This window comes from Brachycentrus maculatus, unplaced genomic scaffold, assembly GCF_059751285.1.
Source record: "Brachycentrus maculatus isolate JH-2025_06_01 unplaced genomic scaffold, ASM5975128v1 h1tg000244l, whole genome shotgun sequence".
NCBI lineage: Eukaryota > Metazoa > Arthropoda > Insecta > Trichoptera > Brachycentridae > Brachycentrus > Brachycentrus maculatus.
Genome location: NW_028280995.1, coordinates 584,077 through 1,160,792, shown reverse-complemented (window position 1 = coordinate 1,160,792; position 576,716 = coordinate 584,077). Strand labels below are relative to the sequence as shown.

At 31.6% G+C, this 576,716-nt stretch overlaps 5 protein-coding genes, 1 long non-coding RNA gene and 1 other non-coding gene across 18 annotated transcripts in view; 3 read left to right on the top strand and 4 right to left on the bottom strand.

The window, feature by feature from the left end:
* Window positions 1-24,213: 24,213 nt before the first annotated feature.
* On the bottom strand, window positions 24,214-65,081 carry prage (RNA exonuclease prage). Of its 5 annotated transcripts, XM_088265339.1 has the most exons (4): window positions 49,885-50,200; window positions 44,648-48,807; window positions 41,144-41,353; window positions 24,214-25,902 (listed from the first exon to the last, which is right to left on the bottom strand). In XM_088265339.1, the coding sequence occupies exons 2-4, from the start codon at window positions 44,787-44,789 to the stop codon at window positions 24,485-24,487; spliced, it is 1,770 nt and encodes a 589-aa protein (XP_088121465.1). In that variant the 5' UTR covers window positions 44,790-48,807; window positions 49,885-50,200; the 3' UTR covers window positions 24,214-24,484. The 5 variants fall into 5 exon arrangements, with proteins under 5 accessions (XP_088121465.1, XP_088121466.1, XP_088121467.1 ...); XM_088265340.1 differs by lacking the exons at window positions 44,648-48,807; window positions 49,885-50,200 and adding an exon at window positions 64,580-65,081; XM_088265341.1 differs by lacking the exon at window positions 44,648-48,807.
* A 31,583-nt stretch (window positions 65,082-96,664) lies between these two features.
* Chchd2 (Coiled-coil-helix-coiled-coil-helix domain containing 2) lies at window positions 96,665-102,166 on the top strand. The gene is made up of 4 exons (XM_088265335.1): window positions 96,665-96,815; window positions 96,898-97,042; window positions 99,547-99,781; window positions 101,932-102,166. Exons 1-4 carry the CDS (start codon window positions 96,769-96,771, stop codon window positions 101,940-101,942), a joined length of 438 nt encoding a protein of 145 aa, XP_088121461.1. The 5' UTR covers window positions 96,665-96,768; the 3' UTR covers window positions 101,943-102,166.
* A 4,053-nt stretch (window positions 102,167-106,219) lies between these two features.
* On the bottom strand, window positions 106,220-118,799 carry LOC148306283 (uncharacterized). The gene is made up of 9 exons (XM_088265333.1): window positions 118,432-118,799; window positions 118,139-118,348; window positions 117,038-117,156; window positions 116,025-116,127; window positions 115,145-115,367; window positions 113,596-113,781; window positions 112,554-112,641; window positions 111,451-111,698; window positions 106,220-109,861 (listed from the first exon to the last, which is right to left on the bottom strand). The coding sequence occupies exons 1-9, from the start codon at window positions 118,506-118,508 to the stop codon at window positions 106,349-106,351; spliced, it is 4,767 nt and encodes a 1,588-aa protein (XP_088121459.1). The 5' UTR covers window positions 118,509-118,799; the 3' UTR covers window positions 106,220-106,348.
* A 1,759-nt stretch (window positions 118,800-120,558) lies between these two features.
* LOC148306280 (rho guanine nucleotide exchange factor 10-like protein) lies at window positions 120,559-530,710 on the bottom strand. Of its 7 annotated transcripts, none has more exons than XM_088265303.1 (13): window positions 530,280-530,710; window positions 524,104-525,217; window positions 195,273-195,453; window positions 137,401-137,647; window positions 135,870-136,076; window positions 134,828-134,987; window positions 131,373-131,602; window positions 130,193-130,420; window positions 129,112-129,322; window positions 128,149-128,369; window positions 126,592-126,861; window positions 125,723-125,941; window positions 120,559-124,912 (listed from the first exon to the last, which is right to left on the bottom strand). In XM_088265303.1, the coding sequence occupies exons 2-13, from the start codon at window positions 524,153-524,155 to the stop codon at window positions 123,050-123,052; spliced, it is 4,089 nt and encodes a 1,362-aa protein (XP_088121429.1). In that variant the 5' UTR covers window positions 524,156-525,217; window positions 530,280-530,710; the 3' UTR covers window positions 120,559-123,049. The 7 variants fall into 7 exon arrangements, with proteins under 7 accessions (XP_088121429.1, XP_088121430.1, XP_088121431.1 ...); XM_088265304.1 differs by having other exon boundaries at window positions 524,104-525,141; window positions 530,280-530,707; XM_088265305.1 differs by lacking the exons at window positions 524,104-525,217; window positions 530,280-530,710 and adding exons at window positions 319,541-319,772; window positions 350,941-351,239.
* Window positions 240,067-246,552, top strand: LOC148306282 (uncharacterized). The gene is made up of 3 exons (XR_015838026.1): window positions 240,067-240,809; window positions 245,821-245,872; window positions 245,954-246,552. It is a non-coding gene; the product is annotated as an uncharacterized LOC148306282 (long non-coding RNA).
* On the top strand, window positions 465,512-465,639 carry LOC148306281 (U11 spliceosomal RNA). The gene has a single exon (XR_015838030.1). It is a non-coding gene; the product is annotated as a U11 spliceosomal RNA (small nuclear RNA).
* A 31,175-nt stretch (window positions 530,711-561,885) lies between the features above and the next one.
* Window positions 561,886-576,716, bottom strand: part of LOC148306279 (uncharacterized) — a 441,109-nt gene continuing 426,278 nt past the window's right edge. For both annotated transcript variants that reach the window (XM_088265309.1, XM_088265310.1), the window contains one exon: window positions 561,886-562,286. Coding sequence is in view for 1 of the 2 variants with exons in the window: in XM_088265310.1 (XP_088121436.1) it covers window positions 562,246-562,286 (41 nt within the window). In the remaining variant the exon portion in view is untranslated. The remainder of the gene's footprint in view (window positions 562,287-576,716) is intronic.

Genomic DNA, 576,716 nt, shown 5'->3' with positions numbered 1-576,716 from the left:
TCATCTTTGATGAGATGTAAAAAAATAATATGAAAATAACTCCTGTAATCGGAGATAATCCAGATTTTGTGAACAAGTATTTGGACACACTCAAAATGTTCTTATGATTTTAGTTGCGTTGAGCTTCTCTAAAAAAGAGACTGAGCTCTTGTGCTAGGAGAGGGAAATATTTTTTTTAATGTCAATTTGTAATTTATGTTTTTATTTAAATGTTCAAGTACTATCTACCCTCTGATTGCAAACAGCCATATATGGTATCAAACGTTTTGAACAATATCACTAGGCTGTTATTGGTTGGTTAGAAGATAACGCTTTTAAGCAATAAGCCCGCCAATGTACATATTTATTTTCTGCACATAAAGTTGAAATAAATAAATAAAATATTATTTTGAAGTCGAAGGGTAGACCCACGTTATTTCTGTTAAGTACCTATAAATTGCCAAAAACAATCAATCGCAAATTGATATATTGTCATATTTTTAGCGTATTTAGAAATGCTGAGTTTGCTCCACTTAAGATAAGAAGTGATTTATATCAAGATTTATTGAAATATCAATACAGATGATTCATTTATCGAATATTGTTGGAAAACGTATTAGTGTAGTAAAATATAGAAGTAGTGAAACACCTCCGTACGGCATTACAGTTCGCGATAATATCGCAAAAACATTAACTAACTAACTAACCAACACGCCACTTTCCCGCAGAGGTACCCAGAGAGAATAGAACGCAACATTCTTTGCCTCTCCCACGTTCAAGCATCTCCACATAAATCCGCCAATAATTTCTAATAAGTTCTAATCTGACTTCTTTCAAGTATTTGAAGTAGCGTGCCAAGTTTTCCTCGGTTTTACTCTGTTTCTATTTCCAACCTCATTCGCCTCATACATTTGTTTTGAGTACTATTCTTTCTTCACTCACTCGATTCACATGCCCAAACCATCTCAACACACCTTTTTTCATTTCATTGATTATGCTTATTTCAGCCTGACCAGGCCACTTTCAAGTACTCGTACATATTTAAAGTATCATGTCAAGTTTTCCTCGGTCTTACTATGCTTATATTACCAACTAAATTCGCCTCATAAATTTGTTTCACTTTTCATTATTCACTCGTTTATTTCTTCACTCATTACCAACATTAAGATTTTGGATATTTACAACGAAGTGTCATGAAATTATATTTAAGTAGCTGTTATTTTCCAATAAACATCATAATTGCACGGCTGTCTAAACTCAAAACGCAGTGAGGGATATTTTTTAGCAGTACGTTTTTTTTTTGCATTTTTGGACTAAGTAGATCCTTCTTAGTACAAAAATGCAAAAAAAAAACTAATGCAAAAAAAATTCCATTACTGTGTTTTAAGTTTGGACAGCCGTGCAACGCCTAAGCACTACGCGCTAGCAAATAAATGTCGGCGACAGTCGACCCATAGTTAGCGTCCTTATTTCCCAACACTCGACACTCGAAGATGTTCTGCGGGACAGCTGCGAAGTTGAAAAAATGATAAGGTCTGTTCGCAGTTGCCTCGTTGCGCAACCGGCCGTTCTCGCAGTGTGCAACACACGTGTCAACATGGCCGCCGATTCCGTATTCCGCGCGCGGAGGCGCCGCCGTATGAGGCTCGACCCTTCATAACTTTCCAATACATCGAGCCGTGATACTTCCAATTCTATAAACACACTATCTGCGCGCGGATTCGCGCTCATAATAGAGATAAACGTCTCTGAAAAGAAGTGATAACATCTAACCATACTGTATACATCGATATGAGATCAAAAGATGCCGCAAAAGTTATGCATAAAAATAACTTACACGCAATCTACGAAGAGTCGAGTGAAAAGGTAAAATTACCCTTCCCGCCCAACACCATCAGTAGAGTGAAACGATAAAATTTAAAATTATCGTCTTTTGACCTATTGTGTCACTTTGAATTGGAGGATTTGCTTGAAAGGAGGAGGCAGACTTTTGCATCTCCCGAAGGCCTGAAATCATCTATTACGAAGGAATTTTATGAATATTTGTACTTTTTTTATTTAAAAAAATAATTAATCAAGAAAATGCAGTTCAAGGTGTGTTGAGATGGTTTGGACATGCAGAACGAATGAGTGAGGAAAGAACGGTAAAACGAATTTATGAGGCGAATGTAATTGGAAAAAGGAGCAGAGGAAGACCGAGAAAAACTTGGTACGATCAAGTATGCCAAATACTTGAAAGTGGTCAGGTAAGAGTCGAAACAATCGGCGGGTATGTATGAGGAGATGCATGAACGTGGAAGAGGCGAAGAATGTTTGCAAGGACAGAGTGGTGTGGCGTTCTTTCCTCTCTGCCTACCCCTGCGGGGAAGCGGCATGATGGTTAGTTAGTTAAATGCAGTTCCTAAAATCAGTGCTCCGTAACCGGTGTGCCGTGGCACACAAGTGTGCCGTGAGCCGGATACAGGTGTGCCGCGATCAAATTCAATGAACATATATGACATTTTATAATTTTTCATTATGTATTTAATACTGTCTGTTTTTCAAAATGTAGGATATAATAATTTCTCTCTCTCTCTCAACCCTTATCCGCACCCCAATGGTGCATAGGGCGCTGCATCATATAACCGCAGTGTTATCTTGATGGTTAACACGTGAAAGAAAGGTGATTAGCCCGCCGCTTCGGTAGTATTGAATAAACATTAGATTGAAAAAATCATTTTATTGAAAGCTGTCCCACCGCATGCCCAGATCTGATACAGAAGCATCTAGACTTCCTGACAGATCTGCTCTTGCAAAGCAATTTACAAAAAAACTAAGTTGCGAAATTTACTGAAAATGTGAATTTCGCAACATTCGCAACATGAAAAAATAATTTATATATTATTTATTTAACCCCCCAAATCGAATCCAGGACCTCCGGAACGGTAGCTGTTGTTGAGATGTCTAAAATGCAAACCCATTATGTTATTTCAAATGGCTAATGGGATGTTAATGGTGATGGTTCGAAGGTCCTCGCGTTTTAATCTAAAAATAACTACAAATAATAGCTGGCCAACTAAAAAGGACTGGATGTTGTATTGTTTCCGCTATAATGACACCATTGTTTTATTGAGGCCATTCCTCACTTCCTTGATTGACATGTTATTCTGTACCTGTGGTAAATTGTCGCCAACCATTTATAAATATAAAACACATACGTATATATAGTACGTTGTCATTAGTCGCCCTGTTTTATAAATCAATATAATGTACGTTTTTAATTTAAGTTTTACTTAGTAAATAGCACTATTTCTTAAAATCTATTGTGACACGTGTTTCGATGCTTCCGCATCATTTTCAAACACCGTATATGAAGCTAATTCTAAATTTTAGAGTTGGGTCCTTGGGACTTTGAAGGTTGAAGAGGGGGTAGGAGCTGTTTCTTATTTTTATTATTTAATTTATTATTATTATTTTTATTTTTATTTCTTATCAGTGGGAACATAGACAATAATGTACATTTTTGACATCCCAACATAGATAAAGAAGAATATGGAAGTCTGAGCATTTACAGGTCGTATGACCGCCATAGGCTAGGTTAAGTGATAACTTTACACATGTGTAAAGTTATCACTTGGAAAGACGATAAGTTGGGATGGAGCCAAGAAGAGATATATATATATATATATATATATATATATATATATATATATATATATATATATATATATATAGTGTATATATATATATATATATACATATATATATATATATATATATATATATATATATATATATTTATATATATATATATATATATATATATATATATATATATATATATATATATATATATATATATATATATATATATATATATATATATATATATATATATATATATATATATATGTACAGAAGTGGATATTTTGTTTTTAATTTTGTGTTACGTCAACATTGCTTAACTTGCGTTTAATGTTCAAGTGATTTGGAGAGCGCGAGTGAAAGATCGAGAAGCGATCCAATGTAATCGATACAGCCGAGTATGTAGTTTTACTTGAAAGTGAAAAAAAACTCTTGCAGAATATTAATATATTATTTTACGTGCTGTATTTTGATGTAATTGAAAACGTAATAAAAAAAATCGACTAGTGTTAGGCAAAAAAAAAATCTAATACTCGTTTATGTACTCGTATTTAAAAATCGATTATTGGATATGAGGAAAAAACATGTAAAAAGTGAATATTAGTGCTATTTCCAATTCCAAACTGACTGAATCTTGAATTATTTTGTTAGTTGTTTATTTTAAGAATAAATTACTTGCAGCGTATATTTAAAGGCTTGTTTGCAGATATGAAAGTAAGGAAAGGAAAGGTAGATATGAAAAATGTATAACTAACACCCTGATTATAAATAAATATTGTATATTCCTTTATTTTCACAAAAAAATGGTAATGTTAGTATATAAACTTACCGAGATTTTAGTCTACTGGTTTCGAGACGTACCTGTCTCTTCGTCAGGATAATCACTACACCAGCATTCAAACAATAATAAGCGTAACTACCATAGCACTATTTGCATGTTGGTGTAGTGATTGTCCTGAAGAAGTAACAGGAACATCTCAAATCTCGGTAAGTGGTTATGTACTAACATTACTAACAATTTTGTAAAAAATAGTAAAAAAATAAAAACGACATACCACAAAGTAAATGCTATAAATATAAATACTAAAATATTTTCAATTTTTTGCAGAAGCTTGCGGGATTCGTACCCGGGACCCCAGTTTCTCATTTAAGCGTCTACGTTAATTCCCTACGACGCTTTTTGTAATTTTATTTATTTATTTTATTCGCAGAAGTTATTATTCTTAATACGATTGTATACACATGTAGTTATTTTTTGTGTTTTATATATTCCAGAAATAATTTTAGCTTTTTCATAGAAATATACCGTTGTTCTCCATAAATATATAACGTCTATAAAAATACACAAATATATTTAGTAACTAACTTATTATTTTTATTTGGCATTTCGATTTCCGGGTACCTTTGCAGGAAGGCATCTCTTCCGTAATGCGGGGTATGTGCATTCAATCCGGAAAAACAAAATTGGTTTAAATTTTCACATATGTACTTACACGATTAGCGTGGGTACATACTCGGCAAATGCTCATGTGAGAGAAAATTACACACACGATATAATGCAGGCTTATATATCGTAGTCATACAGGAGAAAGTGATCAAGTGCAGTTTTTTACAAAATCGTGTTTATTGACTATTTGATATCTGGCTAGCTTAATATTGCCCTAAAAAAATCCAAAGGATTTTAAAATTGGAAGTATAATATATTGTACTTGTTAAAAATGACTAACATCATTGATATTTATTTTCTTGCCAAGCAAAAGAGTGACTTAAATGGCCCTCTTGAACATTTTACGTTTTAGTAGTTGGTCACTTTCTCCTGTACGACTACGATATATTAAGTATTTACGATACTTTTTGAAGTTACATCATAACAATACGGCTGTCCAAACTTAAAACACAGTAAGGGACATTTTTTTTAAAGATGATTTTTTGCATTTTTGGACTAAGCAGAATCTACTTAGTCCAAAAATACAAAAAAAGTGTATTTAAAAAAAAATGTCCCTTACTGTGTTGTAAGTTTGGACAGCCGAATATTTACTGACAATGTTCGAGTGGCCTTGGCGTAGACCAACTGCCAAACGAATATTGACGGTTTAAGGTGCATATAATACAAACTAAGAAACAAAGATAACAGTCGCAGTTGTTAATTTTTAGAAAAAAAGAATACAAAAAAATAAACAATCTCTAAGATATTTTATTTTGGAATAATGCAGGTTTTCTAGTTCCATTCCTTGCAATGTATATCATAATACTGAAGAACTTTATATAATTATAACATATTTTCTTTTTTTCTATAATTTTTTTATCATATTAAGGGGATATTTTCACAGACAGGACTCATTCGACGGCTAACGGCCGAAGAACTAACACGTCTTTCCTCGCCCGATTTTTTTTAAAGATGTACCATGTATTGTATATTTTTTTGTTTTTTTAGAATACGAGTACATTATATGGAAAAAATATTTTTATACATTTATTAACTCCTTACTTTTCAAAAATTCTTTTTTTTCATAACCATATAATTATTTCGAAGAAAAACTTATTTTTCAATGCAAAAACGGTGTTATAAGAAAAAAAACATTACGTGACATTTTACCTGTATGTAGAGAAAATTAAGTTGCGAATTAAGGAATACTGGACCTTAAACCCTTAACACTGTGGTACATCGTCGGACGACACCACAAGACGTTTGTGAATCAGTAATATCGTGGGTGTAATGACAAAAAACGTTAGCTCAAAAATATGCAATTTCGACTTAATGGTGCAGTATAATAAAGTTTTCAATGTTCTATAAACTGGCAAATACACTAAGTATTTATTTTATTTGTTCGGGAATTGTACAACTTTACATTTTAAAAAGTATATAATAAAAAAATTGTTACATTAACAATAATTAACCATTCTAACCCTTATCCGCACATAATGGTGCATAGGGCACTGCATCGTATTGACGCAGTGTTATCTTGATCGTTTCCTTCATGGAGGCAAGGTGATCACTTCTGCGCCTCAAAGTAATAAACAATACATAACATTAACAAAAATAGTTACATTAATAAAATAAAGCCAATCAAACAATTCCACATTTATGTTATAATAACTATTAAAACATCAAGAGGTAAAAAAAAATATAAAAAAAAGTTGTCATAATTATGTGGTTTTAAAATTAAATTCAAATTTCAAGTTCAAGTTCAAAGTGGGATTTTTTTTCAGGCTGAAAGATTTCAAATAACCGGGATTATTAAAACAGGGATTTTAGAGTGAACGTTTTTTGCCAGTATACCCACGATATGCTGTCGGTCAAATGACAATACATATATAGGTACCGGTAAAAACAATTCACGATAAATTTTCGCTCAGCTCTCAGCCGAAGTGTTCTGCAGATACGAGTGTGTTTACAAAAACGTTGAAAGCTACCAACTGAGACGACAAATCTTTGGAGGAGGTTGCACAAACGGCCGTGACACATTTGGCTGAGACCTTCGAATTAATAAATGCTAATTAGAATGACAATTATTATTTTACACAATAAAAGATGTTTAATGGTTACGCATCGATCGGCGATTAAACGGATGTTTGGGTTGGATTCGTATTGGAGATACCACGTGGAGAGTGGAAATAATCGAGTCGAAGATCGTGATTACAGTTAAGCCGTGATTCGATACGTTAAGCTAAAATTTCTACAATAAGTGAAAAGCGACACAATACATCAGCTGTCCAAAATTAAAACACAGTAAGGGACATCTTTTTTTGCATTTTTGGACTAAGTAGAATCTACTTAGTCCAAAAATGCAAAAAAAACGTACTACAAAAAAAATGTCCCTTACTGTGTTTTGAGTTTGGACAGCCGACATGTGATCGTAGAGATCGATAAACCAATACATACGGCATTGACCTTCATTAAATTTATTTTAAAAAAATTTATAAAAATGATATTTTTAATAAATAATACCCTTTTTTAATGTGAAAAGTGTGTTTTAAGGTGGTGATTGACCGTAGCATTTCGTCTTTACGTAACACGTTACGATGCGAGCATTTAGGCAGTCAGTACAGCGAGCCGAGCGCTCCATCCATAGTTTCGGATGCTCGCTGATGCTCGCCGCGAGCGATGTTACGACGTTATGTCACGACGAAATTCTCCGGTCAGTCTCCACCTTAAGGATTATATACAGCGTGGCGAAAAATTAATTACCCTATCGAAGATGATTTTTGCAAATGGCGTCGTAAATCATCAATCACATTTAAAAATTATAAACTAGACAGGTGCAGTATATAAACAAATTAAGGTGGCACAAAATTAATGATCAAATTTTGTTTTTGAATAACTTTTTTAAAAAATTAAAAAATAAAAAGATTTTGAGGGATGAAAATCTTTATTTGATATATAAAGACGAGAGAATTGATTAAATATAGGCAAATTGTTATCCTCCGAACATTGAAATAAAAAATAATATAATCAATCAAATTGTAAAGGAATACTTCTTCTTCTTCTTTTTAATGGCTTTTCACCCATCTTGGGTGTTAAAGCCAGTGTCGAGTTATTAAAGGAATACTTAAATCAAGGCATCCAACATGGCACTACAACATCACGCTACAAAAGTGTCAAAATAAATCAATACTTCAAAATCGCTGTCAATCATCGTCAATCAATCGTTTCAAATAATTTTCAACTGTTGAAACTGTATTGGGTATCGAATAATACCGAGAAATCTTTATCCAAAACATATTTAGTCAATATTATGACAGCTGTTTAGTATTTTTTTTATGCGACATTATGCGAAGAATTCTCGAGCTTGGTTTTTGAATGGCTGCCAATGTGTATGTAATAACCCAATCGTACGATGATTATTTAAAAATATACATATTTATGTCATTCACTAATCAAAGGTTACCGAGAAAATGAATCAATGTTATAAAAAATTCGATTGAACAATATCTTATCAGCATCGTAAGGATTGCGAATTTTATAGATACATATATGGAAATACGAAAAAGTAATTTATGTGACGTCATGATTCCAATTATTTTCCGATGATCAAGGGAAATCGTCAAAAGAAAATCACACGTTGATAAGTAACACCATATATGATTTATGATTTTTTTGCCTCTGTGGTGTAATGGTTAGCGTGTTTAGTGATAGAGGTCCCGGGTTCGATTCCCAGGGGGTTGAAAATAAATATTACTGGTTTTATGCTCTAATATTAATTCCTGAAGCGCAGGAGTGGTCACCTTGCCGTCATGTAATTAACGATCAAGATAACACTGCGTTAATACGATGAAATGCCCCATGCACCATTGGGTGTGGATTAAGGTTAGAAGAAGAAGACGATATGATTTAACCACCGGTTGGTGCCGTCTCCCCTACATGTGACACCATATTTCCAACTTTTTGCAATTAATAAAAACCTTAACTAAGAAAGATGTGTTGAGATGGTCAAGACACGTAGAATGAAAGAGTGAGGAAATAACGGTAAAACAAATTTATGAAGCAAATGTACTTGGAAAAGGGAGTAGAAGAAGACTGAGAAAAACTTGGGATGATGAGTGGTGTGGCGTTCTATTCTCTCAGTCTATCTCTGCGGGGAAGCGGCGGGATGATTAATTAGTTAGTTTAACACAGCGATCCATGGAAAGATCTATGCTTGGTTTTAGCCTAAGGCATGGGTTCCCAATCTTTTTCAGCCCGCGGCGCACTTACAAGTTTAGTATTTTGTCACGGCGCCCTACTTTAGTAAGCTAATTGGAAAAGACAATGTGACTATATGAAAGATATGTGTGTTTATATGATACATATATTATAGTCGGAAAAAATAGGTAGGTACCTACAATAATAGAAGTTGGGTAGAAAGATGCTAGCTCTCAAAATAGAAATTGTTGCTTTATAGGTACCCGAAAATATTTGTGGTTTCGGATAATGACAGAGAATCGACTCACGGCTCCCCTCATTACTTTCTACGGCGCACCAGGGCGCCGCGGCGCACACTTTGGGAACCCCTGGTCTATGGGAATAGTCAAAAGAAAATCACATGTTGATAGTAACACCATATCTGATTTGACCACCGGTTAGTGCCATCTTCTATACATACTTGGGCATTGGGCTTTCTGAATGGGGTCAACGGTGTCAACGCCGTTCAAAGATGAGAGACGCGATTGCAAAATTGTATATAATTCTTTGAATCTATAAAATACGCCTTTAATGTTAACATCAGTCTATTAAAATACTGCAATAGTTTTAAAGCCTATTTCGGTTTATTGGCAGCCTTATAGGTATATTCTATAACTGCTATTAACTGAGTATTTTTAAGTAAAAAAAAACAGTAAAAAAATTGCAAACATATTATGTCACTCTTCTTCAATCTATCATCGTAATGTCAATTTTAAAGATAGGTATCATGGTAAAGGTATCGTGTGTTTGACATTTTAGCGAGTAAAACGATGTATTTTCAGTAATTGATTCGGCAGTCACTTTGTGGTAAAATCAGTCCATTTTAAATTTATGTTTTACTTAGTAAATACTACTATTTCTTAAAATCTACGTGCCACAATAGAGAAATAGTGGTATTTATAAAAAAAACTTTAATTGATAATCTTTTTTTTTTTCATTTTATATAGGTCAGGAAATGAAAGAAAAATGCGCTCATATAAAAAAAACTGTCAAACTGACGATTTTTGAAAGAATACAGAAAAATGTGCAAGATGTACCTAAAGTTATTCAAATTTTTTTACGTAAAGTAGTAAAGTAGAAATTTCGTTAAACTCAACGATACAGGGTTAGGTGTACATTAATTTTGACAACATAGGATACAAAGCGATGGTAATTCACTCATTAAGTTATCGTTATACCTGAATGAGGGTAGGAGGTCGTGGCTCGACCTAAAGACTTTTTTTTATGGGAAAATAAGAATACTTGTATCAGAAATTGTAAACGTAAAAACGTATTTTTTTTCGATACAATTTAACAGTGGGCTCGTAAGACAAAATAGCTGTATAGGTCGAATAAAAAATCGCGATTTATTTAAAATTATTGATTCATACATAACATAATGAAAATTTACAAAGTTAACTTAAAAGTTCAATATATAACCTATTGATGTTATTTTAGACATATTTTACGTAATTGATTACGTAGAAATATGATGAAACCGATTTGATATCGCAAAATTAAAATCATTTTCGAACGTCATTGTTCAGTATGTACTTTAAACCGATTAAATGATTCGTTCTTTTAAGTCCAATTCTTGATAATTAGTCGAACCGTATAAGGACATTCTGGTAGCTTAATTTATCAATAATAGATTGATTTATTGATAAATAATGAAATATTGTGTACATAATTGCAGGAAGACGACACACCTAAATGATAAGATAATAATAATAATTAGACGTACGAATACTTTAAAGAGGTATTTTAAAAGTAAATTAAAAAGTATTATAATTTATCCTGCTAATTAAATTCATAATAATAACGGTTATTTGATTACAACAATAAAAATATAATTCGATTATACTTTGAATTAAATATTCTGGATTACAAACGTTTGGTGAACTGAATAAAAAACATATAATTTTGTAGAGAGCACGTACAATGTGTTATTACGTATCTAGAAAAAATAATTTGTAAATTTTCAATCAATATTTTATTAAGAAGACATAAAAGAAATCTCAAGAGAAACGACGAAGGTATTTTTTGAGAGCATATGGAAGTCAAGGCAATTTTAGAGCATACCATCAGTCATAAAAAAGTGTGTAAAATTTACAATTTCGTCCAAGATCCATTTTATATTGATTTTTAGGAACTTGTATACATGCGATTTCAAGTTACAATTCACGCAGAGTTTGAAGCACCATCTATATAGATTTTCGAAGTAAAAAGGTGAAACTTTTATAAATTTTTGTGACATTCTTGCGAGTAATTTCTTTTCATAATGTCACCTTTCAACGGTGCCCTTCTCACATCAGCCCAAAAGCCTTGTTCTAGATTTTAAGAAGAAATGATATTATTCAATATTCTTGTTAAATGCCAACGACTGCGGAATGCACGCACAAAAACACAAAATCAATATGCATTAATCAGATCTTCACAAGCATCGAAATTCGCACATTAATTGAAATTGAAATATTCGACAGAATAAACCATTCAATGAAACCGAATAATGCCGGCGATCAAACTATAAATCATGAAAGCCTCAATGGTTTTCCAATATGCGGTATATTTTGAATTAAATCATGTTTTTAAACCAATGCCAAGTACAGTACGCGTCAATATCAAAGGATAGCACAATGTACTATCATAATTCATACAATAAAGGTTAAAATAATTTATTTTAATTGATAAAATAAAATCAAATAATTAGTCAATTTTGATAAATATAAATAATATTGATTACCGTTTATAAATACATATATATCTAAATAAAAAATTTAAATGAAAAGTATTTCAAATAATTAAAGATAATAATCAATAAGATAAGAATTATCAAGGAGATTGTTATTTCAAAATAATTATCAGACTTCTAATAAGGATATAATTAAAAGTTATCATACTGCGATTTTTGTCAACTTTTAAAGTGTATTATACCATCGTTACAAACACAAAGAAAAAATACAACAATTAGTTAAAAATTACTGCAACTTTAATCAAATAATTAATTAATTTTCATATTATTTTTTGACATCTTATAAAATATGAAGAAGAATATAATTTAATAATAAGTCTGGGCATTTACGGGGCTGACGACCGTCAATGCCCAGACTTCCGTATTCTTCTTCATCTTTAAAAAGATATAAAAAATAATATGAAAAAAACTCCTATAATTAGAGATAATCCAGAGTTGTGAAGAAGTATTTGGACAAACTCAAAATTTTGTATGAATTGATTATTTAAACGATTATTTAAATTTATTTATTGATTTGGCGTTTAATTTGTAGAACTCCGTTTTAATTTATTTATTAATTTTTCAATCAAACACAGATTTCAAAAACAATTGTCACATTATTAATTTTTATGTATTTTTGTTAATAAAATAAAACTTTGTAGACTCAAAAAAATTGTGTTTGATTTAAAAATTAATACGTAAATTATTTTAATATTACACATGACTAATAAAAAACCGTCAAGTCAGAACATAAAACGGTACGTACCCATCATATAATTGTAAGATTTTCTTTTTATACGTACTAAGAAATTAATGAAATACTATGAATCATATCGTCATTTCCTTTTGTTTTCGTACAAAACGCATTATATGAGTCAGAAGTCAAAAAATATGTCCAAAATTACTTGAAAGATTTTTACCTGGTTAGAGGAATAAAGAAACTTTTTTTATAAAACACACAGAAATCACAAAATGAGTAACCCGGAATTGTATACAATTATATACGGAAAAATACATATACATATGTTAAAATAAAAATAAATCTGTTAATTATGTACGTAGTCATTGGAAAATAATAATAAAAAGTAGTATGATGATACACATCCTTAGTAAATAAACCAGTTAATCAAAAAAATAAGGTAAGTGTGAATCACTATTGCAATGAATTATTCAGCAATTTATTAAAATTAAGAATTCAATTCGGAGATGAAAAATTTGATGGATAACGAGAGAATGACTAAGAAAATATATGTGGCAAATATAAGCGGGAGAACAGAACGAGGACGATCGAAAAAGACTTGGCACGATCAGATCAATCACATCCTAAAATCTGGTAGTTTCAAAAGTCTATATAATCGGAGGGCATGTATGGATGTGAAGGAAGCTAGGAGTGTTTGCCAGGACAGAAAAGTGTGGCGTTCTATCCTCTCTGCCTACCCCTGCGGAGAAACGGCATGACAGTAGAAATATAAGTAGTAGAAGTAGTAAGAATTCAATTAAATAAGCAGGCTCATGTAGAGTTAGAAATATCGTCTATCTGTTTATTTGTATAATATTTTGATAAATAAAAATACAAAAATAAAATTGATTTTTAGATCCACTCACATTTTTTTAACCAACTAGTTTCGGCAACAACCTGTTGCCCTCTTCAGGGTTTAATTTATGACTAATCATTTATATATATATATATATATATATATATATATATATATATATATATATATATATATATATATATATATATATATATATATATATATATATATATATATATATATATATATATATACATATATATATATGTATATATATATATATATATATATATATATATATATATATATATATATATATATATATACATATATATTTTTTTTTATTTTTTTATTTAAACATACATATAAAAAAATATAAAAAAATAATATATATGTTTAGTCATAAATTAAACCCTGAAGAGGGCAACAGGTTGTTGCCGAAACTAGTTGGTTAATAAAAATGTGAGTGGATCAAAAAACAAAGTCTTTTTATTTCTCAAAATAATAAATCAATACGATCCACAAAGTTAATGCTTTCAATATTCAAAACACTATTTATTTGTGTTTGTAAATACGAATGTAAAAAAAACCAGCTCTGTAAGATCTCAGACTTCCATATTCTTCTTCATCTATGCTGAGATGTCAGAATGTTTTAGCGACGCGTTTTAAAGTCGACATGGGCCGACCGAGAGATCGCTTTCAGCACCCACCCGGCTGAAATAAACTCGTGTAGGTGTCGCGTTCACGAGGTAAAGTAGCAATACCCACATCAGTTGTTCCGCACTTCCATTACGAACAACAAAGTAGACCTGCGGATATATTTTATTTGAAAACACATGTTCCGTACCAGTCAGCATAATTATTCTGGTCGCTTTGAAATATTCTCAAGGATTACTGCAAGCTTAACGCTTTGGCTACCGAACGACGATTACCGCCATCCGGCTAACTAATATTTATAAACTACGGTTAAGAATTCGGGATTTACTTTTCCGAAATATCAAAAATTTCTTCGTTCTTAACTTCTCAAAATTCAAATATAATCGACGGACAGGTTAAGACGTCAAAAGACCGCGAAAACGATCCTAGTTTAAGCAATTATGTACATTTTTTTGACATCTCATCAAAGAAGAAGAAGAATATGGAAGTCTGGGCATTTACGGGGCTGACGACCGTCATAGGCTGGTTTATGTAATCACTTTGCACACATGTAACATTTACCAATTCTACCCATTATTGACAACCACACTACTCAAATTCTTGGAAGTTCTATATATATGAACCAATTTTGAAACATTGTTCTTGAATCACTAGAACTTCACTAGAGACGTCTATTGGTGAGATGAAAAGAAGCTTTTTAATTAGCAGAAACTCTTTTATTAGTATGTGAGGTCCGAATCCTGGATTATAATCACACTATATCATTTTCATTTTTATTATTAATAATAATAATAATTTGACTAGATAATTTAGATAATTTTTGTTTGTGAACAAGTATTTGGACACACTCAAAATGTTGTAAATTGAGTACATATTTGTAATCCTTAACTTAACGTAAAAGATAGTAAAGACCGAGGGATTTACTTCTGCAAAAATGATCGAAACACAAAAATCTCTTCGTTCTTAACTTCTCTCAAATTCAAGTAAAACCGACACATCGATTAACACGACAAAAGACAGCGAAAACGATATTTGCTTAAGCAATTACATATTCGAATTTGAGAAGTTAAGGAGTAGATTTTTGTTTCGATATATTTCGCAGCTGAATCCTGCGGATTCTTAAGACCCAGTATTCGATAAATCGCAATTTTATTTTCTTTAAACCCAGGTAACATTTGACGTAATTGATTCTTCATTATAAAAAACCGTTTTTGCATTGAAAAAATATTTTCTCCAAAGTAAACACGAGTATATGATTTTGAAAAGAAATGAGTTAGAAAGGTAAGGAGTTAAAAAATGATAAGCATATTTTTACAATGTATTTTCTAAAAAAAAGTCTAATTCAATATTTTTTAAAATATGGTGTTATATGGTTATATGTACAATAAAAAAAAATTGTTTATTGGGGAAAAAATACCATATTATTAGGAATTTTAAGTAAATATACGTGTTTTTTTCATTTACATAAATGTTTTAATTTCATATTATTTTTGTGAGCCTAGTTATTATTGTTATTATTAAAATTTGTGCCAAATTGTGGAAGTCACACATAACCGTCACAATATTTATATAAATACGTAAAACAAAAGTCAAAATACTGATAATCTTTATATAATACTTTATTTATCTAAAACAAACCGCAAAATTCTAAAAATAATAAACAACATCTATTAGGTTTGTATTCTACGCGTTTTTAGTGGATTTTTTTCAAGGTTGTACTATATACACTGAAAAAAATACTATTTTGTCTCACTACCAACTCAATTCTTGTTAGGCATGTGTAAAAATAACCAGATAATGATATTTGATATAAAGTGGATTTTATTTCCTACGTGCAACTGTCGGGCACACTGTACGTGACCAGTCCATATTTAGGACATTTTTTAAAAATATGACCCTCCTCGGACGTGTGCGGCAAAACGAGGTGACTCGGATCAGACGGATATATTTATCTGGTGCTTCTGTGGAGGAAAAAAATATCCTCTTAGTACTGGCGCGCTCGTCCGTTTATTTAGACAAATGCGCTGCAAGTGCAAAGCAATTACGTCATAGGGATATGTAGAAACAACGCGTGGTCCAGCAATATCGACACAGGTACGTGTGGACTGCCACATATCGCTCACTCCTTTCAAGAACGTCATAAATCAAAAATCGACAATTTTCAGTTGTGTATGTTTTCGGAATGCCCAGCAAATGTACTATATCCCAGCAAGAGAGGCATATTTTCAACTCAATATTTACCTGCTACAGGGCAGAAAGTGTTGTTTTTGCATTTTGAAGAAAATGTATTTTATAATTATTTTTTGAAATATACTAAATATTTTTCAAATGGAGAAAAAACCTTCAGGTTTTACCTAAAAAGTTCTGTTCCGCAGTAAAAAGTTCGATAAGTGGCTTGATATTTATTTAATACATTGTATTATATTTTTAAACCTTAAAAATGTTCTCCTCAAAAATCAAGTTATTTGATTTATGACGTTCTTGAAAGGAGTGAGCGATATGTCCCTAAATATAATTGCGTTGGATTTGCTTAAATAAACAGATGTGTGAATCGAGGGTTAGTTAATTTTCCATCGAGACATTATCGATTAGAGAAACAAAATAAACCGTTACAAAATGAATAAAGTGACACACTATCGATAATTCCTGGCTTTTCTATCTATCTTAAATATTAAAAATGTCTATTCGTTTTTAATTTTTATTATACTTAGTAAATACCAATATTTCTTAAAATCTATCGTGACAAGTGTCACGTTTCACAATAGTCCACGTTTTGCTTCCAATTAATTTTGTAATTAGGTAAACATATAATTAATTCCTCGATATATTTATTCTCGCACAATTTATCTTTTCCAAATTAAAATGTTACGTAGCAGCCAGTTACTTATTTTAAGATATAATAACATTATAGTATTATAATTATTTATTTTATAAAAAAAGACATGAGAAATAAGTAAAATCAATAAAATTATCTTATTTTGAGGAAATTTATCAAGTTCGACGCATGGAAAGGATTAATTTCATAAAGAAAACTTAAACATGCTCCTAAAATGAGGGCGTCGTTATGTCGACTCACCCCATTTGACGGAAGATATTCAATCCAATTTTAAGAAAACCGGTTCATAAAGTAGTTACTATTATAAATGGTTTAACCCTGAATATTTTTTGTGTTATAAACCCATCCAAATTATAAGATCGCCTTGCATAAAAGTAAAAAAATTCTAAATTATATATTCATCCCATACATTTTTTTGCAGTTGTGTAATATTAATACAAAGGCACTAGCAAAAATGAGTAATTTTTCTGTGTAAACGTCATCGAATATCTTCGAAAACATCCTTCGCGAACGATTCGCAAAATAAAAGATAAAATCTGACGACATTTGAGTCAGCGTTTGGTATATTTATTTTTATTTATTCCATCTGAGTTGAAGAGTAAAAGTCTCTAAGGCTCATATGGCAAGTTCTTTTTACCCTAATCTGCAACCGATGGTGTATATGGCACTCCATCAAATTCATGCAGCGTTGAGATGACCGTTTAAGACAATATGACAAGGTGATTTCAGTCTTAGGCCTTAGGTACCAGTCCAGAGTAATATTATATTGATATAATAGTCAATAAGCAGTTATTATTATTTTCTATCCTGAGAAAAGAGCCCATGACCTCTAGCGTGGTAGCCAAACCCAGTCATCATAAAAATTGAATATATATATATGTATATATATATATATATATATATATATATATATATATATATACATATATATATATATATATATATATATGTATATATATATATATATATATATATATATATATATATATATATATATATATATATATATATATATATATATATATATATATATATATATATATATGCACGTACGCATAAATATGCATATAAAAATAAAAACAACAAAACGCTTGTCCTTTGTCAAATTAAAAATTAAATCGCTAAACAGATTTCAGGAATACGGAAACAAAAGTGGTTTTTGCGCTAGCACTACGAGTATTTTGATCAAACGTGACAACTTTTAAACATACAAAATTACACGTAAAATGTAAACCGCAGTTTCGTTTTTCGCACTTTTATTTTCTTTACGGAATCACGTTTACGGTGAATTAAAGCGACCCAAACAGAATGCACTTATTATTTTATCGTTATCTAGATTCTCGATGTGTAATCTACATTCTCTCGTATCCACGTAGAAGTTGGAAAGAGAAAGAGAGAAAGTGGTATTTGCTTTATGACATTTTGTTCACGCGGGATAACTTAATGATGCCTACAAGAAAATATCGCGTTTAGCTGAATATTATTGTAATAATTATATACACAGACATTTGAAAGTGTTCAACGTTTCGGCCATATTCAACCACGAATATACTTGTAAGTTTGTGTTAAGATTATGAGTTTTTTGGCTTAAAAAAAAACAATTACTTAAGTAAGTTTTACTGCATTTATATGGATACGCTAGAAATATAGATTACAGAAATTTATCGTATTTTTTTCTAATTTAAATAATCAGACACGTCAGTTTTTTTGTTGCATTACCGAACAACACTTTTCTTCAATATTTAACATATGAATATGTTTATCTGTGAATCAAACAATATTTTTTTTTTTTTTTAATATTAAACATTTCACGTACTTTGACAAATTAATGGTATACGAAATGATTACAACAATAAGAAATAATTTTATCTTTAATACTTATATCGATAAAAGTAACTGACTGCTCTGAGACTAGAACGCCGGACCTTCGAGATTAAAGTAAGCATTTTGAGCTAAGTCTAGTCTCACCTAGGTCAGCAAATTAAAAAAAAATCCAACGAATTCGATCGCTCCGCGACCCTCCACTTTATTTTGGAGTTTTTTTCTTCTTCCGATAAATATTTATTTTATATTTACCCTATTAACACTTTTAATATTCATACTAGTGTGTCTAATAAACTAAGGGATGAGAGGTTGGATGCATTTTGTTGTGATCAGTATCGCAGAGCGATGAAAAGTAAGAGAGAAGTCCCCTATCTAGTCAATCACCAAAAATACCCCAAAATACGAGGGACTCCAAGTCCTCGATAACGAACCCTTCATGAACGCTATACTGAAAAAATCCTTTAAGCCCACATTTTAATACCGTTCAGATTAGCGGGGTAATTTGCAATAAGTTTGGCTTGATATTCGTTTTCAAGATTGATTTCGTTTCATTTTAGGTTAAACAAGTGACAGAATTTCTCTCAATGATAGGTTAAGATTTAAGGAATTATTTTAAACGTGCAATTTTTGTTGTTAATTTTCTAAATATTTTCATCTTCGCACATACATTTTAATGTTTAATTTCAGCCATTTAATTTCGTTAAGTATGAGTTTAGATAAACTGGGTTTATTTGCATGATTTAGGGTAATTTCTCGTTTTAAATGCATTTTTGGTGCAAATAAATGACATTTAATTGTGATATTAAACGTTCAAAATTTTAGTTTTTTTTTAAACCACGAGTTTTTGGTTAATTTTTACCTATTTTCGATCTCCATTCACGCGTGTTATATGGTTAATTAAAAAAAAAAGTTAGATAACCTCGAAAATATGAATCGAGTTTAAAATCTACAGGTTTTAGCATCCAAAAGTCGTAAAAACCGAAAAATCGGAAGGAAGTTAAATAACATATACGCTGCGCAGATAACTCGTTGGTAATACCAAAAGAGCCGAAAATAAAGAATGAGGAATTCCCATTGCATTTCAGTCTATATTTATAAATATTAGAATCGCACTGAGATAATTCGTAAAACCTGGAATTACGTAATAACTGAGGACTTTTTTCCTCGTTGATTGAGAAGAATTAATATTTACATACACAATATTCCATGATTATATAACAATTCACACAGGACTAAAAAAACAAAATGGCCTGGAAATAACCAGTGTTTTTCTATGATTTCAGAAAAAAAGACATTGAGAATATAAGAATGATAACATTACATATATTTACAACATTTTGAGTGTGTCCAAATACTTGTTCACAAAATCTGGATTATCTCCAATTACAGGAGTTATTTTCATATTATTTTTTGACATCTCATCAAAGATGAAGAATAATATGGAAGTATGACGGTCGTCAGCCCCGTAAATGCCCAGACTTCCATATTCTTCTTCATCTTTGATGAGATGTCAAAAAAATTACATATATTTATTATGTAAAATAGCCAAAATGTTGATCATTTCGGTTATTAGCGTTTGGAGTTCTAATTTTCTTCTGATCGTGATTATTTTTTAAGTGAAAGAGAAAAATTGTTTTGAGCTTTCAAAACAACGTGGTTATTAACCCTTGACCACGAAACTTGTTTTAGTGTACCTTAATGCCATATAAAATACAAAATGGGCTATCGTAAAATGTGCGACGATAATAAAAAACTCACCTTTTTCCAAAAATGTTTACTAAAAATATTTTCAAATGAGTGCAACATGTTTTTGAGAACCTCATATAAAAAATCATGCGAACATGAAATATCGGTAAAAAAAGACTGAGATAAATGCTAGTTGTCACTACATTCTTTACACATGTTGGTTCGGTGATCCCCACAGATTGGATGTCCGTCGTAAATTTTACTTATTTAACTAAATTTTACTAACTTTACACGGCAGGTGCCGTGGCGTAGTTGGGTAGACGCTTAACTGCGGAACTGGTGTCGTGGGTTCGATTCCCGCCAATTACAAAATAAATTCAAGAAAGATTTATTTTCAATTCGTCTGGGTGTTTGTGGTGTATTTTTCACATTTACCTTCCCTATTCTTACTATCCTACCTGCAGACAAGACTCTAATAGAGGCTTTGCGGGTTATTCCTAAAGAATAAAAAAGAAAAAAGAAAAAAATATATATCTAGGGTTAATTGAAGAAGTCTTAGGAACAACAGGAAAAAATCTTAGTCTTTGTCATCATAATAGTAAAATCATTTCATCACGTAAAAATACCACTTTCGGGAAATAAAACGCTAAAATTAGGAAATAAAAGACGTACATTTTAAGAAATTATAACAATATTGCTCAATTCGCAGAAGTGTTTTAAAATTTGAATAAGAAAGCACGAATTGCGACATCTGAACCGCACGTTTGAGTTTCTACAAGTGCTGGCTTGCTCCGATGTCACGGCTAGAGTATTAACGCTGGAGTTACTACCGAAACGTAAAGAAACTCCGTGTCGCGGTTGGAGTCGGTGAATTACCACGGCGTCGGAATAATGCACTCAGGTTCAATTGGTTCACTTTCTATTACATACAAGACTGTATAAACACAGTTATAGAGGCAACTGCGGTCTGCAAAATGTTCGTGTTACGTGATTGAAGTGACGTTATGGATTTGTACGCACACCGCGTAAACCTTAGCCTACGAAATATTAGCCTGGAAAGGCTCATTTATATATCGCTCACTCCTTTTAAGAGCGTCATAAATAAAAAAAACTTGATTTTTCAGGAGAACGTTTTTAAAGTTTAAAAATATAATACAATTTATTAAAAATAAATATCAAGCCACTTTTGAACTTTTTACTGTGCAATAGATCTTTTTAGGTAAAACCTGAAGGTTTTTTCTCCATTTCAAAGATATTTAATATTTAAAAAATAATTAAACAATACCTTTTCTTCAAAATGCAAAAACAACATTTTCTGCCCTGTAGCGGGTAAATATTAAGTTTAAAATATGCCTCTTTTGCTGGGATATAGTACATTTTCTGGGCATTCCAAAAACATGCACAACTGAAAATTGACGATTTTGATTTATGACGTTCTTAAAAGGAGTGAGCGATATGTATATACACACACGTATATATGGTGTACTGGTTAGCGTGTTAAGCTACCGTGCTGTAGGTCCCGGTTCGATTCCCAGGGGGTGGTGGTGATTTTAAAATCTAATATTTATTTAATTTTACGCAGGACTAGTCCCTGAAGCGCAGGAGTGATGACCTTGTCTTCATGTAAGTAACGATCAAGATAATACTGCGTCAATACCATGCAGATCCCTAAGCACCATTGGATGCGGATAAGGGTTAGATAATTATATATATATATATATATATATATATATATATATATATATATATATATATATATATATATATATATATATATATATATATATATATATATATATATATATTACGTTTCAAGATGTTTTTATAGATTTTTTTCTTCTTATCTAATTCTTGTACATGGAATGATACAATTTTTCTCCATTCTCTAAAATTCAGTTTATTGGAAAAAAAATTATTTTATTTTCAATAATATTCATTCGTAAATTACCTACCCTTCTCTCGTATTTTATTTATCACTTTGCTTATTGCACTTGAGCAATCTTTATTTAATTAAAACTAACCATCACGTCGCTTCCGCAGGGGCAGGCAGAAATAATAGAACACTACACCAATTTGGCTTTGAAAATAATCTTCGCCCCTTCCACATACAAGCATCTCCCCATACATACCTAAACTAACCATTTATTTTTGTCCTCAGAACGGGACATCTACCAATTTTTACGTAATAGTACGTATATTCAAGAAAGCACGTATTTTTTCATAGTTTTTTATGTATTAATGAAATGAAAGGGAATGTTGAAAATATTATGTTGTTCAAGCTATCTAAAAACGGGACGGTCCCCTTCAAAACGGGACGTATGGTTACTTTATACGTACCCGCTCATTATTCCTACTTTTGTCCTGACCACACTGAAATACTTGATCATGCCAAGTTTTCCTCGGTCCTCTTCTTCTTCCATTTCCAACTACAATTTATTTTACCGTTCTTTCTTCACTCATTCGATTCACATGCCCATACCATCTCACCACACTTTTCTTAATTTGATGGTTGATGCTTATCTCAGCCTTGCATTCTTTCCTTATTAAACCATTCGAATATCGTCTGAGGGATGGCATTTCAAGTGCATTCAGTCTACTTTCATCCTTCTTTTGCCAACTCCATGCCTCACTTCCATACATTTGTGTTGGAACCAGGACTCCGTCGTGTACTGCCAGTATACTATATTTTCAATAATAATAATGAATTACCCACTCTTCTCTTGTATTTTATTTCTTAAATTGCTATTTATATTTCTTGAGCAATGATTTTTAATTTAAGTAAAATATTTTCTCTTCGTGTCCATTTTCCAATAATCGGTATCCACTTTTATAATCGTCAACCTAAAAATGATGAAAATTGGCGCATGCAGCAAAACTGCATTCTCTGCGGTATCTAACGATTTTTTAAATTCCTTACCTTTTAATAACTCTTCTTTTTAAAACCATATGCTTATTTCGAACCTAACCTAACCTAATCTAACCTTTAGTAATGATAATTTTGGATCATTTTTATTGATCCATTTTTTATAAGATAGTACCTCAAGGGCGCTTTAGTTACTGGGATAAAAATATGAAATATAATGGAACGGAAGATAGAGTAATTTTATTTTATTTTTGCTTTTCCAACAGTAACGATATCAGGTTCTTTTCTTTACTTCGGAAATTGAAAAAAATAGGGAAAGTACGATTGTCTTCGTTATTCTATCGTCAATGGAATTTCGTAATGCAAGTTCATTTAATAAATATTTGTTTCTTTTGACGGACGATGCTAGTGAATCCAAATTAATTCAACGGCAACACGGTGTGATAAAAAATATCTTCGTTTTCTGCCCATGAATACCTTGGATCAATATAAATGTTTCCTATTGTTATTTCAATCCTGTTAAGTAAAAATGCAAGAATCTGAGTTGATATTCGCCAGCGCTAAAGAATATAAACGTCAGAATCACACAATTTCCCCAACAGGTGCAATTTAAAGTTTTTTTTTTTCACCATTTATCTTTTAAATTGGCGTAAAATCAATAATTTTTTTCATGGTTTAATTTAAAAAAAAAAAAGTTTTTTTCCTTAAAAACTTTTTTTATTCGAATTTTAAAATTGTTAACTTTTGCATACAATAATGTATCGAGCTAGATATGAGGCTATGGAGGTTTTATGGTGTGTATATAATTGGGTAAATAAGAAATAAAAGGCGGGAAAATTACATCAATTTTTATATTCGAAAATATTCATTTTACAAAAAAAAACGAAGAACGAAGTAAATGAAAAAAAAACCTAAACGAATGGACATCACAATTTGAATCTTTCAGTCGTAACACTCCGCATTGTCTTTTCGGGGAGATCGTTCTTTCTTTCTAATTTCACACGCTTTGAGATTTCTCATAAATTTGTACAACGAGCAATATACTACTAAGACACTTCGGTCACATTGTTTCCGGGTCACTCGAGGAACGTCGATTACTAAGTCTAGATCACACTGAGTCAGTCGGGGGCGCGCGGTGCGCGAAGCGGTCCATCTGCACGCGGAACAGCATGAGGTCGAGCGAGGCGCGCGCATCCTCCAGCGGGCAGTGGCGCGCCTCCTGCACCGAGCGGCGCAGCGTGTCCTCCACCACGGCGCGCAGCGAGCTGCGGTACGGCAGCCCGAACGGGTGCGGGAACACCACGGACGTGTCCACCACGCGCTCGTGCAGCAGCCGCAGCGCGCGCAGGTCGTTCTCCACGCCGTGCCCCACCAGCACGGTGTCCGCGTCCACCAGCGCTAGCACGTCGCGCTGCACCTCGCGGAAGCTCTTGGTGGCGGCGCGCAGGTCCTGCGCGCGGATGCCCGAGAAGCGCGTGTTGTAGTCCACCACGGGCTCCTCGGGCCGCACGAACGCGCCGTACAGCGGCCGCCCGTCCGCCGCCACCACCGCCACGCGCGCCATCTGCAGCCCGCGCGCCGTGTAGCACATCTCGCAGTCCAGCGCCAGCACGCGCCGCCGCGGCGCGCCCGGCGCGCGCGCCGCCGTGCGCACGAACCCGCGCAGCGGCCCGTTCATGCCCGCGCTCGTGCCGCTCCACACGTGTACGGGCGCGCGAACGCACCCCTGCGAGCGCCGCGTCGAGCCGCAGCACACGAACATCTTCACCGGGCTGTCGGAGGGGCCGCCGCAGCGCACCTGCTTGCCCCAGTGGTATCGGCAACTCTCTTTCGTGAGATACTCTCCGGACGGGCTCAGGTGGAAATGGTGCGAGCAGCGGACGCAACGCCGCTCTATCGCGGCCGAAGCGCGCTCCTCTTCGCTGTCGGGATCGCTCTCCCCGGAACGCGGGCTGGAGCTGTCCGAGCCGCGACCGCTGTCGTCCTCGGGCGACCAACTGTCGAACGTCGCGCCGGGCATCGCGTCCCACGATCCGCTACCGGGCACGAACTCCCGGGCGTTCACGTCGAAGGTGCGAGGAGGTTTCGAGAAATCTACCGAGAACACGTGTACCCTCTGCGGGTTCGTAGAACTCTCTCTGGGGTAGCCGAGGGCGCCCATCTGCTCCTTGGTGAGCAAGTAGTGCGCGAGCATGCGCGCCAAGTCCTTGTCCGTCAGCCGGAGGTCGATGTACCGCTGCAGCGGCGCCGGGAAGCTGGAGGCGACGGCCGGGACGGGCACGGGGAGGGGCGCGGAGGCCGGCGCGGGGTCCCGGGCGGGTCTGGGCGGCTTGGGCCGGCGCCGCTTGGTGCGGGGCGCCCGGCGCACCCTGCGAGGGCTCCCGGGCTCGCTGTCCCCGAACGGGGAGCCGCCCCGGGCCGCCTCGGAGCCGCCCTCGGAACCGCCTTCGGAGCCGCCTTCGGAGCCGCCGTCGGATCCGCTGAAGCTGGCGCCGCCGCTGTCGCCAGGGTCGGGAGGAGGTTCGTCTTTGCAAAATAAACGATCACTCGATTAGGCATGTGGTAATATTATCGCTACCGCCACCGCACCCGCTGACCCAATATCCTCCGCGCGGGACTCCCGCACTCCCGCACTCCCGCACTCCGGACATCACTTCGCGCGAGGCGAACGAGTAAAGATCAATGTCCAAAGTGAAAGAAAGATATTGTATCAGAACGGATAACTAATTTATTTTTACCATAATTATATAATTATATTTTATGTACACATTTTAAATTATTCATAATATTGGATTTAAAAAATAAAAATTAAAGTTGGTTAATTATTACACAAAAATTCATAAATTAAAAACAATGAGTGAAAGACACAGACAATGTCAACTAATTTAAAGTAGAAATATGGCTTTGGGTTAAATGGGATGTTATTTAATAAACCTTTTTTGTATTTAAAAAAAAAACAATTTTGCAAAAATGCACACAGATTCTTTTTTATTCAAAACAAATAAACCAAATTCATAAATATACTACCGCGTTAAATTATAGTCAAAGCCGCGGCATTGGTGATAAATTCGTATGAAGTACGAAGCATATGGATGCTTAGAAATGAGTAATAAAATGTATGAAGTGTTCGGATTTCCGAATAAACAGAGTGACGGTGTAGCGTATAGGAGGAAAACGTCAGCGTGACTCGTCAAGTTCCGGTAGGGAGATGGCCACCCGCCAAGGCGGGTCGGCCGCCAGCTCTGGGGCTCGATGAATGGGATGGCCCAACTATTTGGGAATCTTGTTCAAAGCCAAAAAGACAAGGAATAGTAATAACGTGTAGCGAACGTGTATGTACTGAACCGCCGCGTTATCAATGAACAAATCGACCGACAGACAATCCTACGCAAAAAAATCAAGGTTCAATATAAGTGGTATTAATTTCGGCTCCGACACCGACCACGGTTGTATTATTATATTTTGTACCTACATATTTTATTATTATTCATATGGTTATTGTACGAAAAGTATAATATATGGTAAACATCTGACACCTTAGCACATCCTACGAGTAGAACAAAATCTAAACAAAGCTCGTATATTTCTCTATCATCAAAATTGGTTAGCGATGAATATGAAGATTTTGATATGTTCTACTCGACATTGTCAGCGCTGAGTTCACTAACATTGTAAGTCGACATTGAAATCGTGGTGTGTCCCTCGTTTTGTACAATTTGTCTTTGATTTGAGCTTTGATCATTCCCTTTTCTCTTTTTCCTCCCTCTTATCCCTCTTCCAGGTATTTTTCAAATTTACAAACGTGAAATTTTGTAATGGGCATAGTTTAAGTACTTATAATCAGTCTTGATAAAGAAGCTGTTAGCTTCGAAACCGGTAGACATTATAATTAAGTTATAATAAAATATTTATAGTGATTTTCAAACAAAGTTACATTTTAATTATATATTAATTATACTTATTTTGTAATACTGGTTTATGTGGATGACTTGATGTAACTGTTCTGTAAATTCACAAATAAATAAATAAAAAAAGTCTTATTTTACTTTGGTGAAATAGCGATCATTCCATTAGTCATATGATTAATCACCGGTGTAGTAAAAAAAAATTGAACTGCTAAATCGATGAGAATTCAAGTTGAAATGATATCACCAATGATGATTCATTTTCCAACGAAATCGCTCGCCACGAGGGATTGCAGCGCGTAAACCAGTGGTTTAAAAACTGGATCCCTTTTCATGGTCAAATCTTGCCTACGGACCCTGGAGTAAAAAACTACGCAAATGCATAATAGAAGTTTTACAGAACAGTTACATGAATACATTTGCATTAATGAGTAAAAAAAACAGGTATTTTTAACATTCTAGTAACAAAATTTCATATATGTAATTTAATATAAATACCTTGAAGAGGGGCGGGAGGGAGGAAAAGGGGAAAAGGGAAAGATCAAAGCTCAAGTCCGAGACGAATTATGTGAAAATTGGGACACACCACGATATGAATATCGACTTACTATGTACGCGATCTCAGTGCTGACAATGTCGAGTAGAACCAATTTTGATGAACGATAAATATAGGAACCTTGTGTAGAGCTTGTTCTACTCTTTTTTATTTATTTTGCGAACCGCTGGTGTAAACAAACAGTAACGGATAGTTGGAAATTGGAATTTTCAGCCGAGATAAAGTTGCGGAAGAGGGGAGAGAGTGATAACCGAGTCCGGATATCACCTCGGATATATTTTTTTTCGCCTACTCCGCCATACTCGTTCGGCCGGCGCAATTTGAGAGTGGCCTAAACGGTTTGTCGGCCATGGAGCCAGGCTACTTACTATCTCGGAAGTTGATAGCCGGCGTATCGCGCAGTGTGTAATTTTCTGACTGGACATAACAGTTTCTCGGACGAACCGGCCTAACGGAGGTGGAGAATATACCGGTGAACTTGGAATAACGATAGAATACAAAAGCTGAAATTCGTTTGTCTGTTAATCGCGACCGCAATTTCCCAGAAATAACTAGCGACTAGATCCAACGGGAAGATATATTAAAGCCAGGATGTATACACACATAACTGTTCAAGAGAGGTAAGAAAATGAATGATCAGTGCCAGCCCGCTATTCCGAACGTGCATCGTGCCGTGGGTCGTTTAGATTACTGAATGTTTTGAGAAACATGAGAAAAAAAGGAAATTTTGAATTATTTTAATTATTTTATTTGGAAATTTAACAGAACAGTTACATATATTCGTTTACTTTAACGAGTAACACAAAACAGGTATTTGTACAATTCAAGTTACAAAATCTCAAATTTGTAATATGATATACATACCTGGAAGAGCGACGGGAGGGAGGAAAAGGGAAATATCAAACATCAAGTCAAAGATAAATTATGTGAAAATAAGAACACACCACGAAATGAATATCGACTAACTGTGAAAATATGTATATGCTACTGATGTTTTATTTATTTATTCTTATTTTAACAACGCCTTTAGATTTATTTATCATTTATCGACCGAAAAGTAAAGTAATATTATTGAAATCGTTTAGCTTCCAGGTCAGTCACACAGGCTTGTTATTAATGCGGTGGGGAAATAGGAAATATGTATTATCTTTTCTTTGAATTAACGCGATAGTGCTTCGAACAATGCAACCGATAGTGTGGCAATTACGTGCAACGCTATCTCGCGTGAATGACCCATCTGCCGAGATGTCTGGCATCGCAATATTCGCACGAGGCGGTTGTGTGTTGTGAGACTGCCGACCAAAAAAACCCGAGGATAATGATCTTGGAGCGAAGTCTAACCACGAATAATGCCGGGGTGTATGATTATCCTAGCGGTACACGAACCGAACATGAATCTGGTTTTTTCATCTCTCGTAATATATATTCGATATACTTTTTTGGTAGTCTAAGATTGAAGCTTAAAAAAATTGATCTTATGAGAGAAAATCTTCGAAACGCCTACGTTATAACCAATATTCGTATCAGTTGCTGGAACGTATTTGTTTTAGAGTTTCCAGTCGAAACACCAGGGTAACTGGCCACCTTAGCTCTTTTCACGAGAAAAACAAACTAAAAACAGTATTCCTATATTTATCGTTCATCAAAATTGGTAAAATTATGAATATGGAGATTTTGACATGCTCAATTCCTTATTGTAAACGCTGAGATCACTAACATTGTAAGTCGACATTGATAACGTGGTGTGTCCATCGTTTCATACAATTTGTCTTTGACTAAGGATTTGATCTTTCCCTTTTCCCCTTTTTCTCCAATTTTCTAGTTGGAATAGTAGGTACAAGTAATTATTTTGTAATACTCATATATGTGTGGATGTAACTATTTCGTAAATTCCCAAATAAAATAAAATAAATTATCTTACGAGGTCTAGTGACAAGGTAAAAAAATGCACATACCACGCAATTCTAGTGCATTTTTCGAGTCTTTGGCTATCAAGAACAGTAGGAAAATCCTAAGTTACTAAACATGTCAACGAAGGTTTTCTCATCAGAACAACCGCATGTTCAAAAGAAGAAAAAAAAGCAGAACACTTCCTTATGGCGATAAATGAGATGGTTTCCTTGTCGCTAAAATATCGATCTTATTGATCAAAACAGTCGCTTCGCCTCGCAAAATTTTAAAAGGTCGTTTGATCAATAATATTGTCGTGAGAATCTATCATTTACGGTAATAAAATATTCTTATTAAATGTAAATCGGTACCTTGAAAACAGGTGTCACCAAATTAATTTATATAACGTTCATCAATATATTAAAATCGGTAAGAAATATGTTAATTAAATACAACCTTTCAACACCGGAGAAAAAGTGGTGTTCAAAACTTGACAGTGCGATTCTGAATGCGTCAAGTTGGTAGCGATTTAACGTTAATGGTGGTGGGGGATGCCATATTCAGAGGTAAAATTCACTTCGGACGACACGGTGTTCCGAAAGGAATGGAAACTTCGAGGCCGCGAGTTATTTGCGACAAAATATCTCCGGCGCAAAAAAGGCGATTCAACAATGGAGATGGTCCACTTTATAAGCGATTCGTATTACAAGCCGCTACCACACTGGCGTGTCCGCGGACCAGGGTTGCCAATCTGTGGGGAATTCCCCAAACTGCGGGAGATCTCAACTCGATAGGGGAATTTGTGGGGATTGGCACTATGTGGGGAAAATGCGGGGATTTGACTATTTATTAATATAATAATGTTTTGAAAGTATATTTTGTGTGTGTTCTCCTTTTAATTATGTGTTCTACATAATTGTTTATGCTACACAATAATAATTAAAATGTAAAAATTATTCTGTTTGTATACTATCGAACTAAATATATATGTTAGCTATTTTTTTAGGCTGTACTTTCTTATATATTTTATTACGTATCAAATGTATTTTCAATTACTATGTTTTTTATGTTAAGGCCCAATTAGAGCGTAACTATTTAATTAAAAATATATAAGTAGAACATTTTTATGAAAACTTGTTTATTTCCACGGGATAAGTATGTGGAGAATTTGTGGGGAATCGGGACTTTGTTTTTCCCCGATTTGGGGAAATCGACCTAGATTTTTGGGGAGTTCCGAAAATTGGTATTGGCAACGCTGCCGCGGACACTCGGTGGCGCCTCAGGTATGGCGGGAAAACAGATCAATTTGACTCGGATTAAACACACACTTAAAAGTTGAAAGAAACAAAATATTGCGTGACGAAAAATTTGCTATAGGACGGAAGACAAGTAAAAATAGAGCTGGGAACACCTTACATCAGTGTTCTGCAAAGTGTGTGCCGCGGCACACTGGTGTACCGTGGTGATTACTTGGCGTGCAGATTAAGATAAAACTTTATAAAAATTGCTCCTAATTTTGATCGCCTGCGCTCAGTTAAACAGGCTACCATTTCGCATCAAACATTATAAGTTCACAGCATTCCTCAGTAATTCCTTTACTGTCCAAGCGGCTAGACTCTGGAATGAACTACCCCTACACGTAAAAAATGCACCTTCTATTTTAACCTTCAAAAAACGCCTGAAACATCATTATCTTACCTTAGAACCCTAACTGTCCATCTCCTCCTCCCCTGACCCCTCCTCTCTTCCTTAAACTTTCTACCTGATTCCCTTTTCCCATGCCTTCTTACTCTATCGTCATTTTGTTTTTCTATTCATGTTACCCTGTTTAAATTCATAATTTGTAATTATGCTCTCTTATGTTTCTTTGTTTTACTTTTTTCTTATCCTTGCCTTAACCTGTTCAAGCATTATCTCCCCACTAATTTCTAACAGACATCAAAAGGTACAAGCCTAGATCTTTCACACAAGTCTGGTTTTTGGTTGGTTGGAAGATATTGCTTTATAGCAATAAGCCCGCCAATGTACACACATATTGTACAAAAATTTCAAATAATAAATAAGTATATGTTTTTGCTTTATACACATTTTTATAATAAATCAATTATATGTAAATTTTATATTTTCTTTGGTGAACCTCAAAAAATTCTTGATTTGGACCTTGAACAGAAAAAGTTAGCGGAACACTGCCTTACATAATATCGAAGCGTACTATTTGACATTGATATTTAAAGATACACGACGCTTACTTATGCTAATCTGCAATCTTTAAGAAATCAAAAGAAATATTTATCAAACGTCAGAAAAAGGGATAGTCTGATGCCTCGAGTAAACAATTAGCGGTTATCGATTGAAAAATCCAGTGCTAATTGAGGCGTCAAAATTTGACGCAGGTATTTCGAAATTGGTATAAATTCTCCGGTGTGTGCAGGTACTTAGTATCGTGTCGCCTGCCGAATGACGGAATACCAGTAGCGTTCCACATCACGGTGTTATGATGCATGAATTTTGAATATATTAACTTCAATGTACAATAAAGATGACCCACTTCTGAAATGATTTATTTCACAATGCGAATACCTGCCGTGAATATGTGACATGTATTCTTAATAGGCAGTGGCGGTACTTGAGGATTCCATAACTTATCAGCGCAACTTCTTAATATCTTAGTACATGTCTTTTTTTCAACGCAAACGCACCGCAGACGCAACGCAAGTGTCGTAGGATAAATGAAAAAGTGCGGTTAATCAATGTCGACGCAGATACTGGTGCATTGCCCCGTTTGGCTCATCTACTTCAAGATGTAATTGCGTTTGATCTGCGGTGCGTTATTTTAGTAAAAAGAACAGACGTATACAGCTGCATTTATTGAATTCATACAGTTAGTGAGTTACTGCGACAAAAAACAAAAACAATATAGTAAAATAATTTAAAATACTGGAAAAAAGGAAAATTTAAGATAAAACAAAATGCAAAGATTTTAAATACTATGCTACTGGGTGCGTATTGAAGCTATGTGTTTTTTCAGCGATCATAAGTTTTTATCTCTTTAACTGTTAAAAGTATGTTAAATACTTGATAGTGGTCAGGTCAGGAGTCGGAATAATCGGCGGGTATGTATGTATGCATGAATGCGGAAGAGGCGAAGATGGTAATCAAATATAGATTGGTGTAGCGTTCTATTCTCTCTGCCCTACCTCTGTAGTTAAGCGGCGTGATGGTTAGTAAATAAGCCAGCTTTTAAAAGCAAGATTTGGCATCAAAAATCGATGAAAGTAAAGTTTAATTTGTCATTTATCGAGTTTAATTATATTGCAATTTGCGAAATACGCGCGTTTTCAAATTCCATTTTTATTTGCACATCACCAGACCTCAAAATGGAGTGGCAGCTAGTTAAAATGCGTAATAATTAGTTAAACGATTGTGTAATGTATTAAATAATTTTAATTACTAAATAATTACACAGTTGCATAAGTGTCGGTGGTTAATAACAATTACCCGGATCGCATAAGCCGTTATTTCGAAAGAGCGCGTCGAAATAGTTACTATTATACAAGCCGTGATGAGCCTACAACGGATCTCTGGATTATCAACCTTGCCACTTCAGTAACCGGTCGACATTGAAAGAGAATACGCTTTGAGAGTGATGAGAAATGCGAAGATGGCTGTAGGTGTGTTCCCAGCGTAAAAATTACGATTATTTATTTATAACTAGCTGGATAAGTACGGGAATTTTTTCCAATGTATAAAAAGCAGTCATAATTCCCGCGAATAGATTTACACATCGTGTTTTATAATGTATAAATATTACAGACCAGAATATCATAAAAAACATGGACATTAATTATTTAAATTTTAAAATTACCAATATCATTATTTACCAATTCTTAAGTCAAAGCATACAAGAACCTTCATTTCCTAACTATAATGCTAAAAATATGAACTCCGGATTTAAAAAAAAAATAGATATTTAAAAAAATATTAGTTATACAGTTATAATGTTTAACAAGAAAAACACCTTTTTTTGTTTATTTCCATTAATATACATATTTAAAATGGTATACTTTTTCGTAAACAATATTAGTGGGAGTTATACGTAATAATTAATAATATAGTAATAGATTTACGCCATAAGAAGAAAAAACATTTATTTTCCTCCTACACGGAAAAAAATAATGAAATACAACAAAAGGTTGTGTTCATGGCACTTTTTATCATTTGTAATATTTTATTCATACCAGCATTATTAAAAGAGATACAATACGGAAGTTTATGTAAGTTTGGTATCGTAAAACATGTGCGTAAATAATTTTCTACCGGGTGTCGATTACCCTTAATCAAAAATTGTAAATTTGAGAAATAAAATGTCTTTGTTAAATATTTACAATAAGTCAAGCCGTTTATTTGAGATCACAGAACGCGGGAAATAGTTGATGCGTAAAAACCTAAAAAAAAATCACTCACCAAGCGAAGAGTTACAAAGTATGGAATAATGAGGTCGCGAATTATGTATGAATAATTAATAGACCGACCGAAGTCGATATGAAGATAATAAATCAAGTTCAATTAAATAAACAAACAAATAAATAAATCAATTTTACGTACGTAGAGTATTTCAAATCAACAACGATGGGTGAAAAACACAGATGCAATTTTGATTGCACATATAAACACATATGTAGTTAACTTCTACAGAAACAGAATTTATCTAAGTATAGCATCGACATTGAACCCTTATCCGCACTCAATGGTGCATAGGGTACAGCCTCGAATTGACGCTGGGTTATCACGATCGTTATTTACATGAAGGCAAGGTTATCATCATTCCTGTGCTTCAAAGACAAATCCATTGTAATATTAAATATTTATTAGAGCTTAAAATCACAATTTTCATTTTCATCCCTCCCTGGGAATCGAACCCGTGACCTCAAGCACGGTAGTTAAATACGCTGATCACTGGAGGCGGACAAAGTACAAGAAAAGTTATTGATAAGTCCACTATTGTCTAAATCCAGTAATGAAACAATAATGTTTTGAAAACAGATCACCAAATTATGCCGCTAATATCATACATTGATGCTATTGATATACGTTACCACACAAATATAAACTGAGAAAAACTCATACACTGAATTAGATACTTAAAACACGTTATAATGACCGTTTTCAACATATTTTAATTCATCAAACATACTCGTGGATTATCGTTCAAAATAGATCATCGTTGACAATATAATTTAATTTATGTCTTCGATATCGCAATTTAAAGTACCTGACGTATGTATGTACATATCGCTCAATCCTTTCAACAACGTCATATATCAAAAATCGTAAATTTACAGTGCATGTTTTCGGAATGCCCAGAAAATGTACTATATCCCATCAAAAGCGGCATATTTTTAACTTAATATTTACCAGCTACAGGGGCAGAAAGTGTTGTTTTTGCATTTTGAAGAAAAGGTATTTTTTATACATTTTATTATATTCTTAAATTTTAAAAACGTTCTCCTGAAAAATCAAGTTTTTTTTTTATATATGACATTGTTGAAAAGAGTGAGCGATATATATACACAGGTGTTTCGCTATATTGACTTACGGTAGCTTACTTCGCAGCGTGCCCTTTCGCATGTCGTTTTTATTTTATTAAACTGCGTGTATTTTTAATGTTTTTATTTATTTGAGTATGCACGATTTTCTTTCCATTCACACCTGAAAATGTGCAATATTTTCAATAATATTGATATAGAAGCATCATTTATCACATGCTGTAAAAATTTGCATTGGGACAAACCAGATTTAACAAAAAATTACTAAACCTTGTTTTAAATAAAATTAAATCGGATTGCGAACAGACTTGTGAAAATTTGCTTCTATAATGTAGAACATCACACGTAATAAAATATTTACTATAATATGCAACAATGAATTAAAACTTAAAAAATCATTTAAATGGAAATTTGTCCTATTTAAAAAAATTAAGACATGAAAAAATGACTTTCTTTCTCTTAATTTAATTTAGTTTAGTTTAAAAATATCGATCTGAGAATAACGATTTGAGAATACATTTTTCTAAGTCTTTTTATTTCCAGTTTCAGGCTTGAGGTGATAACAGACAATTCAAGGTAGCGAAGTAGGAGAAAAAAAATCCTAGAAGGATTTTAATTATTAATGATACGCTCCTACCTGACGATTAAAAAAAACTGCTCCATTTAACGATGTAATTTCTAATGCACATAGCGACTGGCCTATATAATATTCAGTTAAAAATTAAATCATATCTGAAGATTTAAAAAAAAGCCAAGGGACTTTGATTATCCGAAATAATTTATCAGTTAGTCATCCTTTCCAATCATCAATTCAAAAATAGTAACATGCGTAAAAAAATATATTCTGTAATATAAATAAAGTAGTTTTTTATTAATATCACAGTTCATGAAGTAAGAAATCAAGATATAATAAAATCACGATTTATGATTTCACTATTGAATCATATTAACTTTTTTTTCAATCAATTAAAAACATGCCCATTGTTGCTTTTGACAGAAAAAAAACCTTCGATAATTTTATAACATATACTTCGCATAAGTAGCCAAGAAAAAATCAGGAAGTTTTTTTCCTACGCTATTCAGCTGTTATTATTATAGTAATAGTGCTGACGGCACACTAAATTTCAATATCAAAAATAAGCCATGCGTGCATTAAATAATTGGTGCACAAGGAAATCATTACAACGTCGAATTAATAAAGAAATTAACGGTATTAGAATCCCGACCTTAAATAAATATCGGTCACTGAACTAAAATTAATTCGTAATATGAAATCAAGGGCGCCGAGGAAGCTAGGAGTGTATGTGAAGACAGACGAGTATGGCGTTTCATCCTCTCTGCCTAGCTTTACAGAAATACGGCGTGATGGAAGTAGTAGTAGTAAAATAATAGTAAAATAATGCTTTGGAAGCAAATGACGTAAAAAATCTAAATTAACATAAGTAAATTCAAGGCAACATTGTTTACTACGCGATATTGATTTTTTTTATTAATGACAAAAACATATATATTTTTCACGTTATAATGTTTTCGTGTATCACCGTATACGACAATCGTGCAGATAGCGGTTTTAATGATATTATTAAAATTAAAAGAAGATAATAAAAAAGGTGTAAAAACATGTTTTCTCGTAAACAATGAATTAAACGAACATATTATGTATTATTTATTTACTTATTTAGAGATATGTGCGGAATGAGGTCACTGCCAATGGTGCCTCTACACTCTTATTGATAAGCTATCAATTTAACCTACATTCGAAATAGATATACAGACGAGATGGAGAGAGTTGTTCCACCGAAAAGGTCAAACTTTGATAGTGACGCAACGTCAGATGGGCAAATCTTATTTCCTGAAACACATCCTGAAAGGATTAAAGTAGCCGAGTGAAAGAGGGAAATAACAATTGGGACAATCTATATATTCAACAAACGGAGAGAGAATCTATATATGTATATCGCTATAAATATATGGAATCGAAAATCGCTTTGGAATTGTTCAGTATTAGATTCGAACCCGGTTTCCTTAATATCATTTCAGGTGCTTTCACCCCTAAGCGATAGACACTTGTCACAGCCAGTCAAAACATTATTTATTATTACAATAATTGATTCAGCAGTCACTTTGTGCTAACATCTATCCATTTAAGTTTTATTTGATAAATACCGCTATATCTTAAAATCTATTGTGACACGTATTTCGATGCATCCCGCATCATTTTCAAACACCGTATCGTTTAAACATGATCCGGGCTGCATCGAAACACGTGTCACAATAGATTTGATGAAAAAGTGGTGTATGCCAAGTAAAACTTTAAATGAAATTTAAAATGATTTACGATTCCTATTGAATTTATTTATTTCTAAGACAGCTTTTTCGCCTTGCATTTATCAAACTGTGACAAAAACATTTTTTTAAATGAAATAGAAAAATTGTCAATTAATAATCAGGATTTCAGACTGTTGACTATACAAATAACATTATGTGTTTTCCTCATGTTTATCTCCTTCGAAAACAGTAAAATCCTCGACGTTTTAAATAAACATTGCGAAAAAAAACCAAACGCGTTTGAAATGAGCGAATAATTATGCATACTGTTCGCAAAGTTAGTACCCAAACTGGTCATGTAAAACACGTATCTATTCCTTAAGTGGGTAGGTGCATTTATAAATAATACAGTATCTACTCAATGAATTAGGGCCACCCATTATTTTTTTGAATACTCTGAAATCTTTTGGATTATTATATTTATTTTACATAAATACTTTAAGTTTTCTATTGACATCTAATATCATGTATATTACCTTCAATAATATGTAAAATATACCTGGATAATTTAAGCCTTTATAAAATTTCAAACCCTTTTTCTGAGAAAGGTCCCTAATTAGCACAGGTAGACAGATAGTTGAAAGTTCAAAAAATAGTCCTATCTCATTTATTAGTGAAGTTTCTTCAGTTCTGGTTGTTGCTTTGTTTAGAGAGGTTATATAGTTATCGTGTCTTGTGAAAAAAACTTAATTTTTAATTTTAGTTCATAAATTATAATTTTTTTTTGTAAACACAAGTGTTTTTTTTGAAAAGGACAAAATGGGAAAAAGTAAAGACATTTCTGAGGAAAAAAAGTCTAGTGTTATAGTGCTACTGAAATTAAGAATACTATCTAATAGAGAAATTTCAAAAAAAGAAAACGTTTCTCGTCAAACAGTGGACAGAATTTCAAAATCAATAAAAAATCAGTCACCCGCCACCAGCAATCGGCGAAAGAACTGTCGTAGGATTAGAAAAACAACACCGAGGACTGATCGAAAAATCGTTCAAAGTGCCTTAGAAAACCGTAGTGCATCAGCAAAAACATTAAAAATAAAATTGGAAGAAGAGGGTATAAATATATCGGTATCAACACTGAGGCGACGTCTTTACGAAGTAAATCTGAAATGCAGGCGCCCTGTAAAAGTACCAAAATTGACACCACGAATGAAAGCGGATCGATTAAAATGGGCCAGGCTACATCGAAATTACTCGGTAGATGATTGGAAAAAGGTATTTATTTAAATGTAATTTTCAACATATCATTTTAGTAAATAAACTTATATATTTTAATTAAACTTAAATTTTCATTATTTTTCAGGTCATCTTTAGTGATGAGTGCCGGTTAGAAGCCGTGACAGAGAGCCGTCGATTCGTCAGGAGAACACCAATGGAACGTTACAATGAGGCCTGTGTGGTAAAAGTTATCAAACACCCCCTGCAACAATGATATGGCCATGTATTATTAACAATTTACCTGGGCCGTTGTTTTTCGTGGAAGGAACAATGAACCAAAATTCCTATAAGCAGGTCCTCGAACGAATTTTATTGCCCTTCTACCATACACTCGACCCAACAGAAGGTCCATACACCTTCATGCAGGATGGGGCACCTTGCCACCGGGCTAAATCAATAATAATTTTTTTTCTAACAAAAATCTGCCTTTGCTCCCCTGGCCTGGAAATTCTCCGGACCTTAATCCTATAGAAAACGTATGGAGCATGTTAAAAAATAAGGTATACTCATTTCCAAATCTGACAGTAGACTGTCTAAAAAAAAATATTCAAAAAATTTGGTCAGAAGACGAAGAAATAAAAAACATGATAAAACAGTGCATTTTAAGTATTCCAAAAAGAATTGAGGCAGTTATTTCTGCCAAAGGTGGAAATACTAAATACTAACTATATTTATATGAAAGTGTATGCATAATTTAAGCGTAATAAAGTGTTCATGTGTAAATAAAATTCAAGGTTGTTTTATTCAAGGTTTTCTCTGAGTTATTCCTGTTTGAATTGAGAAATTGCGCGAAATTCTGCGTGGCCCTAATTCATTGAGTAGATACTGTATTATGAACGGTCAAACGAGTTCAGAAGTCAAATGAATCTCCCTTTCAGGCATAGACAGTAAATTTATCAATTTGGGTTATCCTTACTGACACACTGGCGTAGTTAAGTTCATAAAACTAATAGAAAAAATATTTAAAATATGCAAAAAAAACAGACGTTATTTCCCCATACTATCATCTATTGACGCAGCGACATTTTTTACTCGAATAGTAAATATTGATGCTATTTTCCACACATTTTTCCAGAAATTGTCTCCACAGGTAAACATTTTGGGAATTTTCTGAATAAAAACATACTTAATGTATACTGTATGCATCCGTGAGGTATACAGCGGCTAGAACGCGCAAGGTGATGGTTCGATTCCGAACAGACTTAACTTAAAAACAATTATAACAATACCAGAGACCTATAAAGCCCTCCTGGATACTTTCAATAAATCTGTGATTGTATCCGTCAATCAGAATTAATAATTTTTCTGTCATTGAAAATAATTGCGAACGCGATGTAAACTTTAGCAATTTTATTGACCGTGTCCTAAAGGGGCTAAATATTAATCGAATCGACTAGCCTTGTAATTTAATTTGCAACTCTGTACCAATTCACTGAAATGTCACTGGACCATTGGTAAAGTAAAAAAATACCTATTTTCAGTTTCTTAAATTTTATATAAGTATATATATATATATATATATATATATATATATATATATATATATATATATATATATATATATATATATATATATATATATATATATATATATATATATATATATATATATATATATATATTTCTATATGTATATATATATATATATATTTACAACTTCATCCTTCGTTCATACAGAGGTTAATTATAGTCTCGAGGAACATATTGAATATATGAGCAGGAAAAAAGTGTTTTTGCTGACCATTTCGGGAATTGAACCCGAATAATGATTTACAAGTAAAACGCAGTAAAATAGAAATCAAGTTGTCGCGAGTGGGGAATCCAACCCTGCACACCAACAAACATTTTGATTTTAATGTATGTTTTTTTCAAAAAATTAAAAAATTAAAAATTGTTTTAATTTAATTTCAGCTTACTTTTGTTATTTATATATTACATATATTATTCGCCAAATTTGTTAATGACGTTATCGACAAGATTGTTACGCAAATCATAGACCACATAAAATATATATAATTATTAAGAATAATACGTATTTGTTATTTCCATATTATTTCTAAGTACATACGTAGTTACTGCCTTATTGTTAATTATGTGAATTAAGCGAACATTGTAGGTTATATTTATTACATTATAACTATATTGAATAGTGAACTTAATATTACATTTAAAACTAGTATTTATCGTGGTGAAAAGCTAACTATTATTAAATTCAGTAAAATGTTAATGTTAATTAAAGGCATGTAAAGAAAACATTTGCATATATTTTTATTAGTCGGGTTTTCACCACGATAAGCGTGTGTTTTAGTGGCATTTCATGAACATACCTTCAGCACAGCTGACTAGATATTTCCCGTCGCTGGAGCAGTCCATGTTGAGGATGTTGCTGGTGTGGCCCATGAGGTTGGTGGCCAGGAAGGGGTGGTTGAACGCGCCCTTGTTCTTCCAGTTGGCCGGCTGCTGCTTCTTCTTACTTGGCTTGCCACCCTGGGGGACGAATGAAGTTTTCTCTTTCACTGCGTTAAAAGAAGCTTCATCTGTAAACACATACATAGGAACTATTACCAAAACGAGGAAATGTGTATAAAAAAAATTACAAAAAAAATATCACGATTCTATTCTCGCACTTAAGTCGGAAATAGACTAGCAGATCCAATAATTAACAAAAAAATATGGGAGTCGAACACTGCAATTTATGTTTTGAATATTGAAAGCATTAACTTTGTGGATCATATTGATATATTATTTCGAGAAATAAAAAGACTTTGTGTTTTGATCCACTCACATTTTTATTAACCAACTAGTTTCGGAAACAACCTGTTGCCCTCTTCAGGATTTAATTTATGACTAGTCATTTCTCGAAATAATACTGCAATATATCGTTCCGAACATTTTCAATTTGTTGCCGACGGATGTTAGAGGTCAAAATAAAATACGGAACAAAGGCAAAATAAAGGAATGGGTAAATGATCAAGAGTTGATTTTATGAAAATTGTAAAATGTTTATATTCTTATTTTTTTCTCTTTTTTGTGTCTATATTAGGTTAAAAAAACAATAAAAATGTATTAAAAAAGAAATCCACCGATAAGACACATAATGTGGCTTGTGGGTCTCTGCAAAAAAAAGTTCTAAATTTGTATAAATTGTGATTTAAATAAATGTATACAAATAAAAAAAATTATAAAAAAAACAGACGGGTCAACTGCTTCAAGCTGTCGCGATTGGAAATTCATTATATTCAATACAAACACCTCATTCTGCACTCAATCGAACCCAAATCAAATGGATCTGTCGATTACCATACACCAGCTCAAAACTTCAATATGCGCGGAATGAAATTTACAATTAAAGTTGAAATGCGACAGATTCAAATTGAAACAGTTGTCACAGCGTCTGCTTTAGGCTGCTAGTCTGTTTCCGCACTTAAAAGTTCCAAATTCTCACATATCGGAATTAGCAATTTTGTACTAGCAACAAGTCACATATCGCTCACTCCTTTCAAGAACGTCATAAATCAAAATACTTGATTTTTCAAGAGAACGATTTTAAAGTTTAAAAATATAACACAATGTATTAAAAATAAATATCAAGCCACTTATTGAACTTTTTACTGTGCAACAGATCTTTTTAGGTAAAACCTGAAGGTTCTTTCTACATTTGAAAATTTTTAAATTTATTTATAAAAATAATTAAACAATACATTTTCTTCAAAATGCAAAAACAACATTTTCTGCCCTGTAGCGGGTAAATATTACGTTAAAAATATGCCTCTCTTGCTGGGATATTGTACATTTTCTGGGCATTCCGAAAACATGCAAAACTGAAAATTGACGATTTTTGATTTATGACGTTCTTGAAAGGAGTGAGCGATATGTAATGTCGACAAGTTTGAATGAAAATGTAACTTATTACTTGAGTGCTTCAATTCATATGTGGTCTCTAAGCGCCAATGAACATTTTATGAAAAAAATAATGTCAAATTTTTCACATAAAAAATATTCAAAACCTCATCCTTTCACAAAACCTACATTGATATAAACGAAAATAGACCATATTGGTAAAAATTACAATTATATTTTAAATATTAAAATCAAATACTGATATTAAGAGTCTACCAATTGTTTCGCCTTTTTTTATCAAACTACTACCCTAACGAGGCAAAACAATCGTCACGAATTTTATATTTTTATTTTTGCCTTTAAAAATAAAATATTTAACATAGATATACAACCCTAAAAATCGGTGTTTGATTTTACTATTTAAAATATAAATTATGGAGTTATTACAAATTGAACGCCAAATCAATAAATAAAATTAAAAATTTAGCAATATAAAGACAAGTTCAATTTTATGAATAAACAATACAATATTTTCACCAGTAAACAGGTTTTGCTGTTAGCGATATCGTCAGATTTATTATTCCCAATACAGTCTGCCGATATTCGTCAGCAACCCAGACCACTAGTCAAAACGAAAAGTTGTAAAAAAGCATATTTAATTTCAATATCACGAGTTCCGATAAAAACGTTTCAGAAAATATCGGTATTTTCAGATTTAGTTAAAATAAAGTCGCACATTTTGATGAAGAAATTACTAGTATGAGACAACACAAGTCAAAATTTTATACCTAAGTAATTGTATTTTTTTCTATGTTTAATAAGGACGTCGAAACATTAAATAAATTCTCATCTCAATTACACGATTAAAAGTATTTTTTTTGTCATTATGGCAACATGAAGAAATTGATTATTTAAAATTAAAACATAAACTCACGTTTATTGTTTTCTTTTAAATGAAAATATTAATACCGTAATAATTTACTGATTTGAAAAAAAAACACTTTTCGAATTCCCACACTATTACTTGATGTTACTGGATTTATAGAAACAATGCTACACATGAAAACGGTTTTACGATTATATTTACCATAATGAGACGTAAAACGGAGTAGGTATTAAAATAACGCCTCTCATAGACAATAACATTAGATCTGATATTGTTTAAACCCTTGTCAAGTAAATATTCACATAAACGTATGCACACAGGGAAATTCGTACTATTTATTCGTTCTACATCATTGAATTTTCGAGCAATGTTTATTTTTTTTATCTCGCACAAGACACCAATACTGAAATTGATTATATTTCACTATAGTTTTGTGATTTTTAATAACTTTCTTCTTATAACACAGTGAATCGCATTATTTTCGAGAAAAATACTGAAAATTGTTGCACTCGGGAACCCTCCTTTCCCTTTGAACCGCGAATGAACGCTGTAAACGATGACATTACTCTTCTGTACCGTAAAAAATGCCGTTAGAACTTTCACAACGCGCTGCAAACACTTCGTCACATCTATTCCTCATTTTGAGGCTTCCATATTCCTTAGTAATAATATATTTACACTCACTCGATGAACTATAACACTCGAAATAGATAAACAAACGCTGCGGGGGCCATTTGTTGGACGCTCCGCGTTGGTATTGGGGTAACGTAAACACGTGTTCGCAGTCATGTGCGCCAAAGTGTCAAAATTTTATTTGTATTATGACGATATGTTTATCTAATTATAATTATGATTTTTTTGGGAGAATTTATAGGAAGTGTGCACGAGACTCGCGACTGCCGCGGACGAACAGAGAAATCTAACGAAATGACCGGTCGCTAACATAACCCGATAGTAGGTCAGAGAGACATGTAACGGCGCATCTGGTTTATTCCCAGAGGTGACAGATCGAATAGAAACGCGCCGGATTTGAAGCGAGAACTTTTAAAACAAAACAGCGTGGTTGCTTAGAACCTAAATAAACAAATTATTGTTGACATCTTACTTTTGACGGTGGCGTCCTTTTGCGGCTCTTTAACTTTGAGTAAATCCATAATGTATAAAGCCACCCGAACTAACACCGCCACTACGATAGTCACCGCGATATAGTAAGTCCATGATACGTTCCCGACACCGGTGTTTTCCATCTTTAGCGATCTGACACGAGCTCCGACGGGACGGATTCGCGAAGCGCACTGCACCGGACTCGCGACTGCGCGCTGACTCACTCGCTCGAGATTGGCCGACTGCAGCGACCGCAGCGGCCGGGGCGCGAAGCTGTCGGTAACGGCGGGAACGGCAAAACGAGGTAGCGAGCGGAGGCGCGGCTTCGGCTAGCCTTCATTCTGTCCTGCTGCGGGCTGCGACGTCCGTGCACTGCCTTGCGCCTGCTGGGTTCGCTGCTCGACTACTGAACCGCTAGACGCTAGACGAGACTCTGGCGACTGGCGCGAGCGGAACGAAGTGATCTCTCGGCAGCCCCACCACGCCCCACGCCCGCCGCGGGAGAGGGCACTAATAGTAAACATACGTACCGCTGGGCGCCGCCGCCGCTTTTCCGACCTACGAGCACACCGCGATCAAAGGTACGAGGATGATAAGCATGTAAACGCCACCCGCCAACGTATGCCCGCGTGCGACTGTTCAAAATTTAGCCGCTAATACACAACATATGTTACCTTTATTATACACAACATATGTTACTTTTATTATACACAACAAACTTTTTTTGTTTGTTTAATCAATGAATTAAGCTTTGACAAAATAATATCATGCCTTTAGACAAATTACATCGACAAAAGTTATTGTCACGTTATTGAAATTAAACATATACATATACAACAATTTAAATAATAATGAAGAAAACAAAACTATACATACAAACCCACATACACACGCGTACGTACATACCCATACGAGTATATATACAATGCCAAAACACGTGATATAAGTAGATAATATAAATCGATATTTACTTGTTACACCATCTTGGAACCAGACTGTTACCATGAGAAATTGCGCGGGAGTTGCGGCGAACGCGCAAAAACAAAACATGGCGTTTTTCCTCATTGTCATACGCGTCAAGTAATAAACACTGCTCAAATCAATCAAAACACAACATTGTAGCGAGTTGATAATGAGTTGATAACTGTTGGCTCGCGATTGATCGCCGGGTAGCGAGTCCCCGGTTATCAACGTTCTAAGAACAAAGTGAAAAGATTATGACTAATATAAGCGAACGGGAATTGCAGCACACGTCAGCGTTCGCAGTCCGTGTAGTAAGTTAGCGGTTTCTCGTTATTTCACGAAGTGACATCATCTCGGATTACTTTTAATGTACTCCGCACAATTTGTGTTCATACATTATACGCACAATGATTGATTGTAATTGGAGCACGCGCACTGCTGGGAACAGACGATGAGTAGACGGGCTGATACATTATCTACCTTTATTTAATACTTGTATTTCCCGTCGCGCTGTTGGATATTCTGACGTCACGCGTGGGCCGAGGTTATTCCGAAAATTTTGTTCTTCGGCGATTCTGCGTAAAAGTTTACGGTGTTTCCCGAACGCAAGCTTCAAACGAATTGTTCCGAACGCGTTATTTTTCCAATAAAATGCGAACACATCAAAGAATATGTCGTAATTTTTATTTAACCTCGCCTTTATGAAAAAATATTTTATTACACCGTTTTTATTAGTATGGCGTAGATATTTGTAATTTCGTGTAAAATATTGTAATTTAATACGTTTTTAGTCAACGGATTCTTTTTTCCGTAAATTATTTGTATGGTTTTTCAATAGTTGGGTACATAATTATTTAAAAAATATATTTTTAACAACGTTTTTAACTCAATAGGTCTCAATGAGATGTAGAAGTCTAATGAGTTTTTTTTTATTGATTTGACGTTTAAAAAGAAGAACTCCATAATTTGTATTTTGAATATTGAAATCAAACACTGCACTGATTTCATTGAACTTCGTATTTTCAACTTAGTTAACCATAAAAATATGTGTTTGATTCCATTATTTAAAATATAAGTCTATTGAGGACGGAATAAGAGAGTTTTTGTATTAAGGATTCACGACCTGTCATTGACTGGTTTAAGTGATAAACACTCTGTTACACTTGTCATTCTACCCATCATTAACAATAAACATTGACTTTGGTTAATTTAATTTATGTAATGAGGAACAATCCCGATGCAAATAATGCTGTGTTGAAATTCTTGTAAATATCGATGTGAAACCTTTATTAACTCAAAGGGTTTTTTTTATATACTTGAAAAATTTAATTCTAATATACTTCATGTGCATATCTTCTAATATACTTTAAAGTATTCAAATTATTCTTGAAAATTTTAAAGAAATACTTGCATTTGCATCAATATTTGAATGTCATGACGATAAGAAAACTGCCGGAATTTTTTTATGTTTCAGAGAACACAGGACTTCCCATGCTAATGAACAGTAGAAGAGATTGTCAACTGCCAACCAACGGTTCCAGATTCATCAATATATTATTTAAATTTACATACAAATTAGCAAAACAACAAGTACATGTTTTTATCAGCTAAGGCAAATTAAAAGCATTCGCAAGAATCTGCCAGTTGATGCTGCCCGTCAATTAATAAATGCGTTTGTAATATCGAGAGTAGATTATTGTAACGGTATATACACGGGTCTACCAAACAATAAAATGACTCGACTGCAATCAGTGTTAAACGCAGCAGCGAGACTAATTTTTGGAATTTCTAAATTCAGTCACATCACCCCACTACTTCACAAACTCCACTGGTTACGCTTTCCAGAAAGGGTTGAGTATAAACTCTGCCTACTCATGTATAAATCAATACACAATATGGCTCCAGAGTATCTTAAGGAGCTGTGTATTCCAGATGAATTGGTTGATAGACGTCTCACGCTTCGATCGGCTACAACATCTGCAATGGGCAAAGTTATCTTACCAGCTCGCAAGCAACGCACTAAATTTGGCGAGCGTGCCTTTGCTGTTGCAGGACCGACGGCGTGGAATGCTCTTCCACCAATGGTTAGAAATAGTGAGAGTGAGATGATCTTTAGAAAAAGACTAAAAACACATTTGTTTTCTAAATCATTTCCACCATAATATTTTCCCCAATTCATTCACCGTGAAGCGCCCTTGAGGTATTTTTTTACGAAAATGGCGCTATATAAGTTATCCAATTTTATTATTATTATTATACAAATACCCATTTCGCTCACTCCTTTCAACAACCTCATATATAAAAAAACTTGATTTTTCAGGAGATAGTTTTTAAAGTTTAAGGATATAATGAAATGTATAAAAAATAAATATCAAGCCACTTATTGAGGTTTTTACTGTGCACCTAAGGTAAAACCTGAATGTTTTTTCTGATTTTTGATAAATCATGTTGTTGAAAGGAGTGAGCGATTTCTTAAATAAAATTATACATATATTTGATATCTTTACCACATCTATGTGATTATTATTATAATACAATACTTAAATTCAATCGATTCAAATTAGTTTTGTCAGAAAAAAAAACATAATCACAGTTTTCAACCCCTGCCCTGTTGTGTACATAATTTTTTGTCTAGCCTCACACTAGTCTGATGATGTCGGTAACGACGAAACCCGGTCAAAATAAAACATATGTGGAAATAACTATATGGTTGTTAATTTAAAAATTTTACAAATTATTTTCAATATTTACAGTCTACCTCTGTCTACAATGATTAGCGCGTTTGGATACAATGTGTGAGGTCTCAGATTCGAATCTCTGCAGGGTCACTATAAATATTAAGCATAATATGTCACATCTTACTCTGAACGCCGGACTAACACCAGAAACACAAAATCGATATTCCTAACATTACGATTAAGATAACGCCTCTTTTCTTACATTCATCCATAGCCAATGGTGCATAGGTCACTGCGTCAAATTGATGAAATGTTAAGTTGATCGATGATTATTTGAAGCTAAGGTGATCAGTATCACGCTTCAGGTACCAGTTAAGGGTTTTATTAAATAAACATCACAGTGAAAAATTCTAACCCTTATCCGCATCCAATGCTGCACAGGGCACTGCATCGTATTGATGTAGTGTTTGTTATCTCGGATGATCGTTACTCTCATGAAGGCAAGGTGATCACTCATGCGCTTCAGGGACCAGTCCAGAGCAATATTAAATAAATATTAGAACATAATATCACTATATTTCCCACCTTATTTAGCTAAACACGCTAACCATTACACCACGGAGGCTGGCAAAAAATAAAGATAGAGTGACAAAAATATTTATATTTTCATGACGCCCCTGGGAATTTAACTCGGGATCTCCAGCATAGTAATTAAACGCGGTTACCACTACACTACGGAGACGAACGACACTGCACCGAGTAAATGCAGTTCCCTATGCACATGCAGTATTGGGTGCACACCATAACGGTAGTGCGAAAAAGGGGAAATGGAGAGTTACTACATATAACCTATGACGTATTTACGTTATTACGTATGACGCATATAAGATTATGCAAATATTTAAGCTAAAATTCCACTTCCGAACCGTGGAACTGGAACCTATCTCTATCTAGTTCTTCCATGTCGTAGTTTGATTCTCAAAATAAATATGTATATGATTTTTTAGTCACCATGTCGTAGTTTAATTCTAAAAATAAATATATGATTTTTTAGTCACCATGTCGTAGTTTGATTCATAAAATAAATATATGATTTTTTCTTGCCTTCTTGAAATTAGCTATGAAGTTATGTTATATGTATTATGTGTCCTATGCATCACTGAGATAGAAGTCAAGAAAGAAGAAAATGATAAAGTATCACGAGTTGGCAGTACCAATAAGAAAAAAAAGTAAATAAAAACTATTAAAATCAGTAAAAGGCACAACGGAATGTAAGCAAGTTCAAATTCCTTTTATATATATAAACTTCTTTAGCTGTCCAAAATCAAAATTATCAAATTATTAAATGCTTTAACATTGAATTCATTATATAGAAATGACAAAAATATACATACTTATTTGTATTTTTCCAATGTAAAAACGTTGTAACAATTTTCTAATCTCTCTAAATGATTTCATAACTACGAAATTATTCATTGCGTGTGACGAAATATTGTAGAAAAAATACAATAAATTTAATCAGAAGAATGTATTTTTAAATTCATTGAGAAATATATTAAATAAACAATTGATAATCATAATCAAATATAATATATACCTTACTTATTTCGAAGCTGCGTTGTAAATTACAGCATAAGGTCAGATCGAGTTCCGTGTCACAAGAATGAAAAAAACTTTCACTTCACTAAATGTACACTCTTTCTTCAACCTTGGATCCTGGTCGTGTCTTCTCTTCCTGACCGTTCCACTAACACTGTTAGGAGACAGCCCACTACCAACCCCTATTTAACCGAATCACAGTTACAATTACAGCAAACAATCCCTTGGTAACACGTCACGAGAGGGGTGAGTAATCAGCAAGTAATCGGTGATAATAATTGACACCCGCTCTTATCGCCGCCAAGACACACAATGAACAAGTCCGAGCGATGTTTACTCACTACTAACAAACAGCTCATTTTGCAACTATATTCATTTCATAGGTTAAACAGTAATACTCATCAATTTGGTTTTACAACTAGACAATCTGACGGAAGCAAAAATTGCACGTTTCAATGACAGAATGACGTGCTAATGTTGTTTTTTTTTTGCAATGTTTTCCGCGAATTCGCACAGATAAAATTGGAACATTTTGCGCCCTACATAGGTGGCCGGTTTTTCGCGTAAAATAACTGGAGCACGGGTCGGTTAGTCAACACTTGCGGTTATTGAGTAATTAATTTTATAGTAAATCAAACGTTGCTGTAAATAATGAATTATACGCTAGGCTAATTATTATATTGCATGCTGATATTTTACATATTTTGTACATAACGTATGTCTAACTAACTAACTAACTAACCATCACGCCGCTTCCTCGCAGGGGTAGGCAGAGAGAATAGAACGCCACACCACTCTGTCTTTGTAAACATTCTTCGCCTCTTCCACGATCATGCATCTCCTCATACATACGCGCCGATTATTACGACTCCTAACCTGACCACTTTCAAGTATTTGGCATACCTGATCATGCCATGTTTTTCTCGTTCTTCCTCTGCTCCTTTTCCCAAGTACATTCGCCTCATATTTTTGTTTTACCGTTCTTTCCTCACTCATTCGTTCTACATGTCCAAACCATCTCAACACACCTTTCTTAATTTTATCGATAATGCTTTTCTCAGGTTTGCATTCTTTCCTTATTTCACTATTCGATCATCTATCATGCATCGTTTTGTCGCACATTCTTCTGAGAGATCGCATTTCGTATGTCATAACGTATGTCCATTAATTAATTTACTAGTAAATCCACCATTTTAATTTATGGATAATGGTGTTTTATAATTTGTTTACCATACATAACCGAGTGACAAAATTTATTTTAGTTGTTTAAAAAATATTATTGTAAAAATGCTAGGCCAACACGACATTTATTTCTAATATGAAAACAAATTAATTAAAAGTGAATAAATTTTTAATATTTACTTTTTAAATCTGGGTATTTACAGGGTTTACGATCTATCGTTGGCTGGTCTGCTAAGATATCTATAAAAAATATTCGGAGTGTATGCAGGATGTACAAGGATTGTATAATTTATTTTTATTTTTTCAGTAATCCTATTTTTTAATACACACTATTATTTACTTTTAATTTACACCATCTTACAGCTCACAAAACATTTCTTTTAAATTCTTTCAGACTCTTTTCATTCTTCATACATTCAGGTATTTCAACATACATTTTTAAACCCTTATACGTAATCAATAAAAATCTGGACGTACCTTAAATATTGCCCCCCCAGGCAATAATCCCCAGGAAAGAACGGTAAAACAAATTTATGAGGCGAATGTTAGTGGGAAAAGAAGCAGAGGAAGACCGAGAAAAACATGGCACGATCAGGTATGCCAAATACTTGAAAGTGGTCAGGTTAGGAGTCGTAACAATCGGCGGGTATGTATGAGGAGATGCATGAACGTGGAAGAGGCGAAGAATGTTTGCAAGGACAGAGTGGTGTGGCGCTCTATTCTCTCTGCCTACCCCTGCGGGGAAGCGGCGTGATGGTTAGTTAGTTAGTTTTTTAAATATTGCGATGAAATTTCATTATTTATTAATCTAACACGTTTGTCAATGCCTCCATCTACCGAATAAACTAATATTTTGAATAATGTTAATAAAACGGGCATGAAGATTGGTTATAAATGAATTTTTAATATTCGAGTTTTGGTAATAATGAAATATTTTATTTTATTTTATTTATTATTGCAATATTTTATTAATTTATTATAATCTAGGTGGCATTGGTAAAGGTTGTACTTATCAGTCAAACAATCAGTGAGAATGGGCTAATTTGCACTTTTGCGGAACTGTTCGGATAGTAGATAGTGATAATAATATGAGTACAAAATATATTGAATATTATCGTCTTCTTATTATTATACGCCCTTAAGGAGGTGAATAACATTAATACAATTATAAACAATATATATATATATATATATATATATATATATATATATATATATATATATATATATATATATATATATATATATATATTTATATAAAACTAGGAAAAGAGGTTGTGGATTTCAATACATTTCGTGGAAATCTAGAAACCGATTTAAAATAATCTACTTGATTATTGTTATACTTATAAAAATATATTTGTCGTATTTATACGATCCTTTTTTTTAACAGAAGAATTTATAAAAAAAAAACATAAAAACATGTAATTTGGAATACACTTTAAAAAAACTCTGTTATTTTACCTATACTGTGAATAATGAATAAATATATTGTCTTGCTACAGGTTATAGATCATGGTTTTTCTTGTTCGCACTTGTGTATATCGACCCCTATCAATTTGAAACCCTTCTTTCTTGGAACGTCAATTAAATACAGAAATGAATGTTTTAACTTTGTACTGATGATGACTTTGGTCAAAATAAAGGATCATTACTCTTTTCGGTAACTTTAACTTGCAGACAATACGGATCAACAATTGGTTTAATAATTATGAATAAATGTTCGGAAGTAAATATAGTTAAAATCATCCACATGATGTAAACCCTAGACTACGAGACTTGTTTCACCTTAATACGGGACTATCTTAAAATATACGACGATTATAAAAACTCAAATTTTACCAAAAACGTTTACTCATAACATTTTGACATAAGTGCAACATGTTTTTTGAAAACTTTATATAAAATGGGAACATAAAATATCGGTAAAAAACTAAAAAAACATGCTAGTTGTTACTACATTCTTTATATATGTAGCCTCGGTGGTCCCACAGATTGGATATCCGCCGTGAATTTTGCGATTGTCCAGGGTAAAAAACTATTTAATCGATGCCCTGGAGATCATTTAAAATCCATAGATAATTAATTTTCTCTCTGATACTAAATACAGCCATATCTTTGTCGTCTCTGACGTTGTATTCCAATAACGTCCAGTTTCTTTGGACATCCAGGCATTTTGGGATTCGTCATCACTCATTATGGCCATATCACGACCTGCCCACATCATTATACATACTATTGTAATAACTTCGCATCAGGTTCTTTGTACAAGGAGTAAAGCTCACTGTACAAACTAAACAAAAAACATTTGCGTATTAGTCACGTATTATTTACGACTCTAATCGTTTACCTGGTTATTAATTGAACAACGGATGTCATCATCAACAACTCAGGAAAGTAGGTAGTGGAAAATGTGTAACAATAATAATTATTACACATTTTACTGCGCACAGAGAGAAAACTGTCGTGATAACGAAACAAAGAGATTATGAGTCAACATTTTGTATTGTGATAAAGGAAAAAAGGCATCGGCTTTGTAAAGCATATGCACCTTTTTGCAACAAGAAAATTATATTATTTTTCTATATACAGTGTCAAACAGTCTCGTTCATTTTTATTATTATTAATTTGGCGTTTAATTTGACAATATTAATGGTCTCATTAAACTATGTCAATAGTCGCTTCCTTCATTATAAATTTCCCCGAAAATGAATATAAATACTTACATTCCCCATTACCTACTAAACACTTGGCCTTACCCTTGACTATTGGTTTTTCCCATAGTTACTATAATAGATGTAATGCGTGATAGGATTAATTATTGCTTAAGTGCCTAGAATTGTAAAGCTCTTCATGAACCCTCTGACCATTTAATATTAGTAGACGCAAATCAGTGTTTGTATTGATTGAATATTTAAAATATTTATAAACCAATAAAATTCGCGGTGTGATTAAGTCATACAATATTATATCTATATATATATATATATATATATATATATATATATATATATATATATATATATATATATATATATATATATATATATATATACATATATATATATACATATATATATATATATATATATATATATATATATATATATATATATATATATATATATATATATATATATATATATATAATATTTTTAAACGAACGTCAATTCCAGAGTTCCACGACAAATTCACGTTGAAATTAAGATCACAGCTTCTTTATATTTGACCACCATTCCTTACATTTCATCATCATTCTTTACATTTCATCATTTTTCTACCCTTGTATGATTCAGGAAAATGGTTATAAGTTGATTTTTAATTTAAGATTTACTTAGTACATAATTACCACTCTCTCTTGTCACATATGTTTCAAAGTATTTACCGAGTTAAACTTAAATTAAAAATGGGTAGATATTACCACAAAGTCACTTCCAAATCAATTAACGAGGTTATAAATTGGTTTACCAATTGAATTGTACTGTCTTTGAGCTAAAGACGCGTTGACTCTTGTTGATAAAATTCTCATCCTTTTTTGTTGTTGAGAAATTTGATGATATCAAGATGCCAATAAGTCCCTTAAAATCTTAATACTCTTTAAAACATCTATGCATTCTAGGTGCTTGTTTTTGTATGCAATTGTTTGCCACCCCTGGATAAGTATCATATGATATACAATATTTGTTATTTCGTACTTAAACAATAGTAAGATTATTCTGTTAACTGATAAGAATCCTAACCTCGGTTAATTTTTATTTGTAGTCAAGATATAGGATTTATATTTTTGGGGTATTTCCGTCATTGAGTAAATATGTATAAAGTCAGTAGATATATTATAAATATGAAATGGTAAATAGTAGTGTCAGATTACTATTTATGGAACTAATATGCAATGAACATATCGCTCACTCTTTCAAGAACGTCATAAATCAAAAAACTTGATTTTTCAGGAGAGCGTTTTTAAAGTTTAAAAATATAATACAATGTATTAAAAATAAATATCAAGCCACTTACTGAACTTTTTACTATGCATCATATCTTTTTAGGTAAAACGTGAAGGTTTTTTCTCCATTTGAAAAATATTAAGTATATTTAAAAAAAAAATTAAACAATACCTTTTCTTCAAAATCCAAAAACAACACTTTCTGCCCTGTAGCGGGTAAATATTAAGTTAAAAATATGCCGCTTTTGCTGGGATATAGAACATTTTCTAAACATTTCGAAAATATGCACAATTGAAAATTGACGATTTTTGATTTATGACGTTCTTGAAAGGAGTGAGCGATATGGATGCAACTTTAATATTTAATGCTTGTGAGAAATTTGTTAATACTGTTCGAGACACAGTATTTATAAACTGATATTTTGTAATGCTCGTGAGGTATTTATAAACTGACATTTACTACCGCTCGTGAAATATTTATAAATTGATATTTATTAATGCTTTCGAGGTATTTATAAACTGATATGCTTGTGGGATATTTATAAACTGATATTTTATATTTAGGTTTCAAAATGAATCATTAGTGACGTACATTTAATGAAGTTTTGAATATAAATGAAATAAATATTTTTTAAGTGCATCTAATATTCATCCACAATCGAAGATAATTTATTTACGTTTCATGTTTAATCTAACAAAACTTTAAACATATTCGTAGAACAGAACCATATGACTGCCATATGATTTTGTAATATATATACGTAAATAAATATATGTATATATATATATATATATATATATATATATATATATATATATATATATATATATATATATATATATATATATATATATATATATATATATATATATATATATATATATATATATATATATATATATATATATATATATATATGTAATAAAATACCTAGGTACCTACCTATACATTTTATTAAGTACTTACAAATAGTACCTACATAAAACAGTTCTACCACCAGATGTCGCATGCGTCGCACAGAATAAAACAAAAGACATCCGATAGAAAAAATATAATATTCTGAACTGACAGAATCAGATAGATAGATATAACAAAATATTATAAAGATAAATTAAGAATAAACTTTAATTATAAACTTTAATTACAAAGCAACACATTGTTTATTTTATTATTATACACCCACTTTACATATTATTTACACCATTTTTACAAAGAAAAATATTACCACGTTATATATATTTATATATAAATATATATATCTAAAATATTATTAAACATATATTTATTTTACTATCTAAATTGAATGACCAAAGCATTTGCTCTCAGATATTAACCAACCCTTGCACACAAACAATACATATTTGTAAGTTTAGTCTCAACTATAGTTTGCTCTTTAGATACTCAATTTTTATGTACGTCTCACTCGAACGGTTGAAATTTTAACTAGTTCATAAATCATGAATACAATCCCTTGACTAATTATTTTTACGATAACGATCACCTTAATATCTAGGAATAAAAGAGTTGGGAAAAAATTATCATTAGTCATAACCGATATCTAAAGTAATTATTTTATCGTCCTAAAACATTTTTTGAGTGCGTCCAAATCTTTGTTGAAAAAATTCGGTTTGTCCACTTAGGTATATTGATATTTTATGAAGGTCTTCGCTAGTTAAAATACTGAACTCAACCATATATAGTGTCGACATCTAGAATGTGAAATATGGTGTCGATTGACGCATTTGAGTATTGTGATGATAAATGATCACTTAAATCAGCCCATGGTAGTTCATAAGCCCTGTTCATAACCCAAACTTCCATATTTTTCTTCACCTAGGTTGAGATATCAAGTTTTAAAACATCATTATTATTATGTATTATAACCGAAATATTTAGCGGCCAAAATAATTTTAGCTAGCTAGCTAACCATCACGCCGCTTCCCCGCAGGGGTAGGCAGAGAGAATAGAACGCCACACCACTCTGTCTTTGCAAACATTCTTCGCCTCTTCCACGTTCATGCATATCCTCATACATGCCGATTGTTACGACTCCTAACCTGACCACTTTCAAGTATATGACATACCTGATCGTGCCATGTTTTTCTCGGTCTTCCTCTGCTTCTTATCCCAATTACATTCGCCTCATAAATTTGTTAAACAAACACATCTATCATACATCGTTTTATCGCACATTCTTCTGAGAGATCGCATTTCGACTGCATTCAGTCCTTCTTTTGCCAACTCCATGTTTCACTTTCATACATTAGAGTTGGAACCAGGACTCCGTTGTGCACTGCTCGTTTAGCTTCCGCTGATAGGTTTTTATTTGCTATAACTGATTTTAGTGCACCATTCACTTTGTTCCCAGCATTCACTCTCCTTTCTATGTCTTTATCAATCTTTCCATCCCTAGAAACATACTACCCAAATACACGAAATCATCTACCTGATCCAAAATCTCTCCGTTTACCAATATTTCACACTTAGATCTACATTCTTCTCTTTCAATAACCATAATTTTGGATATAAAATAATTTTTTTCGTTTTTTTTCTAGAGTCATGAGTGTTTACATAGTGTTTTTTAATTACCTAACCTACAAGTGACTCTGAATTCTAGCTACGACTTATGCAACATCATGCCGCCCCCCCCAAAGCTTTCAACTTTATAAGTTTTTATAGGCTAAACTTACTCGTGAGTGGATTTACTCTTTATGTTAAAATATTACTATAATTGCATGGAATTCATAAGTGAAAATTCTAGGCAAAGATAATCTCTAGTATCTACATACTGTGTACCTACTTATATTTATACCTGAATGTTTACATCAGTATTTTTGTGACCATTCAAATGTAAGGGTTTTTGAAATTCAGGTACTCCGTAGGAAAACAATACAACATCTTTTTTTGTTTACATTATATTTGCTCTAGGAAAACCCATGGACATTTTTAAAGAGCATTGAAATATTAAACGTAAGTATACGTGTTTATAGACCCGTATATTGTAAACACAGATACATAATATACGTATATAATATTACATTTATGCATACATTTACCATTTACTTCATGTTATTAGGCTGACTAAGACACCAACTCTTTTCCAAGAATTTTTTATGGCCCAAGGCTTTTCGTATTTTTGACCCACACTGGGATACGTGTTTGTAAGATTGTAGCAAATCGATTTAGTTTACACACTTTTCACAGAATAAGGATAATGAATATCATAGAATAATGATAATGAATAATAACGCCTTCAGGTTGTTTATTCTGCACAGAAGTTAACATTTTAGCAGTCCATTTGCAAACTAAAAAAATAAGTTTTTTGGCCAATTTTTTTATTATTTGAATTATTTTGCATCATACAACATAATATAAAATACAAAAAAAAATACAAAAAAGTGGGAAAAGAAGCAGAGAAAAACATGGCACGATCAGGTATGCCAAATACTTGAAAGTGGTCAGGTTAGGAGTCGTAACAATCGGCGGGTATGTATGAGGAGATGCATGAACGTGGAAGAGGCGAAGAATGTTTGCAAGGACAGAGTGGTGTGGCGCTCTATTCTCTCTGCCTACCCCTGCGGGGAAGCGGCGTGATGGTTAGTTAGTTAGTTAGTTTATATACATATATAATCAGGTACTAGCAATCAAAGGAGTTTATCTTCATGTGATCATTATCTCTATATTCCACTCCCAAAGCAGATCAAATTGATTCTTATTTTCATGCACAAATAGGTCCCACCCAATAATGGCTTTGGTTTGAGATATTTATGCGTACCATAAGTACCCGAATTTTTATTTTTCCAAAATAAGAACAGACAAACAAATAAAAAGACGATGATATGACGTCTTACGACTGGAGACATTCCATTAAAAAAATAGATTACAAACAATTAGAGAAATAATTGCATTTTTATACGAAAAATAAAATTGTCATTAGTGTAAATTTTATACAGAGGTATCTTATTTATACATATAAAACAGACATGTGGAAATGTACCATGTATTTATCATCTGAGTTCAACGTATTCTCGAATGAACTCTTAATCAAAACAAATGCACGTAATAATACGTATAAATTACAATAATGTGTAAACGATAATATTTTATTGCTTTTAAACAATTACGCCGTAATTTTTCAATGTAAATAGCTGATATTAGCGCAGTTAATAATATAATCGTTAATTGCCTGTAAAAAATATTACTCCGCCAAAATCAGTAGATAAAAACATATCTGAGGAATACAGTTATTTTTAAATATCATTTTATATATCACCCCCTAATGTGTGTACCCTTATTAGCATAAATACATAAGAGGGTGACAAATGGGTGACTGTTACTTTTAAAGTTACCCGATCTAGGTGGTATTCGTTAATTTTTCTTGGTTTATTTTTCTTTCCAGTTCAAGTTTTTGATGCCAAATATGTATATTAGGAGCCAATCCCAGCCAAATTTGTGAAATCTTTGGTGTGATTAGCATTAATTGATAAATTTTTTCTTCAAAACAAGTCGTATTCTAATATACTAACAATTTACGACCACGCCGCTTCTCCGCAGGGGTAGACAGAGAGAACAGAATTACGCACAACTCTACCTCTGCAAATATTTTCGCCTCATGCATTTCCTTATATTTTATTAAATTTAAACTCTTGAATATACCACTTTAATGAGTTTTATTTATATATACGACTAATTTCGAAAACGATAGATGTTTTCATCTTCTGGTACAAATTAAAACGTATTTTTATAATGTTTTAATTTGTAACAGAAGATGAAAACATCTGTCGTTTTCGAAACTTGTCGTATATATATATAAATAAAACTCATTAAAGTGGTATATTCAAGTGTTTAATTTTAATAAAATAATCATGTCATTCACAAAATTAATGTCGAATTAATAAATAATACATTTCCTTATACATATCCGCCGATTATTTCGACTCCTGGCGTGACCGCTTTCAAGCATTTGACATGCCTAATCATGCCAAGTTTTCTACTCCCTTTTCCAACTACATACGCCACATAAATTTATTTAACCGTTATTTTATCACTCATTTCCACACATCCAAACCATATCAACACACCTTTCGATAATGTTTATCTTCTCAATTCGATCGCTCAACCTACATGTTGAATTTATGCGTACGCGTCGACAAATAAGAAAATCGACCCATTTAAGCTTTATGTAATCCTGGCAGTCCATAGTATAAGTCAATCTATAAACCTTGTTCATAATAAGCATTGTTAATTATAGATGCAACTCCCATATTTAAAAAAATCTGGTAGTCCAAAGATCTTTGTCCAGGAAGAATGAAAAATGATGAAAAAATAGAAACACTGTATATCTTTTTCGAACTTGGATTGTCAGTTAAAATTTTAATAAAATTAAAACAATATTTAGATTCTCAGTCTGCTTACTTTTATTCGTATCAATTGACCCCACTTAGCAAATGACATCTTAATCGATGCAATTCCATTCGATAATTCGGACATAGGTTATCGCAATAAATTCGTAAATCATTTCCAAATACAAGAATAAAAATTGAAGAAAAAGATTATTATTATAAAGAATATTATATATGAAAATATATACATATATATATATATATATATATATATATATATATATATATATATATATATATATATATATATATATATATATATATATATATATATATATATATATATATATATATATATATATATATATATATATATATATATATATATATATATATATATATATATAAATATATATTTTATATATCACCCTCTATATGTATATATATATATATATATATACATATATAATATTGTATGACTTAAGCAAATAAAATGCTTGAACAATACACACTTTACTCGCTTGTGTAACATTTACCATTCTGCCCATAATTAAACGTTTATGCTGCTTTGTTTTTATGATTACCAAACGCCCAAATGACTCTAAATCTCTGAAATCTAACTACGGCTTCTCATTATGTTCCTACTAAGGCTCCAACGTTGTAAGTTTTATGTTAAAGATACTACAATTTTCTAAAGTTAATATTTATATATACATATATATATATATATATATATATATATATATATATATATATATATATATATATATATATATATATATATATATATATATATACATATATATATATATAAATATATATATATATATATATATATATATATATATATATATATATATATATATATATATATATATATAAATATATATATATATATAAATATATATATATACATATATACTGTGTACAAACACCACTGTGTATGCTAGTTGTAACGCCATCACTTTGTGTGAAGTAAATATTGCTAAATTATTCTTCTATATATCTTATGCGCATATCTTGTTGACAATAAATACATCACAAAACACTTTGAATACGTTTGAGTGTTTTCGGTTTACGCGTTGAATAATACATACATCCTTATTATTTTACATAGAAAACCCACCAACACTGAAATCATTGTCAACAACGAATAAAGTAACACATTTCTGCATGTCGACACGTTCGTTTCCCGCCAATTGACGCAGTCCTCATGTCAGATTCATGTATCAATCGAATAACGAACTCGGATCACCTTGTGGGACACGAGAAGTTTTATTGAACTCGGCAAAGGATTCTGACCGGTTTGGACGGTGACAAAACCACGTGACACAGGCGTCACCCGTACAAAGAGTGCTTTCAATAACACTACGCAAAAATAACACCAGTCAAACAGTGTATACTTTTTGCCTCTGCCGTTGAATTTAGTACCCGGTTTTTCCGGCAATTTTCAGACGAGTTTGATCTCTATTTGGCCGGTACAAGAAGACGAGCTATTTTTTTTGCGATTCTGTTTGATTATACGCTATGAAATTATGATCAGGAATGTTGCAGGGAGCATTATTATTAGAGTTCAAACACCATATATTATTTTTTGTTACATAATAAAATTTAATGATTTATTACGCGGCATTTCGGTAATACAAATTATTGTATTTTCAGTTTGGAAGATTTTGTTTTTATTTAAAATATAACTGTTTATTATTTTAAATTAAAACAAAAGAAAAAAAAGGGTGGAAAAGTGCATTTTTACAACGAAAAACAGTAAGAGAAAGAATTTGAGATTACTTAAATATACTTAATATAAATTCACATAATGGAATCTATTTTGTAAATATTCATATAATCTCAGAACGTATATTTATATTTACTTCAAAGTTTTTGAAGTATCACAAATAAATAATATAAACTAATTTAAGAGGCAAATGCAGTTGGAAACAGGAGCAGAGGAAGACAGAGGAAAACTTGGCATGTTCAAATACTTAAAAGGGGTCAGGTGAGGAGTCGAAATAATCGGCGGATATGAGGAAATGCATCAATCATCAGAGACGAAGATTATTTGTTTGTACGTATGTGTGTAAATATGATTATATGTATTTATATATATATATATATATATATATATATATATATATATATATATATATATATATATATATATATATATATATATATATATATATTATTATATATGTCCGCCTCCGTAGTGTAATGGTCAGCACGCTCGGCTACCGTTCTGGAGGTCTCGGGTTCGATTCCCAAGGGGGGTAAAATAAATATAAGTGATTTTTTCACTGTAATATTTATTCAATATTACCATGGACTGGTACCTGAAGCGGAGGGCTGATCACCTTTCCTTCATGTGTAAACGATCAAGATAACACTGCGTTTATATGACACAGTGCCCTATGCACCATTGGGGTGCGGATAAGGGTTTTATTATTATTATTATTATATATATATATATATATATATATATATATATATATATATATATATATATATATATATATATATATATATATATACATATATATATATACACACACACACACATACAAAAAAAACTCTGAAACTGGTTTTGAAGCTAACTAGTTCTTACATCAGGGTCTGTACTATTTTATTGATGGATAATATATGTTATAAATATTTTAAATTATTAAAAAGCAACATTTTCAACTAAGGTAATGACGATATTTTTTTGTTAAATCACGAGAACACAAGGAACTATAAACATATGTAGAATCATATGCGAGTTTTATGCTTATTTAAATATTTATTTGCAAACTACGGTATTAAATGGTATTTTACGTTGGACGTTTTAAAAATATTCTTATGAACTAAAAATGAAATGTTTTCATGGCCTACTTTGATTAGTTTCTTTACTAACCTCATTACCTCTTGATTAAATTTGCCTCTGTGTAAATATCTCACACAAAGACACAGAACATCAAATATAAAATTATTATGTTAATATACCTTATAATTATTACTATTAATTAGGCTGACGGAGATATTATGTTACTTATCACCTGTCAAAAGGTTTATAATAACTAATTATTTATATCAAAAGAGGGTCACTGCACTTGTCGTGTGACCTTTTAAATGATAACTTTACATTACACAAGATTTCAGACATCTTTTCTTAGTCAGGTGGTAATTAGATGGGTCATAATCGATTATAATAACAATAACCGATAATAATAATAATCGAAAAATTAAATAGATCTAGGAGAATCTTCATATGTAATTAATTTGTGTAAACTTCATGTGGAAAGTAAATATAACAAGTTTTATTATCTACTACTCTTAAGTGTAGTACTACGAGTGTATATAATAAGTAAGTGCTTGTGGTATATCGCTCACTCCTTTCAACAATGTCATAAATTAAAAATCGTCAATTTTCAGTTGTGTTTGTTTTCTGAATGCCCATAAAATGTACTATATTCCAGCAAAGCGGCATATTTTAAACTTAATATTTACCCTCTACAGGGCTGAAAGTGTTGTTTTTGCATTTTGAAGAAAAGGTATTGTTTAATTATTTTTTTAAATGCACTAAATATTTTTCAAATGGAGAAAAAACATTCAGGTTTTACCTAAAAAGATCTGTTGCACAGTAAAAAGTTTAACAAGTGGCTTGATATTTATTTTTAATACATTTCATTATATTTTCAAACTTTAAAACGATCTCCTGAAAAATTGAGTTTTTTTTTATATATGACGTTGTTTAAAGGAGTGAGCGATATGTGTACCAAGTATGTATGGATAATACAAGCAGTAGGTACATAATGTGCACATGTACCTATAGCTTTTGTACAGTAATAGTGACCTAGAATTGGAACAATACTATTTTAAGAAAGTATTTCTTTGTTACTTCAACTCAAATAACATTATTCAGTTCTCGGTTCTCGATATCGCGAGAAAAAATAAGTATCGCATTGTTGTTTAAAATAATTGTATCGATGAGTCGGCGTGTAAGCTGAATATTATACAAATAACTGGCTTTTCGCGATAAGAATAACAATTAGTATGCAGGAAAAAGCGAATCGATTAACTAAATGCTTGACGCGGAAGCGATGTGATCGCAGTATTGAGACGATATCACTCGAACCGGGAAGTGACAATTCTCGACAATGCGCAGAGTAGTATAAACAATACGCAACGCGTGACCTTTTAACTAAATATTCAGGTAAGTAGTAAGACAATGATAGTAGTTTAGCTGTACCTCTTTGCAGAAGCTTTGTATTCTTTCCATGAAGTCCCTGTGCATGGGTGGCAGATGGCTTCTTCGGTCGGCAGACTTCCTACTCGCTGTTGTACCTCCAGGACCAAATTATATAAGGACGATGGATCCTATTTGTATCCAACAATGTTTGGTTATCAGACACTGATTCGCGTAACACTCAATTAGCTTAGATTTGTTTACACTCAACTGAATATTCTACAAAAACATGGGTACTCGTACAAGATTTGCTGCTAAGCCGCCACACAAAGAACCTCGCTTCCTGACGAACAAACTCGAATGGAATCACTCGTCGATAAAGCGCTCGGGGTATTCAAATTAGTTTGTTATGGATTGGCGCGAGTTTGTTTATGCCGCACACATACTCTCACAATGCTGCCGGTCGTGTATATTATTATAATAAAAACAATCACACATGTGTTGGTAATCACGGTGGCCTATCTCCCTCGCTGACGCTCCCAGGAGTGGAGGAAAATGGACTGCCAAGATCCGAAGCGAGGCGTCCGCTTTATACGTTGCACTTGATGCCGAGTGCGTCAGGAACAAAGCGCGACGGAGTTAGATTAGCGTATCTGCATGTGCATGTGGGACTTTGTTATTGCACTAGAGCGGTGATGTTGATACGTGCTCGCTTCGGGAAATGGACAAGACGCCTCTCCCCTCGTCGCCCGCACTCTCTCGCCTGCGTTGGCCCGAAATAGACGCAAATTACAGTAAGTCCTCTACTTACGCGATTAGTTCGTTTCAAAGTTTTCGTGTAAGTCGAAAAATCGAAAAAAAAAGTATTTATTTCATATATATTCTTAAAATCCCTTATCTTCACTATATGGTGCATAGGGCACTGCATCATATAAACGCAGTGTTATCTTGATCGTTAACACATGAAGGAAAGGTGATCAGCTCTCCGCTTCAGGCACCAGTCCAGGGTTATATTGAATAAATATTATACTGAAAAATCACTAATATTTATTTGACCGTCCCCTGGGAATCGAACCCGGGACCTCCAGAACGGTAGCCGAGCGTGATGACCATGTTCTGAAAGTCCCGAATTCGATTCTCAGAGGGGAGGGGGAATCAAATAAATAGAAGTGATTTTTCACTTCTATTTATTTGATTTGATGTTACGCTAGACTGGTACCTAAAGCGGAGGGCTGATCACCTTTCCTTCATGTGTAAACGATCAAGATAACACTGTTTATATGATGCAGTGCCCTATACACCATCAGGGTGCGGACAAGGGTTTGAAGAAGAAGAAGTAGTTTAAAGGATAAAGTTCATTTGTGAAAACACAATGTCTATCTACATGGATATATTTAATAAAACATTTTTTTAGGTTTTTATGTAATCAGATAAAAGTACCTACATAATTATTTCTGTGTACATATACAATGTTACATTTAAGTACAAACTACTTATTGATTATTTATATTTCTGTATTTTTAATAATCATCGTAGATTGCGTTGGTACTGATTTTTTTAAGAATTCATAATTCGAATTAATAATTATTATAATCGTAATCGTAACGAGACATTTTATAAGCGCGTGCAATATCAGTCACTTTTTTTTGTTTCATAATTTTAACGTTGGTCGTTGGTATGTCTTCTTATGTTATCATTTTAAGAATCAAATTTACTTTTTTTGACTCCTCAGGGGTAGAATAAACGACTTGCGAATAAAACATTTAAAAAATCGTGTAAGTACGAATTCACGTATGTCGAAATCACGTATGTGGAGGACTAACTGTATTTCAAATTGTCGGTACCATGGACCATTGGTCGAGTGCATTAGCGAGGATCCCACACTCGACACATACCTATATGAACCGCATATTTATAAAGGATCAAAAGCACTTATATAAAGGTTATATTGTATACTACGCGATTTACCCTCTAATTTGGGAATGTTTTGTTATTTATTAAATATTAGGCATTTTTCCTAAAGAAAAATACAACGAACAGACGTCATTCATTTAAAAAAACAATAACAACAATATTCTTCCTTAAAGTTTTATATCTGTTCATTTAATAACAATGCTTGTATTTATATATATATATATATATATATATATATATATATATATATATATATATATATATATATATATATATATATATATATATATATATATATATATATATATATATATATATATATATATATATATATATATATATATATATATATATATATATATATATATATATATATATATATATATATATATATATATATATATATATATATATATATATATATATATGTCTGTGTGTATGTGTAGAATTATATATATATACACACTGTGTCAACAATATTTTACACATCGACATATTGGAGAAACAAAGATAAGATAAAACAATGCATCGTAAAAGCCGATATAAAAATGATGCGTTTTCCAATTGCTTGTGTAAACTTTATCACCTTTTTTAATTGAAAACAATTGATAATTAAATTACTTTGTATGGTTTGATCTGTTAAAATGCATGCATTTTATTCCTTAAGAGATATTAAGGGCATACTCGCAATAGTAAAATTCAGTTTGCTTCCGGTAATGCATAGAGCCGGACGTCAAGTCACGCAATTTTTTTTAGTTTACATATTGGATTTTTGTTTGTTTTTTTTTTTAAATATGTTTTGAAAAAATATGTTTATAAATTTATTTTTACTCCTTACCTTTCAATAAGTCTTTTCTTTTAAGTAGAGTGGGTTCGAACCGAGAAACTCAAGACTTAAGAGTCCGTGACACTATCCATGGAACCACAACCCGACAATCATTATTTTTATTATTATTGTGGATATTTTTGACCCTTGATAAAACAATCAATTTAAAACAGCGTCGATCTGATACAGTGCCTTACGCACCAAGGTTCAGAGGTATTTCATAATCAAAAAATTGTTTTTAACAACATCAGCATAACATTTATTCTAGGTTTAAATAATATAATTTTAAAAAAGTTAGTAAGCACCTTGATTTTTCACAATGCTGTTTTCCGCAGTACGTGATATTCTCAATGACTTGTATAAAAAATAATGTGTAATAAGAAGCTAGTCCTTGCATAATAATATTATAGCATTGCGACATTTTTATCATCATCTTTTACATAAAACAAACCATTGAAAATACGTGGTTATTTTGCGAAATCAGTGTTTACATATTTTATATCCTCATAGTGTATAATGGGTTAAAGCGATAGCTACAAAGACCCAAGTATTGTAATCGTCTGTACTGCAATTATTTAAGGCATAGGCTCCTAAAGTGGGCCCCTTGACCCCTCAGAGGGTCCTGGAAGGATCTGAGGGGGTATTTCGACGAGGGGGTCAGCCCTGAGCGAGTAGGGGAGCCCTGAAAAGTAATCAGGGAATAATAAGATGACAAGATTTCTGGTTACAAATGCAGATACCCACACTTTATTTTGAACCGTAAGATGTGGTTAGAAAAAAATTGGTTGCATGTCCGTTATCATATTTAGTAGAACGTGGATTTAGTGCAGTCGTAAGACTTTTAACTAAAAAAAGGAACCGACTGGGAACAGTGTATAAAGCCATAACCAGCCTATGGCAGGTAATAACCCCTGTAAATGCCCAAACTTCCATATTCTTCTTCATATTTGTTGAGATGTTAAAATACAAAAACAACTCCCGTGGAGAAACCTAGATTTTGGATTTGAGATTTGAGATTTGAGATTTGAGAATGCAATCTCTCAAAAGAATGTGCGACAAAACGATGTATGATATATGTTTGAATAGTGAAATAAGGAAGCTATGCAAAGCTGAGACAAGCATTATCGATAAAATTAAGAAAGGTGTGTTGAGATGGTTTGGACATGCAGAACGAATGAGCGAGGAAAGAACGGTAAAACAGATTTATGAGGCGAATGGAATTGGAAAAAGGAGCAGAGGAAGACCGAGAAAAACTTGGTACGATCAGGTATACCAAATAATTGAAAGTGGTCAGGTTAGGAGATGAAACAATCGGCGGGTTTGTATGAAGAGATGCATGAACGTGGAAGAGGCGAAGAATGTTTACAAGGACAGAGTGGTGTGGCGGTCTATTCTCTCTGCCTACCCCTGCGAGGAAGCGGCGTGATGGTTAGTTAGTTAGATTTGAGAATTTGAACACTTAAAATGTTATCTAATTTTTTATTTAAAAAATCATACTATCTATATAAACCGACTTGACTAATCACATCAAAAATGCTAGAGCGATATCCCATCATAACTAAAGAAGAGTTACAGGACACCTCGAAGATAAAAACGTTATTTTTTTAAAAATCACAATTTCAAGTTACCTTGTTTTAGTATTGAACCGTCGATATCACATTTAAAAACCTAAATCTATCATAAAGAATCATAAAACATAAATCTGTTGATTTAAAAACCTACGTGATGGCTCCTTAAACCGACGCGTGTCGAAGGTTAGTTGAAATTGTTGAACTTTGTCTTCTAGTTTTTTTTTGCGTCGCAAAAGCAGCGTCCTCAGAAAATAGAAAAATAAACATATTTTCATGTTACTGTCGCATTCAGTTGACATTTAATAAATGTAAATTTTAATTAGATGGTTGGCCCAATCAGGAGATTACCATAAATTGGTATTATTTCTATATCAGGGTTAATATTCATAGGCGTTTTCGAAATAATCTGAGATTTATTGTTTATTTACATTCATGAAGGACATCGATGTATTGCAATAATTTGTTTTTTTTTTGTTTCAATTTTTGTTTCAATTTAAGGGGTTCTTTTTTTAATTTTTTTTATTTTCGGTTCACAATTACAATAAACGAAATACAGTGCAATACAAATTATACATATTACGTCAATATATTCCCAGACTTCTTCTTCATCTTTGATGAGATACATACCCATACATACCCGCCGATTGTTTCGACTCCTAACCTGACCGCTTTCAAGTATTTGGCATACCTGATCGTGCCAGTTTTTTGTATGGATTTTTCATTTTAATGTAAAAAATAGCAGGTTTTGTGAGTTCTAATTTTTTTACAACATTTGGAGTGTGTCCAAATCAATTCATTTAATTTTTTCATTCAAACCCTTATCCACACCCAAATGGTGCATAGGCCATTGCATCATAAAAACGCAGTGTTATCTTGATCGTAAACAAATGAAGGAAAGGTGATCAGCCCCCCGCTTCAGGTACCAGTCCAGGGTAATATTGAATAAATATTAGAGTGAAAAAATCACTTATATTTATTTGAACCCCCTTGGGAATCGAACCCGGGACCTCCAGAACGGTAGTCGAGCGTGCTGACCATTACACTACGGAGGCGAACAAAATTGTCCGAATCAATACTTGTTCATAAATCTGGATTATCTCCAATTATGAGTTATTTTTCATGTTTTTTTTTGACATCTCATCAAAAATGAAGAATATTATGGAAGTCTGGGTGTTTACGGGGCTTACGACTGTCATAGGCTGTTTTAAGTGATCACTTGACACACTTGTATTATTTACCAATTCTACCTATGATTGACATCCACACTACTCAAACCTATTGCGGTCGTAAGACCCGTAAATGCTCAGACTTCCATATTCTTCTTCATCTATGTCGGGACGTCAAAAAATAATAATTCTAAAATTCATAGGAAAAAAATATGATATAAGTATGTACCTACGCAGCAAAACTTTCGATAAAATCAATAGAATTATGAGCAATAAATATGATTGAAGAAAACAAGTTTAATTAGAATAATTTAAAAAAAATATGTATGTGATAAGTAAGTATTGTAGAATATTAATAAATGGAATAAGGAGCGTAATAAATCGTTGTCGTTAACTTTTTTTTACATATCTAATGTGTTTTTAATCAATATAAAGTTTTCTTAACGTATCACAGAGATTTATATTTATTTGAATGCTCAGCGGAATGCCGATTATTACGTTGAAATTAATTAAAACGCTACTGGTGATCCATATAATTAAAAAATCAGTTTAAACTTGTTTTGTAAAGTCAAAATGCTTAGCACTGCGTGTAAATAAAAACCACTCATTACAACAAAGAACATACATTGACATATCACATAATGTGTTATTTTAATAATCTTCTATGTATTCTTGATTGGTTGTTCTAACCCTTTTTTTTTAAATCTGAATTGATACATTCATTCAAATCCTTATCCGCACCTCAATGGTGCATAGGGCACTGCATTATATAAACGCAGTGTTATCTTGATCGTTAACACACGAAGGAAAGGTGATCAGCCCTCCGCTTCAGGTACCAGTCCAGGGTAATATTGAATAAATATTAGAGTGAAAAAATCATTTTTATTTATTTGACCCTCCTGGGAATCGAACCCAGGACCTACAGACCATTACACTACTGGAGGTCCTGGGATCGATTCCCAGGGGGGGTCAAATAAATAAAAATATAACACTGCGTTTATATAATGCAGTGCCCTATGCACCATTGAGGTGCAGATAAGGATTTGAATGAATGCATCAATTCAGATTTTAAAAAAAAATAGGAGGCGGACTTGATCTGAATTCATACATTTTTACTTGATACTAATATTTTTAATTGATTAACAAAAATATTAGTATTTTAAAAACTACTTCTACTACTATCATTATGCCATTTCCCTGTAGGCAGAGAGGATGGAACGCCACACTCGTCAGCACGGTAGTTAATCACGCTAACCATTGCACGACGGAGGCGGACATATAATAATAAAATGTATGTATAAATATTTGAGGATTCATTGTATATTTGTTCTCACATTTAGAGTTACTTTGTAGCAGCCCTTGAATGTTAATATAAATATATTTGTTTAAATCATTTGTGCTGATGCTACCAAGTCGCGTTCACAAATATTGAGATTCAATTTACGTGCACTTTAGCCCTGAGAATGCAAATGTGGCCCGTTTGTCTGTCTGAGAGTAATAAACGCACTTGCAAGTCTCGTGCATCATCTCAAATACAAGGTCGCTACCATACTTTATTTGATAGTTAATAAAATTCAATTATTATATTATGTGAAAATACGTGACCACATTTTTATACGCACAATATTAATATACCAGTTTGTTCAACCCAAGACGAGAATTTGTATTATTGATATCTAAGCATAGATGAACAAGCCTATTGATATGGGAATATGGATGTATGGAAATTTGCAGGGATTACGACCTGTAATTGGCTGATTTAAGTGGTGAAAAAACATGATCATAATTACTCCAAATTAGAACAATTCTATAATTTTTTTTTCACTGTGAAGACAAATTATTGTAATTTGTTTTTTGTAATTATGTTATTAAGTTATATTATATGTATTATATTATATGTATATTATATGTATATATAAGAAATATATATATATATATATATATATATATATATATATATATATATATATATATATATATATATTTATATATTTATATATATATATATATATATATATATATATATATATATATATATATATATATATATATATATATATATATATATATATATATATATATATATATAAAACTAACTAACTAACAAACCTTCACGCCGCTTCACTGCAGGGGTAGGCAGAGAGAATAGAGCGCCACACCACTCTGTCCTTGCAAACATTCTTCGCCTCTTCCACGTTCATGCATCTCCTCACACATACCCGCCGATTGTTACGACTCCTAACCTGACCACTTTCAAGTATTTGGCATACCTGATCGTGCCATGTTTTTCTCAGTCTTCCTCTGCTTCTAAATATAAATATATATATATATATATATATATATATATATATATATATATACATATATATATATATATATATATATATATATATTTATATATTTATATATATATATATATATATATATATATATATATATATATATATATATATATATATATATATATATATATATATATATATATATATATATATATATATATATATATATATATATATATTTAGAAGCAGAGGAAGACTGAGAAAAACATGGCACGATCAGGTATGCCAAATACTTGAAAGTGGTCAGGTTAGGAGTCGTAACAATCGGCGGGTATGTGTGAGGAGATGCATGAACGTGGAAGAGGCGAAGAATGTTTGCAAGGACAGAGTGGTGTGGCGCTCTATTCTCTCTGCCTACCCCTGCAGTGAAGCGGCGTGAAGGTTTGTTAGTTAGTTAGTTTTATATATATATATATATATATATTTATATATGTATATATATATATATATATATATATATATATATATATATATATATATATATATATATATATATATATATATATATGTATATATATGTATATATATATATTTATATATATAAATATATATATATACATATATTTATATATATATATATATATATATATATATATATATATATATATATATATATATATATATATATATATATATATATGTATATATATATATAAATATTTATATATATTTATATGTGTGTATGTGTGTGTGTGTTTATTATGTATTATACATATGTACAGACATATAAATATAAACCTATTAATGACTAGTTTAGTTTTTAAAACTCCGTATAAATTACCTACTTATATTGCTAAATTATTATTTATAGGTAATTATTGCGAGAAATACTGGCAAATATGAAATAAATATTGAAATAATTTCAGGCGTCCTCGGTTATGTGTTTATAATTCGGAAGAATATTGTATGTAATAAAAATGGTCTTTGCTATTTACTTCACAAAAACCTACCTTGATGTCGCCTCTAATTCGCAATATCAATAGTCACTTTGTTATTGACTGGATATAAATTTCAAAAATCAATTGGAATGTATTGTTATCCTTACACAAATCGCTAACTCCTTTCAAGAACGTCATAAATCAAAATTCGTCAATTTTCAGTTGTGCACGTTTTCGGAATGCCCAGAAAATATACTATATCCTAGCAAAAGTGGCATATTTTTAAATTAATATTTACCCGCTACAGGGCAGAAAGTGTTGTTTTTGCATTTTGAAGAAAAGGTATTGTTTAATTATTTTTTTAAACATACTAAATATTTTTCAAATGGAGAAAAAACCTTCAAGTTTAACCTAAAAACACGTGTTGCATAGTAAAAAGTTCAATGAGTGGCTTGATATTTATTTTTAATACTTTGTATTATATTTTTAAACTTTAAAAACGCTCTCCTGAAAAATCAAGTTTTTTGATTTATGACGTTCTTGAAAGGAGTGAGCGAAATGTAAATGATACACAAGCCAGCCGATGATTGGTTATAACTCCCTTAAATGTCCTAGACTTCCATATTTTCTTTCTATAAACTGTTTCGTATTTCTAAGACCTCTTAAATTCCTGCAAATTCTATTCTTTTTCTTCCTACAAATTCTATTTTTTATACCATACCCTTACCCTTTTACTCCCTTCCTCACACATACACTTCCACTGGTTTTTTTTTATTTTTTTTTATCTCTTAATGTTTTAATAGTTATTATAACATAAATGTGGAATTGTTTAATTGGCTTTATTTTTATGAATGTAACTATTTTTTATTATATATATACATATATATATATATATATATATATATATATATATATATATATATATATATATATATATATATATATATATATATATATATATATATATATATATATATATATATATATATATATATATATATATATATATATATATATACATATATATATTTATATATATATATATATATATATATATATTTATATATATATATATATATATATATATATATATATATATATATATATATATATATATATATATATATATATATATATATATATATATATATATATATATATATATAAATATATTATAATAAGCTATACAATTCCCGATCAAATAAAAACTACATAAATAAAAATAAAATAAATACAATGTATGAAATTTAAAAATATACCACTGTATGTGTAAAGTTCTTCAAAATAATATTATATTGAAGATCTTTTCATATAGTCCACATAGAGTGGTATATTTTATTATTCTTCTAATATATGTTGCTCAACTATAAACAAATTCAAACACCTAACTTTATATAAAAACATCTTATATTATCTCTCCGAATACGACATGTTAAATGTACATTTGTATCTTAATTTATACATTGACTGAATAATATAATTTGAAGAGTTATATGATTATGATCCGATGTATTATTAATTAATATGGACGTTTAGCAAAACTAATGATGAATTAGTAGATGCTTACATAATACATGTAATAGTTGATCAGTAAACCTTGACAGAAACCTAGATAACAAGGCACGAAGAATATCGCTACAGCCTTGGCAGAATTATAATCAACACTTCACAGGCCACGTGTAATGTTTTGTCTCGACGATTTTTATCTAAACATCAAATAAGTAGAGAAAATTTAGTTTAAATCTAGTTGAATTTTATCGCCAGTTCATTTTTTTAAATATTTTTTTCTGCTCTAGGCGTAATTTAATTGATATATCATACAAAATCACGCACAGAACCTCGAAATATTCGGGGTGAAATTACAATTTTAAAACCTTTTAAGCCTCCTTACTTCCAGCAATTAATTTTTGGAATGGAATAAATCTAACACTCTCCTTATCACTCATAGTTCAGTTTGTGTAATACCACTTAAAAAAAAACTACTTCTTGACGAATGTTATTTCGTTTGAAAATGCCATAATTGCGACACAATTGTCACAATATTAACTTTTATGTGTTTTTTAAACAATAAAATATAACTTAGTAGACTCAAAAAATCTGTGTTCGATTTAACAATTAATACATGATTGAAAAAGGAGTTCCACAAATCAAACGCCATATCAATAAATAATGATTTTATATCTTAATTATAATTAGCAATTAGCAAAGAATATTTCCTGTGTAGCTAATTAGCTATGTACATAAGGCATTGTGCGGTGGGCATTGTAAAGATTATAGCAAGGTATTATTGTTTATTTCACGTGCTTAATGATAATTATGAACATGGATACATGGCACACGCATGATGTGAAGCTGATTCTCGGAATGGAGTTTATTTAACATATCATATTCACACATGTAGGGAAGAAGAAACTACCATTGTTACAGATCCAAGAAGAAAGTATCAGATTCCCATAGCAAACGTTTATCTTTTGTTAAATAAAGAAATTAGATATTTACAAACCATTCAATTTAAAAATTATCCACTATGTGTAACAGTAATTTATCCATTTTAATTCATATCATCTTCCTATGGGACTTTTATTTGGACAATTTAGATAATTTGTGTCATCGAATGGCAACGCGCTCACTCTTTTCAACAACGACATATATCAAAATCGTCAATTTTCAGTTGTGCATGTTTTCGGAATGCCCAGAAAATGTACTATATCCAAGCAAAAGCGGCATATTTTTAACTTAATATTTACCCGCTACAGGGCAGATAGTGTTTTAATTTTTTTAAATATACTAAATACTTTTCAAATTGAGAAAAATCATTCAAGTTTTACTTAAAAAGATCTGTTACACAGTAAAAAGTTCAATAAGTGGCTTGATATTTATTTTCAATACATTTCAATATCCTTAAACTTTAAAAACGATCTCCTGTAAAATCAAGTTTTTGATATTTGACGTTGTTGAAAGGAGTGAGCGATATGTATGTGTTGATAGTTAAAAAACAAGTATTTTTAATTTATTTTAAAATAATTCTTATTGAAATTATGCAATCATATGATTTATCCTCAAAATGGTAGTGCATTCAAATCAACAGTCGCACGTAAACAGTAAATACCCTGATGATAACGGTTGACGTATATTTGTTTACGTGTGGTGCGTAGTTATAATGAAATAATAACGCAGTATGGAAATTGTACGCAATTTTATACGTACTTATTATAATAGAAAACAAAGATAAAGTTCATTAAAAAAGACACAGGACACGAAGGGTTAATCTCCCAGTAAGAAAAAAGCCGTATTCTAAAATAACCCATAAAAAATAAATGATTCCCACAAATATCATATTATGGCCATGTGAATACTTGCATACCGATACGTTTTGAATAGAATGAGTAAAATTGTAGAAATGATTGATAATAATAATAAAAAATATCGTCAATTTATATGGGGCCGTATTCGTAAAAATCACCTCAAGGGCCCTTTACATTCTACAATTAACGAATTTTACGTTTTTACTTATATACTCACATGTTATATGGTGTATAGTTACGTAGCGCAATCAATATCTACGGGTAATAGTGAAAGTGAAAATTTAGATTTAGGGTTTTTAACCTTTCCTTCATATGTTAACGATCAAGATAACACTGCGTTTATTTGATGCAATGCCCTATGCACCATTAAGGTGCGGATAAGGGTTTGATTGATTGAAATCGTGTAAAAATGGTTTAACGAAGTCTTTAATAAACGAGAGTGTCGATGATCGCCATTTTTATAGATAAACTAAAAACACATCCGATGAATATCCAATTATTTAAACTTAATATCAAAATAGCTAGTGTAAATTTTGTGTAAATAATAAAGAAAATTAACAATTCAGAAAAATATACATACATATATCGTCTGTATTGATTTACTTATGTAGACACAGACACAACATATCAAATGCTAGACATCGGTATTTCTTGTTTGTATGTGACATATATGAGATATACATACAACACATATACTTATGTAAAAATAAATAATCTAATTGGGAGTAAATATTATAGTACATTCTTTGAATTTCTTGTATTGAATTGAGAACATAAAATATGTGTAGAGTAGAAACAGTTTTAAAGAATGTGAATATGATATTATTAAACACGTTTATATTTAAGTATACTTAATTATTACTAATAATCGATTTTAACCCTACGGCAATCTTATCAAATAGGTAAGTTTTTCATAACAGCTTATTACAGTGGTTTTTAAAAGATATAAGTCCGTCTTCTCCTGTTGTTTTGTTTTTCTCATCACTAAGGGACATACGGAGAAGTTTCCGTGAAAAGACCGCAGCCGTCCATGCTACCCAATCCTCACACAAAGTTATCAAAATTTAGATATAGTAAAAATCCATCCAGCTCAATAAAAAACTTCTTTTCGTCTCACCAATAGATGTCTCTAGTGAAGTTCTAGTGATTCAAGAACAATGTTTCAAAATTGGTTCATATATATAGAACTTCCAAGAATTTGAGTAGTGTGGTTGTCAATAATGGGTAGAATTGGTGAATGAGATGAAAAGAAGCTTTTTATTGAGCAAAAACTGTTTTATTAATATGTGAGGTCCGAATCCTGGATTATAATCACATACGTGAGAAACGTCAGAAAATATAATTTTTATTTTTATTATTTTAGCTTATAATTTGACCAGATAATTTATTTACAACATTTTGAGTGTGTCCAAATACTTTTTCACAAATCTGGATTATCTCCAATTATAGGAGTTAGTTTTCATATTATTTTTGACATCTCATCAACGATGAAGAAGACTCATATAATTGGAGATAATCCAGATTTGTGAGCATGTATTTGGACACACTCAAAATGGTATAAATTCTGTCTTGACAGTTAAAAATGATTGTTTTCTTAAAGAAACTAGAGAATAATAATTTTTTTCCGAATTATCTATCATTACTCTTACAAATATTGACGCCTCCTTTAAATATTGACGTTATCACTTCATCAGCACGTGTTTATATTTTTACATTTATTAAAATACATTTCCTTGAACTTCGTTGGCAGACTTCTCGACTCCGCCTATTTCTGTCAGCTTTTATTGGATAACGCAATCCCGAAACTATTTTTCGCTTTAGCGTATGTTTACTTAGAAAATTGGCAACTTTCTAGACCATGTTTACCTTCTGTTATTTCTACTTATCGTAAGAAATATATAATTATTTCGCTACAATGGTTAAATTGTATATACTTACTCAAGGACCATCTGTCATTCAATTATCGGAAACTAACATTTTTTACCAAATAAATTACCAGACTTGTAAATACCTACAATTGAAGGTCTGTGTGCATTTTCGTTCAAATAGGAATTAAATATATATGTTTTATAAAATAAAAGAACTTTGTTTTAACCACTTTTTATTGGTACACTTTTTCCAACCGGTTTCGAAAAGAACCTTGTCATCATCAGGGTTTATGTACTAATTCTAAAACATAGAAATATTTATATTTAAGTTATAGATAAGTACCCTTCCCTAACAATACCAAAAACTTCCACGCACTCCGTACACCATATGAAAATGTGATTTATAAAACGGGAAAAACTCCTAAATGTTGCTTTTAAATGTTGTTGGAAAAACCGGTTGGAAAAAGTGTACCAATAAAAAGTGTTCAAAACAAAGTTGTTTTATTTAATGAAGTTTATAAAAATGTGCCACAAAGTATCAGAGAAAAACATTCAAGAAATAAATATCTATCAATTTGAAATTATTAGAAGTCAATGTATGACAATATTTAGATATTCTAAGGCACAAAAATTAGCAAGTATGACGATTAGGACTTTTTTAATACACTCGGGATACAAAAGATATTCATCTTTGAAATTTAACTACTAGTTAGGAGAGGATTTCTCTTTATGTCCGAAAGTATTAGATTTTTTCGTCTTCTTCTTTATTTGTTATTTATTATTTTATAATATATTTTATTAGGTACATATTAAGTATGGATTTGACTCCACAAGCTGTCATTTATTTATTATGTTAATTGGTATCTCAACAGAGACAATAAATTTATTGCAATGGGAATATAGAAGTCCGGACATTTATGGAGTTATGACGTGTTTATAACCTGTGTATAAATTTATCGCTTAAACCAGTAAATAATGGATCACCTGTAAAAAAAACAGTCTTCCATATTTCCATATTTATAACGCCTGTGTTGATATATCGAAAATTATATTGTACTAAAAAAAGGGATTTTTAAAGGACATAATATTTTCACACATAAAATTTACTAACCTTTACTCACGAATGATACGTTCATAAGATTAGATCTAAAAATGTAAAAAAATACGGTGAGTATAATTTATGCATATTTAAATTACTAATTTTTTTTCGAAATTAGTAATAATATAAAAATGGATACTACATACCCGTATACAGCGTTTTTTGGTAATACACTATTATTAATATTTACAGTATAAATAACATAATGTATAGTTGTATGTATAATAGTATGAAAATATCAGATTATATATAAAATGTACAAATTTTTTGTACATTTTTAAACATCTAATTCAACAAATATATCTTGTAAGTAAAGCGTTTATGGTTAGAAAAATAAATGTTTTTGAAAAAAATATCCAATAGTTTGCCTTGTAATTCGGAACTATAATGAAACGTTTCATATATAATGCTAACTTAGCCATTTTTTTTAAAATAATAGTTATCACGAATTAGTTCTAAAATATTAATTTAAACTTATTTTCGTCGATTTACGTGTAAATCGTGAGGTAATTAACTATATTTAAATCGAGATACAAATAAAAATTATCAAATTCGAGAAAAACGATCAATCTGTCGTAGAAAATCGTGGAACAGGATAATTATCAATTTCTTAACATATCCTCAAGTTATTTATTAAATACGCTAATATACATATGGTAAAACCGTAACTTAAGTGGACATCCAAGTATAATCCATGACCGATCATAAATCCAATAAAACAATATGGGTTTACCCTTTTGTGTTCATTTTAACGAAAACCCCAGAAAATAGTAGTTTGGTGTACAGGGAAAATCGTTCATTTATGTCTACAAAATTCCGATGATCAATTAAATGGTTTGTGAATTACCTGCTATAACCCTTAAAATCAAGGTATGAATAAATTCTAAACATGAAATATGTACCTATGTCTACCCTTCTTTATAAACGTATCTAGGTACCTAACTACTTATAATAGTAAGTCGTTAACATAAATTTGCAGTACCTACTTGGAATTAGTTATATTTTGAGTTCTCTGAATCTTCTTTTGCTGGGTAGGTTATTATATTGTTGAGTCTTCCTTAAAACGTTCCAGGAAAATTATACGATTTCTATCTACCTGTTGATTTTTTCAGTCTTCCCCTCAGACGCATTCTTTCTTGTATTTATTAGCACAATAGGTATATATATATTCTTAACAGATGTGCTTCGGCTCTCAGCTAAGGTGTTGTGAAAAGTTATACTTTTACAGTTGCGTTTTTTTTTCAAATGTATACCAATAGACTTAATGCAGTCAAAATGCGATCTGTCAGACGAATGTGCGGCAAACCGATGTATGATGTTCGAATGGTGAAATGAGGAAGGAATGCAAAGCTGAGATGATGTATTATCGATAAAATTAAGAAAAGAGTGTTGAAATGGTTTGGACATGTGATACGAATGAGTGAGGAAAGAACGGTAAAACAAATTTATGAAGCAAATTTAGTTGGAAAAAAGGAACAGAAGAAGACCGAGAATAAGTAGGCACGATCAGGTATGTCAAATACTTGAAAGCGGTCAGTTCAGGAATTGTAATAATCGTGGGTAGGTACGTATGAGGAGATGCATGAATGTGGAAGAAGCGAAGAGTGTTTGCAATGACAGTGTGGTGTGGCGTTCTATTTTTTATGCCTACCCTTGCGGGGAAGCGGCGTGATGGTTACTCAGTTAGTAAAAGTAATATTTTGATGACAGACACCCGGAAACGTTTTAATCCGTGTTTTTACTTATAATTGCGCATTCAATAATAATGAATTTTCAGTGAATCACATATGATTTCGCAATTCGCTCGTTTCTACAGTTATTTAGTTCACTGCGCGTTATTTTCTCTGAAGCTACCCATGACACGATTAGCAATTTTATCGTATTTATCGTATTTTCTTTTCTCTTCCTCGCAGGTCAAGGATTTCTGATATGAATCATTCACATAACTAGATATTAATAAAATAAAATAAAAACATATGACATTTATACAATAAAATAATACACAATGAAACTAGGAACCTGTTTTTGTTGAGAAATTTTGCATTTGTAATTAACGGAGAGAGCTACATATGATACAAAAATTAAATTTCACAAAATTGTTTCCTCGAATCCTATACAAACGCATTTATAATGATTCATGAAGCCTTAAATTTTTTTTCTGCCTCCGTGCTGGCTTTTCCGGGTTCGATTCCCAGTGAGGATGATTTTTTTTATTTTTAAAACCCTTATCCGCACCCCAATGGTGCATAGGGCACTGTGTCTTATAAACGCAGTGTTATCATGATCGTTTTACACATGAAGGAAAGGTGATCAGCCCTCCGCTTCAGGTACCAGTCCATGGTAACATTGAATAAATATTACAGTGAAAAAATTACTTATATTTATTTTACCCCCCTTGGGAATCGAACCCGGGACCTCCAGAACGGTAGCCGAGCGTGCTGACCATTACACTACGGAGGCGGAGGATGAATGGTATCCTTCTTCTTCTTCTTTAGCCCTCTGTCCTCCACTGCTAGATATAGGCTTCTTTTACATCCTTCCGTTTTTGCAGCCAGTTTCTACCCCTCACAGTGGTCATGTCATTAGACCATATTTTTTGAGGTCTTCCGACGCGTCTTTTATTCTCCGAAGGTCTCTAGTGCATATGTATTCAATGGTATCCAAACTGAATCAATTTTATAATAGGATAATGGAATTCGTTTCAAATCATCTATATTTTTTATTATATAAGGGTAAAGTAAGGATTACATTTTACGTTTTAGGATATTTCTTTATAAATTCGTTGATTCAATTATTATGGAAATATTATTTTAATATTCATTATACCTATCAATTTTTATTGAAATTTTCCTTGGTATTTCCTTGGTATCTTCTTCTTCTACTTCTTCTTCTTATTATAGGCCTTGCGGCCTGTTTTTAAGAGGGATTAGCCTCCTGCGACGTCGATTCCCAGCTATCGACCCATCTCTTTGGTGGTCTGCCCGGGAGTCGTCTACCATGGGGTTGGCCGGTTGGTAAATATCACTATTTAAAAAAAATCTATTGTGACAAGTATTTCGATGCATTTCACATTATTTTCAGACACCGTATCGGTGTTTAATAGATAAAAAGAAATAGTGGTTCTAAAGTAAAATTAAAAGTAAAAATTCATTTAATAATTAAGAGGGAAAATAAACTGCACGCTCGCTGTAGAACTTAAACCTCGGTCGAACTGGTGTTCGACTTTCCAATAAATTTGTTATCAGAGTTGTAAAGAAGCCAGCTTCGAATCCCAGAGCAGATAGTGTTCTTTTTACTTGGTATAATAAATTAATTATTTTTAACATTTTGCCAATTTTTAACTATTATTTAACTTGGTACCATGTGGGGCAAGTTTCTAGATTCAATAACCAGCTAATGACAATATTGTTAGTTTATCATATTTCGAGTAATCTAATCGTAAGGAACCAGTTTATACTGGTTCCGAATGTTGATCAAGTCTTGAAATAGCCAATTTGTTATTAAACGTGCTTTTTATTATTCCAACTGCTCGTAATAAAGTCAAGCCGAAGGCCAAAACACCGTAACTGCGTTAACTTTGCGTTAAATTACTTTATTTAAATTTATTATTTTACTTGCACTTTTCCGTTAAATTATTTCCTTTAAGTTATTTTATTTGATGTAATAAATTGCTGAATCTTAACTAACTAATTATCACGCCGATTCTTCGCAAGGGTATGCAGAGAGAATAGAACGCCACACTACTCTGTTTTTGCAAACATTCGTCTTCTCTTCCTCATACATACCCGCCGATTATTTCGTTTCCTGACCTGACCCCTTACAAGTATTTGACATACCTGATCATGGCAAGTTTTCCTTAGTCTTCATCTGCACCTATTTCCAACAACGCTCGCCTCGTAAATTCGTTTTACCGTTCTTTCCTCGCTCTTTCGTTCCACGTGTCAAAAGCATATATTTTTGTTTGTTTTTTTAAATCTAATGTAAAGGTAGGATATAAAGTACAAGCAATATTACAATTGACATAATATTTTTTTTAAATACATATTATAATTTTATCCAATTTTCTTTGATGACACACGTCTTATTAGTTACAAACACCATCAGATTTATAATTAAAATGTTACTTCGTTTTAAAATCACTATGATTATTTTACTATAACTTAATTATAATGTCTACCGGTTTCGAAGCTAACCGCTTCTTTATCAAGACTGATTAATACTCGTGTTAATCAGTCTTGATAAAGAAGCGGTTAGCCTCGAAACCGGTAGATATTAATTAAGTTATAATAAGATATTTATAGTGATTTTAAAACAGTTACATTTTAATTATGAAATAGAAAATCACAAACTTAGTGCTTCAAATATAAATTATACCATCAGATTTTTCTGAAGCAATTGCAGACTTGCGCAGATTCAAGACTCACGGGAAACATTGGTCTTATTTACCTCGCTTGTACTGGAAAAATATTGAAGATTTTTAACCGTATATATGTACATACAATAGTTATCGACACGGTAGGAGTCAGTGCTTCTTGGAAGGATCCGGTTTATAATAATCCTTTGCGATAAAAAAAACGCTTGAGACATATTGAAAAAACGGCTATATCAATTATTTATACGATACTTTTTTTTCCGTCAATATATAATATTTTGCAATACAACAAACTGGTCTAGTTGCAATGTTTGAACGGACATTGACCTGACTTCTATCGTGGCTAATATTATGTATCTCTAGATGTTCTCTGTATAGTTCAATTTCAATTTCAAATTTAATATAGTTATTTTCAATTAATATATAAATTACAAACTAAAAAAAAAATCGTAAACACTAAAATACATACAAAAATCTAAAATATGCAAGAACTATTGCTAAAGGTGTAGAAGAATCCTACCTCGGAAAACTCCCTCAGACACATGGAACAGATCAATATCCAATGAGATATTGTTCAACAAAGTGATAGCTCTTCCTACAGGCATAACCATCGGCAGGTTGGTCCTGCGTATAGGAATGTGAAACAATCTATGCCGACGCTGTCTTAGGTAACTATCGGGCACATGCAGACCAATGTTCCGGTTAATTTCAGGATTATCGATCATACCGCGCAACAATCGATAAAAATGCGTAACCAAATTCACATTCCTTCTAGTCTAACATAGCTTACTTTACTCTTATCCTCTAAGGGTGGGTTTTACTAAGCTTTTAACCTTAGACCACGGGACTTGCTTCAATGCACCACTATTGTAGAATATACGACGATAAGAAAAACTCACATTTTACCAAAAACGTCTACTAAAAACATTTAAAAAAAAGTGCAACATGTTTTTTGAGAACTTTATGCAAAATACGAATAAAATATCGGTAAAAAAAATAAGATACACGCTAGTTGTCACTACATTCTTTACATGTATTGCCTCGGTGCTCCCTACAGATTAGATTTCCATCGTAAATTTTACGAATGTCCCGTAATCTAGGGTTAAAGGTTCATTAGGACTCGGTACCATTTTTATAAAATATTTGGAATTTTACATTAATTATTATAATAATTGACCGGTTATATATCGCTATTCGTCAAATAGTCGGATTAAAGTGGTGTAATATAGATAACCGTTAATTTTCGCTGTGACTATTGTAAATAATTACGGGAATTTACGCCATTTTCTAAATAGCAGTAGGCAACTTTTGATTTTATTATTATTATTATAAATGTCATCCATATATTTACCATAAGAACACATTGAAATAAAATCGCGTATTATTCAATGATTTACGCCGTATACTATAAATAAAATAATGTACTTAAATACTTCAATTAACAAAACAGTAAAAATTTTAAATTTACTGTAAAAAACAAACCGACACGTGTTTTATATTTCTCAAATGGTCTCTTATATAGTACTATAGTTTACCATAGAAAAATATATTATCATAGATTATTATGTAATTTTTGACAAGAAGTTTGTTTATAACCATTTAACTTTTAAATGATGTGTCACTAAAAAAATGAAAAGGTCCCTCTTCAAGCTCAATAGCTCAAGCTCTTTTTTGGAGAGGCTCAACGTAACTAAAATTATAAGATTGTTTTAATTAGAAATGTATAGAAATTGTATTAAATTGTATTTAATAAAATTTAACCATGTTAAATAAACGAAAATTAAAAATAATAAAACTGCCGATAGGTTTCGTAAAATGCGCGACGGGATGTTATTTATTGCTTACGGTTAAAACGTAGTTACGTTAATGAAAGATTTGTAAAACCACTTAAAATTAGCTCTAACAGGGTTTATCACAAATTTGTTGGCATACGAGTCTTAAATTATCCGTACGGAAAGTAAAACCTAAGAACGTACAATGTTTCGACGTCGATATAAAATACTTTTTACTTTTTCACATACTGTGTTTTCTTTTTTAATGATATTTAATGATTAAAAAATACATTAATATGTATAAAGGTACTCCAATTAAACATATCAAATAAAACTATAAATTCTTAATACTTGCGGAATTGTGATAGAAATTGAAGCTAATTGATAAGATATGATTTATTGACTTGGGATTAAATTTATATGCGTAGTAATAATTGTATTCAAGAAACAAGAATATTCAACATCATATTTATCTGCAATTTGAATGAATTACGTAATCTCGTTTGTGGTTTAATATTTTTGTGCTCCATAAATGGATGGATAACCTTTAATTGGAAAAAGCCCTTTGATCAAGACGGAAATTGTTGTATTTATTACGTAAAGACGAATCTCTAAGTATTAATGATATTAAAAGACGTAAATAAATCGTGAATGATTCTAAGTCAATCTTATTCAAATCATTATTATCTTTAGTACACAATAAGATTAAAAAACCAGTTTTAGTAGCTTGAAAACAAACTTGTTTTAAGAAATAGTTATTTTTTTCAATCACATTATTTTTCATTGAATCTCCATTTTAATCCCCTTGCACATACACATTCGTACTTTACTAAGTATTTGGTTTTCTAAATTGAACATAATACACAGTACATATGGATACAAGTCTCTTAAGCACGAAACGTAACACTGACCTCTTACATCTTTAGATATCTAAAGCGAATACGGTTGTAAGTAGAATCCGACGAAGACCAAAAGAACTTGGTGTGGTCAAGTACATAACAATCCTGAAAGTGGATAGATCGGAATAGAGTCGGAAAACGTCAGTATGTATGAGGAGATGCATGCATGTGAGGAGGCGAAGAATGAATGTTAAGACAAAGCGGTGTGGAGTTATATCCTCTCTCCCTACCCACACGTAAAATTGGCATGATAATTAGTTATCCAGCTAGACTTTAAACTTCTTAAAAATAGATTCCGCATATATAATATTGAGTAAATTGTTATTTTGAAAGTTAGAACCATTTTAAAGTAGGTAACCTGACGAAATGTCGAGGTTCGAGATTATCGCAGGTATATTTAAGACCTATTGTTTTGGCGCATTTAAAAGTAACTAAAGGTGCAATTACCATTAGTATTTTACTAGGTGCGGGTATGGTATCTGATTCGTTTCGCTGTTGTTTATTTGTATTTAAAATTGTATTTAAAATTTATGTTTTACTTGGTATATACCACTATTTCTTCAAATTTATTGTGATATGTGTTTCGGTGCATTCCGTATCATTGTCAAACACAAAGAAATAGTGGTATTTAGCAAGTAAAACCTCAATAAAAATGGATAGATTTTACTAAAAAGTGACTCCTGAATCAATTACTAAAATTAAATTGAAGTTGTTTATAATACAATACATATTTCAACATATTGATACTTAAAATTTTTGATATAGGGTCTACTTTTACGAAGGTCTTAATTTATCTGCTTGTTAAATCGATATTGTTGGTTTATGAGTATTTGTTGCAACATATATTTTTGATCACGTTGTATGTTTATTGATATCTCAACATAGATGAAGAAGAGGTTTGGGTATTTACAGAGATTATGAACACAGTGTGCTGGTTTCAGCGATCGCTTTTTACGCGTGTAACATTCACCATTCTACCCATGATTGACAACCACACTACTCAAATTTCAATTTCACTATTCAAGTATATTCATCCTTCAATTGATACCTACTTTCACTTGAGAGTTCTCGGCACCGTCTATGGTTGAGTTGCGTACGTTTTTATTTATTTATCATAGAGCTTCATGATATTACTAGGAGACGCTTTTGAAATCAAGATTTTCAATTTTTCATTAAAATCATAATTTGATCAGCCATTTTATTCACATCATGTATTGCATATCTCACTTGAATAATATTTTATTTTCAGTATTAGTGATATTGAAAAATATGTAAAATCGTTGACTTCTAAAACAATCACGAAATAAAGTAAATATTTAATGTAAATTAATTACACAATGGAAATCTTTAAATATACCTAACGTGTATACATTTTATAATCTTCGGATTGCATATAAGGATTAAGGTACAATGATTAAAGAAAACACTTCGTTTTTTACCACTTGAGTTTTATTATAGACTACATGTTTCAGAAGTTAAACTTCCATCATTCAGGTCTGTATAATAACTAAAATATAAAATATAAAATTGTTCTATAAATAAGGAGAGGGGAAAGTAAGGAGAAGGGGTTAGTCAAGGGCCGGAGTTTGAAAACAAAGGAAAAATGGAAAGCAATGGTAAAGAATTTTGAAACAATATATTATTTAATAAATTAATATTAGAATTCAGTTTTTTTTGGATTTCTAAATTTTCAAGATAATTCATAATTTGGCCTTTATATGGAACAAGGTGTAATAATTTTAATTTATGAGAGTGAAACGAAGTGTTTTCTTTAATCATTGTAACATGTCTTATACCACAAAGTTAATGCCGAAACAATAAATAAAATATAGGATTAAGATATATTTTTCATATATATATATATTTTAATATCAATAATAACTGGTGGTACAATATTATCATGATAATATCAAAGTCTATGACCTCCTGACAAAGAATGCTACAATAGTGCAAGTTAAATGCAAGAAATACAATCAATCATTTTTTGTTGTTATCTGAACAAGCTCTTGAATTAAAACAGCCGTCACAGTTTTATTAAATAAGCAACATTTAACAAAAATGAAGAAACCTACATATTGTCAATAAATAATATTTACATATTATAATATTATATTCGCTATACGTAGGGGTCTGTATTCCATATAAGTACAAATCCAGTGCCTACCCTAGGGATCAAAGATTAATAGATTTAACCCTCTCTTACATTGAGCCCTACCCTAACCTAATATGAGGTTTTAAAAGTAGCTAAGTTAAAAATCGTTAAAAGGGACTTCGTCAAAATTCGTTTACAGTTAATAATCTTAAACAATTATAATTCTTATTATTATTATTTACATCACTTTAAGACTTGCTTCATCAAAAATGATATCATAGTGGCTGTAGGAGGAACCGCGTTACGTTTTCAAACGATGTAACGAGGACCCATTGTGCTCAATGTTTAAAAGATTTCCATTGTCGCATACAAAATCTGTTTATTTCTAATAATATATCGTTTGTTTAGTAAATTGTAGCATTATTTATATTCATTGCACTGTTTAGTCATATAGGAATAAAGAAATACACTCAATTTTATTTAAACATGTAATTTATTATCATTTATTTACATTATCATAAAATTCTTTCAATCCCATATGCTCTCAAATATAAAAAAGTAATGCCTTTTTGAAATCCTTAAATATTGGAAACGTATTTTTTTTGTCTGTATTTAATTTCCTACATAAATTCCACATAAACTATTTTTTCATTTAAAAAAATGTACGGGAGGGTTTAATGATATTTGATAGATTTATATTATCCACTGACACTTCGTGATGGAATTGCATTTTTAATATATTATTAGATTAAAACCAATATTTTTAGCTTTTCCACTTTATTTTTATTTGACCAGCGACCGGGTTTCGTCGTTACCAACATCATCAGACTGGGTCAGTCCAGTCTGATGATGTCGGTAACGACGAAACCCGGTCGCTGGTCAAATAAAAATAAAGTGGAAAAGCTAAAAATATTGGTTTTAATCTAATAATATATTAATGATATTTGGTTTATTTTTATACAAAAAATAAAAGTTTGAGCCGTAAGTGTAGAATGGAGAAAATAAAAATTGCTTACAGCCCGAGATATTAATATTGGTCATAAACCAAATTTTTCTATAACAATCGTGCTAATCTCTTCTTCTTCCTGGCTTCATCCCAAATCGTCTTTGTAGACTGTTCAAGTCAGCTCTCCTCGTCCTCAGGTTGTAGGTCCTTCTATTATATGCAACGACGCCTAGGCCATGTCTTCAAATCATGTTATCTTTCTGTGGCATCCATGATTTTTTTTTGTCTTCAACAATAATTTAATTCACCAAAAAACACACAAAAAGTTATCAACTTACTAAATAAACCGTTTTGATTGGTATAATTAAAATGTAACTTTGTTTTAAAATCACTATAAATATATAATTATAGTGATTTAAAAAAAAGTTACATTTAATTATAAAATGGAAAATCACAATGTTAGTGCTTCAAATATTAATTATACTATTAATTGATTTGGCGTTTAATTTGTAGAACTCCATTTCAATTTATGTATTAATTTTTAAATCATACACAGATTTTTTGAGTCTACTAAGTTAACTTAATTACTTAAGTCTACACTTAGTAGACTCAAAAAATCTGTGTTTGATTTCAAAATGAATTCATAAATATTATTTTTTGACATCTCATCAAAGATGAAGAAGAATATGGAAGTCTGGGCAAATGCCCGTCAGCCCCGTAAATACGGGGCTGACGACCGTCATAGGCTGGTTTAAGTGATCACTTTACACAGGTGTAACATTCACCAATTCTATTCACTATTGACAACCACACTACTCAAATTCTTGGAAGTTCCATATATGTGAACCAATTTAGAAACCTTGTTCTTGAATTACTAGAACTTACTAATAATATAAGAGTTTCTGCTTAGTAAAAAGCTTCTTTACATCTCACCAATAGATGTCTCTAGTGAAGTTCTAGTGATTCAAGAACAAGGTTTCTAAGTTGGTTCATATATATGGAACTTCCAAGAATTTGAGTAGTGTGGTTGTCAATAGTGGGTAGAATTGGTGAATGTTACACGTGTGTAAAGTGATCACTTAAACCAGCCTATGACGGTCGTCAGCCCCGTAAATGCCCAGACTTCCATATTCTTCTTCATCTTTGATGAGATGTCAAAAAATAATATGAAAATAACTCCTGTAATTGGAGATAATCCAGATTTTGTGAACAAGTATTTGGACACACTCAAAATGTTGTAAATTCATAAATATAAATTATATGTTTTGATTTATTTAATCGTTTACATTCCATGCATATAAAAACATGTCCCGATCTATATCATTGTATAAAATCAATAGATTTAATGAACAGATTATCATATTGATTTGAAAAATACTCATTATTTGCACTTGTGCATAGTGAAGATTCATAACAACTTACTTATATCGGGTATTGACTTCTCATAGGTAACTGACATTGACCGGCTGGAACATCGGGTCAAATAATAATCCCAAGTTATTGCTCCGTGATTTTTTGCGTAATGTGTTTTGTTTTTATTAAGCATATTTAAATATTCTCGTAGATAAGAAAATATTTTTGAATAATTATAATCTCTCAGACATATACGTACCCATTGTTCGTACAAAATATCAGAAATAACATTATCTTCTGACAATAACTCTGTGACCATTAACATGCGGAAATATTATGAAGATAATCGTTCGTTACACGTGTAAGGTGTACATATATAAATGGTCCATTACTTTATTTGTGTGAGCGTAAAATCATAGAACTGAAAAAATATAACATAGGTACGTTTATTTCAGAAAAATATATTTTGTGCAGTACTTAAATTTCGGTAACAACCCAACAAACAAGTGTACACTCTATGTAGCCATAATCCTCCGTACCCTATGCACCATCGGGTGCGGATGAGGGTTTGAAGAAGAAGAAGATACATATAGGTTATAAAAAAGAATAAATACTTTCCAGTTATTATCAGGTTTGTGGTCTTGAAGATAAATAGGATGTTAGTAGACTAAGTGCTTTGCCTTTCTCACTTGTAGTAAAGCCCTTCAGCCTGAGATCTTTTACTTGTCTTTCCTGTATGGATTACACATACATATACTGTGCTAGCTCTCTAATCCGAACGTAAATCGGATTAGGGAATCGTTCTGATTTCTGAATGTTTTGAGAAAAATATGATTAAAAAAGGAAAATTTGGTTTATGAAAAATCTCTTCATTGATTAATTTTTTTTTTAAGCTTCCACTTGCTTACGAGAGATTTTAGCTCTAACAAACAAAATACATTTAATAACAATAAATAAAGGATATAGAGGAGACAGAAGCAACAAAAAAGACATAAAAATAAAAATAATTCAGTGTCATTGAGGAAAACATAAAATAAAGTATTCGGTCTACATTAATTAAATCATATAAAAATGTTGACAAAAAAATTATTTTTTAAAATTTTATTTAGGTAGGTACTGAAGGAATAGTTAAAAAATATTTTAGCTTGAAAAAATCAGATATTTTCTATTGAATCATCGTAGGTTCGTACCTAACTGGTGTTCAAGGGGTAAATCACGGATTCGTCTAAAACCCATCAATTCCTCAGTTTCTGAACGACTTCTTCAGCCCAGTTGATGGCTGCGTTGAAAGCTTTCACAGCCTCAGAAGGTGGAATTTTTAAAACTGGCATAAGCTGATTCGCAAAATTGTTCTGATTACAGCGAGTTTCGGATTACGAAGCGTTCGGATTAGCAAGCTGGCACTCAATAAAATATCCTGAATATAAAATTCGAAGCGCAGAACTAACCACCTTGCCTTACAACGATCAAGTTAACACCGCGTAAATTTGATGAGTTGCTTTATAGGAATAAAGAGATAAATTTTCGAAGTTTAGCTTTTACGCGATTTCCCTTCACGCATTTCGCATTTACGCTTTTTTCCGGCAATCATTGTAGTATGGCGGTTCGTGTTTTGATATAAACATCGTGTATTTGATAAAGCCTGATAAAGTTACAAATTATTGTCTTCCTTAATGGCTTTGGGATATAGTAAATCTATTAAACATACATTATCTACAAACCATTGACATGAGCAAGCACCAAACGCTTACTTAATTGTTATTGATAAATAATCACCTGAGTTACAAGGTGTATCTCGATATCTATAAAACTTAATACGCATTAAACGTGTTCCAAGTCAGAGTACATAAACACACAAAGGGTATACCTAACTGTAACCTTGCAGACATTGTAAATAAATTTTAAATTGTAGACGTGTCGCGAAAACTAGTTCGCGATTGTGCTTGGAACCGTTCCCTGCAATTTAATGCTGTTTTCGCCACTTAGGAACACAAGCTACGAGTACAAAATTTAGGTACCGTAGAACGGGGCTACTTGAACTTTGATGAGTTTCTTGAGCCCAGTACAAAAAAAGTCTCTTTAACGCCTGCATCCTAACAGTGTTGCTGCACGGATGTGAGTCGTGGCACCTCACCAAAGCTCAAAGCAAGAAACTAGCAAGTTTTTAAAATAGGTGCCTGAGGCGAATACTGGGTATAAAGTGGTATGACTTCGTCAGGAATGACGATGTGAGGAGAAGAACTCAACAGCCCCTCATACTGGAAGTCCTGAAGAGGAGAAGGTGGACATGGTTGGGACATGTCCTTAGAATGCCACCTGAGGGCATCAACCCCTCATGTCTCTTCTTCCAACCCCGAGGATTCCGGCGCCCCGGAAGGCCGCTGACGACCATTCACCGACTATACTCAGCGGAACTCCGAGACGCCGGACTGACCTGGGAGGAAGCCAAGGAGATGGCGCGTGACAGAGTAACATGGAGACGTCTCGTGTTGGCCATATGCTCCACCTAGGGAGTGAACATGAAAAAAGAAGAAGAAGATTTGGTCTACAATAATGAACGTATCGTGACAATAAGTGTCATCTGCCAGGGAAACAATGAATCATGTCGATACGTTCATTATTGTAGACCAAATACAGATCTAAATATTTTTTTTGTACTGGGCTCAAGTAACACATCAAAGTTCAAGTAGCCCTGTACTACGGTAATGTTAATATGTATGTACAAGAACATTAAAATACTCGTTCCTTCTTATATTTAAATAAAATTAATCGTATAATATTGAATTTTATTTCAAAATAATGCAAATTCATGTAACTGGGAACCACGCCACAGTCCCGAACTTCCTTGGCCATGAAGTTCACCCTCTCATCACCGGAAATTCCTGTCGAGAAGTGTTAGGGCGCTTGTCCACTACCCGGAATAACACGGAATTTTACCGTCCGGCACGTCAGTTAGCGTTTTAAAACGATGATTGACTTGGATTGGCTTGTGCTTTTGTCCATATTTGTTCGGATCGGTGATCTTGATCGGTGCGTGAACACGTTGCACGTAAATTCGATCACGCTAAACTGTCGTAGTAGTTTTCATTTTTCAAAACCGGACTGCCGGACGGTGAAATCCCGTGTAGTGGACAATCGCCCTTAGGTCTACAATGGGTCGTAGAGTCTTCATTTCGTTAGTTCTAAGAAGAATTTTTCGTTCTCGTGGTGTCAGCTCTTGTTTCTATGCCGTATTATTGTCATTTATTGTTATTCGATAGCAACATGTTCGAGAAAATTTCTATTATGGGTTTCATTTGGGATCCCTTTCATAGAAAATGGTGGCAGAGACCGCACGCCACCTACGGAGAAAGTAGTTCGATCACAGTCTGAGAATGTCTATTAGTTGATGTTATAAAAATCATATCAACACACGGTTTCAATGCGATATGCGCACTCATTGCAAACTGGTTTAGAGATACTGGTGCAAGTTGCAAGTGCAAGCAAATATCTAAATGTTAGAGCCATAAAGCGATAATTGCACAATACAGATTGTTCAAGAGACGCATTAGGAGTATGTATTTATATAATACATATATACACTACTACTATCATGCCGTTTCTCCGCAGGAGTAGGGAGAAAGGATGGAACGTCGCACTCTTCTGTCCGACACACTTCTAGCTTCCTTCACATCCATACATCTAGTCATACATGCCCTCAGATGTAATCTGAGACTTTTTGCGCTAGACTTTTGACACTATCATATTTTAGATTCTGATTGATGTGATTATGCCAAGTCTTTTCTGCCATCCTCGTTTTATTCTCCCGCTCACGTTTGCCAAATATACTTTCTTAGTCATTTTTTCGTTATCTATTCGCTCCACATGTCCGTATCACTTTCAAGTACTGTTTTTTTAATCTTTTCAATTATCCCTAGTTCAGCATTACATTCCTTTCTTATATATTCGTTGCAATGCTTTTCCAAACACTCGTATGTATATTATTTTTCTTTGGAATACGATGTTATGCATACATACTTTACAGTTTTAATTGATGTATTATTTATATAAATTTAAACACCATTTATGGTTATATTCATTGTCGTGATAGCTATATCGCCCAGTGATAGCATTCTATCAAAACAATGGTTTCGACTTAAAAAAACACATGGACGTATGTTTCCAGAATTAAATTACTTTAAGTAATTATTGTACAGCTTGGAGTGACGTGTAAACACTAAGTTTATTTATTTATTACACCGGAGAGAGTTATAGTTTATTACGCTAATCCTTGCTGTTTATAGGTACTTACTAGTTGTCTCGGTGTACTGAATCAGACGCTTAGGAATTTTAACATTTTGGATATATATTTTTTTTGTTTTAGTGCGCAAATTTAGACTAAACGCATTTCCCAGTCTTAAGTATTTTTTCTAGGCATTCATTTTACCACATATCGGCGATTCTGAAATGAAATTTATTACAATGTCTACAGAAACATACGTTTTTCCATAAGAATCTGATGATGCATATTATTTATTGACCCTGAAGATCATTAGGTGTCTAATTTGACATAGTATGAATATGTGTTCATATACAAAACATTTTTTAAGAGATTTATTAATTAATAATCGTAAATACATTATAACCGTAAAATATATAATAACGTAAATATATTATAAACCATGCATAAAAAAATATATATATACTTATTTATTTTAAAAACTATTTTTTCCCGTCATATTAAATTATTTCAGTATAATTTATGTATTAAATGTTAAATCAAACACTGATATTTTGAGTCTACAAAGTTGTATTTTTTGTTAAACATTTGTTTGAAAATGCCATAACTGGTCGAAACAACTGTCACAAAATTGATTACGTGTTTTTTAAACAATAAACTACAACTTAGTAGACTCAAAAATCAGTGTTTGATTTAACATTTAATACATAAATTAAAATGGAGTTCTACAAATTAAACGCCAAATCTATAAATAAATATTTCAGTATGTACACATGTCATAAAATTACAAGTCATAAAAAAATCTGTGTGGAAGAAGAGAAAAAGATTTCGACAGGAACATTTTATGTTTTCGATTGGCTCTGAGTTTTCGTCGAATGAGCATGCTGTATTTGATAATGGAGCTCATTGGTTTTTCCTGTTGGCACACTACATATACTAGCGACATCTCGACTCTCTTTACTATTGTAATAGCTACCTAATTGTTGTATGACATCTAGCGGTGTAGTGTGATACTGTTATATGAAAATATAAAAAAATACGTGGTCTGCTCATTTATTTATCACATAACTATTGGGCAAGGTGTCATTAAATTTACTGTTTTGGCGTTTAATTAATGTACATAACTATTAGTAGAATATGTGTAATAATTGAATTTCATTAATAAATAAATAAAATAAACATTTTTGTGAGGATTTGAAACAAAGTATCAATTGGTCGTCATAAACCAAGTAGTCACTAGATGTCACATTAGCATGATCTAAGTATGATCAGACTCCTATTTTTCTATCATAAAACACCCTCGTGTTTTTAAGTTGGCATTCTGTCAAAAATAATCGAATGATGTTCACGTCGTATTCGTCATTAGAAAATTTTCTATGAAATTCGACAGACGTTTCACGTGAAAATTCTAGTTGGATAACGAGACAAATGAGATAGAAGATATATTTGGAAACGAATTTTCCGAGAAAATTTTCTAGAACATACTACGTGAAGTCAGCTGCTTGTATTGCGCGCTGCGTCTCGTTAGATAACAAATTAAATTTCAGTGATCGGCGCAAAAGCTTTGAATCGCTCTGAGAGAGCCATCGTTTCGTAATATTTTTGCGAGAAAAGTACAATATAATTCAAAATGCCTCGTCGTGGAAGGTCCGCAAGCCCGCCGCCAGCTCCTAGGAGGTAAATATTGCCCTCGAGTGCGGTTTCATGGTGTTTATAGTTGTGATAATGTGTCGTGTTAAACGTGGTTTTGGATTTTCAGGGCTGCCCCTCCTCCGTCAGTTCCCGCTAGGGCTCCGACCCCCGCGAGCACTCCCATGGTGGCCCCTGGGGCGCAGCCCCAGCAGCCGAGCATGTTCGCCCAAATGGCTGCCACAGCTGGAGGTGTCGCTGTGGGATCCGCTGTCGTAAGTGGACCTTCAATACTCAATCTTTAACATATAATTTATGCCCTTCATTCAGGTTCAAGATAATTTTATTTCTGTTGTGAAAATTTCATCATTCATGGCCATGAATATTGAACGTCATTTGATAATTTTGAGGTTAGGTATGAGTTTTCACGTCAGTTTTGACGTAAGTGTTATCAATGTTTACTTCCCAACATGCTTAAGTTATTTTTAACCATTTGCGTACTAAGAAATTTAAAACAATACTTAAATTGTTTTGAACAAAAGTCTAAAGTCCAACTTTTATGACCATAACCTGTGCATCATTGCTGTTACATAATCATATTAATTGAAATATTTTCTGATAATGTTTACACGATTTACAATCCGATATGGCGCCTTATGCCCCCTTTGGGTGAGGAATGGATCAGAAGAAATATAATAATACTAGTGAAAACTGCAAAGAAAAAAACATGACGAAATTGCAAGAAATAATTTAAGAATTTGAATTTATCGACTGAGGATTGTTTTATCAAATAGCGATTTTCATCAGGAATGTCCCTACATATTGCCTGAATGAGTAAAATGTCTCTTTTTGACCGGTTATCACGCTATTTAAAAAAAAAACTTCTACCAGGAAATTAGGAAGGATTAAGGTTAAGACAATGGGCATCTTGCCAAATTTTGTGAGAAAAATAGCTTTTTGCTCTTATTAGAGTAATGCTGAGTCATATTGACCCCGTGCTTAAGATCACAAAGGTAAAAATCATATTTTGCTGATGTTTTATTTTTAACATTCAAGTCATGCTAGATTTTTTTATTTAACCGCCCTACATATACGAACGTACGTGATACGCACGGTTTTTCTTCACCATTCCGCGCTTGTATGACCTACGCACACGAGAAATGATGTCTGTTCCAAAAATATTTAATGCGTACCGGATACACTGACAAATTTTTTTGACAGCAAATGTGAATTTTTTGTTTGTTTATAAAAAATATGCCTGAAAATAACCCGAAAGTAGGGTGGTTAAATAAAATTATCGTCTCATAATTATCTGTGTTCTACAAGTTCTGAAAAAAATGTTGCTGTCAGCAATAATAAAATTCAATACTCATTGGATTCTTCTCTCTTCACAATCCCTTTACTGGCCATTTATTTAAAGCGCGTTCAGTAAATAGTTTAGATAAATTTTACTTTATCTTTGCGAGATTAAAAACAAATACCTGCTCCTTTTTTCATTGGTAACATTTACTTCTTAACAAGACTGTAAAGTCTTTAAGGTATAAACCTTAACAACCGACCCAGGTCATTAATGCTGATAATTTTAACAGTGGATTTTGTTTAAATTATGGTTTTTACATAAAACAAAAATATTTGAATATAAAATAAATAAATTAATAAAGTAAATGTGGTTAAAGCTTTTTAATAAATACTTGGAATTGGACTATAGTACAAATAATGCAAGGTACCAAGGACATGATTTGAAGGTGATCATTACAAATTGACAATTCAGGGGGCTGTCAATACATTATTTGCCGGCAGTTTTTTCATCAACCCTGACCCTAATTGTTATACTAATTAGGGTCGTATTCTATTCACAAGTAACTACAAACCCTATTCCGATCTGTACAGTGTTTTTTGGCGTCTCGTGCTCTACCAAAAGCAAGCAAATAGAATGCATATAAGCATCTTCCGCTCTGCACCAACAGTATGTAAAAGATACTTTTAAGCCTTTCTTCAAACAATGTGTTAATGTCGGTTAATATTGGTTAATCCCAAGGACAGGATTTGAACGTGATCATTACAAATTGATGAGTCAGGGGGCTATTCATTCGCCTCATTAAGTGAAACAGACTGTAGAAAGGCAGCTTTTGCTGGGTTTATAATTGTTGTTTTATTAAATTTATAAAATTTGTCTTATTTATATTGACATTTTTCATATAAAAAATAACTTATGCTATTGTACATACTAACCAAACTGTGCCGAAATATGTAACACATATCGCTCACTCCTTTCAAGAACGTCATAAATAAAAAAACTTGATTTTTCGGGAGAACGTTTTTAAAGTTTAAAAATATAATACAATGTATTAAAAATAAATATGAAGCCACATACTGAACTTTTTTCTGTGCAATAGATCTTTTTTGGTAAAACCTGAAGGTTTTTTCTCCATTTGAAAAATATTTAGTATATTTAAAAAAATAATTTAACAATACCTTTTCCTCAATATTCAAAAACAACACTTTCTGCCCTGTAGCAGGTAAATATTAAGTTAAAAATATACCGCTTTTGCTGGGATATAGTACATTTTCTGGGCATTCCGAAAACATGCACAACTAAAAATTGACGATTTTTTATATATGACATTCTTGAAAGGAGTGAGCGATATGTACACCGATGTAATACTTCGTTCCGCAAATTTTTTATTTACATAAAATAGGTTGATGGAAGAAGACTTCGTTAAAGGATTGGAAATAAGAGTTTTTTAGGGTGTTGTTTAGAAATTGTTTTAATTTTCAGGGTCATGTTGCTGGGCACGCCCTGACCGGCATGTTTTCCGGTGGCTCTGACAGCCAGCCCGAGCAGCAGGCCGCAGCCCCCGCGCAGGCCTACCAGCCTCCGGCGGGATCTACGGAGCCCACAGGAGCATGCGCCTGGGAGATCAAGCAGTTCCTGCAGTGCGCGCAGGGCCAGTCCGACCTCAGCCTCTGCGAGGGTTTCAACGAGGCGCTGCGTCAGTGCAAGCAGGCCAACCGTATGTTCTAATTAGATGCCCAATCGACTCTTTGCATCTCTCCATCGTCTAGTTGTATTTGTGCATATTTACACTACAGAATGGTGCGAGCAACTCAATTAGAATCATTCTTTCAGTACAGTAAAACCCCCTGTAACATTAAGATAGGTACCGCATTATCAGAGGGAATGTTATAAGTGGTTAATTTTTTTAATTGTATTTTTACATTTTAACCAGCAGAAAACACTGAAATGCATCATTTAAAATTAAAATACAATTTTAAAACACTAACCCCCTACAGTTCCCATTGATAAACGTGGTACCTATCTCAATGTTATAAAGGAGTTTACTGTATTCAGTTAATGTTAACCCATTGTTTTCGAACCTAATTATACTCAGACAGTTTGCCGCCCGACCCTTGTTATACTAATCATAAGTAACTGCAAACCCTGTTCTGATCTGTACAGTATTTTTTGGCATCTATCGCGCTCTACCAAAAGTAAGCAAATAGAACACTTATAAGCGTCTCCGTTCTCTACAAATAGTATGCAAAAGACATTTTTAAGTGTTTCCCGCAAACAATGTGTTAATATTATAATGGATGCACATATGAAAATGAAATTCAATGGATTTAACCACATTATTCTTTAAGACTAGCGTCATTTGTGAAATAAAAATGCACATGAAACTCCGCAATTTAGTGTAATTTTCATAGGTTTTACACCTTTCAAAAAATTATGTCTACGTTGATACTATTTATTATTACTTTTGATAGGGAGAAATAATAAATAATCAATGAGAATTTTGTAAAAGTTATATTGCTCTACCATTTATTTATTTATTTATGGTCAGTTAGTTTTACATTTTTCAACATCATACCACATGCATACTTAAGTCACCTTTAACATACTTTTGATTAGATTAAGACATGACTTACGTTTAAACTCTTTACCATGAATATGTTAAAAAGTTCAATCAAAAGTTGTGTATTTTTAACATGAATATATGAACAGTATCGCATCCATAAAAAATGTTTTTTTCCGTGGTGACATCGTATAGTAGTCAACAGACTTGGTACTTCGTTATGAAGTGGACTACAGATGTCACATCTTGACAATGTTTTAGTTGCTTTATTTAGGCTTTCGAATTGGTCAATAGTAATATGCCAGCTACCCGTATGTTATATTATATGTACTTACATCCTGGAAATATGTGTATCAGCATTTTTCACCATTAGACCATGATCCACCATTTTGCAGTGTAAATAAATACTTAGTATATTTAAAAATTAGGACTCATTATACATCAATGTTCTATAATTGAGTTATAACTTGGACTTGTTATATCTATACCTTTTCTGCCGCTGCATTGTTTTTATAAGTTCAAATTCATTATAAAATCCTGTTTAATTGTTTAATATCAACAAAAAATTCAATATAGAGTTTTATAACTTCTTTGAATTACTAAAATCTCTAATATTTTATGTTAACTACACAATGATGAAATGAATTGATTTATTAGTATATTAACATGTTGAACGCCATGTGAGTTATTATTTAACTTGCAATATATTTGGTCAAGAGGTCGCGTGAGTTTAATATAACTCCAATCATGGATTGGATTTAACGTTATATAAATACGATACGCTTCACGTTTGCCATATAATGTAAATTAATGCACTTTCTATGTGGTCCCCCTGGACAAATTACCGAAGTTGGCCCAGATTTTTCTCTGAAAACTAATACATACTTGGCATTGCATTAAAATAAAGACTGAATGTAGTCTGTTTACAGTTGTGGCCCCAAAGATTGTTTTTTTCTCTAATTTGGCAGTCAATGTGTTAATAAAAAAATACTCTATTTTAAGGGGCAGAAAATGTTCTTATTTTATATTCTTAAACGAGGATATAAAAAGTGCAAGCTGATATGTAGTTATTTTATAATTATGTATTATTTCATTGAATGTTTCATAAAGCATGGCACATATGCGTTTCAAAAATGCTCATGTTAGTTTTCAATCATGAATTATTTTTAACAAACATCTTGGAAACCTTTTCATCATGTGACAAAGCATTTTATTTATGTTAATTTAATTTTAATCTTAAAATATTAATTATTTTATTTTTTATTTGTCTTTTTATGATTGTAAAATTTCTTTTTTTTTTGTTTCAGATATGTTGTAAACCAGATTCATTTCCTAATTATGTCAATATATTTTTGAGCTCTTATATTTTTCGCTGCTATTTTTTAGAATAATTTAGCCGATAAGTATTATATTGTTTTGCAATCGATGACTCATTTAATTGAAATCCTTCGAAGAATAGTTGGAATAACAAAATACCAGAGTAGAACAATTACAAATTTGTGTAGAAAGTGCATTGGACAAATAAAAATGTTTCATTGTTAATCATTTGTTTTATTTCACCATTTCCGGTCCTTTTAAATAAAACAAGTAACATTTTTATTAAAAAAAAATTTATTGCAATACAAAAAGAATAAAGTAATATTCCTATAAGTATAAAGTAGCAAACATATCAACACTATAACTTGCGCAAGCTCTCTACAAGTGGGGACTGACCGGAGTCATTTCCTCATAACATAACACATTACGATGCGAGCATTCTGTACGTCAGTACAGCGAGCCGAGCTGCTCGCTGCTCGTTCCGAGTGCTCCATCCGAAGTCGGATGCTCGCCGCGAATGTTACGTTACGACAAAATGCTCCGGTCAGTCCCCACCTTACAACAAACATGTTACTAGCATAACAGTTTTTTACTAGTAAATATTTTATTAAATTTTTTAACAAACAAAAATATGTCACAAATCCATTCTTTTTAATAGGGAAGTGTCACTTTCACTCTATATTTGTTATTCTAAGATTATGAACACAATAATGAAAAATAAACCGATAGTAAGGGCAATTGTCCACTACCCGGAATTTGACCGTCCGGCAGTCCGGTTTTGAAAAATGAAGCGACTACGACCATTTAGCGTGGTTGAATTTACGCGCAACGTGTTCACGCACCGATCTCTTGATCGGTGCGGGATCGGATTTGGAGCGAACAGATCGGTGCGTGCGTTTTCGGATCGGTGCTCTTGCACCGTTATGAAAAAAGATGGACAAAAGCACAAGCCAATCGTCGTTTTAAAACGCTAACTGACGTGCAGGACGGTAAAATTTTGTGTCATTCCGTGTAGTGGACGCCCTAATGATTCAGGTTTGAACATGTATATTATCAGGGCCTCGTAGCATTTTAAAGAAATCATTACTGCGTTTGTACCTAATTTATTGAGAAAATTAAGTGAGAAAGCCATCATACTTGAATTACTCAAATCCAGGTACATTTGACAAACTTATTTTATACACATGTGTTGCTTGAGGCCGTCACTTTACAGTGTCAATATAAATGCTACGTAATTATTAACATTTTAATGAAATTTATAATTAAATTGTATTATATTTGCAATTGAATGATTTGGATCTTAATACAATTGATAAAATAATAATAGTAGAGTTACATGCTATATACACTAAAGAAATGCTATAATAATTAAGGATGAAGGAAATTGGTTAGTCTGAACTAAAGTGTTACAGGTACAATTAAGTTTAAAAAAATATATACATATAGTTATCAATGAATGTTAGCAAAAAAACATGTAAAATTTTAACTCTGCTTAAACTTTCCGTATAAACCAAATTAAAGCAACCAAGTTAAACGGAAATAGAAAAAAAAGGAATTACAATTATGGTTTGAAAAATGACAAATATATTCATTTCTTGAATGTTTTTTCCAGATACTTTATTTTATTTTATAAAATATATTTATGTTTACAGTATTAAGGCCCAGCATTCGTTAAGTTGCATTCATTACACCGTAGACCACTGGAGAGGTCACATGTCTCTCAACGCCTGATTTTTTAAAAATATATATATATTTTTTTTAATATATATGTAGAAATTTTTTTTTAATAATTTTCGTTTAATTCTTAACCCTTCAACTTTTTTCTTTTCAAAACCATATAATTTTTTACGATTTTTAATGAATAATTTGATTTTTAATTTTTTTATGATTTTTTTAAAAAACTTATTTTTTCAATGCAAAAATGGTGCTGTAAGAAAAAAAAAATTGTACATAAAATGTTACCTGGATTTAGAGAAAATTAAGTTGCGACTTAACGAATGCTGAGCCTTAATGAAAACTTATTCACGGTTATAAAGTTTTTTAAAAATATATTTTTAGCTCTTATTGTAAATAGTTAATTATTAAAAAAATATTGTGTTACAATGCCTTTTACAATTTTTCTAAAAATAAAACAATATTGTTGGTAATGAGATCAAAATTTCTACATAGAAAAAAATATAAGTACATATTTCAATTACTCAATGAAGAATTTAAATGTATGCTCATAATAACAATTAGTGATCTTGGGAAACATTCAGTTTTGCGATCTGATATGACGTAAACATATATTTTTTAAACATTTTGACATCTCAACATAGATAAAGAATAATATAGAAGTCTGGCTTATGACCTGTCAAAATGTAAAAATAACTCCTAAGTGGAAAAACCCAGATTTGTAAACAAGGATTCGGACACACTCTAAATGTTGTGAATTTTTTTTCATATATTTTCATGCGTAACTAACATTTTCATTTACTGCACTTTACCCTTTTCCACTCTGACCATTTTTTCTCACAACTGATCAGCTACTCTGATCAAAAAAATGCGACATTTTTCTACCATTAAAATAAATATTTTGGTTCCATAATTTTGGGCATCTGTCTGGCAATTCGTATGACCATGTTAAGATGAACTGTATTTATCTGAAATATTTTTTGGTAGAATATACAATGCTCGGGTGATAGAGAAATCAGTGATTAAAGTTATACCTGCGTCGGGCCAGACATTGTGGCCCACGGAGCTGCCTACTAGAATCATACGGGCCAGAATGTCTGGCCTACAGAGTGGTAAGAGTTAAAAAAATGGATTTATAGTTTTAAAATAAAATAAGACATTTATAACATTACATAATTGATAACTCAGGAAATAAATAATTACTTTAAAAAATATAATGTTATGTATGTACCATGAATTACAAATGAGTAATATAAATACTTGATAAATACAAACTTTACATATGTATACACAAATCCTTCTATAAATTAGATTATTAAAAAAGTTATACAGGCCTGCAGGAAAGTACACGGGTTTTTCAAATAAAAATTCAATTGTTTTTTATTGTTAATAATGTTTTCAAATATGTTATTTATGAAATGAAACCCCCTCTATCTTCCAATATTAAATGATCATGTGATTATTCACTCAGGTACTTTCCGGTACTGCTAATACAAAATGATTTACAGTGGAACCCCTCATAATGAGCATAATTCGTTCCAGAATCTTACTCTATAAGTGAACATGTTTTGTTTGACTGACACGGAAGTCCCGGCTTACAAGTGAATGTCGTGAAAAAGGGACTCGCCTTTTCTCTGTAACTCGTTTTGCGAATTGTCACTCATTAAGAGAGCAACTTTATCAGTTTTTTTAGCTAGTTATGTGAATTACTCGTTATGAGAGATTCCACTGTATATTCAAATGGGTACACCAATGGTATACTTGATGTGATGCTCCCAAATGTCCCTATTTTGGTACTTATTTTTATGGGTACCGAATTGTTTGACTTTCAGATCATTGTTAGGAATGACTGAATTAGCATATGGCTTTGCTCCTCTACCAAACTGTTTTGGCACAATTGTTTTCTATGCTTTTGTACCAAGTCATTTTCTGTAATATAACCACTCAAAACATAACTTTAGTGCTAATAATATGTAGCTAACATATCGCACACTCCTTTAAAAAACATCATAAATCGAAAAACTTAATTTTTCAGGAGAACGTTTTTAAAGTTTTAAAATATAATACAATGTATTAAAAATTAATATCAAGTCACTTATTGAACTTTTTACTGTGCAACAGATCTTTTTAGGTAAAACCTGAAAGTTTTTTCTCCATTTGAAAAATATTTAGTATATTTAAAAAAATAATTAAACAAAAACTCTTCTTCAAAATGCAAAAACAACCCTTTCTGCCCTGTAGCGGGTAAATATTAAGTTAAAAATATGCCACCTTTGCTGGGATATAGTACATTTTCTGGGCATTCCGAAAACATGCATGACTTAAAATTGTCAATTTTTGATTTATGACGTTCTTGAAAGGAGTGGGCGATATGCAAAACTATGTATCATAACGGAGAGGGTATTTCATATCGCGGGTGTACTGGCAAAAAATGTTAAATTGAAAATATGCAATTATGACTAAATGATGCATTATTATAGTTTTCAGCATTTTATAAACTGGCAAAATACACTAAGTAGTTTGAAATGTCATATTTATGTGGTTTTACGAGTAAATTCAACTTTAAGTTCCATAGCGGGTATTTTTTCAGGCTAAAAGCTTTCAATAACAGGGATTTTGCAGTTAACATTTTTTGCCAGTATTATACCCACGATATATACTTTTATGCAAACAATACATGAATTAATACATTCCCAATGAATATAATGACAATACAATAAAAACAAGATTCTGCTATAACTTCATACTTTTATCAGGGTCCCAGTCATCTCTTAGAGCCGACTGCAGGAACTCTTCAAACTCCATTTGCTTTTGTTTCTCTAATTCCAGAGTTTTTTCTAAATCTGTAAATATTTTATGGCATTGACTAGTTTTTTTTATCGTCTCTTCCATATCTGTTAATACTGAGCTTATCCATGCATCATCCAGTGATTCACTATCGTCGGAAGAGTCCATCTTCCTTCTTTTAGGATTACTAGTATCTAACTCACTCATATCATCCGGAAAATCTTCGACAACGGGAGAGATGTCTCGAGTAAGGGTCGACTTGTACCACCACGGACTGGTACGGTAATTATTTAGGTCTCTCGGCTTATAAACTACAACAAAATCATTCGAGTATAAATCGGGTTGATACGATGAGTCAGGCAATTTTTCATTTAAACATTTGATTGTTTCCGCAATTTTTTCAGACACGAGAATGTTCATGATTTCAATCCAAGAGTATGTTGATACATTATCCTCATCTTCAGGATCATCTTTAATATTACCGAGTATTCGTAAAACCACTTTTTCAGAGTTAGAGAACCAATTCAACTTGGAAACAAATTTTCTAAGAGATTCTTGAAAATTTTGGTAACTAATCGGTGGCCATTCTGCCGTATATTGCGGCATCTTGAAAGAGCCGATTGTTTCCTTGACAGCGGGTATGTTAGATTTCCAATTTCCGCAAATGTATTCATACTCTTTAGGATAGGCAGGAGTGAAGGTTAAATATTCTTGAAATTCACAGGGAAACACCGGATATTTGCATAAGTCCGGAATAGAAACAATTTCTGCGGCTTTATCTACGGCCTCATTGTAAAGGTTGGTCAGAATGTCAATATTATCAAAAGCATGCTTTAAAGAAGAATTTAAGGACAATTTGAATCGATACCATAGTTCACTTCCGACGCATTGATCCAAGTAACTGGATAAGAGTTGAGACTCAATGGTGGGACTTTTAGTAAATCTTTTAGCCAACCATTTGAGGGCTTCTTTAGTCGATATAGACATATTCTCATAATCGAACTTAGCGGGTCGAATAACGTTGAAATCTGATATGAATTTGTGAGTTTTGTACTGATCTAAATATGATTCAACAGTGGTTACTTCGTCTTTTCTATGCGAAACTAAAAGTAAAACAATCGGTATGCATTCGTAATCACATTTGGTCACTATGGCATAGTTTATCCGCCTCATCAAGTCGGCTATACTTTCGTATTCCGTGTTACAGAAAATCATCAGTCCATTTAATCCACTCATCTCCTTGGTATCAGATTTGTTTGCGTCGCAACAGGAAATTTCCGTAATGGAAATGGCAAACTTTTTGTACCAATAATTTTCACTGAGATATATCTGATTATTAAGCACATCAATTTGATTGTCCGTAAAGAGGTCCTTGAACCAATTGCGAAAGAATGACGAGTATTTTTTGGACTTGGTTTGATCAGGAACTGAAAAAACTATCTTCCAGTAGACATTCAGGGACACCGATTTGCTTTTTAGTGTTTGGGATGTTTTGAGGAGAGATTTTTTCACCGTTTCAAATAGATTTATCGTATAATTCCTGTACGGGCTGGGTAATTTAAAGTTAGGCAGCTTTCCGCGGTGGAAATCTCTCATTCTCTGTATGGCGTGAGACTGTGTTAGGGGGGGAGTCGGGGGCGGGCGGGTGGGAATCCAGGCGGGGGTGATGTGGAGCAAGGATCGTCGCCTTTTAGACTTTATCGTTTGAGACCTCCACAATCTGCCTGCGGCCCGACAGACTATTCTCTGCCGTATTTCGTTCAGTCTTCTCGCTGCGCATATTCCGGATTTGCATTCTTCAACGCATACTTCAGAGACTAATTCTTCCATCGTGTTATGCGCGCATTTCATTAAAGCATCATATTTATCCATCTCTTCTTCCATAATTTCGAAACAAAGCTGTTCTACAACTTCGTTAGAAATTTCTGGAATTATTTCTTGCAATTGTTTATCTATCCGCATTTCTAAGTCTCGTTTCTCTTTTTCCTGTCTCTCCAATTCCGCTTTTTTCTTCGCTAATTCGGCCTGTTTCTTTTCTAATTCAATTTTTTGTTTGGCTAATTCCAAAACTCTTTTTTCTTCATTTTTACGTTTCAGCTCTTCCTGTTTACGAATTTCTTCTTTGATTTTCTCTTGCGCTCTTCTGTCTTCTTCCTGTTTCTTTTTGGCTGCCATTGCAGATTTTTGCCTCATTTCTTCCTCAATGGCTTTACTGTTATCAATCTGAGTTATACTAGCTACTGCATTGCTGAATAGAGCTGTGGCTGGATTGAAAATATTACTTTGCAAAGGTGCCGATGTAGTGTCGGCCGCTAATTTGAAAATATTGGTAGTATTGACTTCGCCGACCGAGCTAGGTTTGTTTCCAAAAAGAGGTTGAGCGGACGCAAACATGTTTCCCGCTGCCTTAGTGCTAGTATTAGAAAACAGTGTTGTACTCGCATTTTGATCAAGTTTATTTCCAAATAGATTTTTTGGAGTGGAATCGATTTCAGCGACTCCCTTACTAAATACGTTAGCGGAATTATTCTGCCAAAGTGATTTTGACGGTTCGGCTTCTGTGGGCTTTGAAAAAACAAATTTGTTGGCCGCATTGGAAAATACGCTAGTGGGTTTTTTTAATAAATGACTATCCGCGTCCCCGCTGCCTTTTCTGAATAGGTTGTTATCTGCACCTTCACTATTTTTGTTTTCCGAAGTGTCAATATTAAATGCATTTTGGGAAAACACACCCTTGGGTATTTCTGGTTTGGCAAAAGTGAAATCAGTATTTTTAGGTCGGCTCGGGAACACGTTGGAAGTCTTAACAGGCGGGTGACTGAATGCTTCCTGAGATGTAGCCTGGGAGGATCGTACCGGTAGTGACGATGCTTTGAGCATACTCGCTATCTCTTGGGACCTCTCCTTAGGAACTCGATAGCCCTGATCTTCAGCTAAGATAGCCGATTTCTTTATAAAACCGGAAGCCTCGAAACTGGAATGAGGCGTGTAGTCTTCAAACGGGGGTAGGACGTCGCCGTAGACCACCTCACCGAGTGACGTTTTCAGTTTGGATTCCACAAGGCTGATAGCTCTTTCGGGCGAATACGGCGAACTATTATCGCGAAAAGCATTTTTGTCTAATATTATGTAGGTGGCGTCTTGATCCGTCGTCATTTGTAGGCCATAGTGATCGAGGAAAAGTTCCATACTATCTAAACTCTCAAAGGCGAGTAGTTCCATCAATTCGTTGGCCGGAAACTGAGATATGCCGCGAGGCGAGTATGATTTTATCATTCTTGTTAAAGCGCGTGCCCGCACGTCGTTAAAGTAGCGGAGTAGTATGCAAGCATTTATGTAGGTCGTATCTCTGACCAGTTTAAAAAACTGAACATAATTGTTGTTATCCAGGGCGGTGAACACTTTGATGGCAAAACGTATTTCTGGAGAACTTTGGACTTGTGGATCCAGACGTTGAACCTAGAAAAAAAACAAACCATTCAAAATTTTTAAACATTGAACATAGTTTTAGAGAAAATCAACACTGTGTCGGAAAAAAAAACTGGACTAGGTTCTCCTAATAAAAGTTAGATGCTGTCTAAAGAGTATTATTTTATTATTCAAACCCTTATCCGCACCCGATCATATAAACGCAGTGTTATTTTGATTGTTAACACATGAAGAAAAGGAAAGAATCAGCCCTCTGCATCAGCTACCAGAGTGATATTAAATATTAGTGAAAAACATCACTTTTATTGCCCCCCCCCCCTGGGAATCGAACCAGGACATCAAGTACGGTAGCCGAACGTGCTGACCACTAGGCTATGGAGGCGAACAAATAGCCTACAATGAATATTTGAGCACTAACTATACAAAATAACTTTGTTTAAAAATCAATATATTTTATTTTTTTATATCTCATCAAAGATGAAGAAGAATATGGAAGTCTGGGCATTTACGGGGCTTATTTTTTTAGGCTTATTTTATTACAACTTAATTATAACGTGGACTAGTTTTGAAGCAGACACTTCTTTCTTACGATTAATAAATCAAGATTAATCTCTTGATTAATAAACGAACTTACACTTAGGTTGACTACTGGTAGGTATTAATAAATGCCCGTTTTGGCGCTCATTTTGTCTCTTCAATCTCACCTCCCACATGAAGTTGGAGTCGTTACATTTAACATTTAGGGATATTCACATTTCACCCGTTTTTAAACCACATTTTCTTACGGTGTACAAAATACATATCACCGGTGCATGCGGAAGTATTCAGCACCAGGAAGGATTTTTTTTTAATTTTTTTTTAGATGGGAATTGCATTTATTATTTACCTTGCTTATTATGTGTAAGGTTTATAAATCATTAAGTGGATTTTCGTTTCTTCTAGCTAATTAAATATGTTTTTATTTGAGTCTGTGTTGGAAACAGGAGGGATAATCTAGTGTGGGCCAATCAGGAACTTCTCAGCATTTGCTCATTGCTGGGAGGAAACCACGTAAAACTCCTCAGGAGAAGGCGGACTGTTAATCTCTCCTCCCACATGAAGTTGGAGTCGTTACATTTATATTAGGAATATTCACATTTTACCCGTTTTCAAACCACATTTTCATACGGTGTACAAAACACATATCGCTAACTCCTTTCAAGAACGTCATAAATCAAAAAACTTTATTTTCAGGAGAACTTTTTAAAGTTTAAAAATATAATACAATGTATTAAAAATAAATATCAAGCAACTTATTGAACTTTTTACTGTGTAACAGATCTTTTAAGGTAAAACCTGAAGGTTTTTTCTCCATTTGAAAAATATTTAGTATATTTAAAAAATAATTAAACAATACATTTTCTTCAAAATGCAAAAACAACACTTTCTGCCTGTAGCGGGTAAATAATAAGTTAAAAATATGCCTCTTTTGCTGGGATATAGTACATTTTCTGGGCATTTCGAAAACATGCACAACTGAAAATTAACGATTTTTGATTTATGACGTTCTTGAAAGGAGTGAGCGATATCACCGGTGCACGCGGAAGTATTCAGCACCGTAAGGGAAGGGTTAATCTCACCTCCCACATGAAGTTGGAGTCGTGCATGTTGAGCAGCACGACGTAGGCGCGGAACTCGGCCTCGCGCGGGCAGGCGTGTGCGCGGGCTCGCGCGCGCAGGTCCCCATACATGTACTTGAGGCTCTGCAGGCACTTGGACAGGTTCTCTGTGTTGAGGCGCTGGTCGAACGAGGACGGCGGCTCCTCCACCAGCCGCGCGGCGCAGTGCGCGTGGAAGCGGGCGCACGCCTCTACCAGGGACACGGAACCTATGGAAAGTCAATCATTGTTGTTGTTTTTTTTTTTAAAGGTATTAGGAGTATGCATTAATTCGTGCGGTTAAAAGAGGGCGTTACTAGTATTATTTTTCATCGTGTTCATCCATGACTATATTCATTTGAAAGCTACTGTCATTGCGCGTCTTTTTCAGTATTCCCCACGGCCCGCATAACCGTTTTCACAAAACAAGCCCTATACGCGGCTCGCATAAACGTATATATTTTTACTTTGCTCCAAGTTTCGAACCTCAATTCAACTCGGAGGGAATTGTTTGTAGTGTGGAACTTTGGATAAAACAATATATGTCAATCCTTGGTCTTATGACATCTGTTGAAATATCTGACTAAACTTTTTAATAAATAAAATAACAGGTTCCTGATTTTTCATGAGGTCGATAATTTATCAACGCCTTATATGTGTTTGGCCCGCCTCCGTAGTGTAATGGTGGTCAGCACGCTCTGGACTAGTACCTGAAGCGGAGGGCTGAACACCTTTTCTTTATGTGTTAACGATCAAGATAACTCTGCATTTATATGATGTAGCGCCCTATGCACCATCAGGTGTGGATGAGAGTTTTGAAGAAGATTATAGGAAGGTATGAAAGAATTTAATAATGGCAAATCAAAAACTGAATATGACATTTTTCAAGAACAACCCTCAAATTTAGAGGGTTGTCTGCAGGTAGGAAAAAAAGGATGGGAAAGTAAGAAAAATATCCCAACATCTAAATCATTCTCAAATTCATTTTACAACTAGCGGGAATTAAACTTGACTTCAAACGTAAACACCTACCCAACCATGGCCATGGTCCCTATCAATATTAACATTTAATAAAAAAGACTCACCTTTGCAACACAGAGCTTGCTGTGTAATATCCTTTCTGATAGATCGAAGCCGATCCCATAAGAAATGGAACCAATCCTCCAGGGAACTCTGAAAATATACAAAACTGTAATAATTATTTCATTAATTAATTCGGCAGTCACTTTGCAGTAACATCTATCCATTTTTAATTTAAATTTCACTTGTAAATACTACTATTTCTTAAAATCTATTATGATATGTGTTTCAATCCAATTTAAAAAAATTGTTTTTAACATGGTGTTTGAAAATAATGAAGAATGCATCGAAATACATGTCACAATAGATTTTAATAAACAGTCGTAATTACGAAGAGAAATTTAAATTTTAAATGTAATAATTGTTGCTTTAGAAAACAGTCTAAAGCAGAAGTGTCAAACTCAAAAGGCACCAAGGGCCGCATAAAGTATTTTGGGTACGCCGGCGGGCCACATAAAAAAAACTCAAAAATCTTACTTTCATTTTTATCTAACTTAATATCAAAGACAGTCACATGAGGTACAGTAGATCCAACTTAATGATTTTGTGAAAGAATATCATATGTTCCCGTACAAAAAATGATTTCAATGAAGAATTAAAATAAATTAAATATATAACTGCAGGTATCCGCGGGCCGCAAAAAAATACTCGAGGGTCACATGCCGCCCGCGGGCCGCGAGTATGACATGCCTGGTCTAAAGGGCATTGCAATGAAAAAATATAATCCATGATAATATATGTGGAAATAATCTAATAAAACATGAGCTTCGCAGCCCAAAGAGAAGAATCAGTATGTTTCAAACCATACTATGATTTAAAGTTGACAGCCTAGATTTACCATAGGCTTTCTACATTTTCAATGAGTACAACTTAAGTTTTTGACTGCTGACAACTAACTAAATGACAAATCCCACTCAAACTTAGTGTCAATATAGAACACAGTTGTGCCAACTTAGTGGGAAAAAATTCTGTTTATTTTTACATAGTCCCGGTATTTATTTGACAGAATGTAAAGTAGAATCAGTTAGTATAAATAAAACTAGGAACCTCTTCTCCTGTGTCCATGATATGATGCAGCAGGTACAAAAGGGTAGTCTGGAGGACGGGTACGGGGCGCAGATCATGGCAGAGCGGTTCCTCCTGGTTAGCGGAGCTCCGACTGTACTGCTTTACAGCGCGTTGAGGGTCTAAACGCCCTGAGTTTTCAGCTGGATCCATTTCATACGAAGATACCTGAATTGAATATCAAAAATCTTATAGCATATGAATTGGAAGGATCAAAATAATACAGCATTATTTGATGATTTTTATTATCTATTCGAGGAGAATTTTGAATGAAGCATATACATATGTATGTAGTTTGGAACAGCTGACTATTACACTCGTCTCTATTCTATTTTGAAAAAAACCATTAGTAAAAAAGAAATACTGTACAGTAAGGTTACATTTTGAAATAACTAAAAAAAGAATGAATTTATCAGTAAGATATAAGATGAATTTATCAGTAAGATATCAATTAATTTTTACTTGCATTTTAAGCAGTTTTAAATTTTTAATTCACAATTTAGAATGAGTAAAAAGGTGACAACATCAATAGTGGACAATTTGGACAGGATGAATACATTTAAACCCTTCATCCATTGGATACATTTCCGCTACGTTTGAGGAACAATATTAAACAATTTCATGACGTTGGAAGAAAAATATCATGGATTTTTTGTTGATTGATTTTGCCAAGCAGAGAATAATAAAACCACGTTTTGAACTTTCGTAGCAGTGAAAGATCATGTAAGGCACACATTGAGGAACATTTTTTCCGGCCAGATTAACAAGGTGTAAAATAGGCATTTTTATTATAAAAGTTATGAGATATGTATAAAATTATTTCATAATAAAGTTATTTTGTAAGTTCAAAAAATATATTTGTTGGGCAACATTCAGAAACTGTTGTTTTGTATTGTGGCAATAAGACAAATATAGGGTCCGCCAAATAACTTTTTTTTTTTGAAAAAAGGGCGCAAAACATCGAGTGTAGCTTCAGCTGTGTGGCACGTAGCGCCGTCCTGTTGAAACCAAATGTTGCCAATATCCTCCTCTTCAATTTTTGTGAACAAAAATCCGTTCAAATTGTTGAGAACGACGGTGAATTGATGTTGATGGCGCTTCACGCACACTTTCTGCCACAACATCGATATTCTCGGGTGTACGCACTGTTTTTGGCTTTTCACGCTTTGGTTTATCGATGAGGATGCCAGTTTCTTTCACTTTTTTCACAAGATAACGAACATACGGAGCTGACGGTGCTTCTCTTCTTCCAAAAACCGTACGCAATTTTCGCACACATTCTGCAACATTACCATGATTTTCAAAGTAATGTCGCAATATTTCCCAGCGTTGTTCAAGCGTATACACATAACCATATTCGCTCAGCGGAAGGATAAAACTAATTATCTGTCAAATCAGACATGAGCTAAGTGTTACCATTCACGAAATAAGCACTAGTTGAAAAAAAAAACTTTAGATGGCGGACCCTTTACTTGATTCCACTTAGTACATGCTACATATTTTCGTAAGTTTGAATAGATTCACTTGTTACCTGTCTTTGAAACTCCCTGACAAGCCGTTCTCTCTCGGGACACATGTCCGGACAGCATCCCTGGATAGCATCTTTTCTTACGGACAAACCAGCCCGGATGATGCGGTCTCTTATTTCCAAGGCTTTGAGTTTGTCCTCCGTAGTATTCCACGCTCGGCTAACCAACAGCTTCAGTTCTTCTCTGTCTATCGTCTGGGTCAGTTGTGTTGCTGGCAGAGGTACACTGGAATGCCGACGAGATAAGCGATTTGGTTAATATAAAATACATATCAGATCAATCGATTGGGATGTTATGGATAAAAATTATATCCGGAAAGAATGTAGGGGTACATCTCAATCAGTGATTTTGAAAGGGGTGGATCATCCTTTTGGGGGCTCTGGTGGATTGCAAGAGGCAATAGGGAAGCGCTGAAGAAAACATGAGACAATCAGATATAGGGCGCCTGTCCACTAAACGGAATTACACGGAATGTTACCGTTCAGCAGGTCAGTTAGCATTTTAAAACAACAATTGGCTTTTGTCAATATTTTTTCGGATTGGTGCTCTTGATCGGTGCGTGAACACATTGCGCGTAAATTCGATCACGCTAAACTGTCGTAGTCGCTTACATTTTTCAAAACCGGACTGCCGGGCTGCAAAATTCCGGGTAGTGGACAAGCCCATAGCTGTGCAAAAAAAGGAATCTAGAGTTTCAAAGAGAGTACATACCAATATTTTTATTCAAAGTATTTTTTTTTATGTGCCTAGTTGCCTCTCAATTCTTGAGACTATAAATGGGCTGAGTTTATTGGGATCAAACAGGGTTATAGGAGGAAGGCTTTGGAATATTATGCAGTGAATGTTTGAATAAAAAAATACATATAAAAAAAATGGTTTTACCTTTGAACATTCTCAACAGGTATGACTTTTTTCTTGACAGCAATTTTTTTAACAGGTGGTCGTTTTGAGTACAAAACAGGTGATGGTTTTTCAACCTCCATTTCTAGAACAAACACAAACATATTGTATATACAATGAAGAGCTAACAATAGAAATATAACTAGCATTGATAAATATATCTATCTAAAATATCGATAAATATATCTGGTGCTGCAAAAATTAAAAACATTTTATGGAAAATTTCGGAATCAATGTACAATGGTTAAAATATTGATCTATGCTCGATTTTTACTTCTTCAGTGGCCTAAAATGAGTTAGGAGTAAAAAAAATGGTGGATTTAACATCCGAGGGATTGTCAACTATTTAACAATTTTACAACTTGATACCAACATTTTCTTAGATATCTGAGCATAGATGAGAAGGGAATGATTTGTTTCTTGTCATGAAAAATATGTATACAAATTTTGAAAAAAATCTAAATAATTTATATTATTAAACATTTATATGTTCAATCACGGGCAAAAAGGCGAAGGGTGAACCAGATAATGATGAGGATAGTTTTTTTGAAAATCTTCATATCCTTCTCTATCCTATCTCTATCCTCACCTCAGTGGTGTATATGGCACTGCATCAAATCAACAGGTTGTTACTTTGATTGCACATTACATCAAGGCAAGATATTCACTCCTGTGCTCCAGATTCTTGGATCTATGAGAGGAATATTGAAGGGATAGATTTGACATAACTAAAGGATTCAGGATGAACGAAATTATTGCTCTATGGGGAAGAAAATGGAGGAAGTATAATGGCAAGGGCACTTGGGGTTGCTCACTCGTACCCGTATAAGCTTGTATAAGACAAGCTATATTTAAGATGTACAAATCCTTTGAGATTTTTGAATGCCTAGACTTCCATATTCTCTTCTCGAAAACCTTCTATTGAGATATCTACAAGAAAGTAATAGCCCAAATTACATTACTTGACATTATCCTAAAAAACAAAAATTGCATACTTTGTTGTCTATGGAGGCGTGGAGGCATTTTTTGTACACCACCGGACATGGCCGCAAGTTCTGCCGCCACATCGGCATCAGGTAACCAATCAGGGTCGTCATTCACTTTAGGCCGCTTCCTGGCATCACCAACAAAATCACATGATCAGGTTGTATAGAATTTCACTATATGCATTATAACCATTTGCTTTTGAATGAGTCCAACTAATGCAGAAAATATGTTCCAATTTTAAATAAAATTGGAACACAATTTTGAAAATAAATTACAAGGCAAGATGGCAGCGCCAAGCTTGCTATCTTGTCTTGTATTATATTTTTGCATGTCAGTTCACACATATTTACAATAACCCCCTGTGCATATGACAAGCAACTATCGACTCCAGTGAATACATAATGGACGTTTTGTGTAGAAGGTTCCAGTAATTGTAAACGCGCAACTAAAACAAAGCTATATGTCTTATTTTGTGCATATTTGTTTGCAGTAATGATTGGACATGTTTTGTTTATTGCCTTTCACTTATTGTAAATTTACATTTTTAAAAAATCTGTTCTTAATTTAAAAGATGTTTAAACTATCATGTAAAATAGTTTAATAAAATATTTTTTCAAGCATTAATATATTTTTTTAAAGTACTTAATTATGCGATAATTAGGTACTTTTCCATACAAATTAGCACTCACATCCAATCATGGCAATAAATTATATTGTAAAAATACTTTCATATAGTTCAAGAACATACTAATTACTAAAATAATGAATCCACGTTGTTGTTTTGGTAAAAAATTATTTCTATTTAACAAATTTCAAACGGGTGTTTTTTTACGCGATTTAATAATTATGTACATATAGTTAAGACCTTAACAAAGTGATTGGTGCATAATATTCATATTAAATATGTAATTCCTTCTTTTTTAGAAAAGAAGGCCTCATTTCAAAGTCAGCTTTGAAATGAGGCTTGCATCAATTTCAAAGCTGATGAAAATTGCATCAATCGACCAAACGGATAGAAATACCTTTCCCGTCCATAGTGTGTTAATATAAGCACATAGAAATTGATAAAATTAGTTAATCTTCAAAACATTAGTAACCAAAATTAATACCTCTCTTTGCTCCACGTAACATCGAACATGAAGCCATCGTACGCGCCAGCATTGAGAATAGCCCTCTCTGCATTTTCTCTGTTTTTATATTCGACAATACAAGATTTCTTTGCTGGTCTCAAAAGGATTTTAATAACTGCACCAAACTTTTCAAAATGCTTGGCAGCGGCGGTTTCATCGTCAAATAGAGATTCCGGCACATTTGAACAGCTTAAAAGTAAAATAAAACCTCATAAATCGTTTTTGTTTATTTATATAGGTTATGTTTCATAAGAGCGAATGTCAGAAATTACCTTATTGGATATGTAATAGGAGGTTCGTCTTGAGAAAGTTCATCATCACACAACCCTTCGTCTTTGATATCATCCATAACAATTATTGCGCTAAAGAATCCAGATTAAACAAATAATGTTTGGACAATTCGGCGTGATGACTGATGACGGTTAAAACAGTTAAAAAATACAAAATAAAATGTCGATTAAAAATGGGCAATTCTTTAAAGTTTCGATTTGTAAGAAAAATATAAAATATTTGATGTCACAACATAAATAAAATAAATAATAATAAAACACTAGTTAAACTTTAAGCGCTTGTTTAAAAATATTGAAAATCGAAAATTATTTTAACAACTTTTTGACAGGACAAGTCCAGAGACAACTCTATTTACCATAGAAAAAATCTTTGGTTTAGTTTTGTTTAGGCACCTACTTTAGATCCTATTGGTTTTTCAAAATAATTTTCACCTTTAAATTCAGTAATGGCGTTAATATTTAGCCCCTTCGTAATCCTACCCTCATCCTCATCCAGTCCACAATAGTGATGGCAAGGGCACTCAGGGTTGCTCACTCGTACCCGTATGAGACCGTATAACTATATTCAAGATGTACGAATCCTTTAAGCTTTGCGAATTCATTGACTTCCATATTCTCATTCTTTACTTTTTATGAAAGAAGATGAAAGTTTGAGCATCCCAGGGCTTACGACCTGACGTTTGTGATCACTTTTTACACTTGTGTAACGTTCACCATTCTGCCCAATGTTGAACATTCATATTTCATTAATTCTGCCACCACACCAACTTTAGTTCTTATTGGTTTTTGAAAAGAATTTTCACCTCTTTTACACATTTTCAGTAATCCCGTTAATATTTCGCCCCCTCCCTTAATCCCAACCTCATCATCATCCAGTACAATAATTTATTTAGTAAATTATGCCCAGAAAATGTATTATATCCCAGCAAAAGAGGCATATTTTTAACATAATATTTATCGGCTACAGGACAGAAAGTGTTGTTTTTGCATTATGAAGAAAAAGTATTGTTTAATTATTTTTTTTTAATATACTAAATATTTTTCAAATGGGGCAAAAACCCTCAGGTTTTACCTTAAAAGATCTGTTGCACAGTAAAAAGTTCAGTAAGTAGCTTGATATTAATTTTTAATAAATTGTGTTATATTTTTAAACTTGTTTTTTGATTTATTACATTCTTGAAAGGAGTGAGCGATATGTGCTAAAAATAAATGACTGACTGACCAGAGCATTTCGTTGTAACGTAACATTTGCAGCGAGCATCCGACATCGGATGAATCACTCGGAACGAGCGGCGAGCAGCTCGGCTCGCTGTACTGACTATACGAATGCTCGCCTAGTAATGTGTTACGTTACGACAAAATGACTCCAGTCAGTCCCCATATTTAGATAACCGAAATTTCTAATGACATAAATGTACAGTATTTCAACATTATATTTCTTTCACTTTATTTTTCCATATATCACATAGGCAGCTAAGTTGATTGAAGATTTTTTTAATCTTAATTTTTGGGCGAAAAGTAATATTTTTTTTTTATTTATGCTGTTTTTGTTGATGTTGCAGACTAAAAATATTATGTGAGACCCCAAAATTGCATTGTGTCTGGTGTCTCTCAACTACAATATTACAAATGGATTATGGCACCAACCATGCAATCAGACATATAATATGGCGCCGTTAGTTCCAATATTTCTAATTTGTACATGTAAATTTACAACACTCAGCACCGATTAAAAGATTTAAGAAAAAAATTATAAATCAATTCTACCGCCATTGGATACGACAAAGGATCAGCAGCATTCATAATTTTTCTTAATGGGGAAATATAAGAAGCTATAAATGCGCATTACCCCTTTGCGTAGCACTTGCTTGCGTAACATCGCCATTGTGTAACACCTTGTTTATATTATGGTTTGCTTGGCTACACCACAAATTAACAAAAATCAAATAATAAAAAGTTACCAAAACTCTATTTGTCTCATACAACAGCGAACTGACAATCAAAGTGAAATGGGTTTTTGTTTAGGACATACTTTATTAGTTGTCTTTTTTGTTTAAAATTTTCAATTCATAGTAATATAAATAATGGATGTAGAAAATAAAACAAGTATTTCGATTTATAAACAACGTTTATTAATTACAACATAATATGATACAACTAAACATATGAAATAAAATATTCTTAAATAGATAAATGCTTTGACTACAATACACTGGTTTCTATGATAAAGTTACTATGGCCAAAGTGTAGCTTCCAACAAAAATTCATTAAAGGTACATAGTTATAATATAATCAGTAGAAGTGATAATGACAAGAGATTTCAGGTAAATTTACACTAGCAGTAAGAATCTATAAGACATAAGCTAACCTATGAGTATAAGTAGATATTATTACCTAGGGTCATAATCCTTAAACTGGCACAGCTCACAGAACTACTACTTATCCAGTTGTTTTCTAAAATTCATAAATTTTATAAGATGTGACCAAACTTTACAAATCTTGGATATTAAATTTTAGGTATAAAAATGAATGAATTAATAATTTTGATCAAAAAATTAAAAAAAATCAAATTAAACTTCATTTAGTTACGCAAGCATACACTACAGTTAACTGATTACTAATAGTCAACTATGCAATAACAAAGCACTCAATCGCCCCATGCATATTGATGTTTTGTATATCGGTTGATCTACCGCTATTTTTCGGTAGCTGAGCAAGTAAGCTAAACAGGTGACAGTGATTTTGCGTGAGTAAATGAAGGTTAACAAAAAAGTTAAAAAATTTAATTTTTAATTAGATACTTATAAAATACAACGCACATGCAATTTATATTTATGCTTAAACATTTACAGACATATGTTTAAAATAAATGCAAACATAAAATATTACATAAGCGCGATAACTAAGTCAAAAATGAATGAATTGGAAAGTCACAGTGGTTATTATTATGTGGTAACTGTAGTACGGCCATTATTTGCACTAAAATGGACTTCATAGAAAGCTACGCATATTTTCATATGAAATTTGTTCTGAAAAGAAACTTTATAATTTTTCTAAAGATCATGGGTCAATTCGAATTAACAGAAAAATATAAATATAATTACTTTAACCTTAAAATTAAATAAGCATTTCTATACATATTTTTATATTTTTAGGAAACATAAAATCAACCTACAAAACGTATAATATAGAACAACGGAAAGTTTCACAAAGACTTACATGAGAATATAATTTACATCATTTACACTTTTAATATAATATAAAACATCGAACATAAGTGATAATATTTTGCAAGCCATTTACATTGAGAAGTGATCATGTCCATGACTGGACTTCATCAGTTACTCTGAATAAGCATTTAATCAGATATTCTATATAAATATTCATTACATAAGCACCATAACATACATATAAACATTGCAATTTTATTTCTATACAAGAGTATGTTGACTAAGTATGGAAAAAAATAATTTTGCGGTTGTTCTATAATATATAAAACAATATATTCTATTAGATACGACTGAGTGTACATATATGTATTGAAGTTATCAAGAACGGATACACTTTTTCTTTTTAAATTGAAACATTATGAAGTTTTGCGATTTTAATTTTGGCACTAGCAAAATTGGGAAAGACTCGAAACATTCTAACAACCTTTAGGAAGACAGAATAAACAAACAAATTAACTTTGGTAGAATAAACTGTAAAAATGTCACAAATTAACGTCTTTTGAAGGAATTCTTCTTTTTATGATTTGACTATGTCAAAGTTGTTGAAAAACCAAGCAAGCCGCTCTACGTTAAACAATTTGTATTGGCATGTCTGGTACACACATTTATGTATATATGTATTCATAAATGTAAATATTTTATTATATACAACACATTGAGACAGCCATATAATACAACAAAGAATTTATAATTTGAAAATACATCATGTCATGAGTAAATTAACGCTATATGACTAAACTAAAATTTTTGTATTTTTTTTTCCATAAAGCTAAATACATACTGTAGTCATGCAACACTTGAATATAAATATTTTAAAATACATTTCACCTAAAACAAATAAGAATGTTTAATATCGTTCTAGATAATGTAATGTAGAATATTTGTATGTTATTTACAACATCAAAACGTCATATGTAAATTTAAATACTTACGAAAATACACATACATAACCATAACTATGTATTTCTCTTCAATAATAAATTAGATTTCATATTTCCTCATAGTGGCTTAAATAAACATTTAGCAAAATATGGTGTTACAAACGTAATATAATTAGTACCCTTTTTACAGGCTTTCTACAGATCAAAACACAGCTGTACTCTTTTATCTAGCACCAAAATAAATATGTGGTATATCTTTTTTAAAACCGAATTCCATGTAAGAAATCATCAGATTATAATTTCACATAATCCTCAGGTATTACGGAAGTATTGCAGAATTAAATGTTAAACCTTAGTTTCCTTACATGTGATTTAAAGCCAGTCTAAAGAAAACAGCTGCATTTACAGGCCTCTATATTTTTAAATATGCATATAAATATACAAAATGTACAAAATAAAATATGAATAGTAAATTACACATTTTTATATTTATAATTTAGTTTCCCAGACAACGACGTGTGCATCCATCTTGTTGGGATCCTTGGCAGTGGCCGGAATTGATCCTCTCTGTTTATCTAAAGAGCAAGAAGACTGCCTCCAATTAACATACCCTCTTCCCCCCATTAGGGTTATCACAGTCTTCTTGGTGCTGTCATTTAATGCATTACCTTTTCCGTTGATATTCTTTTTGTTCTTGTTGTTCCCCTTTTCAGTAACTTCTTGAGCTACTGAATTACTCCTAGATACGGACCGACTGTTAGGTGTTATATTTAAAGAATTCCCATTGTTAAAGCTGGAATTGAGCGAGGAGGTAATGTTTCCTACGTTGACTGTAATGTTCACTACGTCAGACGTTCCATTGCTCAACTGAATTGTTCGGCTGGCATTGCTGTTATTACGAGATATGCTTCTGCCGATGCCGCCACGGAGAGCCATACTCTCTTCGCTTCCAGATGAAGTATAGAGACTGGAAGAGCGAGAATCCACGGACCAGTTGGAAAGGTCTAACGAGCGAGGTCTGGACACTTTCATTCGCAGCTTGCGATCGAGTGTGCTTACTTTGGCTGGGATAGTGGCTAGTTCAGGGTCACTGCGACGCAACGCTTCGTATGTGGGTTCAACCATTGTACCGGGTTCTCCCTCACAATCCTTGACATACATTAGTTCCCCGTACAATCCGTATACATCACAAGCGTCTCCGGAACCTTGAGATGATGATGTAGAGCAAAACAATGCCCCTCCTGCTCCCGCACCGAGACCTCTCGGAAGAGTCTTGGAAAGACGAGACATTTCATTATCTTTAGAACGTCGGCGCCTGAGAACAACCGGACTACTGGTCAGCTGATGTTTCAGTTTGGCAGAGATGGTTTGCATCGAATTATCCGAAAGCTGTTTCTCCAGTTTCTGCCTGTCAGTTTCCTTTTTGTCTACTACATCAACCGATTTTTCTTCGCTCAAACTTTTTTCTTGCATCGGTTCAACTTCCTTGATATCAGCCTCCTTTGGCATCACAGCGGGAATCTCTTTATTGGGTTGGGTATTGTAATACGGGTTGACATTGTAAGTCTTGGGTTGCAGAGATATAAGGAAAGTGATGGGTCCGAAATGAGAATGGTATGAAATGTTGACACGGCCGCTTATTATGGGAACTCCTTCTAATCTCGGGAGAGGAATAGTCAAACTGATTCCTGCGCTGGTTCCGACCCACAGTAATCCCCGGCAAGCCAGGAGGGCCGACACGGTGACGGAGTTACGACCTCCGGTCACGGAGCAATCTCTTCCGCTGGAATTACCATTGCCCATCACTCTCAGGACATTAGATGCCAGATTGATATCTTGGAGATGTTTAAAGGTTTCAGTGTGATACAAGCAAATTGTGCTAGAATTTTTTAGGGAAATCCAAAGCCCGACTCCAGAGTGAGCCATGAGATTAACGTTACCAACATGTTCATGTTGGACACTGAAACTCTTCTGGATGTCTCCTGTCAGCCCGTTTACAACCCACACTTTCTTGCCGCAAGCTGCATACACACTCATGTTGATAGGGAGTAAGTAGGACACCGGATCAGTTCCCAGATTGATAGTAACAGGGTCTTTGAGTGACCAAGCGCCGGACATATCTCGGTGGAAAATTAGAATATTTCCATTTCCGAGAGCTACAAACACACAATCGCAGTGATACTTGATTTGTGTTATTACTCCGGGGACAGTTGTCTGTGAGATCAAGTCCTGCTTCTCCGGTTCCATAGCTGCATACAGGAATATCTTACGGGTATCAGTTCCCAGCCACACGGAATCACTGGTTGCGATATTCTCTTCAGATACTCCTTTCACAAACTCCATCGCTGTCACCTAAAAAAAAAATATGGAAATTAATTAAATATACAGAGAGTAAATAAAGTAACTGAGTATTTTTATAAAACAAAAAATAATATGACAATGACTAAAGTCTATTGTCTATTTTCCTACTGATAAAAAAAAGAAATAAGAAACAGGTCCTACCCCCTATTTATCTTTCAACGTCCCAAGGACCCAACTCTAATATTTAGACTAGGCTTGACAAACAGCAGTTACTTTGGGGTAATCTTTATTTCAAGTTTTACTTGGTAAATACCACTATTTCTTCAAATCTATTGTGACACGTTTTTATATGCATCTGGTTTTTGAATATGATGCAGAATGCATCAAAACACACATTACATTTTAAGAAATATTGATATTTACCAAGGAAAACTTAAATTAAAAATAGATAGATCACCACAAAGTGACTACCGAATCAATTAATGAAAAAAAAACTAATAGGCTTGGTTTATAATACACAGTTCCACTCCCCACCCAAGTATCCACCATTCTTTCTGAACCTAATTCTAGAATTTTAGTCATAATTTCTAAAATGATAAAGCTTAACACATTTCAACTATGAATTTTTTATTGACTGTTATCATTATTATTTTTTAAATAAAAACATCTGACTTTACACTGGCAGAAATATCCTCTTACTGGGTGACTTAAATAAAAAATAAACATATGTTAATTTAAAAAAAAACTATCACACATAGTTTTTTCCTTTGTGTAAGTGTGTTCACATAAAAGCTTCTTTACAATTTTACAAGCGCTCTCTTTGAATTAGTTCTCAAATGAGTGGAAACTTTATTTCCATACCTGTGTCTCAACGAGATCGAAGGCCCCCACGTCGCGGAGCTGCGCGGCGTGCTGGTTGTGCTGCGCCAGCACGGCGATGTGGCTGCTCGCCCCGTCCGTGGTGCACACCCACAGGTACCCCCGGGGGCCCTTCCTGCGACGGGAACGCGCCGCCGCGCCCCCCGCCCCCACCACGCTGCACGCCGGAGGGCTCACACTGTAGTAACATCCACAGCGCACCTGGAACAACACCAGTCATGTATTTAGACCATTATTAAAACAGACAAAGTTGACAACCCTAACCGGGTCATCTGGATTGATGATGTACTATAATGAAATGTAAGATATTGACATAAAGTTCTAATGATAACCATGCTAACATACATTATTATAATGATAATTGTTGTGATGTGGGGTGGTGGGAGATAGGGTGTAAAAACTCGATAGTACTTTGACAAATGATTTATTACTGATAAGTAGTAACTAGGTGTTTTGAGCCACATGTGGCTCAAAGAATCGCGGAACAAAAGTGGAACTGAGCAGGTCAAGTGGCACATATGTTTGAGGATAGATGGACGAAAAAAGGTGCTTGAGTGTAGGCGCAGAAGTGTGTGTAGGCGCCAGACAAGATAGTCCAATGACATTTAAAAAGTGGCAGGCCTGCGCTGGAAGAGAATCGCGTCCAACAGAGAACTGTGGAAGTCCAAGAGGGAGGTCTTTGTTCAATACTGGACACAAGTAGAAGGCTGAAGATCTGAGCGAGTGACTGTTTTATAGGAGACAGATCTAGAATGACGGTTGCCAGACTTTGCGGGTATGCCCACTATTGCGGCTATGTTGCTGTGTCACCAACATACTCACATTCCATACAATAATAAATAAGGACTTACTTCAGTTTGATGCTGTGACTTGTAGACAGGTTGAGCCTTTACGAATAGCGGCATTTTGGTGGAGGGTCTCTGTTCTTGCTCCAGGACTTCCCAGGCCGGGGAGTTGTTGGAATCCAGGGCCAGCTGCGCCAGCCGGAGCTCCGTCACCCAGTCCTTCTTCACACTCGGACTCTCCGTCTGGAATGTGTATGTCTCCTCCTTGCCCGATTTGTTCCGGGCCACGATCTGCAGGCAGCACGAATCTACCCACGCCATCTCCTCATCTTTCCTCTGTGAAAATACAAAAATAAACATTTAGGTTTCAAAATATACTTAAAACATATCGCTGGGTGATAACAGTGCAGGATATATGTGCTGTATTGTATTACATACATTCACTTATGCCGAAAAATGCAGAAAATAGTATAATAATATGATTTGCGCCAAGGTGGATAAGTACAGGTCAACATGACCTCACAGGACTTTATTTAAATAACATTTTCTCAAGATTATTCAATTCTAATTAGTCTTGAATTGAATTATTTTTATACTTATTCTAGCTAACAATCAGTACAATGTTATCCTCCTGACATTACTGCAAGCCGAATAGATCTATTGTGACATTGTAAATCTTGTCTTCTCGCCTTAATGAACTGAGTGTTAACACATTATAGATGGGTACTTTTTACGCCTGCGGACCGCTGGCGATTGGATTTGATAATTATGTGCATTTAGTAAAGGCCTCCACAAAGAGATTTGTATATTCATATAAAACATTACATAATTTCTTCTTGGGTGCTTTGAAATGAGGCCAGTGCAGAAGGTAAAAATACCCTTCCCACCCTTAAGCATCAATCGACCGAATGGGTAGTAATACCTTTACCTATTTATTGATTTGGCGTTTAATTTGTAGAACTCCATTTTAATTTATGTATTAATTTTAAATCAAACACAGAGTTTTTGAGTCTACTAAGTTGTATTTTATTAACAAAAACACATAAAAATTATATTGTGACAATTGTTTCGCCTTGTTAGGGCATTCGTTTGATAATGCCCTAACAAGGCGAAACAATTGTCACAATATAATTTTTTTGTGTTTTTGTTAATAAAATACAACTTAGTAGACTCAAAAAATCTGTGTTTGATTTAAAATTAATACATAAATACCTTTACCGTCCGAAATGTGTTAAGTGGGGTAAGTGCTCTCACTTCTTCAGGCCAAACTATGTGTCTCCTGTGAAAGCGGCTCCTTTTGTAATAAATTATCACCAACATACACATACAATGTGAATAGGCATCTAATCTTTAATGACATTTTACTTGAAATAACAAAATCCATACAATCGTTATGATTTGTTTCCAAAATTTCGGAGCTTTTTTTATAAATTTAAATTTGAGTTTTTTCACAACAGTTCTGTAACACCGTTTAAATGTAATATTTTTGTAGTATTTTAAAACATTAAAATGAGTAAAAATGCTCAGAAATTTCTTCATACAATTTCAATACAAGTTCTTAACAGTATTCTTCGAAATTTGTGGATGATTCTGATGTATAAATTGTATTAATATGCAACTCACCTGAATGCTCTTTTGAATTTGTTGCAATATTCTTTTGGTGACGTCTTGACCAATCTCATTGTACTGCGCGCGTAGTGTTCCGGCCAGGTCGGCTATACGGGACACCACCTCGTAGTCATGCATCAGGGCGGACATCTCCCCGCACAGGGAGTCCGCCCCCACTACTCCGCCGCCCCCCTCACCAGATCCTGTGGACTTCAGGCTTCCACCTCGGTGAAGACCTAGGTATAAATGTAATAAAGTATTAAACATCAGTGGTTTTCAACCTTATTTCGTCTATCGATTGACTGTCAGCGTTTTTTTTGTTGCTTTACCACATCTTAAAAACCACAATGACATTCATTACTTTAATTCTAAACGTAATTTTTTTAGCAGTGGAAGAAATTAAAACGCAACTTTATAATATTAAGAGTATCTTTCATTCAAATTAAAACAAACCAAATCAAATTTAATTTAAAACTGACCTGATGTGTAAGATAAATCAGATGATTTTTTTAGCAAGTTTTTCAGCTCAAAAACAGCGGCAATTCAGCAATAGCAAACCAAACCAAACAAAACCAACCATTCAGCCAAACTACTTCATTTTTTTCTGATCCAATTTTGAAACATTGTACAAGATTAACTAGAATTTTCACTTGTGACATCTATTGGTGAGACGAAGAAGCTTTTTTATTGAGCAGAAACTTTTATATTTGTATGTGAGATCCGAATACTTGATTACAATATTTATTGACAACATTGTAAATACCCAGACTTCCTTATTCTTCTTCATTTATGTTAAGATGTCAAAAAATAATTTGTAAAATAATTTCTATAATTGGAGATAATTCCGATTTGTGAACAAGTATTTGGACACACTCAAGATGTTGTTAGTTAATTTGTTAGGTAAGTACTAATTTATGAAAGCCATAGATAAAGTAATTCATAGTGTCACTGTTTTACTAATCAGAAGTGTCAACTCACCCGCTGTAAGTATCCTACTCAGAGTAGGTGAAGCGCTGCTGTCCACAATCTCTAGGTCTGCGACGGGATGCATCCACTTGAGGCTAAGCCTCTCGCTGGCTCCGAACTCCTCGGACTGCCGAGGAGCCACGGATACACACACCACCAGGTCGTTCAGCAGCAGCAAGCGACGCGACTTGCTCTTGGTAATCATACCAGCTTGATTGAATTCCTGGATAAATTTGTGTCATTTAAGAATAAAAATAATAATTTGGTATTTAAACTCATGACCATGATAGGGATTAATTAATTTCATAGTTAGAATATCAAAGTATTTGGCTCAACGGAAAAAGCATTTGATCGTATATCAGAAGGAGCCAACTACAAATTCTAAAATAGGTAGAAAGATTTTTTTTTTTTTTGAGTTAAAATATTTTTTGGTGAAATTTTCGATGTGCATTTTTTTTTAAATATCAGGAACATTACAACAGATTGTTGAAAGGCAGTATTTTAATCACAAGTAACTGCAAACCTAATTCCGATCTATACAATGTTTTTTAGCGTTTCATGCTGTATCAAAAATAAACAAATAGAACGCTTATAAGCGTTTTCCGCTCTCTACCAACAGTATGTAAAAGACGCATTTAAGCATTTCCCGCAAACATTGTGCTAATATTCTCCTTGAAAAAATCCAGAACTAAAACATTATTTGGCACATTTCACATAGAACAGAATAGAATAGAAATCTTCTGTAATTTAAATGCAATTATGACAGAAATCTTTCTTTATTAAAATATATTTGTAAGACGAAAAAATAACTATTTTGTTTTGAATATTGAAAGCATTAACTTTGTGGATCATATTGACATATTATTTTGAGAAATAAAAAAATAAGTCATAAGTTAAACCCTGAAGAGGGCAACAGGTTGTTGCCAAAACTAGTAGGTTAGTAAAAATGTGAGTGGATCAAAAAAAAGTGTATTTATTTGTTTATTTCTACCAAATCTTGAATTCGTCAGTATAAGCTCCAGTCTTTATAAGAGGATATCATCAAATTATTAACTGAGGAACAATAGCAAAGAGAATGCAGTGGTTTACTTACAAGTTGGGTGACGTTGTCTTCGCGAAGAAGATGCCGATTGCCATCAGTGAGTGGTTTTGCCGATGAAAACTTTCCACTGATGTGTCGGAGCATCTCCCGGAAGGCTTGCGTCTGTTCCGCCTCTCGCTTCCTCTCGTTGAGCATCTCCGCCAGACTCTCCAGCTGCGTCAGGGCCAGCTGCAGAGACATGCGGTCGTGGTGACCTTGGGGAGTGTGCTTGAGTAGGTCCTGAAAGAGTACAATACAATAAAAAATTAACTTTATCTTAAATCAAAAATGAAAAGTGTATTCCTAACTAAATAACAAACACGCCGCTCTCCGGAGGGGTAGGCAGACGCAGAGAGACAGCAGAGAGACGAAAATGCCACACCACTCTATTTTTGCAAACATTCTTCGCCTTTTCTGAATTCTTGCATCTCCTCATACATACCTGCCGATTATTTCAACTCCTGACATGGCCGCTTTCAAGTATTAAACATACCTGAGCATGCCAAGTTTTTCTCTGTCTTCCTCTGCACTTTTTTCCAACTGCATTCGCTTCATATATTTGTTTTATTGTTCTTTCCTCACTCATTTGTACTACATGTCCAAAACATTGCAACACGCCTTTCTTAATTTTGTCGATAATGCTCATCTCAGCTTTGCATTCTTTCCTTATTTCACCATTGGAACATCTATTGTACATTGTTTTGCCGTACATTCGGCTGAGGGATCGCATTTCAACCACATTCAGTGTAATTTCATATTTCTTTTGCCAACTCCATACTTCACTTCCATACATTAGGGTGGAAGGTGTAGACCTCTTGTTTGAATTATAGTTGAAAGAGAATTAATTTTATAAATTATTATTGAAGCACTAACTTTGTGATTTTCCAATTTAAAATTAAAATATAACTTTGTTTTAAAATCACTATAAATCTTTTATCATAACTTAATTATAATGTCTATCAGTTTCGAAGTTAATCGCTTCTTTTTCAAGACTTATTAATACTAAAACACTCTCTACTTATCTTCAATGTTGTTAAGTAGATAGTGTTTTAGTGTTAATCAGTCTTGCAAAAGAAGCGGTTAGCTTCGAAATCGGTAGACATTATAATTAAGTTAAAAGAAAACATTTATAGTGATTTGAAAACTAAGTTATATTTCAATCATAAAATAAATATTGTTGAAAGGTACAAACCTGAAGGAACAGAATGAACTGTGGAAACCTCTGGACCGGTTTCACCATCAGGCCAAAGAAAGAGAGCCGATCATGTGCGCTGATCTGCTTCACCTTGAGGAAGTCGGCAAGAGCCGACTTGCGCTTGGCCTCCATCTTGGCGAGGTCCATGGCCACCGAGAAGTTGTTTATAAAACCAGAGTATATGTCCAGGACAATGGCTTTGGAAAACGAAGCCACGAAGACATCACCTGGAATTAAAATGATTTGTTTTATTAATTGATTCACTTTGTGGTAATATCTACTGTTTTTAAATATAAACATTTGCTTGCAGTGTTGCCATATCGCTCACTCCTTTCAAGAACGTCATAAATCAAAAATCGTCAATTTTCAGTTGCGCATGTTTTCAGAATGCCCAAAAAATGTACTATATCCCAGCAAAAGCGACATATTTTTAACTCAATATTTACCGGCTTCAGGGCAGAAAGTCTTGTTTTTGCATTTTGAAGAAAAGGTATTGTTTAATTATTTTTTTAAATATACTATATATTTTTCAAATGGAGAAAAAACCTTCAAGTTTTACCTTAAAAGATATGTTGCACAGTTTAAAGTTTAATAAGTGGCTTGATATTTATTTTTAATACATTGTTTTATATTTTTAAACTTTAAAAACATTCTCCTGAAAAATCAAGTTTTTTTATTTATGACGTTCTTGAAAGGAGTGAGCGATATGCCAAACCAAAAATTTGATTCAAACAGTTTAGAAATCTGTATAGAATCAATAACCCAAAATCTGTATAGGTGTCTATTTGCCATTGCTTTGAAATTTTTATACAAATAGCACGATATGTTAAACAGATGCATATTCTTCACCCTTTTCACTTGTTTCTAGACAAGTCTTCAAATAATTATCTTCCAGCCAGCACTGATTAAAATGTTGCGTATTACGCGACAAGGAAAAAAAATTAACACTCGGTAGCATGAACAAAAAAGACATGTTTTGGGGAATCCTGCAGTACGCTGTGTAAATTGCGCAATGTTCCATGACAAGATAAAAAAATACCCTACCCAATAATAAATAACACACACCAATATAAAACAAATTCTCACCTACTTATTATCAAATGTTAATCATGCACGAATCTATACATATTTTCATTCTTCTGTTTAATCATGTACTACGTCCAATTCCAAAAATCTGTATAAAACTAAAAGTACTACCTAAGAGTAAAATCTGTCATCTGTAACGGCAGCCTACAATCTGTATCAATACAGATAAATCTGTATATATGGCAACACTGTTTGCTTGGAAAATATAACAAATTATTAAACTTTATTGTGACACGCATTTCGTTCGTACTTAACATATACGGTGTTTGATAATGATGTAGAGTTGGAACACGGGTCTCTATATATTTTAATGATTATTGGTATATCAGAAGTAATTATAAACAAAAAATATTTGAATTAAATGAACCAGAAAACAATATTACTCTTTATTGGACAATCCAAAATATGTAATTATGTGAAAGCTCATTTCTGTACAGATAAAACAAAATCTACTATAATCATAATTAATAATTAATGTATGATTAAAACCTAACCTAAGAAATATTTTTATCATCACAAGTTGATCAAATATTGAACATTAACTACTTTACTATTAAACAATCGCAAGGGAAAGAAATGTCTTCCATTGTAATGTTACCATCATATGATCTAAAATTCTAATTTGAACTAACTGAAGAAAAAAATTCAGTCTGATGATAATGCAAAAGTGATAAAACTGGTAACTGATTAACAAAAACATTGTGAATAAAATTAGTAATAATAATAATAATAATAAAATTGGATAACTTATATAGCGCCATTTTCGTAAAAAAATACCTCAAGGGCGCTTCACGGTGAATGAATTGGGGAAAATATTATGGTGGAAATGATTTAGCAAACAAATGTGTTTTTAGTCTTTTTCTAAAGATCATCTCACTCTCACTATTTCTAACCATTGGTGGAAGAGCATTCCACGCCGTCGGTCCTGCAACAGCAAAGGCACGCTCGCCAAATTTAGTGCGTTGGTTGCGAGCTGGTAAGATAACTTTGCCCATTGCAGATGTTGTAGCCGATCGAAGCGTGAGACGTCTATCAACCAATTCATCTGGAATACACAGCTCCTTAAGATACTCTGGAGCCATATTGTGTATTGATTTATACATGAGTAGGCAGAGTTTATACTCAACCCTTTCGGGAAAGCGTAACCAGTGGAATTTGTGAAGTAGTGGGGTGATGTGACTGAATTTAGAAATTCCAAAAATTAGTCTCGCTGCTGCGTTTAACACTGATTGCAGTCGAGTCATTTTATTGTTTGGTAGACCCGTGTATATAGTAATCTATGATTAAATTTCCATTAAAATAAATAAACATATACATTAAAAAATATTCACATTTTCAAATGATACAAAAGAATGGCCTCGAAGTAGGTAATAAAAAAATAAATGAAGTTTTAAAAGTTATTCATGTATTAGAATAATTATATTGCATAGGTAATTGAGTGCATAATTACAGACTAACTAACTAGTTACAATCCCACTTGCTACAAACATTAATCCATTAGAGTAATTGCCACGAGCCAAGGTAATTGATTTAAAATGCAATTATTATTGCTAGCTGAAGACTGCGATGATGTTAGTTAATACAGTATCTTGTGATTAAGATTTATGAAATAAACTGGTTCCAAAGGCAAGAGAATCATAATTGAGTTTGAAGAACTAATCTGGTGTGCATTTTCATTTTCTTAAATATTAAATTTAAAACGATCCAGATACATATTTGTTTAATATGCTATACATATCATAACATAACCTCTATCACACATTACAACAGAAATGCACTAATGCCCCTTTTTTTAAATGATTTCAGAGTACAGTAAAACCTCCTTATAATGGACTAATTTTGGGGGATCTGTTAGTTTGTTATAAAAAATGGGTTTAAAAAAAAAACAAAAAACATTTTTCGAAAATATGAATACTGTATTTAAACAAAACACTAACAAAATTCTATTTACTGTCTTCGCACACTCGTTGAGAAGCTTTTTTATATCAACACGCTTGCTTTTGGTCATCCTATTTTTAAAAAAAATGAATCATGTTTTGTATACGCTTTTAAATTTTGCTGTTTTTTTATAATCAACACTCTACAATTACAAAAACGCGTATAATATAGTTTAATATATATGGACGTATGACACGATTAACATGGCCGATAAAAATTGTTTACATGCGACGATACGTAAATTTAAACATGTTTTTTTATAAAGAGGATGCTATTAACTTTTTACATTTGACAGCATTTTTTGTCTCTTATATCTGAAGTTTGTTAAATAGAGGTCCGTTATATTGAGGTTTTTCTCTAACATTTATTAAACAATGCGTAACAGTAATTTCTATTTAAACTATAAGATAAATAAATAAATAAAATACCTAGTTTTTCATCTCTGTCCCAAGCTCTGACACAATCAGCGAGGGCGATCCGGAATAAAGTATGGCACTGGAGAATATCGGGAAGGCGGTGAAACAGTGTAGAAATCTTGGATGAACTCAAGATGGCTGGACTGCTTTCTTCCAATGGCTTTTTGTAGTCCTGTCACAAAAAGAAAAATAAATATTATATAGCCAGATAGTCACGAAGGTAAAGAAAATTAAAAGCAAAAAAATTAAGTAAATGTTGTAGAATATAATAATGTAAATTGAGGGAGTTGTGGTTTTTCCTTATATGTGTGCTAAAATTGCTGAAGACTTTTTTACAAAAATTATCCTTTTATTAGTTATATATAAAATCAACAATATTATTTTCAAATATTGACCAACTTTAGTATTTCTTTCTGGTATCATAGTGGAAAATATACTAATATTCTCAAATAAAACAGAATTTTTTAATAAAAATACTCATATATATTTGAAAATAAATGCAATTTGAGAAAAAAATATTTAAATTATCATTCTCAAGAAATTGTTAGGGTTGTATAAAATTGGTGTTTTCACTATCGGTGTGCCATTCTACAATTGGTAAACATTTTAATTTCATCGTTACTATCACTACTTTGAGTGTAACAAAAAAAATTCGAGATGTTTGACAATCCCTTTCCACATCACTATTGGTCGAATACGACATTTACGGGTGACAACAATAGGTTTTGACAAAAAATATATATTGGTATTTCTATTTTTCACTAAAAACTAGTATAATTTGTTTTTTTTTTGCTGTGAATATGAGTATTATTGAAACGCGTACACTGCAACACAAGCTCCCAGCGTACAGTGGTCATAGTCGGTATATCAACGGGCCGTTCTTTTATCAAAGTATACCACAGTCTATATATTGATTCTCATCACTTTAACGGTTAATAAATATAGTGTAAAAGAATTCTTTCTCTTCTCTGTCTTAGTCCTCATTACTGAGGGTTGTGACCCTTGTCAAAGCAGTACCAGAATAGAGCCATTGTATTAACGCGGGTGTTCTTACATTGACCAGGCGCTGCAGAGTGGCCACGTATGAGTTCTCGCTATGCACGATGGCGGCCACGATGTGCCGCCTCTTGAGCTGCTGCGGAGACAGGCCCGGTGGGGGTGCGGGCAGCGCGGGCGGGGCCTGGCGGCGCTCCCAGCGTCCCAGGGCCGTGAGCCCCGCAAGGCCCACCAGCCCAGGGCCGCACACTGTGTCCTCGTCCACCTGGACAAAACATTTTATAATATGATATAAAGTGATCATGGGACCTTCATAAAATATATCGCTCTTTTCTTTCAAGAACGTCATAAATCAAAAATCGTCAATTTTGAGTTATGCATGTTTTCAGAATCCCTAGAAAATGTACTATACCCCAGAAAAAGAATCATATTTTTAACTTAATATTTACCCGCTACAGGGCAGAAAATGTTGTTTTTTCATTTTGAAGAAAAGGTATTGTTTAATTACTTTTTTAAATAAACTAAATATTTTTCAAATGGAGAAAAAACCTTCAGGTTTTACCTAAAAATATCTGTTGCTGAGAAAAAAGTTCAATAAGTGACTTGATATTTATTTTTAATACATTGTGTTATATTTTTAAACTTTAAAAACGTTCTCCTGAAAAATCAAGTTTTTTGATTTATGACGTTCTCGAAAGGAGTGAGCGATATATTAAATTTTTATTGAATATAAGTAGTATGTGTTATAAAATAAACACTATAATAAAATAACTCGGTAAGAATCTTACATACATTTCATGATGTCTATGCTAAATAAAAAACTTCAACCCAACTACAGATGGTAAAGAGAACTTACACGTGAAAGAAGGTGTATTCCATTATTATATTATTAAAGAATATATGTATACAACTTTGACAAATTAAAAAAAATATATGGGTCTGCCAAATAAAAAGCTTACTCAAATCAACTATAGATGCTGCTGAGAATTCACACATGAAAGGACGTGTGAATTCTATGATATATCGCTCACTTCTTTCAAGAACGTCATGATGATTTTTTATATATAGGACGTTCTTGAAAGGAGTGAGCGATATATACAACTTCGGGAATTTGAATAATGTGGTTGGCAATCATGTGTAGAATGGTAAATTTTGCACGTATATAAAATGTTTACATAAACCTAATAAACAACAAATAAAAATAATATTATTTTTTGACATCTCATCAAAGATGAAGAAGAATATGGAAGTCTGGGCATTTACGGGGCTGACGACCGTCATAGGCTGGTTTAAGTGATCACTTTACACACGTGTAACATTCACCAATTCTACCCGTTATTGACAACCACACTACACAAATTCTTAAATTCTTGATGAGATCTTTGAAGAGATGTCAAAAAAAAAATTATGAAAATAACTCCTGTAATTGGAGATAATCCAGATTTTGTGAACAAGTATTTGGGCACACTCAAAATGTTGCAAATAAAAATAAAATAATATAAAATAAACCAGCATATGCCGGCCATGTAAAAATCCAGACTTCCATATTCTTCTTCATGTATAATATGGTATATTGATAACGTAATTACCTCGGGAAGTTGCGGCATCTTGGCCGGCGAGGGCTCGGCCGCCACGTCGTACTGGTGGCCGGAGCCGCGCCGCACGCTGAACCAGCGGCTGAGCCGGCCGCCGGGGCTCAGGTCGCCGGGCAGCGAGGCGCAGTCGGGCGCCGCCGGAGCCGCGGGCCCCAGCCCGGCCGCCGAGCCGCCGCCGGAGCGCCAGCGGTCGCACAGCGTGCGCGCCTTGTTCAGCGTGTTGCGCAGGTTGCCGTTGGACCTGCAAACACGATACAATCATTTCATTAGTAAAATACGACATGAAGCTCACTCCTTTCAAGAACGTCATAAATAAAAAAACATGATTTTTCAGGAGAACGTTTTTAAAGTTAGGTTAAGTTAAGTTTTTAAAAATGTAATACAATGTATTAAAAATAAATATCTAGCCGTTTATTGAACTTTTTACTGTGCAACAGATCTTTTTAGGTAAAACCTAAATGTTTTTTCTCCATTTGAAACATATTTATTATATTTAAAAAAATAATTACACAAAACCTTTTCTTCAAAATGCAAAAACAACACTTTCTGCCCTATAGCGGGTAAATATTAAGTTAAAAATATGCCGCTTTTGCTGGGATGTAGTACATTTTCTGAGCATTCCGAAAATACGCACAACTGAAAATTGACGATTTTTTTATTTCTGACGTTCTTGAAAGGAGTGAGCGATGTGTGTAACGGGTAAATTGTGTAATTTTATTTGAATTGCGACTTATTCTGTTCTGCGACCATTCCAGATATTTTATGTCATAGGTATGTTTAAAAAAATACTCATTCTCGGATATAACGAGTAACGCTTATAACGAGCAAATTCAGTCGGTCCCGTATTCCTCGTTATAACCGAGTTCGACTGTATTTTTTTTTAAATAATATTTTTTTATAAAATACAAATTATTGTAATTGTATTGTAACGTCCAAAATATAGTGAAAAACCTTTGCACTTTTTTTGCGGAGCCACCTCATCGGTGGAGTTCTTTTACATTTTTGTTTGTTTGTTTATTTTCTAATTTCTATTTTATCATAACATTTTTTTAAAACATTTTTTTAATACGTATTAACTCTTCATCATTTACCCATTCCATTATTTTACCATTGGAATAAAACTTAAATATGTATATCATTGCTTAATGAAGTGTTGTGGTGACCCTGAACCGAATAATCCGATTATTCAACCGACAAACGGAACTGTAGAAAAGTCGGGTTCGCCCGAGACATGAAAAGCATCATTATGTAATGAGTAATGAATGATGGGCCACACGGAAATCCCGCGAGTACACTTTCTCGGCTTTCTTTTCAACCGAATACCACCCAAGAAAAGGGCGAAGCATTATCTCTAGAGGGCTGCGCTATTGTGTGCCATGTAACATTGTAAACATATATGGATTGTATTATGCAGAAGTCAACCAAACCTGTCCATTAAATAAATTAATAAATGTCTATATCGTATTTCGGACAACGAACACTGAAGGAAAATATGTAGTCAGTAAAATGAAATTTAAAAATAAAAACGAAGAAAATATGGTTGTCTATATTGTTGTTTAGATAATGGACAAAGAAAAATGGAATTTACATAAAATTATTTTTAAAAAAAAACAAAAATAAATATACGGACGCCTGAATTGTTATTCGGACAATAGTGTTAGTAACATGCTTTTTTTATTGATTTATTTTTAAAGAAGATATTATGGACGTTTATAATGCTGTTCGGAGAGCGGATAAAAAAGGAAAATTGTTTTTTTTTGTGAAGTCTACACAAAATTTTAAAAACATTTAAATTTTTTTTAATAAAATACGGAGGTCTGCATTGTTGTTCGTACAACAGACAAAGAAAGAAAATTGATTTAACAATGTGAAATGAAAAAATACGGACGTCTATATTGTTGTTTGGACAACGGACAAAGAATGAAAATTTAATTAACCTGAAATTAAAAATAAATTAAAAAAGATACGGACGTCTGTATTGTTTTTAGGATAACGGAAAAGAAAGAAAATTGAGTTAACAACATGAAATTTAAATAAAAAAAAGAATAAAATATGGACTTGTGTTTTGTTGTTCGAACAACGGACGAAGTAGGAAAATTGTGTTAAAAACATGATTTTTTTAAGAGAGAAGTAAATACGGACGTTTGTATTGTTGTTCGGACAACATACAAAGAAGGAAAACATAATTAACAACATGAAATAATGACAAAATTAAAAATAAATACGGTTGACTTTCAAGAAGTGTTTATATTTTAAAAATAAGTTTTAAAAAAATCTTAAAATATATCAGTATAAACAATAAAGCTCACAATTTGAATCTTGGCAGCTTTTTTTAGCTTCAATGTGGATTGGTTTCTTTCCGCGTAATAACAGTCATAATACGTATTCTGACAATGCGATGCTGATTAAAGATGCACCCATCTATCAATCCTCCATTACAAAACTGGACATGTAACACTACAATCAAAAGGCCTTCACGGCCAACCGAATTCTGCTGCACATCCCGGCATTGGCAATGGGATGTAATAAAGTAGAAAGTTTCAATGCCAAGGTGAGGAGAAAATGTTCAATGGAAGGCAACGTCGTGACTCCTTAATGCGAGTGCTACCATTTCAATAATGAAAGAAACGTATTCAACCCATTCACGAAAATATATATGGCACGTATAAGTAGATAACCATATAATTAGTGTATAATAATAAATAGAAATACTTTTCACAAAAAATATATAATCGTTGATACGTGAGATACCTTTTTCCATAATTGGAAGATGATTAATTGGTCGGATGGTATTGATACGATTGGCTTATAATTCTCTCGTCGATAAGACATATTTATCATATAATTTATATTTGAAGCACTAACGTTGTGATTTACCATTTTATAATTAAAATGTAACTTTGTTTTAAAATCACTTTAAATATTTTATTATAACTTAATTATAATGTCTACCGGTTTCGAAGCTAACCGGTAGACATTATAATTAAGTTATAGTAAAATATTAATAGTGATTTTAAAACAAAGTAACATTTTAATTATATATTTATCAATACTAATAACCGTTTTAAATTTATTACGTTCTAACAAAGGGGTGTGGAGCCTTTTCATTACGTATGGCCAAATTCATTTATCTAGTCTGATTCAACATGAAGCCGCAACCCTGACAACCTCCATAAATCAAATATTATTAATTCATAATGTAAATTAGTCAAAATGCGTGTTGTTTTTTAAATATATATTTGCAAATCAAACTTAATATTTAATATAAAAAAATCTATATACATCCACTATTTTTTTAGTATTACGGACTCTAACATACGGAAGCTGAGTATTTATATTTAAAGATATTTTAATTTATTATTTGTTTTGTATTGATGGTGAAATATTAAGTTAAAACGTCTTCTGGATATATGACCTGCATTTTGCATTCCAGCTATGGCTGCCCTTGCGTGATAAAAGCTAATTTTCACCGACTAAGGGGAACATTGAGAATGAATACTTATAAACAGTGAATAATGTTATTTTGTATGTTGCAATTATACGGTAAAATTACCGGTCAATTATAATCACTTACCGATCTACGCCGATTAAGATAAACATAACTGGGTATGAACGGTAAATTAATAAAACATACTACTATGTACCCATGACAGCCATAAAATTTATGTTATTTTATGATATATATTAAAAAATTTAATCAGCGGGTGGGACCACATACTATTCACATACTGAAATGTGCAAATAGTTTTACTGACATAATTTATATTTAAAGCACTAAGCTTGTGATTTTACATTTTATGATTAAAATGTAACTTTGTTTTAAAATCACTATAAATATTTTATTATAACTTAATTATAATGTCTACCGGTTTCGAAGCCAACAGCTTCTTTATCAAGACTGATTAATACATTAAGTTTTGAGATTTGAACTTTTTCCTTTCTTTTTACTTTCCCCTTTCCTCCTATAATAGGCGCAGGTAAAATTAAAAATTACCAATCCTTTTTTTTCATCAAACATTTGTATAAACTTCAATATATATAAATCTATAACACGTAACGGGTGTCAGTAAAACGAAGTTCATTATGCGCAGTCATCAAACGTCAGTATCGGGTTGTGGTCCCGTGGTTAGTGTCGCAGACTCTCAAATCAGAGTTTATGGGTTCAAACCCAATCTACTACAATTTGATACGTATTTTAATGAGCTGCTTAGGCTCACAAAAATAGTATAAAATCGAATTCAATATTTTCGTAAATAATAAAAACACAAATATTTATCCTTAAAAAAATGTTCTCAACTATCTTTTCCTCACTCATTCGATTCTTATTTTAAACCTATTTTTATATAACAGCTTTAATAGAAACCCTCTCCCCCCAACAAGTCATTTATATCGAGGTTTTACTGTACTCGTTTTTTAGATACTCGTACAAGTGTAACTGTTATGTTAACTTCCCAAATAAAAAAAAAAAAAAAAATAAGCAGAAAAGCTGCTGCCTGGATAGGGAAATAGTACAATGTAAAGCGTGGGCGACGCACTAACAATGGGGGGGGCGAGGTGCTCCCGGTCAAACGAGAGCCGACACCGGCGCCCGGACTGCATAGCCAATGCACAGCCCAGAGTTGAGGCCATAGATGGCGCGCGGTTAGCGGCTGACGCTGGGATAGGAGCTGATTAGAGGGGAATTAGATTGGCGAAGTGTAAAGACAAAGCGCCATTGTCTTGGCGCATTAATTTAGTCGGAAGCGAATGCTAATCAGTCTTGTTAATGCCGTGCGGCGCGCGATAAATAGGCAGGTTTATCGTACAGTACTAGTATACGTACATTTGAGGGGGGTCGAGGATCGCATAGACGCCGCAAATATAATAGTTTTCTAACACAGTTCCTATTGGGGAAAAATGGTAAAATATCAATCACAACAGCGAGCCAAATGGATAACCCATGGATATAACGATTTGTATTACGGTACCGTAGAACGTGGCTACTTGAACTTTGATGTGTTACTTGAGCCCTGTAAAAAATAATATTAAGATCGTGGTATCGATCGAAGTATTGTGACAATAAGTGTCACCTATCAGGGTGATGTCTGCCTCCGTAGTGTAATGGTCAGCACGCTCGGCTACCGTTCTGGAGGTCCCGGGTTCGATTCCCAAGGGGGTATAATAAATATAAGTGATTTTTTCACTCTAATATTTATTCAATATTACACTGGACTGGTACCTGAAGTGGAGGGCTGATCACCTTTCCTTCATGTGTAATCGATCGAGATAACACAGCGTTTATATGAAGCAGTGCCCTATGCACCATTGGGGTGCGGTAAGGGTTTTATTATTTTATTATTATCAGGGTGATGACTGAATTCAGTGCATCATTTACTCTGTTCCCAGCATTCACTCTCCTTTCTATATTTTTATGAATAAACTCCTTACCTTTCAATAACTCTTTTCTTTTAAACCACATATTAATTTCGAAGGAGAACTTATTACACGAAAACGGTACTTTAAGCAAAAATAATGCAATTACCGTAGAACGGAGTTACTTTGATGTGTTACTTGAGCCCAGTACAATTTTTTTTATTTAGATCTGTATTTGGTCTGCAATAATGAACGTATCGACATGATTCATAGTTTTCCTGACAGGTGACACTTATTGTCACGATACGTTCATTGCTGTAGACCAAATACAGATTCTTTTATTTTTTTTGTACTGGGTTCAAGTAACACAACAAAGTTCAAGTAGCCCCGTTCTACGGTATTTCATTTCATGTTATGTGTTTTTCATTGTTTGTGAACCATAAATAAATAAAATACTCAAGATCTTACATTCGAAAAAACTAAGTTTTATCAATGCATAAAAGGACATGCGATGTATTTTTGGCTAAGCGAAAATGGCCACAACATTGTCACGGATGTTTTCAATTGATTGGAACAATGTCATAACACACCAACGAACAATTATTAAAATAATAATAGGCAAAGCAGTAGGTTGAAAAAATACACATGTTTATAAAGTAACAACGATATGTGAAATATCAAACAAAATAAGTAAAATAAAATTGATATCATGAAATGAAGTGTGATCGGCATGCTTCATTGAGTATTGAGTAACATCGTTATCGAAAAAAATAATTGGACAAAAACAAATGGAGTTCAATTTATCGGGAAGCTACGATCCTATTGGTGAGTCGAATAAAAAGAAGACAATGAAAATATAGGGTGACCACAAGAAAAAGGGCGATTTAAAAAAACAATAAAACGTTGAAGTGAAAAATTATTTATTGACAAAAATATAGTAAAATGTGTGCCAATTCAAAACTAATAGCTACTAAACTAACCATCGCACAGCTTTCTCGCAGGAGTAGGCAGAGAGAAACGAACGCCACACCACTCTGTCTTTGCAAACATTCTTCGTCTCTTCTACATTCATGCATCTCCTCATACATACCCGACGATTATTACGACTCCTGACCCGGCCACTTTCAAGTATTTGACATATTTGACATATTTACAGTATTTGACATGCCAATTCAAATGTGTCGAAACTTGATATGAAACTTCCCTTTATATGAAAGAAGAAGAGGTCTGAACATCTCAGGGATTACGCCCTGGCATTATTGGCTGGCTTAAGCAATCTCTTTTTACAATCGTGTAACGTTCACAATAATTAAACAGCTGTATTGCATTAATGCTTGAAACCTGCATATATGCAATGGTTTTAGAACTTTTTGCATACGGGTAAGGTTTTCAATTCATTCAATCTATTTGTGAAGTATGGCTGACTGTAAAGCCATCAGTTGAGTAATTGTTGATATCTTAATTAAGCTTGTTTCGTTTGAACATTTGTTTTGATCGCTTAAGTGAGCCAAATGCCAGGTCGTAAGCCCAGGGATGTTCAGACTTCCGTCTTCTTTCATATAAAGGGAAGAATTATACATGTTTCATAGCAAGTAGCGACACCTTTAAATTGACATCTCATCCGTAGGGTAAATAATCTAGTGACTGATATAATAAAAATAATATTAATATTGTTAAAATATATTGTAAATGTATTTTTGTCCGCCTCCGTAGTGTAATGGTCAGCACGCTTGGCTACCGTTCTGGAGGTCCTGGGTTCGATTCCCAAGGGGGGTAAAATAAATAAGTGATTTTTTCACTGTCATATTTATTCAATATTACCCTGGACTGGTACCTGAAGCGGAGGGCTGATCACCTTTCCTTTATGTGTAAACGATCAAGATAACACTGCGTTTATATGACGCAGTACCCTATGCACCATTGGGGTGTGGATAAGGGTTTTATTATTTTATTATTATTTCAATGTATTGACTGAGTTAGCTAGTTTAATTAATATTTTTAATGGTTTATATATACAATACATCGTAGTTTGTTCTCACTTGCAAAAAAGTACTTTTTCCCATTTTTTAAAAACCATTTCTGTACGGAATATCTTCTTCTTGGTGTAGGCCTTGTGGCCTGTATTTAAGAGGGATGCCATTTTTCATTTTAATGAATTATTTTAGAGTTTATGTCAACAGAAATATGATGGCTGGCAACCCTGCCAGGATGTACTGCGGTCAGTAAGTATATGGTATTTCGGAAAAGGATTGTGATTGACAGGTCAGCCTCGAATCCAATTAACGCGATGTTCGGTAGTGCGTTATAGCGACGACAGATGTCACCAGCGGCGAGAAAAAGGAAAACGCGGAGAGGCACCTCAGCCTTAATGTGTTATTTCGTTTGACAGCTACTGTGATTTATACAAGAAAGTTACAATAAGCGAGAGAAAATTATCTAGGATCTAGCACAAAGGGAAGAAATGTAACATATATTATCCGGTGGCGTAATGCACGTTACGATCAGTGTGAATTATACTCATTATATCATCAGTTTGCGTTATTCAATCACCATTTTAGCGTAATGTTTGTTCTCACTCTCCATTATCTTATCGCACACCTAGATCAAAACTGTATAAACTAAAAAATTATGATTTTTTTAGATATTCGCTTATTTGGCTTCTACAAACGAAGACGCATAATATTGCAATTTATCCGATTTGTCCATATCTTAAATATTCTTCAAAATGATGCACTATATGTTCCTTTTGGTGAATTAAAGAGTTCGATTCTCTCTGTCTATCCCTTTGGCGCGGCGTGATGGTTAGTTAGTTAGTTAGTTTGTATGAAAAGTTTTGATGTTCAATTCTTATCCAAATAAAAAGTTAATTTACTCGTGAAATGTTAAAATATTTATTTGGCCAAAAACCGAATTAACTCATTTGTATATTTATGTGGTGGAGTAATAAATGATTAAGTTTATTTTATGTTGGATAATTTATGTTGAGTGTACGGCCGACGTTGTTTATTGATCTTATATAGAATATACAAGTACAGTAGACTGAATGCAGTCGAAATGCGATCTCTCAGAAGAATGTGCGACAAAACGATGTATGATAGATGTACGAATAGTGAAATAAGGAAGGAATGCAAAGCTGAGATAAGCATTATCGATAAAATTAAGAAAGGTGTGTTGAGATGGTTTGGACATGTAGAACGGATGAGTGAGGAAAGAACGGTAAAACAAATTTATGAGGCGAATGTTAGCGGGAAAAGAAGCAGAGGAAGACTGAGAAAAACATGGCACGATCAGGTATGCCAAATACTTGAAAGTGGTCAGTAGACTGAATGCAGTCGAAATGCGATCTCTCAGAAGAATGTGCGACAAAACGATGTATGATAGATGTACGAATAGTGAAATAAGGAAGGAATGCAAAGCTGAGATAAGCATTATCGATAAAATTAAGAAAGGTGTGTTGAGACGGTTTGGACATGTAGAACGAATGAGTGAGGAAAGAACGGTAAAACAAATTTATGAGGCGAATGTTAGCGGGAAAAGAAGCAGAGGAAGACTGAGAAAAACATGGCACGATCAGGTATGCCAAATACTTGAAAGTGGTCAGGTTAGGAGTCGTAACAATCGGCGGGTATGTATGAGGAGATGCATGAACGTGGAAGAGGCGAAGAATGTTTGCAAGGACAGAGTGGTGTGGCGCTCTATTCTCTCTGCCTACCCCTGCGGGGAAGCGGCGTGATGGTTAGTTAGTTAGTTTTAGTTTTTACAAGTACAGTTAGAGTATTTGAATTCTTAAATAAACATATGCAATACAGGGAAATGTCATTAAAATTATTATAAATAGTATTCTACCCACTGCCCTCAAGTGCCTACAGGTTATATACAAATAAAATAATGAGTTTCCGCGCGATTCGACATAGAGTAAAAAAATATTTTCCGAGTATGTAGTTAAAACGCCCTCTAGTAAGTACGTAAGCTCAATTGGACGCATTGTTACAGTATTAAACGGCCTCTAAATGACAGACTTGATGTGTTTAATATGCGTTATATTGTATGATTTAGAGTGGGCACATCATGGAAGCATTTTACACACATAACACATATTACTTATTATAATACTTCCGGATAAGCCGTATCATTACCAAACGACTGAGATTAATAATGACGAATCTGTTCAATCGTGGAGGAAAAATAAAGTTAAAGTACAGTAAAACCTCGATATAACGGATTTATTGGGGAGAAGGGGTGTCTGTTAAAGCCGATAGTTTGTTATAAAAAATCTTTGAACTCTTATCCGCACCCCAATGGTGCATAGGGCACTGCATCGTATAAACGCAGTGCTATCTTGATCGTTAATAATACACGAAGGAAAGGTGATCAGCCCTACGCTTCAGTTACCTGTCCAGGGTAATATAGAATAAATATTAGAGTGAAAAATCACTTATATTCATTTTCTGGAGGTCCTGGGTTCGATTCCCAGAGAGGGATCATATAAATAAATACATGAAATAAAATAGGTGTCAAATAAATCAAAAAACTTTTTTCAATAATAATATTAACAGGACGTTTAATTTTTAACGTTTGACCGGATTTTTGACCGTTGTAAATATATATAAGTCCATTAAATAGAGGTCCGTTATATCGAGGTTTTACTGTACCCTATATTTATTACCTATCTCCTTACGTAACTTTTCAATGAGAATTTTACGCGCGAGTAATCCGAAAGACGGATAAGAAAAGTTATTTGACAAGTCAATCAATTTTTCAAATAAAACCGTGATTCAATTTGCATGTTATGAAAGATCTAATTTTGGGTTAACCGTAAATATGAAATCGTGTTTTTCATTTCATAAAATACCTTATAACCATGTTAAAAATTAATTGAATGAATACGTAAACGACTTTCATTAAAATAATAATTGAGCTTTGATAATATGTATTGGTTTTTTAATACTTTTCTTAATGCGGGATAATTAATGGCCCGCAACTTAATTTTCTTTAAACCTAGGTAACAAACCGTACCGTAGAACGGGGCCACTTGAACTTTGTGTTACTTGATCCCAGTACAAAAAAAATCTGTATTTGGTCTACAATAATGAACGTTTAAGTGTCACCTGTCAGGGAAACAATGAATCATGTCTATTTTATTAAAATTAAACACTTGAATAATCCACTTAATCGAGTTTTATTTTTATTTACGACTAGTTTCGAAAACGACAATTGTTTTCATCTTCTGGTACAAATTAAAACTAACGAATAAAAATATATTTAGGTGTATATATAGGTTAATAAATACAGGTAGGGGGGTTAAGGAACTCGATTAAGTGGATTATTCAAGTGTTTAATTTTAATAAAATAATCATGTCATTCCACAAAGTTAATGCCGAATCAAAAAATAATATGAATCATGTCGATATGTTCATTATTGTAGACCAAATACAGATCTAAATATTTTTTTGTACTGGGCTCAAGTAACATATTAAAGTTAAAGTAACCCCGTTCTGCGGTAATTGCATTATTTTTTATTAAACTACCGTTTTCGTATTAAAAAATAAATTTTCCTTCGAAATTAATATGTGGTTTTGAAAATAAAAGAGTTATTGAAAGGTTAGGAGTTAATTGATAAAAATATAGAGAGGAGAGTGAATGCTGGGAACAGGGTGAATGATGCACTAAATTCAGTTAAAGCAAATAAAACCCTATCAGCGAAAGCTTAACAGGCAGTATACAATGTGGCCCTAATTCCAATCCCGATGTTTGGAAGTGAAGCATGGAGATGGCAACACAATAATGAAAGTAGACTGAATGCAGTCGAAATGCGATCTCTCAGACGCATGTGCGAAAAAACGATGTAAAATAGATGTTCGTATAGGCAAATAAAGAAAGAATGTACTAATTTATTTTTTTACAAAAATGTTAACAACATTAGTATATAACCATTCACCGAAATTTTTATGTATACCGGTATTGAGACGTACCCGTCTCTTCGTCAGGACAATCACTACCACAGCATGCAAACAATACTACCCTTCACTACCATAGCACTATTTGCACATTTAAAACTGCACAAAATGTTTAACACATGCGATTTTTGGTCGACCCGGAGACCAACCTGCACTAAAGGTTTCCGCACAAACATGTGTTACGAGCCGAGGTTAAACATGTTTTAATAAATGACTAACCATAAAGTAAATGCTTTAAATATTAATAATATTGAGAATAAAGAATGAATGCATTATCGATAAAATTAAGAAAGACAGATTGCCACTGAGTTATATTCTTTCTGCCTACCCCTGCGGTGAAGCGGCGTAATAGTTAAAAAGTTTAGCTGGTTTAGTTTATTTTTAAATGTAGGAACATCCGTTCACATTCTGACCCATCAATTCGATTGAATTATCTTTTTAAAAATATACAATGATGAGGTTTATACATCAGAAATTCGTTTAGGCGAAATTATGAAAGGTTTGTAATGGCGTTGCTTCCTGCAAAATGATTTTAATTAATGTTTTTCAGCGTTTTAAAAACAAATATTTTCTTTTCCTGTTAAATGTTAAAACAAACAGGCTTACCGGAAAACGGACACAACGGAAGGTACTTACCACATTCCTAAATTATCCGTAAAATTTTATATGACAAATATTAACTTTTTATTGAAAACGCTTTATTTAGATTTCCACTCATTTCTCACAACAGAAAATAAGCCTATCAAGATGGGAATATGGAAGTCTTAAGCATTTGCAGGGTTTACGGGCTGCTACTGGGTGGATTAGTTGATAATCATATATATATATATATATATATATATATATATATATATATATATATATATATATATATATATATATATATATATATATATATATATATATATATATATATATATGTATACAAACATATATAATACATATATAACTAACCTTCAGAGAGAATAGAACGTCAAACCAATCTGTCTTGGCAAACAATTTTTGCCTCTTGCCCATTCATGCATCTCCTCATAGATACCCGACGATTATTCCGACTCTTGACCTGAGCACATTTAAGTATTTGAATCTTGATCTTGATCATGCCAATTTTTTCCTCGGTCCTCTTTTGCTTCTATTACCAACTACATATGCCTCATAAATTCGTTTTACTATTCTTTCTTTACTCACATGTCAAAACCATTTCAACATATATTTCTTGATTTTATCAAATCTCAGCCTTGCATTCTTTTCTTATATCATCATTCAAACATCTGTCATACGTCGTTTTGACGAAAATTAGTCTGAGAGATCGCATTTCGACTGCATTCAGCCTACCTTCATCCTATATATAATATGTTGCGTATATTCTTTCTCATAAATTCAATAATAGTCCAGAAGTAACGATAAAATTGTTAATATGATACTTCTTGATGGTCGATTTAGTATTCATAATTATAGTCCCGCTAAAGATCCATAGATGAAGCATAGATAACGCAATATCTTTTGTTTTTCTGAGGTTTGCAGCGTGACAATATTTATGACTTGTGTTAACATTACGTAAAATGGCAGTAAACCGTATTTGAAACGTCGAATGTCAAATATCGCTCACTCCTTTCAAGAACGTCATAAATCAAAACACTTGATTTTTCAGGAGAACGTTTTTAAAGTATGAAAATATAACACAATGTATTGAAAATAAATACTAAGCCACTTATTGAACGTTTTACTGCGCAACAGATTTTTTAGGTAAAACTTGAAGGATTTTTCTCCATTTGAAAAATATTTAGTTTATTTAAAAAAATAATTAAACAATACATTTTCTTAAAAATGCAGAAACAACATTTTTTGCCCTGTAGCGGGTAAATATTAAGTTAAAAATATGCCTCTTTTGCTGGGATATAGTACATTTTCTGGGCATTCCGAAAACACGCACAACTGAAAATTGACGAATTTTGATTTATGACGTTCTTGAAAGGAGTGAGCGATATGTGTATCGTTTGTTTGGCGAATTCAAAATGGCCGTTTTGCAGTCTGTCAAACGCAAATTATCCGCTGGAAATTCGCCAGAGATGTCGGCGGCAGATACGAAATGTCAGTATCTGGTCAACAAAATGGCGGCGCGCAGATTAATTGCCGCGCCGACGAATTTAAATGTCTAATTTACGCATCCGTTTTCGCCCGAAAAACAATGTCGACGGAACAGGTCTCGTTGAGAAATGGGCCCGAAAAGATGAGGTACTGCTGAACTGAAGTTATTTCGACGAAGATGTAAGGATGTGTTATTCAAATTATGCGCAGTGTTCCAGGAAGGGTATATGGCGTGTTTCCTGTTACGCTCATCGATATTACGCATTCCACTTTTCCACTTAAAAAAACCCGGTAAATTAATTGTGCCAATGTTTGAGGAAAACCGGATTTATTCATTTAAATATTAGTTTTTTATATCTGTCGAAAGTGGTTTTCATAAGCTGATGTGGTGTTCTGTGTTGTTGAAAAATAATTATATTAAAATGTATCAAAGCAATTTTGTAAAATAAATAAATGTATGTAGGTAGGTATAGACGAAAAATATTTTAATTGCCCGCATTTCAGTGGCAGAATCCAATATGGTGTAAGTAGGTACGATGATAAACTGATAAAGAAATTGTTAATCTATAAAGGTACCTACTATTTTTCTTCTATATTGGGTTCGACAGATGTTTCCTGCTAACCAAGTAATTTGTCGATAAAATTATAGCGTTATGAATTGTATAAACATACTTAATAAATATTTAAATAGATAGTGACATAAGTATAAATCCTTTTTGTAACGAAAATGTAATGAATTCACAAAATGTTATATGTGATCTAAATGTGTGACGATATTCTTTACCATTTTTCGGTCTATAATTCTCTTCATCCAATTTTTTTTTGTCGAATTGTTAAATATATTAGCAGCTAGAAATCCACAAGACATAACTAAATTTGTGCACCGATTGCAGTGGTCGACTTAATATGATCGAATAAAAAAATGTAAATAAGTAAGGAGTTATTTCAAAGACTTTATTTATCTTATTTCATCGCTAATGCCTATCGTGAGGAAATGCTGTCTGTTCGAAATAAAATTCAAGAAAGATTTATTTTCAATTGGTCTGGGTGTTTGTGATGTATTTTTCACATTTACCTTCCCTATCCTTACTGTTATACCTGCAGACAAGCCTCTAATAGAGGCTTTGCGAATTATTCCTTTTAAAAAAATGAAAGAAGAGCGTAGGTACTACAGATGATTTTATATTTTTATAAACTTGACCGCTATGTCCGGCATAAAACGATTGCAGTTTAGAAAGATTATAATTAGGCAACATGAATAATATCACTGGCAGAATATCATGACTAATTTTGCAAAATAGTCATAAATTCGATGATCTAAGGCAGGATAACGATATGCACTTCCAAAGCATCCATTCGATAAAATAAGTCATATTCAGTATTATTAGTCATAACATATTCATATCACGTATATTTTAGTGCGGGACCAACATTTACGAAAAGTTTATATAAAAAAATACGGATATGACTAAGAAAATCAGCGTGTGTGGTTAATTTATTGATGCAAATTTGAATATTTTTGTGTGTATTGGATGGAAAGTCTGGGAGTTCGATAGCCGTAATCACAAAACTTTACACACCATAAAAGAAAATAATACTTAGATAAAAAAATGGGTTTATTGAGTTTGTATTTCGACAGGAGATTTTAAGGCTAAGAATTGTATTTAATTTGATTTATATACTAAGCCACCTTCATTTAGGTTGTTTAAAATTAATGAAGAAACAAATAAAAATAGATAAAAACATATGTATTTAAATCTTTAATATTTAGCTTGAACATTTTTGACTTCATTCATCACGTTGTTAATGTAATAAAATGGATAATATTAGAAAATATGAATTCGCAATGTTGGCATTGCCATAAAGATATGTAACATATAACATAGTCCCTGTAACTAATATGAACCGTAAAGATTTGTAACATTAATCGAGATATATTATTTAAAGCAGCAATAACCGATTTCCTATTAAATTGCTTAAAATCTCCGGAATTATTTCTTAAAACTACCAAGTTGATCGACTGAAAACTTTATCAGTATTAAACAAGACACTGCCAATAAAACAATCATTAATCCTACTAAACCGTGTTAGATCTTTAAACACTGAAATACTCGATCGGAAAAGTGCTAATTTAAATTTATTACCGATTTAGGAGCATTTTAAACGTGTGGCGCGGTAAAGACATAAAAGACGCTAAGAACATAAACATCAGGTCTCGTTCAATTGTCTTTTAATAGGGCACGCGCTTGGTAATTTACCCGCTAAAGGAATGATAATACCCGGTAAAGGTAACGAACGTGCCGGTTTAATTTATAACGGACATCTTGTTGGTAATCACCGATTGTGCGCTTAAAACACTGCAATTAAACGTAAAAGATATATTATCACAGTGCGTTCGTAGCTCGGGTGCATGTATGGGAATGAAATTATTATAATCGTTATTCAATCTTCGATCTATACGCGCAGAACTAGATCGTCAAGTTGGTATCAAGGATTAACGAGTAATCATACATTGCGAGATTGTGAGAAGCATTGTTAAAAAACATATAATTATATCGCGCGTGAGAAACGCATACTTCTTATATAATATGTGGGTATACGTGAAAATAATATGTACTTATCAAGAAAATAATTGTATTTACCGGTGAGATGAAGGCATTTTCTCTAGTTAATGTCCACGCGCCCAATTAAGAATACGTGTTTTTCCCGTGATTTTGTTTAAAACATTGAAGTTTTGTTTATGCGTATACTCATAAATATATTATACTTTTTCTACTTAAATAAAAATGTACATAAGAGATACAACGCACTTATTTCATAAAAAAAATGACTCCAAAATTCAAGTACATCTTATACTTGAAATCAACACCATAGTCCAGTGTTTGATTCAAAATTCCCGACAGTATTAAAAATGGCCATATATTTGATGCCGCAGGAAACTTATCTCTATCTGGCAACATTGTAGTGGTGAGAATCATATTTTTTTAGTCTGGCTTTGTAATGAACAATGAAAAATGTTTTATTTAATTGCTTATAAAATTAAGGTGCGTCAAATACGTAAATACGGTAAATATAAGTTTCTTCAAAACCTTAAATCTCCTAAATTATTCAGTGATTTTTATGAAATTTTGCCACAATATTGCATTCGTATACGCGCGTGTTTTTGTGTGCTCATTTCTTTCTTTTCCAATAAATCAAACTGAGCCACATCAACGCATGATTGGGTATAGCCAGTATATTATAAATCACTTTCATTACATTTTAATCAATGGAGGAATCGATTCAAAGCCTTTTTTTTGGTCGAAATAGAAACCCATTTAAATCGAGTCTCATCGAAAGTGAGTCATATGGACGGACGCCTAATCATTCGACATTTTTGATTGACACTTCATAATGGGTCCGCGTACGTATAGAGTACAGGTTGACATCTGCTCTAACTGCGCATTGCCAACAGTGGGAAAATTAGTAAACAAGTTCGCATACAGAGCATCACAGAGCAACGAAGATATGAAATACTTAACCTGATTAATATCGATGGCACACATTTTTTACCGGTTAATCCAGCCCTTCGAGGCCGAAAGTGGTTGCTTTTTAGATCACACGTTGTAAAATTCATAAATTCATGCCAATTTATTAAACGAGAGAAAATTTTAACGCGCCCAAAGTACGGCACATGACATTTTGAAATATTTTTCACTCCATCTTGTAGTGCCATCCTACATGTATGCGTTCATAACTCATCCTTTTAGATTTGAGTGCGCGGATTTATGGGATTCATGAATGAATGGTCAACACGTGACTGTAATAATATTGGATATATAATTTGACGGTCGTAAAAAGCAGTGGCGTAAGACGACCATTCATTAAAATCTATCCATGTATTTTTTGAAATCATTATATCAAATTAGTTAGTTGCAGGGAAATAACATCTTAAATTATTTAATAAATTGATTTATAAACAACATTTTGAGTGTGCCCAAATACTTGTTCACAAATCTGGATTATCTCCAATTAGGAGTTATTTTTTACATAGTGTGTCTGTCAATCATGGGATGAATTCAGTTAAATTGGTTTTCAATTTATATTTATTTATTAAAAAGTATTGAAAATATCTAGGATTCAAGATTTTAAGAGGGCGCATTAAACCGGTACAGAACATTTAGATGCCAGATGCCAGAATCCCGAGTGTATATCACAGATAGATTCCCATAATGAGACAATAACCGAATGAATAAACTCCTGTTTTAAGCGTCTCATTAACACGGAATACCTCATTAAAGCAAGAGGCGTCAAAAGCCTTAATGCACCGTTAATTTCCCACCAGAAACTCACGTAGAAGATTACGGTTTTACCATACGTTTTAATTGCCTATATTCGGCGTTCTTCCTAAAACGCGGTCCCGTTAGTTTCGGCATTTCTGTGCCGTGTGACATTATCGATAAGCCAACACGCTTGTTCCAGGTTCAGTCCTCATTGTCCGGTACATTGAAATCCTATTGACAGCCGATCCATAATTCCGCTCAGAGGGTCTCACAGCCGGTCCATAATGGGGTATTATCACCCGGGAGGAATATCTAATTTAACATACTCAACCTATAAAGGATTGTGTACGACTCTTTTTGTGTTTATAACAGCCGATATAATCAATATTTCATTCTTAAATTTCCTTTTGCGAAATTGGCCTTCGTAAAATGGCTGTTTTCGTGAGTTGGCAATGAATGACGTCACAGATGGACTTATTTTAATATTGGTGACATTGCTAAATTATTGGCGGCTCGATTTGTTGATATCCATGGTCCCCCCTCCCGTTCATATTTGTATAACACAAATGTTATTGTAGTGGTAAACAAACAATCCACACTATTATAGCTCTACTACTGCTACTATTATAGCTCTGTAAAGCAGACATTTTGGGATATGCCGCATAACACACTCGATGGCGTAAAATTTGATGACGTACACGGACGTCCGTTTTTAGTTTTATTCAAATATCTAATGTTTAAACCTTAATATCTCCCTTAGTTCTCTACAGATTTTAATAAGAATGTTACTGATAGTCTTGTGATTTTTCATATTAATTTATTAACCAATAATAACACGTCATGAGAATGGTCCATTCCGCTCAGAGGGTCTCCATAAAGCGGTTCGGGATCACAGAGCACACACACACGATAAACCGACACGATCACGCGTGTACACTTAGTACAAAATATCTTCGGCTGACATTATCGCCCGGTTTTTAGGCCACTGTGAAAGGACTCACTAGGTCAGATGATAACTTATCTGGACCCTAACAGATCGATAAGAAACTTTTAAAGGAACCGTGGAAAGAGAAATCAATCGGTAAAAAAGTGTAAGAGAAGATGTCACTAGTAATTAATGCAAGATAAGGGTTATTCGGTCAAGGCAAAGAAAGGCAGGGGAATTTACTTTTATACAAGGAACGGAACGAGCCATCTATTAAAACTTTGGCTAAAAAAATGTATGAAGCGCCCATGAGGTACTATTTTAAGAAAATGGCGCTTTATAAATTACAAGAATATATATAATTATGTAGCGAACCCATTAATTTACAATTTATTTAGTGAAATTATAATGATTCAAGCACTATGTTTCAATTTATGTATTGATTGTTATATCAAACACAGATTTTTTGAGAAATTAAATTTTATTTTATTGTTGCAAAAACACACATAAAATGTACGACATTCGTTTGAAAATGCCTTAAATAGGCGAAACTATTGGCACACTATTAATTTTTTTGTGTTTTTTATGAATAAAATACAACTTAGTAGACTCAAAAAATCTGTGTTTGTTATAACAATTAATACATAAATTAAAATGGAGTTCTACAAATTAAACGCCAGATCAATAAATAAATACTATGTTTCGAATTTGAACAATATGTTTAGAAGTTCCAAGAATTTGAGTAGTGTGGTTTTCAATCATGGGTAGAATTAAGGAATGTTACACGTGTGTAAAGTGATCACTTAAACCAGCATATGACGGTCGTAAGCCCCGTAAAGCCCAGACTTCTATATTCTTCATATATGAAGAGATGTCAACAATAAAAAAATTCATCAAAATATACCAATAGTCGTGTTACAGGATGAAACATAAAAATGATATATTTTTAGGTATAGGTGCTATCTCTTGCTGAGAATTTTCAGTCAGATGGCATGCTTCTTTCATTTGAATAGAAAATAAGCATAGATTAATCATATTTGAGAGTATTTTTTCTTTAAAATATTAGCTGAGAATGACAAAGATCTAATTGACTTCACATCAGTCTCTTTGAAGAAAAATACATTTAAAATGCACACCCAGTCCTACCAAAATTCATTTTTAAATCGAGCCTGCGAAATGTGCAATGTAATGCTTAATGCAAAAGACGTCAATAATGTTTCTTTTCATACGTTTAAGAGAAATATTGTTGATGTCTATTTGACTAGTTAGTGATAAAGAAAATATATATTATTTGATAAAAACATGAAATGTAAGTTTATTTTCCTTCTCCTTCCTGCAAAATCAATTTTTTTATACCACACCCTTTTTTTATCGCTGAGTGTTTTTAATAGTTATTATATAACATAAATGTGGAATTGTTTCATTGACTATATTTTTTTTATTAATGTAACTATTTTTGTTGTTTTGTAATGTAAAATTGTACTATTCCCGAACAAATAAAAATATATATTTTTTTATATAGTTATACTTTTATGTACATGACAGTTTATTTTTATTTTTAGATTACTTAAGTGAAAATCTCTAATTGGAATGTTATTTTTAAATTATATTATATTTTGTTATTTTTGTTAAATATTCTGTTAGTTTTCCAATAAAAAAAAAGAATCTATGACTTCAGTGCATTTTCTCTTCTATATAATTATTCACAGATATCTCTATGAGACCATTCACGTCAGTAGAAGACGTGGAAATAAACGTAAACGCAAAGCGTTGAATAAAATTAATACGTTACAATAAGTAATTATTACGATTGTGACAACTTATTCTCGGCTCACGGCAGTTTCACAATGAAAGAAGGAAACAGGAAGTGTGTGAGCGAATATGTTACGCCGCATTTTGCCGCCTGTGCAGAAATCCGCAATGGCAAGCACTAAATTATTCATCCGGTTCACTTGAATTTCAGTTTCGCAGTTCAAATTCTGCTCTATTGCACACCGTGCGTTAGATTTACGGCCTCTTCGCGGTCATTTAGACATTTAGCGGTGAAGAGAAATGCAGAATGTGAAGCGAGTACACGTGCTAGAGTTGTGTACCTACCAAATACAGAGATATTCCTACAAAATACTAGGGGTTCGGCTTGGAACATGTCGCTCACTCCTTTCAAGAACGTCATAAATCAAAAATCTTAAATTTTAAGTTGTGCATGTTTTCGGAATGCCCAAAAAATGTACTATATCCCAGTAAAAGAGGCATATTTTTAACTTAATATTTACCCGCTACAGGGCAGAAAGTGTTGTTTATGCATTTTGAAGAAAAGGTATTTTTTATAATTTTTTTAAATTTACTAAATATTTTTGAAATGGAGAAAAAATCTTCAGGTTTTACCTAAAAAGATCTTTTGCACAGTAAAAAGTTCAATAAGTGGGTTGATATTTATTTTGAATACATTGTATTATGTTTTTAAACTTTAAAAACGTTCTCCTGAAAAATCAAGTATTTTGATTTATGACGTTCTTGAAAGGAGTGAGCGATGTGACGTTACAAACGGATATCAAGGCGAGATAATCAATAGCCCGCAACATTATTTTCATTGAACCTGGGTAACATTTAACGTTATTGCATTTTTTAGCTCAAAACATCTTTTTTGTATTAAACTAAGTAAGTTTTTCTTCGAAATAAATATATGGTTTTGAAAAGAAAAGAGTTAATGATAGGTAGAGTTTAAAAAAAAAAGTTTGATCGACAAATTCCAATATATATATATATATATATATATATATATATATATATATATATATGTCCGCTTCCCTAATGCAATGGTCAGCACGCTCGGGAACCGTTCTGGAGGTCCCGGGTTCGATTCCCAGGGGGGTCAAATAAATAAATTACGGTGATTTTTTCACTGTATTATTTATTCAATATTACCCTGGACTGGTACCTGAAGCGGAGGGCTGATCACCTTTCCTTCATGTGTAAACGATCAAGATAACACTGTGTTTATATGAAGCAGTGCTCTATGCACAATTCGGGTGCAGATAAGGATATATATATATATATATAATATATATATATATATATATATATATATATATATATATATATATATATATATATATATATATATATATATATATATATATATATAAATGTATATAATTTAAAAATAATCCTTCTACGAACTCCAATAAGTATTATTTGATATTCATAGGGTTGAGTATTATTCGCAAAAGGTTGAAAGTTCAAGTGAAAACGTTAAAATGAATGAAGGAGTTTTTACTTCAAAAGTTGAATTTAAAGCAAACTTGTAGATGTATTTTTGGTAAGGGTAATATAACGTACAGTAATTTAATATTTTAATACATTTCTTTTACCATAAACTTTTTACCTATGAATGAAATTTTTATATATTTTTTAAGTATAGAACAAAATATTAACATGGATAAAAATATATCCCTGTTGAAGGTAATAATACTATAAAAAAAACTCATTCATATATAAATGTACAAAAGTAATAATTTAATCAAAATAATTGTAGCGTGGAAGAGAGATTAATATAAACTTTTTTCTACAATCTCAATTTTCCCAGAATGCTTGCCCGAACGACTGAATGCGTTCTGCCAGTATGCCCTCGATATGTTTTGTACATCAAAAACATTTATTCTATACTTTCCTGTTTTGCATTCTTTAGACACGCGTAAAAAAGTACATAAACAAAAAAAGAAAACACGGAAATTTTAACTGAATAATATTTTATTAAAATGTTCATATATTCAAAAGAATCCCAATACAGGACAGTAGTTCATTAATGTCATGAAATCTATCGAACAAATTAAGGACGCAACGAAATGTCAACGTGCTTTCTCATGGTAACCATTCGTAATTAATTGGATAAATCAACATACAATTAAAAATGATTGAGTCCATTCGTTTGTCATTAGAAACGTATGTAGATAAATGATAGACGAGTATGTGATGGAGGTAATAATTAATTTGTACAGAATAATGATGGACGAAGAAACAAAGAAGAATGTCAGAAATAATACACTAAAACATATACTTTTAATTTCTTGATAAATTAGAAATAAAACAACAACTTAGTAGTTTTATTTCTAATTTATGTGGAAAAAATTTTAAAGTTGTTATTTTATTAAATAAGATATATGTGTCGTCTATTTTCAAAATCCGCCAGATCCATATAAGTCGATTTCACAAAAAATGCAAAATTCTCCGGGTAACATTTATGTATCAAAGATTTATCTATCTTTAGATAAAATATTATAAAAAAGAGAATTTTCCCATTTTTTTGGAAAGTTTTTCATTATCAAAAAAAAAACACGAGACACAAACCGATAATAACGTTATCTTAATTTTTGACCTATCCCCGCTCTCTGATTGGCCCATAATGGTCAGACAGCAAGTTTCATTAATATATCGGAATTTGAAATATAACGCTGTTTTTAAGTATTCTTAAGCAGAGGTTTCAAATATATAAATATTTTAAACAACAAAACCCACAATTGGCATTCGGATATTTATTTTTAAATCTTATAAGATCTGGCGGATTTTGAAAGTATGTAGGTGACACATATATCTTACGATATTATGAATATTTTTTTAAAGCAATTTATCATGGCACAAATCATCGTCGTTCTACGTTAAGAATATAAAGTCGTTTAAATATTTTCCAGCTTTAAAACTGCCCCTGGGATGAAATTAATACCTATGATTGATAAAATATTTGCTAAAAAATATAAGTTCACAATATTCACAATACTTATTCAGAAATCTGGGTTTTCTCTACTTACGTTTTTACCTTTTTTTGACATTTTTGATTTTACCACACTACTCAAAAATTGTGTTGGAAACACAGAATCATAATAAACATAAAGAAGTTTTACGAAGAAGAACAAAAAGGACGATTTATATAAGGAACGTTGTTAGGGATTTCTTGTTTTAAAGTATATTTTAAATTATTGTGAATGTGTGTGCGTGATAAATGGTAAAATCGCATGAAGGCAACAATACGTCGTTCATAGTTCGAACCCACAAAAGTTTGGTTAAGCCCCTTTATCCTTCGTTTGTACGTCACAGAGGGATAAATTTAATCTTATATACAAGGATTGCTCGACTGTCCATTAAATAATAAAAATCCTGTGTACTCGTAATCCAAGTTGATAAAGTGTTATCGGTCGGTGGCAAGCAGTATAAATCCCGAGAGATAAATCAGTGGAGAGCAGTATGGTCCAGTATTGCTGCATCCCACGCATGTCCAGCTATAATGTCATGATCAGCTCATAATGTCACTCGGTTATGTGCTATAGGAGGGCACAGTGGGCGAGCCGTGAGAACTCCTCCTCCAAGTACTCGTGAACACATAACATAGTCCTGTCTAAACGCAATGAAAGGCTGACCATCTTGATGGATTAATTTCCTAGAAATATTAATTGGTTACGTTTCTATCGTCAAAATAGTAACAAAGTGACGAATTAAAACCGGACGTTAAATTAATAGGCTTGTCCATGGGTCGGTAAAGTGTGGCTCTTTGACCTTTTAAGTGCGGCTCCGGTACAAATATCCTCGAGAAGGATCTTCGACTCTTATGTATTCATGCGAACGATCTTTTTGAAGCATGAACCTTATTAAATGCAAACTGAGAAATCGTCTTATTGGTGAAAACATGAAGATGTGATAAAAATAACGACATACAAACCTGACTTCCAAAGGAAATGCAAAGGGGTTCTTATGGATATCTTACTTTCAAAAGATATTGTGTCAATTAATGAAATTCATATTAAGAGCTCTTGTAATTAAATAAAGGTTTTTAATTATAATAAACGGAGTAATGAACATATTTGGCTCTTTGACTAATAAATTTATTAAAAACGATTTGTTTTCAATTGAAGGACTTATTATAAATGAGTATAAAAAATATAGCATTTGAACAAAAGGTATGTTATTGAATTACATTGTTAGTGATTTTTCATACATATTTTCTAGGTTCAAAGATGATCAAAAATTTAATTGTTAATAATAATTTATCATATCGTCATCGAGTCAAAACGAATTAAAAAAAATATATGTGGTGAAAGATATTTTAAAAATAACATGCCTTACACATAAACGGTTTTAATGAAACATTTTTAGGGTTTAATAAAGTAATTACTTAACTCACCCTTAATGAATATTTGAAGATACATAATTTGTGCACTATTGTATACGATGTATGCGTTAAAAACGTAATAACTAAAAACCAGAGTAGTCGAATGAGTTGAGCAAATGCTGAGAAGTTCCTATTTGACCCACACTAGATTATCCCTCCAGTTCCCAACACAGATTCAAATAAAAACATATTTAATTAGCTAGAAGAAACAAAAATCCACTAAATGATCTATAAACCTTGTACATAAAAAGCAAGGTAAATAATAAATGCAATTCCCATCTAAAAAAAAAAGTCGAATGAGTTGAAAAGAAAAACCGAACTCGTTAAAAAAATCTCCAGGCACAATTCTGCTTGAAAATAACGAACGAGTTGATTACTAATAGTGTTGTTAATGCTCAAACACGACACACTGATAGATTACTTCTAAAATGTATAAACCTTCGATAAACTTACGTATTTCTCTATTAAATATACATGGCTATTACGAAAAGCGTTTGAGAAGGCAATTAATCTTATTCGAAGCACAATAATTAGTAATGCAATTTCAATATCCATCATTGAACTATGCGCAACGAGACAACGACTTTAGTTAAGCGAAGCTATAGATCAACAATTAACATCCTACGCACTCAATTTATCTTACCTTACTATAAGATGTATATGATATGCATTTGAAAAGTTTCCGGCGCCCAAAGATAGATCATAAATAAATTAATATCTTAATAAGCTAATTCTCTTGAAAGCGGTCAGGTCAGGAGTCGAAATAATCGGCGTTTATGTATGACTCCGCCTCCGTAGTGTAACGTTCTGGAGGTCCCGGGTTCGATTCCCAAGGGGGGTAAAATAAATATAAGTGATTTTTTCACTGTAACATTTATTCAATGTTACCCTGTACTGGCACCTGAAGCGGAGGGCTGATCACCTTTCCTTCGTGTGTAAACGATTAATATAACAGTTCGTTTATATGACGCAGTGCCCTATGCACCACTGGGGTGCGGGTAAGGGTTTTATTATTATTATTATGTATGAGGAGATGTATGGAGAGGAGAGTATGAAAGAGGCGAGATGGTTAGTTAGTTAATAAGTTACCCAACTCCCAGACTCCGGAATAGGTAATGGAGGATATTCGACAAAAAATCGATATAACGCCAGACATGTTGAAAAAAAAACAGACAGCTTTAAACTAATGATTATTAAACTATTATATGTGATAGACATTTCTATATATGCAGTGAATAATTGACAAGGAATATATTAATATATACCACAAAATTATTATTGATGTTTGGTTTCATCAAGAGTTAGTTACTTAGTAAAAAAGGAGTAAAAAAGATAAATCTGTGGTACCTATATTAATTTATTTTTTAAAACTATTTTAATTAGAAAAATTACGCAATTGTCAGCATGAAACAAAAAAAAGACGTCCTTTGATTAACTAATTTAGCAATTTTATATCCAAAGTATTTAAATATTAAATATCAATCTCATTTAAATTTCAACTAAATTACAATTAAATAAAGTCCATCAAATTAAGGAATACAATAACCAAGTTGAAACGTTTTAAAAAATTATACAAATAAAATAAAAATTGAGAAAATAAGAGATGAATAGATTGTATGTATCAAAGTAAATCTAAAATAACGTAAAAGAACTCCATAATTTAATAAATAAATAAATAAGTTGAAAAACCAGATACGTGGCGGTTTAAACATTATGTATAACGCAATTCTGGAATAAATATACCTCAAAATATAATATTTCATCCACAAGATGTTTGAGGGGAATATAAATAAAACCCAGAGGTTTATTTTATCATGAATGGCTGTAGGTACTCGTCGGCAAATTGAAATCAGCAAAAAATTGTATAACCTTTCTTCCCTGTAGCGTGAATTCAAAAGGTCTACCTACATATTTACAAGGCTTCAATAATGCGAATAGAATTTGTATAAATATATATATACACATATATATATATATATATATATATATATATATATATATATATATATATATATATATATATATATATATATATATATATAAATATATAGAATGCGATTTTTTGTTGAAATCTTGTGAGAACAAAAACGTAAAATAATTCATTCATTGTATTTAAGATTATTCCGACCTGATCCTTTAAGCTTTCCTTAAGTGCCAAGTTTTTTCTCGGTCTGCTATTGCCGACCACATTCGTTACCTAAATTTGTTTTAATGTCTTTCTCCACTCATTCGATTCACATGCCAAAACCATCTCAACACACCTTTCTTAATTTTATCGATAATGCTTATCTCAGCCTTGTATTATTTCCTCATTTCACCATACGAACATCTATCGTATTATACATCGTGTCATATATCCAGTTTAACATTATATCATTCGTAGGTAAGGATTTCAAAGCAAAAGATAAAAAAACAGGGCAGTGGAGACGGAAAAAAATTCTACTCCGACTTCACGGCTCCAAGACTCCACGACTCCGACTCAAAAAATTCAATTTTATAAGGTTATTTCCTGCCTTTGCATATGGCAATTATTTTTTATTATAAAGGAAATGTATAGAATTTTGTTTATGTAACGCAATGATATCAACACGTGGACGTGACCAATGCAGAACGATGCGAACAAAAGGAGAAACAAATGCTCATTTTCTTTCGACGCGAGAAAGAAGGAGACAAACACATTTTCGTAGACTTAATGCACTGAATGGGTTTCGGTGATACACCATATTGGCGCGATTTGCGTTTTCAAGTTTAATATTCGTGTACAATACACAGTCATTATAACAATCGGAAAAAAACATATATTTTACATTTTAACGAAAAAGTGGCTCGTTTTTTACGACTCTTATTCTGACTCCGCCTCAAACACCGCGACTCCGACTCCAACTTCACAGCCGTGATAAAAAATATATGAGAATAATATTATACATTGCGATGAGCTTCATAAGCTTGGACTGTACGCGAATGTACGGCTAAAAAGGTTCACAGCCGTTGGTAACTAAATGTGTATTTGCATAATGTGAGTTATGATATTATGGTTTTATTATGCCGGTTCAAGAATGCAGGTCGCAAAGATCACAGGTACGAGTAACCGAGAGTCATAAAAGTTCTACGACTGAATTTTCAAACAGTATATGCAAATTTAATTTGTTTGCGCATCAAGCAGAAATTGTTATGCAACACGCGAAGCCATAAATATTCCGTCGAATTGCAAGATAAATCGTTGAATATTTTTGAGAAAATAAATAAAAAATCATAAAAGTGTCAATTAAAGTATCGAGTGTGACTAACACTTAATTAACCTAGTAGATAGGCGTAAATAAGATCACTCAGACGAATATATGGCAAAATGATGTATGATAGATGTTCGAATGGAAATAATGCAGGGTAATAATAAAATAAGCATTATCGATCAAATTAAGAGAGATGTGTTGAGATGGTTTGGAAATGTGGAACGAATGAGTAAGGAAAGAATGTTAAAAGAAATAAAGAAGCAAAAGAAGGCAGTTGATTATACAGTTCTTACGAGGAAAAATAAGGCATCTAAAAAAAACTTTTTTTTTGGGTATTTCTGAATTGAGTATCGAATTTTAAATAATTTGTAAAAAACAGGAGTGTAGTATCTCCATTTTTACAATGAAATTCAATTTGTAAGACTGCGGTTTGTTTGCCGATTTATCTAATATATTCCGAGTAAAATCCCTTTTTTTTAAACAAATAAAAAACGGATGAAAGTATGCAATTTGTGACATAATGAACGCATTGTTTTGTCGATTTTCTGTGTGAATCGATTAGAAACATGCGTTGAAAATAGCTATCATTTCTCATGCAGTTAAACCAGAAATTGTGCATAACCAATATGCAGTCTGGGGATATTGCAATCATTCTTCATTTCTCTATAAAGTAAATATAAACAAACAGGGTAATAAGAACAAAGTAAGACTCGGTAGCCATTCAGAGACGTTACGTGATAAACAATAATTGGATATATTATTCCTTCTGACTTATGATTGTAATTACAATAGAATTTATGGCAAGTCGTAAGGAAATGGAATAGTACAAAGGAAGGTATTATACAAGACAACGGTTAAATAGGACAATAATTAAAGACCTAACCTAACAAAGTATTGAGAGCATGTAACCTAACCTCACCTAGCAAACCATTGAGTAGATAAACTCCAAAGGGATGTTGATAGCATGGATATTACCTAACCTAGCCTGACAACGTATGGAGTCAATAACCTATCCTAATCAAGTATTAAAGTACATAACTTAATCTAACCTTTATTTATTATTTCGGCATTAACTTTGTGGTAAGACATGTTACAATGATTAAAGAAAACACTTGTTTTTTACCACTTGAGTTTTATTATCAAATTGGAATTTGCAAATCACATAATAGATAATAATCACTCATTTCACTCTCATAAATTAAAATTATTACACCTTGTTATATTATAAAGGCAAAATTATGAATTATCTTGAAAATTAAGAAATCCAAAAAAAAACTAAATTCTAATAATAATCTATTAAATAATATGTTAATTTATTATTAGATTAAAACCAATATTTTTAGCTTTTCCACTTTTTTATTTGACCAGCGACCGGGTTTCGTCGTTACCGACATCATCAGACCAGTCTGATGATGTCGGTAACGACGAAACCCGGTCGCTGGTCAAATAAAAAAGTGGAAAAGCTAAAAATATTGGTTTTAATCTAATAATAAATTAAAAATGCAATTCCATAACGAAGTGTCAGTGGATAATATAAATCTATTAAATAATATGTTGTTTCAAAATTCTTCACCTTTGCTTTCCATTTTTCCTTTGTTTTCAAACTCCGCCCCTTGACTAACACCCTCCTCCTAACTTTCCCTCTCCTTATTTATAGAACAATTTTATATTTTATATTTTAGTTATCATACAGACCTGAATGGTGGAAGTTTAACTTCTGAAACATGTAGTCCATAATAAAACTCAAGTGGTAAAAAACAAGTGAAACCAAGTTTGAACCTAACCTTAACCTAATTAAGCATTAGAAATACATAACCTAAGCTAACTAAACAAAGTATTGAAATAAAATAACCTAACCTAATCAAAAAATGCATTGAAAGCACATAATCTAACCTAACCCAATAAAGTATTCAGAGTATTCGTGCTAGTTTACTCCGAGAATGATTTAACGTTCAAAATATCCAAAATACACAAAAACTACAAATTGTTTCTAGATAGATGTTTTATAACTTTTTTCTTTTTATAAATTCATACCAGACATGTAAGGTAACACCCTCCTCCTAACTTTCCCTCTCCTTATTTATAGAACAATTTTATATTTTATATTTTAGTTATCATACAGACCTGAATGGTGGAAGTTTAACTTCTGAAACATGTAGTCCATAATAAAACTCAAGTGGTAAAAAACAAGTGAAACCAAGTTTGAACCTAACCTTAACCTAATTAAGCATTAGAAATACATAACCTAAGCTAACTAAACAAAGTATTGAAATAAAATAACCTAACCTAATCAAAAAATGCATTGAAAGCACATAATCTAACCTAACCCAATAAAGTATTCAGAGTATTCGTGCTAGTTTACTCCGAGAATGATTTAACGTTCAAAATATCCAAAATACACAAAAACTACAAATTGTTTCTAGATAGATGTTTTATAACTTTTTTCTTTTTATAAATTCATACCAGACATGTAAGGTCCTACATTTAAGATTTTATTTTAAATAGTTAAAAAAAATTACTTCTGTATATTTTATAATACTATTATTTTTTGATATCTCATCAAAGATGAAGAAGAATATGGGTATAATATAGTCTGGGCATTTACGGGGCTTACGACCGTCATAGGCTGGTTTAAGTGATCACTTTACACACGTGTAACATTCACCAATTCTACCCATTATTGACAACCACACTACTCAAATTCTTGGAAGTTCTATATATATGAACCAATTTAGAAACCTTGTTCATGAATCACTAGAACTTCACTAGAGACATCTATTGGTGAGATGTAAAGAAGCTTTTTATTAAGCAGAAACTCTTATATTAGTATGTGAGATCCGAATCCTGGATTATAATCACACACATGAGAAACGCCAGAAAATACCATTTTCATTTTTATTATTAAGCTTATAATTTGACCAGATAATTTATTTACAACATTTTGAGTGTGTCCAAATACTTGTTCACAAAATCTGGATTATCTCCAATTATAGGAGTTATTTTCATATTATTTTTGATATCTCATCAAAGATGAAGAAGAATATGGAATTTGAGTAGTGTGGTTGTCAATAATGGGTAGAATTGGTGAATGTTACACGTGTGTAAAGTGATCACTTAAACCAGCCTATGACGGTCGTAAGCCCCGTAAATGGCCAGACTTCCATATTCTTCTTCATCTTTGATGAGATATCAAAAAATAATATGAAAATAACTCCTATAATTGGAGATAATCCAGATTTTGTGAACAAGTATTTGGACACACTCAAAATGTTTTATAATACTCTTAATCTTTATATCTTACTATTTGAAAACACGATTTTTCAAAGATTTTTGGTATTTTTGCAATCATCCAGTAAAATTAGTATTTTACGATTAAAAAAATTGTTATTTTAAAATTGAGCAATTGAATAATGCCACTTATTCAGTATTATTTCATTACACGCGACTAGTTTCGAAAACTACAGATGTTTCCACCAACAGGTGATTACAAAAATTTCAATATATATTTGTTCCTCTGTAATGGAAATATGTTTTGCTTAAAATAAATAACTACAACAAAAACCATGCGTTTGTCGAAAAGTCAGTTAAAATATATATATATGGTACAACAAACATAGATATATAACAATACATATGCTTAAAATAAATAGCAAAAAAGAAATATTCATTTGTCGAAAAGTCAGTTTAGAAATATGGTAAAACAAACATAAATATACCTATAACAATACATGGTTCTGGAAAAGGACCCTACAAATTTGAAGGTACGGGAATCGAAATAGTGTCGAATGCATGCGCTTGCAGTGCTTTGATTAGATTGATACGCCGATTTTATAGTTTCCTCTCGTCTAAGGACATATCAGAGAAGATTGCAAATTTGATTTGCGGTTTTGCGATCTTACGTGTCAGCAATAAAGAACGCAACGCTCGCCAATCCAATCCAATAAATACCAACTCGGCTAATCTATGCGCAAAACTGAGCAAGGATCGCCATCTAAGCCATAAAATACACCAACGATACTTGCTTGTTCAACTGAAGTTTAACATGAAACTAGAAAGGAAACTATTGAATTCATATAGCTTGAATCATCGGTTAAGATTTGACGGACATATTAAGAATTAAATTTGTCGAATACCACTTTTTGCTCTTACGACTTTACGATTGCATAGAGTAACAATTGTTCACAAAACAATGGCATAAATGACGCATGTACATATCACTGACTCCTTTCAACAGCGTCATATATATTTAAAAAAAAAAAAGATTTTTCAGGAGATCGTTTTTAATGTTTAAAAATATAATACAATGTTTCAAATATAAATATCAAGCCACTTATTGAACTTTTTACTATGCAACAGATCTTTTTAGGTAAAACCTGGGTTTTTTTCTCCATTTGAAAAATATTTAGTATATTTAAAAAAATTGTTAAACAAAACCTTTTCTTCAAAATGCAAAAACAACACTTTCTGCCCTGTAGCGGGTAAATATTAAGTTAAAAATATGCCACTTTTGCTGGGATATGGTAAATTTTCCGAAAACACGTACAACTGAAAATTGACGATTTTTGATTTATGACGTTGTTGAAAGGAGTAAGTGATATGCAGTTATTTCTGTAGCTCAGAAATATACTATTGCAAATCTAACTAAAGCAATTTTGCATTTGAAATTCATATTTGCAAAATGAAGTAATATTCCAAGTCAAATAATGATTAGAGAAGTAGCATTAAGTAGTATTGAAAAAAGGTGTAGCTTTTGTTTTTCAGTTTCCCTCAAGAAAGTTCTATTCACATTTTTACTACCCTTGACCTTTAGGTAAATAAGATTATACTTGAGAAAAAAAATATTACGACTAACTAAAATGTTTCAATGTTCCGTATATTAATTTGATATTACATAAATAAAAAAAAACAGTGTGAAGGATGGAAAAAAGCAAAATATAAAATGATTAAAATTAACGTACATTGGATCAAAATTAATGAAAACGTAATTTAACACTACTCGCAATACTAAAACAGCAATAAACAGTAACGAAGTAAAATAATTGTGTTATTATTATAGAAAGGATCTAGAAAACTCCTGAATGATGAAAAGCCATCAAATATGAAGAGAAAGAACAAGATTTGTCGTGATTTTTGTACGTACCGCTAGGATTGTTAGCACAACTAATTTAAACAACGATGATTTAAAAATTTCGTTACAAAAGATAAACCATCAATTAAATTAATTATAACGAATTTTTAAAAGAAAAGTAAATTGCAAACAATTTTTTAATTAATAAGATTTAATAAACTGATTAAGAATTCAACATGGGAAAGTGGAAAAAACATAATAATTACGTGGCTGATCCAGAAGAAAAACTACACAATTCAAAAACACAAAAAACCACCTCTCCAAAAGAAATGATCAAAGATAGGAAAATCATAAAAATTTACAAAAAATCGTGATAAAAAATTGGGATGCACATAATTTAAAATAGGTCCTATGTATCTTAGAGAGCTAAAATAAGATACAGTTGAAAAAGGCATTAATTGGGTGTCCAAAAAAATTTACATAGGGATACATATTCCATTTTGACAACGCCATGGTTCATTGTGAAAAGGTAAAGATACATGCTAACACGACTGAAACGCTCCTAATTTATATGCTCGTATCACATTTTATGTACCTTCCATCCAATTCAATTATCTGGAAGTGTAAGCGAGCTCGAAATTATCCAATCTCCGGAGAGGAGAGTTAGTACTACTAAATGTCACACCCATTAAAACTTTACATGGTACTGTTCGATGTTCACTATCTCGTTACACTTGCAAGAAGTGTGGAGTGCCGAGTGTCGTGCGGAGTCACGCAAAGCCTCGGTATAGGGTCGAATGATAACATTTAATGGGGTTTAATTGTATTCAACAAATTGTTTTAATGGCATTGCTATGTTTGCTCATCAATGATTAATTCTATATATTTATACGTAAGGTTGACGTGTTAATACTTATGGTAATTAATGTTTTGAATGTAATAATTTCAATAAAACTACATAGAGTATTTATTTATTGACTAATTTATTTCACCATATACATAATAACATATAACAAATTACAAAAATATGCCCTCACTGAGTTTTCACGTGCCAAGGGGACATTTATAGAATTTATCAATAAAATTATAATAAAATATAATTGTTATTGTAATCAAATACGGCATGGCCGAAAAATCAAGTACACTCGGATAAAATTGAAAGAATCCAAAAACTGTTGGTAAAAAAAATAAATCGTAGATCTCACCTAAATTTTCAGGATTACCGTGAACCAGGCGCTTCTTATAACTTGCAAACTCTTTCAGATAGACGAACCGTGGTAGACTTGATGCTGCTCACCAAGATCCTTTCCAACAAAATTGATTCCTCCGACCAAGTGGCCCGTATTAATTTGAGGGTACCTACCTCAAAGACGTACGCGTTCTACTCACCTACGTTAAACTCACGATATTCCGTGTTACTAAAAAACGAATAAAACTATTTTTTCCATCTCACAGTTAGACAATAATAATATAAAATATTCTATATGTATACATGAAATCGCTTAGTTTCTTAGCAGGGGATTCTTCTATCATAGTGTTAATATTAAACATAGACCCCTTATTTGTGTTTCGTCAATGCAAATATGTACGTAAGTATGTGCATTTTAATCAGCCGTTTTCGTATGGCAGAAGACTTTACCTTCGTTGTTGATAATAAAAGATCACCGGACTGCATGCAGCGTATGGAACTGAGCGCAATGAATAGTGACTATATTTAAGGGGTATTAAATGGTTAGCATAATGAAATAGCATTAGTTTCCAGGTCCAGGGATGTAGCGCTGTCGTGTCGTAAGGAAGTAGAACGTGGGACGCGCTGCGAACTCTACACTTTCCTGCGCTTTGCATTTAACCTCCTTACCTTACTGCGTTGTTTGGAAATCTATCTGCGACGTCACCTCGCTTTGTGATCGGGATGAGATCCGCAAAAACTGACCGTTAATTGAAGATTCGTATACTGAATTATGTGTTCTTATCGTGGATTTTTTCAAAGAATACTATGGAACAACGTTATTGCATCTCGGCTGTCCAAACTTAAAACACAGTAAGGGACATTTTTTCGTAGTACGTTTTTTTTGCATTTTTGGACTAAGTAGAATCTACTTAGTCCAAAAATGCAAAAAATATGTACTACAAAAAATATGTCCCTTACTATGTTTTGAGTATGGACAGCCGATCTCTCCCCCTGATTTATTATACATTTTTAAAAGAAAAAAACAATTTAGCAAAAAAGCGTCTTCTTCGCTATACAAATGTATGTATTGATAACGGATCAGATACTGTATTGAAAATTGTATTAAATCAATGTATGTGTGTACATGATTTTTAAATAAAAATCATAAGATATTCGTATCTTTAAAATCGTATTTTTTTTCCCAGACTTGGTATAATTGTCCAACCAGTGATTTTTGCACAAATGATAGCCATTCACTCTGTTGAAGCATTTTAAAAATTAAATTATTCGCTTCTCTAATAAATGAGCCTTCAATAAAGGTAACAATGAAGGGATTGAAAAATCTTATTACATTAAAATGTAATAATTTTGAATGTTGATTTTCATTTGAATGGGCGTCCTGGGAAACTTGAAAACATTTCAAAGTATTGTAATTATTATGAAAAATTATCTTAAAACTTGAAATTTTTTGTTATTAAACTAAGCAAGACAGTATTATTTATGTTCACAGACTTGAAATAAACACTACAACATGATTATGTACTGATGCTACTGATTTTTTGCAATATGGCCTACGTAATTTTCAGAGATGTCATGTACGTAGTTTGACGGTAAATATATTCATAAATCACAGTTTTAATCAATCTCAAATGAATCGATACATCGAGATGAAAGGGTTAATCGGTCTACATGTAGTCTAATGCTAACTACGGCCCATTATAGTCTAGCAAACTCATGTTTACCGAGCCGATAAACGACAAACGGCAAAGGAAGAAAAGCCAGAGACCACTGGCTTTGTAAACACCCTGTAACCAAAGGTCAAACACTGGGCCCGATCGTTCGGGCTTTGGTAAACCTTAACTCTCGGCTAGAGCCAAAGGAAACGTACAAGATCTCTGCCGGATTACGGTTAAACGAACATAACTCGAACAACACGAGATGAATAAATAATTACGTGTAGAGTCAACTCTCACTTATCTGATAATGATTTAAGCGGATTTTGCACTAACCGGGCTAAATTTCTAAGAGATGGAGGACAAAATTGTTAGAACAAAGATAATATCCTCTGAATGCATATAAAATACAAAGCAAGGAATGTCTAAAAAACAAGAAAAGTATTTAAAATTTGTAACAGTTACAAGTCTTCTAACACCAGCTAAAGTTTGGTTTTCAAACTAGGTAAGCCACTAACAAAGAACGTTTAGGTGTTGTGTTCGGTCAGTACTTCAATATGGAGTTGAATCGTGGACCCTTAAGATGATCAACACCATTACCCGATTAGAGGCAATCGAAATATGGCTACATCGTTGAATGCTACGCATTCCATGGACCGATATGGTCAGCGACGCAAATGTGCTCCAAAGTGAAAGAGCAGGGAGACGGTTGCTGACTGATATCAAGGTCCGGAAGGTATCCTATCTGGGGCATGTGCTGATAGGAGAGAAGTACAAGCTATTGCACCTCAAAACAAAGGAAAATAAAGGGTTGACGAGGTGTGGGCAGAAGACAGACTCCTGGCTCCGGAATATATGAGATTGGACAAGGATTAAGACCGTCGAGGTCCTGTTTAGAGGTGCCTAAGACAAGGACAATTACTCTAAAGTGATAGTCGACGTCAAGGCGACCTGAAATGACCTGACACAGAAAAGAAAGAAACATAAAAAGACTATTATACCATTAATTATATAAAACATTAACCCTTGAGTGTAAGTTCCTCTCCAAGCACAAGAGCTCAGTCTCTTTTTTGGAGAGGCACAGCGAATCTAAAACTATAAGTTTGCCATATCGCTCACTCCTTTCAAGAACGTCATAAATAAAAAATCGTCAATTTTCAGTTGTACATGTTTTCGGAATGCCCAGAAAATGTACTATATCCCAGCAAAAGCGGCATATTTTTAACTTAATATTTACCCGCTACAGGGCAGAAAGTGTTATTTTTGCATTTTGAAGAAAAGGTATGTTTTAATTATTTTTTTAAATATATTTAATATTTTTCAAATGGAGAAAAAACCTTCAGGTTTTACCCAAAAAGATCTGTTGCACAGTAAAAAGTTCAATAAGTGGCTTGATATTTATTTTTAATAGATTGTATTATATTTTTAAACTTTAAAAACGTTCTCCTGAAAAATCAAGTATTTTGATTTATGACGTTCTTGAAAGGAGTGAACGTTATGTATAAATGTATAGAAATTGTATGATGTTGTACTTAAAAACGTAACTATATTAAATAAATAAAATAAAAAAAAACATTTTTCACCTTTGAAAAAAGCCGCACTTTGCATAGGCAAATTATTTCTGTTGAAGAAGAGTAAGAGGTGTACATTTTAAGAATCTAATTAAGACTTTTTCCAGTGTTTTATGTTAAATATACTATTAGTATTCGTATAACTCCCGAGGAACACCCATTAGACATAACATATATTTGTCTCATGTAATTAATTTAATGTCAAACCATGTTTTCTTGATCATTATAAAACAGGTTACGGCACATAGAACATAACGTGAAATTGGTAACATAAACTAAACGGCATGCGGCTGAAATATTTTATTCTGTTTTACGGTAGTTATAGTTAATGATATCAGCATTTTCGAAACGCCATAATAACTCATCTGTAAGGCGTGCAAATACGTGAAACGAAATATAAACATACAAACGTTTCTTGAGCAAATAAATGCCTTATAATATAAAACATTGGTTTCGAATTCAATTCGGCTTAGCGGAGTAGTTCTACTAATACGTATACTAAACACATGGCAAATGTTTTTGTACGATTTCGATATTTGGTGTATATGTTTTTTTAAATGTAAAAGCGTAAAAGGTTGTAAATATATCGCCCACTCCTTTCAAGAACGTCATAAATCAACATACTTGATTTTTCAGGACAACGTTTTTAAAGTTTAAAAATATAATGCAATGTATTATAAATAAATATCGAGCCACTTATTAAACTTTTTACTATGCAACATATCTTTTTAAGTAAAACCTGAAGGTTTTTTCTCCATTTGAAAAATATCAAGTATATTAAAAAAAAAAATTAAACAATACCTTTTCTTCAAAATGCAAAAACAACACTTTCTGCCCTGTAGCGGGTAAATATTAAGTTAAAAATATGTCTCTTTTGCTGGGATATAGTACATTTTCTGGGCATTCCGAAAACATGCACAACTGAAAATTGACGATTTTTGATTTATGACGTTCTTGAAAGGAGTGAGCGACATGGCAAATGTTTTTGTACGATTTCGATATTTTAAGTATATGTTTATTTTAATGATTTTATCAACACGGATCGCACTAAAGGTTGTAAAAATATATTGACAACATTATGAGCGTGTCCGAAAGCTTATCGAAAAATCTTGGTTTTCTCCACATTGGAATTATTTTTGCAATATTCTTTTAAAAATAGATGAAGAAGAATATGGAAATCTGGGTATTTACGGGGCTCTTATCCTTTGATAGGCTGGTTAAGTGGTCACTTTACAATCGTGCAACATTCACCATTTTACCCATGATTGACAATCACATTACATTTTTGAAACTCCTAGATATATATATATATATATATATATATATATATATATATATATATATATATATATATATATATATATATATATATATATATATATATATATATATATATATATATATATATATATATATATATATATATATATATCTATGTTAGCCTATGAAACGTCATAAGGCCTGTAAATACCCATCCATATTCTTCTTCATTTATTTTATTTATTGTTTGGACATTTATTTTGTGGTATGATATGATGAAATTCTAAAAGAAAAACACTTGTTTTTTACCACTTGAGTTAATAAATCAGTAGTGTAAAGGCAAAGGGGTATATCTGTCTTAGATTAAATTTTACAGGAGAGCAAAACAAACTTGTGAAATTAAATAACTCATTTGTTTTATGTATTTTTATATGTACATATCTTAATCAAACTAAATAAGTATAGCACTACAGCTATATCCTTTTGCCAGAATATGGAATACACTATTGTAGACATTTTGTGGAAGAAACTTAGAAAATGAAAAATTTGACAGATATACCCCTTTGCCATTACACTAACGAAATGGTGTGAATATAGTTTACATTTAGACCCGAATATGGAAACATCTATAGCTTCCGAAACTAGCCGTTAAAAATAAAATAAATATAACTCTAGTGGTAAAAACCAAGTGTTTTATTTACTTTTAAAAGTTCTTCATTTATGTTAAGAAAAAAATAGTTTAATATAATCGCTAATTAACTGCAGCAATAACATAATTTTAAAAAAATAAGTACTTTTTTAATAGGTGTTTTTTTGTTGTTACATACTATGTAAAGGTGCATATTTTGAAAGGAAAAGTGACAAATTGTTGCGTCCAAAGCCGCGAGGGAGCGTTAGTATCATTATAACTGAGTATTTCGTACCATAATATTATTTCAAATTATTATTAAATTTGAATTGGCCTTCACCACCTTCAGTACGGCCGAATACCCATATGAAACGCAGATACAGCATGAATTTGTCACCTTATATAGACAGGACAACAGGATAATCAGAAGAAAAATCTATTCCAGTTAACCGTGAACCCAACGCGATGAATATAAGGATCAAGTTGTATCTGATACAGGACTTACTTTGTGATTAATGTCGTAGGTTCAAGGGTGAAGGATTTTCAATGATGGCCAACAACCTTCTAGAAGAAAACTATTTTGCGTTGATTACAAAAGCTTCAGAAGACTTGACATTTAATTTATTTAATATGTGTACGAAAATCAACAACATTAATAATTTAAAAATAAAATCATTTAATAGTATTTTATTTAAGTAAGTACTAGATTTATTTAAGTACTTGATTTAACCCCTAAAGGATTGTTATCAAAGTGTTTTAAGATATCTTTCTGCTGAAAGCATATGATGTACAAAAATTTAGATATACTCTGTAAAACACTATGTAAAAAATAGGTACAAGTAACAATGAAAAACAGTTTTAAAATATTGTCTTCAACACGCAAAATTTTAACAAATAATAGTGCATATTTTTTTTGGTTCCTAGTAGACATCCTTTTTAAAATAAAAGTTAAAATTTGAAATTGATACTTTAATATACAAACTTGTGAATTTTTTTTTTCTAGTAGGTAGGGTAGAAAAACCTACTTATCGGTGTTAGGTCGTTTACGGTTAGTAGCGAAAAGCCGACTAGTCGGCTTTTGGTAGATAATATAATAAAAATCATAAATAAACAAACGATTGGTACAGAAATAATGAATGTATTTGATAATTGGTTGTATTTTTTGCTATAAGTACAAATTTGCTTGATTTTTAAGGTAAGTCTTACAAAAATTCGTTGGTAAATAAACTGTTAAGTATTATACTTATGTACAAAAAATTTCCAAATATAACTTCGAATAAACAATCAGGGTATGTACCGTAGAACGGGGCTACTTGAACATTCATGTGTTATTTATTGATTTGGCGTTTAATTTGTAGAACTCCATTTGAATTTATGTATTAATTTTAAATCAAACACAGATTTTTTGAGTCTACTAAGTTGTATTTTATCAACAAAAACACATAAAAATTTATATTGTGACAATTGTTTCGCCTTGTTAGGGCATTATCAAACGAACATTCGTTTGATAATGCCCTAACAAGGAGAAACAAATGTCACAATATAATTTTTTATGTGTTTTTGTTAATAAAATACAACTTAGTAGACTCAAAAAATCTGTGTTTGATTTAAAATTAATACTTAAATTCATGTGTTACTTGAGCCCAGTACAAAAAATATTTAAATCTGTATTTGGTTTACAATAATGAACGTATCGTGACAATAAGTGTCACCTATCAGGAAAACAATGAATCATGTCGATGCGTTCGTTATTGTGGACCAAATACAGATCTAAATTTAAAAAAATGTACTGGGCTCAAGTAACACACCAAAGTTCAAGTAGCCCCGGTCTACGGTATCCCAAAGCTTTAGAAAGGGTTGCGTGCTATTTTTACGTTAATTCTCCGTCAAAACGTTCCTGCAAAACTTGCGTGAGTTAATAAGCAGCAATTTATGTCAGAAGTAAAATATTTGAGATTTCGAAAGAAAAACTTTGAGACAATAATGAAGTAGAGGCATTGTAACACGAAGCCATTAGGGGTAAATGAGAAAAGTTAACAATAAAATGCGGTAAAGTTAAGCTTTACAAGTTGCAAGTGAGACAGATGTTGTCCTGACACGAGTTATAGTTATGCGACGGAAGAAAAGGATGCAAGGAGAGGAGATAACGAGAACCATTAAAGAAACGTGCTTGGAAATTCGAAGGTCGCCTGAGCAGTAAAACAATACGAGAGAAAATATTACAATACATAAATAAAAGAATATCATAGTACGTAATAATATTAACACTTCATACCTTCATAGCATGACTTTTTTATGCAAACTAATAAAAAAACCTTTGTATCTTACTCTAAAAATAAGAGGAAAAATAAATTTAAAAGAATGAAAAACTTTTAACACGGAACGATAAAGAAAATACTTATGTATCAAATTTGCAACAACATGCAATGGTTATCCTTATGAGATATTGATATATGTTTTATCATTAGCTTTTGGTCATGTAACAAATTTGATACACGATGCAGCGAAGGGTTAAGTGTATGTATTTAATGTAAAAACAAAGCTTTGAGTTTTATTTTATAAAGTTTATAAAATGTGCCACAAAGTAGTAGCAAAAGATATGAAATAAATCGTGAAATAGATTTTGATTTATTCTATCATTTCTTTAATATTACCCTGGACTGATCCCTGAAGCGCAGGTGTGATCGCCTTGCCGTCATGAAAGTAACGACAGAGATAACACATAAATACGACGCAGTGCCCTATGCACCATTGGGTGCGTATTAGGGTAAGAAGGAGGAGAGTTTGATTTTGTATACTATCATTCTTCTTCTTCTTAAGCCTTCTGTCCTCCACTGCAGAATAAAGGCCTCTTCCGCACTCTTCCATTTTTTCGGTCTGTTGCTGCATGCAGTTTTTACCCTTCACAACGGAAATATCGTCGGACTATATTATTTGAAGTTTTCCGAAGCCTCTTTCATTCTCTTCAGGTCTCCATCTTAAAATTTGAGGGGTCCATCTTGTGGGGTATTGTCTTGCAAGACAAGTATATTATCATATGCAGTGGTGTGAGTTATTAATCAGTGTAGCAGTAGGGTTGGGTAAGGATGAAGCATAGTAGGCACTGGTCGTGTTTCTATATAGAACACGAGTAATCTAGAGTTTGCGCTGCTTTTCTGCCTATATAGAATGCACGCCTCTGATCATATGTAGGTATATACAAATGATTAGAAATTTAAAAACTTATAAATAATAATAAAAACAACTGTGGAGTGCTACAATTCACGGTAGCGAAACGTGGACAATGAATAGGTGGGATAGGCGAAAAATGTTAATCAGAAACTCACCAAAATAAGGTTCGTAAGCAAAAGAGACCTAAAAAAAGACTGCCTATTGTATTTTTCCTAGTGGTTGCTGAATGATTTCGGAAGGTGGATAGAACTCGAGATAAAATATCCCGTCTAAGGATCCAATTAGTGTTCAAGTAGCTTCAGCCTTCGGATGAAAGAATAGCGTAAAGGTTAAAGGACGACCCGAATTTGAAAACATAACAAAAAAAGTAAAGATATCGAGATTAGATGAGTTTTCGCAATCATTCTACAATTTTGCAAACAAAACGATTTTGTTGAAAAGAGTTTCAACGTAGTAAGTTTGCGAGCTTATCATGAGAAAGAAATTCGATATTGGAAAGACAAGTTTACGAAAAGTATCGAGAAAAGATTCAACATTAATTTGTATTTATAATGTAAGTGGAGTTTGATATTCAACAAATAATTCGTCTGACGTTTTTTACGCAGAATTTTATCTTGTTTTATATAATCTTATAAACCGTATTTCTGAATAGAATAATCCCTTTGTTTAAGGGTTTTAAAAAACTCACTTCCAGATAGGTACTTACATAAAATATTTTAATATTTCTTTAATGTGCTTAAAGGTCTCCAAAACATTGTCTAAAACATTTTCACAAAGAGTTTCATGATATCTGGATATTTCCATTTTCCAAATGATTTTTAAAACTGTAATTACGATGTTTTGATTTAAAACCACGTATTAGCTTTAAATGATCGAATCTTAAAACCGAATAAAAAAGAACGATTTTATTCAAATAAGTGATTATTAACAACATTTTTGGATGAGTTCAAATCTTTGTTCCCAAATCTGAGTTACTCCTAAAAAGGTCAAAAAATTAATAGGGTCTGCTAAATAAAAGCTTTCTCATACAAATCGTAGATGGCTCTCGTGAACTCAAACATAAAGCGTCTTGAGATTTATGATATACATATCGCTCACTCCTTTCAACAACGTCATATATCAAAATACTTGATTTTTCAGGAGATCGTTTTTTAAGTTTAAAAATAAAATCAAATGTATTCAAAATAAATACTAAGCCACTTATTGAACTTTTGACTGTGCAACAGATCTTTTTAGGTAAAACCAGAATGTTTTTTCTCTATTTGATAAATATTAAGTATATTTAAAAAAAATAATTAAACAATACATTTTCTTCAAAATACAAAAACAACACTTTCTGCCCTGTAGCGGGTAAATATAAGTTTTTGACGCTTATAGTACATTTTATGGGCATTCCAAAAACATGCACCATTGAAAATTGACGATTTTTGATATATGACGTTCTTGAAAGGAGTGAGCGATATGTATGAGTCCCAAATTTTTTAGTAGTGTGGTAGTCAATCATAGGTAGAATGGTGAATTTTACACGTGCGTAAAGTAATCACTTAACCAGCCTCCCAATAGTACCCAGGTACCCAGTACCCAGACCTCCATATTTTTCTTCATCTACATATGTTGAGATTTCAAAAATAATGTGAAAACGAATTTGTTACATTAAAATACGCTTACGTTCCCGTTTATTTGATCGCATGTACTTGTGGTAGTTTAAATTCGATAAATAAAAGAGCGCGATCTTCAATCAACCGTTACAAACTGACAAGCATCATATTAAAGTGTCTCGCATAAATCATTAATTGAAGAAAACACCAGTTATGCTTTTATTACATAAACGATCCTCGCCCACACCCAGTCCAATTGAATCTGCCGAACCGTACATTGAGGAACTAAAGTGTTTAATGAGATTATTTCGACAACAAAACTCATTTGAGTTTTAAACAACGCCAATTAAAAAAAAAACAGACATAAATCCTTTTTTTTAAACGAGCAGATTTAAATATTGAATTGGCACACATTAACAAACAAATACCTTCTTCTTCCTGGCTCCATCCCAACTTATCGTATTTGTAAACCGTTGGGGTCAGCTCTCCTCGTCCTCAGGTTGTAGGTCCTTCTATCATGGACAACGTCACCTAGGCCATATCTTGGAATCATTGTTATCTTTGTGTATCATCCATGATTTTTTTTATCTTCCTTTAGATGCTTTTCGAGGAAGATCCATGGCGATTGCCTGGTTCACAATGTGATCAGGTTATCTGCGTCCTATGTGCCCATACCATCTCAATTGCCTTTATTCTACCTTACTATTGATGTCTTTTACACCCAAGCTTGCACGAATACGTGAAATCTTTGTTTTATTTCTTAGGGCCATTCTAGCTGACCATCTACGGATTCGTATTTCATTAGTTTCTAGTTGCCTAGAGTAGGTACTATAGGTACATCTTCCAGCATTCGGAGCAATAGACAAAGAAATGTATCTATATATTAACATAGAAATGCATCTACTGAGAAATCGGAAATGGATAATTCATTCGCGCCTCTCGCTTTATCACATTGTATGTCCAAAATAAATTAACACAATTATAATTATAACACATGTGTGTAAATGACTACGCTGTCTCTTAAAAAATAACAAATTACACTAGAGAAACGACAGATGAAATCGAAACGTCATTTTACGGTAAATTATTTCGGTCAACTTTTAAAAGAAATAATTGATGTTGCGTTGTGATTAATACGGATATAAAAAGGTATTTGAAAAATGCATTGTGTTAATGTTTAACTGTATTCAATGAGTATGTAGTTAGGTAAGTACATGTATCATTTATAAAAAAAATATATAAATTTATACCCAGAGGTATACAAATATTTACAAGCGCCTGAAAATAAATAAGCCATTATCTGTTTTAATTACAAGCGAATTGCTTTGTTTAATACTCGTAATAGTAGGGATTATGTTTCCCATCAAACGAAAGCTTATTATATATTATACATAATAAGAATGAGAGAATCCCATAAAGCACAAAATATACGTTAGTGTCCCTCAACTTTCAACTCAAGGTTGAGAAATGCAGGTTTAACGACTACATTCAGAATTATCGTCCAGATTAAAAGGACAGTAAAGAGAATTATGTTTTTTTATGTGCGCAATTATTATGAAGTCGAGGGAAGTTAAATTAAATTAATTTCATGCAAAGTGATCAAAGGAGATTTAAATTTAATAAGAAAGACAAATGAAATAATTGAGAGTTTTTATTGAAAGCTTTCAACAAAAAATAATTTAATTACTCAGAGATCTGAGATAGCTTATTCTTTAAAGATTTTTAGATTTTTATTAAAAGTTGATTAAATCGTGTTCATATATTTGAATGTGTAATTTATTATATTCTAGAGAGTCAAATAAATTAACGCTTCTGTTTCTCATTTTAAAAATATTATCTCAACTAAAAAACAAAAGTTTAACTTTGTTTTAAGTTATTGATTATTTGTGAAATTTATCTTCAACCCCGATGACGGATTTGTACTGAAAAATTATGATCTTTAGTTTTTGGGTGTCGGGAAACGATTAAGGTAGGTAGCTTTAAAAAATCCAAATTGTCAGATGAAATAACTAAGCAATGTGATCAGTTATACATGTTTTTAAACAGATATATAGTTTTTTCAACATAAATTTTATTCGACCAGTGATTGGTTTCGTCGTTACCGATATCAGCACTAGCCTGATGATGACGAAACCTGGTCACTGGATAAAATATATGTAGAAAAAGCTAAAAAATTGTTATATTATAATATAAAATTCAGTTTACTAACATATGCCATCAAAAACCTTAAGTTTATACACCTGTTATACTTACTATATAATACTATGAGTATTTTTTAATGTTGTATTACTTTGAAATCTTTACAACACCAACAAAAAGTTACATAAAACACTTAAGTAATAATCTTCTTATTAAAAAATATGTAGACAAATTTTATTTTGCAACCTTTTTACCTAATATCGTCTCAAGGTGCTTGATTTTTAATATATATATATATATATATATATATAAATATATATATATATATATATATTTATATATATATATATATATATATATATATATATATATATATATATATATATATATATATATATATATATATATATATATAATATATATATATATATATATATATATATATATATATATATATATATATATATGTGTATATATATATATATATATATATATATATATATATATATATATATATATATATATATATATATATATATATATATATATATGTATATATATATATATATATATATATATATATATATATATATATATATATATATATATATATATATATATATATATATATATATATATATATATATATATTTACACACATATGTAGTAAAACAAAGACGGTATCGGTGATATTCTCATTTCTTCACATAGCTAGATTGTATTGAGGGCTATTGGGAACATGACGCATTTGAGAGTACACAAGTGATGGGTACCTACCGTAATTTGTGTCAAATGTTAATTAGGCAGAAGGTGTTAACGTTAACCAAATAATAACTGGAAATGGTCACACTTGACCGTGATGTTGCAAAGGGATACGAGTCGAGATTAATTTCACGTGTATAATAAATAGACATATTATCGAGTATTATACACAATATGCGCTCGGGGCTAGATTTCTCGGATATTTCATGCGACAACGGGCATACATATGATAATGAAGAAAATAGCTTTGTGAAAATTAACATATTTTTATTTTTATTGGTGACAAAACCATTATTAGTTAACCCAAGATTTTTTTTTAAATGTGTTTATTTAAAAGTGAAATCGAAACATGTTTTGGGTTGTAAACGTGACATCTTTCGACCAACCCATTTTTTAAAGGTGTCTCAACTTGATATGAAACATGTATCGTTCCTCATTACATCTCAGAATATCCCAGGCTTTACGACCTGGCATTTGGCTGGCTTAAGCAATCACTTTATACAGTTCTGTAACGTTCACCATTCTGCCCATTAGTGAACATCCAAATTGCATTAATTCTTGAAATGTGTTTATATGCAATGTTCTAGGAACCATTCATACGTGGGTATGATTTTCGATACGTTATTAAAGCTAAATAAAAACTTCACAAAATTCTATGTTACAATCTATATTACAATAAATATTAATACATATTATAATCAGCCATACTTCTGAATGATTCAGATGATTCGATGATTCAAATGACGTAAGAAAAAGAGCATAAGATAAAGGACATTACTGCTTTAAGAGAAAGGGAACGAATGAGGAGAATAGAATTAGAGCTCGTACAAGCTTGTGAAAGAGAGATACTGCTAATGTGTGCAAGTGCCATGAGGAAGATACCAAACAAAGAAAATGTTTACATGTAAAAAAAAAATTTGACACGTATTTCGATGCATTCAGCATCGTTTTCAAACACCGTATGTCTCGATGCGGATAAATGATGCGGATGCATCGAAACACTTGTCACAATAGGTTTTAAGAAATACTAGTATTTACTAAGTAAAACTTAAATTAAAAATGGATAGGTTTTACCACAGAGTGACTGCCGAATAAATTAATGAAATATAAAACTTACGAAATGTGCAACAAAGAAAGTTTTCAGTATCTATATCGATCTATATTATATTTCAATTTGATAATATAAGATTTATGTTGTTGCATTTTACGAAGGTATGCATTTCACGTTACAATAAACGCAGTTCAAGTATATTATACGTGCGCCCAAATGTTTTTTAAATTCATTTACTGAAAGTTTGTAATATGTAAGCATCTTCGTGCGGCGGGATGTATTTTTTTATCTTCTTTCGTGACGTGTCAGTCAGCAGATAATTGAAAGTTTAATTTATTGGTCGACTTTTATTGCGAAAAATATGTCCAAAAGCACAAAGAGTGGAATTAAAGTCAATTAAAGTTTAACAAGGCTACGGAAGAACGCGAGAACTTATAATGATGAATATCTTATGTAAAATCGCTACTTTGAGATTAATTACACCGGCTTTATTTATATTCGCGTAATTCGAATCAGAGTCAGAGATAAGCGCTAAAATCAGCGATTAAATGATCCAGAAGAAAGCTTTTCACTTTTAATTACTGTGCTTTAATGTAACTCGTAAAATAAATAGCATTTAGTAAAGTAGCGATCGCTTTCTTTGTAATATTGCAGTATTTTAGGCAGGGTCTTTTTTTTCATGTAACGCGGTGGAACGGCGTTCCGGCACCTTTATTCACTGATATATTTTTATAATTCGTCTTCTTAAACAATCTGTATTTTTATAATTCGTCAAAATGATAGAATATTTATTCATTTATTCCGATTTATCATTACGATTCATTGCGATTTTTCAAGTAAAAAGCTTGATATAAAGTGTGTTCCGGGACCTTTTTTGTTTTTAACCCTTCCCTTAGGGCGCTTGTCTACTACTCGGAATTTGTATGTAGATGGAAACATCTGTGTGTATATATATATATATATATATATATATATATATATATATATATATATATATATATATATATATATATATATATATATATATATATATATATATATATATATATATATATATATATATATATATTTATATATACATATATATATATATATATATTTATATATATATATATATATATATATATATATATATATATATATAGACATTTATACTTATATAATTATTTAACATATTTTGATACTAGTTATGATGTTCCTCTCCAAAAAAGAGACTAAGCTCATGTGCTCGGAGAGGGACTTAAATTCAATGTTTATACATATCGGCTGTCCAAACTCAAAACACAGTAAAGGACATTTTTTTGTAGTACGTTTTTTTGCATTTTTGGACTAAGTAGATTCTACTTGGACCAAAAATGCAAAAAAAACGTACTACAAAAAATAATATCCCTTACTGTGTTTTAAGTTTGGACAGCCGATATATGTAAACAACAAACTATGAGTAATACAATTAACTGTTCGTTATCAAATGGAATATATTTTATTAGATGAAATGTTATGATTCCCGAAAGACTATGGCTATATAGAGAAGTCAAAAATAATAAACTGACCAACAGGCTCTAGAAAAAGGTCACGACTTAGAAACGTAAGAAAATCGGGTGTTTTAACGTATTTATGCATCGCACAAGCGCTGCTAAACCCAAACAAACGATAAATGTACAATCCACTACGTCACGGCCCAAATAGCGTTAAGTTATGGATTTATGGAAAACACGACATAAATCTTTACAATTTATTATGCACGTGTACTTGCATGAATATAACACGCTTAAAGCATTACTTGACTGATGTATTACGCCGTTTTCAAATCAGTTTAGCTTACTAGAAACGAATATTAAGTAAGTCAAGAAGAATGACGTACCTGCTGGATTAGCGTTAAATATTGGTGTGGAATGCAAAAAAAGTAAAGAGATACTTCTTAAGGGCGAGAACTCTAACGTATAAATAGACTATGCGACCGGCTGTGCGAGAAGCCAGGCGTGTTTTCTGCGCACATTTTTTGGAAATATATTGAAAAAAATATTTAAAACTCCTCACCTTTCATAAGTCTTTTCTTTTCCAAATCATATATTTATTTATAATAAAAGCATATTTTTTCGATACAAAAACGGCGTTTTAAGCAACAACAACAAAAATAATTTCGTCCAATGGTACCGGAGTACAAAGAAAATTATGTTGCGGGCTATCGAATATCCTGATCAGTTTACGAATATAATATTTTTCTTAAAATACCGTTTTTGCATATTAAATTTTTCTTAAAAATATTTATGTGATTTTGAAAAGAAAAGAGTATCGAAAGTAAAGAAGTTAAAAAATATATCAAAATATTTTTCTGCATACTTATATAGTAAAAAAAAAACAATACACACTATTTAAAAAAATCGTGTGTGAGGAGACGTGCAACCTCTCCGGTGGTCGGTAGGTGATTGAATTGTGTGTTTGCGAATACCCCCTTAAGCAGTAAAATTGAACATTTCTCGAGTTTCAATCGAACTGTGAGAAACAGTATCGCAATATCAGTAACCACATATTCGATGCAAAGTGTCGCCTAGTGCATTGTAATCTCACTGTGCCATCGCCGTTTAACAATTTACCAAACTCTATTTGTTCGATAAACTCAGACTCTCGGTTAATCTGTGCAAATCGTGAGTTTAAACTGGGATTAGAAAACAAATAAACATTAAACAAACGGGGATAAGCGCATTGAACAATAGTGCATTACAAAACATGGGGCGAAGAGAGCTATGCACAGGGCCGTGTTGAGACATTTGTTTGACCAAACAAATGATAATTATGTATATTTTATTTGACATTTTATTTGGGAATGTTACAGATAAGTAACTTTAAGTTATACGGATGTACGAGTATTTCAAAACAAGTACTTGTACTGCTCCAGTTACAAAATTCTACATTTGTAAAATTACTTAGAAGAAGGTCGGGAGGGAGGAAAAGGGAAAAGAATAAAGATCGAATAAAGAATAAAGAATAAAAACGATAAAATAAAAAAAAATACCAATAAATAAAAAAATAGTAATTTAGGTATTTTTTTAATATTTAAAAGCCTATTTGAAACCTTAATCACATATTTTTCAACATTATGAGTGTGTCCAAATACTTGTTCACAAATCTGGATTATCTCCAATTATAGGAGTAATTTTCATATAATTTTTTGACATCTCATCAAGGATGAAGAAGAATATGGAAGATATAGTGATTCAAGAACAATGTTTCAAAATTGGTTCATATATAAATAGAAATTCCAAGAATATGAGTAGTGTGGTTGTCAATAATGGATAGAATTGGTGAATGTTACACGTGTGTAAAGTGATCACTTAAAACAGCCTATGACGGTCGTCAGCCCCGTAAATGCCCAGACTTCCATATTCTTCTTCATCTTTAATGAGATGTCAAAAAATTATACATCTTTTTCAATTTACATCATTATTACGATGAACGACGAACTGTAAGCACATCTGAAATTTCCCCTTAACTTTTTTACATTCAGACCTATTCTCTTCCAAATGAGTGGGAAAGGAAAAGTTTACTTTGTATAGAACTTTAAAAAAATGTGTTTTAAAAGTCGCATCCAATCAAACAGAAAAATGTAGTGGAACAGAGCAAGATACGTTAATTGGATGTCAGGTATTAAGGGGTCCAGAAGACTAGATATCGAAGACAGGTCGCAGGAACACTGTTTGACCTAAAACTCATTGGTTGGGTGATATACACAGACACAGACTCAAACCGGCTTTGGACTTCTGAGAACATGAGGATTGAGGACTAAAGAGTGATTTCTATGTCCAAACCAAAGGTGTTGACGAAGGAACTGAAAGTGTGATTCTCTACTGCGTCAAATCTGAGTCTGAACTGAATGTCTGATTCTCCATTAAGTCAAATTAGAGTCGAATGTCTGATTCTTAACTGAGTCAACTCTGGGTCTTTCAATATGAACTTTGTTATGGGTGCAGTACTGTCTACTCTGACCATTGAACACCATAAGGCGGCCCTGGCTCTATATATGTTGTCGGTTGCCACATTCGTAGGTATGAATTGTCCTGTGTTTGATACGCACTCTTACAAATAATGTCAGATGTCACAGCCATTGTCACATGCGATATGGTAGACTGCCGTACTCGTCTAGAAGTCGCCTTTATGTCTCGGAAAGCAAACTTTGAAATCAGTCTGATGTATCCGAAGATAAATAGCGCGGACGGTTATCGCTTTATGATAAAATACAGGTTCCAAACAATGGAAATAAGAAAACGCGATTATTATTATAAGATTTGTAGAAACTAAGGCACGTGGTAAGGCAAGGGTAGACGGAGAGGCTCCTCTCGAGGCGTATAATTAGTCCATAACTCAACGTTCGACTGGCACAGATGGAAACTTGTCAAATTTGATGCTTTGAAAGGTCATAAATAAATCACAAAAACCGAGATTAAACTATACACCGCCGAACATAACATACTCGTATAATAAAAACCGACTTCAAGCGGTCAACTTTTGGTGAAACGAGATAATAAAAACCAAAAATCAAATTAATGGCTAGATATAATATTTTACTCCAATTTATTTATACGTGTTTAAACTTATCGGTCCATCTGTGGCCGATAAATTCGATAGTTTTTACTACAAGGGAAAAGCCAAGATCGAGCGACGAAAATATCGATTAGCGACATAATTTCAATTCGATATGGAAATAATAAGAAACCGATAGCCATATTGAATGCTAATTGCAAATTACGCAAATATTTTTATGCTCAGTTTTAAAATTAAGGTTATAATTTGAGAACCTTTACAGGTAAAGCTAAAAATCATTTGACTCGTGTGTTTTCCACCATTATCCGGAATCTTTATTTGATACTGATGCAAAAGTACAAATGCAGGATGCAGTTTATATAATTACAGTGGGATGCCATCAAGAAATGTCAGTAAAAATAATATCTAATAACAAAAATTAAATATAACTTTGCGTGTAATATAATTAGTTGCGGTCATTGTTTGTGTATTTAGTGACCAGTCAGAGTTGTATGACGTCAGAGGCAATGAAGCTATTACGTTTTAAATCAGGGTAGCAAGTGGTGATGGGTTATAATAACAATATTATAATTTATTTAGCGTAATTTTCGTAAAATATCTCAATGGTGAAGTCAAAAGCAGATCTACATTACGGATCAATTAAACGATGAGTCTTTTGAGGGAAAAATCGCACCATGTCAGAGATTTTGCTCTTTTTGTTGTCATAAGACATTATTTTTACTCCTAAAAATCGAGTAGGCACTGCCTTTGTGTCTAGATGGAACGCACGCTCCTACTTGACTTATAATACAGTATTATTAACACTAGCACTTTCTAGAAAGACTAGCAATCAAAAGAAATTTACAATGTTGCTATCATTCTTTAGCTAAATAATTTATTGGTTTTTAAACACAATCCCAATTACCCATTACAATAAAAGATAATTAAAACACAATGCATTATATTTAGCCTTTCTAAACTGCCGCTAGTGGTATGAAGTAAAAAAAATATGAACAGCTAAATAGCATAAGCTGCCATTGTAAATATTTATTTAAAAAATAGACAAATAAATTATAGTATTCAAAGATCTAAGTTATTATGATAATTGTATAATATTGCTACCGGTGGTAAGTGGAAAAGTTGAAAATTATAGTACGTCCATATAATCATCGTTTCTGTTTGTGTGTATACTGAACAGCGTACATGAACCGAAAGTGGTCCACCCATACGATGGGCGGCCGTAGAATTTAAATGATACTCTGTCGAGTTTCTTGCAATTAATCCATTAGAGTTATGAACAAGACGACCGTATAATAATGAGATATTTCTGTGATTGCGTTGGGCAGCAACCGGTAACTGGCCATCGAAGCCGCGAAGGAAATGTGTTTGCTTTATCTCAGTGTGCCATCGTGATCCTCGTGGCATTTAGAGAGATAATAAACTACGAAAGATTATACAGACGGAGGTATGAAAAAGAAAAATTGACTAGTATTTATATGAAACAAAGTGCTGGTCAAATATTTTTTCTATAACGGAGAAAGTGTCTAATAGCATCTACTAATCTTTCCATTTTATTTTACTGGCACAAAAAATATAAACTCGTATATTTCGATATTAATATCATGTCAAATAAGTATATTAATTCCTTTTTAGGCGATCAGTCAAAGGTTTACAATTTAATTATTATGATAAACAAACATGGAAAATTTAAAAAAAATATCGATGTTATTTCCTAAACCTACTTGTATATTAAAACATGAAAACAATTGTTTTATGTTCTTAGTGGTCTCGACAAAAATTCGTGTCAAAAATGAGCAAAAATGCGAACTCATTATAGGAAATAAAGTTATAGTAATAGAAGTGACACGTATCTTAGTGTACATACTGAATGTTATATTCTGTAATAGTGCATTTGACTGAGAAAACTACTTCGAAAACATCACTAAAGCTTAGCTACTATATGAATTCGCCATTTTTGGAAGAAAAACTACAGATAAACGACGAAATAATGACATTTTAAGTGTTTAGTAGTAATTTTTAATAGATATAAACAATGTTAAATAAAAAATATAATCGTGATTTTTACTAGTATTAATTAATTCAATATTCGGGGGTCTGAAAACGACCTTAAACGAATGGCGTGGATCGATTTGTATTATATAGTCCTTAAAATGTTAAATATTACTTTTACTCATATTTTCTTTCAAAAATGTTAGTAATATTAGTATATAACCACTCAACGAGATTTTGATGTCTACCGGTTTCGAGACATGCCCGCCTCTTCGTCAGGACAACCAGTGTCGAAGCCGATAGACATAAAAATTTCGGTGAGTGGTTATATGGTCTACTAATATTACTAACATGCCTAACCACAAAGTAAATGGTTTAAATATTAATAATATTGAGAGAAAATGTTACTTTAATTCTAGTCTTGGACTTGTCTTTGCGAAAGGTTGGCGAAACAGCAACGCGGTGCAAAAGCATCATGGAAAACAATAGTCTTGCTTCTTGTGCGTTGAAAATAAATAACTCTAACGCGACACACTTAGTGGGTGAGCCGTTGCAACAGGCTGCAGTATAACGTATGGCTTGTAGGACGCAGGTGCATTTTTCCTCCTCTGAATGAAAAACAATCCGATTGTTACGAACTTTACGACACGCCGTGCGTGATGTTTCGTGAAATAGCCATGACTGCAAACGATCAGGATTTATGGGCATTTCCATTTGCATATTTAGTTCATTCTTTACTTGGCGCATAACGCCATAATGAGGACACATGGCAGGGACTGAACTAGATTTTCGCATTAGGAATTTGAGTGTTAGGGAAGGCGAATGAATCCAAAAACCGAATAAAGGAACGATTTATAGACTACATGTTTCAGAAGTTAAACTTCCATCATCCAGGTCTGTATAATGTTATTATACAGACCTGAATGATGGAAGTTTAACTTCTGAAACATGTAGTCTATAATAAAACTCAAGTGGTAAAAAACAAGTGTTTTCTTTAATCAAGGAACGATTTAATAAATAGCTCTTAAATTATATTTTGGACACGATTAGGACTAATAAGTTTAATTCTATTCAGTGCACAAAATTTCGCTTTTTGACAGTTGACAATTGGGCACATCTATAAACTTATACTTGATATAATTTTTCTATGTTTATAAACTATGACTGCTTTTACAATTATTTTAAGCAACAATACTTTAAGCGTGTCTAAATTTTCGTTTATAGCGCTGGGTTTGTTCACACAGGAGGTATTTATGTATTGATGCTACGTATCAATATATGAATAGCTACGTATCTGTTGCGTATGTTTTCTGTTTTATGTGTGTAACGTTTTTTTTACTTATTACATAGCACTTATTTTTACTTTATTTCTCTTCTAAACTTGTACATCTTTTAAGTGTTAAAGTTTTTTTCATTTTTTATTATTATTTTTTTTACTTTAGCTCTAAACTAAGTATACCTATTAATCTTCTTAACTTCTGCTATGTTTTATTCTTGCTGTTTACTTTTAACTCATTTATGTAAAATTTTGTAGTTGGAATGTTACAATTACCTGTTTTATTGTAAATGTATTTAAGTTAATGTTCTGTAAATTTTCTAAAAAAATAAATGAACAGTATATTTACAACATTTTGAGTGTGTCCAAATACTTGTTCACAAAATCTGGATTATCTCCAATTACAGGAGTTATTTTTATATTATTTTTTGACATCTCATCAAAGATGAAGAAGAATATGGAAGTCTGGAATATGGAAGAATATAAGAAGAATATGGAAGTCAGCCTATGACGGTCGTAAGCCCCGTAAATGCCCAGACTTCCATATTCTTCTTCATCTTTGATGAGATATCAAAAAAAAAAAAAAAAGAACAGTATATTGATAAAAAAAAAGAATACCGATACGATTTTTACAGTCTGAGAAAGGTTCAAAATCGTAATTAATTGCTGAAATCGACACACTTGAAGTTTTTGTACAAGCTGATATTTGTAGTTTTTCAAACGTTTTAACACTTAACATTATTCCTCACATTTTTACTAATATGAAATGAACCTATGCCCAAGTTTTAGAACAAGTACTGATAAAGAAGTGAGTGTGTGTGTGTGTGTGTGTGTGTGTGTGTGTGTGTGTGTGTGTGTGTGTGTGTGTGTGTGTGTGTGTGTGTGTGTGTGTGTGTATTTTTCTGATCATCAAATCAAATGACAAACATAATTAAATAAGTAAATAAACGTAAAAAAAAGTAAAGAGATAAAAAGTGGTCAGGTTTTATTGGTAATCATTTTAATTTATTTTTTTTTGTTGAAAAAATGTTTTTTCGTAGATACTTTGTATCTTAGTATGTTATATTAAAATACACCAAACCATTCTCAGACAGGTGTATTTTCATAATCTAATCTAATCCGTGAAAACTCAAAGTAACTCTTTGGGTAGATAAGAGAACAATAAACATTTAAGCGCAAAAGTTTCCTGGAAATAATATGGTAATACGCATTTGAAATTCCGGAAGCTGTACGCGACGGTAATCCCACGCAAAGATTGGAGCTTACGTCAAAAGCTTTTCAATTAACACCTTTCCCCTGCTGAAAAATCGGGTCAAGGTAGGCGGTAATATAATAATAAATATTTAGGTTTGCTGAAAACTGAAAGTACAAACTGTTTTGACTTTTCGCGATAAACAAAGTGAAATATTTCAGCATCGGTTTGCGGTAGTAAGCTACAAAAGATAATATTACGATGAATTACGAGTTTCCTTGTTGTTTGGGTGTTTTGCTCTAACAGATTTATGAACATAAATCCTTTAAACATTTTGAATAATATAGACGTGGATCACCATCATTTAAAAACATTATATAGGAGATTTGTCATCTATGGTATATGTACTGTAATCCTGAAAGTGTGTAGGTAGATCGTTGGGGAGGTTTGTAAATATATTTGTAATATTTTGTCCGCCTCCGTAGTGTAATGGGCACACTTGGCTACCGTTATGAAGGTCCCGGGTTCGATTCCCAGGGGGGTCAAATAAATTAAAGTGATTTTTTCACTCTAATATGTACCCATACTACCATGCACTGGTACCTGAGGCGGAGGGCTGATCACCTTGCCTTCATGTGTTGGTGATAAAAATAACACTGCTTCAATACGACGCAGTGCCTTATGCACCATTGGGTGCGGATAAGGGTTAAAAGAAGAATAAAAATGTTTCGAAGTGCCTAGGCCCTTAAATGCAAATAGTGGTGACCGTTGCTTTAAATGAGGTGAATACACGTTCAAACTCACCGGAATCCAATGGATTTGTCGTTCTCATCGTCGGACGAGGCGTCCCGGTCGCTGGCAGAGCCCCAGGACTCCTCGCGGGGCGGGGGCTCGCGGCGGGGCGCGCGCAGGGAGCGCCGCCCCTCCGCGCCCCTCTCCCCGCCCCAGCCCGCCGTGCCGCCGCCGCCCTGCAGACGGGGCTCATCTGAGGAGAAAGAAGAAGAAAATTAACCTCGATGCACAACATTGTCGGCTGAAACACGGTACAAAAAAAAAAACTTTAAAAACTTAATAAAGTAAAACGACTTTGTTTTCAAACACTTTTTATTGTTACTTTTCTCCAAGCGGTTTTGAAAAGAACCTTGTCATCATCAGGTGAAACATACATAGTACATATTTAACCCTGATAATGACAAGGTTCTTATCGAAACCGGTTGGAGAAAAGTACCAATAAAAAGTGGTTAAAACAAAGTAGTTTTATTTATAAAGTTTATAAAATGTGCCACAAAGTATCTGCGAAAATCATTCAAGAAAAAACAATTAATTAAAAAAATACATATTTATTGTTGGTGTTACAAAGGCTTCCAGTCCTTAAAATTTATAATAATAAATCAGATGAAGTGTAAGAAAATGCATCGATAAATTTTCCGGTCATTTAACAATTACATTGAAAGCTGCCAAACGCATTTCCGGATCAGATACAGAAGCTCTAGGCTCCCTGACATATCACTCTTGCAAAGCAATTTTAATGAAATAAGTAGCGAAAATTATAAGAAAATGTGAAAGAAAATTACATCCCAACAGTCATTTAACAATTGTCATTTTTAAATGAATACCGATTTTAAATTCGGAAAGGCTGAGCACCACCATATTACACTGACATAGAATTTCGTTCAGAAATCATTTATATTTTAGATTTATTTGGTCCATTTAAGTTGGGTCAGTAATAACTGAAAATACGAGTGTAAATAAGCACACTGCAGTATTCGGTACCTACCTTCCAGAGCTCCCACTCACATTTAGAGTTATTGAGTGAGAAGAAAATTTTAGAAACCAACGCGTTTGTTAATTTTTATTGATCAATAAATCATCGATCATTAGCTATACGAAACAATAGCTAGCCCTGTTACAAGTGGGAACAGTGACCCGTTAAATAGGGCCCATTGGTATTTTACGTGTTATGTTTGGTCAGTACTTCTTTACGGAGTTGAATCGTGGACCATTAAGATCAGCACTATGAACAAATTAGAGGGATCCGAAAAATGGCTACATCGTAGAATGCTACGCATTCCATGGACCAACATGATCAGCAACCTAAATTTGGTAAAAATAGCAAGAGCAGGGACACAATGCTGACTGATATCAAAGTCCACAAGGTTTCCTATCTGGGGCATGTGCTGAGATGAGAGAATTACGAGCAATTGCGCCTTGTTATAAAAGGCGAAATAGAGGGTCAGCGAGGTGTGAGCAGAAGACAGATTTCTTGGCTCCGGAATATACGAGATTGCATGAAGCTCAGAACCATTGAAGAGCTGTTTAGAGCTACCCAAGACAAGGTTAGTAATTACTTTTAAGTGATAGTCGACGTCAAAGGGATCTGACATGATTACGCAAAAAAGAAGTTATTTTACGTAAAAAATATTGGATTGAATGATATTATTTGTTAATTTTTGCTGCTTGGTGATCTGATGAGTGAAACAAAGATAAGAAGAGAATATAAATTAACATACGATTGTTTTTTGAATGTTTTTAATAGGTTGAGAACAACGTCACAGTAGTGTTCGCTGTTCGGTGACTATTTTTTAGGAAGGATGTTGTTTTTACGATTACCACGCGATACGATTGTAATAGAGCCTCGGGTATTCTCGCCATACTCGCTTTTGAATGCAAAACGAGTAAAGCAAAGAATACATCCAAACCATTAATCTTTTTGTATCTTGTATCATTCGGTATCTCACGACCAAAGCTGCAGTCGATAAATTAATAGGTTAGCTATAACTCCAGTGCAGTTATTTAAGCACAACCGGTGTAAATCAATAAATTGGCGATAATAAACACCGCGAAGGTATTATGCAATGAGAAAATAGCACACTTTGTGGATCGATTAATGTGAACTCGAATCCCATAAAAATGATTATGCAAGTTGGGTTTGTTATTTTCCCTTTATGAAGTGAAATTTCTTAGGCGGCGTTTCGATAGTCGATAATTGGAAGAGAATCGGGAGTAAAACTTCAGAAATTGACTTGTATGCGATAGTTCTTCGTTTAGGAGACATATTCGATGTCTACTGTAAAATAATGGCATAACGATATCACATTATCATAGAAAAATTACAATGAAAACTGATAATTTGACGGGGTCAGCATAGACTTCGTATCACATCATTATTAAGTATGATTCTAATAATTTAAAACTTGAAAATCAAGTAAAAAATACCACATAATTTCAAATAAGTTAATTAAAGTTATAATTTATATTTCGAGCACTAACTTTGTGATTTTCCATTTTATAATTTAAATGTAACCTTGTTTAAAAATCACTATAAATATTTTTTTATAACTTAACTATAATGTCTACCGGTTTCAAAGCTAACCGCTTCTTTATTAAGACTGATTAATACTATTTTACTTGAAATAATCAGTCTTGATAAAGAAGCGGTTAGCTTCGAAACCTATAGACATTATAATTAGGTTATAAAAAATATATATAATGATTTTAAAACAAAGTTACATTTTAATTATAGTTAAAGTTGATTGTAAAGCTTCATATGGTTGTACGACTAAGATTTTAGTACGAGTACTACGCATAAAATTCAGATTTGTTTATCTAAGAACGCAATATAGAGATCTTGTGTAAAGCTTCGAATGACAAATGAAAGGCAGTACGGGATCTATGTACATTGTCAGTAATTAAGTATCTTATCCCCTTGAGTGGGGTGTGTGGTTTAGTTATTAGTTTAGGACACTCTATACAATACATGAGCGTTAATACAGAACACAGATAGCTGAAACGTGGATATTATTATGTAGAAAGGTAGCAGAGGAAGCCATACGAAACGTGAGACGAAGATCCACATTCTACGCTCGCAATTATGCCGCTAGAGTCAAGAGAGATTTTATTAGATATATATACATTTAAGTACAATGAAATTATGATGCTACCCTACTCCCGATGAAAGATAATTAGAAGTGGAAGTGTCAAGAAATACGTTTTTAATTTAATTAATTTTCATGTTCCTTCACATCAGCTTTCTATTAGCAAAATACAATGAACATTCTATATTCTGCTATTAATAAATACTCCTTATACTCCTGGCAAAGAAACTTCAGTGGAACCTCTCATAACGAGTATAATTCGTTCCAGAATCTTACTCGTTAAGCGAAACAATAATTTTTGTTTTGACTAGCTCGGAAGTCCCGGCTCACAAGTGAATGTCGTGAAAAAGGGTCTTGCCTTCTCTCTGTAACTAGTCATGTGAAATATGGCTCGTCAAGGGAGGATTTTTTTTAACATTTTTCTGCTTGTTATGGGAAATACTTTTTATGAGAGGTTTTACTGTATGCTGTGTTGGAAAAAATGTGTTTTTGGATATTTTTTGTTAATTTGGAAACGAAACTACTCGCTACGATATGTACAGTGATCGCTGCTGTCTGACAATTAAGTTGCAACTAGTTTTATGTTGTAATTGGCCTGAAAACGAAAGATAAACGAAATCAAAAGTATATCGGACTATCGATCCGCGCTAATCCAACAAACTTGCTCAGGAGACTTGTGTGTGACTCATAAAAAACGTAGTATAAAAGTAGAATAAAAAATGTAACGAAATTACAATTAAAAAAAAAAAATTTTTATGTGATGACCCTAAACTGTGTCATGTGATTCTGCCGAGTTGTGGTACGCTTTGTGGGCAAAGAAGAAATTTAATGTTCTTTAATTTAACATAAATGTCATTTACGGCGAAGATTTAAAGCAATCATATTTTTATATTAATGGCACGCCAACGTATAACACGAAGAAAAATGTCCGAACATTGCAGATAGATCATAGGAAATTCGGATATGCGATACACTGTTCGGTGAAATATCATATTTTATGTAAATATACGTACTCGAGTCTATAGTGTATAGACATGATTGAAGATGCACTAAACTATTGAGAATGAGAAAGTAAAACCGCTTTATATGGGTCTCATTAATCCCACGTGGACCGTTTATTCATATGAGGCAATATAAAACTCTCTAATATTATCGATTACATTAAGAGAAATGGATGAATATGTTCGAATGTGGAGCAATCCCTACCGAACCTGGGGCCAAGTTTTCCCCAATAAATAAAGGCGGTTCGTACGCGGTATATTTTTACGAACCGGCAAGTTTGAGTTCGGTTCGATTACGAAACAGTGTCGCTGTAAATCTAAATTCTTATCGGCCAACAGACGGACCTAATGAATACGGGAACAACGCCCCTCGAATGCGATTGCGCGGCTCGGCTAAAAGCCTCAACTCAAGGCACAGCCACATGCTATAATGCACCGAATGCCACACGCTCCGGGGCGATGCGAGATTGCATTATTGCTTTCGGTATCTCGAGCCTTTTACGAGATATGATACTTGCGTGTCCGGCTGTTCAAAACGGAACGCGAATTGAATTAATCAGAGGAACGCATTTTGGAAATTACACACAGAGATATCAACTGACAATAATGACTTATCGAGCGCTTCGAAGAAGCTTCAAGGAAGAACGAGAAGCGAAATAATAAAGAAGATTTTCAACATTTTGAGTGTGTCCAGCACAAATGTTGTAAATAAATAATCTGGTCAAATTATAAGCTTAAATAATAAAAATGAAAATGATATTTTCTGGCGTTTCTCATGTGAATGATTGTAATCCAGGATTCGGACCTCACATACTAAAAGAGTTTCTGCTCAATAAAAAAGCTTATTTTCATCTCACCAATAGATGTCTCTAGTGAAGTTCTAGTGATTCAAAGAATAATGTTTCAAAATTGGTTCATATTTGAGATTTGGATTTGAGTAGTGTGCTTGTCAATAATGGGTAGAATTGGTGAATGTTACACGTGTGTAAAGTGATCACTTAAACCAGCCTATGACGGTCGTCAGCCCCGTAAATACCCAGACTTCCATATTCTTCCTCATCTTTGATGAGATGTAAAAAAAATAAAGAAGATATTGCAAAACTAAAAGAATATTCCCGAATAATGGAACCCCGTTAAAATGGTTCCGGAAAGGAAAACAATTTGAAATTCTTTCAAGTCAAACATTATTGCAAAAAACGGAAGAAGGAACAAGAAGTACAAAAAGTACAATCTCTGTTCATGGCAAAAAATAAGGTGTAGTATAAAAATAGAACTGAGATAAGAGAGTGGGAATCGTACCCCGGAGCTTAATAAAGGAAAATCACACGGAGAAGGCTAAAAGGGTGAATGCTGTACAAATCTAAGGGATGTAGAAACATATTGAAAAAGAGGAACAAAAAACTTGCTCCATTACGGGAAAGAAAATTCGACCGGCATTTCGACAGATTTTTCTAATGATATTTAGAGAAATCTGGCGGTGTCAAAAGTCTGCGTAATCGGAGGGCATGTATGACTAGATGTATGGATGTGAAGGAGGCGAGGAGTGTATGTCAGGACAGAAAAGAGTGGCGTTCCATCCTCTCTGCCTACCCCTTCGGGGAAACGGCGAGATGGTAGTAGTATGCAGAGATTTCTAGCTAAAATGACGATGTTATGTGATTCGTGATTAGAGACCACTTACGAAAGTAACTATAGCGGCTGATCTGCCCGAGAAAAAGAAATAATTTTGATGGGTAATTTCACAACTTGAGTAAAACTTCTTCAAACCCTACTCCACACACGATGGTGCATAGGGCACTGCATCATATAAACGCAGTGTTTTTATTATTAACTTGAGCGTTAACACACACGACAACGTGATCAGCCCTCCACTTCTGGTACGAGTCCAGGGAATATTGAACAAATAATAGAGTGAAAAAATCACTTATATTTATTTGACCCACAACTCCCTGGGAATTGAACCCGGGATCTCCACTACGGTAGCTGAGCGTGCTGATCATTACACTACAGAGACCAACTTAATGTACTCGTAGCGAGTGTTTTTGCCTAGAATTTTCACTCATGAATTACATGAAATTATAGTGACTTTAAACATAAAGAGTAAATCCACTCACGAGTAGGCATAGGCTATGAAACTTAAAATGTTGAAGCCTGAGTAGGGTCGTGATAAGCGGTGTTGCATAAGTCGTAGCTAGATTTTAGAGTCACTTGGACGTTAGGTAATTTTAAAAAAAGTACTCGTATATAACTAATACGTATAACTGATAAAGTTTAAATTTTGCCATTCAAGGCGCAGGTAAACGTAGATGGCAAAACCGCTTCGATCGTAAAAGCAATTAGCAAATATAGCAGATCGATACTGCAGGCGTCAAAGGGTACGATCCATTTAATCACAATTTGAAAACGCAATTAATTGGGCGGTCCGATTTATTATTACGGCTTCGTCGGAGCGTGAGCTTCACGCCGGTAATAATATCGCCGTCAGTGTGCGGCCGGACGAACGGAACACTCTTCACGATGCGAGATTGGCAATACAGTGAAACCTCTATCTATCCTTTTTTAAAGGGACCTATTAAAATAAACTATGAATGCCGGAAAACAATGAATGCGGGATTAAGAGGTCAATACGCAAGTAGATACGACCGAGTAAAGATACCGTCCTCCCAATCTGCATAACCATTCGTAGGGTAAAATTCTAAGAAGAATGCATGTTTCAGGTGCAAATGAATTTATTTAAAAAAAAAACAAACCTGGATAGAATTAAAAAAAATACTCAATTTTATTGAAAAAAAAAATTGTTTTATTTTCGTAAGTCAATAGTATATTTTCGGCTTTGCAAATTATATTTTTTCAGCATCGGTTATTGAATGTGCGTTGTAGAAAGTTTTCTTTCAAAGAGTGTGCATGCTTCTGGAAATGCAGGTACAGGCAGCGGCTTCTTTTCATCAATATCGACCTCTCCTGCTATCGGTACACAAGCTTACGATAGTTTCTATCCCAAACGTTGCTGTTGAATGTAAGAAAATTGAAAAGAATGTAAAAAAACAGACAAAATGTATCAAATATGCAGCTTCATTCGAATGATAAATTCGGTGAATGGTGATAGAGAAACGATCGATGCGGTTTAGTTTAGTATGAAATTAATTTGGGATAGAAGAAAGAAACGACACATCCAGGAAAACGATTATTCGAGGAACGATAGATAGAGGTTTCACTGTAGTTGAATCGTTGAACGTTAGAACGCCCACGCGCGGGCAGCTGTTACGATTTATTGGCCGGTGAAAGAATCGGTGTGACCGCGGCTTTACAACACAAAACAGAGCCGCGGCCATTCGTGATTTAAGGATGAAGATTGTGATTGGATAATTACTTTCGCGGACGACTGAATAATCGAGAATAAGTTTTTTTAAATCGGATTTTCTAAATTTGAAAAGTTTTCTTGAAAGGAAAGAGATGGTTCCTAATTTCAACATTCAGATTAAAGAATATTGAGGTTTTAATTAGGTACTTCGTAAAATGCTTCAAGTTATAAAGATATCAAAATTATATAGAGGTCACCTTACTTAAATTTTTTCTCGACACGCTATATTTTGTACTACTACTACTACCATCACGACGATTCCCCGCAGGGGTTGCCAGAGAGGATGGAACGCCATACTCTTCTGTCTTGACATACACTCCTCCCTTCCTTCTCAACCATACATCTAGTCATACATACCTTCCGATTACGTAGACTTTTGACACCACCAGATTTTAGGTTCTGATTGATCGTGCCGAATTTCTGCCACATATATGTACTTTTAGTCATTCTCTCGTTATCCATTCGCTCCACATGTCCATACCCCCTGAAAGAGCTCTTCTTAATCTTTTCAATAATCCTTAGTTCAACCTAACATTCCTTTCTTATGTCTTCGTTTTTAATTTGATCATAAAATGATTTTGTTTTCTTCCATAATACAGTAGTTGAATAGTTGATGAATTGAGTTTGATTTCATAAAGGGTTTTTAGACACATATTATATGGCAAATACTGGAAGTACCTTACTACTTTTATGTGTGGCAGTACATACGTATTCACCAGCAGTGTATCATCTATAAAAGCAATTACGTGTGGCTTCACACACAATTCAGTTAGATTTAATCGCTTTGCGACGAAAGAAAAACACAGATAAATCAATAGACTTACGTTTATCGAGAGATAATATCGTGGGTATATTAGCAAAAAACGTTAATTCTAAAATCCCTATTAGAAGAATACCTGTTCTTGGAAGCTTTTAGCCTGCATAAAATACCCGCTATTAAACTTTAGGTTGAATTTACTTTAAAACATTTCCAACCTCTTAGTGTATTTTAAATTAAATAAAAATAAAATAAATCCATAATTAAACACGGTTATTGGATTGAATTCTACTTTATTTACACATGTCTTATTAAGACAGTATCAAACACGTTTTAATAAGACGAAACGCATCACATATTAAAGTATACAAGTTCATGTAAATAGAAGTAGAATTCAATCCAATAACCGTGTTTAATTTTGGATATATTACCCAACAATTCAAAATGGAACTCTACCAACTGTCTGCAGTTACAATAAATGATTGTATTTGGCCAGTTTAAAGAACGATGAAAACTTTATAATATGCATCATAAGGTCAAAATTTCACATTTTCGAGTTGAAGTTTTCTGCCAGTACCCATGATACATGTATGTAGCTTCAACTTTAAAAAAAACTCAGCTCGCCACTGGCATTTCGACTCGTAATAATAATTACATGTACCCCCAAGGAAATCGCACCGAGGAGGCCAATACGATAGTCACTAACTTGCCACGACGTGTGTAATTAGTGAACAGCTAATTAAAGCCGTTCTGCAGAATAACATATCGATTAAGCGTTATCAAGATATGATGACGTAGCACATTCGGACTGGCCAATTCGATACTTGTAATGATGGCAAAACAAAATGGCGCCACGGGTGGTATACCCGGAGGTGCAAGTATCACGCTGTAGAAAAAATCCAATTCACACTTTTTTTGTTTCAAGGAGATGATGACCTAGTACCAAGCGTTGAATGGGCAAGATATTGAAGTATGACAGAAAAAAATAAGGTAAATTTTTTTCGTAGTTGTAAAAAACACAACACAAAGTAATCTCACCAGTAATTTAAAAAAAATCTGCTTCATAAAAAAAGGTTCCCTCATCCCACCATAGGTGTCTAGTGAACTCTCGCACGCTGTTTCGAGTTTGATCAATATATCTAGCAAATAAGGAAAGAATGCAAGGCTGAGATAAGCGTTATCGATAAAATTAAGAAAGGTGTATTGAGATGGTTTTGACATGTGGGACGTATGAGTGAGGAAAGAACGGTTAAACTAATTTTTGAGGCGAATATAGTTGGAAAAATAAGTAGAAGAAGACCAAGGAAAACTTGGCACAATCAGGTATGTAAAATACTTGAAAGAGGCCATTATTAGAATCATAAAAAACATTATTTGGAAAGGTGATTTCGATATTCAATCATTTCCGGGAACCCAAACTATTCGTAAATGAAGAGATTGAGGCATATTGCTAACTTAGGCTGAGTAACTTCCAGAAGAATTTTCCACTTTCTAAGTACAAGGTAGAAGCATTCTCGGAATTTGCATAATTACGCATAATCTCTTCATTGTCGACCAGTCAAGGGTTTTTTTTTACAGCGTCAACCTTCCCATTAATTACAATAAAGATTCTATAAATATTCATGGGGGTTTTTAAACCTTTTGTGAGTTAGTTCCGCTGCGGGACACCATAAGTTTTCATCGCATTTGATTTATGAATCTGTCAATGCAATTTCTAGTCACATTAAAATAAAATTGAAAACGAACGTACTAATGAATTGAAATATGAACGTACGATGTTTTGTTTGTTATTAGTCGCTCGGGGAGAAAAGATGGGAAAATATAATATTTGAGTAGTTAAAAAATATATTTAAGTATATACAGAAAGTGGTAATAAATAATATTATATATGCCTTGACTTGTTGACGATTTGACGATTTAAAAAAAAAGGTGGGTAAAAAGAAGATGTAATCTTTTTTTTAAATTGGTGCAAAAAAAAGTATATAAAATACAGTGTAAAACATAAAACGTCATAAAACAAGGAGTATTTTTTCAATGTATTTTAAAAAGAAAATATTGTAATGGTTTTAAAAGCACACTGGTTTTTAGTAATTAATGCAAGCAAAGTTTTTAAAAGTGCTCTTAATGTCAATAAAGCGTCAATTCACTTTTTTTTATAAAAACTAAACCATATCTTTAGATATTGGCGCATAGGATTAGTATTGAATTTGTAAGAGCAATGATGGATATAACCTTAAATAATGGCGCATCGTATTGTATTTGTAAGAGCTATGTTGGTTTTATCCTTAGATCATGGCGCACTGTATTGGATTTGTAAGAGTTGTTGAATTTATCCTTAAATAATGACGCACTGTATTGGATTTGTAAGAGCCATGTTGGATTTATCATTAAGTATCGCACTATATTAGATGTGTAAGAGTTATGTTGAATTTATCGTTAAATAATGACGCACTGTATTGGATTTGTAAGAGCCATGTTGGATTTACCTTAGATAATAGCGCACTTTATTGGATTTGTAAGAGCTATGTTGGATATTAAGATAATGATATACACAGCAAGGCATCGAACATGATAGTCTCAAACCTTTATATTCGATAAATTTATCAACGCAAATCGTTTATATGGTTGATATTAATATATTACATGTTATTTGAAGTGAAAAAGTGATGTATTCTAGTAGTCATGTCACTTTTTACCACACATATGAGTTTGTATTGCATATACAACAAGACGATCGAATCAATCTCAATCTTGTAAAGCTTCGTCCTCGAAATGTCAAGTGATAAAATCTAAAGTGAATCAGATCTACTTGATTTGTAGTTGTACTAAATTGCGTACACGTTCACATATTGCAACCTACATACTCACTCCTATACAATGTATCGATTCCGAGTCTGAGAAACATCTTCTAGCGCGAGAGACATCGTCATTCGTTCGACAGTCGACTATCTCCCCGTTTAGGCGAAAATACAAAACTTTTGTTAAGACATGTTTATTACATATTATAGATTTGATTTTAGAAATCAAATATTTACTTCTTTAATATTTAAGTGACTTCTAAAAGTTAAAATTGGTAAAAAATAAAAAAAAGGTATTATATTTTTTTAAACGTTCCATAATTTTTTGATTGGCTGGGCTAGGAGTCGAAATAATCGGTGGGTATGTATGAGAACATGATTGAATGTGGAAGAGGCGAAGAATGTTTGCAAATACTGGGTGGTATAGCGTTCTATTCTCTCTGCCTACACCTGATGGTAAGTAAGTTAGTTAAATCTTTTTTTCTGAATTCAAGAGTAATTTTAGTATTTAGTGGGCCTATTTTTCATTGTATCATATAAAACTATTTTTGAACCGTTAATAAATAATATAACGGAGCTTAAAAGAGTTGCGCATATATTGAAATAGATAGTTACTAGTATGTGGTGAACGTAAACGTTCGACTGTCGAAGACAATACGTGCTAGGAGCCTAGAAAATCAAAAAGGAAAAGAAACACATCTTATTTCATTCAATTTGTCTCATACGCTAATTCGATATATTCCATTTTCTGAGACATTTTTTTATAAAAGAATCCATTGATCGAATCAAACGTGAATGCCTTTGAATGAATAGATTCATTTTTCATTATAAAAGAAAAATAAATCAAACGAATATTTCATGTAACATTTTCCCTTTTCGTTGAAAATTGTTTTCACAAGGAAAAATGGCATTTTTAGATAAATAAATTTACAGATTCTTTGATATAAATTGAAAAATATTTAAGTTTATTTGTTCAAACAATAAAATTTTCCTTGTACAGTAGACATTATCGAATTTGATAGTTTATCAAAAGTGATTTAAATATCCACATTTTTTTACTAAATCAAATACAGAATTTTCTTTAACCCATTTTTTTTAGATGAGAAGTTGCATTATTATTCACCTTGCTTATTATGAACATAAAGTGGATTTTTGTTTCTTCTAACTTAAAATATGTTTTATTTTAATCTGTGTTGGGAACAGGACCCGGACTGCTGACTATCGTCAGCAGATCTTCCGTTCCACTAGAAGATGGTTAGGTTGGTGTCCCCTTTTCTCCATTTTGATAACAGTGAGTATCCTTAAGGTAGTATTTACGAGAGTTGTACTATTATATATAATAAGAATAAATAATAAAACCCTTATCTCCACCCCAATGGTGCATAGGGCACTGCGTCATATAAACGCAGTGTTATCTTGATCGTTTACACATGAAGGAAAGATGATCAGCCCTCCGCTTCAGGTACCAGTCCAGGGTAATATTGAATAAATATGACAGTGAAAAAATCACTTATTTTTATTTTACCCCCCTTGGGAATCGAACCCGGGACCTCCAGAACGGTAGCCGAGCGTGCTGACCATTACACTACGGAGGCGGACAAGACTATTATATATAAACTTTATGAAATTATTAAATTAGTAGCGATGATACTGATCTTTAATAAAACACATAAGTTTAGCACATTTCTTATCATGTCTTCTATTTATTTGTCTATATTTGCTGCAATGCAGAATCTACGTATATGATATGGTATAGAAAACACAAATTGCCTACAGGAATAATATCTATCCAAGGTTTCATTATTGTTTGTGGAAAATATATTATGCATTACTAGAATTGCCTGAAAAAAAACTGTCTTCTTTCTGCAATCAAGAAAAAACATCACTGTTAATTTATTTGAATTATAACTTATTAAAACTTATTGAAGTAATTTAATAAATGCATACACGATGTAAGCGATTAATCAGTCTTAATAAAGAAGCGGTTAGCTTCGAAACCGGTAGACATTAAAATTAAGTTATAATAAAATATCTATAGTGATTTAAAAACAAAGTTACATTTTAATTATAAAATGGAGAGTCAAAAAGTTAGCCCTTAAATTTAAATTATCTAATATTTTTATTTTACTAGTTATTTTTTGTCCGTAATGGTCAGCGTGTTAAGCTACCATGCTGGAGGTCCCAGGTTCGATTCCCAGGGGGGATGCGAATAAATATTAGAGATTTTACACTCCAATATTTATTTAATATTACTCTGGACTGGTCCCTGAAGCGAAGGAGTGATCACCTTGCCTTCATATAATTAACGTTTAAGATAGCATTGCGTCAATACGATGCAGTGCCCTATGCACCATTGGGTGCTGATAAGGGTTAGAAAGAATTAGTTAACGAAGTTTTTGCAGGGTATACAAGTTTGATGAAAAAGTATAAGTAATTTTCTTGTAAATTTATAAATAAATATTAACATTACAAGAAATCCACATTTATCTGATGTATATTTTAAAATCTGTTGTATAAACAATAGGTTCGTTACCATTTCCATTTATAGGCAATTAATTGACAGGCGTATTTAATGTAAATCTCATGAGAAGAGATGAAAAAAACAGATGATAAAAAACAGAACTTAATAAAAAGATCGGCATACTTGAAGAAGGCTTCAAGTCTAAAATGGTAAAGCAAAAGCGATGCATTAATTCAATAAGCAAAGAGTGACATGACAGGATCTTAAAATGAACAAATTAAGGGAATAAAATAAGAAATGGAAGATTGATTAAGTGAAGAAAAACACTTTTTATGGCTGCACTGGATGAGAAGAAGACATATTTTATATTCCAGAATGTCGTTATGCTGATGGTAAATTATAATATTCATTAAAATGTCGCACACAGAGCTTCAAGTGGTTGAAAAAGTTTTACAAATTGCATTGTTGTAATATACATGATTCTTTATTTCATTATTCAATTAGTAATATAATAATAAATTATGAAAATAAATTTTAATAATTCATATAGCGCCATTTTTTTAAAATACTACCTCAAGGACACTTTGCTGTGACTAAATTTAGGAAAAGGAGATAGTGAAAATGATTTAACTAACAAAGATCATCCCACTCTCATTATTTCAAACTAACTAACTAACAGGGAGGCAGAGAGAATAAAACGCCACACCACTCTGTCTTTGCAAACAATCTTCGCCTCTTCCAAATTCATGCAATTCCTCATTTATTCAATATTTCACAGAGAACTGTGGAAGTCCAAGAGGGAGGCCTTTGTTCAATTCTGGATACAAGAAGAAGGCTGAAGTAATTAAGTAGTAATTCACTATTCTTAACTGCTGGTGAAAGAGCATTCCACGCCATCCGTCCCGCAACAGCAAAGGCACTCTCGCCAAATTTAGTAGTAAAATTTAGGTAATAAATTTAGGTTGCGACCTAGTAGAATCAAAATATTTGAAGATAATTCACAATATTTAGAGGGTCCACACTTTTGTTCACGAATTTTGGATATCGCTCCACACGATTTTTGGGTAGAATGTTAAACGTATATATAATATATACATATATAGTGATTACTTAAAACAACCAATGACTGGTCGTAAGCCCTTAAAATGCCCAGACCTCCATACACGTATGTTTAAATATCAATAAAAAACCTCGACAATATGATAATTAACGATACGTTTCTAACTTACGTACAACCCGATTTACGACCACAAGTACGGATGAAACACGATCGTATTGCGAAGGAGTGAGTGTGTTTCACTTGCAGTAATATGGACACATGTAAATTCCGTCGCAGTTGTCGGTATTTTACTGTTTACGAAGAGCGCTGGAGAAAGATGAATCGAGTAACTGTAACGTAATATTTATTACCGGAGCCTATTCTGGGAAACTCGTGTTTACTTTAACACCTAATAGGATTGAACAGTAAATAAAACGGCGACAAATAAGACAACCACATAAATACTCGCGTGAGTAGAAATAACGCACCGAAATGGAAAAACTGACTTGTAAAAGTTGCGCCCAGACTTATTCCATAAATTTGACTTAACCTTTCCCTCCCGGTGATATGTATTTACTACAACTCGACTTTAAAAATGAGAAAATCAATATAAAATATAACAGATACGAGCTCACATTGTTTGTATTCCTCTGTAATACAATTACGTATTACTACAACTCGCTTTAAAAATGAGAAAATCAATATAAAATATAACAGATACGGGCTGAGAATTTTTGTATTCCTCCTAATATATTACATAAAAGTATAATAATATTAAGTAATTCATTTGCAACGACGGATATAAAAAAAGTGGATAAATCGAGGATAAAATCACCAATACTCAAAAGTTTCTCAGTGTGTGCGTCCTGTGCTTTGCGTATACGCGCATGTCGTAGGTCGTGGCGTGTTTAGTAGCGCTAGTAGTGCGCAGATCGTCCTACGCGACGGTCGTGTCGCTACGCTAACTATTGCGGCTACTTGCAATGTATTTTTTTTCTGTGTAATTGGAGGACATGTATGACTGTAGATGTATGGATGTGAAAGAGGCGAGGAGTGTATTTCAGGACAGAAGAGTGTGGCGTTCCATCCTTTCTGTAAACCCCTGCGGGGAAACGGCGTGATGGTAGTAGTAGTAGTAGTAGTACATACTTGCTAAAGCTAAAATTACGAAATTGTTACATTTTAACTTCAATTATGGTCAATAAAAGCAACATTTAGGAATATTTAATTTTTTCCCGCTTTTAAATCACATTTTCATATGGTGTACAAAATACATATCACCGATCCACGCGGAACACCGTAACGGAAAGGTTAACGTCGAACGACAGAATTATTTACGCAATAAACTGAGATTAAATGAATGTTAATTCAATACCAAGCGTTCAATTTATCGTTTAACTGTTTTATGACGATGAAGTAATTACAGCCATCTAAAAGAAATTTCACTCGACTAATTTATATGTCTAATCAATTCGACTTATGCTAAGTTGACAAATGTAATACTACTAAAATTATTGCGTAAAACGGTTTGAGTATATCTTTATTAAAAAAAACGATATAGAAGCTTATTTACATATTATACCCCGTTACAATGTAGTTTCGGGAGTTCGACATTAAGGCGGGATAATCGATAGCCCGCAAGTTAATTTTCTTTAAAACCAGGCAACATTTAACGTTTTGCTTAAATCGCCGTTTTTGTATTTTAAAAATCAGTTAATATATGGTTTTGAAAAGAAAGAGCTGTTGAAAGAAAATAATTAATAGTAAAAAAAAAACAAATTCCAATATATATTCTAAAAACTCTGAACTGTATAGCTATATAAAGACTGATGGTCCTTATAAAGCTATACAATTCTATAATTAAAATGTAACTTTGTTTTAAAATCACGATTAATATTTTATATCAAGTATTAATCAGTCTCGATAAAGAAGCGGTTAGCTTCGAAACCGGTAGACATTATAATTAAGTTATATTAAAATATTTATAGTGATTTGAAAACAAAGTTACATTTTAATTATAAATGGAAAATCACAAAGTTAGTTCTTCAAATATAAATTATACATAGAATTCTATTCATAACAAGGTGAAACAATTGTCACAAATTCAAGTTTTACGTTTTTTTAACAATAAAATACAATTTAGTAGACTCCTAAAATCAGTGTTTGATTTTAACATTTAATATATAAATTTATATGGAAATCTACAAATTAAACGCCAAAATAAGGAAATAAAATAAAATTAAATCTTCTTCATCCATTTAGTCTTTTGTACTCAGAGCGATTAAAATATCTAGGGGCCCGTTTCGTGGTCGACTGTGAATGTGAAAGTATTCAGTTTGTCGGGTCAATGTCAACACCGACTGCTCGCTTCCGAGTCTATAGCTATAGAAGGTCGGCGCTGATTGTGCGATGATGCAATGTTGGAAAAGAGTGCTAACGAAAATACACAATTCACAGCAGGGGTTACTGGAATACGTCGACTTTTTATCATCGCACTCGGCGCGTATCGACAAAGTGCCGTAAACGTGAATAAAGTATGCGACAATACGCGCGAAGGAAGGGTGATGAAGGGTGAGAAGAGCAAATAGTTCGGTTGAGAGAAAAATCTCGTTGAACATGTATAAAAGGGTTTACATGATAATGGTGGGAATCGATACATAAAACTGGCGTTGGACAGATCGCTCACTCCTTTCAACAACGTCATAAATCAAAAAACTTGATTTTTCAGGAAATCGTTTTTAGAGTTGAAAAATATATTCAAATGTATTAAAAATAAATATCAAACCACTTATTGAACTTTTTGCTGTGCAATAGATCTTTTAAGATAAAACCTGCATGTTTTTTCTCCGTTTGAAAAATATTTAGTATATTTAAAAAAATAATTAAACAATGACTTTTCTTCAAAATGCAAAAACAACACTTTCTGCCCCGTAGCGAGTAAATATTAAGTTAAAAATATGCCGCTTTTGCTGAGATATAGTTTATTTTTTGGGGATTCCGAAAACATGTAAAACTGAAAATTGACGATTTTTGGTATATGTCGTTGTTGAAAGGAGTGAGCGAGATGGAAATAAAACGAATGCTGAACACCCTACCAAGGGAGGTGGATCTATTTCATCTCAGCACAACTAGATTTAGGCAATTCTTCTCGGATTATATAACAAGATGTATATTGGTGATTTTATATTGTCTAGTATTTTTTTTTGGTACATAATATAATTTTGTGTATGCTTTATTTAAAACTTTCTGTTATTTCCTTTTGTAGGTACATTTAAAAAAATTATATATGACTGTTTGTACATTGCAATTGGCTTTGTTGTCATGTACATGTATCAAAAAGACTTTCAAAAGTTTTTTAAAAGATGTAGAAATTGAACCGGATGAAAAGATCGCGAGATTGGATTTTGGACATATCCAGAAGAATCTTTCCAAAAAATGTCTCTAGGAATGTTTGAGAATGATTCTGGGAATATGGTACACATTATAAAAGAAAGCACAAAATTATTTCATCAATCGATTCGGCAATCACTTTGTGGTAATTAATATCTATGTATTTTTATTTCACGTTTTACTTGGTAAATACCACTTTTTCTTGAAAATCTATTGTGACACTTATTTCAATGCATCCCGCATCATTTTCAAACGCGTATAAATAATGCAGAGTGAAATTACTTTGTGGTAATATCTATGCATTTTTAATTTCAGTTTTACTGGGTGAATACCACTATTATCTGAAATCTATTGTGACAAGTGTTTCGATGCACTCTGCATCATTTTCAGTCACCCTTTAAATGATACAGAATGCAAAGAAATACGTGTCACAATAGATTTTGAGAAAAAATCAAATTTACCAAGTAAAACGTAAATTGAAAATACATGAAATTTTTATCAAAACTGCATTGTATACTTTTAAATATATAATAATAATAATAATAAAAACCTTATCCGCACCCCAATGGTGCATAGGGCACTGCGTCATATAAACGCAGTGTTATCTTGATCATTTACACATGAAGGAAAGGTGATCAGCCCTCCGCTTCAGGTACCAGTCCAGGGTAATATTGAATAAATATGACAGTGAAAAATCACTTATATTTATTTTACCCCCCTTGGGAATCGAACCCGGGACCTCCAGAACGGTAGCCGAGCGTGCTGACCATTATACTACGGAGGCGGACAAAATGTATATTCAGGCTAAGTTTAAAACCAGTAATATTACAAAATACTTCAAAGTATTGGGTAAAAATAATTAAACAATACTTTGTGTGGCTTTTTTATTATGTAATTTTACTTAGACTTATAAATAGACGATGTCTCATTTTTTACGAGCAGGACATTTGTGACAAAAATCATTGCTAACGGAAGGCCATCAAGCTATTTAGAGTAAAATAATAATAAAAAATTACCACCGAGATTCACTTAGATAATTCGGTTTATCGAACCATTGAAAAAACGTAAAGTTCGAACATAGCGACATTACAACGACTAAGCGGTGCCCGCATGAATCACCAAAAGATCATTGACTCGAAATCTCGTTTGAACCTTCGGCAAAAAAATGGCGACTGGAAACCTATGGCGGGCCGCAGCTGTTTCGCAAAGATTTCATGTACATTTATTAGCTTCAATGGTATTTCTGTTCAAGAAGTTAAGGCCACCGCGTGGTTCAACTCCGCATACTAAAACATGTGTTTTCGTAAAGATGAAGTCATTGATTCATGCGCCGAATCAAATACATAATCCGAATAGCTGCCCATACACGCACGTCTTTTTGAATATTGCACTGCGGATAGCATAGTCTGCAAAATCGTTACCACGCGTCACGATTTGCGAAAGTAGACGGATTAGACGGATTCGTAGCACACCTCTCGGGAATAAAGCATACATTTGTTTTTACAACTGAAAAAAAAATAATCGGACAACTATAGAAGTAATGAAAATTTGTACATTTTAAAACACCATCCAGATGATTTTTGTTACGTCATATGATTCTTTTTGGTCATATCTATGCACTAATTTTATCTTTCAAAATTGCGAGCGAAATCATCTGGTCAATTTTTTTTTAAGATGTCATAATTTTTATTGCAAAGTAGTTTTTATCTTATATGCGTCTCAATTTGAGATGAAACATATGTCGCTTTTATGTGAAAGGAGATGGGACTCTGAGCATCCTAGGGCTTACGACCTAGCAATTAACCGGCATAAGTGATTATTTTATACACTTTATTTTATAACACGTTCACGAATCTATCCATGATCGGACATTCATATTGCATTAAGTATTGCAATTTGTTTATATCAAATGGTCATTATTTAATGCAATATGAGTGTTCAATAATAGGCAGAATGGTGAACATTTTAAATTCAAGTTTTACCTGGTAAATACCACTATGTATTTCTTAAAATCTATCGTGACACTTGTTTCGATGCATTCCACATAATTTTCTAACACCATTGCATTGAAAAACGTGTCACAATAGATTTTAAGAATAGCGGTATTAATCAAGTAAAACTTAAAATAATAAATGGTTAGGTATTACCACATAGTGACTGCCGAATCAATTAATGAAAGAGTGGTGAACGTTACACAACTGTTTACAGATCTTTCTTCAAATAAAAAAACATTGATGTTTTATCTTATCCGAAGGGGGAATAATCCTATGTCTGATAAATAGGAATAAATAGGAATGTTATTTCCCGAGGAGTAACCGTGCCATTCCAAGCACGCGATTCCAAAGAGAAAAGAACGTATGTGTACGGCCAGCCAAGATCACAGCGGGTCGCGGGATGGCATGGATCACCTTGCAGTCGCAATGTCAGCGGACCCAAAATGAAAGAATCCTTGGCACTTAGAAGAGTGCCGCTTGGATCGTGATACGAAAGTGATATTAGTAGTGGAATGGCTACTTTATTTTGGATAACAATATAATTAATGGATTTCCCGTTTGGGCGATTAATCCTTGACCTGGTAAATTGCGAATTTTGTTCACATTTTTTGTATGTTTGTTTTCTTTGCGTGGGTAATAAATGGGTTTCCAGTGTCTTGTGTTACATGGTGATTTATACAGCATTGTACAAATGACAAAAACACCAAAATTGTTCAATTAAACAAAAGAGTATTAATTCAATTCAACAGCAAATAAATTTGAAAATAAGGTACATAAATAACATAGACAACACATTTAGAATTATTTGTTATTAATGCGAGCAATATTGCTTCGATTTTGATCTAGAATATATGAACATACAACGCAAACCAAAGTAATTTTTAAATTAATCATTACATCTTATTTCAAAATCATACATAGTAAGTAATTAAGAATTAAGCATATAAGAAATAAAGAAACGGTAAAAACGAAGAAAACAATCACAATAAAATAACATCTAATAATTTCGTAGTATGGGTAAATAAGACAATAAAATGGTGTAGCATTACGATTTTTTATACGGAAATTGAAATGAAGATAAAATGCAAAAAGCGAGTTTACGTATATAAGTACGAGAAGATACAAAGACTATGGCTTTGACAAAAATAAACGATCACACAGTGATCCATGGAAAAATCCATGCTTGGTTTAAGTCTGATGGATAAAGTACGTAATGAAGAAATCAGAAACCAAAATAGAGGATTTCGTGGATCGCGAGGCAAGACTCAAGTGGCAATGGGCGGAACATATTGCAAGACAAGATGGACCCCAAACATAAGATGGAGACTTTGAAAGAGTAAAATACGCGTCGGAAGACCCCAGAAAAGATGGTCCGACGACATAGCCGCTGTGGGGGGTAGAAACTGGCTGCAAACAGCAACCGACAGAAGGAAATGGAAGGCTAGGGAAGAGGCCTATAATCCAGCAGTGGAGAACAGAAGGCTACAGAAGAGGAAGAAAGAGATACAAAGACGCTCGTAACATTACAAAGTTGTAATATGCGGTATTTAAACTTATAGCAAAAATAACGCTTTGATGTGTCAGATATGGAAGAAAATTTGTTGATAATAAATCAAATTTCATAGCTCGGAATCGCATAAACACGAGGCGGAATCTGGATTTCGCGTTGATCGAAGATAAATAATTGATCGGAAATTTCCAGGGAGTCATTAAATCAGACCAGCCGACTGCATCGCGGGCGCTTCGGCAGATGTTATTTATAAACTGCTTAAAATGTATCGAGATACGCAATATATTCCTGTTAAAGTCATCTCCAGCAGGTTCCGGTTTTATTTCGGGAACCAGGAATGCAGAATACGTCGGGCGGGACACCCGAGACATGATCCTTAAAAATGCACAATGAAAAAATGGCAAAAGTGTTTTTGGTAAAGGAAAAATAATACTTACTTTCGAAGTAAGACTATTAATAAATATAACTGCGATGAAGGATATTTTGAATTCCAAACTGGGTCAGTGATAAAAACAATGTTTGGATGAGATATCTAGCCCCGAAAACACCTAACGGTCAAAACATACAAAAGTTTATGAATTCAATTTTCCGACAATACTGATCGACAATCGGTTTAAACAATTATCTACACTGCGTAGATAAATTGTTAACATCTGTATGGAATCGCAAATGTGGAAGTATTACGTTTGTACTCGTAAAAACCAATATTTGTAGAATTTTGTTAAACAATACATTCCCATGGATTGACGCTTTGATTGAGTAGAAAGAATGATCATCAGAGTCAGATTTTTTTATGAGATCATGGTTTTAAACCCCTTCCTCGTTGTGTATATAACATATGTAGCCTCCCACCAGCTTGACAATATCCATAAAGACGAAACTCGAATATCGGTCAAATAAAATAAAGTGGAAAAAAATAGTTGTCATTTTATTATACATAAAACTTTAATTAAGTATTTTAAGTTAATAAACCGTGTACCTTCTTTCGTAGTTTTAAACAAAAGAAACCTCAATCGTTGTACTGCGGATATTTGGTTCTGTCGAACAATGAGTTTTCCGACTGCTAGCATAGGGTAACATCGTTCTCTCAATCGATTCAATTCAATTCAATTCAAACCCTTATTCGCACCCCAATGGTGCATAGGGCACTGCATTATACAAAAACAGTGTTATCTTGATCGTTAACACACGAAGAAAAGGTGATGAGCCCTCCACTTCAGGCACCAGTCCAGAGTAATATTGAATAAAAATTAGAGTGAAAAAATCACTTATATTTATTTCACCCCCCCTGGGAATCGAACCCGGGACCTCCAGAACGGTAGCCGAGCGTGCTGACCATTACACTACGGAGGCGGACTTCAATCGTTAAAGTATCTATTACGATGGTAAATGTGAAACAGATAAGTTAATCATGTATTATTTGCTCGTCAAACGTCAGTTAAGCACAATCATTTGAAATGCATTGATAGACGTGTGTATTATTTATAATAAGTGCAATAAACTATAAGAACAGCCGTAATAGAGATGATTGCCGTAATCAAAGTAATTTTCAAGTACAACGCGTGCACAAGTGGGATTTCTATAAAAGGTTTATCGACCTAGACAGCTACTGGATGAAATCTTATCACTCTGACTCACGATGTGACGAATGGAGGATAAAATAAATATTGATTTTGTGCCGACTCTTTCGATAATGCGGAGTGAAGAGACGACTTGCCACCAGGGTAGGGATTCCACTCAGAAGTTAATGCTTTAACTAATTAGTGAGGTTTAAAATTTTATGCTGATAATTCTTCGTAAAACTGAATTTAATATAATAAAACAACTTTGTAGTATATATTAATGGATTTGGCTTTAATTTGTAGAACTCCTAGAACTGTATAGCTGTATTATAATTTTATGCTGATAATTATTGTTCGTAAACTGAGTTAAATATAAGAGTTTGATATAATAAAACAACTAAGTAGTATATATTTATAGATTTGGCGTTTAATTTGTAGAACTCCTGGAATTATACAGCTATATTTTAAATTTTACGCTGATAATTATTGTTCGTAAAACTGAGTTTAATATAATAAAACAACTATGTAGACTATAGATATTTATAGATTTGGAGTTTAATTTGAAGAACTCCTAGAATTTTAAAGCTATATAAGGACCCTCAGTTCATTTAATCTTAACATTAGTTTCAAAATGCCATGACAATTGTCACAAATTTTATTTTAATGTGTTTCTAATAATAAAATACAATTTAGTAGTCTCTAAAACCAGTGTTTGATTTTAATATTTGATGTATAAACTAGTATGTATGTAGTTTTTTATTTTATTTGACCAGTAACAGGGTTTTATCGTTATCCACATTATCAGACTTGCAGAGTAGAGTATTACATTTATATAATCTATTTTTGTGGTCGTATCCCCACCCAAATAAAGTTTTGTAATTCTAGAGGTCTAATGTAAATTTTGGCAATATTTTCATGCAATATTTCAGTAATTTACTGTAAAATATATTTTTCTTTTTTATTTCTTTATTGGAAAACCAACAAAATATTTTCAAAAATTAACAAAATATACTTTATTTTTAAAAATTCCAATAACAGATTTTTACTTAATATTATTTTTTTTATCTTTGACAGAAAAAAGCTGTCATGTACATAAGTATAAGTATATAATATTTTAACTTGCATTTCATTAAAATCAAAAATATTTCAATTAAACGTTTGAAAATAAATATTATTACTGATGTCCATTTGATTAAGCATTTTATTGCACATATCGCAGGCTTTATTTAAAAATGAATTTTGGTAGGACTTGTTATTAAATTGTGTAAATAACAGTTTTCTCGTTTTTAAACCAAATAATATTGCTGCCGTAGTACGTAATTTTGCCGGATGGTATTTCTCCTGACAAAGCTGTATTCCTTTATTTCAATTTTGTAAATTTTAGCATCATTTGTTTTAGATATGTTTCTACGAGTATAAGCCGATGAAAGTGCTAAAGACTAGCAATTTCTCAATAATGGAGAATACTTGTAAGACGATAAGAATAAGGATAATTGCCGTGGGTGGCGTTCTTATATTCTATCCCTGTTTGTGTAATTCCTGAACCGCAATCGCGTTACGAAAGGCATGAAAGAAACATCAGGTAGGATTCCTGTTACGCCGACTGCAGCCAAGGCCACGTGTACTTGCAATGTGTGTAGTTGTGTAGCATCGCCGTAAGTAATTGCGAAGTATTGTACTAAAGAGGAGCGGTGCCATATTTGGCGCGTGGGCAGCCAGGCGCCTGCGCAGAAGGCTGCCCGCGCCGGACCATTGCTTGCGCCATTCATCCAGAATCAAAATGGCGACCGTGAAAAAAGTTGGCGGGAAACGATTTGGTAACTTATCGAAAGGATTGATTAATAGCCGATTTTTACCAAGCGATACGATTCTACGAACGGGTTCAATATTTTATGGGCTTGACAGTCGAACAACCTCGTGTTACCTGGAAATTTAGAGTAGTCTATTCTATCTACGTTTTTTTTAAACGAATGCAAATCCCTGTGCTGATTTGCATAAACCCCTTGAGGTCTTAGCGGATGGGCAGGGCCATATTGAATCATTAATATAAAACCGGTAACTACGAATTCAGCACTCAAAGTACACCTTATATCTGTATACACAGGGGCGAGCATTCCATATAGGCAGAAAAACAGTGCCTATCATAACTTACTTATCCTAACTGTGAATGCCCAGACCTCCATATTCCCTTGCTTCGTCTCTATCAAGACAACTAATATATCTTGAAACCATTTTTATACATTCGCATCAAATCCCGTCAAATAATCCCTGCCCTCAGTATGTTAAACGTTAAATTTTGCAATGTATCGAAGAAAGCGTTATATTGTATGTACATGCTATATACGATGAAGAAAAGAGCAAACGTAGTATTAAATAAGTGCATTTTATGCATACGATTTTTCTGAGAATACGACTTATCACTTGCCAATTCAGTATGAACTCTGTTATTGTTATGTAGATGAACAATCATACAAAAAGCATGCATTCACAGTGACAATGCATAATTTGCTACCGAGAGAAGTTATGTTCGGAGCTGGAAAACACGAGGAAAAGGAAAGGAAAGGGAAACTTGTAGCGAAACAAATTAACAGAAGCACGACACGAAATGTTATGTAGTACTTAGTTCTTAGATAATAGTGTGCCATTACCCATATGGCAGAGAAGAAATCTGCCGTGCCATCGCCAGAGAAATTACTATTACATGAAAAATTGTTCCTGTCGTGGGTAATGAAACAGAGATTGCGTACAGAACGGATAGAAATTTGAGAGTAAACAAATCTAATTAAAAACTTGCGTTTATTCGTAAGATCTAATTATAGGCTACGTTCGTTTATTTGCTTGCTGCATATTGTTTAAGAGCGATCATGATCCGTCTATTAGAAAAGATTTACAAAAACATCGTGGGAGACTTTCCGAATAGTCCATTTGATACTCACTCTTTGATTAATCGTCAAAGATAGGTACTTAACGAGCTCATTGTAATATAAGAGAAGATTATTCAATTTAAAGGTATCTAAACATGATATGAAACATCAAACTTTCCTCTTCATATGAATGAAGATAAAAATCTGTGTATCCCAGATATTACGACCTAGAATTTGGCTAGCTTAAACTGTCACTTTGTACACTTCGCTCACTCCTTTCAAGAACGTCATAAATCAAAAAACTTGATTTTTCAGGAGAACGTTTTTAAAGTTTAAAAATATAATACAATATATTAAACATAAATATCAAGCTACTTATTGAACTTTTTACTGTGCAACAGATCTTTTTAGGTAAAACCTGAAGGTTTTTTCTCCATTTGAAAAATATATTGTAAATTTTAAAAAAATAATTGAACAATACATTTTCTTCAAAATGCAAAAATAATACTTTCTGCCCTGTAGCGGGTAAATATTAATTAAAAAATATGCCTCTTTTGCTGGGATATAGTACATTTTCTGGGCATTCCGAAAACATGCATAACTGAAAATTGGCAATTTTTGATTTATGGCGTTCTTGAAAGGAGTGAGCGACTTGTGTAACGTTCAACATTCTACTCATTATTGAACATCCATATTGCATTAATTATTATTTTTTTGTTTCGTTTTTTTTTTAAAGGAATAGCCCACAAAGCGTCTATTTTATATGCTTGTCTGCAGGTAGGATAGTAAGCAAGGTTAATGTGAAAAATACATCACAAACACCAAGACTAATTTAAAGTAAAACTTTCTTGATTTCATTTTGCAATTGGCCGTAATCGAACCCGCGACGCCAGTTTCGCAGTCGACCGTCTACCCAACTACGCCACGGCGCCTGTCAAATGTATATATGCAATGGTCTTTGGTGGCGCTACATTCAGCCATACTTCCAAATGTATCAAAGATCGTACCCACATGTGGAATCGTAACCACAGGTTTCAAGAATTAATGCGATTTGGATGTCCAATAATGGAGAGAACGGTGAGAGTTGCACAAGTGTATAAAGTGATCGCTTGAGACAGCCAAATGCAAGGTCGCAAGCCCTGGGATGCTTAGACTTCCATCTTCTTTCATATAAAGAGGAACGATAGATATTATTTATTGATTCGGCATTAACTTTGTCAAATGACATATTGATTATTTTTTAAAAATTAAACACTTGAATATACCACTTGAGTTTTACAACATTTTGAGTGTGTCCAAATACTTGTTCACAAAATCTGGATTATCTCCAATTACAGGAGTTATTTTCATATTATTTTTTGACATCTCATCAAAGATGAAGAAGAATATGGAAGTCTGGGCATTTACGGGGCTTACGACCGTCATAGGCTGGTTTGAGTGATCACTTTACACACGTGTAACATTCACCAATTCTACCCATTATTGACAACCACACTACTCAAATTCTTGGAAGTTCTAAATATATGAACCAATTTAGAAACCTTGTTCATGAATCACTAGGACTTCACTAGAGACATCTATTGGTGAGATGTAAAGAAGCTTTTTATTAAGCAGAAACTCTTATATTAGTATGTGAGATCCGAATCCTGGATTATAATCACACACATGAGAAACGCCAGAAAATACCATTTTCATTTTTATTATTAAGCTTATAATTTGACCAGATAATTTATTTACAACATTTTGAGTGTGTCCAAATACTTGTTCACAAAATCTGGATTATCTCCAATTACAGGAGTTATTTTAATTTTTTTTTTTTTGACATCTCATCAAAGATGAAGAAGAATATGGAAGTCTGGGCATTTAAAGTGATCACTCAAACCAGCCTATGACGGTCGTAAGCCCCGTAAATGCCCAGACTTCCATATTCTTCTTCATCTTTGATGAGATGTCAAAAAATAATACACTTGAGTTTTAATTATATACTTATACGAATGGTTTCGAAAACTTACAGATGTTTTCATCTTCTGGTAAAAATTAAAACTAATGTTTTTTGGCATCGCAAGGGAAGGGAAAGAATTAACTATAACCTAACTATGAGTATTTCAACGTTTTAGAATGATGACAAGGTTCTTGTCGAAACCGGCTGCAAAAGTGTACCAATAAAAAGTGGTTAAAAACAAAGTTGTTTTATTTCATAAAACTATAAATGCACACAGATTTCCGCTTTATACAAACTGATTGAAGGCGCAGGTAATGGTTTATTATAAAGTAGAACAATGTTCATTTTGTAAGCAAACATTACGTTTACTGTTTATGTCAGCCTCGAGGTCTCGTTATTTGATTTTAAACTTTAATAACACGGACACGACAATAATACGCGGCTCCAGAAAGCAAATATAAATGCATTCAGAATGCAACTGAATGCAAATATAAATGCATACTACCACGGGCGTCAAAGTATAATTGATTTCGGCTAAATGCAGCCATTTGAACTAACGTTCGCTCTACGCTGTATACGACAGCGACATATTATTTCATTGTTTTATATTTTCTATTCGTTTACGAATGCCAATATTAATGTAGGTATCATATTTTATTTAATTTATTTTACTAACAAAAATGTGTACAATGAAAATTAAAAATAAGTATACTCTTATAAAAATCATCACTTACAATAATCATCACAATCGAACAATTGATTTAATACAATACAATAGATTTTTAAATCAATTCGTCACATAAACGACAGTTACCTACTAGAAAGAAATCTGAAAATTCTCGACTGCGAATTCTCTCTTAGCTAAGCGGACAAAACCGTATGTTCTGAACAACACGGATTCGCTAGTGGAAGGTCAACACAATCCAATCATTTGATCTATCAGAAATACATATCAGATTCACTAGAAAATAAACATTTTTTTTTTTCTTTCTAATATTAAAGTCCAAATACATTGATAATATCGCATAAACTTATATACATTAAATTATAAGATGGATAAAGCGATTATTTTCGATAGAAAAAAAGCAAAACAAACCAATCTATTCGAGAGATTGCACGCGAATTGAAAAATGTACTAAATTAAACAAAATCGAAAGTATCTAGCCAAAGTTTTAGTAAATAAAGTCACGGGATTGTTTTTAGAAACAATGCACGCTTTAGAATTTTAAAAGATAAAGCCGAGTCGTGAATGAACACAATTATTATAGAAAAATATCATTAATCAACGCTACCGTTGAAGGCAAATAGAGAAAATATAACAAAGAACTTTTGTATAAATATGGATGATAAGATCGGAGTAAAAAGGAGAGGTTTTAAGGTATCATTATAAATAATGACTGTAGAAAAATTGATAAAAAACATTTCTATCGTTAACATGCTAGTAACTATCTTCTAGTTCAAGTGCTAGTGATTGCCATTCATGGAAATCAAAGTATTCTTCTTAAAATCCACATTTCGTGTGGAAATCTTTGCATTAAAACAATAATTGAATGAAGTTAGCCAGATGATACAGATTTTCACTTCAAATATGACGTTTTACAATTTTAAATGTAATTGGGACGGTTTACGAAACAAATCGGACATTATATTGTATTTAATAAAAAAAGGAGGAACTATTTAAAATATGTTCAAAGTAGTACTCACGATTCAAAGTAGGAGTAGTACTGAAAAATCTTGTCTGAAAACTTCAAAGACTATGACAGCGCGCCGGGCAGGCTTGCCAACTTGACGACTAACGCACTTGCTAGTCTTAAGAATAAAATATGGGGGCATGTATTCACACTGACGGTATAATATATAGTACTACTACTGTAATATGACTATTACTACTACTAACATTTTATAAAATACAATATTACCTTTAATTTGATTCGTAAAATGTCCAATTCGATTTATAAAATGTCCAATTTGCAAAAAACCTGTATTATATTAATCAATTTTGAATATTTCTCATATAAGTATTAAATAAGAAAGCTTGTTTGAAAACGCATAAGAAAAACATCAGTATTTATCCCGTCAAATGATTTTATACTCGCTAGCTTCATTAAGAACTTCTAATGAAATAAGGTTAATATAATAATTACAAGTTAAATTTTCATTGTATTATTTTCAAAAAAAAACACACATCGAAACACTGGAACCATAACGCAGTTTAAAATTTACAATTATTTATCGATCATTGTGAAATTGATTTGATATCCCTGTACCATGATTGTTATTCTGTATGTAAAATGAAATTAATTTCTTTTAGACAAATTAACATGCAAATTATAATAATTCTTACAACCCTGTTGATTTTATAATACAATTCTACTTCAAAAGCTCGTTGGTTTGAATTTAAAGTAGTTTTTTTAGTCATTTCTTTTTAAAACCCCAAGGGCTTAATGTCCGCTCGTTCTAAGAAACGGGCTGTCAACGTCGGCGGCCAATACAGAGCTTAAAAGTTATGTATATGATATGCATGTAAATCGTCCACTCTTAGCACCTAGACACGATTTTTCACGGTACTTCTAAAGAACTCGAGCGGAAGCAAAGTGAAGGACTTGTAGAACAAACTCGAGCGACGTGTTGCGATAGTAAAAATTACAAAAAAGGACAAGTCCTCGCTTAAGCTTCGTTAAGTACTCCTAATGAAATAAGAATTACATAATAATTAGAAGTTAAATTACAATTTTATTATTTTGTAAAAATAACATCGAAACACAGGTACTACTGTTAAATTTAAAGATACTTTTAACAGTTAAAAGATTAGCCATTTTATTAATGATTGAGGTACAAAAGTGAACAAGTGTCACCATCAATAACTAGGTAATATCAATGTCAGTAAAACAACATCGTAAAAAAGTAGTTATTATCATAATTTATAATGTTGAATGATCATTTTATAATACGTCCGCAAAGGCAGCAATGGGCTGACTTATTGCATCACTATAAGCCATTTGTTATTATTATGCCAAGGAAAAAAACGATTAGTCTGAAGTGAAGCTCGCTCGAATGATTTTCGTGAGCCTTGTTACAAACACGAATGAATAATGGAAGGAATTAGGTTTGTATGATTAACGAGAATGATAGAAATTGACCGAGTGTGGTTGTATCAACACGGGTCGAAGCTTTTGAAATTGTTTAGGACATGCTCCGAAACGTTTGCAAGCATTTGGTGCCGAAGCCAGATGAATATCGTACCAGGTTCGGTTGGTGAGAATTTCAGTAAAGTCTGGATTTTAAGAACGGCTTTCCTCATATTTTGCTGTGATGTGCCATGTTTGTGACGTTCTCTAAAGGATCGCCCGCCATTTTCGGGCTCGTCCTCGGCAAAATGGTGGCGATCGGGAGAGACGTCCCTTAGAGGACCCTGTGAAATCCTAGGAAAGGGAAAAACAAGCATAAATACAAAGGAAAAACCGGGAGGGTAAGTATTAATCTAGGTAAATTACACCCCATCCCCTAGAAAAGAGTAACAAATGTAGGGAAAATATTTCTCTCCACCTACACCCTAAATAAGTTGAACCGAGTAGAGTGGAAAGGTATTTGTTTACATACTGAACACATTTTAAAGGGAATGTAATATAACAATAATAGAGTAGAGGATTAAATAAAAATATGTGATGTTAGAAAATTAAAATGTTTACTTCTATATAAAAAAAAGTTAAGAACGTTAGATGAATTTCAAATCTGTCTTGCAACTAAAAAGCGTTTAATCACGAAAATATTCCCTAAAACACAACAACCAGCTTAAGGAATTTGTAAATTTATATCCTAAAAATTGATGCATATCCGATTTGTTCAAGCAAAAATAAAAATTTATTGTAACTGCAGACAGTTGGTAGAATTCGATATTGAATTGTTGGGAAATATATCTAAATTAAAGAAGGTTTATTGGATTGAATTCCACATTTATTTATGTATGTGTTAATACGTGACGCGTTTCGTCTTTTTAAGACATTTTCAAACACTCAAAAAATTGTGTAATAACTCAAAAAATTGCTTGATAATGTCTTAAAAAGACGAAACGCGTCACGTATTAACATATCCATAAATAAATGTAGAATTCAATCCAATAAACCTTGTTTAATTTTGGATATATTACCCAAAAAAAAATGTTATTAATTACTCATTTAGTTCCTAAATAAAAAAGTTAAATGAAAAAACATTTTATCTACCCAAAATTTCCTTTTTCCTTCCCAATTTTTCTCCCATCACTCTGAAAGTAATCTGAACGATTCCCTAATCTGAACGACCCACTGCACAATTAACGTTCGGATTATCGAGCTGGCACTGTATTGAAAAAAAAAAACAAATTGAACCCTGTTGAATCTCCTCTCTCTTCTAATATTCTGTATAAGAAGAGAATTGAGATTCAACAGGGTTTGACGAAACTTGATGGCAATTACATAACAGTTTCCTACAGTACTTGATGAGTATGAGAATCTGCCTGCGGTGGGCATAGTGGTATATTGTAGTACTACGCAGTATGCCACGCCTATTCTATACCTGCGGGAGATCATAGTACTCCCAGTGTAATAAAGATCACGAGTACTGTTTATGGTTGATATAATTTAATAATATGTATAATATTTTTCCGAGTCAGGAGGCGAAATAATCGGCGGGTATGTATGAGGAGATGCATGAATGCGGAAGAGGCGAATAACGTTTGCAAAGACAGGGTGGTCTGGCGTTCTATTCTCCCTGCCTACCCCTGCCGGAAGAGGCGTGGTGGTTAGTTGATTAGTTTTTATAATTTTTCTAAAGACAGCTCAAACTAAACACCAACAAAACAGATGTTATACTTAAGAAATATTTTTTACGATACTAAAGAAAGTCACTTTACGGAAGAACCTTATTCATTTTTTAATTAAATTTTACTTGGTAATTACCACTTTTTCTCAAAACCTATTGTCACACGAGTTTCGATGCATTCCGCATCTTTTTTTTTATAATCATCAAACGGTGTTAGAAAATGATGCGGAATGCATCGAAACATGTGCACAATAGATTTTATGTGATAGTGGTATATACTAAGTAAAACTTAAATTATAATTTTTTTCCTCAAGGACAATGCCTGTTGCTTTAGTACTCTTCCCAGCAAAATGTATCTTATTTCAAAGTTCAACATATTTCAAGAATCGCAAGAGTACAAATCCTAAATACACTTCAAGTTCCTTCGCATTTGAAATTTCACGGATGGAGAAGCTCCTTATTTTATCACTGCAATCGTTCTAGCTTTGGTTAAACATACGTTGGGAATATCTTGGGAGTATTTCTTTACATATAACTTCTACCTTAAATTCTTTTCTAATAAATACAATATTTATAACACTTACAAAAAATAAAGTTATCTATATTACGGAACTACTAAAATCATCACTTTTCTTTGCCAAATTAATTGTAATTAAGAAGTTATCTTTATAATTCGTAAGTAAAGAATGTAGTTGGAAATAGAAGCCGAGGAAGAACGACGTGATGGTTGATTAGTTAGTATAGGAAAAATCGTTGGAGAAATCCATATTTGCGATTAGGGATTTGAACACACTCAAAATGTTGTGGAGAAGAAAGTCCGTTCAGATTAGGAAGACTTGAGTGGCCCCAGAGCCAGTTCCTCTAGCTGAGTGCGGAAACAATCAGCATTCAAATACTTATGATTATTCCTTTCAATAGACAACTTCCGACAATCGCGTATAAATTGAATGCATTACCATTGTGGATTTATGCCTGTCTCTGAAAGCCTCCTAATTTGACGGTGCACACTTGCCATGTAAATCACATAGAGAAAGGAAAAACTTTCATAACATTATACTCGGTACTTTCTCACCAACAATCAAAGTGACTGCACAATGCAACTTTGGGGCTAATGCTGCAACAGCGTGGAGAAACACGATCGAAATATCTAATTGTCGACAATTTCAAATATCCGATACTAATCGTTTCATGCAGTACGTAGTGGATAAATAATATATGTGACTAACTAAATAACCATCACGCCGCTTAACGCAGGGATAAGCAGATAGAGTAGAAGCCACACCACCATGTCTTAGCAGAAAATCTTTGCCTATTCTACATTCATGCATCTCAATACTTTGAGTGTGTCCAAATACTTACGAATCTGGTTTAAGTGATCACTTTAAACACATGTAACATTCACCAATTCTACCCATTATTGGCAACCATACTACTCAAATTCTTGGAAGTTAAAATTAAAAAGCTTCTTTTCATCTCACCAATAGATGAGTCTAGTGAAGTTCTAGTGATTCAAGAACAATGTTTCAAAATTGGTTCATATATATACAGAACTTCATTAAAATGAAAAAAATAATAGTATTTTATTATATCGACTAGTTTCGGAGGCCATGCTTCCTTCTTCAGGTCTAAATATAAACTTTTTATATTTAGACTTGAAGATAGAAGCATAGCTTCTGAAACCAGTCGTCATAATAAAATAAACTCCAGTGGTAAAAAATATTTGTTTTTCTTTTACAATATTTGTGAGGATATCACGAGAATAGTCGTAACCAAATATGTACGAGGTTTGATGACAAGCGATATTTCTAAAATGCAAGTCAATCATTGTTCACGCACTTTCTCGCTACAGTGACGTAAACAATGTTGGTCGTGATTTACCTAAAGCAGGTACTAAACTTCGTGTTTTGGAATAAATTTTCATTATTTACTAACAATATTGTAACATATCTAGATATTTATATATTTATATTTATCCTAGAGACAGTAAAATGACATCATCTGACATCAGGCGGTATTATTGCGGATAGTAGATGGATAGGTTAAGTGCCAAGGCAACCATTAAAAGTAACATATTACATGGATATTTAACCTTTCCTAATACTAACAAAGAAACCAATTAAAATTTATAAAAACGAAACCGTATTAATTAAATAAACTAAGCAAATTTAAAATACTAATAATGTTTATTTTCGATTTGATTTTACTCGGTAATTACAACCATTTCGTGATCAATGTGTTTGAAAATGATGCGGAATGTATTGAAACACGTATCACAAAAGATTTTAGTAAAAATGGTATTTATCAAGTAAAACAAATTAAAAATGGATGTATTTTAACCACAATATGACAGCAGAACCAATAAATGAAACTGGTCGGGTTTATTTTTAGACAAGTGATAATGCATTAAAACATCTGTCACAATAGATTTCAATAAATAGTGGTATTTACCAAGTAACACCTTAATAAAAAAAAAACAGATTTTACCACAAGATGACTGCCGAAATGATTAATAAAATTAAAAATACATAAATTTGATTTTACACCGATTTTTTACACATATTTATTGTGTGCAGATAATAAATATGTCTGAGTAAGATTGCGGCCCCTGTAAGGACTCTGTAGGCAGAGGCTGTAGGTCTCTCATTAAAAACACAAGACGCTTACACCTGAAAACAGTGTTAAAGAGAAATATTTTTTGTGTAACATAAGAATATAAATATTTCATTGAAAAAGTAATACGGGCCAAATTATGAAAAATATGGTATTGAATTTATAATTATAGCACAATATTTTAATATAAAGAGTACCTACCTAATAATAATAATAATAATAATAAAACCCTTATCCGCACCCCAATGGTGCATAGGGCACTGTGTCTTATAAACGCAGTGTTATCATGATCGTTTTACACATGAAGGAAAGGTGATCAGCCCTCCGCTTCAGGTACCAGTCCATGGTAATATTGAATAAATATTACAGTGAAAAATTCACTTATATTTATTTTTACCCCCTAAATGATAAAAAATAAAAATAATTATTGTTGTGAGATTTTTATGAGAATTGAATATTGTCATCGGTCCTATTTTGTAGTATGTTTATATGTTTGGTTCATTCGACCAAATGTAATACCTCATCATTAATCTACAATTCAATCAAAATGTTCCACTCAGATGACAACTCTAAGTGTGAACACTTTAATACCTAACATAAGCTGACGTATAAAAATATTATACAGGCGTGTAATTTGATACATTAGATCGAAAATAATCAGCGAAAAATGAAAAAATAAGGTAGAACCAAACTCATTTCGCATTTCTGATGAGAATTTTGATAAAAATTCGAGAAGATAATTCAAGAATTCTGTGAATTTTAATTTGTTGATTCTAGTATTCATGGAATAATCCAATTAATTCATAGGATTACTGTCAGAAACATCTTAAAAGAATGTACTTGAATTTCAAATTAAAGAAATATACCTACCCTTTTATACAATACGATAATCTTCGAAAGAGCATAATTTTTTTTGAAGATATTGTGAGCTGAGTAAATACAAGTACGGTATATTTTTGACATTTTAACATAGACGAAAACAAATATGGATTTGTGGATATTTACTGGGCTTATGACTTGTCATAGGCTGGTTAAGTTACAACTTTAAACACGTGTAATATTCGCCATGATTGACAACCACACTACTCAAATTTTGGAATCATACATGTATGATCAATCTCATGACGTTCCGCGATTGAGTTGACAACAATCAATTGTGTGCAGAGTGATCGATTAACCAGCATACGACAGGTAAAAAGCCCTGTAAATTCTTAGATTACCATATTCGAACAAGTATTTGGACATACTCAAAATGTGATGGACATCTATACTATTTTAAACGTTGAAATTTTATATTATTTCTAGAAATAAAAATACTTTGTGTTCTGATCCACTCACATTTTTATTTAACCAACTAGTTTCGGCAACAACCTGTTGCCCTCTTCAGGGTTACATTTATTACTATAACCCTGAATAACTGTAATAAATGTAACCCTGAAGAGGGCAACAGGTTGTTGCCGAAACTAGTTGGTTAAATAAAAATGTGAGTGGATCAGAACACAAAGTATTTTTATTTCTAGAAATAATATATCAATATGATCCACAAAGTTAATGCTTTCAATATTCAAAACAGTTGAAATTTTAACTAGAATGATTTAAATACAGCTTGAATCTCAATTATTATTTTGGGATGTAGCTAATTTTGCAAACCTTATTTTGGCATATCATAAAAGTATTAATTTTAATTTTAGTGGATAATTATATGTAAAGCAAGTCAGAACCTACTTTCCGTTAGACAAAATAAATATATTTCATGGGCAATGAATCGATTAAAACAGTTTAAAAAACCCTCTAAAATAAAAATTACATGTAATATTATTTTGAATGATTCCTATTTCAAAACAACGTAAAATTAAAAGATGCTTAAAAATAAGCTTCTAAAAGCTAAACATAATACAAAAAAGAGGCGATGATTGAAAGAAAGAGTATAAAGATTTCAAATTTCAATTCGGAATTGTAAAGAGGAAAATCTGTTCGGAAAATTTCTACGTGAATTATTTTCGTATTAAAAAAAAAAACGGGAAAAAATAATGAAAAAAATACACGTTTTCATTAAAATCTCGATACACTGCCTTGTCGCAATATAATAACTGTCACACGAGACGTTTCAGAAGGTTTTCGTAGAACTTCGCTGCTTGGCGGGAAATCTGATATTCCTATATTACAAACCAAAGTTTAATCAGAAAAAGGTGCTTCATTTTTAACAAAAAGAAACGAAAAAGCGTCAAGAAAAATATAGAGGCGATTTTCGCGAAAGAGCCACAGTAACAATTTGTACATTTTTGTACTGTTAACCAATGAAGCAGACCTTATTGCGTACACAAAATTCCAGTGAAAAAATGGTTTAAGTTTTGTACTGACATCTATTGGTGGAACTACATTTTAAAGATTTTTTTTGACATCTCATCAAAGATGAAAAAGAATATGTATATTCATATTCTTCTTAATGAGATGTCAATCTTTGATGAGATGTCAATTTTTTTATGAAAAATAACTCCTATAATTGGAAATAATCCAGATTTGTGAACAAGTATTCGGACACACTAAAAATGTTGTATATACTTAGTTGTTATTTTATCCTAGAAAAATAGTTTTAAATAGTTCTAAAAATAGTTTTAAATAGTTCTCATTGGTTGGAAAGTATTCAAGATTATTTTGCTGCATAGTTTTTATTATAAAAGCATTTATAAATATCCATATTACAATAATTTTTTATATTTTTGTGACAGAAAAGGATATTTCTAATATGTATAATAATAAACAAATGCGATGGCTGCAATATTAACATTTTTGGTCAAATACTAACTCACTAACAACTAACGGTCTTAACTAACTAACTAACCATCACGCCGCTTCTGCGCAGGGCTGGCAGAGAGAATAGAACGCCACACCACTCTGTCTTTGCAAACATTCTTCGCCTCTTCCACGTTCATGCATCTCCTCAGTGGCGTGCACAGAGAATTAATTAGGGTAGGAAGTAGAGGTAGGTAGTAAGGTAAGCCGGTAGTACATACTTACTAGGGTATGGAGAAGAGGTATGTAGTAAGGTAAGCTAGGTACTGCATAGTAAGGTAAGGTAGGTACTGGATGCGATTTTATATGTCACGCGGATAAGCCTGTATTTCCTCAAACATACCTACCCGCCAATTATTTTGACTCATGTATAAAACAATTTAAAAAAAATATATTGTACAATATGTACTGTCCATCATATCATTCTTCCTTGACTTTCCTGGAAATTGAAACATATTCTTGACATCCATATTCTTCTTCATCTATGTTGAGATGACAAAAAAGGTAAAATATCAGCACTTGAACGAGTGGTAGATTTGTTATTGTCGTATTGCTTCCTACCATAACTTTAAATGGCTAAAATTCCCGAGGGCATTGGAAAAAAAAAACTTATAGAATAATTATTACCAGATATTATTTTACGACTTGACTAGAGTTCACCAGTTATTACTTGGCGCGCTAGATAACCGGTTGAGAACATAATATTTAAAGTTAATCAAATGAAAAAAATATATTTTATGCGGTACAAAGCGATATTATTATGAATCGTAATAAATTAAGCACATAAAATTAAGTACTATATTTTTTGATGTAGCGCCTAAGTGCGATCGCTTTTTTTTAAGAATATCAAGTTACACGAATGAATTGACCGCATATTTTTGTGGTAATTTCACAATCGATTTTAATTGATTACGGTTCTTTGATTTTTAAAACGGGCGTGTAAAATTGATTGAAAGGTTTTAAAAGTACACACCGTAAAGAATAAATTATAAAAATGTACAATTTTAAATCATATTTAATGCTTAGTAAAGGTAATTCTTACGCTTAAGGTACCTATTAGGTTATTATAAAATAAATATTTCGGTGACAAAATTATTTTTGAGAATTTTTTTTTAAATAAAATAATAAAACCCTTATCCGCACCCCAATGGTGCATAGGGCACTGCTTCATATGAACGCAGTGTTATCTTGATCGTTTTCACGTGAAGGAAATGTGATCAGCCCTCCGCTTCAGGTACCATTCCAGGGTAATATTGAATAAATATTACAGTGAAAAAATCACTTATATTTATTTTACCCCCTTGGGAACCGAACCTCCAGAACGGTAGCTGAGCGTGCTGACCATTACACTACGGAGGCGGACCTACTAGGTTAATATAAAATATATATTTCAGTAACAAAATAAGTTTATTTATTGATTTGGCGTTTAATTTGTAGAACTCCATTTTAATTTATGTATTAATTTTAAATCAAACACAGATTTTTTGAGTCTACTTTGTTGTATTTTATTAACAAAAACTCATAAAAATTATATTGTGACAATTGCTTCGCATTGCTAGGTCATTATCAAACATTCGTTTGATAATGTCATAACAAGGCGAACAATTGTCACAATAGAATTTTTAATGTGTTTTTGTTAATAAAATACAACTTAGTAGACTCAAAAAATCTGTGTTTGATTTAAAATTAAAACAAAAAAAAAACAAATTAGTTTTGAAGAAGAAATGTAAAGGTTTAATAAGTAGGTTATTGGGATAGGTTTAGAAAAATATGCAACATTTATTGGCTTATGCTCTACACAATAAAACTTGGAATATGTAAATTAAAAGTTCTTGAACGTAGGAAGAAACTGGTTTTATAAAATATTTTAAAAAATTAACACTTGTATAGGACCACTTGTTTGAGATTATTTATGTAAACACGACAAGTTTCGGAACTACAGATGTTCTCGTGAACAGGTGAAAATAAAAACACCCGTATTTAAAATGATCAAAAATCAAAACAAATCATCATTCCACAAAGTTAATGCTAAATAAAAAAAAATAATGGTATTTTAAACGTTAAATTCAAAATTAACTTGGTAAATACCAATATTTCTTAAAATCTATTGTGACGCGTGTTTCGATGCATTCCGCATCACATTCAAACACCGTATGTGAAGCTACGTCCAAATTTTAGAGTCGTGTCCTTGGGACGTTGAAGGATGAAGAAGGCGTAAAAAATTAAATTGAAATTTAATTGGTACGAAGTCAAATTTAAATTAAATATGGATAGATGTTAGCCACAAAGTGACTGCAGAATCAATTAATAAACGTATTTTTAATATTCTCAATTTTATTAATATTCAAAGTATTTACTTCGTGGTTAGTCATTTTTACTTTTTATAACATGCAATTGCATGTTTAACTTCGGCTCGTAGCGCATGTCTGTGGTAAAAACTTTAGTGCATGTTGGTCTTCGGGTCGACCAAAATTCGCATATGTTAAACATTTTATGTAGTTTTAAGTGTGTAAATGGTGCTATGGTGGTGTAGGGTAGTATTTTTTGCATGCTGTAGTAGTGATTGTCCTGACGAAGAGACGGGTACGTCTCGAAACCGGTAGACATAAAAATATCGAGTTATGTACTAATATTATTAACATTTTTGTAAAAAATTAATAAGTATTTTTAATGATTACTTCTTCTCCGTCTTAATCCACATTGCTGAGGGTTGTGACCCTTGCAGAAGCAATGACTCTTCTCCAGTTATCCCTTGACTGCGCTGCACGTAGCGCTCCAACCACTGAGGTGCCTGCTGCTGCCTTAATTTGATCGGTCCATCGTGTGGGGATCTTCCTCTCCCTCTCTTTCCCTCCAGGCTACCGATCACAACTAGTCATTCCAGGCTATCCTCGTTGCCACGCGCAACGTGTCCAAAGAACTGGAGAATCCGTCGGGTACAGATATTGGCCAGAGACAAGCCATCCAAGCGTAGTTCCTGGCGAATGGACTCATTGGTGCGTCTAGCTGTCCATGGAATTCGGAGCATGCGCCTCCAACACCACGTTTCGAAGGCATCAATTTTTCTCCTTTCTGCTGCTTTTATAGTCCATGTTTCAGCAGCATAGAGAAAAATGGAGTGGACCAAGCTCCTGACAAGCTCATTTTGCTTTGAAACCCTTAGCCAAATGTACAAAGGATATTATTTAGTACAGTCGGTAGCGGAAACATTTATTTTCAAGAGAGATGCGTAGTGAAATTGACGTGTGAAGTACATAGAATTGCACTAAAGATTTCATAAACAAACCGCTGTCCGTTTGATCTTATTGATTCAGAATTTAGAATACAGAATTAAGGAACCTTGAAGTATATTAATGAAGGGTAAACGATAAACACATTTACACTTTGCGCGTCTTATCCGCGTTTAAAAGGCACCGATTTAACTCGAAATTATTTTCCGAGTATTCGTGTTTAGTCGTTTGGAAAGGTTAACAGATAAACATTGCGAAATTCATGATTCAGAAAATACGATTTGCTGAAGCGTAAAGGATGTTGATAATTGGTATGAACGAAATTTACTTTGTATTATATTTGAATGTAAATATGAATTAATGTAGGTAAACAAATTAAGTGTATTAAACTCGTAATCATATATATTTTTCGAAATCTCAACATAGATGAAGTAGAATATGGTAGTCTGGGTATTTACAGGGCTTACGAACTGTCGTAGGCTGGTTAAGTGATCACTTTACACATGTGCAATTTCACCATTTTACCCATGATTGACAACCACACTAATATAGAACTCCTAGATATACTGATCTATCTCATGACATAGTACATATGAGTTCATAACAGCCATCTATGTTGGATCGTAAATCATATTTTACTAACCAAAAGCATTTTTATATCTAACCTAATAGACTGAATACCGTCCAAATGCGTTCTCGTAGACAAATGTGCGGCGAAACGTTGTTTGGTAGATAAAGTAAAGAAAGGTGTGTTGAGATGGTTTGGGCACGTGAATCGAATGAATGAAGAAAGAATAGTAAAACAAATTTATAAGGCGAATGTAGTTGCCAATATAAGCAGGAGAAGACCGAGGAAAACTTAGCATAATAAAGTATTTCAAATACTTGGAAGTGATCAGGTCAGGAGTCAGAATAATCAGTGGGTATGTATCAGGAGATGCACGAATGTGAATGAGGGGAGGATTGTCTGTAATGACAAATTGGTGAGGCGTTCTATTCTCTCTGTCTACGCGTACGCAGCGTGATGGTTGATTTATTAGCAAATCATATATGCAAGTTTGTCATGTCCGGTCGATGCTATTTTTACTCATCACGACATTAACCTATTTTTGTTGATGCATTTAACGGTGTCGTTATCTTCTGCTGCTATGGAAATATGTATTCCCATACATAATGCATTATTTACAAAAGTAAATGCTAGTTTCCTCCGGTGAATAAATCAAGTAGCGTTACAGAATGATGTAATACTCGTAGACTTTATTAGTATTATTGAATGTGTCAAGTACCCAGCACATAGAACACAGTGATTCTCAGTACTAACGTTAGTTTTTGTGCAATCAATATTGGCTTTTTATGAAACGCAAATAATGAGGAATAGCGTTGAATTGGATTGAGAAATACGTAATACTCTTACAAAATGTGACGTCGGAATTATAAAATCAATAAGAGAGATTCTACAGCTCTGTTAATTAATTGTTTATCTTAAACTCGTAGCGACGTCTTGAAAATCGGCCCCATCAAGGACGTGATTTAATTTGATTAAGAGCTTTTTTATATTATATAAATGATGTTCAAAAGGAGTTTTCAAACTGTTGTTTGACTTTTTGTTAAATAAATTTGAATGTACTTTTTTAAATAAAACAAATATTTTATTAAAGAAATAAAATTCACTAGGAAAAGCGACTATTGCTACTGAACCTTATCCACACCCGATGGTGTTTAAGGCAAAGTATCAAATTAATACGATGTTAAGTTGATCGGTAATTATACAAAGGCAATATGATAGATAATTCTTATGCTACAGATATCAGCCTAAGATAATATCAAATAAATGTTGGAGAGAAAATACCTTCATATTTTTATTTTAATAAAGCGGGTATTCTAAAAATCATCCAGAAAGCAATAATTTCGAGCTTTTGTAATGATTTTTTATGGGTCACTGACATTGTCCGATGAGTAGTCTTATCTTGTGTAAAAATTAATTTCTCTCACATCAAATTTATATTGATTAGTGATTTCATGCTTAATTTTCTGAATTATTGTACGAAATTTTACAATCATTTTTATGTAACAGTATAAAATTTTAATTGATAAATACCTCCTCTTTATCAAGTAAATACATTCCTCGTCATCATCTGCACCGTGGTGTTTGAAAATGATGCGTAAAGTATGGAAACACGTGTAACAATAGATTTTAAAAAATCCTGGTATTTACCAAGCCAAATTTTGAATGAATATATGCGTGCACGATATGAACACAAAGACTGCCGAATCAATTTACGAAATCCCTTACATTTATTGTGAGCTTCCTGTGAAACGAACCCAGAATCTCTAGATTGAAGAAAACACGCTTACCATTGCACTACGCAGACGAATTAAAAAAATGTCTTTGTTAAAAATCTTCTTTGTACACATACTTTAATAACTGCTATTTCAAATTACCTAGTAATGACCTAGAACAAAATGCCGTAAGAGGTCAAAGTTTATGATAAGAATCTAAAATAATGGTAATATTTTTACATACATTCTTGTCTCATTATCGGATGGGTGGTCAAACAGTTCAATGAGAATACGTATATTTACATTGAAGCGACAATAGCTATCTCGCGATGTGCATCGAAGGTTACATCAGTTGACAAGCGAATTCACTTGCTATGGTTATAGGTAGCTAGAATCTTGACAGATCATGCGTTAACAAGTCAACTATGCGATAATGATAATAAATTGTGCGCCATATTGGTCGAAACACGCAGGACAAACGATTGATTCACATCGAAGTGATAAATTGCATGGAAAAACTAACAGGAAAATTTACAGGGCCATGGGAATCGGGAGACAATGTGCAAAGGTGAGGTAATCGGTATTCTGCAAACACCTGTTAAGTCACCATGTGAATTCATATGTATTTTCTCACATTAATGTATTGGACATACAAGGAATGGTAAATGATATCAACCCCTCCGATGTACGCAATACTCAGTAGGACACGAACGGGTGAAATGTACAATATCTGATTCAAGTATAGAGCGAGCCATTGTTTGTATGGAAGTGAAGCAACGAGTGTGCAAAAGTAGGATGAAAGTATCGTGAGTGAAGTGATTGCAGTCGAATGCGATCCCTTAGACGAATGTGCGACAAAACGATGTTTAATACATGGTGGTATGGTGAAATAAGGAAAGAATGCAAGGCTGACATAAGCATCGTCGATTGCTGAGGTGGTTTGGATGTGTGGAACGAATGAGTGAATGTTGAAAGGGGTTGAATTGAATCAATTAAAGTAGTGTATTCTAATAATAATTACATTTAAGGTACGGTTTAGGTTTTAAGTATGATTTTTATATGCCAAGTTTTTCTCGGTCTTCCTCTGCTCCCTTTTCCAACTACATTTGCCTTATATTTTTTGTATTGTTCTTTCCTTACTCATTCCTTCTACATGTGCAAACCATCTGTGTTTTAAAATTGTGTTATTATATGTATGCGAGAAGAACAAAGGGACGCAGTTCATTAAGTTTTAAATGTTTACAATATTGTCCCCACCACATGCAACTCCTTTAAAATCGTATATATGATGGGGTGAAGGACCAATATTTGTGTGCTCAGGTAAGATTAAAATTCAAACGTATATACGTCGCGCTCGCTCTTTTTCTATTGGCGTCGCTTTGTTCTTCTCGCCCTTATAAGTGTTTTATAATTTTCGATAAATAAATAACTGTCTTCATTTGCGCGTTTCCGTCTTCCTCGTCATATGTGTTCCAGTACCATTAGTCGTTGCAGTAGTAAAATTTTGTTTTATTAATTCCGAAGTGTGGACGTAGGAAAAAATCAGTCTGATCACTTAACTGTCTTCGTGTAACATACGAGAAACATGGAGCATATAAATAATGACCAATAGAAGCTGGCAGATAACTGCATCTCGGGAAACGACACGGTACCATTACCAGCAGATGGCAATAAGGAGCCTGATGCTGACAGCACTGAGAGACGGCGAAACGCATTAGGAAAATCAGGGTCAGCGGAAAACGTGTGAGAACAATACTCATTACATTGCACTTCGCGAGAGGTCGGAGGTGGACATTGGGAATGCGTGGATTATTATAAATAATTGTAAGAGGTGTCTCAAAACATGTGCACGAGAGCGACATAGTAATAGCACACGGCAATATGCCTATTTATTGACAAACTTTCATACAAGATTTATTAACCGCTCAAGGAACACGCCCGAGTATACTCGGGCGGCTATTATATGCAAAAATACGCACACCGAGTTTACTTGAGCAAGCTTTACATGCAGAAAAGACCACTCACGAATATACTCGGTTGAAAATAAATACGATTTATGGTATCCGATGTTTTTCCAGTAAGTTTTTTCTTCTTATATTTATAATAATAATAAATTTGGATAACTTATATAGCGCCATTTTCGTAAAAAAATACCTCAAGGGCGCTTCACTGTGAATGAATTGGTGAAAATATTATGGTATATGAAAATAAATTTATATATATATATATATATATATATATATATATATATATATATATATATATACGTATATATATATATATATATATATATATATATATATATATATATATATATATATATATATATATATAAATATATTATATTTAACATATCTCAGTTATGAATAATGTATGTAATATAAGTAATACAACGATTTTTAGTATTGAGTATTTAAACTGCCTTAATCATGTTGTATAATATATGTTATGAAAATCTATATTTGATATAATTAATTTGATAAGTGGATAGCGTAATAGTATATTTCTTTCAAAGAGTTAAAAATTTTCAAGTGAATTTGAAATCATAAGATTAAGCAGTTAAAAAAAGAGAACTTATGTAAATAAGATTAATGTTTATTTATTGTTTCGGCATTAAGTTTGTTGTAAGACATGTAATAATGATTAAAGAAAACACTTGTTTTTATACCACTTGAGTATAAAAGTGGTATAAAAAGTGTTTTCTTTAATCATTGTAAATATGATTCTATGAAATGAAATATCATAATATTACTACACTGAATACTGATCATAAAACAGGCTGCTTAACATGTATAATGATTGTATTATTTACTTTAAAACGTACTCAAACAAGAATGGAAATGTTTCCTTTTCGGTTTTTAAGATTCTCAGAGCAGCATCTTTGAAAGTGATCTGTTACACATAATAATAATTGATACATAGACATCAAGTGATGCATTTACCTACAGCGACACGGAAGTGAAACATGTAACTTTCATTAAGAGGTATTTAGAAACTTCCAGAATGAAATTAATGAAAGTCTCCAGCCATATACACCCGGGAAAGAAAAAAAGAGATCTGGAGAAAGACAGTTTTATTGTCACTTCACGTTCAAAACGCGATTTTTTTTCTTGGTAATGATAATAAAAAGTAAATATATGTTAAAATCACTAAAAATGTTATAAATACACTTTTAATTTATTGATTAAGCATTAACTTTGTGGAATAACATGATGATATAAATATAAAAATAAAATTGAACAAGACTTTTTGAGTTTATTAATTTAAACATGACTAGTTGTAAAACTAAAGATATTCTCTTCAACGGGTGAAAATACAAATTTATAATATTTTGTATATTAAAAACATTGTTATATTTGTAGTTTGGTAATATAACATACTCCTTAATGGTACACTATGTGTGATATTTATCAAATGATATTCTTCATTTTATTTAATTAAATTTTTTTAAACGACCAACGATAATGAGTGTTACAAATTTATCAGTTTGATAAGAAAATCTGTTATTCTTAAAACTAGTCGTGTTAATAAACTCAAAAATTGGTAATATTCAAGCGTTTTATTAAAACATTTAAGTTATAAATACACTACAAGATTTTCTATACGAACAATATTTTTTTTTCTAAAATCTTCAGTATTTTTATATCTTCAAATCCGCAACCCAATGGTGCATAGGGCACTTCGTGATATAAACGAAGTGTTAACATGATCTCACATAAAGGTAAAGCCCTCCGCTTCAGATACCAGTCCAGGATAATATTGAATAAATATTACAATGCATTTTTATATACTTTTCATTTTATTTTTTGACATCTCATCAAAGATGAAGAAGAATATGGAAGTCTGGGCATTTACGGGGCTTACGACCGTCATAGGCTGGTTTAAGTGATCACTTTACACACGTGTAACATTCACCAATTCTACCCATTATTGACAACCACACTACTCAAATTCTTGGAAGTTCTATATATATGAACCAATTTAGAAACCTTGTTCATGAATCACTAGAACTTCACTAGAGACATCTATTGGTGAGATGTAAAGAAGCTTTTTATTAAGCAGAAACTCTTATATTAGTATGTGAGATCCGAATCCTGGATTATAATCACACACATGAGAAACGCCAGAAAATACCATTTTCATTTTTATTATTAATTTATATACCATTTTCATTTTTATTATTAATTTTTATTATTACTTTTCATTTAATGACTTTGAAGCTTTATTTTGGTCAAAATTGACGCAGATTAGTGCACAAATAACCACTGAAAGGTTAAGACATTAAAGTGAAATATTCAAAATACGATATTACTTAGACTTAACGACTTTTGAAGGCAGAATCTCATACAATGTAGCGAAACCGACTGACCCAATACATTACAGCGCCGCACACCAGAATAAATCTCAAAAAAAATAATATGAAAATAATATGAAAAATAATATGAAAAATAATATGAAAATAACTCCTGTAATTGGAGATAATCCAGATTTTGTGAACAAGTATTTGGACACACTCAAAATGTTGTAAATAAATTATCTGGTCAAATTATAAGCTTAATAATAAAAATGAAAATGGTATTTTCTGGCGTTTCTCATGTGTGTGATTATAATCCGGGATTCGGATCTCACATACTAATATAAGAGTTTCTGCTTAATAAAAAGCTTCTTTAAATCTCACCAATAGATGTCTCTAGTGAAGTTTTAGTTATTCATGAACAAGGTTTCTAAATTGGTTCATATATATAGAACTTCCAAGAATTTGAGTAGTGTGGTTGTCAATAATGGGTAGAATTGGTGAATGTTACACGTGTGTAAAGTGATCACTTAAACCAGCCTATGACGGTCGTAAGCCCCGTAAACGCCCAGACTTCCATATTCTTCTTCATCTTTGATGAGATGTCAAAAAATAATAGAATAAATCTCAATGCAGACCATTTGCAACGACGATTTGAGGTGATTAAGTGGACACTTAGTTGTATATAAATGTGAATAAAATGCATGCTGGATTATTTAATATGGAAATTGATATAATAAATTCTACACATTAGCATTATAAACTTAATAAATGAATATCCTTGCCCATCAATTAAATAGCCGACACGGTACGGTTTTAAAGCTCACCGACCCTGAAACGACCTACGATATTTTTACGAAGCCGATTGTTAAAAATAATCAAGTAATTTTTTATAAGATGAGAGATGAGTTATTAGTTATTTTGGTTTGACTGATAAACTTCTGAATTTATGTTTAATCGTTGCATAAAAACTTTTTCATGGAAATTGATAGATAACGATAAAAGAGGCAAATTGAGAAATAATAACATAACAGCAAAAAAACTATTTTTTTAGTAACAATGAGTAAAAAACAAGCGAATGCAGAGAGACACAAAAATACAATACAAAGTTGAGTAAAATATGAATTATATATATTTTAATTCGAACCCTTATCCGCACTCGATGGTGCATAGGGCACTGCATCACATTAACGCAGTGCTATCTTTATCTTAAAACATATGAAAGAAAGGTGATCAGCCCTCTACTTCAGGTACCAGTCCAGTGTAGGATATTCAATATTTTCATTTAATATAAACATACAATAAAATACATAACTAATTATATCACAATTACTTTAGCCTCTCCCCTGCTGTCTATGTTCCCACAGATAAAAATAAATAAATAAATTATTAAAAATAAGCAACAGCTCCTACTATCCCTATTCATCTTTCAACGTTCTAATGACAAAACTTAAAAGACTTACCTTCACATACGGTCTTTGAAAATGATGCGAAATCCATCGAAACAGGCGTCACAATAGATTATAATAAATTATGATATTTACCATGTAAAACTAAAATAGAAAAAATCATAATATATTAATGATATTTTGAATTGTTTTAAGCATGATTAATTTGGTACAAGCAAAAAAAAGCGTTTAGTTCATAAGTCAAAAAACTGGAGATTGGAAATAAGTTACAAATGAGGCAACCCTTCAACACTCTAACCTTTAGTGACCTAAAGTTTACGCATCACGGATAAGGTCGTGACACCAATATTCCTAGTGATCTTTAAAAAAAATACATTAATATCACTGTCGTATGATACAAATGAAAACGCAAAACTCTATCAAACAAACTACGTATTTCCATGAAAAATTCAACGGTTTTAGAATATTAAAAGTCAAATTTTGTTTTATCAGATTAAATGACATGTCGTTAGTTTAGAGTACTATCTGTTAAGTATATTACGTAATGGTTTGCTGGTTTTGAGATAACGACGTTTAATTTCGTTTGCAATTAAAATGTCAGATGAATAGAGTACCAAAAATAAGTTTTTTTGCAATGAATTATTCTCCCGTTAAAAATTCATTAAAGCTCTGAACTTTGAACCGATTATATTTTTATATCATGCAGTTAATAATGTTAAACCTTTACGCTTATGGTTGCATGATATAATTAGTTTAAGGTTCTATTCTCAAAAGAAAGAAAAAAAAATGTTATGATTATTGGCTACATGATTTAGTTTAAATTAAAACGTAAAAAATAAACCAATCAACTGATTCGACGAGCATCTGTATATACATACATACATGTACATACTCAAAAAATGTTCAGATAACATCAAAAACATCTAAAAATGAACTCAATATTTACAATAGGCTGCAAATCCAAAAAAAAAAAAAATTTATAAAATTACACCGTGCAAAAATATACCAAGAAATGATACGACCAAGAAATAATAAGCATAAATTAAAAATGGATAGATTTTAACACAAAGTGACTGCCGATCAATTAATGAGATAATTATTATGTCCGCCTCCATAGTGTGGTAGTTATCACGTTAGGCTAACGTGCTGAAGGTCCTGGGTTCAATTCCCAGGAGGGTCAAACAAGTATTAGTGAGTTTTCACTCTAATATTTATTTAATCCTGGATAGGTACCTAAAGCGCAGGCCTGATCACCTTACCTTCGTGTATTTAATGATTAGATAAAACTACCTCTAGACGATGAAGTGCCCTATGCACCTTTGAGTGGGGGTAAAAGCTAGAATAATATGTTAATGTGAAATTTTAATATGTTCTATGACTTGCAGTCAATTTCGTTCGTGCACACTGAGCAGCTGACAATAGCATTGCTAATAATCGGTAACAATGAAACTTTTTTTTGGTAAATAGCAAAGGAGGTAGAAACATGTTTTATATCAGTTTTGTTATCTTTTTTCGTAGAAATGAAGGCCAGAGAGTACTGGGCGATTGTTGTAATGTGTACATGTGCAAGTCAATATTAGATAGTAATTATTGGCTGTTGAAATTTGAACATTGGTGATGATTCATGACACGTTATGCCCACGCTATCTGCTCTAAACAAAACTTCACAATAATCAGACGCGTGACACACTGGAGGCATGGCCAAATATTGCTTTGGATATTGTGACTATTGAAATGAAATGAAATTATTATCTACCACAAAAAAGACAGCATTATTACCAAAAAAAAATGTTTTTCTGTTTGTATAATGAGTAAAAATAGGTATTTTATTTATTGTTTCGGCATTAACTTTGTGGTAAGACATGAATGATGGAAGTTTAACTTCTGAAACATGTAGTCTTTAATAAAAACTCAAGTGGTATAAAACAAGTGTTTTCTTTATTCATAGTAAAAATAGGTGTCAAATGCATAATACCATGCTGAGTCTGTGAACAATATTTGCTATTTTTAATATTTAAACGTAAAAAAAGGGTTTAATAATAATATAAGTTTATACGTGAATCTATTATTGTTTTTTTGCGGAGTGTAATTTATTCATTACATTTAAACAGAAATTATTTATGTCTTTTATTTGGATTGTAATCAAGTTTGTATATAAAATATGAGATTAAGTGAATAAGAAAAATGTAAAGCCCCTTTGAGATGATATTTTGTAATAACGGCACATTATAAATTAAATAATACCATTATAATTTTATATAAACACTTCAGTTATCAAAGCGAAATTAAGGAATCTCTTGAGTTATTTTACAGGGTCCGGGAATCCTACGAAAAGCAGGGAGTATTTTTAACGAATGTTTTTTTCTGGAAAATCTTTTATTTATTATGGGAAAATATGGGGAAGGGAAGGTGAAAAGCTTCATTTTGTTTATCCCAGAAAAAAGTTTGAGTAATCAAATACCTTCTTGCTCCGTCCCTCTAAAGCACGCATAATACATCAAAAACAAAATAAATATCGACTATCAACACGGCTAAAAAAAAACAACTCACATTTTTCACAAACTAACATGAGCTTCACTTGTAACGTTGTAATTTTTCACGTACTTTTTCGACAAATGGAAAACTTGATAGCAACATCACTTTTAAGTTGTATTACGTCGTTTCTATCGCCGTAACGAGAACAGACGTCTTTATTCGCACTTTTCACATCACAGACGCGAGGTGTGTGCGCATTATGACTATGTCATCACATCGTCGTTCGACGGAAACTGAGGTACAAATAATTGTAAAATCTAAACGTACAATTCGCACTGTTTATACAAGTAATCCGTCTCGCTTCCACACTAATCGATTCGTCGAGAGCGAACGAGACGCGCCAGACGAACAACGTCAGATCCATCAGATGGGAAATATCTCAATAATAATAATAACTCGGCAATAAAATGCATCTATTTGCACTTTATAAAAAGGTACATACTATTATTACGGTACACAATCAATCCAGAGTTAATTTAATACCCTTATGACAAAGGTTGATAATTGAAGTAGAAATCACTCGTTTAGTAGGCTGTACTTGGATTGCATTACTTGCATTGCATTTTATAAATACAGGGTGGCGCAAAATTAATCACCCTTTCGGCATATGTTATAATTTCTGCAAATGGCATCGTACGTCAATTATATTTGTAATTTATGAACTAGACAGCTGCAGTATACAAACAGATTGTACTGCAATATGATAAAACTGACACAAATATGTAACACGACACTGGCGGCACCCGCTTGTCGGATTTCATCTTTTCCACATAACAGAAAAAAATTGTAAACGTCCAAGTAAAGATTTCCATTGCTTTAAGTTTTTTTTTATTTTTTATTTTGTAAAAAAGTTATTTGTGTATAAAATTGGATGATTAATTTTGCGCCACCCTGTAAATATAATGTAAAGACTTCTTTTGATCAGGTGTGTTAGAGTGAGATAGTTATGGGCGTAATTACTGGATTAAGATTATAAATTTATTTTGTTACTGTTAGTCATCGACGCTGGATTATAATGACCATTTATCGAGGCAGTTTGCCTTGGATATGAATTAACTACTGACTTAGAAGTAATTAGCGTTAAAAAATATATATATAAATCACCCCTGTTGGTGCAATTCTCAAAGCCGCATTGAAAATATACTAAATATATAATTGCGTATTTAAAAAATCTACTATTACTGGGTTAAAACACACATTCCCTATATTATAAATAAGCACGATCCTGTACATAGGTACTAAAACAAAATTGAATCTAACATGGAGTCTGTATGAGTGCTGATATCTAGCTGACTAAACGAAGACAATTTATAGCGAAAAAAAAACTAAAAATAACGCAGGCCAACAGACATTTTGGTGCCCGCGATTTATTAACTTTTCCTGTTTAATTTTTGGGTGTAAAAACCGTAATAGGCCTCAAACTTTATCTTCAGATCTATTTTTCGAGATAAACTATATGTAAAAAAAAATTAAAATAAAAAAAGCCACTTGAGATCTACCTAAGCGTCTTTCCCTAACCGTCAAAATATTTTGAATATTGTTTAGTAGATATTAATCAGTCTTCTTCTTCTTCTTTTTTATGGCTTTCACCCATCTTGGGTGTTATAGCCAGTGTCGAGTTATTATTAATCAGTCTTGATAAAGAAGCGGTTAGCTTCGAAACCGGTAGACATTAAAATTAAGTAATAATAAAATATTTATAGTGATTTTAGAACAAAGTTACATTTTAATTATAAAATGGAAAATCACATAGTTAGTGCTTCAAATATAAATTATATTTTTTGTTTATTTTAAGTTATAACTATTACTGTTGCTAGATTAAAATAAACCCATGGATTTAAGTATTTATTACAATATTTACATACGTTTGTCAATTATCACTTTAGAAAAATCCTTTTATATGGCTTTCTATCTAGCATGGAATTTAGTAGGCTTGTTTTTGCTTAGGGCTCCAACTACAGTCGGCCAACATATGGCTATCCCATAATCCTTGATATCGATCCTCCATAGTTTGTTATTTAGTTCTGATGGAATCTTTAACAGGGTTATTTACTAAAATCACCAAGTTTTCTGGAAAGCGATCTAGGTGGCTGACGAGGCAGTGAACTTTTATGATACAATAATTAAAGAAAACACTTCGTTTTTTACCACTTGAGTTTAATTATAGACTACATGTTTCAGAAGCTAAACTTCCATCATTCAGGTCTGTATAATAACTAAAATATAAAATATAAAATTGTTCTATAAATAAGGATAGGGGGAAAGTAAGGGGAAGGGGTTAGTCAAGGAACGGAGTTTGAAAACAAAGGAAAAATTGAAAGCAATGGCGAAGAATTTTGAAACAATATATTATTTAATAAATTATTATTAGAATTCAGGTTTTTTTGTATTTCTAAATTTTCAAGATAATTCATAATTTGGCCTTTATATGGAACAAGGTGTAATAATTTTAATTTATGGGAGTGAAATGAGTGATTAGTATCTATTATATGATTTGCAAATTCCGAAAAATAATTACTAACAAGACCGCTTTGATGTTCTTTAATTCTAATCTTTAAATTTCTCGCAGTTTGGCCAATATATTTTTTATCACAATCTCCACACGAAATTTCATAAACACCACTTTTTTGTAATAAATCAATTTTAGATTTTGAGTTATCGAGGATTTTATGTAAATTATTATTTGTATAATATGCAGGTTGGATATGGGAGGGTAAGATTTTCGAAATATTTTTAATTATTGAACCCGTATATAAAATTTTTCGCCAAGATTTATTTTTTATTGAATCATTATTAGGTGCTGAATATATGTATTTTTTGGTAAAATTATTTTTAATTTTATTTTTTAACATTTTATCTATTAGCGCGCTATTATACCCGTTGTTTTTTGCTATTAGTTTAATTGTGTTTAATTCACGATTATAATTTGAGTTACTGAGGGGGATATTAATTAGTCTATTTAATAATGAATGGAAACTGGCCATTTTATGTGAAATGGGATGAATGGAATCAACTGGAATGACTGTGTCAGTGTGTGTTGGTTTACGATATATATTAAAATCTAATTTATTATTTATAACTTTAATCGATAAATCAAGAAAATTTAGGGTATTATCGTCATTTTTTTCCATGGTAAATTTAATATTATTATGTAAAGTGTTGATGTGGGTAAGGAATGAATCTAATTGTCTATCAGTCCCAATAAAAATACAAAAAATGTCATCAACGTACCTAAACCATCTAAAAATACATGTTTTTACAATAGGATGATTAGAATTTAATAATTCTGTCTCAAAATCATTAAGGAACATATCAGCTAATACTGGCGAAAGAGGAGAACCCATTGGGAGTCCGTCTCGTTGTTCATAAATTAAGCTATTAAATTCAAAATAATTTTGAGATGTACAAATATCATAAATTCTAGTCATTTCTTTTACATACAAATCATCTAAATCTGAATCACATAATAGTTTCATAAAAACACTTTTGGCATCATCTATTGGGACGTTTGTGAATAAATTTACAATATCAAATGAAATAATTTTAGCATTAGAAGGAATATTTAAATATTTAGTTTTCTCAATAAATTCCAAAGTATTCTTTATGCTATATGTTGGTGAAAAAATTTTATGACATATAATTAAATGATTTAGTAATTTACAAAGTTTATAATTTGGCGCACTCACGTATGATACAACTGGTCTAATTGGAACATTTATTTTGTGTAATTTAGGTAACCCGTATAATCTTGGAATTTGGGGATTTTTATTAATAATAAAATCTTTAATATTATCAACAATGATAGTAGGGCAACGTTTAAGTACTTCTTTTAATTTCATTTGATATTTAATCGTTGGGTCTTTTTTCAAAATTTCAAATTTTTCACTATCCAAAAACTCTTTACATTTGTTTATGTAATCAGTTTGATTTAAAATGACAATGCTATTTCCTTTATCTGATCTAGTAAAAATAAGTTCTTTATCATTTAAAGTCCGTTTTATATTGTTAACCAAAACACTTTCATTGTTCACATTCTTCTTTACTTTTGGTATGTTCTTAAATAAATCAGCACATCGATGTTTTAGAGATGGAGATTCTTTCCAAAGAGCAGCCTCTGTATCCACTGCTAATTGAATTAAGGGTTTTTCACTTGCATTTTGAATATTGTATTTCAAACCTTTTCTCAAAAGGTTCATTTCGTTATCGTAACATGTCTTACCACAAAGTTAATGCCGAAACAATAAATAAAACTTTTATGATCATGAGCATAAAAGTACATGAAAATATTATTTATGCTGTGTCATGTATGTAGTCTGTGGTCCCTTTATCGATTTCCTATTGCATAATGAGTTTACGTCACCAAAGGTCTTTCTTTTAAAACACCAATTCATCATAGTTGTAATCTTCCTTACTTAATTATTTTTACTTATTATAATTACGTAATTGAGACGTGATGATTCAGAATAGATCTCTATGACGCATATTTAGAAAACTGAGTAAATATAGTAAATTTTATTTGTACATTATTTATTTATAGTAGAATTATCTTTACAACTAGCGAGTAGCCGTGAAGAAAAACAGGAAAAATCAACATAAAAATGTTGCCGAACGTTATTTAATGAGTAACGATTTTTAAAAAATTAAGTAAACCATAATAAGGCATTTGTGTAATGGTCAGCACGCTCGGCTACCGTTTCGTAGGTCCCTGGTTCGATTCCCAAGGGGGGGGGGTAAAATAAATAAAAGTGATTTTTTCACTCTAACATTTATTCAATAATACCCTGGACTGGTACCTGAAGCGGAGGGCTGGTCGCCTTTCCTTAATTTGTTAACGATCAAGGTAACACTGCGTCTATATGATGCAGTGCCCTATGCACCATTGGGGTGCGGATAAGGGTTTGAAGAATAATAAGGCAACATAAAGAAAATTATTGCCAAAAACGTTTCACTGAAATTTCTTTATCGTGGTTTAAATTTCTTTAATACCTATAAAGAAAGCAGGAATATGGGAGAAATCTCTTCATAAGAGAAAAGTGTATCGGTCTCATCTTTATGGGAAATTATTTAAAATGAAAATTTTATTCAATCAAAAACCAAAGTCTTATTAAATATTTTAATAAATCAAATACTAAAAATAAAATTAAACACGATGGTCAGTTTGGAGTTAAAGAGATTTGAATTCAGTAATAACATTACTTAAAATTTTATCTTTTACTTAACAAATACCACTTTTAACTGAAATCTGCTGGAACATGTCGCTCACTCCTTTCAAGAACGTCATAAATCAAAAATCGTCAATTTTCAGTTGTGCATGTTTTCGGAGTGCCCAGAAATTGTACTATATCCCAGCAAAAGAGCCACATTTTTAACTTAATATTTACCCGCTACAGGGCAGAAAGTGTTGTTTTTGCATTTTGAAGAAAAGGTGTTGTTTAATTATTTTGTAAAATATACATCATATTTTTCAAATGAAGAAAAAACCTTCAGGTTTTACCTAAAAAGATCTGTTGCACAGTAAAAAGTTCAATAAGTGGCTTGATATTTATTTTCAATACATTGTATTATATTTTTAAACTTAAAAAACGTTCTCCTGAAAATTCAAGATTTTTGATTTATGACGTTCTTGAAAGGAGTGAGCGATGTGTTTCAATGCATTTAACATCATTATCAAACACCGTATGTGAATATTAGTCTCATTTTCAGAATTGTGCTCTTGGAACGTTGAAAGATGTATCCCATTTTGTAATAAAATTCAATTAAATTCAACACAAGGTGTATCGAAACACGTGTCACAATAGATTTGGATAAAAACTGGTGGTAAAAGTTAAGTTTAAAATGGAAAAATATTACTTCAATGTGACTGCCGAATCAATAAATGAAAAAAATGCTATTATAACTTTACAAAAACATATATTATTAGATTAAAACCAATATTTTTAGCTTTTCCACTTTTTTTATTTGACCAGCGACCGGGTTTCGTCGTTACCGACATCATCAGACTGGTGGGAGGCTATACAAATTGTTATGTTATATATAAAACAAGGCAGGAGTTGATAACCATGATTTGATATAATTTTATTGAGAAATTAATTTAAATTAATTTAAATTAATTTCTCAATAAAATTATATCAAATCATGGTTATCAACTCCTGCCTTGTTTTATATATAACATAACAATTTGTATAGCCTCCCACCAGTCTGATTAAATTAATTAAATTAATTAAAATTAATTAGATATATTAAATTAATTTAAATTAATTTCTCAATAAAATTATATCAAATCATGGTTATCAACTCCTGCCTTGTTTTATATATAACATAACAATTTGTATAGCCTCCCACCAGTCTGATGATGTCGGTAACGACGAAAAACGGTCGCTGGTCAAATAAAAAAAAGTGGAAAAGCTAAAAATATTGGTTTTAATCTAATAATATATTAAAAATGCAATTCCATCACGAAGTGTCAGTGGATAATATAAATCTATTACAAAAACATGTTTTGTATAAACCGGCTGACTTCTCATTTCGAGAGTAAAAAAATAATAAACAATGGCCAAATTCAAACGTGATTCGTCATTGGATAGAAGGAAATGTAGGTATGTTATTATACATATATGCGGGGGACAAGAGATTCTGTGTTATACAAATAATAAGAAAAAAATACTCCTTCAACTTTAAATGATGTGGGAGCAATGTCTGTAATCGGATGTTACAAATAAATTATTGTTTTATGAATCATGAAAATTTTAATGTAGTTAAAAAGTCATCGATGAAATATTTATTAAACACTTGTTTCATTAACAAATAAAGTCTAATATTATATACAACATCTGCAATACAACATTTTGAGTGTGTCCAAATACTTGTTCACAAAATCTGGATTATCTCCAACTACAGGAATTATTTTCATATTATTTTTTGACATCTCATCTTTGATGAGATGTCAAAAAATAATATCTGCAATACACATCCGAAATTGTTTAGCATTACTTTTATTTCATCCGCCTCCTTGGTGTAATGGTCAGTAGTGTAGAGGTCCCGGGTTCGATTCCCAGGGGGGGTCAAATAAATAAAAGTGATTTTTTTCACTCTATTTATTCACTTCATTTATTCAATATCACCCTGAACTGGTACCTGAAGCGGAGGGCTGATCACCTTGCCTTCGTGCAATTAACGATCAAGTTAACACTGCGTCGCTATGATGCAGTGCCCTATGCACCATTGGGTGCGGATAAGGGTTAAAAATATATATTTTTATTACGATTTGAGAAATAGCCAGGTTTAGCAATTTGATAATTCGCCAATATCGCTGAATAGCCCTTACAATTTGATGATAAAAACTAACGACCAAAAAAATATTCAGGTATACTCGTATATACAGGTTGGTGGGGTAATAAATAGAAACTGGAGGGGGTTAAGGGCAGGACATTTTGCAATGGGAACATAGATAATAATGGTGACGTATTTTGGAAAAGTATTTTATTAATTAATTTTTTATCAGATTTAAAAAAACATATATTTCTAAAATTACTTAAGTGTTCATAACTTGACCTTTGTATATGACTGAGTGTAATGATTTAAGTGTATGTGAGTAAAATGAGTGGTAAGATTCAATTATGTGATTCGCGAAAAAGTGGTAGGTATTCTACAAGTGTATCGTTTTTAAAATAATCAACGAGTATAGGGAATTTAAAAATTAATCATTTATCGTTCACATTGTGTTATAATAATCAAAATGATAAAACCCTTATCCGCGCCCCAATGGTGCATAGGGCACTGCGTCATATAAACGCAGTGTTATCTTGATCGTTTTTTACACATGAAGGAAAGGTGATCAGCCCTCCGCTTCTGGTACCAGTCCAGGGTAATATTGAATAAATATTACAGTAAAAAAATCACTTATATTTATTTTACCCCCCTTGGGAATCGAACCCGGGACCTCCAGAACGGTAGCCGAGCGTGCTGACCATTACACTACGGAGGCGGACAAAACATTGTGTTATACCACTATTAATTTAAGTGATATTACACAAAGTGAGCGATGAATGATAAGGAGAGTATTATATTACCATACCACAAAGTTAGCAATGCTTTTGATATAAAAAATATCATTAAAAAAATGACTAGGGTGCGATCTCAATTCGCAAATTCATGAAATAGAATGATCAGTTCTCTTCATAGGGAAACCGTTCGTATGGATATAAATTACTCGGCGCATCTCAATGGTGTTTATCTGCTCTCCGATATCAATTTAATGCGAAAATTCAATTAGAAATACGTCAAGGAATTGCCACTTGACGCTTCCACTCTTCACTATGCTGCAATCAATATCCAGATGTCTCCATCCCCGTCGAACTGGCAGCGTTTAATGCGGAGGGAGTGAAATGCAAATACGAGTGGTAAAATCATTGTACAAGCACCCACGTATGAAGGAAGAATATTTACGTCTCTATCATTAGTTATTCATTTCAATTTCATAAATAATTTACGATACATTCCCCGCCAAAAGATAAATCCTAAAATATTATTTATAGCTTATAATTTCTGGCCTCAAAACAAGACGAGTAAAATATCGATATTATGACGTATTGTCAATAAATAACCGTAATGCCTCAATAGTATATGGGAACACGTGTACCATACTTGAATATAAATTTGGATCACATTATAATTTATATTAGTTTTAGTGATATCAAAAATATTCATTTCAATGTACGTACTATCATGACATGAAATCCATTATTGCGATTAGGTCAATATCATTTATGTTTATCAAGAGAGATAAGTAAAGTAAATAGTTGGGAAATTTTTCATCAATGATACATTATTACTCAGATCTAATATTAAATGTGTTATATTTGTTTTTTTTTCTTCTTCTTCTAACACACATATGAGCTCAATGTTGCGTAGGGAACTGCATCGCATTGAGGCAGTGTTATCTCGACCATTAATTACTTGAAATCAAGGAGATCTACCAGTCAGGTAATAAATAAATATAAGAGTGATTTTCACTGATATTTATTTCGATCCCTTGGGAAACGAGCCTGGAACCTCAGCACAGAAGCCAAACGCGCTATCTACTTCATTATTATATAATTAATTCGAATCTTGGTATCTTCAAATACATTTACAGTGAATTAATATACGAGTATTTAATAAAAAAATAAACACTTGTATTATAACCACTTAATGAGTTTTATTTCATTACAAACAACTAGTTTTGAAAACAGACATTTTAATCTGCAGGTGAAAATAAATACAAGTGTTTAATTTTTTTTTTTAAATCAACATGTCATTCACAAAGTTAATGCCGAATCAATAAATAATATAATATACGAGTATGTACGTCTGTAGGTCTAGGCTTATCACAATGCTAAAGCAAATTTGTCTTTAATAGGAATAATACTAAAGATAATAAATCAAATTTCGGAAATATCTACCACTTGCAACATTCTCGACGACTGTTATCTTAACGGTCTTAACTTGTTTCAAGAAATCAAGACTCGTAATAAGTGTGTCTGAGCGTATCCTAACTTGCAAAACCGAATAAATTGTTCAATACCAAAAGGATCCTAATTATAACACTGCATATAGTATTGGATGTGGGAGAAAAATATTAATAACAAAATATTCCTCTGTACATTTGATGCTTTGACAAGATCCACGTGTGTCATTACGCCAACATTGAGTTAAAAATAAATACATAATACATACTCCCAATTATATTATTTTTTTAAAAACGTATGTACCTGCCAAACTCTGAAAATTTTGTAAAACACGTGGGTTGGGCACCATTTTTTACACAAGCATACGAGAATTTCCTGGTTATTATGGAGGCAAACGTGATGTTTACAAAAAATGCGTTTTGTTAAAAAATAAAAAAAAAACGCATATTTAAACAGAATACGCAAAATTTGGTCGTCTTTTTGTATTTATCAAAAATATATAAATACTTATACACTTAAATTCGATTATCAATTAAAGATTCACAAGTTTAGATATAAGATGTACTGTATATTAAAAGCATTGTCAACTTTGTGGTATTGTAATATAATATAACACTCTCTTTATAATTTATAAAGTGGTATTACTCAAATTGAACGATGAATGATAAGGAGAGTGTTGGATATAAGAGTCCAAAAATCCTAAATTACTTTTAATTAGCGCACTATAGGAGTTGTGTGTGTTTTAAACGTTATATTATCAACAGTTATAATATGTTTTAAATTCAAGTTTTACTTGGTAAATACCATTATTTCTAAGCGATATTCACCAAGTAAAACTGAAATTAAAAATGGATAGATATTACTGCAAAGTGACTGCCGAATCAATTAATGTTTTTTTTTTTAAATATAATTCATATTTGAAGCCACTAACTTTGTGAATTTTCACTTTAAAATTAAAATGTAACATTGTTTTAAAATCACTATAAATATTTTATTACAACTTAATTATCATGTCTACCGGTTTCGAAGCTAACCGATTCTTTATTAAATATAAGTTTATTGAAGATGTGGATAAATCGTATAGGAACGGAACATGGAAGATTTTGAATATTTAGAGTGCTTGAACTGTCATCGGATGGCTTTAGTAATCGCTTTATATACTTGAGGAATAAGGTGAAACAAGATAATAAAGTCTAATAAAATATTCAAAATATTTTATTACACCAAAGATCGGATTTCTTTGCAATCTAGACCGGCAAACTTTACTTAAGAAAACTTACTCCAGTTAAGTTTTATTAATAAAACAAAAGTTGGAAATAATAGTAATAAAATGTTCAAATATCCGAAAAACATAACTTAGCGAAAGTGTTCTCACTTTTCACCTAGGTATTCCTGTTGAATGTAAATTGTGAATGTTGAATGGTGAATGATACACGTGCGTAAAGTGATAACTTAACCACCCTATGACAGTTCGTACGTCCTGTAAATACCCAGATTTCTCCTTCATCTATGTTGATATGTCAAATATGTATTATATAAAACATGAATTTTCTTGGATTATAAGCCTGGGAGAACAGGAAGTGCGAGTAGGTCTACTAACGTTATCCGATGATAGTAATGTCGGGAAAAAGTGTGCGGATTCCCGTCAACCAGACGGATGGATGGCAGATTCAAGACCTGCAGCGGCAGTTTACATAGTCTGGCTAATGGCCTATAAATAGCTTGACTCCGAAGTAATGCTGCGACTGCACACGCCTCCTCAGCGAAATTTCTATTTCTAGACACCACACATGTCAAGGCGATCATCGTCTTGTTGGTTTTTAGTCTGCAAATCTCAAAGACCTATTGACAAGTCCATGTTTATATTTCTGGAACCCTGGTGTTTGGTATTTAGTCTGCGATTCTAAAAGAGCTTATACATATTTATGCGACCCTGGTATTTTGTATTGATTCCACGAATTGTAAGAACGTCTAAAGGTGGAGACTGACCGGAGCATTTCGTCGTAACACAACGTCGTAACATCGCTCGCGGCGAACGTCAGCGAGCATCCGAACCTATGGATGGAGCGCTCGACTCGCTGTACTGACTGCCTGAATGCTCGCATCGTAACGTGTTACGACGAAATGCTCCGGTCAGTCTCCACCTTAATCGATTCATTCATCCATGAAAATAAAGGAACAATATTTCAATAATTTATCAGATTTTTCTTCAGTAAAATTATTGGTATACCTCTTCCCCTTACCCTTAAACGAGCCCAATGGTGCATAGTGCACTGCATCGAATAGAATCAGTGTTGTATAAATCGTTAAAAAAGTTAAAGAATTTTTTTTTACTCCTGTGCAATATTAATAGGCAATATTGAATAAATATTTAAGTGAAAAATGACTTATATTTGTTATGACCCCCTGAGCATCGAGCCCGGGACCTCAATGGTAGCCAAATGCGCTGACCATTATACTACGGATGCGGACAGTATTGGTAAAATATTTTTGGCTAGTAAAAAAATTGGTAGAAATCGTACATTGAAAAATCATATTTATCTAGCAAAAAATCAAGTTAATTTTAGCGTTAATTAATATCGAATGCAAACACAAGTCCTTGACATAAAAACCTAATTATTATAATGCACAAGAATTCCACATGATAAAATTTGTGGAAGACGTGAAGCGGAAAAAATAACATTATTCATAATATTTAAACAGAAACGTTATTCAGTTGAATTGTCCGAATCAAGAAAAATGATTCACTGTACAAGTCGGCTGTCCAAACTCAAAACACAGTAAGGGACATTTTTTTGTTGTACGTTTATTTTTGCATTTTTGGACTAAGTAGATTTTATTTAGTCCAAAAATGCAAAAAAAACGTACTAAAAAAATGTCCCTTACTGTGTTTTAAGTTTGGACAGCCGAAGTGTGCATGGTGCATATGGTAAGTTTAAATAAAAAAATAGGGTTAACGTTTACTTGAAATGTTATATTTCCAGGAGCTTTCTGAATCAAACTTATAGCAAGCTTTAATGTAGGCATTAAATCATGTTAAAAAACTAATACTACCACCACGCCGTTTCGTAGGCAGAGAGGATGGAAACACCCCACTCTTCTGTCTACACTCCTAGCTTCTTTCATATTCATACATGTAGTCATACATGCCCTTCGATTAGGTAGACTTTTGACACCACCAAATTTTAGGTTTTGATTGATCTGATCTTTTTTTTGGACGTCCTTGTTCACACTTGACAAATATAATCTCTTAGTCATTGTCTTGTTATCCATTCACTCCACATGTCCATACAACTTTAAAAAAACTATTCTCAATCTCAATTATTAACTATTAATTATTTATTATTATTATTAATTCACTTAAATTTTGATTTTTTCACTGTAATATTTATTCAATATTACCCTAGACTGGTACCTGAAGCGGAGGGCTGATACCTTTCCTTCATGTGTTAACGATCAAGGTAACACTGCGTTTATATGATGGAGTGCCCTGTGCACCATTGGGGTGCGGATAAGGGTTTGAATTATTAATAAGGTATATGTATTTTTCATTAATTAATTCGACATTCACTATGTAATAATATCTATCCATTTTTAATTTCAGTTTTTCTCCGATATATATTACTATAAATTGACGGCCGAATCAATTAATTAAAAATAAAAATAATCTGTGAATTAACGCAGTAATAAAAAAAACTTAGTTTAAATATATCGTATGTGTAATTACCGATATTTTTGTTGGTGTCAGTAATACCCTATTCGGATATCATACAGGTCAGTAAGTAAAAGCCTAAACCAATTATAAGCTCAGTGAACGACCCTTCAACAAATATTGGTTTTCCTAGCCTAATTTCTATCTATGTAATTTAGATTCCTCGAATAGGTGGAACAAAGGTATAATGGGTAAACAAAATTAGAACATGTAAAAAAATGTATTGTTAGAAGCCCAAAGGTAACAAATCACGTCATCTTGTGGTTGGAACCTTGGATGAGATTTATAGGCGTTAGACGTCGTCTGTGACCGATATTGAAGAACTGGAACTGGAAAAACCGACACCAACCTCATACGCATTTTTATTATTTTTTATTGAAATATTTATTTGTTAACTATTTAAATATACATATAAATACATAAATACATTAATTTAAAAATGATTGAATATAACATTTTATTGCAGGAGTAAATCTAATACATCACTACATGGATATATACTTGAAATAACAAAAACAAAAGCTAAGAATTATCAAAGAATTAGTAAAATATATGAAAAATTATAAGATAAGTATTAAAAAATTTATCAACCGTGAGAATTGTATGAATAACGAATTATCACAAATACTTTAAGGCAAATTTGACACATCGTAAAACTAATATTGTAACATTTTGGTATCTCAGCATAATGAAGAAGAATATAAAAATCTGGGTATTAACAGTGCTCATGTCTTTTCATAAGCCAGTTAAGTGATCACTTTTCGCAGGTGTAACATTCACCATTCTACCCATGATTGAACACTACACTACTAAAATTTTGGAAGTCATACATAATATATCATCAATATCATGATAATTCACGATTGAGTTCAAAATAGCCATGTATGGTTGAATTGAGAAAGCTTTTATTTAGCAGATACCTTTATAAAAGTCAAAATATAGATGTCAAAATGCAAAAATAGCTCCAGTATAAGTGTTCCACAAAAAAATATTATGACTATATAGTGTGGTTCTTACTGGTGGTAAGTCTCAAATAAAGGTGGTTGTATAGTCGAGTTTTAATGTACGTATAAGTAAAGATATATATCATTCATAACAAATCTAAGCATCATATTTCCCATAAACTCGCTGTATTTCATAGTTTAATTCATAGGCTGTTGTATGTCCCATTAAATAATGATAATTACAACTCTGAACTTAATATCATAAAGACGATAGCCTCCAATAACGGTTATGAATGTGGTTTAATTGATCAATTAATTAGGAAAAAACAAAAGAGACTTGCAACATCTCAATTAAATAAAGCTCTCATTACAGAGACTTCAAAAGTAGTTAAAAAATGGGCTAAATTATCTTTTATAGGGGATAGTAGTAACAGAATCGGAAAACTAGCGAACAAAGATGAATGTTCCATAGCCTTTTATAATAATTATAATCTGGGGAAGATACTAATTAATAATAAAGATAAAAGGGAAAAAGAAACAAATTCAGGCTCATATTTATTAAGTTGTGGATCATGCAGTGCTGAATACGTGGGGCAAACAGGACGATCGTTTAAAATAAGAATAAACGAACATGTCCAAAGTTGGAGAAATAAAAAAGAAAACTCCACTTTTGCAAACCACTTGATAGAGTCAAATCATGATTTCGATAAAAATTTTAATGTAAAAATCTTACACAAATGTAGTAAAGGTAAAAAATTAGATAGGCTCGAAATTTTGGAAATAAATAGATTAAAAAATTGTCATAATAAAGACATATTAAATGATCAAGTAACACACATTCATTCTCCCTTACTTTACCCATTAGAAAAGAAACAATAGATGCCTTAATGTCTTGTCGATAAGAAATGACTGCCGGGAAATTTACATTTCAGAGAACTTCGGACTCCCCCCGGACAACCACAGCTTAGTGGAAGGAGCCGTCAACCAGCATTTCCTGATACCTCGTTACATAATTTAAATTCATTTACAAAAAATACAAATCTATTTTAACTTTATATAAAATCGTGCTTTCAATACAAAAAACCTTTATAAAAAATATTTAAAATATCATACAATACTTAAATTCACTAAAATTAAATTAATTTCTCATAAAATTATATCAAATCATGGTTATCAACTCCTGCCTTCTTTTATATATAACACACAAATTTGTAAAGCCTCTCACCAGTCTGATGATGTCGGTAACGACGAAACCCGGTCGCTGGTCAAATAAAAAAGTGGAAAAGCTAAAAATATTGGTTTTAATCTAATAATAAATTAAAGATATATAATATCATTCATAACATGTCGTTCGGTGTACCTACCATATTCATGTCATAAAAAGAATGAACATCCTCCAACATATTGAACCAATGTGATTCGATAATATTAACACACGAAAGATGTGTTTAATTAGCCTTTATTATTCCTAGCATCGATCATTATTATGAACAATATACGGGTCACTTAAAACCAAAAATGTGTGTCATTATTGAGAATTAAGAAATAAAGCATGAAATAACAAATGTTCATATGTAAATTGACAAAGTAAATAAAATTAGACCACGTAAAAAATGCCATCAGATATTTTGTAAGTTTATCAAGCTATCCTCAGCAATAAACCATGACGTGGTGAAACCACGTTTCTCCTCTAGCCTGGCAAAAATAATCAATTATCAATCGTTTAATTTAATTAGTCTTAGAAAAAAAAAAAAAAAAAAAAAATTCTGTGCGCACAAATATTTTTTATGGCTCCGACCTTTTATAATTTACCTGTCGTAAAACTAAAATGTAGTTAAAAGGTTTGAATCATAAAAAAAACTGTCGCCAACCCGCTGGCCTGTAAAGGGATTATTTGCCGGCGGTTTTTATGATTATAGTAAAAGCATTTGTTTACGATATAGCGCAAATAAAATTATTGCTAATTGATGTCTAGACGTTGAAAATTTTGGCGGTGGATACAAGCGCACCGTCAGCCAATGAAAAATGGTTTCGAGGGCGTGATCTTCAAGGAGAGAAACTGAATATAACGGGAAGAAATCAGTGGGATCGATCTCTTAGAAGCCAACAGTTGGAAGGATCAGTTGGGAGGAATCAGTCGTAAAAGGAAAGACCGACCAGTCGGACTGGTCGGAATTATTAGTTGGAAGGAGGAGTTGGTCGGAATCCGCATCCGGGAAATCAGTGGGATCGAGGAGTTGTAAGCAGCAGTCGGGAGAGATCAGGGGGATCAAGCAGTCGGGAGAAATCAGACGAAGAAGCATACCTACACCAGGTTTTAAGACTTAAGTGAGGAGAAGAGCGGGAGCTCTACGCAGGGAGAGAGAAGATAGAAAAAAGGGATTTACTCATCCGGAGTATCAAAAGCAGACCCACGCCGGGTCATAAGCCTCAAATTAAGAGCTGAAGCTCTACAAGGAGAAGAAGAAGATAAGAAGCAAGAATCATCGCACGGCGGCCCGTCATAAGAAGAACCTCATCCCAGCATCCAACGGCGCAGCTTTTTCACAAAGGATCACGGCCACACCAGCATCATGGCGCATCTTTTCCACCAAAGGTTAGAATAAGTTTAATTTAAGATAGGATTAATTAATTTTAAGCTAATTTAAGATAGCGGATAAGATTAGTTTAAGTTAAAGTCACTTTCGTATAATTTTTATATTTTTAATTAAATCAATTTAAGTATATTTTTTTTGCTGAATTTTCTTTCATCTCCCTACCCCTCCTTCTAATACTCCCAAGGTATATCAGCTTGATAAGGTGGGCGACGTCAACCATATGTAGAAGTATTATATATAGCTTAATTTACAGTTGCTAAGTTTAAACAGTATGGTTTAAATTTATTGATAGCACTTTAAATGTTTTTGATAGAAGCTACTCCGCAGCTTTTAAAACTAAATAGATCGTTAATCGAGGAAAGAGAATATAAACATTACAAAGGACCATTTGGAGAAAAACAGTAAACGAAGTACAACGCATTTATCAGTTCCAAGAGTGTGAGAAGGAGATACTGCAGAATCGTACAGGAAACACATCAGAAGAAAAGCGAATAAAATCGAAAATACTTTACAATAATTGTTGAATGGGTGAAACGCGTATTTATTGATCAATGAGAGTTTACTAATTTTTACCTCTACGTTTACAGTTGAAAAATACGTGTAAAACATCATAAAATCAACTATAAAATCTTCTTCTTCTTCATGTGCCCTATTGGATCGCTAAACTGCTCCACCCTTATAATAAAATACCAAAAAAACTCAAAAATATTTCTCTGCATCCTTATATCTTATTCCCATCGCCTCATAAATTTGTTTTACCCTTCTTTCCTCGATCATTCGTTCCACATGTCCAAGCCATCTCAACACACCTTTCGGAATTTTATCGAAAATGCTTATCTCATTCTTTATATGTATAACCATTTGAACAACTATCATACATCGTTTTGCAGCAAATTAGTGAAAGAAATTGCATTTCGACTGCACGACTGCATTCAGTATACTTTCATCCTTCTTTTGCCAAATCAATGTTTCACTTCCATACAATAGGTCTGTTACAAGGACTTCTCGTGTACTGCCAGTTTAGCTTTCGTTGTTAGATTTATTTGTTTGTGTATTGTTGTTTATTTGATATTTTAAAATTTTACCAACGCAACAAGAGGCTACATGCGATAAAAAAAAGTATTTTTTGACATTTCAAGACGGATCAACGAGAAACGCTAGAATATATTTTAACATTATTTATTTTAGCTTAAAATTTGACTTATAATATAATAGTATTTTTCATGTGTGATGTCAAAAAATAGTATAAAAGAACTTCTAATTGGAAACAATCCAGATTTGTGAACAAGTATTTTGACACACTCAAAATGTTATAAACAAAAAATACATGTGACTCAATTGTTTACTACAACTTTCTATGAACGGCAGCGGATTTTATATAGCATGATTTTATTATAAGTATAAATCTTATACAGTTCCAACCGCGTGTAAATATTTTCATTACGAAGTTAAGTCTATGGTACATGGCTCGTGTTTATGGTTATTTTATGAACTTGATGTCTATTTGGATGGAAGTAGCGTTCAAATAAATGACGAGGAGGCGGGCCCCTTAACAGCTGCATCCGCCCGCAATCGAGACCAATCCACTACCGTGTACCGAGAGCATCGGAACAACCTAACCTCACATAAAAAAGATTCCAAAACTTTCATCACATTGAAACATGGGCTGTGTACCAATAATTTAATATCATCAGGTAGGACAACGATTTCGGAGAGTTTGAAATAATTCTTGTGTGTTTTGAATATTGAAAGCATTAACTTTGTGGATCATATTGATCTATTATTTTGAGAAATAAAAAGACTTTGTTTTTTTTCGATCCACTCACATTTTTATTAACAATCAACTAGTTTCGGCAACAACCTGTTGCCCTCTTCAGGGTTGAATTTATTACTAAATTAAACCCTGGAAAATTAATAAACTAAATAAATAATTAAACCCTGAAGAGGGCAACAGGTTGTTGCCGAAACTAGTTGGTTGTTAAAAAAATGTGAGTGGATCTAAAAACAAGTATTTTTATTTCTCAAAATAATGTAATTTTTGTGTTTTATTAAACCCCCTGAACAAGGTATTTTTGAAAAGATTAAGAACAAGGTTGCATGGACATTTGGAGGGAATGGATAGCGAGAGAGTGACTAAGACAGTATATTTGTCAAATATAAGACCAGATAAATCAGAACCTAAAATCTGGCATGTATGACTAGATATCGGTAGTGTAATGGCAAAGAGGTATATCTGTCAAATTTTTCATTTTCTAAGTTTGTTCCACAAAATGTCTAAAATAGTGTATTCCATAATCTGGCAAAAGGATATAGCTGTAGTTGCAATACTTATTTAGTTTTATTAAGATATGTACATATAAAAATACATAAAACAAATGAGTTTTTTAATTTCACAAGTTTGTTTTTGCTCTACTGTAAAATTTGGTCTGAGACAGATATACCCCTTTGCCTTTACACTACCGATATATGGATGTGAAGGAAGTTAGGAGTGTATGTCAGGACAGAAGAGTGTGGCGTTCAATCCACTCTGCCTGCCCCTTCAGAGAAACACATGGTAGTACTAGATTTATTAAACATGATTTAAGGTCTACTTAAAAGCTTGCTAAAACTCGATGCAGAAAGCTTCTGGAAATATAATATTTTATGCAAACGTTGTTATTTTTTATTTTAATGTAAACTAACCGTATGCAACATGTTAGAGGAGTAGCTAACGGCTTTTTATGAGTGAAATTTCATCACATTGACTAGGCACAATTCGTTACATGAGAGAGAATAAACATATGTATATGCCATAGAGAGAAGTTTTTGTAAGTACTTAAAGTTTAAGATTTTTAATTATGTACTTATATACATATATAAAGTAGTCAGGTCATTGCGACTTTGGTGCCATAATATTTAGCTATTTTCGAAATTAGGAGTAGGTTTTGATTTTCAGTTCCGTAAAAGTTTAAGGACCGTCGAACATAAATCTAAATAAACGAGAAGCGGCTGTTTTACAACTACTCTATCCTTTGTTCGATTACAATAAACAAAATGCGGCAAATCGTTTGAGGCGAACGAGACTGTCAGACGAAATAGAGAACTTTACGATCATTGCCCAAAAATAATAAGCGTTAACCGCCTATTACGAATAATATGAATATCGACAAAGCACCTAAGTCGATCCATCAATCAGCGCGAAATGGGGTTTGTAATCGCGTTGACTGGAATAATAAATAACCAGAAAATAATTATTCCGGTTTTGGATGATAATCAAATTAAATCTTATTATGATATATGATGAAAGTTAATAGAATTATAACGAAACTAGTTGGAAAGCCAATGGGCGTGTGAAAACAAGAGCAAAACGCTTATAATTATAGTGTGTATAAAAAAATGCAAAAAACTTTGGTTTGTTTTTTCTTTTGTGTACATTTTGAAATTTCTACAAGTGGATCCATTATTTTTTCAAATGAAAGTTAAAATTATTCTTCTTCTTTACGTATGGTATCTTAAGGTATCACTTGTGAGAAACTGTCCCTATTTTGGGCAGTCCAAAACAGTTCCTTAATTGAAAAATATAAATGATTTTTTCAGTTTCTCTCAGTGATCTAGAGACTGACAATGTGTAAGGGTAGTTGCGGGATTCAAGATCCAGGGGGCAAGCAAAGTGAAGCGGAGGAAACAAGTTCGTCTAAGGAAAAGCCCCGAAAAGCTAAGAAGGACCTACAACCCGAGGACGAGAAGACTGACCCCAAAAGTCTACAAAGACGATACGTTTGGATGGAGCTAGGAAGAAAAATATACAAGCCTCTAAAAGTAGATACTTTGCTGGTTATTCCTTAACAAAAAAAAATACAAATATTATTTATACACTACGTACAGTACTATATCAAACGATTAGTATTGGATATTTGAAATTGTCGACAATTAGATATTTTGATCGTGTTTCTCCACGCTATTGCAGCATTAGCCCTAAAGTTGCATTGTGCAGTCAATTTGAGATGGAGTCAGGAAGAAGAAGATGTATCTTTCAATGATCGTATTATAATATCGGTTCTGGATATTACTATACATGCTTGAAAATTTCGTTTGCATCACTCATGAACTCGTTACACAGATATTGGCCTTCGATGTTTATCTATCACTAATTTAAAAACGATAAAAGCTCTGAGTGACAGTTCCAGCAATTTATTATTCTGTACCATCACCGGATATCGTATGAACCGCATCGATCCCAGATGACGTAGGATGTCGCAGCACAATGGTTCCTTTCGTAATTCTAGCGGGACCTTGCTTAAATATTAAACATATTTCTGAATGAGATTCAAGTAGTTCAAGTTTATAATTTATACTTGAAGCACTAACTTTGTGATTTTTCATTTTATAATTAAAATATAACTTTGTTTTAAAATACTATAAATATTTTATTACAATTTAATTATAATGTCTCTACCGGTTTCGAAGCTAACCGCTTCTTTATCAAGACTGATTAATACTAAAACGCTATCTACTATCATTCCTGATCTCTTTTGACTGTAACTGCCAATCAACAAAAAAGTCACTTGAGATCTACCTAAGGTTCGTTCCCTAATCGTCAATTTAAAAAAAATATTGTTTGGTAAATAGTGTTTTAGTATTAATCAGTCTTGATAAAGAAGCGGTAAGCTTCGAAACCGGTATACATTATTATTAATTTATAATAAAATATTTAGAGTGATTTTAAAACAAAGTAACATTTTATTTAAAGTTCAAATTTGTTTAAGAGTAGAATATCAACGGACTTATCCAATCATCGCGTCTATGAATTAGAGAAATGAAGCCGGTTAACAGTTCATTGCGACTAATTGATTAAATATAAAAAATAAAACCCTTGTTTAAGACCATTTTTTGATGTTATTAATGTTAACACGTTTAGTTTAGAGAATTACAGATGTTTTCAAAACGAGTCGTGTTTACACTAACAAAAAGTGGAATTATACAAGTATTTTATTTTTGTATCTCAATCATCGTGTAACATCATAACCGCAAAGTTGATGCCAAATCAAAAAATAAAATAACTCATTATACATAAATGAATTTATAGATAAATAAATTTATCTGAATACGATTCGATATAAAGCAGAGGAAATGATATTTATTAGTATATTAGAAATGATTTTCAAATCACTAAGATAATTAAAAGATCTAAAATCGAGATGAATTATAATTCAATGCATTGAACTGCGCTGACATTGCATGCAAAAAGGTTAATTGTATAATTGAGCTCGAAAATATTTCCACATGGCTGGTTAAGGCTTCTCTACTAGGTTGCTGAAATTACCAGTTGGATATGCAGCTTGCACAATGGATGCTTGGTTATCACAATTAGGTCCACAGCTACATGGGACGAACCAATTATTCACATTTATAATTAAAACTAACTTCCTGTTGTGTCGCTAGACCTCCAACATTTACTCGACGCGTAACAGGGGGCGTACTGCATAATATTGATGTCAATAATCACCTTTGAGTTACATAATACCACCTTATGTAAAAAAAAAAAAAAAAAAAAAATAGTAGCCACTTGGTACTAAGATATATTTTTTAAATATCAAACATTCGTATAAGACCAATTGAGTTTTATTTCATATTAGTAAAAAAAAACAAATGTTTTCATTGACAGGTGATCACAAAAAGTCATAAGTAAATAATTATATAACAAACATAAGCGATTTTTTCACTCTGTATTTATTTAATATTTATTACCCTGGACTAGTACCTGAAGCGGAGGGCTTATTACTTTTCCTTCATATGTAAACGATCAAGATAACCATGCGTTTATATATGTATATAATGCAGTGCCCTATGCACCATTGCAGAGCGGATAAGGGTTAGAAGGTTGAAGAAATGATCATTCAAGTATTGGTAATTTATGTGATCATCTATCGATGAAAACATCAGTGGTTTTCGAAACTAGTCGTATGAAATAAAACTCAATTAGTGATCTACTTAATACAAGTGTTTAATTTTTATGTCATTCCACATAGTAAATGCCAAATCAATACGTAATATTTTTTCATTGCTAGCTTTTGCATGTTATCGTTACCATATAAAATATTAATACAATATAAAGGCAGAGGAAGAATTGTCGTGGTCAAGTATTTCAAATACTTAAAAGAGTCAGGTCAGGAGTCTGAATGAATTGGCGGGTGTAATTTACAATATCTAATTCTAATACAGAGGTATTTGTATGGAAGTCAAGCATGGAGTTCGCAAAAGAAGGGTAAAAGTAGACTGAATATAGTCGAAAAACGATCTCCCATGATCGCGATAAAGAGTTCTCGGATTAGTGGAAGCCTGAGTGCAACAGACAACGAAAGTAAGGTAGAGAAAAGGCGATAGAGATGTTATGGACATATCGGATGCAGAGAACCTGAATATATTGTAAACCAGGCAATCACCATAGAACTACCTCGAAAGACATCTAGAGGAAGACCAAAAAATACAGAGATGCTACAGAAAGATAACATGATTCGAAGGTGTGGCCTAGATGACGTTATCCATAGGACCTACAATATGAGGATAAGGGAGAGCTGATCCGAACGGTCTACAAATACTATAAGTTGGGATGGAGCATGGAAAAAGAAGATGCTGTATATCATGTTAATATACGCTGTTATACAGCGCTCGAACTGATGAAATTATGAAAATTCAAGTGGAAAATAATTTATACTTTAATTAATATGGTATTAAAGTTAAATTATTTTAATATATATTAATTTACACAGCAAAAACTAAGAGTTGAACCGATATTTAGATGAGATCTTTCGTTTAATTTATTTATTTGGAAGATAAGATCCCTTCAGGATACTGAAACGAGCGTAATTGAAAGTTTAATTTGAGCGAAGCCGGAAAAGCCAGCCCGTAAAGCCCTTCAATTTCACATGATTAAAACTTTCCAGAAAGCACTAACGAAGCACTTCGGGTTGATTTGTTTTCAGCTCCACACGTACGTGGAAAACAGAGGAGTACAGAACATATCAATTTTTCAGTATAAACTGTAAAAAACACTTACCTTTCTAAGATAGGAAACTATATCCCTGCGTGTAGTCTGAAGAATTTTTGAAAATAAATGTCAACTTACCTGAAAAAAAGAGAAATAATTATTAGCAACTAAAAAACACATTCGTCGTATTAAGTTTGGACACAAGCAGGTAATTTTGTGTTAGTCATAAAACTATTTAGGTACCGAGAAAAAGTGAGTTAATCATCATATCTTTTTGTTGTATTGTACATGTATCTTTAATTTTTTTTTCACAAAATTCATTCATCAGATATTAGATTATTCACTGTATGGATGGTATGATGGTCAAATGAATAATCTTATCACATTTTTTAATTGACTGATTCGGCAATCACTGTGTGGTAATATTTATCCACTTTTAATTAAAGTTTTACTAGTTATATATCACTATTTCTTAAAAACCATTGCGACACCTGTATCGATGCATTCCGCATCAAATGATGCGGAATGTATCGAAACACATGTCACTGTTGATTTTAAGAAATTAAATAAAAATTAAATTTATAATCACATTTTTGCTTTCCAGTTTTATCTCAAAGTTAAATGCTAACTAGTTCGACATGACCAGATAATTAATGTTTTGAATGCTTAATATGTACCGCTATATTTTCTGTGAATGATACTATCTTCTTTCTACATTATACATTTTGTAATATTGGCTTCGGAAGTAAATCATTTCACTTCTAGATTCAATCATTTTAATCCAAGGAATGAAATTGACGGTCGAGTTGAATATAAGAAGAAGAAGAAATGTTGGGTAGAACGATAAATAAATAAATTCTAGCACTAAGTCAATAGTGACACAAGCCTACTGAATACAATCTATAAACGTAGACATAATTAAAAATAACTTAAGTATTGTGTAACGTATATAGTCGATACGACTTAATTGGAAACTACAAAAAAGGTTAGTCTTGTTTGATTACAAGATATTGAAAAAGGAAAAATTTCTCAATTTTTCCGTCTAGCAAACAAGTACTGCGATTTCCTTACCATATCTATCTCAAGTTTATAGAAACTGCATAAAAGAAAAAACTACTTATTTTCCGACGCACAGGTATAGTTATTGCGTTCTACTTTAGACGTCATCACAATTCACTTATACAATATATTTTTTTAAATGTCTCCAAACATGCAAACACAGACATATGTACATATTTACCACAAATAAAATACTATTAGCACTGAAATTCCCGTAATGTCTCCGAGAATACTCAATGACTTAAGTGTCCAGAACAAATGCAATTTAAATTGAGCTGGACGGTGTTCAAATTCTTACATAAAAGACCCCGAAATATCTATCGGACCTCTGTGTGTTAGAGAGTATTATAACTCATTACAATCTACACTAAGGTCAATTTCTGAGTCAAGTCAAGAGGAAAACTCTCTGAACTCCGATGTTAACTTAGAACCAAATTTGGGAACCGAGCCTCTATCGTTGCAATAAGCAAATGCTGAGAAGTTTATGATTGGCCCACAATAGTTTATCCTTCCTGTTCCCAACACAGATCAAAATAAAACACGTTCTTAGCTAGAATGAACAAAAATTCACTAATTGATCTATAAACCTTGTACATAATAAGCAAGTCCCCTATAAAAAAAACCCTTTATATTATTTATTGTAACAGCAGACAGTTAGTAGATTTCCATTTTGAATTGTTGGATAATATATACAAAATTAAACACGGTTATTGGATTGAATTCAACTTTTATTTACATATACTTATATAATAATATGCGACGCGTTTCGTCTTATTAAGACGTTATCAAACACTGACTAAAAATATTTACTAAATGTCCACATACGAGTATAATAACATTAATTGCTATTATTAGGTCTAGGGCTACATATAATGGTGGGTATTTTAGTGGCTAATGTGGATTTCCATGAAAGTTACGCGTCACATATTATCATATATATATATAAATAAAAGATGAATTCAATCCAATGACGTATTTAATTTTGGATATGTTACCCAACAAACCCTTTATCGTTTTAGACATCACTTTAAAAACGAGTTATTTATGCCAAAGTAATATACAAGTATGTCCATATTTATGGTGCAAATTCGAAACAGATAGTTACGTATATTTCCTTCATATTTTGGCAATGTACGTTATATCCCTTAAATGAGAATTAGTCAGTCAGATTGAATCCTAAAATAGAGCCAAGGCTGAAAAGGGCACGTGTTGGGATAATGACAAAATGCTACATGGTATGAACGAGTCTACGGTACTGGTCAAATTAGCGTATGAATAAATTTAAAAACACTAAAAAAAATAGGAATAAAATAAATTAAATTTCATTCGTTACTCACGCAGGTATACATGAACAACTTAATATTACAAATACGAAATTTTATTGTGTAATATGTATATTTTATCTATTGATTTGGCGTTTAATGTGTAGAACTTCATTTAAATTTATGTATTAATTGTGTAATCAAACACAGATTTTTGAGTATACTAAGTTGTATTTTATTATTAAAAAACACATCAAAATTAATATTGTGACAATTGTTTTTCCTAGTTATGTTCACAGTTCACATTCGTTTGAAAATGACAATGGTTTCGCTTAGTTACGGCATTTTTAAACGAATGTAAAATGTGAACATAACTAGGCGAAACAATTGTCACAATATTATTTATTGTTTCGGCATTTACATTTTGTTAAAATTAATAAAGAAAACACTTGTTTTTTTACCACTTGAGTTTATTTATGACAACTAGTTTTGGAAGCTTAGCTTCCATCTTCAAGTCTTAATGTAAACTAGATGTATGTTTTTTTAATAATGTCAAATTTAATACTGTAAATAATAAAACACAACTTAGTAGACTCTAAAAATCTGTGTTTGACTAACAATTAAAACATAATATATTTTTATCTGTATTTAAGTATAACGTTGCACGAGGTCATCTTAACATGTAAATATTAAACATACTTATATCTTAAAATGTACTGCAATTATATCAAAGGCGCCGCGAGACTGCGTGCGAGCGTCATAGCAACAAACTTGTGCGCGATTTCAGGGAATATCAATACTGAAATACTGTAATACTGAAAGAGCGCCAACCGGATTTATCTGTAGTTTCCTGAAAATACAGAAAATTTCTTAGTGAAGAAAACATGAGATAATTATTTACGTTTTGTGTTATTTCTCTGCAATAATTTAGTTTCGATATGATGGAATAATATCTTTGCACATTTAAAAAGAAAAATGGAGTGTGAAAAGATTTTTTTTTAAACTCCGGTGAATATTTCCGTTGTTTGTGATATTGTTGATGATATAATTAAATTTTTGTTGTAATAGTTTGTGCTTAATTTTTGCTGCAATATATATATATATATATATATATATATATATATATATATATATATATATATATATATATATATATATATATATATATATATATATATATATATATATATATATATATATATATATATATATATATATATATATATATATATATATATATATATATATATATATATATATATATATATATATATAAATATATGTATATATATTTTTTTAATTATGCTCTAAATTAATTAGTTACCAGTGTATCGAAGCTACGATTAAAGCTGAAATACAATATGTAAGGTACATAGTACATGATACTAAATTCTAGATGGGAATTTAGTAGTTAAGTTGTGACGTAAAACGTGACTCGGGATAGGAAAATAGAGATTTGGGGGTGCTGAGGTGAGATAAAATGGGATAAAATAAGTCGAACACGAGACAGGGGTATTCTGGGAACTCGTGTTTCGAAAGAAGGTGTTATTGATAATACTCGTATATATGGATAATATTTGGTATGCAAGAGTTGTAAAATATTATCAGACAGAGTTATAATCAAAAGATAATATTCCATGAAGCTAGGGAGTGTGTATATATTTTTTATATTACGATATATGAAAGGCTTCAAAGGAAATTAAAAAAATATATATATATATATATTATAATATATCACTTGCCAACATCATGTCTCACTTCCATACATTGGTATTTGGTACAAGCACTTCATTGTATACTGACAATTTAGCTTTTGACGAGCCATATAAATGAAATAAGTTAAGTAATTCAACGTGACGATCATTACATCGAAATTCACTGATTAGATTAAATTATCTAAGTTAATATTATTACAATTGTACACATCAGCTAGTCAAATGATGACTTTACAGAGAAATTTTTCGATTATGATGCTTTATCTTAAAATAAGTAATTAACGGAATGGTACAAGTAGTTTACATACAAATTATTTGTATATTTGATTAATCGTTAAAAAGATGCAAACAAAATTTAAAATGTATTTTAAAAAATAGACAATAATTGAAGAAAATTAAACGCATGTGTTGAGGTTTCATTTTAATAATAGTGGGTAATGCTATGGTTCGTTTTTATGGAATAAATTATGATTTTTTTTTTCATTTGCGTTCTTTTAAAGGTTAAATAATGTGATTTTCGGTAAACAAACAGAATATTACAGCTTTATAATTCGGAGGTAAGTACTTACGAATAAAATTAGCTTTATTTATTGTTATCCAGTCTGATGATGTCGGTAACGACGAAACCCGGTCGCTGGTCAAATAAAAAAGTGGAAAAGCTAAAAATATTGGTTTTAATCTAATAATAAATTATTGTTATCCTTTCCACATTACTAATAAAACACATTTATTATAAAATTGTTGAATTATTGTGAATTAATGCTGTGTTTATAGTGTTATTATAATCAATAATCGTAAATATTTCACAACAGTTAAAAAATCATTTCTAGAAATAAACAATACAATTCATTTACTGTTGATAATATAGAACAGTAAAATGATAGACACGGAAACCGTGAGCTTTAGTTAGCGGTCCAATATCGGGGCCAGGAACTAATTGCACGACGATTCGTTACCGACGCCAAGCGCCTCGCTGCGATGCGCTGCGACGCCGACGCCATTTCGAGCGATGCTTCTGGCGCTCGACTGCCACAGCCGTATTTTAAAACTCACCTACATTTATTAGACTATGACAATCTCGTTTGATTCTCCCAATTATAAACTATTCGTATTGTCATAGAAGGATTGTTCACAGAAACAGTCATATCGGGAGCTTTAAAATTAGCAGAAATTAAAATGTACATAGTTTCATTTGAAAAAGGGTAAATTCTTATTACATTTTCATAAATTAACTTAGCAGTCACACTGTGGTATTTATTCATTTTTATATAAAGGTTCACTTAGTAAATATCACTATTTATAAATATCTATTATGACATGTGTTTCGATGCATTCTGCATTTTTTTTCAAACACCGTTCCACATCGAAACACGTGTCACAATAGATTTGAAGAAATAGTGGTATTTAATAAGTAAAACTTCTTAAAATATTGTTAACTTAAAACCATGTAAATCCCCGAGTGCTTGAAATTTTAATTATATGAAGAGTTTGAATGCTAGAAGGAAATTTTCCCCGTCAGCAACTAATAACAATTTAATCACTTTGAGTCGTACTTACGACTTCCGATTGATACATAAATATGTATATGAAAATAAATCCAACCATTTTTCTTTAATTGGTTCCGCAAGTGCTTTGTGGTGGGAAAATGAATTCTTATAAAACTTATAGAATGTAAAGAGCATACAAGATGCCTTAATAATAATATTTATTGTGAATTTGCCAATCACTTAATAGAAAATAATCACTGATTTGAGAAAAATAAAGGTATAAATATATTACACACATGCAATAGAGGACTTAAATAAGATTACTTCGAAATATTAGAAATTAAAAAGGCAATTAATAATAATTTACATCTAATAAATACACAAGTAAATGATTTTGCTAATAGTCCGTTATTAAATATGTTTCCAATCACTCATCATCCCTGATCCCTTTTGACTGTGACTGTCAATCAACACAAAAAAATAAAGCCACTTGAGATCTACCTGAGCTTCTTTCCCTAATCGTCAAAATATTATATTATATTTTGAATAATGTTTAGTAAATAGTGTTTTAGTATTAATCAGTCTTGATAAAGAAGCGGTTGGCTTCGAAACCGGTAGACATTATAATTAAGTTATAATAAAATATTTATGGTGATTTTAAAACGAAGTTACATTTTATTTATATCTTAACTCTTTATTTGACAATGATGCAGCGAACATCGAAACATATGCCACAATAATAAATAATTTAGCGGTAATTACAATGTTAATACATTCCTATTTCATTTCGATGCCTTGGGGTAGTAAAAGAAAAATAACTGTTTAGACTTTATTTGATATAAACAGTAATTATTTTAATTAATAACAGAATATGATGAATACTTCTTTTATACGTATAGTAGAGTGACAGAAATACGAATACTCTGCAAATACATTTGCGACACGAGATACTCAACATGACCCAGTTGTCTACACATATGTATACAGGATAGACACTGCAAATCGTATTAGACAACGTTACAGGCGGTGAGTCGCAATATTGTACATTGCATTATAAATATCAAATCAGCAGATAATAGTAAAAAAAATAATTTTCATAATAATACATGGAAGTGAAGCATAGAGTTGGCAAAAGAGGGATGAGAGTTGATTGAATGCAGTCGAAATTAGTCCCTTCAGAAGAATATGCGGCTGAACGTTGTATGATAGATGTTCAAATGGTGATGAGTATAAGGAAATAATGCAAGGCTGAGATAAGCATTATCGATAAATTTAAAAAGGTGTGTTGAGATGGTTTGGGTTTGGGGTGTGAATAAGTTAAGAAAGGATAGTTCAAAAAATTTATAAGGTGAATGTGGTTGGTAATAGAAGTCGAGGACGACCGAAGAAAACTTGGCATGATCAAGTATTTCAAATACTTAAAAGTGTTTAGGTCAGGAGTCGTAATAATCATCGTGTATGTATGAGAAGATGTATGAATGTGGAGCAAGCGAAGATTGTGTGCAAAGACTCATAGGTGTGGCGTTCTATTCTCTCTGCCTACAGCTGCGGGAATGATGGTTAGTTAGATAGTTAGTTTAATAATAATTTTGGAAAATGTATGCTTTGCTAAGATTTATTCGGTCTTCCTCTGCTCCTATTTCCAATTACATTCGCCTGTTAGATGTTGTTGTTTTACTGTTCTCTCCGCACTCATTCGTTGTACGTGTAAAAATCATCTCAATACGATGCACGATATGAATTCATCGATAATCTTTCTAAAAAAACATAAAACCAAATAAAATGAAAAAAAAACTATAGACGTCGTTCATTTTGCTTAAATTATCAATTACTATAGTGTCGTTTTGTTAGTTGTTTCGGCATTAACTTTGTGGTAAGACATGTTACAATGATTAAAGAAAACATAATTAAAATGTAACTTTGTTAAACTTTAACTAAACTTTGCTTCAAATATAAATTATATTAAAGAAAACACTTGTTTTATAATTTTGTTACTATACAGACCTGAATGATGGAAGTTTAACATCCGAAACTAGTAGTCTTTAATAATACTCAAGTGGTATAAAACAAGAGTTTTCTTTAATCATTACAATAGTGTCAAATCAGTTGAATCCAGTATCCGGAACACTAGTGAAGTACTGAGAGAAAAACGTAAACAAAAAAAGCGTATTTGAATTTGTTCGTCCCCACGCATAGCGGTCGAGGTGGGCGTCCAACGCGCGAATCCTGACTATTTTGGGTCCGCAGAATACTAATGGCAGCGCGACTTGCTTGGATCAGGGCAGAGCACCGAGGCGGTGACTGGTGACTCCCGACCTGAGCATTTGTCGTGACACATCGGCTAGGACACTGCCAGAAGCTATCTTTAGATAAGCCACGTGCGTCCGAAATAGAATCATTTCTTTTTAATAGATTTATATTATCCACTGACACTTCGTGATGGAATTGCATTTTTAATTTATTATTAGATTAAAACCAATATTTTTAGCTTTTCCACTTTTTTATTTGACCAGCGACCGGGTTTCGTCGTTACCGACATCATCAGACTGGTGAGAGGCTTTACAAATTTGTATGTTATATATAAAAGAAGGCAGGAGTTGATAACCATGATTTGATATAATTTTATGAGAAATTAATTTAATTTTAGTGAATTTAAGTATTGTATGATATTTTAAATATTTTTTTATAAAGGTTTTTTGTATTGAAAGCACGATTTTATATAAAGTTAAAATAGATTTGTATTTTTTGTAAATGAATTTAAATTATGTAACGAGGTATCAGGAAATGCTGGTTGACGGCTCCTTCCACTAAGCTGTGGTTGTCCGGGGGGAGTCCGAAGTTCTCTGAAATGTAAATTTCCCGGCAGTCATTTCTTATCGACATTAAGGCATCTTAATGTCTTGTCGATAAGAAATGACTGCCGGGAAATTTACATTTCAGAGAACTTCGGACTCCCCCCGGACAACCACAGCTTAGTGGAAGGAGCCGTCAACCAGCATTTCCTGATACCTCGTTACATAATTTAAATTCATTTACAAAAAATACAAATCTATTTTAACTTTATATAAAATCGTGCTTTCAATACAAAAAACCTTTATAAAAAAATATTTAAAATATCATACAATACTTAAATTCACTAAAATTAAATTAATTTCTCATAAAATTATATCAAATCATGGTTATCAACTCCTGCCTTCTTTTATATATAACATACAAATTTGTAAAGCCTCTCACCAGTCTGATGATGTCGGTAACGACGAAACCCGGTCGCTGGTCAAATAAAAAAGTGGAAAAGCTAAAAATATTGGTTTTAATCTAATAATAAATTAAGAATCATTTCTATTTTACACAGGGAAACAATGAAGAGATAGAAACATGTGTATTTAAAAGTAAAACTGGTTGCTTTTCTATTTTACACGTGAAAAAATAAAGGAATAGTTTCATAATTCTAACGTTGAACTGATAACTTTTCTATTTTTTTTTCAAGAAAATATTAAGAGATAGAAACATAATTCAAATGTGTAACCGGTAACTTTTACTGTTTTACATAGGAAAATATTAAAGTACCCAAAGTAATTCGAATGTTTTACCGGTTGCTTTTCTATATTAAATAGGAAAACGTTAAAAGATTAAAAATAATTCTAATCTTTCACCATATTACTTTTTTATGTTACACAGGAAAATATAAGGAGATGGAAACTTATTTTAAATTAACTGATTACTTTTCAATTTGATTCAAGAAAACATTAAGGCATAGAAACGTAATTCATATATTTAACTGGTTACTTAACAAAGAAAAACATTGAGGGATAAAAACATTATTAAAATGTTTAACTGATTACTTTTCTAATTGATATGTGAAAACATAAAGAGATAGAAACATATTTAAAACATTTAATATATTACAATCAATCCATTTTTTATTAAGCTGAACTTTGTAATTATTTTCATTGAATGATTTTACCTGTTTTGACAAAAACTAAGTTGAAACATCTCAATATGAAACAATGACTACAGTTACCGCTGTTTTGAAAGGTCAGTAAAATATTGTACGAAACGAGAAGCATTATATCATTTTGGCAAGATAAAAAGAGCGAATGATAGAAAGCTATCGTCGCCATGAAAATGGAGGTAACATAAAAAAGACGGTTTATCCTTATTTAGAAAAAAACGTTCACTTCAGAGATGTATCTCAGTTTAAATAAACGGCGAGTGAAAAGGGATGGGGCAGGATTTAGGGAGGATTTAGTCTTCATTTCCTATAAGCCCTAAAGTTTACATTCCATTTTCCTCAAAGGTTCTTTGTATCTCTCACACCTCGCCGCTATTTTGTTTTTGTAAAAAATCTGGATAACGCTGACTGAGTACGGATTTGAATTATATGAGTTTTCGATGAATTGAAAAACAGTCGTTGAGATATATATTTCCTTTGGAAATTCTGGCCTTAGTGGATATATGTTAATTTTTGACTCACGATTTTTCGTATTCTGTTTTATTTTTTTAAAATACGGAGAAATAGATTCTAGAAAACATCCATTCTAGTATTACAAATTTAAAATTACACCGTGGATAATGTATTTTATTTGTATTGTCAAATAAATTTGATATAGTAATATATATAATGATAATCGTTTAGTTTTATATTTAAAATAATGTATGTTTTCTAGTCTGAGTAATTTATAAGAAACTCCAGAGAGAAAAAATGAAATTACTTTTTTTGCAAGTTATATTCAATTGTAATCGTAAAAGTATGTATAATTATATTCACCGTCAGCAACATAAAAACAAACTTTTTAATTTAAATAATTTAAAGAGGTTATAAGACATTTAAAAATTGTTAAAAACCGAATTACACGAATTAAAATGGAGTTATGGTTTTTTGTATTGATTGAATATACATAATAAGATTTTAACATTTGTATGTACCATATATAAACGTAAAGAAGGAAAATATTTTCAAGCTATAAAGATTTATTTTGTGCTTTCACGTTCAATTTGTTAATCAGTGCTTACATTAAAATTTACTTTGCTAAATGCGTATATTTCGTAGAGAAAAAATGGGGTTTAATAATATAGTAAGATCGATAATGATATAAACGCCGTGGTTCTAAAAGCGACGGAACATAAAAAGCTCATTTCCGCCGAGTGACAGGAAATTTAAAAAATCCCATTCAAAGTGGAGTTCTCACACGCAAACCGCGCGAAAATGAAAGTCAAATAATATCGAAGAAAAAAGCTCGGCTTTCGATTGTAATGAAACGGAACATCGGTAAAAACAGGTAAGTTCCGCACTACATTATAATTAACTAAAATTGTAGTCGTAAACAAGAAATTACATTTTACTGTATAACAAAGCTTTCCTGAAAAGTGCTGAAAGAATCATTTTAAAGAATCTATAAATTATTACCAAATTTCAAGTGGGGGAAGTTATACGTTCACCGTAACGGTAATCAACCTACGTGATTTTTATGTAATAAAACTCATATGTCAAAAAAGAAGACAGTTTATATTGACCGTACGTCAGGCAGGTTCAGTAGATTCCTTTTTGATAAAGTGACGGAAATTCCTTTTGATTCGTGCATATCGGCAAGATTCACGTGTTTAATTCAATATTTTACGGCAGTATGTTAAAAATTACAATCTTCGTAGCGGTTCTATTTACAAATAGTATGTAATAGTAATATAATAAAATAAAATAAAATTGCGGAACTTCCTCATTTCCGAGAAACCGGTTCTCGAAATCACGAGTCGGCAACCAGTACTTATCACAGCTGATTCGCAAATGGATGTATCGATTATTCCTTATGCAAAAATTAATCCCAGTCGCCATTTTATGCAAAGTACCGAGAAATTACAAGGCATTTTTTATCGACGATTTAAACACACGCGATAATTATTGGTTGGTGGTTATTTAGTATGGAGAGAAATGGAGATGGAATGAGTGTTGAAAGAGTTCTGATGAAATGCAAATTGTTTCTCTGTAGCTTGTGTTAAAATTTTATAAAGGTAGTTATTATTATACGTAACACGTTTGTTATATAATCGAAATTGAATTTTCATATTAATTATGATGGCAGTTTTTACCACCATAGTGAAGGGGGTTTCAAAGTTTTTCAATCATTTCATTAAATCATTAAAAATCGATTTTAGCCCAACATATGCAAGTAGCCCTGAAGAGTCGACATAGATATATGTAGCATGGAAGGGTCAACCTAGCATATAATATGCAAGCAATTAACTAGCGATTAGCAATTGTTATATGCTAGTATTTATTTATATATATTTTTATGCTGTACCCAGGGCTGCCAATTAAAACGCAGGATGTATCAGTTTGCTTTCATGTATAAATCGAAAACAGTGCCCGAGAATCTATTTAGAAGTAGAAAGAGTTCATACAAGTTCATAATTTTAAAAATGACTTATACACCCTAAACATGATATCAATATTTCTATATGAAAGAAGCTAGAAGTCTGATTATTTAAGGGCTTATGTCCTGACTTAAAGCTGGCTTAAGTGATGATTTTATACAGTTGTGTAATTGAACAATACACAAGTGTATAAAGTAAACAAATGCCAGGTTGTACGCCCTGGTATGCTCAGACTTTCATCTTCTTTCGTATAAAAAACGACAGATGCTGCACCTCGGTTTAAGACACCTAAAATACATACATTACATACGACTAATTACTTGGTCGGGGTTTCAATCTTGTGAAACTATTTTAAAAGGTATCAACTGTTTATTTTCAAAATAATTCACAGAAGAAATAAAAAATACTAAAGTGACTGCTACGCTAAGATCATTTTCTGAAACGAAATAAATCAGTCAATAAATGTATGCATTACATTTCTTAGATAATAATAGTTAAGAAAACATATTATGACAGATAAAATAAAGTCAGATTTAATCATATGTCAGCACCATTCAACAAAGATTTTGTGTTCCCAATATCAAAAACTCTTATTGACAACTTGATTGTTTAAGACGGTATACCGTGTGTAAAAAAATCTAAGCATGGTACATATTCAAACGACTTCATAAGTATGTGCCATTTTATAAATAACACAGTACACGTCATACGCTGGCTCTAATTACGGTGAAACTATCGTAGCATTACCTTTAGGAAACTCTCTTTTATTCACCGCAGAATGGCTTTGATTAAAATTTAATATCGTCAAAGATGAGCAGCGAACAGTCTTTACAAAGCTTCATCGCAAAGTACTTAACGTGAGAAAATATTAAAAATCAATCAACCAAACTCACAAATAGGCAATCTGAAGGCTTCCGGTGCGGAAAGACCAATAATAACCGATTTGATTAATTCATTCGATTTAAATTACGACGCGAAAGACCTTGAAAAAAAGATAGAAATAAATGCAGGTTTATGTTTGAATCTCACGAAAGAATAAAAATACACTTTTTAGACGATAAATTATTGTGGCAAGGATTTATTGTATGCTGTCTTTATCGGGATTTAACCCGGGGTTATTTAGATCCGATTTATACATCGATGCCTTCGTTTAAAAGACAAACATCAGGTGAATTGAGGGAAGACTGATACCAGGAAAGCATGAATAAGAAGGGGTAAAGAAAACACAAGTTTGCTAAGAGCTGAACAGAGAATATCCCAAAAAACTATTAGTTATATGCTCTTTGTATGTTTATTAAACCAAACACTGTTGATGAAAATAACATTTAAAAAAGCTTTTGCCTGTTTTATTTTTCGTATTCGAATACAAATAACAGTTTTATTTTTCGGATTCAAATTTAAATAACACATAGAAAAACTAAATATAAACAAAAATAATTAAATAAACAATTTAAATACGGTATAGAGTGATGTTTCAGCAATGAAATTCAAGTAAACACTTTTTATATTCTTGGAACGGTTCGCACGATAAACGAGGTGTCTAAAAATCGGTTAAATATTTACGTTAATGAGAACGCAACGTAGTATTTTCATATATTTATTTTACCATAAACTATTTATTTATTTATTTTATAAACGAACTATATGTGTATAAAATTAGACACAAAATAGATAAAAAAATACTTCCATGAAACTAATTTCATTAACATGCTAGAATGTGTTTCATTAGATATTAATATATTTGAAAATAATAACGATTAAAGAATTGTTTTTACAGTAGCAAATTACAGATATAAGATTTTCAACATTAAAAAAAATTCTAATCGAATAAACAATTATTACAATTTGTAAGCAAAGAAATCACAGTAACATAAAAATAACAGCCTTTTTTAATTCTGAAAAAAACACACCAAATCAAAACACGATGATCCTACCTAGGGGCGTGCATTAAATATAGGCAGAAAAGCAGTGCCTATCCTAACTTACCCGCGTGACATATAAAAACGCACCCAGTACCTATCTTATATTACTAAGTAGTACCTAGCTTACCTAACTATCTACCTCACCTGCCAAATCCTTGTGGGATTTTTTTTAAATTGCGTCGTAAAGATTATTTCGATGTGCTTACGCGCAAAAAAGGTAACATACTTTAATTCTGGTATTACCATATTTGAGGCGAACAGTGCTGTAGTGGCTAGATCCACAAATTGTGAAATTTAGATATTAACCTAGTAAATAACAATCCTTATGCAAGCTCGCTTAGTCAACATTCTAAAAATATTGTATTCAAAAGAAAAAAAACAGGCATAATATTTTCACTCGATTTTTTTCACTCTACCAGAAACTACTGACTACTGCTTTTGAAATGGTAGTCTCATTATTCACGAGTGTACGTATACCCCTTACTTTAAGGGCCTATGTTAATGTTTGAATGTATTTTTAAAAAGTTATGATTTTACTGGCTATCCAGATAAAATTACGGACGAATTAAGCGAAAACGATTGTGCTTATCTGCGAATAATGTAGTTCCAGGGTGATGCACCTAATAAATACGAGTACGTTGTAAAAATGTATCAACAAGATATTTTAATTATTATTATACCGGTATAATTATGCAAAGTGAGAGTGTGATTATGTCCGTGCCACGCAGACAAGAATAAAATTTTATTAATATTATTAATGATATACAGGTGGGTAGGAACTTAAGATCATTTAAAATCAAAGATCCTTATTAATAAGCATAATGTGAGTCATATTATAGCCGGAAGGATGTCCTTATAGGACTGTGAAAGAAAAAGACAACCGGATAAAAAATTATAATTAAGAATATTACTCAAAAAAATATTTGCATAAGGATAAGAGCATTGAAATTGTAAAAATGCATAGTTGCATTATAAATAGCAAAATATAAAACTAAATTATAACTTTTATTTTAAATTCGATTGTGTTATTTAAAAAAATATTTTGTGAACATATTTACTATATATATATATATATATATATATATATATATATATATATATATATATATATATATATATATATATATATATATATATATATATATATATATATATATATATATATATATATATATATATATATATATATATATATATATATATATATATATATATATATATATATATATATATATATATATATATATATATATATATATATATATATATATATATATATATATATATATATATATATATATATATATATATATATATATATATATATATATATATATATATATATATATATATATATATATATATATATATATATATATATATATATATATATATATATATATATATATATATATATATATATATATATATATATATATATATTTATATATGTATTTAATTGACATATTTCTTGGCTGTAAAACGAAAACATAATTTTTTTTCGGATTTTGGTCCAGTGATTACTGTCGCGGACTCTGAATCAGAACTCCTGGTTTCAAATCCACTCTACAACAATTTGATATACAATTTTAATAATATACCACATATGCTCACGAAAATAGCATGAAATTGAAATATAAATACAAATGTTCATCATTAAATTAATTCAAATACTTCACGATGAGAAAAATACTATTTAAAAAGTACATATGGTATTTTGAACAATTACCTATTTAAAATCATATAAAGAGTAAATGAAATAGTGAAAATTAAACTCTTGTATAAGACAACTACTTTGGGAATATCGATGTTAACAATATTAGTTTGTATTTTCATTTGTCTATGAAAACATCTGAAGTTCACAAAAAAAGCTTATTTACATTTATTTAAGAAGTCTTATACAGGTGTTTATTTTTTTAGATACAGTGGAACCAGCATAATTCGTTCCAGAATCTTACTCGTTAAGCGAAACACTCGTTGAGCGGGCAACCTTTTCATATTTTATTTTTGCTCGTTATGCGAATTACTCGTTATGAGAGGTTTATAATAATAATAAATTTATGGAAGCGAAGCATGGAGTTGGCAAAAGAAGGATGAAAGCAGACTGAATGCAGTCGAAATGCGATCCCTCAGACGAATGTGTGGCAAAACGATGTTTGATAGATGTTCGAATGATGAAATAAGGAAAGAATGTAAGGCTGAGATAAGCATTATCGATAAAATTAAGAAAGGTGTGTTGAGATGGTTTGGACATGTGGAGCGTATGAGTGAAGAAAGAACGGTTAAACAAATTTATGGAGCGAATGTAGTTGGAAAAAGAAGCAGAGGACGACCGAGGAAAACTTGGCACAATCAGGTATGTCAAATACTTGAAAGCGGCCGGGTAAGGAGTCGTAATAATCGTCGGGTAAGTATGAGGAGATGCATGAATGTAGAAGAGGCAAAGAATGTTTGCAAAGACAGAGTGGTGTGGCGTTCGATTCTCTCTGCCTACCCCTGCGGGGAAGCGGCGTGATGGTTAGTTAGTTAGTTAAATTTGGGTAACTTATATAGCGCCACTGTATTTGAATCATCACGTACCGCAATAAAGTTAATGACAAGTCAATAGATCATAAAATAGTGAATTAGCTTTGCTTTTGAATAAAACGATCATAAATGATGAATCAGCTACATCTCTTAGAGGCAATTGTGAAAAAACGGATCTAATTAATATTCGCCGAGTTTTTCATCTCATAACCGAGCAAATTACCGTCTTAAGGTTATAGGAGTTAATGAGGGGACCTATAAATAGACTCCAACTAAGGTTGTACCGCTCTGTCCCTCCTACGTCTCGTCTTGCGGAACTGAACCGAGGAGTCTGTGATGTCCATTTACAAATCAATGCCACGAGCCATTCAGCCACCGTCCAGTGTACAAAATGATATAAATATTGCGATGTTATTTGATAACATTACAAAACAACAAGCGTTTATTTGACATTGATGTCAATTTTTTAAACAATGAATTAACATAACGAAAAAGTAAATGTAACTTTCGTTACACATTAAAAAAATTAAACACTTGTTTAATACCACTTATTGAGTTTTTTTTCATTACACACGATTAGTTTCTAAAACTACGGTTGTGATCAATGACAGGTGATCACTAATACTGACGATCAAAAAAAAATCTTTAATTGATTCGGCAGTCACTTTGTGGTAAAATCTTTCCATTTTAAATTAATGTTTAATTAAATAAACACAATTTAATAAGCATAATTGAATAAACTTTGTCGTTTTTGAGGTTATATAAGTTCACATGCGTTCTCATTGCTATCGGTACATTGTATAATTACTAAGCGCTGTAATGACTTCTTTATAATAACAAACTTAATTCAATAACAATATTTTGAGTGTGCCCAAGTTATTTAGTAAATACCACTATTTCTTAAAATCTACTGTGACACGTGTTTCGAAGCATTCCGCATCATTTTCAAACACAGTAAATTTTAAGAATAGTGGTATTTACGGAGCAAAACATTAATTAAAAATGAGCAAAAAAATATTCAGATGTATATAGAGGTTGGCAGGTTAATAAATAGAGGGGGGTTTAAGGAAAACTAGTCGTGTGATATTAAATAAAACTCAATAAGTGGAATTATACAAGTGTCTGAAGTTATAAATCATTAACATGAAATTCCACAATGTTAATGCCGAATCAATAAATATTATTTTTATTACAGATACACAAATATACATGTATGTAATATATAAACACACATATAAAAATCTCCGCCTGCATAGTCTAGCGTGCTAGAAGTCCTAGATTCGATTCCCAAGAAGAGCAAAATAAAAAGGTAATTTTTCATAATAATAATTATTTGATATTACCCTGGACTGAAACACAGGGTTGATAACCTTTCCTTCATGTAACAATAATTTTGTTTATTTTTTATTATGCGGGTATTCTTGAAAGATTTGCTTTACTCAATAGGCAATATTTATTATTTTTGATAGGTAACTGACATCGTTACAATAAAATTAATAAAATGATCCTTTTTCTATTATAAATATGATTTTTTGAAGTCACGAGTGATCCCGAATAAGATTTATTATTCTATTTTCGTCGTTATCATCATTCAGAAAATTCTCTAATTTATTTTTAACTCTGTGTCATAAAAATAAACGTTCCAATTGGCATTTAAAATATTTCTGAGGAAAAGTCTTATACTTGTCGCGACTCATTTAAAAATATGACAGTTCAGAATTTTTTAAATATTTCACACACATACTCTTACATACAAAATGTAATATTTTATAAAAAGAATAACCCACAAAGCGTCTCCTTTTAGTCTTGTAGGATAGTAAAGATAGGGAAGGTAAATGTGAAAAATATATCACCGAGACCTGACTGGTGTTAAGCCAGCCTATGACCGGTCGCAGGCTCTGTAAATACTTTGAGTTCCATATACTTCTTCATCTATGTTGAGATGTCAAATATAAAATAATTTCTAAGTGGAGAAACCTAGATTTGTGCACAAGGATTTGGACAGACTCAAAATGTTATTCATAATGTTAATATTTTTTTTATATTTTCTCATTTGTTATATTTTCTCATTAGTTTATTTTAAATATGCTTCCTACCTTATGTTTTCTCCTTTATGTCTTTTAAATATGCTTCTTGTGCCTATTTCTTATACCTGTTTATTGTTTTTATATTTTGCCATGTATTAGTATTAGTTTTGGTTATTTAAAAAAAAAAAACACTTTCTTGTTACTTTATTATTTGTGTTCCAGTCTTGTTAACCAAAATTCCATGTCCCAAAATGAGAAATAGATATACAAAAGTAATATGTTTTGAAATAAATAAAAAATAAAAAAAATAAATGAATTTATTACGAAAATGGTTCGAATTTGAAAAAAGTTTTTTAAAAAAAAAACAATAATTTGTATAAACTTGTTCACAAAATCTGGATTATCTCCAATTACAGGAGTTGTTTTCATATTATTTATAAGCGTTTCTGCTTAATAAAGCTTCTTTACATCTCACCAATAGATGTCTCTAATGAAGTTCTAGTGATTCAAGAACAAGGTTTCTAAATTGGTTCATATATATAGAACTTCCAAGAATTTGAGTAGTGTGGTTGTCAATAATGGGTAGAATTGGTGAATGTTACACGTGTGTAAAGTGATCACTTAAACCAGCCGATGACGGTCGTCAGCCCCGTAAATGCACAGACTTCCATATTCTTCTTCATCTTTGATGAGATGTTACAAAAATGTATAAACTTCTTAAAATTTATATGTTTTTTCCCCTGAAAATTTTACGTTTTGGATTGACGATTGTTACCTTGCACATATCGATATAATATTGAATTAAAATCGCACATGTGGATGACGCAATAATTAAAAAAAAAGATAACATATTCTATAAAGTAACACTTTCATTTGCATTCTGACTGTGGACAAAAATGTTGTTACCAGGCAATAAACTACGGGAGCTATTATTTGAGCGAGGCATGATTTTTTTATACGCGTCGCAGGTCGGCTTAGCGAGATCTAGGACACGTGATTATTTCAAAGCAACTTGTATTATATAATTTTGCACGGGACTCGATCACTCGTGTATATTGTATTATACAACTAAAATTACATTTCGCAAATTATTCGCATCTGCTCGTATGATTCGTCGCGATTTGCGCGGCTGTTTATATTCTGCTACAAGCACAAGAATATCTGAACAAATGTATGAACAGGCAGTACAAATAAATTTCAAGGTGTGTATTTATTAGCAAAAAGTAACGATATATATATGTATATATATATATATATATATATATATATATATATATATATATATATATATAAATATATATAAATATATATATATATATATATATATATATATATATATATATATATATATATATATATATATATATATATATATATATATATATATATATTCCGATGGTGTCAAAAGTCTGCGTTATCAGAATGTGAAGGAAGCTAGGAGTGCATGTTAGGACAGGAGAGAGTGGCATTCCATCCTCTCTGCCTACCACAAAAAGTAATAGGATAATATATCAAATGTTTTTTTTTAATTGTATGTATTTTTGTATCAAAATACATACGAAAATAATATTTTTAAGATTACTAGCAATAACAAAAAAGGAAAATTGTCATATTACATGAATACGTTTTCATGAGTAGTAATATATTTCTATAATAAAAAACGACTAGTTAACCATCGTGCCACTTCTCCGCAGGAGTAGGGAGAGTGATTGAACGCCACACCAATCTTCAAACGTCTATTTCAAACAATCTTTTCCTCTTCCAAATTCACGCATGTCCTATTTCCTCATATGTACGAGTACATACCCGCCGATTTTTCCAACTCCTGACCTGACCACTTTTAAGTATTTGAAATACTGAATCATGCCATGTTTTTCTCGGTCTTCCTTTATTTCTATTTCTAACTTTATTCGCACGATAAATTTGTTAAACTGTTCTTTCTTCACTTGTTCCATTCACGTGCCCAAACCATCTAACCTTAACAAACATACCAAAAAGTATTTTATCTCGACTATATCAAGTCGTATTATGTTGGGAAAACGTAGACTTACAAAACGTGAAAATTTTACGTAGAGGCGTTTCCTCGTGTGTCGTTGTAGAAAGTTATCGATTTCGTTTATACATGTCCCATATATTCTTATTCGGAATCGTTTTGTTCGGCGAAGCTTACATCAGAAAACAGTACCTAAATGTGATGCAAATATTGATTAAGCCAGGCTTAGCGACCGTGCTCATTTAGAGAAAGAAAAAACTAATAAAATATAGACATTAAAACAGAAATGTGTATACATTTTTAGTTAAAATTTTACTTGGTAAATACCACAATTTCGTAAAATCTATTATGATGCGTGTTTCGATGCATTCCGCATCATTTTCAAACAGCGGAATGCATCGAAAATCATAAAAGATTTTAAGGAATAGTAGCATTAACTAAGTAAAACTTTATTTTTTGACATCTCATCAAAGATAAAGAAGAATATGGAAGTCTGGGCATTTACACCTCACCAATAGATGTCTCTAGTGAAGTTCTAGTGATTCAAGAACAAGGTTTCTAAATTGGTTCATATATATAGAACTTCCATGAATTTGAGTAGTGTGGTTGTCAATAATGGGTAGAATTGGTGAATGTTACACGTGTGTAAAGTGATCACTTAAACCAGCCTATGACGGTCGTCAGCCCCGTAAATGCCCAGACTTCCATATTCTTCTTCATCTTTGATGAGATGTCAAAAAATGATATGAAAATAACTCCTGTAATTGGAGATAATCCAGATTTTGTGAACAAGTATTTGGACACACTCAAAATGTTGTAAGTAAAACTTTAATTAAAATGGATAGATATTATTACAAAGTGGCTGCCAAATCGATCAATATAAAAATATTTTTACCTAATTAATAATTAAGTTACATTTGGATTGTGTCCGAATCCTTGTTCACAAGTCTGGGTCTCGCCTCTGAAGGAGTAAATTTTATATTAACATCTGAACACATATAACAAAAGGGTCAATCAAACCCAGATTTGTGAACAAGGATTTAGACACACTCAATATGTTGTGAATAAAATAACTGGCCATTATAAGCTTGATAAAAAATTAAATAATGTTTTCAGGCGTCTCCTAGTATAGTAGAAGAATCTTGCAAACATTTAAATAAGGGTCTCTGCTAGATAAAAAGCTTACTTAACTCAACCACAGATGTTGCTGAGGAACCACAAACGAAAAAAAGTGTCGATTATAGGAGATATATTTATATATATATATATATATTATATATATATATATATATATATATATATATATATATATATATATATATATATATATATATATATATATATATATATATATAGGGTCCGCCATCTAAAGTTTTTTTTTTCAACTAGTGCTTATTTCGTGAATGGTAACACTTAGCTCATGTCTGATTTGACAGATAATTAGTTTTATCCTTCCGCTGAGCGAATATGGTTGTGTATACGCTTGAACAACGCTGGGAAATATTGCGACATTACTTTGAAAATCATGGTAATGTTGCAGAATGTGTGCGAAAATTGCGTACGGTTTTTGGAAGAAGAGAAGCACCGTCAGCTCCGTATGTTCGTTATCTTGTGAAAAAAGTGAAAGAAACTGGCATCCTCATCGATAAACCAAAGCGTGAAAAGCCAAAAACAGTGCGTACACCCGAGAATATCGATGTTGTGGCAGAAAGTGTGCGTGAAGCGCCATCAACATCAATTCACCGTCGTTCTCAACAATTGAACATTTCGGAGACATCATTGAGACGAATTTTGCATAAAGACCTTGGTATGACGCCATACAAAGTCCAATTGGTTCAGGAGTTGAAGCCAACTGACCATCCAATGCGTTTTCGCTTCGCTGAGTGGGCCTGCGATCGACTTACAGAAGATGCCGATTTTGCCAAAAAAATCATCTTTTCGGATGAAGCTCATTTTGATCTTGGCGGGTATGTAAACAAGCAAAATTGTCGTATTTGGGGCACAGAAAACCCGCACGCATACATTGAAAAGCCGGTACACCCAAAACGAGTCACTGTTTGGTGCGGATTTTGGTCCAGAGGCATAATTGGGCCATTTTTCTTTGAAAATGAGCAAGGAGTGGCCGTTACAGTCAATGGCGATCGTTATCGGGCCATGTTGAACGGATTTTTGTTCACAAAAATTGAAGAGGAGGATATTGGCAACATTTGGTTTCAACAGGACGGCGCTACGTGCCACACAGCCGAAGTTTTTTAGTTTTTTTTTTATAGCATTTTCAAAAAAAAAAAGTTATTTGGCGGACCCTTTATATATATATATATATATATATATATATATATATATATATATATATATATATATATATATATATATATATATATATATATATATATATATATATATATATATATATATATATATATATATATATATATATATATATATATATATATATATATATATATATTTATATTTATATTTATATATATAAAGAGTTCCAAATTGAGAAATGTAGTTGTCAATCATGGGTACAATGGTGAATGTTACACGTGTATTAAGCGATCACCTAAACCAGCATATAACAGGTCGTAAGCCATATTATTAGACTTAAATATTGTTCTTATCTATGTTACTACTACTACCATCACGCTGTTTCCCCGCAGGGGTAGGCAGAAAGGATGGCACGCCACACTCTTCTGTCCTGACATACACTCCTCGCCTCCTTGTCATCCATACATCTAGTCATACATGCCCTCCGATTACGCAGACTTTTGACACCACCAGATTTTAGGTTCTGATTGATTTGATCTTGCCAAGTCTTTTTCGGACGTCCTCGTTCTGTTTTATCTATGTTGAGATGTCAATATTGTAATTTAGTGCTCAATGCAATTATATAGTTAAATCTCACGATTTTCAATGATGTCATAGTGACACAATACATTATATTATACATTTATTTAATGCAAACCACGTTTGATATTTTTCTTAGATAAATCCAGCATGCATAAAACATGATGGCCGCAGGAATATTGATACGATTCAAAAGATAGTGCAAAATCCTATTAGGTTGTAAATAAATAATCATTGTGACGATTGCATTGGAGAGACCGATCATAGGATTAAGAATTATTTTACATTTATGATAATTTATTGCTAACTTTAAAGTGATAAAATGATTAGATGTTTTATTGCAACGCCTTGTATGGACAAGGAAATATCTCAAAATAAAATAAAAATATTTCAATAATTATGATTTTTGACATCTAAACATAGATGAAGAAGAAAACGGAAGTCTGGCTAGTGTGAAGTCAGCCTAGGACAGGTTGTAGAATGTTGTAAGCTCTGTAAATACTAAAACTTCCATATTCTTTTTCATCTAAGTTGAGATGTCAAGTAATAAATAAGTCCTATGTGGAGAAATTCAGATTTGTGAACAACGATTTGGACATACCGAAAATGTTGTACATGATTATTGATTTACTACAAAAATGATGCGATTTTACGAAAAAAATTGTTAAGAGGACAAATTATTGATTTTCGAGCAACTAAATAAATAACCAATGAAAAAAATATGTTTACATTCGCTAATCAAACAATTATCATTGAGCTGTGTGTATTTTTTTCGCATAAGGGATGCCTTTTTTAAGGAATATATATAGGGGTGAAAGGGTTGGATTAGGTACTGTATTTTAAATGTAAATTCAATGGCGTGAAAAGACATTTTCAAATGCTTTTAATTCGACTGTGGGCCATTTACGGATAATTGTATGTACTTAAAAATATGTATAAGGATTTCGCTTAAAATGGCACTCAGTGTGATAAGTAATTCAAGTTACAACATTTTGAGTGCGTCAAGATACTTGTTCACAAATCTGTATTATCGCCAATTTTAGGAGTTATTTTTCGTTTAATTTTTTGACATCTCACCAATAAAGATGCCTCTAGTGAAATTCTAGTGATTCAAGAACCATGTTTCGAAATTGAACTATATATTATATACAGAACATCCACAAGAATTTGAACAGTGCGGTTGTCAATCATTTGTAGAATTGGTGATTGTTACAACGCTTAAACCTATCTATGACGGTCGTAAGCCACGTAAATGCTCAGACTTTAATATTGCTCTTTATCTTCATTGAGATAACAAAAAAAAAATTGTTTTTAATACTGACATACCTTGCATTGCATATTTACGATAGCAAATATTGGTAACGTAAATGTAACCACGTGAATGAAATTGAATGAAGAGTGACATGAGAATCGTGGGGAGAAAAAGAGAAACAGAAAATACAATGAAATAAAAATTGTGAGCCAACAAATAAATTAACGAAGTCGACAATTTTAATTGATGGGATACGAATGTAAGAATCACTTACAAAGAAAAAACCCCCCCAATAGCACTTAAGTGCTATTAAGCAATGTATATCTATGGATATCAAGCATTTTGGGAGTTGGATGCATAATGAAACGACTGAAATATTTATAGAGCCATTGTTGAATATTTGTTTTACACAAAAAATGGGGAAAATGGACCTTATCCCAGCAAAATTTTGTAAACGGCAATTATTATAAAGATTTATTTTAGAAAATTTTTACTTGATCTAGAAAAATGTCGTATACTTTAAGGCAATTTTCAGAGTGTCCCTGGATTGCTCTTTAGTCTAGATTTCTTTTCAGATCGTATGTATATTCATTTTAACGGATTCATGAAAAAAATCTTTAAAAATAATCAGAAAATTGGGTCGATATTAAAACTTTGTTATGTTGTTGAAATTACACAACTGAAAAAAAATGCGCATGCAGCAGTGTAAATATTAAATTCTGTTTATTCAATATTTACTTTGATTGGTGCTTCAATTGGTAATACTGATATCAATGGATTGTGATATTTAAAATATGATAAATGTCTGTAAAAATTGCTTGTATTTTACTGAAAAAAATATCCAATTTAGTTTGATCGCAAGAAATATATTTTTTGAAAACAATTTCGCTTCATTGTAATGAGAAAAGTCTTTTTTCTGAAAAGTTGTTTAGGATCAAGTGAATAAAAATATCTTAGATATCGGATTTTATTGATGAGAACTGACACATTTTACGATTTAACGAAATGAAAAACATTTTATTAGTCACTTTCAAAAGCAGAGTCTTAATCAAATACCAATAGAATTTAATGTAGCGTGTTTTATCTGAAATTCCACCTGAAAGAAAAATTCTATGCAGCTATCGATTGCATTATTCCTTATATTTTATTTTAGTATCCAATTTACCGATATTATTGCCGAATGCTGTCAACACCTCGCTCTATAAAAGTTTTTGTGGAAATTTTTCCCGTAAAACACTGGATAGGCATCAATAAAAATCTGTTTCTTCGATCTTTAGACGTTTTATACGTATCTCTTCAAGACATTTGAGTGCTTTTAACCACTTTAGTACAGTCTTGTCTGTTTATTAGGAGGTTTCGTCATGAAATGAAATATCATAAGATGCCGGGTGGGAATATCTCTCGATCCCGTTACTTCAAAAGAATGTGAATCGGTGTATTTTAAAGAGCTTTTGCGGTTTTAATAAACGTTGGAGTATTCGAGAGATGAAATAAGACGGTGTAAATATACCAAACAAAGACCTGGATTTACGATGCGACTCTTGCGTGTGTAGTGAATACGAAGCACAAATTTGAGCACATAATCCTGCTTATGAATCAGCGGATTGTGTCACATGTAACATAATAATTGCAACGGTGGTGATGAAAAATACAAACGAATCATACAAAAGATCAAGAACTGTTACGTCACTAGAATTTAAATAAGCAGAAACTTATAAATCAAATCAAATAAAAGCGGAAAAATCTATATAGTTAAACAATTTTAATGTGTTTGCTAATAAAATACAACTTAGTAGACTCAAAAAATCTGTGTTTGATTTAAAAATGAATACATAAATTACAATGGAGTTCTAAAAATTAAACGCCAAATCAAAAAATTAAAAAATCTATATAGTTGTTGATTAATTGTATAAAACAAAAAATAGTTGTTGGTTTTTTTGTGTAAAAATCAGTTCCACCGAGAAATGTAAGTTAAACCACGCCATATCACAAAAAATACCACTAGAACAATAAAAAACAGTATTTGAAGTATTTTTTTAAAGAGAAATTAATTAAGACTATTCGCGAAACCAAAACAGTTAAACAATAAAGGTAAGGTCCTGTCGATTAAATTGAGAAAAGTATGTTGAGATGATTTAAAACGAATGAGTGAGGAAAGAAGAGTAAAACAAATTTATGAGGCGAATGTAGGTGGAAATAGAAGCAGAGAGAGTCGGAGGAAAACTTGACATGATGAAGTTTGTCAAATACTTAAAAGCGGCCTGGGCATGTGTCGAAAAAATCGGAGGGTATGTATGAGGAGATGAATGAATGTCGAAGAGGCGAAGAATGTTTCCAAAGAAAGAGCGTTGTATTCTCTCTGCCTATCGTGCGGGAAAGCGGTGTGATGGTTAGTTGGATAGTTTATTTTCTCTAATGTTTTTTGCAGACACTTTGTGGCACATTTTATAAACTTTGTAAAAAAAAACAACTTTGTTTTAAACACTTTTTATTGGTAAACTTTTTCCCAAATTTTTTTAAATACCTGATGATGACAAGGTTCTTGTGGAAACCGTTTGGAAAAAGTGTACCAATCAAAAGTAGTTAAAACAAATTTGATTTATTTTATAAAGTTAATTTATTAATTTTATCGATTATGCAGATGGCATGACCTATAAAAATGACGATATGGACGGTTCACACTTGTACCCCTTTTTTTACGACAAAGCTTTTGAATTTTCGTACGAAATTTCAGATTAAAATAACAAGTTGTTGAAGATTTCTGTTTATCTTGGAGAAGATTGTTGTTAGACTAACTTCACCAAATGAATTGAGACAATAAAACTGAATAATAAGAGGGGAGAAAGTACTAAGAATTTGTTTATTCTCTCTGGTACTATTTTTCCATGGCAAGATCGCTCACTTTGCATGTATATTTCTGTATTAGGTCTGTTCTTCGTACCTACAAATGTTTGTTTACATCGTGTTCACCTTGAGACGAAACACGTGATATTTTTTTGTGTACATCCTCTCCGAAGGAGAGTGCAGTTATCCGAAGTTATCCGAACTCAGCACAGGTTGCTAAACTTTAACTTATTATTATTATGCCTGTTTATCGATTTAAATCGCGCACTATAATTAAATTAAATCGATTTATTCAATAAATTGTTGATTTTTTAAATGAATTAATGTGACCTCATGCACGTGTCTCATTTAATATTTTCGGATTTTTTGATAATCCAAATATTTGTAATAAATAAGTAAAATTTTATGTTTGTTTTTTTTTAAATTATTTTTTCATTTATCGTTATAGTTATTTATCGTTATATAGTGGCAACCTCATAAATATATTAAATTTAAAATATATAAAAAATGTATGTAATTGTATATACATATGTATATATATATATATATATATATATATATATATATAACGGTATATACACGGGTCTACCAAACAATAAAATGACTCGACTGCAATCAGTGTTAAACGCAGCAGCGAGACTAATTTTTGGAATTTCTAAATTCAGTCACATCACCCCACTACTTCACAAACTCCACTGGTTACGCTTTCCCGAAAGGGTTGAGTATAAACTCTGCCTACTCATGTATAAATCAATACACAATATGGCTCCAGAGTATCTTAAGGAGCTGTGTATTCCAGATGAATTGGTTGATAGACGTCTCACGCTTCGATCGGCTACAACATCTGCAATGGGCAAAGTGATCTTACCAGCTCGCAACCAACGCACTAAATTTGACGAGCGTGCCTTTGCTGTTGCAGGACCGACGGCGTGGAATGCTCTTCCACCAATGGTTAGAAATAGTGAGAGTGAGATGATCTTTAGAAAAAGACTAAAAACACATTTGTTTGCTAAATCATTTCCACCATAATATTTTCCCCAATTCATTCACAGTGAAGCGCCCTTGAGGTATTTTTTTACGAAAATGGCGCTATATAAGTTATCCAATTTTATTATTATTATTATTATATATATATATATATATATATATATATATATATATATATATATATGTATATATGTATATAAATATATATATATATATATATATATATATATATATATATATATATATATATATATATATATATATATATATATATATATATATATATATATATATATATATATATATATATATATATATATATATATATATATATATATATATTTATATATATATTTATACATATATATGTTTATATAAAAATATAGATAAATAATAAAAGTATGCAATAAAAGTTGCCCTTAAAGCGACATCTCACGAAAACAGCTCTAAATAAAAAAAAGGAATGTAGTTTTTTCTTTTAAGCATCATTTGGTCAAATCAATGACAATATTTGAATTGCTGATTAAAATGCATATATTTTAGCACATTCTCAAAAAAATTACCGCCAAAAAAGTACTGAATATAAACATATATATAAATACATATATCCATCACCTTACCTATTAAAAACTAGTATCTCACGTCTAAAAGTGAGTTAAGTGATCTAGAAAAGAGAGACACTTTGACAGGCCGAAGGTTTGGGAACAAGGGTACAGGAACAGCTGCCGAGGAAGTTGATGAAAAAAAGATGGGACAAAAACTGTAGCAGAAAAAGGGCACCCGCTCAAACCACAAGTCACCATTCCCTTTAATATGTTGTCTCAGCTATTAATTTAGCCAAAGATGTTTCGCTAGTTTAAACTTCACAGGAAATTTCGGGACTTCATTATTAATATTGATTAATAATGCGGAAAGGGACGACAATAATGTTAGCTGTGGATACAGAAGTAAGATTACACACCTAATTTAATTGGATTTGATTTATCATTTAATGCTGTATATTTTTAACTTTCAGTTTGATAACTTTTCTGAATATCTTATCTATAGTAACCTGAAAAAATCTAAAATTTTCACTTTCATTCTTACCCGTAGACATTGATTGTTTTGCGGATATATCTTACATCGCTCACTACTTTCAAGAACGTTATAAATAAAAAATCGTCAATTTTCAGTTGTGAATGTTTTCGGAATGCCCAGAAAATGTACTATATCCCAGCAAAAGAGGCATATTTTTAACTTAAAATTTACCCTCTACAGGGCATGAAGTTTTGTTTTTGCATTTTGAGAAAAAGGCATTGTTTAATTATTTTTTTAAATATACTAAATATTTTTGAAATGCAGAAAAAATCTTCAGATTTTACCTAAAAAGATTTGTTGCACAGTAAAAAGTTCAATAAGTGGCTTGATATATATTTTTAATACATTGTATTCTATTTTGAAACTTTAAAAACGTTCTCCTGAAAAATCAAGTTTTTTTATTTATGACGTTCTTGAAAGGAGTGAGCGACATGTAATTTTCGATAAAAAACGTAAATTGTAAAGGGCCCTTGAGGTGCGATTTCACGAAAACGGCGCTACATAAATTGCAAATTATTTTTACTATTACTGAAACATAGTAGCGCAAAGATTGCTTTAAATCTACAATAAATACAAATACTAACGGATAAATAATATCCTACTCCCTTTTAAACAGGATATTTTTTAATGCTTTGCACATTAGCAATACTTTGCGTCACATTTTATAAACTTATTTTGTACTATGAACAAAACATAAACTTTGTTTTAGATCACATTATTTTTATTACTATTTTGCTAATTGCTTTTGACAAATACATTATCTTCTTCAGGTATGGATAGGTGCAAATATTGACACAGAGAAACTGTTTAGAAAAAAGTGGTTAAAAATAAAGTATGTACTTTATTAATTTTATAAAATGTATATGCAAGAAGCATTATGACCATTTTAACTTACTCTTCAGTTCAGAAAAAAATTGCATAAAATAAAAATGTAATTATCAAATATTTTCCATTTTGTACCCCTATGAAGATAAACCACGAGAACAAGGAACAAATGTTACACAGTTTCTAAGAAAGAAATGTATTTATGTAAAGGACAATATTTCTTTCAGCAGGGAATATTCGTTTATAAAATACAGACATGTCTTTCATTCTTTCCGTTCGAGCTTTACTAGTACGTTTCTGTCAAGATAAAAATAAAGCTTACACATGAAATTCAGTGATACGTGTCAAGGGATTACTGGGATGGGATGTGACATACTCGAAATATACCAACTGTTTGTCAGAACATGACTTAACTTTAGTAGTTTTTAAATAAACACCCTCACCCTTATTTTAATATCTCAATCTATGTAGCATTCTCGAGACATGTAAAAAGTAATGAAGCATTTACTCATTGTAGACGTTTTCGATAGCAAATCGGGAAGGCGTTTTGAAGAGAAAGGAAATGTAATGCTTGAGAGATGAGTTCAGTACCTAATACGAGGGACTTGTGGGTGTGACTCTGTAATAGCTATGGCTTCCATCGCGGACGCGGTGTCTATTTATGTGGCAGATGTTAAAACGGGACTCGAAATAGAGGAGAAGCATTAAGATTAGTAAAAGCAGTTCATTAATGCACAGCATCCATGCGCTGAGAGACTGATAGTGGGAAAGAAGAAAAGTAGGAATTATCTACATATGTCTGTTTAGGAATAGAAGAGGTAAACGGGAAGTGAACCATAATATGAACGTTGCAAGGAATTGAATTATATAAGTTTTAAAATAAGATAAATTAGATATTAGGTCATTCCACAAATTGGTGTGCGTTTAAAGTATATATGCGATTACCTTTGACTCACTACGTAGAACAATATGATTTCAAACATGCGAGTCTTGTCATCAATTGCCTATTGTATAAGTCAGTATATCACCAACTTTTGTGGACATCGGATGAAAATAAGTCATTTAAACTGAGAATTCATTAGAAAATCATTCACAAGAAAAATTCAAAATACATAAATATATATTTCATCGTGATAACGCTAGGCCTGCGGCCTTAAAAATTCCAGAAAAATTTACTGAACTCGATTGGGAACTTTCGCAGCATCTTTCATACTGCCCAGACATTGCCCCAATTTTACTTTTTACGTTTCCTACAAAAAAATCTAAAGATGAAGTACACAAGAAACTTTTAAGTTTTAAGCGTCAAAACCAGTCTATCTACACTAATGGGTTAAAAAAAACTACCCTTAAGATGGCATTTTTTTTAGAATTTAGAGCAAAGATCAGTGATATATTTACACTGCTACAAAATTGTGAATGCGCATGAACTTTTAGACTGACTAAATACATTGTATTGAAGTAAAAAATATCAAAACACAGTAATAAAAGCATAAAATGATAGAGAAAAATAAAGCCAAAGCTCTCACAACTATAAGGAGTATACGGCGTTATACCAACACCTGCAGGCTATCACGATTTTCGTACTAAACGATTTTTAGCAGCAAAATAAACACGCAATGTTACACAGTACTCTACACAGTAGTAGAAGCGTATCGACATCTTACAGGAGCACATCGAACGGAAATGTCGTGATTCAGGATTTTCTAGTGTCTTTGAATAAATTACTTTTTCGTCGCGGGGATATCGTGTGACGTGGCCAATTGTTTAATTTCTGGTCACGCCATATCACCGCCGGCTCCCTGGCGGTTTTCATTCAATAAAGTACATATCGCTCACTCCTTTCAAGAACGTCATAAATCAAAAAACTTGATTTTTCAGGAGAACGTTTTTCAAGTTTCAAAATAAATACAATGTATTAAAAATAAATATCAAGCTACTTGATGAACTCTTTACTATGCAACAGATATTTTTAGGTAAAACCTGAAGGTTTTTTCTCCATTTGAAAAATATTTAGTATATTAAAAAAAATAATTAAACAATACCTTTTCTTCAAAATGCAAAAAACAATAATTTCTGCCCTGAAGCGGGTAAATATTAAGTTAAAAATATGCCGCTTTTGCCGGGATATAGTACATTTTCCATTCCGAAAACATGCACAACTGAAAATTGTCAATTTTTTATGTATGACGTTCTTGAAAGGAGTGAGCGATATCTACCACACTGTTGGTTAATGGCTATTATTGGGCGAGAGCGGCGCACTTACGAAAGGAAGATCTGCGGGCAATTAACCAAAATGGGGGGATGTGTATTAGCTAGATGTTTTGTGTGCGCGCGAGATGAATATTTGTTCGGCGAAACATCACTAATGTAGAAGTAGAATATACTCTCGAGATATGCGGGCAGAGATACGTGCATCGAGTAAAACTAAAGGTCAACGGGCAGACGACTATCTTCCGGAAATGTGACTAAAGATTCGACGCTGTTTCGACTAAACGTTTAAAATAACACGCAGTCACAAGCAAGGAAAATATTTGAATAAAAATAAACAGGATGAACTCATGTATTTGAACAAGAACATCAATAACTTAAATACAAAAAATAAAACACTTGTAAAATAGCACTTTTGCGTTTATTAATATAAACAAGACTACAACATTTTAAGTGTGTCCAAATACGTTCACAAAATCTGGATTATCTCCAATTATAGGAGTTATTTCATATTATATTTTGACATCTCAACATACATGAAGAAGAATATGGAAGTCTGGGCATTTACGGGGCTTACGATCTTCATAGGCTGATTTAAGTGATCACTTGACACACGTTAAACATTCACCAATTCTACCCATGAACGACAACCACACTACTCGAATTGTCGGAACTTCTATCATACATATGATCCAATTTCGAAACATCGTGCATGAATCACTAGAATTTCACTACAGACATCTATTGGTGAGATGTAAGAAGCTTTTTTTATTTGGCAAAAACTCTTTCATCTGTATGTGAGATCCGAATCCTGGATTATAATCACACACATGAGAAACGCCAGAAATTATCATTTTAATTTTTATACGGTGTTTAAACCAGTATACGGTGTTTAAAAATGATTCGGAATGCATCGAAATACGTGTTACAGTAGATTTCAAGTAATGGTGGTATTTACTAAATAACTTGGGCACACTCAAAATATTGTAATTGAATTAAGTTTGTTATTATAAACAAGTCATTACGGCGCTTAGTAATTATACAATGTACCGATAGCAATGAGAACGCATGTGAACTTATATAACCTCAAAAACGACAAAGTTTATTCAATTATGCCCATTGAACAAATTAGGTCCATCTTCCCGGCGCACTGCGAGTACTTTGTACCTCCATATCTGCCTAATCACTCCCTGAAAGATGTTCACATATTGAACCTGTCAAAAGCATATTGCCAAAGGTGAAGGGTGATTGGGTGAATAAACCGGGGAATGGACCAATGGGAACACGTGCCGAGTGCATCGTGTGTGATCGAGCAAATGGGAAATGCAAAGAGACAACGGCGCTGCACTATATGCACTTGTTTGCTTTACTAATAGAGAGGCGGATATATTGTTGGTAATGCAATTTGGCTGTCCAAACTTAAAACACAGTAAGGGACATTTTTTGTAGTACGTTTTTTTTGCATTTTTAATAAGGCGAAACAATTGTCACGAACCTTATTTCTACGCGTTTCAAAAATAAAAATATTTAACTAAGTAGACCCTAAAAATCAGTGTTTGATTTCGTTATTTAAAATATAAATTATGGAGTTCTACAAATTAAATGCCAAATCAATAAATACACGAAATATACCATTATGAGGTACCAGCTGAAATGTCTTTCAGTAAAATGGCAAGGTAAGGCATTGACACTATGAAGGAAATAATATGTACATATGTAATTACCGTCACTGAGTACTGAATTAAAACCATTTATTTAAAATACAGTGGTTCAGACTATTTGCAGAACTGTAAAGAATCTGTATAATCCGGAAGGAATTTCAAGATGTTATCTTACTTGGTGATATTTGAGACAACTTGATTACGCCCGATTAACTTATTTACTGCAGGTATTCAAAAGTCCCGATCGTATCAACCCAGTGATCGAAATGCAGGATAATTCCGAAACCATAATATTATCAAGTTCACTGATGGTTGACCGACCTTTCGGCCAACTGATAGGGTAGTTCAACCATACATGGGCAGTTTAACTTGCGCATTAATACTGGTCCAAAAATATTATCTCATAGGTCCAAACATATTTAATATTACAGATATAAATTTACTTATATTTGAAAACATAAAATCCAATTCTGTAAATATTCGCAAAAATGTAATAAAATTACAAGAATGAAAACATTTAAAAAATTTTCATTCGTCTAGATTACTTTTATTCTTCAGTTATTCTTTTCATTTTATATTGTTACCTTAAGTTGTCTTACGAAAAAAAAAGTCTTGAAATAAATCTGTTTTCTACGACAGCGGTCAACATCATAAAAAAATAGTAAGATAAACTTTTATATATTGATTCAAAACAGAGTGATCTTGTGATTTATTATGAATAATTGACATACCATACCAAAATATGGTCAGTATAAACATAAATTCAACGTTTTAATCTAACAATAAATCTCCTATTTTTAATTCAAATTTTACATGGTAAAAAAACTACTTTAAAAAAATCTATAGTGGAAAAACATGGATAGATATTACCACAATGTGACTGCCGAATCAATAAATGAAATGCACGTGCTAACTCTGTGATATATTAATATATATTCGGTAGGATATATATTTGTAAAAAGGGTCCATTATTAGGCCAGTGTCCATGGATGGAACGTCTACCCTAGGTGCTTGAAGCCATACAACTCTCTCACTTAGCATGTATTATACACGACGTGGTACAAGTACTTTTGCTATCCAGTGATGTTGATAGCAGTGCTTGACACTACAGGTGTTTTGGCTGAGTAAGCACTGTTTGTTGACGTACCTTCTAGCCAACTTTTAAGTGATCATCTATTGCCTTAATGCGTATAACTGTGTAATATTCACGTAGGAAGGTACATGGCCTAAAACAGTCAATTTGAACTAATTTAGAACCCATTGGAAAAATGTGCATTGAATTGTATTTATGCATGTCGTAATAGGTAGGTCCGTTTTGGACGTTTTACATATCGCTCACTCCTTTCAAGAACGTCATAAATCAAAAATCGTCAATTTTCAGTTGTGCATGTTTTCGGAATGCCCAGAAAATGTACTATATCCCAGCAAAAGAGACATATTTTTAACTTAATATTTACCCGCTACAGGGCAGAAAGTGTTGTTTTTGCATTTTGAAGAAAGGGTATTGTTTAATTATTTTTTCAAATATACTAAATATTTTTCAAATGGAGAAAAAACCTTCACGTTTTACCTAAAAAGTTCTGTTACATAGTAAAAAGTTAAGTAAGTGGCTTGATATTTATTTTTAATACATTGTATTATATTTTTAAACTTTAAAAACGTTCTCCTGAAAAATCAAGATTTTGATTTATGACATTCTTGAAAGGAGTGAGCGATATATTATATATATACCAGTATATGATGTTGCAAAACAATAAATAAATATTTAATATGCCTTTTCATATACAGGAAAGGTTAAAACAACTTTATCATATTATTTATGACGTAGAATAAATATTTAATATATAGAAACGTTGGATATTTATACGAACGAGTAAAGTAATAAGTCAAAACTTGTATTTTTTGAGGTTATTTAAAAAAGTACATACTATTAAAAATAAACGTTAGGCACCTCGAGATTGCTCCGAAACGAACGACTGAGAATTTTCTGAGAGAAAATTGTAAAAATGTAAATAATAGTAATTAATGTGATAATGAAACATCCCAACTTTCATTTTATTTATTGTTTCGGCATTAACTTTGTGGTAAAACATGTTACAATGATTAAAGAAAACACTTCGTTTTTTACCACTTGAGTTTTATTATAGACTACATGTTTCAGAAGTTAAACTTCCATCATTCAGGTCTGTATAATAACTAAAATATAAAATATAAATTTTTTCTATAAATAAGGAGAGGGGTAAGTAAGGGGAAGGGGTTAGTCAAGGGACGGAGTTTGAAAACAAAGGAACAATGGAAAGCAATGGTGAAGAATTTTGAAACAATATATTATAGAACAATTTTATATTTTATATTTTAGTTATTATACAGACCTGAATGATGGAAGTTTAACTTCTGAAACATGTAGTCTATAATAAAACTCAAGTGGTAAAAAACGAAGTGTTTTCTTTAATCATCCCAACTTTCAACTATTTTCTTGGGAATTTAACGAGGCACAAGAGTTGAAAATCACCTTAAGGTATAATTAATTCCTTAGTGTTATAAAAGATAAACTGGAAGCATTATGTATCCATAAAAAGTATAATCATGAAGACTGTCCTTAATGTGAGGATAAAGTTAACATTATCACAATTCAGGAAAAAGTCAAATACCAATTTAACAATATTTATCGGTAACTCAAACGTGAAAATATACCCCGATATCACCGGTTTTCAAATGCCTAAGTCGTAAAAATGTATAGATGTGGTGTTTAGCTTGCCGGCATGATACTTATCGACATCGGTAGTGTTCACGATAGACAATCTAGGAATAAATTTTCCCTAAAATAGGAACGTGGGTTGTGTGAGGTGAAGGAGAACACTACAAAAATTGCCAAAAATAAACAAATGAATGTCAGAACAAAAAAATACATATGTACCATTGTATTATTATTTCAATGTATGCTGTAAGAAAGGTTTATTTTAAGTTGGTTAATATTACAGCGGAAGTAATATTCTATATGTGTAGTAGCATTAGACATTTTATATACTTTAAAAATATTATATTCTTACATTGTAATTTGCTCAGCTTATTTTAATTAGTCACACTTTCGGGCATCTCATCATACATTTTTCTCTCAGTACCGAATATTTGAATATATTCAAATATAATACTTTAATTATGTGCATCACGAAATCAGAGGAATGTGCAGGAAAATGAAGTCAGATGGATATATTATTTTTTGACATCTCATCAAAGATGAAGATGAATATGGAAGTCTGGACATATACAGGTCTGACGACCGTCATAGGCTGGTTTAAACGATCACTTTACACACGTGTAACATTCACCAATTCCACCCATTATTGACAACCACACTACTCAAATTCTTGGACGTTCTATATATATATGAACCAATTTGGAAACATTGTTCTTGAATCACAAGAACTTCAGAATATCATTTCAGAATATTTTGCGCCTTGTGAGAAATTTGTATGTAATTAAGCAGTAGTTGGACCATGGTAGTGTGCATTATGGAATTGTTGGAAAACTCCTATAATTGGAGATAATTTAGACTTGTGAACAAGTATTTGGACACACTCAAAATGTTGTAAATTTAAATAGACTTTTGCCGAAAAGAAGAAAGCAAATGATTACCTCTAAATTATTTTAATACGCTGGTTCGGCGTTAGCAACAACTGCACAGTAGTACACGCTCAGTACAAAGCCCGATATCGATCCTGGTATTGCCCAATACAGAAGGTTTTCTAGCCGGTTTCGGATATCGACACCATTTTATTATTTAGTCTGCCGCTCGCGAGGTGACATCGTTTGTACGCTTGTCAAACACCACCCAACGTTTCAATACCAGACGGTGTCTGACGTCAAGCAGAACTGAAATTCAAGCCAACAGAACGAAACGGGGTTCGTGGAAAGTTCCAAACTAAAAACGAAACACGTGTCACGCCCTTCGTGGAGGTACTGCATTTGGAGTATCAATAAAATATTTAACTAACTAGCTAACTAACCATCACGCCGCTTCCCTGCAGGGGTAGGCAAAGAGAATCGAACGCCAAACCACTCTGTCTTTGGAAACATTCTTCGCCTCTTCCACATTCATGCATCTCCTCATACATACCCGACGATTATTACGACTCCTGACCCGGCCGCTTTCAAGTATTTGACATACTTGATTGTGCCAAGTTTTCCTCGGTCTTCCTCTGCTTCTTTTTCCAACTACATTCACCTCATAAATTTGTTTAACCGTTCTTTCTTCACTCATACGTTCCACATGTCCAAACCATCTCAACACACGTTTCTTAATTTTATCGATACAAATTAGAATTAGCTTCACATACGGTGTTTAAAATTGACGCGGAATGCATCGGAACACGTGTCACAGTAGATTTTAAGAAATAGAGGTATTTACTAAGTAAACCATAAAAAAAGTGTAATATTTATCACGAAAACGACCATACTTCTTACATACATGGTCATAGACCATGAATTAACCCGATGTTCAAATACGGCTCAAATAAAAATAAACCCCGACATACATAATGCATAAGGGCTCTGATGTAAGACGAAGAGGAGCAATAAAATATTTACAAGGGTCGGGTTTAGTATGTAACCACGAAATGTTTCATTCTATTTCTATCATTATTTGTTGTAGCCGTAAGGGTAGAACAAACATTTGAGAACTAGAATCGCGTTGTCGTCATTGTAATATACCGTATTATTACAGTTCAATCTACAGTGTTCGGTGTATTGTAAAATACAGGAACTCGGGCATGTTCACTACCTTTTAAGTACCATACAATTTATAGCAAAATTAGATGTATCTTTAATCCTTTTTCCTCCATCATATCATATTAAAAGTTTTTTTTTAATATTTATTAGTTGCCTTAGAAAATTCTCCTTGCCTATTATGTATTATGTAAGGATTTATAGCATATTTATATTAGTTTATATGTCTTCAAAATTATATTGGATGTGAACAGTTCATAATAAATAGGCAGTCATAATAATAAGTAAGCTGCAAATAAATTTAAAACGTATATATTCAGAATGCTCCTTATGTCAATAATGTTTTTCAGAATATATAAAGAAAAAATATATTTATATTTCCAAAACCCCTTTTTTCCAAAACCGTTTATTTATTTCAATGAAAAACTTATTTTTTTCAATACGAAAACGATGTTTGAAGCAAAAATTCGTTAAACGTTACTTGAATTTAAAGAAAATTAAGTTGCGATATATCGTATGTTGGGATTTAAAGGTGATATCGCTCACTCATTTCAAGAACGTCATAAATCAAAAAACTTGATTTTTCAGGAGAACGTTTTTAAAGTTTAAAAATATAATACAATGTATTAAAAATAAATATCAAGCCACTTATTGAACTTTTTACTGTGCAACAGATCTTTTTTGGTAAACCCTGAAGGTTTTTTCTCCATTTGAAAAATATTAAGTAAGTATATTTAAAAAAAAATATTTGACAATACCATTTCTTCAAAATGCAAAAACAACACTTTCTGCCCTGTAGCGGGGAAATATTAAGTTAAAAATATGCCGCTTTTGCTGGGATATAGTACATTTTCTGGGCATTCCGAAAATATGCACAAGTGAAAATTGACGATTTTTGATTTATGACGTTCTTGAAAGGAGTGAGCGATATGTTTTCGCCAGTCTTATTTGCTTGTTCAATATGCAAGTAAAAATTATTACCTACCTAAAAATGTTCGGGAACTTTTGACCAACCAGTTCATACATTAAGTGTTTGAAAACACACGTATTTAACTTGATGGAATTCAGAAAATGCTTTAGCTCTAAGGTGAGGCTGGGGTTAACACACATCCAATGGAGCTACATCTGTTCCCATTCATCTCGAGATCTTTGGCTTACAACTCATTGCACCTCGGTACAACGGCTATTAGTTCTTAATTGAAAACATCTCCCATTACAAAGTGACGCTAATGCCCCCAGAGGCCGAGTTTCTCGTGTGTCCATCTTGCAATTAGCGAGTCTAATGCGGTTGAAGACCAGTTCCTTCGACGAACGAAGGTGTCAGTAAATGCAGGCATTAAGTGATCATCAGCATAATCATAACATCAAGAAAATGATGAAAAATTGATAGTAGAAAAGAAAATCCAGGTTGATGATGTCGGTTACGCTAAACCTCGGTCACTGGTCAAATCAAATAAAAGTGCAAAAAACTATATGGTTGTTGTTTCAATACATTAAGATATTGGCCAATGATTGAACATACAAATGTAGTTGTATCAAATAAAGAAAAAATGAATAATATTCTTAAAAGAATGTGCGGCAAAACGATGTATGATAGATGTTCGAATGGTGATATAAGAAAAGAATGCAACGCTGAGATAAGCATTATCTATAAAATTGAAAAAGGTATGTTGAGATGGTTTGGGCAAGTGAAACGAATGAGTGGAGAAAGATAAGTAAAACAAATTAATGATGAAAATATGGTAGTTAAAAAAAAAACAGAGAAAGACTGAGGAAACTTGGCATGATCAAGTATTTTAAATACTTGAAAGTGGCCAAGTCTTCAGAATAATCGACGGGTTTGTATGAGGAGATGCATGAATGTGAGGCGATGATTGTTAACAAAGACAGACTGGTGTGAGGCTCTATTAACTGCCTGCTTCTGCGGAGAAAGGCAGAGAAAAGCTACAAAGTCTTTTTGATTGTTTTACCTATTTTTAAATTCTTTAACACATCTCACTTTGTTTGATCGATAATGCTAATCTCTGCCTTGCATTCTTTCTTTATATCACCATTCGAAAATCTATTATACATCATTTACGACATCTCAGACATTAATCAAAGGTACTCAAATTTGCATGAAAGATATTAGCGTTCTAGTTATGAACGTATTTACCATACATTAAGGGTATATAAGAAAAATCATTATGTTTACGCTAAGGAAATGATTGAACGTACTGCAAGTACTTGGACGAATTAATGGCTAATTTATTGAAGATCCTTGCTCGAGATGCACCGTTATCTCGAACGGATCGCGTCAGGCTGATGGGACGATCCGTCTCAGCAGAAAGTGGAGCTAACGAAGTGGCCGGTGACATTACACGAGAACACCATCTGGATAGGTCAGCAGCCGCGGGCGATCGCTTGCGACGTCTCGGCGAACGCCTCTTAACATAGAAATTACCGATTCCAGGGTTTTGCAATTACAATTCCATGCTTGCACCTTACTCGGAGCCAAGGTACGGGCGGTGGCGATAATCGTGATCTTGAGAAAACCAGTCCATGAATACTTTGTTTACTCTGCGTCGCAAGGTATGCTGGGTCAAAGTCATAATGCCACCATCACTTCTATTCTATTGCTTTTAAAATATATTCTTCTTTCTTCTTTATGAGCCCTCTGACCTCCACTGCTGGCTATAGGCCTTTTCAACTTCTTTCCATTTCCATATTCTTCTACTATCTAATAAACTATTTGATTTTGAAGAAATGTACATCTACTTACTATGTTATAAAAAAACGATATACGCTGTATTACATTGTTTACTCTGCGTTGTTAGGTCTGGATTGTTGGGTCAAAGTCATAATAGCACCATCACTCCTATTCTATTGCCTATAAAATATATTATTGTATCTAATAAACCATTTGATTTTGAAGACATGTCGCACATCTACTTACTGTGATGAAATGTTGATATACAAAAACGATGAACGCTGTATTACACTGTTTACTCTTCGTTGCAACGTATGTTGGGTTAAAGTCATAATGGCACCATCAGTCCTATTCTATTGCTCATAAAATATATTCTTTTACTATCTAATAAACTATTTGATTTTGAATACATCTCTAGTTTTCGAAACTAGTCGTGTTCAATGAAATAAAACTCAACTCTAAACAGCACCTTGACGGTTCTGATCCCCATCCAGTCTCGTATATTCCGGAGCCAGGAGATCATCTTATGCCCACACTTCGCCGACAATCTATTTTACCTTCTAAATTTAATTTTAATCATTACTTAAATGATTTTTCACACATCTTCCTTATTGCCGTTTTTCTGGGAATCATTTTCGAACTTGACATTAACGCTAGGACCCATTATAAACCGGGTTCTAGGAACAGCGCATGTGCGCCGTTGTAGATAAGTTTTCCGATAGAACTTATCGGATGCTTTCAGAGTTTGGAGAACGAGGAAGGATCGCCATCGCCCCAGGCACAGTGTTACAGCAATTGCGCTTGATGTTGAATTCTGGAACGCGCGAGATGGACTTAGGGATTATTTCAGAGGTGTAAAGTAAATACTATACGACATTCTGAAATTTACGATGAAATACTTTACTATTAAAAGGCTCACTGTGAAATTACCGTAAATGAATACAAAAAGATATATAAGTACTTATTTACGCGAAAAACAGATACATGAAAGAGTTTTTCAATGTGGTATGGACATGTTGAGAGAATGGATAAAGAGATAATGACTAAGAAAATATATGTGGTGAATGTGAGCGGCAGAACCGAACGAAGACGGCCGAAAAATACTTGGCACGATCAGATTAATCAGAACCTTAAATCTGGTGGTGTCAAAAGTCTACGTAATCGGAGGACATGTAAGACTAGATGTATAGACATCTCATCAAAGATGAAGAAGAATATGGAAGTCTGGGCATTTACATTTCACCAATAGATGTCTCTAGTGAAGTTCTAGTGATTCAAGAACAAGGTTTCTAAATTGGTTCATATATACAGAACTTCCAAGAATTTGAGTGGTGTGGTTGTCAATAATGGGTAGAATTGGTGAATGTTACACGTGTGTAAAAGTGATCACTTAAACCAGCCTATGACGGTCGTCAACCCCGTAAATTCCCAGACTTCCATATTTTTCTTCATCTTTGATGAGATGTCAAAAAATAATATGAAAATAACTCCTGTAATTGGAGATAATCCAGATATTGTGAACAAGTATTTGGACACACTCAAAATGTTGTAGATGTATAGATGTGGGGAAGCGAGGAGTGTATGTCAGGACAGAAGAGTGTGGTGCTCCATCCTCTCTGCCTACCCCTGCGGAGAAACGGTGATGGTAGTGGTAGTAGTAGTGAAAGAGTAGAGGATATGCACCAAAAAATATGTATGTATAATCCTAAAACTATCGCTCAAAAACTAAATTATCTCATGGGAAGCAAACAAAATATTAAGCAGGTGATTCGGCTTATGATTACGACACACTATACTATGATTACGAGCGTTATCGCATTTCATAGAATAGCATTTCAATAGTGACGCAAAAACAAAGCGCTTACTTTGCATACATAATTGTGGAAAAACGATGAAACAAGATCCAAATAAAATGGCGCAGAATGCAAATTATTGAACGCCGTGTGCTAAAATATGCATATTGCTCGTGCAACAGTTTGATGGCCGTAAATTATTTTCGCAATATTTTTCAGCTAACAATTTAAAAAATATATAAAACGAGGCTAGTAGAGAATGTAATTTAGTATAATAAATAATTCAAGTATTTTTGAGCACAGTCAGAACATTTCATATAAAAAAATGTGAAGAACAGACTTTAGAAAAATATGCACATCAGTAATAAAAATAACATATCTAAACTTAACCCAGAACTGATAATATATTCTTACTTTAGGCGGGATAATCGATAGCCCACAATTTATTTTTTTAATTAATGTTTTACTAAGTAAATACCACTATTTCTTAAAATCTACTGTGACACGTGTTTCGATGCATTTCGCATCATAGATTTTAAGAAATAGTGGTATTTACTAAGTTAAACATTAATTAAAAATGAATAGATTTTACCACAAAGTGACTGCCGAATCAATTAATGACTTAATTTTCTTTGAACTCAGGTAACATTTGACGCATTTGATTTTTTTGCAACACCGTTTTTGTATTGAAAAAATAAGTCTTTCTTCGAAATAAATTCATGGGTTTCAAATGAAAAGTGTTATTCAATGGAAAGAAGTTAATATAATCATAAAATTGTTTTGTCAAAATAAATTTAAGTGTTTCTCACTCTAATACAGTTAACCTTCCCTATAACGTTGAGATAGGTACCGCGTTTATCAATGTGAACGTTGTAGGGGGTTAATGTTTTAAAATTGTTTTATTGTAGTTTTAAATGACTTATTTCAGTCTTTTCTGCTGGTTAAAATGTAAAAATACAATGTTAAAAATTAACCACTTTCACATTCCCCTGATAATGCGGTACCTAACGCGGTACCTACGGTATATGAACGTTATAGGGGGTTTTACTGTATTTATTTAAAATTACTTATTTTATTTGGTCTTCCTCTAGATTCTGAAGACCAAAGAACTCTAGCATGCTGCAGAAATAAAACATGGTTCGAAGGCATGGCATAGGTGAAGTTGCCCATGACAGAATGACCTACAACCTGAGGATGAGGAGAGCTGACCCCAAAAGTCTACAAAGACGATAAGTTGGGATTGAGCCAGGAAGAAAAAGAAGAAGTATCTAGAAAATGAATTTCAGTAACATGGAAACCATTATGCATGTCTTATTTTAAAAATAAATCTTTTAGTATAGAGTGACTAACATCCAATCCATACAAAAAATGGGTTTGTACCTGCTTCTTAAAATTCAGCAAAAAATGATACCCATACATTTACCTGAATAGCGAGAAATAATTTACAGGTACGATGGCTGATTGACATATGTTCATTCTCTTTTTTTTCTTAACCTTTTTGTATCGCTTTAGCTTTTGTATTTTTAGGATGAGCCGTTTTTAGAAAATTAGGAAGATACTTAACCGTTTTAGTAAACACTGATATTACTATACTAAAACAATTAAGAACGGAAAAATACTTTGTTTTACAGTAAACATATACTTTAAGATAATAATACGAATAACTTTGTATGATTTATAGTGACCAAATTTCTTAAAATACTAGGTATTTCAACGGTGTTCAAATTAAGACATTATAACGTTATAATATACATTAATACTCGAGCAGCTGTCTGAAGATAAAGCAGTTTTAATAATAATATATTTTGTATATTAAAAGCATTGTTGACTTCGTGGTATGGTAAACTAGCATATTTTTTTACAGGTAATATTAGATGACGTATCGTTGCTAGATAGACAGTAAAAAAAGCTGTTTTATCGACTGCAAAAAATAGTCAAAAAGTCGATATACATTTTGTATGTTAAAAGCATTATAGGTAGTCACGAATAAGTGTTTAATTAAAGTTGTATTACACAAAGTAAACGACGAATGATAAAGAGAGTATTAAAAAGTCGATATTTTTACAATCGTTAAATGTTGTTTCATTCTTTTCAGAGCCATGACAATTTGGTAATTCGTTAGATAAAAGTCTGATTTTAGCTACCTGAGATTATTATTGTACTCGTAGAGGATCGATTCATTTTCTTGTTACCTTTAACGTTTATTCGAACTTTGAGGATAGCAGCTAAGATACGATCGCAATCCTCTAGAGTGTGTAATAACGTGAGAAGTCTCCTGAGGTTGTCATGTGTCAGCATTTAGCGCAGATGTCAGCAATAAAATCCATTGTGATGGTAATAATATGCGCTCTAGAGCTCATACTTTACTGGGAAAGGAATGGAATTTTACGTAGGCGTTCAGCTCAATAGGGTTTCAATACTTGTTGAAGAAACTGCGCTCAAATAAATTCAGAACATATTTGCAACCGCCATAATATAAGTCTGCATTCCAATATGACTATTTTACCCATTTATAAAAAAATACAACTCATAAATTTTGTTACGTACTCTCATGGAAAATTGTACTGAGGTCACATACATCTAACATAACTTACTAACCATAACGCCGCTTCCCCGCTAGGGTAGGCAGAGAAAATAGAACGCCACACCACTCATTCTTCTTTCCAAACATTCTTTGCCTCTTCCACATTCATGAATCTCCTCACACATACCCGCTGATTATTTCGACTCCAGACCTGATAGCTTTCAAGTATTTGACATACCTGATCATCCCAAGTTTCTCGGTCTTCCCCTGCTCGTTTTTCCAACCACATTCGCTTCATAAATTTGTTTTACCGTTCTTTCCTCATTCGTTCCACGTGTCCAAACCATCCAACACACCTTTCTTAATTTTATCGACAATGCTTTTCTCAGCTTTGCACTCTTTCTTATTTCACGTCTAACATATACACGTAAAAAATAAAATGTGAGTTTCTAAAAAAAAATATCTAACTTTAAATCACCGATTACTTTGAAATTGACACAACATTGCGTGTGATAGGAAAAAACATGTTTTTTGTTGTAAAAAAACAGTGTTTTAACGCAATACAGCAACACACGCAATACTTAACACTGCTTGTATCGGGCAGCGTCTTTCTTGACAGCTGCTGTCACTTATAAATATTTTCATTGCTTCCCAAATATTGTGAAATCAATCATATTAGAGAGGTGTGCTTTCTATTTTGTTTCTTTCCCATTTAACTAGACTGAGCTACGGCAATACGCATCACATACATAAAGTTATTATTAATATATAAACATATTTATAAAAATTATTCAACACTTTTCATTAATCGATTCGGCAGTCACTTTGTGGTAATAAATTTATAAATACATTTTAAATTTAAGTTTCACTTGGTAAATATCACTATAGAAATAGTGGTATTTACCAAGTAAAACATAAATATAAAATAATTCAACATTTGTAACCTGTGTAATTTTATATTATTTTTTGACATCTCATCAAAGATGAAGAAGAATATGGTCGTCAGCCCCGTAAATGCCCAGACTTCCATATTCTTCTTCATCTTTGATGAGATGTCAAAAAAAATAAAATAATAATAATAATATGAAAATAACTCCTGTAATTGGAGATAATCCACATTTTGTGAACAAGTATTTGGACACACTCAAAATGTTGTAAATAAATTATCTGGTCAAATTATAAGCTTAAATAATAAAAATTAAAATGGTATTTTCTGGCGTTTCTGAAGTGTGTGATTGAAATCCAGGATTTGGACCTCACATACTAATATAAGAGTTTCAGCTTAGTAAAAAGCTTCTTTACATCTTACCAATAGATGTCTCTAGTGAAGTTCTAGTGATTCAAGAACAAGGTTTCTAAATTGGTTCATATATATAGAACTTCCAAGAATTTGAGTAGTGTGGTAGTCAATAATGGGTAGAATTGGTGAATGTTACACGTGTGTAAAGTAATCACTTAAACCAGCCTATGACGGTCGTCAGCCCCGTAAATGCCCAGACTTCCATATTCTTCTTCATCTTTGATGAGATGTCAAAAAATAATATGAAAATAACTCCTGTAATTGGAGATAATCCAGATTTTGTGAACAAGTATTTGGACACACTCAAAATGTTGTAAATGTGTAATTTTATTGTTGTTTTAATATTAATTAATAGCACACAAGTGAATGACAATTTAATATTAATGTTTAATCAGGCAATTAACGCATTGAATTGTTAAATCATGGCATACAATCTTGAATCATGGGTAAGCGGAGTTGTCATTCGACAGCTCAATTGTTTTTCGGTGCGTGTGTTGTGTTGTATGTACAAAAAAACAATATTTTTTATCTGCTTAATTACTCTGAGAAAAGATAAAGAATTTATAGTATGCATACCAAATACGCGTAACACAAAATCGATTACGTATTGTATGTAATACATGGGAATGATCGATGAAACTAATGATATGAATAATTAACAATATACATAGAGTTTATAAGGGCGATGGAAAGAAATCAACAGTAGTGATGCGAGTATCCAGTTATGAGATTTTTTTACGATAACCGACTAATTTGATGTATATTAATACCAAAAAATATATTCATGTCATGTCATTAACGTTCCAAAGTTAATGCTACAAAAGCAGCATTTGAGAGAAGTATCTTTTGGCTAGCACTTCACTTAATGAGAGTTGATATTGATCTACCAGAATGTAAAAAAATGAGACTATCACCTGTATGTTTTTTATTGACTTTTTGATTTTCAAAAGTAAATAATTATAAAAATATATTATATTGACGGAGCAAGATTCTTCATCTATCTATAATATCCCACGACTGCCCCTAGGGTCCATATGGGCCAGAAATTTTTGACTGCTTAACTGCCCAGGATTTTTTTTCTGATTTCCATTTATTTTAATTGGAAATTAGAAATAACGGAATAAATGTAAACTGATATGAAGCAGTATTGTCAGTGTTACAAAAGAAGTGTTGCCAGCCCAAAAAAAAAACTGTAGTCGAGCAATAATAAATTATATAATACTTTACATTTGGGCCCATATGGACCCCGTGGGAATTGGAGGGGTTTCCATGGCCTGGGCAGTTAAGATTTTAAATTAAGTTAAAAAAAAAAAGTTATTAAGGAAATTTCTATATTTTGTTATGTGATTTGGCAAGAGAAAACAAGTAAAAGAAGCTGGACTTTCGACAGTTATCAGCAGAATGTCATTTAAAAAAAAAGTTATATCATTAGTAATGTCTGCCTCTATAGCGTAGTGGTCAGCACGTTTGGTTACCACGCTGTAGATCCCAAGATCGACTCCCAGTAGGGTAAAAAAATCACTCTTTTATTTATTTAATATTAGGTACCCTGGACTGCTAACTGAAGTGTAGGATTGATCATTTCCCCTTCATGTGTTCAACGACCAAGACAACACCGCTTCTAGCTCTATGCACCATCGGGTGTGGATAAAAGAAGAAGAAGAGAAAAAAATCTTCTGGGACTGCTACTCTAAATAAAAAATGAAGTGTTAGATAGTAAATGATACATTGTTGATGATGTGGAAATGAGGTTTATGATGATAGTTTTAATTTTTGTTATAGTGATTAAATAATACGAAATACACTTACCAAAACGGAGGTTGCTGGTTAGTTTATCTACGAGATACATTTGGCCGGTTTTAGAACAACACTCAATTAATTAATATTATTCACAACAACCAAATTGTCAAATTCATTGTATCTTATAATACAGATCTTCATTGTCACAATTGGATATACCAATCAAAATAGCGAAGAAGAAAACTGGTACACTAGCTCTAATCAACGTTTAACAGTTTGTTGAAATATTCTCGAAAAACACCTGAAATAAAAGAAGAAAATTTTGAAGGAAGTCCAATTATTTGTATTTTTTCACCATGTTAAAAAAACGGTTTTTGGATTTGAATATTAACAATGAATTCGAGTCGATAACCACGTATTTAATCAAATAACTTATTTGGTAAATAAAACAATAACAATACAGTTTTTCCACTTTTATTTTATTTGACCAGTGACCGGGTTTCGTCGTTACCGACATCATCAGATCGGCGGAAGACTAGACAAAATGAAAAAAAATCTTTAAAAATGTAATGTAAATGTGTTACATACACGACAAGGTAGTAGTTGAAAACCATGATTTTAGATTTTTTTTCTGACAAAAGAAATTTAAGAATATTGAATGTAAGTACTTTATTTATTGATTGTATTATATAATAATTATATACAATATATGAAAAGAGTTTTAAGTAGAAAATTATGGTTATGTATTTTTTTTACTAAAATTCATATAAAATCCTTGTGAAAACCCTTACCATATCTTATATGTAATTATTTTCCACAATATATTACTGAATTCAATCAATATAAATTCATTTTATCAGAAAATTAATATAAAATCACGGTAGTTAACCCCTACTATGTTGTGTAAATAACATTTCTATCTAGCCTCCCATCAGTTTGATGATGTCGGCAGCAAAGAAACCCTGTCACTAGTGACAAAAAATAAAAATGGTATAAATATAAAATTGTTTTATTGTATAAAATGAAGTTCCACTAAGAAATGAGAGTACAAAAAATAAATCTAATAACTATTTTTTTTTAATATAATGAAATGTGGATTTCTACGATATGATGAATTCAAGACTTTTTGATAATAACTAAAATTACACCTATGTACATACTGACGTTTATCAAATAAAAATATAACTAAGTAGTTTGTAGTTCCTTCGTATTTAAAGATATCATAAATGTCCATCCGGGAATTATTACTCGAATGTCGGATACCATGCGTCTATTTTTGACATAATATACTATCCGAAAGAATTTTCTTGACATGATATCCAAATACTTATTTTTTATTAAACATGCCAACATAAGAATATCAAATTAAAATATGATTACACGTAACATTCATCAAATTTGATTGGATAATAATTTAGAATCAAAATACGTTGAAATTGTTTACGTAATAAAGACTAAAGGTGCACTATTTGTCTAAAATATGAAAAACTTTATACAAAATATTACTATTTTATTCAAATACTGATAGGGTGAGAGCTCCAATAGCAATTTTAAGCTAAAATATTCACAATTAGTTACTAAATATGAAGTTTAATTTGAGAGATAATTCAGAGGTATCATCATACCCAAAAATGCCAGTCAAACATAAGGGAAAAGTCCACCAAACAATTGTCAGACCCGCACTCCTCTATGGCTCCGAATGCTGGACGATGTATATACCTTCTCTATGAAACTAGAAACTGCTGAAATGCGAGTTAGATGGTCAGCTGATGTGTCTCTCACAGACAAAATAAAGAGTTCACATATTCGTGTAAGCCTGGATGTAACAGACATCAATAGTATGTTAGAGAAAAGGCTATTGAGATGGTATGGGCACATATGACGCAGGGAACCTGAACATATTGTGAACCAGGCAATCGCCATGAATGTTTCTCGAAAGACATCTAGAGGAAGACTAAAAAAATCATGTATGCTACAGAAAGGTAACATGATTCGAAGGCATGGCCTAGGTGACGTTGTCCATGATGAAGACCTACAACCTGAGGCTGAGGAGTACTGACTCCAACAGTTTACAAAGATGATAAGTTGGGATGGATCCAGGAAGAAGAAGAAAATTCAGAGGTATCATTTATACATATAATTAAAAAAAAAACAGGCTAGAACTGTTTGAATTTTATTTTAAGTGTCGTTATCTAGACGCAGTATTCTAAAATTGTAATGTTATATTGCATGAACATTTGCATACTATTGAAATATTTTAATTTTTGTTTATATTACATACTAAATTATGGTACGATTATGAAGGAAAGTTACTAATTACGAATGTTGAAATAACACGTTAGCAGAAAAACATGACCCTTTAAAAGTTTGATGTAATGTGCCATTGGGTCTGAAGGCTATACGAGTACGGCGTGGTATTATGTTTGTATGCAAATGTTGTCGCAGAATGTGTCGGTAATTAAAACGAGATTGCGAAGACAGACATAGCGACGCTCTTCAGTCAGAATATGCAGGGAAACTGGTGTTTATAAAATGGAATGAATGACACATTACATTTTGTAACTAATTGCCATAATTTAGGTAAATTATTACGATGACATTGACGATATTAATAATTGAGAATGCACAGTAATTACAATTGTTTGAATAATAATTAACGTGTATGATAAAATATGAAAATTTTCATTATTTCAGGTTAAGGGATTGATCTAACTAACCATCAGGCCGCTCGCCGCAGGGATAGCCAGAGATAATAGAAGGCCGTATCATTATGTCCTTGCAAACATTCTTCGCCTCTTCCACATTCATGCAACTCCTCATACATACCCGCCGATTATTCCGACCCCTGATCACATTCTAGTATTGAAATGCTTGATCATGCCGATTCCTCAGTTTTCATTACAAACCAATTCACCTCATAACTTTGTTTGACCATCCTTTCTTCACTCAGATTCACATGACCAAACCATCTCAACACATTTTTCTAAATTGTATCTATAATGCTTATCTCAGCCTTGCATTATTTCCTTATAGCAATCACAATTTGTCTATCATACAACGTTTTATTGTATACAATGTTAAATTCATTAAAGATTACGATACACATCCTCCTGAGGTAAAAAAGTTAAAGCAGAAACTATGTATTTTTTCATTATTTAGTGGGTATAATCAATCTTGAATACTCTCCTTATTATTCATCGTTCACTTTGTGTAATAACACTTTTAAAAGTGGTATTACACAAAGTGAACGATGAACGATAAGGAGTGTTATATTACTATACCAAAAAGTTAAAAATACTTTAAATATACAAAATATATACAAATCTTGGACAGTAACATTAACAGAATTGCCTTTTATCGCATGTGTTTTCATTTTATTGAGAAGTTAGTATTTCTTGAATGAAAATAACTTTATTACGATTTGGTATGTGGTTATTGGATACATTAAAAAAATTACTTATAGATACGAAAAAGGATGTATAAAACTTAATGCTCCATTGTGTCCGAGCATCAAAAGTATTAACATAATAATTCAATTCGTTCCTTATGGATGTTTGGAATGGAGCGATCATGGACATCGAATAAGAACCATATCGCGGAATGATGAAAACATAAAACTTCAGAAAGCTCATTTAAACATTCTGTGTAATCTGTAATAGCAGGATCCTAAATAGGAGAATCAGATATACAATACATATTATAAGAAAAATGACCCCCTGTGACAATATACTCCTCGCTATGCAGCGAATCCGTGACGAGAATAGTGATTCACTGAATAAGATCATTGGAACCGGATGATTTAGAATCAATGTGCGTGGGTGATAAAAATATCTACTCGTGTCTAAAATGTCGACAGTCAATCGGGTTTTTATTAACCCCTGCCTGCCCAAACGATGTTTTAAAATAATGAAAACGCAGAAAAAATGTTCGAATCAAACGGATTAAAAAAATCTCATGATGCATATATGGTAATGATACATATGATATTGCATTATATTAAGGCCTTACTCGCAAAAACGGAATTCAGTAAGCGTCTGTGCCAGACATCGATCGCTTCACGCCCATTTTTTTAGAACACTTATTGGATTTTTTGTTTTTAAGAACTCTTAACCTTACAATAAATCTTTTCTTTTCAAAACCATATATTTGCTTAGATGAAAAAAGTATTTTTGTAATGCTACAACCGTGTTTTTAGAAAAACAAATCATTTACGTCAACTGTTACCTGTGTTTAATGAAAATTAAGTTGTAATTTATAGAATACTGGGCCTTAATACAGACTTGTCGTACCCTGATCGCAAATGAATGCTACATATACCCAAGAATCGATTCAAATATTTCATACATGGCGATCTAAAGGTCAAACTCACATAAATTTTTCAATGTTTATTATAATTATATTATTATATTAATAAATTCTTGAAAATGAGCTCAACATTTTGTGTAGTTTATATTGGGAAATAGTAAGTAAGTAAAAATAAAACAATGCACACTTTACGAGAAAAAAATCATTAAATCAATTATTGACCATTGCAAAAAAAATAAAATGTATTTATTTCTTGAATGTTTTTCGCAGATACTTTGTGGCTCATTTAAAAAAATGCATTTATTTTATTTTATAGCTATTTCAGTGTTTCAGTGTTACATTACATAGTTTAATATATGTAAGTATGATATTCTGTCCGCCTACGTAGTGTAATGGTCAGCACGCTCGGCTACCGTTCTGGAGGTCTCGGGTTCGATTCCCAAGGGGGTCAAATAAATATAAGTGTTTTTTTTTACTGTAATATATATTCAATATTACCCTGGACTGGTACCTGAAGCGGAGGGCTGATTACCTTTCCTTCATATGTTTACGATCAAGATAACACTGCGTTTATATGATGCAGTGCCTTATGCATTATAGGGATGCGGATAAGGGTTTTGAATGAAGTGTGATATTATTTTGAATGAAATAAAAACATTTTTAAATTTAAAAACAGCGGATCGTAACGGGTTACATTCACTGAAATAATATTAATTACGTTTCAATACGGGGGCGACCAATTTCTACAACGCTGAAATATTTTAATAACAGCATTGAAGACTTGACCCATATTTGTTATGCAAAAATTATACATTTTTATGGAATACACAATGCTAATAGTACCTATTTCCAAACGAACTATTACTACTCGATCAGCATTTAATGTAGGTTTTACATGATTTTTTAAACAATAAAAAATGCTACAAATATCCTAAACAAACGTAAACTTGACGAAAATGTGTATGAAGAAAAAATCGATACTAAATTGTAAAATAAACTACAGGTTCACGTGTCAAACTTTTACATGAAAAATGGTAGAAAATTTAAAAACATTCCGTGATCAAAACCATTCAAAACATTTATTTGTTTTGTGCAGAATATAATAGGAAAAAAATAAAATAAAAAAGAGAAATATTTGTGTTTTTATTATTTACATAAATACTTCAATTTCATACTATTTCTGTGAGCCTAAGCGGCTCATTTTTTTAGAAATAGGTATCAGATTGTGGTAGAGTGGGTCCGAACCTAAAAACTCTGACTCAAGAGTCCGCGACACTAACCACGGGACCACAACCCGACACATCTTTTGTGTTTCGTAAAATATTATTTTAGTTTAGTTACATTCAGAACTCTATTACCCAACAAAATATACTTCATTTTTAATTAATGTATTACTTAGTAAATACCACTATTTCTTAAAATCTACTGTGACACGTGTTTCGATGCATTCCGTATCATTTTCATACGGTGTTTAAAAATGACGCGGAATGCATCGAAACAAGTGTCACAGTAGATTTTAAGAAATAGTGGTATTTACTAAGTAAAACATTAATTAAAAATGGATAGATTTTACCACAAAGTGACTGCCGAATCAACTAATGAAAATATACTTCAATTCGTCCTTGTTTCTGTTTTTGCACAATTTTGCCACAAAAGTTGTTTTTGTAAAAAACAAATTCAAATATGGGAGTTCCGTTTTTGAATTCTTAATCCGCACAGACAATGTGTTTCTAATACACAGTTGAATAAATTGTGTTCCAATTTTGAAGGCTGAGTCATATTAAAAACGCGGTGTGTTTTGAAGAGAGTCTTAATTCGAAGTGTGTTTTCGTCGGTGCATGTATCTACATTGTGTTCGTGCGACAAAATGTGTTATCAAGTGCAACAGGGCGACTTATTTGCATTCCAAACAGCGTTAACACCTGTTTGTACAACCCACATACGACCGAAATATATATGAGATGGAGATAACATACATGGATAAGACAAAATACTAAAAACTGCTCAGGATTTACGAATGTAGTCGTTGTGTTCGAATAATAATGTAGTTTTATGTCATGTTGTATAATATGTAACATTTAAGAAACATCTGAGACATTACTATCTATCATTAGAATCCTAACTGTCCATCAAACCTCATCCTTTAGTTTTTACCGTTACCTCCTTCCCTAAACTCCCCTTTTCCTTTGCCTTCCTTGTTATCATCAATTTGTAACTTATATTTTTTTAATGATCAAGTACTATCTAATCTCTAATCGCAAACAGCTATATAAGTATAACGTGTCAAGATAGATTTTAAGAAATAGTGGTATTTACCAAGTGAAATAAAAAAAAATAATGCGTTTTTATTATAACGTAGCTCTTAAAAACAAACAACACAAGTACCTACTTCAATTGATTATTTAATTTTATAATACGACTTTAGAATATTTTAACCAATATTTAATTTAAAAAATACAGACTTAACCTAGGTGGCCATATTTCTACTTCAAAGACCCAATTTTTAAATTTGAACTTCACATACAAAAGCTTCTCATACAATGTTTTATAATGATACGATAATGACATGTCCTTCGACAATATGATTGCAGAATATTTATACAATGATTTCATTTACACACAAATCTTAAATTTGAACTAAGCCTCACATCAGGGGTTTTTATAATGATGCTGAATGCATCGAAACACGTATCGTAATATATTTTAAGAATTAGCGGTATTTCCAAGTGAAATTTAAATACAATGTTACAAAAACTTTAATGAGGTAACCATATTGCACGGCGATGAACAATCTGTTATTTAAAACCACATATTTTGAAGAGATATTTCAAACAATTTTAATATTTTTATAATGTAATGATACACAGCCCACAATGATTAAATTGTAACTTACATAAGAGAATACCAGAATGACTAATACAGTCCAAATATGAAAAACTGGAGATATAACCCGATACAACACGTACAATAGTAAAACGAGCTAACTACTTTGTGCCAGATGTAAATATAGTGGGTATAGAACAAGTACTGTTAGTTTTACTAATCATGTATAACTTTTACTAATTATGTATAACTTTATACGACTCCATGCTAATACAATTATGCACGTAAAAATTACACAATAGCACGTGCTTTGTATGTTAAAAATTAAACAAGTAAATTAGTGGCGATTAAAATCAAATCAAATACAGCACATTTCAAACCTTCACTGTAGACCAAGTGAGTTTTTTAAAAACATATAATGATAATAACAATTGATAATTAATTAAGAATCTGTTGTATGTATAGTGGGTATAGAGAAATTACTGTGAGTTTTACTAATCATTTACTACTTTATACGATCCATGCCCATACAATTATGAACGTGAAAATTACACAAAAGCACGTGCTTTGTATGTTAAAAATGTAACAAATAAATTAGAGGTGATTAAAAAAAATTGATGTACAATACTTTTTAAAACTAGACTGTAATCCATTTTTTGTAAATGTATTAATATCTACATTTGATAAGCAAATAATAAATCAAGCACTTTTTATATTTAAAAAAAAATCGGTATGATAAGGAAGGTTTCTTTTTAAACCTAGTAGTTCGTAAAGCCGTAGAATTTGAGGTTATATTCGGATAAATTGTTGTATTTCCAGAGCTTTCTGAACGGTTTTTGTAAAAATGTTATGTGATTGAATTCATTTTGATATTTTCACAATTTATTCCGAGTATAACAAAAATGTTATTTCTGAGAGGAAAACTGTTATTCGAACCTTTTGTGTGCCCACAAGAGCTTCGCCTATGTTTAAACAAATATTTGATAAGGACTCTCCCACCAACCGTGTAGCGTCATGATTTATGATAACAGAATTATAATTCTGCCAGTAATGAAATTGGTACGACAGTATTTCAGAGGAGCTTTTATGAAGCAGTTTATCTCTTCAATTAAAACGATAATAATAATAAAAATTATAATAAAAACAAATAACATAGATACTAGTGTTGAATAATCACATAAAATTTTCTGTCGAAGAAGATACTATATCGCTCACTCCTTTCAACAACGTCATAAATCAAAAATCGTCAATTTTCAGTTGTGAATGTTTTCGGAATGCCCAGAAAATGTTCTATATCCCAGCAAAAGCGGCATATTTTTATCTTAATATTAACCCGCTACAGGGCAGAAAGTGTTGTTTTTTTTTTCCTTTTTGAAGAAAAGTTATTGTTTAATTATTTTTTTAAATATACGAAAAATTTTTCAAATGGAGAAAAATCATTCAGGTTTTACCTAAAAAGATCTGTTGTACAGGAAAAGTTCAATAAGTGGCTTGATATTTATTTTTATACATTTTATTATATTCTTAAACTTTCAAAACGTTCTCCTGAAAAATCAAGTTTTTATTTATTTATGACGTTCTTGAAAGGAGTGAGCAAAATGTCAAACAAATAACATGGTAAAATGCCTAAAAATAATAATAACACCTAATAAAAATAATCTAGAGACAAAATCCTAGAATGAAGACCCTAAGACAAAAAAGAGGAGTAGGTCGACCCAAATAAGATGGGCTGATGGCATAATTCCTGTCGTCGGCAATAATTGGACAAGAGCAGCCCAAGAAAGAGAAGGATGTAAAATATGGGAGAGGCCTGCATCCAGCAGTGGAGAGATGGCAGAGGAAGAAAAGAAGAAGGAAGACGCAAAATATGTATAGTTTATCTCTGATTAATTGTTAATTTCATATGGGAATTCCTAAAAATCACCAATTTCAATTGATCAAATGGTTGATTATAAAAAAAAATCAATGAATATTTAAGGAAATGAAAGCTTAACCATCCCAATATTCTGTAGTTTATGGTATAAAAGGTGATTGTAACTCCGTTTTAAATTAAATAGTTAATCTTTATAAAATGAAATAACTTTGTTATAACCACTTTTTTATTAATACAATTTAACTTACCGGTTTTCAACAAGAACCTTGTCATCATCAGGGTTTATATTAATTCAAAAACATTAAAATATGTAGGTTAAATTGTATTAATAAAATAGTAGTTATAAAGTTATTTTATTATATAAAGTTTATAAAATGTGCCACAAAGTATCTGCCGAAAACATTCGAGAAATAAATAATTAAAGTTAGCTCGATAAAAACACTTATTATCGCTGGAAATTTAATATAAACGCATTTGTTAACTAATTAATTGCAAAACATGTTTTGAAATCAAAGAAAAATATGTAATACATTTATATTTTACAATTTAATGTTGACCCTTAAGGCGGTAACCCTTGAGGCGGTATTTTACGAGAATGGCGCTGTATAAATGATCCAAAATTAATCGTAACTGTTATTTTCAAGTTCCGTATATTTAAACCCAGATGATGTAGAGTCCATCAGTCCATCACGCGTGTCACAAAGTTAAGTATAATAATCAGCGTTTCTTGTGTAAAGTTGTCTTTTTAAATGGATATATATATATATATATATATATATATATATATATATATATATATATATATATATATATATATATATATATATATATATATATATATATATATATATATATATATATATATATATATATATATATATATATATATATATATATATATATATATATATATATATATATATATATATATATATATGTAATAAAATAACTAGGTACCTACCTATACATTTTATTAAGTACTTACAAATAGTACCTACATAAAACAGTTCTACCACCAGATGCCGCATGCGTCGCTCACAATAAAACAAAAGACTTCCGATAATATTATTAACTGTCAGAATCAGATAGATAGATAGATAGATAGATATAAAAATTATTATAAAGATAAATTAAGAATAAACTTTAATTATAAACTTTAATTACAAAGCAACACATTGTTTATTTTATTATTATACACCCACTTTACATATTATTTACACTTAATTTTCAAAAAGGAAAATATTACCACGTTATAAAACGACAATTTTGTTAATTGGAAATGGATTATGAAACATTAGATGTATTAAAACAATTACTACAATATGTTCGGAGTGAGAGAGAAAAATTAGAAGATGATCAAAGAAAACGATTAGAAGATAATCAAAGAAGACGTGGAAATTTAAGAACTAGTGATAAAATTAAAAATAAAAATCATGTGAAAAAAATTTCTACAAAATATAAAATAAAATATACTCCAGAAAAGAAGAATTTCGAAGCAGATTGTGTGAGCAGGAATCCAGTATTAGAATCGAAGGAAAATGCAAATGAACAATTAAAATATATATATATATATATATTACACCAATCAATTAATGGGAATATATTTCCGTTTCGTTTGAGACATGTTTATTATGTCGCTATAAATGTGTCGATAATATACGTATCGATGTGTTTTCGACTATCTAAGCGTGTTGCGTAGTGTCTATCAGTTGTGATGAGTAGCTATGTCAATAAAACACTCATTGCGCGTGATACCAGTGAATGGCAACACTCTGGTAGCAAAAAAAAAACACACACAAATACATATATTTCGCGTGAAACGACTATTCAAGCTTCAAAATCAGATTTCACTTCCATTTATAATTTAACTTTTGCTTGATATATACAATTTTGTCTTAATATTTATGGCGACACGTGTTTCGATCCATTCCGCATCATTTTATGCATCGAAACACGTAACACAATAAATTTTTAGCAATAGTGGTATTTACCAAGTAAAACTAAAATAACTAAAACATAAGTTGTCATATACGGTTAAAATAAACACGAACAACATGCACTAATGAAAAAATTATGAAAATAAATGTCAGCTGATACTACAATTTTATCCATATACAAAGTATTTTAGTAGTTACTTTGTAGTAATATCTTTCGATTTTTAATTTGAAATTTATATAGTTAATAAAACTATTACTTAAAATTTACCGTATCACATGTTTTGATGCACTCTACATCATTTTCAAACATTAAATTTTCGAAAATGATGCGGAATTCGTCGAAAAACAGGTCACAATGGATTTTAAGAAAAAGTAATATTTCCCACGAGGAAATTAAATTAAAAATAATAATTTTGATTTCAGTTCTTCAATTCACAGTTCGATCCAATCTGCGTTTAATATATTTTTATAATTTGATTGTTACACACGATTACTAAAATCAAATGCTATCATTGGAAAATTTAATTAAAAAAAATAACCTTGCAGGCTTACGCATTGATTAATGGAGATTTAGCATACTGATTAAAAATCAAATATATCTCAAAATGGAGATATTCATGAGAATGCATATCAACCAGACTCTTGGACTACATGTGTCATATGTCTGCGATATTTGACTTGAATAAGATTTATATGAAAATTGCGTTATTCAGACGACGAAATCTGTGTCAATCGTGACATATATGTAACGAAGTGATACCGTTAACTTATTGCAAAATTATAAGAAAGCAAAATATTATTCTATTATAACATGTAATAAAATAACAACTACATTAGTATTTACAAAATTTAAAAAAAGGACGATCTCTTTTTGGTCGCTATAGCCGAGAAGTTGCTCGTTATAACCGCGAATGGAGAAAATCCGAATACAAAATTTCAACGAATGTTTCCTCGTTATATCCGAAATCTCGCTATTACCGTGCTCGTAATAACCGATTTCGACTGTATATAGCTATTTCATTCTATAAAATTCAGTTCCACCAAGAAATGTCAGTACAAAGCATAAATCTAATATAACATATATTAAATTTATAATAAAATCATGATCGTTTTTTTAGAATATACAGTGTAGCAGATTATATTTTATTTCTTTGCTGATGGGTAAAGCGGCAGCTTTGTAATGTACATAATTGGACAGTACTCAAATAATTTGCTACATTCCCATTTAAACGACTTAATTAATATTAATTAGACTGTCCATAGTACAGCGACATTTTGTGTCGTGGATGTACGCAAAAACAGTCTATGTGGAGCCGTTGAATGGATGAAATTGTCAATTAAAACATTGTTTGCATTTTATTACAGATATTAACTTGTAACTTTGTTGATTCGGTGAACTTTTAATCAGTTCAAATCAGACCATCATGGTACCAGATAAAAAAGTAAGTTTGATTACTTCCACATATTAATAAACGCATCGTAACGTGTTACGTTACGACGAAATGACTCCGGTCAGTCCCCACCTTTAAATCTATTGTGACACGATGTATTCCGCATCATTTTCAAACATTAAATACGCAAAAATTATGCGGAATGCATCGAAACACGTGTCACAATAAATAAACCGAGTAAAACGCAAATTAAAAATACCTATTTTAAATAAAGTTTTACTTAGTACATACCACTATTTCTTAAAATCTACTGTGACACGTGTTTCGATGCATTCCGCATCATTTTCAAAAACCGTGAGAAATGAAAGTTAGAAATTAAATATACCTATGTACATTTAGATATTTCTTAGAAGTAATAATAGCTGTACCTATGTACTATTTATGAACTTCATATTAAACCATAAATATATCCCATGTTGAAATCGCCATTTATGGACGTACTTAGAATCTGTTTATTTTCAAATGGTAGTAAAATGGTTGTAAAATAAACTATTTACGGCTGAGGAGGCTTTTTTTACGTCATTTAGGATGCAATTTCGTCTGGCCACTAAATCTATCTACTAATAACATCTGTGGGATATTTCCATCGCCGAGAAATATCAACTTTTGAACGTTAACGCTTAAGTATGAAATTACTAAAGCTATCTTTTTAGCTTAAACCTGAAGGTTTTTTCTTCATTTGAAAAATATTAAATACATTTAAAAATAATAATAAAACAATACCTTTTCTTCAAAATGCAAAAACAGCATTTTCTGCCCTGTAGCGGGTAAATATAAAGTTAAAAATATGCCTGTTTTGCTGGGATATAGTACATTTTCTGGGCATTCAGAAAACATGCAAAACTGAAAATTGACGATTTTTGATATATGTCGTTGTTGAAAGGAGTGAGCGATGTGTCAAGTATCATACAAGTGGGTCAGTCAGAATTAACACTTTGATTTGAAGTAACCATTTTTACGATGGATTTTAAACATTTCCGCATCGCGTAATAGGACGATGTATTTCTGGAGACACCTACACATGCATGCTAATAAGCATTATGAAGTTTTTTTTTAGAAATGATTTTGAGGACATTTTTGTTGCACGAAAAAATAAATGTCAACAACACATTGAGGTCGCAATTGTAGCAAGAGTTATTTCTATCAACTACAAAACAATCCAGGAAAATCAATAAGGATTATTAAAACACGCAATTTCATTGATTGATTCGGCAGTCACGTTGTGGTAATATATGTCCATTTTTAATTTCAGTTTTACATACTTGGTAAATAACATTTTTACTTAAAATCTATTGTGACACGTGTTTCGATTCATTCCGCATCACTTTCAAACACAGGGTTACACACTACACGGATTTTTACCGTCCGGCACGTCAGTTAGCATATAAAACGGATAATTGGCTTGGATTGGCTTGTGCTTTTGTCCATCTTTGTTATTTTTACATTTAGGATTTTTTACGGAGTGTGTGGAAGTTTCTGGTAATGGAATGTAATTAATTATGAGTATTTTAATGTTTCGGAATTTAATAAACCCTGATGTTGACAAGGTTTTTGTCGAAACCGGTAGGTTAAAGTGTACTAATAATAAATAAGTGGTTAAAATTTGTTTTTTTAAATTTTATAAACATAAAAATCAGTTATTAATGCAAATAAAATATCGGCAAATCCATCATCATAGACAGTTGATCCATAGATTTTAAATACAAATTATATTTATTTACATGTAAAATTTATAATGTTAATAAATCTCTTTAAGACGCCCCCACAGGTCTTTTTTTTATTGGATGTTGATTTGGTGACTTTTCAATTGCACCGACTGGCATTATGTTTATATGTGGTCTGCAGAAAAGATTTATTAACGTTATATTGTTTTGACTGGTCACACTGCGCAAAGTATGCCAACGAACAACGTTATTACTTTATATGATCGATAAGTATACGGTCTTAATAAGATCTCTCTCGGCTGTTAGGATGGTACCAGTATTATAAAATTGGCACACGTGTAAGTGAAACATCCAGCAAAATTCAACCACTTTTTTGTCGCAGCCTGTGTCGGCTCATTTGCCTCGTAAAACTGTTACATAAATGTTTTAGTTCGTTATAAGCTACTGAACGAATCGACTCTGGGTGTATCAATTAATAAAACGGGTATAAAAAGTTTTGATGAAACAAAAAAGGACCGTTTGTCGGACACGTGAAATCGTTTGGCGGAAAAAAAACGCTCAGCTAACTCGAAAAAAACGTGGACTGAGCTCGGAATAATAATTGATGATAAATTACAGAATACACATGTAAAGATCACGAACTAACAAACAAAATACACCGATGGCAAATAAATTATTTCAAGTATGATCTTTAAAACACGAAACAGAACGAAAGGTATAAATCAATGTGGATTTTGTTATTGATTTCAGTACATTTTAAGGTATTGATTTTAAGGACCTCTAGAAGCAAATTAATGACAGATCATCTGAGAGGAATTATGGTCAATAAAATTATTTTAGTCACACAGGAACGTTAAATCTTTAGTGATGATATAAAAATGGGATACTAAAAACAAAATAAGACGACTAGGATTTTATGATCAGTGGACGAAAAACGTTGGAGAAGTTTACAGCTCTATTTAAGACTATCAGAGCATCGATTCCAAAAGAAAGATAATATTTTAACTAAGTAGTGTCGATAACTTATATTCGGAAGCTTTTGAGGTAGTATAATAAAAAATGTCGAAATATCAATTATCCAAAATTATTTAAAATTATTTGCTTTAGCTTCCATAATATGGACCGAAAACCGATTGAAAAATGCCAAAGACATCTGAAATGATAATGCATTGAGATAAATTAAAAAATACGGTGATGTTGATAGCTACCTTACCAGGAATCGATCCCGGGACCTAGTCAATAGTAGCTAATCATGCTAATTATCATACCTAGGAAAATAACTGATCAAATTATAAGCTGCATACAAAAATTTCAAATCGTGTTTTCAAGCGCTTTCCAGTATGTTAAAACAATCCGGTGTTTGGATCTTTCATACATCTAAATAAAAAGGTGTAGTCTAAATAATAGTTTCTCTAACTAAACCATAGATGGCTCCAGTGAACTCAAATGTACAGTGTCATGTTTACAATGATATATGTAGGAGATCCAAAAAAAATAGTAGTGTGGTTGTCAATCATGGGTAGAATGTTGATTGTCGCACGCGCACGTTGAAATGTCAAAAATGTATAAAAACATATTTAACTAAAGCTTCAAGCTGTACATTTAATGAAACGATAGAAATTCCAAAACCGTTTTAAGTTCTATTTTATGGCCAATTTCGATGTTTATTTCGCGACATTTTAGGTCGTGATTGCAAACGCTTCGATGAAACCATTCTCTCTTAATAACTTTGATAATAATCGATTTAATATATAGTCATATCATTATAATGTCAAATGTGTGGGAACCGATAGTGGAACCAACATGTGGGTCATATTTTGGTGCGCAGTATTAATGGTTCCCGGAATCTATCGATTGTATATTCGGCCGCATAATTTAGTTCATAAAGCACAAGCGGATATCGCCGGATACTTGAGATGTGTCATTCATTCATTACTTGAACAATTCACGTTCTACTTGTCTAAACAACAATAATACAATCATCGGCATTTACTGATGTAATTACCGAAGCGTTCATAAAGATACCATGAGCATAATAGAAGGAAATCGTCATACGGAAAGGACATTCAATCATTCATTTAGACATATCTATTAATATTTTTTGTCATTAATTGATTCGGCAGTCACTTTGCGGTAAAATTTATCCATTTTTAATTAATGTTTTACGTAGTAAATACCACTATTTCTTAAAATCTACTATGACGCGTGTTTCGATGCATTCTGCATCATTTTCACACCGTATGTTTACCGTAAAACATTAATCAAAAAAGTTTTTTTTTGTTGTTGTTACTTGGAACATTGAGAATTGAGATATTATGCCAAGGATGTTTTGCTACACGTGAGACTGATCAATCCTCAAAAGAATGAGAATAAATAGCGTTTTTAGTCGACAAAAATGATTTTAAATGCATATAATCTGTTTTTCACGTTTGTACTTAAAATTGGCTTTAGAACATATGTTACCTTATTCAGAAAACACGAAAAAAATCCCTTTATTAAAAAATAAATTAAGATTATTTTTCTAAAACCTCCCCTTTATTGTCTTTGTTCCCACTGATAATATTTTTTTTAAATTAAATTAAAATAAGAAACAGTTCCTACCCCCCCTCTTCAACCTTCAACGTTCCAAAGACACAACTCTAAAATTTAAGCTTTGCTTCACATAAGGTGTTGGAAAATGATGCGGAATACACGGAAACACGTGTCATAATAGATTTATAGAGATAGTGGTATTTATCAAGTAAAATTTAAATTAAAAATGGATAGATTTTAGCACAAAGTGACTCCGAAGCCGAATCAATTAATGAAATGTTAAAAATTAATTAAATACCGCTGTTGACGTTATCTTCTTTACATCATTGTTCAGAAGGTGAGTTGCACTACCGAGATTGAGATTTTACAAAATACAACACCATACTAACATTAAAAAAAAAATAATAAGACAATTTTATTTTAATTTAATTTATAAACCCGGCCTGTAATTTATGAATGACTATCAAATATTATTATGTATTGATGGTACCGTGTGGGGGGTCCGATGTTTCGATTATTCTATACACTTCCTCTTCAAGTTGGACCGCACAGAGCTGTGGGTCAATTAGTGCCATGCCTCGTATACTCAACTACCACTACCTTTGTCCGTGGTGTAAGAATTAGAGTTCCTTGATTATATAATATATACTCTGATTAAAAGAGTTTTTTTTGCTCACAAAATGTTTTACCACTCAAAATAAGGATTAACTTTTTTCAAGGCGAAGAAAAACAAGCTTTGCACTTTTTAAGTATTTTTTGGATACTGAGTTAACGTATTCAAAGTTTTGAGATATTTTGTTTTGAAGGCATTACATGGAAGGTTTTTCCTCATATAAACATTAAAAATAGATTCCTTTGTACAAAGTTTTGATGCTAAAAGGGTTAACATGACATAAAGATAAAGCTTTTTAAAATGGAATCGTTAATCAAAACCTCCTCACAATGTATTGTAAAGATCGAATAACAGAGATATTCCTAGACATCCTTAAATTACGATATGTAACAAAAAATATAAACAGTTAAAATGAAATGGATAAAAAACGAATGAAATAGCCATTCGAAGGGGCTAATCCCAATCTCAAGAGCCTTTCAAAACACCACAATCATAATTTATGAAATCGTTTTACTTCAAAAATAAACACGTAAAAACACGGTACAAGAGCGGACCAAAAGAGATAAAAAAGGTAAAAATGTTGAGGCATTAGTAGTGATGCGGGTGGTCCTAATATCGTCCTCGTACCTCTTCTAGTACCACCATATTAGGCCCAGAAAGAAAGATCTCTTTCCACGATAGGGAAACGAGGGAGGTCAGACACGGTTTAACAAACCCGAGATTTATAGACAAGGAATCAGTCAGAATCCGGAATAGAGCCATTTGGAAACTGTTGAACTTTGGTTCAACGACATCGATTCATCGGATCATCGATTAAACGGGAACATTTTGTAGTAGATTAAGAAACGATTACCGCAGGATGATCGTTATCTCGAAACGGTGACGAAGGATTCGATGTCGCAGGATCTAAAGAGGAATGAAAACAAATTGGACTACATTTATCGATTAATATAATAGAAGAAAGACAACACATAACTTACGAAATATTGATTATTTAGTAAAATTAGGTACGTTAAACACCGAAGGAAAAAAATGTATTCAAAAGTAAAAAAAATAAGTTAATTGCGTACATAATTGGATATTATCAACATCGATAGTGAAGTGGATAGCACATTTGGCTACCATGTTGGAAGTTCCCGGGTTCGATTCCCAGAGGTAAGGAAATAAATATATTATTATTTACCCTAATATTTAATCAATATTACTCTTTACTGGTATTTAAAGTGCAGGACTTACCACATCACCTTTACTCAATAATCGATCAAATTAACAATGCATCAATTGATGCAGTGTCCTAAGCACCACTGGGTGCAGATAAGGGTCAGTAGCGTTAGTAGTACAACAGAATGAAGACATTTATTTTTAACTTTTTCTAGCCATTAGGAATACAGAGCAAAAATGTCGTAAATTGAGTTATCTTTGTTAAAATGACTTAATGAAACTACGAGGAGAGACATTTTCCTGTATATTTATTTTGAATATATTTATTTTCAAATTTTATATGGACAAAACATTTCAAATACTTATTGTGAACATGAAAAGTAATGTTCTCGACTAATAGGCGACCAACGTAATATAATATACGTAATTAAAAGCTAAATATCTGCGTATTTGTTACTTGACCTCCAGCGAATCGTAAAATAGCACGACTTTTAACATAAGATAGTTCAAAACCGCTAATGGATTCTTGTGAAAGCGTGAAGCATAATATTTGGCAACAATAACACATAAAATTGGTTCTAAAACCAGGAAACAAAGACAGTTTTATGTTTGGCTAATGAAATAATAAAAAAAGTGAACTTGTTTAAATAAGTCAAGGTTGAGTTGTGAGGTAAATTATTGCTTTTTATGTATATTTCGCACTATACGGAAGTATAGTAAAAAATCGTAAGTAAATACATGATAGAACGTTAGGAAACTTATCTTAACACTTTCGCATCGGGTATAAATTGCAGACAGTTGGTAGAATTCCATATTGAATTATTGGGTAATATATCCAAAATTAAACAATTATTGGATTGAATTCTACATTTATTTATGTATATGTTAATACGTGACGCGTTTCGACTTATTAAGACATTATCAAAACACTCACTCCAATAAACCTTGTTTAATTTTGGATATATTACCCTACAATTTAAATTACTGCTGTGAAATACATTATTTTAGAAAAATGGCCATAAATTTTAAACTAGAAGGAATTTTAAAACAACAAAAAAATCTGATATTTTAATATGATTTTTTGAAGATTCTCAACCTGTGTTCCGTATATTCAAGGCCACACGTTAAATTGTTCTAGTTTATAATATCGTCACTGTGGCATCTGTGGGCAAAATCTTAACGTAATATTACTTACTGATTTATTTTATGTTCAAAGTATAACGTACGCAAAAACTCATATACGAGTCATCGAGTGTTTTTTAAAAGAAATCTTTAAGACTCGCATACGAGTCATTTGTGACAGTGACACATATTATTTTGTTCTTGTTGATAATATCCTTCTAATGGCATATGTTGGCAAAATCTTTAAGAAATTTTGCTTACCGATTTTTTTTGCGCTCAAAGTATGACGAACACAAAAACTCGTATACGAGTCATCCGTATTTCTTAAAAGGAATCTTAAAGACTCTCATATGCGAGTCATTCGCGGCGAATGTGTTAAGGCACTTATGTAAGACGGTGCTGTGCAGTTTTTTTGTTCTATGTAAGTATCAAAGAGCGAAGTTCAGACAATATGAAAAAATAATTCATTGAAGGTTAAATTTAATATTACACGCCTGTACTTATATGAAAAAGCATATGCAAATAGTGTAATGTAATAATTTAATTATCTATCAGAAAAAATACATTCTCTTTTTATTATGAAAATTTTTGTGTTCTTAATATACACAGAAATTTTAATTTCATATTTTTATAGGGCTAAGCGGCTTGTTATTAAATAAGGAATCAAGATGTGTAGAGTGGGCTCGAACCCAGAAACTGTGACTTTAAGTTTTTCATAGTAAATACCACAATCTTTTATTTGAAGTTTTACTTGGTAAATAGCAGGTACAGTATCTACTCAATGAATTAGGGCCACGCAGAATTTCGCGCAATTTCTCAATTCAAACAGGAATAACTCAGAGAAAACCTTGAATAAAACAACATTGAATTTTATTTACACAAGAACACTTTATTACGCTTAAATTATGCATATATTTTCATATAAATATAGTTAGTATTTATTATTTCCACCTTTGGCAGAAATAACTGCCTCAATTCTTTTTGGCATACTTAAAATGCACTGTTTTATCGTGTTTTTTATTTCTTCGTCTTCTGACCTAATTTTTTGAATTTTTTTTTTAGACAGTCTACTGTCGGATTTGGGAATGAGTATACCTTATTTTTTAACATGCTCCATACGTTTTCTATAGGATTAAGGTCCGGAGAATTTCCAGGCCAGGGGAGCAAAGGCAGATTTTTGTTAGACAAAATTTTTATTATTGATTTAGCCCGGTGGCAAGGTGCCCCATCCTGCATGAAGGTGTATGGACCTTCTGTTGGGTCGAGTGTATGGTAGAAGGGCAATAAAATTCGTTCGAGGACCTGCTTATAGGAATTTTGGTTCATTGTTCCTTCCACGAAAAACAACGGCCCAGGTAAATTGTTAATAATACATGACCATATCATTGTTGCAGGGGGGTGTTTGATAACTTTAACCACACAGGCCTCATTGTAACGTTCCATTGGTGTTCTCCTGACGAATCGACGGCTCTCTGTCACGGCTTCTAACCGGCACTCATCACTAAAGATGACCTGAAAAATAATGAAAATTTAAGTTTAATTCAAATATATAAGTTTATTGACTAAAATGATATGTTGAAAATTCAATTTAAATAAATACCTTTTTCCAATCATCTACCGAGTAATTTCGATGTAGCCTGGCCCATTTTAATCGATCCGCTTTCATTCGTGGTGTCAATTTTGGTACTTTTACAGGGCGCCTGCATTTCAGATTTACTTCGTAAAGACGTCGCCTCAGTGTTGATACCGATATATTTATACCCTCTTCTTCCAATTTTATTTTTAATGTTTTTGCTGATGCACTTCGGTTTTCTAAGGCACTTTGAACGATTTTTTGATCAGTCCTCGGTGTTGTTTTTCTAATCTTACGACAGTTCTTTCGCTGATTGCTGGTGGCGGGTGACTGATTTTTTATTGATTTTGAAATTTTGTCCACTGTTTGACGAGAAACGTTTTCTTTTTTTGAAATTTCTCTATTAGATAGTATTCCTAATTTCAGTAGCACTATAACACTAGACTTTTTTTCCTCAGAAATGTCTTTACTTTTTCCCATTTTGTCCTTTTCAAAAAAAACACTTGTGTTTACAAAAAAAAATTATACTTTATGAACTAAAATTAAAAATTAAGTTTTTTTCACAAGACACGATAACTATATAACCTCTCTGAACAAAACAACAATCAAAACTCAAGAAACTTCACTAATAAATGAGATAGGGCTTTTTTTTGAACTTTCAACTATCTGTCTACCTGTGCTAATTAGGGACCTTTCTCAGAAAAAGGGTTTAAAATTTTGTAAACGCTTAAATAATCCAGGTATATTTTACATATTATTGAAGGTAATATACATGATATTAGATGTCAATAAAAAACTTAAAGTATTTATGTAAAATAAATGTAATAATCCAAAAGATTTCAGAGTATTCAAAAAAATAATGGGTGGCCCTAATTCATTGAGTAGATACTGTATTTACCAATTAAAGCTAGATAACAAAGTTAGACATTACTACAATGTGACTGCCGAATCAAAAAATGAAATTATTGAAATTTCGTTACAAACACGACTATAGTTTTGAAAAGCACAGATTTTCCTAATGAAATGGTAAGATTACGTACGACTTTCAAATAACTTTATTTTTTGTTGATACCTCAATATAGATGAAGAGGTTATAAATATGGGAATCTAAGCATTTTCAGGGGTTACGATCTATCATAATTTAGTAACTCTAGAGATGTGACTAATGGTTAACTGTTACTTCTTCGATTATCCAATTAGGATGGTATTCTCCACCTTTTCTCGGTTTATATTTATTACCAACATAAGTTTTTGGGGTCAAACTGTCAAATATATTAGTAGCTAGAAATACTCAATTTGCTACCAAATTTGTGCAGTCATTAGCGTTAAATGATCGAACTAAAAGGCGAATGAAGTAAATACATTCACAGATATTCAAAATCTCATCTCAATACCTTCTTCAACTGGAAAACAAACGTTAAGATGCACTACCCTGTCTCGCAGCGAGGGTGATTCTTCTCTCGGTGATCCAGAGACTGGCAATGTGTGAGTGCCAGGTTGTGGGATTCCAGGGGCAAGCAAAGTGAAGCAGAGGAAACAAGTTTGTCCAAGTTTGTAGGACCTACAATCTGGACCCCAGTCTACAAAGACGATCAGTTGGAATGGAGCCAGAAAGATGAAGAACACCTTCTTCAACTCTCTTAACATATCAACAAAAATCTTGATAAAGCTCTCTTGCGGAGTCAATTCCAATGTTCGTATAGTGCGATTTGTACACGCTTAAAATATCGAAATATTTTTCATATCAGAAAAACCCATAAAGCAAGATCGTGCCAAAAAGTAATTTTTTTAAGTAACTGTCTTATATAACAAAGTAAATGCCAAATCAATAAATAATGCATAATTTTAAGATGACTGAGGAAATGGGCCGTTTCTTGCGATAAAGATATTTTAAAAAAAGTTCGTTATAATAAATAACTCGATTTAACGTACAAAAAAATGTACATGACGTTCAAATTGCGGAGAAATCGGTCCGCATAATTTATTATGACTTGAAAACCATGTTAAAACTGAGGTGGGTCAATGTTGCTAAAATTTATTTCATCTTATACTGCCTATGGTAACATTTACTGATATATTAATAAATACAATGTAGTGACGGTAGTAGAGTTATCACTATTTAAAAAGACCACAAACAAAAAAATGAAGTTTCTTGGATGTTTTTCGAAGATACTTTATGGCACATTTTACAGACTTTATAAAATAAAACAACTTTGTTTTTAACCACTTTTTTACTATTTTTTTTATTGGTAAACTTTTTTCCAACCGTCTTCGACAAGAACTTTGTTATCATCAGGGTTTATGTACTAATTCTAAAACATTGAAATACTCATAGTTAGGTGATTGGGCGGGTTTAACCCTTCCCCTACGACGCCAAAGTTTTTGGCATCGAAAGAAAAGGGTTAAACCCACCCAATCACCTAACTATGAGTATTTCAATATTTTAGAATTAGTACATAAACCCTGATGATGACAGGGTTCTCGTCGAAACAGGTTGGAGAATAAGTGTACCAATAAAAAAAGTGGCTAAAAACAAAAAAATTAAGTATCATAATGTGACATTAGCAAAAAACACAAGGTTAGAGGACCTATGTAGATAGAATTACCGAATTATCCAGTATTTTTTTTCCCTTTAAGTGAATAATTATAATTCCAAGAACTGTACTGAATTACATATTTCTTGCACCTAGCCCTCAAAAATTCAAATACGTCAAATTTGACCTGAGTTTAGAGAAAATTGAGTTGCGATTGATCCAATTTTGGGCTTTAATAGCCAAAATATTTCATAAAATCGATCTGGTCCACTTCATAAGGCTTCCTAAGTGGAGGTCCACTCAAAGTGGGGACCATGACTATACATGAAGCACAGAATCCCTGAATTTTTCCCAATTTATCAGGGTAGGAGGATAGACCCAACATTTTGACAAGGATTGTATGTGATTATGATTTTGACAAGCCATCCGCCTTTGAATATGCCTATAAGTCCGCCACAAAGGAGTAGTTTGACGGATAGCTTTGCCGCGTGTTGCGGCTAGGGGTTAACATCAAGTAAACAAGAACAATGGAGCTGCCGAGCAGGCATCACCAAACGACTGGCAGGTAAACTGAGGGATGACGTAATATTTTCATATTATAAATAGCAAAAGAACGCTTCGATTATCAACACAAATTAAATATAAAAAATTACAATTACATTTTTTGTAAACTTTATAAAATTATACAACTTTGTTCTAACCACTTTTTTATTGATACAATTTAACCTACCGGTTTCGACAAGAACCTTGTCATCATCAGGGTTTAATTTAATTCAAAAACATCAAAAACAATAGAATACTCTCACTAAAAACTTCCACACACTCCGTAAAAATCCTAAATGTTATTTTTATTATTCAGTGCATAGCAACCCCAAATAAAAACTAATGTAATCACCCAAAAACAGTATGAAGCTGCGCACATAAACATTTTTTGTTTCTTGAATGTGTTTCGAAGATACTTTGTGGCACATTTTATAAACTTTATAAAATAAAACAACTTTGTTTTAACCACTTATTATTGGCACACTTTTATTGGTACATTTTTGTATTCTTTTTTGACATCTCAATACCCAAATTAGAGAAAGTAAAGAAGAATATGGAAGTTCTGCCATTAACGGGGCTTGCAACCGTCATAGGCTGCTTTAAGTGATCACTTCACATACGTGCAGCATTCACCAACTCCAAACAAATCTGGATTATCTCCAATTATCGGAATTATTCTTCATATTATTTTTTGTCAAAAAATAAAAAAAAAACAAATCCTATAATTGGAGATAATCCAGATTTATGAACAAGTATTTGGACATTCTCAAAATGTTGCAAAATTATATTTTTGTAAATTGTATTAGATTCTTAATATTGTGTCGGGTTGTGGTCCCGTGGTTAGTGTCGCGGACTATTAAGTCAGAGTTTCTCGGTTCGAACCCACTCTACCATAGCTCGATACCTATTTCTAATAATGAGCCGCTTAGGCTCACAAAAATAGTATGAAATGGAAATATTTGTGTAAAAAAACACAAATATTTCTCTTTTTAAAATTGAAAAAAAAATAATAATTCTGCCCTAAGGATTCCCTAAATTCTCAAGTAACGTTGGAAAAACCGAGGTGTCTTTTTGGTTACAGGTTACAATTTACTCCACGAGTGTATTGAAAATGTTTAACATGATAGTAGAATGGCATGTGGGCGTTATTGGGACCAAACTCTCTCAATTTATACGTAATTAATGGAACCAATTACATATTATCCTCAAGGGCTTCGGTCCCTTTGCATTCTTGGGGCCCGACGAGCAAGTCGGAATTTGAGTTGATAGGCATTTAAGGGTTCAAAGATACCCACCGGAATTTCGGCCATTTAAATATGTAAAATAAAACTCTGTCATACATAATTTATTTATACAAAATATAAATAACAGCTGTCAATTTATCTTATCAAAAAATGAACACAGTTCATATCTGAAGGACCAACATTGTGGTTTTACAACAATTTCTTCTTCCAGTGTTTTTTTCAGATGGGATTTGCGTTTATTATGTACAAGGTTTATATCATTAAGTGGAATTTTGTTTCTTCTAGCTTAGAAAAAAGACGTTTTATTTTAATCTTTGTTGGGAACGGGGAGATAATCTAGTGTGGGCCAATCAGGAACTTCTCAGCATTTGCTCAGTTATAGGTAAACGTAAAACTTCTCAGGAGAAGCCAGACTTTTGACTGTCGTCAACTTATATTATGGCCTGTAACTTAAAGATTGACAAGTGTAAACTTGAAATAGTCAAAAAGTTCCCAAGGTTAGCTATTATCTGAGAAAAATGCATCACTAACATCGTTTATATCATAAGGATTAGGGTAAAAAACAATTATTTCAATATTGAATCGAACCAGGGACCTCAACATGGTGGTAACGCGGTAACCGCTACACCATAGAGGCTGATTATTTTCTTACTAAGACAAAAGAAGTTCACAACGTGCATTTGAGTTGCACAAACGAATATCATAATTACGAATAAAGATTTGTTGCGGTTTCTTGTATACGTATGCGAAACTAATAATCATTAATGTAAATGTCCATTGTTGGTAAATTGCAAACACATTAACCCCTTTGATACCGAATGACTCATTTTGGTCAAGAAAAAAAAAGTGTTGAAATTAGCTGGTGAAATTTCCCAACGTCTTTCAATCAAGTATTATTTGTTTCAATTCAATGTTATTTCAATATTCACAATAATCTTTTAATTAATTGGTAATTTATAAACTTAGCGCCATTTTGATAAAATATTACCTCAATGGCGCTTTAAAATGACAAGCTTATCGTTAAGAATTAATAAAGTATTAAACCATAATATTGAATAATTAAAATGTAACTTTGTTTTAAAATTACTATAAATATTTTATTTTAACATAATTATAATGTCTACCGGTTTCGAGAAGCGGTTAGCTTCAAAACCGGTAGACATTATAATTAAGTTATAATAAAATATTTATAGTGATTTTAAAACAAACTTACATTTTTATTATAAAATGGAAAATCACAAAGTTAGTGCTTCAAATATAAATTATAATAATATCGAAGTATTCTTTGAGATACTTTATTTATAAAATGTATTTAACTGACAGAAATTAAGCTTTAAATGTATAAATAATACTGTAAAAAAGAATTGATTATTATAATTGATTTTTATTCCAATTATTATTTAATACCAGATTCTCGAATTATTATTAGGTTCCAGGAATAAAAAATAAGAATTTATATCGTTATTTAAGTCTTCCTTATTAATACTTGACACTGGCAGAAACATCCTTTCACTGGGTGACTGCCAACAAAAATTAAAAAAAATGTCTTCTTCATCTTTTTCTTTGGGAAGCATTGTAGCGTGTTGTTTTAAGAACTTATACTGTACTGTACTAAAAAATAAATAAATATATATTTTATATATATATATATATATATATATTTATATATATATATATATATATATTATATATATATATATATATATATATATATATATATATATATATATATATATATATTTATATATATAAATATATATATATATATATATATATATATATATATATATATATATATATATATATATATATATATATATATATATATATATATATATATATATATTTATATATATAAATACATATATATATATATATATATATATATATATATATATATATATATATATATATATATATATATATTTATATATATATATATACTATATATATATATATATATATATATATATATATATATATATATATATATATATATATATATATATATATATATATATATATATATATATATATGTATATATATTGTATAATTATTTATATAGATTTTTTTAACGAAAGGTAAAGGTACTTACACATAGTTAAAATAAGAATAGTAGAAGAAGTTATAATTGAATATCGATAATGTGGGACACAGTTTTTTGCCGCCGATCGAGATACCGTGCGAATAAAGTCAAATCAAAACCAATAAAGTTCACGTGCAGTTGATGGCTCTCTGCGGTCGTGTGTGTGTATGTAGAATACAGACGAATCGGCGATCTCTTGAAAGTGAACCCGATCCCAGCCGGGCACAATAGCCCGAAACGAAACGAAGAGTTTGGTCACCAACCGCACTAGTATCGACTATTGCAGGGGTCGGCAACGTATGGCTCTTTCTTTGTCGCATTCAAAATATGACACTTTTTACGGAAATTTTGATATTTTAAATAAGTCTTTGCATAAAAGATTAGAATTTTATTGCTTTATTTATTTTTTTATTAATAAAAGAAAAATATTTGTGTTTTTATCATTTACAAATATACTTAAATTTCATACTATTTCTGTGAGCTTAAGCAGCTCATTATTAAAATAGGTATCATATTGTGGTAGAGTAGGTTCGAACTCCCAAACGCTGACTAAAGAGTCAACCACGGGACAACAACCCGACAGCAAATATATTAATATTTCACGTTTCTGCCTGTTTTCTTGTTTGTAACTTTTTTTCAGTTTCTCTGTTTTTCAGTCTTGTTAACCTTAATTTCATGTTTAAAATTGAGTAATGGAAATTACTCCTCGGGAATATTATACAATAAATGCAATATGTTTAAATAAGAAAATAAATTTGTCATTAGTTTTACTGTCTTTTTTACTTAATAAATTTAAAAAGCAAAATAAAATTCATAAATCGTTGAATATCAAAAGGTACCATTGATTTCTCTACAAAACTATATATTACTTTAGAAGAATAATATTTCACAACAAAAACGGTGTTTTAAGAAGAAGAAAAAATCAATTACGATAAATGTTACTTGAGTTTAAAGAAAATTAAGATACGAGGTATTGATTACTTGAAATTCTACAAATTAAGCATCAATAAATAAAAATTATCTCCACGAAAAATTTCAAACCATTTTAGTACTAAATTTTGGCTCTTTTGGTCGAAGAGGTGGTCCGATCCCTGGGCTATTGGCATTGAAATCGCCGGGCATAATTGGCCGCCGTTTGCGGCCCAGCCTCGGAGAAACTCTACCCATCTGGGCATATTTAATTTGGACGGGCGATTTTCCCACAGTGAAGAAGAGATATTGGAGACCAAAGCCATTCGTACACCGCGGCAGTAAAAGTAAAATGTATTGTGTGTAAATCAAATCAAAGTGAAAACGCGAGTACCATGCGATATCTAGAGATGTTGTTTATTTTTTTTGACTAATAAACATCACGCCACTTCACCGCAGGGGTAGCTAGAGAGAATAGAACGCCACACTACTCTCCAGCGCAAGAAGATCGAGAGGAAGGCGTAATAATTTGTTGCCTCATCTTTTCTCCGCACCCGCTCTACATGGGTAGAATTGGTGAATGTCACACGTGTGTAAAGTGGTCGTTTAAACCAGCCTATGACGGTCGTAAGCCCCGTAAATGCCAAGACTTCCATATTCTTCTTCATCTATGTTGAGATGTCAATTATATATGTATATGTATATATATATATATATATATATATATATATATATATATATATATATATATATATATATATATATATATATATATATATATATATATATATATATATATATATATATATATATATATATATATATATATATATATATATATATATATATATATATATATATATATATATATATATATATATATATATATATATATATATATATATATATATATATATATATATATATATATATATATATATATATATATATATATATATATATATATATATATATATATATATATATATATATATATATATATATATATATATATATATATATATATATATATATATATATATATATATATATATATATATATATATATATATATATATATATATATATATATATATATATATATATATATATATATATATATATATATATATATATATATATATATATATATATATATATATATATATATATATATATATATATATATATATATATATATATATATATATATATATATATATATATATATATATATATATATATATATATATATATATATATATATATATATATATATATATATATATATATATATATATATATATATATATATATATATATATATATATATATATATATATATATATATATATATATATATATATATATATATATATATATATATATATATATATATATATATATATATATATATATATATATATATATATATATATATATATATATATATATATATATATATATATATATATATATATATATATATATATATATATATATATATATATATATATATATATATATATATATATATATATATATATATATATATATATATACATATACATATAATACACATAATTTAAAAAAGTAGCTTTATATTTATTTATTAAATTAGTGGTTACTTTGTAAAATTTCAAGAATGACTTTTTTTAGTATGAATTTTAAAAAAAAATGACAGTTTGATGATACTCGATATGATATAAAAGGCGAACAGGCTGTCACAAAAGTAAAGAAATTTACCACAAAGCGTGGTTTTAATTTACAGTAATAAAAATATCTTGCTATGTATGAATTAGGAAATAATTAACGATTTACGAATCAGATTTTGATACAAAAACAGCTCTTACATATTATAAAAGCATTGTGATGTGAAAATTCACGATTCTCTCTAAAAAAAATCGTCGTATAAAAGAAAAAAAAACATTTTCATTCAAAATATTTCGATACTTAATCAAAGTCGAACTCTGTTCACAAAAAATGACTAGTAAATGTTTTTTATTGACGTCTTGATAGAATTCAATTCAAAGGAAGAAATTAAAGATTATGTAAAATGTAATAAAAGATGACACCATAAATATATTTAATAATCTACAATAATAAAACTAAACACAGGATGTGAAAAACGATAAGAAAAAATCTTTACATTTATAAAATCTTTTAATTTGCCGATAGACAAACAAGACCACACATAAATGGTTTAATCGACAGAGTAATTAAACCATTTATTTAGACACACACACACACACACACACATATATATATATATATATATATATATATATATATATATATATATATATATATATATATATATATATACATTTATATATCGTGTACAAATATTTGAACACACTGGAAAACTTGTTTATAATTTATTTTATATTTATTTCTTAAATTTTATATATTTTCTATCAACAAACAAATCATTTAAATAGAAACAAGCAAAAATCTATCAAAGATTTAAATGTTTTATTATGTATTATTTTTATTTAAAAGCTATTCGTGATTTTGCTATAAAACGCAGTTTAAAACCGAAGAGGAGTATACAGTATCTGCTCATATTTTTCAAAACAATTAAATACTTATAACAATAAAAATGAAATAAAACACATAGTTTTCGTCTATGACAACAGGTATTTAGCCTGCATATACAATACATATAAGTCATAAGTAATTATAAGTACCAAATAATTATAATAATGATTACTAAAAGAACTTTACTTAATAAGTAAAAAATTTATCAAAACAAACAGTGCACCATTTTTTAAAAACTAATATTCCTTAACTACGAACTAATCTTTGTACTTTTTAAAATTTTCAGCAAAATAAAATCATGCACGGATCTAGAAAATCATAGAATTCATCATAATACTGTCTTTGTGCAATAGTATAACTTCATTTTTTAATTAAAAACATAATGGTATTTAAAAATTATTTAATTAAATACTGTTGTTATCTACTAAAATTAATAAAAAAAAACATGCAATACGAAATAAGACCATGGTGAAAAAATACAGTAAAAATGGTATGATTATTGTTTAACTCGTGCTTTTGATTACACATAACTTAGATATATTTTTTATATTACGTACATATAGCAGTGTCCATCGAACTATGAATCCCTTATGCACTTTATAGGTATTTCCCGAAATTCTCAGGCACAGTCACTAACACATGTCACTTGCATATTTGTCTTGCAAACTTTTCAAAATTCCACCACAATAAATCCTGTTCAACGAAACAATACTCTCAAAATAATTACTAAGAATCAACGTGACAAATGCGGTGACAATTATGCACTTCAAAATATTAATATGCGAATAAAAACAATACAGAAGGAGCTTCCATCGCACTCGAGACGACCGTACCGCGCGACTAGCGGCTGAAGACTGAACTAAAATTGGTTCTCTCGGTCGAGCCGGAAATTCCAAAAGCTTGGCTTTTAGTATCTAGCGGTTCATAAAAAGATACATTTGATATGTACGTTGTAAAATAATACGTGGAGTTATTGATACGTTTTTTTTATAAATTTAAATCGAATGTGCTGTAAATGCGTGAGAAATTTTAAGTCAGTCTATGAAATGTCTGGGCCAGGCGTCTTCAACAAAAATATGAACGTTTCATTATCTAATGTTTCTTTTTTCATTTAATTGGACAGATTTAAATAAATTCAATGACGTTTATAAGCCGAATCGAATATATATTGGCCGAATGCACATTTATAAAGAAGAAAGTTTTATTTATCAATTACGGTAGGTACCTAGGCACATAAATTAATCGGCGAATGATTTTGACATCAAAGGTAACAATATGCGTCCTCTAAATGCGCCAAAATAAATACGAGGAAGTCGAATTTTAATATCGTAATAAATCAGAAAAAAATGTGGATAAAGACATTTATAAAATTACGCGGACGTATGAAGAATTGCACACAAATATGAAAATGGCAAGGCCTCTTATAAAAGTAATTCAAATAAATCAAGTAATAAAATACTGTTTGCATAAAATATGACATTTCTAAAGTAATTAAGGAATCATATTTGTTTTAATTAAAAAAAAGAGTTCGAAAAATTTAAAAACATATATTAAAAATATATATTGCTACTCTTATGCAATAACTCGATTTTTAACATTGCAATTGATTCAATGAATTCTTAGACGATTGTGCGGCAAAACGACGTATGATAGATGTTCAAATGGTGATAAAAGGAAATATTTTTTCCTCAGCCTTGCACTCGTTCCTTATTTCACGATTCGAACTTCTATCATACATCGTTTTGCCGCGCCTTTGTCTGAGAGATTGCATGTCGATTGCATTCAGCCTACATTCACCATTCTTTTGCCAACTCCATGTTATATCAAACACTGATTTTTTGAGTGTAGGAAGTTGAATTTTTTGTTAAAAAAACACATAAAAATCATGTCAAAAAATGACATTCGAAAAACAAGACATTCTTTTGAAAATGCCATAACTAGGCGATACAATTGTCACAAAATTGATTTTTATGTGTTTTTTTAACAGTAAAATACAACGTAGTAGACTCAAATAAATCTGTGTTTGATTTAACATTTAATTTTAACCCTTATCCGCACCCAATGGTGCATAGGGCACTGCATCGTATTAACGCAATGTTATCTTGATCGATAATTATATTATATGAAGGCAATGTGATCACTCCTGCGCTTCAGGGACCAGTCCAGAGTAATATTAAATAAATATTAGAGTGTAAAATCCCTAATATTTATTCTCACCCCCCCTGGGACTCGAACCTGGGACCTCCAGCACGGTAGCTAAACGCACTGACCATTACACCATGGAGGCGGACAAAATTTAACATTGAATACATAAATTAAAATGGAGTTCTACAAATCAAACGCAAAATCTATAAATAATTATTGGGTGTTTAAAATGACTACAATTTTTATGCAATTCACGAGTAAAAATTATAGGCAAAAACACTCGCTACAGATTAAAGCTTGATGGAACCTTCAGGACGTATTGAATAAATTTTTTTACACTTGGACCCTTCAATGGAAATCCATGCCCCAGACGGGAACATTGTCTGTCCACAACATAATAAGATTCACCAACACACGGACACAATACACAAATAGCCGCCGCTACAGGGGTGTGCAGGGCACCAAAGTGTTTACACCAGTACCTAGCGTTAGGAAAGCGGGTAGGTACTTGGGCAGGTAGGTACTAGGTACCTACCCGAACTGCCGGAGCCCGAAACCGAGCAGCGCCGGCGGGGGGCGTTTCCCTAATAATAATCTCTCCGTTTCCGGCCGGATGATACGGAACTTCCGACAAAAAGCTTTTTACTTATTGCATCTACGACACTCAAGGTACAAGGTTGCTGTATTGCTTTAAAGTAACAGAACTACTACCCGGTAATCTCATAGGGAGCAACATGTAAATCGGTTCAAACCAAAACTGGCCAAAACCATCTCACGTTAACAGTGTATCGGTTTTAAAATTTCATTACAGATAATGAAAAATGGTTAAATGTATAATAGATATTTTTCACATGTGTTTTTGAACATTTTAAATGTGTCCAAATACTTGTTCACAAATCTGGATTATCTCCAATTGAGGGTTCTTTTTTATATTATTTTATGACATCTCAACAAAGATGAAGAATAATATGGAAATCTGGGCATTTACGGGGCTTACGACCGTCATAGGCTGGTTTAAGTGATCACTTTACACATGTCTGACATTCACCAATCCAATTTAAACCATGATTGACATCTACACAACTCACATTCTTGGAACTTCTATATACATATATTGTTCAAATTGGAAAACATAGTACTTGAATTCACTGGAGACATTTATGGTTTCATTTCACCAATAATCGGCGGGTATGTATGAAAAGATGCATAAATGCGGAAGAAGCGAAGAATGTTTGTAAAGTCAGAGTTGTATGGCGTTCTATTCTCTCTGCCTACCACTGCAGTTAATTAACTTAATTAGTTAGTTTTATGCTGAGAACAGAGTGAATGGTGCACTAAAATCAGTTTTAGCAAATAAAAATCTATCAGCGGAAGCTAAACTGGCAGTACACAATGGAGTTCTGGTTCCAACCCTTATGTATGGAAGCGAAGCATGGAGTTGGCAAAAGAAGGATGAAAGCAGACTGAATGCAGTCGAAATGCGATCCCTCAGACGAATGTGTGGCAAAACGATGTTTGATAGATGTTCGAATGATGAAATAAGGAAAGAATGTAAGGCTGAGATAAGTATTATCGATAAAATTAAGAAAGGTGTGTTGAGATGGTTTGGACATGTGGAGCGTATGAGTGAAGAAAGAACGGTTAAACAAATTTATGAGGGGAATGTAGTTGGAAAAAGAAGCAGAGGACGACCGAGGAAAACTTGGCACAATCAGGTATGTAAAATACTTGAAAGCGGCCGGGTCAGGAGTCGTAATAATCGTCGGGTATGTATGAGGAGATGCATGAATGTAGAAGAGGCAAAGAATGTTTGCAAAGACAGAGTGGTGTGGCGTTCGATTCTCTCTGCCTACCCCTGCGGGGAAGCGGCGTGATGATTAGTTAGTTGGTTAGTTAGTTAGTTAGTTTTAAATTTAAATTACTTTACTTCCTGGAATAACGCAAATACATTTTTTTTTAAAAAGATGAATCTTAAAACTATTTATTGTACTAATCAATGCACCGTATTTGATCAAAAGTCAAATAAATGTTGCACTATTACAATACATTATTTCGAATTAAAGCAATGCTATTTAATTTCAATTGCTTAAAAAAACTTAATTATTTGAAATAGCAGCACGTAAAATATAAGTACACGCTATCGCAAATGTCGCATATATCATTTTTGGGATATTAAAATTCAATCAGAAATTAATTATAATTGTTTCTTACCGATTAAGCCGTAAAGAAATGAGGCAGTAAATTGCAGATATATAAGGCGCCTTACTTACCTGAAAATAAAAGGCAAATAATTAGAGTATTAATTACACATTACATAAATATACAGGATATGCAATGAGCTTTTATTTATGGCGGTGCATGCTGCAATGGTATGGCCATATAAAGGATAAAATAATCACTAACGTGGTAACCCGTCAATGTCGATTTTTTGCGACAAGCCCGTCATAAAATATAGTTATTTACATATCGGTTGCCCAAAAGTTGATTGGCCAAAAAAAATTAAGATTATCGTATTATTTTTTGACATCTATACATAGATGGAGAAGAATATGGAAGTCTGGGCATTTGCGGGGTTTACGACCATCATAGGCTGGCTTAAGTGCTCACTTTACACACGTGTAACATTCACTAATTCAATCAATTATATAATCGACTTACGTATCTTGAAACGCATCTCGTATGTATGATGACAAAAATGTGGGAAAATATTGACAACATTTTGACCGCATTTTATAAAACGAATTGCTAGTGAAGTTTAACAATATTTACAACATTTTTGTATGTTTCTATACCTCATATACTTGTTTAATAAATAATAAATTAAATTAGAAGTACCTAAGCGGCTGAAGTAGTTACCTATTTTGTGTTATAATAAAATATACACTTGAGATTCTTGTAAATTTTTAGGAAAATATTTTTATAAGAAGGCTTTGATTAAGGCGAGAAAATATTAATTTAATTTAAACCCAAGTAACATTAAACGTAATGATTTTTTTTGTTGGAACACCATCTTTGTATTGAATTATAATTTCAAAATATGGTTTGAAAATAAGAGTAATTGAAAGGTAAGGAGATTAAAAAACGATGAAAAATAATATTTTGTTTACAAAACAAAAAAGCGAGGAGCGACGCGTGGCCACCTCGCGCAGCCGGTCACGTACTGATTTGCATATCTGCTAGTACACCCTTAAGAATTAATATTTTTTAGCAAAGCCTTGAAAAAGCATGAATCGCTCGTCATGTACTTAATAAAAAAAAATTGATAAAAATAAATTAAACTAAGAATTTCCGTTTAGTTTTTTTAACAAAGGTGTTGACATGTAAAGTGTTAAGTATTTTGACATTAAACGCGTACAAACATATCATGTTCACGATTGATTGACCTTACACACATGCAGCACACTTAATAACATTCGAAATATTGCCTCGTAATTATTATGAACAAACCTTTCAGATCGTTGCATATAAATTACGTCCGATCAAATTTGAATAATTGTAACTTGCTGAAATCCTTTTGAAAGTTTCTCATTGTATTGCGAATACCAACTAATTAAAAACGCAAGTAAATAAACATATGTTGTAAGAGGATAGCATTAATTAATGAATAAAATATATTTGTACATATATATAGCGGTTTCGTTTACGAATGATAGGTATAATTAAAAAAATAAATAAAAAAACACATAAATTATTCAGTGAACAATTTTAAAAAAAATGTAATTGAAAGATTACATTATGCCATTACAACATTTTGAGTGTGTCCAAATACCTGTTCACAAATCTGGATTATCTCCAATTATAGGAGTTATTTTCATATTTTTTTTGACATAATAATTTAAGTAGTGTGGTTGTCAATAATGGGTAGGTAGTATTGGTGAATGTTACGCGTGTGTAAAGTGATCATTTAAACCAGCCCTTGACGGTCGTCAGCCCCGTAAATACCCAGACTTCCATATTCTTCTTCTTCTTTGATGAGATGTCAAAAAAGAATACATTATGCCATTATATATGAAAAATAACATCGTTCATGTGAGCACCACGACTGTACACACCGCATTCTATCGACCCAATTTTCCATTAGTTTTTCATATAAATTTTGCTGTTTTTCAGCAAAGGCGCGTTCAATGTTGTCCTTTATTTGCTCAATTATTGTTGGATTATTAGTATAAACTTGTGACTGAACATAACTCCAAAGAAATAAATTACCAGACTTGGTAGGATAATTATCTGGACCATTTCGGTAGCGAGTCGAATAACTGAATAATGTCATCCAATAATTCTGAAATTTCACACAGTATTCGCAAATGAGCACTGATTTTGATTAAACAATTAAAAACTAATAATATAATTCCTAACATGGAGTTCTTAAAATTAAACGCCAAATCAATAAATAACCTTAAAATAATCATAAAGTTATCTCAAAGTTGTCATTCGGAGATGACGTATTCGATATTAAAGTTGTGTTAAAATGATCTTTAATTGGTTTTTAAATGATCTTTAAGTTGTCATTCGGAGTTGACGTATTCGCTACGCAATGCACAATAAAAACAACATTTAGGAGTTTTTTTAAATCATATTTTCATATGGTGTACGGAGTGCGTGGAAGTTTTTGGTATCGTAAGGGAAGTGTAATTAACTATGAGTATTTCAATGTTTTAGAATTTAGTACATAAACCCTGATGATGACAAGGTTCTTGACGAAACCGGTTGGATAAAGTGAACCAATAAAAAGTTGTTAAAACAAAGTTGTTTTAATTTATAAATTTTATAAAATGTGCCACAAAATATCTGCGAAATCTCATCAAAAATCATCTTTCTTTAGAAGAGAACAAATACAGTCAACGCTAAGTTGTTTTATTTTATAAAGTTTATAAAATGTGCAACAAAGTATCGGCGAAAAAAATTCAAGAAAATCTTAATATTTTTCAACCATCTTTCTTTAGAAGAGAACAAATACAGTCCACGCTAAGTTGTTTTATTTTATAAAGTTTATAACATGTGCCACAAAATATCTGCGAAAAACATTCAAGAAAACCTTAAAATGATTCAACCATCTTTCTTTAGAAGAGAACAAATACAGTCCACGCTTAAACAAGAACCATTTTTAAGCGAACATTGTTACTCAATATTTTTAATAGTTAGTCGTGAAGAAACGTAAACGAAACCTCTCTCATATACGATCGGAGTTAAAAATCTACATTGTCTTAATAATTTATGTGATTTTTTGATTGGAAAGTACCGCCCGCAATACAAGGAGTATAAATTTATAATGTGCTCATATCGCGTCGGATAATCGAGGTCCATTTTTAACACCAAGTACATACATATATGTATTTTTAATAATTACTTTCTACGATGTATAAAAAATCGGCCAAGCGAAAGTTTTTCGTTTTGTTTTTCAATATATACTTTTAATATAATGTACTTTCCCCATTTGGAAAACAAAAGAAACATATTTATTTATTATATAGCTTTTTTTTCGTTATTCTTTAATTACTGTTGAAAGATATTTTGTTTTACAATTTTTAATTGAGATGTAGAAACGTGTGATTATCGAGGTACTTAAAAATACGTGCCTTCTTTTTTCTATTTTTTTTATACATAAAATAGAATTATAGGAAAAGTATTGAATGATATGCAGCTGATTATGAATGTTTTTTTAAGTAATGATAAAAGATAATAATAATAATTATAAAATAAATAATGCGTATAGTTATCAACTAAAATTCTGTCCCAAGAGCGTTTAAATAAAACAGTGTAATTAAAATTTACGAACTAATTTATGGGAGAAAATATGAAGAAAAAAATTGTGAATACAGAATTTATGTTTAAAGTTTTTTCTTCTTACAATGTCATGTCACCTCAAGAGTTTGAATTTTTAAAAGAAAAGTATTCCATGCCATCGGGCTTGCAACAGCAAAGACTCGATCTTTAGAAAAAGAAAGATAGTAAATTATAGAATTGGTCAAGTACGATCTGCTTCGCCATTTACATGACCGTATTAAAAAAAAAATAGTTTATCCTTAATTAAGTTCAATAAATAAATAATCAAGTTCCTTTCCAAGCACAAGAGCTCAGTCTCTTTTTTGGGGAGGCAGAGAGTAACAAGAATAATATGTTTTACAAGAAAGTGAAGTATTTAGTTAGTTAAACAAATTGTGATAATTTTTCTAACAATATTAAAAAAATTAAGCAAAAAATACAAATAAAAAGAGTTCTTTACGGTGGTATGGACATGTGCAGCGAATGGATAACGAGAGAATGGCTAAAAAAATATATGTGGCGAATGTGAGCGGGAAAACAGAACGAGGACGACCGAAAAAGACTTGGTACGATCAGATCAATGAGAACCTAAAGTCTGGTGGTGTCAAAAGTCAGAATGCGTTGTTTTTGCATTATGAATAAAAAGTTCTTGTTTTTTTTTTTTTAATATACGAAATATTTTTCAAACGGAGAAAAAACATTCAGGTTTAACCTAAAAAGATCTGTTGCACAGTAAAAAGTTCAAGAAGTGACTTGATATTTGTTTATAATGCATTTTATTATATTTTTAAACTTTAAAAACGTTCTCCTGAAAAATCAAGTTTTTTGAAATATGACGTTGTTGAAAGAAGTGAGCGATATATGACTAGATGTATTGATGTGAAGGAGGCGAGGAGTGTATGTCAGGACAAAAGAGACTTTCTGCCTACCCCTGCAGAGAAACGGCGTGATGATAGAAGTAGTAGTAGTAGTTTAAAAAATTAAATAAAATAAAACATGATTTCATCGATTAGGTTTTATATGAGAATGCTGACACCACGTTTCAATCATACAAATAAGTTCACATGTGGCAAGACTGCTTTTATTAAGTAAAACTTAGATAATTCTATTACTTCTGTGTTGACATCTTCATAAGAACGGGTATAACTCGTCGAACAGTACGTGATGTATCAATTTAGTAGCAGCTCAGCTGTTTCTAGCCATCTCTCGCTTAACTGTGAACCCTCAGTCGCCGTAGGAACATAACTTCTACGCAACGGCCAGTTGCATTTGACTAGGCACTTAACGATTAGATACAAGAAAGAACTTGATATTACCGAGTACGTGAGTACAGATATAGCCCGTGAGTACAGATATAGCCCGTTAGCTATATAGTCCATTTGCGATAGACTTGCAATCTGACAAAAGTTTTTTCTTAAACATTTTATATACACTGTTGTAGATGTAATAAATCACTTAAGACTATGTTATATGGTATGTTATTGTTTGTTTATTTCTTCTCATTTGTATTATGACATTTTATCAAATAAGACTTCACTATTATAATATTTTTATGGCTATGAACGAACCCAGTTTGTTCGCCAAATTTGTTCCCATTTTCGTTTATTTTTACTAACATGAATATTCTATATATGAATTCTCTTTTAGCGGACGCGCGTAGAGCTCGCTAAAATTCAAAATTATTCTCAAAAAATGTAAGGTAATTATTTTGATATACATACGAGTTATTTAATTATTTTTAAAACCCTTATCCGCACCCCAATGGTGCATAGGGCACTGCTTCATATTAACGCAGTGTTATCTAGATCGTTTTACACATGAAGGAAAGGTGATCAGCCCTCCGCTTCAGGTACCAGTCCAGGGTAGTATTGCATAAATATAACAGTGAAAAAAATCACTTATATTTATTTGACCCCCCGTGGGAATCGAACCCGGGACCTCCAGAACGGTAGCCGAGTGTGCTGACCATTACACTACGGAGGCGGACAACATAGGAAATACGAGTACGTATATAAATTTTGTGACATTTGTTATTGGGTTTTGTGACATATTTCAAATATTGTATCATTAGCAAGATCAGATGAAGACACGGGTTGATAACTAAGAACAGAAACAAAATTAAGTACAAAGTTAAAAATATAACAACAACAAAACTAAATAAGATTAAGCCTAGAAACATCGAAGGAATATTTTTTGAGATAAATATCTTCGATTTTAAGGCGTTAGATCTATCAGGGTTTTAAAGCTGAAATTTTGCATTTTCTTATATATTCTCGATTTAATCTGTTCAATTTACAGTATTACAGAAACCATAAAGATTCTTTGCCATACGCAGAAAATATTTTTGAACAAGCGAAGCAAGTTTGAAATGAATGAAGTATAGTATCTATGTTCATTCAGTGCTAAGTAAGAAAAGTTCCTTCACATTCACATAATTATTTCTAGAAGCTGTTATCCTTAATAGAGCTTGTACCGTTATTACAACACATTCAACTCTAGGCGATACGAGAAACCAAAATAAGCCTTTTATGAAAACCTTAATAATAGGTGCTTCTCTGTGGTTAGGCATAAATTTTCATAACTTTCAACAGTAAACCCTACATTGTATTAACAGATAATGTTAGTATTATAAGTATATGACCACATACAGAGTTGTATCGCCTACTGGCTTCGACGTGTGCGTCTCTTCGTCGGGATAATTGAATACTATGGCCACATGTGATTCGCATGTTGGTGACACGAGTGTCGCGGATGACGTTGAAGTTGGTAAAGTCGACAAGTGGCGAAAGTCGTTAAAAACTTTTAAAGAGTGTTAGACCACAACGTTAATGATGTTATGTTCAAGATTAAAGATGGTTTTTGAAAACTTTGGTCTATTTATTGGTCCTCAAATTTGTTGGATTTTTATGATTTTGCTCTAGAATTGACTTCGAAAATTGGAAAAATAGTATCTACAAGTAATACAAAATCTGGAAATAGTAAGGTATATAAAACCTGGAAGTTTAATATGTTATATTCATTGTGTACATTATATATACGCAGCGACTGTGAATAAGTCAAACTTCTAAATCAACAATCTACAATGACCATTTTTATATTTTGTACATTAAAAAATCATTCATAACTTTGTCGTATGGTAATAAAACATTCTCATTATCATCCGTTGTTTACACTGTGTAATACCACTTTTTAAAACATTTATTCACGACTACCGGTTTCGGAAAATCATTCCAACGTTAGGTCATTAAAATAAAGTGATTACGATTTGACATTTCGCTCACTCCTTTCAAGAACGTCATAAATCAAAAATCGTCAATTTTCAGTTGTGCATGTTTTCGGAATGCCCAGAAAATGTACTATATCCCAGCAAAAGAGGCATATTTTTAACTTAATATTTACCCGCTAAAGGGAAGAAAGTGTTGTTTTTGCATTTTGAAGAAAATGTATAGTTTAGTTATTTTTTTAAATGTACTAAATATTTTTAAAATGGAGAAAAAACCTTCAGGTTATACTTAAAAAGATCTGTTGCACAGTAAAAAGTTCAATAAGTGGCTTGATATTTATTTTTAATACATTGCATTATATTTTTGAACTTTAAAAACTTTGTCCTGAAAAATCAAGTTTTTTGATTTATGACGTTCTTGAAAGGAGTGGGCGATTTGTATACAAATAAAATTTTGACAAACTTAATTTAAATTTCACGTGACAAATTCTTTCAAATCCATCATAATACGTGTTTCGATGCATTCCGCATCATTTTAAAAACACGGTACGTCTATGATAAATTTCAAGAAACAGTTGTATTTACCAAATGTGATTTAAATAAAAAAATTAATAGATTATTCTGACCACATAATAATAAAAACCACAAAGTGACGAATCAAGTGATCAAATTCTAAAATATACAAAGTAATGAAAAAAAACCACATATTTTGGAAATATATTCAACACTTTGTGATATGGAAATGTATAAAATATTCTATTACATAAACATTCAGTATCCAATTCTGTGGATTCGGTAAAGAAAATGTTGCTTGCGTCATCTCCTGTAGATATTTTGAATGTTTGATAAAGGGTTTGACGTATTCACAGATACTCGTACGTGTTCTCCACAAAGCTACTTCAAAGAGCTCTCCGCAATTACGAAAGCTCTGAAGAAGCTTTAGCCTAGACATTTGATATTATCTACACATGTGGAGCAATAACGTGAAAAAGGAAGGCCTTCTTAACAACTTTGAATTGAATCGATTAAAAAGCAATTGATTACATTGATGCGAATACGGAAAAGAAAATATAAAATAAATGTGCAAATGTACACATGTTTTTAATGTAATATTTTTGCTTAGTAATAAAGGTCAACATACACACTTCATACACAATTCAGACTTGGAGGTTATTGATCCTAATCGAAGACACTTCGTAAGGTCGAACAACGTCCCGTCAGTTATATATATTATACACGACAATACGCGATATTTCGATAAAGTCAAACAACTCGAGAAATTTTAAATATAAATTAGCACATCCTCAAATCGAAAGTTTCAAGGTTGAAACTCAATTCAATTTCGACCTTCGGTCGGTTTAAGTAGTGCTAATATCTTATAAATTGAACATCTGTTACAATGGCCCCTTTTGTGCTGAATTTGTTTAATTGCTGCGCAAAGACGTCAGGCGCCTTCAGATCTCCATTGAGCGACGAACGCTTATGCGAGCAAGAAAAGACGAGGCGCAGGCTGCAAAAAATAGACGAAATTGATCCAGGAACTAAATTTAGATGACACAAAGTACAAACACGATGATAAATGGTGATTTTAATTTCAGCGACGAAAACATAACGCAGTGTTAATTTTTCAACGGCTTCCCAAACTATCAATGGCTTCTTTAAATTGGCAAACTTTTATGTCGTTCTTCTAAACGTCTTTTCAAGTATTTACTCCACAAATTTTACTATTATTTCATTTTATTATTTTATTGTTTAACATTTTAATATTTCATTGATTATTTACCGCACAAGACGGTGTTATATTTTAGAGGGTGTTCGGGAGAAATGTATTAAATATTATATTAAAAATATATGGTTATGTATAATTTATATACAACATTTTGAGTGTGTCCAAATACTTGTTCACAAAATCTGGATTTTCTCCAATTACAGGAGTTTTTTTCAGGGAGTAGGAGTTATTTAGTGAAGTTCTAGTGATTCAATAATAAAGTTTTAAAATTGGTTCATATATATACTCGTAGAACATCCAAGAATTTGAGTAGTGTGGTTGTCGATAACGGGTAGAATTGGTGAATGTTACACGTGTGTAAAGTGATGGCTTAAACCAACCTAAGACGGTCGTAAGCCCCGTAAATGCCCAGACTTCCATATTCTTCTTCATCTTTGATGAGATGTCAAAAAATAATATTTCACTTTTTATTTACAGTACAAGACAGTGTTATATTTTGGGGGTGTTCGGGAGAAATGTTTTAAATAATACATTAAAAATACATGGTTATGTATAAAACATAGTTTATAGGTCTGCATCACATTTCCTATTGTAGCTTAGATTAGAATTAAAACAAACATTTAATATTTTAACTGCTAATTTATTTTCCAGTTTTATTTTCTAAATAATTTCACGTTTACATTTTATAATATATATTGTAAAATAATACAATATTAATTAAAATTGTATTATTAATGTATAGTTATAAATAGAAAAGCAATTCATCAAAGATAAGTTGTGAGAACTATGGACATATACAAACAACAATTAAAATTCATCTCCCATCACATCATATCCCATTTTCGTTCAAAACACATTAATAAAGCGTTGATTTATATTGCTGTTCTAGTTACTGATTAATTATTATTAGAGAATAAGAGAAAGGTCTTTCCTGATAATAAAAAATAAATAAATTACTTTATAATGTGATACTTTGATTAATTGTTAGAATTAAGAGTTTTGTTATAAAATTTAAAAAGGTCAGCGGGATGACTGAGTATGATTTTGTCCGTGTAATCTAGTATATTCAGAGTGTAATCTATGACTGATTATGATTTTGTCCGTGTAATCTAGTATACTCAGAGTGTAATCTATGACTGATTATGATTTTGTTCGTGTAATCTAGTATACTCAAAGTGTCATCTATGACTGATTATGATTTTGTTCGTGTAATCTAGTATACTCAGAGTGTAATCTATGACTGATTTTGATTTTGTTCGTGTAATCTAGTATACTCAGAGTGTAATCTATGACTGATTTTGATTTTGTTCGTGTAATCTAGTATACTCAGAGTGTCATCTATGACTGATTATGATTTTGTTCGTGTAATCTAGTGTACTTAAACTTTACTCTATGAGTGATTATGATTTTGTTCGTAGAATCTAGTAAACTCAGAGGTACTCTATGACTGATTATGATTTTGTTGGCGGAGTGTTTACTCAGATGACTATCCCTATTCATTAAAAACCATACAAAATTGACTTCAATGAAAAAAATATAAATCGATTTGTGGCAATTTTGTCTCGAACCCGGAAACTTAGGAGTCCACGATACGATCCACGGACCCACGACCCGATTTAACGATCAAGATAACACTGCCTATATACGATGCAGTGCCCTATGCTTTATTGGACGCAAATAAGAGTAAGAGAGAAAAGATTAAAAGTCTGAAAGGCGTAGTAGCATTCTGAAATGAAAAAGTAGAGATTTTTTTAATAAATATAATGATTGGATTAACATTTAAGAGGACAGATAAAACGCAAAAACAGAATTCAATCACCGGCCGACCGCCGGAAAGGTCAAACGTCTGTTCACGCGCGATTTTTTTAATGAATGTTTATTGGATATTTTTGGTTTTGTTTTAATAAAATATTTTTATATGTTTTTTTACTCCTTTCCTTTCAATAACTCTTTTGTTTTCAAAACCATATGAATATTTGTAAGAAAAAATATTTTTTAATGCAAAAACGGCGTTTTAAGAAAAATATTAATTAGTAGCTGGATTTAGAGAAAATAAAATTGCTATTTAACGAATACTGGGCCTTCACATTTAATAAAAACCTTTTATCCGAGTAATTTGAATGACGTATGATATATCGGGAAAATTCCATAAACACCATCGACCCAATTCCGATTAGACTATTATTACGTGGGTACAATTCTGTATTCAGCTCGGGAAAACTCGACTGCCAATGAAAAATGCATTCCGCGACCAGGAAAATGCATTAGCTTTCACGGCTTTATTTAGAGTAGGTAACATATTATAAGCATCGACCTTTGTTGGAAAATACTGCGCTGCATAGCAAATACCCTCAGGGTTCCAGGCGCTAAAATAAATATTGATTTATTTTTACAATATATGTATGTACTCAAAATTTGAGTTTGATATTATTTTAGCATGTTCTTTATTTTACCATATCGGTGTTGGGATTTTTACTGTAGGGTAATAGGCCTGATAATCAATTAAGTGGTACTCGCAATATAGATGATTCTGTATGCTATCGGCTGCGCGAGATGTCGGTTGTGCCTCTGCGCACGATTTAAAATAAATATATAACTAACTAACTAACTAACCATCACGCCGCTTCCCCGCAGGGGTAGGCAGAGAGAATCGAACGCCACATCACTCTGTCTTTGCAAACATTCTTTGCCTCTTCTACATTCATGCATCTCCTCATACATACCCGACGATTATTACGACTCCTGACCCGGCCGCTTTCAAGTATTTGACATACCTGATTGTGCCAAGTTTTCCTCGGTCGTCCTCTGCTTCTTTTTCCAACTACATTCGCCTCATAAATTTGTTTATAAATATATAAGTATTGTAATTTGACTTTTATTACAATATATATAGAAAAAATGGTTTTATATATTTTAACTCTTTTCCTTTCAATACCTCTTTTCTTATTCAAAAACATATTTTATTTCGAAGATTTTTTCAAAATTTCAATACATAAACGGTATTTTAAGCAAAAAATTCAATTTCTTCAAATTTTACCTGGGTTTTATTTAATGTTTCGGCATTAACTTTGTGGTAAGACATGTTACAATGATTAAAGAAAACACTTGTTTATATTATTATACAGACCTGAATGATGGAAGTTTAACTTCTGAAACATGTAGTCTTTAATAAAAATTCAAGTGGTATAAAACAAGTGTTTTTTTTATTTAATCATTGTTACCTGGGTTTAATGATAATTTATCGTATATTGGGTATTAACTCTCCATATGTATAATATTTTACTTGGAAAAGGATACAAAATACCCTACAAATGAATTTCACGCACTCACCGGAAATCCGTTACAAGTGCATTGTTTATCGACCAATTCGAGATGCATTTAAATTTCATAAAGAGGGTTGCGGGTATGCATAATGTTGCAGAAAATTTCCTTTAGTGATGTGCGGAGTTCCGCACGTTTATATATAATCGCTCATAGCGGCGTATTTGTGTATATTTATTTTTAATCTGGTCGTGAAAAAGTTATACCCGATGGATGACCCTTTAAAAGAAAATTACATGGTTAAAATTCTAGTTTTTCTTTGGCATTAAAACCCCCATGTCCTTATGGTTCATTCAATAATACGAGTATATGTACTTATTTCGACAGTGGAAATTAAAATGGGTTAATTAAAATTCCATACTTGCCGATAGTCGAAAAAAATTGCAGGAGCTGGTGTCAAAGGTGTATAATATGTGCAAGGAAAGTGATTTGTTGATGAATGTTGAAAAATCCAAAGTCAAGGTTTTTTAAATCTCTTTTGTGAATTTCGATCTGGATGTAAAATAAGGAAATTTTACAACAGGTAGATGATTCCGTATATTTGGGAAGTACAATATATTTCTCAGGGATGTAAAAAAATAATGATATGGAAAGAAAGGCGAATGCTGGGAACGGAGTGAAGCAACGAAGTCCTGGTTCCAACACTAATGTATGGAAGAAGTGAAGCATGGAGAGACCAAAAGAAAGATAAAAATGCAATGAAACTAATTTCGTTTACATAATATTGAAAAGTTAATAAAGTATGTATACAGATCTGTACCTCTATTACTACTCAAGTACTGTAATATTAAATTGAAAGGTAAAAAGTTGTACGTACAAATAATGTACATTTACCTCAAAAGAAACAACGTCATACATGATAGTACTTCATTACCATTAGAGCTCACCAGAGAACTACAGTAACTGGAACTTCTGTAGTGTAAAACACTATGTATGTACTGTATTACAAATATACATGTAGTACTGTATTACAAATATAAATAGTCTGGTTTCCAGGGTCCAGCAGCAGACTGAATGCAGTCCTGCGATTAAAAATACCAACTTAAGGGATTTTAGTACTGTGAGTAAACTAAGTTCATAAACTTAGTTTACTCACAATAATATATACACGAACCTTGACGATGTGAATCTAGGTCGTATAAGTGATTGAAAATTTGGACTTGTCATCCTTAACTGAGTAAACAACAGAGACCCAAAATATTTATGGTTCCTATTTAAGTTTTGATGGCGCTCAGATTATCGTAAGTATTTTTCCATTCAAGAGGAGCCGCACAAAGGAAAAAGGATTTAGATTTCTATTTTTGTTCCTTATTTCCAAGTCTGAAACAATGGACCATTTAGCCCCTGTAGGATGCGAGCTGAGTAGCAGGGGCGGCGCGGTTATATTTAGACAAATGTCTCGAGTCTGGAGTGGTCCAGACATCTTTGAAAAATTAACAGCAATCGGAAACAGTACTTTCTTAACACTTTGAGATCCAGACTGTTTTGAAATTATATTATTCATGTTTTTTACATAAATGAACCATTTTTTTATAGATAATTTAAAGCAACAAAATCACATTAGAGAGTTTATTTTTGATACACTATTTGACGAGCCAATTTGTGATACATATTCTTAAACGTCTAAAAACATATAAAAACATCTAGTATCATTCGAATGTTTTTATTTTTGAAATTTACCATGTGATTTTCTTTTTCGTTATTTTTAATTTTTTAAAAATAATAATAAAAAATAATTAAGATAAAATACGGTGAATGAATGAATTAAAATAATGTGATATTAAATTAAATTAAATTAAATTCATCTTGGCTCCATATAAATTTCGCCAAGGAAAGGGTATTTCGTTTTGAAACAATATGCCACAAGTTATCAATATTTATAAAAAAAAAAACAATATGTACATTTTGGTGATTTTTTTTCTCTGTCGTAAATTTATTTGAGTCTCAATAAGTTAAAACAAACTAAAAGGGTTCTCACGTCTTCGATATGGTCAATCTATCATTCGTATGTTGATAAGTAGCAAACGAACAAAAAATGGGAATAGATAAAAATACTACACCATTAAATGTATCCCATTATTTAAAAAAAGGTCATTACGGTAACTTCTATGTAATACAAATCCTTAAATGTCGATTTTGGATAGCATAAATAAATAAATATGAAAAAAATATGGAAGACCGAGTTCGGATCGATTGGTGAGGACAGCAGCGGACAGCAGCATAAGAGGTAGTAGACCCCCAGGAAGACCACCTAAACGATGGAGAGATAGCTGGTCTTCCACCTCCTAGGAACGGACCGGAGAATGACAGGACATAGTCCTATATAAAGAGAAAAGGAAGAAGAAGAAGATAAAAAGATACAGTGAATACCTAGCTATCGATGTGTGTAATCTTTTCTAAATTAAAACATTGAAAAAAGTGTAAAAAATGTAAGTATGTGTAAATTGTTATAAAATTATTTGAAATTTCAAGGCTTTGAGAGATAATAACATATCATAAAGCATTGTTACTTTTTGTGTTCAAGCCGAGGTGAAATAGCGTGACGATTACGAAGATAAAAAGAGTTAATATAATATCTTTTTATTGAGTTAAAACATTAAAAATCATTTTTAATCCATCCCGTCAAAAACTCGCGGCAAACAAACACCAAAATGGGCGAGAAGGCGCCTGCCACGCGAGCGATAAGCAAACTGCATAACAGCTTTGACGTGTAGTTAGCGGAAAACCGTCTGGCAGGCGACGTTTCGTGAGCTTGGGGGAAAAGTTATATTTCACTTGTATTTTGAGTTACATTTCAAGGAATCTGAAGGATTAATCGCGAAATAAAACTAAACTCACTTGTAAGAAATACATGCCAAAAAAAAACAATGGTGCATGTGGCACCGCGTTGTTAATTTTAAAAAGGCATTTGCGATCAATCCTGCGCTCCATATTTTAGTCTTTAAGCTAAATTAAAGCCTCAATCATTATGTAAATATTAACCTCATAACTCCAGACAAAAGCTGAGTGTTGTTTTAAATTTGAGAGTGATTTTTGTGCTCAGTTAGAATAATATTAAATCATAAGCCGAATATTCCTCGTTAGCGGAAACACCCCATCATAAAATCAATTAGCTATCGCAGAATATTGCGTGCTCAGGATAAATTTGGAGGTTATTCAAATATATTTCACTGGCTATTATTTTGGTGGTAATTACCGAAACAGTTACAAAATTCCAGGAATTCTAGTTCGCCTCATCTGTCCGTCGGGTGAATTTTAATTAATTAATATTCTGTCGGATTCCAGTTCCTGGAACTAGGGAGGATTTGAATAATATTATTCACTGTGAATTTATCTTTTTTAATCTTTTTTTCTCTCTTATTATTTACGTTTCCTGTCATTTTGGATTTGTGAAGATGTTTAAAATGCTTATCACATATAAGGCAGTGTCGTGGACAGTGTAATTATTTTATTACCAAGGACATCGTGAATTTTTGGATACACTTATCCCTAATAACGTGAAATGAAGATTAAAATAAAATAGTTAATAACATTTTGAGTGTGTCCACATGCTTGTTCACAAATCTGGGTTTCTCTCTACTTAGGAATTATGCTTAAATTTTCAAATCTCAATAAAGATGAAGAAGAGTGTGGAAGTCTGGCCATTTACAGGGTTTATGACCTGTCATAAGCTGGTTAAATGATCACTTTGTCACACGTGTTACATTCACCATTCTACTTATGATTGACGAGGAGAGTTAAATGGTAGAATTCAGATTTTTTTTCAAATAAATTAGTTCACAACATTTTGATTGTGTCCAAATGCTTGTTCACAAATCTGGGTTTCATCACTTGGGAGTTATTTTATATTTATGACATCTCAACATAGATGAAGAAGAATATGGATGTCTGGGTATTCACAGGGGTCACGATCTGCCACAGGTTGATCAAGTGATCACTTTACACATGATTAAAGACCATGGGTAGAAAGGTATACTAATTGAGGTAAAAGTGTAAAAAATAAATGCGAGACATAAAAAAATTACATTACCCGTATCGTATTAGAACTTAACCAAAATTAATAAAAGTGTCGGGTTGTGGTCCCGTGGTTAGTGTCGCGGACTCTTGAGTCAGAGTTTCTCGGTTCGAATCCACTCTACCATAATTTGATACCTATTTCTAATAATGAGCCGATTAGGTTCACAGAAATAGTATGAAATTGAAATATTTGAGTAAATAATAAAAACACAAATATTTCTCTATTAAAAAAATAATAGTGAAAAATTAAATTTTAACAGAGAAATCTTAGAAAAGTATAGAAAAGATCATACGTACCTGAAAAATAAATATATCAATTAATACATATTACACACGCGATACGATCAGAGCACAAATAAACGATAATATTACTGCGAAATACTTCTGAAGAGAAATATATTTTTCTTGGTCCACGATTATTATTTTCCTCTCTTCGGTCATAATTGAATGTTTGTTCACAGAGAATTAGAAAATAGATAAATATTTTTTGCGCTTAATATTTGAGATACGGCCATCGATATGATTAATAAATTGAGCTTATAAGAACGAATAATAAATATAACAACCTGCTTTGTAATTATTTTTATTGACAAAACAAAATCCAAAAGCCGACAAAGAAAATCGCTAGATAAAGATACATCATCTGATCTATAGCATCAGGCTATATCTGTTTAATCTAAAGATGTTATTTTATTACGGATACTTTGTTGAATCGGTTTTTACTAATGTCACGATAAAATCATTAAAAAATGAAAGTGCACTTCGCAAACGAAAGCGCGAGATCTAATTTACACACATTATTTCGTTAATCGTTTGTGTGACAACAGTACGGCGATGACAAAAGAAAGTGACTGAGATGAATCTCTGTGATGATCATCTTAATCTTTCAATCTCTACGATGTATTGACATTATTATTATTGCGTTTGATGGAGATCATTAGGCGATGAAGTCTGTTGTTGATTTCATCTTCTTCTCTTCTCTATTTGAACTAGATATTACTTTTCACTATCGGTGATATCTCAAGAAATATAAGTAAGTTATAATGTTAAAAAAATGGCTAATTTTTATGGTGCTGTTTTCATAAAGAATAGGGGCTTAAATTTTAAAATTTACGTATTTTATGTTTTTACATTTTTAATATTAGAAATTTACTTTTAGATAGTTACGCGATGCAATCAATTCAATATGGTTACTATGCAGTAAAAGATCCGAAAAAGGATCGAAATTCAGCAATATTTTGAATAGATCTCAGATCTTCGATTGTACATTTTTCCATGCAGCGAGACCTGCTATGTCGAAGGCTTTATCACCGATTTTTTTCTGTGCATATTACAATGAAATTACATTAATAATGTCACCGCATATAGCATATATCACAATGCTTAAAAATTACACTTTAAATTAAACTAAACGGTACAAAAATATTATATAAAACACCAACCTTTGAACGTCTCTCGTTTCCCGTATTTTCGATGATAATAGAATAGAAAAAAATAAATGGAATAATTAAATAGAATTACTAATAACATAATAAAAAAGGAAAAAAAAACCCTTGTCAAGTCCCATGCCATTTCCTGTAGCAATTTTACGTATCTACATACCGTTTTAAGGAACGAGAACTGGGTTGAATTACTATTGCTGTAATATCAAAAACATGAGTTGATTGACGACATCATCACGAGGGGATTACTAATTATGAATTCGATTAAAGCAGTGATCGGCAAATGAATTCGGCAAGTCAAAGAGCCAAATATGCATATCACAACAATTAAAATTATTCATTAGAGCCAAATCTGTTTGCAATTCTAGTACACCTTAATTTTAATTTTAGACCTTATCAAATTACTGGTACACTAAAAAAACTTAAATTCATACTAAATAAGAATTTAATTAATTGATAAAAATCTTTTGAAAGTAAGGTTTTCATAAGAACAATGTCCTTGCTTGCAATATTCTTTGAAAGTTTCTTCAAGTCAAGTTTGTATGTCGTTATTTTTTTTATTTAAAGCACGTTTCCAGGTTCTCATCAATGAGACAATTTCTCCATTTGCTTTTTATATGGCTAATGCTTCAAAAAGAATGTTTGCATGAATATCAAGAGTCCAAGAGCTTTTCTGCGTGTATTTGTGCCGGGAGTAAATCCACTCACAAGTAGGCATAGGCTATGAAACTTTTAAAGTTGAAGCCTGAGTAGGGACATGATAAACGGTGTTGCATAAGCCGTAGCTAGAGTCACTTGGACGTTAGGTAATTCAAAAAAAAAAAAAAAAGCCGCATGCGGCTCCCGAGCCACACTTTGCCGACCTATGGCTTTTATAGTAATGATTTAAAGAGTTACTGAGATCTAGTTCACATCGTTAACCATTTGATATATATATTTTTCTATCGAAAGTGCTAGAAAAAATACGTCGAACATCTACTCGTATCTGCCATTCTCGTTCGCGAAATGACAATGGAATCGTGCCTTGAATCGAAAGTGAAAAATGAATAATGACCAGATCTGAGCAGCCGGACCTGTCACCGGTCAAAGTATATTATAATGTATTTATCAAGCGATATTCTTCTATTTCTATTCATTCGTGAACTTGGAATTAGGCTCCCGGCGATGTATGATTGAAATCTGAACGCGATTCACAGACTCTTTCAGTGTGATTGATATCGAAACTCGAAAACCAGTGAACTGATGGTTACGGGTTATGACTATAGAAAGCAAAAGTAAAGATTAACCTTTTAATCTCGAGTTACTATTCGGAAATAATTTCATTTCGTTACGGTCGAAGACAATTTAACACAGAGTGTAACACACCTAGAAGATATCATACTCGTGTATAGGAAATAAAGCAGTACATAGTAAGTAAAAATAACATTTAAAATATAAGTTTTATTTCGTAAATACCACAATTTCTTAAAATCTACTGTGACACGTATTTCGATGCATTCCGAATAATTTTCAAACACCGTTTACGGTTTACAACATTTTGAATGTGTCCAAATACTCGTTCACAAAATCTGGATTATCTCCAATTTAATATTATATTCTATTATTATATATATTACATTATACCAGTCTGATGATGTAGGTAACGACGAAACCCGGTCTTTGGTAAAATAAAAATAAAGTGGAAAAGCTAAAATGTTGGTTTTAATCTAATAATATATAATATTAAAATGCAATTCCATCACGAAGTGTCAGTGGATAATATAAATCTATTATTATATTATATTTATTATATTTATTATATTCTTCTTCATCTTTGATGAGATGTCAAAAATAATACCGTATACGGTGTTTGAAAATGATGCGGAATGCATCGAAACACGCGTCTCAGTAGATTTTAAGAAATAGTTGTATTTACTAAGTAAAACTTTAATTAAAAATGGATAGATTTTACCACAAAGTGACTGCCGAATCAATAAATGAAATTAAGTAAAAATAACGTTAATTTTGAGAGCATGTCCAAGCAGTGAGCATTTTTTTAAGCATAAAACATGAGAATTAAAAATTGCAATGCAGAATGCTGTTCTTCGTCGAGTAATTTTAAAGTCGATATAGATATTACTCTAGGGCATTTTAAATTATAACAAAAAAATCGAACGGTGATATAAGGAATGACGCAAGGCTGAGATAAGCATTATCGATAAAATTAAGAATGGTTTGTTGCGATGGTTTGGGCGTGTGGAACGAATGAGTGATGATAAAATAGTAAAACAAATTTATTAGGCGAATGTGGTTGGTAAAAGAGGAAAACCGAGGAAAACTTGGCATGATCAAGTATTTCAAACACAAGTGGTGAGGTCAGGAATCGGAGTAATCGATGGGTATGTAAAAATGCATGAGAAATGTGGACGAGGCGAAAATTGTTTGTAAAGACATATTGATGTTGCGATCTACTCTCTCTGCCTACCGAGATGGAGTAAGTTATGGTTAGCTAGTATGTCTTTAACTTTAATAACATTGCAAATAAATCAATATTAAAATTATTATTTTTTTGACATCTCAACAAAGATGAAGAAGAATATGGAAATCTGGGCATTTACGGGGTTGACGACCGTCATAGGCTGGTTTAAGTGATCACTTTACACACGTGTAACATTCACCAATTCTACCCATTATTGACAACCACACTACTCAAATTCTTGGAAGTTCTATATATATGAACCAATTTAGAAACCTTGTTCATGAATCACTAGAACTTCACTAGTGACATCTATTGGTGAGATGTAAAGAAGCCTTTTTTTAAGCAGAAACTCTTATATTAGTATGTGAGATTCATGAAAAAGGTTTCTAAATTGGTTCATATATATAGAACTTCCAAGAATTTGAGTAGTGTGGTCGTCAATAATGGGTAGAATTGGTGAATGTTACACGTGTGTAAAGTGATCACTTAAACCAGCCTATGACGGTCGTCAGCTCCGTAAATGCCCAGACCTCCATATTCTTCTTCGTCTTTGATGAGATGTCAAAAAAATAATATGAAAATAACTCCTGTAATTGGAGATAATCCAGATTTTGTGAACAAGTATTTGGACACACTCAAAATGTTGTTAATATTAAAATTCATAGTATAAATAGCTACATGGAAAATTTTCAATGTAAATTTCACGAGGATATCAGAAGTAAGGAAGAGAAGTGCCAAAGTCAGGTAGGATTTTCATAAAAATGTGGATTACTCTCATAAGATGATTTTCTCGAGATATTTTACAAAATAAAATATTATAAAAAAGGTTTTCAATGTACATTATAACAATTTTGGATAATTTATAGAGCGCTACTTTTAGAGAGCCTTCAAAGCTCTTTTAATTTCATTACGTATTTAATGAATAGTCGGTGAAGGTAAATGATATTGCTTTGGTATAAGCTGATGTCTAGTTTAATTATAATTCACTGTTTTAATTATATGTTAAAGTAAGTTTTAATATAGCTCCAAATTCAATTTAGTAGATTAAAAGTGAATACTTAATAATGTTTCGTTTTGTGTAAATTCATATTAAAGAAGAATTTGATATAAAATTATTTCTTAAACAAGAGTCGATAGAAAGAAAATGGAATCAGCAAACGAAAATACAGTTGATTTATTAATATTTTGAGTGTGTCCTAATTTTTGTTCACAAATCTGGGTTTGTCCACATAGGAGTAAAAAGCTTACTTAACTGAATCACAGATGGTATCGAGAACTTACATGTGAAAGAAAGTGTCTATTAGAAGGATATATACAATATACAAGCTCCGAAGTAATATGGTTGACAATTATGGTTAATAATAATAAAACCCTTATCCGCACCCCAATGGTGCATAGGGCACTGCGTCATATAAACGCAGTGTTATCTTGATCATTTACACATGAAGGAAAGGTGATCAGCTTTTCGATTCAGGTACCAGTCCAGGGTAATATTGAGTAAATATTAGAGTGAAAAAATCACTTATATTTATTTCACACCCCTGGGAATCGAACTCGAGACCTCCAGAACGGTAGCCGAGCGTGCTGACCAAGACAAGACAAGACAGATTTAAATAGAATATAACGCAAAAAATAGAAATATGACCAAAATAAATCAATTAAATTCAGCTTTAGCGAATGAACGGGTTAATAAGTACGAGGAAAGTACCTTCGGATACTTTGCCTAGATAAGTACAGAAAGTATTTATAAAATATTTTTACATTATATTAAGATTATAATATATTATATTAAGGACGGTAGCCGAGCGTGCTGACCATAACACTACGGAGGCGGACAGAATTAAATAAAACATACTATAAAAAATGAATAGAAATATGACCTAAATAAATAAATAAAATTCAGGTTTTGCGAATGAATGGGTTAATAAGTACGAGAAGTACCTTCGGATACTTTGCCTAGATAAGTACAGAAAGTATTTATATAATATTTTTACGGCGAATAAACTCGCTACTCTAAGGCTTTTGCGCCAATAGAAAGCTCAAGATCGGGTCAGAAGATCAGTTTCCTATGAAACATAATGCTCATGTTTCGCGAGCATTCGTGCAAACTTGAAAAATATTTAAAGTGGAATGTAAAAAGTATTTATCTGGCAGGTGTGGTGATAAAAAAACAAGATAAAAATGTAATAAAATATATTTGTACATTTGATAAACAGTTGCTGGTAAGAAAATAAACAACTTGACTGAAGCTTGTTGAGAGAAATTTCGCATTTGAATTGTCAAAATTATCACATTCACTTTATAAAAAAATGATTGAAATCCTGATTTTCTGTCAATTTTTTTAATTGATCTTGAAAAATACGCCAACTACACATTTCAATTTTTTTTTACCATATAACTATACGTAGCGTCCTTTGGATACAACATTTTGAGTGTGTCCAAATACTTGTTCACAAAATCTGGATTATCTCCAATTACAGGAGTTATTTTTATATTATTTTTTGACATCTCATCAAAGATGAAGAAGAATATGGAAGTCTGGGAATTTACGGGGCTGACGACCGTCATCGGCTGGTTTAAGTGATCACTTTACACACGGGTAACATTCACCAATTCTACCCATTATTGACAACCACACTACTCAAATTCTTGGAAGTTCTTTATACATGAACCAATTTAGAAACCTTGTTCGTGAATCACTAGAACTTCACTAGAGATATCTATTGGTGAGATGTAAAGATGTATCCTTTAAAAAATAATTAAATGTATCCTTTGGATACATTTAATTATTTTATTTTTTGACATCTATTGAAAGATATTAAAGATATGGAAGTCTGGGCATTTACGGGGCTGTCGACCGTAATAATTCTATATTTAGAGGTAATCCAGACTTCTGAATAGGTATTTGGACACACTCAAAATGTTGTATTTAAATATCTTAATATTTACTTTATTTTTAGCTGCATTTATTTTGTGAATACTTTGTAAAATAAATGTAGTAATTTTTATTTTCTTCTTCAACGTTTATTACTTCGCTTATCCTTGTCCATCTATTTTTTATAAGTATCTTCTTGTTATGGTGCATAGGGCACTGCATTGTATAGAATCAGTGTTATCTTGATCTGTAATAACGTAAAAGAAAGCCCTTTGATTCAGATCTTATAAAAGTATTCTCATGATTAAGATTTTATTAAAAAAATATACTCCCTCAAGGGTGTCATCTTGAGATTGAAGGTGAACATGAACCATACTTCATCTTTAATTTAAATAGATCGATCTGCGTTTTGAAAAATTGCTTATTAATTATTTTTATAATCCGATTCTTGGAAAAATTAAGACGAGAGTTCAGCTCATTTCAAAAGCTAATGTCGATATGGAGGTAGATTAGTTTATATAAGTGTGCGGGTGTGGGTCGATCGCCAGAAAAAAATGTTTATTATTACGGATATAATATAATTTTTATTGATTTGGCGTTTAATTTGTAGAACTCTATTTTAATTTATGTATTAATTTTTAAATCAAACACAAATTTTTTGAGTCTGCTTAGTTGTATTATATAAAAAAAAAACACACAAAAATTAATATTGTGACAATTGTTTTGCCTAGTTATGGCATTTTCAAACGAATGTGAAGATCAAGTAATTTCTTTCCCAGAAAATAAATATAAGACGTACCTACACCCCCCATAAACTATTGTTGTCTCCCGTAAATTATTACTGCACATGTTAAAACTATTACTTTAGTACCTATAATTGTATAGCTACATAAGGACCGTCCGTCCATTTAATCTTCACATTAGTTTATCACAATATCAATTTTTAAGTGTTTTTTTTAATAAAATACAACTTAGTAGACTCAAAAATTCTGTGTTTGATTTAAAAATTATACATAAATAATATATAATAAAATTATACTTATATTATATATAATGTGGGGGTAATTTATGCTTCTTAAACGTGAATTTATTTTTTTGACATCTCAACACAGATAAAGAGGAATATGGATGTCTGGGCATTTACGGGGCTTACGACAGTACCGAAGCTTTATTATTGAGCAGAAACTCATTTATTTGTATGTGAGGTCCGAATCCTGGATTTTAATCACATGCATATAATTTTATCTCATAATTAGATAAAATTATATTACTTAATTTATTTAAGTGAAACATTTAAAGTGTATTTAGAGTTTCCCATTTTTTTAAAAATATGTTTGAATATCAAGTCAGCAAGAGAAGCTTACATTTCAATATACGGTAATTTGACATGATCATAAATGAACAATTGAACAATCATACGTTACGGAATTAGATTGAGTTGGCGGTATGCACAAACACTTGGTCAAATTGAAAAATTACATGATTTAAAAAAAATATTTTATTGACTAATTCCCTTTTTTGACAGAATATACCGTAATATAATTTAAACAAAGGTTATATTTATTACGTCACCTGAATTGGAGCATTGGAAATTCCACAAATAAGTTCTTATCTACATATCCACCAGGAAAAGCTCGCTATGTTAACTTTCGTTTTCCGTTTAGATAGCGCACTCGCTAAACTGATTGCCATTTATCAGGTATATTCAGGTGATCGATTTACGTTTATCGCTGAAGTATTGGTTCGGACTACTCAAAAGCTCGGAGATTATTCAACTTGTTTAAATGGGTATAAATTTCTAACAAATTTAACACGATTATTAGAAGTAAATCAAGCAAGTATATTGAATAATTCGTTTAATTTGTACTCAGCGGAGACCTTAGGGATCTTTTAAATAATTATAAAAAAATACTCTACTCAACCAAAGTTGGTGCCGAGAACTCACATGTGAAAGAATATGTCAGTAAAGAGGAGAAAACTTCCGAAATGTTAATAGTGTGGTTGTCAATTATGAATAGTATGGTGAATTACATGTATCTAAAGTAATCATTTAAATCAACCTATGATAGATTCTAAGCCGTAAAAATACCCAGAATTCAATACTCTTATTTATATACATATATTGACACATCAAAATTAATAGCTCCCGAGTGGAAAAACCCAGATTTGTGAACAAAGATTTGGACACACTCAAAACATTTCATAATAAATATCGTTTTCAAATTCACAAAAAGTCACAACGATTTTGCCTTATTTACTCGTAAATACGTTAAACTGAGAAAAATGATTTCTTCGATTGGAGTGTCCTAAGAAGTGTTGACGAGGTGTGGGCAGAAGATAGATCTCCTGGCTCCAGAATATACGAGATAATACGGAGATCAGAAACGTCGAGACGCTGTTTAGAGCTGCCCAAGACAAGGACAATTGCTCTCGATCGGTAGCCGACGTCAGGAGGACCTGACAACACCCACAGGAGAAGAAGAAATGCTGCGAAATGCAGAATTTTGCAACACTTCACAGGTCCGGTTATCCAAGGCTGTTGAACGAATATTTCACCACATAATTTCTGCATTACACGAGCAAACAATACAAGAAATAATAATTGATTCTTTGATAAGTCGAAGTGCCTGACAGGTGGTAGCGAGGTGATTTATCGGTCATTTAATTCAAGTCGTGCAGATATTTGGTTTACTTGTGACTTACTCGAATCCTTTCATTTGGTCCATTGTCCTTGCAAGATGTAGGAACGGTAGCAGGACGTGATATGTTACTGCAGTTTGGAAAGGAATTACAGTTGGAATATTCCTATTGTGTTAAAATAATGACTAATCAGATAAATATTTAGTAATAAACACTTATTAGTAACATACAATACAGAAACGTATTTAGACAGTTAACAGATAGATTATCTTAGCATGCATTATTGACAAAATGTCTTAACTATATAAATAATTTATATTATTTATTGATTCAGCATTAACTTTGTGGATTGATATGTTGATTGTTTTTTTAATTAAAAACTTTTATAAAACCACATAGTGAGTTTTATTTCATTACACACGACTAGTTTCGAAAAGTTAATAGTAAAACAGTAATAGTTTTACTATTACTGTTACTATTAACTATTCACCTGTATATGAAAACATCTGTATTGAAACATAACAATTATAATAATAAAAACATTCGTCAGGTAATTAAAATTAAATAGGCACCTTAAGACGTATAACAGTCAGATTATCTTAGCATGCATTTATGACAAAATGCCTTAATTGTATAAGAGTATTATATTATTTATTGATTCGGCATCGACTTTGTGGAATGATATGTTGATTTTTTTTTTAATTAAAGACTTTTATAATACCACATAATGAGTTTTATTTCATTACACACGACTAGTTTCGAAAACTACAAATCTTTTCATCTACAGGTGAATAGTCAATAGTGAAAGTAATAGTTTTAATATTAATAATTGAAAATAAACCTTTATTTGAATATGGGGGAATCGAATCCGCGACGCCAATTGCGTAGTCGAGCGTCTACCCAACTACGCCACGGCGCCCGTCGAATGATATATCGATTGATAGCCAAGCGTATTTATTTATTTTATTTTTTTATATATTTTTTTTATTTGTATACAATTATTTAAATCACAAATTAAACATACTTAGAACTTTTTTTTGCAGAGACCCACCAAGCCACCTTGTGTGTCTTGTCGGTGGATTGATTGTGTATTGACCAGTAAATTACAGAGGCGGACAAATTTAACCCAAGGCGTTTAAAAGTAACAATCATCAATGTAAAAAAAAAATCATCATTTGGTAATGATTATAGACCATAGCAAATTAAATGCAAACACGAGAGAGAAAGAGAAACAAATAGAAACCTTGACATTCATATAAGAATACAAAATATATTAATTTATTGGGCAACACGTTCATTCTGTAATCAACTTACTGATTTTGTATAATAAAACAACATTTGAAAAAAATATACATTAGGATTAGAGATATAATATAATACAGGATACGAAAAAAATTACAAGATAAATTGTACCTGTTTGAAAACTATTTCGGAATATCCGGATTGGATATCAAAATAATAAAATTACTATTAATTATTGCAAGTATGAATTAAGATTGCGAGATCTGCTCTTATTAACCCTTTGTTATCTTGTCTAAAAGTATACATATCGTAGTCATACAGGAGAATGTGACCAAGTGCATTTTTTTTTTACAAAAACGTGATCATTGACTATTTGATATCTCACTAACTTAATATTGCACTGAAAAAAATCACAAAGGATTTTAAACTTGGAAGTATAAGACTTGTTAAAAATGACTTACTGCATTGATGTTCATTTTCTTGCTAAGCAAAAGTGACTTAAATGGCCCTCTTATTTGACGTTTTATTAGTTGGTCACTTTCGCCTGTACGACAACGATATAAGCAATATCGTGTGATACTTTTTTGGTATATGAAAGATATCAACAGCAAAAAATTGCCCAAGAATATAACAAGCTAAAAAAGGAAAAATCAGACTTTTGAGATAGGTCATGAAAAGATAACTCAGCGAGAAGCAACAATCCAAGCAAAATATTGTATGATACATTTCGGGTATACGAAAGATATCAACGACAAAAAAAATGCCCAAGAATATAACAAGATAAAAAAGGAATAAATCAGACTTTTGAGATAGGTAAGAAAAGATAACTCAGCGAGAAGCAACAATCCAAGCAAAATATTGTAGGATACATTTTGGGTATACGAAAGATATCAACGACACAAAAATGCCCAAGAATATAACAAGATAAAAGGAATAAATTAGACTTTTGAGATAGGTAAGAAAAGATAACACAGTGAGAAGCAACAATCCAAGCAAAATATTGTAGGAAACAATTTGGGTATACGAAAGATATCAACGACAAAAAAATGCCCAAAAATATAACAAGATAAAAAAGGAATAAATCAGACTTTTGAGATTAGGTCATGAAATTAATAGAAAACGCGAAGCAACGAGCCAAGCAATATTACATGAAAATACTTTATGGTTTTATGAAAAATGTCAAAATAATAAAATAAAAAATGCCAAAGGCTGTAACAAGTTAACAAAGAAATAAATCAGACGATGATTCATGAAAAGAAAACTAAACGCGAAGCCAAAGGCCAAGCAAAATATTACATGAAAATACTCTTTGGTTATATAAGGATATCAAAGTGCTTAAATATATAGTTATGTAGTTGAAAAACTTTGTATTAAATAATAAACTCTCTTATTAAAAGGGTTAAATAATAGTTAGCAAGGTCAGATAGTGCAATTCGGAATTAACGAAGAAGGCGTGCGATGAAAAAGAATGATTATAAAATAATATTATAACGATATATTATTTCTAGTATACAAACCAGTCTACAAAGAAATGCAATTTGTCTGAAATTTCAACACCCACTCTTATATTATGTTTGTATAATTTTAGAGGCTACTAGCTAATAAATAAAACTGTGGAAGAAATAGTGGAATTTACGGAGTAAAATAATAATTAAAACTGAATAGATATTAAGTTAATATATATATATATATATATATATATATATATATATATATATATATATATATATATATATATATATATATATATATAAATATATTTATATATATATATATATATATATATATATATATATATATATATTGTATATATATATATATATATATATATATATATATATATATATTTATATATATATATATATATATATATATATATATATATATATATATATATATATATATATATATATATATATATATATATATATATATATATATATATATATATATATATATATATATATATATATATATATACAGAAAGATAACAAGATTCGAAGTCATGGCCAAAGTGACGTTGTATGCGATAGAAGGACCTACAACCTGATGACGAGGAGACTTGACCTCAACAGCCTACAAAGACGATAAGTTGAGATGGACCCAGGAAGAAGAAGACGCATCGTCCAAAAAATATCATGATTATTTTCCCCCAATTCCTTTCGATCGATCCTTACGATCGACGTGAAATTTTTTAACTATACTTCTGTATTTTTGCAAATTTTGAGGTCGTTATAGAAAAAAATACCCAAAATGGAAACATTTAACCAAATCTACATACAGTTTTTTTAACACTTGTGTAATACCACTTAATGAGTACCTTTTGATGTAGTTATCGAAACTAGTCGTGTGTAATGAAATAAAACTCATTGAGTGGTATTACAAAAGTAGTTATTTTATTCTAAAAATATTCAAAATGCCATTTCACAAAGTTAATGCTGAATCAATTAAAAGTATAGTTTGATTATTGTTGCGCAAAGTTAAATACAAAGATTAAATTATAACAAAACCAAATTTATTTATATTCGAACGACATTTAAAGTATTACTATTTATACTTATTTGCAGATTACTATTACCAATAAAAGCTCGAAGCGAAAGTTATTTTAATACTCATAACCTTTAACCATTTAAAACGTTATTTTTTATAATAATATTTATTTCTATTGAACTTGGATCGCGATATCGTTCAATACTAGAACTGTTCAAATCTTAGAAAGTATCACATGATCACGTCCAATCGCATTACTTTTTACTGTTTTTTTAAGCAATTGTTTCCCTGTTACAGCGGGCGAAAGCACAAGATATCGTGTGAAAGACTCGGCCCCGAAATATGTAAGTACAGTAAAGCCTCAATATAACGGCCTCATTCGGGGGAGGGGGTGTCCGTTAAAGCCGAAAGTCCGTTTTATAAAATCAGGTTTAAAAATTCTTCAATATGAACGCTGTATTTTCATTTAAATAAACAATACAAAATACAAACAAAATGCTATTTATCGTTTTAAGACACTCGTCGTGAAGCGACGTTGCTATTTGATACCGACGCGATTGCCTTCGGTAATCCTGCTTTATTAAAAAAGGAATCAAGCTTTGTTTGCACTTTTGAAGACTGGTGATTTTTATAATCAATTCTCTAAAATTATGAAAATGTGTATAATATAGTAGAACTTCACTACCTGGCGAATAGTCCATAAATATCATTTGATCGTCGAGATGTAATCTTACCACTGATAAATTTAATTTCGGCAGAACGGCATTGTCTCAAATTCTAGTACTTACATACGGTGACAGTTAAGCATGTATTATATTAGATTCCCAGGGGGGGGTCAAACAAATGTATGTGATTTTTTCACTCTAATATTTATTTAATATTACCCTGGACTGGTACCTGAAGCGGAGGGCTGATCACCTTTCCTTCGTGCGTTAACGATAACACTGCACTTATATGATGCAGTGCCTTATGTACCATTGGTGTACGGATAAGGATTTGAATAATGAATAATAAATGAACAAGACGTTTTAAAAAACAATTTACATTTGTCCCGATTTTTTTCAATCATATGCGAAGTTAAATAGAGGTCCGTTATATCGAAGTTTTACTTTACACATATTGAACTCAAGCTCGAATTGACAATATGTCAATTATCAAAACCTGTACCATCGGCTCGGCTTGTAATAATCGTATTAATCTACCGATAGCATTATGTGAGAGCGCCAATCCGAAGTGCTCGATTCTTATCTGAAATCGTTAAATGGTTAAAGGAATTAATTCTCCAATATCCTATTTGAACCAGGGGTCAAAAATCCGCAAGATTTGAACCAAAGGTCATTTCATAAAAACCGGCGAAAAGATGACACTCGACGGGTTCTTGGAATCAATAATGACTCATTTATTTTAATTAATTAATAATTTAAGATCCAAATAAAAATTAAGATAAATTATTTCATAGAAGAAGCTTTATTTGATCAGCGATGTAACTGTTTTCTTTCGATATTTTTTTATATAAGTATAAATTATAATTTTTAAACATTTGTGACACATGTTTCGATGCATTCAGCATAATAATCGAACTTATTTAAAAATTATGTGGAATGCAATGAAACACGAGTCACGATTGATTTAAAAAAAATAGTAGTATTTACCAAGCAAAATTAAAATTGATAATGGATTGAATTTACCACAAATTTACTGCAGGTTCGATAAATTACATTTATTGCTGCGCTAATTTTACTCAGTCAACTCCAGTGTTATTCGGTGTTTTTACCATAGTTACATAAAGTTTAGTTTTCAAATAATCAATATCCAGAAACCTTTTGAGAGGGTACTCGCAAACGTACGAAACTCCTTACCTTTTAATAACTCTTTTCTTCTTAATTCCATATATTTTTTATGAAAAATAATATTTTTATCAATACTGAAACGGTGTTTAAAGCAAAAAATTGAATTACTTTTAATACTCATGACATAGTTCTTATTTTATTATATTAAATACTACCTGGGTTTAACGAAAATAAGGTTGCGAGCTATCGAATATCTTAACTTAAAAAAATAATTTTTCAACGAGTACTTTTATACTTTAGTTGTTTTCTACAACAACGGCAATAAATAAAACCAAAGGACAAAATTTTCTCACAGAATTTCCTTAATTTATGAACATATTGGTACTTGTTTTCTTTATCGTTTCAATTAGATTTATCGCGGATATAATAAGAAATAAATATACTTGGTCTTAAGAAAAAAAAACAGCGAAAAGTACCTTGGCAAAATGCCTTTTGTAAGAAAAATCTAAAAAAACATAATTTATGCACGAAAGGAAATGACAAGCAATGTTACCGGAAGATGTTTATCGTAAATAAGCTTTCATCTGCGATTTAAGCGAAACGTTGTAACGTAAAGGTCGTCCCTATTATTCTCCTAAGAGAATTGCCATCAGATAATTTCGATTAATGAAGATTACGTAAAGAAGGGTGGTAAATCTTGACAAAATAAACACAAGAGACTAATGGATATGTATAAACTATTTGAAATACACAATTGTTTAAAATTGTGTTACATATAAGTACCATGAATATACCAAATTCTCTATTAGGTTACCTCAACTTTATTTTTATTTTTGTGTTATTTCTACATTTTGATATATATATATATATATATATATATATATATATATATATATATATATATATATATGTATATGTATATATAAATATATATATAAATATATATATATATATATATATATATATATATATATATATATATATATATATATATATATATATATATATATATATATATATATATATATATATATATGTATATATATATATATATATATATATATATATATATATATATATATATATATATATATATATATATATATATATATATATATATATATATATATATAAATATTATATAGAAAATCCAAGAAATTTGAGTACTGTGGTTGTCAATCATGGGTAGAAGTGGTGAATGCTACACTTGTGTAAAGAGAGCACTTAAATCAACCTATGACGGTCGTTAGCTCTGTAAATGCCCAGATTTCCATATTTTTCTTCATCTATGTTGAGATGTCAAAAAATGATGACACAGATAAGGTTTATTTCGGGGTTAATCACCTTTCCTTCGTGTGTTAACTATCAAGATAACACTGCGTTTATATGATGCAGTCTCCTATGCACCATCGGGTACAGATAAGGGTTTGAAAAAGAATGTTAAATGTATTGGCCAATTTATCATTCAGTTTGTAAAATACACAAGTTTCAGTCACCTATTTTTAAGTCATTTATTTTGTAATTGGATTTCGCGATATTTATAGCCAACAAAAGATAATATCATACATGTTATAGAAAAATTTTCTGAGTCAAAGTCAACAGCGGTGAGATAATTTATAATAAAAAAATATATAAACTAAGATGTATCGTGACCCGACAGTTAATGAGTTCATTAACATTCAATCCGCCGATGGCCTCCGTACAGTCGTGAAACCGCACTTAGTCTCATTTTTTCTATTTATTTTGCCATTCAGCAAATTATCTCCGGGTAATCTGTATAGCAAGTTGACCACACAGCAAGGGGGAGTAGGGTTCATTTTGCGATGAAAAAAATCGTGTCACGTTGAATGCGAGAAGATTGCAACCTAGTGGCTTCGAGATATATATATATTATTTCATAGAAATGCTTTAGATATAAAATTAATGAATTTAACAGCTTTGAACCATGAAGTTTAAGATTTAGACGATTAAGTTAATAAGTATCAATCAGTTTTGATAAAGAAGCGGTTAGTTTCGAAACCGGTAGACAATAAAATTAAGTTATAATAAAATATTTATAATAAAATTTAACATTTTAAAACAAAGTTTCATTATAATTATAAAATGGAAAATCACAAAGTAAGTGCTTCAAATATAAATTTGATTATAACATTCTGCAAATAATGTATATCAAATGCATAACGATATTAATTCTTTACAACCGAATTGCGATATAAATTATTTTTCTTAGTAATGAAAATCTAAGAATTTATGTAAGGATACTAGAAAATTTATTTAAAGGTACTTCTGATACTTTCAAATAGTCTAATATTGACGAAACGCCATTTTCGTAGGTGGTGATATACGTACGTAGAATTACGACGTTTGTATGGAGCTTTATTTACTTAGAACGTGCCACTTCATGCCTGCCTATTGTGCGACTGTATTCAGATCTTAGTAATCATAATATGCAAATTAAGGCTATAATGGCGTGCATTTGGATCTCAAATGGTGTGGATTATATGAGATCAACAACTACAAGAGCCATTGAACGCTGAATTCCAGAGATTTACTTTTCCAATTAAAATACCATGTTAGGGTTTAGGCGAAGGTGTTCCCGTCCAAGCATGACTAATAGTGCGACCACTGTGCATTGTTTACTGGGTCCACTGGGAACTATCGTGGGGTGACTAACCTTTGGGTAAGTGAAACATATATATTTTTACTATTTTCCATATAAGTTTGAAAGCTTAATTGCACCAAAAGCTTATATTTACAGAAAATACAATTTATTAAATTTTTTTACAATTTAAAACTTCTTACTAGACGACGGACGTGTCAAGGACGTGTCACGTTTATAAGGCACATTTCGTTTCATCAGAGAGAATAAAAATAAAACGTAGTACGTGTACTACGCAATTTTTTTTATCACTTACACCTGAAGATAAAATAATTACTATTCCTTGAAAACATATAAAATTATTAAATTTCATTCTATCATTGGCTGACTGAAGTGAGCACTCTTTGCACTGTCTAATTCTCAATACATACAAGTATATATTACTTTTGTTTTGTTTAATTGTATTGTAGTTTTGAATTTGTTTGTATATTATGTTAAAGAGATAAAAAATTATATATTTAAAACGTATGTAAAAAAAACTGATAAGACACATAAGGTGGCTTGGTGGGTCTCCGCAACAAAATTATATGTTTTCCTGTTTATGAATTACGTATTTATTTAACAGATAAATTAAATAAAAATAAAAATAATAAAAATACACAAAAAAAACTTAAGAAAGCTAAGAAAAATTGCAATATATTTATTCCAATTTTCCCGTCGTTGATTTTAACGTACTGAGTAAACGTATGTTGAAAAATTAGAAAAATATCATGTTAGTAAAAATTATCAAACAGAATTCATTTTATAGTTAGGACGTGCGGATGAAAGGAAATAAAAAGAGAAATTATTTTGTATATTTCAAAATAAACGTCAGCCTTTCGTTTGCAAATTCGCGAAAGTAACCTACTGTAAATATATATATATATAGAAATAAATTAGATATTATTAATTTTTATGAGTTCACGATCATCCTACTACGTGAAGAAGGTTTTATTACCATAAAAACACGTGAATACAATAATCCATCACGTCATGACATTCGAAAATATGTACCTACCTAAACTGAATATTTCGTTATTGTTGCTGAATTATATATATGTACATCGTGGCATTTTCGGGCCTAGTTTAAAGTAATCTAATATTTTTTTCTCACAACATTTTGAGTATTTTCAAATCTTAGGGCAAAAATCTGGGTTGTACCGCTGAAAAATACAAAAATCTACAAAATTCAATCCTTGGTTGGTTTGTCGTTTTTAATTAACATAATGTATTTTAAATAATTCAAATTGTTTGTAAAAATAGTAAAAAAAAGACACTAAAACAACGCTACCTATTTATAACAACGTAAAGTGCAATTAATGACCTTATGTGCTTATTAAGTTAAGTGTATTACATATCTTAACATTAAATTCGACTATCTATATTACTAAAATACGAAATAAAAGCGTGGGAAGCGCAAAAATGGTTTTTCCAAAAACTTGCTCGGGTTGAGGGTCAAAAGTAGCACGGAATATGTTTTAAAATATTTTTTACGTTATGTGCAATCCAAAATGCAACTTTTTTAGATCCATTTTGTTTTTGATTTCGAAATTTTTTTTTTCATACATCAACGGCCCACTCTACTAATGAATTAAGCATGCGATGACATAAAAGTCATATTATTTTTTGACATCAAATCAAAGATGAAGAAGAATATGGAAGTCTGGGCATTTACATCACTTTATACACGTATAACATTAACCAATTCTATCCATTATTGACAACCACACTACTCAAATTCTTGGAAGTTCTATATATATGAACCAATTTTGAAACATTGTTCTTGAATCACTAGAACTTCACTAGAGACATCTATTGGTGATATGAAAAGAAGCTTTTTATTGAGCAGAAACTCTTTTATTAATATGTGAGGTCCGAATCCTGGATCACAATCACACACATGAGAAACGCCAGAAAATACCATTTTCATTTTTATTATTTAAGCTTATAATTTGACGATATGATAAAATGAAAATAACTCCTGTAATTGGAGATAATCCAGATTTTGTGAACAAGTATTTGGACACACTCAAAGTGTTGACATAAAAGTCAGTTTATAATTTTCTAAGGTTTTTATCATTTCAGAATATTTTGCGCCTTGTGAAAATTTTTGATGTAATGAAGAAGTAGTTGGACCATGGTAGTGTGCATTATGGAATTGTTCACTTCCTTTAGCTCAGGACGCAGTACAATAAAGGACTATAAAACATCGAACAATAAATACCGAGGTCTCTGACCCGATACGGATCGAAGCTTCTGATTACTATTGGTGATATAAACTTTTATTGTCCTAAAGGCTGTTATTTTAAGTTTAAGAGAATTATTTACAGGCGTATTACATGAAACAATGGACGCGTGAAAGAAGGATTTCGATAGTATAGAAAACTGGAATGAAATTATAATCTATATATTAATTTTTAAAACAAACACAGGTTTTTTGATAGATTTATATTATCCACTGACACTTCGTGATGGAATTGCATTTTTAATTTATTATTAGATTAATACCAATATTTTTAGCTTTTCCACTTTTTTATTTGACATTTGACAGGTTTTTTGAGTATACTAAGTTGTATTTTATTAACAAAAACACTTAAAATTAATAAAGTGACAATTGTTTCGCCTAGTTATGGCATTTTCAAACGAATGTTTTTAATTGCATAATATATGAGGATGTTTTAGTCGAAAATTGATATTTGGCATAGTGATATTTGATATTTGACAAATACATACAATAATTTGATGTTAGTAAGCGATAATGAGTTATGATTATCTGTTTTAAAAACACACCTTTATTGTCTAATAGCAAAAATAATAAAGTTGGGTAATTTTGTCCGCCTCTATAGTATAATGGTCGGCACGCTCGGCTATTGTTCTGGAGGTCCCGGGTTCGATTCCCAAGGGGAGTAGATCAAATGAATACACGAGATTTTTTCACTCTAATGTTTATTCAATATTTTTCTGGACTGGTACCAGAAGCGGAGGGCTGGTCACCTTTCTTTCATGTGTTAACGATTAAGATTTAACACTTGAATATACCACTTTAATGAGTTTTATTTTATTTATTGTTTCGGCATTAACTTTGTGGTAAGACATGTTACAATGATCAAAGAAAACACTTCGTTTTTTACCACTTGAGTTTTATTATAGATACATGTTTCAGAAGTTAAACTTCCATCATTCAGTTATTATACAGACCTGAATGATGGAAGTTTAACTTCTGAAACTTGTATCTTTAATAAAACTCAAGTGGTGAAAAACGAAGTGTTTTCTTTAATCATTGAGTTTTATTTTTATTTACGACTAGTTTCGAAAACGACAGATGTTTTCATCTTCTGGTACAAATTAAAAGAAAGTCATTCCACAAAGTTAATGCCGAATCAATAAATAATAAAAACGATTAAGATAATACTGCGTTTATATGATGTAGTGCCTAATGCACCATAAGGGTTTCAAGATGAGGAAGACTTATTTTAGACGTCATTTTCGTAAAATACTACCTCAAGGGCGCTTCATACTACCTGTAGAGCACTTCAAACTACCTCAAGGATGCTAGAGTGTAGTAACATCCATCGTTGTATATTCTAAGCTAGGTTTTTAAGATCTTTAGATGGCCTAAAGCTTAATTTCTCTTTTAACCACTCTCCTTAACTACTTTTTGGTCAGTATTTATATTTTCTATTATGTAAGTGATAATGTCGGCGTACTGCAGAGAATATCCTATTATCTTCCCTATTCTATTTTTATACAGCTTTTAAAAACTTATTTTTACCACCCATTTTTTAGAACTTCTTCATTTGTCACTCTTTCTATTCGGCTAACACTTTTATCTTTCTTCAAGAACAAAAGTAATTAAAAATCCTTTATTAACAACAGAATTATAATTATTATTAATTGTAATTAAGATCATACCCGCCAATTCAAAACCTAATTATTCCTTAGTCATTCTTCAACATTTTACCATTATGAAAGTAAAATTAAGTTTCATATAAAGTGTTTAATAATGATGGAAAGTGCATCGAAACACGTGTTATAATATATTATACATTAATAAATAGTAATATTGTATGTGCCAAGTAAATGTTACATTTAAAATTAATTATTTATATTTTTATGTACCTACTAGAATTATTAAGTAAAACGACTGGATGTTATATAAACGTTTAACATATCGCTCACTCCTTTCAACAACGTCATATATCAAAAAACTTGATTTTTCAGGAGATCGTTTTAAAGTTAAAGAATATAATAAAATGTATTAAAAATAAATATTAAGCCACTTATTGAACTTTTTAGTGCGCAACAGATCTTTTTAGGCAAAACCTAAAGGTTTTTTCTCCATTTGAAAAATATTTAGTTTATTTAAAAAAAATTAATACCTTTTCTTCAAAATGTAAAATGTAGCGGGTAAATTTTCAGTTATAAATATGCCACTTTTGCTGGGAAATAAGTACATTTTCTGGGCATTCCGAAAACATGCACAGCTACAAATTGACGATTTTTGATACATGACGTTGTTGACAGTAATTCAATGTGTTTCATTTCTTTATTATTCAACATTGTCAATAATAGCTCGTAAAGAAACTAAAAATATGTTTCTATATTCGTATCGGCAATAGACAGCAGGAATCATTAATATCATTTAATCCGCCGACAGGCATTATAGTATTCATTTGTGCTTAAATTGTGTGCATTGAGACGTCAATCATACCACATCAACTCAACTGTTTATGTTTTATTAGATATACGACACTGGTAGCCCTATATTTGCGGGAAGAAACCAAAACGTCTTATTCATTACTCATCAAGCGTCATAATGTACTCAGATGTAAAAAAAGTACGTAAAAAAAGAGAAGAAATTCAGGTTTGTCAATAAGTATTTGGACCAAAAAGTTGTGAATAAAATACTGGTCAAATTGTAAGCTGCATAAAAATCCGCCTCCGTAGTGTAATGGTCAGCACGCTTGGCTACCGTTCTGGAGGTCCCGGGTTCGATTCCCAGGGGGGGGTCAAATAAATATAAGTGAATTTTTCACTGTAATATTTATTCAATATTACCCTTTCCTTCATGTGTAAACGATCAAGATAACTCTGCGTTTATATGACGCAGTGCCCTATGCACCATTGGGGTGCGGATAAGGGTTTAACAAACAACAAAAATTTAAAATAATTTTTTCATGCGTTTTCCAGTATCTTCCATACATTTAAATAAAAGAGTCTGCTAAATAAATACTTACTCAAATCAGCCAAAGATGCTTCTGCAAAGTCAAACATGAAACGTCATAAGATTTATGATACACGTATGTGTTCCAAATTTTTGTCAAAGAATGGGTGGAATGGTGAATGTTACACTTATGTTAAAATATTTTGAGTGTGTCCAAATGTGTGAGGAAGACCGAGGAAAACTTGGCACAATCAGGTATGTCAAATACTTGAAAGCGGCCGGGTCAGGAGTCAAGAAAAGGTATTTTTTAATTATTTTTAAAAAAAATACTAATTATTTTTCAAATGGAGAAAAAACATTCAGGTTTTAAATTATTGTTTAATTATTTTTTAAAAATAAACTAAATATTTTTCAAATAGAGAAAAACGATTCAGGATTTACCTAAAACGATCTGTTGCACAGTAAAAAGTTCAATAAGTGGGTTGATATTTATTTTCAATGCATTTTTTTATATTCTTAAACATTAAAAACGATCTCCTGAAAAATCGACTTTTTTTTAATATGACGTCGTTGAAAGGAGTGAGCGATATATAATACAAGCATCTCGTAAAGTAATATAACGAAAATAATATTCCATACAGCATTCCTGAAACTGAAAGCAATTAGAACTCGTAACCCGTTGACTTTAAGTGAGAATACTGTACAAATTTCTGTAGTTACTTTGTTATTTTACAATCATTTCTGAAACAAAGCGAAGCATCTCTCAAAGAGATAAAAGCTCTGACTTTTCACAGCCCGAGATGTGGTTTTCAACTACTGCGCAATTTACTGAAAAATGTGGCATTTTGCGTCTCTCGCTAGGAAACGTTTCTAACCTTGAGGATCTTAGTAGATTTATTAATTTATTTTTATTTCATCAAACATATTTTTACTTACTTAATTAATTACTTAATTACTTATTTTCTGACATCTCATCAAAGATGATGAAGAATATGGAAGTCTGTATATTTACAGGGCTTACAACCTGTTATTCTTAGGTGTAATTGACAACTTAATGATTTATCAAAAAATTAAACCACTTTATTTTTTTTATTTTTACTATACACGACTAGTTTCGAAAACTTACAGATGTTTTCATCTACAGGTGGAAATCAAAAAAACAGGTGTTAATTAAAATTACAAGTGTTTAATTATTTTTAAATAATCAACATGTCATGCCACACATATATATATATATATATATATATATATATATATATATATATATATATATATATATATATATATATATATATATATAAATATATATTTATATATATATATATATATATATATATATATATATATATATATATATATATATATATATATATATATAAATATATATTTATATATATATATATATATATATATATATATATATATATATATATATATATATATATATATATATATATATATATATATATATATATATATATATATATATATATATATATATATATGTATATATATATATATAAATATATATATATATATATATATATATACATTTTTTTAAACCGTCTTAAAAAGGAGTTTTAATAAATAAACTATTATATTTTCAGGCGTCTCCTAAGATGTAAAATAATTCGGGAAGAATCTTACATACAACTTGAAAATATTATTTTTAGTCCATTTGTACAAGCAATGTTGTGAATTTGAAGTCAGAATTATCTTTTAAATGCCTTTTATCGTTTAGTTTAGTTATTTTAATGTCTGCTTTTGATATGTTGATGTGTGGCGAATTGCCAAAAGATTACGTGTTTACATATATCGGTATAAAAGTTATTTTTATGTAATATATACATGATGATTTTGGCCCGTGATTGATATCGTGTTGACTAATAGATATCAATTCAAACTCAAAAAGCCTATATCAGACACATCAGTTTTTGGCTGTGCGCCATGTAAATCTGGTAAGATATTCTCAACAGTCGTTTTATCTTGGCATAATAGATTGTCGTACACATAACGAAAAATCGTTTTAGAGGTCGCATAATAATAAAGCTTTTCTCCAATCTTCTCTTTTAGAATTGAAAAACTTACATCTTTCAAAGCATACGTAACTTCTTACATACAAAAGAAATGGTAAAAATTTACTACGCTTCAAGTCAGTTTATTCTACAGTATGGGATTATTGGTTGGGGCGGTACCTACAAGTCTTGTATTATTAAATAGTGCTATTGTTGCCCAAAAATCTATATACGTTCAGCTATCAATAAAAAAATGATTTAAATAATTTTTAAGCGGAGTAAATTAAGAATTTGTGTATAAAAATTTTGACAGTCACAAAATATTGTGAATTATCTCCAATAAGAAGTTATATTTTACATTTTATTATATTTTTTGCTTACTAAAAGCTTTCTTCATTCCAACATAGATGGCTGTTGTAAACTAGCACATACTGTGTCACGAGTTTGATCAATATATCTAGAAGTTCCAAAAATTTGAATAGTGTGATCACTAAGCTATAACGGTTGTAATTCCTGCAAATTCCCAGACTTCCATATTCTTCTTCATCCTATGTTAAGATTTCAAAATGTGAAAAAGCATCATTTTATCATCTCAATGTATCACTAGTTTTGATGTTTTGGTGTGTATTTATTTATTGTATGCTGTGTGCATAACATCAGTAACAATAACCACTTAACCAAGCCTATGACGGTCGTCAGCCCTGTAAATACCCAGACTTCCATATTCTTCTTCATCTCTATTGAGATATAACTTTTTTAAATACTGTAATTTGGGTAAATGCTAGTTACATGTTTATAATTCGAAGTTTTATTACATAAATGTCGAGACTTCCATATTCTTCTTCATCTTTGATGAGATGTCAAAAAATGATATGAAAATAACTCCTGTAATTGGAGATAATCCAGATTTTGTGAAGTATTTGGACACACTCAAAATGTTGTAAATAAATTACCTGGTCAAATTATAAGCTAAAGTAATAAAAATGAAAATGATATTTTCTGGCGTTTCTCGTGTATGTGATTATAATCCAGGATTGGGAACTCACATACTAATATAACAGTTTCTGCTCAATAAAAAGCTTATTTTCATCTCACCAATATATGTCTTACGTGAAGTTCTAACGATTCAAAAACAACGTTTCGGAATTGGTTCAAATATAAGGAACTTCCAAGAATTTGAGTAATGTGGTTAATGGGTAGAATCGGTGAATGCTACATTTGTAAAGTGATCATTAAAACCAGTCAATGACGGTCGTCAGCCCCGTTAATACTTCCCCAGACTTCCATATTCCTCTTCATCTTTGATGAGTTGTCAAAAAATAACATAATGTAAGTATTTTAACAATTACAAAACAATCAGTGAATTAATGTACATATTTTGTATCTTACAAATTGAGTGATTTATTGTGAATTAGATAACGTTAAACAAGATATATTCCTCTAACCTGTTCGAGTAGTTCTATATAACTTGATTATTTATTGTTCAGGATAAGGGCCTTCAAGGCACGCAATGCAACGAGAATTGCAAAAGATAAGGAATAAGAAACGCTCAGTCTAGAAGTTAACGTTAAATGTAAAGCTTCAAGTGGGAATGGTAACATTACTATATTAAAAAAAATTATAATAGTGAAAAAATAAGAGAAAAATTGAAAGAATAATTGACTCACCAGTTATTAATATTAAGGTCCAATATACATCGCAAAATTATTTTCTTTAAACCCAGGTAACATAATCGTAATTGTATTTTTTGCTTAAAACACAGTTTTTGTATTCAAACTGTTCTACGAAAAAAAAAATTGAAAAGAAAAGAGTTATTGAAAGGTTAGAAGTTAAGAAACGTTAAAAAATAGTATTTAAACTGTTTACAACATTTTTAATGTGTGTCTAAATAATTGATAAAAATCTGGATTATCTCCAATTAAAGGAGTTATTTTTGTATTATTCTTCAAAGATAAAGAAGAGTATGGAAGTCTGGGCATTTACGGAGCTGCCAACCGTCATAGGCTGTGGGTAGAATTGGTGAATGTTACACGTGTGTAAAGTGATCACTTAAAGCAGCCTATGACGGTCGTCAGCCCCGTAAATGCCCAGCTTCTGTATTCTTTTTCATCTTTGATGAGATATGAAAGAATAATATATATATATAAACACCTTCGAAAATGTTATTCTTTGTAGTATTTAAGGCAGATTAACCTATGATACAGTATTACGTAAATTCGTATAGTGATAAAGCCTGATAAATAAAAAAAATTACATTCCAAATATATTTACATGGAGATTTTAGCCATAGTTTTTTTGTGAATCTGTTTAATTTCTGTTAAAATATTCCGAATACATGTGTTTATTGTGAAATTTGAGAACTCTGTACATCGGTTAATTCATACATAGATTTATAAAGGGACACCGCTAGTGAATGGATGAAAAGGTAATGGAAGTACGTAGGTACCCAGAGGATAAATAGGGATCTGAAATGGCATGATAGATACTTAGGTACCTGAGTACTGTGGTCACCTACTTACAAGATACGAGAGCCTAATATCGACCTCATTATTTGTTATTACCTTCATCTTTTTCTTTTCGTTTCTTCGTGCTTTTTGTTCGTTTGATATACAAGGTCATCGAAAAATAATGCCAATATTTAAAAAATATAAAGCACCGAAACCCTTCATGTCAAACGGGTAATTTTGTCACTGAACGCTAGCTGGTGAACGTAAGTTTTTTGTTGGAGTTAACGCAACCTTGATATGCGTACGCCAAATATGCAATGCATTGAACGCACGCTTTCCCAATGGCTGGATTGGTAGAGGAGCCCCCATTCCCTGGACTCCAAGAAGTCCTGACCTTACCCCTATGGGTTTATTTTTCTAGAAGTAGGTACATTAAAAGCATTGTGTACGCAGAAAAGATTCGGTATTTGGATCACCTGCGGGAGCGAATTTCTGCCGTGCCGCTATTTTGACAGACTCCTGAAATGATTGCACGTACGTGGCAAGAAATCTACTATAGACTAGACATCTGCAGAGTGACGAACGGTGCACACATCGATTTGTTAAAATCCTTTTCCATACCTATTATCTTTTCAGTTCCTACCGCATATCCCCGGTGACCACAACTCTCATAACTAACCAATTTACTATCACACCGATTCTCCGCAGGCGTAGACAGATAGAATAAAACGCCACATCACTGTCTTTGCAAACATTCTTCGCCACTTCCACGTTCATGCATCTCCTCATACATACTCCTCATACATTTCTTCTCTCATCATCTCCTCGCCCTCCTCACCTGAATGTTTCTTCATCCATAGAAGCATTCATGCATCTCCCGCCAATTATTTCGACTCCTTACCTGACCGCTTTCAAGTATTTGGCATACCTGATCGTTAGGCTGATGATGACGAATGAGAAAAATACTCGTGTTAAGTAGGTCGATATTAGGGTACGTTACCTTAGTTTTTGTCTATCCATAGTTCGATGTGTCGGCCATCTGCTGACTCAATTAGTTGCAGCTTGACGTGGAATCGATAGATTACAAAACAAAACAAAAAAAATAGCGATCGCCAACATTTTCAAGCACCTAATATACAACAACAAAATTATAAAAATATAAACAACTATTATTTTATATTTAAAAAAAAGATAGTTAAAAATGATTAAGGAAATACAACCAAAGTTTTAATATGTTTTGAAGAAAAATACTTTTTTTGGATAAATTATAAAGCGTAATTTTTTTAAATACTTCCGCGAGAATACTTTTCTGTGATATTGCATGACACATTGTTTATTTTGCAATTTAAGTTTTACTTGGTAAAAACCACTTTTTTCCGTATACCATGCTCTATTTGAAAATGATGCGAAATGCATCGAAACACGTGTCACAATTGATCTTAAGAAAAAGTGGTATTTACCATGTCAAATTTAAATTAAAATTTAATAGATATTACCACAAAGTGACTACCGAATCAAATCATGAAAGCTTGTTTATTTTTGGACAAAACAGCAATTTAAGTTAAATCGAAATATGACTATCCTTTAAGTACAGCGTCAGATTGCCTAGTCAAGCTTGTCGCATCTGGCTCGGGTCCATTAGGGTCTTGTAGCCCATATTCAAAAAATAAAGCAACGAACATAATTCATATTTTAGTAATTATTTAAAAACACAGGATTTTACTGGAATAACATAAGTTTTTTTTTCAATTAAACTTTTTGGTTAAGAAAACATTTCAAATTTGGTTTAAATTATTTTCTCGTTAATTTAAAACATTAAGTACTGCACCCCTGATTTATTTGAAGCACATGGCATGTCATCGTACATGGTCGAATTTGTAGAGTAAGTACTAACATTATACTGATACTGAATGATATTGATACGGATATAATAGAAGTTTGTTCATGGTAAATTTACATGAACAAAAAATTTGATCCTTAACTAATAATTCGGATAATATAAAAAAAAACATTATTATTATGATAATTAATATCCAAGTCTTTAAAAAAGCCCTTGAGGTAGTATATTACGAAAATGGCGCTATACAAATTATCCAAATTATTATTATTTCACCAAAATAATTGATGGTAGATCATTAAAAACAAAATAAAACGTATAATTATGTTATTACATGGTTTTAAAAAACAACTAAGCATCACGTCGCTTCTCCACAGAGGTAGACTGAGAGAATAGAACGCCACACTAATCTGTCTTTGCAAATAATTTTCGCATTTCCACATTTAAGTATCTCTTTATATATATACTCGTACCTCATCATTCATTCGTCGATCATTCCGACTTCTGACCTGACTATGTTCATTTAGTACGTTGCCTTTATTCGTGGTTATATACCTATATAAATAAATACCCAATATATTTCTGTATTGAAAAAAAAATCTAACTAACTAACCATCACGCCGCTTCCCCGTAGGGGTAGGCAAATGGAATAGAACGTCACATCACTTTGTCTTTGTAAACATTATTCGCCTCTTCCACATACATGAATCTCCTCATACATACTCATATTTTCTTCATCATCTCATTATTTCTCCATCGAACCATAGATGACACCAGTGAACTCACATGTATAGTTTCACTAGATTTATGAAATATGCAAGCGTCTCAATTTTTTCAGTAGTGTGGTTGTCAATCATGGATAGAAAGGTGAATGTTGCATTTAATGTGTATAATGTGATCACTTAACAAGCCTATGATAGGTCATGAGCCCTATAAATACCCAGACTTCCATATTCTTCTTCAATTATATTAAGATGCCGAAAAAAAGTGACATATTTCTTATTTGCGTAGTATTTTTAAGTGATTGTCAAATATTTGAAAGCGTCGAAATAATCGGCGAATATGTATGAGGAGTTGAATGAACGTGGAAGAGGCGAAGAATGTTTAAGACAGAGACGTTTGGCGTTCTATTCTCTCAGTTAGTTTGTAAGTTTTAAGTGTTGAGTAATATTTTACGAATTTAAATAAATATTTACTGGTATTAATCAATTTCTAATCAAATGTAAAGGTATTATTATTTAGTATTCTCGTATTATAAAAACACTTATTTCAAGCCGCCGACCGAGTAATGAAATTCTGTCTTGGAAAATGACAGGATGCAAGGACAAATAATTATGTGATCCTGTCGTAACAAGGAGCATTGTCCTGTCAACTGAGTATTGTAAACGCATCAATAATTAGATAAAATCTCAAGAAACAGTATTGGTTATATCAATCAACTGCGTTCATGTCAAATGCGACTAATCGATGGGTAGAAAATATGCATTGTTGAAGATACGGAGTTGAAATTATGTCTACATGTCATAATATGCAAGTGATTTAGTAACAGGGAATAAATGACTAAGAAAATATATGTGGCGAATGTGAGAGGGAAAACAGAACGTGGACGACCGAAAAAGACTTGGCACGATCAGATCAATCAGAACCTAAAATCTGGCGGTGTCAAAAGTCTACGTAATCGGAGGGCATGTATGTCTAGATGTATGGATGTGAAGGAGGCGAGGAGTGCATGTCAGGACAGAAGAGTGTGGCGTTCCATCCTCTCTGCCTACCCCTGCGGAGAAACGGCGTGATGGTAGTAGTAGTAGTAGTAATAAATAGTATTTCAATATTTACTCATTTCGGACGGGTATGCCTGCAGTTCCCCTCCGTAGTGTAATGGTCAGCACGCTCGGCTACCGTTCTGGAGGGCCCAGGTTCGATTCCCAGGGGGGGTAAAATAAATATAAGTGATTTTTTTCAATGTACTATTTATTCGATATTGGTACCTGAAGCGGAGGGCTGATCACCTTGCCTTCATGGTTAACCTTTCTTTCTTTCGATCTTTCGATCAAGATAACACTGCGTTTGTATTACGCAGTGCCCTATGCACCATTGGGGTGCGGATAAGGGTTTAATAATAAAAAAAATAAAAAATGCCTGCAGACCGCTGGCGACGGGATTTGATAATTATGTACATATTAGGACCTTAACAGAGAGATTGGTACATAATATTCATACGAAAACATTATTGATGAGTCCGGGTTGTGGTCCCGTGGTTAGTGTCGCTGACTTTAAAGTCAGAGTTTCTCGGTTAGAACCCACTCTACAACAATTCGATACCTATTTCTAATAATAAGTCGTTTAGGCTAACAGAAATAGTATGAAATTGAAATATTTGTTGAAATATATTTTTATAAATATTTCTCTTTTTTTTAATGAAAAACGATTTAAGAATGCTGAATATACAATTTTTGTCTGATTTCAACATATTTGTCTGATAAAACAAACAAAAATGTTATTGGCAACAAATAATTCCATTTAAATTATTGTTTCATGATACTCAATTATATTTAATTAAAATCAAATATATTTTAATTAAAATATCATTGTACATACTATCACTTTTCACAAAGGTAAACAAAATATCGTGTTCACAATCACGCTAATCACTCTTAAGTAAACACTCCAAAAAACAGTGTAATATAAATTACTGATATATCACTGATTGATGCGAATTTAAGGGCGCTAAAAATTACGTCACGGCTTGTATTATCATCGGTTTCCATTTTCATCCATTTTATTAAAAAAATACGGATAATTGCTTTCTTTAATAGATGTTGCCGAATAAAGCACATCCCTAAGTATTTTTGTTTTTAATTTCGTTTTTTAGAGAAAATTTGTAATTTATTGTTATTTTAACTTTTACTCAGTAAATACCACTTTTTATTAAAATCTTTTATGACATATGTTGCAATGCATTCAAAATCATTATTGAATATCATAACAACACTTTTAAACGTAAGAAGTCCATAAATATAAGTAATGCTGTGATATATACCATACATAATTAACATTATACTGATGACCAAAATCTTCCACCTGTTGTACATGTTCTTACTGATGAAAAAAATATGAAACAACTCCTACCCCCTCTTCATTCTTAAAAGTCTTGAAACACAACTCATAAATTAAGGATAATATTCATATTCAATATTGAGTGCATCGAAACAAGCGTGACAGAAGACATATAATATATTTAACGGTATTTACCTACTTAAAAAAATATGAACACAAGCACAAAGTTACTGCCGAATCAACACCTAGTGAATTAATTTAATTTTTGGAGTTTTTATGTAATGTTCTGTTCATGTTTTGATGAAAAATTATATATGAGTTAAAATATGAATTCCCAAGAGTTTTTCAGATGATTTATTTATTTTCATTCATTGATTCGGCAGTCACTTTTTGGTAAAATCTATCCACTATTAATTAAAGTTTTTTTAAATTTTATTTCTTAAGTAAGCTCATATTTTATTCAGTAATTTTTACATTACAGAAATTGTTACGTCACCATCTTTCCATACAGCCGAATGTATGAAGAATGAAAAGAGTTTGATGCATTTTTTAAAAAATGTTTATTGAAAGAAGATGTAAATACATAAGATGTTAAATTTAGTATATTTACACTAAATTTAACATCTTATGTATTTACATCTTCTTACAATAAACATTTTTTTTTCTTTCCTCATACATTCGGCTGTATGGAATGGTGGTGACGTAACAATTTCTGTAATGTAAAAAATATGTGATTTGACTCATTGTAAATGTTATTTTATTTACTCGTTTCATCAATATAACAACCTCATGGTATCTAAAAAAGTGGGAACGTACATATTCGTTTGTTACGTTACGCATCTTTAATATTTCAATAACATGGAGTGACGTGTTGCGGAACACAATATACCGAAAACGTACTCGCGAATTGTACCATACTTCAAAGTTGTATACATTCAATCATAAAATACGCACAAACATACATTTAATTAAGGTTGTCCTCGATGAAATTCATGTATTCAAATCCGATGAACCGAAAATACGCAAAATTATAAATCAATTACGTTTTACTTTGCGAATTAGGCTACCGTGACGTACAAGAAATACGAACCCATCTCGCTCACTCCTTTCAACAACGTCATATATCAAAAATCGTCAATTTTCAGCTGCCCACATTTTCGGAATGCCCAGAAAATGTACTATATCCCAGCAAAAGCGGCATACTAACTTAATATTTACACGCTACAGGGAAGAAAGTGTTGTTTTGCATTTTGAAGAAAAGGTATTGTTTAATTACTTTTTTTTAAATAAACTAAATATTTTTCAAATTGAGAAAAATCTTTCAGGTTTTACCTAAAAAGATCTGTTGCACAGTAAAAAGTTCAATAAGTGGCTTGATATTTATTTTTAATACATTGTGTTATATTTTTAAACTTTGAAAACGTTATCCTGAAAAATCAAGTTTTTTGATTTATGACATTCTTGAAAGGAGTGAGCGATATATCATATGATCGTTTTTATGTATTTATTTTATTTTTAAATAATGTCAAATACCATATTTCTAATTTTCCCTTCAAGTAAAATGGAATTCTTTCATACATTGACCGTTTCCACATCTAACGGTGTATAGAGTACATTCAATAAATATTACATTTTTTGTTTTGATATTTAAATTAAAATGTAGTTCTACAAATTAGACGCCAAATCTTTAAATAATATAACATACATATATCTATGAGAGTCCAAAAAAAGGGAAGTGTGGATGTAAATCATGGATGGAATGGTGAATTTTACAAGTGTGTAAAGCGATCACTTACCCAGCCTATGACAATCATGAGCAATACCCAGAATTCCAAATTCTTTTTTATCTATGTTCAGGTGTCAAAAATATCGTATTTTAATGACTGAATATATTTGAAATACTCGATCATGCCAAGTTTTCCCGGTCTTCCTCTGATTCTATTACCAACCAAATTCGACTCTTAAATTTGTTTGACTATCCTTTGCTCATTCGATTCACATTCCCAAGTCACAACACATCTCAACACACCTTGCTTTTTTTTTATTTTTTTTTGCATCTATGTTTTTTGTGATAATACATTTTTTACAATACCATAACTGTAACGATAATACATTTTGCAGTGATATAATACCATAACTGTAACGATATTGCACTTGTCGAGAAGTAAAGAGACAAGATGGGTTCAAGTTCATCTTGTAAACAAAACTGTTATATTACAAAAGAATTTTGAGTTCATCTTGTTAACGAATTTGTTTTATTATAAAAGTATTTTGAGTATCCTGTATCGTGTAACTGTAAAGTGACCTACGGTATTGTTGATTTTCAGACCAAAGCTTGGAAGGTCAATCGAATCACACACAATGCATTGCCGCCCTTCGCTGGAGAGCATTGGGCCGTAGGAATTTCATGTCATAATACGAGTGTGTACGGAATCAGAATTATAAGAGATAAAGTCGACTTGTGGCACATCAAAAATGAAATTAAAATAATATTACTTATTGTTTCGGCATTCACTTTGTGGTAACACATAATTAAAATATCGAATAAAACACTTCAATCCTCTTCTGTAAAATATCAAATAAAACACAGAAGCAGAGGAAGACCGAGGAAAACTTGGCACAATCAGGTATGTCAAATACTTGAAAGCGGCCAAGTCAGGAGTCGTAATAATTGTCGGGTATGTATGAGGAGAAGCATGAATGTAGAAGTGGCGAAGTATGTTTGCAAAGACGGAGTGGTGTGGCGTTCGATTTTCTCTTCCTACTCCTGCGGGAAAGCGGCGTGATGGTTAGTTAGTTAGTTAGTTAGACTCATAATCTCTTTGTTTCGTTATAATGATGGCAGTACAATGTGCATGTCGAAACGTAATAAAAGCAATGCGATTTGACTTGAGCCAGTATATTGGTGCAGAGAGGTACCACTCTGCGCTTCATTAGCCTTAACAGACCGCTGCTCGCCGACAAAGGATGCCATCGGACTCTGGCAAATCAAATTATGAACTCTAAACAATGTCACCCTTGCATTCATGCGCTACACCAAATTAGGTTTAAGCCATTCAGAATAGTTGGCTCTACTTGATTAGGACTATCCTAGCTGTAAGTGGCCTTTGGCCATTCAACTTTTGATACAATCGCAAAGCAAAAATTTCGCAAAAGGGTTGAGTATGATAGTAACTGTAAAGCCATAGTTATGTATTACATTATGTATACGCCTCCATAGTGTAGTGTTAAGCGCGCTAGACTGCCATGCTGGAGGTCCCGGGTTCGATTCCCATGAGGGACAAAATAAATATTTGTGATTTTTCAGTCTAATATTTATATAATATGACCCTGAGCTGGTAACTAAAGCGGAAGGCTGATCACCTTTCCTTCGAGTATTCAACGATCAAGACAACAATGTTTCTATACGATGCAGTGCCCTATGCACCATTGGGTGCAGATAAGGGTTAGAATATTGAAGGTAAATCGATCTTTAATACGGTTGCTTAAATTAAGTTTTAAATTATATATATATAAATATATATATATATATATATATATATATATATATATATATATATATATATATATATATATATATATATATATATATATATATATATATATATATATATATATATATATATATATATATATATATTTATACATATTTAAATAAATGTACATATATATATATATATATATAAATATATATATATATATATATATATATATATATATATATATATAAATATATATATGTATATATATATATATATATATATATATATATATATATATATATATATATATATATATATATATACATATATATATATATATATATATATATATATATATATATATTTTTTTTTTAAGTTTTACTAGGTAAATACCAACACGTGTTTTGATGCATTCCTCATCATTTTCAAACACCGTAGAATGGCATTGAATGCGTCGAAACACGTGGACAATAAATTTTAAGATAAAGTGGTATTTATCAATTAAAGCTCAAATTAAAAATGGACAGATAATGGACACCACAAAGCTACTGCTGAATCAATTCATGAAAATATGTTTGATGTTTAAAGCATTTACTATACGGTAAGTCATTATTACATTTTTTTATAAAAATGTTAGTAATGTTAGTATATATCCCGTCTCTTCGTCAGGACAATCACTGAGCCAGTATGCAAAATACTACACGTTACCATACTACTATTCACACTCTTAGTGCATGGTAGCTTTATAGACTGTTGGGGTCAGCTCTCCTCGTCCTCAGGTTGTAGGTTATTCTATCATGGACAACGTCACCTAGGCCATACCTTTGAATCATGTGTTTTTGTAGCATCCATGAATTAATACGAATAAAATAGAGAAAAATATTGATAAGAGTCATTAGAACCATTTTATCAATAACTTTATTTCTGTAATAAATAGCCCATACACCAAATAATACTTATATTTACATATGTGTTAAAAAAATGATATTGCAATGTATTACTACTCTGTCACAACTGTCGTCAAGAAAAGGCGATTCAGTTGGCTTGGCCATGTACTCCGCATGCCTCCCGAGAGCCGCCATCAAGCTTGCCTCTTTTACAAGGCATCAGGTTTCGCGCCGCCCAAGACGACCACTGCTGACTATTCGTCGGCAGTTCTCGTCAGAACTTCGGGACGCGGATTTGACTTTGAGGTTGCAAGGGAGCTGGCAGCCGATAGAAAAGCCTGGAGACAGTTTGTGGACTCCATATGCTCCACCTAGGGAGCGGATATGGTATTATTATGATTATTATTATTCCTACTCCTGAATGTACTAATATATTCGATTTATCATCTTAACTAAGCTAGCTGTAAATAGTTTTCATTTGTCTTTGAAATAATTGATATCGCATTCCACAGACTTTAATTATCCATCCATTCCGCAAGGCGAGATAAATAAATGAATTCCTCTAACACATTCATAGCCGTTTGATTAAGATATCCTAATTGAATGGTTTTCACACATCGTAATACAGTGAATCCAATTACAGAATATTATCTTATTTCTATCACGCTAATACTAAATAGCGAGAACATGAATGAGACAGCATTTTAAATATAATATTATATATAAGTACACATACATGAAAACGAATTGTAGGAGCGATTCTCTAAACCTTTAATTAACGATGAAAAAGTACACGTTGAAAATTGAATGGAAGTATTGAATAAATCTTCTCCTTCCCTCTGCCGAAACCAAATATTTCTCAAGCATATTTACTCGTATATGAGATGAAACCTATAAAATAACCAGATTCCAATAGCACTCATCTAAAATCATTTGCAAACGAGTCAACGTATTAAAAAAAACACAAAAAACAATATTACGACAGCTAATTTCCAAATGATCAAATCAACGATAAATTATTTGCCAAAATCATAGAAATAAGATACTTATTTATTTATTTATTGATTTGGCGTTTAATTTGTAGAACTCCATTTAAATTTATGTATTAATTTTAAATAAAACACAGATTTTTTGAGTCTACTAAGTTGTATTTTATTAACAAAAACACATAAAAAATTATATTGTGACAATTGTTTCGCCTTGTTAGGGCATTATTAGGACAGTATTAGGACATTATTAGGACATTATTAGGGCATTATTAGGGCATGTTAGGACATTCGTTTGATAATGCCCTAACAAGGCGAAACAATTGTCACAATATAATTTTTTATGTGTTTTTGTTAATAAAATACAACTTAGTAGACTCAAAAAATCTGTGTTTGATTTAAAATTAATACATAAAATAAGATACTTGTTTACATTTTTTTAATAGTTTGGTGTATTTTACTACTATTCATATAATTTATAAGATTGTATTATCATTTTGCAGGTATTTACCATCGTTTTATAAAGTGTTTTATTTTTTTTTTAAATTTAACTTAGTAAGACTCGTAAAGTATACGAAAAAAAGAGTCCATTTATCTCTTGTATATCTTCATTTTACTCTCAATTCTCACGTGTTTGTTCCTCCACACTAAATTTCTGAGGTATCCGGACATAGTTGCAGCCATATTGATGTGTTTTAGAATCTCGCCATACAGATCACCGGTTAAATATCATTTTCAAAAACCATGATCAAGAATAGGTCCCATTTCAAGAAGGCGCGAATGGTCGAGATCAATTTCATTGATGAATGATTGATGTAACGAAAAATATCAAACTATCATGAAAAAACAGAGACCATTTTTTCAATGTGTACAAAAATATTGAACACCTGCAATTCATTGTTTATGTTTTTACAGTTAGGGTTGTCTTAATATAATTCAACAATATTAATAATAAACGTAATTATTTTATTACCGTTTAGTATTGCAAGTCACAATAGAAAAATATACCGTTGAGTTGCATTTTTTTCTTCTACTAATGCATTTTAGAATCAATTTCATTCAACGGTCAGCCATTGAATGCACATTCAGGTATGAAATATATAATATATTTTTAAAGACACAATAAAACATAATAAGTATGAAAAATAGAGGTAATGGATATACGGTGAAATTCCATTCAAATGGATTTCCCTTGGAAAATAACCAGTATTTACTAACAATATTTTATTTCAGCGCTAAACGCTTTTACGCTAATTACTTTAATATATTTAGGGGTGGTAGGGTAAAATGTATATTACTGGCCACTTAAAGACACTCGCCTCGTTATGTTATGCATAATTACTGGTCAGTTGTCGATATAAATAGCGAAACGTATTTTTTTATGATTTTTAAAAATATATTCTCATTAATCTAAAATAATATTTTAATAAAAAAAAATACTTTACGAAATTCTAATAAAAATTATCCCTGCTTCAAGTATCAGTGCATGGTAATATTGAAGTGAAAAATTACTTTTATTTATTTTAACCCCTTGGGAATTGAATCCGGGGCCTCCAGCAAGGTAGCCAAACGCGCTGACCACCTCGCTACAGAGGCGGATAAGCCTTCATAGGTTAGTAACATAAATTTTTCAACATTTTCCGACGAGGTATCTTGAAAAATATGGCAACGCCATACCTCATACTAGTACTATACCATATGTATATCGATTAGAAAATAAATAAAAAATAATAATAAAAAAGGTCGGCTATGTATTTTGTCGTATTGAATTGTTAGAACTTTCTTTTTGATGTCCAGAACAATTCGATTCCGTCCATTGCAGACTTTCAAATGTCATGTGACAAAATGTTTTGGGGAAAAGGTAGGTATAACGATTTTCAATAAAAATAAAATGTTTGTTAAAAGCATGAAAGGACGAGACCTTTCACAACCGGAAATTGATGAAATAAATAACCCTTTCATTTCACCCTTACTCAATAATATCCTTCATTCAGAAAGGGATTAAGTTTTAAAGCGAAAATTGTTTATTTCATCATACTTTATAGAAAGCGTTTAAAATATAGTAAAATTTTGTATCTATTAAATATTATTGATGGGAAATTTATACTAAATTTGCGATGAAAACTAAGCAAAATATCTTGTAAATCGATATATCCAGGCTAGTTGCCATAGCGACGGTGATACCAGCGAAACTAAATAATTCAATATCATACATTTATGTATCAACCTAAAAATATATACAATACTTATCTGTAAAACATGTATCCGTATTTTACATGTGGGTGTACCTGTATACAAAAATAAAAATATATTTCGATACATTTGTAAATGTGATTTCAGTCCCTTGTTAAAGGAGTCGTTGTTTTTCTCAATCACTATTTAATACCTAGGTATTTATTTTGTGAAAAAGAAAAGAGCTGCGAAAATAGACTAAGTCAAAATGCCAGGATATCATAAATATTTATAAAATTCTTAAACGTGCATTTAAATTATGAATAAACGTTTAAGACCTAAAATTAGAATGTCAGAGGGATATTACAACTAAATTTGAGATATGGCTTTAGAACATCTGCAGTTATGATACTCGGGAAGTTATATAAATTTTGATATATTTATTGTTAAGAAAGTTCATAAGGAACTATATAAAATGCCTTCAATATTTTTCATTTGAATTGTACCTGACTAATACTTTTTTTTGTGTGAATAGTGACATTTACCAAGTGAAATTGTAACAAAAAGTGTACAGATATTACCACAAAGTGACTGCACAATCTATCAGTGATATTATTTTTTCATGAATTGAGTCGGCAGTCACTTTGCGGTAAAATCTAAGTTTTGCTTAGTTAGTTCCTAGCTGTCTTATTTCGAATTATTCGTTTAAAAAACTGCAACATCAATGAAAAATTAATATGTTTTGAATATAGAAAGCATTAACTTTGTGGATCATATTGATATATTATTTCGAGCAATAAAAATACTTTGTGTTCTGATCCACTCACATTTTTATTAACCAACTAGTTTCGGCAACAACCTGTTGCCCTTTTCAGGGTTTCATTTATAAATAGTAATAAATGAAACCCTGAAGAGGGCAACAGGTTGTTGCCGAAACTAGTTGGTTAATAAAAATGTGAGTGGATCAGAAAACAAAGTATTTTTATTTCTCGAAATAATGTAGAAAAATTAATATTTTTAATTTAAGTTTAACTAAGTAAGCACCACTATTTCTTAAAATCATCTGTGACATGTGTTTCGATGCATTAAGGCGTTTGAAAATGATACGGAATGCATCGAAACACGTGTCACAGTACATTTAAAAAAAATAGTGGTACTTACGAAGTAAAACTTAAATTAAAAATATAAATTTTTCATTGATGTTGCAGTTTTTTAAACGAATAATTCGAAATAAGTCAGCCAGGAATTAAATTTATTGCACACGATTTATTCGTGATCGAAGTTGCTTGACATGATGTCAGGGTATGGGATAAACGCATAGTTAATCAAATCAATGATTAAGGAAACACTTGTTTTTTTTACCACTTGAGTTTATTAATGACTGCTAGTTTTGGAAGCTAAACTTTGTCAGGTCTGAATAATAACTCAATTATTGGTGTTAATCAAGTCAAGTAACTGGAATCGCGTGTCGATTGAAAAAGCTCAAACGAGAGAAGTCTAGAAAAAAATAGAAGAGCCTTACATCCAGCAGTGGAGAGACGGTTGATAAAAACTAGGTGGATATTCGTGTATATGTAACATACACGTACCCAAAAAATATAAGGTTTACCTGGGTATATTGAATAGAGTTAGTTGTTTTTAATGCGCATTGGTTGAATGAGGTAAAATAAGCTCTGATCAGTATAATGTCTACCCTAGATAGAATTCAAGTTTGTTTTATTAAGTGGATATTGGTACAGATTAACAATTCCGAGAATATTGGATTCAGTTAAGTACTGTATTGCATTCTAGTGAGGGTAGTTGGCGGTTAGAATAGTATTAACTGAAATGGGGGTGCAGTTCAGAGGGCTGTTTATCTAATTATTAGATGACCTAAATAGATCTACACAATTGTTTAAATTAGATAGAATTTTGAAAATACGGGTGTTAGTGCTGAGAAAACAATACTCTGTTTTTCAACTACATTTAGAGAATAAACTAGTGCTTTTAATATTGATGATATGTTCATATATAAATTAATATTCTGACTTAAATACTGATGATGAAATTGTAACGGTGTAAAATAATATTTTCATGTGTATTGTATTTTAGCTTTCTTAATGTGAATTTAATACAAATAATAATTTTTAGTACATAGCTTGCAGTACTAATAAAAAAATTTGCTTGTCAGTTAAATTTTTATTATTAAGTGAACCAATCAGAATTTAGAAAAATCGGTGAATATTCAAGAAGTGGAAAAAGTGAAACATGTCTTAAAGGCAGAGGTGTTCGGTGATCTATCCTTTCTACCTACCACCATGGTAAAAAAGCATGGTAATAAATAAGTCAGTTAGTAATTTGAAATGTGTACACTTTTAGTTAATATTATCTGAGGTTATTCCCATAATAAATTTGAAAAAAGTTTATTTTTTTATATTTTTTAATGAAGCACATACGAGTATGTAATTAATACGTGTTTCAAAGTAAAGATGTTAAAATTTTGGTGTATAATTCACTGTGTGTAGTTATGATATGTATAATTTTCACATGACGCTATATCACTATATCAAAGCAATACCTTGTTATTACAATTAAGTCTGTACCGCGATAGTAAAGGCAAAATACCAACTACAAATAATTCATACAAGATAATAATTATTAGATTTAGAATTTATCAGAATAATTATGTAAACCTTTTCAAAAATAGATCACCAACAAACTGAGTAAATGTCAAATTTGTGACATCTTTGTGATTCACAAAAGGTGAACTATAATTCCACATATTTTGTGAATATCTGTCACAGAGATAGTGTGTGGGAGATGAAAGTAAGGTAGAAATTAGATTTTAAGACCGAAGATTGAATTAGTCCAATTTTCCACGACCCTAGCTGGATGCGGACACGCTACTCGGGATAATGGGACAGGACATGCGAGGAAGAGATTACTCTAAATTTACTCTCCGCTTCCAGAACTCACAGGAAGCTAGGAATTGTAATTATGCCGTAGGAAATAAATATTATTAAATATGTATGTGTATATATCTTCGCTTTTGAGATAACCTCATGAATTGGTAATGGGTATTTTTTTCTCAGTATTAAAAAAATACATATTGAAGTTTTTATTCTTCTAATCCTTATCCGCACCTAGTGGTGCATAGGGCACTGCATCGTATTGACGCAGTATTATCTTGAAAGTTATTTACATGAAGGCAACTTGATCACTCCAGCACTTCAGGGACCAGTCCCGGGTTATATTAAATAAATACTAGAGTAAAATCAGTAATATTTATTTTCACCCCACCCTAGGAATCGAACCTGGGACCTCCAGCCCAGTAGTTAAACACGCTAACCATAACACAGCGGACTTAGTTTTTAGAATTTTCAGCAGTTTGAAGGCGGGCGTAAACCTAAATTGGTTAAATAAACAAGAAAAAACATACAAAGAGTATTTCCTATTGCATCGATTGAGATTACTTCATATTAATTAATACATCATTTGATGATAAATTATATTTATATATTCACTTTGGTGTGATATCTCTACACCATTCTTTGACGTTTATTATTAATACGGGAACCTTTTGTCCTTGCAATTATTCCATCAACCCTTTGATGCTCACGTGAAAAATAAATAACAGCAATGGCTGAAAGCGTTGAGTTGATTCCAATTCGCAGACACCCCAGGCCGCGGTGATCCTAGTAATCAAAGCCTTTTGTTTCCCCCTGGAAACAATCGAAGGAAGATATTTCAATTTATTTTTGATAGAGGGTTGGAAACCACACTTTTAACCCTTTTTTGTTTTTGCTAACACCCCCGTAAGTTAGATTTAATGTAGAGTTCAGCCCTTCAAAAACACAATGACGAATATATTAGATGTTGAAACGGGTTCACACAAGCGAAAAAGATTGTAATATTATCTTGATTGAATTTTCATTGATTTTTTTTAAATTTATTTTTCACAAGACACTGTCTATCCTCCTCAGTTATAGAAGAATACCTGTTTTAAGGTAAGCAGCATTGACCTCTTTTTATAAAATACAGCATATTGAGTTTCTGTAATACCTAGAGATGAATTAAATACTAATAACAACATTTTTGTGTATCCAAATACTTGTTCTCAGATCTGGATTTTCTCCATTTAGAAGTTATTTTTACATTTTTCAAAATGCTGTGAATAAAAATAACTGACCAAATTTTAAAATACAGAAAAACATTGAGATCATGTCTTTCGGCGTTTCCCACTCCGTAAAAATAATTTGGAATTCGGGTCTTGCATACATCCAAATAAAAGAGCCTAAATAAAAGCTTTCTTAATCCAACATGAGATTAATGATATATCTAGGAGCACAGAAAATGTGAGTGGTGTGGTTATCAATCATGGGCAGAATGGTGAATGTTGCACGTCTGTAAAGTGATCGCTTAACCAGCCTATCATTACAGCTCATAAGCCCTGTAAATACCCAGACTTCCATATTCTTCACTATCTATGTTGACATGTCAAAAAAAGTTATATTGATCTTCCATTAAACAATATTTATAAACAACATTTTGAGTGTGTCCAAATACTTATTCACAAAATCTGGATTATCTCCAATTACAGGAGTTATTTTCATATTATTTTTTGACATCTATCAAAGATGAAGAAGAATATGATATGAATATGAATTTGGAGATAATCCAGATTTTGTGAACAAGTTTTTGGACACACTCAAAATGTTGTAAATAAATCATCTGGTCAAATTATAAGCTTAAATAATAAAAATGAAAATGATATTTTCTGGCGTTTCTCATATACTTATGTGATTATAATCCAGGATTCGGACCTCACATACTGATATAAGAGTTTCTGCTCAATAAAAAGCTTCTTCTTTACATCTCACCAATAGATGTCTCTAGTGAAGTTCTAGTGATTCAAGAAATATATTTCAAAATTTATTTAAATATATAGAACTTCCAAGAATTTGAGTAGTGTGGTTGTCAAAAATGGGTAAAATTGGTGAATGTTACACGTGTCTAAAGTGATCATTTAAACCAGCCTACGACGGTCGTCAGCCCCGTAAATGCCCAGACTTTCATATTCTTCTTCATCTTTGATGAGATGTCAAAAAATAATGTTTATAAACATAAACTATACAAACATAAAAAAACTATATAAATATATAGTATTTAATGACATAAAATATAATATATAAAAACATAAAACATAAAACACAAAACATAAAGCATTCAATAATATATTATTAGATTAAAACCAATATTTTTAGCTTTTCCACTTTTTTTATTTGACCAGCGACCGGGTTTCGTCGTTACCGACATCATCAGACTGGTGATGATGAAACCAGTCTGATGATGTCGATAACGACGAAACCCGGTCGCTGGTCAAATAAAAAAAGTGGAAAAGGTAAAAATATAAAGGTAGGTTTTAATCTAATAATATATTAAAAATGCAATTCCATCACGAAGTGTCAGTGGATAATATAAATCTATTAAAACATTCAACATCAAATACTATATAAATATATTTATTTTAATACTATATAAACATAAACTATATAAACATAAAACTCACAAAAAAATTTCTTGATAAATCAAAACTTGGAAAGTGTTTGAAGAATAAAAAATAATGTTGAAAATGCGTGCGTTTCATTTTTCGATAAAATCTGTTTTTTTAAAGCTTGATTTACTGCAAGCCGTAGATGAAGGAGAAAGGTTGCCGTGTAGATGTAAATGTGTTGAAGTTGAGGGCAATAATTTGATCGAGAGCTATAAATCTTCGCTTTGATTAAACCATTTTGAGATCCATAAATCTAATGAAAATAAGATACAAACCGATCAAACCATAAGAGGAGGTGATAAGTTCAGGCAACCGGAACTGTTGGATAGACTCGATGCTGATATTTAGAGAATGGCACTTACCTGGAAATAAAAAGAGATATTCATAAATATTTCAAAAATCCAAAAAAACGGTTAAGTAATTGAGTTGTAAATATAAGCTCATTCACCATACATTCAAGATATATGTGAAAATAACACATAAATCTGGTTATTAGTATTTATTTTTGAAACTCTATCGTTCAAAAAAAAATATTTTATACAATTTTCACTTTGCGTTTTGAATTATGTGAATTTCTTTTAATATTATTTTACTAATATATTTTACGTCGGGTATGTATGAGGAGATGCATGAACGTGGAAGAGGCGAAGAATGTTTGCAAGGACAGAGTGGTGTGGCGCTCTATTCTCTCTGCCTACCCCTGCGGGGAAGCGGCGTGATGGTTAGTTAGTTAGTTTAATATATTGTACATTTTAATTTGCTTTTCATCACAGATAAAACTAAATCCTTTCATGACTCATCAGTTGCTTTTATCCCATTGGAATATACATACTTCTTTGTAATATAAAAATATTTAAAAGAACCTTACTAAAATAAAGTGCGAGTGTAAAAGTTCTTACATTGAAGGAAACATTTTACCACAAAGTGATGGCTAAATCAATTATTTCATTAATTGATTTAGCAATCACTTTGTGGTAATATCTTTCCATTTTTAATTGAAATTTTACTTGGTAAGTAGGACTACACTTTCTTAAAACGGTGTTTGATAATGACACTGAATGTATCGAAACGCGTGTCACACTAGATTTTTCTATCCTTCGAATAACGTAGAAAATTAGTCTAAATGACACTATTCGAAAAATAACTGAGAAAAGCTTTTATTTCAAGTTTATTTTAGGTTTATTTATATGTCTATTAAATAAATACATAATGTCTGATCAACGTGTTATAAAAATGCATAATTCAGGATAATATGAACCCGCATGGAGGACCCTCAACCCTTTAGAAAGATATCCTGTGTAATAAATTTTAAACAAAAACCTTTGTTGAGTAAAAGCTTGAATGGGAATGGATATGCTTAAAAATAAGGATGAATAACAGAGGGTAGTTTTTTTGGTAAAACTTTTATTAAGCCCTCAAACAGGGTGGTACGAATAAACGACTATAGAAAATAAACGCCCACAATTAAGACGTTAATAGTTACAATCGTTTTATAGTTTTATAAATGCTGTAAAGTAAGAATATGTAATAAATTTTACTACGTTTAGTTGGTCGAAACCACTCTTTTTAACCCCATGAAACCCAAATGAATGCCATATTTAAAAAATGGAAATAATATAAAATTTTACTATTTTGAGAAGCATTAAAAAAGTTTGATGAGTTATAGATATAAAGTAATATTCAAACAACAACAGCAAAAAAATACTACACTTGCTGTTGAAATACCATATTTAGTTGAGTGTAAATGTCTTCTATGTTACAAATTACAAAGCACTCTACGTGAAAACAATCATTATGATATATTTTAGTATTTACACGAATTGAGTTTTTTTTAATATCAATTCCAAAACCCAACCCGCATGCTTAAACTTAGTGTATTTAAATCAACTTTGAAATATAAACTAAACTCATAGGAGTTTTTTCACCTTGGAAATCGGGAGTTTAAATTTTACTATAGGTAGTATTTGGATTAAGTGATTACTTTATACAGTTGTGTAACGTTCAACGTTCTACTCATTATTCATACATTTTGCATTAATTTTTTAAAGATGTACATATGCACTGTTGTTGGATTTCTTTTCTATGTTAGTTGTAATTTGATAGATGTGGAATTTAGGCTTACGATGGTGCCTTTAGTTGAGAATTTGTAAAGTTTAAATATTTTCCAATATTTATTGATATCTAGAATAATCCAGTGTCTGATAAGATAAATAACAAAAATATATCAATTTTTTGTTTAAACAATTTCTTGAACAAATACGAATAAAATAAGATAAAAAAATGACAGGTTTCTATGAGAAATTGCGAGCTTTTTTATATTACATAAAATCAATAGCAAAATGAAGAAAAAACAACAATTAATTTTCTTTTATATCATATAGTAATAAATATTTCGGTAGTGTAAAGGCAAAGGGGTATATCTGTAAAATATTTCATTTTCTAAGTTAATTCAACAAAATGTCTAATATAGTGTATTCCATAATTTGGCAAAAGGATATAGCTGTAGTTGCAATACTTTTTTACTTTTAAGATATGTACATATAAAATACATAAAACAAATGAGTTATTTAATTTCACAAGTTTGTTTTTGCTCTCCTGTAAAATTTGGTCTGAGACTGATATACCCCTTTGCCTTTACACTACCAATTTACAGAAATTATTAATAAGGAATTAAACGCACTTGAGACGATTAATCAGTGAATTGGCTTCTTGTTTCTTTTTTAAAGTCATGACTTTAAAATTAATACTTAATTTCATTCCCTCGCCTCGTATTAAATGATTACAAATACTGAAGCAGCATTTATAAGAGATAATCAAATAGTACAGTAAATTAATATTGATTATGTCACTCGAGTTGGTGTCAAACCATTTTGAATACTTAATAGCTCAGTTGAAGTAACAAGGTTAATATAATAATGTTAATAAACTTGTTATGCAATTGTAAGTGGAGTGGGCGTTGCATTTTACCAACATGCGTTCGCAATTGCAGAGGTATATTCAATCATATTTATGGACGAAGGCAATGTGATTCTGGTTACAATCATTAAATGTGCAATATAACTGAGAGGAAAATAACTATTGGCTGAGTTCAAATGGAAAATAAGTGTTTTATTATGATGTTCGTATTTTTCGCAATTTCGCAACTACTATTTCATATTTCATTATAAATCTTTCAACTCCAATTTCAAAATATCTTTTTTTTTATTTAATATTTTAAAAAATCACTGCTACCGTGTTATTGTTAAAAAATAATTTTGTTAAAATTAAACACTTGAATAATCCACTTTATCGAGTTTCTTTATTATTTACGACTAGTTTCGAAAACGACAATTGTTTTCATCTTCTGGTACAAATTAAAACTAACGAAATTAAATTCAGATAAAACAATAATTAATAATATACTGTTTCAAAATACGTCACCATTATTATCAATGTTTTCTTTTTCAAAAAATGTTGTTCCTTAACACCCCCACCTATATTTATTAACCTATATAAACACCTAAATATATTTTTATTCGTTAGTTTTAATTTGTACCAGAAGATGAAAACAACTGTCGTTTTCGAAACTAGTCATAAATAAAAATAAAACTCGAGAAAGTGGATTATTCAAGTGTTTAATTTTAATAAAATAATCATGTCATTCCACAAAGTTATTCCGAATCAATAAATAATATAAAAAATAATTCTTTCTCTATTTTGGTACTTTTACAAAAGTATTGTAATTGAAAAGCATTAAATATATTTTTTTAAATATACGTAATTAATTCTTTTAAAAAAATTCTTAATTTGGTACAATATTTGCATTTTTTTTAAGAAAAGAGAAATATGTGTTGTTGTTATGTACGCAAGTATTAATTTCATACGTTTTCATGATCATTGTTTTACATGATCATTATTAAATAGGTATTTAATTGTGTTAAAGTAGGTTCGAACCCAGAAACTCGAAGACTCAGAAACCGCGACACTAACCACGAGACCACAGCCTGATCAGTTTTGATAATGTATGCATTTTTAAAAACATAACTAGTTGTAGTAAATAGCGTTTTCTAGGGTTTGAAAAATGCTATTTTAATTTTAATCATCTGATTTATAATGCCCGACGAGAAACAATTGTATGATAGTGTATAAAGTTATTGTTGTAATCAAATTAACAGAGTTTGACTTGTATCCATTTTAGGGGTGCGATTCTTAATACAACATGTCATTAATAATTCCCCAAACGAACAGACCCATTATGAATATTGATAATAAAACCCTTATCCGCACCCAATGGTGCATAGGGTACTGCGCCATATAACGCAGTGTTATCTTGATCGTTTACACATGAAGGAAAGGTGATCAGCCCTCCGCTTCAGGTACCAGTTAAGGGTAATATTGAATAAATATTGCAGTGAAAAAATCACTTATATTTATTTGAACCCCCCTGGGAATCGAACCCGGGACCTCCAGAACGGAAGCAGAGCGTGCTGACCATTACACGAATATGAATATTCTTAATATTCAGACGAATATGACTATTAAGAATATAAAAATTATGGCCTAAAACTAAAACGTTAGGAGGATGGGCTAAAAACACTCCTTATCATCCATCGTTCACTTTGTGTTATACAACTTTTAAGTGAACGGCGAATGATAAGGAGAGTGTTATATTACCATACCACAAAGTAAACAATGCTTTTAATTTACAAAATATAGTAAATGATGTGTCTGGAATCGCGCCCCAAGTAGGCTGCTGTACTAAATACCAGAGAGGAAGCAGGTTGAAAGTAAGTCACCGCCTACAGCCACCCCCTCAGTATTGCATGTATTCCGGTTGTAACATTTGTGTACGTACGTTGCGTAGATCATTATGCAATCATGCAAGCTCGCTGCATATGTTTAACGAGCTTTATATTGATATGCGAACCGCGAGTGGAGATTGGAATACGAGAATAATGAACTGACGAAGTGACGTGTTACGAGCATAATCAAAATGTAGAGCTTTTGACCGGATATCGAATAGTCTATTTAAGTTTGGATCAAATACAGAGAATTTTAGAATTGAGCATATAAGAGCCACCAGGGAAATTATGGTACACCCATAAAAACAAGCTTATCTAATATTATACATGAAACAATTCGTATTCACGGTATTTTGAGTGTGTCGGAATTCTCGTCCACATATTATTAATTTTCTCCATCAGAAGTTTAATTATAACAAGATTTTCAATTGAAATCTCAATATAGATGATGAAGAAAATGGGTATAAGTCTGGGTAATTACAAGGGTTTTATACACTGTTTAACGTTCACCATCTTACGTATCTGAATACCATATTATCCATGATGAACAACTACATATGTTTGTCAATTATGGATAATATGATGAATATTATACAATGTATATAGTAATCACTTAAACAAACCAATGGAAAATCGTAAGCCCTGAAAATGCCCGAAGGAAATATCCCCTCTTCAACTTTTAACGTCCCAAGGACACAACTCTAAAATTCAGACTAAACTTCACATACGGTGTTTGAAAATAATGCGGAATGCGTCGAAACACGTGTCACAATAGATTTTAAGAAATAGTGGTATTTACTAAGTAAAACTTAAACTAAAATAAAAAAAAAGCTTTAAAGAGAAATTTGCTTAATATCATTGAATGAATTATGAATTTTAATTCTCAATTACATATGGTACATATTATTCTATCCACTTGTATTGTATAAATTCAGCGTTCATAGTCTTAATTCTCAAGCACATGTCTAATGTGCTTGAGAATTAAGACTATATATTAAGATAAGATAATAAAGATTATATATTAATATAAAACAAACAACAAAAAATATTTATGAATGTGAATATGGTTTCTAGTCGAATACCACTTTAATTTATCAGAAGGGAAGCAAGATGAAAGCGGATTACTTTTAACACAAATTTATTTAGTTCTATCAAATTACAATCAAGAAAATACTTAAGGATAATCGCGTGACTCTAATATGAGAACAGTTGAAGTACGTGTCGATCTGTGGACGGGTGGCGACGAAGTGTGGCGGGGTCGCTCGTTTCGTTCTTTTCTGGTCTCGTGAAGGTAGCTCGCTACGTTGAGCTTGAGTTGCCATATTCGATGTACATTATATGTGTAGGTTGCCACACGGCCCTCCTCCAGTGTCTTTGAACAGAAGACATGATACTGTAATCAGAAATTTTAAAACATGGGTGAATTGTACATATGTAATTTAAATTGTTTTCTTGTTGTTGACCGTAGTTTGTTTTTCTTTTTGTTGACTGTAGTTTGTTTTTCTTGTTATTGATTGTGATTTGTTTTTCTTGGTAAATAAATGATTTTAAATTATGTTTATTTAGGTTGACTTAGCTTTTCGTTGTTCGTTTCCTCTTCGTTGTTGACGGCTTCCGTATCTGAAGTACGTGTTCGCGCACGTTCTTCCTGTGTGGATTTCCGATATCTGCGTCAGCCTTAAGATGACCGAGAAGATGTCGTCTTAGCTGAAATCAGTGTTACAATAGCGGCGAGTATTCTGTCGGTACAATTAATTTTCTATTCTCCCACGTGGTTTCATCGGATTAGATATAGATAGATATATCGGATATGGATAGGATTCAAAAATTTTTTAATAATTGACTTTTATTTTACCAGGGAAAAGATTCTAAATTGGGCAGTGCAAATATAAAAGGTTTAATTTCGAGATTATTATTTTTAATGAAAAGATTTTACGTTAGATATGTGAGAATACTAAAATATTGACTTACGTTTTATCCCTGGGACGCTCGTCGCCACGCCTCCTGTGATCGATGTTTATTACGCGTTGTTTTTTTCGGTTTTTATTTAAAAAATGCTTCTAAAATTCCGAATTTTGTAAAACGTGTTTCGGGATCACGTCGGGGGGTCACCAATTATGGTTTCTAGTTTAATACCACTTTAATTTATCAGAAGGGAAGCAAGATGAAAGCGGATTACTTTTAACACAAATTTATTTAGTTCTATCAAATTACAATCAAGAAAATACTTAAGGATAATCGCGTGACTCTAATATGAGAACAGTTGAAGTACGTGTCGATCTGTGGACGGGTGGCGACGAAGTGTGGCGGGGTCGCTCGTTTCGTTCTTTTCTGGTCTCGTGAAGGTAGCTCGCTACGTTGAGCTTGAGTTGCCATATTCGATGTACATTATATGTGTAGGTTGCCACAATATGCAGACTTTTCATTGTTTGGCTTGTATTGTACTGAATTAACGCACATGTTATTTCTAAGAATCAAAAAGTATCATTATATGAAGAGGTGTAAACATATTTGGTATTTTATATCGGGTGAGCGATAAACAATATTTTAATTTTTAAATTAATTGTTAAAATCAAACACTGATTTTTTGAGTACTAAATTATATTTTATTGTTAAAAATATTTTTTTGACAATTGTTTCGCCTTGTTATGGCATTTTCAAACGCATTATCTATTGTTGTATCCCGTAAATTATAACTGTACATGTTAAAACTATTACTTAAGTACCTAGAATTGTAAAGCTGTGCAAGGACCATCTAATCTTTACATAAAGTCCATTTTATCTTCATCATTTTATCTTCTTGTTTGAAAAAACAAAGCGAAACAGTTGCCACACAATTTATTTTTATGTGTTTTTTTATCAATAAATACAATTTAGTAGACTCGAAAAATCAGTGTTTGATTTTAACATTTAATATATAATTAAAATTAAAATGGAGTTTTACAAATTGAACGCTAAATCTACAAATAAACAATATGTTAATAATTGTTTTATTTTGACTTGACGTCTCCCTATTCTAATGATTATATTCAACGAACGAAAGATACCCGGTAATATCTTAGAGTTAAGATTTACACTGCACAAAAGTGACATTTAAACGATGAAGTTATATTCTATTGGTTCAAACAGTTAACTACCGTTCAATTATACCGGATGACGAGTGGGATTTTTAAGCTTTAAAAAAATGAGGATTTTATTAATGGTTGAAAAATTGAAGGCACTCGCGTGACGTTTATTGCATACGGGTGAATTTATTCCAGTAGCAATGTGGATAGAATAATAAAAAGAATGATGATAATTACTTAAGACGAGTTATTAAGGCATATTTATTATGATCCACAAAAAGGGCAATGTAAACGATAAAATGTTTAATAGAAATCACGTCCTTTGGAAGTATACGGAGTGCTTTCAAAATATTCATGAGTAATAAATATGTTATATTTTGTTTTCAGCAGAAAGAAAAATCGATGTTTCGGATTTTTAGTGTAATTTATTCCCATGTGCCTGGATATTCGGTAGAAAAATGAATAATGTAAAAATAAAGCAACCTTCTTAGAATATTAGAATATGACAAACAAGGAAAAAATACATTCACATATTTATACAAATATATTATTAGTATATACATAAAATAACATATATTTTTAAGTGTATTAAATATAATACATAGCGCTGTGGTAAGCTCATTTGGCAACAATATGTAGGTCCCGGGTTCCATTTCCGGGGAGGGATGTCAAAATAAACGTACATGATTTCATACTCTGATTTCTTCGTTTTTTATTAATCTCAATAATCTCAGTAATTTAATATTACCCTGAAACGCAGGACTGAGCACCTTGCCATCATATGATAGAATATAAAATTAACATTTCGTCATTTTGATGCAGTGCCCTATGCACCATTGGGTGCGGTTAATGGTCAATAAACATTATATCAGCCTATCTAGGTTTTTTATCCATGAATAACGTCGTTTTAAAATTTTATCAAATTTCATAAACAATCTTATTAAAAACACCTTTTATGCGTGAAGTGAAAATACCCAATTACATATATTTACCCATGTATATGTTTTTTACAAAACATATTATTAATATTTGGAGCGAATGGATGACGAGAAAATGACAAAATGAGTATATTTGGCAAACGTGGACGGGAGATCAAAACGAGGACCCCTAACAAAGACTTGACACGGCCAGATTAATCAGAACCTAAAATATGGTGGCGTCAAAAGTTTACGTAATCGGAGGGCATGTATGACTAGATGCATGGACGTAAAGGAAGCTAGTAGTGTATATCAGGACAGAAGAGTGTCGCGTTCTAACCTTACTGATTACCAACGCAGAGAAACGGCGTGATCGTAAAAGTAGTAGTATAAATATAAGCTAATTCTATTCAAAATCTGATGAAAAAACCTTGGATCTAAGGGCATTATGTAGTCATTAAAGAAAACTGAATAAATTTATGTTTGAGTGTGACTTAATTTTTTATTTTTTATGAGTTGTGAAGTCGGGTCAAAGAACTGGTGTAGCTTATCTCTAGGGATTACGCTGAGAGAAATAAGAAGATAGCAAAAGAATTCGTTTTCTGAGAAAAAATGTAAAACACCCACGTATTTTGGTATGGTAAAGAAATATGAAGAAAAAAATGGATTGATTACATGACATATTTTGATGGATATTATTTTTTTTAAATATCATACTGATATTAAGATGACTTTCATCTCAATACATCTTACAGTCTTGAGGGTTAAATTAAGCCTTATTCCGTAAATTTTGGCTTTATTCGAATCGCAGTTATAAACTAAATCGAAAACATTGAAAGACGAAATCGTTTTGAAAAATATCGTTTATACTTGTAGCAATAATTTATTATAGATCCATTAACATAAAGCCCACGGTGACTTATTTTTTTATTTATTTATTTAAACATGTAACATACATACATAAGTCACATTTTTAATATTCCCGATCAATAATTTCCATTTCTCATTTTGGGACATGGGATTAAGGTTAACAAGACTGAAAACAAATAAGAAAACACAGGGCAAAATATAAAATGTTAAGTAATAAAAGATACAGTAAATAGGCATATAAAAATACATAACGTAAGAAGCATGTTTAAAAGAAAAAAAGAAAAAATATAACTTTTCTTAAATACATTATTTCGAGAAATAAAAATACTTTGTGTTCTGATCCACTCACATTTTTATTAACCAACTAGTTTCGGCAACAACCTGTTGCCCTCTTCATATATATATATATATATATATATATACATATATATATATATATATATATATATATATATATATATATATATATATATATATATATATATATATATATATATATATATATATATATATATATATATATATATATATATATATATATATATATATTTATATTTATATATATAAATATATATATATATATATATATATATATATATATATATATATATATATATATATATATATATATATATATATATATATATATATAAAGAAACAGTGTTCAAGTTGTTGGGTTTCAAAAGGGTAGGGGTGGGGGTAATGGTGTTTTAAGGAGGGGTAAGAGCAAGGAAGAGGATAACTCTGTTTAGGTTGGGTTTGATTTTATGGGAAAAATATTAAAAATGGGACTTTGACTAACGTTTATTTGGTTGTTAATTATATTTAATTTTTACTTAACCGCTTTTTTTCTAAAACCTCTAAATTATTAATTTGACTAGTTCTGTTATTACAATGTAAAATTTCTATCCCATCTTCAAAATTGAACGAATGATTATTTGATAAGATGTGGTCCGCGAATTCCGAAAAATTGTTATTATTAAGACATCTCATATGTTCCTTTATTCTAATGTTAAATGAACGCGATGTTTTTCCAATATAAAATGCATTGCAATCATGGCAAGTTAATTTAATGCTTTCAACATTCAAAACACTTCTTAAATACATATCTTTCCATAAAGTATTTTTTCAGTTGTCATTTTGGGTCCCTGACTGGTTTCTATTTTGTATATGGAATAGGGATAAATGGATACTTTTTTTAAACATCACGTTACCTACATACGTAATACTTTGTAGTCTTTATTATTAAGAGAAAGAAAATAAGTTGATCCCAACAATGTTTGAACGGAAAATACATAAAATAATGCTCGTTCTTTGGAATGTTGATGGAAGGTATAGCTACATAATAGGAAAATCGCGAAGCACATTTTTCTGATTTGTATTTTATTTAATGAAGTTGTCTTAACGATATTTCATCCATAGTTATGGTTTGCAGTGGGTGAAAAATTCATTGATAATCGACACACGATCGCTTATTGGAAACAGTGAATTCTTAAGATGAGAGTCAAAGAAAGACCAAACAGAATATGATTTAAATAAAACACATATATTTTGTACATTATAAGCATTGTAAAATTTGTGGAATGGGAATTTAATACTCTCCTTTTCATTAATTTTTAAGTGGTATTACACAAAGTGAACGATGATGCTAAGGAGAGTGTTATAAAAACATAATTCACACATGAATCGCTCTTAAAAATCATCATTGAATGTGTTTGTCTTTTTTTGTTATTTGGTATACCATATTTTTTTATACATGGAAATATACAACATAATGCTTTTAATATTTGGGCGTAAGTTAAGAAAGTGATATTTTGTACTTTTCTTGGAAGTTTTATGAAACGCATATATTTGAAATAAGGATATGTATTTAGTATTTTTTGTACAGATTCGTATAGTAGAGATAAAAATGTATTTTGTTGTTGTTGCTTACATTCACTTTTAAAGCTTTTTACTGTATAGATAAAATGATTCTGAGTGTATCGAAATATTAGATTTTACTAAAAATGCTATTTACAATTTCTTTTAAGTTTAGTTTGGGAATTGAGCTAGGACTCCCCCCTTAACAGAAAGCTATAGTTTTATTGGAAGTCATTCAATAACGAGTTATCTAGAATATCGTTAAATACCGCAATATAGGGAAGTATTAAGAAGGAGATGAAGAAAGAATATAATAAAATAATATTAAATACTGATCTTCTTTTTACGTCGGACACCATCATAAAAGATGCGATTTTTAATATGAGAAAAATATTTTTCTAATACTATACACGATAAAAGTAATAAACACTTTCAAACAAAGATATAATGAAACGGTGTACAAAATAAAAATATTGGTTATTATTAAAGAATGCAGGTACAATATATTGAAATACGTCTTTCTAAGACTTACTTAGAAGAAATACTAAGACTTTCAAATTAGAGTATGTATGAATGCAGAAAAAATAAATGCAAATATTTAAAAAAAATATATAAAAACTAACTAACTAACTAACCATCACGCCGCTTCCCCGCAGGGGTAGGCAGAGAGAATAGAGCGCCACACCACTCTGTCCTTGCAAACATTCTTCGCCTCTTCCACGTTCATGCATCTCCTCATACATACCCGCCGATTGTTACGACTCCTAACCTGACCACTTTCAAGTATTTGGCATACCTGATCGTGCCATGTTTTTCTCGGTCTTCCTCTGCTTCTTTTCCCACTAACATTCGCCTCATAAATTTGTTTTACCGTTCTTTCGTCACTCATTCGTTCCACATGTCCAAACCATCTCAACACACCTTTCTTAATTTATCGATAATGCTTATCTCAGCTTTGCATTCCTTCCTTATTTCACTATTCGCACATTTATCATACATCGTTTTGTCGCACATTCTTCTGAGAGATCGCATTTCGACTGCATTCAGTCTACTTTCATCCTTCTTTTGCCAACTCCATGTTTCACTTCCATACATTGGAGTTGGAACCAGGACTCCGTTGTGCACTGCCAGTTTAGCTTCCGCTGATAGGTATAAAAAATATATATTATTATTTATTACCTTTCACTGGATTATTCACCTTATGGATGATATATCAATATGAAATGAAGACTATGTTCAATTGAAGAAAGCTCTATACTTCATAAATTATCAACTGAGGGTCTATCGTCAGATGAAATTCCGCTTCTATAAAAACACATACAAGTCACTACTTTCAAATTTAATGCAATATGGATACTTCATGCATAAACCAAAATTTGGTATATTGACCTTAAGTAAAACGGTTAGGTCCCATTTGTGAACCATAAATATTTCTTACCAACGATATATCGGTGAAATTACAGGCAATTACAAAGTGTGAGATTGCAAAAAAAAGAAATTATTAATGAAATTACGTTCGGGAAAGATGTAAAGGCGCCAACTTGTCTGAAGAGTTGGTCCAGCCGGCAGCGCGATAAGCAGGTTGAAGTCATTAACAACTCTTACACAAATTTATTTATTCCCAGATCTGGGACGAGCTCGAATTTGTACTTGTACATTATTGTAAAGAGGATCCGTTGGGACCAGAAGATAAAACATCCATTCAAAATAATTACACAGGAGATTTAATATAAAACCTCTAGTAGGAAGTCGCATTTCACGTTTTCACCGAGAAAATTGTACTTTTGAAAACTTAGTTAAGCAGGCTGGAAAGATACAACTTAATCTTAAATATCAAAGACATCTCGGTTATTATTTCCAATAATGTTTTTGAATCGTCGTACTTAAATACTGGATTTAATTCTCGAGGTATTATCATGAATATTTTTGTGTAATTAATAATATATCGTAGTTACAATGTGTCTCCATATTGTAACCCTACTATGTCCTTGTCTATCGATTTTCAGGGGGTCAAAATTAATGTAAGTGTTTTTTCACACTAATATTAATTTGATATCACTTGAAACTGGAATTGAACGCAGAACTGATAATAATGTAACTTAATGTAACTTACAATCATACATACAACACTGCGTCGATGAGATGCAGTTTTCTATGCACTATTTTGTCACAGAAAATGGTTAAAAGAAGAAATTATAATTTGTATTTGATTAAAGGATAATCAGTTAATACATATTCATAAATGTATCATGAAGAAATCTTAAGAAACAATGAATAAAAATATACAATTAAAAAAAATTGCCCGTACAAACACAAAGTTCTTATTTCTCAAACTTAAAAAGATTTTTTAATGAGTAGAAGACAAACATCTAGGCATTTTAAGAAGATTTTATTTGTCATCCTTCCATTGTTTCATTGGACTCATCTAAATTGATGAAGATTTATCAGATTTGGCAGCATGGAAAATACAGTGATTAGATTTATTCCAAATGTGATTAGGACATTTTTTATCGACTTTAGACACACATTTTTTATTGCAACAACTTAATCAATCCTTAATAACTTAAAGTCTGCCCTTAACATTATTGTTTCATGGGTGCAATCGACCATTATTTTTAATTTATATTTTTCACAGTCAACATATCCATCTTCCATTGGCTTTAGGCTCACTCACGGCCTTTCGCAAAGGATGTATCCCAGTTGCAAGATTAATATCGGGGACAAGAGGACCGCCCTTCAACGTGTTTCGGGCACAGAATGGAACCAAGCCACCTGAGGAATTGTAGCCGAATTACTTATCTTACTTAATAGAGTGTAAGTGTGTGGTAACCGGTTGGAAAAACCGAGTAAATTAAGCGGAAGAAAGGAAGACTGCGTTGTGGCAATATTTAAATGAAGATTAATTATTACCAACCCGAAAGAGGTTTTTTATGTTGAGCGATTCATTCAACCCAGTAACACATGTTGTTGGTCTTAAGGCGGAGTATTCGATAGCCCGGAACTTAATTTTCTTTAAATCGGGTAACATTTGACGTTATTGTTTTTTCTTTCTTCTTAAAACACCGTTTTTGTATTGAAATAATAAGTTTTTCCTCGCGTTCTTGAAAGGTAAGGTAAGGATTGTAAGGTAAAGGTAAGGTAAGGCTTGAAAGGTAAGGTAAGGATTGTTAAAAAAAAATACATATTTTCATCATTTTTAAAAACTCCTTACCTTTTAATAACATCGTCGATGAATTTCATTAATTGATTCGGCAGTCATTTTGAGGTTATATCTATCCCTATTTAATTTAAGTTTTACTTGGTTTCACGTGTCACAATAAATTTTAAAAATAGTGGTATTTATCAAGTAAAATATAAATTTGAATTTATCGATGGAATTAAGAAAGATGTGTTAAAATAGTTTGGACATGAGGAACGAATTGAACAAAAATGTAGCAAAGGATGACCGAAAAAATTTGGCATGATCACGTATGTCAAACACTTGAATGTGGTCGGGTAGGTAAGGAGGTGAAAAAATCGGCTGGTCTGTATCAGGAGGTGCATGAATGTATAAGAGGGGAAGAATGTTTGCAAAGCCAGACAACACACCTTTCATAATTTTGCCAACAATGCTTATTACCCTTGCACGCTTTCTTTATTTCACCATTAGAACATCTTCACACTTCGTTTTACGGCACATTCGTCTCAGAGATCACATTTCGACTACTTTCAGTCTACTTTCAGTCTACTTCCATTCTTCTTTTGCCACACATTAAGGGTGGTTCCAGCAAAGGTGGTATACCTTTCGCTGTAATGCTTTTATTGAATTATGATTACAACATTTTGAGTGTGTCCAAACACTTGTTCAGAAATCTGGATTACCTCCAATTATAGGAGTATTTTTCATATTATTTTTTGACATCTCATTAAAGATGAAGAAGAATATGGAAGTCTTACCATTTGATGTCTCTAGTGAAGTTCTAGTGATTCAAGAACAATGTTTCAAAATTGGTTCATATATATAGAACTTTTGAACCAAGAATTTGAGTAGTGTGGTTGTCAATTAATGGGTAGAATTGGTGAATGTTACACGTGTGTAAAGTGATCACTTAAACCAGCCTATGACGGTCGTCAGCCCCGTAAATGCCCAGACTTCCATATTCTTCTTCATCTTTGATGAGATTTCAAAAAATAAAATTATGGTTACACAATTCACTGTATATCGCTTAAATACATGCAAGAAAAATGGAGGATGTTGAATTATTTATGATATGTAAAAGAGAATCGTCAAATAAGTATGCACTCGCGAGTGTTCATTGCTGTAATGACAACCGCATGCAACAGGGCGGCAGAACATTGCAGTCAGTTATGACATTATGCAATGCATATTTTATAATGAAACAACGACTCAATTGCCATAACCATCAGAAAATAAAGAAAAAAAAACACTTTGGGAAGCATTTCATAAATTACACATCGGCGTACATTATAAAATTACCGTAATTTTACAATTCATGGACCTTAATTATTTAATGCAGTATGCAGCAAAATCACATACATACATTTTTTCTTCCGATTTCATTTTTTTGTATGGTAAACCATATAGTAATAACATTTAGACATTTCAACAAAGATGATAAGATGAGTGATGAAGAAGAATATGTAAATCTGGGTATTTACAGGGCTTATGACATGTCATAGGGTGGTAAAGTGATCACTTGACACACTTTAAAATGTAAAAGTGAAGAAAACCCAGATTAAGGAAAACGTATTTGGACACATTCAAAATGTTGTAAATAAAAATAAAAACTTTATTTTATTAAAAATCTAAAATTTTCTAAAGTCATCTATTGGGTTTACATTTAAACACATTGTTGCATTTGAATAAGCGTGTGTTTTTATAAAAATACATGTCAGTTAAATTTTGATTTTTTTTTCAAAAATAAATATCGCAATGGCAGCGCTATCTGTTGAGTGCAACAGCACACACGCAAAACTAACTATTCTCATGGCGGACAACCTACTCTTGGACAATCACTAAGCATTTTCGATTGCATTGTTGTTTTACATAAATGTAGTAATAGATTTTAAATATGTCCATTACTTCACATTCACTGTGAAATTAAACATATTTGTTCTTAATTCTTTCTTTTCCATTTAAGCCGACTGAGCCACAGCAATACGTGGCAGGTTAGAGAAAATAATAATTATATATTGCATTGTGTTTTTTTTCCAAATCAAACGACCACTGATCTTAATAGTCGTTTTCACCAATAAATTGGTCCATATTCGATAACAAATATAATAATTGGTCCATGTTATAGATGTTTCATTCTCTTAATTTAAGGAAAATAAGTTTAAGAACCGTTTATTTATTTTTTACATGTATGTATTATAAAGATGACGATAATCCTCGTAGTGGCAGATGCTGGGCATTCCAGTAGCCAAAATAACGGATCTTTAAAAAATGGTCATAGGTTTTTATCCCTTTGGCCTATTCAAAAGGAATTTATAAACAGAAATTCAGCTTTTAACGATTTTCCAAAACTGTTAAAAGTCATAATGTTTGATTCCACAGTAATATAGAAACTTGCTGTAAAAATTAATGGAGAACGTTGAATACTATTTTTGACACATTTTCGTATAGGTGGGTGATAAAGCAAAATACAGTATCTGCAATTTTAGCGAATTTGGAATTTTTATTACATAATATTATCAAATACGATAAAAATAACATATTCACACACATATTGCAATATACCGTTTTTTCTATTATGTACCTTCTATGACATTCGTGAAGAGCAATGTTTTTTATGTCAACTCAATCATGTATTTTTTTTATTTATAGATTGGGCGTTTAATTTGTAGAACTCCATTTTAATTTATGTACTTAAGGTTAAAATCAAACAATGATTTTTAGAGGACTAAATTGTATTTTATTGTTTTAAAAAAATGTGACAATTATTTCGCCTTGTTATGGCATTTTCAAACGAATGTTTTTTTTTTTCACAAATCATGATGTTAATTCCTAACAATTTAAGCGTGTCCAAATACTTGTTTACAAATCAGGGGTTAAGAGATATTTTTACATTTTTGACAAATAATATTTAAATAAATGTCTCTGCTAAATCAAACCTTTCTCAATCCAACATAGATGGTGTTGTGAACTCATGTACTGTGTCATGAGATCGATTGATATTTCGTACTTTGTAAATGTGGTATTAGTACGTTGCAAGAAGTTTTCTTCAAAATTCATGTTAATGTTTAAAACAAATAAAGTGTTAAAAATAATTGGCAATAAGTAACTAATTTTGAATTGTGTGAAAATTTATGAGTTATTTTCTCTGAAAATGGACACGTAAATATTAGTATGAGAGGAAAGAGTTTCTTCCCAGGACTGTGGGTAGTATGGCCTGCAAAATGTTGTACATATTTCGAAACTTATCGTATATTTTTGATTTATTGTTAACGTATGGTATATTTATTTTCGAAAGGATAAAAAAGGGTGTATTTAAATTTTCCATGTAAATTATAAGAACAATTAAAAAACACGTTTTTTGCGTTTTTGTAAAATGTGTATAATTTACCTTCTCGGTAATAATAGTTTCTGACTTTATACCGCTGAAGATTACACTAAAACTGATTTAAAGTTCGTATAAAAGGTATTCTAAGAAATATTTGAAAACATTTGTAATATTTAAATTTGTAAATTTATTTTAAGGTATTAAGAGGCACGCATTTGAAAGTATGCATTTTGTATGGGTAGAATGGGAATCAAATAAGTCTTTGTCTCTTGGAGACATGACTATCACTGGACCACAACCCGACTCATCAGTAATTTTTATTATCTATATTTTAGTTGTTATTGTTGTTGCGTAGATTATTTATTTGTTTTATTTGTATTTGTTTGGGAATTATATAGCTTGTACATAAAAAAAATAGTTAGATTGACAATGATAAAAGCTAATTAATTAATCCCACATATACGTTATGAATACTGTTGTATATTAAGAGATAAAAGAGGGTAGGTGTGTGTCAGTGTGTGTGTGGGTGCGTATATGTGTGTCTGTGTAAGTGATAATTATGATAATTAAGATTCTAACCATAATAGAATGACAGAATAATTAAAAGTGCAGCTAAAAACCTGGATAACTATCGGCAGTCCTCATGGATTTTTTTTTCAAATATCTTGGTAATTACCACTATTTTCTAAAATCCATTGTGACACGTGTTCCAACGCATTCCGCATCATTTTCAAGCAGAATGCATCGAAATACGTGTAATACATTTTTAAAAATAGTAGTATTTACCGTGTGCAATTAAATTAGAAAAGTGGATAGATATCACCACGAAGACTGCCAAATCAATTAATGTGTGTAATACATGGTGTTTATGCTCCTAAGGATGATAATGCTGTATCTCAAAAGTGGTCTTTCAAACAATAAAAATAAACAAGAATCGAGAAACTCTATAAAATAAAACAACTTTGTTTTAACCACTTTTCATTGGTACACTTATTCCAACCAGTTTGGACAAGAACCTTGTCATCATCAGGGTTTATGTACTAATTCTTAAACATTGAAATACTCATAGTTAGGTTATACTCATAGTAAGGTTAATTACCCTTCCCTTACGATGCAAAAACTTCAACGCACTCCGTACACCATATGAAAATGTTATTTTTAAAACGGGTAAAAACTCCTAAATGTTGCTTTTATTGAGCATTGCGCAGCGAATACGTCCACTCCGTGAAATAAATTCATTGTGAAAAACATTCAATAAAGAATAGAGAAGCCCATTTTCCTATTGAAACACATGAAATTTCTGGAGATTTTCTCATGTTTGGCTTGGTTCCAAATCTAACTTAACTAAGTAACGAACAGCTTTTGCTTAATCAATATCTCAATTGATATAATATCTGAGTATTAGTGGGTAGCTGCGTAATATAATATAGCTCTAACAATTATGAAAGAAGTAGGGCGGTGAACAAGAAGCTGTTTCTATTGAATTTAATGTTCTTTTAATTAACAAGTCGTAAATTTTATGATACAATTTGAATTAGTCAGCGCTTGGCTAGCTCTAGTTTAGTTACTGATCCATAATGCTTACTGTATTCATATTTCATAGATGTATAATCGGGGTTGAGGTTCTGAACATATAGCAAGCGGTGTAAGGTAAGAAAAGTCAACATAGCATTCTACAACTTCACATAAAAACCGCCATATAAATAAAAAGCCTTCTTACAGGAGACATTACCAAAACATCAAATTTTTTTATAAATAATTATTTGATTAGTAATTATTCTAACATGATTTATGCAATCATATATGATATGGCCGGATGATATGTCCTATTTCAAATCTACCCCCCTCCAGTATCCAACAATAAATAACGTTTTTATATAAAGCTTATGTATTTTTTCATTATAATACGTATTACGTATTACATTATAATATGACTATATCATATGTATTAATGCGAAAACTAATAATATACGTATATTGTTTTCAAAGTAATTAAAGTTTAATATTACTATAAATTATGAAGCGCCCTCGAGACGATTTTTGAAGAGACGATTTTGCGCTACGTAAATTGCCTATAATTTCTTGAATGTTTCTCGCAGAAACATCGTGGCACATTTTATAAACTTTATAAAACAAAACAACTTTGTTTTTAGTTCATGTTTAACCTTGATGATGACAAGGTACTTGTCGAAACCGGTTGGAGATAAAATGTACCAATAAAAAAGTGGTTAAAAACAAAGTTGTTTTATTTTATGAAATGCCTATAATATCATTTTTATTATTATATCTTAATGGCATACGATTTCTTTTGAATATATTCTTTGTTAAGTTGAGTGTAATTAAAGAAAATGCATCTTAAATTTTTTTAAATATTTTTGAAAAATATGAATTAAACATTTGTTCTTACTGGCTCAAAGCCTTTATTAATTACTGAATTTTATCTTAAAATAGACGATACGACTAAGTATGAACAAGCTACTGACTTTAAAATCAATTCTGAACATACTTATAATCCAAAAAAAAACATTTTCTGCATCGAAACCATGAACCACATCGAGTTCAATTGTACCGTATTTGAGAGTAAAATATTGATTTTAAATCATGCAGCCACGGCTTAAAAAACCGTTAAGAAAATAAAAGTCACGACATCTTATTTAACACATCATTTGCAATAAGCATTCATCATTTTGTCACAAGTTTGCGCATGTGGCTTTGCGAAGGAGTGAATTGACACAATGACAATAAAATTTTATGTTGATGAGCCGCTTTTTACCATAATGCTAAGAGTTTTACTTTACTGTTTCTTGCATAATAATATGTTATCAAAGAACAATGGAGAATATGAGACAAAAAATGTACATTTGAAGTTTTACTCGGTAAGGACCACTATTAAAATCTACTGTGACACGTGTTTCGATGCATTGCGCATCATTTTCAAACACCGTTCGTTTGAAAATGATGAGGATGCTTCGAAATACGTGTCACAGTAGATTTTAAGAAATAATGATATTTTGTCAAGTAAACTTATATTTGAAATTGATGAATATGTCCACAAAGTGACATTTTCATTTAAATATCACTTGGTAAAACCACATTATCTTAATTTTATTTTTCGTAAAAAATGGTATTTACCACTGGAAATTAAATGTAAATAAAACTAACTAACCATCTCGCCGTTTCTCTGCAGGGGTAGACAGAGAGAATAGAATGCTACCCCAATCTGTCTTTGCAAGCAATCTTCGCCTATTCTACATTCATTCATTCTCCTGATACATACCCGCCGATTTTCTACAAAAAAGTGAATAAAAATATGGATGTAACATATTACGTATTTTCGGAATCAAATAAAATGTAACCTCTGTTAGAATTTAGTATGTACCATATTAGTATTTAAATACTCAAATTTATCCAAGAAGACCATTTTTTTTTCATATGTGAACCCATATTTTTAAGGAATGAAATTATAATCGTCTTTTCCGACGCTTTAGACAACATAACAATGTTATAGTCAGGATAGCAATGTACGATCAATGAGCGAAATACTGATAACAATGATGTACGATATGTACATATATTTACGCATCCGTGTACATATATTTTTATCGATGTAATTTGATTGAAAAAAGTTGATGAAATTATAGTGCTTTTTGTGTGATGATGTAAGGTTATAAAAAAACGAAACGATTGTGATTCATTCAGTTCACAATGAACTGTACTCCAATTGTATTGTACTTGATCGTCAATGTTTTCAATTCCAAAGCTCTGAGCCCCCCAAGCAAATTACAATAATTGATTAACTTAACTTCATCACACATAAGTGAAAGCTTTGAAACGTGTACCTACGTACATAATACGTTACAGCTAAATATGGTTTCACAGTGTGTGCATATGTGCAATGCATCACTTGTCCTCACTCAATTAAATTTACTAATATCTATGATTCAGTTATAACATACAGTATTATTTTTTGACATCTCATCAAAGATGAAGAAGAATATGGAAGTCTGGGCATTTACGGGGCTGACGACCGTCATAGGCTGGTTTAAGTGATCACTTTACACACGTGGAACATTCACCAATTCTACCCATCATTGACAACCACACTACTCAAATTGGACGTTCTACATATATATGAATCAATTTGAAGCATTGTTCTTGAATCACTAGAACTTCACTAGAGACATCTATTGGTGAGATGAAAATGACGGTTGTCAGCCCCGTACATGCCCAGACTTCCATATTCTTCTTCATCTTTGATGAGATGTCAAAAAATAATATGAAAATAACTCCTGTAATTGGAGATAATCCAGATTTTGTGAACAAGTATTTGGACACACTGAATTTGGATGTTGTGAATAACATACAGTATTTTTTGTGTTCATATAAAGAAAGGTTCCTCCATGAACGATTGCCAAACAATCTTCTATACCTTCGCGCAAGCACAAATTAGTTGCAGTGAATAATTTAGGTTGCACGTAATTCTGCACTATATTGGAAAACCCTTATCCGCACCCCAATGGTGCATAGGGCACTGCGTCATATAAACGCAGTGTTATCTTGATCGATAACACATGAAGGAAAGGTGATCAGCCCTCCGCTTCATGTACCAGACCAGGGTAATAATGAATAAATATGACAGTGAAAAAATCAGTTATATTTATTTGACCCCCCCTGGGAATCGAACCCGGGACCTCCAGAGCGGTAGCCGAGCGTGCTGACCATTACACTAAGGAGGCGGATTCTGCACTATTATTATTCTTTTTTTAATGAGCCCTCTTCCCCTTCTTTCCATTTCCTCCGGTTGGTTGCTGCTTCCGGCCAGTTTTTACCCCTCACAGCGACTATGTCGCCGTCCATTTCTTTTGGGGTCTTCCGACATCTCTTTTGTTCTCCCAAGAATTCTTGGAGTTCATCTCATGGGGTCCTGTCTCGCAATATGTCCTGTCCATTGCCATTTAAGGTTTGCCAAGAGTCATTGCTTCGACAAGGATTAGAACCCTCGGTAAAGAGGAGTTAGAGGAGAATAAATAAATAAATAAATTTACTGTTTTGGTAGGTTGGATGACATAATTTCAATAACCCCGCCAATGTGTACATATATGTATAATACAAAAAGTTTAATAAATGAATAACATGTTGAGATACACTTTCGATCTTGGACGATAAAACAAATGATACGTGTCATTAAAATGTCATATCTGCTTTTTGAAATGGGACTGTGAGAGAACTTCAGGGTTACTATATATTTTTTCCTCGACAACGCTTTTGACATCTTCATTACTTTGCCTCGAGGCGATGCACTCAAGGAAAGCACTTTTCAATTCAAAAGTTGGTTGCTCTCATTTTAATTTAAACGTTGGCCGATCTCATTTCAAAAGTAATCAATAAACTGTCAGAATTGCTGGAATTGATTGCAGTCGAAGGTTCAAGATTGGACATTGTTTTTAATGTAGCCCTGGGGTAAAGGGTACCCACACTTTCTATTTCACTTAATGCAAAGTGCCTCATACGTAATACAATATTTATGTTTTCTTTTTGAAAGTCTGTCAAGCATCGTTGACGGATTACACAAACTATGTACATGCATTGAAAATCGTCTGACATGTAACCTTAAGGATAGAAATAGTTTAAGAGAAGAAAAAATAGAGTAAAATCTATTAGCCAAGTAAAAGCTTTGTTAATCTTACAAAGTGAATAAAAAACTGGTCAAATTATAAGCTGCATAAAAAAATAAAATCCTGTTTTCAGGCGGGGGCCTGTGTTCAGTATGTGAATTTAATCCAAGATTTGCACCTTACATACAAAAATAGAAAAAGTCTTTGCTTAAAAAAAACTTTCTTAATTCAACACAGATTGCTGTTGTGTACTCATATGTGCTATGTCATGAGTTAGTGATATATGTAGGAGATAGAAATATCAGGATATACTCGTACTTCATTACAAATTAACTATAACGTATATAAGAAGAAGAACCCTGAAGTCTGCAAAAATTTCAAATGGGGCTTTTGAAAATTTTTGATTTAAAAAACGTACAAAAGAGCCCTGTCATAAATTAAATCAAATTTAATGAAACGGCGAGTTGATAGTACTATATGTATACATATATGTGTCGCCGGATAATTTTATACAATATGACACCAGTAAATTTTAATATAAAAAATATATAGGTTAACGTATTATTTTTTTTTAACAAAAATGTTGATAAAATTAGTATATAACCACTCACCGAGATTTTTATGTCTACCGGTTTCGAGACGTACCCGTCTCTTCGTCAGGACAATCACTAACACAACATGCAAACAAAACTACCCTTCACCACCATAGCACCATTTACACACGGTATTGTTGTGCTGTGTTAGTGATTGTCCTGACGGAGAGACGGGTACGTCTCGAAACCGGTAGACATAAAAATCTCGGTGAGTATTATCATATTATAATATTAGTATTAAATACTAATTTTATTAACATTTTTTGTAAAAAAAAATAATAAAAAAATTAGTAAAAATAACTAACCACAAAGTAAATGCTTTGAATATTAATAATATTTAGAATATTATGTAGGTTAAATTCAATATGAAACATCAGTTATATTTAAGTAGAGGATAACGCCGTTTAAACCTTCCCTTTTTAGTTGGTTCGTAGTTGAATCAGGATAATAGGAGGAGAACAAAAAATAATGAGTTTTCAGTCCTTCCTAACTGGTTTTGAGGCGAGGGAATCTCAACACAGCGCAGAGGTGTGGTCCTGTGGACCGGGGCTAACCGTCGAGCGGTCTGTGATATCACTCCGCCGCTGTGAGCCAACACTTTGTAGAGGAGGGATTGAAAAACATGGTACATAAAATATTTTTAATTTAAACAAATAAAAGCGAAGTGTTTTCTTAAGAATAGATTTAAGGACTTAATTGAGGTAAAATATGCGATTTAGTATTTTGAACGATTAATTACCTATTGAAGTGCAATTCGATTTTTATTGAAGTGACATTTGCCATATTTTACAAGTAATCACCATTTGCAACCCACCATTCAAAATCAAATATATATTTTAAACACGTTTTTATGAGCAAAGATATGTTGCTTTTAATATGTAGTGAAACCCGATATAAAAAAAAAATACAATTGATTTCATAATGTATTTAAAAAATATTATAAGTTATTACAATTTGATTAAAATTGTATTTAATATAATATACCCATTGAAATACACACCGTTATACACCTAGATCTAATAATATTTAACAATAGCAATTATTGTTAGCATAAAAGAACCTTTCACAATTATTTTCATAAATCAGTTTCATATTGTCTTGATAAGGCGAAACGCGACACATTGTATATAATTGTTTATATTAAAATAAAAGTGGAATTCGATCCAATACTTTTGATTATTGTTTTTAACATTACCAAAAAAATTTAAAAGTTTAAACGGGTAACTCTTTTTTTGGTCCACCCGTTACAAGGAGGATTCCCTGTGTAGCGTGTAATGAGTACGCGGCAGATGAATCACCTCCTCGGCCGCCACTACGCGCTGCGGTCTGCTATCTCGCCGGAATATAATATAATAATACAGTTGTATAAAAAGTAAGATAAAAAATGTTAAAGTAACGCATTGTTACATATACAATCGTACTAAGCGCGTACGTGGTACGTGCCCGGGCCAAAGATGAAAACATGACGGGTACATTATACGCTCACGGATAAAATAAAGGTCCCGATCTTTCTTTGTGTTATTACAATAATCATGAATACGGATATCAAAAAAATTGAAATATTAATCCGATTTCATTCATTTAAGGCAGTCACATAGTGGTAATAATTAGAGAATTTTAATATTAAGTTTTACTTTTGAAAATGATGCGGAATGCATCGAAACACGTGTCACAATGGATTTTAAGAAATAGTGATATAAACCAAGTAATAATTAACATAAAAACGATATTAAACCACTTCATAAATAAATTTAATACTTTTTATTCATGAGAAATAAAAAAAGGTACGAAGAAAAAAGACTGTATTTTATCATTAATTAAGTACAATTAATAAACATTGAGTGTAAGACCCTCTCCAAGCACAAGAGTTTAGTCTCTTTTTTGGAAAGGAACAGCTTAACAGCGTAAGACATTTTATAAGTAGAAATGTCTAATATATTATTAGATTAAAACCAATATTTTTAGTTTTTCCACTTTATTTTTATTTGACCAGCGACCGGGTTTCGTCGTTACCGACATCATCAGACTGGTCTGACCCGGTTGCTGGTCAAATAAAAATAAAGTGGGAAAGCTAAAAATATTGGTTTTAATCTAATAATATATTAAAAAATGCAATTCCATCACGAAGTGTCAGTGGATAATATAAATCTATTAGAAATGTCTAGTTATAAAATTAAAATGTAATTTTTTGTGTTACAATATTAAACAAATGAACAAACGAACACGTTTATGATGGTACCTACTATGGGCGTGTTGGGTGCAAAAATAGAATTATCCACAATTTGGAAAAATGAGTTATATTGACGCATATATAAAGTAAACAAAATGAACTGTATTAAAAATAACAAATTCGTCTTAAAATCGCATACAAATAACTTGAAAAAGCAGTTGAAATTTTATCTGAAATTTCTGGTGATAAATGCGATTTGGTTGCATCAAACATATCGCTCACTCCTTTCAAGAACGTCATAAATCAAAAAACTTGATTTTTCAGGAGAACGTTTTTAAAGTTTAATAATAATACAAAGTATTAAAAATAAATATCAAGCCACTTAATGAACTTTTTACTGTGCAACATATTTTTTTAGGTAAAACCTGAAGGTTTTTTCTTCATTTGAAAAATATTTATTATATTTAAAAAAATAATTAAACAATACCTTTTCTTCAAAATGCAAAAACAACACTTTCTGCCCTGTAGTTTACAATATGCCGCTTTTCCTGGGATATAGTACATTTTCTGGGAATTCCGAAAACATGCACAACTGAAAATTCATGATTTTTGATTTATGACGTTTTTGAAAGGAGTGAGCTATATAGCACAGTGAATTGCACAGTGATGTAAGAATAAAGCGAATAATCTCAAAATAAATTGAAATTTATAAGTATGTTTGGAAAAAAAGAGTTTATAACGTAAGTAGTAGTTGCAGCAGAAGTTACTTAAAAATTAGACTTATTTAAAAAATCAACATAGTTCTTCACTACCGCAATGTTATTAATATTGTCGATTGGCAAGTTTTCCGAAAAATGAACTAACGTTGGACGAATGACGAATTATGCGAATGGGGAGGACATGTTGAATAGCGGGGTTCCTCTATATTCACGCGACGGTTCACATACCTAATATCTTGAATCAGATCTGGTCTAAAAACCTGTTTCGTACACAGTGTGTGTTATATTGTGTTTAATGGTTCAGGAATTTCAGTGAAGGATCGTACGTATACGGATGTATGTATATTCATACCCGTATATAATATGCGTTGGTGCCGAAAGGTGTTAGCGATCAATTTAAACCTTTCAGAGCCTCGATTTCGATGGAACGGTATCCATATCAGCAATATTTACAAACGGTATTATTTTATACACAATATTTTGATATTATTTTTTGATATTATTATTATTATTTTTTTTACATCTCACCAATAGATGTCTCTAGTAAAGTTCTAGTGATTCATGAACAAGGTTTCTAAATTGGTTCATATATATAGAACTTCCAAGAATTTGAGTAGTGTGGTTGTCAATAATGGGTAGAATTGGTGAATGTTACACGTGTGTAAAGTGATCACTTAAACCAGCCTATGACGGTCGTAAGCCCCGTAAATGCCCAGACTTCCATATTCTTCTTCATCTTTGATGAGATGTCAAAAAATAATATGAAAATAACTCCTGTAATTGGAGATAATCCAGATTTTGTGAACAAGTATTTGGACACACTCAAAATGTTGTTCACAATATTTTGAGTAAGGCCAAAGATTTATACACGAATTGGAGGATTTACTCCAACAATTTGTGAACGACAGTTTATTTCACCTTACCGATTTGGTTGACAAGTAGAATACAAGTTTTTTAAACATTATTTCTTCCGTTAACTTTTCGATATATAATAATGCAAAATGAATTATTGGGCATCCTAATCCATGCCATTATAATATTATTTTAGAGTTGTTTTATTTGCACAAGACCTAGTACAAAATTTATTAAAAAAATAAAGAAGTAAACTTTTATTTACCAAAATAAAATGTCAAAAAAATTATTAAGTAATAAAATCGATTATATGCATAATATATAATAAAATACATTTAAAAATAATAAAATCAGAATTATTGTGAACATAAAATCCGTGAGGAAACGATGAAATACGTATTTTTATATCTCCTTATCAATTATTTCATACTAAACATTTTGTGATTATGATATGAATGGAAAAATATTGGGTTTTCGGAACTCGTATATAACTCATATTCTAAATTCTAAAACGTCTTTATTTATAACTTATATACACATATCGCTCACTCCTTTCAAGAACGTCATAAATCGAAAAACTGGTTTTTTCAGGAGAACGTTTTTAAAGTTTCAAAATATAACACAATGTATTAAAAATAAACATCAAGCCACTTATTGAACTTTTTACTGTGCAACAGATCTTTTTAGGTAAAACCTGAAGATTTTTTCTCCATTTGAAAAAGATTTGGTATATTTAAAAAAATAATTAAACAATACATTTTCTTCAAAATGCAAAAACAACACTTTCTGCCCTGTAGCGGGTAAATATTAAGTAAAAAAATATGCCTCTTTTGCTGGGATATAGTACATTTTCTGGGCATTCCGAAAACATGTACAACTGAATATTGCCAATTTTTGATTTATGACGTTCTTGAAAGGAGTGAGCGATATAATATTGTTGTTTATAACTCGGAACTCGTATATAACTCATTTAATGTCTAATATTTTATATTCAAAATTCCTGAACGTCCACGAGAACAAGCTAACATAAGATTAACAGGTGATTTTTTTTCTTCGAGAATGTGAGATGCGCTCGTTAGTATCAGCGCATTCGATAGGAAATGTTCCAAAGTATTGAACAGTTAGTCAAGAACTTATATATTTAAAAAATTGAGTCATAAATCTTCGTCCAAAATATTTGTGTTATGATTAATGTACCGTTTAGTCTTGAGATCGATTTGATAATTCAATTATAAACAGCAAATCGAATGAAAACTAACTAACTAACTAACTAACCATCACGCCGCTTCCCCGCAGGGGTAGGCAGAGAGAATCGAACGCCACACCACTCTGTCTTTGCAAACATTCTTTGCCTCTTCTACATTCATGCATCTCCTCATACATACCCGACGATTATTACGACTCCTGACCCGGCCGCTTTCAAGTATTTGACATACCTGATTGTGCCAAGTTTTCCTCGGTCGTCCTCTGCTTCTTTTTCCAACTACATTCGCTCCATAAATTTGTTTAACCGTTCTTTCTTCACTCATACGCTCCACATGTCCAAACCATCTCAACACACCTTTCTTAATTTTATCGATAATGCTTATCTCAGCCTTACATTCTTTCCTTATTTCATCATTCGAACATCTATCAAACATCGTTTTGCCACACATTCGTCTGAGGGATCGCATTTCGACTGCATTCAGTCTGCTTTCATCCTTCTTTTGCCAACTCCATGCTTCGCTTCCATACATAAGGGTTGGAACCAGAACTCCATTGTGTACTGCCAGTTTAGCTTCCGCCGATAGATTTTTATTTGCTAAAACTGATTTTAGTGCACCATTCACTCTGTTCCCAGCATTCGAAATCGAATGAACATGAAACAATAAAGGGGTTTTGCAACGCCTAAAGCTGATCTACAAGAATTACGTATTATGTACCTACTAGTGCAAAATAAAAAATAAAGAACGTACACAAACATAAATCAGTCATGCCTATTTCAATCATTGTTATTAATATCTAACATCTTTGTAGTATGTACACTACATGATAAACGCGTGAATCACAACAATACTATAGTGTAGCTTCGTAGTTACAGTTTTGTTGTTGTATGGGATAAGTAGACAACTTTTATCGAATCACTGACTGGCCGACATTACATATATTTATGAATTTTTTATTTATTTTTTATTTTACAGTCACTTAGTGAAAGGATGTTTCAGCCAGTGCCTAGTCTTATTTTAGTTTACAAACAAAATAATATACATTAGAACCTCTCATAACGAGCATAATTCGTTTCAGAATCTAACTCGTTAAGCGAAACAGTTTTTGTTATGCGAATGACTCGTTATGAGAGGTTCCACTGTCTTTAATAATAAGTTAAGCTTTATCATTTTAGATATTACGACCGCAATTCTAGAATTAGGATTAGAAAAATGTTGGATACTTGGGTGGGGAGTTGAACTCCTGTCTATATAAGCTATTTAGGAACTTTTCCTTCTCTGTTGTGACAGGATACTAAAATAAAGTATGGTTCGCTCCCCCTATATTTTATCCACATTCGCAATATGGTGATGCAACGCACTTTATCTCAAAGAGATGCAAAGGCAGTGAGCAGTGACCAGACCTTTTTTACATGGTTGCAAAAAACCACATACAATTCAAGTATTTGAAATACTTGGTGACGCTTTATTTTTCTCGATCTTTCTCTGCTTCTATTTCCAACTGCATTGTTTTAAATTCAATCTCATTAATTAAAATAATATCTTCTAATCCTTATCCGCACCTAATGGTGCATAGGGTACTGCATCGTATTGAAGCAGTGTAAAAATGGTCGTTATTTACATGAAGGCAAGGTGATCACTCCTGCGCTTCGGGTACCATTACAGGGTAGTTTTAAATAAATATTAGAGTGTAAAATCTCTAATATTTATTGTCTGCCTCCGTAGTAGTTTAGCTACCGTGCTGGAGTTCGAAAAAAAATATATCGGTACAATAATATTTTATAGTAAGGAATCATCTTATTTTTTGGCACTGATCATCTGAGATAACTCAAACGCAATGGATCCGAATGACATTTGCACCTGTCCTTTTGAACCTCACGGGATAATGGCGCAGCGCAGGTGTGTCTGAGCTCCCACTTAAAAGGAGCTTCAATGAAAAGAGGCCCATGTCCATTGACATTTTTTTTGCAAGCATGAATCACTGTTAAAGTAGGCGGTTGGCATTACAGTCACGGACGAATGTAGGTACTTCAACGCGCATTTACATTTTAACGTTATTTTTTATTACAAAAAATGAAAACTAAATGCCAATAAATAACCGCGATTAAAACAATATTTTCGTTAAAAATTGTAAACCTAATATAATTGACGTCATTATTATTGTTTTAATTTATTCGATAATTCTTGTAGGTCCATTTTTGTGAGAAATCATCTTAAGGACGCTTTGAACATTATAGTGAGTTTACAATTAAAACCACAACACTAATTCATAATTTTTCATTTTTGGTCAATCTTTTAATTGGTAAATACCACTATTTCATCAAATTAAAATATGTATACACTTATGTATGTGTGAGTGTGTGTGTCCACCTCCGTAGTGTAATGGTTAGAACGCTTGCCTTCCATACTGGAGGTCCCGGGTTCGATTCCCAAAGGGGGGGGGGTCAAATAAATAAAAATGTTCAATAAATACTTATTCAGTATTACCCTGGACTGGTACCTGAAGTGGAGGGCTTCCTTTCGTTCATGTGTTAACGATCAAGGTAACACTGATTTTTCTATGATGCAGTGCCCTATGCACCATTGGGAGCGGATAAGAGTTTGAAGAAGAAGACATCATCAATCCAGATAACCTATTCTCTGTTTTAATAATGGTCTAAATACATGAGTGGTCATATATTCAGGAGTTTTTTTTACGTCACATAATATGTTTCAAATATAATACTTACATTGGTAGGTATATAGTTGAGTGCTCTTTAATGTGGTATTAAAATTACGATGTAAAAAATCTGTAAATTTGAGAGATGAAAAGATTCATAAATTTATTATACACTTACGTACATGTTAAAATATGTGTTTAGTTAGTATTCCATTAATCTCATTAATCACAAAAAACGCTTACAACGCCTCAGTCATATTTTAAAGCAAGGACTTTAACCTTATATATTTTATATTAAAAATCCTCTCAAAAGGTTCGTTAACATCCTAAACATGTGCAGGAAATAAATAAAAAAAAAACTATTAAAAACATACAGAGTAATCCAAGCAAAACGGGGAACGTAGTAAAAATGATACACGAATAATCTCTATCAAATCTTGGAGACAGCTATTTGAATTTGATCTTTTGATTAATGTGAAGAAAAAAACTGATTATAATGAGTAGAGATGGTATTTAATGCGAGAAATATGACAATTAAAATGAAGAGCATGGTTCAAAAATATCACGCAATGAAAAGAGTATGTTTTGTAAGTCGTTGTATGCTTTAAACTTTTTTATTAATTTGATTCAGCAGTTCTGTTTGATCTTGTGGAGGTGTCTTCAGAAGTCACTGACAAATACATGGTTGACATAGGTTTTGAGAATTCTCGAAGTGTCTGGGTGTCGTGTCTACAGGCGTACAACCAGTTCCTTCGAGCATATATGTATTCAGTGTTCTCAGTATTGTTGACTTAGGCACAAATATTGAATGAGAAGTGGAAATGAATGGGTTTCTAAGAATACTACGAGTAGCTTTTCGATGATGCTTCACGAGGTAACAACTCGGATGTATATCGTGAGACGAGAGAAAAGATGTAATGAAATTTCACAATATCGCTTGCTTGAGACAATCAGGTATTTACGAAATGGGAGATTTTCTTTGTCCTGGCTTATATATTGGACAAACAAGTCAAATTGTTCGGTAATTACAGTAAGTAAGTTAAGTCTGGCAAGATAAAATCACATCCTCAAAACTGGTCAACGTAATAGGGGGCATGTGTGACTAGATGTATGGATGTAGGCATGGATGTGGGCATGTATGACTAGATGTATGGATCAGACCAGTCTGATGATGTCGGTAACGACGAAACCCGGTCGCTGGTCAAATAAAAATAAAGTGGAAAAGCTAAAAATATTGGTTTTAATCTAATAATATATTTAAATGCAATTCCATCACGAAGTGTCAGTGGATAATATAAATACTATGCATTATTTTTGGTTATTTAAAAAAAAAACTGTTTTGTTACTTTATTATTTGTGTTCCAGTGTTATAATAAAATATTTATAGTGATTTTAAAACGAAGTTACATTTTAATTATATAATGGAAAATCATAAAGTTAGTGCTTCAAATATAAATTATAATAACAAATTGATCAAACATAACTCATAATGATGCAGATTTAGTGCTTTAATCAGACTTTATGTGATGAAAATATGGACTAATGAATATTTAAAGTGTTCGTTGAACGTAACAAAACGTGGTGATTTCATATTTGAACCAAATACGAGATATAATATATGTCTCTGATTAATGTATCCGTGTTTATTACCCGCTGCAAAGCCAGCTATCTAAATGTCAACATTCCACGATCATTGTGAGGTACGCGGTACACACACCTTGTACACGATTCTATTCACAAACCAAATGGAGCAATTAAGGTCCACTCCATACAAAAAGCTTTTACGGGTCGTCGAGGAATAAAATATGGCCATACGCCATTAAGCGCGGGGAATTTCATAGAAAATCAAAGGAAGGTCAGTTTTTCATCTCACGATTACTTTGTTTTACCACAGATATGTATCGGATGCCCAAATTTAAAAGGCGTTTTCTATGTAGGTAATAAAAGTACCTTTTCTATGTAATATTGTAACAATTCCGATTAATTAAAACCCTATTTCAGGATATTGAAAAGTTACATCTTAACAAATTAATGGGGTAAATGTGGTTGGTAATAGAAGCAGAGGAAGATGGAGGAAATCTTGGCATGATGAACTATTTCAAATACTTGAAAGTGGTCAGGTCCAGACGTGTATGTATGAGAAGATGTATGAATGCGGAAGAAGCGAAGATTGTGTGCAAAGACATATTGGTGTAACGTTCTATTCTCTCTGCCTACCCCGGAGGAGAAGCGGTGTGATGGTCAGCTAGCTAATTAGTTAGTATGAAATATTTATTATAAATCCAAAGGGATTACAAGAAATATATATGACTTATTTGAGGAAACAGAAAAACATAATATTACTTTCACAATAATGAACCCTTATCTGCACTCGATGGTGCATAGGGTACTGCATTCTATCGATTCAGAGTTTTCTTGATACGACAAGATAATTTAAAATTAAAAAAATAAAATAACATAACTTTTAATTTGATGAAATAGCATTGGTAGATCGATCTGATACAGAATATAATTGAATATAATAGCACATTGATCAGAAATTTAATATGATATTGAGCTACAAACATGTGCCGTAGGTACTCTCAGGGCGTGCAAAATTATCGGAAAATAGGATAGACGAAAATGCAAAATATAAACCGGTAGTCATTTCATCGTTATTACGTCGAAAAAATCCACGAAAATCTAGGTTAGTGAACCATACATGCTAACAAAACACATAATTCTGCTTTCCCCAAATATCGTTACAACAACCTAATGATTTTTCGGAATATTTTCATTTGTATCCTAACCTTATGGTCTGAGTAAGGAATCTATTTGCTTGACAAATTTCTCAACAGATGGCATTTATATCTGAGATATACTTACAACATTTTGAGTGTGTCCAAATACTTGTTCACAAAATCTGGATTATCTCCAATTACAGGAGTTATTTTCATATTATTTTTTGATATCTCATCAAAGATGAAGAAGAATATGGAAGTCTGGGCATTTACGGGGCTAACGACCATCATAGGCTGGTTTAAGTGATCACTTTATATATGTACTTATTTTAGATATACTTATATGAAATAAAATATTGCATATACCGAATACAACTCTGTGACAAATCTCAATGAAAATTGATGCGATAATGGAAGAATGATGAAAACTTCGCAAAATATAAAGTGATCACGTAAGACGACAAATAAATACCCAGACTTTCATATCTCCCCCATAAAAAAGGTGCATTCTTGTTGTTGAGATTCCTAATATATATTGGAAAATTATTTACCGAAATCATTGGGAGTATTATTTTTATATACCGGTAGTTCAAGAGTGGAATTTGCTACATTTACCGATGAACCGGTTTAACCGATAATTGGTGATGCCTTCCCTAGAACTTGGACGTATTAGATAAGTCGATGGATTACATAAATTACTTTTTGATTGGCTACGACCACATGTTTTGGGCATGGGTCAAGTTATCTGTTTCAGACAAGTTTAAACTAAATTTAAGAGTTTCACTCTTAAATAAAGACCAATAAACTGGTCCGCGGTGTTTTAAGTGCGAGCGTATTAAAAATTCTCACCACTTTTGGTAATGAGATTAATTCTGGGTAAAGAGCCTTTATATTGGTCATTACCAAAATTAACGAGTTTAATTCACACGGATATAGTCTTTTGCACTGCTTCTCTAACAGCTAAGATAGACTTCAAACACTAATTTAATGGATTTACAACGTTTACCATGGCAGGAATATTCATGGGTATTTTATCTTCAATAATTATATTTTAGTAAAAGCGTACTATGTTCTGTTTTAATGAAACAATTTAAATGGAAATAGAGTTTAAGATTGTAAAATATTTATCAATACGTTATGTAAAAAATTAGTTCTAAGATAGTGAATGGTTCGACGATTTCCCCTCATATTACGAAAAATAACGAAGTTGAAAATATAATAAAATTATTTAAAAACAATGTGAGGATTCTAAAGATGACAAAAGTTATAATGAAAGAATACCTACAGAGAAAATAGAAAAATTATGATAAAGTAGTAGTCTTACAAAATAAATGTATTATTTATTTAATCGGACACTTGATTATTCACTCTACGGATGGGATGTCAATTTTTTAAAAGTGTTTCAACTCGATTTGAAACAAATGGAAGTCTGAGCATCCAAAGGCTTACTTACGGCTTACACAAAAGTTAAGTGTATAATGTGATCGCTTAAGCCAGCCAAATGCCAGGTCATAATCCCTGGGATGCTCCGACTTCCAAATTTTCTTTTCAAATTTTTTCAAACATTTAAAAAAAGAAGCAGTCTGTTCAATATAAGCCGTTAGAGGCTGACTAAGGCAAAGGAGCTGGATGAATACTACATAGAATATGTATGTTATAGGATGAGATGGAGAAGAATCTGTAGACGGATTCCACGAGTAGTATCCGTTGGGAGAATGCGTAGAAGAGACAGGAGACCAAATCTTTGGGATATATTTCTCTCCTTAAGGGAGCAGTTTTTTTCACAATTTTAAAATTTAAATTTCAAAGTTATGAGAGGTTTCCCTCTACAGTCGCTACCGAATGAGCCGAGATCAACTTGTAAAACGTTAGATAAATATTAGTATCTGGGGAAACATCTGACAAGTATTATGTTTCCACTACGCGTGTGTCCCTATAGGTATGTGCGTTGACAACTTGACAAGAATAGTTGCTAGAACAACTCCAGACCATATAAAGTGGTTGGTGGTCCACTAGTGTCTGCGTCTCAACAGGCTGATTTATTGTGTCTGTTCTGCAATCATAATTTACTAATTCTCTTGCTATAAAGTATAAATTAAGTTGCATACAAAAATACATTAATAGATTGGCAAACTTCTCATAAGCTGAAACAGCTGTTAGTTATTTCAGGGCTGCGAAGATATGAGGAACTTTTGAGATCACTGTATTTGGAATCAGTAAAAATGTATCGAATACAATAATAAATGTGCGTTTAAAAAGTTTTTTTTTCAAGAGTTCGTTTCAAGAATGAAGGTCGAATTTCGCATTTTTACTCTTATAAACAATTTGCGTTGTATCAAAATTGCATTTCGAGGCATACTAAATAGATTTCTTGTACTTTAATGTTTATGTTTCAGATGTTTGACTGTTTATAGCTGTCAATAGAACAGACTCAGTTTTTTTATGTTTTTTAAGTGCTTTAACGAACAAATAACAATAACAAATAGGTTTATATATATATATATATATATATATATATATATATATATATATATATATATATATATATATATATATATATATATATATATATGTATATATATATATATATATATATATATATATATATATATATATATATATATATATATTATATATTTTTCACAACAACAAAAACCTTTTGTTTTAAGCCATTATTCTATTTTCTCATTAATTGATTCGGCAGTCACTTTGTGGTAAAATCTATCCATTTTTAATTAATTAATAAGTAAAACACTTAGTAAATACCACTACTTCTTAAAATCTACTGTAACACGTGTTTCGATGCATTCCGCATCATTTTAAAACACCGTGTTAAAACACATATTAAAATATGATGCGGAATGCATAGAAACACGTGTCACAGTGGATTTTAAGAAATAGTGGTATTTACTAAGTAAAACATTAATTAAAAAAGGATATTTTTATATTATTTATTTTAATTTATAGTATTTATTTAAATAAATGTGATTCTATAATACAATAACATAAGAAAAATCAAAAATTAATTATTGAACTGCAATACTTCTTCAAGTCATAAAAAATCAGTGCTAGACAGTAATGCTGTTGCTATGGTTATTTGTGGGATTTTCAAGGTCATTTTTGTTTTGAGTCAAGTACCGAGAATTTCGTGAAATAAAATATAAAATGATGAATAAAAAGCCACAGTGGAATAGCCACATCGATTAGATTTGAACAGGTTAGGGTCGAAAGAAACAGCCTTGAAATCGCCTAGATAAAGTGAATCACACGGTGATAAAATGCCTGTGCAATCTACCATTTGAGAAAATTGGCAATTAATATAATATATACAGATTATGTACCCACATCTCGAGTTAGTCGGATGTACAAAAAAGGATGGTCTCGAATTCGGCAGTTTAGCATATTTTAGTATATGTTTCTTCTGTATGTAACAATGATGGGTGAGTTATAAACCTAGATCGATTTTACTACACGACCATTAAAATATGCCACTTCAATTAAAACGCGTTTAAAGCGTTTTAATTGAGTTGGCATATTTTAATGGTCGTGTAATAAAAGGTTGTTTACCTCTAAAATGTGTGCGTATGCTGTATTCTGTGTAGATGGGAAATTATATGGATGAAATGGAAGAAAGAATAAAGAATATTTCATGTCATTTAATTTGTTTACATTCTCAATCATAATTGACAACATAACACCATAACAAAAAATATTCAGTATGTTGCAACTGAATTCTAAACAGCATATGTATTTCTTTAGACTTTTGGTCCGATCTTCTTATACGAAAAGAAATATTATACTTGTTCACAAGTCTGAGTATACAAATAAAAGGGTCACTGCTAAATAAAAAGCTTTATAAATCCAATCATAGATGGTTGTTTTGAACGCAATCATAGAAATATATGACATTGATCAAATATATTTGACATCATATATGGATCCAGTGAACTAACAATAATGTCATGAGATTAATGATTAGTATGTAGGAGTTCCAAAAATTTGAGTAGTGTGGTTGTCCATCATTGATAGAATCATGAATGTTACACGTGCGTAAAGTGATCACTTTAACCAGCCTATATAAGATTGTAAGCTCTGTAAATACCCAGACTTCCATATACTGTTACATTGTATTTAACCTGTGTTTTTGCCCAGAATTTTCACTCATGAATTACCTGAAATTATAGTAACTTTAAACATAAAGAGTAAATCCATTCACAAATAGGCATAGGCTATGAAACTTATAAAGTCGAAGCCTGAGTAGGGACATGATAAACGGTGTAGCATAAGCCGTAGCTAGATTTCAGAGTCACGTGGATATTAGGTAATTCAAAAAAACCTGCGTTTTACTTGTTTCTTTAAATTTTTTGTTCTCATCAAATCGATGAAAAATATTGCACTGTAATTTATTAAATGTTCAGTTTTTTTTTTAAAAAAACTTGCGAACCGTCAATAAATAAATCTATGTTGAGATGTCGAAACAGTATTATTTAAAAAAAAAGATAACGAATCCAGACGCCACACTACGTTGAGTATAAGTGGTAGAAACATGAGAATAAGTTAATCAGAAAACTGCAAACAAGTGTTTTAATCTACACGTATATACAAAGATTGATGATCCTTCTGTGTATGGACCCTCCTCGATATGCATCGGTAATTAGCGGGAAGGGGAAACCGTAATCTACATACATAACCGATTAATACTTAGGATACCTCAAACCAACTAAGGGATGACAGAATAATTAGTTTTGAGGTATAATTAATCGAATGGTTCGTTACGTCATCTGTGACATGGGATACCTAACACTAATACGTAATAATTATAAGTATGAAATTTTACGATATTTTAAGGTAAATTTTGTTTACAAGTATAGGATTTACTCTACTAGGGAGTTATTTAAATAGAGATTTATTATTCATATCTAAGCGTAGATGAAGAATAATACGGAAGTATACGAGGAATACGTAATAATTATAAAAGTTTATACATTTTTACGATATTTTGAGTGTGGCTAAATTTTGTTCACAAATTATAGATTTCGTCCAGTAAGGAGTTATTTACATATTTTTTTTTATTGATATTGACAGGCTTTACGACCTTTTAATGTGATCCCTTTATACGTTGTGTAACACTCACCATTTATCCATGATTGACAACTATACATCTCATTGTAAATCATGGGTAGAATAGTGAATGTTACACAGAATTTTGAGTGACCACTTAAACCGATCAGTGACAGGTCATAAGCTCTGTAAATGTCCAGACTTCCGTATTCTTGTTCATCTATATTAAGATAGCAATAAATTAATAAAACTTGATGAAATTTTACTTTCAGTTTGTTGTACGTTACAATCCAAATATATTTACTTTAAACCAATTTTTATTTTCAAACCGAAGAGATAGATTGACAGCTGGGAGTCGACATCGCTGGAAGCTAATCTCTCTAAAAATTAGACCACAAGGCGTGCACTAAGAAGAAGAAGAAGAATATATTTAGATAAAAGTTTTAAACGAAATACGTACTGAAATAATACAGAAAGTAAAAAAGCTTCTTTAATTTTCTTTTCGGTAAAGTTAATGTTTGAGGTTCGGAAATATTTTCCTATGAATTGTTCATTACAGCGAATAAGTTAATTTAAACATCGTCGTGTTATAAATTATTAAACTTATTTTAAAAAAAAGATCTTTTAAAATGCTCTTTTAAGAACCTATTTGTGAATAGGTAGACCTAAATAAAACTTAAGCACGTTATCAAGGCTCATTATTATCCATGATCTATGGTGAAACCATTAAATCCCCCCCATGTCTATAGGGTGCTTATGTAAACAGATCTAAAGGCTTAAACCATTAGGTTGTCAAGTTGATGATTAATTGAAAAAGTTGTGTCAATGAAATGCGGTTTTACCTAGTTACATGGATGTACAAAAAGACAGAAGTGGCTAACCATTTGTCTGTGATATGTCGAGTAATTTTTTTTATTTATTTTTCATAATACATAGGTACATTCAAATATACATATTCATTTCATATATATACATTTATTATACGTATTACGGCTCTTTAGGCATGGCCTGTGTTGAGCCGAATACTTACATGTTTAATAATAATTTTTTTAATTTTTAATAAAATATATTTTTTTAATTATTAGATTATAAACATAACATACAGGAGATACAAAAATAATTTACAGTTTAAAGGTTTTTCAATAAGATAATTACACCTGGACTTTAATTAATTCACTTTCTACCTTGTCCCCTCCAATGCTAAGCAACCATCGACGGACACTGTTCTTAAAGACCTGATCACTCCTGGAAATCTTAATGGTTGATGTTAGGACTATCTTAAAATTATGTAATGCAATATTTAAAAAAAATATGTCGTATGCAGTCTTAGAGGAATATTTTTTTTATGCGTTAGAAATGTGATTTTTTTATTCCAGATCTATTTTTAAAAATAAACAGTTTTTTTTAAGGATTTACGTTCTTAAATCTACCTAACCTAATCCTTATCCGCACCCCAATGGTGCATAGGGCACTGCACCATATAAACGCAGTGTTATCTTGATCGTAAACACATGAAGGAAAGGTCATCAGCCCTCCGCTTCACCCGAAGCTTTACCCGGACTGGTACCCACCAGTCCGGGTAATATTGAATAAATAAAGAAGTGAAAAAATCCATTGTATTTATTTGACCCCCAGAACGGTAGACGAGCGTGCTGACCATTACACTACGGAGGTGGACAAAATCTTAAATCTACATACATATATTGATACACCTTTTAAAAATAAATAACGACTGTAAAGTATTTTCCACTGAAATTTTATTTGATCAGTGACGGATTTTGTCGTCACTGACATCATTAGGCTGGTTATCATCATCACTAGTCTGATCATGTTGGTGATGAAGAAACCCAATCACAGGTCAAATAAAATAAAAACGTAAAAATTATATGGATGTTGTTTTTTATATGAAATGCAGTTCCACCAAGAAATGTTAGTAAAAAACTTAAATAATAAATGCAACAAGGTTTTTCGCGTAACCGATTTTCACTAACATATTTTATAATTTTTACTCAATATTAAAATAAATGTCAGTATTATTTGATTCAAACATAAGAAGAAGAAAAAACAAATAAAGTAGATAGAAAAAATCATTAAAAAATATTTAATCAATATTGAAGCACTACATTTTTGATTTTCCATTTTATAACAACAACAAAAACACTTTGTTTTAAAAATCAGTATATGGTATATCTTATTATGACTTAATTATGACGCCGACCAGTTTCGAAGCCAACAGCTTCTTCCTGAATACTAATTAGCTTCGAAACCGGCTGTGGTTATACAGAAAAAGGTATATAGCGATTTTAAAACAAAGTTATTTTACAGTTATAATGCAAAAAGTGTTCAAAGTGTATTGAATTCTGATGAATTGAAAAACGAACTGAAAAAAACTTGAATTTAAGTGTTTATGTGAATTTAGTATCAAAGTTCGTTTACAATATTTCGTCGTAATGCAATGTTACAATTCATGCCTTTTGACAAAAATATTTAGTAATGATTAAAGAAAACACTTCGTTTTTTACCACTTGAGTTTTATTATGGACTACATGTTTCAGAAGTTAAACTTCCATCATTCAGGTCTATATAATAATTAAAATATAAAATATAAAATTGTTCTATAAATAAATAATAATATGATGGAAGTTTAACTTCTGAAACATGTAGTCTATAATAAAACTCAATTGGTAAAAAACGAAGTGTTTTCTTTAATTATTGTAACATGTCTTACCACAAAGTTAATGCCGAAACAATAAATAAAATAAAAATATTTAGTGTTGTGAATCTGTGGCACGCGTGTCATAGATTCACCATTTCTGATGTACGGGAATATAGAACGAGCACATTTACTGGGAACTAAGCATGTGTTTAAGATACAAGTATTATAATTTATAATAAGTAATAGTAAGATTCGTGTTTTCACTGAGATTGCGTGTCGGATAGTTGTAAACTAGTCAGCCACAGGATAAGTTGTAAGCTTCGACTAATTGTGAGCTTGGAAGTGATTTTTCTCGTCGCAATTAAGATGCACTAACGTATAATATTACATACCAATATGGTGTTTATTATCCCTTTTTTCGATATAAGTTTTACTTGATGAATACCATAATTTCTAAAAATATATTTTATTTAAAGTTTAGGTTAAAAAATATACAATTTCTATACATTTCTACTTAACACAATCTTATAATTTTAGTTGCCGTGAGCCTCTCCAAAAAAGAGACTTATCCTTGGAGAGGGACTTTTTTCTTCTTTTTTTTTGGTGATAGTATCATTTTAAATATTTTAAAAATATATATTACTGGGGAACATATATTTTATGCGGTACGAGGGAGTTATCTTGTTTACTATTCTATTTTATAGTCTGTATATGTTTGTAGTGTTCGTTAAGTTTGTTTTTAAGAGTGTTAGTGTCTTTTATATTTTTAATTTCTAAATTATGACACGTGTTTCGATGCATCCCGCATCATTTTTCACCCACCGTATGTGAAGCTAAATCTAAATTTTGTTGTGTCCTTGGGACGTTGAAGGATAAAGAGAGGGTAGGAGATGTTTCTTATGTTTATTTGTGTTTTATCAGTGGGAACATCGACAATAAGGGGAAAGCGTTAGTCACTGTCATATTGATAATTTATTATTTTTTTTTTTACTTTATGAATTTCCATTGTTTCAAAATGTTGCAGTTTATGACTTTTCGTATTAAGAATTTTAAGAATTTCTACATAATTGTTGTTGGAATGAATGCACCATCCTCGAAAGAAAATAGTGAATTTGGAAATTTCTTTAAAAATGCTTTCTGTCGGAGACTAGTTCAATAATGTGAAATTAATTTCATCCTTCTTTGTTCAAACTAGAGAATTAGAAATACATCCTTTAGTATTCTATACAATGGTGTTTAAATGGTTTTTACACCCCTGGTATCATCGTAACGATTGATGTGTTGACAATATTAATAATTCACAAGAGATATGAGTAGGTATATATTCATTTAAAGTACAATATATCTTCCATCAACAAACAGTTCCCGTGAAGCCGAGCTTTCCAAGTTGTATATTTTGTATCAGATTGGAATAAATTAACGTCTTTCGTTAATGTCGGACACATGTCGGAGACAACAACGCACGCAAGAACACACATTCGCAACCCGCGAGGAATATTTATCAAACTGTGTAATTTATTATCGATGAAGCGAGTTTCTTACAAGATGTTTTAATTATGTGTGCGAGATATTTAAATTTTGCCTGCGTCTTTGAAGGATTTTCAGTGTAAATATTTTAATTTCAGTAAGAATGTTTTAATATCGTCAGCGACTTGATAACATGTACCAACTATGCATTTTTTATGGATACTCGAAAAAATGTTCAGTAAAATAAATATGAGTAATTTTACACTCTAATAATTATTTAATATTACCTTGGACTGGTCCCTGAAGCGCAGGAGTAATCACCTTTCCTTCGCGTGTTAAAGATCAAGATATTATTATATTATTATTATTAATTATTATTATTATGATTATTATTATGTCAACATTCCCAATTCGTTTATTTTCTAAAGGAAAAAAGGCATGTTATCTCAATACCACAAGGAGTACACCAAGAATAATAATAATAAGAAGACGAAGAAGAAAAAGGTTTGTTTTTATAGATAATACTAATGGAATCGCCTTTTTAAAATCTGCAAGCTAATTCAAAAGGCGTGCAGTAATACCAACACGCCGAGATCGTATCACCAAATTGCAGCATAGCCGCCCGCGCCCAGGGCGGCTCGTGGTAGCAAGGCACTCACCTACCGTACCACCCACCGATGCATAATGCGGCCTGGATAAACTATAATTTCGTACACAATGCATGCCTCGGACACTGTTTGCCCAGTGAATGCTTTCTAGGCCAATTTATCAGTGTGCAAATAAAACGCTTTGCTTCCCGCAGTCTTTGCTTATTTTCGTAGATGCCAATATATCAGATTAATACAATAATAAAAAATGTATCGACCACATTTTCATGAGTTGATTAATGTATTTTGTATATTAAAAATATTGTTACCTTTGTGGTATGGTAATAGAACACTCTACTTATCATTCATCGTTCACTTTGCGTAAATTGGTATTACACAAAGTGAACGATGAATGATAAGAGAGTTTTAATTCATGCAGATTGAATAATTTATTTAATATTTTCCTTAATTTCGATTAATTGTCATTATTGTTTATTTTCTCTCTCTATCTCCCGTTATAGGATATATTTGATTTCCAAGTAAAAGATAGGAATGGGTCGATTAATCGATTGATTTACTAGTATAAGATCGCATTGTTTAAAATCTTTTTTACACATAATTAGATATAAACGCATCTCCTAGTACCTACATAAATATTTCGTATAATATTTTCTTATTTTATAAAGTACATAAATAACCATTACGTCACTTACCCGGAGAGGTAGGCGGAGAGAATAGAACGCCTCACCTTTCTGTCTTCTCAAACAATATTCGCGTCTTCCACATATGCATATTCTCATACATACCCGCTGAATATTTAGATTCCTGACCTGAGCTCTTTCAAGTATCAGAAATACTTGATCGTGACAAGATTGCCTCGGTCTTCCTCTGCTTTTATTTCCAATAACAATCGCCTCACAAATTTGTTTTAGTATCCTTTCTTCACTCATTCGATTCACATGCTCAAACCATCTCAACAAACTTTCTAAATCTAATATGTAAAATAATGCTTTTTATTTTATGAACTCTATATAACATACTAATAACCAACTGTATACTGTATTCCAGTAGCTTAAATGAAAAAAAAGAGTTTAAATTTCATTGCATTGTGTAATTAAACATATTAGAAATCTTTTTTATATCTTTTCAATTCAATAAGAGTGAGCCACAGCAACACGAAGCCGACTACAACTAGTAGATTTATAAATTTAGTGGGCTATGTCTCAGAATGACAGTTAGAAAATAATTGGAAACTTCTACTGTGAGGGTAATAACACTTGCCAGGAGGATGGATATTTGCGTAGGCAGGCTGAGCCGTTGAAACACATTCGAATGCTGAATATCCAATCGTACATCCGGTTGTCGACAACTTATGGCTATAAGTGTACCCATATCAAATTTTCCCCTGGATATTACCGCGAGTAATCTCCAGATAGTGTCAGTAATAACGAACCAACTGCAGTTTACCTCCAATCTAGCGAGTCTGTAATCATCGATTATAATCGGTTTTGTCATTTCCTAAGTGAGTTTAATCTGTTTGTATTCATTAATACTCATTGCGTAAATAATAATTATAACTTCAACGTGTAGAAATGATAATAAATTGTAATGCTTGCGTGAAGTGAAAGTCTAAATAGTAATCATTGGAGATTTTAAATTAAAGCCCTTTCTTACATACTGTATTTACGTTCAAGTATTGCCCAATAAAGGGCCTAATAGTGTTTTTTCGTATTATTTTATTTCGACTGTGTTATTAGTCATTAGTTAAGCATTATAATTGGAATTATGTATCATACAACTCTCTGACTCCGAAGTGGTCAAGAGATTTTTACTAGAATATTTATTTCTGAATTAACGAAAGAAAACAGCATTAAATATTTAGTTTCATTAATTGATTCGGCAGTCCCTTTGTAATAAAATCTATCCATTTTTAATAAATGTTTTACTTAGTAAATAGTGATATTTACTAAGTAAAACGTTAATTAAAATATTTAGGTATACAAATTTAGGTAGACAAAAACTTGAAAAGGGATTTGCAAACTGAAAATACTGAGAAAAAAAACTTAATTAACTTACTTACATCTTTAAAACTAAAGTAACATCCCAAATACCTCTAATCTTCAAAACCAAATGTAACATCATGATTACAAAAGAATTAGTAAAAATTTACTACGCTTTGTCACTCGATTGTACAGTACGGGATTATACGTTCAGCTGGTACGAGTAATGCATTATTTAACAGTATTATTGTTACCGAAAAATAAATTATGAAAATTAAATATACTCATATATACCCGTCAATATAATTGGTGGGTGTGCATGAATGTTTGCGAAGACAGAGAAGTGTGGCGTTTTAATCTCTCTGACTACCCCCTGCGAGGAAGAGGCGTGATGGTTAGTTAGTTATGTAAAGTCAGAATATTTACTTTTCTCGCCTTTACAATCACCGATAAAACTACATTAACTTCATAATTTTTAGCGGTATATTTATTTTGCATGTTTTTTTTTTCGCTTCAGCACAAACGTCCTATTTTCCGATAATTTTGCATGCCTAGCGAGTAAAATGAAGAAGAAAAAGAAAGTAAGAGGAAATCGTAGTTGGGAATATATGCAGAGGACAAGTTACATATGATTAGTCCACTTGCAAACCACATTAAGTTAAAAGTTACGTTTTTTCAGTCAAAGGCGCCTATTTGTAGAAAATTGAAAATATTAACGTCCGTGTTTAACATAATCTGCCAAAACTCGTGAAGTTAGGAATAAAATGGAAAAGTAAAAAAAAATACTCTTGCAAAACTCGCTTTGTCGATCGACAGTTCACTTTAAAAAAACTCTACCTAATCTAATCCAGATTTAATCTTCTACCGATTGCCGCCATTAGTTAAAAAAAATGAAAACTTTAACATAACGTGGTTTGCAACTGGACTACTCATATTATGTATAAAAATATGTGGAGGTACTCAACAAAAGATACATTTCCAATACTGCACAAAAAATCCTTTAAATGCAAATCTGTTCTGTTTACTGTATTCTATCGAAATCCTAATTAAAGATGCAATAAAACGTGACCAAACCTGTATTAAACCAATATGAAATCATTAAATAGCACCAAACCGTAACAATTTTACAAACGAGAATTTCATTTATAATGGAAATGTAACGTTTTGGTGAGTACCTCCACATGTGATGCCACAAAACGTAATCAAACATTACACTGCTGATATAATCAGCAAAATACAGCTAACCTATCTTGTAAATCGACTTGTAATTTTTGCTTAACAAACAGTGATGATTGATTTCTTGAGATTGGCAAGGGTATAGGAGAGCCGCATACTGTTCTGTATGTACCATACACACGTACAACGTAATGAAAGGGTTGAGCCGGCGCCTTGGGCTGTCCAGGCATCGCAAGAGAGGAAACCAACAAACCAGATGATGTGGCGTGGCCAGCTGCTGACGAACCGTGAACACATGATGATAGATGGGTCGAGAATACTCCAGTTCAAGTTTTCGTATTGTACTACATATTACGGGGTCATCAGCTCACCGTCTTTGTGCATACCTACACATTATAATATTATATTACAATATATTATATACATCATATTATTTTTTGACATATCATCATAGATGAGGACGAATATGGAAGTCTGGGCATTTAAAGGGCTGACGACCGTCAAAGGCTGGTTTAAGAGATCACTTTACACACGTGTAACATTCACCAATTCTACCCATTATTGACAACCACACTACTCAAATTCTTGGGAGTTCTATATATATGAACCAATTTTGAGACATCAAAATTCAATCACTAGAACTTCACTAGAGACATCTATTGGTGAGATGAAAAGAAGCTTTTTATTGAGCAGAAACTCTTATATTAGTATGTGAGTATCCTGAATTATTATCACACACATGAGAAACGCCAGAAAACACCATTCATTTTTATTATTTTAGCTTATAATTTGACCAGATAATTTATTTACAACATTTTGAGTGTGCCCAAATACTTTTTCACAAAATCTGGATTATCTCCAATTACAGGAGTTATTTTCGAATAATATGAAAATAACTCCTGTAATTGGAGATAATCCAGATTTTGTGAACAAGTATTTGGACACACTCAAAATGTTATATTTATCGTTCATTTGGTGCAACAATGGCGTAATTACACTTTTAGAAATATTACAAGAGATGTCATTCAGACGTTGTAGCAACAGTAATGGCGCCATTTTACTCAATTCTACAATGACATTCGCGCCATCTCGCAGCATTTCACCACAAAATCAATTCTGTCATTGTTGCACAAAATGAGCGATATGTATTTTTGACATTTTAAAAGTAGAAGAAGGATATTTAAGTCTGGGTAAATACCCAAATACCTGTAAATACAGGGCTTGTGACCTATCACAGGCCTCATCAATTCTTACCATATCGACGACCAAACTACTATTTTTTTTGGAGCTCCTTACATATGTCATTGATCTCATGACACTACACATGTGAGTTCACTGGACCCATCTATGGTGGGATCCGGAAAGCTTTTCGTGAGTTCTGTTACTTCCAACACCGCTATCTGCTGAAAGTAACAGAACTTACGTAATGCCAAAATCGTTTTCGACGGCAGCGTGCTTCTTGACAACTGTCATTAAGCGTTTTTGATATTTCGATTGCATTGTTGTTTCATCGATTTTTTAAATTTTCATTGCCTCACAAGCATTATGAACATAGCATAGATTTCTTTTTTATTTCTTTTCCATTCAACCACACTGAGCCACAACTACACATGGCCGGAAACAGTTAGTGTTTAATAAGTTTATTTCTAAAATTATAACGACACATTTAATATCTTTATTTTTTTAATGTATATGTATAAGACCACTTATGAATTCATTAATTAAATTAGATTAAACACGACTAGTTTCGAGAACTACAGACAACTATCATAAACAGATGAAATCACAAATTTGTGATCATGTTATTCGGCATGTCATCAATGATTGCATGATTCATGACAGACAAAAAAAAAACTAAACAAGCATTGTAAAATCTGTCCTCGCAGTGAGGACACTTTTGTAAAATATGTGTACGCTGAAGTAAATAAATGATATAATTTTGGTATAAATGGATAAGAATGTTTATAAAGAGATGAAAAAGGAGCGCTGATAACAAGGTCTACGGAAAAAAAGACCGCAGTAAAAATATTATGGTGCAAATATTAGTATATTATTCAAAAATCATTAATTCACCCGTAATTTATCAAGCAAATAAAAATAAAGCAATATTGGATCAAATTAAAGAATATTTGAGTTATAATATAATTTAAGTATGTTTTTCCAGTTCACAATCAAGAATACATGTCGTATGAAAAATGTTTATTTTTCGTTTTGCCATCAGATGGCAGCACAAGCGTTCGCAAGTGGCGTACGGAGCGGCGTCCGCTGAGTATATAAGGCTGAGGCGCGCCTCGATTGATAAAAGGGTGCTCGTCGCTTTGATGGCGCGTGAGCCGAAAGGTTCGCGGGGTATGGTTATCAAGGCATACCCAGCACATAATTTTTTTCCACAAGGGCAGTTGGCTACCCAAAAGTACCGGCGCCCTTTCTTAGCGATTTGATTACGTCCGTGGCAGGTATGTGGACGTCTACATATGTACTTGTACGTGAGTGATGCGTCTTCATATTTTTCGCCAAGTGAACGCTATTTCACTATTGAACTGAACATGGAAGGCGGGAGTGATTTCATGCAAATTTAACTTACATACGTATTCATATATTTCGAGCGTGTCCAAATAATTGTTCACAAATATGGGTTTTCTCCATTTAAGAGTTAATTTTACATCTTTGGACATCTCAACATGGAAGAAAAGGAAATTTAAAAGAAAACGCTTGTTTTTCACCACTTGAGTTATATTTATTTTATTTTAACGACTATTTCGGGAGCTAAAGATGCTTCCATCTTCGGGTCTAAATATAAACAGAACCCAAAGATGGAAGCATCTGTAGCTTCCGAAACTAGTTAAAATTAAATAAATATAACTCAAGTGGAAAAAAAACACGTGTTTTCTGTTAAATTTCATCACGTGATCACACAAAGTGAAAGCCGAAACAATAAAACAATGAAGAAAAAAAATGGATTTTTTTAATTTAAGTTTTGCTTGGTACATGAACAGTGTTTGAAAATGACGCGGAATGCATCGAAACGCGTGTCGAAATACATTTTACGAAATAGTGGTATTTACCAAGAAAAAATTTAAATAATTAATAAAAATAAGGGAAACAGTAATTTTTAGATTTTTTTAATGATTCGACATCATATCGGCTGTCCAAACTCAAAACACAGCAAGGGACATTTTTTTGTAGTACTTTAAAAAAAATATATTATTAGATTAAAACCAATATTTTTAGCTTTTCCACTTTATTTTTATTTGACCAGCGACCGGGTTTCGTCGTTACCGACATCATCAGACTGGTTTTACCAGTCTGATGATGTGGGTAACGACGAAACCCGGTCGCTGGTCAAATAAAAATAAAGTGGAAAAGCTAAAAATATTGGTTTTAATCTAATAATATATTAAAAATGCAATTCCATCACGAAGTGTCAGTGGATAATACAATTTTTTTTTGCATTTTTGGACTAAGTAGATTCTACTTAGTCCAAAAATGCAAAAAAAAACGTACTACAAAAAAGATGTCCCTTACTGTGTTTTAAATTTGGACAGACGATATATATATGCACAATAAATAAAAATTGTGTCCGATACAAATGATTACTTATGTTTACACATATTTCACTTATACTTCATTCGTATGCTCTTCGCGACCCAGATTTATTGCATAGAATCTTTAATGGTCGCTGCAGGTCCAGTGCAAAAATTATATAACTGAAGATCATCGCCCAACAGACCGTAGACAGTACTGTTCACATTGTATCAGACATCCGACAAATTGTATAATATCGTTCCGCTCCGTGTCACGTGAATTAGTGGACGGTAGCCTTAACTTCCTAGTAAAAAAAGTGATGTCATTAACACCAAACTATTTATACTGTCTGTCTCCGCAGTGTAGAGGTTAGCGAGTTTGGATAACATGAAGAGGTTTATTTTATTTATTGTTTCGGCATTAACTTTGTGGTAAGACATGTTACAATGATTAAAGAAAACAATTGTTTTTTACCACTTGAGTTTTATTATTCAGTTATTATACAGACCTGAATGATGGAAGTTTAACTTCTGAAACATGTAGTCTATAATAAAACTCAAGTGGTAAAAAACAAGTGTTTTCTTTACATTGAAGAGGTTTATGATTCGATTACGGATTAGACCAAAATAAAATAAAAATAATAGTTTTCTCGTCTAGGATTGGTGATACTGATTTCCTTCAAAGGTCATAAATTATGTAAATTAATGGTTTATTTTACTTACTAACTAATCATCGCTTCCCCGTGGGGATAGGCAGAGAGAATAGAATGCCACACCACTCTGTATTGCAAACATTCTTTTCCCTCTTTCACATTAATGCATCTCCTCATACATACCAGCCGATTATTTTAACTCCTGATCCGGCACCTTTCAAGTATTTGATACACCTGGTCATGCCAAGTTTTCCTCGGTCTTCCTCTGCTTTTTTCTTCAACCACATTCGTCTCATAAATTTGTTTTACCGTTATGTCCATATTATTTTTTGACATCTCATCAAAGATGAAGAAGAATATGGAAGTCTGGACATTTACGGGGCTGACGACCGTCATAGGCTGGTTTAAGTGATCACTTTACACACGTGTGACATTCACACAATTGTACCTTTTTTAATTTTATCGAAAATACTTCAGTTATGAATGAAAAAATAAAAAAACGCAGTCCTTTGTTTTTTTACAACACAATGAATTATGATTCATATAAAGTTGTTTAAAAAATCGGTGTCCAAAAATTCTATTTTTGGTTATGTCAACTTTAATTACTGCCCGACTGTGAATGTTGACGCAACTAATCTCATACTGTTATCTCGTTCTTACTCGCACAAGTTGCCGCGATAAAGAAAGAGATGATAACATGCATATTATTTAGGATTTGTTTTGACTGGGTATAGTGCAGAATCGTGCGTCATCCTTAGGTTTAAAGCAGTGTTTCCCAACCTTAATTGTACCATGCCTCACTTTAACGAATATAAAATCTCCACGCCCCCTATCAATTTTTTATTTACCAAAAAATCTGAAGAAATTGAATTCCTTCAAACAAAAAATGCACACATGCAAAATATACTATTTTTATTTGATTTTCATAAATAAATAATATAATACTATGTAACATTGCAACTCCCTATATTGTATTAATATGCAAGTATTTCGGCTCAATACTGGCTATGCCTGAAGAGCTAAAATACATAGAATTAATTAAATGTTAATAATGTTTCTATGTACCTAAAATAAATAAAAAAAATTAAAAAAATTAAAAAAATTGTGCGATCCCTGGGTTTGGCTTGAAAACCCGAAATTCGAATAAGTAATCTTCTGAATACTGACGAACTTTTTTCACACTTGTACTAATCATTTTTAATTTTTGAATTTTTCTAGAAACTTTACATTAAATAAGTTTATAAACTTTACAAAATATAAACGAACGAATAAGTCAATCACACACATACGATTTACCCGACTATAACCTCATTTTTTTACGTTGGGCTAGTATTGCCATCTTTCACTGAAAATAATATGGATGAGTACAAATTAAACAAATATAAATGTGATACCATAATATTCTCCAAAAGTCATTGTTTTATAATAAAAAAAAATATATTTATATTATCCACTGACACTTCGTGATGGAATTGCATTTTTTATTTATTATTAGATTAAAACCAATATTTTTAGCTTTTCCACTTTTTTATTTGACCAGCGACCGGGTTTCGTCGTTACCGACATCATCAGACTGGTGATGTCATTCACCAGTCTGATGATGTCGGTAACGACGAAACCCGGTCGCTGGTCAAATAAAAAAGTGGAAAAGCTAAAAATATTGGTTTTAATCTAATAATAAATTTTAAAAAAATGTGTTGGGTTGCGGTCCCGTGGTTAGTGTCGCGGACTCTTAAGTCAGAGTTTCTCGGTTCGAATCCACTCTACCGCAATTTGAAACCTATTTAAACCTATGAACCGCTTGAGCTCACAGAAATAGTATGAAATTGAAATATTTGTGTAAATAATAAAAACACAAATATTGCTCTTTTTTATTTGAAAAAAGTAATTTACGACAACTATAGTATATAACGAATATCAACGATTTGCGAATTGCCCCTCGAGACATTCAAATTCCCCCCCGGTGGGGCATGGTACAAATAAGGTTGGGAGACACTGGTTTCAAGACAGATGTATTCCTTCCCACGGTTTATTTGCGATCGGTGACATTCACGGACGCGTCACATTACAATTAATCGGGTAAGATTGCCTTTTTAAAAATCTAAATAGGGTTAGACGACTATTGCATAACTCATTGCGTTAAAGCCAAATGTAAAAAAACGATAATAATTAATTAGATTATATAGTGGATACTTAAATTATTAATGATATATAAGTAATATATGGAAATATAATAAATTGTAAACGAAAATTGCAGGAATGTCAAAAAACGAGATAAATTTGAAAGTTTGTATCCTAAACATTTTAAAAAATACTTTAAAAGTGTTTTAACATAAAATTTTTAAAAACAAAAATTGAGCAAATTTGTATATCAAATACGTTTAAAGCATTTTTATGTACTGTTATTTTATTACTGTTGTTTTAATAAAAATCAAAAAAATATTTATAGTATAGAAAGGTATAAATTTAATCATTTTAACATGTCTTACCACAATGTAAATGCCGAAATAATAAATAAAATACAAAAGTAATGGATTTGTAAAAAAAATAATTTTGTCGTGTCCTTCGAAATGGTGATTAATGAAGATGTTTGTAAATCAATGTAATGTAATGAATAAACTGAAATTATTTGAAATAGGTCAAGTCAAATGTAATTGGGAATTTGTGTCAGACGTCTTGTAAATGATAAACGATTATAGTCAGTGTGGAATGTAATTCATTTTACTAGAATTCAAAACATTTAAATACAAAGAAATTATGCAACCGTTTAATTACATTTGTCAAGCCCTTTAGATTTAACCTAACCCGTTGAGTGCTACGTACTAAGTAATATATTTATTTTACAAAAAAGCATTATTTTCAAATATTTATATTGAAGTAAAAAGCTACATTACTTATTGCATCATAATGAAATATACGTTAAAAATATTTTCCAAATAATATGTTGCATCAGTGTACAAAGTGATCGCTAAAGCCAGTCAAATGCCAGGTCCTAAGCCCTGAGATGCTCCGACTTCCATATTCTTTTTTATATATATATATATATATATATATATATAAAGAAATGTTTTTAACAAAAAAAAACAAAAACCCACTAATTGATTTATAAACCTTGTATATAATAGCAAGGTAAATAATAATAAGGTAAATAACTCCCATATAAACAAAATATATATTTTACAAGTTGAGACACCTATAACATAGGTATCTCACCGGTAGGGTGAATAATACAGTGCCTGATATCTTCTCAATCTTCTTCTTCTTTTTTGTGTAGACCTTGTAGCTGTTTTTAAGAGGAATTAGCCTCTCGCAATATCGATTCCCAGCTGTCGATCCATCTCTTTGGTATTCAGCCCGGGAGTAGTCTACCTTGGGGTTGGCCGTACAGCGCAATAAGGGGGGAGTCTGGATGGTTCCATTATCCTCGCATACGCATACCATTATCTCCTTTGTTGCCTTCCCTACCCAACTAATGTGAAAGTGTCTATTATTATAAAGTATTTTTAAAACTAACCAACTTACCATCACGCCGCTTCGCCGCAGGGGTAGGCAGAGAGAATCGAACGCCACACCACTCTGTCTTTGCAAACATTCTTCGCCTCTTCTACATTCATGCATCTCCTCATACATACCCGACGATTATTACGACTCCTGACCCGGCCGCTTTCAAGTATTTGACATACCTGATTGTGCCAGGATTTAATCAGTCTTCCTCTGTAGTATTTTAATCTTGTAGTATTTCGATAAAATGGCGCATCGAACTGGTCTGACGAGGTTAACAGCATCTACGAATATATGGATCTGTATCGGTCCGGTTATTAAACGCTGAACATCGGTATTGCACAATCCAGCCAACGACAATAGCTTCCCGCCAAGATGTCACAATGGCGCCAGGTTTTTCTTCTCTTTCGCGGTCCAAATTCCGAGAACGGGCTCGATTTTACGGTCGTGAGTCACTACTCACCTCACTAACGAGTGTTGTGAAAGAAGACCCGTCAGGTGACTGAGACACTGCTATTGTAACGGTTTCATAGAGAAAAAGGACGCGGAAAACTAAATACTGGTCGACGCAAGCAAACATGTATTTTACGTACATACTTATAGGTCTTGTGCACACTTGCGCTTAATGTTTTATATGACTTCTTTAACATTTTGATTGTGTCCAAATACTTGTACACAAAATCTGGATTATCTTCAATTACAGGAGTTATTTTCATATTATTTTTTGACATCTCATAAAAGATGAAGAAGAATATGGAAGTCTGGGCCCCGTAAATGCCCAGACTTCTATATTCTTCTTCATCTTTGATGAGATGTCAAAAAAAATTAAAAAAAACTCCTGTAATTGAAGATAATCCAGATTTTGTGAACAAGTATTTGGACACACTCAAAATGTTGTAAATAAATTATCTGGTAAATTATAAGCTTACAGCTTATTTATATATAATATATATATATATATATATATATATATATATATATATATATATATATATATATATATATATATATATATATATATATATATATATATATATATATATATATATATATATATATATATATATATATATATATATATATATATATATATATATATATATATATATATATATATATATATATATATATATATATATATATATTTGTCTTCTTTTTGTCTATCCATTTTTATTGTTATTACATTGATATTTTTTAAAGGAATATCACGCAAAGCATCTACTTTTAGAGTATTGTCTGCAGGTAGGATAGTAAGGATGGGGTAAGGGTAATGTGAAAAATACATCACAAACACACAGATCAATTGAAAATAAATCCTTAATTCATGATATAAGTATAACATATTTTTTTCCTAAGATAATTCTTGACTTTTTAGTATTCATCTTGTCATTCCACTTTTTCTGGTTTAAAACTATTGCGATTTGCTAAATACCTTCGTGTACATTGTATTTTATTGTATACCCAGCAACATGATATGCCTATATGGAATTTCGGTTGATGTTGAAAATATGTAAATATAAATTAATGCATGTACCATGAGATGATGGGATTTGAAATATAAATAAAAATGTATAAATAAACAATAAAAAATAGGTTTGTATTATAATACGGAGTATATAGCAAACGCACAAATAAATTTGCAAATTTATGAATGACACATCGCTCACTCCTTTCAACAACGTCATAAATCAAAAAACTTGATTTTTCAGACCGTTTTTAAAGTTTAAAATATAATAAAATGTATTAAAAATAAATATTAAGCCACTTATTGAACTTTTTACTATGCAACAGATCTTTTCAGATAAAACCTGAATGTTTTTTATCTATTATATATATGTAGTATATTTAAAAAAATTGTATATATTACATTATGTTTTTCTCATTTACATAAGTATTAAAAAAAATAATTTAACAATACCTTTTTTCAAAATGCAAAAACAACACTTTCTGCCCTGTAGCGGGTAAATATTGAGTTAAAATATGGCGCTTTTGCTGGGATCTAGTACATTTTCACAACTCAAAATTGACTATTTTTGATATATGACGTTCTTGAAAGGAGTGAGCGACATATTACATGTAAGCCAAACCTTTCGTGACGCAGAAATAACCTATGAAATCATCGTAAACCTGTGCAATTGTTCTCGGGTCATCGGTGCCAATAGTACCAGTGTGTTTTCTGAATGCAATTTCATAGGCGTCAGCGAATAAAACCACAGTTTATGTGGAACGAGTGTGTGTACCAGAATACTAATAACACTCACTTAGTTACTATTATGAATGAATGCATCTGACTCAATAGTTTTAGAAACCTGTTTCATTGAGATAAGTGAATCATAATAACCTGGTAGAAATTTGGCAAGGATTTATGTTTTATTTTACAAAGTTCACTACTGGAGTACTTGACACTGGAACATCCTTTCACTGGGTGACCAAAAATAATGAAAAAAAAAATACCAGAATAGAAAATAGGACGTGGGATGTGATTTTCAAACATAAGGTCAGGATTTTATTATAAATAAGGACATTTTATGTTATGGCATGATTTACAAGAAAACAATGTTTTTTTCTGTAGATTCGACTATGCATATTGATATAAACATACAAGAAATGGGAAACCGAATTAAATAACATCTTTTACATCTCAACATAGATGAAGAAGATTATAGAAGTATTCCATATTTTTCTTTATGTGTGGTATGTTGAGATTTTAATATTAAACAAATGTATGTATGAATCGTTAAACCAGACACAGATTTTTTGGGTGTACTAAGTAGTATTTTATTGATAAAAAACACATAGAAATTAATATTGTTACAATTGATTCGCCTAGTTATGGCATCTTCAAAAGGAAACAATTGTCACATTATTTATTTTTATGTGTTTTTTAACTCCCGAATACATCTTAGTAGACTCGAAAAATCTGTGATTGAATTTACAATTCAAATATAAATTAAAATGTAGTTCTACAAATTAAACGCAAAATCAATAAATTAAACAAATGTTACCGAATGCAATTGATTCAGCATAATTATGAATGCATTTTTTTCTGCTTCTTTCTTCTTCATTAACCTTTTTTTCTTTATTTTTTCTTCATCTTTGTTGAGATGTCGAAATAAATACAATTTGATATGTCCTTAAAAATATAATCTCTGCCACTATATTAATGACGATAATCACCAAAAAATCATGTTTGGTTGTAGGGAATAAAATTTTGAGTATTTCATGAAAATTCTGTTGAGATGTCGAAATGAATACAATTTTAAATCTCCTTAAAAATTAAATCCCTGACACTATATTAATGACGATGATCAGTAAAAAAAACATGTTTGGTTGTAGGGAAAAAAATGTTGAGTTTTTCATTAAAATTCTGTAAACGCACTGTTATTTTACTGGTGTTATTTTTAGTAAACCAGTTAAACAAAACAAGAAAAAAACCATTGCGAATTTCACAGAACAAGTATGCAGTTATACCAGTATATGTACTATCTCAACATGAGTTTTTCAAAATTCCAATGCAGAAACTTTTCTTGTAGCAATGAGGAACTTGTATATTTTTATCATTTTTAATTTTTTTATTCTGTTCATTACATACATGCTTGTATTTTTATTTATTTTGATTTTCGGTGAATCCATTTTTAAAATGTCAAAATCTTTAACTAGGCGTGGAGAGACAATAAAATCAGTGGCTTTTTATTTATTGAAAAAATACTAACGACATCGTAATGATGCAAATTATTCTTATACCTACTGTAAATATTCAATTAAGATACGAACGATATTTTTATAAAATTACCGTACAACAAAATTATATGGTAAAAATGAATAATTTTCAAAATAAAAACGAAAGTGGTTTTGGTAGCATGTTATGAAACTTGGTTTAGGTTAATTTAATTTTACGTTTGAAATTTCGGATTTCATTGTGTATCATTTACAAGTAAAGACTTAATGGAAAATATTTATCCTTGTTATAATCCTTGAATATAATCCTTGTTATCATAATGTACTTTTTTAATGTAGTTTAATACTATTATATACTTGAACTGAACTTCTTTAAAAGTTCAACATTTATAGTAACGTCTATGTATTTTTGGAAAGATTATGAATGAAAACGATAATTTCAAGATGTGATAACATATAAAATAAATAAAAAGGCATATTAAAACAAATGTATTAATTAAGTCATTGTTTCGAAGGTACAGATTATATCAATGTGATTTAATTACAGGTTTGATCATCGGCCAGTTTTGATGAGTTAAAAAATGTCATTTTAAATACGTTTATGGTATGACAATGCACAGAGCTTTATAACTGCTTGTAATGACACGAATTTGTGATTCAGTACGGCAAATTTTGTTAATCAGTAAGTATTCATTTATCTTTCTTTTGGAATCAAATAACGACTTAGTTTTTTGTTGTTGTAGTGTTTACCTCATATCGATCACTCCTTTCAAGAACGTCATAAATAAAAAATCGTACATTTTCAGATGTGCATGTTTTTGGAATGCCCAGAAAATGTACTTTATCCCAGCAAAAGCGGCATGTTTTTAACTTAATATTTACCCGCTATGGGGCAGAAAGTGTTGTTTTCGCATTTTGAAGAAAAGGTATTGTTTAATATATTTTTTAAAATATACCTACTAAATATTTTTCAAATGGAGAAAAAACCTTCAGGTTTTACCTAAAAAGATTTGTTGCGCAGTAAAAGTTCAATAAGTGGCTTGATATTTATATTTAATACATTTTATCATATTGTGAAACTTTAAAAACGATATCCTGAAAAATCAAGTTATTTTATATATGACGTTGTTGAAAGGAGTGAGCGATATGTAAAAGGGTCTATTTAGTTAATATTACTTGAAATTAGCACTATTTCAATTTTAAAAATATATGTGTACATAACTAATAGTGTTCCGGGTTTTAATACAATTACAATTTAAGATATAATTCACTTCAGCAAAAAAAATATGTAAAAAAATTATTATTTCGGATGATCGAAAATTTGTAAAATAACGATCCGGATAATCGAAGTTCTACTGTACTTCTATGCCCTAGAAGCGTTTTAGTATTTCATATAATCGTAAATAATCGTAAATAAGATGTCAGGTGTAATGTCGTCTTATATGGATATAAATTGAAACAGCAACAACAATGATGATTATTTTAAAAACGACTAGTTTCGAAAACTACATATGTTTTACAATTTACAAAAATTAACGAGCAAGAAATTATTCAGGTATATGAACAGGTGGGTGGAGATATATTTTTTATTTTATTAATTTTACTCAATAAGTAGTATAATACAAGTTTTTAATTTTTAAAATAATCAACACGTCATTCCACAAAATGAATGCCATAATCAAAAATAATATAACAATGATGATACTTCTAACTGTGAAGAAGCCCTATTATTTACTAACTGTGATTAGCCTGTATAAATGCAAATATTGAAAGTATGTAGATGACACAACTTATTGGCGCCATCATTTTCTATGGAAAGTGCGTAGATAGGTGATTGGCAGAACTCCCGAAGAGATAATAATTCAGAATTGGCATTCAGGCCTATACTAATCGGCATTCCATAGTATTTATAAGGAATTTTCTATATCTTAACAGTAAAAACTCGATTAACTATGGAGTTGAAAGCCGATTTCGCCAAGCGAGCCATTAGTGAATGCCCGGTCAATATAACGATCCGTCCATCACCTAAGAATCAACAATATAACGATACTGCTGCTATATGGAACTGATTACGTTTATTCTTAGCTACCAAAAAAGGATTCCTTGCCTTAAAAGGAAGATTCGCTTTATACATAACAGATAATTAACTATGTTGTTCACTATAAGCAAGGGTGGCCAAGCCGCGGCCCGCGGTCTTGTATGAAGAATATATTTTTAAACCAGTGAAACATTTGTGATACACGGTTTGATACATCAACAAAATTTATGCCCTCAAGTATTATCTATGAGCCAAGTCATGCATGTTGTTATAAAAACAGATAACATTATCCGTTCGCACGCTCTTCAGTATCGTCAATTTATTTATTTTATTTTGTTTGTTCGGGAATTGTACTGCTTTACATTTAAAAAAAGTATTTAAAAAAGATTCATTAACAATAATAAACATTACATTACATTAATTTTGTCCGCCTCCGTAGTGTAATGGTCAGCATGCTCGGCTACCGTTCTGGAGGTCCCGGTTTCGATTCCCAGGGGGGTTTAATAAATATAAGTGATTTTTTCACTCTAATATTTATTCAATATTACACTAGACTGGTACCTGAAGTGGAGGGCTGATCACCTTTCTTTCATGTGTAAACGATCGAGATAACACTGAGTTTATATGAAGCAGTGCCCTATGCACCATTGGGGTGCGGTAAGGGATTTATTATTTATTATTATTACATTGATATAAATAAAGCCAATTAAACAATTCAACATTTATGTTATAATAACTATTAAAACATTAAGAGACAAAAAAGGAATTTAAGGCAATCTCAAAAAATCTCGAAAACCACTTAAGATATGCAACTTCAAGTATTAAAATATATTTAGAAAAATTAAGTAAGCGAAAAGAAACTCAATTGTCACACAAAGTGGTCATTGATAAATTGGTTTTATTTAAAATGAAAACGTTAATATTCTATGATTTATGACTCCTAATTAATCATTTTGATTTTTTGAAAATTTTCACATTGTTATAATTTTTTGGTTGGTTCAATGTGTGTTTTCTTCTCACATCTGGTAGAAGTAATGTTTTTTTCTTCACAATTACCCTGATTAAACTTTCTGATTACATCTGCATTTAAAATATTTATAATAATTACAAAAATCAATAAGTATGAAATTTAATTTAATACATTTTAATGTCTGTATGCGGCCCTTGGAAAATTTTTAGGTCATCGATGCGGCCCGGGTGCTGTTTGGGTTGGCCAGGCCTGACTATAAGCATTGCGTAGTATTATATCATATTGCAAATTACTACTGGTGTAAGAAAAAATGAGCTCCTATTTTCAGGTCGTTCTTTTTAGGAAAGTAAAATAGGAAAACTAGAACGCCAAAATTTTACACTTGTGTGGCGTGTGTTCTGATGCTTTAAATTACGTATAATAATAATAATAATAATAATTTGGATAATTTGTATAGCACCATTTTCGTAAAATACTACCTCAAGGGCGCTTATAAAGACATAGATAGTAATAATAATAATATTGTTAGGATGTAAACACGTTTCAATATATGCACCGAATACTTACGGTAATTCAGTGAGAAGGATGATTGGTCTGTTGGGCTATAAGCAAAAGTGGATGTTTTTTAATTAAAAGGTTTAGGCAATTCTTCTTTGGTACATTATTGGTGGTATTGTTAGAGGAACACCGAAGGAAACTTGGCATAATGAAGTATTTCAAGTACTTCAAAGTGGTCTGGACAGAAGTTGGAATAATCGGGGGGTTTGTATGTATTTTTTTTTAAATTTTCAGTTAGCTTATATTACATTAATACGAACTAAAATTAACAGTTAATTTAATATCACCTATACTCGTATTTACACCTTCTTACAATAAACATGAAATTTATTTTAAAATTCTTTCACTCTTTTTATTCATCATACATTCAGGCATCTCGTCATACATTTATGGCGAAGATTATTTGCAAATACAGATTGGTGTGACTTTCTATTATCCCTACCAACCCTTGCAGAGAAGCTGCGTGATAATTAATAACACACACACACACACACACACATATTATCACGTTGCTATAATAGAGACCTGATAATGTTACTAAATAGTCGATGACAATAAGTGACATCCAAATATAATTGTTAATAAAAAAATTATATATATATATATATATATATATATATATATATATATATATATATATATATATATATATATATATATATATATATATATATATATATATATATATATATATATATATATATATATATATATATATATATATATATATATATATATATATATATATATATATATATATATATATATATATATATATATATATATATATATATATATATATATATATATATATATATATATATATATATATATATATATATATATATATATATATATATATATATATATATATATATATATATATATATATATATATATATATATATATAAATACATTTTTTCCCTGAAAAACACGTTTATTACATCTCTAATAATGAACGCATATAATTCATAATAAATTTGTAGCAGTCATTAAACTTACGTTTTCAAACCACAACACGATCAGCTGTTTGCATACTAAACAAAATTTTACGACGCAACAACACCTGGATGAAAGCTCGACGCAAAAATGGAACATCTTGAACAAACCTTGATATTTTTCAGTGGAGTGTTAGAAATGGGCATTTTGTATAGTGGCCATTTAATCCAGAATGAAATAACTGGGATAGTAATATTAATGCATATTTATTCGGTGGGGGTTCTTTAAACGGAAGTGCATCTGGTTTGGGTAGATAGAGGTGGAATACACGCAACTTCCTGTGCCTAAATTCTGGTAAATGGTTGAAGGACAGCCACAAGTTAGTATTTGCTTAAAAAACTTTTGTTTTCTATTGCATTTTACATTTTGTTTATCTTATCTTTGTAACATCTCGTAGGTAACAAAATTCATTTTGACAATCAAATATGTATAAATTCATTAATTGATTCGTCACTTTGTGGTCTATCCATTTTTTTATTAAAGTTTTAATAAATAATAATAAAACCCTTATCCGCACCCCAATGGTGCATAGGGCACTGCGTCATATAAACGCAGTGTTATTTTGATCGTGAATCTATATTAAAGTTTTACTGAGTATTTACCTAGGTATAATTAATTAGATATTTAGTAAGCAAAAATTCAAATTACAACTACATAGTTTAAATTCAACAGCAATTATTTCCTATTTAATTATAAAATTTCGCGACATGTCAAATGTATTTAAATTTCAAATTTAGACCGTTAAGGCATCTCAGGATTGCATATTTGCTTTGTTTTCTTAATTTCTAGTTTTTAATATTTAGGGTAAATTTATACCAACATTTTGAGTGTGTCCAAATAGTTGTTCACAAATCTGGATTATCTCTAATTAGGAGTTATTTTTCCTATTATTTTTTTACATTAAAAAAAATAATATGATTAATTTATAGCCTTGTTATTACTTCATTTTTCTTTATTGTTTATATTTTATAAAACTTATTTATATTTTTTCTTTGAGAGAATAAATCTTTGTAAAGACAAATACTGGATTTATCCTCGAGGTAACATGTTTTTGTTTTGTTTTACATATATCTGTAAATATAAATGGAAGTGGAAATGATTTTTCAGCACATATACAACTCAAAGTAATATATGTAAAAGTTCTATTATGGGCAGAGTGATGAATGTTATAGAGTATAAAGTGATCACTTAGACTAGCCGAAGACAGGTCGTAATTCTTGTTTATGTCCATAATTCTATATAACTTTAACGTTTGAACCACTAATTTGATTTAGTATCTGTATAAATTATGAAAATGAGTTTTTCTAGAAGAAAGTTTAATATCAGTAAACCCCCTATAACTTTGAGATAGGTACCACGTTATCGGAAGGAACATTATAAGAGGTTAATGTTTTAAATATTATTTTTACATTTTAACCAGCGGATATGACTGAAATGAGTCGTGTTAGTTAAAATACAATTTATAAACATTTACCCCTTTTAAAAATCCCTCCGATAACGTGGTAGGTACTTATCACAACGTTATAGGGGGGTTTATTGTAAAGCATATAAATGACAATATTGGCAGTATAAAAAAAAACGGATGTGATGAAAATATTTATATTTTTAACATGATTTCGATGTAAATTTCTGAAAAATCAATATGCTATTATTTTTGATGAGAGTCAAAATAATATAATGACAGAAGAGGCCATCAATTTTAAAATTTAATTAATTTTACACAAGACTACTTTCACACAAAATTGAACGGTTCGGATAAAGCAATTTGCCCTTTATGAACTTGGCTTTAGGAGCGTACATTAAACCACACCCACGTACACCTATTTACCATAAAACATGAATTTGCAGAACAATTACTGCGTATTATAGGCCTTAATAATGGCAATTTTCTGGAACAATGTTTTAATTTGGGTACGAACTCAATAAACTTCACAGATTTCGGTATCATTATTAAGGGGAGAGTCTCATCTAATAACTAGCAGTCTATCTGATTTTAATTTTTGAAAATTGTGAATAAGGATTAGTATATCCTGCCCTTTATTCGATACAAGGCAACACCAAAGAGAAAACGAGAAATTAATAATCATTCCAACCCCGCGTCGATCTAATGCAGTATCTCTCGCACCATCTGATTAAGGAGAGAATGGAAAGAAGATAATATAAATAAATATTTTTACTAGATTACTAATATTTTTAATATTAAAAGCATTTACTTTGTGGTTAGCCATTTTTACTTATTTATTTGTTTACAAAAATGTTAGTAATTTTGGTATATAATCACTCACCGATATTTTTATGTCTACTGATTCAAAATAGAAATATTTGTGTTTCGATAAAATATTTTTATTCTTTACTATTTCCAGGAAAGCATGAATGGTTTGTTTGAAAATAGGAATGAAGTTGTAGTTGAGTGAGATCGGACGCAGAAACTGTCCGCGGGATTACTACTCGACCGGTAAATAATTTATATTTTTCCATCGTTTAGTTTACGTATAATATGCATAAACGGGGTAATTTTTTATAATTTTTTTCATAAATTTTCATATTTTTTTTAAAGATTTTGTAAATAAATTATTAGAAATAAAGAAAAATGTCGATGAAATAAATAAAAAAACAAACCAACAAGTCTCAAATGTTTTTTATTATTTTTTTACTAGATACTTTGTTAATATTACTTCGATGCATTTAGCATCATGATAAAAAAGGATGATGCTCATTGCATCGAAACACGTGTCCTAAATAGATGTTAAGAAGTAAGTAGTGGTATTTACCAAGTAAAATTTAAATTAAAAAAGGGTAGATAAATATTACTTTAAAGTTACTGGCCCTTTAAATTTATGAAACTCTAATTCATAAATTTCTCAAATAGAATTTAAATATACATACTTACAACTACACACATGCTGCTATTTTAAAGGAAGGAATCAAAAGGGACATTCTGCGTACAGGAATTCTGCTCCCTCCTTAAGAAATTTTGGGATAACTAAGATGTGGTAATAAAACTTTCTCCGTTCATAAAATGGAATTTTCGATGCTGAATCGATTTTTTCGTGATTTATCTGGAATGACGATCTTACATTGTAAAAAGTGAAATGAATGTTGATATTGCGTATAAAATTTAAGCAGAATTATTTATAAGCTTTCTTTCCTGATGTGCTTTTGCTTCCGTATTTATTTAGGCTACATTTCAAAAAATTATCGCTTCATTAATTTAATTTGTCGCATTGCCATATTAAGGTGGTGTTAAATTTATTTTTGCAATGAGCTTTTCGTATACGGTAAAAAAGTTTTTTTTTAAATACATGATAGTTGTGATTTTAAATAGGAATTTAGTGGTAAAATAAGTACCGTAGAACGGGGCTACTTGAACTTTAACGTGTTTTTGACCCAGTGCAAAAACATAAATTAGATCGTGGTATTGATCGAGTATCGTGACAATAAGTGTCACCTGTCAGGGAAACAATGAATCATGTCGATGCGTTTATTATTGTAGACCAAATACAGATTTATTTCTTTTTTTGTACTGGGCTCAAGTAACGCATCAAAGCTCAAGTAGTTCTACGGTAAGTAATAATATAAAATGTAGGAATAAATGTAAAAAAATAAACTACATAAGTATAAAAGAGCTAAGAGTAGATCTGAAATAGATCGCATCATTCGGCATGTCGTATTTGATTGCAAGTCTTAAACAATTTTCTTTCACATAGTTTTATAAATCAGTATTATAAAATGTGCCCTCGGCACGGGAAAACTCATGAGGATACATTTTTGCTATTTGTTATTATTTGTATGATGAAATATAAATAAAATAATTAATTTTAAAATGTATAACAAATACTACGAGTTACCAAATTCTCTATTAGGAAATATGCGTTTTTTCTACACATGCATATTCTTCGAGATATTTGATCCATTGAAATTTTTCGGATTCCTTATCAAAGCTAGTGTTTTTAGTTTTAATATTAATTAAAACTAAAAACAATAGGAGTCCAATGAGTCGGGTTGTGGTCCCGTGGTTAGTGTCGCGGTATCTTAAGTCAGAGTTTCTGGGTCCGAACCCAACCTACTACAATTTGATACATATTTTTAATAATGAGCCGCTTAGGCTCACAGAAAAAGTATGAAATTGAAGTATTTTTGTAAATAATAAAAACACAAATATTTTTCTTTAAAAAATATAATAAGAAATTTATGACAATCTGATGCTCGTGGTATGGTTTGATCAAACTGGTTTAAAATTTTAAGAAGTTCATTCTATGAAATTACGAGATAAACGCAGTGAAGTACTTCATAAAGTTATCCCAATATACGTTAAAAGTTAAGAAATTTTATTTATGAATGTTTTTGCTGATGTACAATGAATGCCGCGGTCGTATTCGCCGCAAGTAAGCTATAATCATCCAATCAGCGTGCTCCAAACCTTCGAGGGTAACTTGGGATCGAGATGAATCTTCTCGACTTCTGACGATATTGTCGGTGTATGTAATATGTGGCGAATTATAATGATAGGAGCTGTACGTTGTACAAAGAACAGAGCATGTAGAACAGTACACGACACAACAGAATATCATGTTGAGTTAATAATGCTGTAATTTGATAGAACATTGTTTTGTACCTAACAAGTAATGATACTTTCACCGCACTTTGGTAAGTTTAAATATAATAACAACCCCTTAGGGTAATTTATTTTATTTTATTTACTATATATTCTTATAATACACTGGATTTTCCACCCTACAAATGAAATTCCAATATGTACCTACATTACAAAAAAATACTCCTATACAATGGAAGAATTTTTCCTTGCTTACTTTTTTATGGAGACAAGAACTATAATAGAAGGTATTTGTTACTGCATAATTATGTGTTTACTTAATAACTAACCATCAAGCCGCTTCGCGTAGGCAGAGAGAATAGAACGCCACACAATTCTGTCTTTGAAAACATTATTCGCCTCTTCTGCATCTATGTATCTTCTCATACATACCCGCCGATTATTCCGACTCCTGACCTGACCACTTTCAAGTATGTTCATACTTGATCATGGCAAGTCTTTCTCGGCCTACCTCTGTTTCTATTTCCAATCACATTATTCACGTGAAAAATAATTTAGTTTTTTCGTTTTAAATGTTAATATTACTGTAAATTGTAAAACTCCTTTCAGGTGAATTTACTCGAAAAGGGCGCTACATACGTTACCCAATAAATAAATAAATTAATACATTCGCCTCACGATTTTTTAGCATTGTTTTCCCACTCATTCGTTCCACATGTCCAAACCAAATAAACACACCTTTCTCAAATATATTATTCATCAGCATTTGTTGGTTAAATAAAAGTATTTTCGAACTTCTCATTCGAGCCTTATTGAAAATGCCTCAAAGTAACAAGGTTCACTGAATCAAATAATATTGTAATAAATTTATTAGTAAAAAAAAATGCAGACACCGCCTGGCGCTACCGCATAATGATCAGACAGAATTTATTGAACTGTGAAACGGCGAGATGGCGGATTCGACGTTAGTCTTGCGTTTTAAGCAATTTCACGCTGAGGAGGTTTGCACAAAACAGGGTTTGTGTCCATCTCCAAATTGGAGGTCGGGCTATGATATTCAGTCTTGATTGGCAGATATCTATATCTATATCTATATCTATCTATATATATATATGTATATATATATATATATATATATATATATATATATATATATATATATATATATATATATATATATATATATATATATATATATATATATATATATATATATATATATATATATATATATATATATATATATATATATTTATATATATATATATATATATATATATACAAATATAAATATATATATATATATATTTATATATATATATATATATATATATATATATATATATATATATATATATATATATATATATATATATATATATATATATATATATATGTATATATATATATATATATATATATATATATATATATATATATATATATATATATATATATATATATATATATATATATATATATATATATATATATATATATATATATATATATATATATATATATATATATATATATATATATATCAATGCACTTGGTCACTTTCTCCTGCATGACTACGATATATAGAATTTCCAAGAATTTGAGTAGTGTGGATGTCAATCGTGGGTAGAATTGATGAATGTTACACGTGTGTAAAGTGATCACTTAAACCAGCCTATGACGGTCGTAATCCCCGTAAGTGCCCAGACTTCCATATTCATTTTCATCGATGTTGAGATGTCAAAAAATAATATGATTTATCGGTAATGTTAAAGGGAAAATTATATTGAGATTAATTTTAATTAAATTATAAGTTTTAATATTAGTTTTAACTGATGTGATCGCGAATAGTTCGCTGAATGCGGTTAACAGGCGTGCAGAAGTGGCGCCGGATAATTAGTATGACGCAGCAGTAAGTTACGTATACCATGCGTCTTGTGAATCCGACCATTTAACTTTGTATAGCAGCGACGGTCATTCTCCTAATTTCTCGAGAAGGTACCTCAAGAATACTGCTAGAGATAAAATGTTGTAGTTATATAGACAATTCCTATATAGGGTGGCGCAAAATTATAATCATATAAAAATCGTATTTATCTCATTCCAGCCCATTAATTAATTAGTATTCATTTCATTGGATACATTTTTCGTATAATATACCATTCACGTTACAATTTTCGCAAAAGACATCGTACGTCAATAGTATTTTACATTTGTGAACTAGACAGCTGCAGTATACAAAAAAATTATAAAACGGGCACAAATGTGAATCAACAATGGCAGAAGCCACTTGACTTAATTTTAATCATTAATTTTTTTCAAAGTTCTTTTTAAAATTATTTTAAAATAAAATTAGGAAATAAATTTTGGGCCACTTTATTTTTTTGTATACTGCAGCTGTCAAGTTCACAAATCGCTCACTCCTTTCAAGAACGTCATAAATAAAAAATCGTCAATTTTCAGTTGTGCATGTTTTTGGAATGCCCAGAAAATGTACTATATCCCAGCAAAAGTGACATATTTTAAACTTAATATTTACCCGCTACAGGGCAGAAAGTGTTGTTTTTGCATTTTGAAGAAAAGGTATTGTTTAATTATATTTTTAAATATACTAAATATTTTTCAAATGGAGATAAAACCTTCAGGTTTTACCTAAAAAGATCTGTTGAACAGTAAAAAGTTCAGTAAGTGGCTTGATATTTATTTTTAATACATTGTATTATATTTTTAAACTTTAAAAACGTTCTCCTGAAAAATCAAGATTTTTGATTTATGGCGTTCTTGAAAGGAGTGAGCGAAATATCAATGATATATGATTGACGTACGACGCCGTTTTCAATAATTATAACACCCTCCGATGGGGTGATAAGTTTTGCGCCCTCTGTATATTATACGAAAAATGTATCCAGTGTAATTAATACTAATCAATTAATGTGATGTAATGAGATAAATAAGATAATTATATGATTCTGGAATGCCTTTTTGGTTACATTTATTATTTCTTGTTTTACATCGCGTGCAATAACATAATCATATGTGATTTTTAACCGCTATGAACATAATTACATAAAACTCATTAATATTGCATTATCCAATCATATGGGAATTCTTCGGTTGGGTCAATATGATTCGAATAACAAAATACATCTCTTCTAACTGTTAATTATCGAGCAATTATTCAATATACGAGTACATACTGCAGAAAATACAGGCATTCATTCTTCTCCTTCATTTTTCAAAGCCTTATCCGCTCCCTAATGGCGCATAGAGCACTGCATCATACACACGTAATGTCATTGAATCGTTAACACACAAAGGAAAGGTGATCAGCCCTCCGCTTTAGGTACTGGTCCAGGGTAAAATTGGATAAATTAGGGTTGTTATATATTTACATATAACAAGACAATTACTCTCAAGTGATAGTTGACGTCCCGGGGACCTGACATGGCAAATAAAGAAGAAGAAGATATATTGTTTACTGCTTTTAATGACCCTTATCTGCGTACAATGGTGCATAGGGCACTGCATAAAATTTATGCAATGTTAGTTTGATCATTTATTACATGAAGTGAAGGCAAAGTGATCAGTCCTGTGCTTAAGGTTATATTGAAAAAATATTAGAGAGGAAATACTAATCTGTATTTTTTTTGACTTGGAATCGAACCTGGTACTTCCAGCATGGTAGCCAAATGTGCTTACCACTATGAAATATGTTTTCATAAGTGATTCGAAGGAACTGATAATAATTAATGATACATATGACCATAGATTTTTACAAGTTGCATGAGTGACAGAAACATGTATTTCATTTGTAAATACATCAATAAATAAATTGGCTATAGATTTTATACTATACTCGTATGTTACACCATCTGATATGGTGAAGTTATTGCGAAAATTGACCCGCGGTTCATCAGATAATAGAGATTATTTAAAAATAAATGTAATCGTGAATACATATTCAAATGTAAATTACAATTCAAATTTTGTTTATTTTGTTGTAAAATATGTAAGTTTTTTTTATAAGCAAACTAGATGATGCTGAAACTTTGCAAGCTTCGCACGTTCGATTATTTTTTTTTGTGACTACTCTTTGCAATATTTTTTATTATTTTATATATATATATATATATATATATATATATATATATATATATATATATATATATATATATATATATATATATATATATATATATATATATATATATATATATATATATATATATGTATATATATGTATATATATATATATATATATATATATATATATATATATATATATATATATATATATATATATATATATATATATATATATATATATATATATATATATAAATAAATATTTATTTCATAAAAACATAAATTTTTATTTTTATTTTTATATATTTCATTTAATAGAAACATACATTTTTTAGTATACTATTTATTTACTATTTTTTTTAATGTTGACGAACAATGTAAAAAAAATAATACTGTAAAAAATTAAGTGAAATTGATCCATAGATCCGATCGGAAGTTACTTGGTAAAATCATCTGAAATATTTATAAAACTCTCCTTATCATTCATCGTTTACATTGTGTAATACCACTTTTAAAGAAAATGATGAATGATAAGGAGTGTTATATTACCATACCATAAGAAAAACAATGCTTTTAGTATACAAAATACAAATTGTTTATAACTAGCTGTACTTGGCTTTACGTTGCTATGGCTCAGTCTAGTCAAGTGGAAAGAAAAAAAAGGAAACCATTCATTTCGAATATATTTAATTTCATAAAGCTTTTGAGAGCAATGAAAATATGAAACAACAAAGCAATGTAAAAATATTTACAGTATGTGTCAAGAAGCAAGCTGTCCGCCATGAGAAATTTTAAGTATTAGGGGTGTTGCTGTAACTTTCAACAGATGGCACGCCAATTGCGGTCAAAGAAGCTATTTTTCAAAAAGAAACATTTTCACCAATCACACGTAAAAACACCTGTCACATATAAAACTGTATATAACCACGCGCGTATTCGAATGCAACGTTGTATCAAAATTTAAAAGCAATCGGTGATTAAGTTAGTAAAATTTAAGATTTTTAGCAAACAACCGTTAATTTTCTTTATGTCTATATTTTTTCAATGAAACCTTTGTTAAGAGGGATACTGTAAAATTGAACAAAGATCTTCTTCACCGATGACCTAGAACAAATCATCGATTGCAGTCTTGTCGACCTCTTAAAGTGTCGGAAAGGTTGTGGGGTTGAAGGAGACAGCGAGGGTGCTTTCGTGAAAATTTCAAGCTCCAAGTTATGGAGACACTTGAAATGTGAAATTTCAAGTGAGAACGGGGAGATGGGAGATATTGAGACTTGAAAAATTATTTTGGTAGAGCCTGCGAAAATTAATTTGGTTATAAATTCAACTGTCGTGAAATAGGCACTAGCGTTAAAATGTCAATGTCGATAAATTATTACTTTTATTAATCATAGAATGGCAATGAATTAATGTGTCATTATATAACATAAATGTGGAATTGTTTAATTGGCTTTATTTTAATTAATGTAACTATTTTTTGTTAATGTAATGTTTATTATTGTTAATGAAACTATTGTTTATTATATACTTTTTTTTGTATGTAAAGCTGTACATTTCCTGAAGAAATAAAATAAAATAAAATAAATAAAATTATAAATTGTACTTTTTTTTATACAAAGGTCTTTTTCTTTTTCTTTGTGTAAGCCTTGTGGCCTGTTTGTAAGAGGGATTAGCCTCCTGCAATGTCGATTCCCAGCTCTCAATATGTATTTTTTAAATCAATGTTTTACTTAGTATATGCCACTATTTCTTAAAATCGTTTTAAAACACCGTAGAAACGTCAATATCTCTTTGGTGAGACAAAAAAATAAAAAATTGGATAATTTATAAAGCGCTTTTTTCGTAATACTACCTCAATCTGTGATGTGTTAGCCGTTCTGTTCGAAAGTTTGAATTCAAGTGCAATGACACGCAACATCTAAAATTTGTGTAGTTTAGTTTTCAAATCATTGTAAGCACTGAATATGATAAATTTACAATACAATAGTAAAATTGAATTGATAAAATTTGAGATAAGGATAATAAATAATGCACATTTAAATGCCATTAGCATAACGCTAATTATTCACCAGAATTATGTACGACATTTGACATTAAGAACAATAATATAATACTATTAAAATATTACGTTCGCCTACATCAAAAGACGAGATAAGGGATATTATAAATAATAGTGACATCATAAATACAGTATTATCGAAGAACTTATCACAATAATGATAAGAGCACATAAATTTCATGGTCTTGCCATTTTAAACACATTTCAGAATTCAGATTAATAAATATTTATGTACAGTAAATGTATGTATATATATATATATATATATATATATATATATATATCAATCTGTGTTTTATTATATATTGTACTTATTAATATAATTGTATTAATGACGTTAGTTATTTGTGGTTTCCGTTCTGCATCCAGGATCAAGGATGAGTATAAAATACAATTATTATGATTAAAATAAAGGAAAATTAAAATAAACAGGAAGAAATGTTTGTCAATCATAATTTTTAAAAAATATATAAGTATTTAGTAATGGGGAAAAAGGAAATGTTATGTGAGTTACATATCTTCTTGGAAAATATACGGGAGTTTTTATAAACATTTTTCCTTTTAAATAAAATTAATACATCTAATGAACTTCCTTGGAATAATATCTTATTTGCCACCTGGAAAAGATCGATTAGTTTATTTGGTTAAATCAATTAGTTTTAGTATTATGGCTGATGGTGGCGCCCTCAGTAGAGTAATTCGCGATATATCATCGGTAGGGTGAATAATCTAGTGCCTGATAGATAAAAAATAACTATGCTTTATGCAGGGAACGGTGGAAGTTACACCACAGACAAGAGTTGAGCTTTTATACTGGCTAGCTAAAAAATGTGTCAAATACATTTGGCCCCTAGGTAAGGCTAAGATCACTCAGATTTATCAAAAATTTGGGAATAAAATAAAAATAAAACAAAACTGTTTTATTTAAAATAATTTGGGTGCGAACATGCGCTTAGAGTTCCTTCGTTCCTCAAAAGACTTACTTTAATAATCTAGTTCGTAGTGTTTTTTATTCTTCAATATTTATTTTTTGACAATAATATTAAAACTCTTTACTCCTACCTTACCTTGATTGGTAAGGTAGCAATGATGTCTATTTCAGACCAATTAATTTTAAATGACAAAAAACCTAAAAAAATACAAGAATTTAAGATTGAAATTAATTAGTGGCATTCGCTAAAATAACGAAAATTTTCTACAAAATGGCTGATCAATTAGTATTTTTTATGCCGAATCACGGCATTAACTTTGTAAAATGTGATGTTGATTATTTAACAACAAAAAAATAAACGCTTGTCTAATACCACTTAATGAGTTTTATTTCATTGCACACGACTAGTTTCGAAAACTGCAAATGAAAATATCTGTAGTTTTCGAAACAAGTCGTGTGTGATGAAACAGAACTCATGAAGTGGTATTATACAAGTGTTAAATAAAAAATAATCAATTAATGATAAAATGGAAATATCGCATTTTTCGAATCCGGACTAAGCGAGGTATTGCCGTATTTCTATACCTAAGCATGTATGCGTACCTGTGCCTGCATACAATGAGAATTTACCTACACCAATGTAAGGAAAACACCCTCTCGACCAATTTGGTCAGATTTGCACCAGCTGTGTTCCGAACTCAAATAATTGAAGTTCGCGTTCTAAATTCGTAAAGGAGCGGAAGTGGAAATGGACTGCCAGCGGCGAGTGCGGGTACTTACCCATCTACGTATCTCCCTATATTATACGGTAAATTGGTGGGTACCTACCGACCTGTGTAATTTACTATTTAGTAGGAACTACTTATGTGGGACATACTAGCGTAGTAGTTTGAAAATGCCATGACAAGGCGAAACAATTTTCACAAATTTCATTTTTATGTGTTTCAATTATAAAATACAATTTAGTAGACCCTAAAAATCAATGTTTGATTTTGATATTTAATATATAAATTAAAATGGAGTTCTACAAAATAAACGCCAAATCTATAAATACAAACGTATTAATTACAATATATTTTCAAAGTTATAACCATAAAATCGTTTTTGTTTGTGTAAATGTTTTGAAAATATATTTTACATTTGTACATAACACGTTCTCAGCTTCGAACACGGCTCCTGTGTCCATACAAATTGCAGCCTGGCGTTGAACACGGAAGTCGTAATCGTGGTATAAAAGTATAAAACCCTAATGTATAAACGCGAAGCATAGAGTTGGCAAAAAAAGGATGATGAAAATGATAAGTATATACAGTATAAATATGTAGATATACTGCAAAAGTAATTTGATAAAAAAAATGCCAGTAAAAGATAAATATTAAAATACTAATTTTAAATTAAAATACAGTATCTGAAGATTGGTAAAATCTAGAATGTGCTTACTTAAATACGATGCAGTATCTATTTGTATTTGAGTGGGTATTTGATACAAATATAAGACTGTAAACTAGGACTAAATAAAGAAAATAAGATAAATATTATATGAAAGGTCCTTTGAAACTTTTCCAATCGAAAGTTTAACGAGGAGAATAATTTTTAATTTCAATGGCTCCGATGCAGCTTTTATTTATTAAGAAACTTTAATTAAAAGATCCATGATGAAAATCGTTATGGGATGGTAACCGCTGGAAAGCGATTTCGTTGTAAATGGCTGGAAAATGAGAAACACCTACTGCAAGATGTAGATCAATATTTTATAATGACATTTATGAGGTCAGAAGTTCGTTTACCGGCTGGATCCAATAAAAACGTCGATTATTCTGAACTTTGAACTACTAGAGCCTCTGAAAGATAGAAATATCTATATACTTAAAACATGTGTCCTACCTTATGTTTTTTACATGCCTATTTACTGTACCATTTATTGCTTTATATTTTACATTTTGCCCTGTGTTCTCTTATTTATTACATTCTTATTTATTTATAAATAATGGCGTTCAATTTGTAGAACTCACTTTTAATTTATGCATTAAATGTTAAATCAAACACTGATGCTTTTGAGTCAACTAAGTTTTATTTTATTGTTAGAAAACACATCAAAATATTTTTTTGACACTTATGGCATTTTCAAACGAATGTCATTTGTTTGAAAATGCCATAACTAGACGAAACAATCGTCACGAAATATACAACTAAGTAGACTCAAATACAACTAAGCAGACTCAAAAAATCAGTGTTGGATATGCCATTTAATACGTAAATATGCTACTTTCTTATTTGTCTTTTGGTCTTGTTAACCTTATCGCATGTCCCAAAATGAGTGATGGAAATTACTCATCGGCAATATTATATATGTGACTTATTTGACGTATATGAATTATGTTTAAATAAATAATTTAGATTTTAGACGACTTTTGTGAGACATTTGAATATTGGTACATTTTTAACATCTCAGTAAAGATAATGAAGAATATCTAAGCCTGGGTTTTTACATGGCTTGTGATCTATCAAAGGTTGGTTGATTGATCACTTTACACACGTGCAACATTCACCATTCTACTCATGATTGACAATCACACTACTCAATTTTTTTACACTTCTACAACATGTATCATTAATTTCATGACACTATACTCGTATATATGAGTTCTCTGGAGCCATCTATGATGAGATGAGTTATGTTTTTAGTTAACAGAGATATGTGACAGGTTATAAGCCCTGTAAATACCCTGACTTCTTACTATTCTTCTCCATCCTTGCTGAGATGTCAAAATGTACAAATAAACCAGTAAATTTTAAAACAGATTAAAATAAGTCATTTAATTTCAAAAGCACACACGATGCTAAAATTCGGAATGTGGCCTTTGACATTTTGTAAGTATTCAGCCAGCCAGTTTGCAGCCAGTTTCTACCCCCCACAGCGACTATATCGTTGGACCATCTCTTTTGGGGTCTTCCGGCACCTCTTTTGTTCTCCCAAGGTCTTCATCTCAAAAATTTTAGGGTCCATCTTGTGTCTTGCAATATGTCCTGCCCATTGCCACTTGAGTCTTGCCACACGAGAGAATATCAAGTAATAGTTCTAGTTATACAAAATGATGAATGGAAATTCATTCAAACCCTTATCCGCACCCCAATAGTGCATAGGGCACTGCATTATACAAACGCAGTGTTATCTTGATCGTATGTTGTATCGAATGCTTAAACAATAATCATCATAATAATAATAATATTATAATATCTTGATCGTTAACACATGAAGGAAAGGTGATCAGCCCTCCGCTTCAGGTACCAGTCCAGGGTAATATGGAATAAATATTAGAGTGAAAAAATCACTTATATTTATTTGACCCCCCTGGGAATCGAACCCGCGACCTCCAGTACGGTAGCTAAGCGTGCTGACCATAACACTATAGAGGAGGACAAACAGTAGTAGTTATACAAAATGATGGATAGAAATACCGGTGTGTAACATTCTATTCGTGTAACGAATAAGATGTGTATAAGTATCATTCAACGCATCATGATCAATCCAACAATTTCTCCATCATTGCGCCCACGTTCCAATGGTCGCAGAATTAAGTAAACGTCGCGCTTAAGTTAATAACGAGTCATTCATTTACTAGCCGCGAGGGGTTGGGCGCCAATTATTATCCCTCTCAAATAGCAGCCTAAGCCGCCATCTCGCCTCACAGCTGCAAGAAATGACTGTCAACTGTCAACTTGCATTAATTAGATTACTTAGTTTGCGGTATCTTATCTGTAGCCAATAATAAATGCTTGCAAAATGGAGCAATTTCCATAATTGATCCCACTTCCTATGCGATTTTTGCTTTATTTGTGATGCCAACTTCTTGTTCGAAAGCAAATGTTTACAATTATCGCGAGTACTTGACTGAGCTGTTAATATTTTAAAGCGAGATTCGTTTACATAGTAATACTCTTATAAGACACATCGATGTAGACTTTAAGACCAATTTAATTCTTCTTCTCCGTCTTAATCCTCATTGCTGAGGGTTGTGACCCTTGCAGAAGGCCAGTTTAATATCTAACTAAAACTAAAAATAAACAATATTGATATGATTTTTTTGTCATCTGAACATTTACAGGGCTTATGACATGTCATGGACTGGCTCATTTTAAGTTTTGTTAGGAATAATTTAAACATTTTTTTTGACATCTCAACACAGAACAAGAAGAATATCGAATTCTTGGTATTTTACAGGGTTTATGACCTTCTTCAATTTTTTTGACATCTCAACGTGGAAGAAGAAGAATATGGAATTCTTGGTATTTTACAGGGTTTATGACCTGGTTCTTGGTATTTTATCGGCTGATTCATTTTACGTTCATTTTCTTCTTCATCTATTTTGAGATTTAAAAAAAAAATCCTTAGTGGAAAAAACACATGTGAACAAGTATGTATTTGGACACACTCAAAATGTTGTGAATCTCAATATTATTTTTTATATCGGACACTGGATTACTCACCGTACGGATGAGATGTAATTATTAAAGGTGTCTCAACTTAATATGAAAAATTTATCGTTGTTTTTATTTGAAAGAAGATAGGAGTATGAGCATATCAGGGCTTACGACCTGGTGTTTGGCTAGCTGCACTATGTGGATGGTAATCGAGACTGTTGCATATATACAGGTTAAAAAAAAAATGCAATATGGATGTTTAATAATGGGCAGAATGGTAAACGTTACACGAGTGTATAAAGTGATAACCAAGCCAGCCAAATGCCAGGTCGTGAGCCCTGGAAAACTTAGATTACGTGGATTTGTTAACGTCTGTTTAAAAATTGGCAAAAATATATATATTTATTTATATATTTATTTATATATTTAAGAAAAAGACTTGGCACGATCAGATCAATCAGAACCTAAAATCTGGCGGTGTCAAAAGTCTGCGTAATCGGAGGGCATGTATGACTAGATGTATGGATGTGAAGGAGGCTTGGAGTGTATGTCAGGACAGAAGAGTGTGGCGTTCCATCCTCTCTGCCTACCCCTGCGGGGAAACGGCGTGATGGTAGTAGTTTATTTATTATTATTTTGAGAAATAAAAAGACTTTGTTTTCTGATCCACTCACATTTTTATTAACCAACTAGTTTCGGCAACAACCTGTTGCCCTCTTCAGGATTTAATTTATGACCCTGAAGAGGGCAACAGGTTGTTGCCGAAACTAGTTGGTTAATAAAAATGTGAGTGGATAAAAAAAAGTCTTTTTTTTTCTCAAAATAATATATCAATATGATCCACTAAGTTAATGCTTTCAATATTCAAAAAACATTATTTTATTAATATATATGTTGGTACATTTTGCTAAACGAAGTGGTAGCAGATTGGCCACTCATGTACGTGTAGTTTGATCTGTTTCGATTTGGTAAGAAATACTTCCGTACCGTTGACGTATCGTGTAACAATGAAACATAACAGTCAATCTTTAAGCCATCATATTTATGTAAGGTAACCATAAAGCTTAACGTTGCATGACGAAGATATAGCAGCGATAGCCAGTTAGTTCCATAGAAAGTGCACCGTGAGCCGTGAGCAGAGTGCACCGAGCACTGCAGGTCGAATCATGCAGTCGGGGATGCATAATATTATCAGCCTTGCCTATATACAGAGTTATGAAATCGATAATGGTCATGTTTAGCTCGTTGTTGCCAGAGATTTATTTTCTACATCCTCAATTTGAGTTTTCCCATTATTTGCATACGGTTTAAATTTCACGATTATTATAATAGTTAAATCTCCGATGATATGCAGTAAATCCCCCTATAACGTTAATATAGGTACCGAATTATAGGTGGGAACATTGTAGGGGGTTAATGTTAATAAATTATATTTTAAATTTTGTTTGGTTTTTGTATTTAGGTTAAAATGTAAAATACAATTTAAAACATAAACCCCTTGTGTTCCCTACGATAACGCGGTACCTATGTATCTTAGCCCTTAGTGCGAACCGTCGATAGATCGACTCTCTATGAATGCGTATACAGTGCGGAGCGTCGGAATACCGACTATTGCGCAATTTGATTTAGGTATCGAGCTCTATGGACGTGTCTTAGCGCGCGCATGTATAACGTTTTTAATAAGTTAATAACATTTATAAATAACCATTTAAAATTATTTTGCTGTGAATTTAACATTGATTTTTGTATTTTTTTAAGTATTTTTTTTTTTATTTCTACCTACCTACAAAATGTCAAGTTCGTCAAGTAGTGATGATGAAAAGCAATTAGCAATCCATGCAAAATATGTGAAAATAAGCTCAGCACTATAAGGGTTAACGTTATAGGGGGGTTTACTGTATATGTAACAAGTTATACTAAAATACGAAGTTGACCTAGGTTTATCCGGGTTATCTTAGCATTACCCAATCCTGTTGGGTAATGTTCGAAAACTGATAAAAATAAATTAGAATTTGTAGTTTACTCATGTATACCTAGGTTTACCCAACACTGGCCGGGTAATGTTAGGTTAGGTTAGGATAGGTTTCTAAAATTTACTTAACAATATGTTTGGTATTTTTTTATGATTTTTTTATAATAAAACTTTAAACACAAAAAAATAAGAAAAAAAATTAAGGTAACAATTAAGGTAGTATGTAAAAAAAACTAAATTAATCTACTGTAACAATTAAAGCACATATACATGATTTAAGACAGTTATTTTTTTATACGGTGTATTGTCCGTTCGGCGTCACATCTGTCGCCCAAATGTCCTGCCAAGGTACCTATTATGATCATTTGAAAAAGTTAAACTCAATAGGCATCGATCTCTTTTAGGTCGTCGCTAATGGCACCAAAGGGAAAGTGATCAAATATTACTGCGTAACTATAATGGAGCGTTAAACTGAAAAAAGCTTGAGAAACACTGTTTTTTTTTTCAATAAAGTTTTGCAAAAAAACTAGCAAGTGTTTTTGCCTAGAATTTTCACTCATGAATTACATGAAATTATAGTAACCTTAAACATAGGGAGTAAATTTACTCACGAGTAGGCATAGGCTATGAAACTTATAAAGTTGAAGCCTGAGTAGGGACACGATAAGCGGTGTTGCATAAGCCGTAGCTAGATTTCAGAGTCACTTGGACGTTAGGTAATTTAAAAAATGCAAAAAACTAGATATTGTACAAAAAATATGGAAGTTTTAGTATGAGATTAGGATTGCGAAGATACAATTATTTAGAATAGTACCTACAAAATCTATGGCCCTGTTAGAAGGAATCCTCACGCCACACATTAAAATTGGACTGCAAATTGATCAAGATTAACGAATCTACTTCAATGATCAACCTGATATAGAAGAACAGGTGCAAAAACCTCACCATGTGTAAAATTTGCAATTTATAGTAGTTCGAATGATTTACTAATGAGTATGAAAGCGAACGAAATAAATGACCTAAATCCTTTGATCGATTACACACGCTAAATATTGTAATGAGTAATTTCAACTCCCCCAGTATATTTCTAGTTAGTTCAATAAAATAGTACGTTCCTAGGTTAGCGTGCTCAAACGACAACCTTATTAACATATTATAACAGGCGACCCATGATATTATGAATTTAATGGCCACAACGATTCCTGGTCGTTTACTTAGTGACACAACATATTGATTGGATCTTTGGTTCAGAGGTTCAATTTGGTATTAGAGGTCTGGCTGTTTTCGACATGCCTATCCCATTTTAACAGTCATTTTAGCTTCAAAAGGTCATGTTTCCTTTGTGATTTATCCTGTTTTAAGATTCATATTACAGGGTCTGGGATACTACATTTCGACATATCCCAGTACCAATATTCAGTTCATAATATTTGTGGAATCATTTCCTTTGACCCTTACTGGTCCAATGTCGAATCTCATTCGACATCGATTTTTTCCTCTTAGGTCCCATGTCGGATGTTATTCGACATTTTTTTCATCATTGGTGTTATTTATTTATTCCAAGCTTACATTTTTGTCACTCGTATCTATTACAACAGTATGTGGAGCAGAGGACAAAAGATTTTTCCAATTGGAATGTAACTGTCTACCTAGATTTTTTTTTAATTTTGGGGGACCGGAAAGGTCCAATATACGATGAATCGCACATTTGACCTAAGTGATTTTTTTTGTTGCTTAAAATACCGTTTTGTATTGAAAAAAATATTTTCTTCAAATAAATATATGGATTTGAAAAGAAGATTCATTGAACAATAAATTTTAAAAAAAGTGAGAAAAATATTTTAATAATACCTCCAATACATATTTTTTTTATCGTGCGAAAAGATGCGTCCGGCTTTTTAAGCAGCCGATAGCATAATGATTTCGAGTTTTCCCTTAATGTATTATTTAATATTGTTTTTGTTTTTTTCTTTCTTGTTATTGTTATAGGTTCTTAAACATATTTATTGCTCTGGATTTGATTTAAAACGATCGATTTAGTTTAATGATCAATGTATTGTTCGTATATAAATTAATCATGAATTATTCAAAAAAATATAACTAACTTTGTTATAAAATGTTGATGTTAACTTATCTTATTAAATTAAACACTTGAATATACCACTTTAATGAGTTTTATTTATATGTATATACGACTAGTTTCGAAAACTTTTTTCAGTTGTTTTCATCTTTAAAATTAAAACTGAAGTAAGTAAGTAATAAGGTTTAATTTTTAAAAAAATCGGCATGTCATTCCACAAAGTTAATGCCGAATCAATAAATAATATCCAATTAAAATTACATTATACTTATCGTAACGTATATCTATCGAAGCAAACAGTCTTGATATGTCATCAGTGGATTATAATAGATTATAGTAGAATTGGTGAACGTTACACATGTGTAAAGTGATCACTTAAACCAGCCTATGATGGTCGTCAGCCCCGTAAATGCCCAGACTTCCATATTCTTCTTCATCTTTGATGAGATGTAAAAAAATAATATGAAAATAACCCCTGTAATTGGAGATAATCCAGATTTTGTGAGCAAGTATTTGGACACACTCAAAACGTTGTAGAGAACGACCTTTTTGGAAGTAAAATAATGCAGGTTTATAAGATAAGAACACCTTGTGTCGTCAATAGCTGCGAGACGAGACATTCTCCGTCACACTTAAATTAATCGCATACTTAAGACATTTGAGATTAATGGACGATCCACATATGGCGAATTAATACCCAAGGGGAAGCATCCCTTTTTGAGGAACCCAAAGTAATTTTGACCGTTTTCGGGTAGAGAATGACCTTTTTAGAAGTACAATAATGCAGGTTTATAAGATGACACAAGGCGTTCTTGTGTCGTCAATAGCCGCGAGACGAGACATTCTCCGTCACACTTAGATTAATCGTATACTTAAGACATTTGAGATTAATGGACGATCCACATATGGGGAATTAATACCCATTACCAGTGTCAGAGAAATTGCGGCATGACAGTTACAGCGGCCAAGACACATCGCTGATTGCTGCTTCCGGCTGCGGTAATTGCAAATTAATGGTACTCGGAATGCCGATTGAGTTCGCTCTTAACTGAACTTAGCCCCTCGGTGCCAGTTAACAAGTGCACCAGCAGAAAAGATGCACCAATTCATTGCAGCTAGGTACTGATCGTCCAAATTAACTGTCCGAAATGTCAGTCAAATTTGTAGGTATTCAACAAGCGATCCGACAAGTTGAGACACCATATAAAAAAAACTAACTGACCATCAAGCCGCTATCTACAGGGGTAGGTAGAGAGGATAGAACACCACACCAATCTGTTTTTTTTTTTAGATTTTAATATAATAATAAAACCCTTGTCCGCACCCTAATGGTGCATAGGGCACTACGTCATATAAACGCAGTGTTATCTTGATCGTTGACACATGAAGGAAAGGTGATCAGCCCTCCGCTTCAGGTACCAGTCCAGGGTAATATTGAATAAATTTTACAGTGAAAAAATCACTTATATTTGTTTTACCCCCCCTGGGAATCGAACCCGGGACCTCCAGAACGGTAGCCGAGCGTGTTGACCATTACACTAAGGAGGCGGACATTTTGGATTTTAGAATAAAATATATTACAAGTACAAAATATAATTTTGTGTATTTTTAAAAATTATTTATTTGGTAGTCACCCAGTGAAAGAATGTTTCTGCCAGTGTCAAGTATTATTTTTATTTGCAAACAAAAAAATAATGGAAAATATTATAATTATAACAATTAACACAAAGTTTCATTGATTTAGTTTAATGAACAACAACAAGTTATTGAAATAGTTTAAATTCGTTTAGCTTTATCATTTCATAAATTATGACAGCAATTCTAGAATTAGGTTCAGAAAGAAGGGTGGATTAAGTATCTATATAGAAGTACTTGGGTGGGGAGTTGGATTCCTGCCCGTGTTAAGCTATTTAGAAAATTCTCCTTCTCTGTTGTGAGCGGACAATGAAAGAACGTATGGTTTGCATCCCCTATATCTTGTCCACATTCGCAATCTGGTGATGTAATGCACTTTATCTTATAGAGATGCATAGGCAGTGAGCAGTGCTCAGACCTACATATATTATAATATTAACAACACAAAAGATCACACAAAGGCATGGCCTGTTTGTGGGGATACATTGTATGATAAATTTTTATTGAATGTACTGAAAGAAAATGATAGATATCAAAATAAAAATAAATTAAAAGTGGTAATATTAATCACAAATATTTGTTTTTAACAGAAAACATAAAACCAAAAATTTAAAATTAGAAACTAAGAATAAGTATATTTCCTTATTTATCACAAAAAGAAGCTACTTAGATCTGTTTTTTTAATCCATAATTTCAACAAAACTCTTTGCAAACAATCTTCGCCTCTTCCATATTCATGCATCTCCTCATACATGCACGCCGATTCCGACTCCTGACCTGACCTCTTTCAAGCATTTGAAATACTTAAAAATGGTTTATTAACTTCCATATTGCATTAATTTTGAAACATGCACAAGTATAATGCTGGTGGATTCCTTTCACATACTAGTTCTTAGTTCACACATTTGGAAGTATGGCTGACTGTGACGCTGTCAGTTGAGAAAATTTGTGAAGTTTATAAGTATATAAAATAAACATATTACTGTGTTATAACGTGATATTAAACCAAGAATACTTTACAGCAACAACAACAAAAAACACTTAAAGAACCCCCGATAAAATAGACCACATTTTTTTTCTTCAAAATAAGTGTTTAAAAAGGTTGTATTTTATTCATCTTTATCAGACTTGGTTATCAACATTTATATGAGTAACACATTTCGACCCAAGGGACGGAAATAATAAAGGGTGTTTGACTTACGTCATGTTTTATTTAGGTTGGTACCTCAGGTAGGTAACTAAACGTTAAGATTTATTTGTAGGGTAGGTTTTTTATAACACAAAATAACTGGTTTTTAGTGTAGTCTAGCAGGGTATAATGAACAAAGGGGTAACACGTGCAAAAGAATTGGAGTATAATACAAAAGGTAATATAAATTTGTAAGTATTTTGGGGTTGTTTTCACCAACAGATCATCAGTGTTAAGGACATCTGATTATATCTACGAATACATCGATTTAATCCTACATAAGTGGAAGCATTTATTGTTTAAACATAGTGCAAATTACAATTTCTCTTCATTCAATTAATTGTTTTATGGTTTTGAAAAGATACGATTTAATTTAGCCAAGGGGTATCAACCCATCGTCCAAAACCTATAAAATTGACTCACTTCCCTTCTTTTATTCATAATTAAATTCGCAATCTTTTAAATATTTTTTTTTATTTCCCGTGGGAAAGATTGTGATATTGTGATCGCACTACAAAATGAAGCATCACATGATAACGATTTGAAATACTATACAAGCAGATGTAATAACATTTTTCATCGATTGACTTTGAATGATAAATTATATTGTAAATCGTAAAAATTCGTTTTAATAATAATAATAATTTAGATAGTTTAAAAAGCGTCATTTTCGTAAAATACTACCTCAATGGCGTTTATAAAGACGTGGATAATAATAGAATAATAATGATAATGATAGTCGCTAGTTTAATCAATTGAAGAACTGCGAAGAGTATAAATAAATACTACAATAAAAGGTTTAAAAAATATATTTTTACTTCATACCTTAAAAAGATTTTTGAAAAGATTTTTTAACATAATTTTTATCATGATAGTCTTCTAATAAGTTCATAGTATGACTTAGTATGGGACATAAGTTTACAGTATAAAGACATTTTTTTTATATAACATATGTATGAAATCACATCACTTACATTAATCATTTTATAGAATAGAGCCATTAGGCTACTTAAATACAGATACAGAAGAAAACGGCGCTACGCTGAGCACGCTTTAAATAGTTACCAGTGGGTTCATATTAATTGCGTATTTTAAAGGTAGGTTCGATAAGTACTTCATTTGTTGTAATTAAGTATTTTCTGGTCGATTAAATTCATAACCCTTCTATTAATTCACGCGCCACTTGCATCTGCTGATGACGTTTCGGAGTTGGACAATTGAAAATGTTTGAAAAACAAACAACTACAGTTCTTAGTTATGAAAGGGTCTCATTCTATTAATTAATATGTCAGGAACAAATTTTAATTTATTTTTCTCATCTGTACGTGAGATTGCCATATCAGCTTTATTAAAATTGAATTAAATATGGTCGAGTTGATACTATTATTTAATATGGTCGCATGTATGTACGGTTGTGATTTTAAAACAGCCCAAATATATATTTATTTTAGTTTTGTAAAATAAACATGTTCTCAACACATATTTTTGGAACAGTTTTGGTTATAAATTATTTCATATTATTTTTTGACATCTCATCAAAGACGAAGAAGAATATGGAAGTCTGGGCATTTACGCGGCTGACAACCGACAATACGTAAATGCGCAGACTTCCATATTCTTCTTCATCTTTTATGAGATGTCAAAAAATAATATGAAAATAACTCCTGTAATTGAAGGTAATCCAACATTTTGAGTGTGTCCAAACACTTGTTCACAAAATGTGGATTATCTCCAATTACAGGAGTTATTTTCATATTAATTTTGACATCTCATCAAAGATGAAGAAGAATATGGAAGTCTGGGAATTTACAGGGCTGACGACCGTCATAGGCTGGTTTAAGTGATCACTTTACACACGTGTAACATTCACCAATTCTACCCATTATTGACAACAACAGTACTCAAATTCTAGGAAGTTCTGTATATATGAACCAATTTAGAAACCTTGTTCTTGAATCACTAGAACTTCACTAGAGACATCTATTGGTGAGATGTAAAGAAGATTTTGTGAACAAGTGTTTGGACACACTCAAAATGTTGTAAATAAATTGTCTGATCAAATTATAAGCTTAAATAATATAAATGAAAATGGTATTTTCTGGCGTTTCTCATATATGTGATTATAATCCAGGATTCGGACCTCACATACTAATATAAGAGTTTCTGCTTAGTAAAAAGCTTATTTACATCTCACCAATAGATGTCTCTAGTGAAGTTCTAGTGATTCAAGAACAAGGTTTCTAAATTGGTTCATATATACAGAACTTCCAAGAATTTGAGTAGTGTGGTTGTCAATAATGGGTAGAATTGATGAATGTTACACTTGTGTAAAGTGATCACTTAAACCAGCCAATGACGGTCGTCAGCCCTGTAAATGCCCAGACTTCCATATTCTTCTTCATCTTTGATGAGATGTCAAAAAATAATATGAAGATAATCCAGATTTTGTGAACAAGTATTTGGACACACTCAAAATGTTGTAAATAAATTATTTCATTTAATGGGTTCTATATGAACGATTTTTATCATTCTCATTATTTGATACGATAGTACTACGATAGGCTACGAAAAGGTAATCTATCTGAGCCGTATAGATACATACAGTGTCCGTCGATGGTTACTTAACATTGGAAGGGACAAGGTGGAAAGTGAATTAATTAAAGTCCAGGTGTAATTATCACACTAAAAAACCTTAAAACATAAATTATTTTTGTATCTCCTGTATGTTATGTTTATAATCTAATCACTAAAAAAATATATGTATATTAAAAATTTAAAAAAAATATATATAAACTTTGTATTACCATGTTAGTATTCGGCTCAACACAGGCCATGCATTTATTATACGTATTATACATACGTATAATAAATGTGTATATGAAATGAATATGTATATTGAATGTATCTATGTATTATGAAAATAAATAAATAAATAAAATAAATAAATAAATAAATATATCATCTCTGAAATTGTCATTAATCTCAATTTCTACACCATTTAGATACTTGATGTACAAATTGAGACTATCTCTTCTTCGATTTCATCGTTGACAAATGGAATAAAGGCATAAACGTATTCATAACATGATTTTAATTATTTATTATATCGCCCGCCTCCGTGGTGTAATGGTCAGCACGCTCGGCTACCGTTCTGGAGGTCCCGGGTTCGATTCCCAAGGGGGTTCAAATAAATATAAGTGATTTTTTCACTCTAATATTTATTCAACATTACCCTGGACTGGTACCTGAAGCGAAGGGCTGATCACCTTTCCTTCATGTGTAAACGATCAAGATAACACTGCGTTTATATGACGCAGTGCCCTATGCACCATTGGGGTGCGGATAAGGGTTTTATTATTATTATTATTATATTATATCAGACACACAAGGAGGCTTGGTGTGTCTCTGCATTTAAAAAAAATGTTCAAATAAATGTATAAAATTCAATCTTCATAAAATAAAATAACTTTTTTTTAACCACTTTTTATTGGTACACTTTATCCAACAGGTTTGGACAAGAAACTTGTCATCATCAGGGTTTATGAACTAAATTCTAAAACATTTTGACAAGGTTCTTGTCGAAACCGGTTGAATAAAGTGTACCGATAAAAAGTGGTTAAAACAAAGCTGTTTTGTTTTATAAAGTTTATAAAATGTGCCACAAAGTATCTGCGAAAAACATTCAAGAAAAGTAAACAATTTATGTTAATAAAAAAAAATACTGGATTATTTGCCCTACGGGTATGTCAATATTATAGTTGTCTTAACTTGATATGAAACATCTATGGTTATTTTTATATGAAGGAAAATGGATGTCTGAGCATCCCAGGGCTTACGATCTGGCATGAACGTTACAAGTCTATAAAGTCATCGCTTAAACCAGCCAAATGCCAGGTCGTAAGCCCTGGAATGCTAAGACATTCATCTTCTTTCATATAAAAAGAACGATAGATTCTTCTCATAGCAGGTTGAGACACCTAACTAACTAACCGTCATGCCGCTTCTCCGCAAGGATAGGCAGAGTGATTCTTCGCCACTTCCACATTATGCAACTCCTCATATAATATCCGCCGATTATTTCGACTCTTGACCTGATCGCTTCCGATTATTGACATAACTGTCATACCAAGTTTTCCTCGGTCTTCCTCTGCTCCTTTTTCCAACTACATTTGCCTCATAAATTTGTTTTAACGTTCTTTCTTTACTCATTCGTTCCACATATCCAAACCTTCTCAACACGCCTTTCTTAATTTTATCCATAATGTTTATCTCAGCTTTGCATTCTTTCCTTATTTCAGAATTCGAAAATCAATTATACATCGTTTTGCCTCACATTCGTCCGAGGGATCACATATCGAGTGCATTCGGTATATTTCAATTGCCTACTTCCTTTTTGACTTAAATTATTTTTTTCTCCAGAAAGGTATTTTGAATTGCGTATATTTAAATAAAATTACCAAGTTATTTTTGACATCTCATCAAAGATGAAGAAGAATATGGAAGTCTGGGCATTTACGGGGCTGACGACCGTCATAGGCTGGTTTAAGTGATCACTTTACACACTTTCTACCCATTATTGAAAACCACACTACTCAAATTCTTGGAAGTTCTATATATATGAACCAATTTAGAAACCTTGTTCTTGAATCACTAGAACTTCAGTAGAGACATCTATTGATGAGATGTAAAGAAGCTTTTTACTAAGCAGAAACTCTTATATTATATTGCCCCCGTAAATGCCCAGACTTCCATATTCTTCTTCATCTTTGATGAGATGTCAAAAATAATATGAAAATAACTCCTGTAATTGGAGATAATCCAGATTTTGTGAACAAGTATTTGGACACACTTAAAATTTTGTAATTTCTGAACTTTGACGAATCCAGCTTGCTCAATTTTTCAATTGAGCAAGCTGGATTCGTCAAAGGCAAGGGTACACGTGAGCAAATCTTGAACATAAGACAAATAATCGAGAAAAGTCGGGAGTTCAAGGTTCCGGTCGTACTTTGCTTTATTGATTATACAAAGGCTTTTGACTGCGTGAATTGGAATTGCCTGTGGAAGGTTTTGGAAGCAATGGGTGTACCAAGACAGTTGATAGTTCTTATTCACAACTTATACGTACAAAATTTGGCATCGGTAAGAGTTGATAATTTCCTCTCAGAGTCATTTCAAGTACAAAAAGGCGTGAGACAAGGGTGTATACTGTCTCCTGATCTCTTTAATATATATGGAGAATATATAATGAGGAAAGTACTAGACGGGTGGGAAGGTGGCGTATCAGTAGGGGGCAAAAAGATCTCCAATATAAGGTTTGCAGACGACACAACGCTAATAGCCAACAATGAGGACGAAATGGCTGAACTCCTCCATAGAGTCGAAATAGAAAGCCAGCATTTAGGACTTCAAATAAACAAAAGTAAAACCAAGGTTCTTGTCATCGACCGATTCGGCACCCTGATAAGGAACAATTCTTTAAGGGATTATGAAGAAGTCGACGACTTTATCTATTTAGGTGCACTCATTTCTAAAGACGGAGGCTGTGAAGCAGAGGTCCGGAGAAGAATTGGAATGGCAAAATCAGCAATGTCTAGTCTGGCGAAGATATGGAAAAATCGGTCCATACTGAGGAGAACGAAAACCCGTCTAGTGAAATCTCTTGTATTCTCCATTGCGCTGTATGGAGTGGAAACATGGACACTGAGGAAAAAGGAAAGACATATGCTGGATGTGTTTGAAATGTGGTGCTGGAGGAGGATGCTGCGCATTCCTTGGACTGCAAGACGCACAAACGTCTCCATTCTCCGCGAACTGTCAGTGACAGAAAGACTCTCCACGACTTGCAGGAAAAGGATTCTGTCTTACTTTGGGCATATCGCCAGAAAGAACGAGAAGAGTCTTGAAAAACTGGTAGTAACAGGTACAGTTGAAGGCAAGCGGGCAAGAGGACGGTCTCCAACAAGATGGACAGACCAAATAAAGGAATTAACCGGATCCTCGCTAAACGCTGCCATCAAGTTGGCCCAGGACCGGGAAGAATGGAGAGGACTTGTGCACCAAGTGCCTGACATTCCAGAAGACCACGACGCTCAGCATTGAGCAAGAAGATGAAGAAGAAGAAAATTTTGTAAAATTACCAAATATTTCCTACGTAAGAATCCTAGTTTAAAAGGAAATATTTAAACACACTTAAAATATCATTTACAATAAATTAATTTTCCTTCGAGCAATTCGTATAGATTAGCAGTGTTCATTGAACACTACACTGTACAAGTTACAGAAGCTGGTAAGAATACCGGTATGCAACCATCGGTGTCTTAGCCATTGTTTAAACACACAATGTAAGTACAGATATTTCGAATTACGTATATTTGAAAATGAATCAGGTACTTTCTATGTATGAGACCTAGTTTAAAAGGAAACATATTGAATAAATTTCACTTACCATATTTGGATCACTATGTTTTGATTCAGTTTAGACTTCCTCTTTGCAATAGTATATAATTTACACAAAAAAACGTACGATTAAAAACACGCAAAAAACAATATTGATTAATATGTCGGGACGATGGTGACAAAAAAAGCATAGTGTCAAGATGGCTATTTATTTCAATTTCCTGTCGATTAACTAAAATAAATATCATTGAAAAAAATCTTGTTTTTAATTCATCAACCATCAGTCTTTAAAAAGTTGTCAGGTATACTATATATACATATTAGTAAATGTACTAGTTCAACTTGTTTTTTTTTTATGAGAAAAGTTTTGCTTTGTAGCTACCAGTGCTATTATGGTGGGGACTGACCGGAGCATTTCGTAACGTTAACATAACGTCGTAACATCGCTCGCGGCGAGCATCAGCGAGCATCCGAAACTATGGATGGAGCGCTCGGCTCGCTGTACTGACTGTACGAACGCTCGCATCGTAACGTGTCACGTTACGACGAAATGGCTACGGTCAGTCCCTACCATTAGATATCGAGAATTGGTATTATGAGTTTATAGCTAGCTTTACTGTGATCCTTTTTATAATTAACGGTTTCGAAACTAACCATCACACCGCTTCTTCACAGAGGTTTTCATCTTCAAACCCTTATCCGCACCCCGATGGTGTATAGGGCACTGCATTATTTAAACACAGTGTTATGTTATAATAATCGTTAACACATGAAGGAAAGGTGATCAGCCCTAAGCTTCAGGTACCAGTCTAGGGTAATATTGAATAAATATCAGACTGAAAAATCACTAATATTTATTTTGACCCTCTTGGGAATCGAACCCGGGACCTCCAGAATGGTAGCCGAGCGTGCTGACCATTACACTACGGCGGCGGACAAAATTTACACTACGTTTTTTTACATATGTGATATGGTATAAACGTATATATCACACGTGAGCAATCTATACATAAATATGTCTGTATTCAAGAGCTTAAAATACTTGATCGTGTCAAGTTTTCCTTGGTTTTGCACTGCTTCTATTTCTAACAACATTCGCTTCATATATGTATTTGTTTTTTCATTCTTTCCTCACTCATTCGTTGTATATATCCAAGCCATCTAAACACATCTGTGTTAATTGCATCGATAATGTTAATCTCAGCCTTGTATTTTTTTTCCTTTTCACCATCTATCACACATCGTATTGACTTCACATATTTTGACTTCATTCAGTCTACTTTTGTCCTTCTTTCGTCAACTCCACGCATTAGAGTTGGTACCGTATGGTGATTGAAAATGATGCGGAATACATCGAAACACGTGTCACAATAGATTTTAAGAAATAGTGGTATCAACCAATTAAAACTTTAACTGTTTAATGGTCTTTTAAAGGTGTTGTATAGTTTTATAAATATTTTTTGATAAAATCTAATTTGTTGAAATTTCACGATAAAGCCGATCGCCATGCCTCGGTAGTTTAAAAAAATATTTGCATACAAAGGAACATAATGAATTATCTGTCAGTGTGTTTGATGGATGGTAGCATCACGTTCTATTGACGGAATCATCGATCAATTCAGAATAATATCCTTTAAGAACGGACAAAGGACATTAATATGGGTCAAGTGTGTGTACCATCATGTGTAGTTATTTTGCTACATATAATCTGTGTAAGAAATGCAATAAAATATTTTTTTTATAGATTTGGCGTTTAATTTGTAGAACTCCGTTTTAAATGATTAAAGAAAACACTTGTTTTATACCACTTGTGATTTTCTATTTTATAATTAAAATAACTAAAACTATTAATACTTTTTTATAAAGACTGATTAATACTTTTTTTAGTATTAATCAGTCTTGATAAAAAAGCGGTTAGCTTCGAAACTGGTAGACATTATAATTAAGTTTTAATAAAATATTTATAGTGATTTTAAAACAAAGTTACATTTTAATTATTCTTGCATTATTTCCTTATTTCATCATTCGAACATCTATCAAACAATCGTTTTACCGCACATTCATCTGTGATATCGCATTTTGACTACATCCATTCTTAATATACCCTTCTTTAGCCAACTTCAGCTTCACTTTCAAATATTTGGGTTGATATCAGGACTCTTTTGTCCAAAGATATTCAAACTATAAATATGAAGTGGTTTATATCAGTAATATATTAATGAAATTTATTTCATGGCAATTTTTCATGTGCATTTATTGGATACAATTTTTTTAAATACATTAATAAAAATGTTAACGTAAATGAAAAATGCATGAAAATGCCACGTTGCGACCCCTTATAACGCTCTCCTCGCGTGGTTCTTTGTAATCACACTTCACAATAATGTATGAAGATAAATACAATATTGTATATACAAATTAAAGAAATGTATGTAAGAAACACATACACCTTTTTCATTGTGAGAACTTGTTTTAAAATTCCTTTGATCTGAATGCTGGGTAAATGTTTTCATAAGAAATAATGATTTGATAACAAAATAAATGTAACAATTTAAAACATCTTTATAAGCGACGGATGTCTCTGGAAAAATATTAAAAATAAATGCTGAAGTTATTCTTTCAATCGGTAATTGATTTGTATGAAGCATTTTTGTATTTTATTTTTTAGATGAGAGCTGTAATTATTATTTACCTTGCTTATTATGTACAAGGTGTATATATCATTACGTGGATTTTAGTTTCTTATAGTTATTTTTTTTTTTTAATCTGTGTTGGGAACACGAGGGATATCTCAGCATTTGATCATTGCTGGGAGGAAACCACGTAAAACTCCTCAGGAGAAGCCGAACTGTTAACTGTCGTCAACAGGTCCTCCGCTCCACTAGAAGAGGGTTCGGCATTTTGTGTCCTAGCTTGGTTTATAGTACCAATGTCCTTCACTATTTTTATGACGTAAAAGTTTTAAATTTACCTATAAAAGAATCAAAAATATTTTGATATGTTAGGAATTCATAACACCAAAAAGCTATATAATAACTATTTTTTTTTTGAATTACCTAACGTCCAAGTGACTCTGAAATCTAGCTACGGCTTATGCAACACCGTTTATCATGTCCCTACTCAGGCTTCAACTTTATAAGTTTCATAGCCTATGCCTATTTGTGAGTGGATTTACTCTTTATGTTTAAAGTTACTATAATTTCATGTAATTCATGAGTGAAAATTCTAAGCAAAAACACTCGCTATAATAACTATTTTATCAATTACTTGTGTTAAAAACATTACGACTGTTAAGGTTTTGCTTCATTTGTTTACTTTTTATTGACTTTGTTCCCATTTTTTTTTAAAGTAAACATTTTAACCATTTTTTCTTCCTCGATCTATCAAAAACACAAAGCTAAAATTTAAGTTAGTTGATGATGTTGTTAGCATTGAAAAACTTGATAAAAACACGAGAAAATCATAATCATAAGGTTTACATTTTTAAAAAATACGAAGAAATCATATCAAGGAATAAATGCAAACAAAAATTTAAAGCAGATTAGTTTGGCGAGTACTGGATTTTTGTATGGTTCGTTCTTCAAACAAATTCTGTGTATTTTTACGTTTTGTAGAAAAAAGTAAAAGAATGCATGTAAACATTAAGAGGTGGGTGTCATTTCTTTGAATGAGAAATCCCTAGATTAAGATTATTTTAAATGCTCCTCAGAATTCTTGCCTGTAAGTTGCTATATATTCGTACTATGAGCATATGAGAACATATACAAGATGTGGGCGAATAAACGTAAGATAAATATTTACTTTCTGAGAAATGTTCTCTTGTAGCTAGAAAACGTAATATTGGAATGTAAGTATCGTTTCTGTCTTGGTATAAAACATTAAGTCAATAATACGTTGATATGAAAATGTAATACAACTACTCTAGGGCGCTGTTCACATATGAATATTTAAAAATAATGCAGCTTAAGTATCCTGTAAAACTTTATAGTAAAATATTACAAAATATACATACATATATTATAGGCAAAAATAAATTAAATTGATTTTGATGTTTAATCTACCACGTTTCGATTTACACAGATTAACACGATTAGCTACTACGACTGAATGCTTTATTTATTTTGTAAATTATAATGTAAATGGGGTATTACTTTATTATGATTATTTTAAAAATCCAAAAATAAACTCATTTTTAATCAAGCAGCATAGTTGTTCTAGGATACTATTGGTATTACTTATAAATAACATTTGAAACTAAACTGTAAAACTGAACACAAATTCATATTATCATTTAGAAAACAAAAACAAGAAAATTAATGAAAAACAGATGATAATAAATGTTAGATATATTTTTTATTGGTTTACGTCTCATTAAAGAAGCTAGGATAAAATTCTATAGTGAATTCGGTAACATGTTATATAATTTAGTAACATCGTATTGGAGAGTTCTAGTACTTTTTATATTACAATATTATTTTTGTAAGACTAGTTCATCAACACTAATTAATTAAGTATTTAATGTTTGCTAGGTTAGGTGGGGTGACATTTGAAAAAAAACTCGATTCATTTTATATAATACCTACTTGCTTTTTTACCTGGCTGAATACATGATATAAATTATCGTATTATTTTATGGAAACATTCTTACAATAAGTTTTTATTGAATTCCATAAAATATAAGCTATGTGAATTTTCCTTTAGGACATTAGGCTCAGAAAAGGGAAAGCCTGTTCATTTGTGAAGAAAATTAACTGATTTTTTTTTCAGAAATTTTAAACAGACTTAACACATTTTGTCATAACATTAACGCACGGCCGCATGATCTTTCGCGAGAATTAAGTTTACATCTCGCATTCCAATTGACAGAAACTTTCATCGATTTGTATCAACCAAAGGTTATTAATTGAAGCAACGTCTACAACCTACTTTGTTGAAACGACATGTTATTTTTTCGTAGGTTGTTTTTTTCACAAATATTTTGTTGAACCACCAGGTAATCGAGCCAAAGATCAAAGAGGTACTTAATAATTGAGATGCGTAGATGAGATACAAGACGGAATTTCAATAAGCTGTCAAAACATTATTTTTTGAAAAATTCAAGGGAAATTGGGCACAAATTATAATTAACTAACTAACTAACCATCACGCCGCTTCCCCACAGGGGTAGGTATATATCCAGTATATAGTTTAGATACCACAATAAGGAAATATTTTCTAGGATTATTTATTGATTCACTGTATCAAAACCGTTTGAGAAGAGCTGGAATAAAGTGTTTTAGAATGGAAGTGTTTTATAATAGTTAAATATTAATGAAATTTAATTCATGGTTAACATGTTTTCTTTAAAATTTTTGGATGTGATTTTCTAAATACTTTTAAAAAAATAAGAAAAAAAGTATGAAAACGCTACGTTGCGACGCCTTATAGCGCTTTTCTCGCATAGTTCGTTGTAATCACATTTTGCAATAATGTATAAAGATAAATATCCACTCCAAACCCTTATCCGCACCCCAATGGTGCATAGGGCACTGCATCGTATAAACGCAGTGTTATCTTGATAGTTAACACATGTAGGAAAGGTGATCAGCCCTCCGCTTCCGGTACCATTTCAAGGTAATATTAATAAATACAATATATGATATTTCTTTAATTTGTAAATATTATACATATGGTTTTTTCATTGTGAGATGTTTAAAAATTCTTTTGATCTGAACGCTGGGTTTCACAGTATCAAAACAGTTTGAGAAGAGCTGGAATAAATCAACACAGGAGGTTTATTATGACAAGCAACATAGGTGCACTTAATATTATTGAGTGCACCTAATGTCAGACTGTGTCATCCAAGTTGTCAATGTAAATAGTGACATTCATGATGTGAAGACCACCCCTGAAAAAACCGCAAAAATATCGAATATCCTTTAGATTTCTAGTCGTGGATAAGGCTGTAGACGTCCCTGTGAATGCTTTTATTATTATTTACGATTTGTATCATATTCTGAGACTGAATTCATTTACATAGTTTGTAGTAAACAAACTCATTTCCTGCAGTATTCATTGCCTGGATTCCGCCGTTACTTAATCAACCTCTTATGGGAATATTATATTTTTGGCATAGCGAAAGAGCGTCAAATATTTTAAATTTTGTTTAAAAAAAAGATCGAGTACTATTAATGTAAGATTCTATAATTAACAGTGGTGTAACAATACTAATTCAAACTACATGTTTTGAAAACAACCTTACAAGGCGAAATAGCTTTCACCAGAAGTGGAATCGTAAACAGATTTTATTTTTTATTATCATTAATATAAAATGGATTTCTGGAAAATACATACGTAATATGAATAAAAAGCGTTTAACTTACATGGATAGGAAGATATTTACAAATTTAAAACTGCAATATTTCTTTGTTAGAAGTTTACGAACTAAGTTTTGTACTGTCATTTCTTGGTGGAACTGCATAATATATAGTTATAAAAAACATATATTTAGTTTTTTCCACATTTATTTTATTTTTATGAAAAGTATTTATATTTTTTGTGATTATTTTGGAGTATTAATTATATTTAATAATACTACGTAGTTGTTAACAAAATATAGTTGGCGAAGTACTTGTATTCCACTCACTTCACTACTTAGTCAAGCTAAAATAAAAACTATTACTGTCAATACTTTATTCAAAACTTATAAATAATAATCCAACTTAAATAAATAAACAAATAAGAACTGTGGGATGATAAAATAGTACTTAAGCATGTGACAAATATTGTTTTAGAACTTATTGAATTATTTGTATTTGCTAAAAGTACGTTGAAGCTTTTATAAATTCCCGAAAAATAGAAGGAAAGATAGATAAATAGTAATTTAGAAGCAAGTTAAGTATCACTGTATTTAATAAAAAAAATTGTAAATGATTAAAAAATTACTGTCTTAATTATTCCACACATTGTATCTATTTCGTGAGGCGCTAATAATATTGGTATACACAGTGAATACTAAAGTTGACTTCATTAAAAATTGCAATGCAGAGACGCTGTACACATCGCACTTTATACCAGTATTAGTATCAGTAGATATCGAAAGGATGTCATATTAAATTCCTGGAAGTGACGTTGGCCAACATCACAGGTGAACTTTATAAAATCATTTGATATTCTGTACGTATAACACGGCGCCCTCTACACCGATAACGTGCAACATGTTACATCCTACATAACTTCACGCAAAATATTCGTAAGGAAGTAGTTTGTGGTAAAAGTGATATGTATGAAAATACAAAATAGTGAAAATTAAGGAGGATTTCTTTATTTAAACAAAGGGGTTTACAACATTTTGAGTGTGTCCAAATATATACCCAGGATTTGGACCTCACATACTAATACAAGAGTTTCTGCTTAATAAAAAGCTTCTTTAAATCTCACCAATAGATGACTCAAGTGAAGTTCTAGTGATTCAAGAACAAGGTTTCTAAATTGGTTCATATATATAGAACATCCAAGAATTTGAGTAGTGTGGTTGTCAATAATGGGTAGAATTGGTGAATGTTACACATGCGTAAAGTGATCACTTAAACCAGCCTATGACGGTCGTCAGCCCCGTAAATACCCAGACTTCCATATTCTTCTTCATCTTTGATGAGATATCAAAAAATAATGTGAAAATAACTCATGTAATTAGAGAAAATCTACATTTTGTGAACTAGTATTTGGACACACTCAAAATTTTGTAAACTTGTATAATACTTTATTTATTGTTTCGGCAATAACTTTGTGGTGAGACGTGTTAAAATGATTAAGGAAACACTTGTTTTTATACCACTTGAGTTTTTTTAATGAATACTAGTTTCGGAAGCTAATATTCCATCGTCAGGTCTTAATAATAACTGAGTTAGTTCAGACCTGACGATGGAGTTTAGCTTTCGAAACTAGTAGTCATTTATATAAAATGTCATGTGGTATAAAAACAAGTGTTTCCTTAATCTTGTATTATACCACTTATTGAGTTTTATTTCATTACACAAATAGTCACCAAATGTCTATGAAAACAATTATAGTTTTCGAAACTAGTGTTTGCAATGAAATAAAATTCAATAAGTGGTATTATACAATTTTGTTTATTTTTAAAATAAATAAAAACATATTGCCATATTGGTTGAATTAAAACAATTGCCTTTGTCCGCATTATTATGTAAAGCCGGTATCCCTCCGGTAGACGGTAGACCATTCGTAGTCTGCTAGAATACAGGAAGCGGTTCCCGGTGATTTTATTAATAAATTAAACGGGTATAACCACGTAACAATGTGTAAAGCTGTCATGATTCACTAGACACGATCGCCCATTTTGTACAGCCACGTTGCGCCACGATACGGAATCCTACTTTTTTATTACAATCACGCTTTTATTACACAACTCTGCGACAAAAATATACAAATAAAGTAATACATGCAAAGACAGGACGCACATTTCTTTTTTAATTATGTGTATACGTATCAATCTTAGATATTGTGACATGTAAAACTAACTAACTAAACGAACGCCACACCAATCTGTCTTTGCAAACAATTTTGACCTCTTCCGCATTCATGAATATTCTCATACATATCCGTCGTTTATTCCGACTCCTGACCTTACCACTTTTGAAATACTTGATCATGCCAAGATTTCCTCGGTCTTCTTCTGCTTCTATTACCAACTACATTCGCCTCATAAATTTGCTTTATTATTCTTTCTTCACTCATTTGATTCACATGCCCGAAACGTCTAAACGCACCTTTCTTAATTTTATCGATAATGCTTATCTCAGCTTTGCATTCTTTCCTCACGTAAGTATATATCACCATTCGAACATCTATCATACAACATTTTGCCACACATTCGTCTGAGAGATCTCATTTCGACTTCATTAAGTCTACTTTCATCCTTCATAACTTCATGCTTTACTTCCATATATTAGGGTTGGAAGCACATTTTGTACTGCCAGTTTAGTTTTTGCTTTAAGGGTTTTATTTGGTATAGCAGAATTTAATGCGCCATTCACTATGTTCCTAGGATTCACTCTCCATTATCAGTCATTCCTTCCCTAGAAAATATACTTCTTAATTAAACGGAATTATTTACCTGTTTTAAAATCGTCTCAATATCTAACTTTTTACACCCAGATCTACATTCATCACTTTCAAAAACCACTACTTTCAATTTGCCAATATTAACTGAAGAAGAGTAATGAGGACTAAGATGGAGAAGACAGGTTAAACACCCACGACGACATTACGCATCCCTGTTAAACACGTTTACAAAATTTCGCATTTATTTCTATTTTACATACAAATCAATATCGAGTACCATTGTTACCAAAGAACACGGTATGCTAGGAGTTTCGTTAGCTTTTTGGCTTTTTAAGTTCGTTGAAAAAAAGATATGGCAACAGGTGGCGTTCAGCTAAACGTTTCGCTGTGCGTACTAAACAAGAATAGACAAGATGGTCCGCTTTTACTCTACACGCATACAAAATAGACCCACCCAACGGTCTGCCGAGGAACGAGCGTCCTTCAACCGCCATGTGTTTTTATGGCCAAAACCTACGCAAGGATTATTTTATTTACAAAGCATTGTTCTACGGATTTCACGGTTGTAATTTTATGTCCATCGCCAACCTTGTCTGAAAATTATTACACCGTTGATCACTGTTTTAATTGGTCTAAGGCATAGATCGGCAAAGTGTGGCTTCGGAGCTACTTGCGGCTCTTTGAGCTTTTGCTTTTAAGTGCGACTCCGGCACAAATATCAGCGAGAAAGCTCTTTGACTCTATGTTTTCATACGAATAATCTTTTTGAAGCATAAATCTTTTTACAAGCAAACTGAGAAATCGTCTTATTGACAAGAACCTAGAAATGTGCTAAAAATAACGACATGCAAACCGGAGAACTTGATTAAACTAAGGAGATGCAAGGACATTATTCGCAATAAGAAGTGTTCTTATCGCTCACTCCTTTCAAGAACGTTATAAATCAAAAATCGACAATTTTCAGTTGTGCATGTTTTCGGAATGTCCAGAAAATATACTATATCCCAGCAAAAAAAGCACATTTTTAACTTAAAATTTACCCGCTACAGGGCAGAAAGTGTTGTTTTTTGCATTTTGAAGAAAAGGTATTGTTTAATTATTTTTTTAGATATACTAAATATTTTTCAAATGAGGATAAAACCTTCAGGTTTTACCTAAAAAGATCTGTTGCATAGTAAAAAGTTCAATAAGTGGCTTGATTTTTATTTTTAATACATTATATTATATTTTTAAACTTTAAAAACGTTCTCCTGAAAAATCAAGTTTTTTGATTTATGGCGTTGTTGAAAGGAGTGAGCGAAATGTATATTTCAAAAATATTGAACACGTTAATTTATAATTTTACCTGTACGAAATATTGATTTTCATATGGTCTGGATTTTTATATTTTCATAGTTCATTTATCAATTAAGACGAGCAGTTAAAATTGAGACCATATGACATATGAGATTTGGCTTGATATTTATTTTTAATACATTATATTATATTTTTAAACTTTATAAACGTTCTCCTGAAAAATCAATTTTTTTGATTTATGATGTTCTTGAAAGGAGTGAGCGTTATGGATACGTTACTTTCAAAAGATTTTTTTATCAATGAATAAAATCTTTATTTAGTATTAAATCAACTTTTATTGAGTGTGTCTATCCGTAATTTAATAAAGGTCTTAAATTATAATATAGGTGTACTAGAATTGCGAACAGATTTGGCCCTCAATATTTTTTTATCGTTGTTATGTGCATATTTGACTCTTTGGATAATATGTTTGCCGACCACTGGTTTAAGATATTACTTATCTCCTTAGATTCTGCTGAATATTTATGATAAAACAGGAAGCTAAAAATATCTTTGAAATACAGATGCTTCATTTTTAGGAGATAAAAAAAATATGTAAAAAAGGTGTAATTCAAAGTGTGAACACTGTATTGCTTTTCAAGTATCTTCATTAAACTGTAACATAGATTTAAGGTAACTAGCGGTTACACTTACAATACTTTGAGCAAGAATTCCGAAACAATGAAGGCTAGAGCAGAACCGAACTTTTTAATTATTCACGTATTTAGCATATTTCAAGAAAAAAATTAAGTACATTCAATACTTATATACAAAAAGAAAAATTAGGTACCTGGTTTACTTCCCCAAAATATGAAGAAAAAAAAATATATCAAAATAAATATAAAAAACAAACCCTTACTGAGTAAACACTTCAGTTTTCAAGCAGAAATGCAACTAAACTATAAAACGAGTACCTACTCTTATAAAATTGATATTTAGGATATGCATATACAACGTGGAAGGCAAGGAGACACATACAGACAAGGTTCGGTGACATTTGTTCATACTTATTGTTTTACTGTCACCCACGAATCCACCTGATGCGGCTTGCCAAGGAGGAGGAGGATATATATATATATATATATATATATATATATATATATATATATATATATATATATATATATATATATATATATATATATATATATATATGAACATTTACATAAACATAGTGTAGTAGGATATTGTAAAAGTTATATACTTAATAGAATATTTTCACGTATATACTTAAAGGGTGAAATTTTCAGAAGAAATGCGTAATTTCCCGACTTTGTATGGTGTACCCTGACCTTGATCGTGCCTAGAATCCGACCCTGCCAACTGCGAATACTCTGAAAACCTTCCAACTCCTACGCAAATAGCAGACTTTATGACTCCGCATCTCCATTTCTCGCCAGTAGAAATGCCGAGAACGCTGCTCCTCCGTTCTGGAATTTTCCAATTAATGTATTCGTCCGGAGCTATTTTCCGACGTATTTATATTTACCATCTAGTATGTGTAACGTTATGCCAGTTTCCCTTTAGAACATGATTGATATGTACGTAATGGCGTTAAAGCCTTGATGGATTAATAATATTTTGCATAGGTACTATATATATATATATATTATGCTTTGCCAAAACAAACTAAATACTATCCATACAATATATGTATATATCGTAGTCATACAGGAGAAAGTGACCAAGTGCTTTTTCAAAAACGTGATCATTGACTATTTGATATCTTACTAGCTTAATATTGCTTTAAAAAATCCCAAGGGATTTTAAACCTAGAAGTATAACATATTGACTTCTTAAAAATGACTAAATGCATTGATGTTTATTTTCTTGCCAGGCAAAAGTGACATAAATGGCCCTCCTGAACATTTTACGTTTTGATAGTTGGTCACTTTCTCTTGTACGACTACGATATATCCATGGAAACTAAACTGAGTGCAACGGTGTGCTGGTTCCGACACTGATATATGAAACGATAAATGGTTGGTTTTGTTAGTTAGTCACTTTCTCCTGTACGACTACGATATGATCATATACAATTGTTCCTGCTTAGCGCGGGAGTTGTGAAGATCTAGTTCATTTAGGGTTTTATTTTAAAATTTTAAAGGAAAACCACAAACTCTCTACTTTTATAGGGTTGTTGGCATGTCGGAATAGGGAAGGCTAGACTTATTACTGACGATCGATTTTACTTGAGTCTTAAAATTCTAATAATTCATGTTTTGTCACTGAACCAACCGAGAAAAGTTTATAAATTTGTATATTGTTTATTTTGAAACACAGAGTTTCTTCAATATAACATTTACATATTTTTCCCCTACGCACTTGTTATAAGCTTATATAAAACGTAAGCCTCTGCATATATTGTTTGTTCTGAATTATGACATTTTAAATATTTTTTTAGTTATTTACGAACCTTTTGAAAACATTGTTATTATGAAATACAAGTTATTACACAAACATTATTTTGGTTTGATTTAAATTTAGTGGTATTTACTAAGTAAAACTTGAATGAAAATTTGATAGTTTTAACCACTAAGTGACTGCCGAATCGATAATTTTATTTTGGTATTAGTAACTCTTAAATTTAAGTGCATAGGTCGGATATTGCATTATTTTTATTGTGATTTGTTTGTGGATCAATCTGTTTGCATCGTTTATGTATGGCATTACAATACGAATACGAACACCTATACAATACGGATCTGAAAATAGTAAAAAAGATAATATATTGACAAAGAAATTTAAGCAAATCATAAGACTTCATAAAAATCTAATAAATATATTATTAGATTAAAACCAATATTTTAAGCTTTTCTACTTTATTTTTATTTGACCAGCGACCGGGTTTCGTCGTTACCGACATCATCAGACTGATCTGATGATGTCGGTAACGACGAAACCCGGTCGCTGGTCAAATAAAAATAAAGTGCAAAAGCTAAAAATATTGGTTTTAATCTAATAATATATTAAAATGCAATTCCATCACGAAGTGTCTGTGTATAATATAAATCTAATAAATATTATGCAGGGTCGGAATTAACTATGAGATAAAGCTTATTTGCGGACATAAAACTTATTAATAACCAAAACAGTTTTTTCCTTCGTGGATTTGAATGTTCTTTGCGCATTGCGGACTTTGAATACAGGAATAGTTCGCACGGTGCTCAGTACTTACCGTACCAACATTATACATAATACATAGATCGCTATCTTCACTAAGTGAGCAAATAGGTAATAGACCAATATGGATATGAGAAGTTAGTTCAGTATAAAATCTTTCCATAAGTTCCAGACGAAATGAGATTGTCAAGATTGTGGTTCCCGTATTACCATTTTTGTTCGATTTCCGGCAAACTTTTACCAAAGTGTACTTTGTGACTAATCCTTTCAAGTCACATATTATGAATTAATATGTAATATCCGTGAAATAAAACGTTTGTATTATTACACGGATATTACATATTTATTCAAAATGTGTGTCTTAAAAAGATAAGTACACTTGATAGAGTGCATTACATAAAATACACTAGATAAAGTACACTACATAAAGTCTTATTATTACCATCATCCGCACATAATGGTGTAAAGGCCATTGAATCAAATTGATGCGTTATTAGGTTGATCCAGAGTAATATAATATAAACAAAATATAAGAGTGAAATAACATTTATATAAGTTTATTACATAAAGTACAGTAAGGGTACAATTGCAATATAAAGAAATGTTTTTTTTTGTTGTATTTGTACAATATTAAATATGACAAAAAATCCCATATTTGGTGGGTACGTATTATGTACAAGTTACTATATATATCAATATTTAATAAGTATGTACTTTTTTACAATCCGTTATTTGCCATTGTATTGTATATATGGCAATGCAGATAATTGAATAAGAAAAAAATTGTGATCATTCAGAAATTTTGTTAAAATAATTGAACAATTTCATAATACATCATTCACTGTGAAATATTCGTAAAAATACTGTACATAGAGGGGAGGGGGTTTAAATAAATAAAAGTGATTTTTTCACTTTGATATTTATTCAATATTACCCTGGACTGGTGCCTGAAGCGGAGGGCTGATCATCTTTACTATATGTCAGAATAACATTGCGTTTATGCAATGCACTGCCCTATGCACACATATATACACACATAATAAAACCCTTATCTGCACCTCAATGGTGCATAGGGCACTGCGTCATATAAACGCAGTGTAATCTTGATCGTTTACAGATGAAGGAAAGGTGATCAGCCCTCCGCTTCAGGTACCAGTCCAGGGTAATATTGAATAAATATGACAGTGAAAAAATCACTTATATTTATTTTACCCCCCTTGGAATTCGAACCCGGGACCTCCAGAACGGTAGCCGAGCGCGCTGACCATTACACTACGGAGGCAGACAATACACACATATAATAATAATAAATAAAACCCTTATCCGCACCCCAATGGTGCATAGGGCACTGCGTCGTATAAACACAGTGTTATTTTGATCGTTTACACATGAAGGAAAGGTGATCAGCCCTCCGCTTTAGGTACCAGTCCAGGGTAATATTGAATAAATATTACAGTGAAAAAATCACTTATATTTATTTGCCCCCCCTTGGAATCGAACCCGGGACCTCCAGAACGGCAGCCGAGCGTGCTGACCATTACACTACGGAGGCGGACAAAAATACACACATACCCATATATATATATATATATATATATATATATATATATATATATATATATATATATATATATATATATATATATATATACATATATATATACTTTTTACGTACGAGGAATAATTGAAAAGATTAGAAAGAGCTCTTTGCGGTGGTATGGACATGTGGAGCGAATGGATAACGAGAGAATGACTAAGAAAATATATGTGGCGAATGTGAGAGGGAAAACAGAACGTGGACGACCGAAAAAGACTTGGCACGATCAGATCAATCAGAACCTAAAATCTGGCGGTGTCAAAAGTCTGCGTAATCGGAGGGCATGTATGACTAGATGTATGGATGTGAAGGAGGCTAGGAGTGTATGTCAGGACAGAAGAGTGTGGCGTTCCATCCTCTCTGCCTACCCCTGCGGGGAAACGGCGTGATGGTAGTAGTAGTAGTAGTAGTAGTATATATACTTTTTATAAATAGTGGTAAAAAAATCGTTGCAAAAAGTATGCATATATTTTTTATAAATAGTGGTAAAAATGTAACAAAGTATATATAAATTTTTAATACTTACATTTTATCAAGACGACTCCGTTTTGAACGTCTTGCATTGTGTTCATCTTCATGTTGCCTCGGCTGTTGAACTCACAAAGTCGGGAAGCATATCCATGGAATAATCACATATGAATAATCCTGCCTCAACACACACTACAAAAACCACAAAAAAACTAAAAACACAGATTCACTATCGAAATCCCCAGCTTAATACTGAAATCGACTTCAGATTCAAATACAACTTCACGTCTTTTTTAGTCTTTGGTGTAAACTTACAACTTTACACGTGCGTTTTATTGGCGTAATGCTGAAAAGGACTTAAGATATAAGTCCAAGTTCTATTTATAACTTCACGACTTCTCTGGTGAAAAGTCACAACTCTACACGTGCGATTTATTGGCCTAATAATAATCGACTTCAGATTCAAATCCACATTCCATTTACAACTTCATGATTTTTTTTAGTCTTTGGTGAAAAGTCAACTGTACACGTGCGTTTTAGTGCCCTAATACTGAAATCGACTTCAGATTCAAATCCACATTCTATTTACAACTTCACGACTTTTTTTAGTCTTTGGTGAAAAGTCAACTGTATACGTGCGTTTTATTGGCCTAATACTGAAATCGACTTCAGATTCAAATCCACATTCTATTTACAACTTCACGACTTTTTTTAGTCTTTGGTGAAAAGTCAACTGTATACGTGCGTTTTATTGGCCTAATACTGAAATCGACTTCAGATTCAAATCCACATTCCATTTACAACTTCATGACTTTTTTTAGTCTTTGGTGAAAAGTCAACTGTACACGTGCGTTTTAGTGGCCTAATACTGAAATCGACTTCAGATTCAAATCCACGTTCCATTTACAACTTCACGACTTTTTTGGTCTTTGGCGAAAAGTCACAACTTTACACGTGCGTTTTGTGGCCTTCCTAGGTGTGTATCGTCATGCATCCACGCTGCTGTGAACACGAACAAATACGGACATTCAACACTGTTGGTTTGTCTTTCACTAAACAATGTACATAGACGTCAATGGAATGTATTGAGATTGTTCTGAAAATTATGTGTCCTGTTTATTGTTGCTTTTTATACATATTCAAATTAAAGTATATCGCCGCAGTTGCTAACACTGAAAATGGAATGATTTACATAAACGTATTATGACAAGAACTCAACGAAATGAATCCATCATTAAAAATATTTCTAAACTTGTATTTCAGAGTGTAGACATCAAAATAGTTAATCATGAATACGAGTATTCAAAAAATAGTAATCTGCTTTAGAATTAAAAAATAACTATAGTTAAACTAACTAACTAACTAACCATCACGCCGCTTCCCCGCAGGGGTAGGCAGTGAGAATAGAGCGCCACACCACTCTGTCCTTGCAAACATTCTTCGCCTCTTCCACGTTCATGCATCACCTCATACATACCCGCCCATTGTTACGACTCCTAACCTGACCACTTTCAAGTATTTGGCATACCTGATCGTGCCATGTTTTTCTCGGTCTTCCTCTGCTTCTTTTCCCGCTAACATTCGCCTCACAAATTTTTTTAACCGTTCTTTCCTCACTCATTCGTTCTACATGTCCAAACCATCTCAACACACCTTTCTCAATTTTATCGATAATGCTTATCTTAGCTTTGCATTCCTTCCTTATTTCACTATTCGTACATCTATCATACATCGTTTTGTCGCACATTCTTCTGAGAGATCGCATTTCGACTGCATTCAGTCTACTTTCACCATTCTTTTGCTAACTCCATGTTTTACTTCCATACATTAGAGTTGGAACCAGGACTCCGTTGTGTACTGTCAGTTTAGCTTCCGCTGATAGGTTTTTATTTGCTATAACTGATTTCAGTGCACCATTCACTTTGTTCCCAGCATTCACTCTCCTTAAAAACTATAGTTAAAAACTTAACTATAGTTAAAAAAAATCATATTTTATATTGATTTGGAGACGTGACGATTTAAATATTACAATAAAACACTTGTATAAAACCACTTTGTAAGATTATTGATGAAAACAACCTAGTTTCGATAACTACAGATGTTCTTACCCACAGTTGAAAATACATTTAAAAAAATGTTTTTCTAGTATTTTTACTGAAACTAGTGTTTACTTAAATGAACTAAAAAAACTGGTCTTATGCAAGGGCTTAATTTTTCCACTTTATGTGAAATATTCAAACAATAATAAAATTACCATATCCGGATACATAATAATACATTTAGTCTTACGATAAATTATATGAATCATAAATAATACAGGCAGTTATCAAAAACATAAACTGCTAATAAGATATTGACCTTGTTCGCCTGTCCAAACTCAAAACACAGTAAGGGACATTTTTTTGTAGTACGTTTTTTTTGCATTTCTGGACTAAATAGATTCTACTTAGTCCAAAAATGCAAAAAAAACGTACTACTAAAAAAATGTCCCTTACTGTGTTTTAAGTTTGGACAGCCGTGTTGGTTGGAAGATATTAGTTCTAAGAGCTAATGTCGAATATACTGTACAAAAGGTTTACAAGGTACAAAAAAATCTCACTCTCCAAAACACGATAGTATTAAACGATCTTCTTCTAGAAGAATAAGATGAAACGAATATAAAATAAAATGTATTAAAAATATTTCAAATAAAGTAAAATTCAATAAAAATTTTATAAATTCATCTTGCGGAAGTAAGGTAAATTATTTAGCAACAAATTTACATTTTTATAACGTGTTTTTTTCATCTAAATTTTATAAGGAGCTCTTGAACCAAGTTATGTATTTTCAAAAGGAGCTCGCGCAAGCATCCCAGAGTAGCCCTGCAGCCCACTTTATGCTCAAAAGTATTCATCAAAACCCGAGTATCGTATTTCTTTTCAGGTATGAAAATTGTGCAAAGCAACTATGCACGTGTTCAAAATCCGTTTTCATTGTGTGAATATTAAATTACCGCGTTATGTTTCAGAAAGGAAAAAATATATTTTTTGGTAGAAAATTGTTGACCCTGATCCTTAGAAATCTGATAAAAAAATACTAAGCAACTAACTATCCAATACGCTGATTCTCCGCGGAGGTATGAAGAGATAATAGAATGCCACACTAACCTGTTTTTGGAAATAATCTTTCATGCACCTCCTTATACATACCCCCATTATTTCGACTACTGACCACTTTCAAGTATTTGAAATATTTTATCATGACATGTTTTCATTGGACTTCCTCAGCTTCTATTTCCAACTACATTCACCTCATATTTTTGTTTTACTCATTCTATTCACATGTAAAAAGCGTCTCAACATACATTTCTTAATTTTATCACATTCGTTAGAGGGATCGCATTTTGACTGCATTCAATCTTCTTTCATCCTTTTGCAAACTCCATGATTCACTTTCATGCATTAGGATTGGAACCAGAACTCTGTTGTGTACTACCACTATAACTAATTTCATTCACTGAAATCAATAAAATAAATATGTTTTTTTATGAACTTATTTAGGATGAAGTGTGCAGTGTTATCCTGGCCGTAAATTACTCAAAAGTAGTAAGTAAACATAAATAATATACAAAATAAATTTACATTCAATTCTGTTTTTCGTTATTATTATTCAAATTCAACGCCGTGATTCGGAAATACAAAAATGTCTCGCGTATCTTCCAATCACACATACTTCCACATAATATGAATAAAAGCTCAGGTGCATGGATCACGTTTTGTAGTCACGTAACTTTTATGGCGAACGGACAAAAAGGATTTCGAATGTGGAAGCTTTAGTACGCTCGTTTGTGATTTGAAATTTGAGTTTCGAATCTTTAATTTAATTATTTTCATATTAACGAATTTGAATGTGGAAGTTCTAGTACCTACAGTCGTTTGAAATTTGAATTTGGAAATATTCATTTTATTATTTTATATCAAGGATTTCGAATGTGGAATGTAGTACGCTCGTTTGTGATTTGAAATATGAATTTAGAATAATTATTTTCAATATTTTCATATTAAAGAATTTTAATGTAGAAGCTACCTACCTTTGTAATTTGAATTTGCAAATTTTAATCTCGAATCTTATTTTTTTCATATTAAGGCATTTGAATTTGAAAGTCTTAGTACCTACGCCAATTTTTTATTTAATTTTTGAGTTTGGAAATAATATTTTTACTATTTTTATATGAATAAATATAAATGTGGACGTTTTAACACCTACACTCGTTTGTAATATGAATGTGAAATTATCAATTTAATTATTTTTATATTAATTAAATTAAATGCGGAAGTTTTAGTACCTACTCTTGTTCGTATTTTGAATTTGAAATTATTTTTATATGAAGGAATTTGAATGTGTAAGTTTTGGAACACTCGTTTAGATTTTGAATATGACAGCTTTGGAACGCTCGTTCCAAATGTGAAATATCTAGTCTTGACGTTTGTGTCATACTTCTAATATAACGGTCGTGAATGGATGTTTCATTCACTCTAATAGATTTTCTGTGTATTTTTTCAAAGTGAAAATTGTAATATATTTTAAATTTAGAATTAAAAAATCTTCACAATAGAATGTTAGGCGGTAATTTAAAATCTGGAATGTTCAATTCTTGTAACGTAATTCTTCGATATAACAGTTGTGAATGGATAATTTTAGCTCTTTCAGATTTGTATATATGTACATATATTGGTATATACCATATGTCTACTTGTTAAGTATGTAAATAGAGTGAGGTTATCGGCACTTTCTGTGCGGTCAGTCCCCAGATAAAATGTTATTGTTTCTTTTGTGTCAACTGATAACAAAAATAATGACATGTGAATGAATGTGTTTTAAAAGATTTATGACATTTCCGACAGTTTCGTAAAAAAATGAGAGAGAAAAAAATACTGTCTGTGGCGCAGTATCTTACACGCTGAGCACCCATAAACAAGTTTTCAAGTTTGATTCCTGGCTGGTTTAATAAATTATAGTGTTATAGGTCACTACTAATCGAGATAATTTTTTTTATATTTAATCAATAATTACTTTAGATGTTATGGTGAATCGACCCAACTTAATTTAAATTTAAGTTGGTATGGACATGAAGAGCGAATGAATAACGAGAGAATGAATAAGAAAATTTATGTGGCGAATATGAACGGGATAACAGAACAAGGACGGCCGAAAAAGACTTGGCACAATCAGATCAAGAACCTAAAATTTGGTGGTGTCAAAAGTCTGCGTAATCGGAGGGCATGTATGACTAGATGGATGGATGTTAAGGAAGCGAGGGGGTATGTCAGGACAGAAGAGTGTGGCGTTCCATCCTCTCTGCCTACCCCTGCGGAGAAACTGCGTGATGATAGTAATAGTAGATCCAACTTCAATGTGCCTTACGCACAATACAATGTTTAAATGTTTTGAATTAAGTTGATTTGTGTCTAAAAAAGTTTACGATCAAAATAACGCTGCACCAATATTCAGTGTCCTTTGCACCGTAAGTCAAGAAAATATAAATTATATATATTTAAAAAATATGTTCATTGTAATAAGTTATAGCAAATAAAAGCCTATCAGCAAAAGCTAAACTGGCAGTACACAATGGTTTCCAACCCTAATGTATGTAAGTGAAGCATGGAGATGGCAAAATAATGGTGAAAGTGGAATAAATGCAGTCGAAATGCGATCCGTTAGACGAATGTGCGATAAAGGGATGAATGATAGATGTTTGAATGATGAAATAAGTAAATAATGCAAAAGGAAGGAAAGGATGGTTTGGACATGTGGACCGAATAAGTGAGGAAAGAATGGTTAAACGAATTTACGAGGAATATATAAGCAGAGAAAGACCTAGGAAAACATGGCTTAAACATGTATGTCAAATACTTGAAAGCAGTCGGGTTAGGAGTGGAAATAATCGGCGAGTAAGTATGAGGAGATGGATGAATTTGGAAGAGGCGGAGAATGTTTGCAAAGACAGAGTAGTGTGGCGTTCTATTTTCTCTGTCCACCCCTGCGGAGAAGCGGCGTGATGGTAAGTTAGTTAATTTATTTTTTAAATTTATTTCAAAGATGTCATCCTTATACTTTAGAGGTAGCATTTATAAATAAAAAAGTAATTAATTATATAGGTACCTAAGTAAAATATTGCCCCCTAAAATTACCTATGTTTGAATAACGATATATGTATATTTTCAAAATAATGATAGCTTATCAAGCAATATTAACCTGTATAACTCGTAACAATACGATCCACTTATAAATTTACAATACACGGCACATACAATAAAGTCCGCATAAAATAATAACATCTATTTAAAATAAAGAATTATTTCAAACGTGGAACACGACTCGGTTCAAAGGCGAACTGTTTAAAATTCACATAGCACAACTATTCATACACATGCACTTCACATTTACACATACGATGAAATTATTATTGTTTCAAAGTTAACAAAGCACATTCTAAGGTCTTTTTTCAAACATGCGGTTCGAAATAAGAACGATACGATTCAAATTCGAATTCGTATTTCAAAACTTACAAAAACGATTCGTCTCAAGTATTTGAGGTTATGTTTGTGTTTGTAAGTTTTGGAACGTCAAAAGTTCGCGGTATCCGGATCGCCGATAGACGTCACCACGCTAAAACGACTCGATTCGAACTGGCCGCATGAATTTCGTAGTCAGCCATGTTGTTTCGTATTGAAACGAGGAACAAAACGCTAAGCTGAACAACGCTCGATGAAAATTACAACCAACATACCGTGATATATTTTTAACGCATGTTCTTAGTTGTATTTTTTTGCGCGGTGGTTTGTTTTGTATTCGTTTTGTGTGTCGCTAAGTCCGTGTGGGTCATACCACACCATACCCCACAGAGATTATGGGGAAAAAATAACAACATAAATAAAATATAGCGGTATGTTACTTACTACCTCTGGTAGGTACGGCAATTCTAAACATCCAGACGACTTCCATTGTTTTCGTTGGCTTTTGTTTGATTGCGCTAAGTTTGTTTTTATATCGTATCAGAGTTTTGTTATGGCTTTCAATTAAAATCTGCATTCGTACCATACCTAACTAACTAACTAACCAACCATCACGCCGCTTCTCCGCAGGGGTAGGCAGAGAGAATCGAACGCCACACCACTCTGTCTTTGCAAACATTCTTCGCCTCTTCTACATTTATGCATCTCCTCATACATACTCGACGATTAATATACCTCTCCGGCCGCTTTCAAGTGTTTGACATAACTGATCGTGCCAAGTTTTCCTCAGTCTTCCTCTGCTTCTTTTTCATATCTATCAAATAAGTATTTTTTTGTTACGAAATAATAGGTATTAAATACTTCATTGCGTTGTTCTAAAATGGAGACATGAAATGTATACGTATTTATAAAATAAAACTCAAACTTAGTATGTAACCAATATTATTTTTGGTGCTTTTGTCCAACAAACATCTTGTCATCTTCAGGGATGGATAAGCACAGATCGCTGAAGATGGTGCTTTTTGGAAACCGGTAGGAAATTTTTTAAAAAGTTAAGGTTTTATTTTTATAAAGTTTATGAAATGTACCACAATTATCAGCGAAAAACATTCAAGATATTACAATAGTATTTAGGTCCAATATTATAGTACGCCTCCGTAGTGTAATGGTCAGCACGCTCTGCTACCGTTCTGGAGGTCTCGGGCTCGATTCCCAAGGGGGGGTCAATTAAATATAAGTGATTTTTTTCACTCTAATATTTCTTCAATATTACCCTAGACTGGTACCTGAAGCGGAGGGCTGATCACCTTTCCTTCGTGTGTTAACGAGCAATATAACACTGTGTTTGTATAATGCAGTGCCCTATGCACCATTGGGGTGCGGATAAGGGTTGAATTATAGTCCAAACAAAAAATAACTCACTTGCATTGAATTACATATTTAAGAGATATCTTAACAGAGACGAAAAAATGTTGGACATATCCATCGATCCCTCATTGGCTGATTAAGGTGATATCTGTGGATAACATATTGTGTAACATGTATAATCCTGCCATGACAGAACATTAAAATCAACTCTGATTTTAAACCTTTTTGTATTTCATGTTAGGCACTAACCACGTGCGACTTATTTATCACCAGCTGTTGTCATTATTGTCACACGAAAGAGTAGAACCTTTATCGATATTGTTGAGATTCTTTCCGAAATAATTCGTATACTCGGAAACGTCTGAAAATATTTATCAAAATGTTTATATTTTTATTATTTTTTCGACATAATATCTTACATAACCTGATTTTAATTTATACTGCACGTCCCCATAGTGCAATGGTTAGTTCGTTATGCTACAATGAATGCACCCGGGTTTGTTTTCGGAGGGGTCGAAACATGAATGAATGTTTTCTAGTAATAAATTAGTTTATTTATTTATTTAAGTTTTACTTGGTAAATGCCATTTTTTTCTTAAAGTGACACGTTTTTCAATGCATTCCGCGTCATTTTCAAATACCAAGTAAAACTTAAATTAAAATTGGATAGATATAACCGCAAAGTGACTGCCGAATCATTTAATGAAAAAATAAATGAATTGTTACAATATTATAACTAATTGTATTAATAATAATAAAACGTATTAAAAAGTATTTTTATTTAAATATTTATAACTGTAAATGGAACCGTATTGTAGTCATTTTCAATTTTCTATATCTGGTAGAGTTACATTGAATTGAATCGAAGAAGAAAAAAACAATTCAACATTTATGAGCAAACTGTTTTAAAAAACATAATAAAATACAATACTTTTTTATTATACCTAATGTATGTAGGTACTTTTCTTCTTCAAACCCTTATCCGAACCCCAATGGTGCATTACATCATATAAACACAGTATTATCTTGATCGTTAACATATGAAGGAAAGATGATAAGCCCTTCGATTCAGGTAATATTGCAAAAACAATAGCGAGAAAAAATCATTTTTATTTATTTTATCCCCCCTGGGAATCGAACCGGGGACTTTAAGAATGGTAGCCGAGCGTGCTGACCATTACACTAGGGAGGTTCACTGCAGAGGTATGTAGGTACATGTATAAATTTTAATTCTCTTGTTATTATATTTTTCGTTTCTACGTTGTTAAACTTTCTTTTATTATGAATGTTTAAAAAGGTATCTAAAATTTAATGCGTAATTATTCCTTGAAATATTATTTTAATCCCTTCTTTCCTAGAAACGTCCAATTTGACTGAACGTGACGAAAATAAACATTTCGTTGAGCTTTTGACTTTAAACACAGACTTATCTATTCATATCAAGGTTTTAATTCCATAGTGAGCTTACGTGACTGTATTCGGATCGTATATAAACAGAGCTTAAACGAAGCTCTATTATATAGATTAAAGTATTAAGTTATCAACCTCCGTGGTGTAAAAGTTAGCGTGTTTTTCTACCATGCTGGAGGTTTCAGGTTCGATTCCCAGTGGTGATAATTTTTTGTAGTGATATTTATTTGACATTAGCTTGGACTGGTCCCTGAAGCGCAGAAGTGATCATCTTGCCTTCATGTAAGTAACGATTAAGAAAACACTGCGTCCATACAGGGCACAGGGCACTTGCAGTGCCCTATGCATCACTGGGTACGGATAAGTGTTGGAAGTAGAAGAAGAAGTATGAGTTATAACACATAAAGTGAAAAAAAACGTTAACGAAGAAAATATTTTTAAATTAGGGTTGGCATTTTTTACGAGATTCCGTAAGTATATTTGAATTAAAATATTTAAAAAAATATAAAAGTTGAATTCCTGAATTCTTGTTCACATTTTTCAGGAGTAATTTTTGAGGAATTCACGATAAATCAGGACATTTTTTATCAACAGGTTACTTTAAAACTTCTAAAATTCTCAGCGAGGGGAGATAGGAATTCGCGCTCCTTTTTATTTATTTTTGGAATTCTGAGATATTTATTATCTTTTTTTCGAATATCGGGATTATCAGGTCATCGGGACGTCTAGATACCATTATGAATAAATCACAAATATGTAAGCTGACGTGTCAGGCCGAATGCTAACTCTACAATTCAATGCAATATTCAAAAATTATATACATACTAAACCAATAAGAATAAAATTAAAAATTGAAGCATAGAAAAAAATAATCAACTTACTATCACACCGCTCCGCAGGGATAGGCAGAGAGAATAGAGAGCCACACCAATCAGTCATTGCGAACAATCTTCGCTTCTTTTTTGCTCCTCATACATTCTCATTTCATTTCATCTTCAAATAATCTTTGCATACAACATTTTGAGTGTGTCCAAATACTTGTTCACAAATCTGGACTATCTCAAATTACAGGAGTTATTTATCATATTATTTTTTGACATTTTATCAAAGATAAAGAAGAATATGGATATAATTTTTGCATCTTTTCATTTAGCATCATAAATTTGTTTTACTATTATGTCTTCATTCATTCGCTCTACATTTCCAAACCATCTCAATACACCTTACATAAATTTATCGATAATACATATCTAAGCTTTCCCTATTTCACCATTCCAACATCTATCGTAAACCATTTTTCCGCACATTCGTCTGAGGGATCGCCTTTCGACAGTATTCAGTCTACTTCCATCCTTCTTTTGCAAACTCCACGCTTCACTTCCATACATCAGTGTTGGAACCAGGACTCTTTTGCGTAATACTAGTTTAGCTTTCGGTGATAGTTTTTTTTGCAATAACTGATTTCAGTGGACCATTCACTCTATTCCCAGCATCCATTCTCCTTTCTTTATCCTTATTTTTCTTTTAATCCCCAGAAAACATACTTCCTAATTATATAATAGCGATATGGGTTCGAATGAGATTCGACATCGATTTTTTCCTCTTAGGTCCCATGTCGGATGTTATTCGACATTTTTTCATCATTAGTATTACTTATTTAAATTAAAAGCTTACATTTTTGTCACTCGTATATATTACAACAGTATGTGGAGCAGAGGACAAAAGATTTTTCCAGTTGGAATGTAACTGTCTACCTAAATTTTATTTTTAATTTTGTGGGACCGGAAAGTTTTAAAGCGTTTCATTCGGATAGAGTTATTTTCAATATCACCCACAACGCTATGGGTATTATATTTGCATCTAGTATAGGTACCGCATTGTCCTTAGAGACCGACGGAATAAACAACATTGCCCGAGGACTCTTGATTTCAACATACGTATTTGCGTTTCAGCGCTCGTTCAAAATTCAAATTTTAATGTAATATGTAGGTTTTGTGCCCGCAAATCACGTTTCCCATGAAATCTTTCAAATCCAATGGAAAAAAAAGTAAAATTTACATAGCAAGTTATCTACGATCATTACGTTATTATGTAATATAATTTAACCACAATATCGTGACGGTGGTCAATGAAAATTTAAAATTAATATCGTTGCGTATGGGTCGTGTGTTACAAATAGGCATCCAGACTCGAAACATTGTTTATGACCAAAAAAATACGAGTAGCTTAAAAAACGGATCATGACAAATTTTCTTTGGTCTTCCTCTGTTCCTATTTACAGCCACATTATTTCATAAATCATCTCAACACATCTTTCTTAATTTGATCGATAATGTCTTAATTAATTAAGTCGCTAATTAATTTGTCTTGCATTCTTTCCTCATTTCACCATTCGAATATCGTTTTGATGCTCATTCATTTGAGAGATCGCATTTTGACTGCGTTCAGTCTACTTTCATCCTTCTTTTGCTGACTCTATGCTTCACATTATAGAGTTAGTACCAGGGCTTTGTTGTGTAATACTCGTACCAGTTTAGTTATCGCTGATAGGTTTTTATTTTCTATAACGCGACCGAGTTTCTTCAGAGTATGCTTGGCTACAATAGTTTAGAGACTAGAAGGAATGTGTATTTGATTAGGCATTTTTTTTTTATTGTTGCGCGGTATGATCGATAATCCTGAAATTAACTGGAGCATTGGTCTGTATGTTCCCGATAGTTACCTAAGACAGCGTCGGCATAGATTGTTTCACATTCCTGTACACAGGACCAACCTGCTGATGGTTATGCCTGTAGGAAGAGCTACCGCTATGTTGAACAATATCACATTGTATATGAATCTGTTCCATGTGTCCGAAGGTGTTTTCCGAAGCGGGATTCTTCTACACATTTAACAAGAGTCTTCTTGCTTACTTTTAAATTTGTTTTTTAATGTAGGTATACGCCTTAAATGTTAGTTTGTAATGTATATATTAATTATGGAATAAATTGAATTGAATTGAAAACTGATTCCAGAAAACGAAATAAATTATACCAAAAAATATTTAATGCTATTACAAATATTTTTATCAAAACATTAGCACAAACGGCCTATTCTAGATGCGCACGATTATTTCCATCTCCTCGGGTTATCTCATCAACCAAATAGGGTATCTCTCGATGGCGCCCCAAGGCGGAGAGTCCCTTGCAATTTGCAAAGCCAAACCTCAACGCACGGTGCAATTTACCTTTAGACTCGGAAAATTGACAATAATTTTATTTTAGTCTCAGAATATTATTTTAAGTAAGGTGCATTTTTTGGTTTTATCTTATAATGAGATGCCGACTTCCGGCGGCTGAGTGGTATCACTTAAGAGGAGAGTCTGTGTTCGGTACCTACTTAAAATTAGACACGATGTACCTACACATCCTCACCGGAACGCAGAACCATCCTTGATTGCTTATGAATCAAATTTGTTTTTTTACATGGATTCTTCTGTTCTTTGGACACGTTGCGCGTGGCAATGAGGGTAGCCTGGAACGACCGAATGCGATTGGTAGCCTGGAGGGGAAGAAAAGCAAGGAAGAAGGTGGTTGTCTGAGCTACCCAGAGCTTTCAACCTAGCTTGCTAATCACTTTATACATTTTATACTACCGTCTTCTTTTGTATAAAAACGATAGATGGTTCATATCAACTTGAGATACCTATAATATTGACATATCACTCGTAGTGTGAATAATGTTTATCTGTGTAAATCATATTTATATACATTTTACCTACTATGCCTCCTCTATTTATTTCTCACATACGTAGAATATAATTAACTTAATTCTCGGCTCCTATATACACGTCATTTGTATCCCATAAAATTTATTCCACTAATTAAAAAAAATCTGGAATCTATCGGCGATCAAGAGAACGCCTGGAAGCGCTTCCGCCAAATTTTAATTATTTTAAACCATTTTTTGATATCATTTAATATTTGTCCAAATTTTTGTTCAAAAGTACAGAATTTAACCCTGAAAAAAATACTATGAAGAAATTTAACGTTTTTCCATAAAATATTTTTTAATTACAGTTTTACTTGGTAAATATCTGCTTCATTCTGCGAAATGCGATTGTCTGGAAACAGAGCTCGAAATATAGTTAGTACAGTAGCTATATTATTTATTATTTCGGCATTCACTTTGTGGTAAGACATGATGAAATTGTAAATGAAAACACTTGTTTTTACCACTTGAGTTATATTTATGGTATACCCGTTTATATTTAAATCCGAAGATGGAAGCATCTGAAGTTTCCGAAACTAAAATTATAATAAAAAACTGTCGTGAAAATAAATATAACTCAAGTGGTTAAAAATAAGTGTTTTCATTTACAATTTAGTACAGTAGCTAATATGAAGAAATCTATACCAAATAAAAATTTTTAAAAATGTAATTGAATAATAATGGTATTTACCTAATAAAATTTAAATTAAAAAATTTTTACCACAAAGTGATTGACAAATCAATTGATGAAAGTTTTTTTAAGAGTCAGGGATGGTTTTTGGAGAAGAAATTACGATTTTAATTCAAACATGCACTTTCTAAATATAATGTAGCTACATAAATGTTAAGGGTTATCAACCGATGAAATGGAAATATAATTTTCTGAGGAAAGTTCTCACTGGTAGCTGATAGCAATAATGTTTCATGCATTCATTTTTAGCTGCATCTGACAAGCTATAAACTGTAAGGCTATTGACTGCTGCAAGTAATGCCAGTCATTGCAATTCTACTGTTAGATGAATATGCGCCAGGCTTGTCAAATATCTTGACAGGCGTCGGAACTGACGGCTCCCAGAGCCTGTGGTGTTCGGAACTGCTTGTATTTGTTAATTTATGCACCTACTTTATATGTTTATATATATATATATATATATATATATATATATATATATATATATATATATATATATATATATATATATATATATATATATAACATATAAAGTAGGTGCATAAATTATAATATATATAAATATATATATTTATATCCATAATACAGTCCACAGTTTACACATTTTATACACGTGCAAAAGCTCCTAATTATAATAAATATTCGGTTAAAATTCAAGCTTTCTCAAACTGGCCATAAAAGCTTTCACTCGGTATCAGAAACGTTTGGAATGGAATAGTGACAAAGGCCTAGTATTACCGTGACGTATACGTCCTAGAGCAAGGATTTATGCTTTGCTATGAGATGTTTATTGAGTTAGTACAATACGTATTACCATGCTGTTATGGATACAACATAAATATCATATAATACGGACGAGCTAACTTGTCTTCAGATGAAGATTGCATTATGTTATGTTTAACGTAATATTTTCTTCGCACAGTGAATTCCAGACAACAAATGGAATTGGAATTTTGAAGGTGTGTTGAAATGGTTTGGACATGTGGAACGAATGAGTGAGGAAAGAACGGTAAAACATATTTATGAGGTGAATGTAGTTGGAAAAAGGATCCAATCGCAGAATATAATCCTTCAACTGCTTCTTGGTATGTTGGAACATCAACTGACTCCTTATGTTGAGAACTTTCTTTAACCTTCATAATTTTTTTTCATGTTCTTCATTCAAAATCATTATTTTAATTTTTTTTTAATTTTTTTTATTTCTTAAGTAAGCTTATATTACAACAAATATGAACTATTATTTACACTTAATTTACATCATCTAAATATGTTTACATCTCCTTACAGCAAACAAAGCATTTGTTTTTAAATTCTTTCAGACTCTTTTCATTCTTCACACATTAAGGCATCTCATCATACATTTTCAAACCCTTATACATTAAACAATTGTGCGACACGTTTTTTTTCAACAATGGCAGTCTTATTTTATACTTATTTTGAGTAATATGTTAATGAAAATTTTTGGTTCAATGACATTTAAAGTCTATTTTAATTTATCTTGCAAAAAAATAAAATAACAACTATGCTAATTTTTCCAAACGAATTTTATTTGATCAGCAACCTGGTATCGTCGTATCCGACATTACGACGAAACCCAGTTGCTGGTGAAATAAAATATGTTGGAAAAAATCGCATAGTTGTTATTTTATTCCATAAAATGCAGTTCCACTAAGAAATTTCTGTACAAAACATTTTATCTTGCCATTGCAAGATATATACTTTTATACTGTTTTTACGCTGTGTGATTTAAAACAAAAAAGTCAAAAAAAGTTATTCCGTATCACCAATAGAAGCACTAATCAATATCAGTGTTAATATTTAATAAATATAATATTTTTGAGATGATTTATGCTTTCATACAAAATCTCCTATTTTTTATTTTTTAGAAGTTTGTCTTGTAAAATCACTCGAAGACGAGTGGAGGCTTCAAAAAAAGAAGAAGACTTGTATTATGTTTGGTGCTTCACACACTTTATATATATATATATATATATATATATATATATATATATATATATATATATATATATATATATATATATATATATATATATATATATATATATATATATATATATATATATATATATATATATATATATATATATATATATATATATATATATATATATATATATATATATATATATGTATATATGTATATACATATATACAAACATACATTTAATAAACATACAATGTTGATATCTTTAATGCTAGTAGATTCCTATATTTTATGAATATCGTTTCAAAATACAAAACTATTTTTGTTAATCTCTTTGAGAGTCGTGCTTTGTACCGCGAACGAGTAAGTGTGCTACCATTTCACTTCCAAGTCAGATAAAAATTAAACTTCTTCTCAGTATAGATATAATTATTTAGAAATAATAGTGTAAAGTTGAGAAATTTTGAGAAACTCCGTTAAATGCTTAGAATAATAATGATTTCACTTTCTTCTGTACGCTGTCATGTCTACTGTCTACTGTTAAGAGACGTCCGTACAACGTATCTATTATGTATTTACTTACTAAGGTAATGCACCCCATCACCGACTGGTTTTATCTGTCTCCTTAATCTGGTAATTATTTCACATTGTCACTACATATCCGCCTCGATAGACTACTGGGTAGAGAGTTTAGTCGCGGGTTGATTGCTGTATAAAGATTTTTCATTCCCAAATCTTTTTTAAATATAGATCATGTAAGACTGTATAACAGTCTTACATGATATAAAATAGTATTAAGCTAATTCTAACAGTCTACAAAGATGATAAGTTGGGATGGAGCCAGGGAAGAAGAAAAAAAGATGTAAGTCTGTATAACGACTAACTGACTGTTTCTAATGTATTATAGCTATCTATATAATGCAGAACTCAACTTCTTGTGATTAACGATTAGGAAGAAGAGGAATTACTGCATATTAAAGTTGAAGGGTAAGAATGACAACAATAAAACATAAAAGTAAATTATTATTGAAAATTAGGTCTATATTTCAAAGTCTACAGTCCATAGTTTACAATCCTTAGTGTATGTTCCATAGTCTAATAGTCCATAGTCTATAATCTATAATCTATAGTACATAGTCTATACTTCATAGTCTATAGTCCATAGCCTACAGTCCATAGTCTAGAGTCCAATGTCTATAATGGATCATCTTTATTTCGTAGTCTATAGTCCATAGTCTATACTATAATTATAGTTGAATTAAAGTTGGAATGGTTATTCCGAAAACGTTATTCACGAAGTAGAGTTTTTAATAAGAAGATTTTTTTTAATATCACGAAGTCAACAATTTACAAAATGTATTTTGAATTCGATTTGAAAAAAACACGTCGATAACAGGATCCATCGCCTTACGCCATTATACTTTACAATCTGCCGCTCGTGCTTTTACTTAACTATTGTTTTTCATTTAATATAATGATTAGAGATGCTATTAGCGTCTTTACCGACAGTGAGATAAGAAGGGAAGTTAGAGGAGTCAATCTGATTACCAAGGGTCAGAGTTCGATGTCTGTTTTGAATACGGCTTTTTCCTCGGGTTTCTAATTATACAAAAATACAAATCCACGTCGAAAAAGGAAAAGGGAGTGACTACTAACACTTCGGTTTAGAATTCATTAGATATGGAATCCTTATACTTTTAAATTTATTTATCTAATTTATATATGATGTTAGTAATTTAAAATCTCGTATAATTTATGTATTTTTAAAAAATATGTTTTATTTGCTAATTTAACCAACACCATGACCTCCAGCGTGGTGGCCACTAACTATAGGGGCGAATAAAAAAAATACTTGACCTTAAACGCTAAAAATGGATAGGTTTTTTTTGAGCACTTTTAATATAGGTACTTTTATATATCAAGAACAATATTTACAAGAAATCGAATTTTGAGAAGTTTTTAATACTATCGCGTTTTTAATTTTTAGTTTTTAGTTTTTCATTTGATCTTGTTTTTAATTTGATTAAAAAATTTATTTGACTGAATTTTAAAATTTATGTATTTATTGAATTAAATGCATTTTTCAATTTGATTGCGTTTTAAATTTTTTCGTATTTTTCATTTGATCGGTTTATTTTTTTCGTGTTTTTAATTAATCTTATTTTAATTTTATCGAATTTTTAATAAACCTTATTTTAATTATGTCGAACTTTTAATTTGATGGTAAAGAAATTTTTCCTTTTTTCCAACCCTTATGAAAATCTTGCATATATTAATAAAAACCGCGCATTTTCCAAAACGAAATTATTGTATTAATTCGGCGCTACTAACGATTTACTCACTAAAGCCTTTAAAATAAGGTTTAAATAAGCACTTATTATTTCAATGTTTAAACCTAGAGTTATTAAGTTATTAAATATAATGTACCCTTAACTTTCTTCGCCGTCTTCTCTAAAGTTTGAGAAAGTTCTGAGCATAAACATAGCAGTTAATAACAACGTGTATGTACAATGTACTTGGGTCGGTACATGAAAAAATAATCCTCCTTGAAGTATCGGTACCTCTTCAATTATTTTTGAACTCAGTTTATACAAGAGTTCACAGAAAACACAAGTGGGATGAACTGTAACGACTTTCTAAAGCAATTTAATTTCCAACGCTCGTTCGGCTAACTCCTAGGCAAAATGAGCTAATAGCTTTCCTAACTATTCATGCGATGGAACATACTCGAAATGGCCCAATTAGATCGAGGTAAAATAGGCCAGTACATAAAACAGCTCAATAAAATAGGCTAAGTCAAATATGGCCAAATACAAGATTCAGCTAAATGATTTAGATAAATAGTATGATGTATGGAAGTGAAGCATGGATTTGGATGGCCGAAAGAAAACGAAAGTAGACAGAATGCAGTAAAAATGCGATCTCTTAGATGAATGTTTGGCAAAACGATGTTTGAAAGATGTTCCAATGGTTAAATAAGAAGGGATGCAAAGCTGGGATAAGCATTATCGAAGTTAAAAAAAAGCGTGTTAAGATGGTTTGGGCATGTGCATCGAATTTGAAACAAATTTATGAAATAGATGCAGAGGAAAATGAGGGAAAATTGGCATGATCAAGTATTAAATATACATTAATGTAGTCAGGTCAAGAGTCGGCATAATCGGCGGCTATGTATGAGGAGATGCATGTGAATGTGGAAGCGGTGGAGATTGTTTGCAAAGGCAGATTATAATGGCATTCTATTCTCTCTTTTTACCCCTGCAGCGTAGTGGTTAGTTAGTTAGTAATAGAATGGTGAAAGAAATATTCATAATTATCCAATCCCTTTTGTATTCTGTTATTCAACTAAACGTTCACATATGTATTTACATATATTTTTTACATATACATATTAATTTCAACAATCACAGACTTTAGGTTTGTATATCTTATGTAATTTTTTATTTTATTATTTTCTTACATAAGATTGCTCTGCAGAAGCATAACTCATATTTAAATATACTCAGAATCTAAATTTTAATCATTTATATTGTTCATATCAAATAGTACACGGAACTATGATATGTATGTGTCGCAAAATCATTAAAGCTAAACAGCTCTAAAGAAAATGCCATAAGATGATTTTATAATAAAAATGTTAAATAATACTGCTATTATAAAAAAGATTTTGTGTTTACTTTAGGTCGTCAAATACTCGTAAGTTACAACATGGAAAAAGTGATGAATATGGAATCGTCAATTAAATGAAAAACCTACAATGTAATCATAATAAATTTAAACAGAAGTTTCTAACAAAAACGTGAAGTTATCCATTGGGTTGTATGATGTATAATAAAGAAAACGAAGTACATAATAACTTGTTTAACTTACTCTGAAATTGGTCTTGTAAAACGTTTTTTTTAATGTTATAAAGTTTTTGATGTTTTAAAGAAACTATGGATTTTTTGTCGTTGATTTTTTTCTGATTTCTTCCAAATTATGTCTTGGCTTTATCAAGAAGCCGAAAATATATAAAATATAAATTTTGTTTTAATAAGATCATTTGGAAAATATCGTGCATATTAAAATAAATAAAATTGTATCACTAGTTTATAGATGAAAACAACAAACTTACGTTAAATTAATAAACAAGAATTACGTTAAAATAATTTTACATATTAAATATTTACACAAATATTTATGTGTTTTAACAATAGATTTAAAGAAATAGTGGTATTTACCAAGTGAAATTCAAATTCTCAAAAAAATGAAAATGAATTTGAGGTACCTACATGAAAATATCCTGATTAAAAACTAAAAGTTCTTCAAGATACTCAGATTGTAATTAATTTTCGCTGTTACTATAGGGTTGATTTTTCCTGTGTATAACGGTAAACAAAATATTCTGGTTTTGAGCAGCCTAGTTAAAAAATATATTTTTAAAAATTTTATAACAATAATATTTTTAATATTGTGGTTTTATTGATTAATTTGGCAGTTACTTTGAGGTAATATTTTATACTTATCTTCGGTGTTTGAAAATGATGCGGAATGCATCGAAACATGCGTCGCAACAGATTTCAGAAATAGTGGTATTTACCAGGTAAAACATTAAAAAAAAATGTGGTTTTATCTTAATAAGAGATAATTAATTTTCTTTAATATACCTTCCCGTCATCCATATTTAATTGTGTATTGCATAATTACCACAATAGTATGACATGGTTTAACCCTGATCGCTATTTTTTTAATGGGTGCTCAGTGACATCGGCTAGCAATACATTTTAAAAAGGAACCATCTACAAAGCCTCTTTTTTAAAAGGATTGTTTACAGGTAGGATATACAACAAACTCCCAGAACAATTGAAAAGACACTTTTCTTAAATTCATATTGCAATTGGCGGGAATCGAACCCGCAACGCCAGTTTTACAGTCAAGCGTCCACTACGCTACGGTACCTATCTTAATTGATAAATCCGAAAAAATGTGATTATTTTAAGTTAAACGAGTTGCTAATCATACCGGAGACTGTCCACGATTGAACATTGTACTAATTATTAAACTGCAATGGAATTTCTCTAATACTTTATTTGAGAATCGAGAAAGGCAAAAAATAAATATTAAATCATTCAGTACACAGATATCTTAATGGTTTTACGCCTTTCTGTAGTTATAGAACCGTATTTATTAATAAGAAATTAATAACTTTCATTTGTAGAGAAGAGATATTAATAATAATAAAAAATCTAAGCAAAAAAGCGATTATATTGTATAAAGGTAACTATAGACCTGCCCAAAGCTCTTAAATTTCGCGATCCGTTGGTCACGTTCCGAAAGCACATTCAATCTGTATCAAAGTGATCAATGAAGCGTTTTGCTATGAATCAAATATCAAATTAAAAAATATTGGTCCAGAGCATCGACGACTCTTTGATCTCTCATCAGTCTGATTAATAACAAACAATTTTCTAAATTGATCTCCGCGAAACATCTAACCTTTGAGACCTGTGGTGATGATCGTCAAATGCAAAGGAGAATGTTTGAATTATTATGGTACCATTTCCTGTACATTACAAGGTACTTAAGAACTCGATGACCCCATGAAATTTAAATATAAAAATATTAAAATAAAAAAAAACAATAGAATTTTCTTATAAAAATAAGAAAATTACTTTTCTGCCTCAATGTGCTCGTACTAGTATAAGGCATTAAACGGGTGCAGTATATAGGCATATAAAAAAACATAAGGTAATAAGCGCGTTTAAACTAAACAAATGAGAAAATGTTACTAATCACTATCATAAATATGAAATAAAATAACATGTATTATTAACTATGTATTTTTTTCCACATGAATTTTATTAGACCAGCAACCGGGTTTCTTCATAACCGACACCATCATAATGGTTTCATGATGTCGGTTACAATGAAACCCGGTTGCTGGTGAAATAAAATTCATGTGGAAAAAATTCACGGTTGTTATTTAATTACAACATTTTGAGTGTGTCACAAATCTGGATTATCTCCAATTATAGGAGTTTTTTCATATTATTTTTTGACATCTCATCAAAGATGAAGAAGAATATGGAAGTCTGGGCATTTACGGAGCTGACGACCCGAAAATAACTAAACTATAACAAATTTGTTGTTATTTAACTCTATAAAATGCAGTTCCACCAAAAAATGTCAGTACAAAACTTAAATCTAAAACAAATATCTTTTCATAAAGTATTTTTTCAGTTCATTCATTTTGGATCCCAGATTGGGTTCTACATACATATATTATACTCGTTTATGTCAGGCAGCTAGTTAATTTGGGTATAGGCAATATAATGCAAGGACTTTACTTTAAACTTAGTTGTGTTTATCGGCTCTACATGCATTTTTTATGTCCTCGTATAGTAAAATAATGAATTTCTCTGTTAAAAATCGGTTTGGTGTTGCTGAGTCGTTTTACGTGTAAACATTATTTGAAGCATTGTATTTCAGCGAGCCTTGCGTCCCACCGTGTATTTAAACTTAGAACTTTATATTATTTATGATGAAACATTACTATTTTTAGAGATGTTCTCGTTAACACAAGAAAATTACTGTAGTTTTATGTTTTAACAATGTTTTCCATACTCGAGCTGAGTTATGTATTTATGACCTGAGACTTGAAGTACGGAAGTATAATATTGTTATGCTGCAATTACTTGTTAGAGATATATATATATATATATATATATATATATATATATATATATATATATATATATATATATATATATATATATACATATATATATATATATATATATATATATATATATATATATATATATATATATATATAAATATATATATATATACATATATATATATATATATATATATATATATATATATATATATATATATATATATATATATATATATATATATATATCTATAAATATATCCATATTTACATTTATCTGCAAAGCCAGTAATAAATAAACATTATACATAATATGAGATATAAATAATTTGTATAAGCCAGAGTGAGAGTTATTTAGGGATTTTGGTAAATATTTATTGGTATACATCCATTTTATAATAATTCTTTTATTTATTATTTTAGACCTGTAATAATTGACCAGGGATTCAAACCTGAAGTAAATTTTTTGATTATCTAACGTGATACCCACTATTTTTATTGTACATTTGTTTTAGATAATTTGTAATTAATATCTAAATATTGTACAATTTAAAGTCACAAATGCAAATGCAAAACGATTTTTAGGATTGTGATTTTGTGCGAAATACATATCGCTCACTCCTTTCAACAACATCATATAAAAAAATAGTAAATTTTCAGTAGTGCATGTTTTCAGAATGCCCAGAAAATGTACTATATCCCAGCAAAAGCGGCACATTTTTAACTTAATATTTACGCGCTACAGGGCAGAAAGTGTTGTTTTTGCATTTTGAAGAAAAGGTATTGTTTAGTTATTTTTTTAAATATACTAAAAACCTTCAGGTTTTACCTAAAAAGATTTGCTGCACAGTAAAAAGTTCAATAAGTATGTTATGTATAAGTTCTTGATATTTATTTTTTAATACGTTTCATTATATTCTGAAACATTAAAACGATCTCCTGAAAAATCAAGTTTTTTGAAATATGACGTTGTTGAAAGGAGTGAGCGATATATGTACATGAATATTAATAATTTTTCAAAGTTTGTTTTTCTTTTCATAAAATCGACCACATCTTTATTTTTTATTATGTTTTTAAAACGTTCATTTAAAATTCAAATAAAATACAATCAAACATACTAAAGAAATTTCTTAACGTTATTCTACAAAAAATATGAAAGTAAAATCAACCATTTTAGTAATTTTTCACAGTGATGGCATTAACAAATACATTTTTATTGGATATTTGTAATATTGTTGGAATAAAGTTAATAATCCTCAAAATATTATTGATATTATCGAAATGTTGATCTCCAAATTGAGCACACGATACTAAAAATATCAACACTGGAGAAATCACGAGGATTTCATTTTTGTATCTTAATAGCGACAATAATATAATCGTTAAATTGAAATGCGAATGGATAACGAGAGAATGACTAAGAAAGTATATTTGGCGAATGTGAGCGGGAGAACAGAACAAGGATGGCCGAAAAAGACGTGACACGATCAGATCAATCAGAACCTAAAATCTGGTGGTGTCAAAAGTCTGTGTAATCAGAGGGCATGTATGATCAGATGTATGGATGTGAAGAAAGCTAGGAGTGTATATCAGGATAGAAGAGCGTGTCGTTCCATTCTCTCTGCTTACCCCTGTGGAGAAACGGCGTGATGGTAGTAGAAGTAAATCGATATAATGATACAAGTATCTGATGTAATATTTAAAACTACTCTTTAAGTGGTAACCAATTTAATAACGTTGAATAAATTGGCGTTATTTAATAACTAATAACAACATTTTGAGTGTGTCTAAATACTTGTTCACAAATCCGGATTATCTCCTATCATAGGAGTTATTTTTCATATTAGTTTTTGGCATTATGATTTCATCTCACCAACAGGTGTCTCTACTTAAGTTCTATGATTCAAGAACAATGTTTCGAAATTGGTTTTTATATATACTTATAGAAATTTGATAAGTGTGGTTGTCAATAATGGGTAGAATTGGTGAATGTTACACGTGTGTAAAGTGATCACCGCCCGCCTCCGTAGTGTAATGGTCTGCACGCTCGGCTATCGTTCTGGAGGTCCCAGGTTCGATTCCCAAGAAGGGGGTCAAATAAGTAATTTTTTCACTCTAATATTTATTCAGTACTTCCCTGGACTGGTTCCTAAAGCGGAGGGCTGATCACCTTTCCTTCATGTGTCAATGATCGAGATAATACTGCGTTAATATGATACAGTGCCCTATGCACCATTGGGTTGCGGATAAGGGTTTAATATATAATATAAAGAGATCACTTAAACCAACCTATGATGGTCGTCAGCCCCGTAAATACCCAGACTTCCATATTCTTCTTCATCTTTGATGAAATGTCAAAAAATAATATGAATATTTACTTTTCTCGAATGTTTTCCGCAGATCCGTTGTGGCAATTTTTTTTAATATCTTTATAAAATTAATTAACGTTGTTTTGACCATTTTTTTATTAATACAATTCAACCTACCGGTTTCGACAATACCTTGTCATCTTCAGGGTTTATTCCAAATCAAAAACATTAAATAATTAATTTTAGGTTGAATTGTATTAATAAAAATATTGGTGAAAACAAAGTTAATTAATTTTATAAAGATAAATATTAACATTCACCTACATTTATTAATTTTAACATATTACGTACATAAGTCATATACATAATATTCCCGATGAGTAATTTCCATTTCTCATTTTGGGACAAAGAATTAAGGTTAACAAGACTGAAAAACACATAAGAAAGTAACAAATTAGAAAACACATAATATCATTGCGAAACCTTTGTTTTTGTCCTAAAAGCGACAATTAAACATTATTTATTACCTTGTTTAAAATTCATTCCCTCTAGTCGGATTGTTTTAGACCATTATAGGGGCTTTACTTGAAAATTCATTTATTTATTTGAGCTTTTACTGGGGTTGCTAGACCACAGACCTGGCTACCTGCAGTCGACAAAGGACCCACGGGCTGTGATCGTTTGCTTTGAGGTGAAGGACACGTTGAGGATAATGTGTTTAGGGCATGATCCTATCGTAGAACAGGATTCTTGAACACAATACAAAGGTTTTCAAATATTACGTCGAATAAAAATATATTCAATCGTCATTCAAAGCGTGATTCAGTAATATGTAATAATGGACTTTTTTCCATGAATAATAATGATTGTTTAGGGTACTTCTGAAAAACATCACAAGATACAAAATCGCTTGTAAATAAATTCTTCTAACCCTTATCCGCACCAAATAGTGTATTCTTGATCGTCAAATACACGAAAGAAAGGTGATCAGCATTCCGCTTCAGGTACCAGTCCAGGGTCATATTAAATTAACTACTACTACTACTACTACCATCATGCCGTTTCCCCACAGAGGTAGGCAGAAAGGATGGAATGCCACACTCTTCTGTCCTGACATACACTCCTCGCCTCCTTTACATCCATACATCTAGTCATACATGCCCTCCGATTACGCAGACTTTTGACACCGCCAGATTTTAGGTTCTGAGTGATCTGATCGTGCCAAGTCTTTTTCGGTCGTCCTCGTTCTGTTTTCCCTCTCATTATAAAATAAATATTAGACTAAAAAAACAATTATATTTATTTTGACCCACTTGGGAATCGAACCCGGTACCTCTCGCATAGTAGCCTAGCGAGCTAACCCCTACACTATGGAGGCGGATGAAATGTAAATAAATACATAAATACGTATATATCACACGTGACCACTCTACATAAATATGTCTCAACCGCCACACACAAATATTTTAGCTTACATTATATTGTTCGTGCTCTAAACTTTTACCGCTGAGTTCACCGTTCCAAGTATTTCGCTTTCCAATATGTTCGCCAGAGTTCTCTGTTCCAAGTATTTCATACGAGGAGCAGAAAAGTGACGGCAGTGAGAACTTTTATGTCAGTACATCAATAGCTCCATGGTCTTATCAGTACTAACTTTCCAAAATTATGCTACTAAAGAATTGAATATTTCAAGTCCTGTAAGTAGCTGTTTATTATTTAATTAAAGGTGTCAAATTGTGATAGAGTGGGCTGGACTTTAGTTTAGAAACTCCACAACCTGACATAAAAAGAGAAATTATCAGGAAACAATTGTTTTTTTTACAATAAATAAGGTAACATGTAGGTAATAATATGATAGGTTAACATCAAGTGAAATAGGAATGCACGATTTTAGCGAATTTTTTTATACATTTAAAAAAAAGTTATATTTCGTCTAGAAAATTGAGTATCATTGATTTGTAGCACAATGCGGTGAAGTGGATATACTATGTTTATGGCACGTTTACTATGGAAATCACCGTGAGGCGCCAAATACCTAGTGCAGTGTGTACATTGTAGATGCAAACAAAGCCTACAACTACTATTGAGATCACGCCTTCCCATCCCTACGAAGTACGCAAGGACACTAACGAGCTTTTTTTTTTAAAAAAGTTTTGAAATATACCATCAGATATTACGAAATACCTTTTACAAACTACAGAATAATAATACTATTTTGTAAATTATCATCGAACGCAAGATAAAAAAGTCCAATCATAAAATTCATGGTGTGAGTTTAAAAAAACTTTACTAGACTTCTTGTAAATCATTTCGACCCCATACGTAGATCTCGATAGACTAGGCGTAAAAGGGACGATGTTAATATGGTTTTATTTTCACCCCAATGATAATAAATGCATATCGACGTTGGAACAAGGAAAGGCGTGAAGCGACATATAATTTTATAAAAAAAAACCGTGCTTGAATTTTTAACAACAGCAATAACTGGTTTTGTAATATTTAGACGTTATGTTGTATAACTTAATATAACTTAAATATTGTATTTATCGTATAACTCATATAATATTGTATAACGTATAAAATTACCTTGTTTCACAATCAATTTGAATGGTTTCGAAGCAAACAATCTATTCCCGAAGACTTAAAATAATTTAAAGTAATAAAAATGAAACATACTTGTATATGGTGATTTTAAACAAATAAATATTTATCATTTAAAATAACGTATCTGGATAGTTAATTTCGAAAAAATGTCAAATTTATATCAAGTTATCCTAAATTTTAACGTTCTACAAATTTATAAAGGTTGAATCACTATGTTTTACAACTTAAATATTGTATTTATCGTATAACTCATATAATATTGTATAACGTATAAAATTACCTTGTTTCACAATCAATTTGAATGGTTTCGAAGCAAACAATCTATTCCCGAAGACTTAAAATAATTTAAAGTAATAAAAATGAAACATACTTGTATATGGTGATTTTAAACAAATAAATATTTATCATTTAAAATAACGTATCTGGATAGTTAATTTCGAAAAAATGTCAAATTTATATCAAGTTATCCTAAATTTTAACGTTCTACAAATTTATAAAGGTTGAATCACTATGTTTTATAAGAATCATACAAAACCTGAAATATTCGAAACAAAAATATAATCAAATTATAAATACATAAAAAATATTTTTATGAAAAAACGTAAACTCCAAAATCCAGGTTTAAATAATCCCTGTTATTTAAAGCTTTTAGACAAAATAAAATACCCGCAATTAAACGTAAAGTTGAATTTTGCTATAAAAACCACCTAAATATAACATTTTAAACTACTTAGTGTATTTTTCCACTTTATGGAACCTTGATTGTTTATACTGCATCGTTAAGTCATGCATATTTTAGAGTTAAGCTTTTTTGCCAGTACACTCACGATAAGATGCTTCAAACCTTTTTGCTCTAAAGTGGCGATAAAATTAATATATACGTAAAAAGATATATGTTTCATTTTTATAATAAATATAACTTTCTCGTTACCTCGGCAAAATCTTCTTTTTCCATGCGTGTCAGGTTTTATTCAGGTACCCCGAAGTCAACTATCACATGAAATGTGTCCTTGTGTCGGGCAGCTCTAAACAGCACCACGAGATCTGTCTTCCGCTCTCTGTCTTAAATGGTTTTTTTCTCAAAAGGATATTTTTAGAGGGAAGATAGATCTCAAAAACTTGATATCTGTCTCCAAACCTTTACAAGAACAATATCTGCCGGAACTCTATAAAGTCTGCTTTCGAAGTGTAATGGTAAGTGCGTTTAGCTACTGTGCTGGAGGCCTCGGGTTCGATGTCATCCTTGGTTCAAAAAATATTGGTGATATTTCACTGTAATACTTATTTGATATTTGATATTTCCCAGGACTGGTACATGAGGCACAGAATTAATTCCCTTGCATTCATATAAGGTGCGATCAATATAACACTGAGTCAATGCGATGCAGTGCTTCATGCACCATTAGGTGCGGATAAGGGATGGAAGAAGATCAAATAAAAATTACTGTGTGATTTTTTATTTATATCAGGCCCCTCCCCATAATTTGGTATAATGATTGTATTTAAAGGTCTCCCCTGAGAATAGTTTCAAATAATTTATGCGATATTTGTGTTAATTTAATCAAAGTAGTGTAAACAAGGGATTTCATCTTGTCATCCCTCAGCGTGTGGTGAATCCAATAAATCATCATAGAAAAATAAATAATGGCTATTTACCCTCTAAATATTCATTTTATTTACAAATAGTGAAAGGGGATGTTTCCTGATTTCTTTCGTACAGTAATATGCTTTGTCTCTGTTGAGAAACCTTTTCAGGATTGACAAACAATTTAATTTTAGAATAATTTACTGCCCGGTTAGGAAGTTTAAAATATTTAATATAATAAAATAACGACTATTTTTTCCATATATATTTTCCACATATACTTTTTCCATATTTATCCACATTTAAAATTATGTAGCTGTTATTTTATAACATGAAATGCAGTTCCACCAAGAAATGTCAATACAACATTTTAATGTAAATTATTGGAAATTGTCAGTGTTTTTATGCTTACGTCATTATAACTGGACGCAAAGAATTACAAAAAATATTTTTGATGTTTCTACTGAAAATTTTATGTTTTATGATTGTTTTTTGGTACCCAACGATTTACAAAAAAAATACAAAATACATATTTGAATACTTAGCTTGAACGATATATTTAAAAAAAAAGGAAATTTTACAATACAATACAGAAAATTGTTATCTTGTTAACCAATACAGTGATTGGAAGTTGAATTAAATACTTCTCCTAACAGTATTTTGCACATATCGCTCACTCTTTTCAACAACGTTAAAATAAAACAAACTTGATTTTTAAGGAGAACGTTTTTAATGTTAAAAAATATAATACAATGTATTAAAAATAAATACAATCATGCCACTCATTGAACTTTTTGCTGTGCAACAGATCTTTTTAGGTAAAACCTGAGGGTTTTTTCTCCATTTGAAACATATTTAGTATATTTAAAAAAATAATTAAAAAATACCTTTTCTTCAAAATGCAAAAACAACACTTTCTGTCCTGTAGCAGGTAAATATTGAGTTAAAAATATGCCTCTTTTGCTGGGATATAGTACATTTTCTGGGCATTCCGAAAACATGCACAACTGAAAATTGTCGATTTTTGATTTATGACGTTCTTGAAAGGAGTGAGCGATATGTACATATCCTTCTAATATGGATGAAATGCACAAACAAAATGTAGTAAATGGTGAGATTTTAGGGGTGTACAAAAAGTGCTTAATAGTAACACCCGATATTAATAAAATCCACCCTCGTTAATATAATAATTGTGGGAAAGGTCTACCCCACATGTGCAATTAAGTATCATAGATCTTGCCCACAATTGTAAATAATAGATACAAAATTAAGGGGTCGATGGTTACTGGTTTGTAACTATATGTTTGAATCGATAGGAGCGTAGCTAAATAAGGGTGAAAATTCTCTAACCTAGTTCCGTGATATGATTCACAATATAAATTGAAGGGTTATTTTTTAATCTCTGTGACCAAAACAAATAAATAAATTTTAATGCAATGAATTTTAACATTTCATTATAGGGGTCATTTCGAAGATGGTTTAAACGGTGGAGTAAAATGATTTATACTTACAAAAACGAGATATGAATTTTGAATTTTCAACTTAATAATGTAATTAAGTATTTTGATATTTTTAAGTAGTAAGACTATTTGAAAGAATGAGATTTTAAAAACAAAACTACTTTCATGTAAAATACTTAAAAAACCAAGTCATTTTTAATTTCTAAAAACCATTTTAACTACACCCATTAGAAACCAAACAATTGATGCTTAAATGCAATGTCGATAAGAAAAAAACTAACGGACATTTTATATTTCAGATATCACCGGACTTACCCATACAAGCGCGCGGTAGAAGGAGTTATTAACAGATGATTACAGATTCACTCATACATATATTGTTCAAATATAAGTAGTACCAAAAATTAATTAAAAAAAATAAATTAATGCAAAATATAAAATCTTACTTGAAACCCTTACCATATCTTATATGCAAAACTATTATTAATGTTCATTGCCAAATTTATTCAATTTATATTCATTCTAACTAACTTACTAACTAACCATCACGCCGCTTCTTCGCAGGGGTAGGCAGAGAGAATAGAACGCCACACCACTCTGTCTTTGCAAAAATTCTTCGCCTCTGCCACGTTCATGCATCTCCTCATACGTACCCGACGATCGTTACGACTCCTAACCTGACCACTTTCAAGTATTTGGCATACCTGATCGTGACATGTTTTTTTCGGTCTTCCTCTGCTCCTTTTTCCAATTACATTCGCCTCATTTGTTTTACCTATAGTTTTTCTGTCAGAAAAATTATATAAAATCATAATTTTCAACCCCTGCCTTTTTGAGGACATATGAATTTTTCAACCCTCCCATTAATCTGATGATGTCAGTAACGGCAAAACTTGATCACTGGTCAGAATAAAATAAAAGTGGCAAAAACTATATATTATACAAATTACCATCACCTAAAAATTTCAGTAAAAAACTTAAATTTAATAAACTTTATAAAATTAAACAACTTTGTTTTAACTACTTTTTTATTTGTACACTTTATCCAACCGGTTTCGACAAGAACCTCGTCATCATCAGGGTTTATGTACTAAATTCTATAACATATTTTAGAATTAAGTACATAAACCCTAATGATGACAAGGTTCTTGTCGAAATCGGTTCGATAAAGTGTATCAATAAAAAAGTGGTTAAAACAAAGTTGTTTAATTTTATAAAGTTTATATATCGCTCATTCCTTTCAAGAACGTCATAAATCAAAAAACTTGATTTTTCAGGAGACCGTTTTTAAAGTTTTAAAATAAAACACAATGTATTAAATAAATATCAAGCCATTTATTGAACTTTTTACTGTGCAACAGAACCTTTTAGGTAAAACCTGAAGGTTTTTTCTCCATTTGAAAAATATTTAGTATATTTAAAAAAAATAATTAAAAAATACCTTTTCTTCAAAATGCAAAAACAACATTTCTACCCTGTAGCGGGTAAATATTAAGTTAAAAATATGCCGCTTTTGCTGAGATATAGTACATTTTCTGGGCATTCCGAAAACATGCACAACCGAAAATTGTCGATTTTTGATTTATGACGTTCTTGAAAGGAGTGAGCGATATGTGCCACAAAGTATCTGCGAAAAATATTCAAGAAATAAAATTTACTATTTTAATTCAATATACAAACTAATTATTTATTGTAACAAACTCATTTCTTTAATTTGCTATGCATGTTAAGGGGTGGGGGAGGGAAATGTTTTCAGGTAAGAAATAAAATAAATTAAGTATAAATTTCAACAGTTTTTATTCAATCAAAACAATCTATCATCTACATTACGTGTTTTGACCATGTCCTTCCTTCCTACTTTATACAATCCTTACTATCATACAATATTATTCAATTCACAGATCTTCAGTAAACGTACCATTATTAATAGACATGGCAGAAGATAATAACAAAGCAAAAATAAATAAACACAAATGAAATAAATAATAATTTTAGCTTTTGACTTTTAGCCAGGGGAAAAAAAAGAAAAGTATACAATAAAATAAATAATGCGTTTCATCAATAAATTGCTCTTGTAAAGTTAAAGAAATACACGTATGTACATCATATTAATATCTACATATGTTTTTTTTTGTTTGTTATTATTTGATGTTTATCTTGTTATTTGATGATTATTGTTTTGATCGTTCACTATGTCTGCCTCCGTAGTGTAATGGTCAGCACGCTGGGCTACCGTTCTGGAGGATCCGGGTTCGATTCCCAGGGGGGGTAAAATAAATATGAGTGATTTTTTCACTGTAATATTTATTCAATATTACCCTGGACTGGTACCTGAAGCGGAGGGCTGATCACCTTTCCTTCATGTGTAAACGATCAAGGTAACACTGCGTTTATATGACGCAGTGCCCTATGCACCATTGGGGTGCGGATAAGGGTTTTATTATTATTATTTAAGTTAAAGAAATACACGTATGTACATCATATTAATTATCTACATATGTTTTTTGTTATTATTTGATGTTTATCTTGTTATTTGATGATTATTGTTTTGATCGTTCACTAAACATTGGATCACATTACAGATATTTCGTTATGGCCGCTCAATTATTGCTTTAAATTTGTAAAATGACAACTTAATGAATAAAAAACATTTTCATTAAATATTTAAAAAATCTGAAATATCAAATTTCTATCAAATATCTAAAAGCGCAGAATATAGAATAGAGATATCTCTCTTTCTCTCTCTAACCCTTATCCGCACCCTAATGGTGCATAGGGCACTGCATCATATAAACGCAGTGTTATCTTGATCGTAAACACATGAAGGAAAGGTGATCAGCCCTCCGCTCCAGCTTCCAGCCCAGGGTAATATTGAATAAATATAAGAGTGAAAAAATCACTTATATTTATTTGACCCCCCCATGGGAATCGAACCCGGGACCTTCAGAACGGTAGCCGAGCGTGCTGACCACTACACTACGGAGGTGGACTAGAGATATATAGATATAGAGACATATCACTTTTAAAATTTTTGATAATGTACGTTGATTTATATATGGATTGTATGATGTTACCGATTTTGTGTACAATCCAGTTTAATAAAATATACAAATACAATGCTGTTTATTAAAATTTAATTACACTCACGTTTTCTTAATAATTCACAAGAGCAAACTGTGTATATTAAACTAAAGCAATCAAAATAAAGTAAGTGTTATCAACATATATAAATCAGATTTTTTTATTTGATTTCGAATAATCAAACAAAATAATTAATTAATATATTTTCAATAAAAGTATGTTTATAACCATTTGGAAGTTATCTTAATTATGAAATTATGAAAAAAAAGTTATTAGAATACTAATACGAATAGTGCAAAAATAAAATGTTATTTATTCGCCCTTAAAGAAAAATCTTTATAAATTCAATTGTAACACAAATAAAAAAAGTGTCGGCGATTTAAGAGAAATATAGTTTTTTCAACAATCAGAAAAAAAAAACATTTTTTGTGTTTATAAGTCCCTAATAGAAAATACAAGCATAGAGTGTAACAAATAATACATAAATATTCTACAATTTCAAATGAAAAAAAAAACATTTTTTTTAAATAATTTTTTACTCTGAAAAATCGAGAATCTGTTATCATTAATGTAAATTAAAACACGATTTTACAAATGTCAAGTTTGGCGACACAGCTCTCCCAGTTTTTGTAAATAAATTCAGCAGAATCTCAAATCGTGTTTAGTTTAATATTAATGAAAATGAATATTATTATAAAATGAACAGAAAAATCATGCTAAGATTCAGTTTTTCTTTAAACTAAAATAACAGAAAACAGGTTACAAATACTTATCAATTTTCTATGTCCAACCGCATAGCATCTCCATTTTAATTAGTGTCCCTTTTAAAAATACTTTTTTTTCTTTACATTAAAGAAATTTTACATACAACATGACTGATTCGCTCAAAAAGATGTTATTATTTGTTATAAAAAACATTATATCAGAGCATATTTTACGATACTTAAAAAAACTTTTATTCATATTTTTTTTACACTTTATACAATAAATAGAAATTTGAAAAAGTTTGCCACTTTCGACAAGTAAAATTAAGTATTTATTTTTATTTTTACTTGTAACACACTGAGAATATTGAATGCAAATATGTAAGCTGTAAAATTTAATATACTGATCTAATTATTAAATTGTCGCGGGTAACATTTACTTAAAATTAATATTTTATGTACATTATTATAGACTTATTGGAGAAGGCAGATTAAGTACCAATTTCATCGACTGAGCTGGATACAAAGGTTGATTATTATGTTAATTTTCGGATCCATTGTACATATCGCTCACTCCTTTCAAGAACGTCATAAATCAAAAATCTGCAATTTTCAGTTGTGCATGTTTTCGAAATGCCCAGAAAATGTACTATATCCCAGCAAAAGAGGCATATTTTTAACTTAATATTTACCCGCTACAGGACAGAAAGCGTTGTTTTTGCATTTTGAAAAAGAGGTATTGTTTAATTAATTTTTTAAATGTATTAAATATTTTTCAAATGGAGAAAAAACCTTCAGATTTTACTGAAAAGATCTATTTCACAGTAAAAAGTTCAGTAAGTGGCTTGATATTTATTTTTAATACATTGTATTATATTTTTTATCTCTAAAAACGTTCTCTTGAAAAATCAAGTATTTTGATTTATGACGTTCTTGAAAGGAGTGAGCGATATCCATTGTGCAAAAAAACTTTCACTTATAATATGTTTGGAAATCTTAAAACAAAAAGTGGTATAATTTGTGTTAAACATTTAAAAAAAATCTCAAATATACTTTTTTTGTCTTATTTTAATTATTTAATTAAGTTTAAAAAACATCATCAAATAATTAATGAATTAAAAGGGTTAATATTCATTCATTGCTGAGATTATTTAAAGTTGTGGAAAAACAACTTTCCGAGTACCAAAACACATTCCTTCTTTAATCGGAAACATGCAAGATCGATTGATCACAATCTACCATATACAGATATTACTGTTTGATTGTATAAACACAGGACATAAGGCGTACACCAAAAAGAAGATAACTGTTGTTTGTTCAAAATCTTATATGTCCTAAAGTTATTTAGGTATCAAATTAAAAATTTGACACAACATTGCATTCGAATACGCGCGTATTTTAAAACATGCTTTAGTGTTGGTAAAAACATGTTTTTTTTACCACAATAAAGTAAAAGCAATACGCATTACTTGGCATTGCTCGTGGCAGACAGCTGGTTTCTTGACCGCCGTCTATTGTACACACACAAGCATTGACTAAAAATACTGGAAATGTGTGGTATCCCTTTTCTTCCTTTTACATTTGACCAAACTGAGCCACAATAACGAGTGACCGGGTACAGCTAGTTCTAAATATGAACGCCGCTTATCATTTTTAAAATTATGAGTTAGTTAAACTTTTGTAAAGCTACACGTCCGCCTCCGTAGTGTAATGGTCAGCACGCTCGGCTACCGATCTGGAGGTCCCGGGTTCGATTCCCAGGGGGGGGTCAAATAAATATAAGTGATTTTTTCACTGTAATATTTATTCAATATTACCCTGGACTGGTACCTGAAGCGGAGGGTTGATCACCTTTCCTTCATGTGTAAACGATCAAGATAACACTGCGTTTATATGAAGCAGTGCACTATGCACCATTGGGGTGCGGATAAGGGTTTTATTATTTTATTATTATTATTAAAGCTACACACATGTACATTTAGGCCCTATAAAATCGAGATCCGACACTGAAAGTATTCGCAGATTCAGCCAATGACATTGATACTAAAACATATTAATCAAAAAACAATATATCGTGTGTGTTAAAAAATCTAAAAGTGTTAGTATGACAAAGTTTTTTAATTCTTCTATTACTTGGTAAATTGGAATGAATTGTTCGGTTTTGTGCTCTTAATATATTGTATTTTTATTTTATTAATATTACAACATTGACAGTGATATAATTATTTAATATACATACAAAATAATATCCACTTTTAACATCGAGGAGAAAGAGAAAAATCGCATTAGAAATATGATATTATTATTTCTCAAGAAAATATCAAAAAAAACTGTTCAATACCAGGATTCGAACCCAGGTCGTCTGATGTTCGATCAGAAGCTTTATCCTCTGAGCTGTGCACTTACTTAGAAGACGCGTTTTATTAAAAATTAACTAACGTTCAAATGACTCTGAAATCTATCTACGGCTTATGCAACACCGCTCATCATGGCCCAACTCTTAGGCTTCAACATTATAAGTTTTATAACCTACTCGTGAGTGTATTCACTCTTTATGTTTAACGTTACTATAATTTCATGTAATTCATGAGTGAAAATTTCTAGGCAAAAACACTCGGTTGACGATGGATTCTGATGGTATGCATTCGCAAATTTATTGGTTGTGATGAGTATCTGTGTAGCTTAGGGGTTAAAGCACCCAACCGCCCATCATAGGATCTGGGTTCTAATACTGGTGCAGAACAATTATTTTTTGCTTTGATATTATGAATACATCTTGTCATGGTGATTTTTTTCTCTCTCCATTTGTTAAACATAAACGTTAAACATTTAGTAATTTAATCGTCGTTTTACTCTCGGTTATTCATTTGTTAAATGTGTGCTTTACATATTTAAAGTTTTTAATGGTCTTGTTTTGATAGCCTATATTAATTAAACATCAATCGGTTATTTCATTAAAAATAAAAATAATATCCACGTCAAGAAGTGTTTAAAGTAAATATTATTTTAGTATAAGACGACTTTACCAATGACTACAAATAAGTTTTTTTTTTCATAATTGAATAAATTGGTAAAATATACTTGATAAAAAATTAAGAACAATACCTTTTTACACTGTGTACATTTTTCCATTACATGACTTACTAGAGTATGACATAAGAAATAAATTTTATCACACAATTTTCTTACTTAATATATATTATAATACAGATTATTTATTATACATATTTTATAAAGGTTTCCCAAATATTATCTGATTATAACATAAAAATATTGTTTATTTTCACATGCGTGTACAACGTCTGAAGTTTGCTTACTATATCATATCATAAGTACGTGGAAACTCGAAAACACATATTATTCCAACACTTAAATCATATCACTGAATGTATCAAACATTCTTCATATTACCTACATATATCGTGATACCAAAGAACACCAATGTCTTCAAAAAAACTGACGATAAATTCTAATTTATAAAAATATTGAAAAAAATGTCTAATTTCAACACTTCGTTCTTGAAAACGTATATTCTTTTGCGTAGATAATATAATATACAAAATATGGCCAATGAATTGAAATACGTGTTTTTACATACAAAGCGACAGGACTGCCAGGTTGGCTTTTATTTGTTTTACATATATGTATTAATTTGGGAATCACCAATTCCAATACACATACTACTAATTGTATATTTCCACACTATCCAATGTCGATCTATTGGACAGAATGTCAACAAACAACAGTAATTGATCACACAAGTACGTATATTTTCGTCTTATTTTTGTCTTTACTTGACGTACATCGACGTAACTGGATCGCTCGTCGTGCTAGATTCAGTCGTCCCAAGTCCATCAGAAGAGCTGGAGACTGTAAGAGCTACTGATGCTGTGCTCGACTGAGACACGTGGTTCAAAGACTGGGCATCCAATATCTCCTGTTGAAATTGTAAAGACTTGTTCATCATCTCGTGGATCGCTGTCGACTTTTTTGGGTTCTGCGTTTGGGCGTCCGTGGCTGGTGAGGAGTTTTTTAACGTCTGATTGTTGAGGATGTGCATTTCTTGGAACCCCGACGGCTTGACACTGGGCAGCTGGTTGTTCAGGGGGCGGGCAGGGGTGCAGCCTGCCTCAGGCCTATGCTATGGTATCCAACGCCACCACCAATTCTCGGTTGGAGACACTGCAATAATAAAAACGGAAAATATAAGTTACAACCCTTAATTGAACGAATAAGCAAAAGCAATTTTGCGATGAAGAGGATTTCTAGGATAAGTATTCAGATCATCAAAAAATGTATTGGTATAGCATATTATAATAATGAGGGTAATACAAAAAAAGTCTATATGTTTCGATGGTCAAAATTAAAGTTCAATAAATTAAACACGGGACAGTTTTTTAAACATTTTTCGTATATTTTAGTTTATTTAAACTAGTAAAAAATGTTATTATTTAATTTATTACAATCAAGTGGAAAAAATTATCAAAGTACATGATGTATGAAACGTGAGCACATTGAAAAGAAAAATAAATGGTCTTGCATTTCTAAGTAGGTTAACTTAATTTATAAGCAGTAAATAAACACATTATTTAAAAAAAACTACAAATAGCAAACAACTAAAGTGTGATAAGCAGAAGCCATGCAAAATAATTTGGAAAAAAACATAAACACCTGATCTGGCATTGAAATAATAAAGATGGTACTTCATTTTATATTGTTGAAAAAAGAGTAAGAATATACGAAAACACCATTTTTTTCCTTACACATATATTTATTATTATAATCTTAGATCATTAAATTAGCGTCGCACTTATAACATACATAAAAACGTAAGATACTACAAAGCGACATTTTCTAAAATAATGTGTATACTCGTACATCATTCATGTTGCTTCTGCAAATCATGTATGCATTTATTTATGTTATGTTACAATTTGATATAATATATTTTGCTACTTATGAATACTAATATGCAAGTAACGGGGAACGGTGAAAGATAGAACTAAAATTTTAATTTAAGCTTTAGTTGGTAAATACCACTTTTTCTTGAATCTATTGCGACACGTGTTTTGATCCATTCCGCATCATTTCCAAAAACGTTTGCCACACTATATATATTTTTTAAATTCTAGTATTTACCAGGTAAAACGTTAATCAAAAATGGATTGATATTATCACAAAATGACTGACGAATTAATGAGAAATGAAATACTAACGCATAAATTGATAAATAAAATAAATATTCTTGTTCTAATGTGTTATGATTTTGTAATTTAACGATTTGATGAATATGAGATCGTCACAAATATATCCAGTCAAATTCGGCTGGTAACAGTTTTTAATTGACTTATTTTATTGTTTTATTTACCATCGTTCGTCAATTATAAATAATAGATATTTATCACAAATTTATTATTTGCGCATCTGTTAACGATGAAACATATTCTTATACGGAAGTTATTGTTCTTAACGATTTTTCCAATATCCATTGGTTGAAATAATTGATTGATATTATCGTTTTTATATGTCATTTGCTATGGGTTATAAATCGTCAATTTATTAAAGTATGACTGAGAGCTCTTGAATGATAATATTGTCGGTCTACAAGAGCTCAAAGGGGAAGAATAAAAAATAATTTAAAATCTGTTCAGGTTTCACAAGAACAAAGCTTCCTTTAGCTGCCATAAAGCCGACAGGGATGTTTAGTGTTGGGAATTCGTGTTCTCGTCCAGAATTCTAAGAGCTTTTATGAAAGACAGAGGGCGAAGGACAACTTAAAGCTTTTTATTAGAATTTATGATATAACTATTTGACCCCTTTCAAAGGTTCTAAATCTCTCTGGCTCCAGTAAATATACCAACTTGCTTTAATATCTAAAGGGTGGGCTTAAATTCAAAAACTATGTTCGTTGTATGTCTGTTTCTTATTTTAGTTAGATTATTTTGTAGATAGATAATGACAACGATCACACAAGTTATGTTACTAACTAGTCGATGACAATAACTGACATCCAAATATAATTGGTAATAAAAAAAATATTAGAAAAAATTATAAAGGGTCCGCCAAATAACTTTTTTTTTTTGAAAATGCTATAAAAAAAAACTACTGAATATTTTCTCAAATTTCTTTTTTTATTTATAAGTACAATCCTTCCGGTTAATAATGGAAAATAATTTCATTCAAATGGCTGCCTCGGCTGGCCATGCAGTAGCCTACACGATCGGTCCAATTTTTAAGCACATTATCGATTGTGTGCAGCTGTATTTCACCAATGGCTTCACGAATATTGTCCTTTAAAGCGTCAATTGTCTCTGGCTTGTCGGCGTAACATTTATCTTTGAGGGCACCCCACAAATAATAGTCCAACGGTGTCAAATCGCAGCTCCGAGGTGGCCAAACGACATCAGCTCTGCGGCTGATAATGCGATCTTCAAAAACAGGGCGCAAAACATCGAGTGTAGCTTCGGCTGTGTGGCACGTAGCGCCGTCCTGTTGAAACCAAATGTTGCCAATATCCTCCTCTTCAATTTTTGTGAACAAAAATCCGTTCAACATGGCCCGATAACGATCGCCATTGACTGTAACGGCCACTCCTTGCTCATTTTCAAAGAAAAATGGCCCAATTATGCCTCTGGACCAAAATCCGCACCAAACAGTGACTCGTTTTGGGTGTACCGGCTTTTCAATGTATGCGTGCGGGTTTTCTGTGCCCCAAATACGACAATTTTGCTTGTTTACATACCCGCCAAGATCAAAATGAGCTTCATCCGAAAAGATGATTTTTTTGGCAAAATCGGCATCTTCTGTAAGTCGATCGCAGGCCCACTCAGCGAAGCGAAAACGCATTGGATGGTCAGTTGGCTTCAACTCCTGAACCAATTGGACTTTGTATGGCGTCATACCAAGGTCTTTATGCAAAATTCGTCTCAATGATGTCTCCGAAATGTTCAATTGTTGAGAACGACGGTGAATTGATGTTGATGGCGCTTCACGCACACTTTCTGCCACAACATCGATATTCTCGGGTGTACGCACTGTTTTTGGCTTTTCACGCTTTGGTTTATCGATGAGGATGCCAGTTTCTTTCACTTTTTTCACAAGATAACGAACATACGGAGCTGACGGTGCTTCTCTTCTTCCAAAAACCGTACGCAATTTTCGCACACATTCTGCAACATTACCATGATTTTCAAAGTAATGTCGCAATATTTCCCAGCGTTGTTCAAGCGTATACACAACCATATTCGCTCAGCGGAAGGATAAAACTAATTATCTGTCAAATCAGACATGAGCTAAGTGTTACCATTCACGAAATAAGCACTAGTTGAAAAAAAAAACTTTAGATGGCGGACCCTATATATATATATATATATATATATATATATATATATATATATATATATATATATATATATATATATATATATATATTTATATATATATATATATATATATATATATATATATATTATATATATATATATATATATATATATATATATATATATATATATATATATATATATATATATATATATATGTATCTATATATATATATATATATATATATATTTATATATTTATTAATTATATATATATATATATATATATATATATATATATATATATATATATATATATATATATATATATATATATATATATATATATATATATATATATATATATATATATATATATATATATATATATATATATATATATATATATATATATATATATATATATATATATATATATATATATATATATATATATATATATATATATATATATATATATATATATATATATATATATATATATATATATATATATATATATATATATATATATATATATATATATATATATATATATATATATATATATATATATATATTTATATTATATAAACAACGGCAGTTTTATGCGATTTAAAGCTAATGGGATTTTATAAAAGCCAAATTTAAATAATAAAAAAAAGCTTCATTAAAATCCGATCTATCGAATGCTGGTAGAAAAATATTTGTAAAACCCATGTATAATGTTATATCAATTCATGTTCATTTAACAAAAAAAAGTGTTTTAATATTCAATGCTCTCATATTTAAATTTAATTGAAAATATTAAAATTAAAATTAAAAAAAATATATTTGAAAATTTGTGCATACGTATACGTAAGTGATATTGCTTTAATTTTGAAGTTTAAAGACCACCATTTTCTAAAATTAAAAACGTAGTTCAGAGTCTGTTGCAGAAAAAATCTTTAAATGCAAATCTATTCCATTTTCTAAAATTAAAAACGTAGTTCAGCATGTGTTGCAGAAAAAATCTTTAATTGCAAATCTATTCTGTTTACTGTATTCTATCGAAATCTTAATTAAAGTAACGACAATACGTGACCAATCCTGTGTTAAACCAATATGAAATCATTAAATCGCACCAAAATGTAACGATTTTCCAAGCTAGATTTCCTGATTACTTAAAATCATTTACAATGGAAATGTAACGTTTTGGTGAGGACCTCCACAAATATTCTATGACATTGTTGTAGTATGCTGTAATACAGACTGATAAAAAATATTTACGCGTACGTTTTGAAATAATAAGGGTCTCATGGGTTGTTGGTTGCGTTGTCAAAAATATAAAACGATAATTCAATAGAATATTATATAATAAGGACCGACCCCTTCAAATTCGGTTTCAGGATGTTGACGTCACAACACCACTTAATGCCACAATGGCGAGAGAGCGTGGATAATTGGCATGTATGCTTCCAGGGATAACACGATCTGGTTGTGTAAACATATTGATTGGAAATCGTTGTGAATATGCGACAGGAGCAAAAAGGAACTGCGAGCATATAATCCTCAATTTTCTGCGAATGCACGTCACGATCGGGATGAAATAAATAGGGAAAGACCAATTACTTGAATAAATAAAATGTGTACAAAAATATACCCTCGTAATCAGCGATTAATTATTATTTGTTCTTGGACAGTAGATTATTTACCCTACGGATGATATGTCAATATTATATGTGACTCTACTTGAGACAAAACATCTGTCTTTTTATACTGTAGAAGATGGAAATCTGAGCATCCCAGGGCTTACGAACTGGCTATGGATAAGTTGTAAACTTTACACATGTGAATAAAGTGATCACTTAAGCGAGCCAAATACTAGGATACTTATATCCAACTTTTGGCTCGCTTAAGTGATCCCTTTATGAGATATCCGACTTCCATCTTCTTTCATAAGAAATTGATAGACGTTTCGTCTCAAGTTGAGACAAATATAAACCCTCGTAATCGTTAATTTGTTTTCATTAAAATAATAATATTTCTTTATAAATTTAAAAAGCGTTATTTCGTAATATACGAATACTACCTTCAAAATTGTACATTATTGTGAAATTGAAAAAGAAAAATGTGAAAGTCTACAGGGTGTACGACCTGTCATGGCTGGTTTAAGTGATCATATTATATAGGGTAACATCCACTGTTGAAGATTAATAAAAATCTGTGATCAAATAATGGTGAATATAAAGATTTTAAAATATTTTGGCAAAAAGGTGCCTTATTTTTTAATATATATATTTTTATAATGACCTTACTTTCATTGTTTCTAACTGCTAGTAGAAAATCTTTCCATGGCATAAGATCACTTTACTTATACCTAGTAGTTGCTGTAACTGTTTGAATGCGATCTCTAAAAAAATGCCGCGTCCTCTCCGGAAGCAGTTCCGGATCCGTTACACTAAGCTTTATGTCAAGCATTTCCGTTTCCTCTGCGCGTTAATGTGTACCATACTTAATACCGTGGGAACTATTGGAACCGATCAATACATTCAATACTGAACTGGCACGTGGACAAAGAATGTTTTTTTTCCCAAAATAACGATGAAAAAATCCGCACTCCATGATATCATATATATTTGTAGCAGCTTCGATAGATTTTCAGATTAAAATCATTTGGCAAACAAGGTTTTTTTTATTGATGTACACCCAAGGTAGAAGAAAAAAATCTATAAAGAGTCTTATATATCTACAGGGGTAGTCAGAGAGGAGTAACGCCTCACACATACTCCTTGCTTCTTTAACACCCATACATTTAGTCATACATAACCTCCAGTTAAGTATAATATACCAAATTTTTGAATAACTCCTAAGTGGAACAAATCCAATTTTTGCAACAACAAAAAAAAATACGCATTTCTAATATAATTTGACAAATTCATTAAATTTATTTCACCAGTTGTGTGCAATACATTTTTGTTAGAAATTTCTAAAAGCGCGATCGCGCTGTTCGGCAAGTCAGTTAACATTATATCTTAACTTTCTACAGTCAAATAAGTGTATGGAAACAAGATTTTTTTACACACCTTTAACACTATATCTCACGTTATTTATCTGCCTACACAGAAATAAATAACGAAAAATGGATGTTCTGCTTAAGTGAAAAAAACGTAGGCGTAAATCAAGAAAGTTTTCGTACAAAACAACTTAAAATTGACTCATCTAATAATTCATCTTCGTACTTAAACGGTCAGAAAAGCTTAAATTTAATCCGCGAGCAAACGAAAATGCTCATAAATAATATTTCATAACTTTAACAAACACTAAATAAAGTGAGTTTCAACTAAAATTCAACGTAGGTCCAGATGAATTTATGTGAGATTCGCTGACATCTCGCCTCAGGTAGATAAAAGTACAATGCATGATTGAAAAATATTTCCGATCGAAGTGGACCACTGGAGAAAGTGACTCTTCTTTTTTATAAATTGCGTTTTCTGTATAGTAATAATAACCTCCATTTAGGGCGGTGTCGTAGGTAACCTAATCGTCCATAAATTTAATGCAATATATTGAAGGTGAAGGTATTCGTCGCTGAGGGCAATTATGGCACTACATCTCACATCCATACAATGTTACCAAGTTAACTAATTTGGTATTGAGGTCTCACATGTATCACGTATGTAGATATATAAATACGAGCATAAATGATCATATGATATTCATAGATAAGAACATAAATTGTAGTCACATTATGAGAATGTCCAAATGTCCAACGTACTTCACAAATATGGGTTTTCTCCATTTAAAAGTTATTTTTACATTTTTTTATATAAACTTTTAACTCAAATATGCAGCAATTAAATTAATATGAAGATTTAAATTGATAATTTAACATCTTATCATCATGTATTTTTAATTTATATCGCAAATACAGATGAAGAAGAATATGGAACTCTAAAATGTCGCAGGGCTTACGACCTGTTATTGGCTGGTTCAAGTGATAAACATGGCTACATTAGATTTAGTTACAACCATGGCCATTCAAAGTTACTAACCATGACGCCGTTTCATCGCAGGGGTAGGCAGAGAGGATAAAACGATACACCAATCTCTTTTTGTAAACAATTTTTCCTTTTCCACATTGATACACCTCCTCATACAACCCCCCGATTATTCCGACGCCTGACCTGACCTTTTTAAAGTATTTGAAATACTTGATCATGCCATGTATTCCTCGGTCATGCTCTGCGTCCATTATATTACCAATCACATTCAACACACTTTAATTAATTTTATCGATAATGCTTATGTCACCCATGCATTATTTTCTTATATCATTCCAACATCTATCATACATCGTTTTCCCACACATCATTTGAGAGATAAGGTATTTTGAATAAAGTTGGTGGAAAGAAAGGAAATTAACACAGTAGAAAGTGATTTATTATCTCGTAGGAGTAAAATATTTAAGATAAATATACGAGATAATCATCTGATATGTAAACATGTTAGGGATTAAAATAACATAAGGATTAAACCTTAAAAGAAAGTGGAGATAAAATACTTACAACATTTTGAGTGTGTCCAAATACTTTTTCACAAAATAATAAAATCTTTTAAATTTAATCTAATAAATTTTGTGAACAAGTATTTGGACACACTCAAAACGTTGTAAATAAATTATCTAGTCAAATTATAAGCTTAATAATAAAAATGAAAATGGTATTTTCTGGCGTTTCTCATGTGTGTGATTATAATCCAGGACTCGGACGTCACATACTAATATAAGAGTTTCTGCTTGGTAAAAAGCTTCTTTACATCTCACCAATAGATGTCTCTAGTGCAGTTCTAGTGATTAAGGAACAAGGTTTCTAAATTGGTTCATATATATATATATATATATATATATATATATATATATATATATATATATATATATAAAGAACTTCCAAGAATTTGAGTAGTGTGGTTGTCAATAATGGGTAGAATTGTTACACGTGTGTAAAGTGATCACTTAAACCAGCCTATGACGGTCGTCAGCCCCGTAAATGCCCAGACTTCCATATTCTTCTTCATCTTTGATGAGATGTCAAAAAAAAGAGATAAGATACAATATAAATACTTGAGTGGGCGAATCGTATTGCGTATAATATTGAAATAAGTATTAATCAGATGACGTATAGTATTAAAAGGGCTTCAAATGAAATTAAACAGAATTTTCATTATTATAACTTTTGTGCAAATGTCAAATCACAACAATTTTATTTCAATGACCTGATGATGGAATTATTATTCCGAAACCGGTAGTCACGAATAAGTGTTTATAAAAGTGTTATTACTCAAAGCGAACGATGATAAGGAGAGTGTTAGAAAAAATAAAATTTGCGCTTCATGAAAGAATTATTACAGTAATTTATGCCGGATTTTCACGTAGATACAAAGACTTATTATTTACTTTCCGCCTTATGTCGAGTGGTTAAAGCATTTGGATGTCGTGCTGGAGTTCGTGGGGTCGATTTTCAAAGGTGTAAAAATAAATATGTATAAAGGATTTTCCACTAAATATATATATTTTTTTAAATTATATTTATTTACGATGCAGTTACTAAAACAATGTTCTAATGCAGTGCCCAATGCACCAACATGCAATCGTGTCCGGAGAAATATTATTATTATTAAAAATAAAAAAATAAAGTTAAATTTACAGGTAGAGACATCTATGGACAACTCCCATAACTGTCTTAATTTTAAAACTTATGAACCATTTGACGAGTGTGGACGCAAACCAAACGTGTACTTCCCTGTTATTTTTTCAATTAGAATACATTTTAGGACAAACGATTATAACAAATTTAAAAAAGAAAATAACACAATATTTATTTTAATGACCTCGCATTTCAGTATTTTACCTAAATAAAATGAAATGTTAATAATTTAAAATAAGTTTACACTTAGAGCCATCTGCCGATAAAAATATAAACTAAGTTTGTAGGTTTAGCCAAGACTCACTCCAACTTACGTTCGAGCTTTGAACGTTGGCCAATAGGAGGCTGCGATAAATAAATATTTAAAATTGAATTTATTTCTAGTAAAATAAAAAGAAATAATACGTAAAGAAGGAAAATAAACTCTGAAAAAGTGAATTTAAATTAAAAATATATTTTTATAAAAAAAAACCTTACGAATGTCAGGTGAGAATTATAATACATGTATCAGCGAAATTTAACATTTGAAATATCAATTTTAATGAACATGGGGATTAAATTATTTTAAAAACAATTAAAATAACATTTTTATGAAGCAGTTAAACCCGTAGTTTTATTTTTTAAAACGATAAATATTTGTGTTTTTATTATTTACACAAATATTTCAATTTCATACTATTTCTGTGAGCCTAAGCGGCTCATAATGTGGTTATTTTTATCCCTCTTGGCTATAAATAAGGAAAAATTGAAAATGACGATTGATTAAGTTAGTAACCAAAAAACAATTTGACCTCTCACACTAAAAATAATTGTGGGCTTACAAAGAAAATAAGAAGCTTAATTTGGGAATACGAGTTTGAAATTTCTTTAAAAAAAATAATAAAAATGGATAGTAAAAGTAGGTAGATCTGAAAAAGATGGTATCATTCGGCCATTTCGCATTCGATTGCATGTAGAAAAAAAAATCTTTCATATAAATTTTAAATTAATATTGTCCTCACGATGAAAAATGAACATTTTTGTTTGGATATATTTTGTATACAAAAAGCATTGTCAACTTTGTGGTATGGTACGTATAATATAACAATCTGTTTATCATTCATCGCTCACTTTGTGTAATACCACTTCAAAGTCACAAAGTTAACGATGAATGATAGGGAGTGTTTGAATATTTTGTTGTTGCTTGTTTTTGTCTACAGTAGTTTAATTCTGTGAGATTGTCCACGATTATTACAATAAAACTCTAGTAACAAGAAAAAATAACTGTATTTATGAAATGTGAAAAATTAGTTTCTCTTGAAATTTTAGCTGAGTCAAATCACACGTCAAAGTCTTGTTTATTTCAAGTAACAAAGCTCTCGGCTTATTTTCGTTTAAAAGCTTTCATAAACCTCTCGGGCGTTTTCCGTGGTTTTCCCATAAATGTTGTAATTTTGTTTGTATACACACGTTTAATTAGAGCTCTTTTCCTAATTAATAGAAAATTATTAATAATAATAATATACAAAATCTTGAACAACACGTGTAATGATATAATGTAAATATTTGTATATTGTACATAAGTGTCGATATTTTGGCACTTTGATATCATTAATGGTTAAGGTAAATGGTGTTTATATGTAACTGATTTTCTTCATTTACAATTTTCACAGTAAATTTCTAAAGTCACGATTTCATGCCGTTATAATCGTATGGCTTCATATTTTCCGAGTACGTGTTTCGCCTTCATTTGTTAAATAATCCATGATTATTTTAATAAATTTAAAGAGCTGAAGCAATTCAAGTCCAAAACAAATAAATCGTATAAATAAAAAAACACCTTTAATATTTGGAATATATCGCTCACTCCTTTCAAGAACGTCATAAATCAAAATACTTGATTTTTCAGGAGAACGTTTTTAAAGTTTAAGAATATAATACAATGTATTAAAAATAAATATCAAGCCACTTACTGAAATTTTTACTGTCAAACAGATCTTTTTAGGTAAAATCTGAAGTTTTTTTCTACATTTCAAAATTTTTAGTTTATTGACAAAAAATAATTAAACAATGCCTTTTCTTCAAAATGCAAAAACAACACTTTCTGCTCTGTAGCGGTTAAATATTAAGTTAAAAATATGCCGCTTTTGCTGGGATATAGTACATTTTCTGGGCATTCCGAAAACATGCACAACTGAAAATTTACAATTTTTGATTTATGACGTTCTTGAAAGGAATGGGCGATATGAGCTCCTTGACTTTGACCCATTTTCCTTTAAGTTATCCTAGATCAAAGATATAAAACAGTCAACATTTTAAGTATAAAATCAAAGATATAAAACAGTCAACATTTTTTAGCGAGCGTTTTTGCCTAGAATTTTCACTTATGAATTACATGAAATTGTAGCAACTTTAAACTTAAATCCACTCACTCTACAAAATTTGTACAGTTAAAGCCTAAGTAGGGGCATGATAAGCGGAGTTGCATAAGCCGTGCACATGGACGTTAGGTAAAAAAAGTATCAATTTAAACTGAATCACGAGGTATTTATTCTTGTGATAGCTGTTTCGCGAAAATGAAAGTCAACAAAGAGCTATAAAATTCTTATATAACTATTTAATACAGTACATATCAGAGCGTTATCAAAAAGTACAAATCAGAAATATTGGACATTTGTTTTAAACACACTCCCTTAGAAAAATTTAATCTCTATGTAATAAAATTATTTTCCGTAAATTCCTTTTTTATTTTGAAAATATTGTACTTAAATACGTATAATTACATCTTTCGGTACTGTTTGATAAAGCCCTTGCAATGCGAATTCATATTAAGTGAGAATTCAACACCAAAATAAAACTAACGATTGACCATATAAAAAAACCTTTGTGGTTAGCAAATTCTTTCACTTAATTTAAATAAATACACTCGTAAAAATGGGGCGCAAATACATGAGCTTTGAAGTTTACGTGCTTCGAGATCTTCGTTAGATAAGTGTCGGTTTATCGGCTGGCACCCACATATATATACCATCATATCTACATACAAAGACAAAGAAATGTTTTATTTGTATTTTATTGTTTCACAGCTCCGGTTTTTTGGGATAAGGCCGGAATAGCTAGGTTAAATTTACATAATGTCCGTGTTAAAAGGTTTAGCCGTCCTCCCAAAAAGTATCGGCATCCGTCAGAATAAGCTGAATGAATCAAGATAAAATTTGATCGAGTCCGATGGACAAGTTTGCAGCAAGCCGGATTTGCAGTTTGTTCCAGCCAAGTCATCGAATTTTCCCGAAGCCAGCGCTAGGAATAAAACATTTCAAAGTCTCCGGAGGACCTTACAAGGGCTCTTTAATAAATAAGGCTGTGGAAGCTCCCGGTAAACAAATTCTCAGAGTAAAGAGTGCTGCGGTGGATAAATTATGTCTTGCATACACAATCTACAACCCATAAACGAATTTATTCATTCTAAAGTCGAGTTGTTACCTAATACTGGTGTTGAATTTTCAACGAAATTAATAAATTTATCATAATAAATATGCAAACATTGGATTAAGATTTTCATATTGGTGAAAGTGCATTTTACTAGTACTACTACTACTACTATTACATTGTTTCTCTGCAGGGGTAGGCAGAGAGGATGGAACACCACAATTTTTTTTCCTGACATACACTCTTAGCTTTCTTCACGTCCATATACTTAGTCATACATTAAGTAAACTTTTGATACCGCCAGTTTTAAGGTTCTGATTGACCTGGTCATGCCCTTTCTAGCCGATCTGTTTTCCCGTTTACATAAGTCAAATAAACTTTCTTAGTTATGTTCTCGTTCTCACCTTAAAGAATATTACTAAATCTTTTAAATTATCCCTAGTTCAGCCTTACATTCCTTTTCAATATCTTCATTTTCAATTCTGTCATACAACGACTTTCTTTACATTCATCTGAAGGAACGAATTTTAACAGCATTCACTCTGTCTTCATCCTTCCTTTGCCAATTTCGTGTTTCACTTCCATACATCAGTGTCGGTACAAGCGCTCCGTTGTGAACCGCCAGTTAAGCATCCATGGACATATTTTTGTCCGTGTGCATTCTATTCTGATAAGTTTGTTATTTTTAGTTAGTATTTTATTTTTAATTTATGTTTTACTTAGTAATTACCACTATTTATTAAAATCTATTGTGCCACATGTTTCATTCAGCATCATTTTCAGACATCGTATACTGTGTTTAAAAATGATGCTGAATGCATCGTAACACGTGTCACAATGGATTTAAAGAAATAGTGGTATTTAGTAAGTAAAACTCAAATTGAAATTGGATATATTTTACCACAAAGTGACTGCCGAAACAATTAATGAAATTAGTTTCTTGAATGTTTTTCTTTGTGACACATTTTATTAACTTCTAAAACATTAAAAAGATTAAAATACTCATTATTAATTACATCCCTTACTAAAAATTAAACCCTAAATGCATTGAGGATTTAGTTTTTGGTAAGGGAATGTAATTAATTATGAGATTGAAAATAAATGAATTTAGTATTTAATTTTTGGTAAGGAAATGTAATTAATTATGACATTTTAATGTTTTAGAATTTAATAAACCCTGATGACGACAAGGTTCTTGTCGAAACCGGTAGGTTTAAGTGTACTCATAATAAAAAAATTGGTTAAAACAAGTTGTTTAATTTTATAAAGTTAATGAAATTAGTATTTCGTTGCTAAAACTAAGCAAAAAATGACCTGCTCCATTTTATTTTAGGCTTTGTAAAACCGTACCGCTACATTTTGTTTGATATGTGCCAACTTGTACATTTTACATGTATCTCTCAAGGCGTCATTTCAGTGAGGCAAAGTAACATTGTATGAAGACCACTTGACTTTGATGTGTGACATTCTATCTTAAGGTGATGTGGGTATTCCATACTCGGCTAGGAGAAAAACGCTTGAAAGTGATTCCGTCAAAGAAAACGACGCCAGTCTCAAGGAACGTCTTCATATACGGAGATGTAACACATAACCTTTTCGCACTGTCCTGAATTTCAGCTGCTACACTTTTCAGCGAACGTGGGCCGTTCTCTGAAAGATGTTTAGGCGTTGCTCCGATTCTTAAAGGAAAATGCTTGGTCCGCAAAAAATCAGACTTTGTGTTCATGTTTTCAGGATTTTAGGGAAAAGCTACGTTTGCTATTTTTGTCTCATCAGTTTTTTTTATCCATTTTAACATTCTACCAGCAAAAACTTTTTGGCAGTTTGTTTATATCATTTTATGACGTCATAAATCTTACATTGCGATATTTCTTAAAATCAAATAGTTTTTTTAGAATATGAAATAAATTAATATTATTTCTCTACTATTTCCATTTGTATGTGAGGTCCGAATCCTGGATTATATTCACATACTTGAGAAATGCTAAACATGATTTTCAGTTTATTTTAGCATATAATTTCACCAGTTGATTTATTTACAAAATTTGAGTGTGTCCAAGTACTTGTCCACAAATCTGCATTATCTCCTTATAAAAGTTAATAATAAAAGTTATTTTTCACAAAATAACTCCGAAATGGAGATAATACAGATCACAACACACTCAAAATATTGTAAATAAATTAACTGGTCAAATTAT

Coding starts and splice junctions, on each gene's coding strand:
- prage (XM_088265339.1), bottom strand. CDS start 44,789: ATGGAAAACACCGGTGTCGGGAACGTATCATGGACTTACTATATCGCG. Junction 41,354..44,647: donor AAAGGACGCCACCGTCAAAA/GTAAGATGTCAA, acceptor ATGTGTTTACAG/ATGAAGCTTCTTTTAACGCA. Junction 25,903..41,143: donor TCTAGTCAGCTGTGCTGAAG/GTATGTTCATGA, acceptor TATTTTGCAAAG/ACGAACCTCCTCCCGACCCT.
- Chchd2 (XM_088265335.1), top strand. CDS start 96,769: ATGCCTCGTCGTGGAAGGTCCGCAAGCCCGCCGCCAGCTCCTAGGAG. Junction 96,816..96,897: donor CCGCCGCCAGCTCCTAGGAG/GTAAATATTGCC, acceptor TTGGATTTTCAG/GGCTGCCCCTCCTCCGTCAG. Junction 97,043..99,546: donor TCGCTGTGGGATCCGCTGTC/GTAAGTGGACCT, acceptor TTTAATTTTCAG/GGTCATGTTGCTGGGCACGC.
- LOC148306283 (XM_088265333.1), bottom strand. CDS start 118,508: ATGGATGATATCAAAGACGAAGGGTTGTGTGATGATGAACTTTCTCAA. Junction 115,368..116,024: donor CCTGTTGAGAATGTTCAAAG/GTAAAACCATTT, acceptor TCGGCATTCCAG/TGTACCTCTGCCAGCAACAC. Junction 109,862..111,450: donor ACTCCAACTTCATGTGGGAG/GTGAGATTAACC, acceptor TTTTTTTTCTAG/GTTCAACGTCTGGATCCACA.
- LOC148306280 (XM_088265302.1), bottom strand. Junction 136,077..137,400: donor AGATGCCGCAACTTCCCGAG/GTAATTACGTTA, acceptor TGTTTTGTCCAG/GTGGACGAGGACACAGTGTG. Junction 134,988..135,869: donor CTCTGCAGCGCCTGGTCAAT/GTAAGAACACCC, acceptor TTTTTGTGACAG/GACTACAAAAAGCCATTGGA.